The sequence below is a fragment of the Ranitomeya imitator genome, chromosome 2 (assembly GCF_032444005.1).
Source record: "Ranitomeya imitator isolate aRanImi1 chromosome 2, aRanImi1.pri, whole genome shotgun sequence".
NCBI classification, from domain to species: domain Eukaryota; kingdom Metazoa; phylum Chordata; class Amphibia; order Anura; family Dendrobatidae; genus Ranitomeya; species Ranitomeya imitator.
In genome coordinates, this window is record NC_091283.1 from 458,737,517 (window position 1) to 459,314,232 (window position 576,716).

Consider the following 576,716-nt stretch of genomic DNA (forward strand, 5'->3'; position numbering starts at 1 on the left):
ATAGTTAGGACCTTTGTGGTGATCAATTTTTGGAAAACTTTTAATATGTTGTTCCCCACATATAATAGTAATAAAAAAAACATAAAAAGCTTTCTTGGAATTTGTTCCGGGTCAAACCTTATTTTGACTGGACTATGACGTGCGCCCAAACAGTGGTTTATGACCACATATGAGGTATCTGTGTACTCAGGAGAAATTGCCCAACAAATTTTAAGATCCATTTTATCCTGTTGCCCATGGGAAAATGAAAAAAATTGAGGCTAAAAGACAATTTTTTTTTTTAATTTTTACGGATCAATTTGTGAAGCACCTGAGGGTTTAAAGTGCTTACAACGCATCTAGATAAATTTGTTGGGGAGTCCAGTTTCCAAAATGGGGTCACTTTTGAGGGAGCTCCAATGTTTATGCACACGGGGGCTCTCCAAACGCGACATGGTGTCTGCTAACGATTGGAGCTAATTTTTCTTTCAAAAAGTTAAATGGCGCTCCTTCCCTTCCGAGCCTTGCCGTGTGCACAAACAGTGGTTTACCCCCACATATGGGGTTTCAGCGTACTCCGCACAAATTGGACAACAACTTTTGAGGTCCACTTTCTCCTTTTACCCTTGGGAAAATAAAAAAATTGTTGCTAAAAGATCATTTTTGTGACTAAAAAGTTAAATGTTCAGTTTTTCCTTCCATATTGCTTCTGCTGCTGTGAAGCACCTGAAAGGTTAATAAACTTATTGAATATGGTTTTGTGCACCTTGACGGTTGCAGTTTTTAGAATGGTGTCACTTTTGGGTATTTTCTATCATATAGACCCCTCAAACTGACTTCAGATGTGAGGTGGTCCCTAAAAAAAATGGTTTTGTAAATTTTGTTGTAAAAATGAGAAATCGCTGGTCAAATTTTAACCCTTATAACTTCCTAACCAAAAAAAATGTTTTTTCCAAAATTGTGCTGATGTGAAGTAGACATGTGGGTAATGTTAATTAACTATTTTGTGTCACATAACTCTCTGGTTTAACAGAATAAAAATTCAACATTTAAAAATTGCGAAATTTTCGCCAAATTTCATTTTTTTTCACAAATTAACGCAAAAATTATCAACCTAAATTTACCACTAAAATGAAGCCCAATATGTCATGAAAAAACATTCTCAGAACCGCTAGGATCCATTGAAGCGTTCCTGAGTAATTACCTCATAAAGGGACACTGGTCAGAATTGCAAAAAAATAGCCAGGTCATTAAGGTCAAAATAGGCTGGGTCATGAAGGGGTTAAGCCATACCTCCCAACCGTCCCGGATCCAGCTGGACAGTCCCGATTTTGACAGTCAGCCCCGCGATCCTGGGCGGGACATTAGTTGTCCCGCAGTGGTTGGGAGGTGTGCTGCAATATCCGGGGGTCAGCCTGAGCACAGCACACCACATATTGGCTGCTCTGAGAAGGTCACAGGGGGGAGGAGTCAGGGGTCACATGATCGGGACCTCCGTGGATTGCCGGACTCGGCTGTGCTGGTTGCCAACTTGCCATGGTGCTGCTGGATGAGGTAAGTAAGCTGCCTCATGTGTGGAGTCAGGAAGTGTTTACAGTCTGGATGTAGCAGAGCCATGTGTGTACGAGGTGTATGGAGTGGAGCCGTGTGTGTACGAGGTGTATGGAGCGGAGCTGTGTCTGTACGAGGTGTATGGAGCAGAGCCGTGTGTGTATGAGGTGTATGGAGCGGAGCCGTGTATGTACGAGGTGTATGGAGCGGAGCCGAATGTGTACGAGGTGTATGGAGAGGAGCTGAATGTGTACGAGGTGTATGGAGCGGAGCGCCTGTGTACGGATCGGAGCCATGTGTGCAAAGTGTACGGAGCGCAGCCGCGTGTGTAGGAGTAGCTATGTGTGGCCATTATACGGTACGAAGTATCATGTGCGGTCATTATACAGTATGGAGCATCATGTGCGGTCATTATACAGTATGGAGCATCATGTGCGGTCAATATACAGTATGGAGCATCATGTGCAGTCATTATACAGTACTAGATGGTGGCCCGATTCTAACGCATCGGGTATTCTAGAATATGTATGTATATAACAGCCACATGGTATATAGCACAGGCCACGTAGTATATAGGAGCCATGTAGTATATAGCAGACAAATACTACGTGGCCTGTGCTATATACTAGGTGGCTGCTATATACCTACATATTGTAGAATACCCGATGCGTTCATACAGGCCACGCAATATATAACACAGCCACGTACTATATAACACAGCCCACGCAGTATATCGCAGCCACGCAGTATATAACACAGGCAACGTAGTATATAACACAGGCCACGCAGTATATAACACTGACCACGTAATATATAGCACAGCCCACGCAGTATATAGCAGCCACGTAGTATATAACACTGCCCACACAGTATATAGCAGCCACATAGTATATAACACTGCCCACGCAGTATTTAACAGTGGCCACGTAATATATAGCACAGCCCATGGAGTATATCACACAGCCCACATAGTATATAACACTGCCTATGTAGTATACAGCAGTGTGGGCACCATATCCCTGTTAAAAAAATAATTAAAATAAAAAATAGTTATACACTCACCCCCTGGGATCCACCGAAGCTCTGGCAATATGCACGCGGCTGCCGCCATCTTCCCTTCCCAGGATGCATTGCGAAATTACCCATATGACTTAGCGGTCTCGCGAGACTGCTAAGTCTTCTGGGTAATTTCGCAATGCATCGCCGGGAACGGAAGATGGCGGCAGTCGCGTGCGGCTCGGCGGACTACGGAGGGTGAGAATAGCAGGTTTTTTTTATTATTTTTAACATTACATTTTTTTTTACAATTGATGCCTTATAGGCAGCATCAATAGTAAAAAGTTGGGGACACACAGAGTTAATAGCAGCGGTTACGGAGTGCGTTACCCGCGGCATAACGCGGTCCGTTACCGCTGGCATTAACACTGTGTTAGCGGTGACCGGAGGGGAGTATGCGGGCACCGTGCGGGGAGTAAAGAGCGGCCATTTTCTTCCGGACTGTGCCCGTCGCTGATTGGTCGTGGCTGTTTTGCCGCGACCAATTAGCGACTTGGATTTCCATGACAGACAGAGGCCGCGACCAATGAATATCTGTGACAGACAGAAAGAAAGACAGACAGAAAGACAGACAGACGGAAGTGACCCTGAGACAATTATATAGTAGTTGGAGCATCATGTACAGTCATTATACAGTATGGAGCATCATGTGTGGCCATTATACAGTATGGAGCATCATGTGCAGTCATTATACAGTATGGAGCATCATGTGTGGCCATTATACAATATGGATCATCATGTGTGGCCAATATACAGTATGGAGCACTGTGCGGCCATTATACAGTATGGAGCACTGTGTGGTCACTATACAATATGGAGCATCATGTGTGGCCATTATACAGTATGGAGCATCATGTGTGGCCATTATACAGTATGGAGCATCATGTGTGGCCATTATACAGTATGGAGCATCATGTGTGGTCATTATACAGTATGGAGCATCATGTGTGGCCATTATACAGTATGGAGCATCATGTGCGGTCATTATACAGTATGGAACATCATGTGTGGCCATTATACAGTATGGAGCATCATGTGTGGCCATTATACAGTATGGAGCATCATGTGTGGCCAATATACAGTATGGAGCACTGTGTGGTCATTATACAGTATGGTAAAGTATATCGTGGCACAGCTGTGTCGGTGCTCAAGAGAGGTTTCCCACACCAGTAATCATATATTAAGTAAACAACTTGGCACTCAACTTGGTGGATAGTGATAATAAAGAAAACAATTTTATTGAGTAGCAGTCCAGCAAAATAAACGTTTCGGTCAAACATTCAGACCTTCTTCAGTAAAACCGACTGCTGGTGTGTAGGTGTCTATAAGGCACTGATATATGTGGAGAGGCTCCTATGACGAAATTTTTTAGGACCTCTAAGGTAAAGCCAATATCCGAACAGATGAGATAGAAGTATATATTCTCATCCACACTAGGTATGTAGAAGGACTAGCTATAATAGATGCCTAGAGAAAGGAACACTAGGATAAATCTGGTACATAAGATATTAGGAGGAAATCCAATAGATTAACTTGGAGTAAAGTGGTCTGGGCCACAGAGTGGCATCATGTGCGGCCATTATACAGTATGGAGCATCATGTGCGGCTATTATACAGTATGGAGCATCATGTGTGGCCATTATACAGTACGGAGCATCATGTGTGGCCATTATACAGTATGGAGCACTGTGTGGCCATATTTATTTTTGTTTATAATTATTGTATATGAAACAGTGTGATCAGCAGTGCTAAATGGGTGTGGTTGGGATGTGGATATGGGTGTGACTAGTTATGAATGGGTGTGGTCAGAGGCGTGGCCTAAAATTTGCCGCTAACTTTCCTCTCTTTCCCATCTTCAAAAGTTGGGAGGTATGGTTAAGCTGCAATGGAAGCCGAATGCAACTTATATGCATAGCTCCCAACCGTCCCTCATTGTGCGGGATTGTCCCGGTTTTCAGCCTTTGCCCCGCACTCCCGCACGGGACGCTCTGATCCCGCAGACAGCAGGACCGACACGCCCCTTTGTGTAGTTAAGCCATGCCCCAGGCCAAGTAACCCTTCCGTATGGCTGCCTCAGTCCTGCAATCCACGGAGGTCCCGATCTGCCGATCATGTGACCCCTGACTCCTCCCCTCCTGTGACCTCATCACAGGTCCTGTGCACACTCGCAGAAGGCAGGCTTGGCTGTGCTGGTTAGGGTTGCTGCCACCTTGCCACATGGTCCTGCAGGAGGTAATGTGCTGCCGATCAACACAATCACTTTATTATTGCTGAATAATCTAGAAAGCACTGTCCGTACACAGCAACAAATAGGTGAAGTTCAGAGACATTTTGCATTGCTGTAATTCCTATGTGCTGGTAACACAGAGCAGCAGAGAAGGTGGTGGATGGACGGACAGGCTGTGTGCCCTGAACTCTCAGGAATGGACAGAGAGACCGAAATCAATGGTGATATTCACAACTAGAGAGAAACAATCGCTGCGACATTACTGCAGCCAGTGACATGTGCAGGGTCCCTATAGGCAAAGGCAGAGGACAGGATGATGTTACCCCTCCTGTGCCAGGACCACCGACGAGTCTCACAGATACAGTGCTGTAGAGCTGACAAGGCGTGTAATGCCTTGTGTGGGGTCAGGAGGTGTTTACAGTGTGCATGTAGCAGAGCCATGTGTGTATGAGGTGTACGGAGCAGAGCCGTGTGTGTACGAGGTGTACGGAGCGGAGCCGTGTGTGTACTAGGTGTACGGAGCGGAGCCGTGTGTGTACGAGGTGTGCGGAGCGGAGCCGTGTGTGTACGAGGTGTACTGAGCGGAGCCGTGTGTGTGCGAGGTGTACGGAGCGGAGCCGTGTGTGTGCGAGGTGTACGGAGCGGAGCCGTGTGTGTACGAGGTGTGCGGAGCGGAGCCGTGTGTGTACGAGGTGTACGGAGCGGAGCCGTGTGTGTACGAGGTGTACGGAGCGGAGCCGTGTGTGTACGAGGTGTGCGGAGAGGAGCCGTGTGTGTACGAGGTGTGCGGAGCGGAGCCGTGTGTGTATAAGGTGTACGGAGCGGAGCCTTGTGTGTACGAAGTGTACGGAGCGGAGCCACGTGTGTGTGCGAGGTGTATGGAGCGGAGCCCTGAGTGTACGAAGTGTATGGAGCGGAGCCGTGTGTGTACGGAGCGGAGCCTGTGTGAACGAGGTGTACGGAGCAGAGCCGTGTGTGTACGAGGTGTACGGAGCAGAGCCGTGTGTGTGCGAGGTGTACGGAGCAGAGCCGTGTGTGTGCGAGGTGTACGGAGCAGAGCCGTGTGTGTACGAGGTGTACGGAGCAGAGCCGTGTGTGTACGAGGTGTACGGACAGGAGCCGTGTGTGTACGAGGTGTACGGACAGGAGCCGTGTGTGTACGAGGTGTGCGGAGCGGAGCCGTGTGTGTACGAGGTGTACGGAGCGGAGCCGTGTGTGTACGAGGTGTACGGAGAGGAGCCGTGTGTGTACGAGGTGTACGGAGCGGAGCCGTGTGTGTGCGAGGTGTACGGAGCGGAGCCGTGTGTGTGCGAGGTGTACGGAGAGGAGCCGTGTGTGTACGAGGTGTACGGAGCGGAGCCGTGTGTGTGCGAGGTGTACGGAGCGGAGCCGTGTGTGTACGAGGTGTACGGAGCGGAGCCGTGTGTGTACGAGGTGTACGGAGAGGAGCCGTGTGTGTACGAGGTGTACGGAGCGGAGCCGTGTGTGTGCGAGGTGTACGGAGCGGAGCCGTGTGTGTGCGAGGTGTACGGAGAGGAGCCGTGTGTGTGCGAGGTGTACTGAGCGGAGCCGTGTGTGTGCGAGGTGTACTGAGCGGAGCCGTGTGTGTGCGAGGTGTACTGAGCGGAGCCGTGTGTGTGCGAGGTGTACTGAGCGGAGCCGTGTGTGTGCGAGGTGTACTGAGCGGAGCCGTGTGTGTGCGAGGTGTACTGAGCGGAGCCGTGTGTGTGCGAGGTGTACGGAGCGGAGCCGTGTGTGTGCGAGGTGTACGGAGCGGAGCCGTGTGTGTGCGAGGTGTACGGAGCGGAGCCGTGTGTGTGCGAGGTGTACGGAGCGGAGCCGTGTGTGTGCGAGGTGTACGGAGCGGAGCCGTGTGTGTGCGAGGTGTACGGAGCGGAGCCGTGTGTGTGCGAGGTGTACGGAGCGGAGCCGTGTGTGTGCGAGGTGTACGGAGCGCAGCCGCGTGTGTAGGAGTAGCTATGTGTGGCCATTATATGGTACGAAGTATCGTGCGCGGTCATTATACAGTATGGAGCGTCATGTACGTTCATTATACAGTATGGAGCGTCATGTGCGTTCATTATACAGTATGGAGCATCATGTGCGTTCATTATACAGTATGGAGCATCATGTGCGGTCATTATACAGTATGGAGCATCATGTGCGTTCATTATACAGTATGGAGCATCATGTGCGGTCATTATACAGTATGGAGCATCATGTGTGGCCATTATACAGTATGGAGCATCATGTGCGGTCATTATACAGTATGCAGCATCATGTGTGGCCATATTTTTTTGTTTATAATTATTGTATATGAAACAGTGTGATCAGCAGTGCTAAATGGGTGTGGTTGGGACGTGGATATGGGTGTGACTAATTATGAATGGGTGTGGTCAGAGGCGTGGCCTAAAATTTGCCGCGCCGCTAATTTATCCCTCTTTCCTAACTTCAAAAGTTGGGAGGTATGCTTATATGTGACTTGTCTGACATTTGGCCATATTTAGAGCAAATCACAGCTCGAAAATAATCATGTGACATAAAGTCACACAGATTTTTTGGGGTGCACGACTCATCACCGTGTAACCTCATCCTTAAAGAGAATTTGGCGTCACTGCAATACCGCATATAGTCTGTAGTCAGCTGTGGCACTGTGTTTCACTGCTTTTCCTAATCTTTCAAGTCATTTTTAATTAAAATTACATTTCTACTCAGTCTTTAACTTTGCTTAATGTTTAAATTAATAGTTTATGGCAGCCTAGTTACAACAATCACAACTTTAGACATTGGTAATAATAACGTCTCTTTAGCACGGAACCATTTTGCTGTAGACCTCTATTGGCTCGTATGATTATTAGGCTTCGATAAAATGGCCGCCCTATAAGCCTTGTAGACATTCAGGGGGCGCTCTAATGGTTTAGAGTCCACTGTTGCCATGTAAGCGGCTATGACTTCCTGTCTCCGTGCTCTTCACCCGGAAGTGCTCCAGACTGTCGCTCTGACGTCTCTGCTTCCGGGGCGGTGTTTCCTCCTCTTTCGTGTCCGCCATTGCTGTGAGCAGGAGGTGAGCTTCGGCGCTGCGGGTGCAGGGGCTCCGGGACGGTCCTGGCTGCCTCTAGGCTGTCAGTATCGTGCTCCTGAGGTCGGGGTGACATCTTGTGCCAGGCGCGTGCCTGTAACATGCGTCTGGTTGTGTCCGTACAGCGGCGCCCACGTGTCTGCGGGTCCTGCACATCTCCGGCCGGTGTCCTGGGCCGCAGCTCCAGTGGGGGGGAATCCATAGTGCAGCTCCGTCTTTGTATCACGTGTCCGGGGGCAGAAAATATACAGCAATAATAGGAAACGGCAGCCTGTACCGGCTGTGCCCGTAATCCTACACATCACTGCCACATAAAGAAAAAATACTCCGCGGCACTCCCATCTCTGGGCAATGCTGGGACTATTAGTGCCACACTGCTAACTGAATGGCGCAGTACAGGATAATTAATGTAATGTATGTATACAGTGACTGCACCAGCAGAATAGTGAGTGCAGCTCTGGAGTATAATACAGGATGTAACTCAGGATCAGTAATGTAATGTATGTACACAGTGACTGCACCAGCAGAATAGTGAGTGCAGCTCTGGGGAATAATACAGGATGAAACTCAGGATCAGTACAGGATAAGTAATGTATGTACACAGTGACTCCACCAGCAGAATAGTGAGTGCTGCTCTGGAGTATAATACAGGATGAAACTCAGGATCAGTACAGTATAAGTAATGTATGTACACAGTGACTCCACCAGCAGAATAGTGAGTGCAGCTCTGGAGTATAATACAGGATGAAACTCAGGATCAGTACAGTATAAGTAATGTATGTACACAGTGACTCCACCAGCAGAATAGTGAGTGCAGCTCTGGAGTATAATACAGGATGTAAATCAGGATCAGTACAGGATAAGTAATGTAATGTATGTACACAGTGACTCCACCAGCAGAATAGTGAGTGCAGCTCTGGAGTATAATACAGGATGTAACTCAGGATCAGTACAGGATAAGTAATGTAATGTATGTACACAGTGACTGCACCAGCAGAATAGTGAGTGCAGCTCTGGAGTATAATACAGGATGTAACTCAGGATCAGTACAGTATAAGTAATGTAATGTATGTACACAGTGACTCCACCAGCAGAATAGTGAGTGCAGCTCTGGGGAATAATACAGGATGAAACTCAGGATCAGTACAGGATAAGTAATGTATGTACACAGTGACTCCACCAGCAGAATAGTGAGTGCTGCTCTGGAGTATAATACAGGATGAAACTCAGGATCAGTACAGTATAAGTAATGTATGTACACAGTGACTCCACCAGCAGAATAGTGAGTGCAGCTCTGGAGTATAATACAGGATGTAAATCAGGATCAGTACAGGATAAGTAATGTAATGTATGTACACAGTGACTCCACCAGCAGAATAGTGAGTGCAGCTCTGGAGTATAATACAGGATGTAACTCAGGATCAGTACAGTATAAGTAATGTAATGTATGTACACAGTGACTCCACCAGCAGAATAGTGAGTGCAGCTCTGGAGTATAATACAGGATGTAACTCAGGATCAGCACAGGATAAGTAATGTAATGTATGTATACAGTGACTCCACCAGCAGAATAGTGAGTGCAGCTCTGGGGTATAATACAGGATGTAACTCAGGATCAGTCCAGGATAAGTAATGTATGTACACAGTGACTCCACCAGCAGAATAGTGAGTGCAGCTCTGTAGTATAATACAGGATGTAAGTCAGGATCAGTACAGGATAAGTAATGTAATGTATGTACACAGTGACTCCACCAGCAGAATAGTGAGTGCAGCTCTGGAGTATAATACAGGATGTAAGTCAGGATCAGTACAGTATAAGTAATGTAATGTATGTACACAGTGACTCCACCAGCAGAATAGTGAGTGCAGCTCTAGGGTATAATACAGGATGTAACTCAGGATCAGCACAGGATAAGTAATGTAATGTATGTATACAGTGACTCCACCAGCAGAATAGTGAGTGCAGCTCTGGGGTATAATACAGGATGTAACTCAGGATCAGTCCAGGATAAGTAATGTATGTACACAGTGACTCCACCAGCAGAATAGTGAGTGCAGCTCTGTAGTATAATACAGGATGTAAGTCAGGATCAGTACAGGATAAGTAATGTAATGTATGTACACAGTGACTCCACCAGCAGAATAGTGAGTGCAGCTCTGGAGTATAATACAGGATGTAAGTCAGGATCAGTACAGTATAAGTAATGTAATGTATGTACACAGTGACTCCACCAGCAGAATAGTGAGTGCAGCTCTGGAGTATAATACAGGATGTCACTCAGGATCAGCACAGGATAAGTAATGTATGTACACAGTGACTCCACCAGCAGAATAGTGAGTGCAGCTCTGGAGTATAATACAGGATGTAACTCAGGATCAGTAATGTAATGTATGTACACAGTGACTGCACCAGCAGAATAGTGAGTGCAGCTCTGGGGAATAATACAGGATGAAACTCAGGATCAGTACAGTATAAGTAATGTATGTACACAGTGACTCCACCAGCAGAATAGTGAGTGCTGCTCTGGAGTATAATACAGGATGAAACTCAGGATCAGTACAGTATAAGTAATGTATGTACACAGTGACTCCACCAGCAGAATAGTGAGTGCAGCTCTGGAGTATAATACAGGATGTAAATCAGGATCAGTACAGGATAAGTAATGTAATGTATGTACACAGTGACTCCACCAGCAGAATAGTGAGTGCAGCTCTGGAGTATAATACAGGATGTAACTCAGGATCAGTACAGTATAAGTAATGTAATGTATGTACACAGTGACTCCACCAGCAGAATAGTGAGTGCAGCTCTGGAGTATAATACAGGATGTAACTCAGGATCAGCACAGGATAAGTAATGTAATGTATGTATACAGTGACTCCACCAGCAGAATAGTGAGTGCAGCTCTGGGGTATAATACAGGATGTAACTCAGGATCAGTCCAGGATAAGTAATGTATGTACACAGTGACTCCACCAGCAGAATAGTGAGTGCAGCTCTGTAGTATAATACAGGATGTAAGTCAGGATCAGTACAGGATAAGTAATGTAATGTATGTACACAGTGACTCCACCAGCAGAATAGTGAGTGCAGCTCTGGAGTATAATACAGGATGTAAGTCAGGATCAGTACAGTATAAGTAATGTAATGTATGTACACAGTGACTCCACCAGCAGAATAGTGGGTGCAGCTCTGGAGTATAATACAGGATGTAAGTCAGGATCAGTACAGTATAAGTAATGTATGTACACAGTGACTCCACCAGCAGAATAGTGAGTGCAGCTCTAGGGTATAATACAGGATGTAACTCAGGATCAGCACAGGATAAGTAATGTAATGTATGTATACAGTGACTCCACCAGCAGAATAGTGAGTGCAGCTCTGGGGTATAATACAGGATGTAACTCAGGATCAGTCCAGGATAAGTAATGTATGTACACAGTGACTCCACCAGCAGAATAGTGAGTGCAGCTCTGTAGTATAATACAGGATGTAAGTCAGGATCAGTACAGGATAAGTAATGTAATGTATGTACACAGTGACTCCACCAGCAGAATAGTGAGTGCAGCTCTGGAGTATAATACAGGATGTAAGTCAGGATCAGTACAGTATAAGTAATGTAATGTATGTACACAGTGACTCCACCAGCAGAATAGTGAGTGCAGCTCTGGAGTATAATACAGGATGTCACTCAGGATCAGCACAGGATAAGTAATGTATGTACACAGTGACTCCACCAGCAGAATAGTGAGTGCAGCTCTGGAGTATAATACAGGATGTAACTCAGGATCAGTACAGTATAAGTAATGTAATGTATGTACACAGTGACTCCACCAGCAGAATAGTGAGTGCAGCTCTGGGGTATAATACAGGATGTAACTCAGGATCAGCACAGGATAAGTAATGTAATGTATGTACACAGTGACTCCACCAGCAGAATAGTGAGTGCAGCTCTGGAGTATAATACAGGATGTAACTCAGGATCAGTACAGGATAAGTAATGTAATGTATGTATACAGTGACTCCACCAGCAGAATAGTGAGTGCAGCTCTGGGGTATAATACAGGATGTAACTCAGGATCAGTCCAGGATAAGTAATGTAATGTATGTACACAATGACTCCACCAGCAGAATAGTGAGTGCAGCTCTGTAGTATAATACAGGATGTAAGTCAGGATCAGTACAGGATAAGTAATGTAATGTATGTACACAGTGACTGCACCAGCAGAATAGTGAGTGCAGCTCTGGAGTATAATACAGGATGTAACTCAGGATCAGTACAGGATAAGTAATGTATGTACACAGTGACTCCACCAGCAGAATAGTGAGTGCAGCTCTGGAGTATAATACAGGATGTAACTCAGGATCAGTACAGGATATGTAATGTATGTACACAGTGACTCCACCAGCAGAATAGTGAGTGCAGCTCTGGGGTATAATACAGGATGTAACTCAGGATCAGCACAGGATAAGTAATGTAATGTATATACACAGTGACTCCACCAGCAGAATAGTGAGTGCAGCTCTGGAGTATAATACAGGATGTAACTCAGGATCAGTACAGGATAAGTAATGTATGTACACAGTGACTCCACCAGCAGAATAGTGAGTGCAGCTCTGGGGTATAATACAGGATGTAACTCAGGATCAGTACAGGATAAGTAATATAATGTATGTACACAGTGACTCCACCAGCAGAATAGTGAGTGCAGCTCTGGAGTATAATACAGGATGTAACTCAGGATCAGTACAGGATAAGTAATGTATGTACACAGCGACTCCACCAGCAGAATAGTGAGTGCAGCTCTGGGGTATAATACAGAATATAACTCAGGATCAGTACAGGATAAGTAATGTATGTACACAGTGACTGCACCAGCAGAATAGTGAGTGCAGCTCTGGAGTATAATACAGGATGTATCTCAGGATCAGTACAGGATAAGTAATGTATGTACACAGTGACTGCCCCAGCAGAATAGTGAGTGCAGCTCTGGGGTATTATACAGGATGTAACTCAGGATCAGTACAGGATAAGTAATGTAATGTATGTACACAGTGACTCCACCAGCAGAATAGTGAGTGCAGCTCTGGAGTATAATACAGGATGTAACTCAGGATCAGTACAGGATAAATAACGTAATGTATGTACACAGTGACTGCACCAGCAGAATAGTGAGTGCAGCTCTGGGGTATAATACAGGATGTAACTCAGGATCCGTACAGGATAAATAACGTAATGTATGTACACAGTGGTGACTGCACCTGCAGAATAGTGAGTGCAGCTCTGGAGTATAATACAGGATAAGTAATGTAATGTATGTACACAGTGGCTCCACCAGCAGAATAGTGAGTGCTGCTCTGGAGTATAATACAGGATGTAACTCAGGATCAGTACAGGATAAGTAATGTATGTACATAGTGACTCCACCAGCAGAATAGTGAGTGCAGCTCTTGAGTAGAAAACAGGATAAGTAATGTAATGTATGTATACTGTGACTCCACCAGCAGAATAGTGAGTGCAGCTCTGGAGTATAATACAGGATGTAACTCAGGATCAGTACAGGATAAGTAATGTATGTACATAGTGACTCCACCAGCAGAATAGTGAGTGCAGCTCTGGAGTAGAAAACCGGATATGTAATGTATGTATACAGTGACTCCACCAGCAGAATAGTGAGTGCAGCTCTGGGGTATAATACAGGATGTAACTCAGGATCAGTACAGGATAAGTAATGTAATGTATGTACACAGTGACTACACCAGCAGAATAGTGAGTGCAGCTCTGGGGTATAATACAGGATGTAACTCAGGATCAGTACAGGATAAGTAATGTAATGTATGTACACAGTGACTACACCAGCAGAATAGTGAGTGCAGCTCTGGAGTATAATACAGGATGTAACTCAGGATCAGTACAGGATAAGTAATGTAATGTATGTACACAGTGACTACACCAGCACAATAGTGAGTGCAGCTCTGGGGTATAATAATACAGGAAATGTAATCTATGTACGGTACATAGTTGCTCCACTCTTCTGTATGCTTATTTCTTTGCAGATGCTGGGTTATCAGTCTCTTGTCAGTACATGTTGCTACATCATGTGTTAGCCACCAATGATTGGCCGCTGTGATCACGTGACTGTGCTCGCTGGGGCATTATTGTACGGCAGTGACGAGTGGCACCATAGGTCGGGTCATTATTGACCTGCAGCTATTATAATAATTCAGCTCTTACCTAGAACGTTTTCTGAGAGGTTGAGAACCCCCTTAGCCACTGTATGGGGATCGATATGTATGAATTGTCATTTGATGTGTTCATTTCGGCAGGTCGCTTGACATCACCCAAACCTCAACATGCAGAACGACGCTTGTGAATTCGTGGACTTGTACGTCCCCCGCAAATGGTAGGAAGTGTGTAATTACTCTTCTGCACATTGATCATCCTGTGCAACTGACTGTGTGCTGTGGTGGTGTGCAAAGTGGGTGTAGTGAGTTCTACACCTGCCCTAAATAGGAGCTTCTATGGAATATCCCTACTAGTCCGGCAGAGTCGCACGTGAAGCCTTCTTGTTTAATATTAATTTTTCTTTGCAGCTCTGCTAGCAACAGGATCATTGGGGCCAAGGACCATGCCTCCATCCAAATTAATCTTGCTGAGGTGGGTGAACGTAAACTAGCCAGAAAACAATGAGATCTCAGAATACAAGCATGGTTCATGTATTCAGCTTGTGTTATTGTGTGGCATGCGTTGAAGGGTTTTTTTGACTACTCGAGCAACTCCTTTTCAATTGCCAAAAACAATCTAGGGCCATGTTCACACAATGCGTTTTTTACTGCGGAACCGCCGCGGGTCCGCAGCTGTTTTCCATGCAGGGTACAGTACAATGTACCCTATGGAAAACAGGAACCACTGTGCACATGATGCGGAAATTCACTAAAAAAGCCGCGCTGAATAGCTACGGTAAAAAAGAAGTACCATGTCACTTCTTTGTGCGGAACTGCAGCGGTTCTGCACCCATTGACCTCCATTGTGAGGGTCAAACCCGCAGAGGAAAAAAATATCTGCGGGTTTTCTGCGGTTTGTGGTGCAGAACCGCTGCAGCAGGAAGTGCGTGGGCGGAGTGTGGCTGCCCCCCCCCCCCCCCCCCCACCCCCCGTGCTCCGCTGCCACCCCCCGTGCACCCACAACCGGGCACAGCATTCATCTCTGATGTGACTTGAACACACGGAAGTCTATTTTTCCCATATGCCTCCTGAGGAACCACATCATGGGGGGGAAATGCGTAGAGGCGAAACCTGACCGCAGATAAGTGGATTAGGTTTTCTATTTCTAATTTTATTGATGTAAATGTCACCAATCTTAGACGCTTTATTGACATGTATTTAACATGAGTGCATTTTTGGGATACTAAGTTTTGGCTTCAACACCGAGGATAGTATATCTTGGTCTATCTGTATTTCCTCGGATGGTGGGGGTATTACGTTTATCAGTCACCCCGCTTGAAGCACTTTAGAAATACCCTGTGGTTATTTGGATATATTATTCTTTGCAACATCATTAGAATAAAAATATATCTACTCATGTACATATTGTCTTTTGCAACAAAATACTCAATATAGTGTTGCTTGTATCAGCCTGTGTGTGTTGTTGTGTGTATTTTGTATGGTCTGTCCGAAGCTAGAAGGGTTCAGAGTCACGGGTCACCGTTTTAGTCCCTCAGGCACCCCTCGTGTGTAGTATCCACCTACGTCTGTAGGGACACAGTGAGGGTCAGCAGGGTCAGCCGCCGAGGAGCGGGGGCGCCATTTGCGTTCAAGAGGGTGCCAACCTCCGCTGACAGGCAGGGTTTCTTGGTTAGGGATTCGCTAGGGCATACTAGCCATAGCTATTAGCGGAGTATTATAGAGTATAGGGCTCTGTACGGTCAGACCAGCCCGGCTGGGCTTTTACGTTGGTGATTTATTACTGGTATTTGGTGTGTGGGTTGTCGGTTTACCCTATTTAGACATCATCACATTAAGGGACTTGTAGGGTATTTAGGGCCAGCCGACGAGGAGCGGGGGCGCCATATTGCGTCCAAGAGGGTGCCAACCTCCGCAGATAGGCAGGGAGCAGATATTAGGGATATGTAGGATTTTTTGTCCATTTTTTTGCTCCCTGTACTTTTGCCCTTCTCCCACCAAAACCGGGCTTTTTATAGACCCACTCCTATCATCATAAGGAGTTGGGATGTCGTGCTTGTTTTAATCTAATGGTTTTGAAATAAAGATTATTGTTTAGGTTAGTTGTTTTTGGTTTTTTCATGTACATAAAGTGCAGCACAGATTCATCTCCACAGTACTGGTCACTACTGAGCATGTCTATAAAGTGCAGCACAGATTCATCTCCACAGCACTGGTCACTACTGAGCATGTGCATAAAGTGCAGCACAGATTCATCTCCACAGCACTGGTCACTACGGAGCATGTACATAAAGTGCAGCACAGATTCATCTCAACTAAAAGCCAAGATCCTTGGAACAGAACAGTCATTTCATAACTTTCCCAAATTATTATGGAGAAACAGCACATCCTGCTTTGTACTATTGAGCTCAATTTACTATATTTTCGGAGTTTGTCTATTTTATTCTGACTCCACCAAAATGGACGACTCCACAGCCCTGCTCATAGTGCCAGAAATCTCCAGGTTTGGAAGTATTTTCGTGCATTTTGAAAGTTATAGTAAAGAAGAGTTCCCTCCCCCAATCTCCTTTCATATATAACCTTTGTCATTTCCCATCACTGCGGTCACCCCTCCAGACAGTAGAGGAAAGGAATGAGAGGCATTCAGCCAGATGTGCAGTGCTTATCATGTCCTCCCTGTAACCCTTCACATCATCCTTTAGTGATGCATTTGCTATCAGTTTGGCTCCACCGTCAGTGATCACATAATCATTAGTCACCGTATGTGGATATAAAGGATGCATTTGCATGCAGTTGCGATCTGATGCCAGATATTCATCTCATTGTCTCTTCTTTTAGGTTGATAAGGTGACAGGCAGAGTTACCGGTCAGCACAAGACTTACGCCATCTGTGGCAGCATTCGTAGGATGGTAAGTTGCTTTCATCCCTTATGTGTCACCATGTTATGTAGAAGATATTTGGGATGATATTGCCTCAACAATAAATTTTAAGAATATTTTAAGAAGTCACTGACTCCTGTACATTTATCCCTTTCCAACATACCAGTATGTCCTCCATTGGATGCGGTGTTACGTAGTCTGCTTCATACAAGGAAGGTGCTGCCTCTCTTACAGCCAGAACCTGCCTGTAACAGCAGCAATTGGAGCCAGCATCGATCGCTGCTGTTTAAACAAAATGATTCAGTCTGACAGTGACATTAAGTGGATGCAGTGTCGGTGGGGCCTCTGTTGTGTCCTCACCACCCCCTGCCAAACACCACAAGATGTAATTGTGCTGATAGGTAACGATGGCAGCCTGGTCCCTACTGAAGCCCCCTGTTGTTTACATGTTTGTACTCCTACAAAGGCCTTCACAGGAGGTTTTTACTATGTTCTCATATAGATCAATCCGAGGCTCCAAAAATAATTTTGCCAAAATAATTTTATTAGACCAAACATACAGTAACCAACGTTTCGGCTATGATAAGCCTTTGTCAAGGTAAGGATCTAAATGTAATCAAAAAAATTACAATCAATATCTATATAAAACAACAAACATAAATCACTGTATGATTACACTGGTCAAAAGGAAAAGAGAAAACAAATCAGAAGTATGTACATAAAGGAGCACGTCAATACAAAGTATAACAGCCTATCTAGGATACATCAATATTGAAAATGAGATTGACCCTATGGCTATATACAGAAAATAACATTCAATCAATGACAAAGCGAAAAAAAATGCTATATGAAGCAGTAATTATGTACCCATTCATGATAAGCATCACCCTCCTACGGGTTATAAATCAAAAAAGGAGAAGGTGAGAAAAAGGGAAAGAAAGTGGGGGAGGGGAAGGGGGAAAAAAGACTATCAAGACTGTCCTAGGTGAAGGTAGATGAATATAGAGAGACCACTAAAGTCGCCATAATTACCTGGGGTGCACAATTTCCTTTCTGATGTTTGCGGGTGTTTATCTTTATTCCTACCACAATGGCTTCATGTGACACTTTAGCTTCATATGTATTTAATATGTTATACACATTGGGATGTTGGAGCACTTGCGCAGTAGTTTTGTCCTTCATCCGGTTCTTCTTTACCTCTCTTCCGTCGGCGCTCCTAGTTTGCGCACGCGCGGCTGGTAATATTTCAGCACTTGCGCAGTAGCCTTGCTTTGTCTTGCCCCTTCTTCCGGTTCTTCCGTCGGCGCTTCTTATTTGCGCATGCGCGGCTGATAACATTTTCACACGCACACTAAACTCCTCGGGATTGCGCTTTACTTCCGGTCCCGGCGTTCCTTCCGGTAGCGTTCGGCATGCTCTATATAAACCACACTACGGTGGTCACACATCACACCGTCTTCATACTGCGGCTGTATCCTGGGATCCCGCATACCCCACTTCTCTCAGGTATGGGTCACTTATATCTTTTGGTTCTTTTGGCCCTGCTTTTTGGGACACGCACACTTACAGACTTCTATTTTACACTCTCGTTGCAGCCCTCATTTCTTGTACCACATACAGGTAATTATGGTGACTTTAGTGGTCTCTCTATATTCATCTACCTTCACCTAGGACAGTCTTGATAGTCTTTCTTCCCCCCCTTTCTTTCCCTTTTTCTCACCTTCTCCTTTTTTGATTTATAACCCGTAGGAGGGTGATGCTTATCATGAATGGGTACATAATTACTGCTTCATATAGCATTTTTTTTCGCTTTGTCATTGATTGAATGTTATTTTCTGTATATAGCCATAGGGTCAATCTCATTTTCAATATTGATGTATCCTAGATAGGCTGTTATACTTTGTATTGACGTGCTCCTTTATGTACATACTTCTGATTTGTTTTCTCTTTTCCTTTTGACCAGTGTAATAATAATAATAATAATAATCTTTATTTTTATATAGCGCTAACATATTCCGCAGCGCTTTACAGTTTTGCACACATTATCATCACTGTCCCAATTGGGGCTCACAATCTAGAATCCCTATCAGTATGTCTTTTGGAGTGTGGGAGGAAACCGGAGTACCCGGAGGAAACCCACGCAAACACGGAGAGAACATACAAACTCTTTGCAGATGTTGTCCTGGGTGGGATTAGAACCCAGGACCCCAGCGCTGCAAGGCTGCTGTGCTAACCACTGCGCCACCGTGCTGCCCAGTGATTTATGTTTGTTGTTTTGTATACATATTGTAATTTTTTTGATTACATTTAGATCCTTACCTTGACAAAGGCTTATCATAGCCGAAAAGTTGGTTACTGTATGTTTGGTCTAATAAAATTATTTTGGCAAAATTATTTTTGGAGCCTCGGATTGATCTATATGATTATATATTTTTTCCGAGGACTGAACTATACTATTTAGCGGATTAGCTGAATTATAGACCCCCCTGATCTATTAATATTTTACTATGTTCTGCCATACTAAAGTATTGAAGTGCGGGTTCATTTCTCATAGGGTGACTAAAAAAAGTTAAAAAAAAATTATTGCTCCCTTTCTTCCAGTCCAAAATTAAAGAAGTAAAAACAAATTGGTATTCCCTCTTCTGTAAAAGTCTGATCTATGAAAATAGGAAATTAAATAACCCATATGCTAAATGCGTAAAAAATAATGTAAAATGTGCTTATTTTCAGGCACTTTCCTCCAAAAACACAATAAATAGGAAATATAATGTTATGTGGTGCCATGGAAAGCTACATTGCTAAGGTGTTAATACAGTGCCTGCTACTAGAGAGTGACTCCTAATATTTGTAATGTACTACTTCAGCTTCCACAGAACCTCTTTTTACATGATATAAGTACATATGTGAACTTGAAGCGTCTTTAGTTGCCCAATAATCTCCTTGTTCTGCTCACAGGGGGAAGCTGATGACTCCATTCTCAGGTTGGCGAAAACTGATGGTATTGTTTCAAAGTAAGTGCAGTGCTTCCAATATGAGTGACTTGTACGATGTGCCGGTATTTATCACGGTGGCTCAGTGGATAGCACAGCAGCCTTGCAGCGCTGGAGTCCTAGGTTCTAATCCCACCTTGGACAACATCTGCAAGGAGTTTGTATGTTCTCCATATGTTTGCGCGGGTTTCCGCCCACATTCCAAAGACATACTGATAGGGAATTTAGATTGTGAGCCCCATCGGGAACAGTGATGATAATGTGTGCAAAACTGTAAAGCGCTGCGGAATATGTTAGCGCTATATAAAAATAAAAGATTATTATTATTAAATAAGAGTTTCTTCCTGTGACAATGACACAAGTATTTATAATCTTGCATATCGTGTCGGTAACAGCTGAGCCTGCAAAGTTCAATGGGATTGGCCAAATGTAATTATAAGCCAGTCATTCTATAGGGGGATGTCTGCCAATGGAGGGGCAGCAGGGTTGGGATGTTTGACTTAAACACGCGCTCGGTGGATGAGTTGTTGCTCTAAGGTTTTTTTTTTTACATAGTTACCCTGTTAAAATAAACAGGCCTGCTCTGCATATCCTAGTGGGATGTTTATAAAGGGAGTCATGGATGGAAGGGCGCTCGCTGTCAACTTTGTGATGCTTAAAAATCATCTATGGTCTGTATGGTTTGAGGGTCTCCTTTTGTAAGTCAGGGTTTAGCTGCTGGAATAGTAATGTCAGGCTGGCAGGAGCCTTTCCCAGAAAATTCTGCTTTTCACTTCAATTGTCAGGCGCATCAGCGCCTATGGTAAAGTAGTTGCCTGTGATGTGACAACCCTTTAAGAGGAGGCACATTACATGCCAATGAAATGAATGGACACAACTGTTCACTTAAGACGTTGGTTTGTGATATATTTTGCCATTACTTTAGTTTCATAGTTGTTTACCTATACAGTCATAGGTGACATGTCCTCCAATGTACCACAGGTCATCCAATGTGCCACATGACCACCTGAAACAATTTCATTTTTTTTCTTAAAAAAAAAAAAAAAACACTCCTGACAAGTTCAATACTGATCGTGTGAATTTTATTTCTCTTAGGAACTTCTAAATGAAGAATTGCTGGATTTGGGAAACTTGTAAGAAAACAATAAAATATTAAAAAAAAGAGAACTTTTGAGTCTTTAATGGTGTTCTGTGTTCATCCAGTTTACTGAACATTTACTTTCTTTCTTACCAATGTGTTGTATTATTTGGGTGTCTGTTCCTGGTCCTCACTGTGCATTTGCCACTAGTACACAATAGCACAATGTAAGGCTATGTTCACACCTTGCGTCGGGTCCCTGCGGGTTCGATAAATCTGCAGGGCAAAACAACTGCGGTTCTCCCTGCAGATTTATCGCGGTTTGTTCCGCGTTTTCCGCTGCGGGTTTCCGCCTATACTATTGATGCTGCATATGCAGCAATATGCAGCATCAATAGTAATGTTAAAAATAATAAAAATTGGTTATACTCACCCTCTGATGTCCGGATCTCCTGGGCGCTGCACCCGGCGGTCCGGTTCCTAAGATGCTGTGGGAGAAGGACCCTTCGTGACGTCACGGTCATGTGACCGCGACGTCACCGCAGGTCCTGGTCGCACAGCAACTCTGACCGGACAGCCGCGTGCAGCGCCCAGGAGCTCCGGACATCAGAGGGTGAGTATAACCAGATTTTTTATTTTTTAACCCCAAATATGGTTCCCAGGGCCTGGAGGAGAGTCTCCTCTCCTCCACCCCGGGTACCACCCGCACATTATCCGCTTACTTCCCGCAACGTGGGCACAGCCCCATGCGGGAAGTAAGCGGTTCAATGTATTCCTATGGGTGCAGAATCGCAGCGATTCTGCACAAAGAAGTGACATGCTGCGGGTTGTAAACCGCTGCGTTTTTCCCGCAGCATGTGCACAGCGGTTTGCGGTTTCCATAGGGTTTACATGTTACTGTAAACGCTATGGAAACTGCTGCGGACCCGCAGCATCAAAATCGCAGCGGTTCCGCGGTAAAAACCGCTAAGTGTGAATATAGCCTAATTGGTTTGCGCAATGAGATGATTCTAATGATAAAAATTATCCAATTGGGTACATTCTGTAGTCGTAACAGGAGTATTTGTGGGTAAGCAGAAAGGATCATATCAAAAATGTCTGGGGATATGTGGGCTAAATGTAAACTTAAAAGTGTGGAAATATAGGGGAAAAAAGATTTGTTTATTTTTGTGTAGTAGTCATAGAATCGTTTTCTCAATGTTTTATCACATTGTATTTTACACATAGGAGAATTAAATATTTGACACTTAGAGCAACTTGTCAATTCCAGACATGTAAAAAGGATACAATTGATTCTTCCCATGTGGTAAATACACATTTAGGCATTAGTATGAATTCCCATGCTGCCGCATGGAACCCTGGTGAGTAGAGGTATTGGTATAGTTATTGGCACTAATCCACGTGAAGGAGCCTCGGCTCAGCCGCTGACACCATTTGAATGACTTTTTTTTACAGATATGGAAAATTTAGGGTAAAGAATAGTGATGAGCAAATATACTTGTTACTCGAGATTTCCCAAGCACGCTCGGGGGTCCTCTGAGTATTTTTTTAGTGCTTGGAAATTTACTGTATATACTCTAGTATAAGTCCAATACACAAAAAGAAGAAAGGAGAGCAGCACAGCCCAGCAGCGAGATAAAGTGTGGAGTCACTAGTGGAGCAGGGAGGTGCTCACGTCCGAAACAAAGCAGGCATATAGTAGCAAAAATAGAATAAGACGTGGCAACACTCACTGACCCTGTAGAGCAGACTATTCCTTTATTAAAGCAACTGTGAAACCATCTTCACGGCACGGGGGAGACGAAAGACAGAGAAGTGAGCGGGGAGAGGACAACAGCCGTTTCACGCCAACACCGGCGCTTCTACGGGTCCCGTAGACCCGATGGTTTCACAGTTGCTTTAATAAAGGAATAGTCTGCTCTACAGGGTCGGTGAGTGTTGCCACGTCTTTTTCTATTTTTGCTACTATACTCTAGTATAAGCTGACTCGAGTATAAGCCGACCCCCCCCTAATTTTGCAACAAAAAACTGGGAAAACTTAATGACTCGAGTATAAGCCTAGGGTGGAAAATGCAGCAGCTACCGGTAAATGTCAAAAGTAAAAATAGATACCACTAAAAGTAAAATTAATTGAGACATCAGTAGGTTGTGTTTTTGAATATCCATATTGAATCAGGAGCCCCATATAATGCTCCATACAGTTCATGATGGGCCCCATAAGATGCTCCATATTAAAATATGCCCCATATAATCCTGCATAAAGGTTAATAATGGCCCCATAAGATGCTCCATATACAAATATGTCCCATATAATTCTCCATGCAGTTCTTTATGGCCCCATAGATGTCCCATATAACATTGTGCCACATGTAATGCTGCTGCTGCACTAAAAAAAAAAAAAGACATACTCTCCTCTCGTCGCTGCTTCTTAGCGCCCTGTCTCTCCTCACTGACTGTCCGCGCCCTCTGACCTGAACAGTCAGGGCCGAGGACACGGAAGACGGAGCGTCGGTGGAACGAGGGAAGGTGAATATGAAATACTCACCTGCTCACGGCGCTCCTGACGCTGTCCCTGCATGTCCCACGGTCTCCGGGCGCGGCAGCTTCTTCCTCTGTTCAGTGGTCACTGCTACCGCTCATTACAGTAATGAATATGCGTCTCGACCCCTATGGGAGTGGAGTCCATATTCATTACTTTAATGAGCGGTACTAGTGACTGCTGAACGGGGAAGAAGCTGCCGTGCCCGGAGACCATGGGACATTCAGGGACCGCGTCAGGAGCGCTGGGATCAGGGGAGTATTTGACAGTCGTCGCTCCCCCTCACCCGCCGACTATGACTCGAGTATAAGCCAAGGGGGGCACTTTCAGCCCTTTTTTTTTGGGCTGAAAATCTCGGCTTATACTCAAGTATATACGGTAGTTTTAATTGCTGCAGCTGAATGATTTACATCTGTTAGCCAGCATAAGTTATTGTGGGTGTTGCCTGGTTGCTAGGGAATCCCCACATATACTTATGCTGGCTAACAGATATAAATCATTCAGCTGCGGCAATAAAAACTAAATTTCCGAGTACTAAAAAATACTCGGAGGACCCCCGAGCATGCTCGAGAAATTTCGAGTAACGAGTATATTCGCTCATCACTAGTAAAGAATATAAAAGTACTTGTGTTCAGGAAAATGTAAGTAAGAAAAAGCTAACAAACAATATGGAGGTCTCTTGCAAACTATTCACTTAAATGGGAGCACAGCTCTAGTACCTGGGTTAAAATAAATGTATGCAAATATGGTTTATTTATGGATGGGTTTTTTTCTGGAAGGAGTAGGGTTTTCATTTTGTTACTTGGCCCTCGTTTATATCTTGTTATAATAGGGATGAAGTTAAGGTGCCGGTATTCTAAAATCCTTACAATTAGGACCTCGTTGTGGTTACTTGAGGTACAGGTTGGGCCAATAGAAATGTCTCAAGCAGTAGCTTGATTTATAGATATACAAATGAGGCTGTAGATCTGAAGCCTCTCGTCACTCCAGCTCTATTCACCAACTAGTGCTGCCTCCTACTTGACTGATGGCTCCTTTGTCTGAACTCAAACAGTATACAGGCTGTCAGACAAACAGCATCAGGTGACGCTGGGTGGGGAATAGAGCTGGAGTGACAGATGCTTCAGATCTATAATGGCTCCTCAGCCTGATTTGTGTATCAATTCAAACACTGATTTCCCAGTAATGAAGGAATGGACTGGCCATGTAATGATATCACTGGACTTGCTTTTGAGACAGCTACATACACATATAAATAGTGTGGGGGTGAAATCCTGCTAACCGCTTCCTTTTAATAATCAAAATGTAAACCTTTTGGGTGTTTGGAACTTGCTTGATGAGCCCTCAGCGTCTGGCCATATTATATCACTGAGCTGCCTGCGTTAGACGTCACATTCAGTAGAGTCATGGCATCTAAGCAGTTTTAAAAAATTGCTTCTCAAAGACTTTAGAGAAATGGCTGCAACACTATAGTGCAATGACTGTTAGGCTACTTTCACACTTGCGTCGGTACGGATCTGTCGCTATGCGTCGTAACGACGCACGTTGTGAAGTTTGTGCACGGCGTGGGCAGCGGATGCAGTTTTTCGACGCATCCGCTGCCCATTCTGAAGTCTGGGGAGGAAGGGGCGGAGTTTCAGCCGCGCATGTGCGGTAAAAAAATGGCGAACGCGACTGACAAAACGTTACATTTAACTTTTTTTTTCTCACGACGGTCCGCCAAAACATGACTGATCCGTCGCACGACGGACGCGACGTATGGCCTTCCGTCACTAATACAAGTCTATGGACAAAAAACGCATCCTGCGAGCACATTTGCAGGATCCGTTTTTTGCCCAAAACGACGGATTGTGACTGATGTCAAATGACGCAAGTGTGAAAGAGGCCTTAGTGTACTTGGAATGAAAAAGAGAGGGGTCCGGCATTATGCCATCCCGTACTCCCAGGAGTAGGGCCAGTGTGATGTTCCCTCATGATGGCATGGTCATAGTGATGCCCATGTGGTCTTCGGACCAATTTACAATTCTTTGGTTGATGTTATAGTCAACTGCAAACGGCGACCATATTGGATCAGTAAGTTTAGATTTGCACGTAGGGACGATGGTATCACCGAAATCACCGACATGCTGTGTTAATGCAAATCTGTGTTTTTAAATTGATAATGACCTCATAGTTCTTCCAAGAAAAATTGCCGTACTGTGATTGCAACATTAAAACCAAGACTAAAACACATGGAAAAAAGTATATATGGCCCACACATGCATGCTCTATAATCAGTACCATGTACATGATATCCAGCACTGGCAACCAACATCGGGTATAGCTAACAATTCTTGGTGCGATATTTCCTCTAGCCATTAACCACATCACTTGAAAACTGTGACATTGGCCAATTTGATGTTGAACTCTCATTAAACCCTGCGAGGCTGGCCTGCAGCTGCAAATAAGCATTATAGTGCCCTCTAATCCCTGTAGACGGTGCTAGCCCATGGTTATCCTGGGCCTGATTAGGACTGATGTGAGCTTTGCTTCCTGTTACTGCTGTTATCTGGGATTTGACAGGCTGTTTATAACATGGTGGGGGTGCACACAAATCATGGAGGACGTAATGGCTGCAGCCTCAGATGTGTATTAGCCAGTTTTCTTTTTGCTCTGATCACTTAAGCCCCTGCATATCTTAATTTAGGGGATGCAGCCAAGAAAAGAAGCACACAGTGTACATGGTTATCTCCTAGTTTACAAGTGCTGATGCCACACGTTGGATCTTAAAGGGGTTTGTTTGTAAAAAAAAAAAAAAAAACTATAGGGTTGGGTAACCTTTGTTCTCCAAAGGGGTCAAGTCATAAATGTGAGGAAATGTTTTCATTGGGTTCAGGTTTTTTATATTTTCTATTTTATATGGGTCTACTAAGAGTTCTTTATTTACGATAAATAGTTAAAGGAAAGCTGTCGGCAAGTTTTTGCTATGTAATCTGAGAGCAGCATGATGTAGAGAATGAGATCCTGATTCCGGCAATGTGTCACTTAGTAGGCTAGGTTTTGCTATTTCAATAAAAAGTGTTTTATCAGTAAGAGATTATCACTAAAGGACTAGATGCCTCATGCCTTCTAATCATCATGTTTAGTGATGAGCGAATATACTCGTTGCTTGGGGTTTTCCGAGCACGTTCGGGTGGTCTCCTGAGTATTTATGACCGCTCGGAGATTTAGTTTTCCTTGCAGCAGCTGGATGATTTGCGGCTACTAGGCTGCTTGATTACATGTGGGGATTACCTAGCAACCAGGCAACCCCCACATGTACTCAGGCTGTCTAGCAGCCGAAAATCATCCAGCTGCGGCAAGGAAAACTAAATCTCCAAGCAGTCATAAATACACGGAGACCACCCGAGCAACGAGTATATTCCCTCATCACTAATCATGTTCTGTATAACCACACCCACACTACTGATTATCAGGTTTCTGCCTATGCACAGTGTACACAGGATGCTGCCAATCAGATATTGGTGGGGTTATACTGAGCACTGCTACATCTAGAGCAGCAAAAACTGATTTTATCAAAATGATAGCAATCTCTGCCTCTACATTATTCTGCTTGGAGGTTACATGACAAAAACCTGGTGACAGATTTTTTGTTTTTCAGTCCCCTTCTTCCCAGAGCCATAACTTTTTTTTATTTTTCAGTCAATATGCCTGTGTCGGGGCTTGTTTTTTACAGGACGAGTTGTACTTTTGAACGACACCATTGATTTTACCGTATAATGTACTGGAAAATGAGAAAAAAAAATTCCAAGTGCAGTGAAATTGACAAGTGCATGTTCATCAAATGCTAAAACTGACCTACCATTATGATTCTCCATGTCATTACAAGTTTGCAGATACCAAACATGCACCATTTTCCGAGACCCATAGCACCTTCATTTTTCAAGATCTGGGGCTGGGTGAGGGCTTATTTTTTATGTGCAGAACTGATGTTTTTATTGATGCCATTTTGGGGTAGATAAGATTGCCCGTTATTGCATTTTATTGAGATGTTGCAGCAACCACAAAAAAAAAAAACGTAATTCTGTTTTGATTTTTTTTCTTGTTACGCAGTTAACCGATCTGATTCTTTGTTTATTTTGATCGGGCCTTTCTGAATGCAACGAAACCAAATACCCATTGGCACCACTCTATAGTGACGGGAGCTGATGGGCGGAGCTAATGACTTCCAGCGAGATCATGTTAACAGCCGCAGGTGGATCATGATGCACCCACGGCTGTAATAGAAGCAGGAAAAACACATAAGACTCCAAATAATCAATGTGAATATCATAATTTAAAACTAATTATAGTCATGTATAATTATGTAGCGTTTATACTAGATTAGTGTGGGACACACTGTAAACTTGAACAAAGATAAAAAAAAACACGAAAAAAACAGAGTTTAGTAGTCCACAAATTAAACAAGTCATAAAAAGTTTATTGAATATGCAAATCATCTCAAACAAATAAGAGGGCTAAAATTGGCACTGAAACGCATATTAAAAGGCAAAAGAGATACAGTGAGCAGAATTGTCGCTCTATGTCAAACCCATAGTGGTGACTGTATCCACCCAGATAATCCATGTAAAACTCATCATTGTGGCGTCAAACAATATAAATATAGATGAATGAATCATAAAGAGTTCACATGACACTATGCTCAAAGAAGGTGCATACATAAGTCGCAAAGCGAGTAACATACCAGGTGGAAATACACAGGATGCCGCGCCGTCTCCCACCCACCCCAACGCGCGTTTCGGAGATTTCCTTAGGGGGCGTGCCATGATAACAATAAACTATAGCTGCCATACCTGAAAACCCAACCAATCACCCTCCACAAGCCAGACACATCGGCCGACGCTGATATACACAGGCGCATGTGACCACACGGCGGACAGAAGTGGAGGAGGAAAAGCTGAATAGCAGTTGGCGCATGCGCGGTAGTCTTCCAGCGGCCATATTGGTCCAGGGCAAAGTGCCAGTAGAAACTAAACTGCTGCATATAAATAATCACTGGATAAATCAAAGTGTCATGTGCATCGAGGCGCCCCAAAGATTATCAGGCATTATTAGCATACATCTAAAACGGGAGATTAGATCAGCACATATGCCAAACTACTACCCAGCCTATGTTAATTAAGGGCATAGCAACGCCAGATACATAGAAGATATAGCAGCGCCAAATATAGGGGCATAACCACACACGGAAGGCATAGCAGTTTCAAATATAGGGGCATAACCACAAACGGCATTGTACCCGTGCATGCAGATGAAATATGAAGCAATTTAAACAAAACTATATCATATATTATAAAAATATATATATGCTTATACTTTTCATCTCGAATTATATATACATTTATATTGTAGTTCATGTTATGAACCATGTTTGGTTCATTTGCCTTGTCTTCTATATAGCTATTTGTCCATACATTATGTATGACCACCAGTCTTGTCATGTATGTATTTATTGTTATAATATTTTGCACTTTAGGGGTTGTTGCAATTTTGTCTTTTGTATGATATATAGTTTTGTCACTTCAGTTCATTTTTTGTACCCAGATTTGATGGAATGTGCAAAACATAAGGTGGTTTATTGGTTCATGAAGTGCTGCCCGTACTTGATGGGTTATCTCTATATGTAAGGACTCTTTTTGTTTTGATCTAACATAGCAAGTGCCTGATTTATGCTGCCCATGGTTCAGGTATGTCCATGAAACTGATGACTGGTTCCCTTTCAAAAAGTGTTTCCTTTTAAAAAATCTTATACAACCCGAATTAAAAAAAAAAAGAAAAAAGTTGTGATGCCATGTAAAATGTAAAGAAAACAAGCAAGCAAATCATGCAATGGTTTGGAAATAAAGTGCAGCGCTGTCTAGCGGCAGAGGTAGTAGGTGCGTGTTCATACTCGCATGTAACAGGTCGTTTTAATATTGCAGCAGACTAACCATCAGGTTTCCACCCAATATTTCCACAGCTAGTATGGACTTGGCCAATGGACTTACTAGGATTTACTACACCTTATATTGGGCCCCTATAAGTCTGTTAGTGGTGAATTAAGGCAACCATATTATTTAATCCAATGTCAGTCTCTTCTTTTGTGTCATTTAATTGAATGTGATGCCACAAGTCCCACAGCCATCCACATATTAAAGAAAATGTGATTCACCACACTTGACCTTCCTCCATTGCTCTGTGGTCCAGTTCTGTTCCTTATATGTCCATTGTAGTCACTTTCGGCAGTAGACCGCAGTCGACATGATCACTCGAATCTGTCCGTCGTTATGTAGAACACACATCATAACCACTTGTGCTGTATGCATCTACCACTTTCATAGCCAGCAGCAGTTTGCTACTGTGGGCTTGGGACTGTAAGGGCGAGCCTTTATTACCCATATGCATCAATGGGTCTTGGTGGCAATAACTCTGGTTCTGTTGGTTGTCGTCTCTTGGACTACTTTTCGTAGGTGCTAACCACTGCATGCCAAGTATAGTACAAGACTTGCAGATGCTGTGACCCATCATAATCGCTCAGATAATTAAGCCTGCCTGCTTTAAGGGTATGGGCCCATGATATGGAGTTGCTGTGAATTTGACGTTACGTATATATGCAGCGTCAAACCTGCAGGGCCAGATGTTACACCATAGTGGATGGGACTTCTTGAAATCCCATGTCCACTATGCATCCACAGACTCCCGCGGATCACCCACGGACAGCAGCATGTTAACTTCTCGTCTCCGCAAGAGAAATTTTACCAATAGAATGTATCGGACGCTGCGAATCTGCACAGTTCAATGAGCACATGCGGGTTTCCTGCATTCCATAGACACAGCGAACATGCGCTGCGTCCAAAGCGCTGCCAGTTCCAGATCGTGGGCCCCCGCCCTTATTGTTTCCAATGTAGAAACTTCAAGAGCTGACTGCACTTGCTCCATAACATCAGAAATGCAAAAAGACTCAAAAAGACAAGGAAGACAACTAAAGAGGAAGATTACGAAAGTCTTTCCTTGATTTTTTTAAAAAGGGACACACTCGAGGTTGATCTGTTATTGTAAAAGTCTACAATCAGGAGACAACTCCATGGCTGTAAATACAGGGAGTTTATCTCAAGACGCAAACCACTGGTAACACTCCAAAATGTAAGTGCCTTGTTTTGGAACATGATTCTATGAACAGATGAAACCAAGATTAACTTGTACTTAATATATATGCACAATGTGTCAGCACGCTGCAACTAATGAATACATGAACTCCAATATTGCTGTAAATGTTAAAAACGTAAAGTATTCGTTTTTTGATGAAAGAGCACAAACGCTATCCAACAGCGTCAAGGTGTACCTAAATATGGATGGTCCGTATCACTAATGCTCATGTGCCAAAACAGCTTTGTCTGAATGGGGAAGTGAAAGAAAATAAGGCACATAGTTCACAATCAAAACCTTCTCTGGAAAGGATGTGAAAATAAGGTTGCTGAGCAATAGAAGGGGCCTCACTCCCCAATGTATAATGACCGGCTATACTCAAAGAAGTGGGTTCAAATTTATTTGCATGTCCCATTCCACGATTTTATTCTGTGTCCACTGCACTGGTGAAGAAGTACAGCCTCTTACCTGTCTGCATCCACAGCTCTTTTATATTAACCAGCCTTGCTTGACCTCGTCGTTATGGTGTGACGTATTTCTAATGTCACATCGAGGCAGCTAGATGCTGCTTCCATTGTGGCCAATGGAATGGGGCCTGTGAATTGATTTGCATCAACTTTACCCAGAACGATCTTTACTGATTGTTCTGTGCACATCGCAAGCATTTGCAACCTGTCAAAACAGGTTATTAAACGATTGTAAAATATGTAGCTGAACGGCGGTCATATAACGTGGCATATTGTGTATTGTAATTAATTCCTTAGATCAGGGAAGGTGCCCACAGAGTCCTTTTCTCTAATTTTTTTTATCAATCAGTGAAGAATTATGCCCTGATGCTGGAGAGAGCCAGCATTAGGATATATTTTGTGGGTGGAGTCAGCCTGCTCCAGTCCCGTTGATGAAGACAGCAGTCCTAGCATCTCCTATGTAATGTATATGTTTCAGCCCCAGTCTCTTATAGGATGTATATGATAAAGCACTAGCGTCTACTATGTGATGAATATGCTGTCTCCTATGTGATGGGTATGCTTCAGCCATAGTGTCTACTATGTAGTGTATATGCACCAGCCTCTGTGTATCCTTTGCAGGATCTTATATGTGATGTGTATACAGCAATCTGTGTTACCAATGTAATGTATATTTAGCACTCACAGTGTCTCCTATGTGATGTATATACCGCAGCCTCATTTTCTTATGTGATATATATATATACAGCAGTCTCAGTATATTCTATGTCATGTATACAGCAGTCTCTCTTATGTGATAAAGATTTATCAGTTGCAGTGTCTCCTATGTGATGTACAGTATATACAGCATCCTCATTGTCTCCTATGTGATGTATATACAGCAGCCTCAGTATCTCCTATGTGCTATATATACAACAGTCTATCATAAGTGATATATATATAGCAGTCCCGATGTCTCCTATGTGATGTATACTTCAGTCTCGGTGTCTCCTATGTGTTATTTGCTTCACTCCTCCCACTGCTTGAATTTCCCACTTTGGTGAGACCTGTAGTGTAATAAACATCTGTGTTTGAAACATCTTACTGCTGCAATTTCTTTAAAAAAAACTTATCGGAAAGTAGTCAACTGTGCTTCAGACAATCGCAAACCTGAAAAATCAGCTGCGCGTAGCAACATCATTATTAGCACCTAACATAAAAGAGGCACCAGCTATCACGTTAAGGGTGAGTTAAATGTTTTACCAAATATGGCAGGATAAATTTGAAGATGATATTATTGTATGGCCTGCAAGTGATATATATATTGAAATGGCCCTTGGCAGAAAAAAAGGTTCCTGCTCCTGTACAATTACTGTACATTTTAGTGGTTGTGTGCAAATTCATTATGCAGGTATCAAGAGAAGAAAGTTTGGAAATTATTTCACTGTCCAAATACTTTTGCACCTATCAGTATATACACTGCTCAAAAAAATTAAGGGAACACTTAACACAATGTAACTCTTCACACTTCTGTGAACTCAACCTGTCCAGTTATGAAGCAACACCGATTGTGAATCAATTTCTCCTGCTGTTGTGCAAATGTAACAGATAACAGGTAGAAATTATTGGCAATTAGCAAGACAACCCCTATAGAGGAGTGGTTCTGCAGGTTGTGACCACAGACCATTTTTCTGCTCTCGTCCTTTTTGGTTGTTTTGGTCACGTTTGCATCCCATTGTCATTGCTCTAGCCCCTAGAGGTACAGTAGCATGAGGCGGTGTCTAAAACCCACAAAAGTTGTTCAGGTAGTGCAGCTCATCCTGGATGGCACATCACTGAGCTGTGGCAAGAAGGCTAGCTTTGCCTGTCAGCACAGTGTCCAGAGAATGGAGCAGATGCCAGGAAATGAGGGGATCATAGGAGAGCAACAACCAAGCAGCAGGACCGGTACCTCCTCCTTTGTGCAAGAAGGAGCAGTGCCAGAGCCCTTCAAATTGACCTCCAGCAGGCCACTAACATTGATGTGTTTGCTCAAACTGTCAGAAACATACTCCATGAGGGCCCAACATCCATAAGTGGGTGTTGGACGATAGGCATTTGCCAAAAAAACACAAGGATTGGCAGATTCAACATTGGCGCCCTGTGCTCTTCATGGATGAGAGCAGGTTCACACTGAGCACATGTGACAGACTGGAGATGCTGTGGAAAATGTTCTGCTTCCTGCAACATCCTCCAGCATGACTGGATTGGCAGTGTGGATCACTAATGGTGTGGGGAGGCATTTCTTTGGAGGTCGCACAGCTCTCCATGTGCTAGCCAGATGTACCCTGAGTGCCATTAGGTAAGTGGATGAAATCCTCATACCCATTGTGAGACTATATGCAGGTGCAGTGGGCCCTGGATTCCTTCTGATGCATGACAGTACTAGGCCTCATGTGGGTGAAGTGTGTCAGCAGTTCCTGCATGATGAAGGCATTGATGCTCTGGACTGGCCGCCTGCCCGTCCCCTAGACCTGAATGCAATCGAGCGCATCTGGGACATCATGTCTCATTCCATCCACCAATGCCATGTTGCACCACAGACTGTCCAGGAGTTGACTGATGCTTCAATCCAGGTTTGGAAAGTGATCCCTCGGGAGAACATCCGCTGCCTCATCAGGAGCATGCCCATGCATTGTAGGGAGGTCATACAGGCACGTGGAGGCCAAACACACGTTGCTGAGCATCATTTCCTTGTCTTGAGGCATTTCCACTGAAGTTGGACCAGCCTGTAACTTGATTTTCCACTTTGATTTTGAGTATCATTCCAAATCCAGACCTCCATGGGATATTAATTTTGATTTACATTGATCATTTTTATGTTTTATTGTTCTCAACTCATTCCACTATGTAATGAATAAAGATTTGCAACTGGAATTTTTCACTCAGTAATATCTAGGGTGTGGTAGTTTAGTGTTCCCTTTATTTTTTTGAGCAGTGTACATATAATCTGCTATAGACGTTATGCGGTCACTCCTTGTCATCCAGGATTGTGTTATCTTGCTGGGACACCAGGTCACGTCCTTTTGCTCCTTGCACTTGAAGAATTTTCTTGCTTTTTGATAACTTTGAGTATTTGTGAGTTTGTTTTGGCGAGTGGTTGATCCATAGATATCTAGTGGAGGAAGCTGATCTGGATCTCGCAGACGTCAGGACGGTGAATGCGGAGGTGTTGGTGATGTCCTGTGTTAGAAGCCGTTGTGTCTCATTCCAGGATGACGTTGCTTTGATTATGTTCACAGCCTCTTGCTGTCCTTTAAATATTTACATGCCGCTCATGTCCTGGGTGCATTCCTCTACTCCTCTATGTCTGGCGCCTTATCTGTCCATATAAAATTATACAGCCTCTCCTTTCAGGGCCATGTTCAGGTCAGATTCCTGTGGACCCTGATGCATAAATAGAATGTTCTAATATGTCAGTAATATTTTTATATTAAAGGGCTTTCCAAAACTTTATTTTTGAAGATCCAACAGATGAGTGTTGTTCTGCCTACTGACACCCACAAGCAGCTAAATGGTATTACTCAATACATTATATAGTGTCCATGAATAGCACTGCAAGCATTCTCACTTGTATGAGAGTGACTGTACGGAACCACTCACCACCACTACAGAATGTACGGTCCATAGGCAGGACCGTGCTGTGGGCAATCCCCACTTACTCACTTCAGTACCCCATATAGACTAAAAGCAATTGTTACTCACCTCTGCAAAGAGTTTGTATGTTCTCTCCGTGTTTGCGTGGGTTTCCTCCGGGTTCACCGGTTTCCTCCCACATTCCAAAGACATACTGATAGGGAATCTAGATTGTGAGCCCCATCGGGGACAGCGATGATAATGTGTGCAAACTGTAAAGCGCTGCGGAATATGTTAGCGCTATATAAAAATAAAGATTATTATTATTATTATGGGGGCACCGAAGTGATTAGGCAGGGGTTGTCCAGTAGTGGACCATTAATTGGGAGTCACACACCCACGGATCTGATAATGATGGCCCATTCTAATTACAATTCATTTATGATTACAATCCTGGAAAACTCAAATAAAATCTATATAATAATAGATATCGTGGTTTGTCCTGATGGAGAAGTTGTAAAACTTTGAAATGCGTTGATGATTAAACCTTCTGTATACCAGCAAGTAATATATTAGGAGATATCTCATGGCAAAATAGTGAGCACGCTTGGCTCTTTCCACATAGAGCTTAACAGACATTGTCGTGATTCTACGATTTGGTCAAAGGAGATCCAGCTCTCCCTCAGTTTAGAGTATTGAGTGACCTTAATGACTTTTAACCCCTTCAATGCAAGTGACAAACAATACGCACCACTGCATTAAGTCCTAGCTGTCAGATGTACCCCTTCTAACTGTATGGTTGTACTTAGGTCCCTAAATCCACGTACACAGTGCACCTCTGTGACTTTTCTGCTTCATCCGCTCAGTTTACAGAAGATTCTTCCTGTGTTTACTGACCTGCCCCGAGTTATTCAGGTCCATTAAAGGGAATAGCATCTCGCTGTGTGTGTCATGCTGCCCTTACATGGCTCCATTACACCACGCTGCCAAATTCCTGTTCTCCTTAGAAGCCATTCTCACTTCCACCCCTTTACAGTGACCTAAAGTCATAATGCAGCATAAACATGACTATACCACAGCCTAAAATGCATTTTATTCATTAGGTGTGCTCGGTGTACTATTGTTTTAGTATAGTTACCGTAATCCAGTTTTGGAAAGTTGGATAATTACAGTTATATGAAGAAGTTTGGGCACCCCTATTAATTAGAACATTATTGTCAAGAATCTGCTGATACTGAGAGGAATCCATGCATCCCTCAACTTTAACAAGATTCCCGGTGCCGGCATTTACCACACGGCCCCAAAGCATAATGGAACCTCCACCAAATTTTACTGTGGGTAGAAAGTGTTTTTCATGAAATGCTGTGTTTTTTGGCCGCCATGCTTAACGCCTTTTTGTATGACCAAACAACTCAATCTTGGTTTCATCAGTCCACAGGACCTTCTTCCAAAAAGAAATTGGCTTCTCCAAATGTGCTTTTGCATACCTCAGCCGACTCTGTTTGTGGCGTGCTTGCAGAAACGGCTTCTTTCGCATCACTCTCCCATACAGCTTCTTCTTGTGCAAAGTGCGTTGTATAGTTGACCGATGCACAGTGACACCATCTGCAGCAAGTTGATGCTGCAGCTCTCTGGAGGTGGTCTGAGGATTGTCCTTGACTGATCTCACCATTCTTCTTCTCTGCCTTTCTGATGTTTTTCTTGGCCTGTCACTTCTGGCCTTAACAAGAACTGTACCTATGTTATACCATTTCCTTACTATGTTCCTCACAGTGGAAATTGACAGGTTAAATCTCTGAGACAGCTTTTTGTATCCTTCCCCTGAACAACTATGTTGAATAATCTTTGTTTTCAGATCATCAGACAGTTGTTTTGAGGAGCCCATGATGCCACTCTTCAGAGGAGATTCAAACAGGAGAACAACATGCAAGTGGCCACTTTAAGTAGCTTTTCTCATGATTGCATACACCTGGCTATGAAGTTCAAAGCTCAATGAGGTTAGAAAACCAAAAAAAGTGCTTTAGTAAGTCAGTAAAAAGTAGGTAGGAGTATTTAAAACAAGAAAATGATAAGGGTGCCCATACTTATGCACCTGTCAAATTTTGTTTGAATGCAGATTGCACATTTTCTGTTAGTACAATAAACCTCATTTCAAGGCAGAAACATTACTGTGTCCAACAGTTATTAGATATATGAAACTGAAATAGCTGTTGTAAAAAAAAACAATTTTTATAAAATATTAAGCTTAAGATTAATAGGGGTGCCCAAACTTTTTTATATAACTGTATACTGCAGGGGGGGTTGCTAGGGTATGGATGAAAGCCTACCGTACAGGAAGGAAAGAGCTGCAGCTGAGCCGGTATCTGTGCCCCCTGAGCGGTGTAGCGTCCAGAAGCAGAAGCATGCCACTGGGCACGCCGCACGTTACCTTGTTTGTGACACTGCACTGTCAGCAAGTGTCAGAGCAGGGATTGCGGGGAGAGTCGGCACCACGTGTTCTAACTTCTGACTGCCGCTCTGCCGCCCCGTCTTTAGGAATACTCTGCCGCTTGAGGCAAAGTATTCAACTCGCCTCATTATAGCAGTGTCAGTGGTCTGCATATGAGTTATTGGGTAATGCATTGTTAAAGATAACAGAAATGCATGAAAGGTTCGAAGCACTAGTTTCTGAAGCATCAGATGTGTGTAGTCGATGGGGAATAAAAAATGAATTTCACCAGAACAGAGTAAGGAAAGTGAAGAAACACTTTGATGAGTTGTGTGAAGACGAGAGATTAGCAGAACCAACAACTTGTTTCCGAGTTATTGTGTTCTATCCAACGGTAGACACACTTTGTACTCAACTTCATCGCCGCTTTGAAGGGATGAAAGCTGTTCTTGACTCTTATGAAGTAATACAACCTGATTTTTTTGGCCAGTGCATGTGAAAGAGATATTCACAAAAAAAGCTGTTGATTTTGTTAACAAGTTTGCAGATGATGTAACTCCAGCCTTTCCTTCACAGTTATGTTCAGTAAAAAATTTGTTTCAAAAGCAACTGGAAAAAATGAAAAGTGTTAAGGAATTTGCTGATTTCCTAATAGTCGAGCATTCTTCACTTTCATCAAGCTACCCAGACGTTTGCACAGCCTGCATCATGTATTTGACTGTTCCTGTGACTGTGTCTAGCTGAAGGATCCTTCTCTAAGCTTAAACTCATAAAAATCTACTTGAGAAGTACTATGGCTCAAGAAAGACTCAGCAGCTTAGCTTTACTTTCAATTGAGAATGATCAAGCTCAACAGATCAACTTTGACAAAGTAATTGATGAATACGCTCCTCTGAAAGTTAGGAAACAAATGTTTAAGTAGCTGTTTAAAACTGAACAAATTGGTAATGTTTAAGTAATGTTTAAGTGAACAAAGTTTAAATATATACTGTTTAAAGCTACTTAATATTTAATAAACATATACAGTTATTTGAAAATTGTGCAATATTTGGAATTATTCACCTTATTAATTTTACAAACATATTCACTGAATATTTAACTTTTAAAACTTGCATCATAAACAAAATCTACTAAAGGTCTTGCGGAATGTGGTGAAGCCTGTGTGTTGTATACAACAATGCGTAGCGGGCTTCACCACGTTCCGCACAACCTCTAGTGATTGAAATGTTGCGGGGCCCCACTATGAAGTTTTGCCCCAGGGCCCCGAAGTTTATAGTTACGGCACTGTTTAACCCCTTCACATCACAGCCCTTTTTCATTTTTGCGTTTCTGCTTTTCACTCCCCTTCTTCCCAGAGCCATAACTTTTTTGCTTTTCCGTCACTACGGTCATGTGAGGGCTTGTTTTTTGCGGGACGAGTTGTACTTTTGAACGGCACCATTGGTTTTACCATATTGTGTATCAAGAATTGAGAGAGAATTGTCATTAATATAACCATCTGAATTGTTTGCACTGTGAACCTGATGCCCAATCTGGCATATTTGTATCTACCCCTACCATTAGAAGAAATGGCATGCCGTTCCTATATCTGAATGTCCCCCCTAGATAAATACCTATAGGGCGTACTAGGGGCAGATGACGACCAGCGGGGGTGCCAATTGTGCAGGATTATAGGGTGCCAACCTCCGCAGGCAAGTAGGGCGCACCTAGGTACAGTGTAAAATTTTATGCCACAGTGTTTATTAGCACACCGGATTTTGGGAATAGGTGCAATAATAAGTGTGTGTTATAATCTAAGGGCTCCTTTTCACTTGCGAGAAATACGTACGTGTCTCGCATGTTAAAACCAAGCTCTGGCGCCTGCACTCCGGAGCGGAGCATGCGGCCGCATAGCATTACATGGAGCTGCACGCTCCGCTCTGGAGTGCCGGCGCCAGAGCTTGGTTTTAACATGTGAGACACGTACGTATTTCTCGGAGTGGAAAGGAGCACTAACACACAACATTGCACTGGGCAATGTGCAATACATTTGAGCACATGTTTTCAACTAATATTGATGACAGTTTTATGTACTTGTTTGTCTGAATTGTATGGTCTGCTGTTTGATTTGCTATCTTTTCCTACACGATAGGGCCCATTAGGGCGAATTAGGGAGAGCCTACTTTAAGCGGGGGCGCCACTGCGAAGGATTTAGGGTGCTATCCTCTGCGGCAAGGTAGGGTACAGATAGTTTGTTAATCAGGGATACTGTGCACCCTGCATCTTTCACCCAAACAGGCATCGTCAGAAGGTCGTATGTGTTATGTGGTTGTCATTTGAATTGATTATTATATTAAATGTTAAGTTTTACTGGGTATATTTAGTTAATTTTGTGTATATAGAGCTTTATGTCGGTGAAAAATTACCATATTGTGTACTCAAAAACGGAAAAAAAAAATCCAAGTGTGCTGAAATTGCAAAAAAAGTGCAATCCCACAACTGTTTTTTGGAATTTTTTTTTACTATGTTCACCTGCCATTATGATTCTACAGGTAATTATGAGTTGGTAGATGCCAAACATGTATAGATTGTTTTTTATTTAAATGGTGAAAAAAAAATCCAACATTTGATTAAAAAAATTGCATCATTTTCCAAAACCCATAGCGTCTCCATGTTTCATGATCTTGGGTTGGGTGAGGGCTTATTTTTTGCGTGCCGAGCCGACATTTTTAATGATACCATTTTGGTATAGATACAATCTTTTGATCGCCCGTTATTGCATTTTAATGCAATATTACAGAGACTAAAAAAAAACGTAATTCTGGCGTTTTGACTTTTTTCTCGCTTCGCGGTTTATCGATTGGATTAATTCTTTTTATAGCATGATATATCGGGCGATTCTGAATGCGTATGTGTATTTTTTTTATTATTGTTTTATTTTGAATGGGGGTGATTTGAACTTTCATATTTTTTGTTTTTAAAAACTTTTTTTTACTTTTCATTTGCTTCAATAGTCACCACGGGAGACTAGAAGCTGCAATAATCTGATCGCTTCTGCTACATACAGGTGATGATCAGATCGCCTGTGTGTAGCAGAAATGCTCACTTGCTATGAGCATCGACCACAGGGTGGCACTCATAGCAATCTGGCAATGACAACCACAGGGGTCTCCTGCAGACTCCAGGTTGTCATTTCAACCATCCGCGAACCGCGGTCATGTGACACGGGATTAGTTGCACGCTTCCGGCGCAATCACAATTGCCGCTGTCAGAGATTGACAGCACCATTTAACTGGTTAACAGCCATGGGTGGATCACGATTCCACCTGCAGATTCTACAGGCACATGTCAGCTGACGTGCCGGGAAAGATGTGGGCTCAGCACCAAAGCCCACATCAAAGGGAGGGACACGACATGCGCCGTGCATGTACGGAGCATGTTGTGAAGGGGTTAAAGACTCTGAACTGTGTAGGTTTCTATGGGGAGCCTAACAAAAAGCATATGAAAACGCAATTGTGGTTTTAACCCCTTTACCCCCTAGCCTGTTTTCACCTTCCTGACCAGGTTTAAATTTTACAATATTGATCAGTGTAAGTTTATTTGGTAATAACTGTGGAACGCTTTAATGAATCCCAGTGATTCTGGAAATTTTTTTTTTCGGGACATATTGTACTTCATGGTAGTGGTAAAATTTGTTCAATATGACTTGCATTTATTTGTTACAAAATTGGAAAGTTGGCAAAAATTTAGAAAATTTCATATTTGCAAACACATAGAACACTCCCAGGAAAATACTCAAGATGACTGACAGTCCATTGAGGAACAAGGTCAGGTGATCAGAAGGTCACCACCTGGCTTCTCCAAACATCCATGGAGCCAGGGGGCCGATGGGTCCCAATCCTGGCTAACCCAAATGCATCCATGGGACTTAGGTGATGAATGGGTCCAAATCCTGAATACGTCAAACATATTCATGTGTACAGTGATGGTCAAGGAAGCAGATCTGTATCTTTTCAGCCAGGCCGTTGTCTCCTAAGTTGGCATCCTGTAGAATGTCAAATCTGTGTCCCTTGGGATGGAGCCATGATGTTCTGGCAGCTATCTTTGAGAGTATTCCTGGCTGTGGTTTTGCAAAGAGTCTCTGGTTCTCTGCATCTCTAGGATGTCTTGTTAAGGAGGCAAACCCCTTTTTACAGTTCACAACTGTTGTCCTTCAAGCGATTATCCACAGGTCTAGGGGAAAAGGTCACAAAGTTAACCTGCATTGTTTGATTATTTATAGTTTATCCTTCAATCTTTGCAAGTCAACAAACTGCATGGCCTCGTATAATGTGTAATCAACATATCAGCAAGCATCATTGTTCAGTGATCCTGCATCCCTGCTTTGCAAACATAACAGTACAATAAAGTGTGGGAGCTGATATATAAGGTAAATAACAACCATTCATCAATTTACAAATATCAATTGAACCTACAAGAAGAGTCAACATTTCAAACTCTTGACCAACTGAAGAAATAAACACAAATTCAAAAGACACACTGAGAACACCAATACCCCATATGTGGGGGAAAACTACTGTTTATGAGCATGGCAGGGCTCAGAAGAAAAGGAGCACTGTTGGACTGTTTGAAAGCAAATTTGGCTTTAATCATTAGGGGATGCCATGTCATGTTTGGAGAGCCCCTGTTGTGCCTAAACAGTGAAACCCCTCCCACAAGTTACTCCCATTTTGGAAACTTGATCCATTAAGAAATGTATCTTGATGTGTGCTGAGCACATTGAATCCCCACGTGCTTCACAGAAGTTTGACATTGAGCTGTGAAAATAAAAAAAATAACATTTTTTCCACAAAAATGTAATTTTAGCCCAATTTTTTATTTTCATAAGGGTAAAAGGAGAAAATGAAACCCAAAATTTGTTGTGTAATTTCTCCTGAGTACACAGATACCCCATATGTGGGGGAAAACTACCATTTGGGTGCACAGCAGGGCTCGGAGTGATGAATTAGTATGCAGACTTTAATGCCATGGTCTGCGGGTGTCATGTCACGTTTGGAGAGCTCCTAATGTGAAAAGGAGCACCGTTTGACTGTTAGAAAGCAAAATTGGCTTTAATCATTAGTGGACACCATGTCATGTTTGAAGAGCCCCTGCCTAAACAGAGGAACCCCCCACAAGTGATCCCATTTTGGAAACTAAGCCTCCTCAAGGAATTTTTCTAGATGTTGGTGAGCACCTTGAACTCCCATTTTACAACATTGATCTGTGAAAGTGACAAAATATGTTTTTCCCACAAAAATGTTATTTTACACCCAATTTTTATTTCATTTTCACAAGAATAGCAGAAGAAAATGGACTCCAAAATATGTTGTGCAATTTCTCCTCAGTACACTGATACCCCATGTCAAAAACTACTTTTAAGGCACAGTGCAAAGCTCAGACGGGAAGATGCGACCATATTGAAGTTCAGATTTTGCTGGAATTGTTTGATGATGCCATGTCACATTGGCAGAGCCCCTGAGGTGCCAGAACAGCAGAAACCCCCCATGTGTGATCTCATTTTACAAATTACACCCCCCAATGAATTCATCTAGGTGTGCAGTGCTCACATTGACACCACATGTAGCTCACAGAATTTTATACCATTGGGCAATGAAGAAAAAATAATTACATTTTTACCACCAAAATTTTGTTTCAGCCCCAGATTTTACATTTTCACACTGGGAAGTGGGTAAAAAGGGCACCAAAACTTGTCCCACAACTTTTGCTGAACATGGAAATACCAAATATGTAGCAATACAGTACTGCTTAGCCATACAGCTAGACTTGGGAGAGACGGAGTGCGATTTGCTTCCTGGAGTGCAGATTTTCCTAGAATAGTTTGCATATACAGAGGTTGAAAGTGCTAGAAGTGCAGAATCCACTCTCAAGTGACCCCATTTAGGAAATTATACCCCTTTGGAAATTTACAGGTGTAGTGATGATTTTGACTCCATTGTTGTTTGCCAGAAACAAGCAGCAGTGGATATTGCGGAGTGAAAATTACAAAATGCCGCTCTAGTCCTCAGTACAGTTTAGTCTCCAGTACATTGTAGTTGCCAGTACATTGTAGTGACCAGCTCGTTGGATTTTGGAGTGCAGAATTTGCTGAATATCTTTTGAGGTGTGAGGAGCCATCTCGCTTTTCCAGAGCCTTTGTGCCACCTATATTTACATTGGCAGATGACGGATCTGTGTGGGGACTTGCTTTTTTTTTCTGAATTGAGTTGAAGGTTTTATTGGGATCGTTTTACATAACATTTGGGATCAGATTTATCCTGTGCTCAACGCTGAATATTTATATTGGAGTTTCTATCTAAATCTCTGAGTGACATGATTCAGATGAAATCCCTGAAGGATCTATTCACTAAAGTAATGTAGCAGAGTTACTCTGGTATCTGTCTGGCCTCTGTTCAATGGTGTCATTCTTTTCAGAAGTGCACAAAACTGTGGCCGACTGCACTTTTATACATGCCTAAAAAGATGGACACTGCCGGATCACAGGTCAAATGGCATCCACAGTGCCTTCATCTGCCTCATGATAGGTAATCTTCCACCGGGAGTTCTGTCTGAATCACATATTTCAGAGAATTTACACAGAAACCCTGGCAAGCTCTGTGCACACAGCGCAGGATAAATGTAAGCAGAGTCTTACTGATATCTTTGGGAGGCAGAATGAACAAATCAACAGCAGGTGAAAATTTGGTTTCATTTATGTTTTACACAATTCTTCATGCGGTAAAAGTGATTAGGCGACTCTATTCGTTGGGTCGTTGCAACTACAACGATACCAGATTTATATCGGGTTTTTATGTTTTGCTGCTGTCACACACTAAAAGACTTTTTTTGCAAAAACTAGTTTTTTCATCGCCATATTTGGATAGCTATAATTTTTTTATATTTCGTCCGAGAGTCATGTGAAGGCTTGTTTTTTTGCGGGAGGAGTTGTCGTTTTTATTGGTATCATTTACGGGCACATGACATTTTTTGATAACTTTCTGTTCCAATTTTTGTGAGGCAGAATGAACAAAAACCAGCAATTCAGGAATTATTTTTAGAGGGTTGTTTATGCTGCTCTGTGTGTGGTTAATATGATAAGGCAGCTTTATTCTTCAGGTCAGCACAATTGCAGCAATACCATATTTATATATGTTTTTATGTTTTGAAGCCTTTACACAATTTCATAGAAAAAAACTATATTTTTTGCATTGCTTTATTATCAGAGCTATAAAATTTATTTATGGGTACAAGAGCATTGCTGTGCTTTATAACTGTCAGTGCTGCACTGACACAAGTTAGATAAATCATGCACTGCGCATGATCTAAGTAACTTGTTAGAATCTGGTGACCCGGATATCATCATGACGACATCGAGTCACCATGGCAACTATCAAGCCTCTGCGATGACGTCATGGGGGCGCTGATCGTAGGGCAGAGGGGGCTGCCTCTCTTTGTCTGCCTTCTAAATGCTGCGATCGATATTGATAGCGGCATTTAGGGGTTTAATCTGCCAAGAGTGTTATGGGCACTGCTCCTGGCAGTGAGTGTCAGGTGTCAGCTGTGAAATCAGTTGACCTCCCATCGGCAATCGTGCATGCACAATTACTGTGCCCGAAAAAATCACCATGAAGTATCCATACATCCCGGGTCTGTGGGTTAATTGCAGAATCTCAGTTTCTGCACTAAAAGACACATAAAAAACACTAGTTCAAGAGCGAATAATAAAAAAATAAATAAAATTTAAGAAAAAAAAATCAAAAGGGAATAAAAAAGGGGGAAAATGCAGCAAAAAACCCACAGCAAAAATGCAATAAATAAAGCAGATTACTCTTGCCTATTTTCGTGCTGACACTCTCAGAAAAAAAAGCGCAGCAAAAAAAGTAGCACTTTTTCATGTCGAAGCAAGTTCTATCTGTACCACACTAATTCATTGAACTCTTTTGAATGAGCTGTTCTTTCACAAATGTTAGTGAAATTAGACTACATGGCTACAGGCCATTCTGAATCAATGGGACGGAGTAAAAAACTGAACTAAATTATTCAGACATGTGTTCCAATACTTGTAAGGGAAACTATCACCAGGTTTTCATATGTATATGAGATCAATATGATGTAGGGGTAGAAACCCTGATTCCAACAATGTATCACTTGCTGGGCTGCATGCTGTCATTTTCATACAATCACAGTTTTCTCTGTTGCAGTTCTTTCAATGCTGAGCTCTGTATAACTCGGCCCCATTGATTGGCAGCTTACTGTGTACACGGTGCATTGAAAGAAAGCTGCCAATCAGAGGTGGGGGCGTGGTTATATTAACCAGGAGGCTTCAGACACTTAGTCCTCTAGTAATAATCTCCTACTGATAAAACACTGATTTTATTGAAACAACAACACACACACAGGTCAGTAAGTGACACATCACTGGAATCAGGTTCTCTGCCCATATATCATGCTGCTCTCAGATAACAGGAAAAACCTGCTGACAAATTCCCTTTAACCCCTTCATGACCCAGCCTATTTTGACCTTAATGACCTGCCCGTTTTTTGCAATTCTGACCAGTGTCCCTTTATGAGGTAATAACTCAGGAACACTTCAATGGATCCTAGCAGTTCTGAGAATGTTTCTTCATGACATATTGGGCTTCATTTTAGTGGTAAATTTAGGTCAATAATTTTTGCGCTTATTTGTGAAAAAAATGGAAATTTGGCTAAAATTTTGAAAATTTTGCAATTTTCAAATTTAGAATTTTTATTCTGTTAAACCAGAGAGTTATGTGACACAAAATAGTTAATAAATAACATTTCCCACATGTCTACTTTACATCAGCACAATTTTGGAAACAACATTTTTTTTTGCTAGGAAGTTATAAGGGTTAAAAGTTGACCAGCGATTTCTCATTTTTACAATGAAGTTTTTTTAGGGACCACCTCACATTTTAAGTCAATTTGAGGGGTCTGTATGGCTGAAAATACCCAAAAGTGACACCAGTCTAAAAACTGTACCCCTCAAGGTACTCAAAACCACATACAATAAGTTTATTAACCCTTCAGGTACTTCACAGCAGCAGAAGCAACATGGAAGGAAAAAATGATCATTTAACTTTTTAGTCACAAAAATGATGTTTTAGCAACAATTTTTTTATTTTCCCAAGGGTAAAAAGAGAAACTGGACCCCAAACCTTATTGTACAATTTGTCCTGAGTACGCCGATGCCTCATCTGTGGGGGGGAACCACTGTTTGGGCGCACGACAGGGCTCTGAAGGGAAGGAGCGCCATTTGACTTTTTCAATGAAAAATTGGCTCCAATCTTTAGCGGACACCATGTCGCGTTTGGAGAGCCCCTGTGTGCCTAAACATTGGAGCTCCCCCACATGTGACCCCATTTTCGAAACTAGATCCCCAAGGGACTTATCTAGGTGCATAGTGAGCACTTTGAACCCCCAGGTGCTTCACAAATTGATCCGTAAAAATTAAAAAGTACTTTTTTTCACAAAAAAATTATTTTAGCCTCAATTTTTTCATTTTCACATGGGCAACAGGATAAAATGGATCCTAAAATGTGTTGGGCAATTTCTCCTGAGTACACCGATGCCTCATATGTGGTCACAAACCACTGTTTGTACACACGGCAAGGCTCGGAAGGGAAGGAGCGCCATTTGACTTTTGAATAAAAAATTAGCTCCAATCGTTAGCAGACACCATGTCGCGTTTGGAGAGCCCATGTGTGCGTAAACATTGGAGCTCCCCCACATGTGACCCCATTTTCGAAACTAGACCACCCCCCAAGGAACTTATCTAGATGCATAGTGAACACTTTGAACCGCCAGGTGCTTCACAAATTGATCCAAAAAAATGAAAAAGTACTTTTTTTTCACAAAAAAAATCATTTAGCCTCAATTTGTTCATTTCCACATGGGCAAAAGGATAAAATGGATCCTAAAATTTATTGGGCAATTTCTCCTGAGTACACTGATACCTCACATGTGGGGGTAAACCACTGTTTGGGCACGCGGCAGAGCTCGGAAGGGAAGGAGCGCCATTTGACTTTTTGAATGAAAAATTAGCTCCAATCGTTAGCGGACACCATGTCATGTTTGGAGAGCCCCTGTGTGCCTAAACATTGGAGCTCCCCCACATGTGACCCCATTTTGGAAACTAGACCTCCCATGGAACTAATCTAGATGTGCGGTGACCACTTTAAACCCCCAAGTGCTTCATAGAAGTTTATAACGCAGAGCCGTGAAAATAAAAAATAATTTTTCATTCCTCAAAACTTATTTTTTAGCCTGCAATTTTTTATTTTCACAAGAGTAACAGGAGAAATTCGACCCCAAAAGTTGTTGTCCAGTTTGTCCTGAGTACACTGATGCCCCATATGTGGGGGGGAACCACTCTTCGGGCACACATCGGGGCTCAGAAGGGAAGTAGTGACTTTTGAAATGTAGACTTTGATAGAATGGTCTGCGGGCGTCACGTTGCGTTTGCAGAGCCCCTGATGTGCCTAAACAGTAGAAACCCCCCACAAGTGACCCCATTTTGGAAACTAGACCCCCAAGTAAGTTATCTAGATATGTGGTGAGCACTTTGAACCCCTAAGTGCTTCACAGAAGTTTACAACGCAGAGCCGTGAAAATAACAAATCATTTTTCTTTCCTCAAAAATGATGTTTTAGCAAGCAATTTTTTATTTTCACAAGGGTAACAAAAGAAATTAGACCCCAATATTTGTTGCCCAGTTTGTCCTGAGTACAGTGATACCCCATATGTGGGGGTAAACCACTGTTTGGGCACACGTCAGGGCTCGGAAGGGAAGTAGTGACTTTTGAAATGCAGACTTTGATGGAATGGTCTGCGGGCATCATGTTGTGTTTGCAGAGCCCCTGATGTGCGTAAACAGTAGAAATCCCCCACAAGTGACCCCATTTTGGAAACTAGACCCCCCAAGGAACTTATCTAGATATGTTGTGAGCACTTTGAACCCCCAAGTGCTTCACAGAAGTTTATAACGCAGAGCCGTGAAAATAAAAAATAATTTTTCTTTCTTCAAAAATTGTTTTAGCAAGCAATTTTTTTTATTTTCGCAAAAGTAGCAGGAGAAAGTGGACCCCTATAGTTGTTGCCCAGTTTGTCCTGAGTACGCTGGTACCCCATATGTGGGGTAAACCACTGTTTGGGCGCACTTCGGGGCTCGGAAGGGAGGGAGCTCCATTTGACTTTTTGAATGCAAGATTGGTTGGAATCAATGGTGGTGCCATGTTGCGTTTGGAGACCCCTGATGTGCCTAAACAGTGGAAACCCCTCAATTCTAACTTCAACACTAACCCCAACACACCCCTAACCCTTATCCCAACTGTAGCCATAACCCTAATCACAACCCTAACCCCAACACGCCCCTAACCACAACCCTAACCCCAACACACCCGTAACCCTAATCCCAACCCTAATCCCAACCCTAACCGCAACTTTAACCCCAACACACCCCTAACCCTAATCATAACCCTAACCACAAGCCTAATCTTAACCCTATTTCCAACCCTAGCCCTAATTCCAACCCTAACTCTAATTCCAACCCTAACCCTAAGGCTATGTGCCCACGTTGCGGATTCGTGTGAGATTTTTCCGCACGATTTTTTAAAAATCTGCAGGTAAAAGGCACTGCGTTTTACCTGCTGATTTACCGTGGATATCCAGTGTTTTTTTTGTGCGGATTTCACCTGCGGATTCCTATTGAGGAACAGGTGTAAAACGCTGCGGAATCCACACAAAATTGACATGCTGCGGAAAATACAACGCAGCGTTTCCGCGCGGTATTTTCAGCACCATGGGCACAGCGGATTTGGTTTTCCATAGGTTTACATGGTACTGTAAACCTGATGGAAAACTGCTACGAATTCGCAGTAGCCAATCCGCTGCGGATCCGCAGCCAAATCCGAACCGTGTGCACATAGCCTAACCCTAGCCCTAGTTCTAACCCTAATCCTAGTGAGAAAAAAAAAATTCTTTATTTTACTATTGTCCCTACCTATGGGGGTGATAAAGGGGGGGGTCATTTACGATTTTTTTTATTTTGATCACTGTGATAGGTTATATCACAGTGATCAAAATATACCTGGAACGAATCTGCCGGCCGATTCGGCGGGCGCACTGCGCATGCTCTCGCCGTTTTGGAAGATAGTGGCGCCCATGGAGAAGACTGATGGACACCGGGAGCCTCGGTAAGTATGAGGGGGGGAGATCGGGGCATGGGGGTGGCATCAGAGGACGGGGTTGGCATCGGAGCACGGGGGGAGCGGGCAGGAGGACGGGGGATCAGACAGGACGATGGAGGGGAGCGGAGCACAGGACAGAGGACTGGCGAGGAGATCGGTGGCGGTGGGGGGTGCACACAGGGTTTCCAGCCATGGCCGATGATACAAATATCTCGCTGAGGATCTGTTTATACCAAGGAAGGTGATGGGCACAAGAGGGCATTCTTTGCGTCTGGAGGAGAGAAGGTTTTTCCACCAACATAGAAGAGGATTCTTTACTGTTAGGGCAGTGAGAATCTGGAATTGCTTGCCTGAGGAGGTGGTGATGGCGAACTCAGTCGAGGGGTTCAAGAGAGGCCTGGATGTCTTCCTGGAGCAGAACAATATTGTATCATACAATTATTAGGTTCTGTAGAAGGACGTAGATCTGGGGATTTATTATGATGGAATATAGGCTGAACTGGATGGACAAATGTCTTTTTTCGGCCTTACTAACTATGTTACTATGTTACTATTGCAGCATCGGCCATGGCTGGATTGGAATATTTCACCAGTTTTTATAAGTGAAATATTACAAATCGCTTTGATTGGCAGTCTCACTTTCAACAGCTAATCAGAGCGATCGTAGCCACAGGGGGGGGGGGGGGGGGGGGTGAAGTACCACTCCCCCTGTCCCTGCAGATCGGGTGAAATTGGAGTTAACCCTTTCACCCGATCTGCAGGGACGCGATCTTTCCATGACGCCACATAGGCGTCATGGGTCGGATTGGCACCGACTTTCATGACGCCTTTAACAAAGAGCCCATGGTTGTCCTAACATAAAATAAACAGACACCCACCTAATGGACTGCTGCACTATTCATGCTGCTGTTTACCACAGTTTCCTAACTTCTTCCAGAGAAGGAGGATTTCAGGTAACTTCTGCAATCAGCAGCCACAATTTAAACCAGAAACAGTTTCCAGCCATTGTTTATGTTCATTTTGTGTGTGGTTCTAACCATTTCTGTCCTATTCCTCGTATTCCTGATTTTTATTACACAGTATAAGGCTGTCTGCCGCTCTATATTTTATTCACCAGAGTGACCATCTGTCTATTTTCCTGCACAGGTGTGGACTTATAGTTTTGTGTTTTTATGTATGTTAGTATTGGATCTTAATTCATAAGAATTAATGCTCCATGAGGGTAATGTATTATGTGGGGAATTTTTTATTTCATTTTTACTGAAGGTAACATTTCTTTTATTTCTGACAAATTCATCAAAATCATCAAATAGGACCAGATATATTTACCCCATTGTTAAATATGTCTCGAGGTGTTTCTTTAGTTTGCATGACTTCACCTATTAAAGTCAGTTAAGGCGAATAAATTGCAACATTTAAAAAAAAAGAGTCACCTCCATAAATGTGGCTAAAGGCTGACCAATCAACAAACCCCCAACACTTTATAGTGCTACAAACCCACATCCATAATGCGTATAAGAATATACCTATTTTAATACTGCATCTGATGTACAGATATATAAATACTACAATACTGCTCCCTATGTACAAGAATATAACTACTATAATAATTCTCCTATATACAAGAATATAACTACTATAATACTGCCTCCTATGTACAAGAATATAACTACTGTAATACTGCCTTCTATGTACAAGACTATAACTACTATAATACTGTCCCTCTATGTACAAGAATATAACTACTAGAATACTGCCCCTATGTACAAGAATATAACAACTATAATACTGCCTCCTATGTACAAGAATATAACTACTAGAATACTGCCCCCTATATACAAGAATAATACTACTATAATACTGCCCACTATGTACAAGGATATAACTACTATAATACTGCCACTATGTACAAGAATATAACTACTATAATACTGCCCCTATGTACAAGAATATAACAACTATAATACTGCCTCCTATGTACAAGAATATAACTACTAGAATACTGCCCCTATGTACAAGAATATAACTACTATAATACTGCCCCTATGTACAAGAATATAACTACTATAATACTGCCCCTACGTACAAGAATATAACTACTATAATACTGCCTCCTATGTCCAGAATATAAATACTATAATACTGTCCCCATGTACAAGACTATAACTACTATAATACTGCCCCTATGTACAAGAATCTACTATAATACTGCCCCCTATGTACAAGAATATAACTACTATAATACTGCCTCCTATGTCAAGAATATAAATACTATAATACTGTCCCCCATGTACAAGAATATAAATAGGTACTATAATACTGTCCCCCATGTACAAGAATATAACTACTATAATACTGCCCTCTATGTACAAGAATATAACTACTATAATACTGCCTCCCCTATGTACAAGAATATAACTACTATAATACTGTCCTCTATGTACAAGAATATAACTACTATAATACTGCCCTCTATGTACAAGAATCTAACTACTATAATACTGCCCCCTATGTACAAGAATATAACTACTATAATACTGCCTCTATGTACAAGAATATAACTACTATAATACTGTAAAAAGACCGAAAAAAAGGGGTAACTCGGAACCCTAGAGAAAACAAAACACCTAAACAACAAGGATCCCTAAAAAATAACTTTTATTAATCAATAATTAAAAATCTCTAATCATGCCGCAAATAGTAATGATAAATTAAGTAAACAAAATTGTGTACCTATTTGATCCTAGGGCGTCTCTACACTGGAATCTGCCTGTCAGTGGAGGTTGGCACCCTAATTTTCTGCGGTAGGCGCCCCCACTCTGCGTCGACTCGACCCTCACAAATCCCTAGAATTCCCTAAATAAGGAACCCTAGAAAAAAACTGACAATATCCCTATGGGAAAGAGACCTGCCTAAAGTGGGGGTAGGCACCCTAATGTGAAACGGTAGGCGCCCCCACTCCACGTCGACTGACCCTAGAAACCCTACAAAATCCCTAAATCAGGATAGAAATAAAGAAGTGTACCAAAAATACTCCCAAACACCCAAAGAAAAAATCGAAAAAATACAAAAAACAAAATCTCAAAAAAATATTAAAAGCAAAAGAGATACGCCCATATAATCAAAATATAGGGCGTCCCTGTTGTGAAACATAAATATGTCTTCACTAAAAAAATATATATATACATGTGCAAATGCAGTAATCTTAGTATAAGTGAATGAGATAAAGTAGTATCATTAAATCTTGTCCATATCAAAAAAGTACAAAAACAGAGCGCTCCTGTAATATGATAACGCAGGTGCTCAGAGCATGTAGATCAAATGAAAAAACACGCTCCTCACTGCATCATGGTGTGCACTTGAGAAAAACCTCCACAGATGGCAAGCATAAATACATACTGCGTCATCTTAAATAGACTAATATGCAGAAGGCTGGAAAAAATGACATTTCAAAAGTCTGTCGTAGTTACCATATGTTATGCTTAGGCTGTTTAAAGTGCACAGTGCTATAACAGGTTATCTACAGTGCATGCAGCAGATAAATAACAGTGTAGACCCACGAGCCTGGGGCCCTCAGAGATGTAATATACTTTCTGTATGAAAGGACACAATCATCCTCATACCAAAGAGAGAGATATCAAAACATCAATACTCATCTGCAGGCTTGTGGGAACCTTTAGCACCGCTAGGACGCCAATCGCATCAAGCGCTAGATAGCCGTCTCCCCAAAACAATGCCCGACGCGTTTCTCCCCCATTCGTATACAGTGGGGGTTCCTCAGGGGTATGCAGTGAGGAGCGTGTTTTTTCATTTGATCTACATGCTCTGAGCACCTGCGTTATCATATTACAGGAGCGCTCTGTTTTTGTACTTTATTGATATGGACAAGATTTAATGATACTACTTTATCTCATTCACTCATACTGAGATTACTGCATTTGCACATGTATATATATATTTTTTTAGTGAAGACATTTATGTTTCACAACAGGGACGCCCTATATTTTGATTATATGGGCGTATCTCTTTTGCTTTTAATATTTTTTTGAGATTTTGTTTTTTGTATTTTTTCTATTTTTTCTTTGGGTGTTTGGGAGTATTTTTGGTACACTTCTTTATTTCTATCCTGATTTAGGGATTTTGTAGGGTTTCTAGGGTCAGTCGACGCGGAGTGGGGGCGCCTACCGTTTCACATTAGGGTGCCTACCCCCACTGTTAGGCAGGTCTCTTTCCCATAGGGATATTGTCATTTTTTTTCTAGGGTTCCTTATTTAGGGAATTCTAGGGATTTGTGAGGGTCGAGTCGACGCGGAGTGGGGGCGCCTACCGCAGAAAATTAGGGTGCCAACCTCCACTGACAGGCAGATTCCAGTGTAGAGACGCCCTAGGATCAAATAGGTACACAATTTTGTTTACTTAATTTATCATTACTATTTGCGGCATGATTAGAGATTTTTAATTATTGATTAATAAAAGTTATTTTTTAGGGATCCTTGTTGTTTAGGTGTTTTGTTACTATAATACTGTCCCCCATGTACAAGAATATAAATACTATAATACTGCCCTCTATGTATAAGAATATAATTACAACCCCAACTCCAAAAAAAGTTGGGATACTGTGAAAAATGTAAAGAAAACAATAGTCCAGTATTTACCATCAGCCTTGTCTTTAGTGTACATAGATTTCTCCAGAATCTCAATCTTTTGATGATATTATATACTGTAGATGGTGAAATATTTGAAGTCTTTGCAATTTTATGTTGAGGAACAGTTTCCTGAAATTGTTTCACAATTTTTAGAAGCAGTTGTTCATAGATCTGTGAACCTCCGACCATCTTTGCATTTGAGAGACTCTGCCTTTCTAACGTGCTCTTTTTGTCACACAGTCATGTGATTGAGTTGAAACGTTGACCTTCCAATTGTTTTTTTGTTAGTACGACTTTCTTTTCCATTCTTTTGTTACCCCTACACCAACTTTTTTGTGATGATCAACTTCTAAAAGTTATTTTTCTCAAATGAAAGGTAAAAACATTGAATATTCAGCTTCCGATCTGTGTCCTGTGTTCTTGATGATTTCTTTACATTTTGCATAACGTCCCAACTTTTTTTGGGAATTGGGGTTATACCGTCATACTGCCTTTTATGGACAAGAATACAACATAATACCGCCACTTAGATGTTAACATCTACTGTATAGCATGTCAACTTGATTTTTATCCATTTCAGTGTAACAAAAGTTGCAGGAAGCACATGTGGATTATCTGCAAATAAAAAAAAACTGTTGCGTGTGGATCTATTCTAGTGTTACCCTCTAAATTCATGCTCCAGCTATAGTAGTGACATAGAATCGCAAATTATTCTATCGCTATAAGGGTCGGGTCACACAGCAATTTCCTCCCCATCTGAGAAAAGCAATACGATTATTCTGATCAGACTGATTAGAATTAGATCAGCCTTTCTCCGACATGGAGAGAAAAATAGTTTCTCCACCTTCTCCATTCTGTCAGTCCTTGAAAATCGGGCCGCACTCAAATCCAACTTTTTTTCACCGGCCATAGATTTGCATTCCCAACTTTGATCTGACACTTAGATCAAAATCGGACATGTCTCCAATTTTTTCTGTGGACCGCTTGGAAAAAAAAATCAGACCTGTGCGTAACCACATGGACTATCACAGGTATGAGTGCTATCCGTGAAAACCGAGAAAACCAGTCGCGTGCACGAGCCCCCAACAGTCACTGGTGTTATTTTGATTACAATCTACTAGATGGCGCTAGAGAGCTTCCCAAAACCTTCTGGTTGACAGCTGGACCAGTAACAGTGCTGCTCCTGCCTCTTCCCCTCTGTGTTCTCATCTTCTAGGAAAATGATGTCTTCTAGATGAACTATTACATTTTTAACTATTGAAGAACTACAGATCCAAGCATAAGAGGCTTGTAGTCCTGCCTTACATTAGATGGTGATCCATTGATATATAAGCACGCCCCTCTTTGATTTTGTAAGTGTGTGAAATTCATGGGGTGGCAGGAAGCTGCAGGCACTTGCTAATTTTTGAAGGGCAAGTCATAGCTTGTAACAGGGCGCTGCGAAAAAATCAGTCTGGCTGCAGTCTGGGAACAAATATTTATTGTTACTGCTTGTGGCCGGAGGTTCGGATGACTAGTTGGCATTTGGGCACTTGATGTTCGGAGCAGATATCATTTTTGGAGTATTTCCCCTTCCCAGTCTAATGTCAGCAATCGTATAATAACTTGCTTGCGTTGCAATTCCCGAATATTGTTTAAGCACAGAAATCTTAAACATTGAATAATGAAACTTTTCTACAACTTTCTAACTAGCTTTGTGTTTCAGTGCCTTATTCTCTTTAAGATCCCTTCTTGCTCTCATTGAATGTGACTGTTTAAAGTTATAGCTATAAATTAGGCTAGGGTCACACCACAGTATTTTCTCTCATACGAGAGCATCGGACGAGTTATGCTAATCATATTCTGTGAAAATCGGACTGCACTCAGATGTCATCTGAGTGCAGTCTGATTTTTTTTCATGGATTCATTGACTCACATGGCTGAGAGCAATCCAAATTTTGGATGCTGTGGTTTTTTTACTGTCCAAGTAAAAAAAAATCAGACATAGAATAAAATTGTTCCAAGTGCGTTTTGTCGGATTGTGCTCGGTCTGAAAATACGGTCATCTGCACGAGCCCTAGTAGTGATGCTATTATCTCTCCCCTCTGCAATGATCTACCTACCACACTGGTAGTGCTCTCCTTGCTTTACAGGATATAATGATGGGGTCTGGAATCCTTCATATTCTTGCAGCCTCTGGGCGGAATTTAAGCCTCCAGATTTGTGAAGCCTCCTGTGACTTTTCACCTTTCCTTGTGACCCCGGCGCTGGAAGAGATAGATGACTTGGTCACTCAGTATTGGGTTGCCGCACTGGCTGTGAAGGTGTGCACGACTGGATTCCTCTCCAGGTATCAGAAACAAGAAGCGGCGTGTCTGGAGCTTACAGTCACTTCACGTCCCACCTGTAATTAAGCATCAGTCTGTCTGTTCTCACAGTCCCCCATCCCAGCACTGGGGACACCACACAGAGTAATCTATTAGAACCACCTCGCTTAACCCTTTCTAGTCTTAGCTTCTAGGTGATCAAATGTTGGGAGCTCGGCCAGGATCTAATGGTCTCATAAGACATAGATATGTCCATGAGACACCAATGGTGATATCCAGATAAAACCAAAAATATATGAGCACGTCCTCTATTAGAGAATTTTAACGGTGGCAAGTTATTGATTGCTGCTCTCATTCTGGAAGACCCAGCTAATATCATTATATGGATAGCTCATCGATTGGGTAATACTTCATTTCTCCTGTGCATGTGCCATAGGGAAATTGAGCATTTAAAGGGAATCTGTCAGCAGGTTTTTGCTATGTAATCTGAGGACAGCATGATGTAGGGGTTAAAACACTAAATGCAGCGATGTGTCACTTATTTGGCATACAATGAAGGTTTTATCACTAGGAGATTATCATTGCCCTGAACACAGTGCAAGCAAGCACTGGTCTGACCATGCCCCTGCCTCTGATAACTAGCTCACTGTCAATAGACAATGTACATACAGAACCTGATGTGGGCGGGGTTAGCTCTCTTAGCTCTGCTTCATCCATCATCTAAAAACTCTGATTCTGTCACAGCTGCTACACCCAATAAACTAAGTGGTACATCGCTGGAATCAGGGTCTCTTTTCCTACATTATGCTGCTCTCAGATGAGGCGGCAAAAACCTGCTGACAGATTCCCTTTAATTCTGGGTTCTTCATAGATTACAGCAATTTAATGGAGGTACAAGCTGCACTAAAATCAATGTACCAATAAAGGAGTTGTCCAAGATTTAAAAAACAAGGCTGCTTTCTTCCAAAAACAGCGCCACCCCTGCCCACAGGTTGTGGCTGGTGCTGCAGGTAAGCCCCTTTTCACTTCACTAAAGCTAAGCTGCTGTACCACACACAACCTGTGGTCAGATGTAATGCGGTTTTTGGTGGAAAAGTAGCCATATTTTTTTTAAATTCTGGGAAGACCTTTTTTTTTTAGCAAAAAGAGATTGTATAAGAGGAAGAATAAAATCCCTTGGGATCTAGAGGTCTTGGAGAACAGGCGTCTGTTACATGATTACTGGGGTGGCTTTAAAATGGGCATAGGCCAATTAGGAAGTACGGAGAAGATGTATCAGCTCATAACTAGGGAGTCAGGAAACGCTGGGTGGTAGCCCTTCTATGAACCATAATAGTGCCTAAAATAGGTGTCACCCAGCTTTCCCAGGAACATAAATAACATGGGACTGGGGCTGATTAATGGTGCAGGAAGGAAGTGGAGTGATATCTGTAACATCTTGTTGTGTCTCATGCTCCGAGAGAGTTTATATTAAGTGTGTCGCGCACTCGAGGTCACTGATGAGAGCGGGGCAGACATAACAGGGGACTTTGCGTAGATTCAGGCCCAGGAAGGAATGCAGGATTGTGCAGCGTCAGCTCCGGACTCCGCACAGTACATTGTCCCCCAGCTGATAAATGACAGCGGATGTTTCTGTTTGGGGGTTTTATAAATAGAAATGATTTCATTTCCCGGTTAATGGTACAATATATTAATAGGGCCTAATGTCAGATGAGCCAACGAAAGGCATCACTGCCCGCAGCGGTTCACCACGCTGACCTTTGTGTGAGGAGATCCTGGGACAATGGTTGTAGGAGAGAAGGTCCATGAGGACTAATGAAAAAAATGTGAAAATATTACTTTTACTGTGATATAAAAAAAATGGTGAGAAAAAACAAAGAGATAAAAAAGATTAAGAATCCATACGCTCACGCGTTTCGGGTTAGCAAATCATACTCATTGTCTCCTTCTCTACATTGGTTCTGGGCCTGACATATTGTGTTTGCCCAGGACTGAGGCATGGAGCGGTGAATCAATGTGGCCACTCATGGTTATTAGTATGCACTAGGAGGTGTAGGTTCCAAATCACTGGAAAGTCGTAGGTCGGAGACCTCAGTTTTGGCTCACGATAACAAATAAAAGTTGTCACCTGCTACTTGGTCCTGGGCCCCAGTGACAATAGATCAGAAGTCTACAGACTCGATAATTGTGAACGTTGTATCTTTCATCTTCACTTTTGCACTTTATTAAGGATAACCAAATATTTGCCCTCTCTGCTCCTTCCTCTCTTTCTTCTCTACTTTGATAGTGAGTGGAGCAGGTGAGAGCTCGAGATTAGATCTCCGGCCTTACAAAATGTCTCCATCATTGAAAAGACCACACCCGACGGTTCCTGCATTCCAACCCAGTGATATCAGGATTTGGAGAGGGCACTGGCTTACCTATACACCCTGCCTGAGGCTGGAGACTTCACATAACACCCAAGGGCAGAACATCTCACTACAGGTGGAGATGTGGAGCGCTCTTCTCAGGGCAGTCTATGTCCTTGTGTAGGGAGAATGGCGGTCAGCTGCTTGTAATGGGGTCATTGGGGGCTAAAAGTCATTGAATGGCCATAACAGAAGTGATAAAGAGCAGCTGTCTATAAGTATTGATAGCTAGAGCACATAGGAAGTATTATACCAGAGATGGAGTAAAGGACATATTGACATTGTCACATTTTAATATGAGAAATAGACAGAGTTTTTTTTATATAGATCACAGAGTATTGTTGCAAGAGAACTTGTATTCAGAAAATTCATATAGAAGACGAAAAGTGGTCATGTCCAGCTGACAAACCGTGGTCAGGGGTAACATGCAATTGGCTGTATACATGGTCAGTGGTACTGTGTAGCTGGTTATATACAATAGTCAGTGGTACTGTGTAGCTGGTGTATATAGTGGTCAGTGGTACTGTGTAGCTGGTTATATACAATAGTCAGTGGTACTGTGTAGCTGGTGTATATAGTGGTCAGTGGTACTGCGTAGCTGGTTATACTGTATATAGTGTGTATATAGTGGTCAGTGGTACTGTGTAGCTGGTTATATATAGTGGTCAGTGGTACTGTGTAGCTGGTTATATACAATAGTCAGTGGTACTGTGTAGCTGGTGTATATAGTGGTCAGTGGTACTGTGTAGCTGGTTATACTGTATATAGTGTGTATATAGTGGTCAGTGGTACTGTGTAGCTGGTTATATATAGTGGTCAGTGGTACTGTGTAGCTGGTTATATACAATAGTCAGTGGTACTGTGTAGCTGGTTATATATAGTGGTCAGTGGTACTGTGTAGCTGGTTATATACAATAGTCAGTGGTACTGTGTAGCTGGTGTATATAGTGGTCAGTGGTACTGTGTAGCTGGTTATATACAATAGTCAGTGGTACTGTGTAGCTGGTGTATATAGTGGTCAGTGGTACTGTGTAGCTGGTTATATATAGTGGTCAGTGGTACTGTGTAGCTGGTTATATACAATAGTCAGTGGTACTGTGTAGCTGGTTATATATAGTGGTCAGTGGTACTGTGTAGCTGGTTATATACAATAGTCAGTGGTACTGTGTAGCTGGTGTATATAGTGGTCAGTGGTACTGTGTAGCTGGTTATACTGTATATAGTGTGTATATAGTGGTCAGTGGTACTGTGTAGCTGGTTATATATAGTGGTCAGTGGTACTGTGTAGCTGGTTATATACAATAGTTAGTGGTACTGTGTAGCTGGTTATATATAGTGGTCAGTGGTACTGTGTAGCTGGTTATATACAATGGTCAGTGGTACTGTGTAGCTGGTTATATACAATGGTCAGTGGTACTGTGTAGCTGGTTATATACAATGGTCAGTGGTACTGTGTAGCTGGTTATATACAATGGTCAGTGGTACTGTGTAGCTGGTTATATATAATGCTCAGCAGGGTCAGACTGGGCTGTCTGGGGCCCACAAGGGAAATTGACCCTAGTGGTCCACCCTACAGCTATATGCAAGTATCTGTAAGCTGTTATCCCTGTTACAGTGACACATCAACTGTAAAACACAGGCAGTTTCTGCACAGCTACTGTGCGCCCCCGTAACTGGGATATACAATTATGGTAGTTTACATTAAAGGGGATCTTTGGTTAAAGCAACCATCCATGGGCTCTACAGGATAGGTGATCACTTAGGTCCCATCATTAGAAACTGCACCTATCGGAAGAATGGGGAAGTTTTATCCCTGACAGGACACTTATCCCCATTTTAAAATGGAGAGGCAGGTGGGATGTCTGACTGCAGCCTCATTCATTCTTTTTGGGGCTTCAAGAAAAGAAACAAGTGCAGCTGCGGCGCCCCCATGGGCTGTGGGGTCCTCGGAGCCGGGCCCCTTCAGTTCTCAGTGGGGATGTCACGGTGGCTGACCCGGTCCTTAGCCCTAGGGGAACGTCCATTTATAAATGAGGGAAAGGTCTTTAAGGGATAATGTTCGTGATGCCACCTGTGGTGTTCGGTCAAGGTGACCGACGCTGCTTAGGGGTCCGCTGGGGTGATGTTATGGCAGCTAGATGGTATATCTTTCCACAGGTGAAGTATGTCCCCAGGGCTTCCCAGAGTGTAGATGGTGGATGGTGGATGATGTAAGGCGCAGTGTATAACGAGGACACAAGGTTGCAGTCTCTTTACCTTTACTGAAGGCTTCAGCATCCACAGGGTAGGCAGAGTCCGGCCGGTCTGAAGGCAAATCCAGAGTCCCCTTATCCAGGTGGAATTCAATAGCCTTCCTCTAGCGCCTGGGCGTTGTAGTCCGGGCCGGCTCCAGGTTTTTGAGGGCCCCGGGCGAAAGAGTCTGTGGGCCCCCCTCTTTAACACATACCGTGATTTATGATGCACAGATACAACAGAGAAATATACCACAGCCAAGTAGCATATAACACAGCCCACGTAGCATATAACACAGCCCACGTAGCATATAACACAGCCCACGTAGCATATAGCACAGCCATGTAGCATATAACAAAGGCCACGTAGCATATAGCACAGGCCATGTAGCATATAGCACAGGCCACGTAGCATATAGCACAGGCTACGTAGTATATAGCACAGGCCACGTAGTATATAGCACAGGCCACGTAGTATATAGCACAGCCACGTAGTATATAGCACAGACACGTAGTATATAACACAGCCCACGTAGTATATACACAGCCCACGTAGTATATAGCACAGCCACCTAGTATATAGCACAGCCACGTAGTATATACATAGCCCACGTAGTATATAGCACATCCCACGTAGAATACAGCACAGCCCACGTAGTATATAGCACAGCCCATGCAGTATATAGCACAGCCCACGCAGTGTATGACACAGCCCACGTAGTATATAGCACAGCCACATAGTATATAACACAGCCCACGCAGTGTATAACAGCCCACGCAGTATATAGCACAGCCCATACAGTGTATAACAGCCCATGCAGTATATAGCACAGCCCACGCAGTATATAACACAGTCCACGCATTATATAACAGCCCACGCAGTATATAGCAGTCACGCAGTATATAGCACAGTCACGCAGTATATAGCACAGTCACGCATTATATAACACAGCCCACGCATTATACAACACAGCCCACGCAGTATATAGCACACCCATGCAGTATATAGAACACCCACGCAGTATATAGTACAGCCCACGCAGTATATAGCACAGCCACGTAGTATATAACACAGCCCATGGCCCCATACAGTATACAACACAACCCAGTAGTATATAACACAGCCCACGTAGTATACAGCACAGCGCACGTAGTATAGCACAGCCCCATGACGCAGTATATAACACAGCCAGCCATATATATACAGTAGTGAGTAGTCTATGACTATAACTACAAGTCCCACTCCCAGCATTGTTAACATACCAATACCATAGCAGGCTGCATCCCCCCTGCCCCTGCAATGTGTTGGGACCGAAGACTCACTCACTGACTCACTGCTTCACGCGGCGCTGCTGCTCCCGTTGTGGACACAGGGACAGGGTGCATGCACCGACCGTGCACCATCCTCACATGACTGCAGCTCGTCTTCTGCTTGGCACTGCCGCTGGACCTGTCCTGGACGGTGGATGTGGAATTCTTCTCTGGCCTCTTGCTTACCTCTTAGGATGACGAGCTCTAGACACTCTCACCGACCGGAAGTCACACAGGACAGATGACCGCTGGCCCGGAAGTGACTCTGGTATCCATGGTGACGGGAGAGGTGAGTATTGCAACTGCGCAGCGCCTGCGAAACCCTCAGAGAGCTCTCTGCCACCTGCTGCCGGGGCGCCGGCGAGGCGGGGATGTTGGATGTGCTCCGCCATGTAAGAGTCACACACAGCAGGGATGTATTCCGGCTGCGGGGCCCCCAGGAGCGCTGCGCATGTGTGTGTACAGACTCAGTACTTGTACTTTACTACCATAAATGGGCCCCCCGTCTAGCCAGGGCCCCGGCACTTGCCCGGGTGCGCCGGGTGCTGACGCCGGCCCTGGTTGTAGTCCCTCCCTGCTGAGCAACTCGGTAAGGTCCTCACAACTATTGTAGATGTTAAGTCTCTTTCTCTCTGTCCCCCTGGACGGATAGGACAAACCCATATGACTGGTGGACTGAGGCTTTTTATAGGGACCCTAGAGACGCCCTGGCCCCCACAAGTTGCCACCCTGCCTCCTGGGTATATGGTCGGGCAGCCAATGTGGAATCAACTGTCCTGCCAGTCTCTGAAGTAATGGCATAGAGATCCTTACTCCCTCGGTGTTCTGGCTACCGGTACTGCGCTTCAGAAGGAGGCAGCCTGCTTCTAGCTGGTCTCCCGCTGATGTTCCTCTCCTGTTGCTATGACTTAGTTTCTCACTCACTGCAACACAATTCCTTTCAATGTCTCTTTCTTGGGAAGCTGCCGCATGGGATGCTTCCGCAGGCCGCAGTCTGGAGCTGGCTGGAACCCACTCCAACCAGCCTCTGCCAAACTCGGTCGTGACTCACTATCTCCTACTCCCTCCAGTCAGCTTCTGCCTAACTTCCTAACCAAACCACCAGTTTTACCTAAGTGTGAGGAGTGCCCTAATAGATAGAAGCATGGCTCCCCCTGGCAGACTGGCGTGTGAAGTGTGTTTTGTGGTTGTGATACCTGGACAGAAGATCTCCTTCATTGCCCTCAGACATAACATCCCACCTTCTGGTGGAAGAATAATATTACTGCAACGACCAGGACTCTGGGGCGCTGCACAGCCACTGAAGGAATGAATGGATGAGTGGTCAACTCGGACATGCCACTCCAGTGTAATGGGGATTAAAGTTCCAAATTCTGCCAATTGAGTCCAAGCAGTCAGACCCCCATCAATCAATATGTTATCACTTATCCTGTGCCTGTGTAGAGGTGATTACTTTTTTCACAGGAAAACCCTTGTAAGTGCATCTCTGCCTGTGTTCCAAGTATCTAATCTCTAATGGAAATAAAAAATCTTTTCCCATTTAATATCAGAGAGAACAAATGACCGCCATACACAACACAATCCATGGAACCAAGACCAATACTACCACATACAGGGACAAATACCACCACACCATGAACAGACCACATAGTGACCGAATAACACGGCATATTACCAGCATATAGGGACCAAATAATACCACATACTAGGAGAAATACAGTACCCACTACACCATAACTAGACTACATATTCCACCACATAGTGACCGAATAATACCACATGCATGGGACAAACACCGCCACACCGTGACCAGACCACAAATTACCACCACATAGTGTCTGAATAATACCACATACAGGGGATAAAGACCGCCACACAGTGACCAGACCACAAATTACCACCAAATAGTGACCAAATACTACAATACTGATCATGAATATAAACCACAATACTAACAACACTATTATTACTACCAGTGACATTATACACAAGAGCTCTGTATATCGTGTCAGTGTACAGGTAATACAGGGATCACAAGTGACATTATACACATGAGCTCTGTATATAGTGTCAGTGTACAGGTAATACAGGGATCACAAGTGACATTATACACAGGAGCTCTGTATATAGTGTCAGTGTACAGGTAATACAGGCATCAGCAGTGACATTATACATTGGAGCTCTGTTTATAGTGTATAGTGTACAGCTAATACACTAATCACTAGTGACATTATACACAGGAGCTCTGTATATAGTGTCAGTGTACAGGTAATACAGTGATCACCAGTGACATTATACACAGGAGCTCTGTATATAGTGTCAGTGTACACGTAATGCAGGGATCACCAGAGACATTATACACAGGAGCTCTGTATATAGTGCCAGTGTACAGGCAATACAGTGATCACAGTGACATTATACACAGGAGCTCTGTATATAGTGTATACGGGGATCACCAGTGACATTATACACAGGAGCTCTGTATATAGTGTCAGTGTACAGGTAATACATGGATCACCATTGACATTATACACAGGAGCTCTGTATATAGTGTCAGTGTACAGGTAATACAGGCATCAGCAGTGACATTATACACAGGAGCTCTGTATATAGTGTCAGTGTACAGGCAATACAGTGATCACAGTGACATTATACACAGGTTATCTGTATATAGTGTACAGATAATACAGTAATCACCAGTGACATTATACACAGAAACTCTTTACACAGTATACAGTGTATAGTGTGCATGTACATGTAATGCACTAACCAGTGACGTCTGTAGTTGAAGTCCTTCATCTTTGCTTTTCTTCTTCATCCAGCACAGACCGCCATCACTTCTTCCAGCCAGGACTTGTCTCTGCAAAAAAAGAACACACAGTCATTAAGAACACTTTCCCCACTTTTTCCTGACTTATACATTATGTCAGATGATGGAAAAAAGTGATGTAGTTCCGCCCTGCACAGTAACAGGACTCCTTTTTAGGTCCCTCCATGGAAAACAGGTTCCTAAAAAGTAAATTATATTACAGTGGTAATAATGTCCCTAATTGGACCCTAAAGAAATTATGTTTCCCACTTGTCACCATAAACTAGTTATAGCATATTCCTCATTCTGGCCCCCAAACAGTAATTAAGTCCCTCATCCTGGCACCTTTTACTTAATAATCTCACCCAGCTTTGCCTCCTTTATTTTATATTATGCCCCAGCCTGGCCCCCTATGTACCTTGACCCCCAGATATCCATCCTCCACCCCCCAGCTATCCATACTGGCCTCCATTTGTCCAGTGTCCTGCCCTCCCCTATATATCTCCTGGACCCCATATATCCATCCTGGTCCCTTGTCCTAGCCCCCCTCCCCATATATCCATCCTGGCCCCCCATATATATGCATCCTGCCCTTCCATATACAGTGGGGCAAAAAAGTATTTAGTCAGTCAGCAATAGTGCAAGTTCCACCACTTAAAAAGATGAGAGGCGTCTGTAATTTACATCATAGGTAGACCTCAACTATGGGAGACAAACCGTGAAAAAAAAATCCAGAAAATCACATTGTCTGTTTTTTTAACAATTTATTTGCATATTATGGTGGAAAATAAGTATTTGGTCAGAAACAAAATTTCATCTCAATACTTTGTAATATATGCTTTGTTGGCAATGACAGAGGTCAAACGTTTTCTGTAAGTCTTCACAAGGTTGCCACACACTGTTGTTGGTATGTTGGCCCATTCCTCCATGCAGATCTCCTCTAGAGCAGTGATGTTTTTGACTTTTCGCTTGGCAACACGGACTTTCAACTCCCTCCAAAGGTTTTCTATAGGGTTGAGATCTGGAGACTGGCTAGGCCACTCCAGGACCTTGAAATGCTTCTTACGAAGCCACTCCTTCGTTGCCCTGGTGGTGTGCTTTGGATCATTGTCATGTTGAAAGACCCAGCCACGTTTCATCTTCAATGCCCTTGCTGATGGAAGGAGGTTTGCACTCAAAATCTCACGATACATGGCCCCATTCATTCTTTCATGTACCCGGATCAGTCGTCCTGGCCACTTTGCAGAGAAACAGCCCCAAAGCATGATGTTTCCACCACCATGCTTTACAGTAGGTATGGTGTTTGATGGATGCAACTCAGTATTCTTTTTCCTCCAAACACGACAAGTTGTTTTTCTACCAAACAGTTCCAGTTTGGTTTCATCAGACCATAGGACATTCTCCCAAAACTCCTCTGGATCATCCAAATGCTCTCTAGCAAACTTCAGACGGGCCCGGACATGTACTGGCTTAAGCAGTGGGACACGTCTGGCACTGCAGGATCTGAGTCCATGGTGGCGTAGTGTGTTACTTATGGTAGGCCTTGTTACATTGGTCCCAGCTCTCTGCAGTTCATTCACTAGGTCCCCTCGCGTGGTTCTGGGATTTTTGCTCACCGTTCTTGTGATCATTCTGACCCCACGGGGTGGGATTTTGCGTGGAGCCCCAGATCGAGGGAGATTATCAGTGGTCTTGTATGTCTTCCATTTTCTAATTATTGCTCCCACTGTTGATTTCTTCACTCCAAGCTGGTTGGCTATTGCAGATTCAGTCTTCCCAGCCTGGTGCAGGGCTACAATTTTGTTTCTGGTGTCCTTTGACAGCTCTTTGGTCTTCACCATAGTGGAGTTTGGAGTCAGACTGTTTGAGGGTGTGCACAGGTGTCTTTTTATACTGATAACAAGTTTAAACAGGTGCCATTACTACAGGTAATGAGTGGAGGAAAGAGGAGACTCTTAAAGAAGAAGTTACAGGTCTGTGAGAGACAGAAATCTTGATTGTTTGTTTCTGACCAAATACTTATTTTCCACCATAATATGCAAATAAATTGTTAAAAAAACAGACAATGTGATTTTCTGGATTTTTTTTTCTCAGTTTGTCTCCCATAGTTGAGGTCTACCTATGGTGTATGGTGTAAAAAAGTATTTAGTCAGTCAGCAATAGTGCAAGTTCCACCACTTAAAAAGATGAGAGGCGTCTGTAATTTACATCATAGGTAGACCTCAACTATGGGAGACAAACTGAGAAAAAAAATCCAGAAAATCACATTGTCTGTTTTTTTAACATTTTATTTGCATTTTATGGTGGAAAATAAGTATTTGGTCAGAAACAAACAAAGAAAATTTCAGGCTCTCACAGACCTGTAACTTCTTCTTTAAGAGTCTCCTCTTTCCTCCACTCATTACCTGTAGTAATGGCACCTGTTTAAACTTGTTATCAGTATAAAAAGACACCTGTGCACACCCTCAAACAGTCTGACTCCAAACTCCACTATGGTGAAGACCAAAGAGCTGTCAAAGGACACCAGAAACAAAATTGTAGCCCTGCACCAGGCTGGGAAGACTGAATCTGCAATAGCCAACCAACTTGGAGTGAAAAAATCAACAGTGGGAGCAATAATTAGAAAATGGAAGACATACAAGACCACTGATAATCTCCCTCGATCTGGGGCTCCACGCAAAATCCCACCCCGTGGGGTCAGAATGATCACAAGAACGGTGAGCAAAAATCCCAGAACCACGCGGGGGGACCTAGTGAATGAACTGCAGAGAGCTGGGACCAATGTAACAAGGCCTACCATAAGTAACACACTACGCCACCATGGACTCAGATCCTGCAGTGCCAGACGTGTCCCACTGCTTAAGCCAGTACATGTCCGGGCCCGTCTGAAGTTTGCTAGAGAGCATTTGGATGATCCAGAGGAGTTTTGGGAGAATGTCCTATGGTCTGATGAAACCAAACTGGAACTGTTTGGTAGAAACACAACTTGTCGTGTTTGGAGGAAAAAGAATACTGAGTTGCATCCATCAAACACCATACCTACTGTAAGGCATGGTGGTGGAAACATCATGCTTTGGGGCTGTTTCTCTGCAAAGGGGCCAGGACGACTGATCCGGGTACATGAAAGAATGAATGGGGCCATGTATCGTGAGATTTTGAGTGCAAACCTCCTTCCATCAGCAAGGGCATTGAAGATGAAACGTGGCTGGGTCTTTCAACATGGCAATGATCCAAAGCACACCGCCAGGGCAACGAAGGAGTGGCTTCGTAAGAAACATTTCAAGGTCCTGGAGTGGCCTAGCCAGTCTCCAGATCTCAACCCTATAGAAAACCTTTGGAGGGAGTTGAAAGTCCGTGTTGCCAAGCGAAAAGCCAAAAACATCACTGCTCAAGAGGAGATCTGCATGGAGGAATGGGCCAACATACCAACAACAGTGTGTGGCAACCTTGTGAAGACTTACAGAAAACGTTTGACCTCTGTCATTGCCAACAAAGGATATATTACAAAGTATTGAGATGAAATTTTGTTTCTGACCAAATACTTATTTTCCACCATAATATGCAAATACAATGTTAAAAAAAACAGACAATGTGATTTTCTGGATTTTTTTTTCTCAGTTTGTCTCCCATAGTTGAGGTCTACCTATGATGTAAATTACAGACGCCTCTCATCTTTTTAAGTGGTGGAACTTGCACTATTGCTGACTGACTAAATACTTTTTTGCCCCACTGTATATCCATCCTGGCTCTCCCATATATATCCATCCTGGCTCCCAATATACATCCTTCCTGGTCCCTTGTCCTAACCCCCATATATCCATCCTGGCCCCCCATATATATCTATCCTGGATACCCCCATATATATGCATCCTGGCCCCCAATATACAGTATATGCATCCTGGTCTCTTGTCCTGCCCCCCATAAATCCATCCTGGCCCCCCATATATATGCATCCTTGCTCTAGAATATATCCATCCTGCCCCCCCTCAATATACTGTATATGCATCCTGTCTCCCCTATATATTTGCATCCTTGGCCCTCATATATATGCATCCTGGTTCCACCATACAGTGGGCGCGGAAAGTATTCAGACCCCTTTAAATTTTTCACTCTTTATTTCTTTGTAGACATTTGGTAAATTCAAAAAAAGTTAATTTTTTCATATTAATGTACACTCTGCACCTCATCTTGGCTGAAAAAAATAGAAATGTAGAAATTTTTGCAAATTTAATAAAAAAGTAAAACCAAAATATCACATGGTCATAAGTATTCAGACTCTTTGCTCAGTATTGAGTAGAAGCCCCTTTTTGATCTAGTACAGCCATGAGTCTTCTTGGGAATGATGCCACAAGTTTTTCATGCCTGGATTTGGGGATCCTCTGCCATTCTTCCTTACAGATCCTCTCCAGTTCTGTCAGGTTGGATGGTGAACGTTGGTGGACAGCCTGCTGAGGTGCTCGTCTGCATTGTTGGGTCTGGTGTCTCATCTTCCTCTTGACAATACGCCATAGATTCTCTATGGGGTTAAGGTCAGGCGAGTTTGCTGGCCAATCAAGCACAGTGATACTGTTGTTTTTAAGCCAGGCATTGGTACTTTTGGCAGTGTGGACAGGTGCCAAGTGCTGCTGGAGAATGACATCTCCATCTCCAGAAAGTTTGTCAGCAGAGGGAAGCATGAAGTGCTCTAAAATTTCCTGGTAGATGGCTGCGTGACTTTGGCCTTGATAAAACACAGTGGACCTACACCAGCAGATGACATGGCTCCCCAAACCATCACTGATTGAGGAAACTTCACACTAGACCTCAAGCAGCTTGGATTATGTCTCTCCACTCTTCCTCCAGACTCTGGGACCTTGATTTCAAAATGAAATGCAAAATTTACTTTCACCTGAAAACAACACTTTGGACCCCTGAGCAACAGTCCAGTTCTTTCTCTCCTTGGCCAAGGTAAGATGCTTCTCGCATTGTCTATTGGTCATGAGTGGCTTGACACAAGGAATGCGACACTTGTAGCCCATGTCCTGGATACGTCTGTGTGTGGTGGCTCTTGAAGCAATGACTCCAGCAGCAGTCCACTCCTTGTGAATCTCCCCCAAATTTTTGAATGGCATTTTCTTAACAATCCTTTCAAGGCTACGGTTACCTCGATTGCTTGTGCACCTTTTTCTACCACACGTTTTGTTTCCATTCAACTTTCCATTAATATGCTTGGATATAGCACTCTGTGAACAGCCAGCTTCTTTAGCAATGACCTTCTGTGGCTTACCCTCCTTGTGGAGTGTGTCAATGACTGCCTTCTGGACATCTATCAAGTCAGTAGTCTTCCCCATGATTGTGGAGCCTAGAGAAACAGACTAAGGGACATTTTTAAACGCTTAGGAAGCCTTTGCAGGTGTTTTTTGTTAATTATTTTAATTTACTGAGATAATGACTTTTGGCTTTTCATTGGCTGTAAACCATAATCATCAATATTAACATAAATAAACACTTGAAATAGATCACTCTGTTTGTAATGACTCTATATAATATATGAGTTTCACTTTTTGTATTGAAGAACTGAAGTAAATTAACTTTTTGATGATATTCTAATTTAGTGAGAAGCACTTGTACATCCTTGCACTGTTAATTCCCAGATTAGCTGCTCATGACAGTGATGATTGTGAGCAGGGCTGCCACTAGAAATTTCGGGGCCCCATACTGGCAAAATTTTCGGGGCCCCCTTGAGACTCCGCCCAGGCTCCACCCCAGCCCCGCCTCCAGGCTCCACCCCTCGAACTGTCCACAGTCCCACCGCTCTCTCTTGGAAAATCTCTACTTCTCACCTATCACACATTAACAGTTCCCATCACCAGATCGCACATATAGCCGGCAGCTTTTGTTTTGGCCAAAAGATTTTTTAAGCCGCCACCAGAACACGGTTGACACTTTTGGCCGGGCCCTACTGTACTGTAACCTACTAAATATTTGTTAAAATATGCAATACAATTTAGGTATATTTTTATTTATTTTTCAATTTTTAAAATGACCTATAATACTACATACAAGGAACAAATACCACAGCACTATGACCAGATGACATATTACCACCACAGTGACCGAATAATATCAAACACAAGGAACAAATACCGCTACACCATGACCAGACCGCATATTACCACCAATGACTGAATACTACAATACTGATCAGTAATAAAAAAAAAACCACAATACTATCACCATCAGTGCCATTATACACAGGAGATCTGTAATTAGTAAGCAGTGTCTGTGTAGAGGTAATACAGTGATCACCGGTGACATTATACACAGGAGCTCTGTATATAGTATACAGTGTATAGTGTCAGTATATAGTTAACACTGACTCACCAGTGACGTCTCTAGGTGAAGTCCTTCATCTTTCATCCAGCACAGACCGCCATCATTTCTTCCAGCCAGGACTCGTCTCTGCAGGAAATAACACAGTTATCTCGAGTTCCACTTGCAGAATACATTACTTAATTTTCACAGCCTCTACATTACACCACATAAAGAAGGTGACATAGTATCACTCTGCACAGCAACAGGACCTCCCCCCATTTAAAACAGTATACTAAAAAAATTAAATACATCACTGCAATAATAATATCCCTTAATTAGCCCCTATGGTAATATTCGCCATCCTAGCCCCCGTGTGTCTCATTGCAGGCTCCAGCCATATGTTCTCCCATCCTGCCCTCATGAGTATCCATTCTGCCCCATATGATCTCCCCATCCTGCCCCATCTGTCTCCATCGTATCCATCCTGCCCCATCTGTCTCCAATCCTGCCCCATCTGTCTCCATTCTGCCCCATCTGTTTCCAATCCTGCCCCATCTGTGTCCAGCACTCTGCCCCATCTGTGTCCAATCCTGCCCCATCTGTGTCCAGCACTCTGCCCCATCTGTGTCCAATCCTGCCCCATGTGTGTCCAGCACTCTGCCCAATCTGTGTCCAATCCTGCCCCATCTGTGTCCAGCACTCTGCCCCATCTGTGTCCAGCACTCTGCCCCATCTGTGTCCAGCATATCTGCCCCATCTGTGTCCAGCACTCTGCCCCATCTGTGTCCAGCACTCTGCCCCATCTGTGTCCAGCACTCTGCCCCATCTGTGTCCAATCCTGCCCCATCTGTGTCCAGCACTCTGCCCCATCTGTGTCCAATCCTGCCCCATCTGTGTCCAGCACTCTGCCCCATCTGTGTCCAATCCTGCCCCATCTGTGTCCAGCACTCTGCCCCATCTGTGTCCAGCACTCTGCCCCATCTGTGTCCAGCACTCTGCCCCATCTGTGTCCAGCACTCTGCCCCATCTGTGTCCAGCACTGAGTCTGCCCCATCTGTTTCCAATCCTGCCCCATCTGTGTCCAGCACTCTGCCCCATCTGTGTCCAATCCTGCCCCATCTCTGTCCAGCACTCTGCCCCATCTCTGTCCAGCACTCTGCCCCATCTCTGTCCAGCACTCTGCCCCATCTCTGTCCAGCACTCTGCCCCATCTCTGTCCAGCACTCTGCCCCATCTCTGTCCAGCACTCTGCCCCATCTCTGTCCAGCACTCTGCCCCATCTCTGTCCAGCACTCTGCCCAGCACTCTGCCCCATCTCTTCCCAGCACTCTGCCCCATCTCTTCCCAGCACTCTGCCCCATCTCTGTCCAGCACTCTGCCCTATCTCTGTCCAGCACTCTGCCCCACCTCTGTCCAGCACTCTGCCCCATCTCTGTCCAGCACTCTGCCCCATCTCTGTCCAGCACTTTGCCCCATCTCTTCCCAGCACTCTGCCCCATCTCTGTCCAGCACTCTGCCCCATCTCTGTCCAGCACTCTGCCCCATCTCTGTCCAGCACTCTGCCCCATCTCTGTCCAGCACTCTGCCCCATCTCTGTCCAGCACTCTGCCCCATCTCTGTCCAGCACTCTGCCCAGCACTCTGCCCCATCTCTTCCCAGCACTCTGCCCCATCTCTTCCCAGCACTCTGCCCCATCTCTGTCCAGCACTCTGCCCCATCTCTGTCCAGCACTCTGCCCCATCTCTGTCCAGCACTCTGCCCCATCTCTGTCCAGCACTCTGCCCCATCTCTGTCCAGCACTCTGCCCAGCACTCTGCCCCATCTCTGTCCAGCACTCTGCCCCATCTCTGTCCAGCGCTCTGCCCCATCTCTGTCCAGCGCTCTGCCCCATCTCTGTCCAGCGCTCTGCCCCATCTCTGTCCAGCGCTCTGCCCCATCTCTGTCCAGCGCTCTGCCCCATCTCTGTCCAGCGCTCTGCCCCATCTCTGTCCAGCGCTCTGCCCCATCTCTGTCCAGCTCTCTGCCCCATCTCTGTCCAGCACTCTGCCCCATCTCTGTCCAGCACTCTGCCCAGCACTCTGCCCCATCTCTTCCCAGCACTCTGCCCCATCTCTGCCCCATCTCTGTCCAGCACTCTGCCCAGCACTCTGCCCCATCTCTTCCCAGCACTCTGCCCCATCTCTTTCCAGCGTTTTGCCCCTGTGTCCAGCGTTCTTCCCTGGGCCCCCGGATCGCCGCTCTCAAGAAAAAAAAAAAAAAAGAAGTTCTTCTTACCTGGCCGCGCTCCTGCGGCGGGCGAAGTCTCCACGCAGCTGCAGCGTGCATGCACTCGCCGGCGACTGACAATGATGTCAGACGCCGGCGACATGCCCGCACGCTGCGGCTGACATCAGCGCCTGCCAGCCTCAGATTGGCTGGCGGCGCCGCGGCTGTTAACTATTGACGTGCGGGCCCGCGCCCGCACGTCAATAGCTTTAAACAGCTGCAGCGTCGGCGCTAAGGGCCGGTTCAGCCTGCGGCTGCCGGTAGGGGCCCGGTGAGCAGATAAGGCGGGGCCCGATGCGGGCCCCCTCTGCTCACCGGGCCCAATACGCCAGTCACGGCCGTCATGCCCTGATGGCGGCCCTGATTGTGAGCCTGTTGAAAATCCTGAGAGGAAACAATGAGACAGTGGGACTGCATTTCTTACTATAAAATACGTCTCTGTATTAGGCTGCCGTCACACTATCAGTATTTGGTCAGTATTTTACCTCAGTATTTGTAAGCCAAAACCAGGAGTGGGTGATAAATACAGAAGTGGTGACGTGTTTCTATTATACTTTTCCTCTATTTGTTCCACTACTGGTTTTGGCTTACAAATACTGATGTAAAATACTGACCAAATACTGCTAGTGTGACGGCAGCCTTACTACGGACTGTTTCCTATTGTACAGGACCACCACTGTTTTTGCTGGTTTTATAATATTGACCACTGTAGGAACTACTTTACTTATCTAAACAATCAAAATCAATGACAAATGAGTGTTCAACCCCTTTATTATCCTTTTGTGATGTCAAGAAAATTTGTATGCTAATGCATCACTAAACCCTAGTCAAGTGTCAAGTCCATACAATCCCCAGTAAGCTAAATACATTAGTAGCAAAAATCTATTTCATAATCAGTGTCAAAGAGCACTCCAAACCCCCTGCATAGATGTAGAGTTAAATTCTAAAATATTTTCTGCCTGTAGCCACCACTAGAGAGAGCTGATGAGCTTACTGAATACTGGCTATACATCAAACTTAACAAAAACATTGTATTCTGTAAGCTCATGGGCTCCACCTAGTGGTGGCTGCTGGGCATTAATTTTTTTTTTTTAATTTAAAGAGGTTGTTCAGAGACTTCAATACCAAGGGGCCAATATATGGGATAGGCCATCAGATGAGTGGTGGTCCTACCCCAAACACCCCTAGTGATCAAATAAATGAAGAGACCATGGTGATCCAGCAACTGCTGTGTCCCCTTTTACCAGACACAGATCCATACTTTTAGCTGCTCCAAGTATTGCAACTCAGTCTTATTCACTTGTATCTTGTTATGATAGACATTACTGGGCTATCTGAAACAGATCAACTCATTTGACTCTTTTCAGTGTCCCCATTAAAGTCTGTGGAGAGGGCCACTCATTTCTGGAAACCGTAAAGATCCCAAAAGTCGATACCCATCTAAATTCAAAATAATTTTTAAAAAGGGCGTCTAGGACCTTTGATTGCTCCTCGCCCTCCATCCCCCACACATGGTAGATGCATGTGTTAACATTTGGATATTATCGGTGTAGGTGTCATGTGCACCCATATTACAAAACCCAGCATAGAGATCAGAAAGGAGCACATTACAGAGTGCAGGTACTTTCTGTGCCCTCAAACAAACATCACTCCTGCCGCTTGCTTTATCTAGGATCAAAGGTAAAAGTCCCTTATGTAGGGTGCATGGAGGGTCTGGTAGGCTTCCTGCATTGTGTCAGCCCGATTCATAGCTTTGTTATATGGGGTCACCTGGGTGAACTTCACTAAAGGTGACAATAAGCACACCTGCTCCATTCATTTGTTGTAGACTGTCATAAAGGGCAATGCAACACATCAATGGGATTAACACTGCAACATCGTCCCTTTAATAAATTCATACATAATAAGGAGATTTTATAAACTGGTCCGCCATTACATTAATGTCCACTTTGTGCGTCTAAAACAGCTCTGACTCTTGGAGATATAGAATCCACATGGGTGGAGAAGGTGTCCTGTGGGGTCTGGAATGAAGATGTTAGCAACAGATCCCGTAAATTATGAGATGCAGTCTCCAGGGACAAGACTTGTTTTTTCTGTACATCACACAAATGGTAGATCAGATTGAGATCTGGGGAATTTGGGGCCTTGAACTTTGTGTCATGTTCCTCAGAGCAGTCCTGAACAGTTTTTGCATTGTGGAGATGACACTCCCAATAGAGAGAACCGCTGCCATGAAGAGGGCACTTGGTCTACAAAATGTTCCCTCGATCCAGTGCCGTCTCCCTTGTGGTCTCTGCTAAGACCAAGTCATGACATTCAGTCCATTTAGTGAACTAACCACTGAGACCACTGATTGTCTGCAGTGTTAATTGACTGATCGACATAATGGCTTCACTTCTCAACCTGACAGAGACCAACAGGATAGCAGAGGAAAATTGGAGGGTAATAAAAATGTATTTCTTTATTTTATATCTAGATGGTGGCCCAATTCTAACGCATCGGGTATTCTACAATATGCATGTCCACGTAGTATATTGCACAGCCCACGTAGTATATTGCCCAGCCACGTAGAATATTGCCCAGCTACGTAGTATATTGGCCAACCACGTAGTATATTGCCCAGTCACGTAGTATATTGCCCAGCCACGTAGTGTATTGCCCAGCCATAGTATATTGCCCAGCCACGTAATATATTGCACAGCCCACGTAGTATATTGCCCAGTGACGTAGTATATTGTCCAGCCATAGTATATTGCCCAGCCACGTAGTATATTGCACAGCCCACGTAGTATATTGCCCAGCCACGTAGTATATTGCCCAGCCACGTAGTGTATTGCCCAGCCCACGTAGTATATTGCACAGCCCATGTAGTATATTGCACAGCCCACGTAGTATATTGCCCAGCCACGTAGTATATTGCACAGCCTACGTAGTATATTGCCCAGTCACATATTATAGTGCCCAGTCACGTAGTATATTGCCCAGCCACGTAGTATATTGCCCAGCCACGTAGTATATTGCACAGCCCATGTAGTATATTGCCCAGCCACGTAGTACTGTATATTGCCCAACCACGTAGCATATTGCCCAGTCACGTAGTATATTGCCCAGTCACATAGTATATTGCCCAGCCACATAGTATATTGCCCAGTGACGTAGTATATTGCCCAGGCACGCAGTATATTGCCCAGTTATGTAGTATATTGCCCAGTGACGTAGTATATTGCCCAGTCACGTAGTATATTGCTCATTCACGTAGTATATTGCCCAGTGACGTAGTATATTGCCCAGTGACATAGTATACAGCACAGAGCCACGTAGCATATTGCACAGCGACATAGTATACAGCACAGAGCCACGTAGTATATTGCCCAGCCACGTAGTATATTGCCCAGCCACGTAGAATATTGCCCAGCTACGTAGTATATTGGCCAGCCACGTAGTATATTGCCCAGTCACGTAGTATATTGCCCATCCATGTAGTGTATTGCCCAGCCATAGTATATTGCCCAGCCACGTAGCATATTGCACAGCCCACGTAGCATATTGCCCAGTGACGTAGTATATTGTCCAGCCACGTAGTATATTGCCCAGCCATAGTATATTACCCAGCCACGTAGTATATTGCACAGCCCACGTAGTATATTGCCCAGCCACGTAGTGTATTGCCCAGCCCACGTAGTATATTGCACAGCCCACGTAGTATATTGCCCAGCCACGTAGTACATTGCCCAGCCACGTAGTGTATTGCCCAGCCCACGTAGTATATTTCACAGCCCACGTAGTATATTGCACAGCCCACGTAGTATATTGCCCAGTCACGTAGTATATTGCCCAGCCACGTAGTATATTGCACAGCCCACGTAGTATATTGCCCAGCCACATAGTATATTGCCCAGTCACATATTATATTGCCCAGTCATGTAGTATATTGCCCAGCCACGTAGTATATTGCCCAGCCACGTAGTATATTGCACAGCCCATGTAGTATATTGCCCAGCCACGTAGTACTGTATATTGCCCAACCACGTAGTATATTGCCCAGTGACGTAGTATATTGCCCAGGCACGCAGTATATTGCCCAGTTATGTAGTATATTGCCCAGTGACGTAGTATATTGCCCAGTCACGTAGTATATTGCTCATTCACGTAGTATATTGCCCAGTGACGTAGTATATTGCCCAGTGACATAGTATACAGCACAGAGCCACGTAGCATATTGCACAGCGACATAGTATACAGCACAGAGCGACGTAGTATATTGCACAGCGACGTAGTATACAGCACAGAGCCACGTAGTATATTGCCCAGTGACGTAGTATATTGCCCAGTGACGTAGTATACAGCACAGAGCCATGTAGCATATTGCACAGCGACATAGTATACAGCACAGAGCCACGTACTATATTGCACAGCGACGTAGTATACAGCACAGAGCCACGTAGTATATTGCCCAGCCAAGTAGTATATTGGCCAGTCACGTAGTATATTGCCCAGCCACGTATGTCACAGGTTAAAAAATAAAAAATAAACATATACTCACCTTCCGAGGGCCCCTTGTAGTTCGGTCACATGACCGTGATGTCATGGCAGGACCTTCTCACGCAGGCGCGCAGGACCTGTCATGATGTCACAGTCACATGACCGTGACGTAATGGCAGGTCCTTCTCGCGCAGGCGCGCAGGGCCTGTGATGACGTCGTGGTCACATGACCATGACGTAATGGCAGGTCCTTCTCCCATACCATCCTTGGCACCGGAACCTGCCACTTGCATGGAGCGGTCACTGGAGCGTCGCGAAAGGTGAGTAATGATTTTTTATTTTTTTAAATTATTTTTAACATTAGATGTTTTTACTATTGACGCTGCATAGGCAGCATCAATAGTAAAAACTTGGTCACACAGGGTTAATAGCGGCGGTAACAGAGTGAGTTACCCGCGGCATAACGCGGTCCGTTACCGCTGGCATTAACCCTGTGTGAGCGGTGACTGCGGGGAGTATGGAGTGGGTGCTGGGCACTGACTGCAGGGGAGGGACTAATCGGACTGTGACCGTCGCTGATTGGACGCGGCAGCCATGACAGGCAGCTGGCGAGACCAATCAGCGACTTGGATTCCATGACAGACAGAAGCCGCTACCAATGAATGACAGAAAGAAGGACAGACAGACAGAAAGACGGGAGTGACCCTTAGACAATTATAAAGTAGACTAGATGGTGGCCCGATTCTAACGCATCGGGTATTCTAGAATATGCATGTCCATGCAGTATATTGCCCAGCCACGTAGTATATTACCCAGTCACGTAGTATATTGCCCATCGACGTAGTATATTGCCCAGCGACGTAGTATATTGCCCAGCCACATAGTATATTGCCCAGCCACATAGTATATTGCCCAGTTATGTAGCATATTGCCCATTTACGTAATACATATAGTATATTGCCCAGTCACGTAGTATACAGCACAGAGCCACGTAATATATTGCACAGCGACGTAGTATATTGTCCAGCCACGTAGTATATTGCCCAGTCACATAGTATACAGCACAGAGCCACGTAGTATATTGCACAGCGACGTAGTATATTGCACAGCGACGTAGTATACAGCACAGAGCCACGTAGTATATTGCACAGCGACGTAGTATATTGCCCAGCCACGTAGTATATTGCCCAGCTACATAGTATATTGCCCAGTCACGTAGTATATTGCCCAGTTACGTAGTATATTGCCCAGTGACGTAGTATATTGCCCAGCCTTGTAGTATACAGCACAGAGCCACGTAGTATATTGCACAGCGACGTAGTATACAGCACAGAGCCACGTAGTATATTGCCCAGTGACGTAGTATACAGCACTGAGCCACGTAGTATATTGGCCAGCGACGTAGTATATTGCCCAGTGACGTAGTATATTGCCCAGCCTTGTAGTATACAGCACAGAGCCACGTAGTATATTGGCCAGCGACGTAGTGTATTGCCCAGCCACGTATGTCAGAGGTTAAAAAATAAAAAATAAACATACTCACCTAACGATCCAAGGGCCCCTTGTAGTTTAACATACTCACCATTCTGGTCGCTGCTCCTCAGCGTCCCGTCTCTCGGCCTCCTGGGATCCAACGGCGCTGTGCAGATGGGCGCGCGGCTGCCGCCATCTTGCGTTCCCAGGATGCTTTGCCAAATTACCCATATGACTTAGCGGTCTCGCAAGACCGCTAGGTGTTCTGGGTAATTTCGCAAAGCATCGCTGGGAAAGGAAGATGGCGGCAGGCGCGAGCGCCTCAGTGAACAACGGAGGGTGAGTATAGCAGGTTTTTTTTTTACTATTTTTAACATTACTTTTTTTTACTATTGATGACGCATAGGCAGCATCAATAGTAAAAGGCTGGGGACACACAGGGTTAATAGCGGCGGTAACGGAATGCGTTACCCGTGGCATAACGCGGTCCATTACCGCCGGCATTAACCCTGTGTTAGCGGTGACCGGAGGGGAGTATGGAGCGGGTGCCGGGGACACTGAATGTGGGGAGTAAGCAGCGGAGAGCCGGGGACACTGACCGCGGGGAGCAGAGCGCCGGGGACACTGACTGCGGGGAGCGGGGAGTATGGAGCGGGCGCCGGCCACTGACTGCGGGTAATATGGAGCGGCCATTTTTTTCCGTACTGTGCCCGTCGCTGATTGATGAATGAATATCCGTGACAGACAGAAGGACAGACAGATGGAAGTACCCCTTAGACAATTATGTATATAGATGATTTCTTCTTTTCAGTAAGTTTTGAAAAAGTCACAGTAAATACCCTTTTAAAGGGAATTTGTCACCAGGTTGTTGTCCCCTAATCTGAGCTCAGTATAATGTATAGACAAATACCTTGATTCTAGTTATGTGTTACTTACTGGGCTGTTTGCTGTAGTTTTGATAAAATCCCTGTTTTATCAGCAGGAGATAATCACTACAGGATTAGTAAACCTGCTTCCAGGCAGTCTTCCTTATTTATGAGTTCTGTGTAACCCTACCCACATCTTAGATTGGCAGCAAATTTTTGCTATGTAATATGAGCACAGGAAGATGTAGGGGCAGAGGTGTATCTAGCGTTTCTGGCACCCGGGGCAAGAATTCATTTTGGCGCACCCCCCCCCCCACCCCCACACACACCATTCACTTCTCTACACATTCCCCTGCAGCGCGATACACACACACACACACACACACGCAATACTGAGACACACACTCACATACGCACACACTCACATACGCACACACTCACATACACACACACACACACACACACATACACATTCACATTCACATACATTCACACAGTCACACACATACACATTCACACACATACATTCACACACATACACACATTCACACACATACACACTCACATTCTCACACACACACACACACACACACACACTCACATACACACACACATACACACACACACATACACACACTCCTCTCACCTCTCCTCGCGCTCTGCGCAGCAGCTCCATTGCCTTCCTCTGACACAGCCAGCCGCTGAATGATGACGTCATCCAGCGGCGCGTCTGTGTGAGAGGAAGCAAGAAGAAGACAGATCGTGCGGCTGGGCAGTGGAGCTGCAGGGATTTCTCCCTGCCCGCTGCAGCCACTCTGCAGGGGCTCCCCTCCCCCTCTGCACACACTGGGAGCCGGCACTCTGCAGCTTCTCTGTGCCGGCTGTCAGCTTGACAGTTGGCACAGAGAACAGCTGACTCCCAGTGCGGGGGGGGTGGCAGAATGCAGCCGCCGGGGGAGACACTGCGGACCGCCGAATTAGGCGGCCCGACTGCGCCCCCCTGCCGGCTGCGCCCGGGGCAAATGCCCCGGCTGCCCCCCCCTAGATACGCCACTGTGTAGGGGCTAAGACACTGAATTCAGGTAAGTGTTACTTTTTTGGCTGTGGATAGTTGTTTAAATACAATTAATATTTATCAGCAGGAGATTCTCACTGCCTGGACTACAGGACACATGAGCACTGGTCCGACCACGCCATCTCCTCTGATAAGCAGTTTACGGTCAATAGACAATGTACATAGAAAGCTGTGATCTAGGCGGGGTTAGCTTTCTGAGCTCTGCTACATGCTACATCTAAAAGCCATGGGCGTGGAAAGGAGTGAATATTCTATTCTCTTTCATAGCGATCACAGTGTTATCCGCAGCAGCAAGCTTCTTGCAGCTGCCCGGCATTTGAGTGTGCCAGCTACTTAAGGCATGGAATACAATTAATATTTCTTCCTTTTAGTAGGGCACACGTGAAAGCCCGGCATCTGCAGGAACTCGGCGGCTGCGGCTGACACAGTGCTCACCAAAGAGCAATGAATACTCACTGCTTTCCTCGCACAGAGTCCCGGCGTGGAGAACAGTGAGTATTCAGACAGCTGTCCTCAGCGGCTTGTAAGCAGTGCATGACATCACTGCCAATAAGGCTGGGGCCATGCATACCAGGATGGGGATGGGGCATGGGGACAATCATACCAGGATAAGAATGGGGCCATGCATGCTAGGATGGGGATGAGGCAGGGGACAATCATACCAAAGGATGGGACCATGTATACCAGGAGAAGGATGGGGCCATGTATACCAGGATAGGGATTGGGGCCAATCATACCAGGACGGAGATGGAAGCCCTGCATACCAGGATAAGGATGGGGCCTTGTATACCAGGATGGAGACGGGGTCCCAGCATACCAGGATAGGGATTGGGGCCATGAATACCAGGACGGAGATGGGGTCCCTGCATACCAGGATAGGGATGGGTCCTTGTATACTAGGACAGAGACAGGGTCCCTGTGGAGCGCCCCCACATCAGGGCAGCGGAGTACTCGGATCCGGGCCCTTCTGTAGTCAATGAGGATGTCACGGTGGCTAGACCCGGTCTATGGCCCTTTGAGGGGCGTCCAATAAAAGGACAACAGTTTATAGGATAATGTTCGTGACGCCACCTGTGGTATTCGGTCAGGGTGACCGATGCTGCTTAGGGGTCCGCTGGGTTGATGTTATGGCAGCTAGATGGTATACCTTCCCACAGGTGAAGTGTGTCCCCAGGGCTTCCCAGGGTGATGATGGTGGATGATGTAAGGCACAGGGAATAACGAGGATACAAGGTTGCAGTCTCTTTACCTTTACTGAAGGCTTCAGCATCCACAGTCCAGGGTAGGGACCACAGGGTAGGCAGAGTGCGGCCGATCTGAAGGCAAATCCAGAGTGGAAATCAGTAGCCTTCCCCTAGCGCACAGTAATACAGTAGGTCCCTATGCAGTGCCCCAGAGACCTGGTCGTTGCAGTAACGTTGCTCTGCCACTAAGGGGATTGATGGTACGTCTGATGGCACTAAAGGAGTTCATCTGACCAGGTATCACCAGCACACATTACACTTCACACTCCGGCCACTAGGGGGAGCAAAAGGTTTTATTTATTAGGCCACTCCTCACACTGGTAAAACTAGGGGTTGGATAGGAAGTTAGTCAGAAGCTGACTGGGTTTTGTTCAGGCAACATCTCGTGGCAGGGGGTGTTGCAGGGAGAAGATTCAGGAGGGTCCCTGCCAGGCGTGGGAACCTGGCAGGTACCTAGCAACAAGAACAGAACGAAAGGAACCGCGCCTGCACTACCTTCCGGCGGTATCCTCAGAAAGGACACGAAATGAAGGATATTGTGGACAGTGAGAAACGAGATCAAGCACAAAGGAGAGCCAGTAGGAGTCGTGCCCGGAGAACGGCAACATCCTACTGAGGTGCGTAGCCGGTGCCCGGAACACAGAGGAAGTAACTGACTTTATGCCTTACTTCAAATACCGCAGGATAGTTAATTATAGGTTGGCTGTCTACCTTACATCACCTAAGCAGACATAGGGGGCAACGTGTGGAGAGGGGCGTCTCTAGGGTCCCGGAAGAGCTCCGAGCCTACCCATCAAGCGGGTGCGTCCTAGCCATAACATACCTGGGGGATGGAGAATAGAAAGAACTAGAAAGAACTGGAACGAACGAGAATAGAAGTTGTGAGGACTATCCCAAATGCTCAGCAGGGAAGCACTACGACACATAGGCGCTGGTGGTAGGCAACGATTTCCACCTTCAAAGGGAACTCTGGATATGCCTTCGGACTGGCCGGTCTCAGACAGCCCTGTTAACTGTGCTCTGGAATGAGGATCCTGAAGTCACCAGTAAAGAGGTAAAGAGACTGCAACCCTGAGTCCTCGTTATTGTCTGCACCTCACACTACCACCACCCACCTTACTGGGAAGCCCTGGGGACATACTTCACCTGTGGGAAGGTTTACCATCTAGCTGCCATCACATCACCCCAGTGGACACCAAGCAGCGTCGGTCACCCTGACCGAATACCACAGGTGGCGTCACAAAACCTTGACAGACTCGTATCATCTTTCATTGGACGCCCCTTAGCAGGGTCACGGACTGGGTCCAGCCACCGTGACATCCCCAGAACTGAGGCAGCAGAGGACCGGTACTGAGTAACCCGCGGCCCTGCGTCTGGGGTGCGCTCCACCTACTTGCATAAGCTCCAATAAGGTCCTCACTGTTGTTACTCCTCTCACTGTTCCCCGTGGTCGGATAGAACAAAACACGTATGACTGGTGGCCTGAGGCTTTTTATAGGGACCCCACAAGTTGCCACCGTGCCTCCTGTGTAAATGGTCGGGCAGCTAACATGGAATTAACTGTCCTGCCAGTCTTTGAAGTAACGGCATAGAGCTCTTTACTCCCTCGGTGTTCTGGCTACCGGTTCTGCGCTTTAGAAAGAGGCAGCCTGCTTCTAGCTGGTCTCCCTCTGATGTTTCACTCTTGTTGCTACGACTTAGTTGCTCACTCACTGCAACACACTTCCTTTCGTGTCCTTTCCTAGGATGCTGCCGCATGGGATGCAGGCACAGCTCCATGTACCCTCGTCCTCCTCAGACTGCAGTCTGGATCTGACTGGAGATCACTCCAGCCAGCTCAACCTGGAGACCTTTCCTCGTCGGTCCCCAGCCAGGAACTCTAACTTCCTCCCCAACCCACCAGTTTTACCCAAGTGTGAGGAGTGGCCTAGTAGATAGAACCTTTGCTCCCCCTGGTGGACTGGAGTGTGAAGTGTATGTAATGGTTGTGATACCTGGACAGAAGATCTCCTTCATTGCCTTCAGATGTAACATCACTCCCCCTGGTGGAAGAATAACATTACTGCAACGAACCAGGACTCTGGGGCGCTGCACCTGCATACCAGGATAGGGATTGGGGCCATGGATACCGGGACGGAGATGGGGTCCCTGCATACCAGGATAGGGATTGGGGCCATGAATACCAGGATGGGGATGGAGGCCCTGCATATGAGGATGGAGATGGGAGCCAATCATGCCAGGATGGGGATGAGGGGGCCACGCATACCAGGACAGAGTTGGGGACCTTGCATACCAGGATAGAGATAAGGGGCCATGTATACCTGGATGGGGGATATTAAGTATAGAAATGGCCACATTTTTGCTTCAATTTTTTTTTCTAATTTCCTCCTCTAAAACCTAGGTGCATCTTATAGTCCGAAAAATATGGTAACTTTGACATGGGTTAGTAGCCTGTGCAATGTTAGGTTATTTTAAAGGGAACCTGTCACCCCGTTTTTTCAAGAAGAGCTAAAAATAGCGTTAAATAGGGGCAGAGCTGGGCTTTACATTAGTGTATTTTGGAGCCTTTATTCCCCACCTATGCTGCCGAAATACCTTTGTAAAGTCGCCGTTTTGGGCTGTCACTCACACTGGTCAGGTCATATGGGCGTGGTGACAGCGCTGTTTCTCCACCAGATCTCCGTTGGAAAATAGTGCAATCTGCGCTATTCAGCCGTTTATCGGTGGGCGCGGCCATCTTTGTGAGGCCGCGCGTGCGCTGATGGTTCCTCTCGGCTTCCCGAGGCTTCAGGAAAATGGCCGCGGGATGCCGCGCGTGCGCAGATGGAGATCGCGGCGGCCATTTTCCTGCAGCCAAGATGCGAACTCGGCTTCAGGAAAATGGCCGTCGAGATCGCCATCTGCGCACGCACGGCATCCCGCGGCCATTTTCCTGAAGCCCCGGGAAGGCGAGAAGACCCATCTGCGCACGCGCGGCCTCACAAAGATGGCCGCACCGACCGATAAACGGCTGAATAGCGCAGATCACGCTATTTTCCTTGAAGCTGCGCAGTGGATTCGCCACTTGGACATGAGCACACCACTACGCCACCAACGGAGATCTGGGGGAGAAACAGCGCTGTCACCACGCCCATATGACCTGACCAGCATGAGTGACAGCCCAAAACGGCGACTTTACAAAGGTATTTCGGCAGCATAGGTGGGGAATAAAGGCTCCAAAATACACTAATGTAAAGCCCAGCTCTGCCCCTATTTAACGCTATTTTTAGCTCTTCTTGAAAAAACGGGGTGACAGGTTCCCTTTAAAATAACCTAACATTGCACAGGCTACTAACCCATGTCAAAGTTACCATATTTTTCGGACTATAAGGTGTACCTAGGTCTTCTGTGACAAGTTAACAATATGGTGAGTGGTGGATCATGATACCATTTGCTCTATCTGAAAGTGCTAGAAACCCCCTTTAACATTATGAGAATGGAATTTGGAGCTATATATCAGAAAAATTGCTGTCCAGTCACTATGAAGATATATTAAAGGGAACCTGTCACCCCGTTTTTTCAGTAGGAGATAAAAATACAGTTAAATAGGGCCTGAGCTGTGCTTTAAAATAGGGTATTTTTTGTCCCCTGATTCCCTACCTATGCTGCCGAAATACCTTACAAAAGTGTCCTTTTTTGCCTGTCAATCAGGCTGGTCAGGTCAGATGGGCGTGGTCACAGCTCTGTTTCTCCCCCACATCTTGCTTATGTTCCCGTTGGTGGCATAGTGCTTCTCGCATGCGCAAGTGCCGAATGCACTGCGCAGCTGTAGAAAAAGAGCGCGCTCGCCGCTATTCTGCGGTTTTTCGGTGGGCGCGGCCATCTTCTTGAGGCCGCGCGTGCGCAGATGGAGTGTACTGCTTCCCGGGGCTTCAGGAAAATGGCCGCGGGATGCCGCGCGTGCGCAGATGGACATCGCGGCGGCCATTTTCCTGAAGCCGAGATTCGAACTCGGCTTCAGGAAAATGGCCGCCGCGATGTCCATCTGCGCACGCGCGGCATCCCGCGGCCATTTTCCTGAAGCCCCGGGAAGCAGTACACTCCATCTGCGCACGCGCGGCCTCAAGAAGATGGCCGCGCCCACCGAAAAACCGCAGAATAGCGGCGAGCGCGCTCTTTTTCTACAGCTGCGCAGTGCATTCGGCACTTGCGCATGCGAGAAGCACTACGCCACCAACGGGAACATAAGCAAGATGTGGGGGAGAAACAGCGCTGTGACCACGCCCATCTGACCTGACCAGCCTGATTGACAGGCGAAAAAGGACACTTTTGTAAGGTATTTCGGCAGCATAGGTAGGGAATCGGGACAAAAAATACCCTATTGTAAAGCACAGCTCAGGCCCTATTTAATGGTATTTTTATCTCCTACTGAAAAAACGGGGTGACAGGTTCCCTTTAAAAAAGGAATTGGCAAAGAATTTTTTTAAAAATAAGAAAATGGCATTCCTGATTAGACCTTAATGTTATGGTAAATCTCCTGCAGAGAAAATGAGGAGTGTGTGGTTATTTTATAATGCATTTACAACCTTAAGCACATGCATAGTTTCAGATGGACATGTCCTCTATTAGGACAATGATGGTTATTAGCTTGATTATGGGGTGATTTGTAGGCTGCTCTACAGACTATGCTGTACATATAGGAGTGTGCGATTTGTGGGTTAGGGCACTACATGGTACTAGGAATTCCAGCTGTTCCATGTCGGCTGAAGGTAAATCCCCGCCTCTTCATATAGTGTGAGAACCCAGAGCAGTGGCGTCTATCAGTAAACCACCTGGTCCATGTATGCCCCCCACACCCATTCAGAATGTCAGGAATGTCTCCTCCCTCACTACTTTGCTGAACGTGGGATTTTCCTTATTCTCCCATCATTATAAAGGCAGTTCTGGCTGCTTGTGACTCCTGGTATCAGTTCTGACTGAACTGGCCAAAAAAGCCCAATTGCAAATTTCTCTTGAGCACCTGTACCAGAGCCTCCAAACTACCACATGTTGTGTCCTCCTTTTGGTTCCCCACCCATCCCCTTCCCAGACATCAGGGCACAAATGCAACTTCTGACTCTACCCCATCACCAATAATGAGGATGCTGCTCACTAGCCATCTATGGCCACCGTCCTCATTTTGGGCCATGTTATATTGGCAAAGCAATTAGTTCAAACATATCTGGGATTTACCTGATCAAAACCTCCATGGTCACAACGTATGGTACTGATGGAGCCATGTGAATTTTTGCTACCTTCTATTAGAGGAGTTATGTGGATTACAGACCCTATTTCAAACACCCTACTAGAGAGTCCAGAGTAAATAGAAGCGTGTTCCCCATCCAGGAGGATACGACATGTCGTGCATTATATAAACAGCCCATTTATTTCAGTGGGAATTAAGTAATGCTTTGTGTCTCCTATGGGGGCACTGCAGGATAATTGAACACTTGCTGCTGTCTCCATCTCTAAATGATAGCTGATCACTGGGAGCTCCAGTAGCAGGACACTGTGTGGTCACCTTATTTTAGGGGGACTTTCTAACAAAAAGTGACTATAAAAAGTAGACAACCTATATATATGACTGCATCCAACATGTCAAGAGGATAATATGGATGGAACAGTTACAATTAGTTCCACTGGAGGCTGTACACCTCACATCCTTCCAATCATGTAAATTGAAGCTGGTGGGCCCCAATGATAAGCCCTATCACAGGTCTTTAATAGTATTGGTCTTCTGATATGGGTCCCCTTAGGTTTAAGGGGCCCGATGTGACTGCAGCGCTTGTACCCACTATACTTATGCTTCTGTGTAATAATAGTGAGTGATATGCATTCATGGCCAGAAGTGTTGGCACTCATTAAATTCGTCCAGAAAATGAAGGACTATTGCAACTACACGTTTTCTTTTACACATGTTTATTTCCTTTACGTGTATTTGAAGAACACAAAAAGAAAAAGACAAATTGGACATAATTTCACACAAAACCCTAAAATGGGCCAGACAAACTTGTTGACACCTTTCCAAAATTGTGGGTAAACAACTTTGTTTCAAGCATGTGATGCTGTTTCAAACTCACCTGTGGTAAATACCATGTGTGGGCAATATGATAATCACACCTGAAACCAGATAAAAAGGGGAGAAGTTGACTCAATCTTTGCATTGTGTGTCTGCGTGTGTCACACCAAGCATGGAGAACAGAAAGAGGAGAAGAGAACTGTCTGAGGACTTGAGAACCCAAATTGTTCAAAAATATCAACAATTTCAAGGTTACAAGTCCATCTCCAGAGATCTGGATGTTCCTTTGCCCACAGTGGTGTGCAACATAATCAAGAATTTTACAAAACATGGCACTGTTGATAATCTCACTGGACGTGAACAGCAGAGAAAAATTGAAGAAAGGTTGCAACGCAGGCTAGTCCGGATGCTGGATAAGTAGCCCCAATCAAGTTTCAAATAAATTCAATACTGCAGTCTCAGTGCATCAGTGTCAGTGCGAACTATCAGTCGACATTTGAATGAAATTAAACACCATTGCAGGGGTCCCAGGAGGACCTCACTGTTGATACAGAGAAATAAAAAAGCTAGCTATACTTCAGTTTGACAAAATGTAAGTAAGTAAGCCAAAATCCTTCTGGGAAAGTATCTTGTGGGCAGATGAGACCAAGATAGAGCTTTTTGGTAAAGCACATCATTCTACTGTTTACTGAAAACAGAAGGAGGCCTACAAAGAAAAGAACACAGTACCTACAGTCAAATATGGTGGTGGTTCTAAGAAGTTTTGGGGTTATTTTGCTGCCTATGGCCTGGGTGCTTTGACTTTGTGCAAGCCATCATTGAATCTGAAGATTACCAGATTTTGAGGTGCAATGTAGTTCCAAGTGTCAGAAAGTTGGGTTTGCATCTTCGGTCATCAGGACAATGACCCCAAGCATACGTCAATAATCACCCAGAAATCTATGGAAACAAAGTACTGAAGAATTCTGAAGTGGCCAGCAATGGGTCTGCTGTTGGGAAAAGGCACCCTTCAAATATGAGAGACTTGGAGCAGTTTGCAAAATAAGTGGTGGTCCAAAATTCCTGTTGAGGGTTGTAAGAAGCTTGTTGATGTGATGGTAATAGGAAGTAATTGATTGCGGTTATTTTTTTTCCAAAGGGTGTGCAACCAAATATTACGTTGAGGGTGCCAAAAATTTTGTTGGTTTTGTGTGAAATGATGTCCAATTTGCCTTTTTCTCTCTCTAATTTTTTGTGTTTCAATACAGACAAAGGAAATAAACGTATATAACAAAACATGTGCAATTGCAATAATTTTTGAGGAGAAATACTTCATTATCTGAAACAATTTCAAGGGTGCCAACACTTTCAGCCATGTCTGTATGTGTAATATAGAATCACAGGGCTCTGCCTTTTCGCAAGATTAGCTAACAGAAGAGCAAAAAACATTCTGAGGGTGAGAACACCCTGCTGCCAAGCAGGGAGCCATTTTTAGGGATGGTAGCTGAGGTGGTGGCATTGACTTTCCTGAATTAAAGCCGGATACAGCACCTTTTTTACTTGTCATAGAGATGCAGGGGTCAGTACAGTTGCCTCTGGGCAGTGAAGTGTTAATGTTATGTCTCATACATTTCACTCAGAGGAAAAATGCTTGTACTGAACAAACAGTCATTGAAGAGCGAGCACTTTCCGGGATCCAGAGATTAAATATAAATCAGCTGCCAATGAATGAAGGTCAGCCTGCAGCCCCCAGCTCATACTCACAGGTGCCCCCTACCCGATGCACTACACTGCATGGCTTCAGGGGGACATCAGAGCAGAGTTCTGTGCGTATGTCCAAAATGTATCCTGTCACATTGACGCTTCTAAAAGTGAGTCCGACACCCCCAAAATGCATGTTAAATGGGCTATAGTGTCATAGGAGACTTATCCCCTGTACCAACCATTCTAGCACTGTACCTGGTACAGTTACTAAGAAAATAACTTTTCAGTCACATGCGGATGAGGGGTTTTCGATGCACCCTTGGTACGGCCAAGAAATTGGTGCACCATTATGCCTCCTCACTTGCAGTGTACCAGTAGCAGGTCCAGTGCTAGTATGGTTGTTATAGGATAGGGGCCAAGTCCTATGCAGTACTGTATAGCCCATTTAAAATGCATTTTGGGGGTGACTGGCTCCCTTTAAATGTGGACATTGATAGATACCCCAATATAGTTAGTGCAATAGTGAAATGAGAAAGATTTTGCAACTTTTTTTTTAGCATCACCACCTGAGCTGGAATGATTTCTGTTATCAGCAGCAACTAAAGATCTTGTGCATAATTGTATTTTGAAATGTAACAGAACCTATCATTACTAAGCTAAACTTTAAAAAAAAAAAAACAAGACTGTCCATTGAAGTCAAGGTGGTGAAAATGACATAAAGCGCAAGAGAATGTATGACACTGTCAAAAGCTGCAAACTATAAACATTAGATGGTTCTTAAAATCTATAGTTATGTAAATCCCTATAATGGCAGGATACAATTTCCCGCTTCCTAAGTTAAAAGAGAGAATGTGAAAAAAATAAAATGTGAAACTCTCATGGACTTTTATTGAATAGCGCCCCTAGTGGCCACATCATGTTGGAAGTGTTCGTTTTATAACTTCTAAATCCTACTGCCTCAGAACATCTTATTTCAGAATAACTATTATGTCAATGTAACGTCCTATTAAAGTGATGACCAGAAACCGCGCTGCCGCTCCAGCCCCGAGATTCCATGCTTTGCGGGGTGGGCGGCGTGATGTCCCGGAGGAGATCAGCAATCACATGGTGATGCTATGTGGGAATATAGATAGCCGCCATCTGTTACTGAACCTACACTTAATATCACTCCCTCTAGAACTACTTTGCAAATATCAGCATATTTCATATTTCAGTGCCCCCTTTTTCCTCTGAAGCCCCTGTGGACCCAGCTCCCCCGCCTCTCCGCTCTGGCTGCTGTAGGGGCTCGGTTCCCAGGCCGCATTCAGTTCACCTGTTTTATCAGTCAGATTAAACATTCTCCCTGGAATTTGGAAATGTGAAACGAAAGAGATTTATTCCGAGAGAAAGTGGATTTTGCATCATTGTCGTCTAAGGCTACTTTCACACTGGCGTTTTTTGCCAGACGTCGCAATGCGTCGTTTATGGCAAAAAACGCATCCTGCAAAGTTGTTTGCAGGATGCGTTTTTGCCCCATAGATTAACATTAGCGATGCATTGCGACGCTTTGCCACACGTCGCAACCGTCGTGCGACGGTTGCGCCGTGTTGTGGCGGACCGCCGGGAGCAAAAAACGTTAAATGTAACGTTTTTTGCTCCTGACGGACCGCTTTTTCCGACCGCGCATGCACGGCCGGAACTCCGCCCCCACCTCCCCGCACCTCACAATGGGGCAGCGGATGCGCCGGAGAAATGCATCCGCTGCACCCGTTGTGCAGTGCGTCAAACGCTAGCGTCGGAATCTCTGCCCGACGCATTGCGACGGGGAGATTCTGACGCTAGTGTGAAATTAGTCTTAGGCTGCCGTCACACTATCAGTATTTGGTCAGTATTTTACCTCAGTATTTGTAAGCCAAAACCAAGAGTGGAATAATCAGAGGAAAAGTATAACATAAACATATGCCCCACTTCTGCATTTATCACCCACTCCTGGTTTTGGCGTACAAATATTGATGTAAAATACTGACCAAATACTGCTAGTGTGATGGCAGCATTACAGTAATGCAGCGCTCGCCGACATTTGTGAAACTACAAGTCCCAGCATGACCCGACACTTTTCTTTAGCTCTTCGGTCATTGCCCATATCCTACAACGATTCTTCTGTAGCTAGCCAGCTGTAGAAGAACTACAAAACCCATCATGTCTTGTGGCTCTCTGACCATTGCATAACTACGACTCCCAGTATGTAACTAGAGTTTTTGCCAATGCAGCACTACATTTCCCAGCATGTCCTACCATTCTCAGGGGTCTCCAACCTTTGCAGAACTACAACTCTCAGCATGTCCTGACAACTTCAGATCACTTTTCTATGACTGCAAAACTACAAATTCTATTCATACTAGCCACACCCATAATTAAAGGAGGGGGGCTTTACTTTTATTGTTGGGGACCATCATTAGTTTAGACATTATCATTACTTTGTAAAGAAGATCCTTTAGTGCTTCATGGACATTTCTATAGCAGTGGGGAAACTAATGTAAGGGGGTAGATTTCGGACCACCTTAGGGCAGTCCCACACGTCCAGATAATTCTGGTACCGGATAAATCGGTACCGGAATTATCCGTGTCTGTGTGCCCGTGCGTTTCTGTGGCACACGTGCGGCACACGTGTGCCGCCCGTGTGCCGACTGGGTACCACACGCAAACGCTGCTGCAGAGAAGATATGAATCGCGGCTTCAGCACCATGTGGGGGGGACAGCACTTACTGTAGCGCTGTCTCCTGCACTGCACACAGACAACTTTAATGGGTCCGTGTAATCCGTGCGCTCCCACGAACACTGACATGTCTTCGTGTTTTGCACACGGACACACGGTCCGTGAAAACACGCTGACATGTGCAGAGACACATTGATTTTAATGTGTCTACGTGAATCAGTGTCTCCGGTACGTGAGGAAACTGTCACCTCACGTACCGGAGCCACTGACGTGTGAAATCGGCCTTAAGACTCCATTAGGCGCTTTAGGAACAAAGCTTAGAAAAAAAACATCTGCCATCTGTAGGCTTTTCTTTTTCACCAGCCTGACATCTATATAGGCCCCTTGTCTGTATATTTCATATACAGCTGCTCCTAGGATGGAGCCAGAGGCTCATAATCATCAGCTGTCATATGCTAAAGTGCAAAAACATTTGTCCACAGGGGGCGCTGTCTGTCACCTTTAAATTGCTGCAAATTGCATATTTACGACAAGTGGACGGTCCTCTCTAAAGGGATTGTATTCTAAACAACATTTGGTATCTATATACAGCATGGATTATTAATATACTAGGACCCCAAACAATTCTAAAAATTGGGAGCCAATGTTCCCTGTCTGATGATACTGAGCATATGCCACCATCACTCCCAAGGACAGTGAATGGAGCGATGGTCACACGTGCCCACTACTCCATTTACACTGGGGACTTTGGGACCCCTGTTCTCATGATTAGTGGAGGTCCAAGTGGACAGACCCAGTGGTGTAACGATTGTGGTAGTAGAGGGTGCAACTGCGCCCGGGCCCATGCGGGAGGGGGGCCCACCGATGCCATTCTTTTAACTGGATGTGCGTCCGAAAACGAACATTCATTTGAAATATATTGCAGCACAGAGATCCACCTGTTTTCGCAATATACATGCTGTCTAATCAGAGACCGGCATAGTCAGATGCTGGCCTCTGCGCATGCCATAGAGGAGGACGCTGCACATCATGGAAGCTGGGGAAGGTGAGAATAATGTTAGAGAACAGTGGCAGATCATGGAACATTATTAGAGGATGGACTGAGGAGGGGGGACATTATACCAAGCGGAGCCCAGGGACTGGAACGTTATTACTGGAAGAGGACAGGATGGGGACATTATACCAAGAAGGAGTCCAGGATGGGGCTATATATTAATGGAAGGGACTATGATGGGGACATTACACCTGGATGAGGGACATTATTACTGGCATTGGCCCAGGATGGGGGACATTATACCAGGAAGGGGAGCGGTGAAAGGTTGAGACTACAGCAGCACAACAGGGAAGATTATAACAGGATGGCACATATTATTACTGGAAGGGGCCCAAGATGTGGAACATTATTAACAAAAGGGGCCTCAGATGGAAGACATTGTACCAGGAAGAGGGCCAGGATGGGTGGCATTAGTACAGGATGGGTAGACATTACTAAGCTATGGAGGGACAACACTTATGTCTATATAGGATTTAGAACAGTACAAGGGCCCAAACATCTGACCAACATGTAGGTGGAGGCCCAGGTCCAAATTTTGCACTGAGGCCCTTGGGATTCTCTATGGGACAACCCTTTTTAGGGAGAATTCTGCATTTGGAATGGGGGATTGGAGCCTACAATAGGTCAGTCTATCCGAGGCTCCGAGTAGACCCTCCAGATTTGCTAACTTTCCAAGCAGATGTGGCTGGGTAATAAGATGAGATGGTGCACACATTGAGCTGCAGAGTCAGAAGGACACTTGAGCCTCATAGAGTTTTACAGATTTTGGCTTCTAGTCTCAGTTTACATTGTCAGGTTTGTTTTTCCAAATGTAACGGTTTACAGCTCTATAACCCGTGACCCCACCGGCCCATGTTGTTTCTGTTTGTGTGTTTACTGTGGGGGGTCCTCCATTGTGTTTATTTCTTCTCCTAAACAACATACAAATTATGAACACGCCAGAATGTGCTGCAAATAGTTTTTTTTCCATCCCTCAGATAGAACAGAAATCTTGGTGTTTTCCGCAGAATCCGTGACCTGGAGGCTTGTGACTGAGGTCTCAGATCTTCCTGTCACATCCCCGTATAAACAAGGGGATTAGAAGCTGCAAGCTGGAGGAAAACTTTCAGAAACCCGGGTCAGAGCAGCGGAGTGCGTACTGATACTTCATTTTACTATTACTGTACAGAAACAGCGCCACATACGTCGATAGGTTGTGTCTGATATTGCGCTGCCACTCCACGCACAACTCATGGTCAAAGATTCAGCTGTTTCTAAAAGAAAATAGCCACGTTTTTCTAATCCTCAACCAACACTTTAAGGGCATTTTCCCAAGCACAAAAATGTGCTATTGTCGCAGAAAAATACTCAATAGCAATCTACTTTGATTCTTGGGTTCTGATGCTTTTATGTTTTTTTTTTTTTTAATGCGTTTTTGGGTCAGATCGGAAGCAGCATTTTTTATTGCTTTGTTTTTAACTGCAAAATCCCAGCATTTCAGCAAAAAACTGTTGAATTTTTTACAAATGATTTTCAAGTTCTCCATTGAAGCCGATAGGGTAAAAAAGCAGCAGAAAAAAAATACTTTTACGTTGGCCTAAATATTCTAAAAAAAAAGAGCATAAATAAAAGTGATAAAATGTGACATGTAACATTAGAGATGACGCTGAAGATGTAGAAGAAAAAGGTGTAGTTATAGGGGGTGAAGAGGTTGCAGTCACTCCCGGCCCTGAGGTCTAACGGTAGGCAAAGGCCCATCTGCCACAGAAGCAGGCAGAAAATTATAAGTGGCAGAAGGTAAGAGGAGGCCCTGGTAAAGATTATGCGTTAGAGCTCAGAAGTTTCAAGTTACTTACATTCGGGTAGAAAGTTTAATCGTCTTTGATAATTGACCAGAGGGAATCAAAAGTCTAAAGCTCACAGTGGAGACTGCATATCTTTATTAAATACATCCCTTTGTTCTGATGAGGCAGGTGTACTTACTGTGAAAGTCCATGCCACAATGGCTGTATGAGGATGAGGACTCATAAAGGGTTCATTTTTATATTAGCCAGGGAAACGTTCACAAAACACCAAGCAAACCTACTTTCATGGATTTTCAAGGTGATGGCACCAAGCTCATCAGGACTAAGAGATTTATTTAATATACTATGGACTTTGGCCATGAGAAGAGCCAAATCCATGAGCAAATTAACGCGAAGAGATGGACAAGCAACCTAATGAATCAAGACAAACCCACCTAATGTGAAGATATTGTGGAAGAACCATGTCCATATGGTCACCAGAATTCATAATTACCAGAGCCCATGCTACTATTTTAATGAAGTCGCAATAAAGTATTTTTGCGTTTGTTTCATTTTGCTGTATTGAAAAACCTCTTTTCACAAGGATTCGTAATTACCAGTGTTGAAACAGAACTCCTTGGGCCCACCAATGGTAATGTTTATGGGAGCCCACCTTCTATCTACACAGAACTTCTGCAAGTCCACTGTTGTAAACTTTGTCATGGTTCACCCAGGACACCTCTTCTAAGTTCTAATAGGTTAATTGTTAATCACCCCATAAAAAATAAGCTAAAGTGGCAAGTAATGGAGAGTTAATAGGGTTTATGCCTGGAGGATCTTTGGGGTCTTATAGTGTCCAATCATGGTAACCACTTCTAACCAAGTCCAAGGAAGCAGTTAGGGGTGATCCATCCATCACATACCACTCCATGTGCTGACTGACTATGGGGCCAAAAGGATTGTAGATTGTGAGCCCTCGCGGGCAGGGTCCTCTCTCCTCCTGTACCAGTCGTGACTTGTATTGTTTAAGATTATTGTACCTGTTTTTTATTATGTATACCCCTCCTCACATATACAGCGCCATGGAATAAATGGCACTATAATAATAAATAATAATAAAAATAATCTATAGATATTAAAAGATATTTTATGTTTGGCCAATTACTTGCCATTGGTGAACAATGAACATCTTCTGATACATTCCTGACACATGGAGTCACCACCATAATGTTCTCCTTCCACCAGTTTATGGATGTGCCAACCACAAACTTACCCAAAACTCACAAATGTAATTGTTATCAGATTAATTGTAAAATAAAAATTAGTCATAAATTTGTACCTGATATTTGCAGATAGCTGGGAATAGCAATATGAGCAAATTTTCTGTGAAATGTAAAATGATAATTACATATTAAACTGCATACGTTCTGCATGCTTCCAAAAAGTCACAACCCATCAAACTGTTCTTATCAGACACTGGAAAATATTCCCCATTATTTTTATGGACTGTGCAGTGTGTAGTTTGGGGACAGTTGGCAACTCTGCCGAGATGATGCCAATCCTACCCGGTGACGGAGCACAGGCTCTGTCTTCTGTAGCAGCACATGAATTATGTCAGGGGTATAGCATGCTAGTAATAGTAGCGCCAACAGGACGGCTGTTCTCCAGCTGGTAGGGCCTATTCTGTAACCTGAGCTCCAGAGGGAGATTATTAACAACTGTAGAGAATCTGGCTCTGAGTACATTACACTGGTCATTTGTCCTCGTACAGTACAGCAGAAGTTATTATATTCCCTCATGTAGTAACTCACAAGTATACCAGCTATAACCAACCATGTGCCCACACAAGATCATTCATAGCCAGTCCTGGATCGTCGATTTCTATAAAATATTTTAGTATATTGAGGCAGTATTATAGCAGATTTATTCTTGTATACAGGGGGGCAGTATTATAGTAGTTATATTCTTGTATATAGGAGGCAGTATTGTAGTAGTTATATTCTTGTACATAGGAGCAGTATTATAGTAGTTATATTCTTGTATATAGGGGCAATATTATAGTAGTTATATTCTTGTACATAGGGGCAGTACTATAGCAGTTATATTCTTGTACATAGGGAGCAGTATTATAATAGTTATATTCTTGTACACGGGGCAGTATTATAGTAGTTATATTCTTGTACATAGGGAGCAGTATTATAATAGTTATATTCTTGTACACGGGGCAGTATTATAGTAATTATATTCTTGTACATAGGAGGCAGTATTATAGTAGTTATATTCTTGTACATAGGTGCAGTATTATGGTAGTGATATTCTTGTACATTGGAGCAGTATTATAGTAGTTATATTCTTGATATTTTTGTACATGGGGTAGTATTATAGTAATTATATTCTTGTACATAGGGGCAGTATTATAGTAGTTATATTCTTGTATATAGGGGCAGTACTATAGCAGTTATATTATTGTACATAGGGAGCAGTATTATAATAGTTATATTCTTGTACATGGGGCAGTATTATAGTAGTTATATTCTTATACATAGGGGCAGTGTTATAGTAATTATATTCTTGTACATAGGAGGCAGTATTATAGTAGTTATACCGTATTCTTGTACACAGGTGCAGTATTATGGTAGTGATATTCTTGTACATTGGAGCAGTATTACAGTAGTTATACTCTTGTATATTGGGGCAGTATTATAGTAGTTATATTCTTGCATTATCATAAATGTACCCTCTGCACTCCATCTTGACTGAAAAAAACCCAGAAATGTAGAAATTTGTGCAAATTTATTAAAAAAGAAAAACTGAAATATCACATGGTCATAAGTATTCAGACCCTTTGCTCAGTATTGAGTAGAAGCCCCTTTTGAGCTAGTACAGCCATGAGTGCTCTTTGGAATGATTCCACAAGTTTTTCACACCTGGATTTGGGGATCCTCGGCCATTCTTCCTTGCAAATCCTTTCTAGTTCCATCAGGTTGTATGGTGAACGTTGGTGAACAGCCATTTTCAGGTCTCTCCAGAGATGCTCAATTGGGTTTAGGTCAGGGCTCTGGCTGGGCCAGTCAAGAATGGTCACAGAGCTGTTCTGAAGCCACTACTTTGTTGTTTTAGCTGTGTGCTTAGGGTCATTGTCTTGTAGGAAGGTGAACTTTCGGCCAAATCTGAGGTTCAGAGCACCCTGGAAGAGGTTTTGATCCAGGATATCTCTGTACTTGGCCGCATTCATGTTTCCTTCAATGACAACCAGTCGTCCTGTCCCTGCAGCTGAAAAACACCCCCATAGCATGATGCTGTCACCACCATGTTTCACTGTTGGGATTGTATTGGGCAGGTGATGAGCAGTGCCTGGTTTTCTCCACACATACCACTTAGAATTATCACCAAAAAGGTGCATCTTCGTCACATCAGACCAGAGAATCTTATTTATCATAGTCTGGGAGTCCTTCATGTGTTTTTTAGCAAACTCTGTGCGGGCTTTCATATGTCTTGCACTGAGGAGAGGCCTCCGTTAGGCCACTCTACCAGACAGGCCCGACTGGTGGAGGGCTGCAGTGATAGTTGACTTTGTGGAACTTTCTCCCATCTCCCTACTGCATCTCTGGAGCTCAGCCACAGTGATCTAGGGGTTCTTCTTTACCTCTCTCACCAAGGGTCTTCTCCCACAATTGCTCAGCTTGGCTGGACGGCCAGGTCTAGGAAGACTTCTGGATTATGGAGGCCACTGTGCTTTTAGGAACCTTGAGTACTGCAGAAATTCTGTTGTAACCTTGTCCAGATCTGTGCCTTGCCACAATTCTGTCTCTGAGCTCCTTGGCCAGTTTATTTGACCTCATGATTCTCATCTGGTCTGACATGCACTGTGAGCTGTGAGGTCTTAGGGTATATTTCCACGTTCAGGAAACGCTGCGTGTTTGACGCTGCTTTGAGCCGCAGCGTCAAACATGCAGCGTCCAGATGTTACAGCATAGTGGAGGGGATTTCATGAAATCCCGTCTCCACTATGCATTAACCCTGCTGTTCTGTTGGTCAAAAATGACCGACTTTGAACTTCAATATTCTTTAAAATATTCAAGATGCGGCTCTGAAACCCGTGGCCGACCGACCCATCCTCATTTAAGTCAATCAACCACAAGTTTCAGAACCGCATCTTGAACACCCCAAAAAATACCAAAGTTCAAAATAGGTCTCCCCAGACCGAACAGAACAGCAGGGTTAAAAGACGCATGCGGCAGACCCGCGGAAACTGACATGCGGCGCGTGTTTTAAGAACGCAGCATGTCCTTACATTGCTGAAACAACGCAAGGTAAAATCCTTACCAAATCCTGATGCAATCCTGAACGTGGACACATACCCTTATATAGACCTTTCCAAATCAAGTCCTATCAGTTTAATTAAACACAGCTGGACTCCAATGAAGGAGTAGAAGCATCTCAAGGAGGATCACAAGGAAATGGACAGTATGTGACTGACATATGAGTGTCTGAGCAAAGGGTCTGAATACTTATGACCATGTGATATTTCAGTTTTTATTTTTTTAGTAAATTTGCAAAAATTACTACATTTCTGGGTTTTTTTCAGTCAAGATGGGGTGCAGAGTGTACAGAAAGTATTCAGACCTCTTTACATTTTTCACTCTTTGTTTCATTGCAACCATTTGGTAAATTCAAAAAAAGTTATTTTTTTCTCATTAAAGGGAACCTGTCACCCCGTTTTTTCAGATTGAGATATAAATACTGTTAAATAGGGCCTGCGCTGTGCGTTACTATAGTGTATGTAGTGTACCCTGATTCCCCACCTATGCTGAGAAATACATTACCAAAGTCGCCGTTTTCGCCTGTCAATCAGGCTGGTCAGGTCGGGTGGGTGTGGTAACATCGCTCTTTTCTTCCCCAGCTTTCCGTTGGTGGCGTAGTGGTGTGCGCATGTCCAAGTTCCGAATTCCCTGCGCGCACGTGAAGAAACAGCGCGCGATCTGCGCTGTTATCCCTTTCATCGGTGGGGGCGGCCATCTTCCTGGGGCCGCGCGTGCGCAGATGGAGTGCTCTGCTGCACGGGGCTTCAGGAAAATGGCCGCGGGATGCCGCGCGTGCGCAGAAGAGATCGCGGCGGCCATTTTCCCAAAGCCGAGATGCGCCATTGTCGAATTAAAAAGGTGCCAACCTCCGCTGCTGTCAGGCATACAGGACGGGGCACTATATAGGGATTGTCCAGGATTCTCTAGCTGTCTTATCGATATAGCAATTATTAAATGTGTGTCCTATATGTTATTAGTCTATTTCTTTAATAAAGACATATTGTTTATTAACCCCTTCGTGACATGCGCCGTACTAGTACTGCGCTGCCGACACTGCATTAGTGCCAGCAGCAGTACTAGTACGGCGCACCGATCACCGCGGTCTCGCGCTGAGCGCCGCGGTGATCGGGTGCGGGTGTCAGCTGTATATGACAGCTGACACCCCGCAGCAATGCCCACGATCGGCGCTATCGCCGATTGCGGGCATTTAACCCCTCTGATGCCGCTGTCAGTAGTGACAGCGGCATAGAGGGGGATTGCGCAGGGACGGGGGCTCCCTGCGCTCTTCCACCGGAGCAACGCAATGAGATCGCGTTGCTCCGGTGACCCGGAAGGAGTCCCCGGATCCAAGATGGCCGCCGGACTCCTTCCGGGTCATGAAGTAACCTGGCTAGCCGGCGCCTGCTGAGAGCAGGCGCCAGAAAGCCACCTAAACTGCCTGTCAGATCGTTGATCTGACAGTGTGCTATGCACAGTGTCAGATCAACTATCTGATCTAATACAGAGATGTCCCACCCTGGGACAATGTTAGAAAGTAAAAAAAAAAAAAAAATAGAATGTGTAAAAAAAAAAAAAAAAAAAAATCCCCAAATAAAAAAAAAAAAACATTTCCCAATAAATCCATTTATTTATGTAAAAAAAAAAAAAAACAACAAATGTACACATATTTGGTATCGCCGCGTCCGTAACGACCAGCTCTATAAAACTATCCCACTAGTTAACCCCTTTAGTGAACACCGCAAAAAAAAAAAAAAAAACAAGGCAAAAACAACGCTTTATTATCATACAGGCGAACAAAAAGTGGAATAACACGCGATCAAAACGACGGATATAAATAACCATGGTACCGCTGAAAACGTCATCTTATCCCGCAAAAAAAAAGCCACCATACAGCATCATCAGCAGAAAAATAAAAAAGTTATAGCTCTCAGAATAATGCGATGCAAAAACAATTATTTTTTTTATATAAAATAGTTTTTATTGGGTAAAAGCGCCAAAACATTAAAAAAATTACATAAATGAGGTATCGCTGTAATCGTACTGACCCGAAGAATAAAACTGCTTTATCCATTTTACCACACGTGGAACGGTATAAACGCCCCCCCTAAAAGAAATTCATGAATAGCTGGTTTTTGTTCATTCCGCCTCCCAAAAATCGGAATAAAAAGCGATCAAAAAATGTCATCTGCCCGAAAATGTTACCAATAAAAACGTCAACTCGTCCCGCAAAAAACAAGACCTCATATGACTCTGTGGGCCAAAATATGGATAAATTATAGCTCTCAAAATGTGGTGATGCAAAAACTATTTTTTGCAATAAAAAGCGTCTTTTAGTGTGTGACGGCTGCCAACCCTAAAAATCCGCTAAAAAACACGCTATAAAAGTAAATCAAACCCCCCTTCATCACCCCTTTAGTTAGGGAAAAATAATAAAATGTAAAAAAATGTATTTATTTCCATTTTCCCATTAGGGCTAGGGTTAGGGCTAGGGTTAGGGCTAGGGTTGGGGTTGGGGTTAGGGTTTCAGTTATAATTGGGGGTTTCCACTGTTTAGGCACATCAGGGGCTCTCCAAACGCGACATGGCGTCCGATCTCAATTCCAGCCAATTCTGCGTTGAAAAAGTAAAACAGTGCTCCTTCCCTTCCGAGCTCTCCCGTGTGCCCAAACAGGAGTTTACCCCAACATATGGGCGTACTCGGGACAAATTGGACAACAACTTTTGGGGTCCAATTTCTCCTGTTACCCTTGGGAAAATACAAACATAGGGGATAAAATATCATTTTCGTGGAAAAAAAAATATTTTTTATTTTCACGGCTCTTCGTTATAAACTGTAGTGAAACACTTGTTGGTTCAAAGCTCTCACAACACATCTAGATAAGTTCCTTGGGGGGTCTAGTTTCCAATATGGGGTCACTCGTGGGGGGTTTCTACTGTTTAGGTACATCAGGGGCTCTGCAAATGCAACATGACGCCTGCAGACCAATCCATCTAAGTCTGCATTTCAAATGGCGCTCCTTCCCTTCCGAGCTCTGCCGTGCACCCAAACAGTGGTTCCCCCCAACACATGGGGTATCAACGTTCTCAGGACAAGTTGGACAACAACTTTTGGGGTCCAATTTGTCCTGTTACCCTTGGGAAAATAAAAACATAGGGGATAAAATATCATTTTCGTGGAAAAAAAAATATTTTTTTATTTTCACGGCTCTGCGTTATAAACTGTAGTGAAACACTTGTTGGTTCAAAGCTCTCACAACACATCTAGATAAGTTCCTTGGGGGGTCTAGTTTCCAATATGGGGTCACTTGTGGTGGGTTTCTACTGTTTAGGTACATCAGGGGCTCTGCAAATGCAACATGACACCTGCAGTCCATTCCATCTAAGACTGCATTTCAAACGGTGCTCCTTCCCTTCCGAGCTCTGCCATGCACTCAAACGGTGGTTCCCCCCCACATGTGGGGTATCAGCGTACTCAGGACAAATTGGACAATAACATTTGTGGTCCAATTTCTCCTGTTACCCTTGGGAAAAAAAAAATTGCGGGCTAAAACATCATTTTGTGGAAAGAAAAAATGATTTTTTAATTTTCACAATGCTACATTCTAAACTTTAGTGAAACAATTGGGGGTTAAAAGTGCTCACCACACATCTAGATAAGTTCCTTAGGGGGTCTTCTTTCCAAAATGGGGTCACTTGTGGGGGGTTTCCACTGTTAAGGCACGTCAGGGGCTCTCCAAATGCGACATGGCGTCCGATCTCAATTCCAGCCAATTTTGCATTGAAAAGTCAAATGGCACTCGTCCTTTCCGAGCTCTGCCATGCGCTCAAACAGTGGTTTATCCCCATATATGAAGTATCGACGTACTCAGGACAAATTGCACAACAACTTTTGGGGTCCAATTTATCCTTTTACCCTTGGGAAAATAAAAAATTTGGGGCAAAAAGATCATTTTTTGTGAAAATTAATATAAATTTTTTTTTACGGCTCTACATTATAAACTTCTGTGAAGCACTTGGAGGTTCAAAGTGCTCACCACACATCTAGATTAGTTCCTTAGGGGGTCTACTTTCCAAAATGGTGTCACTTGTGGGGGTTTCCACTGTTTAGGCACATCAGGGGCTCTCCAATCGTGACATGGGCTCCGATCTCAATTCCAGCAAATCTTGCATTGAAAAGTCAAATGGCGCTCCTTCCCTTCCGAGCTCTGCCATGTGCCCAAACAGTGGTTTGCCCCCACATATGGGGTATCGGCGTACTCAGGACAAATTGTACAACGACTTTTGTGGTCCAATTTCTCCTGTTACCCTTGGTAAAATGAAACAAATAGGACCTGAAGTAAAAATTTTGTGAAAAAAAAGTTAAATGTTCAATTTTTTTAAACATTCAAAAAATTCCTGTGAAGCACCTGAAGGGTTAATAAACTTTTTGAATGTGGTTTTGAGTACCTTGAGGGGTGCAGTTTTTAGAATGGTGTCACTTTTGGGCATTTTCTGTCATATAGACCCCTCAAACTCACTTCAAGTGTGAGGTGGTCCGTAAAAAAATGGTTTTGCAAATTTTGTTGCAAAAATGAGAAATCGCTGGTCAACTTTTAACCCTTATAACGTCCTAACAAAAAAAAATTATGTTTCCAAAATTGTGCTGATGTAAAGCAGACATGTGGGAAATGTTGTTTATTAACTATATTATGTGATATAACTCTCTAATTTAAGGGCATATAAACTAAGAGTTTGAAAATTGCTAAATTTTCATAATTTCCGACAAATTTTTGTTTTTTTCACAAATAAATGCAAGTCATATCGAAGAAGTTTTACCACTATCATGAAGTACAATATGTCACGAGAAAACAATGTCAGAATCACCAGGATCCGTTGAAGCGTTTCAGAGTTATGACCTCATAAAGTGACAGTGGTCAGAATTGTAAAAATTGGCCCTGTCACTTAGGTGAATACAGGCTTTGGGGTGAAGGGGTTAAATATAGGGTTCTTCATGTTAGCTTCAGCATGGGATACCAAAAGGAAACGAAAATCGCAGCAGAAAAAAACACAATGAACCAAAATAACACAACTTCATTCATCTAATTGGTGCAGAAACGCTGCGGAAAATCTGCAACATCAAAATCTCACTAAATTCTCATCGTGGGAACTTAGCCTTAATCAGAAATGCTCTCAAGAGAACATTCTCCTCGGGGTAAGGAGAATATACAACCGCTACTCCATCCTGAGGCATACTGAAGGTTGAGGGATCAAAATTGAAACATTTATTAGCACTTTTTTCTACCTGTATCCAGTTGATTGAATTTTTTTCTTCTTTCATTATTATTTTCATAGAGTACAAAGTTTAGGTAGTGATATGGAGGATGAAAGTTCCAGTCTGGTGGTCAGTTTGTCTCTCGATGCTGCACTTACACTGACTATGTCCCATGTGGACATTTTGTTCTCCATTGTTAAAGCAGGAAAAGTAACTGTTAACTTTCTACTGCAAAAACTCCCTTCCTGTCCTCCACCCAATGTCTTCATCTTATTAACACGTCCACCGCCAGCTTACAGGTCCTCAGGACTGGTACAGGGGGCTAGTGAGTATGATATGATGCAGAACGTACTGCTGAGTATTAGGGTACGTGTCCACGTTCAGGATGGCAGGAGCGGCAAAATCGCTCCGCCCCCTTCTGGGGACGCGATGATGCCGGATGTGTTCATTGCACACATCCGGTATCATCGCACCCCACACATAGGGCCCTGTGTTATACCTTGGGGCAGCGCAGCGTCGCCGCAAGGTAAACGGACATGCTGCGATCTAAAAAGACGCGCCGCATGTCCGGAATCGCAGGGCCGCCGGATGCGTGTTACCACGCATAGTGGAGACGGGATTTCATGAAATCCCCTCCACTATGCTGTAAAATCTGGACGCTGTGTGTTTGACGCTGCGTCTCTATGCAGCGTCAAACACGCAGCGTTTCCTGAACGTGGAAACATAGGGTATGTTTCCACGTTCAGGAAATGCTGCATTTTTGACGCGTTGAGCCGCAGCGTCAAAAACGCAGCATCCAGATGTTACAGCATAGTGGAGAGGATTTCATGAAATCCTGTCTCCACTATGCAGTAAAAGACGCATGCGGCAGACCCGCGAAAACGGACATGCGGCGCGTCTTTTAAGAACACAGCATGTCCTTACATTGCAGAAAAAATTCAACGACAGCGCAGGTGACCTGCCAGTGGCCTCAGGTGCAGATTTAGTCAGGATTTTACCTGCATAAAATCCTGACCAAATCCTGAGCGTGGAAACATACCCTTAGGGTCTATCGGGCTAATTTGAATTACAAACACTAGAGGGCGCATTTGTCATTATCTCCATGGTGTAGATTTGATTTCGGGCAATTTCCACGCACAATGGAAAATTAAAATATCAGTGGCTTTCTAAAGCGGATTTTCCTTGATATCACCCCAGATGCACGAGTTATGAGTCTTACGTTCATCTTTTTGCCACTTGATACACTTATGAGGCTAGGTTCACATGTTGGACATTTGGTGCGGACCTTACATATCCATTTTCCACAGCTAATATCCACATCATTTTATAGTATTATCAGAATGGGAAGAAATCTGCACAAAAAAAGTGTAGGAAAACCCACATGTAGATTATGCTGCAAAAAAGTTACAGATGTGTAAAATTCTGCATAAAATCTGCAATACATGAACCCAGTGTATCTAAGATATGGGGAGCGGCAACCTCGATTTCGCTATTCTGTAGGACCTGGCGTTAGGGTCCCAGTATTATACCTCAAGTGCTGTACTTTATGCTGGTCCCAAAATTCCCTGGATTAGCACCCCCTTCTCTGCTGATTAGGAGACACATGTACCAATAGTGCAATCCAGAAGGGAGCACAGGCAGAAGAGGCCGCTGTGCAGGAGCAATATCTGGGCCCTGTGAAGTCCAATAGCTCATCATAATGCACAATTCTTCCTATTTTGGAGCTGACAGTGGACCCCCTAACTTCTGTGCCCCTGTGCAGACAGGCTGCACCAATGGTATGTCCCCACCCTGGTAGCAATAGAGTCCTATGCAGGGCCGGACTGGCCATTTGGCAATTCTGGCAAATGTCAGAAGGGCCTGTCTGGTCGTGGGCTGCCTTGTCTGCTACGTTGTTAACAGAATCCGTGTTCTCCAGACACCCATACTGTTAAGAGTTGTTCCGGAGCACAAAGTCGCTGACTCCGTCACTCACCCCAGCAGGCCACGGGTATCATTAGAAATATTGGTCTTGTAGTAAATCTTGCTTTCCTCAGTCCAGGGTAATATTAGTAATATGTCCCATCTGGTGCTTGGGGATAGTGACATTATGGGCCTGTGTGATTTCAAATGCCAGGATTGAATTTCAGTCCCAGTCCGTACCTGGTCCTATGTACAGTATTTCACACGTATGATCTGGGAAAGGCGTCACAAATTACTTTTTCCTGTGCATAAGACACAGATTTGGCTGTAACTCGGGTCGTGCGGCCATAAATTGCTGTATGTCGCTGCTACACCACGGCCTAGTGCCAGAGATGGCGAAAGTCAGTCATGAATTTGGCGCAAACATTGCAGCGTTATCAGTTACACAGCTTTGACGTCAGAGTAATATTGGCACAGGACTTTCCTAAATCTATGTATGTGCATCACTCCAGCTTTCCCATTCTCCTGAACGCCCCTGTGTGGTGTGCAGCCCCATAGCTGGGCAGGTCTAGGATATGTAACACCAGCCATAATGGATGATGCTCCTCTTGTCCCAGAGGGTTTTATTTTAGGGGAGGCGTTCTGCTATCTACAGCAAGGGTTAAATGATGCACCCTCTAACTACAACTCCCAGCATTCACTGATAACTTCTATAGTGGTAAAGTCCACGCTTTCCTCTATAGGGTGTCTGCCCCCCACTAGAGCAGGGTGTGTGCCCCCCCGTAGCCAGCCCCTCTCTCCCCAGGGCAGGTCTGAGTGCTGCCCCCGCCCCTGTGACAACCTCTAGCCCAGCATCATCATCATCATCATCACTTGTCTTAGTGTGGAGAGCGGGAGCTCACAGTCCCGGGAGATGGCAGTGCCCAGGAGTCACCCCTGCCACCCGCTGCCGCACCTACTGCTGCTGCTGGCCCGCTGCTTGGTCTGGAGGACGAGCTGTGCCCAGGAGCTGCCCACTAACGGAGTCAATGGCTACAGCCTGCACCCACCATACTTCAATCTGGCAGAGGGCACCAAGATTTCCGCCACTGCCACCTGCGGGGAGGGTGAGGGTGGCCGGGCGCTGGAGGATCTCTACTGCAAGCTGGTGGGAGGACCCGTGTCTGGGGATCCCAGCCAAACCATCCAGGTACTGGTCGCCTGCTGTCCGGCCCTTGTGGGGTTAATCCCCCTGTCTTTATTCTGCTACCTATTTGTTACTTTGTCTCAGTCACTTCCTCCACGGCCGCAGATAGATCTGATGCCCACGCAATGCGCCCCTTCCCCTTGGACACTTTCAATAGTTGGGGACATTTTTAACTCTTTGATCACTTGCTTAGCAACGGGGGCAAAACAATTCAGTAAGCTGCTTCTGGGGGTCGGGAATCCAGGGGAGAGCTGCACTTGTTACTGATGGCAGCTGGAAACTAAAGACTTCTGTCTGTGGGATCACTCTGACAGTGCAAGGAACAAAATATGATGGCACCACTATAGGATGTGACCTTAGAATGATAGCACCTTTACAGGATGCAAGCCTAAAATAACAGCACCTCTATAGGATGTCACCCTAAAATTATAGCATCTTTATGTGATCCTACCCTAAAATTATAGCACCTTTATAGGATGTGATCTTAGATGTCACACCTAAAATGATAACACCTTTATAGGATGCCCTCCTAAAATGATAACACCTTTATATCATCCTACCCAAAATGATAACACCTTTATAGGATGCCCTCCTAAAATGATAGCACCCTTATAGGATGCCCTCCTAAAATGATAGCACCCTTATAGGATGCCCTCCTAAAATGATAGCACCCTTATAGGATGCCCTCCTAAAATGATAGCACCCTTATAGGATGCCCTCCTAAAATGATAACACCTTTATATCATCCTACCCAAAATGATAACACCTTTATAGGATGCCCTCCTAAAATGATAGCACCCATATAGGATGCCCTCCTAAAATGATAACACCTTTATATCATCCTACCCAAAATGATAACACCTTTATAGGATGCCCTCCTAAAATGATAGCACCTTTATATGATCCTACCCAAAATGATAGCATTTTGATAGAATGTGATCTTAAAATGCTAGGACCTTTTATATGATGTCACCCTAAAATGATACCACCTTTATAGGATGAGATGTTAAACTGATAGCACCTTTAAAGGATGCCAGCTTAAAATGATAGCATATTTATATGATGCAAGCCTAAAATGATTTCACCTTCTTAGGATGCCACCTTAAAGTGATAGTACCTTTATATGATGCAAACCTGATATGATAGCACCTTTATAGGATGCCAGTTTAGATTGATGGTTCATTTGCATGATTCCATCTTAAAATGATGGTATGGCATCCTGAAATGATAGTTCTTTTATTCGGCCCCACGTTAAAATGATAGCACCTTTTCATGATGCCAACCTAAATTATAACCTCCTTTATATGACGTAAATTACAGTGCTTTTATAAGGTGCCAACTTATAATACTGTCACCTTTCTATACCACCTTACAGATGAGTTATTCATTTTAAAGTAACATAACCTTCAGATGTCTCCTTTAAAAAAATAAAATCCATTGGAACTTAAAGCTGATCTCATTTCTAGGTGTTGTGATTTTAAGGTGACCTCATGGTAGCTAATTAAAAGGTGAGATCATTTTTTAAAAGAAATGATCCAATGAGAATGATACGACCCTGCCTGTAAGGCACCCTGTCGGTATACTGCTAATTACATGGACTTCTATATTGCTACTTCATGTTGGGAATGTTTTTAAAGTTTGGTACTTGTTTTGTTTTAGCCTCAATTGGTTAATAAACCCCAACCATTTTCCCTTCCAAAAAACTGGTATATAGGCAGCAATTTCCCTGTAAATCTAATCCTGAATAATTATCAGCGTCTGTGAAAACTTTGGAAATACCCCAGATAAATCTATTGAGAGATTAGACAGATTTCCATTGGTTTAACATAATGGTTTTGTCCATTCATAATCTCTAAGTGATTGGGGAAAGTGTTTCCATGGCCGACTTGTCTCAGTGATTTACTTGCCCTTTAGCAATAGGAAAATAAGTAATAAGCCCCCTCCATCTCCTTCCACATGGATTGATCTTTTCAGCCTCCATTATTGGAATTCCAGCCCCTCTGTTTACAGGTGAGAATGTGGCCCATTATTAGTAGTGATGCCCCTCTGGCCCCTCTTCTGTCCTGGCCTGAGCTGTGTGTGTTACCATCCAACCCTCTCCCATGGTCGCCTTAGATCTTGCTAATTGCTTCATGGCCTCCTTATCTGAAAGCCTGGCGGCCTCTTTGAACTGTGAATTTACTGACCTTCCCCTCCTTGAGATGCCACCTAGTTATGTGACCCAGCAGGAGCCTCCACACCACAATGGGCCAGTCCGATCCTGCTGTGCGAGCCCTAACAAAGTCTGTAGACATAGCGCCTATTATTCCATTATGTAGAGTGGGCCCATATTTCTTAAATATTTAAAGAGTGTTTCCCTTTAAATACAGAAACACCAGTGAATATCAGTCTTTGTGACCTCCTCTATGGACCTGTCAATCAACAGGTGCTTGGTTGTGCTTGGTTGTATGAGTTTCTCGGAAAGCCATGTGCCAACTACTATAGCAATGGAGCCATTACTGCTGCCTTGGTGGCACTCACCCAGCTTTTCTCACAACTGAATGGTACATGGGGTTGGTCAAACAGCGATCCACCCCTGCCCCAAATGTCATTGTATAATTAGGCAGGCCAGATGGCTACTACAAGGATTTAGATAAGCCAACGGGGTGACTACCCAATGGCTGCCATATTGGTTGTCATTGTATAAACTCAATTCATTATCAAAATTGTGGAACTGGTATGGATCACAAAGTTCTTAGAAGGTGCTGCTGGATAAATGTGATGTATAAACTTCCTGTGGAAGTATTAATACTTGTTGTCTTCTAATTAGTGTTTTAATTGTGTTTCCAGGGACAATACTGTGACATCTGCTTAGGCAGCAGTGGAGACAAGTCTCACCCCATCACCAACGCCATTGATGGGACTGAACGATGGTGGCAGAGTCCTCCACTGTCCCGGGGAATGGACCACAATGAAGTCAACGTTACCTTGGATCTGGGTCAGGTCTGTATAGTGACATGTTATATCACCAAGTCCGGGTTCACACCAGCGTATTTCGCTGTCTGTATACAGACCGCAATGTCCAGTCCGGCTGGGGGTCTGACCCAAACGTATAGCCTCATATGTGTCTGTGAAGCTGTAAGTTCGGGTCAGGAGACCCTCCCGTCAGACCGGGCGTAACAGTCCATATGCAGACCATGAAATACACTGTTTGAGACTACAACTCCCAGCATGTTGTGTTAGTCTCGTTTTGTAACCTGTAGGTTTCCAGCCAGTCATACACATAGCTGGCTGTCTGCTGAACAATCACTCAGCTATCTCTGTTGATTCCTCCATATACAGGAATGCTCAGCTGAGTGTTCCGGTGTTCTCCTAAGGGTACAGTCACACAGTGCAATTTTGATCGCTACGACGGCACGATTCGTGACGTTCGAGCGATATAGTTACGAGATCGCAGTGTCTGACACGCTCCTGCGATCAGGGACCCCGCTGAGAATCGTACGTCGTAGCAGATCGTTTGAAACTTTCTTTCGTCGTCTAGTGTCCCGCTGTGGCGGCATGATTGCATGGTGTAACATATATCGTATACGATGTGCGCATAGTAACCAACGGCTTCTACATCGCACATACGTCATGAAATTATCGCTCCAGCGTCGTAGATTGCAAAGTGTGACAGCAGTCTACGACGCTGGAGCGATATTGTTACGACGCTGGAGCGTCACGGATCGTACCGTCGTAGCGATGAAAATTGCACTGTGTGACGGTACCCTAAGAGAGGAGCTGATAAAATCATCTATCAGTGGTTAAATACCCCCATGTACATTAGATAACATTAGATAAAATAGAATGCCACCTTAAAATGATAGCACCTTTATATCACGCATGACTAAAATGATAGCACCTTTATATCACGCAAGCCTGAAATTATAGCACCTTTATATCCCGCAAGCCTAAAATGATAGCACCTTTATATCCCGCAAGCCTAAAATGATAGCACCTTTATATCCCGCAAGCCTAAAATGATAGCACCTTTATATCCCGCAAGCCTAAAATGATAGCACCTTTATATCACGCAAGCCTAAAATTATAGCACCTTTATATCACACAAGCCTAAAATGATAGCACCTTTGTATCCCGCAAGCCTAAAATTATAGCACCTTTATATCCCGCAAGCCTAAAATGATAGCACCTTTATATCCCGCAAGCCTAAAATGATAGCACCTTTATATCCCGCAAGCCTAAAATGATAGCACCTTTATATCCCGCAAGCCTAAAATGATAGCACCTTTATATCCCGCAAGCCTAAAATGATAGCACCTTTATATCACGCAAGCCTAAAATTATAGCACCTTTATATCACGCAAGCCTAAAATTATAGCACCTTTATATCACACAAGCCTAAAATGATAGCACCTTTATATCCCGCAAGCCTAAAATGATAGCACCTTTATATCCCGCAAGCCTAATATGATAGCACCTTTATATCCCGCAAGCCTGAAATTATAGCACCTTTGTATCTCGCAAGCCTAAAATGATAGCACCTTTATATCACACAAGCCTAAAATGATAGCACCTTTATATCACGCAAGCCTAAAATGATAGCACCTTTATATCACGCAAGCCTAAAATGATAGCACCTTTGTATCCCGCAAGCCTAAAATTATAGCACCTTTATAGCCCGCAAGCCTAATATGATAGCACCTTTATATCCCGCAAGCCTGAAATTATAGCACCTTTGTATCCCGCAAGCCTAAAATGATAGCACCTTTATATCACACAAGCCTAAAATGATAGCACCTTTATATCACGCAAGCCTAAAATGATAGCACCTTTATATCACGCAAGCCTAAAATGATAGCACCTTTGTATCCCGCACGCCTAAAATTATAGCACCTTTATATCCCGCAAGCCTAAAATGATAGCACCTTTATTTCCCCATAGTTTGTAAGCTTGCGAGCAGGGCCCTCACTCCTCCTGGTATCTGTTTTGAACTGTATTTCTGTTATGCTGTAATGTCTATTGTCTGTACAAGTCCCCTCTATAATTTGTAAAGCGCTGCGGAATATGTTGGCGCTATATAAATAAAATTATTATTATTATTATTATTATCCCGCAAGCCTAAAATGATAGCACCTTTATATCCTGCAAGCCTAAAATGATAGCACCTTTATATCCCGCAAGTCTGAAATTATAGCACCTTTATATCACACAAGCCTAAAATGATAGCACCTTTATATCACACAAGCCTAAAATTATAGCACCTTTGTATCCCGCAAGCCTAAAATATAGCACCTTTATATCCCGCAAGCCTAAAATGATAGCACCTTTGTATCCCGCAAGCCTAAAATGATAGCACCTTTATATCCCGCAAGCCTAAAATGATAGCACCTTTATATCACGCAAGCCTAAAATGATGGTAGCAATTTGGCCAATTTTGTCGAAATAGGACGACCATGAAAGTATATGGGAGCCTCGGGGAACCTAAGGATCGAGCAGTTTGAATTTCATCTCCCGCACTTCTTGCTGGAAGTGAAATAAGCAGCTGCCCCTTCATACTGGTAGCATCTCTCTCATGGAAAATACAGGAATGCCTGGCCAGGCCCAGGGCTCCTGTGTATGAAGGATTCGGGAGAGATACTTGGGAGTTGTCAGATAAATATTTTTTTGGCCGACATCTACAGTAGTCAATGCCATTGGGTATGGCCAGCCTCAGCTGCTGAAATCATCTTTCAGAGGCTAATCTCCCAATCAAACAAAAGGATTGGGAATAATCAAGTCCTAACAACCCAATTCTTATAGCCACCAACATAATCCGTTAGGTGACATTCGGGAAACCCCTTATAAACATTAGATGGTCTGGCAATTGAGACAAAATCGGTAGGATCAGCCAATTTAATATCACTGAATGTATATGGGGACCTTAAAGGGGTTTTCCTGTTTTGGTAATCCCGTGTCGCCACCCTGAAGTGTGTTTAAAAGACAACCAGCTTCTAAACACATGTTGGGAGTTGTAGTCTTATAACTGCTGGAACACCAACAATTGTAAACTGCAGATTTTCTAAGCAAACATCAGATTGGTTGGCTAATGGCTTTTAAGTTTCTTGAACTGTGCACAGGACGAAGGGGGAGAAATTCCCTTGCTGGTGGTCTTGCTGGAATCTTTCCCCCCCCCCTCATCAATCCTGAGCTCACACTCCCATCTTGAAGGTGCCCCCAATGTAGATGGCTTCTCTTGTCTGCCTGTGCTGGGGAGGAGGGGATGGTACATTTAATTGTATTTTATTGTGTGTTCGGGTCCCATCCCCCATCACACATCTCAGGACAGTGTCATTGTGCAGATAGAGCAGACTGTGGTGTCTGGGGCCAGACATTCTTATAGATGTGCTGTTATAGGCTACAGATTTACTGCCCATTGAGGTGTAGGGTTGAATTGATTCCTCAGGGATGAGTCATTTTTGTCGAATTTATGAAAGTAATAAGTGAATTGATTATTACCGTAGTTGATTGTATCCTATGGACTAGCACAGTGATTTCTTATTCCCCCATGAGTCTTCATAATGGAAGTGCTGGATAGCTTCAGTATTTAGATCTGGTAGGCCACGTTCACACGTTCAGTATTCGGTCAGTATTTGGTACGTTTTTTACCTCAGTATTTGTAAGCCAAAACCAAGAGTGGGACAATCATAGGAAAAGTATAATAGAAACACGTCACCACTTCTGTATTTATCACCCACTGCTGGTTTTGGCTTACAGATACTGAGGTAAAAAATTTATCAAGTAGTCAAGGCATGCACATGGCCTTAAGATGTATGCATATGACGTCTTTAAGATTCCGGCAGACTTGCCGAGGTTTTCCTAGACGAAGCTGCTTCAGGAAAAAGCCTGACATTTCTTTTTCCTGAACAGCTTTGTTTGCGTTCTTTCTGTCGTTTGTGCAGTGCCGCAGGCGTCTTTTTTTTTTTTTAATTATTTAAACTATAATTAGCAAGCTGTTTCCGTTACCCAGTAAATGAAGGTGCTATTTCTTTTAACCCCTTCACAGTTTCTGAAACCTGAAATGGTTAAAAGAAGTAACAAAACAGGGAAGATGTGTACACATTGCAGTGCATTATGTTTACATTAACGTCATGATAATGCATGATGGCCAGGGGTGGATTAAGGGTAGCCTGGGCCCCGGGCTGTTCAGACAGTGTGGGCCCCCCGATCATGTGACGGGGTCATCATATACCTGAACCAGATTATTCCAGAAAAATAGTTGCTGTGTGAAACTATAACCTGTGAAACATCCATTGATCTAGTCAATTTACCCTTCAGTTAGGAAGAAAAAAAACCAAAACACAATACTATCACCATAAGTGCCAGTATTCACAGGAGATCTGTACTTAGAATGCAGTGTCTGTGTAGAGGTAATACAGTGATCACCGGTGACATTATACACAGGAGCTCTGTATATAGTATACAGTGTATAGTTTCAGTGTATAGGTAACATTGACTCACCAGTGACGTCTCTAGGTGAAGTCCTTCATCTTTCATCCAGCACAGACCGCCATCACTTCATCCAGCCGGGACTCGTCTCTGCAGGAAATAACACAGTTATCTCGAGCTCCGCTTGCAGAACACATTACTTAATTTTTCCCAACTTCTACATTACACCACATGGAGAAAAAGAGGCAACATAGTGTCACTCTACACAGTAACAGGACCGCCCCCCCCATTTAAAACAGTGTCCTCAAAAAATAAAATAAATACATCACTGCAGTAATAATATCCCTTAATTAGCCCCTATGGTAATAATAATATCCCCCATCCTGGCCCTTTGTATCTCATTCCTGGCTCAAGCCATATGTTCTCCCATCCTGCCCTCATGAGTATCCATTCAGCCCCATATGATCTCCTCATCCTTCCCCATCAGTCTCCATCGTATCCATCCTGCCCCATGATCCTGCACGATCTGCCTCCAATCCTGCCCCATGTCTTTCATTCTGCCCTATGTCTCCAATCATGCCCCGTATCTACATTCTGCCCATGTCTCCAATCCTGCCCCATCTGTCTCAAGTCCTGCCCCCAGTGTGTCCAGAATCTCTGCCCCCAGTGTGTCCAGCATCTCTGCCCCCAGTGTCTAGCATCCTGCCCCCAGTGTGTCCAGTAATCTGCACCCAGTGTGTCCAGCATTCTTCCCCCAGTGTGTCCAGCAATCTGCCCCAGTGTCTCCAGCATATTGCCCCCAGTGTGTCCAGCAATCTGCCCCAGTGTCTCCAGCATATTGCTCACCAGTGTGCCCAGCATATTGCCCCAAGTGTGTCCAGCATATTGCCCCGAATGTCAAGCATCTCTGCCCCAAATGTCCAGCATCTCTGCCCCCAATGTGTCCAGTATCCTGCCCCCAGTGTGTCCAGTAATCTGCCCCCTGTGTGTCCAGCATTCTTCCCCCAGTGTGTCCAGCAATCTGCCCCATTGTGTCCAGCATATTGCCCCCAGTTTGTCCAGCATTCTGCCCCAGTTTTTCCAGCATATTGCCCCCAGTGTGTCCAGCATATTGCCCCCAGTGTATCCAGCATATTGCCCTCAGTGTGTCCAGCATCCTGCCCCCAGTGTGTCCAGTATAGTGCCCCCAGTGTGTCCAGCATACTGCCCCAGCTTGTCCAGCATATTGCCCCCAGTGTGTCCAGCATATTGCCCCCAATGTCAAGCATCTCTGCCCCAAATGTCCAGCATCTCTGCCCCCAATGTGTCCAGTATCCTGCCCCCAGTGTGTCCAGTAATCTGCCCCCTGTGTGTCCAGCATTCTTCCCCCAGTGTGTCCAGCAATCTGCCCCATTGTGTCCAGCATATTGCCCCCAGTTTGTCCAGCATTCTGCCCCAGTTTTTCCAGCATATTGCCCCCAGTGTGTCCAGCATATTGCCCCCAGTGTGTCCAGCATATTGCCCCCAGTGTATCCAGCATATTGCCCTCAGTGTGTCCAGCATCCTGCCCCCAGTGTGTCCAGTATAGTGCCCCCAGTGTGTCCAGCATACTGCCCCAGCTTGTCCAGCATATTGCCCCCAGTGTGTCCAGCATATTGGCCCCAGTGTGTCCAGCATATTGCCCCCAGTGTGTCCAGCATATTGCCCCCAGTGTGTCCAGCATATTGCCCCCAGTGTGTCCAGCATATTGCCCCCAGTGTGTCCAACATATTGCCCCCAGTTTTGTCCAGCATTCTGCCCCAGTGTCTCCAGCAAATTGCCCCCAGTGTGTCCAGCAAATTGCCCCCAGTGTGTCCAGCATATTGCCCCCAGTGTTTCCAGCATATTGCCCCTAGTGTGTCCAGCAATCTGCCCCAGTGTCTCCAGCATATTGCCCCCAGTGTCTCCAGCAGATTGCCCCCAGTGTGTCCAGCATCTCTTCCCCCAGTGTCCAGCATACTGGCCTGGGCCACCCGGATTGCTGTTCGCAATAAAAAAAAAAAAAAGTTCTCCTCACCTGTCTGCGCTCCTTCGGCGAAGCTCTCTCTTCGCAGCTGAAGCGCGCATTCGCCGGCGACTGACAATGACATCAGACGCCGGCGACGTGCGTGCTGCGGCTCATGTCAGCTGCCAGCCTCCGATTGGCTGGCGGCTGTTAACTATTGACGTGCGGGCGTGCGCCGGCACATCAATAGTGTTTAACTGCCGCGGCGCCGGTAGGGGCCCGGTGAGCAGATGAGATGGGGCCCGATGCGGGCCCCCTCTGCCCACCGGGCCCATACGCCAGTCAGGGCAGTAATGCCCTGATGGCGGCAGGCAATCTGAGTGGTAGCCCAGGGCCCCCCACACCACTGGGCCCTAGGCTACCGGCCAGATTGACCCCATTATAATCCGCCCCTGATGATGGCTATACTGGTGCTGGGTTGTATGAGGCCTTCTGAGAAAAAAACAGGCCAGGTCACCCATGGCAATCAGTTAGAGCTCAGCTACACATCTGTTCTGGGCAAATATATTGTTTTGGGGTCCATATTGTATATCTCCTAACAGTCCCACTGCAAAATGAACATTAAAGGGGTTGTCCACTACTAGGACAAACCCTTCTTGATCAAAAGTTATGGCCCCGATAACATGAAGCATGGCATCCCACTATTCTTGAAGGTCGGCCCGATCATTAAGGTTCTGGGGTACAGAGTTATGAGCCTCTACACGGTGACTCAGCTGATCCCATAGGTTTTCTTTGGGAATCAGGTCTGGAGAAAGTGCAGGCCACTCCATTTTAAGTACCCCAGTCTCCAGCAGCCGCACCCTAATGACCTCAATGAGCTGAAGAATTGTTGTCCATGAAGATGAAATTAGGCCTGTGTTGTTCATGCAGAGGCACAATGACTGGATTAATAATGTTATTCACGTAGTAGGGGCTTGTCACAAAGTGTAGGGCAGTTCTGTATTGACTAGACACACCTGCCCACACTGTAACACCACCACCGAAGGCTCGTCTGGTGACAACAGTGGCTGATGCACAGCACTCTCCTTGATGTCACCAACATCGTTGGCGGCAAACATTACTGGTCAGTATGAATTGACTTTCATGAGGGAACAGCGCTGAGGTAAACTGGTCCCTCATCCAGCGTAGATGCTCCCTTGCTGGTGACACCTGATCCTGGTGGTATGGTCAGGTACCCTTGCAGGTTGTCTAGCACGCAGACCACGCTGATGTAAACAGTTTTACTTTCAATAGGTTTTATTGAGAAATAAGATATTGAAAGTATATAACAGTTTGGGTAGGTTCTCCCACACAGAGGAGGTGTAAATTTCAATAATAATGAACAAATACAATTTTTCACATAGGGGGAGACAAGAAAAAGGATAGGAGGGGGGAGTGGGGGACAGGTAATCCTCAATGTGTTTTACACCAGTTTACTATCAACTAATGCCCGCAATGCCATCAACATAAAATAGTCAGAATACAGATTCAGACTAGGCCATTCAAGGAGTGTTAACTTAAGGTAGAGAAAGAAAGAATATAATTTATGATAAGGTCTACTCAAGACATGTGATTAAACCCCTAATATTTTGTTTGGACATCTTCCTTAAGTCCTTCAGATCCTGCCTCATCAGGGTGACAGACGTAGGGCCTGATTTAGTTGTGAGTTCGGATCTAGATCTATCCACGGGTTCCATATCTTAAAGAAGGGGTCCCACATGTCAGCTCTGGTGGCTTCAATACGCTCATATAGCATGATAGCATTCATCCTCTCTCTTACCAGAGAGATAGAGAGTGAAGGGGACTTCCAGTTTGCCGCTATGTGGATTTTGGTAGCCATAAATAGAAAATTTACCAGTCTGTGTAAGTTATTAGTAAATCCCGGGTATTTTGCCCCCAGGAGAAAGATAGAGGGGTCTATTTGGACTGTCCCACCAAACATTTGTTCAATGAGAAGTTTCACTTCATGCCACAGGTCCACCAAATATGTTTCATCTCCTAATAAATTGCATCCCATGTAACCAGTTTTGAATGGTCTGACTTTTCAAGACTTTTTATCTTGGTTGCAACCTGCTGATGACTCTGTGACACTGTAAGCTCAGTGGTCCCTTCCATCTGGGAACATCCTGCTTGAAGTTTTGCAATGGCGAGGTACTGTTAATCAATTGTTAGGTATCAAAATATGAACGGTGTGATGTGGAGGACTGTTTAATACCAATTCTAACTGAATCACTAAATTTATTGGCCAATTCTTGGATCAAATGCCTGTTGCGAATTTTGCCATCAAGCTACTTGTTAGAGTACTAAAGTACTCAAACATTGAACAGTTGGATGTGTATGCATAAGTTTTGAGACGGTTACATTATGTCTACCTGAAAAGGTTAGAGTACATTTTAGGATTATCCTGAAATTTCACCACAAATATCCCAAATATATATCTACTATATACCGTAATTGTCTAAGGGTCACTTCCGTCTGTCCTTCTGTCTGTCACGGATATTCATTGGTCGCGGCCTCTGTCTGTCATGGAAATCCAAGTCGCTGATTGGTCGCGGCAAAACAGCCATGACCAATCAGCGACGGGCACAGTCCGACGGCAACATAGCCGCTCCTTCCTCCCCGCAGTCAGTGCCCACTCCATACTCCCCTCCAGTCAGCGCTCACACAGGGTTAATGGCAGCGTTAACCGACTGCGCTATGCCGCGGTGTAACGCACTCGGTTAGCGCTGTTATTAACCCTGTGTGACTAACGTTTTACTATTGATGCTGCCTATGTGGCATCAATAGTAAAAAGATCTAATGTTAAAAATAATGTAAAAAATAAAAAATCGTTATATACTCACCGTCCGTCGGCCCCTCGGATCCACAACAGGCCTTTCCCGCTCGCGATGCTCCGGTAACCGATCCATGCTGCGATCTCGCGAGATGATGACGTAGCGGTCTCGCGAGACCGCTACATCATCATCTCGCGAGACTTCAATGCACTCTTGAGACCGAAGCGCGGGAGGAGCGTTGGTAAACGCTTCCTGGATCCGGGGGCTCCGGAAGGTGAGTATATAACTATTTTTTATTTTAATTCTTTTTTTTAACAGGGATATGATACTCACATTGCTATATACTACGTGGGCTGGGCAATACACTACATGGGCTGTGCTATATACTACGTGGGCTGTGCAACGTGGCTGGGCAATATACTACGTGGGCTGTGCTATATACTACATGGGCTGTGCTGTATACTATGTGGGCTGTGCAATATACTACGTGACTGGGCAATATACTACGTGGCTGGGCAACGTGACTGGGCAATATACTATGTGGCTGGGCAATATACTACATACTACGTGGCTGGGCAATATACCACGTGACTGGGCAATATACTTCGTGACCGGGCAATATACTACGTGACTGGGTAATATACTACGTGACTGGGCAATATACTACGTGGCTGGGCAATATACTGCGTCACTAGGCAATATACTACGTAGCTGGGCAATATAAGTAGCTGGGCAATATACTACGTGACTGGGCAATATACTACGTGGCTGGGCAATATACTACGTAGCTGGGCAATATACTACGTGACTGAGCAATATACTACGTGGCTGGGCAATATACTACCTGGCTGGGCAATATACTACGTAGCTGGGCAATATACTACGTGGCTGGACAATATATTACGTGGCTGGCCAATATACTACGTGGGCTGTGCAATATACTATGTGGACATGCATATTCTAGAATACCCGATGCGTTAGAATCGGGCCACCATCTAGTATATATACTGTATATATATATGTGTATTTACATATGTCAGCCTTTTGTTGTTTTGAAAGAATGTCATTGACTGATATCAAGAAACTAAAGCACAAATGGACTGATATGTTGGCACAATTTGCGACTTTTGCCGTTTTCACATCAGCTTTTCCCAGCTCTGCCAAAATGAGCGGAGCTGGGGTTGGACGGGTCCGTGACAGGACGCCAAAAATCTCACACCAATCCCTGACAGGAGTAACATTTCATGCTCCTCTTCACGAATCGGGAGTGTCCAACATGCCCACTCTTCAAGACCTTTGTGAACAATGCTGGTCTTGATGAATTGGGCCCAATGTATTTTAGTATTTGCAGAACTCTTCATTAAAGTGTAATTTAGTTTTTTTTTTGTATTCAGCAACCTGAATTTCCTCGGCATTTCCTTGGTTTAGGCTAGGGTTACCATGTGAAGTTGGGATCTCAAAGTTGAATTGCGACATAGAATCTAATGATTTCCTATGGTGTCGCATTGCGACATGCCAAGACTGTGCGCAGAGTGGCAAATATTTCCAAATATGTTTGATTTTCTGTTGCTGACCATATGTTGCAAACACCTTACTTGCCAAGGACTTGCAAAAGAATTCTATACACGTCGCATTCGATTGCAACGTGAATGTGACTTGTCTGCAATTTGGCTATTTTTTTGCAGCAAAATCATAGCTCTAAAATAGTCTTATATCAGCACATCGCAGACAAGTTGCACAAATGTTTTTGATTGTGCAGCACATGTCGCTTTGGATCCCCAACCTTATATCTTACTCTCTGTGCTCCGTTGAATAACTTCTGATTTCTACTGGAAACAGCAAGTAATCTCTAACGCACTTGTAGAAGAATGCTGAAAAGACCCACATGATAAGCTGTTACATAATGCACAAATTCTGTCAAAGGGCAACAAACATACAGGTCCTTCTCAAAAAATTAGCATATAGTGTTAAATTTCATTATTTCCCATAATGTAATGATTACAATTAAACTTTCATATATTATAGATTCATTATCCACCAACTGAAATTTGTCAGGTCTTTTATTGTTTTAATACTGATGATTTTGGCATACAACTCCTGATAACCCAAAAAACCTGTCTCAATAAATTAGCATATCAAGAAAAGGTTCTCTAAACGACCTATTACCCTAATCTTCTGAATCAACTAATTAACTCTAAACACATGCAAAAGATACCTGAGGCTTTTATAAACTCCCTGCCTGGTTCATTACTCAAAACCCCCATCATGGGTAAGACTAGCGACCTGACAGATGTCAAGAAGGCCATCATTGACACCCTCAAGCAAGAGGGTAAGACCCAGAAAGAAATTTCTCAACAAATAGGCTGTTCCCAGAGTGCTGTATCAAGGCACCTCAATGGTAAGTCTGTTGGAAGGAAACAATGTGGCAGAAAACGCTGTACAACGAGAAGAGGAGACCGGACCCTGAGGAAGATTGTGGAGAAGGACCGATTCCAGACCTTGGGGAACCTCAGGAAGCAGTGGACTGAGTCTGGTGTGGAAACATCCAGAGCCACCGTGCACAGGCGTGTGCAGGAAATGGGCTACAGGTGCCGCATTCCCCAGGTAAAGCCACTTTTGAACCATAAACAGCGGCAGAGGCGCCTGACCTGGGCTACAGAGAAGCAGCACTGGACTGTTGCTAAGTGGTCCCAAGTACTTTTTCTGATGAAAGCAAATTTTGCATGTCATTCGGAAATCAAGGTGCCAGAGTCTGGAGGAAGACTGGGGAGAAGGAAATGCCAAAATGCCTGAAGTCCAGTGTCAAGTACCCACAGTCAGTGATGGTGTGGGGTGCTATGTCAGCTGCTGGTGTTGGTCCACTGTGTTTCATCAAGGGCAGGGTCAATGCAGCTAGCTATCAGGAGATTTTGGAGCACTTCATGCTTCCATCGGCTGAAATGCTTTATGGAGATGAAGATTTCATTTTTCAGCACGACCTGGCACCTGCTCACAGTGCCAAAACCACTGGTAAATGGTTTACTGACCATGGTATTACTGTGCTCAATTGGCCTGCCAACTCTCCTGACCTGAACCCCATAGAGAATCTGTGGGATATTGTGAAGAGAAAGTTGAGAGACGCAAGACCCAACACTCTGGATGAGCTTAAGGCCGCTATTGAAGCATCCTAGGCCTCCATAACATCTCAGCAGTGTCACAGGCTGATTGCCTCCATGCCACGCCGCATTGAAGCAGTCATTTCTGCCAAAGGATTCCCGACCAAGTATTGAGTGCATAACTGAACATTATTATTTGATGGTTTTTTTGTTTGTTATTAAAAAACACTTTTATTTGATTGGATGGGTGAAATATGCTAATTTATTGAGACAGGTTTTTTGGGTTATCAGGAGTTGTATGCCAAAATCATCAGTATTAAAACAATAAAAGACCTGACAAATTTCAGTTGGTGGATAATGAATCTATAATATATGAAAGTTTAATTGTAATCATTACATTATGGTAAATAATGAAATTTAACACTATATGCTAATTTTTTGAGAAGGACCTGTATATCCTTCAGCAGAACCTTCAGAAAGTGCAGCTATGTTTTCAGCGCTTCTAAAGGCCCCTTCACATTAAGCGACGCTGCAGCGATACCGACAACGATCCGGATCGCTGCAGCGTCGCTGTTTGGTTGCTGGAGAGCTGTCACACAGACCGCTCTCCAGCGACCAACGATGCCGGTAACCAGGGTAAACATCGGGTAACTAAGCGCAGGGCCGCGTTTAGTAACCCGATGTTTACCCTGGTTACCATCCTAAAAGTAAAAAAAAACAAACAGTACATACTTACCTTCAGCTGTCTGTCCTCCAGCGCTGTGCTTCTCTGCACTCCTCCTGTACTGTCTGTGTGAGCACAGCGGCCGGAAAGCAGAGCGGTGACGTCACCGCTCTGCTTTCCGGCTGACCGACGCTCACAGCCAGAGCAGGAGGAGTGCAGAGCACAGCGCCGGGGACAGACAGCGGTAGGTAAGTATGTACTGTTTGTTTTTTTTACTTTTAGGATGGTAACCAGGGTAAACATCAGGTTACTAAAGGTACCTTCACACATAACGATATTGTTAACGATATCGTTGCTTTTTGAGACGTAGCAACGATATCGTTAATGAAATCGTTATGTGTGACAGCGACCAACGATCAGGCCCCTGCTGGGAGATCGTTGGTCGCTGAATAAAGTCCAGAACTTTATTTCGTCGCTGGACTCCTCCTGACATCGCTGGATCGGCGTGTGTGACACCGATCCAGCGATGTCTTCACTGGTAACCAGGGTAAACATCGGGTAACTAAGCGCAGGGCCGCGCTTAGTAACCCGATGTTTATCCTGGTTACCATCCTAAAAGTAAAAAAAAACAAACACTACATACTTACCTACAGCCGTCTGTCCTCCAGCGCTGTGCTCTGCACTCCTCCTGCACTGGCTGTGAGCGTCGGTCAGCCGGAAAGCATAGCGGTGACGTCACCGCTCTGCTTTCCGGCCGCTGTGCTCACAGCCCGAGCAGGAGGAGAGCAGAGCACAGCGCTGGAGGACAGACGGCTGTAGGTAAGTATGTAGTGTTTTTTTTTTTTTACTTTTAGGATGGTAACCAGGGTAAACAACGGGTTACTAAGCGCGGCCCTGCGCTTAGTTACCCGATGTTTACCCTGGTTACCGGCATCGTTGGTCGATGGAGAGCGGTCTGTGTGACAGCTCTCCAGCGACCAAACAGCGACGCTGCAGCGATCCGGATCGTTGTCGGTATCGCTGCAGCGTCGCTTAATGTGAAGGGGCCTTAAGCGCGGCCCTGCGCTTAGTTACCCGATGTTTACCCTGGTTACCAGTGAAGACATCGCTGGATCGGTGTCACACACGCTGATCCAGCGATGTCAGCAGGGAGTCCAGCGACGAAATAAAGTTCTGGACTTTCTTCAGCGACCAACGATCTCCCAGCAGGGGCCTGATCGTTGGTCGCTGTCACACATAACGAATTTATTAACGATATCGATATCGATAAAAAATAATATAAGGCCAAAATAATAATAATTATAATGAAAATAATATAAGGCCAAATGAGGTGTCCTATGTTAAAAATTGTAATGGATCCATGAAAAATGCATGACATACAGTTGGTTACCTGCATATGATCCGGTTTTTGCCACTTTTGACCTACAATCGGCGTAGTGAATGCTCTAAATTTTTTACTCGCTGAAGGACCCATTATGAGCTCCTCTGAATGAACCCTAAGACTGATGCACACAGAATCTTATATACAGTCTTCTTCAGTTGGGATGATAAGGCTAGCAGTTATTTGGGAGTGTCCTGTGTCCTTCTGTCCCCCCTTGTCCTTTACACTGTCAGGTAGATGAGGATAAGGAATGTCTTTGTTTCCTGTCCTGCGGATATGTATGGAATTCCAGTTATCCCAGGATCAGTCTGTACCTGTGCAGTCTCCCGTACATCCGGAGAGCTTACTCCTTACAACAGGTTCTCTTGACATTTCTTGACTGTTCTTGGTTCCTTTCTTGGTTTAACTCTTCATCTGCTGATCTCCTGAACCTTAACCCCTCCCTTCTCCCTCAATCCTTCACAATGGCCGCCTGAGTTCAGGACTTGTAAAGCTCAATAATATTCTCTTGGCTTGTGCAGTATGGCAACCCCTGTTAATTGGAATGGTGAAGGAACTTTAGCTAATCACCCTTTTATGACACAGGGCTATGTTGGAGGGGCCTTGACAATGGTATTATTCAGGACTTCATCAGGTCATGATGTATAATGTGTTTCAGTAACTTTATCTACAGCAGTAAACCTGGGAATGATAATTCATGGATTTGGCTACTTGATTATCTGGGTGAAGTGGGCATTCTTGACATCTCGTCAAATTTCTACTACAAGGGGCCTTATTTAGCACTGAACAAAAAAAGGATTGACATCTCGTGGGCTGTCAAAAAACAGGATAGTCATGGAGGGAGATTACATTTTGACTATTGTAACCTTTCCCTGGTTCCTCTGTTTGGAGTAGCTACTAAGACCAAGGAAGGAGAAACAAAAATATAATTAGCGACCAGGAAGTTTGCGTTCCGTCATGTGAGTCTTTTGTACTCTTGTCTCTTTCTTCTTGCTTTGTTACAAAAACTCAGGATGTGTCTCGGTCATGAAGATGGCACCTTGCTGCCCACCATTCCTCTTCAATAGGATTTTCCAGCACAAGTCTCTGCTTGCCCCTCATCACTCAGACAGAAAAAGTCTGTAAAGAGGTTGTTATTTTGTGACATCTTCTTACCCCCAGGCCCTTCATCATTTGTATTAACACATTCTGTCTTTACAGTTGGGGCTAGCTTAGGTATGTGTGTGACTACAACTTAAATTACGGTACTAGTTTTAGGCTGTGTGCACATGGTCAGGATTTTTCGTGGTTTTTCGCTATAAAAACGCGGTAAAACCGCGAAAAAAGCATACATTAAGCATCCTATTACTAGAATGTAATCCGCAATTTTTGTGCACATGTTGCGTTTTTTTCCGCAGCGGAATCGCATTCCTTAAAAAACACAGCATGTTAATTCTTTGTGCGGAATCGCGGGGATTCCGCACACATAGGAATGCATTGATCTGCTTACTTTCCGCATGTGGCTATGCCTACCATGCGGGAAGTAAGCGGATCATGTGCGGTTGGTACCCAGGGTGGAGGAGAGAAGACTCTCCTCCAGGCCCTGGGAACCATATAATTGTTAAAAAAAAAAATGAATTATTGGGACCGGAGCATCGCGAGGAGCGGGAAGACTGCCGGGGACGCCGGAAGGTGAGAATATCACGATTTTTTATTTTTTTAAATATTTTTAACGTTATATCTTTTTACTATTGATGCTGCATAGGCAGCATCAATAGTAAAAAGTTGGTCACACTTGTCAAACACTATGTTTGACAAGTGTGACCGACCTGTCAATCAGTTTTCCAAGCGATGCTACAGATCGCTTGGAAAACACTAGCATTCTGCAAGCTAAAAACACTTGCAAAACGCTAGTGTTTAGCGGGAATACGCATGCCAATTGCGCATGCGAGATACCCGCAGCAGGAGTTGCGGAATTGCCGCGGAAATTTCCGCGGCAATTCTGCAACGTGTGCACTTAGCCTTACACAAACATTTTCAGAGCCATCTATTTATTACCCTGAAGGCCCATTTCCATCTACTGTCCTAAAGTCTCATTTAGTCCATTCGATCATACACTAGTTGACCTGTTAATATTGTACAAGTTACTGTCTTATTTATACAGGAAAGATATATATCTTGGTACCGTGTTAGCCAGTAGATAGAAAAATATTTAGAATTGAGAGTCCTCAGTGGTTGATACCTTTTAATGGCTAACTGATAGAAGTTTTCAGTTAGCCATTAAAAGGTATCAACCACTGAGGACTCTCAAGTCTAAATATTTTTCTGTCTTATTTATATGGACCAATGAACCCTTAGGGGAACAGAACAATCATTGATAAGATCATTCTGCTAACCAAACAATTTAAGAGCCTTCCCACTCTACTTTTAATAAAAAAAACCCATAATCCTTAAATATTGGTTAGAATCCACAAACCCCTCTTTCTCTGAATTGTTAGCTCTGTTAAAACATTTTATGGAGCTGGAAAAGGGGGATTCTGTAAGAGTCACAAGTAGGTAAATTTCTTTTGAAGTGGAAACAGTTTTTTATAACGTTTTACACTTTGGAGGAAAAAAGGAAAATTGCAGAACTCTGTATCGATAATTTTCTCACTAAAGAGAGTGGATTGTATTATTTAGCTGGGCAATCCCCCTTGCATCCTTTGTTATTATGGCTTTTATGTTGTTTTATTTACATTTTTTTGTCATTCAGTAGACATTTTATCAATATCTGTGATTATCTTTAGTAAATGATATACGTGCTACGATTAATTACTTTGCTTGCCAGTCTGCATACTGGATGTGATTTGTTTTAGTTTAACTTATTGATTGTGAAAAAAGAAAGTTGCTCTGTCCCATATATGGCATCATGTTTTTGTCAGCACATCTCTCTGTTTGTATGATAACAATGATTTTTACACTGGTATACAGTCAATGGACGAATGACCCATATTAACTCAGGATAATAGCCGGGCAAAAGAATTTCAATGAGCGCTCATTATCAACTAGTTTCAGAGTTTCTTCCAATATCCTTCCAATGTCTATGTTATTATCTTGGACAACTCCTTTAAGCATTGTACGCTTACATATTTGTACTATGTTGTGGTATTTATGGTGCATGAAATAGCAAATCTGCAATGGAACCACAAAATCTAGTTCATAACCCAAGTAAAATTTTAGTGCTTTATTTCTGGCCATGAAGACCAGACGTCATAGCAACTCCTTTGTGGGGTCTGTCTTACATCTCCAGGCTTTTACTAGTAAGTTATAGGATAAGTGTCAGTGCTGTCATATACTATATACAGGGAGCTTGATGGAGTAACAAAACAATGAACACAAAAGCTGATAACAAGACAAGGTCATTGGGTGTGTGTAGGAACACTCGGTTCATGGCAGGCCAGAAGGTGAGGACAAATGTAAGCAGGTGGAGGAGGCGGTGCAAATTTATGGGCTAGAACCCCCTGGATCAGTGTAATTGGTTGCTGTTTATTACATTTTTTTTTATCACGGCTCTCAACAAGCCAATTAACAAGTTCTACAGGCCACCCAGCTGGCCTTGTAATATGGTCATTGACTTTATTTTAAGGCTTCTTCCAGTGAAAGAGAGTGTAAAGAGTTAAATGGGTACTATTTTAATGGTCATTCCCTTAGCTGTCATTCCTCAGCTCCTTGCGGGGTAAGGGTCACTTAGAGAGGAATGACCCAAAGAGACGACTATGACTGAAGATAGAGAACTGGGCTCTATTTTTATTATTTTTGCTCATGTCATGAAGTTTCCAGATTTATCCCATCCCTTGGGAGCCACTGGAAAGTGGAGAGTCAACGTCAACACAGGAATCTTAACTTGCTCTTACAAACCTTGGAATAGTTTTGTATGAGCTGTTTAAAGTTGCAAAATCAGGGTCAAGGAAAGTTTCAATAAACTTGTCTGACCTGTTTCTTAGTGCCAAGTTTTATAAATGGGGCCCTTATTTGAGATAAGGAGGAAACATTCTCCACCAAGATAGGAGAGTTGAGCACCTTTCAAGTTCACCACTTCCCAAGTACTCTTTCAAAAACTCTTGTTTTCCAAGGTTGTAGTGGCTATGGTGAGATCGAGCTTTTGGTCAGTTTCATACCACTCACAGTGACAATATGAGCAGTTTGATGCAGAAGTAATCTAAGGACATGACATGTCCTAACAATTCCTTAATAATATGAACAAATCTTGAGGACGACCCTTTGAAGTGTCCCATGAAAAAAACCCCGTAGAATTGTTAGCTGGTTTACATTCCCAGCAAACTTATCAGCACCTAGATTATTCCTTTTGTTATTTACCAAAGTAAAACCAGAAATGTATCTTTGGATCACAAAGAAAAACCTGATAATACAAGACGGGGCCTCTTTGAATGGAGAAGGGCATTAAGAATAATCTTGGCTGTCTTCCAGAACCAGCAACTGTAAGAGAGCTGTCACACAGACAGCTCTCCAGCGACCAACGATCCCGAGGTCCCCGGTAACCAGGGTAAACATCGGGTAACTAAGCGCAGGGCCGCGCTTAGTAACCCGATGTTTACCCTGGTTACCATCGTTAAAGTAAAAAAAAGAACAAACGCTACATACTTACCTATCGTTCTGTCCTCGGTGCTCTGCTTCTCTGGTCTGGCTGTGAGCGGCAGGCAGCCGGAAAGCAGAGAGGTGACGTCACCGCTCTGCTTTCCGGCTGACCGGCGCTCACAGCCAGACCAGAGAAGCAGAGCGCCGAGGACAGACAGCGATAGGTAAGTATGTAGCGTTTGTTTTTTTACTTTTAGGATGGTAACCAGGGTAAACATCGGGTTACTAAGCGCGGCCCTGCGCTTAGTTACCCGATGTTTACCCTGGTTACCAGCGAAGACATCGCTGAATCGGCGTCACACACGCCGATTCAGCGATGTCAGCGGGACCTCAACGATCAAAAAATGGCCCAGGCCATTCCGACACGACCAGCGATCTCACAGCAGGGGCCTGATCGCTGGTACGTGTCACACATAGCGAGATCGCTACTGAGATCTCTGTTGCGTCACAAAACTTGTGAAAGATCTTTTAGTATAAATTTCCCTAAACCTGACATTTTTCATCCCTGATAGACCTCATGGATATCAAACATGGTTGATCTTCTCCTACCAAGATTGGATTTAGAATGAAACCCTGACCCATGCACATTGGATGATTAGTAAATTCATTTTGAAAAGGCAGAACTCCAGATGGGATTCTAATATGTTTCAAGACCAGGGGCTTGATTCATCACTTGTGTTTTTCCTTTTTTTTTCTTGGAGTATTCGTTGTTTTTATCGTTGTTTTTTGTGTTTGATTGCATCTTTCTGCAAATTCTTCAAAATATGGTGCATATGGTCCGTCCACGTTTTTCAAAAGGCAAACATGCTCTTTAATTTTGTTTAATTTTTTGGCACCTTTTTAAAGCCTCATTTTCAAAATCTTATGTTCAGCTAAAAGGTCACAAAAATTTCAGACGTACATAAAATCACTTTGGGGTGGGAACGTGTAGAGAACATTTCTGTAAAAATACATACAAATTAGACTTCAAAGAAGGCTTAAATAAAAAAAAAATGGTGCAAATCAAAAAAAGGCTAAACCCGCCAAAAACTAGACCAAAAAAGGGGCAAATGCAATAATGAATATGAATTTAAGACAATTTTTTATTATATAACCATTGCCCCTTTAATCAATTTGAGAGGGTCTCCATCTAGTCTTGTCTTGGGTCTATATCACAGAAGTTGAATGAGTTTCCCAAACATTAACAGGTCTAAAAAAGTGTTATAGGTTAGGGGATTGTATGTGTGTTGTCCAAGTATGGGAAGTAGCATCTCTCATTTTCCAAAATTTTTATGACAAAATCCTAACTGTCATGCCCAAAGTTGGTACACGTGTTTCATGGACCCAATGTGCCACAGAACTGGGCCAGCCTAGGAAGGGGCATAGTTAAGCGGCTGCCTGGTGCTCACTGGAGCTCCTGAAGGTAGGAGACAGGCTGGGCTGCAAGTAGCTGCCAGTGCCACTCTTAGGCAGTCACCGGTACTGCAGCTGTGGACCCAAGTGGTCAGGTTTGCTGACACGGACTTGGGTTGTGTTCAGACTGAGCTGTTTCGGAGACTGGTTTTAGCAGTCCGGATACTCGGAATATTCAGAGGCACATGTAAAGACACGAGTCTCGAATACTGGTAATGCCATCAGCCGCACACAAAGTTCAGACACTGGCCGCACTAGGACAGGACAGGTACTGTAGCACACAGACCAGTAGTAGGATACTGCTGAAGCGGCCACAGGAACATGTAGGATACAGATACCGCCAAAGCTGCCACAGGATCAGATACACACTAAACTACACTAAAGGAACGACACAGGAAAGGGATTAATTAAAACAGACTAAGAGTGGGGCATCTGGCAACATTCAGTTGCACCCACTAACAACACTAACACTAAATTATAGGGGTCGCTCAGGCACCTCCCGAGTGAGGAGGGTGCTCTTTATACAAGATGCCTCCCAGCTATAGGATGGGAACCATCTTGCAGGTCAACTCATTTACTAAATGCCTCACAGCTGTTGACTAGAGGCATTACACTATGCGGACGCTGGCCCTTTAAGAGCAGGGGAACGCACACCACCAGGAGACAGTGCAGACTCAGACCCAGAAACAGGAAAAAGGCAACGCGCCGGGGATAACGACGCAAGGCCGGGGCGTGGAGTATGCCGGCATCCCTGAATAGAGGGAGAGGGGAACCATGCAGGGGCACTGGTAATGGCGTTACCCTAACATTTTTACTTTCCCACCTCAGAGAGGTTACATGTTGATGAACTGATACTGTAGTCTCAGAATTATTCAACCATTCATGACAAATATCTTTAGTACTTTGTATTTTAATAGAGAACCTTTGGATGTTTGACCTGCTGCAAATGCAATGTATAGTCAGATACCAACTTCTGGCAGTGTTCATGAGGAATCTTAGCCCATTCCACATGGACATTGGCCTCCAGTTCACCAAAATTATTGGCTTTGTATGCTGCATTGGCCAAAACCGATTAAAAAGGGGTTCTAGTCATGTGACTGCCTCACAGCATCTTCTGGAACTTCTGAAAACAAACCTTTGTGGACTGAGGTATGGTTGGGATCATAGTCATTGTGAAAGGTCCAAATATATCCAAGCTTCAGCTTCCTCATAGAAGTCATGACGTTTCCCAAGATTTTCTGATAGTTGATTGAATTTTTCTTGCCCTCCAAGCTCGGCAGGTTTCCAGTGCCAGAGGAAGCAAAAAATCTGCAAGGTCTCACCAAGCCACCACCTTGCTTCATTGAAAGCATCACCTAGCCACCACCATGCTTCATATAGGCATCACCTAGCCACCGCCATGCTTCACAGTAGGAAGAGCATACTTTTCAGTGTAAGCTTCATTCTTCCTCGCCCAGATACAGCCCTGGCAAAAATTAAGAGACCACTGCAAAATTTTCATTTTGTCTGATTTTTCTCTTTATAGGTATATTTTTGAGTAAAATGCAAATTGTTCTTTTATTCTAGGAAAATATTTAGAATTGAGAATCCTCAGTGGTTGATACCTTTTAATGGCTAACTGAAAAGATGGTAAGAAATTGCAATCTTTCGAGACTACTCAGGTCCCTTCAGCCTGATGAAGGGACCTGAATAGTCTTGAAAGCTTGCAATTTTGTTTGAAAAGGAGAAATGATCAAAATGTAAAAAAAAAACAGTGCTTTCAGACCTCAAATAATGCAAAGAAACCAAGTTCATAATTATTTAGAAACAACAACAATACTAATGTTTTAACTCAGGAAGAGTTCATTAATCAATATTTTGTGGAATAACTGATTTTAGTCACAGCTTTCCTCCATCTTGGCATGCTTTCCAGCAGTCTTTCACACTGCTTCTGGCGAAAAAAAATTAAGCAGTTCTTCTTTGATGGCTTGTGACTATCCATCATCCTCTTGATTACATTCCAGAGGTTTTCAATGGGGTTCAGGTCTGGAGATTGGGCTGCCCATCACAGGGTTTTGATGTGGTGGTCTCTTAATTTTTGCCAGAGCTGTATATCACTGAACCATACGCCAAAGTAGTTTTGTTTTATTGATCAATATAACAGAATCCCCAAACTTATAAGGGATTATGTATATGGTTTTAAGACTATTGGAACCAACTTTTTATTTCTGCCTTTGGGTTAGTAGAGGTTACGTCTTGAAGTTCTTCAGCATTTGATATAAGCCTTACTTTACTCTGCAAACTGAAATTTCAGTGTTTGCTACTACTTGAGGGTTTTTGACCACCGGACTCCTCAGGAATATAGTGGCAGCTGGCGACAGATTTCTCTTTCACCACATCCAAGTAGTCAATGTTCTTTAACTTTGAACTTGCAAATTTTGCTACCAACTGTATCTGTAGGAACATTCAATGCCTTAACTCTCTTTTCTTTTCCTTTTTGTGTAAGGCAGTGAATAATCTCTGCTATTATCATTTTGTACAGCTCTCTCAACAACCCTAGAATATTATTGAACTAGAGGCCATTAGCCTTGAGAAATGGGCTAAGATTCCTCAGGAACGCTGCCAAAAGCTCGTGTCTGGCTATGCATTATGTCTACAGCGGGTCGTAACAGAAGAAGGGGTTCTACTAAGTACTAAAGATGCTTGTCATGAATGGGGATGAATAATTCTGAGACTTCAGTAGTCGTTAAAGGTGACATTTTATGATGAACTTTAGAAAGAAACCAGTTGTAATATTAGTTGTGTTGAGCTATTTAAAGAGAAATTCTGACTAAATTTTTATTTTGTAAACTGTCCTAATAATCTATATAATTATGTGCAAATGTATTAATATACTTTCTGGTAGCTGTATTCCCCTTTCCAGCATCGCTTCTGTTCTCTTCTTGCCCACATGACCTGAAAACACAGTAATAAGCTCACACAAGGTTTAAGTGTGAGCCGGAAGTCACTTTCCGAACCACAAAATGGTCACTGTGTGAGCCCGTGAAGGACAGGAGTGCCGTAGGTGATGCTAGAAACTGAGAATGATTGCGATCGGTAATAATAAATAATAATAATAATAATTTTATTTATATAGCGCCAACATATTCCGCAGCGCTTTACAAATTATAGAGGGGACTTGTACAGACAATAGACATTACAGCATAACAGAAATACAGTTCAAAACAGATACCAGGAGGAGTGAGGGCCCTGCTCGCAAGCTTACAAACTATGGGGAAAAGGGGAGACACGAGAGGTGGATGGTAACAATTGCTTTAGTTATTCGGACCAGCTATAGTGTAAGGCTCAGGTGTTCATGTAAAGCTGCATGAACCAGTTACCTGCCTAAGTATGTAGCAGTACAGACACAGAGGGCTAATACTGCATAAAGTGTATGAGAACATGATGTGAGGAACCTTTTTTTTTTTTATTATAAATAGGCCACACAGGGATCGTTAGGTTAATGCATTGAGGCGGTAGGCCAGTCTGAACAAATGAGTTTTTAGGGCACGCTTAAAACCGTGGGGATTGGGGATTAATCGTATTAACCTAGGTAGTGCATTCCAAAGAATCGGCGCAGCACGTGTAAAGTCTTGGAGACGGGAGTGGGAGGTTCTGATTATTGAGGATGCTAACCTGAGGTCATTAGCGGAGCGGAGGGCACGGGTAGGGTGGTAGACTGATACCAGGGAGGAGATGTAGGGTGGTGCTGAGCCATGGAGTGCTTTGTGGATGAGGGTAGTAGTTTTGTACTGGATTCTGGAGTGGATGGGTAGCCAGTGTAATGACTGGCACAAGGTAGAGGCATCGGTGTAACGGTTGGTGAGGAATATGATCCTGGCTGCAGCATTCAGGACAGATTGGAGCGGGGAGAGTTTTGCAAGAGGGAGACCGATTAGTAGAGAGTTACAATAGTCCAGACGAGAATGAATAAGTGAAACAGTGAGAGTTTTTGCAGAGTCGAAATTAAGAAAAGGGCGAATTCTAGAAATGTTTTTGAGATGCAGGTAAGAAGAGCGAGCCAGTGATCGGATGTAGGGGGTGAATGAAAGTATAGCAATACACTTACACACCATTACATAAGTAATTAGCACAGTTTATAAAATAAAAATTGTGTCTGGATTTCTTTTTCAATTGTTCTTGTTTTATTAGTTCATCGCAAACAGCAGACAGTTTATAAATTTTGCTAATAAACCTAATTTGCAATGTGGTGAGAATAATATTGACTGCAACTGTAAATTCTTGTTCTCCTCTCTAAGTTCTCCTATGCTTGATCATTCCATATGAGATAATTTTCATTTTAGTTTGGGTGGGAACACATTTCGCCCCATGAGGGATTTATAAGAATGAATCCAGTTGGGCAGGTAGCGATTGTCTAAAGCGGGATATTAATTATACACGCTACACTGGTCATCCATTACCCTCACATAATGGAAATCTGACTCCAAGGCGGTTAACACTTTCCGAGGTACAGATTCTTCTCAGCCACTTCAGATGACCTTGCAGTGGCCACAGAATAGGTTAATTTAAGGGGGGCCCTTGCAGTCAGTGATCTGTGAGCATATCCCCATTATGCTTGGAAGTGTGTAAGATTCCAGCATATTTTTTTAATGATGACTGTGAAGTTTCAGAGGATTATTCCACTGTGGTGTCCCATAGCAGTGAATAAGCAGGTTCACAGCAGGTGGATAGCACGGCGTTGCAGAGGCGGATGCGGATCCGGATAATTAAATTGCAGAGGCTATTGTTGAGGACTTGGCTGGAGTCTGCAGAGGGAATTTTCTTCTTGTGAATTCTTTCTGGAATGAGACCTTATAGGGTCTGTTTTTCCATCATGAGAAGGTCATGATGATCACTGTTTTCCAGCTGTGGTGGGACATATAGACCCCTATTCAACAAGTCTGGAGTTTTGTAAGCCAGTCTTGATGAACTGGATTAAAAGCTCCAAATTCAGTACGAGACATGCTCCTCTTAATGAATTTAGCACGTATTTTAGCTGAGGGGGCCACCGCAAAAAATGTACTCTAGCCAGGCACTGAAATAGACCTTATATCGTAATTTACCTTACTTTACGGCATCAATTTTAATTAATTTATCGGAAGCGCTCAGCCACACCTATGCTGACTTTCTCAAAATGTTGGGAGAGCAGGCTGGTACTGGTATTAAAAAAGTCAAAAATTGCAAGATTTGTAGTAGTCAGTAGACAGCAGTGGCTTTGGTGTAAAACCAGTATATACTTTCATGCTATTGTGGTAATTGAGGGCTAATGGCCGAGGATTGGTGCTTGCAACTTTTTGCAGTGTGTAGTTCTTCTTTTTTTTTTTTTTTTTGTTTTGTTTTATATTGACGGTATAATACCTGGTGTTCATAGAAAATAGATTAAAGAAGGAAAGCTACTGACAATTCCCCTGTTATATTAATGGCAACTCAGATAGACCTCGCCTGTAATCTTTGACTTTGCTGCTAAATGTTTGGCCAAGTAAAGAAGATCGACTTAGTCTGTCACAGCTGGACTTCCAACATGCAATGTGTGTCATGTAAACTGAAGGGGTCCCACTGCGAACTTGTTGCATGCGTACACCCCCCCATTCTCTGCTCTGATCTTCATAATGAACTTAGACATCTTCTCTTTCATTAAGGACTAGAACATACCTCTCAAAATTACAGACCCATGCATCGTTCCTCTCTAATTTGTTTTCTGTATTTTTTTAAGCAACGTCATTCATCTCATTTAAGAATCTCTTCATCTTGCATGACCTTTAATCAGCGCATATTTCCTAAACTGTATTGGCTCTCTTTAAATGTTGGCTACATGTTCACCATCACTGATATTTTGGGGGCCTTTGCTGCTAAAATAAGAAATCAAATGCTTGACTAGTGGTATGGCCACCATTTCAAACCTCACCCAGCTTTCCCAGTTGTCTGAATGGCAATTATCTTTGCTATGTAGAGAAGACAATGACCACCATGTTGGTTGTCAACCAAGTTTCCTATGAAAGACATAAGAATTTTTCATGGTATTGATCCATTATTCGAATGCTACTGTAAAATTCCTAAAATTCAGATCCCATTGCTACTTCAGCTTAGACCTCCACAGAACCCATCATACAGACACCATTACCATTTTTGGATGCCATTTCAAACCGGGCCACCAGAGTCCAATCTATTCCCTTCTCTGGAGATCACTGCCATATCAATTTACCAGTGCCACTTTAACATAGGCAAACCCGGTCTCCATGTTGCTGCTGCTCCCTTTCAAATTTGGACACTGGCATTGAGGCCATAGTGGGGGCTCTCTGTAACACACCAGGTCTTGGTTAGGAGAGCAGGAGAGGGAGGTGACTGGCCATTAGAGTCTGCCGTTGAACTTGGCCATGTGGAGCTGTAAGAGCATCTTTTGGCCTTTTAATGTAGGCCACCTCAAGTCTTTGTAGCCAAGCTTGCCTAGTGACCTTCTTCGTAAGGGAGATGTCACCATCAGTGGCTCTCCTGGTGTCTCGTATATCAAGAAAAATGTTTTTCTTTTTGAGGAAATGCTATGGGAATTTTCTATGGCTGTTATATCACACAACTGACAACAGGGTGGAGCTATACTGCTGACCATTACCGAAAACCTTCAGTAACATTTTGAAAGAAGCTTTGGATGTGAATGCAGAACATTATTTTTTTTTAGATTTTTATTTTTAAGATTTATCCTGTGTAATGTTCAGAAGGCAGACTTGTACTTTAAGGTTGAATTTCCCTTTCAGGTCCTCTACTTCTCTCTGTCTCTCACGCTGTCAGGTCCGCATATTCTGGCACCTTTGTGTAACCTGACAATGTTGTATTTTTCAGAAGCACCCTCCATGTAGTACTCACCCTCTTCCCGGTTATTTCCATCTCTTTGATGCCTATGTTTTGTCTCCCTCACTAACCCTGAGCCTGAAACTGTGAACTGATCACAGTGGTGGGGAGACGGGCCGAGGGTAATTGACTGAGAAATCCAGACCTATGGGAAAGAAGTTTTGGTTTAATTTTTTTCTTCTAGTTTTAAGTCATTGAAATGTCTTTGGGAGGGCCGTGTATGCATTGTCTTTCATCTTTCTCCTTCATTGTGAAGTCCTATTTGCACACTATCAGACCCTCTCATCTACTCATATAACACCCCGAGATTAGGATCTGCCTTTCTCCTGTGGTAAGCAAATATCTCACAAGGAGTGAGGAAGGGAATCATCAAGACACTTCACAGCTCAATCCTCATATAAACCTTCTTTGTTGGTTTACCTGTCTAAGAGACAGAGAAGTGCAAGGGCAGCCCTGGTCATGCACAGGTTAAAGGTTTCATTCCTCGCATAGGTGCTTGCGTCCTCCTCCATTTAGTACAAAGTGCATAACAGGTGATTGAGAAGGTCAGGGATCTTTAAAGAAAACCCTGAGATTGCCGCTCATTCAAAAACTGAAGAACTGCTGCCCAGCCCCCATAGTCCTAATGTGAAGTCATTCAGAGAACACAAAGAATCCTTCACAATTATACATTAACCTGAACATACGGACTGGAAGATGAAAGAATGAATGAGGAGGACCTCATCTCCCTTCTGTCAGGACCTCAGAGCAGGGCCGGCTCCAGGTTTTCATGGGCCCTGGGCGAAAGAGTCCCGATGGGCCACTTTAACACATACCACAATTCATAATGTACGGATACGGCAGAGAAATATAGGTGTAGTACAATGCCAAATATTTAACTTCTTACATTACATGAGTGATATCTATTGTGCATTCTACATTAGCTCAGAAACCGGACAGTATAGTCCTCTATTCAGAATAATGAGCCCCATATATTGCTCCAAACAGAATAATGAGCCCCATATATTGCCCCATACAGTATAATGGCCCCATATAGTGCTCCACACAGTATAATTGGCACCGCATAGTCCTCTATACAGAATAATGAGCCCCATATATTGCTCCAAACAGAATAATTAGCCCAATATTATGCTCCATACAGAATAATGAGCCTGATATAATGCTCCATACAGTATAATGGGAACCACAGAGTGCTCCATACAGAATGAGCCGCATATATTGCTCCATACGGAATTGACCCCATATAATGCTCCATACAGTATAGTGAGCCACATATAATTCTCCATACAGTATATGATGGGCCCCATCTATTGCTCTATATATAATGGGCCTCATATAATGCTCCATACAGTATATGATCGGCCCCATACAGAATGGGCCCCATATAATACTCCTTACAGAATGGGTCCCATATAATGCTTCAAAAATAATTGGCCCCATAAGATGCCCAATGTATAATGGGCCCCATATAATGTTCCATATATAATTGGCCATATAAAATGCTTCATACATAATTAGTCCTATAAGATGCTCCATATTAAATTGGCCCCATATAATGCTCCCTATAGAATTGGCTTCATAAGATGCTCCCTATATTATTGGCCCCATAAGATGCTCCATATAGAATTAGCCCCATATAATGCTCCATATATGGGCCCCTCTGATTGTCCCCATATATTGCTCCAAATATAAAAAAAAAAGGAAATACTCACCTCTCGTTGCTTGACGCAGCTCTGCTCTGGACTCCTCACCGTCGGCATCTTCCTGCTCTCTGTGCTGCGACTGCTCAGGCAGAGGGCGCGCACTGGTGACGTCATCGCGCCCTCTGACCTGAACGTCACAGTCTGAGGATGGAAGACGCTTCAGTGCTGGAACCGGGAGAGGTAAGTATCACAGGTGTCGGGGCCTGGAGCAGGCGGGGTCCACTGCCTTGCCCAGGTGCGCCTGGTGCTGACGCCGGCCCTGCCTCAGAGATCCAGAAAACTGCGATATGGGGTCCTGTTTGTGACAAATAAGGACAAAGCTGCTTTACATTGTGCGGACCCCACCAAACAGCTCCCATATCTCGTCATCCTCCCGCACCTCTGAGTGTCACTTGCGAATAACTGCAGAAACACCTAAATTTTAAGGTTTTGAAGTTGGACTTTACAATGCTTTTCTTTGTAGTAGTCAGATATTGGTTAACTAAGATATAGTTACTCACTTCCGAGCTCAGTCAGCTGCCATTTTTATACCAGTTCATCTAACGTAGTTCACTAAGGATTGTGAGTACAGGCAGGTAGAATACGTCTAATATACTCAATTGTGGGTTTCTTCTATCTTTTAAAACGGTTTCTTAGGTCGCTGGGGCCCATGCCTATCAGTAGTATATGGTCCCCCTAGTACGTGGGAGTGGCGATGTATCTTGGCAAAACTAGGCAGCTTTTTTATTCTCAGGTTTGGGAATGCATGTCTCCATGGTAACAGACTACAAACAAATCCTGTGTGTAGTCTGAACCTATTTGAGAAGGTGATGAAATGGCTTTCTGCCAGAAGTTATTCCTCCTGATATTTCCCCCATAGACATTCACAATTATGTTATTGATGACTTATTCCAAGGATAGGTCATCAATATCAGATTTGTGGGGGCCTGACACCCATCACCTCCATAGGTCATCAATATCAGATTTGTGGGGGCCTGACACCCATCACCTCCATAGGTCATCAATATCAGATTTGTGGGGGTCTGACACCCATCACCTCCATCAATTAAATCAGTCAGCAGCTGGGTATAATCAGTGTATGGGCGTAACACCTTCTCTACTCCATCACCCTGTTTAGTGACCGCTCCTGGGAATAAGAGCTGACGTTCAATACCTGGCAGTTTCAACTAAACAGCATGATGTTTTGTATGTTTTTTTTTCGCTCTGCAAACTATTTGCATGTATTGCCAGAGCTGGTAACAATGATCGGTGGGGTGCTGGGTATCAGGCTCCCATTGAACTGATATTAATGGTCTTTGTGATAGGTCATCAATATTATAGTAATGAAAAACCCTTTTAGGCTAAGTGCACATTTATGCAGCATTTGGTGCAGAAAGTTCTGTACCATTTCTGCATCTCTTGGTAGGAAAAATGCAGCATAAAATAGGTGTGTTTTTGCCACGTGTTTTGGTGTGTTTTTAGTTGTAGATTTTGCCCCACTTATTAGTATGGGTAAAATCTGCAGAAAAAAACACTGAATTGACATGTTGCAGATTTAAATCTGCACCAAATCTGCAAGAAAAAAATAAGAAACGTGTGCATGAGACTTTAGGATTTTCATTCATTTTGCTGGTACTAGGAAATCTCACAGATTTTGTGACAAATCTGCGCAGAAAGAAAGAGACAATAAAAGTGACAAATCTGCAAGGTGTACTCAGGCTCTTAAGAACAAAAGGATCAGCATATTCCTTCAAAATCTGCCATGAGGGAAGCGTAGGGACACCGCCATAAACATTAGACGATCCAGTTGAAATCTGTCCATTACTTCTTCCTAAAATACACTTATTATGGTAGCAAGAATGGGGTATGGTGACTACCTGCAGGATCAGACTACATATCGGTTGTTTGTGGTCTGTAACCATAGAAACACATCTGAGCTATATACCCAAAACGATAGTGGATTAGAAAATACACTGTGCAAAGCTGATTTAGTTTTCATTTTTTGACATTTTGGGAGGTTAACATAGTTTTTAGCTGCCAGAAGATTGCAATTAATAAAGTGTGTAGGCTGCCATTTGTGTTTTGTGGAGTGATTGGGATTGTGTTGTAAAGATCATTGATCTGTTATATGTTGTCAGTAAGGGCGGAAGGAGATACAAGAGCCATGTAATAATAACGCTGCACCTTTAAGCTATATGTTTACTGCTGCTGTGACCCCTCTGACATGTGAGATAAAGCACAGTGTAACTGAGAGTGGTATAAATCTGATAGTTTACAAGTAAGAAGCATAGCAGCAACATACCGGAATTCTGAAGAATCCAATAAAATGTTAGGAATTTACTGACACTGGTTTCTGTTGCATCCTGATGAAGGTTGTATTCACCAGACACTTTCCCCGGGGTTCCACAGACAGGACAACTTATATTATGTCATATCAAGTAGTAGGATATGGGTCTTCATTTCACCCACCACACGCCATAATAGAGCGGGTATATATGAGTCCTGGTCTCACCCACCTCACCTTATAATAGAGCGGGTATATATGAGTCCTGGTCTCAGCCACCTCATCCTATGATAGATCAGTTATACTGTATATGGGTCCTGGTCTCACCCACCTCACCTTATAATAGAGCGGGTATATATGAGTCCTGGTCTCAGCCACCAACCCCATTATAGAGCAGATATATATAGGTCCTGGTTTTACCCACCTCACACCATAATAGAACAGGTATACGTATATGACTCCTGCTCTCACCCACTTTACACCATAATAGAGCGGGTATATATGGGTCCTGGTCTCAGCCACCCCACCCTATTATAGAGCAGATATATAAGGGTCCTGGTTTCACCCACTCCACACCATAATAGAGCGGGTATATATGTGTCCTGATCTAACTCGCCTTATAGATCGGGTGTATATGGGTCCCTGTCTCATCCACCTCACCCTATTATAGAGTGGTTATATATGGGTCCTGGATTCACCCACCGCACCCCATAATAGACCAGGTATTTATGGGTCCTGATCTCGCCCACCTCACCCGATAACAGAGCGGTTATATATGGGTTCTGATTTTAGCCACCCCACCCCATTATAGAGCACGTATATATGAGTCCTGGTCTCACTCACCTCACCCCATTATAGAGCGGGTATATATGGGTCCCTGTCTCACCCACCTCACCCCATTATTGAGCGGTTATATATGAGTCTTGGTCTCACCCACCTCACCCCATAATAGAGCAGGTATATATGGGTCCTGATCTCACCCACCTCACCTGATAATAGAGCGGGTATATATGTGTGCTGATTAGTGTTGAGCGATACCTTCCGATATCGGAAAGTATCGGTATCGGTTTGGATCGGCCGATATTCAAAAAATATCGGATATCGCCGATACCCGATCCAAATGCAAGTCAATGGGACCAAAATATCGGAATTAAAATAAACCCTTTCTTTCCTTGTAGTTCATTCTACATGAAGGAAAACAACTAAGAATAATGTAGGATGTATTGGGGGAGGTGGCGGAGACATTAAAGGCAATGAGGATTAGCCCAATCAAATAGAATAGCATGATTTTTTTTTTTTTAAAGACGTTCGGATTGAAAAAGATATTGACTATGTAAATTTTTTTTTTATTTTGTCAGATATTGATGTTTCATTATTCCACGACCTTCCCCTTCTTTTTTTTCCTTTTCCCACACTTTCATCTTCATCATCATCAGCATCTTTGACATCAACTTCTTCACCTTATTCATCTTCTTCATCTTCTACCTATTTTTTTTTTTTTTATTACATTCTTCATATTCATTTTCTTCAACTATTATTATTCTTCCTATTCTACATATTCTTTTTATTCCACTGTTATTATTCTTCCTATTCTACTTCTTCATCATATTCTCATTTGTGACAGCCTCAGGCATTCCCGTAGTTGTTATCTATAAAAGTTGGAAGATTACACCTTCCGTTCTGCCAGTCACAAAAGTTACATTTGTCCGCGTTCAGTTTGGCCTGCAGCATCAGGCTTTATCCAGGGGCACCACGAGGAGGAACGGACTCACCCCCATACACTGCTTAGTCTTCTTCTGCATATAATTTAGATAATATCTTTTGCTCTGATATTAAGTCTTATGCTTAATGTTCTTCTGCTCTTTGTTCTGCAGCCTCTTGTTCTTCTGCTTCTCGGTCTTCCATGTCGTCGTCTCCAGGGTCGTCGTCTTCAGTGTCGTCATCTCCGCCGTCGTCGTCTCCGCCGTCGTCGTCGTCTCCGCCGTCGTCGTCTCCGCCGCCGTCGTCATCGGGGTGGTCTTCCGGGTCGTCGTCGTCGTCATCAGGGTGGTCTTCCGGGTCGTCGACTTTAGGGTCTTAAACTTGGAAATGTAGCAGAAGGTACAAGAAGGCTGAGAAAATGCCAAGAACCAGCTGATGGAACTGGAACTCGGATGGCTACCCGAAGGTTCAAGAGCCTATGGAACTACCGAGGACCAGCTGACGTTACTGGAACCCGGTTACTAAGCAGGAGGTACCCGTGCTAAAAAGCACTACCAAGGACCGCCTGACGTTGGCGGAACTCGGATACCCAGAAGGAGGCACCTAAGCCAAAGGCTCTGCCCGGAACCAGCTGACGTTACTGGAACCAGGATGGGGAGCAGAAGGTACAAGAGCAAAAGACACTGCCGAGAACCAGCTGACGGTACTGGAACCCGGATGGGTAGCCGAAGGTCCAAGAGCCAATGGAACTACCGAGGACCAGCTGACGTTACTGGAACCCGGTTACTAAGCAGGAGGTACCCGTGCCTGAAAGCACTACCAAGGACCACCTGACGTTGGTGGAACTTGGATACCCAGAAGGAGGCACCTAACCCAAAGGCTCTGCCCGGAACCAGCTGACGTTACTGGAACCAGGATGGGGAGCAGAAGGTACAAGAGCAAAAGACACTGCCTAGAACCAGCTGACGGTGCTGGAACCAGGTGGTGGACCCGAAGGCCCACAGGAGAGGAGAGAACAGCTAGGCCGCGAGGCAGCCGCAGTTACCGAACCCCAACAGTCCTACAGGGGGAGCTGGGCCTACTGGCACTACAGAACCAGCCTTGACTACCAGTTCACGCAGCCCACATAGGAAGCTCCTAAACTGGAGGCACCCTGGAGTTGGCTAACCCGACCGCACCACGACGGGGCAAGCATAGGCGTCTCAGTGAAGTTGACGCAACCCAGAAACAGCTGACGGTGCTGAAACCAGGCTTGGCACGAGGGAGTACCTGTGACAAGAACACTGCCGAGAACCAGCTGGCGGTGCTGGAACCCAGATGCGTTGCCCCAGTGTGCAAGAGCCAATGGCACGACCGAGGAGCAGCTGACGGTGCTGGAACCCGGTTACTAAGCTGTAGGTGCCCGCGCTTAAAAGCACTACCAAGGACTGCCTGGCGTTGGCGGAACTCGGATACCCAGGAGGAGGCACCTAAGCCAAAGGCTCGGCCCGGAACCAGCTGACGGTGCTGGAACCAGGTGGTGGACCCGAAGGCCCACTGGAGAGGAGAGAACAGCTAGGCCGCGAGGCAGCCGCAGTTACCGAACCCCAACAGTCCTACAGGGGGAGCTGGGCCTACTGGCACTACAGAACCAGCCTTGACTACCAGTTCACGCAGCCCACATAGGAAGCTCCTAAACTGGAGGCACCCTGGAGTTGGCTAACCCGACCGCACCACGACGGGGCAAGCATAGGCGTCTCAGTGAAGTTGACACAACCCAGAAACAGCTGACGGTGCTGAAACCAGGCTTGGCACGAGGGAGTACCTGTGACAAGAACACTGCCGAGAACCAGCTGGCGGTGCTGGAACCCAGATGCGTTGCCCCAGTGTGCAAGAGCCAATGGCACGACCGAGGAGCAGCTGACGGTGCTGGAACCCGGTTACTAAGCTGTAGGTGCCCGCGCTTAAAAGCACTACCAAGGACCGCCTGGCGTTGGTGGAACTCGGATACCCAGGAGGAGGCACCTAAGCCAAAGGCTCGGCCCGGAACCAGCTGACGGTGCTGGAACCAGGTGGTGGACCCGAAGGCCCACTGGAGAGGAGAGAACAGCTAGGCCGCGAGGCAGCCGCAGTTACCGAACCCCAACAGTCCTACAGGGGGAGCTGGGCCTACTGGCACTACAGAACCAGCCTTGACTACCAGTTCACGCAGCCCACATAGGAAGCTCCTAAACTGGAGGCACCCTGGAGTTGGCTAACCCGACCGCACCACGACGGGGCAAGCATAGGCGTCTCAGTGAAGTTGACACAACCCAGAAACAGCTGACGGTGCTGAAACCAGGCTTGGCACGAGGGAGTACCTGTGACAAGAACACTGCCGAGAACCAGCTGGCGGTGCTGGAACCCAGATGCGTTGCCCCAGTGTGCAAGAGCCAATGGCACGACCGAGGAGCAGCTGACGGTGCTAGAACCCGGTTACTAAGCTGTAGGTGCCCGCGCTTAAAAGCACTACCAAGGACCGCCTGGCGTTGGCGGAACTCGGATACCCAGGAGGAGGCACCTAAGCCAAAGGCTCGGCCCGGAACCAGCTGACGGTGCTGGAACCAGGTGGTGGACCCGAAGGCCCACAGGAGAGGAGAGAACAGCTAGGCCGCGAGGCAGCCGCAGTTACCGAACCCCAACAGTCCTACAGGGGGAGCTGGGCCTACTGGCACTACAGAACCAGCCTTGACTACCAGTTCACGCAGCCCACATAGGAAGCTCCTAAACTGGAGGCACCCTGGAGTTGGCTAACCCGACCGCACCACGACGGGGCAAGCATAGGCGTCTCAGTGAAGTTGACACAACCCAGAAACAGCTGACGGTGCTGAAACCAGGCTTGGCACGATGGAGTACCTGTGACAAGAACACTGCCGAGAACCAGCTGGCGGTGCTGGAACCCAGATGCGTTGCCCCAGTGTGCAAGAGCCAATGGCACGACCGAGGAGCAGCTGACGGTGCTGGAACCCGGTTACTAAGCTGTAGGTGCCCGCGCTTAAAAGCACTACCAAGGACCGCCTGGCGTTGGCGGAACTCGGATACCCAGGAGGAGGCACCTAAGCCAAAGGCTCGGCCCGGAACCAGCTGACGGTGCTGGAACCAGGTGGTGGACCCGAAGGCCCACAGGAGAGAACAGCTAGGCCGCGAGGCAGCCGCAGTTACCGAACCCCAACAGTCCTACAGGGGGAGCTGGGTCTACTGGCACTACAGAACCAGCCTTGACTACCAGTTCACGCAGCCCACATAGGAAGCTCCTAAACTGGAGGCACCCTGGAGTTGGCTAACCCGACCGCACCACGACGGGGCAAGCATAGGCGTCTCAGTGAAGTTGACACAACCCAGAAACAGCTGACGGTGCTGAAACCAGGCTTGGCACGAGGGAGTACCTGTGACAAGAACACTGCCGAGAACCAGCTGGCGGTGCTGGAACCCAGATGCGTTGCCCCAGTGTGCAAGAGCCAATGGCACGACCGAGGAGCAGCTGACGGTGCTGGAACCCGGTTACTAAGCTGTAGGTGCCCGCGCTTAAAAGCACTACCAAGGACCGCCTGGCGTTGGCGGAACTCGGATACCCAGGAGGAGGCACCTAAGCCAAAGGCTCGGCCCGGAACCAGCTGACGGTGCTGGAACCAGGTGGTGGACCCGAAGGCCCACAGGAGAGGAGAGAACAGCTAGGCCGCGAGGCAGCCGCAGTTACCGAACCCCAACAGTCCTACAGGGGGAGCTGGGCCTACTGGCACTACAGAACCAGCCTTGACTACCAGTTCACGCAGCCCACATAGGAAGCTCCTAAACTGGAGGCACCCTGGAGTTGGCTAACCCGACCGCACCACGATGGGGCAAGCATAGGCGTCTCAGTGAAGTTGACACAACCCAGAAACAGCTGACGGTGCTGAAACCAGGCTTGGCACGAGGGAGTACCTGTGACAAGAACACTGCCGAGAACCAGCTGGCGGTGCTGGAACCCAGATGCGTTGCCCCAGTGTGCAAGAGCCAATGGCACGACCGAGGAGCAGCTGACGGTGCTGGGACCCGGTTACTAAGCTGTAGGTGCCCGCGCTTAAAAGCACTACCAAGGACCGCCTGGCGTTGGCGGAACTCGGATACCCAGGAGGAGGCACCTAAGCCAAAGGCTCGGCCCGGAAACAGCTGACGGTGCTGGAACCAGGTGGTGGACCCGAAGGCCCACAGGAGAGGAGAGAACAGCTAGGCCGCGAGGCAGCCGCAGTTACCGAACCCCAACAGTCCTACAGGGGGAGCTGGGCCTACTGGCACTACAGAACCAGCCTTGACTACCAGTTCACGCAGCCCACATAGGAAGCTCCTAAACTGGAGGCACCCTGGAGTTGGCTAACCCGACCGCACCACGACGGGGCAAGCATAGGCGTCTCAGTGAAGTTGACACAACCCAGAAACAGCTGACGGTGCTGAAACCAGGCTTGGCACGAGGGAGTACCTGTGACAAGAACACTGCCGAGAACCAGCTGGCGGTGCTGGAACCCAGATGCGTTGCCCCAGTGTGCAAGAGCCAATGGCACGACCGAGGAGCAGCTGACGGTGCTGGAACCCGGTTACTAAGCTGTAGGTGCCCGCGCTTAAAAGCACTACCAAGGACCGCCTGGCGTTGGCGGAACTCGGATACCCAGGAGGAGGCACCTAAGCCAAAGGCTCGGCCCGGAACCAGCTGACGGTGCTGGAACCAGGTGGTGGACCCGAAGGCCCACTGGAGAGGAGAGAACAGCTAGGCCGCGAGGCAGCCGCAGTTACCGAACCCCAACAGTCCTACAGGGGGAGCTGGGCCTACTGGCACTACAGAACCAGCCTTGACTACCAGTTCACGCAGCCCACATAGGAAGCTCCTAAACTGGAGGCACCCTGGAGTTGGCTAACCCGACCGCACCACGACGGGGCAAGCATAGGCGTCTCAGTGAAGTTGACACAACCCAGAAACAGCTGACGGTGCTGAAACCAGGCTTGGCACGAGGGAGTACCTGTGACAAGAACACTGCCGAGAACCAGCTGGCGGTGCTGGAACCCAGATGCGTTGCCCCAGTGTGCAAGAGCCAATGGCACGACCGAGGAGCAGCTGACGGTGCTGGAACCCGGTTACTAAGCTGTAGGTGCCCGCGCTTAAAAGCACTACCAAGGACCGCCTGGCGTTGGCGGAACTCGGATACCCAGGAGGGGGCACCTAAGCCAAAGGCTCGGCCCGGAACCAGCTGACGGTGCTGGAACCAGGTGGTGGACCCGAAGGCCCACTGGAGAGGAGAGAACAGCTAGGCCGCGAGGCAGCCGCAGTTACCGAACCCCAACAGTCCTACAGGGGGAGCTGGGCCTACTGGCACTACAGAACCAGCCTTGACTACCAGTTCACGCAGCCCACATAGGAAGCTCCTAAACTGGAGGCACCCTGGAGTTGGCTAACCCGACCGCACCACGACGGGGCAAGCATAGGCGTCTCAGTGAAGTTGACACAACCCAGAAACAGCTGACGGTGCTGAAACCAGGCTTGGCACGAGGGAGTACCTGTGACAAGAACACTGCCGAGAACCAGCTGGCGGTGCTGGAACCCAGATGCGTTGCCCCAGTGTGCAAGAGCCAATGGCACGACCGAGGAGCAGCTGACGGTGCTGGAACCCGGTTACTAAGCTGTAGGTGCCCGCGCTTAAAAGCACTACCAAGGACCGCCTGGCGTTGGCGGAACTCGGATACCCAGGAGGAGGCACCTAAGCCAAAGGCTCGGCCCGGAACCAGCTGACGGTGCTGGAACCAGGTGGTGGACCCGAAGGTCCACTGGAGAGGAGAGAACAGCTAGGCCGCGAGGCAGCCGCAGTTACCGAACCCCAACAGTCCTACAGGGGGAGCTGGGCCTACTGGCACTACAGAACCAGCCTTGACTACCAGTTCACGCAGCCCACATAGGAAGCTCCTAAACTGGAGGCACCCTGGAGTTGGCTAACCCGACCGCACCACGACGGGGCAAGCATAGGCGTCTCAGTGAAGTTGACACAACCCAGAAACAGCTGACGGTGCTGAAACCAGGCTTGGCACGAGGGAGTACCTGTGACAAGAACACTGCCGAGAACCAGCTGGCGGTGCTGGAACCCAGATGCGTTGCCCCAGTGTGCAAGAGCCAATGGCATGACCGAGGAGCAGCTGACGGTGCTGGAACCCGGTTACTAAGCTGTAGGTGCCCGCGCTTAAAAGCACTACCAAGGACCGCCTGGCGTTGGCGGAACTCGGATACCCAGGAGGAGGCACCTAAGCCAAAGGCTCGGCCCGGAACCAGCTGACGGTGCTGGAACCAGGTGGTGGATCCGAAGGTCCACTGGAGAGGAGAGAACAGCTAGGCCGCGAGGCAGCCGCAGTTACCGAACCCCAACAGTCCTACAGGGGGAGCTGGGCCTACTGGCACTACAGAACCAGCCTTGACTACCAGTTCACGCAGCCCACATAGGAAGCTCATAAACTGGAGGCACCCTGGAGTTGGCTAACCCGACTGCAACACGACGGGGCAAACATAGGCGTCTCAGCGAGTTTGACACACCCCGGAAACAGCTGACGGTGCTGAAACCAGGTTTAGCACGAGAGAGTACCTGTGACAAAAACACTGCCGAGAACCAGCTGGCGGTGCTGGAACCCAGATGCGTTGCCTTGCCTATTAAAGATTGTCTTCCTAGAGCCCCAACTAGCGGTGTTGGAGCAAAGGGTAAGCAGGGGGAGATGAGTGTAGGCCGAAGCCTGCACTGGAGGCAGCTTTGTGTCTGCGTTGCGTTTGCAGGACACTTTGCCGGCTACACACTGGGGGAACAACTGGCGTTGCTGAACCCCACTAACACAATGGCGTGTGTTTTTCTCTGTGCAGCTAGCACTTGCGGGCAAAAAATAGCGATGTTAGAGCCCGTGTTGAAGCAGGAGGAGGAGGAGAGGAGCAGAGTGTAGGCTGAAGCCTAGTTGAACCAATTTCAAAGGAAACCTTTAACCCCCCCCTCAGGTGTTACAAAGTACAAGAGACACACCTTGTGCAGTATTAATGCTGCACAAGTGAAAGGTTGCTCTATTAATTTGTCTACTTGCACACGCTGAATGAAAGACGTACACAATTTACCCCATTCTACAGTCAAACTGTAGTGGATGCGTGACTTGGTTTTTTGATGAGACGCAGCACAGGTGTCCAAAATAACGCCTTGGTGCTTGGCGCAGCTTCCTGAGCGTTGTTATTTGCTGTACAGGAGTCTGCGCTCTTGTGTTATCCCTTGGCAATGCCCTGTTAGCGCTGCCCATCTTATTACATCATTTCATGTTGGCCGGTGCGGTTCACGATGGCCATAAATCCCAGACCCACAGTGTCTTTTCATAAAGCCACACTGCGGTGCTGGGATTCGTGGCCTTGAGCAGTAAATATTTTGGCCGCTCACACACGTCCTTACACCTGCTTCAGACTGGGCGGCCTCTGCTGATCCCTTCTCGCATGCCGCGGCCATGAGGCTGCACAGTCTGAAGAAGGCGGAAGGAGATGAGTTAAGACAGGCGAAGATATGCACTGCTCGTGCCCATCAATCACACCCTCGCAGTCAAAATAAGTAAGACAACGAGGAGCATTTTATTCAGGCAGGGCGGACGAACAGGCGCAACTAGCCAACCAATGATGTCAGAAGACGGGAAGCGCTACCAAGGGGGGTGCTGCGTATCATTAGAAAGGAAAGTCACACCTCAGGGACAGTGGAATGGTCTCAAAGAGACAAATTTTGTACGTGTTGAGTTCCACGTGGGCAAGGAGAAAACATCAGCCACCTTGTACAAATGCAGCAGTACTGCTGTACAAGGTGGCTGTTATACATAGAAACACCTGGGGGTGGGGACCAGGCTCCCTTCAATTTCAGCTCATGTGCCTGCGTGGCGTTTGCAGGTCACGTTGCAAGCTACACAGCAGGGGAACAGTTGGCGTTGCTGAACCCCACTGACACATTGACTGGTGTATTTCTCTGTGCAGATCGCATGTCCGGGCAAAAACTGGCGGTGTTAGAGCCCAGGGTCAGCAGGAGGAGGAGAGGAGCAAAGTGTAGGCCGAAGCCTGCACTGGTGGCAGCTTTTGGTCGGTTGTGCCAGCGTGGCTTGTGCTGGACACGATGCCGGCTACACAGCGGGGGAACAGCTGGCGGTGCTGAACCCCACTAACACATTGGCTGGTGTTTTTCTCTGTGCAGCTAGCATTTCCGGGCAAAAACTAGCGGTGTTAGAGCCCAGGGTCAGCAGGAGGAGGAGAGGAGCAAAGTGTAGGCCGAAGCCTGCACTGGTGGCAGCTTTTGGTTGGTTGTGCCAGCGTGGCTTGTGCTGGACACGATGCCGGCTACACAGCGGGGGAACAGCTGGCGGTGCTGAACCCCACTAACACATTGGCTGGTGTTTTTCTCTGTGCAGCTAGCATTTCCGGGCAAAAACTAGCGGTGTTAGAGCCCAGGGTCAGCAGGAGGAGGAGAGGAGCAGAGTGTAGGCCGAAGCCTAGTTGAACCAATTTCAAAGGTTACCTTTAACCCCCCCCTCAGGTGTTGCAAGGTACAAGAGCCACACCTTGTGCAGCATTAATGCTGCCCAAGTAAAAGGTTGCTCTATTTAATTTGCTCCTTGCACACGATGAATAAAACACGTACACTATTTAGCCCATTATACTGTCAAACAGTAGTGGAGGCGTGACTTTCCTTTTTACGGAGATGCAGCACAGGTGTCAAAATTAACACATAGCTGCTGTGCGCAGATTTCTGAGCGTTGTTATTTGCTGTACAGGAGTCTGCGCTATTGTGTGATCCCTTGGCCATGCGCTGTGAGCGCTTCCTGTCTTCTGACCTCATGTTATGTTGGCCGTTGCGGTTAGCGATGGACATGAATCCCAGACCCACATTGTGTTTTCAAAAAATCACAGTGCGTGGCTGGGATTCGTGGCCTTGTGCAGTAAATATGTTTGACGCTCACACATGTCCTTACACCTGCTTCAGACTGGGCGGCCTCATCTGATCCCTTATCGTCTGCCGCGGCCATGAGGACAGCCAGTCTGAAGAAGGCGGAAGGAGATGAGTGAACACAGGCAAACATATGCACTGCACATGCCCATCAATCACACCCTCGCTGTCCAAAAAAATAAGACACCGAGGGGCGTTGTTTCGAGCAGGGGAGATGCACAGGCGCAGCCAGCTAACCAATGATGTCAAAAGACGGGCAGCGCTAACAAGGGTGGTGCTGCGTGTCATTACAAAGGAAAGTCACACCTCAGGGACATTGTAATGGTCTCTAATGAGACACATTTTGTACGTGTTGAGTTCCACGTGGGCAAGGAGAAAAAGTCAGCCACCTTGTACAAATGCAGCAGTACTGCTGTACAAGGTGGCTGTTATACATAGAAACACCTGGGGGTGGGGGGCAGGCTCCCTTCAATTTCAGTTCATGTGCCTGCGTGGCGTTTGCAGGTCACGTTGCAAGCTACACAGCAGGGGAACAGCTGGCGTTGCTGAACCCCACTGACACATTGACTGGTGTTTTTCTCTGTGCAGATTGCATGTCCGGGCAAAAACTAGCGGTGTTAGAGCCCAGGGTCAGCAGGAGGAGGACAGGAGCAAAGTGTAGGCCGAAGCCTGCACTGGTGGCAGCTTTTGGTCGGTTGTGCCAGCGTGGCTTGTGCTGGACACGATGCCGGCTACACAGCAGGGAAACAGCTGGCGTTGCTGAACCCCACTAACACATTGGCTGGTGTTTTTCTCTGTGCAGCTAGCATTTCCGGGCAAAAACTAGCGGTGTTAGAGCCCAGGGTCAGCAGGAGGAGGAGAGGAGCAAAGTGTAGGCCGAAGCCTGCACTGGTGGCAGCTTTTGGTCGGTTGTGCCAGCGTGGCTTGTGCTGGACACGATGCAAGCTACACAGCAGGGAAACAGCTGGCGTTGCTGAACCCCACTAACACATTGGCTGGTGTTTTTCTCTGTGCAGCTAGCATTTCCGGGCAAAAACTAGCGTTGTTAGAGCCCAGGGTCGGCAGGAGGAGGAGAGGAGCAGAGTGTAGGCCGAAGCCTAGTTGAACCAATTTCAAAGGTTACCTTTAACCCCCCCTCAGGTGTTACAAAGTACAAGAGCCACTCCTTCTGCAGCATTAATGCTGCACAAGTAAAAGGTTGCTCTATTAATTTGTCTACTTGCACACGCTGAATGCAACACGTACACTATGTAGCCCATTATACTGTTAAACAGTAGTGGAGGCGTGACTTGTCTTTTTAAAGAAAAGCAGCACAGGTGTCGAAAACAACACCTTTTTGCATGGGCGCAGCTTCCTGAGCGTTGTTAGTTGCTGTACAGGAGTCTGCGCTATTGTGTGATCCCTTGGCCATGCGCTGTGAGCGCTTACTGTCTTCTGACCTCATGTTATGTTGGCCGTTGCGGTTAGCGATGGACATGAATCCCAGACCCACAGTGTTTTTTTTAAAAATCACACTGCGGTGCTAGGATTCTTGCCCTTGTGCACTAAATATGTTTGCCGCTCACACATGTCCTTACACCTGCTTCAGACTGGGCGGCCTCATCTGATCCCTTATCGCATGCCGCGGCCATGAGGACACCCAGTCTGAAGAAGGCGGAAGGAGGTGACTTAAAACAGGCGAACATATGCACTGCACATGCCCATCAATAACACCCTCGCATCCAAAATATGAGACAACGAGGGGCGTTGTGTCGGGCAGGGCGGACGCACAGGCACAGGCAGCCAACCAATGATGTCAGAAGACGGGCAGCGCTAACAATGGGGATGCTGCGTGTCATTACAAAGGAAAGTCACACCTCAGGGACATTGTAATGGTCTCTAATGAGACACATTTTGTACGTGTTGAGTTCCACGTGGGCAAGGAGAAAAAGTCAGCCACCTTGTACAAATGCAGCAGTACTGCTGTACAAGGTGGCTGTTATACATAGAAACACCTGGGGGTGGGGGCCAGGCTCCCTTCAATTTCAGCTCATGTGCCTGCGTGGCGTTTGCAGGTCACGTTGCAAGCTACACAGCAGGGGAACAGCTGGCGTTGCTGAACCCCACTGACACATTGACTGGTGTTTTTCTCTGTGCAGATCGCATGTCCGGGCAAAAACTGGCGGTGTTAGAGCCCAGGGTCAGCAGGAGGAGGAGAGGAGCAAAGTGTAGGCCGAAGCCTGCACTGGTGGCAGCTTTTGGTCGGTTGTGCCAGCGTGGCTTGTGCTGGACACGATGCCGGCTACACAGCGGGAGAACAGCTGGCGGTGCTGAACCCCACTAACACATTGGCTGGTGTTTTTCTCTGTGCAGCTAGCATTTCCGGGCAAAAACTAGCGGTGTTAGAGCCCAGGGTCAGCAGGAGGAGGAGAGGAGCAAAGTGTAGGCCGAAGCCTGCACTGGTGGCAGCTTTTGGTTGGTTGTGCCAGCGTGGCTTGTGCTGGACACGATGCCGGCTACACAGCGGGGGAACAGCTGGCGGTGCTGAACCCCACTAACACATTGGCTGGTGTTTTTCTCTGTGCAGCTAGCATTTCCGGGCAAAAACTAGCGGTGTTAGAGCCCAGGGTCAGCAGGAGGAGGAGAGGAGCAGAGTGTAGGCCGAAGCCTAGTTGAACCAATTTCAAAGGTTACCTTTAACCCCCCCCTCAGGTGTTGCAAGGTACAAGAGCCACACCTTGTGCAGCATTAATGCTGCCCAAGTAAAAGGTTGCTCTATTTAATTTGCTCCTTGCACACGATGAATAAAACACGTACACTATTTAGCCCATTATACTGTCAAACAGTAGTGGAGGCGTGACTTTCCTTTTTACGGAGATGCAGCACAGGTGTCAAAATTAACACATAGCTGCTGTGCGCAGATTTCTGAGCGTTGTTATTTGCTGTACAGGAGTCTGCGCTATTGTGTGATCCCTTGGCCATGCGCTGTGAGCGCTTCCTGTCTTCTGACCTCATGTTATGTTGGCCGTTGCGGTTAGCGATGGACATGAATCCCAGACCCACATTGTGTTTTCAAAAAATCACAGTGCGTGGCTGGGATTCGTGGCCTTGTGCAGTAAATATGTTTGACGCTCACACATGTCCTTACACCTGCTTCAGACTGGGCGGCCTCATCTGATCCCTTATCGTCTGCCGCGGCCATGAGGACAGCCAGTCTGAAGAAGGCGGAAGGAGATGAGTGAACACAGGCAAACATATGCACTGCACATGCCCATCAATCACACCCTCGCTGTCCAAAAAAATAAGACACCGAGGGGCGTTGTTTCGAGCAGGGGAGATGCACAGGCGCAGCCAGCTAACCAATGATGTCAAAAGACGGGCAGCGCTAACAAGGGTGGTGCTGCGTGTCATTACAAAGGAAAGTCACACCTCAGGGACATTGTAATGGTCTCTAATGAGACACATTTTGTACGTGTTGAGTTCCACGTGGGCAAGGAGAAAAAGTCAGCCACCTTGTACAAATGCAGCAGTACTGCTGTACAAGGTGGCTGTTATACATAGAAACACCTGGGGGTGGGGGGCAGGCTCCCTTCAATTTCAGTTCATGTGCCTGCGTGGCGTTTGCAGGTCACGTTGCAAGCTACACAGCAGGGGAACAGCTGGCGTTGCTGAACCCCACTGACACATTGACTGGTGTTTTTCTCTGTGCAGATTGCATGTCCGGGCAAAAACTAGCGGTGTTAGAGCCCAGGGTCAGCAGGAGGAGGACAGGAGCAAAGTGTAGGCCGAAGCCTGCACTGGTGGCAGCTTTTGGTCGGTTGTGCCAGCGTGGCTTGTGCTGGACACGATGCCGGCTACACAGCAGGGAAACAGCTGGCGTTGCTGAACCCCACTAACACATTGGCTGGTGTTTTTCTCTGTGCAGCTAGCATTTCCGGGCAAAAACTAGCGGTGTTAGAGCCCAGGGTCAGCAGGAGGAGGAGAGGAGCAAAGTGTAGGCCGAAGCCTGCACTGGTGGCAGCTTTTGGTCGGTTGTGCCAGCGTGGCTTGTGCTGGACACGATGCAAGCTACACAGCAGGGAAACAGCTGGTGTTGCTGAACCCCACTAACACATTGGCTGGTGTTTTTCTCTGTGCAGCTAGCATTTCCGGGCAAAAACTAGCGTTGTTAGAGCCCAGGGTCAGCAGGAGGAGGAGAGGAGCAGAGTGTAGGCCGAAGCCTAGTTGAACCAATTTCAAAGGTTACCTTTAACCCCCCCTCAGGTGTTACAAAGTACAAGAGCCACTCCTTCTGCAGCATTAATGCTGCACAAGTAAAAGGTTGCTCTATTAATTTGTCTACTTGCACACGCTGAATGCAACACGTACACTATGTAGCCCATTATACTGTTAAACAGTAGTGGAGGCGTGACTTGTCTTTTTAAAGAAAAGCAGCACAGGTGTCGAAAACAACACCTTTTTGCATGGGCGCAGCTTCCTGAGCGTTGTTAGTTGCTGTACAGGAGTCTGCGCTATTGTGTGATCCCTTGGCCATGCGCTGTGAGCGCTTACTGTCTTCTGACCTCATGTTATGTTGGCCGTTGCGGTTAGCGATGGACATGAATCCCAGACCCACAGTGTTTTTTTTAAAAATCACACTGCGGTGCTGGGATTCTTGCCCTTGTGCACTAAATATGTTTGCCGCTCACACATGTCCTTACACCTGCTTCAGACTGGGCGGCCTCATCTGATCCCTTATCGCATGCCGCGGCCATGAGGACACCCAGTCTGAAGAAGGCGGAAGGAGGTGACTTAAAACAGGCGAACATATGCACTGCACATGCCCATCAATAACACCCTCGCATCCAAAATATGAGACAACGAGGGGCGTTGTGTCGGGCAGGGCGGACGCACAGGCACAGGCAGCCAACCAATGATGTCAGAAGACGGGCAGCGCTAACAATGGGGGTGCTGCGTGTCATTACAAAGGAAAGTCACACCTCAGGGACATTGTAATGGTCTCTAATGAGACACATTTTGTACGTGTTGAGTTCCACGTGGGCAAGGAGAAAAAGTCAGCCACCTTGTACAAATGCAGCAGTACTGCTGTACAAGGTGGCTGTTATACATAGAAACACCTGGGGGTGGGGGCCAGGCTCCCTTCAATTTCAGCTCATGTGCCTGCGTGGCGTTTGCAGGTCACGTTGCAAGCTACACAGCAGGGGAACAGCTGGCGTTGCTGAACCCCACTGACACATTGACTGGTGTTTTTCTCTGTGCAGATCGCATGTCCGGGCAAAAACTGGCGGTGTTAGAGCCCAGGGTCAGCAGGAGGAGGAGAGGAGCAAAGTGTAGGCCGAAGCCTGCACTGGTGGCAGCTTTTGGTCGGTTGTGCCAGCGTGGCTTGTGCTGGACACGATGCCGGCTACACAGCGGGGGAACAGCTGGCGGTGCTGAACCCCACTAACACATTGGCTGGTGTTTTTCTCTGTGCAGCTAGCATTTCCGGGCAAAAACTAGCGGTGTTAGAGCCCAGGGTCAGCAGGAGGAGGAGAGGCGCAAAGTGTAGGCCGAAGCCTGCACTGGTGGCAGCTTTTGGTTGGTTGTGCCAGCGTGGCTTGTGCTGGACACGATGCCGGCTACACAGCGGGGGAACAGCTGGCGGTGCTGAACCCCACTAACACATTGGCTGGTGTTTTTCTCTGTGCAGCTAGCATTTCCGGGCAAAAACTAGCGGTGTTAGAGCCCAGGGTCAGCAGGAGGAGGAGAGGAGCAGAGTGTAGGCCGAAGCCTAGTTGAACCAATTTCAAAGGTTACCTTTAACCCCCCCCTCAGGTGTTGCAAGGTACAAGAACCACACCTTGTGCAGCATTAATGCTGCCCAAGTAAAAGGTTGCTCTATTTAATTTGCTCCTTGCACACGATGAATAAAACACGTACACTATTTAGCCCATTATACTGTCAAACAGTAGTGGAGGCGTGACTTTCCTTTTTACGGAGATGCAGCACAGGTGTCAAAATTAACACATAGCTGCTGTGCGCAGATTTCTGAGCGTTGTTATTTGCTGTACAGGAGTCTGCGCTATTGTGTGATCCCTTGGCCATGCGCTGTGAGCGCTTCCTGTCTTCTGACCTCATGTTATGTTGGCCGTTGCGGTTAGCGATGGACATGAATCCCAGACCCACATTGTGTTTTCAAAAAATCACAGTGCGTGGCTGGGATTCGTGGCCTTGTGCAGTAAATATGTTTGACGCTCACACATGTCCTTACACCTGCTTCAGACTGGGCGGCCTCATCTGATCCCTTATCGTCTGCCGCGGCCATGAGGACAGCCAGTCTGAAGAAGGCGGAAGGAGATGAGTGAACACAGGCAAACATATGCACTGCACATGCCCATCAATCACACCCTCGCTGTCCAAAAAAATAAGACACCGAGGGGCGTTGTTTCGAGCAGGGGAGATGCACAGGCGCAGCCAGCTAACCAATGATGTCAAAAGACGGGCAGCGCTAACAAGGGTGGTGCTGCGTGTCATTACAAAGGAAAGTCACACCTCAGGGACATTGTAATGGTCTCTAATGAGACACATTTTGTACGTGTTGAGTTCCACGTGGGCAAGGAGAAAAAGTCAGCCACCTTGTACAAATGCAGCAGTACTGCTGTACAAGGTGGCTGTTATACATAGAAACACCTGGGGGTGGGGGGCAGGCTCCCTTCAATTTCAGTTCATGTGCCTGCGTGGCGTTTGCAGGTCACGTTGCAAGCTACACAGCAGGGGAACAGCTGGCGTTGCTGAACCCCACTGACACATTGACTGGTGTTTTTCTCTGTGCAGATTGCATGTCCGGGCAAAAACTAGCGGTGTTAGAGCCCAGGGTCAGCAGGAGGAGGAGAGGAGCAAAGTGTAGGCCGAAGCCTGCACTGGTGGCAGCTTTTGGTCGGTTGTGCCAGCGTGGCTTTTGCTGGACACGATGCCGGCTACACAGCAGGGAAACAGCTGGCGTTGCTGAACCCCACTAACACATTGGCTGGTGTTTTTCTCTGTGCAGCTAGCATTTCCGGGCAAAAACTAGCGGTGTTAGAGCCCAGGGTCAGCAGGAGGAGGAGAGGAGCAAAGTGTAGGCCGAAGCCTGCACTGGTGGCAGCTTTTGGTCGGTTGTGCCAGCGTGGCTTGTGCTGGACACGATGCAAGCTACACAGCAGGGAAACAGCTGGCGTTGATGAACCCCACTAACACATTGGCTGGTGTTTTTCTCTGTGCAGCTAGCATTTCCGGGCAAAAACTAGCGGTGTTAGAGCCCAGGGTCAGCAGGAGGAGGAGAGGAGCAGAGTGTAGGCCGAAGCCTAGTTGAACCAATTTCAAAGGTTACCTTTAACCCCCCTCAGGTGTTACAAAGTACAAGAGCCACTCCTTCTGCAGCATTAATGCTGCACAAGTAAAAGGTTGCTCTATTAATTTGTCTACTTGCACACGCTGAATGCAACACGTACACTATGTAGCCCATTATACTGTTAAACAGTAGTGGAGGCGTGACTTGTCTTTTTAAAGAAAAGCAGCACAGGTGTCGAAAACAACACCTTTTTGCATGGGCGCAGCTTCCTGAGCGTTGTTAGTTGCTGTACAGGAGTCTGCGCTATTGTGTGATCCCTTGGCCATGCGCTGTGAGCGCTTACTGTCTTCTGACCTCATGTTATGTTGGCCGTTGCGGTTAGCGATGGACATGAATCCCAGACCCACAGTGTGTTTTCAAAAAATCACACTGCGGTGCTGGGATTCGTGGCCTTGAGCAGTAAATATTTTGGCCGCTCACACACGTCCTTACACCTGCTTCAGACTGGGCGGCCTCTGCTGATCCCTTCTCGCATGCCGCGGCCATGAGGCTGCACAGTCTGAAGAAGGCGGAAGGAGATGAGTTAAGACAGGCGAAGATATGCACTGCTCGTGCCCATCAATCACACCCTCGCAGTCAAAATAATTAAGACAACGATGAGCATTTTATTCAGGCAGGGCGGACGCACAGGCGCAACTAGCCAACCGATGATGTCAGAAGACGGGAAGCGCTACCAAGGGGGGTGCTGCTTATCATTAGAAAGGAAAGTCACACCTCAGGGACAGTGGAATGGTCTCAAAGAGACACATTTTGTACGTGTTGAGTTCCACGTGGGCAAGGATAAAAAGTCAGCCACCTTGTACAAATGCAGCAGTACTGCTGTACAAGGTGGCTGTTATACATAGAAACACCTGGGGGAGAGGGGGCCAGGCTCCCTTCAATTTCAGTTCATGTGCCTGCGTGGCGTTTGCAGGACACGTTGCCAGCTACACAGCAGGGGAACAGCTGGCGTTGCTGAACCCCACTAACACATTGGCTGGTGTTTTTCTCTGTGCAGCTAGCAGTTCCGGGCAAAAACTAGCGGTGTTTGAGCCCAGGGTCAGCAGGAGGAGGAGAGGACCAAAGTGTAGGCCGAAGCCTGCACTGGTGGCAGCTTTTGGTCGGTTGTGCCAGCGTGGCTTGTGCTGGACACGATGCCGACTACACAGCAGGGGAACAGCTGGCGGTGCTGAACCCCACTGACACATCACCTAGTGTTTTTTCTGTGTAGACAACACTTCCAGGTGTCAACTGACAGTGTTGAAACCCAGGGAATCAAAGAGGAGCAGAGTGTAGGCCGAAGCCTGCAGTGGAGCAAGTGTAAAGGGAACCTTTAACCCCCCCCCCCCCAGGCATTTGTTGCTGAAAGAGCCATCTTGTACAGCAGTAATACTGCACATGGAAAATGGTGGCTCCGAAAATAATGCTCCTTGCAAACGCTGAAGTACACACTCATATAATGTGTCCCCTCACACCGTCAAACCATCCCGGAAGTGGGACTTTCCTTTGTAATGTGACACAGCACAGCCGTCATTCCAACCCCCTTGGTGCCGTGCGCCACCTCCTCAACGTTGTTTGGTTCTGTCACGGAGCCCGCGCTGTAATGTTATCCCTTGGCCATGCACAGTTAGCGGTGCCCGTCTTCTGACATCATTTAGGTGTCAGGCTGGCAGTGCCTGTGCGTCAAAGCTGCCCGAGATCCAACCTTGCAGTGTCATCAAATGTAATCCCACTGCGGGCCAGGGATCCATGGGCATGCGCAGTGCATATCATCGCCTCTCACTAACCTCCTTCATGCTTCTTCAGACTGTGCGGCGTCACGGCCGTGGCATGCTATTAGGGATCAGCTGACGCTGCCTAGTCTGAAGAAGCATGAAGAAGGGGAATGAGAGGCTAGTATATGCACTGCGCATGGCCATGGATACCAGGCCCACTGTGGGATCACATTAGACGACACTGCGAGGTGGGATTTCGGGCAGCGTGGACGCACAGGCGCAGCCAGGACGACAACAAATGATGTCAGAGGACGGGCAGCGCAAACTGTGCATGGCCAAGGGATAACATAACAGTGCAGGGTCCATGACGGAATCAAACAACGCTAAGGAGGCAGCGCACGGTGCCAAGGGGGTAGCAATGACGGCTGTGCTGCGTCACATTACAAAGGAAAGTCCCACCTCTGGGACGGTTGGACGGTGTGAGGGGACACATTACATGAGTGTGTAGTTCAGCGTTTCCAAGGAGCATAATTTCAAGAGCGACCTTTCCCTTGTGCAGTATTAGTGCTGCACATGGTGGCTCTTTCAGTAACAAACGCCTGGGGGGGGGGGGGACAGGTCCCCTTACATTTTAGTTGTGCCAGCGTGGCGGTCGCATGACACGTTGCCGGATACACAGCTGGGGATCAGCTGACGTTACTGAACCCCAATAACAGAGGAGCGACTGTTGACTGTGCACACAGCACTTCCAGGCACCAACTGGCGGTGTTAGAGCCCAGGGACAGCAGGAGGAGCAGATTGGAGGTATTACCGCACACACAGCTGGGGATCAGCTGACGTTACTGAACCCCAATAACAGAGGAGCGACTGTTGACTGTGCACACAGCACTTCCAGGCACCAACTGGCGGTGTTAGAGCCCAGGGACAGCAGGAGGAGCAGATTGGAGGTATTACCGCACACACAGCTGGGGATCAGCTGACGTTACTGAACCCCAATAACAGAGGAGCGACTGTTGACTGTGCACACAGCACTTCCAGGCACCAACTGGCGGTGTTAGAGCCCAGGGACAGCAGGAGGAGCAGATTGGAGGTATTACCGCACACACAGCTGGGGATCAGCTGACGTTACTGAACCCCAATAACAGAGGAGCGACTGTTGACTGTGCACACAGCACTTCCAGGCACCAACTGGCGGTGTCAGAGCCCAGGGACAGCAGGAGGAGCAGATTGGAGGTATTACCGCACACACAGCTGGGGATCAGCTGACGTTACTGAACCCCAATAACAGAGGAGCGACTGTTGACTGTGCACACAGCACTTCCAGGCACCAACTGGCGGTGTTAGAGCCCAGGGACAGCAGGAGGAGCAGATTGGAGGTATTACCGCACACACAGCTGGGGATCAGCTGACGTTACTGAACCCCAATAACAGAGGAGCGACTGTTGACTGTGCACACAGCACTTCCAGGCACCAACTGGCGGTGTTAGAGCCCAGGGACAGCAGGAGGAGCAGAGGAACAGAGTGTAGGCCGAAGCCTGATTGGAGCAAGTTGAAAGGGAACCTTTAACCCCCCCCCCCCAAGACGTTTGTAGCTGAAAGAGCCATCTTGTGCAGCGCTAAGGATGCAAAAGGAAAAGGTTGCTCTTTTAATTATGCTCCTTGCAAACACAGAAGTAAACACTAAAAATGTGTCCCCTTATACCGTTAAACCGTCACGGAGGTGCGAATTTCCTTCGTAATGGGACACAGCACAGCTGTCATTCCTATCCCCTTGGTGCCGTGTGCTGCCTCCTCAGCGTTGTTTTAAGCTGTCACGGAGCCTGCGCTGTTCTGTTAGCCCTTGGCCATGCCCAATTAGCGCTGCCTGTCTTCTGACATAATTTGGTGTCAGGCTGTCAGTGCCTGTGCGTCCACGCTGCTCCAGATCCCACCTCGCAGTCTCGTCTAACGTAATCCCACTGCGGGCCTTGGATCCATGGGCATGCACAGTGCATATCCTCGACTCTCACTCCCCTCCTTCCCTCTTCTTCAGACTGTGCGTTGTCACGGCCGTGGCATGCTATTAGGGATCAGCTGACGGCGCACAGTCTAAAGAAGGCGGAGGGAAATGAGCGAGAGCCCGAGGGGAAGATATGCACTGCGCATGCCCATGGATCCCAGGCCCGCAGTGTGACTCAATCAGAAGACACTGCGAGGCGGGATCTATGGCAGCGCGGCCGCACAGGCGCAGCCAGCCTGACACCAAATTATGTCAGAAGACAGGCAGCGCAAATAGGGCATGGCCAAGGGATAACAGAACAGCGCAGGCTCCGTGACAGCTTAAAACAACGCTGAGGAGGCAGCGCATGGCACCAAGGGGGTAGGAATGACGGCTGTGCTGCGTCACATTACGAAGGAAAGTCCCAGCTCTGGGACGGTATAACGGTATCAGTGAACACATTTTATAAGTGTTAAGTTCTGCGTGTGCAAGGAGCCCAAAAAAAATAGCTACCTTTTCCTTGTGCAGCATTACTGCTGCACAAGATGGCTCTTTCAGTAACAAACGACGGGGGGGCGGGGGGGGTCAGGTTCCCTTACATTCAGGTTGTTGTGCCAGCGTAGCGGTCACAGGACACATTGCCGGCTACACAGCTGGGGATCAGCTGACGTTACTGAAACCCAATAACACTGGGTCGTATGTTTTGACTGTGCAGCCTGCACTTCTGAGCCGCAACTGGCGGTGTTGGAGCCCAGGAATAGCATTTCAGGTGGTAGAAAGATGAACACAGCAGAAGACCTGGATGGCACCCAATTAATTAATCAGGCAGAGGAGTGGCAAATTCCTGCGAGATCCAGGCCTGGTTCATTTTCAGGAAAGTAAGCCGGTCAACGTTATCGGAGGATAGTCGCATGCGACGATCTGTTAGTACACCACCTGCGGCACTAAAGACACGTTCCGATAAGACACTAGCCGCAGGGCAAGCCAGCACCTCCAATGCATACTGACTTAGCTCTGGCCATGTATCCAGCTTAGAGACCCAAAACTTGAACGGGGAAGAGCCGTCGGGGAGTACAGTAAGAGGGCAAGCCATGTAGTCTGTCACCATCTGACGGAACCGTTGCCTCCTGCTGACTGGAGCCGCCGGTGATGGTGTAGACATTTGGGGCGGGCACACAAAAGTGTGCCAGAGTTGTGCAATACTCGGCTTGCCTTGGGCAGAGGCACTGCTTCTGCTCCCTCTTTGGGCAGAGCCTCCCCCACTGTCTCGACGCACTGAGCTGCTTTGTAAAGCACTAGCAGCACTCCTCTCAGTTGGACAGGAGAAGATGATGGAATTCACCAGTGTGTCGTGGTACTCCCGCAATTTACGCTCCCGGGTCAACGCAGGGATGAGGTTTTGGACGTTGTCCCGGTAGCGAGGATCGAGGAGGGTGAACACCCAATAATCAGGCATGTTGAGAATGTGGTCGATGCGGCGGTCATTTCTCAGGCACTGCAGCATAAAATCCACCATGTGCTGCAGAGTGCCAACCGGCCCAGAAACGCTGTCCCCTGCTTGAGACATGATCTCTGCCCGCTCGTCATCACCCCACCCTCGCTGTACACACTGACCACTGGACAATTGTGTCGCTCCCTCCTCTGGACGGAGCTCTTCCTCGTCCATTGACTCCTCCTCATCCTCCTCACAAATTGGCCCCTGCGTACCCCTTTGTGAGGAACCACGTGGCGCTGACTCTCCAGAAGCTGATGGAAAAGGTGACTCCTCATCCTCCACCTCTTCCACCACATCATCCCTTAACCCTTGCAAAGTTTGCTGAAGCAGGCAGATAAGGGGGACAGTCATGCTGACTAGTGCATCATCTGCACTTGCCATCCGCGTGGAATAATCAAAAGGACGCAAAACCTGGCAGACGTCCTTCAGAGTGGCCCACTCTGTGGTTGTGAAGTCTGATCGGCGCTGACTGCGACTTCTTTGCGCCTGATGCAGCTGGTACTCCATAACTGCTTGCTGCTGCTCACACAACCGCTCCAACATATGTAACGTGGAATTCCACCGGGTAGGTAGGTCACATATGATGCGGTGTTCCGGAAGGCGGAATCTGCGCTGCAGAGCAGCAATGCGGGATCTGGCCAAGCTGGAACGCCGCAAGTGAGCACACTCTAGGCGGACCTTGTGCAGCAGGGCATCAAGATCCGGATAGTCCCTCAGAAAACTCTGCACAACCAAATTGAGCACATGTGCCAGACATGGGATGTGAGTGAGGTTGCCAAGGGCCAAAGCTGCCACCAGATTTCGGCCATTGTCACACACTACCATGCCTGGCTGGAGATTCGCTGGCAGTAACCACACATCGCTCTCCTGCTTGATGGCATTCCAGAGCTCCTGCGCTGTGTGGCTTCGATGCCCCAATGAAACTAGTTTCAAGACGGCCTGCTGACGTTTGGCCACGGCTGTGCTCATGTCGGTCATAGGTAAACGTTCACGGGTCCATGTGGGGGTGGACTGTGACGGATCCTGCAGAGAGGAATCAGAGGAACTGGTGTAAGAGGAGGAGTCGATGCGTACAGACTGGATTCCTGCAATCCTTGGAGTGGGCAGGACACGTCCTGCGCCACTCGCACGATCTGTACCTGGCTCAACAACATTAACCCAATGGGCAGTGAGGGAAACATATCGCCCCTGTCCATGCTGACTGGTCCACGCATCGGTGGTGAGGTGGACCTTGCTACTGACGGCGTTCAGTAGCGCATGTTTTATGTTTGCCTCAACATGCCTGTGCAGGGCAGGGACAGCCTGCCTGCTGAAGTAAAAGCGGCTGGGCACCTTGTACTGTGGGACTGCCAATGCCATCAAGTCACGGAAGCTGTCAGTCTCCACCAGCCTGAACGAGAGCATTTCCAGGGACAACAGTTTGGCAATGCCTGCATTCAGAGCCTGTGCTCGGGGGTGGTTTGCCGAGAATGCCCGCCTTTTCTCCCATGCCTGTACTACCGATGGCTGTAGACTAGGCTGGGAGTGTGAGGATGACTGGGAAGGTGGTGCTGTGGGTGGAATTACACAAGGTCTCTGGGAGGAAGCCAAACCAGCTGTGCGTGAGCTGGAGGAAGAGGCAACACGAGCTGAAGAGGTGGTAGCTGCCGCTGTTGGTTGGCCTACATCTTCAGTGTGTTTCTGTAACTCCACCGCGTGCCTGGTCCGCACATGTTTCCACATATTTGTGGTATTGAGGTTGCTGACATTTTTCCCTCTTTTTACTTTCTGATGACACAGCTTGCATTTGACAAAACAAATGTCATCTGCAACTGTGTCAAAAAAGGACCAGGCACTGCAAGTCTTGGGAGCGCCCTTTTTGGCTTTGGAAAGAGACAGGCTCCTAACGGGTGCCAAAGTGGAGGCTACAGGCTCCGCAGTCTTCCCCCTCCCTCTCCCTCTTTGGCCCGTAAGAGGAAGCTCTTCCTCTGAGCTGCTCCCACCACCTTCCTGTTCCTCACGCCACGATGGGTCAAGGACCTCATCATCTCCACTACCCTCTGCCACCAACTGCTCCTCCTGGGTAGTCTCAGCAGCACAGTACGCACGAGAAAGCGGCACCTGAGTTTCATCATCAGATGCGTACTGCGCTGTGGTCACCGGAGGCACTGGCCCACCTGCCTCTTCAGAGTCAGAGAGAAAAAGGTGTTGGGCATCACTGCACACTGCCTCTTCTTCCATTTCTCCAATGCTGCTTGGCTGGCCCCCTGTTTCCAAGCCAAGAGATTCAGAGAACAGAAGTAGAGACGGCTCCTGTCCTGGGCTCTCTGACTGCCTGGCCAATTTGGCAGGTGGTGAAGAGACAGATGGCTGCTCTCCAGTGCTCTGTGCCTGAGAGGATGTGGCACTAACTGAAGTCGATGCCGAGGCGTTAGCTGCCATCCACCCGACAACGGCTTCAATTTGGTCTTCACGCAGCAGCGGTGCACGGCGCTCTCCGACAAAGCTGCGCATGAAGGACTGTTCCCTGCTGAAACTGAGTGACGACGAGTCACCGGCGCCCGCAGCAGGCACAGAATCACCACGTCCTCTCCCTGCTCCTCTCCCTGCTCCGCGCCCACGCCCACGTGCCTTACTCCCTGCCCTCTTCATCTTGGTTGACAGATAAAGATAAGCAGAAAAGTACTAAGGCCTTAGTGTGCTTATTCCTGTAATGCTCCTCCTAACAGGTGTAAGAAACACTAATGTTGTAAATTGTGGACTAAACTTTATTATTTTTCAAATGTGGCCTACACAAGTGTTAAGTTGTGTTTGGTGAACTTAACTTTTTTTTTGGTGCAGATCGGGCTACAGAGCTAGTTTAAATCACACGGAGACCGTGCAGACAGCCGTAAACGGCGCTGCAAGGCCAAAAAACCCTCCTCTAGGTTATCCTATATAGTGTTTTTCCACTATTTAGCTGGATACAAGTGGAAAGACACTAATAGGAATTTTTTTTTTCAAATTTGAAACTGGCTGCACTATTTGAAAAAAAGGAAATTGTTTTTCAAGGTATGAGGCAGTAACGCACCCTGAGCTGAATCCAACCGGCTATGGCTGCACACAGACTACAGGGCGAGCTGCGCTCACACAGAGACCGTGCAGACAGCCGTAAACGGCGCTGCAAGGCCCAAAAAAACCCCTCTAGGTTATCCTATGTAGTGTTTTTCCACAATTGAGCTGGAGACTGGTGGAAAGACACTAATAGGAATTTTTTTTTTTTCAAATTTTAAACAGGCTGCACTATTTCAAAAAAAGGAAAATTTTTCTCAAGGTATGAGCCAGTAACGAACCCTGAGCTGAATCCAACCGGCTATGGCTGCACACAGACTACAGGGCGAGCTGGGCTCACACGGAGACCGTGCAGACAGCCGTAAACGGCGCTGCAAGGCCAAAAACCCCTCCTCTAGGTTATCCTATATAGTGTTTTTCCACTATTTAGCTGGATACGAGTGGAAAGACACTAATAGGAATTTTTTTTTCTTCAAATTTTAAACAGGCTGCACTATTTGAAAAAAAGGAAAATTTTTCTCAAGGTATGAGCCAGTAACGAACCCTGAGCTGAATCCAACCGGCTATGGCTGCACACAGACTACAGGGCGAGCTGGGCTCACACGGAGACCGTGCAGACAGCCGTAAACGGCGCTGCAAGGCCAAAAAACCCTCCTCTAGGTTATCCTATATAGTGTTTTTCCACTATTTAGCTGGATACGAGTGGAAAGACACTAATAGGAATTTTTTTTTTCAAATTTTAAACAAGCTGCACTATTTGAAAAAAAGGAAAATTTTTCTCAAGGTATGAGCCAGTAACGAACCCTGAGCTGAATCCAACCGGCTATGGCTGCACACAGACTACAGGGCGAGCTGGGCTCACACGGAGACCGTGCAGACAGCCGTAAACGGCGCTGCAAGGCCCCAAAACCCCCCTCTAGGTTATCCTATGTAGTATTTTTCCACAATAGAGCTGGAGACTGGTGGAAAAACACTAATAGGAAATTTGAGAAAAAATGTGCAGCAGGCTGCACTAAGAGCAAAAAAGAACAACTGTGTGAGGCAGTGTGAACCCCCCCTGAGCTGAATACAACCGGGTATATGGCTGCACACAGACTACAGAGTGAGCTGCACACACACACAGAGACCTTGCAGAACGCTGTTAAAACAGCGCTGCAAGGCAAGAGCAAGGTGAACAGTGAAGAACACACAGCGTTTTGCTAAATTAGCCTTTGGAAAGGAAAATAAAGCAATTAGCAAGCTCAACTGGCCCTCAGTTAGAACACAGCGTCCTGTCCCTAACTGAAATCACAGCAGAGTGAGCGCAAAATGGCGGCAGCGCTTTTTTTATAGTGCAGAGTGACATCATTTCAGCAGCCAATCCCAGCCTTGCCAGTACTTACATGCCCACCATGCTAAACAGGATGTGCCCACACTTTCATTCATTCCTCATTGGCTGCTGCGTTCAATTTTAATTCTGGGAACTTCCGATTCCGGTATCCGATACGCGGGAAGTATCGGAATTCGGTATCGGAATTCCGATACCGCAAATATCGGCCGATACCCGATACTTGCGGTATCGGAATGCTCAACACTAGTGCTGATCTAACACCTTACCCCATTATAGATCGGGTATATATGGGTCCCTGTCTCAGCCACCTCACTTCATTATAGAGTGGTTATGTATGCGTCCTGGTTTCACCCACCGCACCTCATAATAGAGCAGGTACAGTACAGACCAAAAGTTTGGACACATCTTCTCATGTAAAGATTTTTCTGTATTTTCATGACTATGAAAATTGTACATTCACACTGAAGGCATCAAAACTATGAATTCACACATGTGAAATTATATACTTAACAAAAAATGTGAAACAACTGAAAATATGTCTTATATTCTAGGTTCTTCAAAGTAGCCACCTTTTGCTTTGATGACTGCTTTGCACACTCCTTGCATTCTCTTGATGAGCTTCAAGAGGTAGTCACCGGGAATTGTCTTCCAACCAGGGTGGATAAAAATCAATGTTTTTTTAAAAAAAATCAAAAAAAATCGGATTTTTTTTATTTAAATCAGATTTTTTTCAATAAACTGCTTTTTGAGGAAAATATTTTACCATCCAAAGGTTCTTCCATCATGAGATAAAGCTGAGTTGTTTAACTCAGTAGAATAAAGGCTGTATATGTGTAACATTCACAATGCCATGCTCTTCCAGAGGTTTCTGTAGGATTAGTGGGCAGTTTCTCTCCTATATTATCACAGACGCTCGCTTTACTTACGCAGTTCTCAAAACTGAATTGGACTCCGCAGAGGTCCCAGCCTCTTCTTCACGGCAAAAATGTTACAACATGAACAGAGTTGAGAAAAAGACCTTAATCCTATTGTTCTACAAACCTATGAATACAGAATCAACCCCTTCAGTGCCAAGTCCAAGAAGTTAGACAATATGTTTCTGATTGTTTGGAGTGGAATAGATCTGCACAACACAAGAAGAATGTGAATCTAAGTGTGAGGAGGAGGAAGGGCAAGCAGACAAGAAAATGAAAGTGAAACTTTGAGCACAATACTGCAGCATAGCCACAGACAGACAAGTCTGGATCTGTTTGTGTGTACGATCCGAGGTTTATTACATTCTTTCCTTATAATGGCAGCAGGCCGTAAAAGAGACCCAGTTTGGGAATATTTTAATGAAGCTCCTTCGCCTATCGGTAAGGCAGGCATGCGTGCAAAATGCAAACGATGCAACAAAGAGATGCAAGGCCTGGTGGCGCGAATGAGGCAACATCATGAGAAGTGCGGTGATGAAGATGACCAAAGAAACACTTCTGAACAGGCAGGATCTTCAGGTTGGTAAACATTTTTATTGAATCCTATTTCTAAAGACTAAACTGTCATGTGTGAGAAAAATTATATTTCTTATTATTACTGCATGTTACTGTCATTTGGTAGAGTTATGAAGAAAAACAAATATTCCTTTTGGGGCAGGGGCAGTGATGTGTTGTGTACAATAAGCAGAAATTGTATAAACAATAAAATAACAGCATTGACTTTTTTTGTTTAGGGGAATTCATGGATTCTGGAAACTATCCACCTCCAAGATCACCATCATCCTGTTCTACAGTTTCAGAGTTATCCATCCAGGATAGTGCTTCATTAGCAGCAGCATCATCATCAGACACCCACAGCCACATATCACCATCACCCAAAAGGAAGAAAAAACCTTTACCTCCTGGAGCCACCATAGATAGGTTTGTGGTAAGAACTAGCAGATTAGAAAAAGAGTTGATTGATAAAAAAATTGCCCAGTTTATTTATGCAACGAACTCTTCTTTCTGTCTGACTGAGAACCCACATTTCATTAATATGGTTCAGTCACTGAGACCAGGATACAGTCCACCCAGCAGAGCTGATGTTGCAGGGAAACTGCTGGATCAAGTGTATGACAGAGAAATGGAGCAATGTGCAACAGCTCTGGAGGGTAAAATTGTTAACCTAAGTATTGATGGGTGGAGTAATGTCCACAATGATCCTATTGTATGTGCTTGTATAACAACAGAAGAAGGTAAAGTCTTCCTTGCACAAACAACTGATACGTCAGGAAATGCACACACAGCAGAATACTTACAAGAAGTGGCAGTAAAAGCTATAACGACATGTGAACAAAAATTCAAATGTCTAGTACGCAGTTTGGTCACTGACAATGCTGCAAACGTATCCAAGATGAGAAGAGATTTAGAAGAGCAGGGAGGGAATACAAAGCTGCTAATAACATATGGTTGCAGTGCTCATTTGCTGCACCTCTTAGCCAAAGACTTAAGCGTTCCAGAAATAAAGGCTAATGTTGTTGAAATTGCTAAATACTTCCGTAATAATCATTTTGCTGCAGCAGCTCTGAAAAGGATGGGTGGAACCAAGCTAACGCTCCCACAAGATGTTAGATGGAACTCTGTGGTGGACTGTTTTGAGCAGTATATCAAAAACTGGCCTATTCTGATGACACTTTGTGAAGAAAATCGAGATAAAATAGATGGCACTGTCACGGCCAAAATCCTCAACATTGGGCTTAAGAGAAATGTTGAACATATGCTGAGCTTCCTGAAACCCATCTCTCAAGCTTTAAACAAAATACAGAAAAATAGCTGTTTTATTGCGGATGCTGTTGAAATTTGGAAGGAACTGAGTGAACACTTAAAAACAGAACTACACATGGACAGAATTAAATTACAAGCAGTAAACAAACGAATGGGACAAGCACTGACTCCAGCTCATTTTTTGGCAAATATTGTCAATATCCAATATCAGGGTCAAAACCTAAGTGCTGAGGAAGAGGAGTTAGCTATGACATGGGTATCCAGCAATCATCCATCTTTAATGCCAACTATAATAAACTTCAGAGCTAAGGGTGAACCATTCAAGAAATATACGTTTGCTGAAGATATTTTAAGGAAGGTCACACCAGTAAACTGGTCGCTTGGATTTAGAGACTGTTCAAGTAATGATTTCACTTTTAACAGCAGTAGCTTCTTCTGCAGGCGTTGAAAGAATATTCTCTTCCTTTGGACTCATTCATTCTAAATTGAGAAATCGGTTGGGACCAAATAAAGCAGGAAAGCTTGTTTTTCTTTTCCAGATTATGAATAGGAACAAAGAAGAAGATGATGATGAAGATGACGACAAGTGAGCTACAGAGGACAGCAGGGACAGTAGTATTTAAGTTTTTCAAGTGTCGGCTGGGCTGACAGTCTAAGTTTCTTATAATATATATATATTTTGTTTAGCCAAATTAGTTAACAAGCATGAATGTTTGTTTAAGCAAATAACTTATGCTGTAATGTTGTTACTGTTTCAGTTAAATAAATCTATTTAAATTGTTATTAAGGTCAGGATTATTTTTCTCCTTCCTAAGTACAACAGAACAGTGGTGTCCAAATATGAATGATTAACCCATTAAACTGGGGAGAAAAAAGTAATATAAAAAGTGATTTTAAAAATCTTCATCTACTTGCATGTTAAAGTAGCAAGAACTAGTTTAGGTAGAAACTTTGATTTAAATCACTGATTTAAATCAAGCCTTACTGACTAGTGATTTAAATCAGTTAGATTTAAATCAAATCCACCCTGCTTCCAACAATCTTGAAGGAGTTCCCAGAGATGCTTAGCACTTGTTGGCTCTTTTGCCTTCACTCTGCGGTCCAGCTCACCCCAAACCTTCTTGATTGGGTTCAGGTCTGGTAACTGTGGAGGCCAGGTCATCTGGCGTAGCACCCCATCACTCTCCTTCTTTTTCAAATAGCCCTTACACAGCCTGGAGGTGTGTTTGGGGTCATTGTCCTGTTGAAAACTAAATGATGGTCCAACTAAACGCAAACCGGATGGAATAGCATGCCGCTGCAAGATGCTGTGGCAGCCATGCTAGTTCAGTATGCCTTCAATTTTGAATAAATCCCCAACAGTGTCACCAGCAAAGCACCTCCACACCATCACACCTCATCCTCCATGCTTCACGGTGGGAACCAGGCATGAAGAGTCCATCCGTTCACCTTTTCTGCATCGCACAAAGACACGGTGATTGAAACCAAAGATCTCAAATTTGGACTCATCAGACCAAAGCACAGATTTCCACTGGTCTAATGTCCATTCCTTGTGTTCTTTAGCCCAAACAAGTCTCTTCTGCTTGTTGCCTGTCTTTAGCAGTGGTTTCCTAGCAGCTTTTTTACCATGAAGGCCTGCTGCACAAAGTCTCCTCTTAATAGTTGTTGTAGAGAGGTGTCTGCTGCTAGAACTCTGTGTGGCATTGACCTGGTCTATAATATGAACTGCTGTTAACCTGCGATTTCTGAGGCTGGTGACTCGGATAAACTTATCCTCAGAAGCAGAGGTGACTCTTGGTCTTCCTATCCTGGGGCGGACCTCACTGGACCATTTTCTTTGTAGCGCTTGATGGTTTTTGCCACCGCACTTGGGGACACTTTCAAAGTTTTCCCAATTTTTCAGACTGACTGACCTTCATTTCTTAAAGTAATGATGGCCACTCGTTTTTCTTTACTGAGCTGCTTTTCTCTTGCCATAATACAAATTCTAACAGTCTATTCAGTAGGACTATCAGCTGTGTATCCATCAGACTTCTGCACAACACAACTGATGGTCCCAACCCTATTAGGCAAGAAATCCCACTTATTAAACCTGACAGGGCACACCTGTGAAGTGAAAAACATTCTCGGTGACTACCTCTTGAAGCTCATCAAGAGAATGCCAAGAGTGTGCAAAGCAGTCATCAAAGCAAAAAGTGGCTACTTTGAAGAACCTGGAATATAAGACATATTTTCAGTTGTTTCACACTTTTTTGTTAAGTATATAATTCCACGTGTGTTAATTCATAGTTTTGATTCCTTCAGTGTAAATGTACAATTTTCCTAGTCATGAAATTACAGAAAATTTTTTAAATGAGAAGGTGTGTCCAAACTTTTGGTCTGTACTGTATATATGGGTCCTGGTCTCACCCACCTCACCTTATTATAGAGCGGGTATATATGAGTCCTAGTCTCAGCCACCCACCCCATTATAGAGTAGATATATATGGGTCCTGGTTTCACCCACCTCACACCATAATAGAGGTGGTATAAATGAGTCCTGGTCTCACCCACCCCGCTCCATTATAAAGCGGGTATATATGAGTCCTGGTGTCAGCCACCTCACACCATAATAGAGAGGGTATATATGACTCCTAGTCTCACCCACTTTACACAATAATAGAGCGGGTATGTATGGGTCCTGGTCTTAGCCACCTCACCTCATTATTGAGTGGTTATATATGGGTCCTGGTCTCACCCACCTCACCCGATAATAGAGCAGGTATATATGGGTCCTGGTCTCAGCCACCTCACCCGATAATAGAGTAGGTATATATGAGTCCTGGTGTCAGCCACCCACCCCATTATAGAGCAGATATATATGGGTCCTGGTGTCACCCACCTCACACCATAATAAAGCGGGTACATATGACTCCTAGTCTCACCCACTTTACACAATAATAGAGCGGGTATATATGGGTCCTGGTCTTAGCCACCTCACCTCATTATTGAGTGGTTATATATGGGTCCTGGTCTCACCCACCTCACCCGATAATAGAGCAGGTATATATGGGTCCTGGTCTCAGCCACCTCACCCGATAATAGAGCAGGTATATATGGGTCCTGGTCTCACCCACCTCACCCGATAATAGAGCAGGTATATATGGGTCCTGGTCTCAGCCACCTCACCCGATAATAGAGTAGGTATATATAGGTCCTGGTCTTGCACACCTCAACCGATAATAGAGCCGGTATATATGGGTCCTGGTCTCACCCTCCTCACCGAGTGTATACTTACTTTATGCACATAGGATGTTCTTGGGCCAGTCCAAACTGAGCAGTATGATACCCACCACTTGGCTTCTTTATGGCTTTCAGGCTCTATAAATGGCCTGAATCAACCCACTTAAAGGGACCCATTCAATACTCTGACTCACTAGCAGAGTAACAAACCTATAAGTTTTGATACATCAGCACAACAGCTTAGATAACTGGCAGCGGTGGCTGCACTGCTCTCTTCACGTGTTGGGAATCCTCTATTTTATCCCCGTGGGACTGGATCAGCAAAAAGGAAATTTACGTTGCGGTTATAATAGATGTGAAAAATGTCAGTTATTTTGGACCTGTGGCAGCTTGTTCTTCAGGGAGATGATCAAACATCATTTATCCAATACAAAAACATTTTAAGGGTAACTCTGGATTTGAAGAATTGTTTAATTGTTTCACAGTTGAAGTGTACATAAAATGCTGACTGCATCAATGATCCTTTCCTATAGTGTTCTGATTTAATGTTATCTCAAGATTTCTTGATAATTAATTACGTAAGTGAAAGTTTATATCCAACTGGCTCCTTCTTTGACCTAGATATGGTCACATGACCCCAGGAGCGGACACAGACAGAAGGTGGCCTCTGCCCTTTACAGTCCACTAGCTCTTCATAATCACAATTCCGCCTGATTTAGAGGTCCCTTGTTTACGTGGCTGGGCAATATACTACGTGGCTGGGCAATATACTACGTGGCTGGGCAATATACTACGTGGGCTGTGCAATATACTACGTGGCTGGGCAATATACTACTTGGCTGGGCAATATACTACGTGGCTGGGCAATATACTACGTGGCTGGGCAATATACTACGTGGCTGGGCAATATACTACGTGGGCTGTGCAATATACTACGTGGCTGGGCAATATACTACATGGCTGGGCAATATACTACCTGGCTGGGCAATATACTACCTGGCTGGGCAATATACTACGTGGGCTGTGCAATATACTACGTGGCTGTGCAATATACTACGTGGCTGTGCAATATACTACGTGGCTGGGCAATATACTACGTGGCTTTGCAATATACCACGTGGCTGGGCAATATACTACGTGGCTGGGCAATATACTACGTGGGCTGTGCAATATACTACGTGGACATGCATATTCTAGAATACCCGATGCGTTAGAATCGGGCCACCATCTAGTTATATAATATTCTTCTTATTTCAGATTTAAGGTGTGCTGTTTGGAACCTTTTTTTTTTTTGCATATAGTTTCACAATGAGCCGTCCTTGACTAATGATCATGTGACACAATCGTATGTGTCAGGAGACCATGTTGCGTTGTCAGATCTTGTAATATCACCTTTTTTTCCACTTGGTCTTGTTTGTCGCCATATTCCGTCAACTACTGTAGATAGAGAATGTTGCAACATCTAGCCACTGCAGTAAATATGATGGCACCATGAATTCATAGGCACATAGTAACGTGCCTTTGAAGAGGCTGTCTAGGATAATAAAACATGGCGCCACCTCTGTCCATGGGTTATGTCTGGTACTGCATGCAGGTTAGGGCTGTGAAGCAATTTGAGACTCGTGCAGTGCTGTTTTTGGAACAAATCAGCCACATTCTTCAAATATTGAATAACACATAAGTTTAGCTATCTGCTACGCCTTTTAGTTGATCATATGAGTTTTTAAAAGCAATCTATCATATTGAAAATGGTATCTGATCTGCCGGCAGGATGTTATACAGGAGGAAGTAATCAGTTTGAGCTATATTTTTTGCAAGTTTCAGTAAAAGGCGAGAACACTGGAGAGATAATGCAGATCCCACCGCTGTCACCAGTTTGTCAGGGTACTCAACTCTGATGCCTCCAATTGTCAGGACAATTACACAGTTGTGTGCCGAGAGATAGACTAGGCCAGTTATTAGGGAACTCACAGTGAGCATATGCTATATACACCTCTGATTCCAACTCATGGAATATATATATACCCCGATGTGTTCACTCCTAGCTCCACAATAACAAAAGGAGTCACCAGCTGCAAACCACCAATCGTTTATACAATACGATTGGACCCCAGTTACTGATAGCGTATGGCTTCAGGGGTGCGGTTTACAGAGCAAGAGGAACGGAGCTATTCAATTTTATACATTTAATCCAGAAAAGTAGATAGTTTTTATAAAAAATATACAAAAAAGATTTTACAAAATGTGAGTAAAACAATACTGTATATGAAATCACATGAAATAAAAGGGATTACAAAAGAAGTACTAAACCTGTGTCACAGAAATGCCTCAGAGCTTGGCAGAGGGAGGTATTCCTTTTAGGAAATGGACAGAACCACAGCAAGCTGTACCTTCCAAGATTGACAAATGATTGAAATTCAAACTTGATTTTTATTAGATCATGGTTACGTCCACATACTTCCTTTGGTGAGTTCATATGGAGGGCCGGTCATGGGATGTGGGAGGTCTTTTAGAAGTTTGTGAGATCCCCAACTTTCAGGATATCGAAATTATGCAAACCCCAATATTCATCACCAAAGATTTTGAGATAATTCCTTTGAACAGAGTAAGCCCCTGAACTTCTCTTTCTCTGAGTATTCAAATTCTTGACTTGTTGGTTGGTTCTCGACGATCCTTTGTTGTAATTATTTGTTTATGGCAGGACGTCCTACATCAATGGAGGTTGAAGTGTCAGCTCTTTCTCACTTCCCCAGTTATAATTAATCCCATATGTTCAATGTGAGGGTCATATGTCCCCACTCCAGATATGTCTTTATGGATTTTACAATTTTTCACTTATATTCATTGAAATTCCTGGTGTTTATATACATGAGTCCGGTGGGCGGTGTTATTAGGGATTGACCATCTTCCTGTATGACTGTGCCTGCAGAGACAGCTGTCAATCACTAGTAGGACCGCCCACTGGACTCAAGAATATAAACATCAGGGATTTCAATGAATAAAATAAGTTATATTCAATCTTTTCCAACAAACCTCAATATCATTCTGCTCAGTTTCTTCTCTATACATTTAATAGATCGGACTGCATGTATAATGTGGAGAGTTCCCATCTATCAGATCCCCTAATGTTTTATTCATTAAATACTAGTTTTCTCCATAAAAATAAATTCTGGAGCATCTGTTCTTGGAACTTTAAGTTGTGCTGATCCTCAGTAATTATTCTAAGATTTCTTTTTGTAATAAATTGACAACTGGGTGTTACCAGTTGGGGGTGTTCCTGCATATTTTACTCTGACCAATAAATGCTCACAGTAAAAGACTATATGGGCACGATGTCAATTTACTCATAATAATGGAGGAATTACACAATGTAAGTTTCTAAGAAAATTTGCTTTAAAATTGTTATTTCACATTGAATAAGTACACAGATCTATCAGGAGAACTGTTAAGTCATATTTAAAGGGATTGCACAAGGTGAGAAAATAAAAAGAATCTACTTTTTGCCCTGAAGAGCGCCACACCTGTCCTTGGGCTGTGTATGGTACTGCACCCATAGGGAAATATAAAGGTTTTGCTACAGTCGAAGTATGTTATTCAACCCCAGGTCACCATGGAGCCATTTATATGGACTAAGATAAAATGGCTCTTAGCAGATGAATGCCAAAACCGTCTCTTATCTTGGGCACATGAGATGGAATTATACCTGGCAGCTGGTGAAAGGCGCCATTCTTCTCTCCCTGCTTGGCATTATTGTGGTAAGACAAGAGCGCTCCTCCTCCAGATTTGTCTAGACCTCTTCTAGCTCCGTCAGTGTGGGGGATGGGGCTGTTATTTTGTATGTATTTTTCCATGTTATTATCACCCTTCCATGTGTGTTTTACAGTTGACTAAGACTCCACAGCTGGATTGTGGCACCTCAGAGGTGCGTGTGATGTGGTGAGGACGCGGCGTCGCACTACCTGCCACAGCTTGCTGCATGGAGGTAGCCGAGCGATCCGGCCTAAAACTGTCTGATCCTGCTGAGAAATTCATAGCGGAGTGCTCCAAGGTGGTGTATCACACAACAGGCTTAGGTACACCAGCTCAGTGGACAGTATCACACATGAGAGGCTTAGCTGCACTGACTGAGTAGTCTGTATCACACATGATAGTAGTCAGTGTCGCCTACAATAGGCCTAGATATATGAGTTAGCAAAGAACAGTGTCACACAGGCTCAGTATCTAGCGAACGGTATCACACACATAATAACCTGGCAATATCATACATTATAGACTTAGATACATGGCTCAGGAAAGCATTGCGCATGACAGGCCTACACATGGCTCAGCAGTCAGAATCACACATGATAGCCTCAGACACTGTGCTTAGTGAACCCATTCACACATGATAGGCTTAGATACCTGGCTCAGTAGCACAATATCATACATTATAGACTTAGATACATGGCTCAGGAAAGCATTGCGCTTGACAGGCCTACACATGGCTCAGCAGTCAGAATCACACATGATAGCCTCAGACACTGTGCTTAGTGAACCCATTCACACATGATAGGCTTAGATACCTGGCTCAGTAGCACAATATCATACATTATAGACTTAGATACATGGCTCAGGAAAGCATTGCACATGACAGGCCTACACATGGCTCAGCAGTCAGTATCACACATGATAGGCTCAGACACTGTGCTTAGTGAACCCATTCACACATGATAGGCTTAGATACCTGGCTCAGTAGCACAATATCATACATTATAGACTTAGATACATGGCTCTGGAAAGCACTGCACATGACAGGCCTACACATGGCTCAGCAGTCAGTATCACACATGATATGCTCAGACACTGTGCTTAGTGAACCCATTCACACATGATAGGCTTAGATACCTGGCTCAGTAGCACAATATCATACATTATAGACTTAGATACATGGCTCTGGAAAGCACTGCACATGACAGGCCTACGCATGGCTCAGCAGTCAGTATCACACATGATAGTCTCACTCTGCTCAGTGAACCGATTCACAAATGATAGGCTTAGATACCTGGCTCAGTAGCACATTATCATACATCAGGCCTACATACATGGACCATCAGTCATCACACATGATAGTCATAGATACATTACTTAGTAGACAGTATCACACATGATAGACTTAGATATATGGTTTGGTAGCATAGTATGAGACATGAATGGTCTATCTACATGGCTCAATAGTCTCTCTATCACACAAAATATGTTTAGATACCTGGCTCTGCATCACAGTGTTGTATATGATAGAGTCAGATACATGACTTAGTGGACCTTATCACACATGACAGGCCTACGTATATGGTTCAGCAGTCAGTATCACACATAATCGGTTTAATAGGTACTGTTGGAGAAATAGCGCAAAATAGGGTCTTCTCCGGGATTCAGATGGTTAGACACAGTAGGATTGTACTCACCAGATGGAGCCAAATTATGCCTTATAACAGTATTCACTGCAGCAGAGCCACAGGTCCACTGATGACCAGCCGAAGGAAAAAAAATTATGGATTTACTCTGCGCTGCTGAATAAGTGACGGTCCGGACGTATATCATATAGAATGTGGCTTTATTCAACCCGTTTCAAAGTTCTCAGACTTCTTCATCAGGAAAATACCACAAAGCTTCATGATATACGTCCGGACCTTCACTTATTCAGCAGCGCAGAGTAAATCCACGTTTACCCGAATAATTTTTTTTTTACATAATAGGTTTAGATACTTGGCTCAGTGGCACAATGTCACACATGACAGGCTTGTATACCTGACTCAGTAGTCAGAATCACACATAGGCTGAGGTGAGAATTACATCTGTATTGGAAACTTTGTTGCCGACTTAGAAAGCCAGAAAAGTTTAGCACAGGCTTGAGCAGAGCTTTAGATACATGACTGAGCAGCCAGTATCACTAATGATACGCTTAGATACATGTCAGCAACTCTGTAGAACTAAAGGAAACAAGAATGCAATTATTTGGAAAGCTCTTATAGCCATATTTTATTCCCAACAGACCAGAGATCAGAAGCTGAATGTTATAATGCTGGAGTACAGTTGTACGATTATATTCTTCATTGACTTTGCATTAGAAGCACATAAGGCTTTTTGCATTACATCGTATGGAATGTTACGATCAAATGAACATTTATTTCGTCTCTCGTCTCTGCACCTCCCTCTGTGGTGATGTGTACCTGTTCACAGCCTCCTTGTGCTATAGGCAGCGAGGAAGAAGGGGTTAATGACGCTCCCCCTTTTGCAGCTTTGCAAACATTTTCCCTGAGCTTCTCCACTCAAGTTAAACAATTGGAAGGGGGAAGAGAAGAAAATTCCCTGATGTAAGGAATCCCTTTATATGGGCTCTGTTAGGTGTGCAGGGGGAAGAGAAGGGGCCGAGTATGCAAACTTTGAAGAAGGATTTCAAATTCCTCATACACTTACGGAACTCTTAATTAACCGAAGAAACTTTTTAATCCGCGACGCCCCTCCCTGTCCAGAACGTCCTTATTGGAGGTTATTCTACGAAGAAATCCTTAAAATAAGGAATGTTCCTGGGGTAATCATCCCATACCCGAAAATGAACATTAAAAGTGAAATGTCACTGCTTAAAGGGGAGGCAGTTGCCTAAATAACAATTCCTTACAATATTGTAGCATAGGAGGTGGTATCAGTCTGAGGAATTGTTCCTTCCGTGTCTCTCCCACCTCTCTGTTGACACCACTCTATTCATTTTGCAGCTTAGCTTGTGCCCAAACAGTCCCAATAAATCCCACCACCATTATCCAGACTACTATCTGCTGCCATCTTCTGATCTTCTCTTTAACCCCAGTGGATGCTGGAGTGACCTCACTTTTAGAACTGTGTCTTACAGTAAAACTCATACATTCATAAACTAATGTCTATGTTTTTAGTTTTGGAATCTAATGTGGAGGAGAAGTTAGCTACTTCCTTTTTCTCGAATCTCACTATTATACCGAACTTGCCGGCATTCCTTGTGTTTCCTTTTTTTAATTTATTTACAACTTTGTAAAGGTTCTGACCTTAGTCCTGAAAGCATTTGATCTTTGTATACATGTCTGGAGTCCGTATTCGTTTTTAGGGTTATATTTGTTTAGGGTCTGGTCTGGGGTCCATATTAGTTTAGGGTGCCATTATAGGTTGCCTTTTAAGGGGTCTGGCCCGGTGTCTATTCATTTAAGGGGTCTGGTCTGAGGTATGTATTAGTTTAGGGGTCTTGCTTTGGGTTTGTATTTATTTAGTGTGTCTGGTCTGCAGTCGGTTCTAGTTTAGGGTGTCTGTTTAGGGTCTATGTTAGATTAAGCCTGTGTGGATTATATTTTAAGGGGTCTGGTCTGGGGTCCACACTATATTAGCTTAGGGTGTCTGTTTAATGTTTATTTTAAGGGAACTGGTCTGGAGTTAATGTAAGAGGTCCTGCCTGGAGCTGTTTTAGAACCCCATTTCCAAAAAGTTAGAATGTTATGCAAAATGTAAAGAAAACAAGAATGCGCTGATTTGGAAATCAATATCGCCATATATTATTCAAAACAGAACATAGGACACAGATCAGGGGGTGAACGTTGGACAATTTTCCATTTCATTTACAAAAAAAATTAATTCCTTTAGAAATCGAAGGAAGAACACATCTCAAAAAACTTTGGACAGAGCCAGGTCTACCATTGTGTAGCATCTTCTATTCTTTTTAATACAGTCTGTAAACATCTGGAAAGTGAGGAGACCAATTGCTGGGATTTTGGGAGAGGAAAGTTGTCCCTTTCTTGGACAGAAAGTGATATGTCGAATTCTCGCTGTTTAACAGTCTGGGGTCTTTGCTGGATTTTTTTGTATCATAAGTTGATGCACCAAATGTTTTACTGTTGGTGAAAGGTCTGGACTGCAGGTGTGATGGATAACAAACTGTATATGGTTTATCATTGTCCTGCTGAAATATACAAGGTCTTCCCCCAAAAAAGATGTTGTCTGGATGGGAGCACTTCTTGTTCTAAAACCTCCATATAATGCTTAGCGCTAATTATGCCTTTCAAGATGTTTAATCTGCCCATTCCATAGGCACTAATGCATCCCCGTACCATCAGATGACTGTTGAACTGTGCACTGATAACAAGCTGGATGGTCCCTCTCATATCTTGAGTCCTGCGCAGGACACCGCGTGTGGTTTCCATTAAGAATTTCATATTTTGATTCCTTTGACCACAGAACAGTTTTCATTTTGTCTCCGTCCATTTTAAGTGAGCTTTGGCCCAGAGAAGACGGCAGTGTTTCTGGATTGTGTTGATGTATGTTTTTTTTGCCTGATAATTTGCCCGTGCAATCCACAAGTTCAAGTTAAAGCTCTGTGTTCACAAACAATACAATGATTTCTGGAAGTATTCCTGAGCCCATGCAGTAATCTGCAAGCCCAAATTATGCCTGTATTTTATGCAGTGCTGCGTGAGGACCCGTAGATTGTAAGCTTCCAATACTGACAGTCAGCCTTGTCCCTTTTGCACATGGATTTCTCCAGATTCTCTGATTCTTTTGATGTTGTTATGTACTTTACAGGGTAAGATATTCAAAGTCTTTTCAATTTTACGTTGAGTACCATTTTTTCTGAAATTGTTCCACAATTTTCAGTCGCAGTTATTCACAGATTGATGCACCTCCGACCATCTTTGCTTCTTAAGGTACCTTCACACTAAACGACGCTGCAGCGATCCAGACAATGATCCGGATCGCTGCAGCGTCGCTGTTTGGTCGCTGGAGAGCTGTCACACAGACAGCTCTCCAGCGACCAACGATGCCGGTAACCAGGGTAAACATCGGGTTACTAAGCGCAGGGCCGCGCTTAGTAACCCGATGTTTACCCTGGTTACCATCGTTAAAGTAAAAAAAACAACCACTACATACTTACCTTCCGCTGTCTGTCCCCGGCGCTGTGCTTCTCTGCTCTGACTGTGAGCGCCGGGCAGCCGGAAAGCAGAGCGGTGATGTCACCGCTCTGCTTTCCGGCCGCTGTGCTTACACAGGGCAGAGAAGCAGAGCGCCGAGGGACAGACAGCGGAAGGTAAGTATGTAGTGGTTGTTTTTTTTACTTTAACGATGGTAACCAGGGTAAACATCGGGTTACTAAGCGCGGCCCTGCGCTTAGTAACCCGATGTTTACCCTGGTTACCGGCATCGTTGGTCGCTGGAGAGCTGTCTGTGTGACAGCTCTCCAGCGACCAAACAGCGACGCTGCAGCGATCCGGATCGTTGTCGGTATCGCTGCAGCGTCGCTTAGTGTGACGGTACCTTTAATTGAAAATCGACACTCTATTTGGTTTTCATTGTTGCCACTTACTTTTCCAGCCTTTTTTTAATCCTGTCCCAACTGTTTTAGAATGTGTTGCTGCCATCGATTTCTAAATGAGTTTTTTTTTTTCAAATGGAAATGGAAAAGTGTTTAACTTTTACCTACTAATCTGTGATCTGTTGTGAATAAAAGGTGACAATAAGAGATTACATTTTACACAGGGTCCCCCTATTTGGAATTGCGGTTATGGTTTATGGCGTCTGTTTAGAAAATATTTTCATTTAAGGGTTTTGGTCTAGAGCTGCATCAGTTTAGGGTGTCTTTGTAGGGTCTATTTTAGTTTATGGGGTCTGTTTTGGAGTCTGTATAAGGTTAAGGGGTCTGATCTGGCATTTGTCTTAGTTTAGGGTGACTGTTTAGGTTCTAAATTTACGGGGTCTTGTTTGTGGTCTGGAATCTGTATAAGTTTAAGGAGCCTGGTCTGGGGTCCACCTAAGTTTAGGATGTTTGTTAGATTCTATTTTAGTTTAGGGTTAGGCAAATTGCTGTAGTCGCCTGAATATATTGTATGTTATATGTGGCCCATATGGTTTATAAAATCTGCACAAGGTTTTGCATTTTCTGTATGGGAATTTTTTGGCTGGTTGTTCAGCCGTGTATCTCGGCACAGTTTAGTGAACCGCGCCCTAGGTGATAAGTTGTGATCCCTGGACCAGACTGTGTATATGGGTAATTGAAAATCTGATTATACATAATTATACAATAGCCTGCAGCTCATTAGTCATTCGCTTCATCTGTTATGTCTCTCCTAGGTAAATTGTGATAATTGCCTAGCTTGGTACAAATATAAACATTATACATTATTTAAAGGGGCATTTTCAAGTTTGGAAGTTATCCCTTATCCTCCGGATAGAGAATAAATAATTTCTCGATCACTCAGGGTCCGACCCCCACCGATCAAGAGAACTGAGGTTTTGAAGAGCCCTGTGTGAATAAAGCAGTGGTTGACCACGATCGACCATCACTGCATTCACATGGCGCTCTTCAGACCGGTTCTTGGAAACGGTGGCAACACTCAGACCTCCAGTGATCGAAAACTTATCCCCTATCCTTGATCTGCCCTGCCTGCCACATCCACATGTATGGATATATCACTGCTTGGGCAGATGGGGGAGATGACACCGATCACACGCTGACACCCTGTTCTTACGATTTGATATCAATAAAAATTTCTTGAAGTTCCCCATAAAATTAAAATGTGATATCACATGTCTGACAGCGGCATAGAACTGTATTGTTGTCTGTTTCCAAGGGCAACCAGCAGAATTTTGAATTAAACTCTAAATATTAATGGGAAAATAGCCTGAAATGTTTGAAGGAGCCACAATACTGCTAGTGTCAACCACAGTACCCACTGGAAGAATGATAGCAGAAAATGTATTATAGTGCCCATATGGCACAGCCACAGAAGTGACGGGGTTAATGTGACAATAGACAGGCCTGTGTCTGGCGCTATCTGGATACCCTGTAATCTGGCAGGTTAAAAGCCTCTTACTGAGGATGCAGTGCCGAACCTTTCATGTTGTGTCCTTGGCGGAAATTAAGAAATAGAGAGATCCCTAAGCACTTGTGATTCCCAGAGACTTTGCTTCAAGCATTAGGACCCCAAATGAAGCTGGAACCCCTAACCCACCTCATAGACAAACCTACAAGCTTGCGCCTGTACTATCACCCATAGCGTCAATGTATCCCCTGACCCTCTGTAGGGTAAACTCCCAAACCATCGGAAGAGCAGACAAATCTTCCAGGCCTCATGTCTTCACCTCTGGTAACACGGTCCTCAGACAATGATGTCCTGTATTGGCATAGACGGTCTGATGTGCGGTCTGGTTAACTTTAGAGGGTCTGGCCTGGGGTGTAAATTACTGGGTAGAGCGTGGTCTTGGGTCTGTATGGTTTAAGCGGTCTTGTCAGGGGTCTGTATTTAATGTTGGGGTCTGCTGTAGTGTTTTTTTTGTTAAAGGGGTCAATATTAGAGTTTGATGAAGGGGGTCACATGCATTATTTAATATATTTAAAAGGGATTTCACAAAATTGCAAGGTATCACCCTTCTATAACTTGTTGATTGGGGGGGCAACTGCTGGGACCCTTGTGATCCTGAGAACAGTGGAGTCAATGGAGAGCTGGAAATAGCCGAGTGCTGTATTTTGGTTCTCTGATGCCTCCATGGTCAGTGAATGGAGAGAAAGTTGGACATGTGTACCTCCACACTATCAAAATGGGTCTCTACAGTGCCTTGTTCTTGTGGTTTCGGAGTACCTTTCTCAGAATTTATGGTGGTCCCAGAGGTCGGACCCCCTGCGACCAGCATTAATAGGGGACAACGTGCCATTTTGAAGAGATCCCCTTTAAATTTAGTAAGATAAGGGTGATTTCTATATAAATGGATGGGCCTATGAAAAATATTGCTCCGTTCTTTATACTTACCCAGAACTCTAGGGGGCATTCTCACATATTGTCTTACTTGTTTGTTGTAACCATACGAGTGTAGTGCTTTGGCTTTTTCAGCAGTTTCCTGATTCTTCTGTCGTCCCCCCTCCGTCCGTATGTACAAGAGCGGGGTCCTGAGAATACAGTTGGCCTCTGTATGGGACATGCAGATTAGGATATAAGATAATGAAATGGCGCGCAGCCCAGGCCTCATAGCAGTAACCTGGACCTTTAAGCAATTTACATTTCCCTCTAAAGTTGTGATAGAGGACTGGATCCTTGCCGAGTTGACTTTCATCATTACTACCCTCCCTTCCCACCATAGAACCAATAATGCTATAAATAGGCAGAGAGGTGACGACATTCAATATTGGTTTAATATATATGATTTCATAACACCATAGAATCTTTCTGATTGTTCCAAATTGTAAAAAAATGTAACTTTCTTTTAACAGCGCCACATCTGTCCACAGGTTGTGTGTAGTATTGCAGATCCATCCCATTCATTAGGGTTTCACTGGTAATGAGTACTTATAATGGGACATTTGGGGTCTCCTTTAGGGTCTCCACCAATTGTGCAGCCCCCGTCTGACACACAACAGGCACGCTTTTTTTCTCCAAGCTTTCCATAGCCGGAGCACGCCTGGAATAGGAATAATGTGGACATTTATCATTTACTGTATTAACACTTTCCATGTGATCCTGCCATCAGCATACGGGCGATCTGCAGGGTGTGTTGTCCGGCCCTGGGGAGCAGAACAGTGAGGCAGTGTCAGAGAAGAGAGGAGCAGCGGCAACAAGTGCACAACAGACTGGAGAAAGGGCACTTGGGGGGGAGGAGAAGAGAGGAGAGGTGGGGGGCTATGGGAACAAGTGAGAGACAAAGCCGAGCGAGGAGGGGGGTAGAGCGCTGGCACTGCTATCTGCATGAAGTGGGCACAGAGAGCGGGAGGGTAGAGCAGGGAGAGATTCAGACCTCAGTATAGAATTCATAATCCAACCCCATGGACATAACATTTATAGGATCAGCTGTGCAACAAAAAGGGAAAAGAAACAAAAAACGCACTCAAAGTCCGAATTTATCGTAAAACCATGTGCAAAATTTTATGGTGGAGGCCAAAAAAAAGAAGAGAAAAATGACAGTGACCCCATAGAAAAGTTTATTGTAAGTTTTGTAGCTTTTTTAATAAGCTTTAATTTCTTAATATATTTTTTATATTTTTAGATTTAGTAAATGGAAAAATTATTCATTATAAGCAAAACTCACAGACAAAAGGATAGGACAAGTCCGGGATCTGTATATTTTAGGCTATGTTCACATAGCATTTTAGTATACGTTCAATTGCTCTGTCAGGGCTTGTGTCCGAAGCCCCCACATAACAGGGGTATACACTGATGGGGCCATTGGTTATAATGATGCAGATGGCGTCATAGTGTGCTCTGTCGGACATTATTTTTGGCCGTACATGTCTATTAGACGGGCACCGTGACAACCCAACTGCCGTGGATTAATAGTATTGGACTTATCATATGGGTGAGAGGGATCTTTTAACCCCCCCTAAGCTCCAGTACCGAGGTCCTACTTGAACATCTGCACCCACTCTAGCTGCTCTCCTACATGTAGCGTACAGCATGCTTGCCGCCAAGTCCCAGAGGTGGTCAGAGTGTGGCAGGCAGATGGGCATCTGCTCCCTGCAGCCGGGCCACCCTCTGTGCCTGTGTTATTATGATGTCATGACGGCACAACGTTGTTGGCTGTGAGGTGCAGAGCATGCTCAGCTGTGGGTAGCTGATTAATCACTGCGCAGTGCCAGGACGCGGGCCAAGCGTCCACCGTTGGTGGGGAGGAGAACCTGGCATCCTGTGCGCAGGAACGCCTTAGTGAGAATACATGCCAACTTCTGAGAATGGAATTCAAGGAGATTTAGGAAGGTGGCCTGCACAGCTACAGGAATAATAGTGCCCTCCACACACACTGTAACGTCCCCCATTGGCGACCTCACAATAATGTGCCCCCACAAAGTAATGTGCCCCAGTAATAATTATAGTGCCTCCCACATAGTAATGTCTCCCATTTGTGCTGCCTCAATAAGTGTGCCCCACCGAATTATTCACTTATTTGTGCCCCCAAAATAACAATAGTACCCCACACAATAATGTCTCCCATCAGTACCCCCGTACATGTGTCATATTGGCAAGTGTCCAGAGTTGCGGAGCGGCGTTGGAAGAAAACACACTAGCAAGATGACTTCACTGCATTCAAACAGGCAACACTCGCTTTTAAATCTGCTCTCACCTCTGCTAAACAGGTCTACTTCACAACCCTCATATCTTCCCTATCCTACAACCCCAAACAGTTATTCAAAACCTTTAACTCCCTCCTCCGCCCGCCACTGCCCCCTCCAACCTCCCTCATGTCTGCTGAGGACTTTGCCACACACTTTAAAAATAAGATCGACCAGACAAGGCAAGCCTTCATTGTTCAACCACCACAACCCCTTTGTATACCAGACCAATGCCCAAACCCCATAACCTCCCTATCCAACATCACTGAAGGGGGGCTTAATTGTCTCCTCTCCAAATCTCACCTCACCACATGTGCATTCGACCCCATCCCCTCCCACCTCCTCCCCAACCTCAGCACCACACTTATCCCATCCCTAACCCACCTCTTCAACCTATCACTATCTTTTGGCACCTTCCCGTCTGCTTTCAAACATGCCACAATCACGCCTATCCTTAAAAAGCCAACCCTCGATCCAACTCCTATGTCCAGCTATCGCCCAACATCGCTGCTCCCATTCGCTTCCAAACTCCTGAAGAAGCACGTCCACGCTGAAATTTCCTCCCACCTCTCATCTAACTTGCTCTTTGACAATCTACAATCTGGTTTCCGCCCCCATCACTCAACTGAGACAGCCCTGACCAAAATTACTAACGACCTACTTAGGCTAGGTTCACATTGCGCTAGGTGAGTCCGTCTAACGGACACGTTTTAAGTACTGAAAATGCAATATAACGGACATACTAACGCGCCCATAGACTTGCATCATGCCAAAATTGGTATGCGTTTGTCACATAACGTTTTTTCTGACGGACCTTGGAACGCGGCTTGCAGCGTTTTCGGGTCCGGCCAAGCTAACGCAATACTAACGGAAGCGTTCATTCTGCCATAGAAGGCTATGGCAAACGCAGTCAGACGCAAATCATGAAAAATTTCCAAATAGAACCACACGTTTTAATAGCGTTTGAGGGTGGTCCATGTGGTCATGTGACAGGAAATGTGATTTCGGCCATTAAAGGAGGAATATCCCACCCACACATTTCTCCTGAGGCCTACTGCACGTGACAGAGTCTTGCAAGAGATCACAGGAAATGTAAGTACATTTCTATATATTATATATCTCTGTATACATCATGGGAGTCTGTATTGTCCGTCGGATGTGTGTGTACTAAAAATGTATTGCTTTGTTTGCTTTGCACCCACACCCGACGATGACAAAAGAAAAAAAAAAAAGAACAACTTTATTGACAATGACAAACGCAGACAAACGGATACTTCGGTAACAGACATCCAAATGAAAAAACGCGATCACATGCGTTAACGCAAGCGTTACCGTGACGACGATTTTACACAAATTTTGGCTCCTTTTCTGTACATGCGTTTAACGGATCCGTTTAACGCCATGTACTTGACGCAATGTGAACCTAGCCTTACAGCCAAAGCTAATGGACAATACTCTGTACTCCTCCTTCTACACCTGTCCCCTGCTTTCGACACAGTTGACCACTGCTTCCTACTACAGATCCTCTCCTCCTTTGGCATCAAAGACCTCGCCCTATCCTGGATCTCCTCGTACCTTTCCAACCGCGGGCATTCAGCGTCTCCCACTCTCCCACTCCCACACTACCTCCTCATCCCAGAGTGTCTATCAGCCATATCCTCCTTCTTCTCCTCTCGCTTCCTCAAACTCAATGTGGACAAATCTGAACTCATCATCTTTCCTCCATCCCATAGATCTTCCTTACCTGACCTATCTATCGCAATCAATGACATCATGCTTTCCCCTGTCCTGGAAGTCCACTGCCTCGGAGTAACCTTCGACTCTGCGCTGTCCTTCAAACCGCATATCCAAGCTCTGTCCACCTCCTGTCGCCTCCAGCTCAAAAATATGTCCAGAATCCGTCCTTTCCTCAACTTCAATCTACTAAATCATCATCATCTCCCACCTTGACTACTGCAACATCTTTTTCTGCGGCGTCACTGCTAACACCCTTGCACCTCTCCAGATCCTTAACTCTGCTACCCGACTAATTCATCTCTCTCCCCGCTACTCCTCCGCTTCCCCCCTCTGCAAATCTCTTCACTGGCTCCCATTCCCTCAGCGTATCCAGTTCAAATTTCTAATACTAACCTACAAAGCCATCCATAACCTGTCTCCTCCATATATCTCTGAACTAATCTCCCGATATCTTCCCTCACGTAATCTCCGGTCCTCCCAAGACCTCCTTCTCTCCTCCACACTTATTCGCTCCTCATCCAACCGCCTCCAAGACTTCTCCAGAATATCCCCCATCCTCTGGAATTCTCTGCCCCAACACCTCCGACTATCAACCACATTCGGATCCTTCAGACGGAACCTGAAAACCCACCTCTTCAGGAAAGCCTACAGCCTGCACTGACCCCGCTGCCTCCTCATCACTACCGAAGCTACCGCCTCGCCAAAACACCGGAGCTCCTGCAACCCTTAACCTACTGTCTCCTTCCCCATAATCCTGTAGAATGTAAGCCCGCAAGGGCAGGGTCCTCGCCCCTCTGTATCAGTCTGTAATTGTTAGTTTGTTTACTGTAAGTGATATCTGTAACTTGTATGTAACCCCTTCTCATGTAAATCACCATGGAATCAATGGTGCTATATAAATAAATACTAATAATAATAATAATAATAATAATATTGGGGTTTGTTTTTTAGATTTTTATCCACTTTTCTTGAAATTTGGGAGTGAAGTTTGGGAAACGATATGAGTTCAGTAGCCGTAATGAATGGGACAATATGTGATTGTGGCTAATGGGGGCAGGAAACGACCGCCTAAATTACTACTTATTCAAGGCCCAGTTCCCATATAGTTTGTAGTGTTGTTTTTTTTAACTACAGTATGGGCACAGATTGAGCAGAGTAAAAAGAGACTTGTTCCCCTTAGCAGCCAGTCAGCCATTTTCAAAACCCTGTTTTACTTCAATGCTGCGTTTTCTGTGATACAGTTTTCGGCCTCGAGGCTTGGATAGGGGAAGCACAATAAAACAGTAGAGGAGGTGTATCTAAGCTAAATGTATAGCTGTCCATGTCAACCAAGCTTTAATTTTCGTTGGAGTTTATTTAGAGGCAGCACGGTGGCTTGGTGGTTAGCTCTGGGGTCCTGGTTCAAACCCCACCAAGGACAACATCTGCTAGGAGTTTGTATGTTCTCCCCGTGTTTGTATGAGTTTCCTCCAGTATCTCTGGTTTCCTCCTACACTCCAAAGACATACTGATAGGGAATCTAGATTGTGAGCCCCGATGGGGACAGTAATGATGTCTGTAAAGTGCTGTGGAATTAATGGTGCTATATAAGTGAGTAAAATAAATAATAAATACCGGTAGTTATATAGGTTGAAAAAAAACCTACTGTAGGTCCATCAAATTCAACCTTTCTCCGCAAATCGTACTTTTTTCCCTAAATTAACTATAACTCACAATGTTATGTGTGTTGAGGAAATCGTCCAGCCCTTTTTTAAAAGCTTACAGTGTCTGCCATTACTACCTCCTGTGGTAGAGAATTCCACAATCTGACTGCTCTAACTGTAAAGAACCCTTTCCTATTTAACTGTTGGAATTGCCTTTCTTCCACTCGTAATTTGTGCCCCTTGGTCCTCAGTATGGTCTTTGGAAGGAATAAGTCATGTGCCGGTCCTTGTACTGGTCAGACATATATTTATACATGTAAATGAGATCCCCTCTGAGGCGCCTTTTTTCTAAGCTAAACAAGCCCAACTTTTTTAACCTCTCCACATATGAGAGGCCTTCCATCCCCTGTGATAATCTAGTTACCCGCCTTTGAACGGACTCTAACTTCTGAGTATCCTTTTTAAAATGTGAAGCCCAAAACTGGATCCCATACTCTAGATGTGGCCTCACAAGTTGTTTATAAAGGGGTAATAATACGTTGGGATCTCGGGATTTTCTCGCTTTTATAAATCCTAAAATCTTGCTTGCTTTTGCGGCTGCTTCCTGACATTGAGTACTGCTGCTCAGATACTTGTACCCAGAATACCCAAGTCCTTCTCCTGTTCTGTAGTCCCGATACTCCCATTTAAGGTATATGCAGCAATAGAATTACTCCGTCCAAGGTGCATTACTCTACATTTATCAACATTAAACCTCATTTGCCAAATGTTTGCCCATTCAGTCATCTTATCCAGATCGTTTTGGAATATTGCACTGTCAAGGTCAGATTTTAGTATCCTACATTCTTTGGTGTCATCAGCAAAGACTGACACTTTACTCTTAATCCCATCCACAAGGTCATTAAAGGGACACTGTCACCTGAATTTGGAGGGAACAATCTTCAGCCATGGAGGCGGAGTTTTGGGGTTTTTGATTCACCCTTTCCTTACCCACTGGCTGCATGCTGGCTGCAATATTGGATTGAAGTTCATTCTCTGTCCTCCGTAGTACATGCCTGTACAAGGAAATCTTGCCTTGCGCAGGCGTGTACTATGGAGTACAGAGAATGAACTTCAATCCAATATTGCAGCCAGCATGCAGCCAGCGGGTAAGGAAAGGGTGAATCAAAAACCCAAAAACCCCGCCTCCATGGCTGAAGATTGTTCCCTCCAAATCCAGGTGACAGTGTCCCTTTAATGAAGAGGTTAAAAAAATCGGTCCTAGCACAGATCACCTGTGCATGCCGAGTAAAACCATGGTGATTAGTGGTCATCCTGCACAGTAGCACAGTATTCGTTGGGTGCACCTGGTGGCTCATTATCCGTTCCCATCATTCCTTGCTTCTGGGGAGAGGGCCATTGCTAATGCAGAGCGCAGCAGTCAGGCTGAGTATGTAGTCACTTACTGCTGCGTTCTGCATAGGCTACGCAACTCGTTTGACCGAAGGGTTGATGTTTTGCAAAATCATAGACTTTGATGCACGGACAAATTACCCTTGTAAGCCCCCCATCACAGTCTGATCCGTGAAACTGGCCTAAAAAATCAGTAGTATTTATACCATATGATGGGGGCCACATTACAGCACTGGCTCAGCTGCTAGTATTGCACGTATCAGGCTTGGATACAAGGAACTGTTGCCAGTATCTCACACGATGCCTTTGGACACAACCTAATCTCTTCACCCCGGCACACAAAGCAGGACTGGCACAGGCGGAGCGATGTAGTGAGGTCATTGCGCTTCCTGACGTCTTGTAGGCCATAGACCTATGCAGCTTGCGGCCTATAGTACGTAAAGTAGCGGGGTCCATTCTCCTTGCAGGATCCCTCTGCTTTGGCGTCATGTTGACCATGATACAGTTCACAGTGATACTTGCCCGCAGATTTAGGGTATCTGCATTGCCCTGGAACTACGGCATAAGCATAAATTCCACTTTTTTTTTCTTTTGAAATTACTATTGGCAACTTTGCCTCCTTGTAGCACCCGTCATTATGTAATATGTAATGGACCATGGCTTCCATCAGACGCTTGTGGTCGAGGTGAGTCAGTCAGGTATGAAGATCTTTCTAGGAGGCGCTGGAGTCTGGTATCAGAGTTCACATTCCAGCCTGAAGATCAGTGCCAGAAATAAATTAATGATTAGCAAAAAGTGTCACTCTCCCAGCTGCGCTCCTTCCTGGCACCTTACCTTATAGGTTATATTGAAAGGTGAGCGATATCCAAACTGGTTGCAATCCAGCGCTGTCCCTAATCCTGGATGGCCCTTCTGGATGGCCCTTCACTCATCACTGTATAACTAGGCCATCTGAACTGGTGGTCATTTTCAATCTATCGTATGTCTTTTTTAAAGGGTCTGCCACCTGTGAACATCTTCTATGTCAAACCATTTGGCTCATTATTAGATCTATGGGTTCGTGCACATGACCGTATTTGCGGTCCGAGTGTGATCCAACAAAACATCGGATCGCACTCGCAACCATTGTTATTGTACGGGGCCGTGCACATGTCTGTTATTTTACTCAGATCAAGACGGTCTGATGACAAAAATTGCAGCATACTCGAGTTGGATCCGATCATTGTCAATGAGTCTGTGGAAAACATCGGCCTGCACTCAGATGACATCTGAGTGCAGTCTGATTTTCACAGACTACTGACAGAATAGAGAAGATGGAAAAAAAAAATTTCCCCCTCCAAAAAAATCAGATCACACTATAGTGTCAGTCTGATCAAACTTTGATTAGCATAATCGGCCTAATTTCCTCGGATGAGAGAAAATATGCTAGTGTGACCCTAGCCTAAGGCGGCCTCAATCTTCTTGCCTCCAAGATTTTAGGTGTTTGAAGTACTATTGATATTGACCTTTCACCTGGTCCAAAGTTTTATTTCTGCTGCTCACCTGAGAATTGTAATTTTTTTTTATAAATCCGACATACAGTTCTAGAGATATGGGTCTTTTTATTTAATGCTATTTTTTTCTTTACCAAACGGGTGTGGCTCACAGAATTGTGACATCTTGTATTTATTTACTGTACATATACTGTGTATTTTAGCTTTTCCTAAAAATGATGTGCCGGGATATTTCACCATGCCGGTAGTTTCCCCCCACTTTTGCTCAGCCTACGATTAGGGGGTCAGTGTTGTCATCTGATCTAATAATCCCAGGAGCAGATTTCCTCAGGACTCTCCTCGTTGGGACGATCTCTCCTTTTATGGCTTCTTAACATGGAGATATAACATGGTTATAGTGACAATCCAGAAATAGAGTGAGGTTATTTTCCAGACTCCGCCATTTTAACTCCCTTGTGCCCTGGCGAAGAATGCGTCCCGTCTCTGTGAGATTTTTTTTTATACATAGACCTGAGAGATTTTCAAATATTTATGTTTCTATGTCCAAAAATATCCAAATTATTACAGAAAATTCCCCTTCTGATTTCCTTGTGGTCAGTATTTGGGATTGAATGTTCTGGTCTTATTGGACGTGGTCAATGGTACCGTTTGTATTTAACTACAGTAACCAATCACATGTGAATATTTATTTCTGTCATCTTATAGGTTCCCTTAAATTGTGAGCCCACTAATCACCCACCCAAGCGACAAATATGGAAATACTGTCCTTTAAAATGGCCGTATATCCTATCCCCATTGTAAGTGCGGTCAGCCATATCGTAGGGCAGACTCACTACATACCCCCCCCCTTCAGACTCAAGTAAACAAAACTGTACAAAGTCGTGGTGATAACTCCTGAATTCTTTTCACCTCTTGCTTGGCATTTTGATGGGTAAGGAAGGGAGGGCCTAGGTGCATTTAGGTAGTGCCAGCACAACCACTAGTTCTTTTTCCAAACTGTGTACTCACTTATTGCACATACTGTTTAAATAGGACCTAACACTTGTCATCACTTTTTTATGGGTAGCGTAAATGCCACCTTTTACCTCGAATCTGGTGATGTTTTTCTTTTGTTCCTGCGCCTCTCCATTCCAGAGATATGGCCTTCTCTTCCCTGTATATAAATCTAGACTTGTTAGCCAAGGGGGCGTCATCTTCACCACACCCTTTACCACACCCACTTGTTGAACAAGAATAGATTTATATTGCTGAAAGAAAGGGCCATATCTCAGGAATGGAGAGGCGCAGAAACAAAAGAAAAATAACCCCAGATTCAACAGAACAGCGGCGTTTTCATACTTATGGTAAGTGACGGGTCCTATTTAAGGACAATGGAACATTTAAAAAATACTTAGTCACCCTCTGCTGTCCTGGGATGTTTGTCCTCTGCCAGGTCCCTCTACCTGTGCAGTGTGACCAGCGCCGTCCAATGTCAGATCACGGTGATATTTCCATGGGCTGCTTTGTCTTGGCAGGTTGATGGATGGGATAGTGGAAAGTTGGCTTATGTGTGTGTATGGGATAACTCCTCTGCTGTGAATGTATTTAATTACCAGGGTGATGAAGGAAGCACGGACCGTGCACTACAAGAGATTGAACATAAAACGGAGCTTATGTTAGGCAAAAATAAACCATACCACTCCCCGGGGGCACATTGTGTCCTAGGAGAGCTTAGTGTCTCCTTTATTGTTGTGGGGATCCCAAGTTTATTTTAATTAACCATTTAGGGGTGAGCAGATTTTGATTTGAGGACTGAGGCATAGTTGGAAGCTTCTTGGGCCCCAATGCAAAATCTGTGACAGCGCCCCCAGTCGTTGCCAAAGTAGAAGAGGGGGTCACCAGGACCAGAATACAACCGCTACCTCTGCACCCCTTATTGTTATCCACCATTGTGTCAATTGCACACTTGTAAAATGAACAGTTTTTGTTCAGAAGATCAAATCTCTCTAAGTAACAGAAGTCTGGATTGTTTTTTTTTCATTTTTAACAAAAAGTAATAGTGCAGATCCTTTGACCGATCCAATTCATTCCTATAGGATGCAAATTGGTTCTTAAATGTGTCTATTCAGCCAAGGAAAGCGTATTGAGGGTCTGATATTTTATGCTTCAGTTATCCGATCAGCTGGGAAAGGCCGATGAAAAGAAACGTGGGTAAATAGTAGTGTGAACCCGTGAGCCATAAGCTGCTCATAGGCACTCAACTAAAGCGAGCCCCCTCACCCATTAATTTGGCTTGGTTGAATGTGCATGTTATGTGAATGGCACCATGCGGAGACAAGTGGCCACCAGAAACCTCTGGGCTGCTTTTCTCTAAAGCTTAGCTGCAAAAAATGATTGGGCAGGAAAGAGACGCCATACTATTTTACATAGAGGTAACCCCTGAGGGGTCTACAAGGCCCAGTCGATGTTAAAGACCCTCAATAGCGGTTGGCAGAACTCTCACTTGGCCGTCATGCCCCCCATTGCTAAGTTGGCGGAGTGTGCAAGCATTTTGAATGAAAAGAGGAATAAGCTCCTGCAAGACACCACAAGGCGGCTTATCTCCCTTAAGACCTTAAAGGGAACTTGTCAACATCTGTTTTGGTAGTCAACAAGAGCTAGTGCAGGGTCTGGGTTAGTGCAACAATTGCCACTATACCGATTTAGTTATGCTTGTACCTCTTCACTTCTCCTTGTCTTCCCCTGATTGTTTGTCCATGTAGACTAGAGTCTCTACTGCACGATGTCACCTTGGCCTCCAGCCGAAATCCAACATATGGGGCTCATTTTGGTGATGACGTCACGTAGTACAAGACTAAGGATTTGGGCACCACCTTGTAGCGTATTGCACATGATCCAGACAAAATGCGAGTACCACGTGCTCAAGATTTTGGCAAGAGGCAAAGCTGACATCAAGCTGTAGAGAACACAGACTTCTATTATTTCCCCAGACAGTGGTTATATCCCATTGCCCATCAAGCAGCAGAAGACATCAAGAATGAAAGAGGAGCTATGGACTGCAAGTGCACGGATTCGCCCCCAGTGCACTTGAAGCCTAATTTGCATGTAGATAGAAAGATAAATTTAGCCACAAAGGATTGAAAAAACATACTGTAGGTATCCGGGTGGTATGCAGGAACATATTGCACCACCGCGTTACCTACAGAAAAAATGCTGTTGTTGTAAGAACAAAAGAGATTGGTGTTGGAATTTAGTAAGTCCTCATCGGTGGGTTTGGGCGGCTTTGCTTTAATGTGTTTGGACGCCTTCATATTGTGAGAATATCTATGTGATTTCTATAGACATCGCCCATAAACGCTCCAGACCTCCAATTCTTGGGGATTTCCATCAATAAACTTATATATATGAGATACAAATTTTGACTATTTTTCTCATATATTTGACATCATTTTACAAATCTGCTCATTATAAGGACCAGTATAAGATAGTTGTGGATTTCTACTTGGCATCGTAGCCATTATTGGGCCACTAGGACAGCAACGGTGGAACGATGCTCATATCGTCAATGCAGTCGATCTAACAGACTTGTGCTGCTTCCATCTTTTCCAGGTTTTTCATGTGGCTTATGTATGGATCAAGTTTGCAAACTCTCCCCGACCTGATCTATGGGTTCTGGAACGGTCTACAGATTTTGGTGCCACGTATCACCCCTGGCAGTATTTTGCATGTAAGTTTGATTCATATCTTATAGTGAATGTCTGTGCCATTTTTTAATCTAAATGATATACTGATTAATTTCCTTGCATGCATTTTTGTAAAAGACACCATTCTGGCTGCTGTCAGCCACCCCTAGAGGGAGCTAAGGAGCTTTCTGTATACTGTTAGTGCACTGAGCTCAATAATGTCTTGCACTCCCCCTTGTGGTGGTTGGAGTAAATCAGCTTGTTCTCAAGAAATAGAACAATGTCAAGATGCAAGGAGACTGATCACCGACAAATCTATAAATGTTAATTAAAAGTATATGGCCCCCCTGAGTGACCTGCGGAGTTCTTCATGTACTGTAGACCTCATCCCGTACAATCTGTATCTCTCTGTCTGTTTTCGGCCCCTACTCCCCGTTTATATTTAGCTATGAGAACGCAGTTCGGAGACCGCTAATTGGAATAAGATGAGGAGATCTTTACTGAGCATCATTTCTTGCCAGGAATTTTAACTTGCAAACACAAATCCCTCGGGTCCACGGGCCCATATCTCCTGACCTCCATCTCCCATCGTTGGATAATTTCATGTTTTACAGTTAACTTCATAAATTCTTCACTGAGAGGAACCCGCTTCCATTTTCCTTCATACTGTCCCTCACATCATTGACAGCCCCCCATTTTCATTTTTTTTTATCACTTGAGTGTACATCCCACACACTGTCAGCATATTCCCATGCTGAAATACTTTGTGCTGCTTGTCATCCGGCCCTTTTGACTAAGATACGCTCTGTTTATGCTCTGTTCACATCTCATTTTTTTATTCCAATGTCAGCCTTTGACTGCCATTGTAAAAAAAAGTATAGATTTACTGTGCCCCCCGTGCATAGGCCAGCACAGCATAGCGCAGCACTCTTTTACCATATGCTAGGTATACGGGGGGCTTTAGATATATTCTGCATCTGCTCCGATAGCTCTCCCAGTATGTAGAATATTTAGTAAAAAACTAGATGTGAACATTGAAACTCATCTCTGTCACGGTCTAAATAATGCCTTCCTGAAATACTTTGTGCTGCTGGTGATCTTGCTCCTTACAACTTTTCTTCATTCCTGTCCTCACATCATGGAACTGCCTTTTCTTATGCATCCATGCCCTCTCTAATATCAGTGGGCAGGTCAGTGCCCCCCACAAAATCATTGCCCTCCTCACCTATTGGTTTCGTCACTCTTATGATCCCCTCTATGATGTGTTTCTGTGTCCACTAATCTGAGGTACAGCTATGATTTTACATCTCCAGCTGTGGAGCCGTCCATTCACTGATATCCCTAACAGATGGTGGATGCAGTTCCTGCACTTGTTATGGGGTCTCAGGTGGCGGACCCTCTTCCTGGCCCCTCCTGTGTGATGTCCATTGAGAGCTGTTATGGTGCTGGTTTTAAGGAAAGCAATTACCCGTGTCCTTCCTGGTCATCAGTATCCATTCATGCAAATTTCCTTTTTTGCTATGACCGCCATATGTCTTGTACCTAGGATGGACATCATAGTACTGTGCAGTGGCGTAACTTGAAACTCATGGGCCCCGATGCGAAAGCTCCAACAGGGCCCCCAAATATTTTAGATCTTTAATAGCAATAGTCTTTTTCTATAGGCCAAAGGGACTTTTAGGGCCGCCTAGGCTCCAGGGCCAGGGTGCAATTTCAACCCCTGCACCTGTTGTAGTTACACCCCTGGTACTGTGTGTTCTCATGAGCCAGAATGGGTTCCCCCCTTGACACCAGTGGTCCAATAATAGATTTTGCCCCATGCAACATCTCCACAATTATATCTCCTAGCTTCCAAGAGAGACTGCATCGAGCGCTTTGGAGCCCAGACCCTACAACGGATCACGAAGGATGATGACGTCATATGTGCCACAGAGTATTCCCGCATCGTGCCATTGGAGAATGGAGAGGTTAGTGCCTTGCTGGCCCTATTTTCAGTCTTTGACCCTTAGGTTCACCATTCTTCTTACATCTGCTTTCCAATCTTGTGGTTTCAGATTGTGGTTCCCTTGGTCACCAAGCGTCCTGGAGCCTTTAATTTCTCATACTCCCCGCTACTCAGGAACTTCACCAAAGCAACCAACATTCGTTTAAGGTTCATGAGAACGAACACCCTGCTAGGGCACCTTATGGGCAAAGCACAGGGGGATCCCACTGTAACCAGAAGGGTGAGTAACACAAACTACCCATAAGGTCCCCCCATACATATTGGACTAAGGTCCGCCGAATCTGCCCATATTGACAGGTATGGCAGACACAATTATGAGTATGGAAATGCCGGACAATTCAATGGAGGAGATGTTGATGGGGCAGATCTTATTTCGGACTGACTATCGCACCGTCGGCAGTGGTGTTAGCCGGCAGCTTTCTTTATAGAGATGGGGAGACGGTGAAAATGGCTGCTGGCAAAATGATTGAAGCATCATTCATCTAATGTGTATGGCAAGAGAAACAGGCAATCAAACTACATTCATGGGAGGCAAACCGACCCTTTTTGGCCTGTGCGATATCATTGTAGTCAGCAGTTAACTGCATTCACCAGAACCTAGAGGTTTACGGCGGTCATCTACTACTTTAGATAATCCCTTCTTTTTAGATGGTTCCTTTGGCAATATGCTGATCATCATTTATCCTCCTTTTAGGATCTCACACGACCAGCTGTAATTAATAGGTAAACCTGGCAGTAAGTGTTCCAGGTTCCCTGCCTTGCTACCACAGGGAAAATTAAGTATTACATAGTGCCCCAAAAAATCAAAGGGTTATCTGTGTAATTCAGGACAGGACTTGTTCTCTAGTGAAAGAGGCACACTATGCCACCATTCTAGTACTACAAATTGATGAGGGTCCTAACCTGAGGACCCCTCTATTAACTCAGAATGGAGAGTATATAAGCAGCCATAGACATTTCCATAACTTGGGCAACTTTTCCAAGAGATTCTGTATGAATTTGCCACCTGGGGCAATGCAAAAAAATACAGTCCTAATGTGCATGCATGTAAAGATATTCTGTGTTTGTGGGACATGGGGCTGTAATGAGGCTAAACCTTATTAAATACATTATTTACTTTTTTATCAGTACTTTTACAGTATTAAAGACATCAGCATCGGGGGGCGCTGTGTCTGTAACGGGCATGCTGAAGTCTGCAATGCCAAGGACCCTACTAACCCATACAGGTAAGAAAATGAAACTACTGCAGAAAAATGGGGGCGCTGTTTGTACATCTATATGGGAGTTCAATTACTCCCCCAGATTCTCTATAAACATACTGTGAGGGACCTGTGACTCCAATGAGGAATATGGCTCAGGCTGAACCCCAGAACATACCATGAGTTTCTGGATCATTCTGGAGCTGTGACTATATTCATTTATGATGTGCACCTTGACAGCTGACAGGAGCCGAGATGATGGACTGGGGTTATCAGCGGATCTGCCCCTCTTGTCAGCTACATCTTCTTGCCTCCAGCTGCTTCATTGACATGATCCAACAATGTCAGCAGGCTTCTGATCAGAGGCGCCGTTCTACCTCCGAGGGTCACACATGATCCCATCAGTAATCTTCTATGATATTTATGACAGGTTCCTTTAAGAGGAGACTACAGTGGGGTTAAGTCAGTCTGTTATTTCTGCTGTGGGGGGATGTGGAGCTCCTGAGAGGTGCAAGGGACCATAACAGTAATTCATTGCATGGACAGATGTTACCTGAGCCCTGTATATGACTGACATGTCCTGTACTGAGGTGTCAGGCCTCTGTTTATATTGTGTGGTTATAAATATCACTTCTTGGGACTTCACTATATTTAAAAAAAATCTGTATGCCTAGACCTTTTATTTTACCTTCACACTGCCCAGTCTCTACCAGCAGTGCCCATATACTGTATATACAGTCATGGCCAAAAGTATTGACACCCCTGCAATTCTGTCAGATAATACTCAGTTTCTTCCTGAAAATGATTCCAAGCACAAATTCTTTGGTATTATTATCTTCATTTAATTTGTCTTAAATGAAAAAACACAAAAGAGAATGAAGCAAAAAGCAAAACATTGATCATTTCACACAAAACTCCAAAAATGGGCCAGACAAAAGTATTGGCACCCTCAGCCTAATACTTGGTTGCACAACCTTTAGCCAAAATAACTGCGACCAACCGCTTCCGGTAACCATCAATGAGTTTCTTACAATGCTCTGCTGGAATTTTAGACCATTCTTCTTTGGCAAACTGCTCCAGGTCCCTGATATTTGAAGGGTGCCTTCTCCAAACTGCCATTTTTAGATCTCTCCACAGGTGTTCTATGGGATTCAGGTCTTGACTCATTGCTGGCCACCTTAGAAGTCTCCAGTGCTTTCTCTCAAACCATTTTCTAGTGCTTTTTGAAGTGTGTTTTGGGTCATTGTCCTGCTGGAAGACCCATGACCTCTGAGGGAGACCCAGCTTTCTCACACTGGGCCCTACATTATGCTGCAAAATTTGTTGGTAGTCTTCAGACTTCATAATGCCATGCACACGGTCAAGTAGTCCAGTGCCAGAGGCAGCAAAGCAACCCCAAAACATCAGGGAACCTCCGCCATGTTTGACTGTAGGGACCGTGTTCTTTTCTTTGAATGCTTCTTTTTTTTCTCCTGTAAACTCTATGTTGATGCTTTTGTTTCATCTGACCAGAGAATATTCTTCCAAAACGTTTTAGGCTTTTTCAGGTAAGTTTTGGCAAACCCCAGCCTGGCTTTTTTATGTCTCGGAGTAAGAAGTGGGGTCTTCCTGGGTCTCCTACCATACAGTCCCTTTTCATTCAGATGCCGACAGATAGTACGGGTTGACACTGTTGTACCCTCAGACTGCAGGGCAGCTTGAACTTGTTTGGATGTTAGTCGAGGTTCTTTATCCAACATCCGCACAATCTTGCGTTGAAATCTCTTGTCAATTTTTATTTTCCATCCACATCTAGGGAGGTTAGCCACAGTGCCATGGGCTTTAAACTTCTTGATGACACTGCACATGGTAGACACAGGAACATTCAGGTCTTTGGAGATGGACTTGTAGCCTTGAGATTGCTCATGATTCCTCACAATTTGGTTTCTCAAGTTCTCAGACAGTTCTTTGATCTTCTTTCTTTTCTCCATGCTCAATGTGGTACACACAAGGACACAGGACAGAGGTTGAGTCAACTTTAATCCATGGCAACTGGCTGCAAGTGTGATTTAGTTATTGCCAACCCCTGTTAGGTGCCACAGGTAAGTTACAGGTGCTGTTAATTACACAAATTAGAGAAGCATCACATGATTTTTCAAACAGTGCCAACACTTTTGTCCACCCCCTTTTTATGTTTGGTGTGGAATTATATCCAATTTGGCTTTAGGATAATTCGTTTTGTGTTTTTTCATTTAAGACAAATTAAATGAAGATAATAATACCAAAGAATTTGTGATTGCAATCATTTTCAAGAAGAAACTGAGTATTATCTGACAGAATTGCAGGGGTGTTAATACTTTTGGCCATGACTGTACCTATCTGTGCTACATTAACTTCACTTTTTTGCCCTTTTCTAAACCAGTATGATGTTATCTACATGCACTGATGTTTGGACTCTTTGCTCCACAATTTCTTTGTGGTTTCTCTTTACCCCAGAAATTCCCTGCAATTCCTCCTTACCCAAAAATATGCATGTCTCTTCCCTTTGGAGAGGATTCTGGTTTCTCTGAATTCCTACTACTGTCTCAAAGCTTTTTTGTGGGTTGGAAATTGACTTAGAAGGTGGCACAAAAAAGTCAATTTTCTCCCTTCTGGATGAGAGCTGATTTGCATACCTGTTCCCATGAAGCATTGCCTGCCTATATTCTACCAGCTGGATCTCTTCAATGAGAATAACAAGCCTCCACCCTTCCCTCTTTACTTCCTTGCCCTTCTTCACCCTAAGCTTTTCTTGCCCACCCCCTGACCTTCATCTTACTTCTGATCCCTGCTCAGTGATCTTCACTTGATCTTCTTCCCCTTCAGTGACCTCGCCCTTGTGCCTTTGGGTTATCTTCTTTCTTCATCAATATTCTTGACTTTGTCCTACCTCTACCAATGACATTTGCTTTACTCTACCCTACATGTCGCCCATCTTCTCTTTACCCTTGGTATTCTTCCTCTGTTCTCCTCACATTGTCCTTTTTTTTAAGGTTAGATGCTTTTTGGTGGCTAATACTATATTAATCCAATCAACTTCCCTGAGCTTCTTTAAGACTTTTCTCCTTTTTCCTCCAAGGCTTCAGTGTGACTGTCAGCACAATACTTGTGGGCCATCGTGCGACAGCTGCTGTCCCGGCTACCACCAGCTACCGTGGAAACCGGCCACCATGGATAATCCCAATGAATGCGAACGTAAGTCCTGACCTCCCGGCTTCATTCCCTCAGTCTGACTCAGTATTTTCTCGAACATTTTCCAAGAATAATGCGAAGTCCTGGAGTTATGTGGGTAGCGCTGTCTCCTGGGGCAATGCTACGCGGTCACACACATTTTTTGTGTGGCTGGTTTTATGGTTTGGACAGCATCTGTTTCTAAACACTTTGAATGTGAAAATAACGGCAGCGCCATAGATGTGAGACTGCCGTACCGACCTGCTGAAAGTAGCATAGTTAGCCAAAGTTGGGCTAACGTCTCCATCTAATTCCGAGATCCTGACTTCAGAAACTGTCCATAAAAATGTGCAGCTAATTCAGCTCCACATCTCTGAGGTCTCATACACTGTGACAGGCCCTGTACCTGTGTGAGCAGCACGTGTTCAGGATAGGTTTACAGTCCATGAGTGCAAAAAAGAAAGTTTACAGTCACTGACAGCAATCAGATAATGACAACATGTAGGACAGATGAAAGTTGGCCATAAAATAAATTGCATTTTGATACGTTTTCCATCAGTTTTGTGACATCTTACTCCGAGTTACTTATCTTGCAGCGTGCAATTGTAATGGACATGCCTATGACTGCTACTACGACCCCGAGGTTGATAGAGTCAGAGCGAGCATGAATAGTCAGGGCCAGTACGAAGGCGGAGGAGTCTGCTTGGATTGTCAGGTAGGGCGGATGTGGGGTGTGATGTCCCATGTCTGTACATGGGGTCTCTGCTAATAATGACTATAATTATAGTGTATGCTTTCTCGATATTGAGTTAAACCATGTTATTGGGTTGTTTAGCACAATACCGACGGTGTCAATTGTGAGCGATGCCGCCCCGGATACTACAAATCTCCAGATCATCGCACCGACTCGCCGTACACTTGTCAACGTAAGTACTGCTACACTAGGTCTGTGTAATATATCCGTATAATCCAAAGGTGTGCCTTACAGACCGGCAACTGTGGACTTCAAAGCTTCTATACAAGTGCCAAAGAAGCTGGTTGACTATGGAGTCCCCAATTTCCAGTTTATATGGCACCCGAGTATGAGCTGTTATCCCTGCAGCGCTGTATAATGACCATTGAATCCAATGAGATATGATGGTTGCACACAGCCCTATGCTTTGCAGCAGGTTTCTACTCTGACCATTAAAGAGGGCCCCCATTGAGACCCTTCCGTATATGCCATCCCTAGTCAGTAATAGGGGTGTCATTATGAGACAATCTCTTTAATGTGGTTCAGCTGCTGCTCCATGTTGCGCTGGCACTTTACAGGATTATTGTATCCCAGTCCCAGTACGCTGTCTAATATAGGGTGCTGTCCTCTGGTCTCCATCTTCTGGACAGCCACATGCAGATCAGGGGACACTCAGTTTGTTTCAACAGTTTACTGGACAGTTCAAGTACATCAGATTGTAACATGCAGTATCGGGCACAGCACCCGCCGTTTCTTGTTTCAGTAATACAGTGCATTTCCCGCTTTACTTTCTGTTGTTCCTGAACTATCCCTACATCCACTGCTCCTGTCAGCCCCAGGGATTTCCTGTTCTGTCCCGCAGTGTATCCAAGATCCATTACCTTTCCCTCACACAGTTCTGCATCCTTCTTCCACTGTACGGAAGGGCTTAAGGTTCTTTCCATAACACCTGTATCGACCCATAGGCTCCGAACGTTACAGTAATGTCTGCTGGGAGTCTTGTAACACCTCATACCACCCAGAACACGTTCTACTCATTTCTTCTATCAACCCGCTGCACCTTGAACTTCACCTTGTCACTTAACAAACAAACTCTCCTCTAGAAACAGGGAGCAGTCTCCTTTTTTACTGGCCCTTGCCCCTCCCACCGTGGGCGAGTCCCAAACATTAACTATATCTGTCCCTGCAGCCTCTTGCTGGGCAGATCTAACCTTTCACCTTCATTCTAGCACACAGCTTGCATTACTTTCCTATTTTAACATTATACTAGCAATACTTACACTATACCTTAATTCATTTTCATCATCTAACTGCAGTTACCATCTTATGTCCTAAATCTTACTCTATGTTCTATCTACTTAATCTGCACTGTACATTACACACACTAGGCATTACCTTTACAGAACTTGTACATCAGCAGCATTGCCTGTGCATTATATGCAATCGTAACACTCTATATCACATAGTTACACCATGGATAAACCATTAACCGCAATACATAGCAAAAACTGCAGGTCATAATTCACACTACAAATAATGCGATTGGTGTCTTCAGGGGCAGGAACTCGATAATCTAGCCCGCACCCTTACAAATGTATGATCCATGCTATGGAGCTGTAAACCTCCCCATAGGTAGGTAGATAGATGGATAGATAGAGCGTGGTATCCCACCTGTTGTGTTTCCTTGCAGGATGTGCCTGTGACTCGGAGTTCATGAGTGGAAGTTGTGAGGACCTTACTGGAAGATGTTACTGTAAACCCAATTACACAGGCGAGGACTGCAGAGCCTGCGCAGAAGGATACACCGATTTTCCCCAGTGTTACCGTAAGTCTAGTTTCTAGGTTCAGTTCTTGTCACATTATGTGAACATGTTCTGCAGTATCTCCAGCACTTTTATTGAACTGCTCCTATTCCTCCACCTCTTTTACCCTCCATTGGGTCTCTTTGTGACTACAGACCTTTTTTCTGCACTTTTCTGTACTGTCTACTACGTCAAAAAATGTAAATTGTGGACAGCGGGCTGCATATGTCACTAGATGGCCAGACATCATAGTCTTTGCACTGAAGTTATCTGTCAGAGAATATATACATAGCCCTACGCTTTCCACCAATAATTGGTTGCTGCTCTGATCCATCAGGGGCTAGCAGTGTATTAGGATTTTTGACATTCATAATTGAAGTCTAAATACTGATATACCGTAATATATGACTTATTATTCACAATATTTCTATATACTGATTGACTACAAGATAGCAATAACAAGTGGTTATAGTTAAGGTATTGGGAGATAATTTAGTATTAGTGTTGTATAATATATATACAGTTATATGAAAAGGTTTGGGCACCCCTATTAATCTTAAGCTTAATGTTTTATAAAAATTGTTTTTTTTTGCAACAGCTATTTCAGTTCCATATATATAACAACTGTTGGACACAGTAATGTTTCTGCCTTGAAATGAGGTTTATTGTACTAACAGAAAATGTGCAATCTGCATTCAAACAAAATTTGACAGGTGCATAAGTATGGACACCCTTATCATTTTCTTGTTTTAAATACTCCTACCTACTTTTTACTGACTTACTAAAGCACTTTTTCTGTTTTCTAACCTCATTGAGCTTTGAACTTCATAGCCAGGTGTATGCAATCATGAGAAAAGCTACTTAAAGTGGCCACTTGCAAGTTGTTCTCCTGTTTGAATCTCCTCTGAAGAGTGGCATCATGGGCTCCTCAAAACAACTGTCTAATGATCTGAAAACAAAGATTATTCAACATAGTTGTTCAGGGGAAGGATACAAAAAGCTGTCTCAGAGATTTAACCTGTCAATTTCCACTGTGAGGAACATAGTAAGGAAATGGTATAACATAGGTACAGTTCTTGTTAAGGCCAGAAGTGGCAGGCCAAGAAAAACATCAGAAAGGCAGAGAAGAAGAATGGTGAGATCAGTCAAGGACAATCCTCAGACCACCTCCAGAGAGCTGCAGCATCAACTTGTTGCAGATGGTGTCACTGTGCATCGGTCAACTATACAACGCACTTTGCACAAGGAGAAGCTGTATAGGAGAGTGATGCGAAAGAAGCCGTTTCTGCAAGCACGCCACAAACAGAGTCGGCTGAGGTATACAAAAGCACATCTTGTGAAGCCAATTTCTTTTTGGAAGAAGGTCCTGTGGACTGATGAAACCAAGATTGAGTTGTTTGGTCATACAAAGAGGCGTTATGCATGGCGGCCAAAAAACACAGCATTCCAAGAAAAACACTTGCTACCCACAGTAAAATTTGGTGGAGGTTCCATCATGCTTTGGGGCTGTGTGGCCAATGCCGGCACCGGGAATCTTGTTAAAGTTGAGGGACGCATGGATTCCTCTCAGTATCAGCAGATTCTTGACAATAATGTTCATGAATCAGTGACAAAGTTGAAGTTACGCAGGGGATGGATCTTTCAGCAAGACAATGATCCAAAACACCGCTCCAAATCTACTCAGGCATTCATGCAGAGGAACAATTACACTGTTCTGGAATGGCCATCCCAGTCCCCAGACCTGAATATCATTGAACTTCTGTGGGATCATTTGAAGAGGGCTGTCCATGCTCGGCGACCATCAAACTTAACTGAACTGGAATTGTTTTGTAAAGAGAAATGGTCAAAAATACCTTCATCCAGGATCCAGGAGCTCATTAAGAGCTGCAGGAAGCGACTAGAGGCTGTTCTTTTTGCAAAAGGAGGATCTACTAAATATTAATGTCACTTTTCTGGTGGGGTGCCCATACTTATGCACCTGTCAAATTTTGTTTGAATGCAGATTGCACATTTTCTGTTAGTACAATAAACCTCATTTCAAGGCAGAAACATTACTGTGTCCAACAGTTATTAGATATATGAAACTGAAATAGCTGTTGCAAAAAAAAACAATTTTTATAAAATGTTAAGCTTAAGATTAATAGGGGTGCCCAAACTTTTTCATATAACTGTATATATATTCAATTTTAAAATTAAATATTAAAAGCCATCTTTTATTTTCCTATATTTTATTCCAACTGGATTAGACAGTGAACTATTAGTGATATTTCTGGACATATCAAATTTACAAGTAGTCAGTGAATTATTTTAGATCAAACCATATAATTTACTGACTTTTATAGTTTATAAAAAGCAGTACATTTATACTGCTCCGGTTATTCAGTCCTTGTACTGTGATAACAGCTCCTGCCAAAATAGTATGATGTCCCCACACATAGTATGATGGTCCACAGCTCCCCACACAGTATACTGAACCCCATGGCCCCTGTACACAGCATGGTGCCTCAACAGCCCACCACCACCGTATGATGACCTCCATAGCCCCCAAAATAGTTTGATTCCACACACATTATGACACCTATGCACTATGTAAGTCAGGATGGAAGTGGGGGGAGAGGCCGCGACATGCAGCCACGGGCCGCAGTGTACCCAGATCTGGTATAGACTATAATGCAGCAATATTTTTGCAGCTGATGAATTACACTAGACTCCAACATCCAACAGTAGAAATGTCGGCGCATCAGACCGTGGAAATGATGCAGATTGCAATACCGCACATATACCACCTGATGGTGCTGTGACTTCTGATAACCTCTCTCTCCTTATTCCAGCTGTTCCAGTTACCTCTGACGACACGGGGGCACAAAATCAGCCGGCGGGGGAGTTCATAAGTAAGAATAATACATTTTAATTCTAAATTAATTATCTGCAATAAGACAGATTGCTGTCACATAATTACAGAGAGTGCCTGCAGTATAACTTGCATTTCTCTTAGTAATATAAGATTTTTGTGAGATGCCTTGGCACTATCTCTGCTTGCTGTCCGTACAATATTTCCATTCAGAATCTGACCTGACCTAGCGCTGCTCACAGAGTAACTATGTCCGTATGACGGCTCTATACTAATCCGGGGGGCAAGGATATGCGTCCTGGTGGCTGTAGATGCTCAGTAGCTTATATAAGGGGTGACGGAGCAGTGCCGCCAGTGACGGACATGTATCTCTCTCCTCCAGCCTGTGATTGTAATGTAGCTGGAACAGAAGGAAACGCCTGTCGCCGAGACTCTTCTACTGGCACCTGCATCTGCAACTACAACTTCCAGGGAGAAGCCTGCGACACGTGTGCCCCTGGCTACCATGGTGCCAGCTGCCAAGGTGAGTGTGCCACTACGGTGCTGGCATAGCCTTATGAGGGACAACAGCGTCCCTCCATTGTGTGTATTAGAGGTACTGAATCACTGCCGTCTCCCCCACACTTCTCTTCCCCTCCTTATTTCCTGTGTCTCTTGCATTTCCATTAAAGTTTATATGTTTCTCCCCCCGGACTCTAACTATCCTCTGCCCCTGTGACCCGCAGCATGTCAGTGCTCCGGACCCGGCGTGTACGATGGAAGCTGTGATAAGGACAGCGGACAGTGTGCGTGCCGGGACGGCTTTGAGGGAACGTTCTGTGATAAATGTGCCCCACGCTATTTCAACTATCCTCTGTGCCAGTGTGAGTCCTCTGTTCTCAGCATTTTCTGTTGATTCTCAAGGGTTTTGGGGTCCGCTAATGTATTGCATACACTTCTGGGATGAATGGTCAGGACGCTATGCATTCCCTGCTCGATTGATTCATCACATAAGGGCGTACCCCATTTATTAGAGTGATCCTGACTTTTCGGGTTTTGGGGTGCAAGTAATAGATCCGAGTGCAGCAAATCCTAATTGTAGTTGAGCATTGTCGCCACCTAGTGGCCGAACAAGTCACTGCAATGCTAATGTTTTTTGGTACCTCTTGCCAGTATGTGGATGCAGCCCCGAAGGCACGTTACCTGAAGGCTGTGATGAGAGGGGGCTCTGCTACTGTAAGCCAGAATACGATGGTCCTAGATGTGAGCAGTGCTCTGTGGGATATCACTCCTACCCCTACTGCCGAGGTATGATAGATCGATCGCTCTTCAATTCCAAGTGACTTTTTACTTTTTTGACCAGTATACACTGTATTAATTGCTTTGGTATTCCATGTGTCACCCTGTGCCAATGGGACCTTATCGATTTATCAAATATTTTACATTATTAGAAAAGTGTATAACATATATTTATAGGGGCAAGGAGTGCCAGAAAGCTCAAATAATACTTGATGAACCCCCTGGGACTTAGAATGGGGTCTGTCAGGTTCCTTTGTGGTATTTGTCATTTTGATGGGAAAATAGAACTGCTTTTTGCCCTTGGAATATGACAGATTATGAATCAAGGCCATTAATCAATAAAACAAAAAATAATTAACAGAGATCAATTTCTAATTTTAATTATTTTTTTTCTTAGTTTGTTCATGTGATTATCGGGGGGCATTGGACAATAACTGCACCCCAACGGGACACTGCCAATGTCGCCCCAATTATGCAGGACCCACCTGCACTCAGTGTGCCCCTGGATTCTATGGCTTCCCCACCTGTACACGTGAGTATTCATTGCATGTTCCACTACTGGCCACTAGAGGGTGCACATGATCTTTCCATGTTTCTCCCATTCTATTAGACTGGATACAGAGCATGATGGGGGGGATAGTTCTGGGAATGCTGCAGGAAGTTTACCTTTCCACCTATTCTTTACGTAGCTTGCCATTGCTCCAGAGAGGGCTCCCTCCACAACATATGTGACTTCCAGAGTGGACAGTGCAGGTGCCGGCCTGGAGTCAACGGACAGAGATGTGACGCCTGTGCAAGTGGAACGTATGGATTTCCAAATTGTGAAGGTAATAAAGCAGGGGGACTTAGTTTGGAGTCACCCGATGCAGGGCCTGACAGGACGGCATGATACGACGACTCTCTCTTAGAGATACGTTTGCTGCAAATATTCAGTTTCAGATTTTATTGTTCTCCTTTCCTCTTTCAGTGGGACCCTGTGATCCAGCTGGATCCACCTCTGTTGGCATTGATCCTCCGGAGGTAACTTTTAAATGGGTTATAATCTGTGGACCATTTTGTCTTGTCAATAATAAATTAATCAGTACAGGAGCTCCACTGCAAGTGTTACATTTCCCTGCAGCACCCCCAGAGGAAAAATGAGGAATTACATATATTTAATTAAAATCAATGGTCGGTCTCATGTTAGGCACAAATGTGTCAGCTACTCCAGGATCATTATAGTCCAGCCTCCTGCTACATCCACAAAACTTCTCAATAATAACGCAGCATTTCCATAAACCATTGTAATTTTCAGAAACTTCACTGATTAGGACCCCTCAGTTTAAGTAGCTGCTGTCCGTCTAATAAGATAGTTCTCGCTGTCTTATAGACTGGAAACAATAATGGAATCGGGAAGCGGAAGTAAAGGGTTCATTAGTTGAACTGGCTGAGAACCTGAGCCCGTGCTGAGCTTGCATTAGTGAAGCAGTGACGTGTGGGTGAAAGCGCGAGGGGCAGAATGGAGCGGGGGTCCCACAGCAGGGTCACAGCTGTTTTCCTGGAGCAAGCATTTGGAATGCACTCAGCCTCTGGCATCGGATGACATGTGTCATTGAGCGGAGACGGAGCTCACATGGGCAGGGATGGTGATGATTTGAGCATTTCTGGCAGCCAAGGGGTTACCAGTAAGGCCTTTAAAGGTGCGGGGAGGGTAAAGTTTTGCCATGGGAGGAGTGAAGGGGGCTTGAGGGTTAGGTGGCCGTCTAAACTCTTCTAAGACTAGTATGCTCATTGCCCTATGGACTAGTATGTGGAGCCCCCTATGGATCTTTCATGGCCTCATCCTGTTCTCTCACATTCTTCAGGGCTCCTGCCAATGCAAAGAAAATGTGGAGGGCGCATCCTGCGACAAGTGTAAACCTTTATACTGGGACCTGTCGTCTGAACACCCCGAAGGCTGCAAACGTAAGGAGGCCGCCCCCACTGTTTTGCTATCCCCCCACTATTATATACCTCTAAGTACTCAGGCCTCCCCTCTTTGTGCCTCCTGCAGGATGTGACTGCGGCTCAGGGACGATAAATGGAGTTGGAGAGTGTCGACAGGTAGGAAGACAACTTACGTTATCTATAAATATCACATACAAGGGCATACATTACACACACTGAATGTGTTCTTACTGTTTTGCACTAATGCTTAGGGTTTTACTGGAATCAAATGCACAATAATGCCTACAGAGTGAAAGAACAATGCCACCTAGTGGTCAAAACATCCAGAAAAACTCTGTGGAACATTTTAAAATATGGTTTTCAGGTACAATTTCTCACATACGAGAGTGGAAACATTAAGCTGGGTCTTCACATGGTGTTTGTGGGGCTGTAGTGTGCATTGTGGCTTAGACCCGTGTGGCAAAACTGAATTCAATATGCTGTGGTTTCACAGAACAAAAAAATCTGTATTCCTGATGAACAGGGGAACCAATGTAATCAGTGTTTGAGGTACTTAATTAGCAGTGTAGAGGGGGATTGTCAGGGGGTGATGGACTATGTACCAGAGAGATGCAGAGGTTATCTGGGGTGATGGATAACGCGTGTGTAATTTCAGACAGATGTCACACGGTGAGCAGGAAGTTATCCTGCCCGATTTTCTCATATCGGTTACAGCGGTGGCTGTTGAGTGTGATTGATTGTGTCTGGCCTTCCTGTCGCCTCTGTTTTAAAGGGACAGTAAAAATAAAAATGTTACTTTACCCTATTAGGGCAAAATAATTGGTTGGGGACTAGAGATGAGCAAATTGATCTGGAGGAGGCTGTTCAAGTGGTCGGGTCTAGTGATGAGCGATTATGCTTATTACTTGAGTTTCTCAAATCACGGGTGATCTCCGAGTATTTCAGCGTGCTCGGAGATTTCGTTTATGCCGACGCAGCTGCATGATTTGTGGCTGCTAGACAGGCTGAATACATGTGAGGATTCCCTAACAAATACGCAACCCCCATATGTATTCAAGCTGCGTAGCAGCTGCGGCGACTCAAATGCAATCTCCGAGCACGCCAAAATACTCGGAGATCACCCGAGCATGCTCGGAGAAACTCGAGTAATGAGCACACTCGCTCATCACTAGTCGGGTCACTATTCCGTGGTCGCTGGATGGGAACATGGGGCATGTCTTCCTACTTCAAGGTAGCCGTGGATGCTGTCAAGTAGGAAGCGGTTCTCAGGGTCCCATCAAGCAACCATGGAATAATGACCATTGCCCTATCAATCTGTATTATGGACCCTTTTTTATAGCCGTTTATCCTCACTATTCAGCTTTACTAGCATGGTGCGCCTTCAGGAACGATGAGGGTAGCCATGACCTGTAATGGGAAGACCTTATTATTTGGTTGAACATGAGACACATCAAAAAAAGCGGTCTAGACCTGCCAATTTTTGTAGGAACGGATGACCAGCTTATGTGTACAGTGCCCTCAGGATTCTAGATGTTGTTGGTGGAAAGATGGATTGATATATTGAGTTTCAGCGTTGGGTCCATTTATTCTTAGGGGGGATAATCCATCACCATAAGCATATGGGCATGGACAGAGGTTTCTGGTAGCAACCTCCTTCCATATTCCAATTGAGAATACATGCGCTCTCGGGAACATCAGTTTCCATCTGTTTGGAGTTTTTGGAGCACATCAGCACACATCGAATATTCAGATCCTATGGCATTAACACTTCAATATCTTGGTTCCCTGTTTACTAGGTCACTGGTCAATGTTTCTGTAAACCTAACATCTGCAGTGGCTCATGCAGCAAGTGCAAGGATGGATTCTACAACCTGAAGCCGGACAGCTACTTTGGGTGCCAGGGTAGGCTCTTCTTCTAAAAAGAACCTGACCGCATCCTCCAAAATGATATCAGCACCATAGAAATCTTCATATTCCTATTCTTCCCACACTGGAAGGCGCTTGTCCTGTGCTCAGTGCCGCCCCCTGCTGCATAATGCAATGAGTTGGAGCGGGGGTAGGGTTGTGACAACTGCTCCGAGCACATTTCCGCCTCAGAAAACTAGTTGTCATATTACTCTATTGACTTTCTGAGTCTATGTTAGCCTCGTGTCCTCTGGATGAATTCCCCTCTAATTGGATATCTGGAAATTCCTCTTTAATTCCCTGTTAGGAGAGCGGATGCCTCCCCCGCATTCCAGAGCTAAGACCCCTATAAATATCCTCATGCTGCCTGCTTGGACCCAAGCTTGGCAGAATGAACTAACCAGGTGTTTACTCCCTGCAGGATGCCAGTGTGACATCGGAGGCTCTGTTGGGTTGGCATGCAACGCGAGGACTGGCGAATGCCAGTGCCGAGAAAATGTGCAAGGTCCCCAGTGTAACCAGTAAGTGTCTGCTGGAGGCAGGAAGCATCTGATCTATTGTATGAATGCATTTAATATGCCGTATTAATGGCTGTATGTGTAGGCTACGTCCCGTCACTCGCGCTGCCGCAGCTGCCACCTCTAATTAAATTACAGTGAAATCGACCTCTGTTTGTGCAGTAGGAAGTCAGCTGTAACCATGGCAGGTCATTACCGTGAGAAAACATGGGCCGAGGGTATAAAGCCTGGAGACTGGAAGTACCAGTAATGTGGTGATCATTTTTAAGAGCTCTGCTTGCTGTCGGGCATGGAAACTTTACAGATTACTGCCAGAGGCTGAAAAATGGCTTCATCCAAGTATGCAGGGCTATCAAGGAGAGATATTGGGCTTTAGCCCCTATATTTCCATTTACAGACAGGGAGAAGTTTGAACATAAAGTTTATTAGAAAGTTGACAGTATTTTACATATTCTGGAAGCCCCCATAATCAATTATGCCTTCAAGGTATGATTTAGGAGGGACCACCAATAACAGCCATGGAAAGGTGCCATGACTGTAAAGATATAGACATAGACGAGGTGGTCTTGTAGGTGAATAGTGTCTGCTGAAGGGGACTATGGGAATCAGGTGGTCCCGGAAGAGGGCACACAAGGAGTGACATAGAACTACAGGGGGCGCCACATGTGAGAACTACAAACTCCATTTAATTGAGTGTAATTGAAGTGATAATATTTTTCACGCCTTCTGCAATTCTATGCAAAAGCTTATCGGCAGGTGTTTAAAAAAATGCTTCAATGTAAGAAGAATGCTTTCAAAATTGTAAGTGTTAATAGTTTATTGTTATCAATTAACGACGTGCAAAGTGAAGGAGCAAAAGAGAAATCTAAATGACATCAATATTTGGGGTAGCCGTCCTTTTCCTTCATAAACAGCATCAATTCTTCTCAGTACAGCTTCTGAATCAACTTAGCAGGGAGGATGTTCCAAACATCTTTGAGAACTAACCCCAGATCTTCTGTGGGAACAGGCCTGTACACATCCTTCTGTCTCTTCATGTAATTCTACAGTAGATGATGTGAGATCAGGGCTCTGTGGGGCCGTATTATCCCTTCCAGGACTTGTTCTTCTTTACACTGAAGATAGTTCTTAATGACATTGGCTGTATGTTTGGGGTCGTTATCCTGTTGCAGAATACTTTTGGAGCCAATCAGACGACTCCCTAATGCTATTACATGATGGATAAGTATCTGCCTGTATTTCTCAACATTGAGGACAACATAATTCTGACCAAATCCTGAACTTCATTTGCTGAAAAGCAGTTTCGGTGAAAAAACTGCCTTCTGTTGCAGATAAATATTTCACAGTCCAAAGCATCTGCTGCCATTCTTCTGGTTACCGGTTCCCGTGTTTTCGTGTATAGTTGAGCCATTTGGCCTTGTTTTTATGTCAAATGTATAACTTTTGACCGCTATTCTTCCTTGAAGACCACATCTGGCCAGACTTCTCTGAACAGTAGGTAGGACCCTAGATCTAATATTTAACAAACCTACCTTTCCCGGTGTAAAAGTCTGCAAATTTAAAGCGCAGGTAGGATCCAGCACTAACCAAAAACTGTCTTGATGTATGATGAATATTTCACCTACTGCACCGAGTCTCCTCTTTGCTGACCAAACTTCTTAGAAAAAAAAAGCTTGACCAGCACATCTTGAAAACTTCAGTCTGCTTTGAAATCTTTGCCTGGGCATCCACAAAGCAGATGTGGTTTAATGTGGAGAAACGTAAAGTTATGCTTTTGGGCAGTAATAATATGTGGGCATCAGATGTTCAATGGGGAGTAAACTAGGAGAGTCACTTGTAAAGAAGGGCCTGAGTGCACTTCTAGATCACAGACTAAATAACAGCATGCAATGTCAATTTGGAGCTTCTAAGGTGGTCACAACAGGAGTCATTGATGATTTAAAAAAATACTTGGATACTTTTTAGAAGAAATTAGCATAAGTGATTAATGTATAAAGTTCTTTTCTGAATGTTTTGTCCAGTGGATCGACAATTGGAACCAGGGGATCAGTTCTTTTGGGGCACAATGGACCATGACTTGCTTGTGCATGTGACCTTTCCCTTGTCCTTTCCCATCCTTTGGTTACATTTGAAGGACCTTTTGTCTTTTTTTCCACCCATATTAAGGAAGACCTGTCACTTGCTACCAAATAAATGTAATTACCTTGAAAAAAATCGCTGAGCTGCCCTGATTCTGACGCTCTTTTACACTTTGCACTGCGTCATTCAGTCGTAGAGACATTAACTTTAACATTTGTTGCCTCTGTAGCGCAGTTTGTGAAATCTCTGCTTGCAATCCAGCTGGGTGTTCATTCAGAGTCTTCTCTAGGGGCGTGCGCTTTCACCCTTCCCTCTAAGAAGCCAATAAATCACAGCTGACAACCTGTGCAAGCAGAGATTTCTCATACTGCACTCCAAAAGCAACAAATGTGAATATCTCTGCAGTGGATTGATGCAGATCAAAATAGAAAAGAACGGCAGACTCAGGGGAGCTCAGGAATTTTTTTTCTACAAAGTATTTAACTGATTAATTTTGGAGAAAGTGACAAGTTTAACTATGTTGCTGTCTAACCTTGCTGATTCATTATAACTATTTTGTGTGTTGTTGCTGTGCTCAGTCTTGCCATGGTGCATGACCTGTGATACTTTTTATTTATTTTTCTCACTTATAAAGCGCCATTAGTTCCACAGCACTTTACAGTGATCATCATCACTGTCCTCAATGGGACTCACAAGCTAAATTACCTCCTTTTGGAGAGTGGGAGGAAACCTGAGAACCCAGATGAAACCCATACAATCTCCTTGCAAATGTTGTACTGGGTGGAATTTGAACCCAGGACCCCAGAGCTAACCACTGAGCCACTGTGAAACATATGAACTGTCTTTTGCAACCTCACCATCATAGCAGCGTTTGGCTGTTCCTCACCCAGTTTTAAGCCTCATACTCAATTACTGACTCTTTATCAATCTACATATGAAAATGATGACTATAATCCTACAAAATCCCTGACTATGTGTAAGTTTATCTAGAGGAATTGATGCGGTTTTGAAGGCAAAGGATGGTCACACCAAATATTGATTTGATTTAGATTTCCTTATTCACTTTTTTTTATCAATTAACAAAATGTAATCAATTAACATTTTTGAAAGCATTCTCACTCTGCAGCATTTTTTCCACACCTATGTAAAATTTTAGCACAGTATTGTATATTGGTATCCTTCTACCAGGAGCAATTAAATATTTTTTTCTTATGTTTTTTTTTACTTCTTTAGACCTGGCAGTGGCTATTACTTTCCAGACCTGCATCACCTGAGATTTGAAGTGGAGGATGGTCGCACAACGGATGGAAGACCAGTGCGCTTCGGGTACAACCCTCTGGAGTTTGAAAACTTCAGCTGGAGAGGATATGCTCAGATGTCTCCATACCAGGTATCTCGGCCTATACCATGATCCATACTGGAAATTCTATTAATATTTATTCACTATATTGCTGATTTTCATTGGAAACTGAGTTCTTGTAATACAGGAGCAGCAGTTCTTGTTATGTACATTAGATTACTGGAGTAATTACAATGCTTCAGATCACCAGACAAACTCTGCAGTCATCAAAAAGGGAGATTGCAGATAAGAGACCAGCAGATTGACTAGAGAGTGCAGCTCTGGAGTATAATACAAGATGTAACTCGGGATCAGTGCAGGATAAGTAATGTTATGTATGTACACAGTGACTCCACCAGCAGAATAGTGAGTGCAGCTCTGGAGTATAATACAAGATGTAACTCAGGATCAGTGCAGGATAAGTAATGTAATGTATGTACACAGTGACTCCACCAGAAGAATAGTGAGGGCAGCTCTGGAGTATAATACAAGATGTAAGTCAGGATCAGTGCAGGATAAGTAATGTAATGTATGCACACAGTGACTCCACCAGAAGAATAGTGAGGGCAGCTCTGGAGTATAATACAAGATGTAACTCAGGATCAGTGCAGGATAAGTAATGTAATGTATGTACACAGTGACTCCACCAGAAGAATAGTGAGGGCAGCTCTGGAGTATAATACAAGATGTAAGTCAGGATCAGTGCAGGATAAGTAATGTAATGTATGCACACAGTGACTCCACCAGAAGAATAGTGAGTGCAGCTCTGGAGTATAATACAGGATGTAACTCAGGATCAGTACAGGATAAGTAATGTAATGTATGTACACAGTGACTCCACCAGCAGAATAGTGAGTGCAGCTCTGGAGTATAATACAGGATGTAACTCAGGATCAGTACAGGATAAGTAATGTAATGTATGTACACAGTGACTCCACCAGCAGAATAGTGAGTGCAGCTCTGGAGTATAATACAGGATGTAACTCAGGATCAGTACAGGATAAGTAATGTATGTATGTACACAGTGACTCCACCAGCAGAACAGTGAGTGCAGCTCTGGTATATAATACAGGATGTAACTCAGGATCAGTACAGGATAAGTAATGTAATGTATGTACACAGTGACTGCACCAGCAGAATAGTGAGTGCAGCTCTGGAGTATAATACAGGATGTAACTCAGGATCACTACACGATAAGTAATGTAATGTATGTACACAGTGACTCCACCAGCAGAATAGTGAGTGCAGCTCTGGAGTATAATACAGGATGTAACTCAGGATCAGTACACGATAAGTAATGTTATGTATGTACACAGTGACTCCACCAGCAGAATAGTGAGTACAGCTCTGGAGTATAATACATGATGTAACTCAGGATCAGTACAGGATAAGTAATGTAATGTATGTATACAGTTACTCCACCAGCAGAATAGTGATTGCAGCTCTAGAGTATAATACAGGATATAACTCAGGATCAGTACAGGATAAGTAATGTAATGTATGTACACAGTGACTCCTCCAGCAGAATAGTGAGTGCAGCTCTGGAGTATAATACAGGATGTAACTCAGGATCAGTACAGGATAAGTAATGTAATGTGTTGTGAATTCTGTGGCCAGGCTCCCTCCTGTGGTCGAGAGTGGTACTTCGGCTGGTTCTGTCTATGAGCTTCCTTTGGTGGATGAGAGTGTTACTGCGGCTTCTGAGTTTCCTTCCTCAGGTGATGAGGTTAAGTTGTTAGGTGCTGCTCTATTTAACTCCACCTGGTGCTTTGATCCTGGCCTCCAGTCAATGTTCTAGTATTGGTCTTGCTTCCTCCTGGATCGTTCCTGTGGCCTGTCCATCCTGCATAAGCTAAGTTTTGCTTGTGTTATTTTGTTTGCTATTTTTTCTGTCCAGCTTGCTATATTGGTTTTTCTTGCTTGCTGGAAGCTCTGAGACGCAGAGGGAGCACCTCCGTACCGTTAGTCGGTGCGGAGGGTCTTTTTGCCCCTCTGCGTGGTTGTTTGTAGGTTTTTGTGTTGACCGCAAAGCTATCTTTCCTATCCTCGGTCTATTCAGTAAGTCGGGCCTCACTTTGCTAAATCTATTTCATCTCTGTGTTTGTATTTTCATCTTACTCACAGTCATTATATGTGGGGGGCTGCCTTTTCCTTTGGGGAATTTCTCTGAGGCAAGGTAGGCTTATTTTTCTATCTTCAGGGCTAGTTAGTTTCTCAGGCTGTGCCGAGTTGCATAGGGAGCGTTAGGCGCAATCCACGGCTACCTCTAATGTGGTGTGTTAGGATTAGGGATTGCGGTCAGCAGAGTTCCCACGTCTCAGAGCTCGTCCTTTGTTTTTGGTAATTGTCAGGTCACTTTGTGTGCTCTGAACTTCAATGTCCATTGTGGTTCTGAATTACCTGTTCATAACAGTAATGTATGTATACAGTGACTCCACCAGCAGAATAGTGAGTGCAGCTCTAGAGTATAATACAGGATGTAACTCAGGATCAGTTCAGTATAAGTAATGTATGTACACAGTGACTCCACCAGCAGAATAGTGAGTGCAGCTCTGGAGTATAATACAGGATGTAACTCAGGATCAGTACAGGATAAGTAATGTAATGTATGTACACAGTGACTCCACCAGCAGAATAGTGAGTGCAGCTCTAGAGTATAATACAGGATGTAACTCAGGATCAGTACAGGATCAGTAATGTAATATATGTGCGCAGTGACTGCACCAGCAGAATAGTGAGTGCAGCTCTGGAGTGTAATACAGGCTGTAATTCACAATCAGTTAGCTGTGTACATTACATGTTATTGATTATAATACATTCCCTATATTTGCAGCCAAAGGTCATATTAACCATCAATGTGACTTCCCCTGACCTCTTCCGAGTCGTGTTCAGATATGTGAATCGTGGAGTGGACAGCGTTTATGGAAAGGTGTCACTCATTGAAGAGAAGAAGTTCAATGCTTGTGCCAATTGTAAGTATCTCCCGGCCAGTGACAAGTGGTACATTCCTCAGAGCAGACAGACAGGCTCTGCTGACTTCAGAGTGTCTCATTAGGCAAGGCCAGGGGGTGGGAGCGAACACAAGATCGGCTGGTTGTTCTAGTCACAAATGTCATGGAAATGAAGCTGCTCTCATTTCCTACAGGATATATTTGTTCTGGAACGTAATTACAAGGCTCATCTATCTTGCTGCCTGTAAAGAGCTTTGCTGCGTGGGAAGCCAACATTTGGAGACTCCTATGGTCATAGGACAACTGTGAAAGCTCATTACTTGTGATAAACCGAAAACATTCAGCACACTAGCCTATAGGGCAATTGCATGAGTAGCAATTCCATAATATATGTCTAATGTTGACATCTATTCCTCTGCATGTAGTAGTGTTCTAATAATAGAGTGGGGAAGACTTTGGAGTTCCCTAAAGCTTTACTGTCAGCCGGTCCGTAGCCACGTGATGTTTTACGACTGTTTCCTCAACTATAGTTAGAATGGAGTCTGCCAAAATAGTCTACCTGTGCTCTATTGAAGATCAGACTGTATAGTTCGTCCGCTCTATTTTCACATCAGAATAATGGAGGTATAAGTGGAGGACCTGGCACGCTAGTACCGCCAGAGACACCTCATTGATTGCAGGGGAAACCGTGTAATGCTTCATTTCTCCTCCGGGGGTGCTGTAGTGAAATGTCATCTGTGCTGTTGGTTTCTTCCTAGAGTACAGCTGATTATTTGGGGTCCCACCAGCCCCCCTCCATCATGTTATTATCTGGTCATTAGGTGAAAATGGCGTACTGCATGCCCGCATGACGCCAGCCTTGCACCTTACATGGTGCCTAATTCATTAAGAGGCGCATACCACTTATTGAATTCATCGCATCTACTGTGGCGTGTGTCGAACCAGAAATGTTACTCAACACAAGATAAAAGGCCACACTTTTGATAAATTTGATAGGCAAACATGGCAGCTCCCCCATCCTGCCCCAGCACCTCTCATTTGAGGCTAATTAAAACTGACCGAAAGTTGCTAAACATTTGCACTTTTGAGATCATGAGTAAAGGTACCTTCACACTAAACAACGCTGCAGCGATCCAGACAACGATCCGGATCGCTGCAGCGTCGCTGTTTGGTCACTGGAGAGCTGTCACACAGACCGCTCTCCAGCGACCAACGATGCCGGTAACCAGGGTAAACATCGGGTTACTAAGCGCAGGGCCGCGCTTAGTAACCCGATGTTTACCCTGGTTACCATCCTAAAAGTAAAAAAAAACAAACGCTACATACTTACCTTCGGCTGTCTGTCCTCGGCGCTCTGCTTCTCTGTACTGGCTGTGAGCACAGCGGCCGGAAAGCAGAGCGTTGACGTCACTACTCTGCTTTCCGGCCGCTGTGCTCACAGTGAGTGCAGGAAAGCAGAGCGCCGGGGACAGACAGCGGAAGGTAAGTATGAAGCGTTTGTTTTTTTTACTTTTAGGATGGTAACCAGGGTAAACATCGGGTAACTAAGCGCTGCCCTGCGCTTAGTAACCCGATGTTTACCCTGGTTACCAGTGAAGACATCGCTGAATCGGTGTCACACACGCTGATTCAGCGATGTCAGCGGGAGATCCAGCGACGAAATAAAGTTCTGGCCTTCTAGCCCCGACCAACGACATCACAGCAGGATTCTGATCGCTGCTGCGTGTCAAACTGAACGATATCGCTAGCCAGGACGCTGCAACGTCACGGATCGCTAGCGATATCGTTTAGTGTGAAGGTACCTTAAGACTCCATAGTTGAAACGCATTGATCGTCCTCACTGGTGTTCCAGGTGTTTGCTATGCAGATTTTTTGAAGAACTTTATACTTTATTAGTTGTCCAATAAAGCTTTACAAAGTTTGAGCCGCCTCCGCCTTCAGCTGGATCATTTCTTCTCTTGTTTAAACTTTTGCAAAACTCCATGTTGTGCAAAAATTAGCGACTCTTCATAGCCATACCCCATTTTTCTGACATTAAAACTTTGATGAATTGGCCCTTATGTGTTTATTTTATCAGACTAGTTATATTGAATGCGGCAATAAAAAATATATATATTTTTTATACATTCTATTGTTTTAGCGGCCTATCGGCATCCTATGAGAATGCCACAAAACAGAATTGCCAGAAAAGATACCCCAGGATTGTTATTCCATGGGGAACACTCTAATTGACCAGAACAGTTACAGGACAGCCTCATTAAGCTTTATATTCATGGAAATTGAAAATCTCATTAATAATGAACCATATGTCAACGGGAACTAGCAGCCAGGACCCCTACATGGTTGTAAGATCTTGAGATTATTCTGACCCTTTTACCCTTGTAGGTTCTGAACAGATCAAGCAGATCGTGTTTCCTCCCAGCAAAGACCCAGCCTTTGTCACTGTACCGCATGGAAGTTTTGGAGAACCCTTTGTCCTAAATCCCAACACGTGGTCTGTAGTGATAGAAGTGGAGGACGTGCTCCTGGTGAGACTCCAGGTTCTTCATACGCAGCTGACTCCCTGGGTTGAGTCTCTGTTCCTCATAGAGTTTCTTCTTCCGTAGGATTACTTCGTCCTTCTTCCTAGTGCTTACTATGAGGCTCCGATCCTCCAGGTGAAAGTGTCCGAGGCCTGCACCTATTCACCTTCCCAGGAGAAGAGCAATCAAAAGTAAGAAAAACATGTAATTTATGATGTGCTCAATCAAGGTGCACCTGTCTGCCAAATGAGACCGGTTGGGTCACACAGGCAATCACCGTGTGACAGAAATGTGCTGTTTTTTTTCCAATGTTAAAGCCACATTAGCAAGTGACATTGCACTCTGATTTGTGGTGCAGCAATAGCTGGGGAGGCACTGCCAACCTATTATGTGTATGATGGCCATCATTCTATATAGGATCTGTGCAGGCTATATAGTTATGCTATATAGTTATCTGTGTAGGTTATATAGTTATGTGCATGCACGCCAAGACTACGTACACATTGATGTGCATGCAATTGTATTGTCTTTCAGTTGTCTGTTGTACAAATACCTTTCATTGGATGAATTTCCATCATCGGAAGGCATTGAAGGTGTCTGTCGTATGGATAACAGCCTTCCACGTCCATGTCAGACTGAGCAGATCACTCCCCGACATCCACCACTCATAGGATGCTATGGAAGTGATGTAAGTATGGTGCCAGCTCTTCTTGCTTGGTGGCCGACACTTGTAAACATTGACCTTTGACATTGTCTTTTAGATTGATGTCCTGTTCCACCTGCCAGTCCCCCACCCGGGTCGTTACGCCATTGTTGTTGAATATGCCAATGAGGAAGACCTTCAGACCACCAATGTGGCAGTGAACTCTCCCCAGATCACACCACAGCAGGGTACCTTCACATTCTACCCTTGCAAGTTCAGGTCAGTCAACATTCAGAGGCTTCCAGCTTCTTCTGGTAACCTGTTTATGATTTGACTTGGATCCAATGTGTGTTGCAGTTTTCTGTGCCGTGGGGTAGCTTTGGATGCCCAACAGAAGGTGGCCTTTTATGATCTCAATACCGAAGTCACCATTCGTTTCTCTGCAGACAAGACACAACTGTACTTGGTGAGTCTTGTTGAAGAGGCCACTGTCCTCAATTTATCCACAGTTTCCACTAAAGACTACACTGAACCCATGTTTTATGGTGCTTATTGGTCTGACTCTCTTTCAGGGTAAGATCTTCTTGATACCTGCTGATCAGTACGCCATGGAATATATAGAGCCCAGAGTTCATTGTATTGCTGTTCATGGGTCTTTCAACCCTAGCAGGTACCATTTGGTGGTCACATCTTGAGTGGCACATTCACTCATTTTCCCTGAGTGCTTTCTCACCTGATACCTTTGTCCACAGTGGTTCTTGCACCCCATCAAGATTCCATAAACCATCTCAATCTGTGGTGCTAACCGAGGGGAAGACAAGGACAGATGCCAACAATGGCCAGAAGGTGCCATCCCTCCCTGCACCATTGCCACCAACAGCTGTAGATGCTACTAAACTAATTCGGTTACAGTCTCCAGAAGTGAGTGATTAATGTAAATGAAATATCAATGGGTTAAATTTGGCTTTTCATAAAATTTGAGCCTTTCTCACTCATTTCATTGGTGGCACATAATGATCATGTGTAGTAGCTTTTTTGGAATATAAAGTAGCTTGAAATTCCTGGGTCTGAATTGTATCAAGGTCCCCTCCTGGCCCAGATCTAGAGGTTCATTGACCCTCAAAGAGCAACCTGTATAAAAAGTTTACCCTTATCATAGTGTACCCTCCTATTCCAAATAAGCCTATGTTTGCCTGGTGGTGATGCCAGCTCTGCTATTACTCTGAATAGTAATGCTGATGCTTTTTTATATCTTTACTATAACACACACTGTTCTTTTCATTTCTTCCTCTTTTCTCATCCAGACGGAAGTCACCTATAATGGCCATGTTCAGAACCCTGGACTTTATGCCTTCATTATCCACTACTATCAGCCTGCACAGCCCTCATTTACTGTTGAAGTTCAAGTCCATGGTGGACGTGTATGGCGGGGTGAGATCTTAAGATGTTTTGAGATAGCATATTGTCCATAAAAATCCAATAGTAGAATAATAGATGGTGCAAATTGATTTGCATAATTTGGTCCAGAAACCTCATCTGATATCTTTTGGCTCTGGTCTGGAGCCCTGTGAACCACCTCTTACCTGACGGTATCACCAGCTCCTCTTTGGTTAGCCGGCCTGGTGCAATGTTATCATTGCAGCGTTCTGAACATGTGACATCGTGACAAGCAAGCTAATCAAAAAAGGGCCATGGATGCTGGTAGGAGGTGCTTTGCAGGGCTACTATCTGACAGCCATAGATTACTGATGTGTCCTCTGGACCTAATCTTAAGAATTGATTCCCACCATCTCGAAATCCATTGTGTTATATCTGCCCTATTTCTTCTCCTAGGTTCAGCTAATGCCACATTCTGCCCCCATGGTTATGGCTGCCGGAGCTTGGTCCTGTCTGAGGATCAGGCCATACTAGATATTAGCGATAATGACCTGACAGTCACCGTCCAAGTCCCTGATGGCAAGATCATCTGGCTGGTAAGTGACTGTGAGTTTCTTGTGTGATCTGGTCAGTTGTCCAGACTCGCGCTCCGTCTGATCCAGGATCTCTTTTATTAGGAGTACGTCCTGGTCATTCCTGAGGACAGTTACAGCTCCAGTTACCTGGTGGAGGAGCCTCTGGACAAATCTTACAACTTCATCAGTCAGTGCGGAGCCAACAGTTTCCAGAGCAAGTAAGTCTCCTCCTCTGTCTCCCAGCATGTCCTGACTGACTGTTTCACAAGTTAAGCACCAGCTGGGGCATCACAGATTGGAGACCACAGATATTGTGTATGGCGGCCTTTTTCATAGCAACCCTCTCCTCTTAATAAATGGTTCTCCCTGCAAAGTGTTGTCCATCTTACCTCTTTAGTAAGAAGCTTGTAATATTCCTCTTTTCCCTTTTTCTTCTGTGTCTCTGTTTTGCTCCAGCCCAGCCACCTCTAAATTCTGCAGAGATGCTGCGATCTCTCTGTCCCTCTTTTACAACAACGGGGCCCAGTCCTGCAATTGTCATGAAGCTGGCTCTCTAAGTACGACATGTGAGCCATATGGAGGCCAGTGCTCCTGCAAGCCCAACGTGATCGGGCGAGATTGTGCCCGCTGCGCTACTGGATTCTGGGGATTTCCTGACTGCAGATGTAAGTCTCAGATTCCTCCAAGAATAATGATGAGCATAGCAACATAGTAGAGAACATGGACATAATGAACATTCATGATAAGGCCTCATTGGGTAACAAGTATTTGTTCTGTACATGTACCCATCCCAACCATATATAAAACATATTAGGAAGTTGCGAGCTTTTCTTTGCTCAGTGATTACGTTTTAATCGTGCCCCTTCTGGTCATTCCCTATGTTGCAGCGAGCAATGATATATCCATCTTCTTCATTTTTTCAGCCTGTGAGTGCGGATCTCGTCTCTGCGATGAAGTGACCGGACAGTGCATATGCCCTCCACGCACAGTGATCCCTGAGTGCACAGTGTGCCAGCCCCAAACATTTGGTTGTCACCCTCTGGTGGGCTGTGAGGAGTGTGACTGCTCCAAGACTGGGCTGCAGAACATAACCCAACCAGGATGTGATATTCAGACGGGACAGTGCACGTAAGTGACAGCACCACCATGCTGTGGAAAAATCCTGCATGGTTGGCTCTCTCTGCAGTAAACGCGTCATGTAACTTTGCAAATTCATTGTTTTACTTAATGCTTTTTTTTTGTTATTATACTCTAGCCACATCCATAGCAGCAAATACAATTCTCCTGAGTGTGTTTGCACTGTGTGATTTGTCTATTCTTCACTATTAGGCCGACGTCACACTAGAGAGTATGAGAGGCGCAAAAACTACGCATTGCACACTGACCAATGATTCTCTATGGGCCTGCTCCTATCTGCCATATATTTCTCGGCCGTATTTTACGGGCGTAAAAAATCGCAGCATGCTGCGTTTGTCAGCATATTGCGCAAAAAATCTGCCAATGAAATGGGCAAGAAAAATACGGATTACACACGGACCATCAGTGTGACTTGCGAGAAATACACAGCGGTTTTCTAGAGAAAAGCCGGCAATTCAGTGCGGTATACAGTAAAATCACACTGACAGGTTAGAATAGAATAGATCAAATAAATGTCTACACAGTATATATATATATATATATATATATATATATATATATATATATATATATATACTATCATTGAGACACGTATATATATATATATATATATATGTATTTATATTTCATACAAAGCTAGATAGCAGAAAAGCCGGTAATTCAATTGCCGGCTTTTGCTATCTCCTTCCCACACCCGACAGGATATGAGACATGGTTCACATGCAGTAAACCATTTCATATCCCTTATTTTTTTACATATTCCTCACTACTAATCTTAGAAGTGTATGTGTGCAAAATTTGTGGACTCTAGCTGTTAAAATAAAGGGTTAAATCACAAAAAACTGGCGTGGGCTCCTGTGCAATTTTCTCCTCCAGAATGGGAAAGCCGGTGACTGAGGGCAGATATTAATAGCCTAGAGATGGACCATGGTTATTGGCCCCTCCTGGCTAAAAACATCTGCCCCCAGCCACCCCAGAAAAGGCACATCTGTAAGATGCGCCTATGATAGCACTTGGCCTCACTCTTCCCACTCCCGAGTAGTGGTGGGATATGGGGTAATAAAGGGTTAATGTCACCTTGCTATTGTAAGGTGACATTAAGCCTGGTTAATAATGGAGAGGTGTCAATGAGACACCTATTCATTATTAATCCAATAATATTAAAGGGTTAATAATACACACACATTATTAATAAAGTATTTTATTTAAAAAAAAAAACACACATGGGGTTATAAAATCTTTATTATACACCTAATCCACCTGAAGACCCTCGTTCTGTAAAAGAAAAAAGCAACAATATCCCATACCTTTCCGGCGCTTAATCATGTCCCACGCTGTAAAAACATCAGAAGGGGTTAAATAATTTTACAACTAGGAGCCTGCTAATGCAGCTGGGCTCCTGACTGTCAAATCAGGGGAATGAATTGAAAGCAGGGGAACGTAGTATCGTAGATTTGCGGTGCTGCGCCCCCTTCTGGTATAAACTCATATGAACTCTAGCGTGAGAAAATAGAAAAATTCCCACGCTAGAGTTCATATGAGTTTATACCAGCAGGGGGCGCGGCACCGCAAGTCTGCGATGCTACGTTTCCCTGCTTTCAATTAATTCCCCAGTTTTTACAGTCAGGAGCACAGCTGCATTAGCAGGCTCCTGGCTGTAAAATTATTTAACCCCTTCAGATAGATTTAGAGCGTGGGATGTGACACAGCGCCGGAAAGGTATGGGATATTGTGGCTTTTTTATTTTTGTTCTATTACAGAACGAGGGTCTTCAGGTGGATTAAGTGTTTAATAAAGATTTTACAACCCCATGTGTGTTTTTTTTCAAATAAAATACTTTATTCTTAATGTGTGTGTGTATTATTAACCCTTTAATATTATTGGATTAATAATGGATAGGTGTCTTATTGACACCTCTCAATTATTAACCAGGCTTAATGTCACCTTACAACAGCAAGGTGACATTAACCCTTTATTACCCCATATCCCACCGCCACTCGGGAGTGGGAAGAGAGAGGCTATGTGCCAGAATAGGTGCATCTTGCAGATGTGCCTTTTCTGGGGTGGCTGGGGGCAGATGTTTTTAACCGGGGGGGGGGGGGGGGTAAGGGGGGCAATAACCATGGTCCCTCTCTAGGCTATTAATATCTGCCCTCAGTCACTGGCTTTCCCTCTCTGAAGGAGAAAATTGCGCGGCAGCCCACACCAGTTTCTTCCGTGATTTAACCCTTTATTTTAACAGCTAGCAGCTAGAGCCACCAAATTTTGCACACAGACTCTATTAACATTAGTAGTGAGGAATATGTAAAAAAAAAAAAAAAAAAGGGATATGAAATGGTTTACTGTATGTAAACCATGTCTCATATCCTGTCGGGTTTGATAAGGAGATAGCAAAAGTCGGCAATTGAATTACCGGCTTTTCTGCTATCTAGCGCTGTATGAAATATATATATGTCTCAATTTATTGAGATATATATATATATATATATATATATATATATATACTGTATATATGTTTTCACGAATATTTGAGCCCATGGATCCATTATATGTCCATTTTGCAAGGTTGCGAGAAAGAAGCGCAGTATGGATGCCATCTGGATTACATACGGAGGTTAACATGCGTAAAATACGCAGACACACCCTGCCTACGGGTGACATACGGAACAATGTTTTGGGATCATTTCTACGTATTATGCCTTTAAAATACGGACCGTTTTTCCCTACGCTGAGTGTGACGCCGGCCTTAGACACGTAGTGCTCTGCTCTATGGTTCTGGAAAAACATGAAAAATTTTACTTTGGTTGTGAATAGAGAAGAAATCACATTATAACTAAGCAGGGTTTAGGACTTATTTTGTTTATTTTTTCGTGCAGCAATTCCATCTGTTATCGACATTAATGCAAACCATTTGCTTTTTGTAGGTGTAAGCCAAACATAATGGGACGCCGATGTGAAAAATGCGCACCTGGTTTTTATGGATACCCCAACTGCAGACCCTGTGATTGCAACCGGGCAGGAACTGAGCAAAGTATATGTGATCCTGTTACAGGACAGTGTCTCTGCAAGGTACAGGAATTGTACTAGGACCATGATGCACGGCCTGACCGCCAGTCTCCTGACCCCAACTTGGCAGCCAGGGCCGGCGTCAGCACCCGGCACAGCGGGCAAATGCCGGGGCCCTGGGGAGAGAGGGGGGCCCACTCATGCTGTCATAGATACAGCTGGGAGAGCAGAGCAGAGCAGGAGAACATGCTCTCTCCACCTACAAAGTCACTGCTGGCTGCGTTCTCTTAACCCCTATGTGCCAGCTCTGACACAAGCATCTTATCACTCAGTGAGTGCAGCCAGGCAGGCACACATAGGGGTTAAGAGAAGGCAGCCAGTGTGACATTGTTTGTGGGTGGAGAGAGCACGTTCTCTGCTCTGATCTCCGCCCCTGGCTGGCTGCCGTGCTGCTGAAGTTATGAGGCAGATTCAGGAGGAGCTCCTAGTCCTACCAGTGCATGAGTGAGTGGCACTGCTATATACTATGTGGGCTGCTATATGCTACGTGGGCTGCTATATACTACATGGGCTGCTATATACTACGTGGGCAGTGTTATATACTACATGGCTGTGTTTATATGCGATCATGAATCGGGGTATGTGTTAAAGGGGGGGCCCACTGAGACTCTTTCGCCCAGGGCCCTCAAAAACCTGGAGCCGGCCCTGTTGGCAGCTTTATATATGCCTACAAGGAGGCTGTTGAATTCCGGTCAGAAGACCTGCTGCTGGTCTGTGAATCACAGTCCATGACATACAGATGTGTGAATGCAGCTTAACTGCAACTTTACTGTACTGTAAGATACATTCACCGTTGCCTGCTTTGGAAATCTTGACTTGTTAAAAGGGTCTGGCAATAATAAGCTAATTGCAATATTCCTACTGGGACCCCAAGGAATCGAGTGTGATTGGTGTGGTTACTAGGCAGTAAGTGTTTACTTTCCATGCAGCGCCACCACAGGAGAAGTAAGGCATAAGGCTATGTGCACACATTGCAGATTTGCCTCTGTAATTTTTTTTGCGGATTCTGCATCTCTTGGCAGAAAACGCAGGTGCGGATTTGATGCATTTTTTATGTGGATTTGCTGCGGATTTACAGTGGATTTCTTGCGTTTTTACTCCTGCGGATTTCCATAATGGAATGGGTACAAAAACGCTGCAGATCCGCACAAAAGAAGTGACATGCTACTTCTTGTAATCCGCAACGTTTCCACGCAGAATTTTCCACACCATTAGCACAGCATTTTTTTTTCATTGATTTACATTGTACTGTAAATCACTTGCGGATCTGAAGCGTTTCTGCATGGAAAAAAAGGTGCGGATCCGCAGGAAATCCGCAATGTGTGCACATAGCCTTACACAGTACCAATTCATATCAATGTATTTTTTAAATAAAGCAGGTCTAGCCATGTTCTACAGAGCAAGAGGTACTCCTTGTGATCCCCTCTGGGCAAGAAGTAAGGACCTTAAAAAGAGGAGCCCTGTATCTAGTGTGTGTATATATATATATATATATATATATATATACTGCTCAAAAAAATAAAGGGAACACTAAAATCCCACATCCTGGATATCACTGAATGAAATATTTCAGTTGCAAATCTTTATTCATTATATAGTGGAATGTGTTGAGAACAGTAAAACCTAAAAATGATCAATGTAAATCACAACTAAGGCTACGTTCACACTAGCGTTATGCTAGTTTGCGTCGGGTTTTCGTCGGGCGACGCAGCGGCGACGCATGCGTCATGCGCCCCTATATTTAACATGAGGGACGCATGCGTTTTTGTTTGTTGCATTGTGCGACGCATGCGTCTTTTTTGCCGCAAGCGTCGGACCAAGAAAACGCAACAAGTTGCATTTTTCTTGCGTCCAAATTTCGGCAAAAAACGACGCATGCGTCGCAAAACGCAGCATTTTTGCATGCGTTTTGGTGCATTTTTGCGGCGCACAACGCTAATGTGAACATAGCCTAATATCCCACGGAGGTCTGCTCAGTAGTGTGTGTTGCCTCCATATGCCTGTATGACCTCTCTACAACGCCTGGGCATGCTCCTGATGAGGCGGCAGATGGTCTCCTGAGGGATCTCTTCCCAGACCTGGACTAAAGCATCCACCAACTCCTGGACAGTCTGTGGTGCAATGTGACTTTGGTGGATGGTGCGAGACATGATGTCCCAGATGTGTTCAATCGGATTCAGGTCTGGGGAACGGGCAGGCCAGTCCATGGCTTCAATGCCTTCATCTTGCAGGAACTGCTGACACACTCCAGCCATATAAGGTCTGGCATTGTCCTGCATTAGGAGGAACCCAGGGCCAACCGCACCAGCATATGGTCTCACAAGGGGTTTGAGGATCTCATCTCGGTACCTAATGGCAGTCAGGCTACCTCTGGTGCCCCCTGACGAAGGTGTTCCGAAACGCGCGTTGGGGCGGGCGCCGGGACACCCACTGGCCAGCACTTGCTTGCAGTACACGGTGATGTATTTTGATTACCTGATTTTTTGGAACTTCCTCCTTTACTACTACTCCTCTGTATATGCAGTTCTATTGTGAGCAGGGTTTTGTATTAAGGTGATGCCTTTTTTCTCCCGTGTACTTTTGTATTTCGTATGCATACATATTTAGTAATAATCTGTCTTCAGATAATATATGCGGCCGATGTGGGTGCCTAGCGCCTGGTGTTTATTGTATTGGTGGCTTTTCCGTTGCTGCTACCACTTCTATGTCTTCCCTAATAAAGTATTTTCTGTATTTTCAAGACCTGAACTGTTGAGTGGAAGTTTTTCCTTCCCCCCCCCCCCCCCCTTTTGTATTAGTATATATCAACAGTTGGTCGACTATTAAATCCATGGCAGACTTGGTCCTATTCAGTTTGAATACATTTATATTTATTTATTTTTATATGTAGTGACCATGTATTGTTACTGTCAGCCGTCTGTCACCATTTCCCTTTTTTATTGTTCCCCCCTTTTTTTTACCTCTGGTGAGCACATGGAGGGCTGTGCGGCCCTCCAAAGAAATGCCACCCACACCATTACTGACCCACTGCCAAACCTGTCATGCTGAAGGATGTTGCAGGCAGCAGATCACTCTCCACGGCGTCTCCAGACTCTGTCACGTCTGTCACATGTGCTCAGAGTGAACTTGCTTTCATCTGCGAAAAGCACAGGGCAACAGTGGCGAATTTGCCAATCCTGGTATTCTGTGGCAAATGCCCAATCATCCTGCATGGTGTTGGCCTGTGAGCACAACCCCCATCTGTGGACGTTTCTAACCGTTTGTGCAGACACATGCACATTTATGGCCTGCTGGAGGTCATTTTGCAGGGCTCTGGCAGTGCTCCTCCTGTTCCTCCTTGCACAAAGGCTGAGGTAGCGGTCCTGCTGCTGGGTTGTTGCCCCCCTACGGCCCCTCCACGTCTCATGGTGTACTGGCCTGTCTCCTGGTAGGGCCTCCAGCCTCTGGACACTATGCTGACAGACACAGCAAACCTTCTTGCCACAGCTCGCATTGATGTGCCAACCTGGATGAGCTGCACTACGTGAGCCACTTGTGTGGGTTGTAGAGTCCATCTCATGCTACCACAAGTTTGAAAGCACAACCAACATTCAAAAGTGATCAAAACATCAGCCAGAAAGCATTGGCACTGAGATGTGGTCTGTGGCCCCCACCTGCAGAACCACTCCTTTATTGAGTGCGTCTTGATAATTGCCCATAATTTCCATCTGCTGTTTATTCCATTTACACAACAGCATGTGAAATTGATTGTCAAACAGTGTTGCTCCCTAAGTGGACAGTTTGATTTCACAGAAGTTTGATTTACTTGGAGTTATATTCTGTTGTCTAAGTGTACCCTTTATTTTTTTGAGCAGTGTGTGTATATATATATATATATATATATATATATATATATATATATATGTATATATATATATATATGTATATGCTGTTGATATGAAATTCTCATCGGATGTCGGTAGCAACCCATCCAATCCCCACATGCAAAGAAAACAAACCATAGATGTCCATGAATTAAGTTATGTAATAATGAGAACAGTATTGAACACATGAAAAAATGGAGGTGCAAAAAGCTATGGAATGTCATGACACTAGCTGAAATCTATCAGTAATTAGAAAAACAAACCTACCACTATGTGAAAAATAATATCAGCTAGTTCAATTAATGGCCTATAAAATGGTGTCTCATTACCAAGGTGCCACACAAGAAACATGATTGAAAAAAACAGTGACCTGTCTCAAGGCCGTCACAACCTTATTGCTGCAAAACACACTGATGGCAGCGGTTACAGAAGAATTTCTAATCTAATAAAGATTCTGGTGAGCACTGTTGGGGCCATAATCCAGATATGGAAATAGCATAATTTCCACCACGACCAGGTGCCCTTCACAAGATTTCAGACAGAGAAGTGAAAAGAATTTTCAGAAGAACTGTCCAAGAGCCAAGGACCACCTGTGTAGAGCTACCTACAGGTATGACCTGGAATGAGCAGGTGCATTTTATTCAAAGAAAACCATAAGTAATGCACTCAATCTTCTGGCCTGTATGCACGCTCACCACACAAGACTCTTTCGCTGAATAAATAGCATGTTCAAGCTCATTTAAACATCGCTCAACAATATTTAAACAATCCTGTGAAATACTGGGAGAGAACAGTCTGGTCAGATGAGACCAAAATTGAACTGTTTGGATGACTTAATACACATCTTGTTTGGAGGCCAATATATGCAACTAGTTTCTTCATTCAGGAGGCATCTTGAAGCCGTCATCACCAAACAAATGCTGTTATACGAAGTATTAAGGTAATTTCAGTAAGTGCGTTCCATACTTTTTCCCTGTATCATTTCTCATTATTACACATAACTTAATTTATGGACATCTGTCGGTTGAATTCTTTGCCTGAAATATATTTAATCCTAGCGGTGGGGAGCAAAGTCTATTTAGCATCCTTAAAGGTTCTGTATTGAAAGGGTTGGTGATGTGTATCAGGATTTGCTACCAGCACTTGGGTGACCCATCTAAATCTCACAATGTGATGGCTGCAGTGAAATTCCTTGAATATTTTTTTTTCTATTTCTAGGAAAATGTTGAAGGTCACAACTGTGAGCAGTGTCGCTTGGGCACTTTCTTCCTGGATTCTGACAATCCTAAGGGCTGCACCCGCTGCTTCTGTTTTGGAGCCACCGATCGCTGCCACACTGGGTCCAAGTACCGTACTCAGGTAAGCAACACCCTAAGCACTGATAAACCCCCTCCTCTACTGCTCCACACTTCTTGGACTCATTTTTTAACATCTTTCAGTTCAGTGACATGAGAGGATGGATTCTAGTTGGAGGAGATCGCCAGGAGGTGGAGATCACAGAACTTCTTGCAGAAGGTCTCATTGAGGCTGATCTGAGTGATGTTCCGGATGTCTACCAGGAGTTCTATTGGCATGCACCACGCAGCTACCTCGGGGATAGGGTGAGCTAAAATCTAGAGCCTAAAAAAAATTGTTATATTAGCTTTCACATATCAAGAGCAAAGCTCTGGGTGCAATATTTGGGGAGCAGCACTTGTATGAAGCCAGGGATCAGTAATAGCTTTATTTCCTGGTTCTGTGTCTGGATGGAGGAGATGGAGCTGTGAGAGCAGCACTGTACAGCCTCCTGTGAACCTAGGGAAGAATACAGGAACTTTTCATCTTGTTTTCACCCCTCTTACTAATTACAACCTGTTGTTGTTACCGCTCCTCTTTACAACACTCAGTGACCGGAGGGGAGGGATTCAGGAACTTTTCTTCATGTTATCACCCCTTCTTACTAATCACAGCTTGTTATTGTTATGTCTGAACAGCCCTCAGTGACTGCAAGGAAAGGATAAGTTGCATTTACACTGAAAGATTATTAAAAATGAACGTTCTTAAGAATACTTGTTTCACGATAATCTTTCAGTGTAAACAGGCTGCCGACCATCCGATGACTAAGCAAAACGGTCATTCTTTAGGTGAAATGATCTTTTGTGCAACCCAAAACTTCATTGTTCTCAGCAATTTTTCAGGGCTCGCACTGCCGAGCGCTCTGACTATATCACCCAGTGCACATAGTTTACTGAGGTCTGCCTATGTATACAAGCTATTAAATGACCAATGAAGGAAAGGTGGATCCCGCAATCGCACAAAATGGTAGGAAAAAAAAATGTGGATCTAAAACATCACATTTAGGGCTGACACTCATCTGCGTTTATAAAATTGGTCCGATGTTCCTGAAAAGTCAGACGAGTGTCATGTGAGTACAATGCGATTTTTCTCACCTAGCGTCCATCCATATGACATGCGTTTTTAACATCCACTTTTACATAAAGGAATTCTTTGTCATTTCAAGCTAGTTTACTAACTAAAAAACAATCTTAGATACAGATATAGATAACCAGCTGAGGGAAAGCGGAAAGCTAGGGGATGATGATCATAATCTGGGAAGGGGGTAATAAACAAAGAGCTTCCCAGGCTATTAATATCAGCTCACAGCTGTCCAGTTAGCCTTTACTGGTTATTAAAATGGGAGGCCCCCCAAAAAAATATGTGGGCCCCACTATAATTAATAACCAGCAAAGGCTAGGCATACAGCGGCAGGCTGATATTTACAAGCTAGGAAGGGGCCATGAATATTGGTCCCCTCCCAGACTAAGAAAATCAGCTCTCAGCCACCCCAGAAATGGCGCATCCATAAGATGCGCCAATTCTGGCGCTTCATCTCCGCTCTTCCCACTTGCCCTGGTTCGGTGGCAAGTAGGGTAATCGTATTGGGGTTGATGTCAGCTTTGTATTGTCAGCTGACATCAAGCTCAGGAGTTAGTAATGTAGAGGCTATATGACACGCCCATTACTAACTCCATAGTCATAAATGTAATAAAGACACACAGAGTAAAGTACTCTAATTGAAATAATTTCACAGATTCCTTTATTTCAAATAAACACTCTGCACCCTCTTTAACCCATTTGCTAATGTAAAATCAAAAGTAATAAACCACCATATTCCTCACCTGTGCAACACCAATCCCTTTGTCCCACAAAGAACTCCAACTCTGCTACATTTGGATGGTTTGTTGAGCGATGGCACGATACGAGTGCTCAGCAAGCTAGCTGGAACACACTGTCGCAGGTGCGTGAGAATGCTCCAGCGGTGTCTAGCCCTGACATGAGAAAGGTCACCGGAGTTCATAGTTCTAATGAACCCCGGTCACCTCACAGGTGTCACCACTCGCTCTTTGAGAACTTTCTCACAGCGAAAAGTGATGTCAATGAGGTGACTTGGGTTCATCAGCTATGAACTTCAGTGGCCTTTCTCACATCAGTATTACACACTGCAGGAGTGTAATCACGCTCCTGTCTCAGTGTGTTCTGGCTGGCTTGCTGAGTGGTCGCATTTTTCCATCGTTCAGCAAACCATACGGATGTAGCAGATCTGGAGTTCTTCATGGGACAGCATCACATAGGGATTCTCGGAGGACAGGCGAGGAATATGCTGGCTTATTATTTTTTAATTTACAGTAATAAATGGGGAAAAAGAGGGACATGGAGTACAGTATTTATTTAAAATAAAGGGGTTTATGTCTTTCAGTTAAAGGACTTTATTCTGGCTGTGTATTTTTTACAATATTACTATGGGGTTAGTAATGGGTGGTGTTTATAGATGCCTCTCCATTACTGACACCTGGGCTTGATGTCAGAGGCAATAAAACAGCTGACATCAACCCCAACCCTATTACCCCACTTGCCACCACACGCCATTTCTGAGGCGGCTGATGTTCTTAGTTTATGTGTGTACTATAGACATAGGTTGTAAGTTACATGTATGAAGTCTGCGCATTCTGAAATTTTATATTTACGCTGTTGGGTGACTCAATATTTGTGTAACTCAGACTTTTACTTGGTGAAAAATTTCATGGAGGCGTCCTAGTGATCTATGGCATTTCCATATTATGAAAGGTGTCTATTACACTTAATAACTTGATTCTTTGAGCGCAGGTTTCTTCTTATGGTGGGTTGCTGAGATACGAGCTAAATTCTGAAGCCATCAGAGGAGACCAGATCTACATTCCTGTGGAGCGGCGGCCAGATGTCATACTGAAGGTATAGGGCACAAAAGCACAACTTATTTTGGAGATTATTCTTTCAGTTTCATTGCAATGTACAATGAGGTCTTTTGTGTCATTTTCTATAGGGGAACCAGATGAGTATTGCCTACCTGGAGCAAAGATATCCTTTACCTGGAGACATACACAAAGGCAAGGTCCACCTTATAGAGGTAAAGCATGGTGACGTCAGTCTGATAGAGCAGAACACTAACCAACGAAACCTGCCCAAGCTGAAAGGAGGATCTGAATCCATAAATCTCCTATGTTCCTTTTGGTTTTCAGAGTAACTTCATTCACATCGGGACCAATAATCCTGTATCTCGTGAAGACATCATGATGGTTTTGGCAAATTTAGAGGCGTTGCACATTCGAGCTTTGAATTCCCAATCCTCTGCAATGGTGTCTCTGCGCCAGGTTGTTCTGGAGATTGGCCAGGGGACAGGTGTTGGAGTGAGGGCCAGCAATGTTGAGCTGTGTATGTGCCCTGCCAACTACCGGGGTGACTCCTGTCAGGTATCTAAACAGTTTCTCAATGTTGTCAAACACTCCACCCCACGACTACCATGCTGTTCCCAGAGTGATAGTTGGCTTCTCACTGCTAAACCACATCATTAGGAGACAAGGGTTCATGGAGTGTCCTGAGAACTTATCTCCAAGATGGAAAAATAGTCAGCCTTCTTTGGTCGTCAGTGACTAGTGCATCAGGCTCTGCCTTGTTTATCAGAGCCCATGAAATTCTCTGCTACTGTACCAGCCATCTGGAGTCATAACCAGTCAGACATCATGTATGTATAGTGGTCCCATTCTGCAAAAGTGTCTCCATGGTAGTGCCTCCGAACAATAGTTGATCTCTATGGGTACGTGCCAACAACCAGGAATTGGTGAGGTTTTCACACTGCATATTTCTGCAGTGTCAAAACTGCAGCGGCCAGATGTTACAGCATAGTGTATGGGATTTATAGAAATACCATGTCCGCTATGTGTGCATGTGCACCTGCGGATCACCCATGGAAACTGATATGTGGTGTGTCTTTCAGGACCGCAGCATGTCAATTTCTCTTCCGGAGACGCCAGTCTCCGCAACAGAAATTTAATCGATTAGAATGTATTGAATGCAGTAAATCCGCATCATTCAGTGAACACATGCGGTTTTACCTGCATTCAATAGAACGCAGCTTTTTGGATGTAGCGAAAATACGCTGCATCCAAAGCGCTGCTACGTCTGGATCGTGGGCACATAGCCTATAACAGCCATACTACAACAATGCAAAAAATATCCAACAACAGTACTGGTATTACAAAACCATCCTACAACAGTACCCCTATAGCAGAGCCATCTAACATACAGTGGAGAAAATAAGTATTTGATACACTGCTGATTTTGCAATTTTGGTTTTCTCACCTACAAATAATGGAGAGGGCTTTAAGTTTTATTGTAGTTACACTTCAACTGTGAGAGACAGAATCTAAAAATAAAAAAAATCCAGAAAATCAAATTGTATAATTTTTACATAATTAATTTGCATTTTATTGTATGAAATAAGTATTTGATGCAATAGAAAAACAGAACTGAATATTTGATACAGAAACCTTTGTTTGCAATCACAGTGGTTGGACGTTTCCTGTAGTTCTTCACCAAGTTTGCTCACACCGCAGTAGGGATTTTGACACTATCCTCCATATAGATATTCTCCCGATCTTTCAGGTTTCAGGGCTGATGCTGGGCAACATTGCGTTTCAGCTCCCTCCAAAGATTTTGTATTGAGTTAAGGTCCGGAGACTGGCTAGGCCACTACAGGACCCTGAAATGCTTCTTACGGAGCCTCTCCTTATTTGCCCTGGCTGTGAATTTCAAGTCATTGTCATGCTATAAAATCCAGCCACGAGGGAAGGAGGTTATTGGCTAACATCTTGCAATACATGACTCCATCTATCCTCCCTTCAATAAGGTGCGTTATCCTGTCCCCTTTGAAGAAAAGAGCCCTTAAGTATGATGATTCCCCCACTGTGCTTCATGGTTGGGACAGAGTTCTTGGGGTTGTACTCATCCTTCTTCTTCCTTCAAACACAGTGAATAGAATTGATACCAAAAGTTCTATTTTGGTCTCATGTGACCACATGACTTTCTCCCATGCCTCCTCTGGATCATCCAAATGGTCATTGGCGAACTTCAAATGGGCCTGGACATGTTCTGGTGTGAGCAGGCGGATATTGCGTGCCCTGCAGGATTTTAATCCAAGATGGCGTAGTGTTACTAACCGGAATGTTTGAGACTGTTGTCCCAGATTTCTTCAGGTCGTTGATCAGGTAGTTCTGGTCTGATTCCTGACTTTTCTCAGAATCATCATTACCAGATGATGAGAGATCTTGCATGGAGCTCCAGACCGAGAAAGATTGACAGTTATCTTGTGTTTCTTCCATCTATATATATATAATTGTCTAAGGGTTTTTCCGTCTGTCTGTCTTTCTGTCTGTCTGTCTGTCCTGGAAATCCCGCCACTCTGATTGGTCGAGACCGCCAGGCCTCGACCAATCAGCGACGGGCACGGCATCGACGTAGAAATCCCTCGTCTCTGATTGGTCGAGGCCACCAGGCCTCGACCAATCAGCGACGGGCACAGCGACGATGATGTCATAAAGGACGTAGACATCCCACGTCTCTGATTGGTCGAGGCCGCCAGGCCTCGACCAATCAGCAACGGGCACAGCGACGATGATGTCATAATGGTTGCCATGGCGACGATGATGTCATGAAGGTTGCCTCGACCAATCAGCGACGGGCACAGTCTGCCGCGAATTCTGGAATCATCATTGTCCATATACTACGGGGACATGCATATTCTAGAATACCTGATGCGTTAGAATCGGGCCACAATCTAGTTTTCTAATAATTGCGCCAACAGTTGTTGCCTTCTCACCAAGCTGCTTGCCTGTTGTCCTGTAGCCCTTCACAGCCTTGTGCAGGTCTACAATTTTGTCCCCTGTGTCCTTAGACAGCTCTTTGGTTTTGTCCATGGTGGAGAGATTGGAGTGTGATTGAATGTGCGGATAGCTGTCTTTTATACAGGTAACGAGTTCAAACAGGTACAACTAATACAGGTAATGAGTACAGAGTAGGAGGGCTTCTTAAAGACAAATTAGCAGGTCTGTGAGAGCCAGAATTCTTGCTGGTTGGTAGGTGATCAAACACTTAATTTAAGCAAAAAATTATTTAAAAATCATGCAATGTGATTTTTTTTTTAGATTCTGACTCTTACAGTAGAAGTGTATCTACAATAAAAAATTACAGACCTCCCCATTTCTTGTATGTGGTAAAACTTGCAAAATTAAATACTTATTTTCCCCACTGTAGAGCCCTTTAAGCATAAACATGCTCTACAGTCCCCTATTGCTGAGCTATTCTACAATAGTCCCTCATATAGCATGGCTTATATAACACCAGTGCTCCTTTGAGCAGCGCTATTAAACAACAGTGCCCCCTAAGAACCTTCCAACAACAACACCCCCATAACACAGTCATCTAACACTGCCCCTATATATGAGCCATCCATAAACATCACCCTTATAGCAGAGCCATCTAAAAATGTTGCCAGTATAGTAGGACATCTATCAAAATTGTCTATAGCAGACCCTTCCAACAACAGTGCCCCTACAGCAGAGCCTTCCAACAACAGTGTCCCTATAAACCTACAACGAATCCGTGGCCAAAACGGAAAAAAGCCCCCTAGTGGCTAATGCATATATACCGAAAAAGAGTTTGCTCAACAGGAGCAGCGCAATCTATAATCAGATAATCAATGGGCGACCACATAGGGGCCCACATAAATGATATCTCCTAAAACAGACTGCCTGAACAACACGGGGGTATATATCATAAACAATTTATTTTATTAGACATATATCATACAAAATAGGGACAAGGTGCAACAAGCAATTGTAAATGGATAGAGAGCAGCTAAAAAGACTCTGGCACTAAAAAAGATGACACAAGTTGGTGCCAGAAAAGAAAAAATATATACACACGTCTCAGAAACCCGGCCGCGCACATATATTAAGAGAGGTTGACCACTGATATTATGTCCGGTTAGTGGTAAATTTGATATGATAATAATAGAATATATAATTAAATGCTGATGAAGGTTTTGAAATATTCTAGTCTCCCACTAGTTCGCAGTCAGACCCAAATGGGCTGCAGGCTGCCAATTATACCACTATACAGCCGGACTCACCAATTGCTCCTATTGACAAGCATGGCTGTAAGGAAGTAAATAAGTCTGGATGGTTAACGGCAGTAAAACAGCTCAAATACTCAGTGTGAGATGAAGTAGTACAATTAGTCTAAGAGGTGAGCCATTACATCTGTCAGTGGTGCCAGAGCAGGTAGTGGTCATAGTCAAACAACAATGCGTTTACCTTGTGACATGATCCTCTCAGTGTGCAGCCACGTCTGTGAGACACGCTATGTCTCGACGCGCGTTTCACCGCCCACGGCTTCGTCAGGAGGCGTGGTTAAAAGGTAAGGGTCACGGTTATAAATGTTGGACGCTGGGGGCCAATCAGCGAATCGGCCCGCCGCACGACGCGTACAATGGGAAGGAGGACTTCCGTCATCACTTCCCATCACCACGGCAACGCGCTGGACTCCCCCAGGTGAAGGGCGGGTGCAGCGCGCGAGCAAAGCGCGTCTGCGCCTCAATGAATCCACAAAGTGTGGGCCGCAGCAATTGGAGATGGCGTGCTACTGCCCGCAATGCCCCGCCCCCAGAGGGGAGGCCCGCCGCGCGACGCGGACGACGGGAAGGAGGACATCCGTCAACACTTCCCATCACCATGGCAACGCGCCGGACTCCCCCAGGAGAAGGGCGGGTGCAGCGCGCGAGCAAAGCGCGTCTACGGTTTCTGAGACGTGTATATATATTTTTTCTTTTCTGGCACCAACTTGTGTCATCTTTTTTGGTGCCAGAGTCTTTTTAGCTGCTCTCTATCCATTTACAATTGCTTGTTGCACCTTGTCCCTATTTTGTATATGATATATGTCTAATAAAATAAATTGTTTATGATATATACCCCCGTGTTGTTCTGGCAGTCTGTTTTAGGAGATATCATTTATGTGGGCCCCTATGTGGTCGCCCATTGATTATCTGATTATAGATTGCGCTGCTCCTGTTGAGCAAGTGTCCCTATAGCAGAGCCTTCGAACAACAGTGTCCCTATAGCAGAGCCTTCGAACAACAGTGTCCCTATAGCAGAGCCTTCCAGCAACAGTGCCCCTATAGCAGAGCCTTCCAACAACAGTGCCCCTATAGCAGAGCCTTCCAGCAACAGTGCCCCTATAGCAGAGCCTTCCAGCAACAGTGCCCCTATAGCAGAGCCTTCCAGCAACAGTGCCCCTATAGCAGAGCCTTCCAGCAACAGTGCCCCTATAGCAGAGGCTTCCAACAGTGCCCCTTTAGCAGAGCCTTCAAACAACAGTGTCCCTATAGCAGAGCCTTCGAACAACAGTGTCCCTATAGCAGAGCCTTCCAACAACAGTGTCCCTATAGCAGAGCCTTCAAACAACAGTGTCCCTATAGCAGAGCCTTCGAACAACAGTGTCCCTATAGCAGAGCCTTCCAACAACAGTGTCCCTATAGCAGAGCCTTCGAATAACAGTGTCCCTATAGCAGAGCCTTCCAGCAACAGTGCCCCTATAGCAGAGCCTTCCAGCAACAGTGCCCCTATAGCAGAGCCTTCCAACAGTGCCCCTATCGCAGAGGCTTCCAACAGTGCCCCTATAGCAGAGCCTTCAAACAACAGTGTCCCTATAGCAGAGCCTTCGAACAACAGTGTCCCTATAGCAGAGCCTTCCAACAACAGTGTCCCTATAGCAGAGCCTTCGAACAACAGTGTCCCTATAGCAGAGCCTTCCAGCAACAGTGCCCCTATAGCAGAGCCTTCCAGCATCAGTGCCCCTATAGCAGAGCCTTCCAGCAACAGTGCCCCTATAGCAGAGGCTTCCAACAGTGCCCCTATAGCAGAACCTTCCAGCAACAGTACCCCTATAGCAGAGCCTTCGAACAAGTGTCCCTATAGCAGAGCCTTCGAACAACAGTGTCCCTATAGCAGAGCCTTCGAACAACAGTGCCCCTATAGCAGAGCCTTCGAACAACAGTGCCCCTATAGCAGAGCCTTCCAGCAACAGTCCCCCTATAGCAGAGCCTTCGAACAACAGTGTCCCTATAGCAGAGCCTTCAAACAACAGTGTCCCTATAGCAGAGCCTTCCAACAACAGTGCCCCTATAGCAGAGCCTTCCAGCAACAGTACCCCTATAGCAGAGCCTTCCAGCAACAGTACCCTTATAGCAGAGCCTTCCAACATTACCTCATATCAGTGCCCCCCTGTAGCAGTGGAAGAGGGCATAAGTCTGTGACAGAAGCATGCAGACGCTACATACCCCTTGCTATGGTGGGCACACTCTAGGATAGGCATATCACAAGTGGAGAACTCTGCATTAATGTGGGGATATAGGTATCTCTTTAAGACATACAATATTTGGACTAGCTGCTCACCCATCCATGAATATCTCCCTTCTCTTATGATAGGAATGTGCCCCTGGATTTTACCGTGACAAGGGTCTTTTCCTAGGCAAGTGTGTGCCCTGTAGCTGCGGCGGGCATTCTGACCAGTGCTTACCAGGGACAGGCACATGCGTGGTGAGTTTTATTGTTCTATGTTTCCCAATCAGAACAGCAGTGTTCCTCTCTACACCTTTAACACCTCAACTTCTTATATCCAGAAATGCCAACACAACACTGAGGGTGACCAGTGCCAGCGCTGCAAAGAAGGCTATGTGTCCAATGGCACCGTGGGTGGAGTGTTACATTGTGTCGCCTGTCCTTGCCCGCTGTCTGTGCCTTCTAACAAGTAAGTGCCATTTATTAGTGTTTTATGCTGTCAATTCAAGATGTCACATCATCTTACCCTGTGCTATTTTTTATGGTGACTGTAGTTTTGCTATTGGATGTGTGCAGAGGGGTCCATCTACTCAGTGTCTCTGCAAGCCGGGCTACGCTGGGGCCAAGTGTGAGCGGTAAGTGACAATGTCTCACCCATCTCAATGGTTTATCTGTTAGCCGCCATCTTGGCTACAACTCAGCTTTTCACTGTCTATAGATGATCTGAAGGGGCTTGTCTGGGCAATGTAAGTGAAGCTTATATATTGTAAAATGAAAAGTTTTTAAACTTTCAAATAGACTTTGTGACTTTCAACATCTCTGTTTGCTGTTAGATGGTGAAACGTTCTAAGGCCACGTTCCGTATTTGGTCAATATTTTAGCTCAGTATTTGTAAGTCAAAACCAGGAGTGGAACAATCAGAGGAAAAGTATAATAGAAACTTATGCCCCACTACTGTATTTATCACCCACTCCTGGTTTTGGCTTACAAATACTGAGGTAAAATACTGACCAAATACTGAACGTGTGAACGTGGCCTAACAGTATGTGGTCAAACAGCATGTCCTTATCTTGTGATCCTCACACAGCCGGTGGGTTCATTATAAGGCCCCCTTCCCACATCCATAAAACACGGGAACCGGAAAAAACAGTACCGGTGTCATCAGTGTTTTGGATCTGTGAGACATACACTGATACAGTGTAACAAGCCATCTGTGAAAGCAGCACGTTGACAGGTGAGATTTTCAGCCTCCGGATGGAAGCAAGAATGGTTCTATTCACTGACAGCAAGCAAAAATCCTGAAAGTCTTAACAAGATAAACATTAATAAAAGCAACATAAAATAAATGTCTTTATATATATTTTAATTTCCTGTCCCAGTGAAATAAACCTGCTCATTTTTATCCTCCATTGTTAGGTGCGCTCCGGGTTATTACGGGAATCCCATGGTCATCGGAAGCTCTTGTTTGCCCTGCAGTTGTAACGGGAACACAGACTCCAACATGCTGTTCAATGAGTGCGATCCTCTATTTGGGACATGTTCTGGCTGTATGCTCAACACCGCCGGGCCGCACTGCGAGGTGTGTGCCCCCGGCTTTTATGGGGACGCCATAGGCGCTAAAAACTGCACCCGTAAGTACTATACGATGACCGTCTTCTCCCATATCAGATAGTAACCCTCCTTATTACGTCCTCCGGGCACAAGTCACTGGAGTGATACTGTAACAAACCATCCTCCTGGGACAGCGGGCGCATCATTAGGAATGTGTTTATGTCCTATGAGTCTCAATATAAAATGTTTTGTTCTCTAGGTTGTAATTGTTCTCCTTGTGGAACGGACACATGTGACCCAAGACATGGTAGATGTTTGTGCAGATCTGGAGTGACAGGGCCAACCTGTAACCGCTGTGAGGTAATAAACCGGAGACAAGCCGCAGCCATCAGTGGCTGGTCACTATTAAGCACTATAACTTGCATTACCTGTCTTGTACGATCCCGAATCGCAGGAGCTGCATTCACAAGTCTGCTGTCAAGACGTTTGCCATCAGAAACAAGCCATTTCTGAGCCCTCTTTATTGCATTGTGACACGGGGGTATGGTTAACACTTTCCACAATGCAGATCATATACACAGTTTTTGAATAGGTGATGAACATCCAGGGAACACTAAGATTTCAGCTCTGAAGCCTGCAGGATTGTGAATGTGGATGTTGTAACCTTTTGTAGTCTTCTTTTTCTAGTCCCCCTAACTCTTGATTTATCTATTTTAGGAGGGCCATTATGGATTTGATGGATGCTCCGGATGTCAGAGATGTAGCTGTGGTGAAGGCTCAACCAGTTCTACATGCGACTCCCAAACTGGTCAATGTCACTGTCTCCCTGGCGTAACCGGTTCCCGTTGCCAGCAGTGTGCCCCCGGTTATTGGAGCTTTGGTCCTCGTGGTTGCACAAGTAAGTGACTTTCACAGATTATGTGTCTCCAGCTGATGCAAAACTACAACTCCCAGCTTTCCCTGACAGTGTGCATTTGACTGAGCATGCTGGGTGTTGTAGTTTTGCAGCTTTGGGGATATTTTGGATTTAGTATCTTGCCATTCATGACTCCATCTTGTTTGTCCTTCCTTAGAATGTGATTGTAAAGGGGGATCCTGTGATCCACGGACCGGAGAGTGTAAATGTAGTGACGGGCTGTCCGGGCGGCAATGTGACACCTGTAGCCGCCCGTATGAGGTACCTGTCAGCCATGGGCCCGAAGTGATGAAGTGCGAGCGTGAGTATTACCTGCTCTCTACACTTGAGAGCTTTGTGTACAGTGTTGGAAGCCCGGAGTGCTTGTCCTGGATTTGGGGACAATGTGATCGGATGATGCCTGTTTTAGGGTCTTTGCGCATCCACACTAAAGCCCCTCATACATTTTAACCTAATATCAACAGGTTTGGCCGGTGGTTTAATATGTTTGGGGGCGCCGACCAACTGATGGTAGGGGGACACGGGGATCTGTAAATATGTGTACTACCAATCAATTAGCAAAAAGAGGTCAACAAGGTAGAATGTGATATTAAAATATAACCTTTAATTAGATTAAGTAAAAACTCCTCAGGCTGAAAAAACACATGACACAAAGACACACACAACACAAATATACAAATGACAAACATCTTGGCTTATATTATAACCCTATTCTTATGACATGCCTAAACAAAATACAAGAATAAATAGGAATGATCTCACCGTATATTCAGGTGGTGTCCTGAATCCAATTTGGAATCCAAGGTCAGATCCCTTTAACAAAGGGATCAACTGTAGATCCTATTGGAGAAAAGGGGGAGGGGTGTCACTAAGAAACCACACATTACCCCACCAGAAAGACTCCCAAGGATCACATCAATAAATGTCCCGTGCTACTCGTGACGCGTTTCATCTCATGATACCTCAGGGGACACAAGGACCCAAAGGTATAATGTATCAGCCGTGACGGCTGAGAGATAAGAATCCCACATCCACCTGTGGGGAAGAGTTACCAGTTATAAGGTGGTATGTGGTCATCTGACATCGTCTTATTTCGGACTGACTATCGCTTTGTTATCCCTGAGATATGTCGCCGGAAGAGATATCTGTCTGCAGATTTCTTTTAGTGATCCCAGGAACGCTCAACCGAGCATTTTCTCCTATGTTTGGGAGAGTCAACTGAAATGGCTGTCAGATGAACGATCGGCCGAGGCATCATTCGGCCGACAGTCATCTAATGTGTAAAGCCGCCTCAACATGTCCATATAATATGTTATTGATCTTTATGCCTGATTCCAAGAGCTGACGATCTGGGACCAGCAGATCTGACTCTTAGGTAGTCATAGTCTCCATACAGTGTCAATTATTTCTCTATGTTCTACCATTCTTTTCTTGGATAAGGTTGTACCCACAACACAAAAGGCCCTTTTATGTGCATTAGATATGTAAAAACTGCTTTTTTTAATATCTTGCTCCTATCTAGAGATAACTTCAAGTTGCAGGCCCAAAGCCTGAGTCTGCACTACTGGAAAGTGCAATGTTTTCATGGAGAACTTCTATGGATCTAAATAACCAAGCACAACACTATCTGTGACCTTTCAGGTTTGGTCATTAATGTCTCAGGAGATTTGGAGCCTTACAAAATCTTCAAGGCAACACTGTGTTGGAGACAAACCAGAACAGAAAATGTCAGTCTCTCAGTGGTGCAGCCTCAGGGTTTGCGCTTTTAACTTTACTCAATCATATCTCAACCTAGAATTAAGATATCGGAAAACAGTTTTCACATTCTTAAGGTCCCTTTAGTTTGTGCTGAAGCTTTGGAATCTGTAAATGTCTCCTCCGGTGCTGAGTGGTTTTTTTGCCTCCTGCAGCCTGTGATAGCTGTGTGGTGACTCTGCTGGAGGACCTACAAAGTATGGCCGACTTTATTCCCAGCATCAGGGACCAACTCACCAACTTGAGTGTTAGTTCCATTGCCTGGACTCGTCTAAGTGGCCTCAATGTCTCCATTGCAAACTTGACGGTAATGCTGAAATATTTTCTACTTGAGCGATTAGTGTTTGGCTAGTCGAACACTTAATTTTTTTGACCTTCTTCTTTATAGGATCTGTGGCTCCAATATCAGAGCTCCATTAATGATATAAAGGATAAAGCGGACGATCTGGAAGATGATAGTTTTAGTCTTGCTCAAGACTTTGATGCTCTGCAGGAGAAGGTGGGTGTGTTAATTTCCACTTCTTGCCACAAGGGGGTGCTGCAACAATGTACAAACATGTGACAGTGGCCACTAGGTATTTACCGTACTGGCCGATTATGACCTATATGTTGCCTCATTGCTTTGTGCAGGTGAATGCAACCAACAGAACAGCAACAAATATACAGAAAACGACCAAGGACACCCGTCAGAAAGCAAAAGACCTCATGATCCAAGTGCAATCTCTATACAATGTTTCACTGGGTGAGATTTTATTTTATTCTGTGCCTTACAGCCATGGTTTCACCACATCATGTGCTGATTCCTATGATTGCTACCAGGACACTCCCATATATGGAGTACCGCCATACTTTGTACACATGGCCCCAAGAATGGTGCCCCAACAACTGGTCAATTAGTGGGATAAACTAATTAGTGACTATAGGTGTCCATACATGAAATCTCTACTGACACATGTATGCTCGGCTTAGACAAGTGTACGTATTTTCTTAATGACAATGATGGGACTACATCACTGCCAGACACCGGGTGGCGTCTTACCTGTCCTGAGAACAAAATGAGAAATCAATCTGTCTTATCCTTCAGATTCAGTAGACATTGATCCAATGTCCATGTTCAACTGAAGTGAATACCACCATACAGTGTTCCAACACCACCCTATAATGGCCAAATACCACCATATAGTGTTCCAGCACCACCCTATAATTGCCAAATACCACCATATAGTTTTCCAGCACCACCCCATAATGGCCAAATACCACCATATAGTGTTCCAACACCACCCTATAATGGCCAAATTCCACCATATAGTGTTGCAGCACCACCCTATAATGGCCAAATACCACCATATAGTGTTCCAGCACCACCCTATTATGGCCAAATACCACCATATAGTGTTCCAGCACCACCCTATAATGGCCAAATTCCACCATATAGTGTTGCAGCACCACCCTATAATGGCCAAATACCACCATATAGTGTTCCAGCACCACCCTATAATGGCCAAATACCACCATATAGTGTTCCAGCACCACCCTATAATGGCCAAATACCACCATATAGTGTTCCAGCACCATCCTATAATGGCCAAATACCACCATATAGTGTTCCAGCACCACCCCATAATGGCCAAATACCACCATATAGTGTTCCAACACCACCCCATAATGGCCAAATGTCACCACACAGTTATCAAATACCATTATACAGTGCTCAAATATCATGATACAGTGCTCAAATATCATCATACATTGCTCATATATCATCATACAGTGCTCAAATGACATCATATAGTGCACAAATACCACCATACAGTGCTCAAATACCAATTATAAAAAAATAATGTTAGTCACAGACCTTGGATACAAGACGTCCTCTTCTGATCTTCAGCCACGGCTCCGGCGCAGGCCTACTTTGCTCTGCCCTGTTGAGGGCAGACAAAGTACTGCAGTGCGCAGGTGCCGGGCCTCTGACCTTTCCTGCGCACTGCATTACTATCCTCTGCCCTCAAGAGGGCAGAGCAAAGTACGCCTGCGCCAGAGCCGTGGCTGAAGATCAGAAGAGGACGTCTTGTAATGAAGATGGGAGGCGCCGCAGCGGACCAGAGACGCCCATCCGACCGGACCAGCAGCGGGACCGCCCCTGGGTGAGTATAATATAACGTCTTTTTCTCCTTTTTCAGGTAACATCGGGGGCTTATCTACAGCATTACAGAATGCTGCAGATAAACCCCTGAATCCGGGGGGCTTACCTCACCCGCAATTTTCAGGGTGACAGGTTCCCTTTAAGAATTGCACAGTGCACATTCACATCGAAGTGTTGCCTGTGTGATGCCGGGCAAGACAGGTCCTTTGGAGTCTGAGCTGCTCTTTGTAACCTTTCTCCACTCTGGACAAGACATGAGAATTCTGGACAATAATGCGTACTGTATGAAAATGGCTTCACTAAACCCCTTTCAGATTATTGTATCCATTTTAGGACCATAATCTCTGTTTGTCTATTAGGACTTCTCAATCAGCTGAACAAGATTGCCACTTCTAACACCAGTAACGTCACATCCACTGAAGAGTTCAGACAAATCATGACTGAGGTGGAGAAAATGTTAAAAGAGATGCGGGACAAGGACTTCAGATATGCCAAAGACCTGGCAGAGAAGGAGCATAACGAAGGAAAAAAATGTAAGTAGATCATGTGCTGGAGCTAGTGCCCCACCGTGCTTCTTTTGGGTATGGGGAGGACTTGCTATTAGTACCATTTCCTCCAAGGACCATTGGCTGATGGTGATCGGTGCATATATTGACATGATGTTGATTCTTCTTAGTGCTGGATCGGATAAAAGCGGAGTTGTTCTCTAGTGTGAAGGCCAACCAGGATCTCCTGAATGAGATCAAGAAGAAACTGGAAATCTATAGTGCTGAGGTGATGGATTTACGGGATGCTATGAATGAGGCAGTGAACAAAATCATAGAGACCGAGGGTCTCAACAGCCTGAACTACAACAACCTGGAAGAGAACAAGGTAAAGACAAATTCCCCAATGATGGGTAGAAGTATACCTTGAGCTTGAGAGCTTTCATATGCTGACTTCTTTACTTTATTGTGACAGAATAAGGTCAACGACTTGAAGGCACAACACAAAGAGCTGGTGGGAGCCATCAAGATGGGTGAAGAAGCTTTAGCCCAGGTCTCAGATATCTGGCAAATGATAGATGACATGAAAGAGGTAAGATGGGACACCTAAACAATAACAGTGCATGGGCCCTGTAGATGACAGCACCTGGTCACGTGTCTCCCAGGATTATTCACATAATTGATTTATGATGCATTCAGGAATATGAGAAGTTGGCAGCTGGACTGGATGGAGCTAGGGGCCCAATTATGGACAAGGTGAAGAAGTTCTCACCAGCAAGCGGCAAGCTGTCCATTGTGGAGCAGGCCGAGGAACATGCAAAACTCCTCAGTCAAGTAGCAAAGAACTTGGCCAAGTGAGACTATCTTCTTTTAGACTGGCTAAGGATTATTATGAATTATGTGTGAAGCATTATTCACAATTTTACATTCTTCCTCAGTGCCATCGGAGACTCCAATCAAGACGAGTTCATCCAGAAAGCTATAAATGCCTCCAATGCTTACTCCAGCATCATTGAGGCCATAAAGCATTCTGATAAAGCTGCAAAGGATGCCCATCGGGTGGCAGGCGACACACATAAGGTGTGTTCTACAATTCTATAAATATTGAATAGCGCCCCCTCTGATATGGGGGGATTACACAACAAAGAAATGCTATCTGTGCTGACTGTCCAATGTCTCAACAGAACATCCTATCAGAGGAGCTGGGGAAGAAAGGTAAAGAGTTGAAGGACAACAGCTCCAAATTGGAGAACAGCGCCAAAACTGCCCAAAATGAACTGAATGACGGTGAGTTCAGAAAACTTTGAGTGTCTAAAATATAAACTGCTTTACTGCCTTATAGACTACTAGCTATTGAACCCGTTCTATGCCCGGGTGGTGAGCATTTATATTGGTATATGGTCTCCATCCTGGTATGTGTTGCTTCCATCCTGCGCCCTAATCTTGTCATGTGCTGCTACCATCTTGCTCCCCCATCCTGTCATTTGCTGCTCCCATCCTGTGCCCCATCCTGTCATTTGCTGCTCCCATCCTGCGCCCCCATCCTGTCATGTGCTGCTCCCATCCTGCACCCCCGTTCTGTCATGTGCTGCTCCCATCCTGCGCCACCGTTCTGTAATTTGCTGCTCCCATCCATATGCCCCATACGCTGCTCCATAAAGGTTGATGGCCCCCATAAGATGCTCCATAGTATATGCCTCATATGCTGCTCCATTATGGTTGATGGCCCCCATAAGATGCTCCATACTATATGCCTCATATGCTGCTGCATTATGGTTGATGGCCCCCATAAGATGCTCCATAGTATATGCCCCTTATGCTGCACCATTATGGGTGATGGCCCCCATAAGATACTCCATAGTATATGCCTCATACGCTGCACCATTATGGTTGATGGCCCCCATAAGATGCTCCATAGTATATGCCTCATATGCTGCTCCATTATGGTTGATGGCCCCCATAAGATGCTCCATACTATATGCCTCATATGCTGCTGCATTATGGTTGATGGCCCCCATAAGATGCTCCATAGTATATGCCCCTTATGCTGCACCATTATGGGTGATGGCCCCCATAAGATACTCCATAGTATATACCTCATACGCTGCACCATTATGGTTGATGGCCCCCATAAGATGCTCCATAGTATATGCCTCATATGCTGCTCCATTATGGTTGATGGCCCCCATAAGATGCTCCATAGTATATGCCCCATACGCTGCTCCATTATGGTTCATGGCCCCCATAACATGCTCCATAGTATATGCCCCGTATGCTGCTCCATTATGGTTGATGGCCCCCATAAGATACTCCATAGTATATGCCTCATATGCTGCTCCATTATGGTTGATGGCCCCCATAAGATGCTCCATAGTATATGCCCCGTATGCTGCTCCATTATGGTTCATGGCCCCCATAAGATGCTCCATAGTATATGCCCCGTATGCTGCTCTATTATGGTTCATGGCCCGATAAGATGCTCCATAGTATATGCCCTGTATGCTGCTCCATTATGGTTGATGGCCCCCATAAGATGCTCCATAGCATATGCCCCGTATGCTGCTCCATTAAGGTTGATGGCCCCCATAAGATGCTCCATAGTATTATATGCCCCGTATGCTGCTGCGATATATAAAAAAAAATAACATACTCACCTATCGTTGCTGGGCGCCGAGTGCTGGGGGGCCTGAGCAGGCGGGGCACCGGTGCGCTGTGGGGGTCAGGTGCCGGAGTCGCCGCTAGCTCAGGCCCCCGACACTTGCTATATTCACCTGTCCCGTTCCAGTGCTGCGCGCCGCTCCATCTTCCAGGTCCTCTGGCTTGCGGACTGCTGCTCCCGGAATCGGCGCCTGCGCAGTCCGCGCTTTCCGGCGCCATTTTCTTGAAGCGGACTGCGCAGGCGCCGATTCCGGGAGCAGGAGGACATTCATGGCCCGGAATCAGGGGGCCTAAGTAAGAAATAGCTGTGGCATGAAGTGCCACAGCGTCATGAGGGCGGGATCGTGTGCACACGCCCCCTGTTTCCGGCTCCTAAATACCCCCCTGCTCCCGGAATCAGCGCCTGCGCAGTCCGTGCTTTCCGGCGCCATTTTCTTGAAGACACACTGCAGTATCCAAGAAAATGGCGCTGGAAAGCGCGGACTACGCAGGCGCCGATTCCGGGAGCAGGAGGACCAAGAAAATGGCAGCGGAAAGCGCGGACTGCACAGGCGCCGATTCCGGGAGCAGGGGGACATTCATGGGCCGGAATCAGGTGGCGTAAGTAAGAAATTGCTGTGGCATGAACTGCCACAGCATCATCAGGGCGGGATCATATCCACCGTGTCCCCACGTCCGGGTTACGGTTCATAAATGTCCCCCTGCTCCCGGCAGTCAGCGCTTTCCGGCGCCATTTTTTATTCTGACACTGGCTATAATGTAACGCTAGGAACGTCGCGCCTGCGCAGTCTATAAAGGCTTCGGACAGAGTGACGCTCCCAGCGTTATATTATAGATACTTATAAAACAGAGGTACTTAGCGCACAAATTGGCCAATTCATCTGTGATCACCAGCCACAACAAGGCAACCTTACTTTTTTGTATCAGACAAAACTCTTCCTGGCCAAACCCTACAAAGACGATGCGAGGCCTAAGCTTATTATACTATGTCCATCGTACATGCATTATTACAGTTATCATGACGTGCCAGGCACTAAGAGGCTTCTGCATGCCTTCATATACCAGGGCCTGGGTATGATTGTAACCTTTCACCTCTGCTACATGCGGAACTCTGCTTTAGTGACATTCCTGTCATTTACATAAGCTGTTCATGTATAAGACACCAGAGCTTTAGTTCATTACCCCATTTTACCCCAGAACAGAAAGCTTAATTCAGCACCACTTGGAGGTTTTCTTTCAGCATTATTAGACCTGTAGGAGCCTTTCCTTTAGCGCTGCCTCAGACACCACGCTGTTATTTTACTCAGCGGCAGGATCCACGGGGTGACGTCTGTCGCTTTCAAAAGAAGTCATTTTTCCGCTGCTCGCAGAGCTGGTGATAATGGGTTTAAAGTCGGATCGGTGCCAATTTCACACATACTGGGCATTTTAAATGATTTGTTTTAGTGGATTGTGTCATTCAGAGTCTCGCTGACCTCCTCCTTCCACAGATGTCCTGAAGAAACTGCAGGAAGCGAAAAAGAAACTTCAGGGCAGCAAAACAAAAAAAGAAAAACTTGAATCCGAGCTGAGATCTGTCATGGACAAAATCAGCATGATCAGAGGTAAAAATCACTGAATCGTTTACATTGCAACCATATCCCTCTAGCCAAGAGTGACTGAACAGGGGAAGACCGCAGAATAAAGTTCGAATGCCACCTTCTGGGCGCCAACATGATCTTGTGTAGATTAAAGGGAACCTGTCACCTTGGAAAATGCTATTTACCTGCAGATTTGGGGTTATTCTGCAGGTAAATAGTGCTAGGCTGTGTACCCACTATGAGCTTTTGATGGTGCAGAATTTTGGCACCATTTCTTCCCCAATTTAGGTTACTTGCATTTTTCCGAAAATACGCAGCGTAAAAAAACTCATCAAAAGCTCATCGTGGGAATGTAACCTTACAGTGCTGCCTGGCCCTTACTGAAAGTGCGGCTACAGGGAGAAAAATAACTTATTTCATCCTGGGAGCTGCCGGCTTTCAGTTATAGGGTGTGCCTGGAGCCGTTATAGCCATTATTCACAGCACTGTTCACTGTACTGTGAGTGGCGGCTATAAGCACGCGCTGGCACTACGATTGACATCTCGCTCTGCACAGATGTGCTGCAGAGTTGGCTGTCAATCAAAGTTTCGGCCACACCCTATGACTGAATGCCGCAGCTCCCAGGATCAAATAAGTTAATTTTCTCCTGGTAGCTGCATTTTCAGTAAAGCGACCGGGCAGCATTGTAATGCTTAATACCTGGGGATAACCTATACCTGCAGGTAAATAACATTTTCGGTGATGCCAGGTACTATCCACATTTGCGCCAGGAGCCTCCGCCACAGGTTACATTACATTCATATGTTACTGCAGTAATGGAACTTGGCACCAGGGTCTGAAATATATATTGTGTCACCACCAGAATTAGTGGTGTACCTCGGGATGAAGGCCTTCATTGCATATTGACAGTTATTTTGTTAATGTCTTCCAGATAATGTTACTGATCACATAGCGAAAGCCAAAGCTAAAGCTGCAGAAGCCAATAACACGGCTACCAGGGTGCAAAGCACGCTGGCCGATATCAAGACGAACCTAGATGACTGGAAGGATAAATATGGAAACATGAAGAATGAAGACGTGAGCAAGGCAGTAGATGATGCCAAGACCACTGGTGAGTCCAACACTGCGGCACATGGGACATTATACAACAGATTATTTCATATCAAAGTTAGAAGGGTCTCTAATTTGCAAATTCCCATAAACTCCCCACTACCGTCAAACTTTAGGCCAGGTCCCATGTGGCCAGATGCCCTTATATCAGGTGGTCTTGATGGGCATGTGATGTAGTACAACCTGCAAATAATTGCCTGGAATTACTCTGTCTCTTTAAGTGTCCAACCTAGAGAACACCATTCCTCTGCTCCTGGACAAGCTGAATAAACTGGAAGACCAGCAGGGACAGAACAACAGCATCTCGGACAGCATCCAGCGTGTCCGACAACTGATCTCACAGGCCCGGGATGCCGCCAGCAAGGTGAGCAGAGTTGTCAAAACCCCTACCCTATCAGTAAATATGTGCGTAAAGAATCAATGACTACTCCACAATCCTTCGCTCTAAATTGTTCTACCCCACACAGTGCTTCTGTTATGTCATAGTGAAATATAAGGGCGGCGTTCTCCTTTATCTGGATACTGGACACTGATAACCTGGGGTATACATGGAACATTTCAGATGATCATTATTCTCATCTACTTTTTTCCTTACCAGGTCAGGGTCCCGGTGAAATTTAATGGCTTTTCTGGGGTACAACTACGTACTCCGAGTAATCTGCCTGATCTGGCAGCTCATACCTACCTCAAATTACACATCCAGAACCCCAATCCACAGAATAAGAAGAAGCGGCAAGCGGACTCTGACCCCACACGTTTCGTGATGTTCCTCGGACACAAGGATGTAAGGATGGGTCGATATAAATGACCGGCACTTTAACGTTAAATATGATAAGGGTGGAGACCCAGAATAGAGCAGGAGAGGTACAGATTTATCTAGAAGGTTCTTAAAGGGCTTGTCCATAAGGTAGTCACATAATCCTCATCCCATCACTGCACATATGTATCTGTTATCTGCCCTGCTGTGTGCAGCGTCCTAATGCTGGATCACAATCTGCTGGATGCTGCTCGCTTGGTTTCTTCCCCTTTTAATGAAGGTAACCACTTTGGGTTTGTTGCACAGGGTCAGGGTGACTACCTAGGATTGGTCTTGAGAGGCAACAGACTGCAGTGCATCTATCGTCTCGGGGAGCAGGAACCAACGTACCTGTCGGCCAATGAGGACATCAAGGAGCAATTTGTCACAGTCGTCATTGAGAGGTGAGCAGGACCTATAGGAGTTGTCCGGTGAAGATAACTAATCAGCTGGATAAGTGATCATTTATTGATCGTGGGGGCCGACCCTTTGGATCCACACTGGTAAAATGGAGCATTTTTATTCCGGTTAAAATGGAGCAGCATGGCCCGACTGCCACTAACTCCATTCTTTCTCTATGAGGTTGCCCCATAGGGAGTGGATGGAGCAGAGGTCAAGCCTGTGCACTGCTGCTCCATTATCACTGGGACCCTTTCAGCCGATCAGTGCCATTCCCAGCCCTCGGAACCCCACGATCAATAAGTCATCGACTATCTGGAGGATAGATGATAGCTTATCTTCAGTGGACAACCCTTTTAACTATTGATATACAATTATGTTACTCCTGCATTGGAGACTTTAATGTGATCTTTAGGCAATGCCAAGGAGCAGGGAAGCCCATCTTCATGACACCTATAGGTATGGGTGACTGATGGATAGCAGTATCTTACAGTTTAATCTAGGGAAAAAAAATTCTGAAAGATGTCTCTGGAATTTGGGATTTTCACCAACTGCTGAACTGGAAAATGGACGTTCTCTGTAATACTGAGAGAATACGTTCTCCACAGTGTTAGATAAGGTTTCTTGGAGGGAATGAGACTCCTCTGTGGCTCCTGGAGGATTCATGTCACACATTGCTATGGAGAACAGCTGATCTTCCATCTTCATCTTGCCTCCTTCTTCCCTGACAGGATCCTGCAGTATGCCCAGATGTCCATCTTTGTAACTAAGGATAGCTTGCATGAGATCAAAGGAGACAGTACAGCCAGTGGCGAGCAGGGTCTTCTCAACCTGGACCCCCGGAGAGTCGTGTTCTATGTAGGAGGGTATCCTTCAGAATTCAAGGTAAATCCGTCACATTATCACCACATGTACTGAAGGCCAGACAGCTGGACAGTAGACTAAGGGTACCGTCACACTATACGATTTACCTACGATCACGACCAGCGATATGACCTGGCCGTGATCGTAGGTAAATCGTAGTGTGGTCGCTGGGGAGCTGTCACACAGACCGCTCTCCAGCGACCAAGATGCCGAGGTCCCTGGGTAACCAGGGTAAACATCGGGTAACTAAGCGCAGGACCGCGCTTAGTTACCCGATGTTTACCCTGGTTACAAGCGTTAAACTAAAAAAAAAAAAACAGCACATACTTACATTCTGGTGTCCGTCAGGTCCCTTGCAGTCTCTGCTTCCCGTACTCACTGACTGCCGGCCCTAAAGTGAAAGTGAAAGCACAGCCGCTGTGCTCTGCTTTCACTTTACGGCCGGCAGTCACAGTGCGGGAAGCAGAGACTGCAAGGGACCTGACGGACACCAGAATGTAAGTATGTGCTGTTTGTTTTTTTTTAGTTTAACGCTTGTAACCAGGGTAAACATCGGGTAACTAAGCGCGGTCCTGCGCTTAGTTACCCGATGTTTACCCTGGTTACAAGCGAACGCATCGCTAGATCGCATCGCTAGATCGGTGTCACACACACCGATCTAGCGATGACAGCGGGAGATCCAGCGATGAAAGAAAGTTCTAAACGATCTGCTACGACGTACGATTCTCAGCAGGATCCCTGATCGCTGCTGCGTGTCAGACACAGCGATATTGTAACGATATCGCTGGAACGTCACGAATCGTACTGTCGTAGCGATCGAAATGTTATAGTGTGACGGTACCCTAAGAGAGTCTCAGACCTATCTATCTATCATCTATCTATCTATCTATCTATTATCTATCTCATATCTATCTTTGTTATCATTAATTAGATATTTCCTTTTCTATCTTTTGCCTCCAGCCACCTTCAGCACTGAACTATCCCAATTTCAAGGGTTGCATAGAGCTGGACACTCTGAACGAGAAGCCCATCAGCCTGTATGACTTTGAGAAAACCTTCCAACTGGACACAACGAGGGACAAGCCTTGTCCCAGGTACCAGTCACAACCACTATATCCTTGATCACATCTATGTCTCAGACTGCAGGAGTATCTGCCGTGTCATTTTTTGCTTAATCTAGCCTTCAAGGGTTTGTCCAGTCTAAATCAATAAGTCTGCAGTCACTCTGTGTGACTGCAGACTTATGAATCCCCCCATTACACGCACTGTACGCTGTGAGGATTCAGCAGCCTCACTACATACAAGTGTATGGCACCCACTAGTCGGGCTCTGACCAGGAGTATACATAATGTGTATATCACCGCTGTTCCCGACTCAGAAACCGGAGAATCCTCGCATTTTAGAAATGGAAAACCCTTTTAAAGAGTATCTCTCACGATTATAGGATCGTGTATATTTTAACAGTATTAAAGAAACTGGTGTAATATATATATATATATATATATATATATATATATATATGTATATATATATATATATATTTTTTTTTTCCTTAGACACTGAAGGTTGCCACTTATATTTGCTTCTGTGCAATTTGTCACAGGCATAGTACAGTAGGATCAGTTTCTGACCCTATCTCCTATGCTGTGTCTGCATTTGCTGTGCATTGTGCACACGCTCCCTGTACTGCACAAGTCACAGCTGTAGGTTGAGCCTTGCGCCATTTTTCTTGTAGCCCAGCACTGTGCACGGAGCTACAATCTCCTGCTGTCACTACTTAATGTTCAGCGCAGCAGTCACATTTTCCCCTGCAGCTGCGCTCCGCACACTTTAAATAGCATTGAGTGGTGACAGCAGGTCGGGCACCACGGCTGCAGCAGTTACTTCTTCCAAGTCTGGCAGCCTGGCATTAGTAGTACAATGCCTGACCCGTTTCCACCAATGAATGAAGTTGCCAACACAGCCCTGGTGTCCGACCTGTGCTCACCAATTAATGCTACATGCTGTCTGCAAAGTGACAGGTCGTCCTTATATTGAACTCTTAGAACTGATGAGACGGGAGCACTTACTTAGAAAATCCGTATCACAATGGTTATATAAATCTTTGTGAAAGCTTTCCTTCCTAATATTAAAATGAACATTTTATGAGTCTAGCATTAAAATGTTCATTTTAATTAGAGGATTTAACATCCATTGTGACATGGATTTTTAAAGAAAGTACACCTGTTTCATCAGGTTTAAGAGATCTTTAATATGGTATACAGTCTGGATAGTGAATTTGGTGACTTTAATTTGATAAAATTTAAGGGTGCAATATCCAGATCTTTCATGGATTATTTTCACCTTGAAAAGGACAATCAATGCAAAACTGATACTCCATGTTATGTATAGAGTATGTATGTATAGAGCATGACCTGAAATAGTGGAGGGTGACCCAGGGGATCAGAGACCCCTGCACTATGAGTAACACACTGTTTAAGGTTTGCAAAGAATCCCTGTAACATTTTATTCTTTGTGTTCTGCCCCTGGGTGATGCTCACTTACATGACATGTTTTATTTGTAGGTCGAAGTCTACAGGAGATCCTTGGCTCACTGATGGATCTTACTTTGATGGGTCAGGATATGCTGAGGTTAAGCTGGAGTCACTTCCTGGAGTCAAAAGGTTTGAGATGGATGTCCGCTTAGTATCTTACAATGGAATAATCTTCTACCTCGGAGGAGAGGTAAATATCTGGTCTGACAGACAGAGTCCTCAAGAACACAGTCCATCTGTGACTTTCTGAATTCATTGAATCCGGTCTTGAGTTTGAGACAATAAGGTCCCCCATACTCATTATATGGCTGTCGTCCATCAGCTCTTTCCCCTTAGTCCCCCATACATAGCAATGCTCAGCTGGGCTATGACAGAGCTGCTGCCAAACTCCTAAATACATCGGAAATACATCTGTTAATTCATGCACAAATACACATATCTTAGAGTATGAGCAAGGAACAATGGGGCTAACCCAAGTGGGGATCCATCAGCACAAGTGTCAGCCTCTCATTGTTGCTGAGGATTCTTAGAAAAATGCACATCGAACTTACCTTACGAAAAACCTGAACCTGTGAACTATTAAGGCAACCTCCAATGTAACCTCCTCCTCTTACAGGACCAGTTTGTGTGCCTGGCGGCCCAGGAAGGTCAGCTCGCCCTGTATTACAATATTGGAAGCGGAACCGAGAGAGCAAAGCCGATAGAGTCCTCCCCGCTGTTTGTCAGCACCTCCACCTCTAAAGCGGTAACAGCAAATTCTCCCCCCAGTGGTTTGTGCGGTGGTGGCTACTAAACTTTTTTGCTAATGCTTCTGTCTATGTTCTTCCTCAGATCCAGGTCATAGTCGCCGTGATCGGTGGGAAGAAAAGGATATTTGTGCGATTTGAAAGGTTGAATGTGTTTAGTGTGGAATATGATGGTGGTAGCCTGGAGTCGTCACGATTCTTCTATCTCGGGGGTCTTCCAACCGATAAACTTCCAGAGGGGTGAGTTCATCCTCTAGAACTTTTTTGCCTTCACAGTGCCTCCTAACAGTTGTCGCTGCACAGAATAGCAATCCGAAAATTCCTGAAAAATCTGGAGACTTTAGGGTCATCACTATTGTGCTTCCTCCAGATCCCCAAATACTGTAAGGTTTATTGTCTTCTCCATTGTTCCCAGTCTCAAGGAAACTTTCCCCAGTGGAGGTTCCATCAGAGGTTGTATGAAGGGGCTCAAGGCTTTAGGGAAATACGTGGACTTGAAGAGGATGAACACGACAGGAGTGAGCTACGGCTGCACCTCAGACCTCCTGGTGAGTCCCTTAGGACTTCATACGCTATGACAGACATGTCTGTAGTTCCTGATCTTCATGACTGCAGTTATTTCTTTCACCCCCACAGATAGCAAGGTCTGTTCAGTTCAATGGACATGGGTTTCTAAGCATGAACCTGAGGAATGTGCCTAACTTCCAAGACGACTTCTATGCGGGCTTTGGCTTCCAGACAATTCAGCATAATGGCCTGATGTACCATCATACTAATGATGTGAGGGGTCCTGCCATTTGTAATTAAATTTTTTGCGAATATCACGGTCACTTGGTTGCCATTGTATGAATACGAATGGTGCTCTGCTTTCTGCAGGAAGGACTATGCCAGGTGGAGGTCCAGGGTGGTTATTTGTCGGTGAAGCTTCTGGCCACTCGGCTAACCTCCAAAATGTCATATTCCGATGGATCCAGACATTACCTGTCCCTGTACAACGACAAGAATGGGTATGACTAAGCCTAGTACAGTATTACTGACCAAACTATAGTGAGACATTATGTGCATCCCATTAATATAAGGGGGCACAGAGTAATAGTAGTGGAATAATAGGTTGCAAGCTCTTCTGCCACCTGATATGGTTTTATCATAAATGGCAAGTATGAAACTCCCAGCCAATGAATTAGTCTCTGATACAGTTTTTTATGCTTAGGTTGCGGCTTTATGTGGATGATGAACTACAAGGGAGCGGGCGACTCTCTCAGGGTGGCCGAAGAAGACGACAGGATGCTCCCAGCAACAATATACTCCTTGGAGGGGCACCGGATAGCACCACACCAACCAACTTCACCGGCTGCATCAGCAATGTCTTTGTAAAAAGGTTAGATTTTTGACAAAGACAATGGTGTAACGGTGTAAACTCAGCAACACAGAGCATTTAAGGAGACACATACTGATTTTCTGGCAGGACTTGCTGAAGTTCCACAGGTTAATGTTTAATAACCTCTGCATCACTGTTACAGGATCACTGGACCTCAGATGGTCCTGGACCTGCAGCAGAATCTTCGTAGTGTAAATGTCACCATGAAATGTGATGACATCCCCGAGGAACGACCCCAAGAGATCAGAGCGTTGGTGCGGAAGGATAAACTCAAAATGAAGGTAAAGTGTCTCAAGGGTCAGCTCTTCACCTTTATCTCATCGGCCCCTTTCTCCATAGTCTACAAATGTTACCACTTTTGCAGGCGCGGCAAAGGAAGTTGGCTCTTCTGGGTCACCGACAATCACAAAACTCATCCTGTTATGTTCCAAAACCTTTGAAAGGGGCATTAAGATTTGGGGGCTCTTCATCCAGCCATCTGGAATTTACAAATGTCACTGGTTCCTTCCAAGACAGGTATGTGCTGTTGGGGCGATAGGAGGGGATGCCGGACCAGTGGCTTGTGCAAGTTTGGTGAAAATAGTTCAGCATTTTAGTACCATTTGCAGACACAATGGGGCCTGGTCAGGCACTAGGGTCTACACCCCTGGTTGTACAAGGCATCTCTCTCTGTTTTAGATGCAGCCACATTCATCTTCTGTTTCCCTTCCATAATAGGTTCCACTTCTCCATGGAGGTTCGTCTGAACTCTTCCAATGGTCTCCTCTTCTTTGTGGCAGATGAGCCAGGAGCCTCCTCGTTGTCTCTTTATGTCTCCAATGCCCGATTCGTCCTAATGATAAATGTTCGTGGGAAAACACACCGATTGAGAAGTAAAGAAAAATACACAGATGGGCAGTGGCACACGGTAAGAGGGTGATTGGTACATGGTAGTAGTCACCAAGCAGTTGTGTAATCACTACAGCCAGTATGCCAATGTCTTTGGGTATGTAGAGTGCCAGCCATATTGTATGTTCAGATATATTGTCTTTCTTTTTAAAGCAGCCCAAACTTACAATTTTACTATACATGTGGCCCAAAGTGGAGGAACAGATGGTCACTGGGTATAGTGGCTAGATATGTCCCATAGACTGAAGGACCACTCTGATGACATCATAGCGCTGTTATGCTCTCCATTGTACTGTTGACTAGTGACATCATGAGATGATGTCCTCATGTAAACTGCCCGTGCTGGGCGGCACGGTGGCGCAGTGGTTAGCACAGCAGCCTTGCAGCGCTGGGGTCCTGGGTTCTAATCCCACCCAGGACAACATCTGCAAAGAGTTTGTATGTTCTCTCCGTGTTTGCGTGGGTTTCCTCCGGGCACTCCGGTTTCCTCCCACATTCCAAAGACATACTGATAGGGATTCTAGATTGTGAGCCCCATTGGGGGACAGTGATGATAATGTGTGAAAAACTGTAAAGCGCTGCGGAATATGTTAGCGCTATATAAAAATAAAGATTATTATTATATTATTATTCAATGTCACAGATTCCCAACCTTAACTATGAAATATTCTGCATTTTAGATTTTCTTTGGGAAGGAGAAGCACAAAATCCGTCTGGTTATAGATGGCCTCAAGGCTCAAAGTGGGATGCTACCACCAGGGTCCGTCCTATCATTAGCAAGCCCAGTTTTCATCGGTGGGGCCCCTGCATTGAGGAAACGTCCAGACAACCTGGTGAGCAGGTGGAGCAAAATCATTTTACATGAAGCATCCGCTCTTGGTTACTACATACCAAGTCCCCAAATTCATGATGGAAATATACACTCCCTGACAGAAGTTATGTCGCTTATCCATGTTATATAAATAAAAGCTTATCACCTGAGGTTAAATTCATCCATTGGTTGTATAAATTCTTTTGAAAGCCGAAAACCTCCGAAATGTGGTTTAGGTTAAGAAAATAAATTGGCATCAATGCAGAAATATTGATCAGTTAATGGACACAGAATGGTCAGATTTTGGCAAGGCAAAAGTTTTGTCGCCTGGTCATATAATGCACCCAATCCTAGTTTACATCCTCACCTGTGCTCAGTAAATGATCGGTTAATTAGTGTGTGTGTATAAAAAGAAACCCAGCACCCCAGACCTTCACTTGAACTGCAACTTGAGCTCTGACAACATGCCAAAAATCCACCCTGCGACCAAAGCCTGGATTATCAAGAGGCTGAAGACCAGGTGCACTGCAGAGGTTAGGGTTGAGCGACCTTGACTTTTTTAGGGTCGAGCCGGGTTTCGCGAAACCCGACTATCTCAAAAGTCGAGTCGAGTGAAATCGGCCGATTATGGCGAAAAGTCGAGGATCGACCGAAACACGAAACCCAATGCAAAGCCAATGGGATATTATTATTATTATTTTTTTTTTTTTCTTCTCTCTCTCTCTCCCCTCCGTCCGTCCCTGAACTGAAAAGCTGGTGTTACACAGTGCAAATCGCTACAGCGCACAAGCGACAACATGGCGATAGGCGTCCACGCCCCTAAGACCTATGTCATCACTCTGCCCACGCCCCTTCATTGGCTGAAAAAAATGGCGCCAAGCGCGTCATAGGAAACGCGACTTTGGCGCGAAAGTCGCGTACCGCATGGCCGACCCCACACAGGGATCGGGTCGGGTTTCATGAAACCCGACTTTGCCAAAAGTCGGCGACTTTTGAAAATGAACGATCCGTTTCGCTCAACCCTAGCAGAGGTGGCTGGCACCTTTAATGTGTCTCAGCGTCAAGTACAAAGAATTAAAAAAAAATTGGAGACTGGAGATGTGTTTGACAAGACCAGGTCCGGCAGACCTCGCAAGACAACTGCTCAGGAGGAACGTTTGTTGGTTAGAAAATCCAAAGCAAGGCCCTCTTCCACTGCAGCAGAGCTCCAACAGGCCTGGTCACCTCAAGTCCCTGTGTCAACTAGAACAGTTTGTAGGATTCTGTCTTGAAATGGCCTCCATGGTCGAATCAGTGCCCAGAAGCCAGCACTAAGCAAAAGGCAAATAAAAAAAACGTGTGGCATTTGCAAAGTCCCTCAGCCTGCTAAACAAATGGACGCTGGAAAAGTGGCAGAAGGTGGAGTTCTCTGATGAAACTTCGGTAGAATTACACCACAGCCGCCGCAAATAGTGCAGGAGACCTACTGGAGCCCCTATGGATCCAAAATGCACCCAGAAAACAGTTACATTTGTTGGTGGAAAGATCATGGTCTGCGGTTACATTCAGTATGGGGGTGTGCGAAACATTTTCAAGGTGGAAGGCAATATCAATAGCCTAAAATATCAAGAAGTATTAGCTATCTCTTATATGCCAAATCAGAAAAGGGGTCAAATTCTGCAGCAGGATGGTGCCCCATCTCATACATCCATTTCTACAACAAAGTTCCTCCAGGCAAAAAAGATCAAGGTGCTCAAAGACTGGCCAGCCCAGTCACAAGACATGAACATCATTGAGCCCGTTTGGGGTAGGATGAAAGAGGAAGCTTGGAAGACAAAACCAAAGAATCTAGATGAACTCTGGGAGGCATGTAAGACTGCATTCTTCGCTATTCCTGATGCCTTCATTAATAAATTGTATGAATCACTGTTGAACCGCATGGATGCAGTCCTTCAAGCTCATGGAAGTCACACAAAATATTAAATATGAATAATAACACCAAAACTTCATTCACCAATGTTATGCAACATATTTTTGTATTTTAAGTTAACTATTTGTTTGAATATCACATTACTTTCTGTGGGCGACAAAACTTTTGTCTTGCCAAAATCTGACCATTCTGTGTCCATTAACTGATCAATATTTCTGCATTGATCCCAATTTATTTTCTTTACCTAAACCACATTTCGGAGGGTTTCAGCTTTAAAAAGAATAATTTATACAACCAATGGATGAATTTAACATCAGGTTATAAGCTTTTATTTACGTAACATGGATAAACGACATAACTTCTGTCAGGGAGTGTAGAAGACTGATTGGTTTTTACACTTTTCAGGATGTCACTGGTTTCCATGGATGTCTGAGGAACCTGAGGATGGATGGGAAATCCTTGGACAACACAGAAAAATCTACAGGGGTCACGCCATGTTTTGAGGGGCTCACAGAGCCTGGATTGTTTTTCTCAGATGGGGGATTCCTGACATTTAGTACGTAAAAATCACTTGTCCTAAATGTTTTAAAATACCCATTCAATTGAGCCGAGCTGCATTAGCAGGCCCAACCATTTCTGGGCCCTGTTTTTATAACAGATCTTCTCTCTCCTGCTTCTTTTAGGGAATTTGATTGATGTGGGACAGGATCTAGAGTTGAAATTAGAGGTGCGGCCGATGCAGCCGTCTGGACTTATATTCCATGTGGTCACTGAAGAGGGATACGCAATCACCCTGTCCTTGGCTGATAGAAAGGTGCTGACTATATAGTCTCTTCCTACTGCTGTTCTCCTATTGGGATTTCCCATCTCATTCTTTCTCGCTTTCCTCAGGTGTCTGTAGCTCTGACGGACACACAGGGTAAACACTCCACAACGGTCCATCTGCAGCAGCCTCTATGTGACGGACAGTGGCACACCATTGCCGGTCAGTGTGGTGACATGCTCAACACACCTTCATATTGTCATGGACGACTCCTTATTACTTCTCTTTTTCTCCATCACAGTCACTAAAGGGAGTAATGTGGTCCAACTGGACGTGGACACTGAAGGAAACCATTTAGTGGGGATCAGTCCTTCCTCTCACATCAAGTCTTGGGGAACCCTCTATATGGGAGGAGTGCCGGGTGAGTATTTGGAATATGTGTTTTGTGCATGTTGTGTGTCTGTATCGATACACTGCTAGTAGCAGGGAGCGCCTCTACGTTGGATATATCAGTAAAGAACCAAGATCATATTGAGACCTGTAATAATCCCTGGATAAAACATGAGTGGTCCCCACTAGTGATGAGCGAACGTGCTCGGATAAGGCGTTATCTAAACATGCTTGGGTGCCAACAAGAGTATTTGCGGTGTGCTCGAATACTATGTTTGCGTCTCCGTGGCTGCATGTCTCACAGCTGTTTGACAGCTGCAACACATGCAGGGATTACCTGTATATTAGGCTATCCCTATATATGTCGTGACTGACGAACAGCTGCGGAGACTCGAATATGGTATTCGTGCACACCAAAGACACTTGGTTAGCACCAGAGCATGCTCAGATAACACTTTATCCCAGCACGTTCGCTCATCTCTAGTCCACACCTCATAGAAAAGCATACAGGCTAGTCGCTATAGTCACACTGCTTATAAAACTGCTGATTTTGCACGGATTTCCACATATTAAACTGGATGAACTTACAAGTTTGTAAATTTATATACCCAACCCACGTCCCCCCAGAATTGATATCAAGTGTGTTAATTTTTGCACAGATTTTCACTAAATTTGATGAATGTTTCTGATTTTTAAATCATCGGGCAAATTTATCAGTCCTGATTTGATTTCTCCTTTTCATCACCGATTTATAATTAAGTGATTAAGTTTTTACTAAATTCAATTCACGTGCATTTATTTGTGCATGTTAAGTCACATTTTTGGATGTTTCTCACTTGCAAAGTTTTAAGTCATGTGCATTGATTTTCGCTGAATGCAATTACCATTACCATGCATGGATTCAGAATCGCTGTGTGAATTTGTCAATCTGGACTTTTGCTTCCCTCGTTGATTAAAATCAAATATAATTTTGCATCAGCTTTCACCATTCTGAGCAGATTGTTCAGGTTTGTGAAATCAGAAATCTGTTTGGTTTTTTTAGCCCCTATGTGCCGATATTACAGATTTTCACCATTATACACAGATTTCATTTTTTCCCCACTGAACATCCACATGGAAAACATCCAGACCCCCAACGTTCCCATACCCTTACATGCACTGCCTTAGCATACCTTGAATAGCAGGTTTATTCAGCTCCAGTGTGACCAGTTCTTGTCGTTATCTTCCATAACATTCATTTTTCTGCATCTTTATTACTAAATGTGTTCTCATTGTTTTAGCAAACACTCCTGTCGCAGAGCACCCACATTCGCCTTATCAAGGGTGCATGAGGAACCTCACCATCAACAGGAAGATCATAGATGTCTACAAATCTGGAATCTTCACGGGATCCGCCGGGAGAAACATCTGTCCAGCCCTTTAATTGGAAAGCAAGTGGCGGATGAACACGGACATGGGACTGCTGTTATTTAAGGGCAGAGACCACTAAACTGTGCCATTACTGGGGAGGCATTAGGTCATGTTACAAGGTGACCCTGACAACTAACCCAGAAACATGGGTGCTTCTTACTCGGTTACTTTACCGAACCATTGTACTTCTGCAGACTGTTCCCAGCCCCTCACACGCTCCACCTAATATAATGGAAAGATGTGGGATTGCTTACAATGTAGTAACCCTTTCTTTGACAAGTGCTATAGCAGTATATTAAATATTAGCATTGTAAGCCTTGGTATAATCCAACGACTTAGCTGGGACTTGTAGCAACAAAAGGGACAGCACTCCTCATTCCTGCCATTAATATGCTAAGAGACAAACACTGGAACACTGTACCCGCAGTTGGCACAAGTCGGCAATGTACAGGTGGTTTAATCAGGGTTTTTCAGAAGAAGTTTGTGCTAGGCTGATATTAATCTGCCTCCACTTCGCTTCAATTACATACTCGCCACGGCTCAGAACCTGATTTCATGCACGGTCTGAACCCATAATACGCCCCGCTCATTTGATTTTGACTTCAAGTGGTAAAATGCGTCGGCTTCTGCCACTTAACGGCTTCTTAATTTCACAGTTCTTTCACTGGGGAGCTGTTACTGCATAAAAAGACGGCAATGCGAGAATGCAAGTTGCTATGTAATTAATGTAAAAACAGCCAGCTTTATGTAAAAATTTGGAAATAATGGGTGCAGAACCAGCGCTCGCATGAAGATAACCAGATGCCTGCTAAAAGGGGGTCACAGATTTCTCATCTAGTTTAGCATGGCGATTTTATTGACTTGTGTTCACCATTCCAGACCATGGAAAAGGGGGCGTTATGTGTATTCATTTACATGTTAGATGTAACCCGTCTTATCATAAAAACATGTATACTTACTAAGTAGCAGCGGCAGAGAACTGGACATTAGGAAGAGCTGGGGGTCTGATACGTAAACGCCCTAAGCCGAGAAAATGTTAAGAATAAAATAACCACTGGGTAGAAACAGTCCTACAGATATTTATTACATTGTCCTGTCCTGTGGTAGAACAGCGTGAATTTTTTTTTGTTAAAGAAAAATATAAATATATATTTAAGTCTATTTCACTGATTTCACCTCTGCACTTACACATTAAACGTCTGTATATATATGCATGTGTGTATCTATTTAATACACAACACTCGGGCATTCGTGTTAGGCCTCATTCAGCTCCCATCACAGTCTGTCGATTTATGAGAATGCAGGATCCTGCATTTTCTCATAGACTTGTATTAGCGACGGATTGTGGCGGATGGCCATCCATTTCATCCGTCATGCACTGGATCCTGCGTAAAAAAAACAAAACGGTCCGTCGGGCAGAGAAAACATTCAGAGGAACGTTTTTTTACTGCACGTCGGAAAAATCGCTCAGCGATGCATCCTGCGCTGCCCGTCACTGAAAAGCAGGAATCCAGCGACGGGTCGCGTCTTTTCAAACTGAGCATGCGTGGAAGAATTTCCAGTCAGGAAAATTCTCTCACTTGCGCTCTCTCTCTTTTTACTATTGATGCTGCCTTTGCAGCATCAATAGTAACAAGATATCATGTTAAAAATAATAAAAAAAAATAAAAAAAAGTAAAAAAAAAAAACAAAACGCAATATTCTCCCCTACAAGCGTTCCAGCACAGCATCGCTGATGCTCTCAGCAGCTAGCATTACTTCCTAGTAATACATCGCGAGAGATCGCGACTTCTCGTGAGATTTCACAATGTATTACTAGGAACGCTGGCTGCCGGGAGCATTACTGCGCGGGCACGCCGGTAGGTGAGAATACTGCGATTTTTTATTTTTTTTTAACCTGGTTTGGGTTGTGTATGCATTTTCGCAGCAGAAAACCGCTGCGAAGACGCATACACAACAGGTGCACATAGCCGTCGGGTCCGTCAGAAAAACGGGCCCAGTGCACACGTTTTCCACAATCTGCACAGGATCAGTCATTTCAACGTCTTGTCGGATCCTGTGCAGATTTGGAAGACGGAAGTGTGAAAGAAGCCTTAGAGTCATGAAGTCCCACGAGAGGCAGCCATTACTCCACTGACCAATTGGTGCGATTCACCTCCAACAATGGCTGCATCGGCTGGGCGTAGATGTGGGGGTGCCCTTTACCTGTACAAGTAACATTAGGATTTTAGTGGCTACAGGAAACTAAACCCCAAAATCTGCCTGTATTCATTGTAGCTTCCTACTGGAGATATGGAAACTCATGGTGCAAAATCAGGTTCTCTAAAATAAAGTCACTTTTTCTTTTTCCTCTCCACCTCGCAGTAATTCTTCATTTGGGCAATCAAAGGGTTAGCCATATTTGATTGGGGGAGGGGGGAATACTCACTGTAATGAGCACAAGTACCATTGTTGGTCTGAGAACAAACTGTAAGGCGTTTAATATAGTATAATTTTCCCAGGAAGGGTAAAGCGGAATAGCGCCCCCTGTGTTTCCCACCCACAGAAGAGCAAAGAAACAAAAGTGGTCAGCAAAAATCTGTAGCTGAGGAAGGTTTATTAAACACAAATGACATACATGTGGGGGTATAAAGCCAGCCGAAGCACTCAAGACCGATCTGCAGCAGAAAAAAATAGCAGGAATTAATCTAAGCTCATGTCTTCCTCCTCCTCCTTCTTCTCCTTGGACTCTCTCTCTTTCTGAGAAGATGTGTTCTGCATCGCCTTGGCAAATGCTTCAATGTCTGATAGGGTGGAGAAAACAACAAAAATGTCATTAAAATACAAAACACAAGATCAAAAATAGGAGAGCGTAAAGCAAAGTTTTTCCACATGCGGCTCAAAGGACATGAGAAGGAAAGGAATCGCCATGGGTAAGGCATCAGAATGCAGCTCCTACCTCCTTTGTTGGCTGCGTCCACCGCCTCTGCTGGCAACCCAAACTGACTCATCAGCGGCCCCAGCTGGCAGGAGGCCAGGGCGGCACTGAACATACTTAGGGCCTAGGAAAAAAGAAAGTATATGTAGCTAAAGGACATTTTTTATTTATTCTTTACTTAAAATGCCTGTATTTTGGGGACAAAAAAAATACATTTTTGCTATTGGGTTTAATTAAAAAATTTGCACCGTTTGGGTTTTACTGCTTCATTGTTCACTGAACATTGCTGGCTACAAAGCATCCTTAAGGTACCGTCACACTCAGCAACTTTGCAACGAGAACGACAACAATCCGTGACGTTGCAGCGTCCTGGATAGCGATCTCGTTGTGTTTGACACGCAGCAGCGATCTGGATCCTGCTGTGCCATCGCTGGTCGGAGCTAGAAGGCCAGAACTTTATTTCGTCGGCATGTATCGTCACGTTTTACATCAAAAGCAACGACGCCAGCAACGAGCATAGGGCCCCTAGATGTGTGTCGGATCGGTACACTCCGGCTGTTTGACATGGAGCTAACAACCAGCGAAAACGAGAAGGGAGTCGCCGTTACGTCACTGGATCGCTCCTGCATCGTTCTGGAGTTGCTGTGTTTGACGTCTCTACAGCGACCTAAACAGCGACGCTCCAGTGATCTAGTTTAGGTCGGCTCGTTGTCTATATCGCTGCAGCGTCGCTGAGTGCGACGGTACCTTTAGCTAAGAATCTGTCAGCGAGCTCTCTCGACATTTTTCAGAGCTTCTCTATGCAGATGTGCTCAGAAAAAGACAGATAAACTATTAACCCTCCTAGTAATTAGTGATGAGCGAGCGTGCTCAGATAAGGGGTTATCGGAGCACCCTCATGTGCTAATAAGAGTATCTTCTGTGAGCTAGAATACAAAAACAAATGGCTGCCCCTTTAACTACCCTCCCCCTCAGCTTCACATTGGAGTTGGTCCATTATATTAATTATAGTTTATAGCCTATCATTAGCTCTACTGAGGCCGATAGAAGCCAAGGTAAGGCAAAAGCAAAAATGCAGTCCCTCCATTCTAGTAATTGGTGGCAGATTTGGCCCCCGCTGAGGTGAACAGGACGCAGAGACAAGTTGATGGGTTTTTTGGGGTTTTTTGGGTTAGTGCTGTCTACAAATTTCCCAATTCTAGGCCTGACTAAGGAAAATGCTGCAAACTGATGGCTGGGGTTCAGGGATATTTTATCACCCATGTTACAACCAGAAGACCCCCACGCAGCCATAATGAGGACACCAGTGTATCCTGAACTTGTATTTACCGTGCACATACCTGCTGAAACTGAGGAGACGTGAGCGTGTTCTGGATCTCCTCTGCTGTCTGTGGCAAGGACTCTCCAGATGGCAGGTAGGGCAATAAGCGCTCCTGAACGTCAGCATTTGCCAGAATAGGAGCCATGATCTCAGGTGTGAGGACACTGGCCAGATCCACTGCTGATAGACAAGAAACATGGTGCTCATCCAGACGTTATCCAGCACGTGGCTATAATACCCATGCACATTAGGAGCAGCTGGAGAACGGCATTCGCTCTGCTTCGACATACAAAGGCTACGTTCACATTGGCGTTGTTGGGCGCAGCATCACCGACGCATGCGTCATGCGCCCCTATCTTTAACATGGGGGGCACATGGACATGTGCCGGTATGCGTTGCATTGCGTTTTACGATGCATGCGTCAATTTGACGCACCAGACAGGACGCGGATGACGCTACTTGTAGCGTTTTCCCTGCGCCAAAATTCATGAACATTACTAGTTTATGTCAACACATGTGTCAAAAAACGCAGCGTTGTGTATATGTGTTGTTGGTTGCGTCGACGACGCTGTGCCGCCCAACAACGCAAATGTGAACGTAGCCTAATAATTACCTAGCACGCCCGCCTCGCAAGTAATGGCTCGCCAGCCTACAGGACACTTGGCAAAATCAAAGCTGCCATTTCAGAGTGAAACAGTGAATGAACTAGGTGGCAAACAATGGCTGCCAGTCTCTATAGCCACTGTCATGCCACGGCCACCTGTACTATTGTTGAGGAGTTGGAGCCTAAACTTACTTGTCAAACTAGGCAGCAAAATAAAGAATTGATTCGTCTGGCACAGAGGTTAGGCTAACAATCAGAATAATAAAATATAACTGAGACCATCATTCCTCCACCTAAGAAAGCATTTTTTTCCCCTTGCAGAATTGCCCAATTACCTTGTCCACCTTCCGCATTGGCAGGCACATTCATAGTCGCCAGAATGTTCTGCAGGTCACTTAGCTGTATGGGTTGTGTGGGGCTGGTGGCAGCGCTGGCACCATTGCTGGAGCTCACCGCAGGGCTGGGGGTTGCAGCAGGCACTGACACTGGAGCTGCTGGGGTGGTGGTGGTGGTTCGTGTGGAAGACGAGGTGGAGGATGGGGTAACAGCTGCTGATTGGCTGCGGGAACTAGAAACAGCACATAGAAAGCAGACATTACTGCAATGAACAGCCGCTTTGTCCATACTTATGTTCTCTACAGACTAGTCCTCACAGGAGAAATGGGCACTTTAAAGTTACCTGGATGACGAGCTGCTTGTTGTGGGTCCTCCACTACCTAATAAACTGGCCAGTCCGGGTCCTGTCAGAGCACCAAGGCCACCTGCAAGATATTACTTATCAATTCATAGGTTTACATAGCGAACATGCATAAAGGAGCTGTCCCAGCTGGGGAGACATTAATGGCGTATCGTAAGGTTATGCCATTAACGTCTGGACGATGTAGGCCCCATCTGGTCAGGAGTGGAGAAATGGCAGTGCATAGTCAGCCCTTTTCACTTGTATATTACCTCCTAAGATGCCCCTAACGAGCACATTAAAGAGGTAAAAACAAGTTATTAGCTATCAACAGAACAGGTGATAACTAGCTCAATGCATGTCTGACCACTGGTGCCATCTCCGATCATCCAAACATGGCAATCTTATCCCCATTAGAATTGAGTAGCAGTGCGTATGCTAGATCGTGGCTCCATTCATCATCTAACGGGCAGCCGAGCACTGCACTAAGCTTTTTCCAGTAGTCCCATAGACAATGAATGCAGGGAAATTGTGCATCCAACCAGTTGCCCCATTTTGCAAAAAGAATAAAAGTGATGCTCTGGGGAATGAAATTTCCAAATTCTGCCGATCAGTGCAGGTCCCAGCGTCAGACCCTCACCAATCAGTAAGTGATCATCCATCTCGTAGATAGGTTAATAGCTTGTCTTCACTGGACAACCCTTTTAATTAGCAGCCATTTAAAACATTAACAAGTCAACATGGCAGACTATGATGGAGAATATACGGCATCACCAGGTTGTGGAATGTCATTTGCAGGAAACTTACCAAGTCCTCCCAGCCCAGTGGGTCCAATAAGCTGCATGAGTTGGTTGTGGCTCATGTTGCCCAGCAGGCTCTGCAGGCCTCCTTCTCCTAAACAAAGTAAAAACACAAGGATGTGGTGACAGCTGACCTCTCCGCCTCTATGAAAACCTAATTGGAGATTTCTCTAGAAGGTTCTCCTATCTGTGCTGCACGCTTATGGCAAGTCATCATACCAGCGGCAATCAAGTGGGTATGCTGCCTGCAGGTCGTGGTCTGAACATGGCTTTTATCACCTGTTAAATAACCCCTTCCTAACCGAACGACTTTCAGCTTTTGCGTTTCATTTGTTTCGGCTCCTTTTTAAGAGAGCCATAACATTTTTTTTTTTTAACTCTTCTGAGGACATAGCTGTAAGAGGGCTTGTTTTTTTGCACAACCAGTTATAGTTTTAATTTATAACATTCATTTTTCCATACAATGTTCAGAAAAATGGATAAAAATTTAAAAAAAAAAAAAAAATTCCTGAGTAAACTAAAAAAAAAAAAAAAAAAAAGTTACTACACCATCGCAGTTTTTATCTGGCTCTAGTTTTAGAGCGCTAGTTGTGTGGCACCCTGCAAATCATATTCCGCACTGTCAGAGACTAAGAGTGGGATTTAAGAGGGTTAAACACAGGCGATCATACTTCACATGACAGGAAGAGGATGACGATGTCTTGGTTGTTTTCCTATCTTATGAGTACCCAATACTTTATGGTGACTACAAGTCATCAGTCCCCTTAGCAGACCTCTGCCTTGGGTTATCTAAGCCTCTGATTTCTCCAGTGTAGCACAATGCCACTGCTCACACCATATAGGCCATGGCCACACAAGTGTAGGACATAAGCTACAAACTGGGCTACATGTCATTGTCAAGGGTGGTATATACTATGCCACCCATGTGCATGCACTTACTACAGACCACCTAGGCTTAAAGGTACAAGAGCAGATGCATTCACCTCCCAGTGCCGACAGCTCGTGGCCACCACTGCCGCTGCCCCCTAATGCTCCCGGCATGGGTGGGTTGTTGAGATACTCGTTGACCTTGCGGCAATATTCTTCATCCTTGTCAGTCTTGGGCTCCTGTCAATAAACATATATACATTATGGTCACTCAGTATCCTGGGAGATTGGGACATCACAATGTTGTAGGCAGATATTGGGCGCTTATGTGACACAAAGAGGGGCGAGCTGCAGGACGAACGTCTCCCTAGTCTATGACATAAGCGGACTCGTTTATTTGCTCAGATGCTGCGCAGTGAAATGCTCCATGATCACATGCATGTTATTCCATCTAGAAAATACATTTGCTAAGTACGGTCTTACATCAGGATTTTCTGGACTATAAAACACACTTTTTAAAAAAGAAAACTGAAGTTGGGGGTTAGATGACAAAAAATCCCCAGTAATTCTAACATTTTGTTTCTCTCTTTATTGTGGGCATAAATTATGTAAAATCTTATTATTTCGGATTGTTATTATCTATGTGACAATAGCAAACATGTTTATTATTTGTTTAGTAGATTCCTTGGGTGATTTGAACCAATCCATACATGTGATCAAATAATTATATTTGGAATGTACTGTCATATTAGCATAATCTCATATTAAAGAGTTGCTCCCAAAAAATAACTTATCCCCTTTGTAGACAGAATTGATAACCTGTTGATCCCTGAGAGTTCAGCCACTAGGACAAGGGCTGTGGAGTCTGAGTCTGTATAAAATGGACTGACTCCAAACTCCTAAAATATATAATAAATTGGGTACAGTAGTATCATGCAGGATGTGCTGTTTCTCCATAAGAATTTGGGAAAATGATGAAATGTCCTATAAATGTCTGTTCTGTTCTTGATCCAAGGGTCTGGGCTTTTAGTGGAGATGAATCTGTGCTGCACTTTATGTCCATGCTCTGTAGTGACCAGTGCTGTGGAGTCGGAGTTGGGGAAATTGAAGAGTCAGTCGGAGGTTTGGCATACCGACTCCACAGCCCTGACTAGGACACCCTGGCTAATCTGAAAATGCAAACTATGCACATTCCACCTCCGCTCCAATCACTGTCTAGAGGACTGACAGGAATGAGTACGGCGCTCAGCTACTTCTGGCAGTCCCAGAGACAATGAATGGAGCAAATGTCCATACAGAATGCAGAACTCTGCCTCATCTAAGATGGGTTTGCAGAGCACCTATTTCATAGATGGGGGGGGTTATGTGGGGAGAGAACTTATTATGGGAAAACCCCTTTAGGTCCTATCAGCACATTTGCACATTGATAAAAGGATTCCTCCCCCCCCCCCCCCACAGTCACTAATGATAGCAGTTTCTTGGCTAAACGTCACAGATCAGAGTTATATCATATCGCAGAAGATGGAGGCAGCTGTCATGTGCAGTGAAAGATCTGGGCACCGATGGAGCCTGCATCAAAGGGGGAGATGATAGGGGACAGACAACCTTGAATGTACAAGTACTTCTCGCTAAATTAGAATATCATCAAAAAGTTAATTTCAGTTCTTCAATACAAAGAGTGAATCTCATATTATATAGTCATTATATACAGAGTGATCTATTTCAAGTGTTTATTTATGTTAATGTTGATGATTATGGCTTACAGCCAACGAAAACCCAAAAGTCATTATCTCAGTAAATTAAAATAATTATCAAAAAAAAAAAACCTGCAAAGGCTTCCTAAGCTTTTAAATAGGTCCCTTAATCTGTTTCAGTAGGCTCCACAATCATGGGGAAGACTGCTGACTTGACAGATGTCCAGAAGGCAACCATTGACACACTCCACAAGGAGGGTAAGCCACAAAGGTCATTGCTAAAGAAGCTGGCTGTTCACAGAGTGCTGTATCCAAGCATATTAATGGAAAGTTGAGTGGAAGGAAAAAGTGTGACAGAAAAAGGTGCACAAGCAACCAGGATAACCACAGCCTTGAAAGGATTGTTAAGAAAAGGCCATTCAGAAATGTGGGGGAGATTCACAAGGAGTGGACTGCTGCTGGAGTCATTGCTTCAAGAGCCACCACACACAGACGTATCCAGGACATGGGCTACAAGTGTCACATTCCTTGTATCAAGCCACTCATGACCAATAGACCTCGCCGGAAGCGTCTTACCTGGGCCAATGAGAAAAAGAACTGGGCTGTTGCTCAGTGGACCAAAGTGTTGTTTTCAGATGAAAGTACGGTAAATTTAGCATTTCACTTGGAAATCAAGGTCCCAGAGTCTGGAGGAAGAGTGGAGAGGCCACAATCCAAGCTGCTTGAGGTCTAATGTGAAGTTTCCACAATCAGTGATGGTTTGGGGAGCCATTACACCTGCTGGTGTAGGTCCACAGTGTTTTATCAAGGCCAAAGTCAGAGCAGCCGTCTACCAGGAAATTTAAGAGAACTTCATGCTTCCCTATGCTTTTTGGAGATAGAAATGTCATTCTCCAGCAGCACTTGTCCACACTGCCAAAAGTACCAATACCTGGTTTAATAACAACAGTGTCACTGTGCTTGATTGGCCAGCAAACTCGCCTGACCTTAACCCCATAGAGAATCTATGGGGTATTGTTAAGAGGAAGATGGGAGACACCAGACCCAACAATGCAGACGAGCTGAAGGCTGCTATCATAGTAACCTGGGCTTCCATAATACCTCAGCAGTGCCACAGGATGATCGCCTCCATGCCACGCCACATTGATGCAGTAATTGATGCAAAAGGAGCCCCGGCCAAGTATAGAGTGCATTTAATGTACGTACATTTCAGATTTTGAAATAATTTTTCAAGCTCGTGTTAAAGTATACTAATTTACTGAGATAACGACTTTTTGGTTTTCATAACAGTACACCGATGTCGGACTCCCTCCCTTTTCTGTTTTGAACAGCTGAGATCAGCCTCTAACAGCTACGAGTGGAATCGCAATCCACTCGCGGCTGTCAACTAGTTAAATGCCGCTGTCAAACTCTGTGACAGCGGCATTTAACACAGGTTTCTGGCAAGCACACCGGAAATCTCACCTATCGGTGCCCGTATCACATAACCGCGGGTCGCCGATGGGTTGGCATGACAACTAGTGATGAGCGAGTGTACTCCTTGCTCAGGTTTTTTCCGAGCACGCTAGGGTGCTCTCGGAGTATTTGTGACTGCTCGGAGGTTTAGTTTTTGTTGACACAGCTGCATGATTTACAGCTACTAGCCAGGCTGAGTGCATGTGGGGGTTGCCTGGTTGCTAGATAATCCCCACATGTAATCAAGCTGTCTAGTAGCTGCAAATCAACCAGCTGCGGCAAGGAAAATTAAATCTCCGAGCAGTCACAAATACTCAGAGACCACCCAAGCATGCTCGGGAAAACCCAAGCAAGGATTATACTCGCTCATAACTAATGACAACCAGACGTCTCCAGCAGACCTCTATGGTGGTCGGCGCTCATGGCAAGTGAACAATTCTGCTACATAGATCATTGCCTGTATCTAGCAGAGCCGGCCGGGTTATGGCAGCTTCTTGTCTATGTTTAAAAAAAAAAAAAAAATTTATATATATATATATATATATATATATATATATATATATATATATATATATATATATATGTATGTATGTATGTATGTATGTATGTATGTATGTATGTATGTATGTATGTATGTATGTATGTATGTATGTATGTATATATATATATATATATATATAACCCGTGAAAGCGCATGGTATTAGCGCAAAACAATCGTCGTCGTCTTGCCTGTCGCACTCCTACTTTCACTCCCTCCCTTGAACCGTGAATATGATTTGCTGCAAGTTCTAATAAAGGACGTTTGAATATATACACATACATACATACATATATATATATATACATACACACATATATACATATACACACATATATATAAATCTCTATCATTATATGGTAAAACCAATGGTGTTGTTTTAAAGTACAACTCGTCCCACAGCAAACAAGCCCCAACACGACCATATTGACAGAAAAATTTAAAAAAAGTTACGAGTTTGAGAAGTATGGGGGCAAAAAATGAAAATGCAAAACCAAAAATACCTCTGGTCGTTAAGGGGTTAACAGAAATAAACACTTGAAATAGATCACTCTGTTTGTAATGACTCTAAATAATATAAGAGTTTCACTTTTTGTATTGAAGAACTGAAACTTTATGAGGATATTCTAGTTTAGTGAGAAGCACTTGTACCTACACGTCGAAGGACATAAAGGGGTTAAAGTAAAAACGATGGCAACACACTCAAAAATAACCCCACATTCAGTCGTCTTCTGTACGTACTTTCGGCTTTCTTATTTATTTGTAAAGCACAGAACGTCTTCCGAGCAGAAAACGACAGAAGAATGGATCGGTCGCTTCTTTTAACCGTTTGGTGTTTTTAGAGACTTGAAGCGTCTAAAAAGGACATTTAGAAGTCTGAACATACGGACAGCAAGTGATATTTGCACTTAAATGCTTATTTCTCAGACACTTAGTGGATGCATTAAACCAAAAGGGATTTTACAGCGAGTACCAAAAAGCCTCATTCAGTGCTTGGAGCCAATTCGGTTTCCATCTGAAATAAAGATGTCGTGTGCACATATTCTAACACATTGTGGCAAGCGGTCAGGACAGGGGAGATTGTGTATGCTGGATATAATTGGAGCAAACCCTCAGCTGTGACAACCATTTCAGAAGATTTGGAAGACGATTTACAGCAGACCTGCATCCAGAAGAACAGCCTCTTGGAGCCAGCCTTGAACTTCAGCACATAGACGCGGCCGGTGGTGCACTGTGCCACCCTCTTAAATTCGCAGTCATCTGGGAAAATAATCAAATCCTAAAAAGAAACAAGAATGGCGGAGTGAGCCGAGCACAGAGTCAATATCACAGCTTTTTAAGAGAAGCAGAAGGGAGATATCAGCCAGAGAAACACAATGCAGCCTGGCTAAATGGGCACCAGCTGGGCACAGCATGACAGCGCCTAATAAGCTGTCCTCTCTGGTTACAGTCTGCCACCCGCCTGCTGCAGGATGACGGCTCCTTCACCTTTAACAATAATAATAAAGTCTATATAAGGGGAAGATGGCACCTTCATGCCCACTGCCCAGACTTACATCCTCCACATTTCCCGAGGTCCTGTCCTTCCAGCAGAAGTGGATCAAGGAGTCGTCAGTTTGCTGGATGTAAACGAGTCCTTTCCGTTTATCTGGAGTCACGGTGCTCCCCTTCAAGGTCATCTTACCAGCTCTAAACTCCACCAAATATTTGCTGGACGAGCCCCGGGACCCGGGCACCAGACTGGGAAACAAAGCTCCTGAAGACATCCTGAAAGGAAGAAAAGTGACAAACATCAGGTGGAAGCAGAGAGCAACAAACCGAGCAACTGGCAGGGAGCTTGTGGGACAGTGAGGTAGGGAGGACAGGATACGAAATATATCTTGTGCAAGCAAGAACGTCATTTCTCTTAACGCTGGGACATTTTGGGGAGTATGTTTTGCCTCTCCTTCGCCCAACAGCCACAGCTTTTTTTTTCCCTTCTCCCCTCCCTTTCAGAAGTCCCATGTCAGCACATGACTGCATCGTGTAGGCGCTGATGGGATCCAATGTGACAACTGCCATAACACATCACACCAGCATCCAAAGGGTTATATTGATTCAATGGAGCTAACTGATTGCCGCAGTAACTCTTGGGTACCAGCAAACAGGGCATGGAGAGGGCAAGGCTCCACGCAGTGATGGCTCACTCCCACTGTATGTGTACGGCACTAGCCGACATCAGATGTAAACAAGCCCCCCAATTACATAACCAAGTTTTGCAGCTTTGTAATATACGTTGTGGCACGACCTCTGCTTGCTGGGACTGAATGGGAACATTACTATGAACACCAATCCCTCTTCTGTGCAGCCTGGTGCATAAAGCCGTCTACTCATGGGACATTGAGGTTTTATTCTCTTGTAACAAGTTGTGTCAATCAAACCAAATGAGAACAGCAGTGTTTCCGTACACTGACAGCAAGCAGGAATCTCACTAACAGAAGAGCTTTCAACTACAGCATGTTAGGACTTTATGTTACATTGAACAGGCTTTATTTACGAGGTTCTAGATCGCAAGGGATGAGAAACAGGCTGCATTTTACTCAAGAGCTGCACTAACAGTTATGTTCGTTCGTTTCAACAGACAGCAGGGTTATTCCTAAAAGATTAACATAGCTCCATTAATAGGACAAAATTAGACCCTACATCATATTATTGTACAGTGCTTAGTATAAGCCAGACAGCAGCACGAATGGAAATCCCCAGGTAAATAAAAGCCACAGGAAACTCTAATCGATCAGTCCTGAAGAATGTGTGATAGTGAGTGCAGCTCTGGAGTATAATACAGGATGTAACTCAGGATCAGTACAGTCATGGCCAAAAGTTTTGAGAATGAGACAAATATTAATTTTTCCAAAGTCTACTGCTTCATTTTTTCTAATGGCAATTTGCATATACTCCTGAATGTCAGAGTGATCAGCTTAACAGCAATTACTGTACTTGCAAAGTCAATATTTGCCCAGAAAATGAACTTTAACCCCCAAAACACATTTCAACATCATTGCAGTCCTGCCTTAAAGGAGCAGCTAACATGGTTTTAGTGATTGATCCATTAACACAGGTGTGGGTGTTGATGAGGACAGGGCTGGCGATCAATCAGTCATGATTAAGTAAGAATGACATCACTGGACACTTTAAAAGGAGGCTGGTGCTTGGTATCATTGTTTCTCTTCAGTTAACCCCTTCATGACCCAGCCTATTTTGACCTTAATGACCTGGCCGTTTTTTGCAATTCTGACCAGTGTCCCTTTATGAGGTAATAACTCAGGAACGCTTCAACGGATCCTAGCGGTTCTGAGATTGTTTTTTCGTGACATATTGGGCTTCATGTTAGTGGTAAATTTAGGTCAATAAATTCTGCGTTTATTTGTGATAAAAACGGAAATTTGGCGAAAATTTTGAAAATTTCGCAATTTTCACATTTTGAATTTTTATTCTGTTAAACCAGAGAGTTATGTGACACAAAATAGTTAATAAATAACATTTCCCACATGTCTACTTTACACCAGCACAATTTTGGAAACAAAATTTTTTTTTGCTAGGAAGTTATAAGAGTTAAAATTTGACCAGCGATTTCTCATTTTTACAACGAAATTTACAAAACCATTTTTTTTAGGGACCACCTCACATTTGAAGTCAGTTTGAGGGGTCTATATGGCTGAAAATACCCAAAAGTGACACCATTCTAAAAAAATGCACCCCTCAAGGTGCTCAAAACCACATTCAAGAAGTTTTTTAACCCTTCAGGTGCTTCACAGCAGCAGAAGCAACATGGAAGGAAAAAATGAACATTTAACTTTTTAGTCACAAAAATTATCTTTTAGCAACATTTTTTTTATTTTCCCAATGGTACAAGGAGAAACTGAACCACGAAAGTTGTTGTCCAATTTGTCCTGAGTACGCTGATACCTCATATGTGGGGGTAAACCACTGTTTGGGCGCACGGCAGGGCTTGGAAGGGAAGGAGCGCCATTTGACTTTTTGAATGAAAAATTGGCTCCACTCTTTAGCGGACACCATGTCACGTTTGGAGAGCCCCCGTGTGCCTAAAAATTGGAGCTCCCCCACACGTGACCCCATTTTGGAAACTAGACGCCCCAAGGAACTTATCTAGATGCATAGTGAGAACTTTGAACCCCCGGGGGCTTCACAAATTGATCCGTAAAAATGAAAAAGTACTTTTTTTTCACAAAAAAATTCATTTAGCCTCAATTTTTTTCATTTTCACATGGGCAACAGGATAAAATGGATCCTAAAATTTGTTGGGCAATTTCTCATGAGTACACCGATACCTCACATGTGGGGGTAAACCACTGTTTGGGCACATGGTAAGGTTCGGAAGGGAAGGAGCGCCATTTGACTTTTTGAATGAAAAATTATCTCCATCGTTAGCGGACACCATGTCGTGTTTGGAGAGCCCCCGTGTGCCTAAACATTGGAGCTCCCCCACAAATGACCCCATTTTGGAAACTAGACCCCCCAAGGAACTTATCTAGATGCATATTGAGCACTTTAAACCCTCAGGTGCTTCACAAATTGATCTGTAAAAATGAAAAAGTACTTTTTTTTTCACAAAAAAATTATTTTCGCCTCAGTTTTTCATTTTCACATGGGCAATAGGATAAAATGAATCCTAAAATTTGTTGGGCAATTTCTCCCGAGTACGCCGATACCTCATATGTGGGGGTAAACCACTGTTTGGGCACACGGCAGGGCTCGGAAGGGAAGGCGCGCCATTTGACTTTTTGAATGGAAAATTAGCTCCAATTGTTAGCGGACACCATGTCGCGTTTGGAGAGCCCCTGTGTGCCTATGCATTGGAGCTCCCCCACAAGTGACCCCATTTTGGAAACTAGACCCCCCAAGGAACTTATCTAGATGCATATTGAGCACTTTAAACCCCCAGGTGCTTCACAGAAGTTTATAATGCAGAGCCATGAAAATAAAAAATAATTTTTCTTTCCTCAAAAATGATTTTTAGCCTGGAATTTCCTATTTTGCCAAGGGTAATAGGAGAAATTGGACCGCAAATGTTGTTGTCCAGTTTGTCCTGAGTACGCTGATACCCCATATGTGGGGGTAAACCACTGTTTGGGCGCACGGCAGGGCTCGGAAGGGAAGGCACGCCAATTGGCTTTTTAAATGGAAAATTAGCTCCAATCATTAGCGGACACCATGTCACGTTTGGAGAGCCCCTGTGTGCCTAAACATTGGAGATCCCCCACATATGACCCCATTTTGGAAACTAGACCCCCAAAGGAACTAATCTAGATGTGTGGTGAGGACTTTGAACTTCCAAGTGCTTCACAGAAGTTTATAACGCAGAGCCATGAAAATAAAATAAAAATTTTATTTTCTCTAAAATGATTTTTTAGCCTGCAATTTATTATTTTCCCAAGGGTAACAGGAGAAATTTGACCCCAAAAGTTGTTGTACAGTTTCTCCTGAGTACGCTGATACCCCATATGTGGGGGTAAACCACAGTTTGGGCACATGTCGGGGCTCAGAAGGGAAGTAGTGACTTTTGAAATGCAGACTTTGATGGAATGGTCTGCGGGCGTCACGTTGCGTTTGCAGAGCCCCTGGTGTGCCTAAACAGTAGAAACCCCCCACAAGTGACCCCATTTTGGAAACTAGACCCCGAAAGGAACTTATCTAGATGTGAGGTGAGCACTTTGAACCCCCAAGTGCTTCACAGAAGTTTATAACACAGAGCAGTGAAAATAATAAATACGTTTTCTTTCCTCAAAAATAATTTTTTAGCCCAGAATTTTTTATTTTCCCAAGGGTTACAGGAGAAATTGGACCCCAAAAGTTGTTGTCCAGTTTCTCCTGAGTACGCTGATACCCCATATGTGGGGGTAAACCACTGTTTGGGCACACGTCGGGGCTCAGAAGGGAAGTAGTGACTTTTGAAATGCAGACTTTGATGGAATGGTCTGCGGGCGTCACGTTGCGTTTGCAGAGCCCCTGGTAAGCCTAAACAGTAGAAACCCCCCACAAGTGACCCCATTTTGGAAACTAGACCCCCCAAGGAACTTATCTAGATATGTGGTGAGCACTTTGAACCCCCAAGTGCTTCACAGACGTTTACAACGCAGAGCCGTGAAAATAAAAAATCATTTTTCTTTCCTCAAAAATGATGTTTTAGCAAGCAATTTTTTATTTTCTCAAGGGTAACAGGAGAAATTGGACCCCAGTAATTGTTGCCCAGTTTGTCCTGAGTACACTGATACCCCATATGTGGGGGTAAACCACTGTTTGGGCACACGTCGGGGCTCGGAAGGGAAGGAGCACCATTTGACTTTTTGAATAAAAGATTGGCTGGAATCAATGGTGGCGCCATGTTGCGTTTGGAGACCCCCTGATGTGCCTAAACAGTGGAAACCCCTCAATTCTAACGCCAACACACCCCTAACCCTTATCCCAACTGTAGCCGTAACCCTAACCACAACCCTAACCCCAACACACCCCTAACCCTAACCACAACCCTAATTCCAACCCAACCCTAACCCTAAGGCTATGTACCCACGTTGCGGATTCGTGTGAGATTTTTCCGCACCATTTTTGAAAAATCCGCGGGTAAAAGGCACTGCGTTTTACCTGCGGATTTACTGCGGATTTCACCTGCGGATTCCTATTGAGGAATAGGTGTAAAACGCTGCGGAATCCGCACAAAGAATTGACATGCTGCGGAAAATACAACGCAGCGTTTTCGTGCGGTATTTTCCGCACCATGGGCACAGCGGATTTGGTTTTCCATAGGTTTACATGGTACTGTAAACCTGATGGAACACTGCTGCGGATCCGCAGCGGCCAATCCGCTGCGGATCCGCAGCCAAATCCGCACCGTGTGCACATTGCCTAATTCTAAAGGTATGTGCACACGCTGCGGAAAACGCTGCGGATCCGCAGCAGTTTCCCATGAGTTTACATTTCAATGTAAACCTATGGGAAACAAAAATCGCTGTACACATGCTGCGGAAAAACTGCACGGAAACGCAGCGGTTTACATTCCGCAGCATGTCACTTCTTTCTGCGGATTCCACAGCGGTTTTACAACTGCTCCAATAGAAAATCGCAGTTGTAAAACCGCAGTGAAATGCGCAGAAAAACCGCGGTAAATCTGCCATAAATCCGCAGCGGTTTAGCACTGCGGATTTATCAAATCCGCTGCGGAAAAATCCGCAGAGGACCAGAATACGTGTGCACATACCGAAACCCTAACCCTACCCCTACCCCTAACCCTACCCCTAACCCTAACCCTAACCCTACCCCTAACCCTAGTTCTAACTCCAACCTTAGTGGAAAAAAAAAAAAATTCTTTATTTTATTATTGTCCCTATCTATGGGGGACAAATGGGGGGGGTCATTTACTGTTTTTTTATTTTGACCACTGTGATAGATTATATCACAGTGATCAAAATTCACATTGGAACGAATCTGCCGGCCGGCAGATTCGGCGGGCGCACTGCGCATGCGCCCGCCATTTTGGAACATTGCGGCGCTCGGGGAAGAAGACGGACGGACCCCGCCAGGATCGGTAAGTATAAGGGGGGGAGATCAGGGCACAGGGGGGGGAGATCAGGGCACGGGGGGGCGTCGGAGCACGGGGGGGGAGGGATCGGAGCATGGGGGAGAGTGATCGGTGTGCGGGCGGGTGGATCGGTGTGCAGGGGGGGTGGATCGGTGTGCAGGGGGGGTGGATCGGAGCACGGGGGGGGATCGGAGTGCGGGGGGGTTTGATTGGAGCACGGGGGGTGTGATTGGAGCACGGGGGGAGCGGACAGGAGGACGGGGGAGCGGAGCACAGGACGGAGGGGAGCGGGCCACAGATCGGGGGGCTGGGGGGGCGATCGGAGGGGTGGGGTGGGGGCACATTAGTATTTCCAGCCATGGCCGATGACATTGCAGCATCGGCCATGGCTGGATTGTAATATTTCACCATTTTTTTAGGTGAAATATTACAAATCGCTCTGATTGGCAGTTTCACTTTCAACAGCCAATCAGAGCGATCGTAGCCACGAGGGGGTGAAGCCACCCCCCCTGGGCTAAACTACCACTCCCCCTGTCCCTGCAGATCGGGTGAAATGGGAGTTAACCCTTTCACCCGATCTGCAGGGACGCGATCTTTCTGTGACACAGCATATGCGTCACAGGTCGGATTGGCACCGACTTTCATGACGCATACGCTGTGTCACAGGTCGGGAAGGGGTTAACCATGGTTATCTCTAAAGAAACACGTGCAGCCATCATTGCACTGCACAAAAATGGCCTAACAGGGACGAGTATCGCAGCTACAAAGATTGCACCTCAAACAACAATCTATCGCACCATCAAGAACTTCAAGGAGAGAGCTTCCATTGTTGTCAAAAAGGCTCCAGGGCGCCCAAGAAAGACCAGCAAGCGCCAGGACCATATCTTAAAACTGTTTCAGCTGCGGGATCAGACTACCAGCAGTGCCGAGCTTACTCAGGAATGGCAGCAGGCTGGTGTGAGTGCTTCTGCACGCACTGTGAGGTGGAGACTCTTTGAGCAAGGCCTGGTTTCAAGGAGGGCAGCAAAGAAGCCACTTCTCTCCAGAAAAAACATCAGGGACCAACTGATATTCTGCAAAAGGTACAGGGAGTGGACTGCTGAGGACTGGGGCAAAGTCATTTTCTCTGATGAATCCCCTTTTCGATTGTTTGGGACATCTGGAAAACAGCTTATTCTGAGAAGAAGAGGTGAGCGCTACCACCAGTCTTGTCTCATGCCAACTGTAAAGCATCCTGAAACCATTCATGTGTGGGGTTGCTTCTCAGCCAAGGGAATCGGCTCACTCACAGTCTTGCCTAAAAACATAGCCATGAATAAAGAATGGTACCAGAATGTCCTCCAAGAGCAACTTCTCCCAACCGTCCAAGAGCAGTTTGGCGCCCAACAATGCCTTTTCCAGCATGATGGAGCACCTTGCCATAAAGCAAAGGTGATAACTAAATGGCTCATGGAACAAAACATAGAGACTGTGGGTCCATGGCCTGGAAACTCCCCAGATCTTAATCCCATTGAGAACTTGTGGTCAATCATCAAGAGACGGGTGGACAAACAAAAACCAACAAATTCTGGCAAAATGCAAGCATTGATTATGCAAGAATGGACTGCTATCAGTCAGGATTTGGTCCAGAAGTTGATTGAGAGCATGCCAGGGAGAATTGCAGAGGTCTTGAAGAAGAAGGGTCAGAAGAAGGGTCAACACTGCAAATATTGACTTGCTGCATTAACTCATTCTAACTGTCAATATAACCTATTGGTACTCATAATATGATTGCAATTATATTTCTGTATGTGATATAAACATCAGACAAACACTAATAAAAACCAGAGGGCAGCAGATCATGTGGAAATATAATTTTGATGCCATTCTCAAAACTTCTGGCCATGACTGTACAGTATAAGTAATGTAATGTATGTACACAGTGACTGCACCAGCAGAATAGTGAGTGCAGCTCTGGAGTACAATACAGGATGTAACTCAGGATCAGTACAGGATAAGTGATGTAATGTTTGTACACAGTGACTGCACCAGCAGAATAGTGAGTGCAGCTCTGGAGTATAATACAGGATGTAACTCAGGATCAGTACAGGATAAGTAATGTAATGTATGTGCACAGTGACTGCACCAGCAGAATAGTGAGTGCAGCTCTGGAGTATAATACAGGATGTAACTCAGGATCAGTACAGGATAAGTAATGTAATGTATGTACACAGTGACTCCACCAGCAGAATAGTGAGTGCAGCTCTGGAGTATAAGGCTAGGTTCAGATTGCGTTAATGGGACCGCGCTAACAAACAGCGTTGCACGGCGAAATTAACGCCGTGCAACGCGTCCGTTAGCGCGCCCATTGGCAGCAATGGGAACGCACATCGCTAGCGCCTGCCATTTTTGGCACGCGCTAGTGATATGCCGGTGTTTTGTGACGCGCCTCGGACGCTGCTTGCGCTAAACGGATTGCCCTAACGCAATCTGAACCTAGCCTAATACAGGATGTAACTCAGGATCAATACAGGATAAGTAATGGTATCAAAATTTCCAGATTCATTTTTGTGACTGCTATCAGTCACAGAACAATAACATATACCGTATATACTCGAGTATAAGCCGAGATTTTCAGCCCATTCTTTGGGGCTGAAAGTCCCTCTCTCGGCTTATACTCGAGTCATACCCGGGGGTCGGCAGGGGAGGGTGGGCGGGGGCTGTCTAGTTATACTTACCTACTCCCGGCGCGGTCCCTGCAGTCATAGTACATAGTTATTAAGGTTGAAGGAAGACTTTAAGTTCATCTTGTTCAACCCATAGCCTAACCCAACGTGCCCTAACCTGCTGAACCAGAGGAAGGCAAAAAAAAAAAAAACAACATGTGGCAAAGAGTAAGCTCCACCTTGGGGAAAAAAATTCCTTCCCGACTCCACATACGGCAATCAGACTAGTTCCCTGGATCAACGCCCTATCAAGGAATCTAGTATATATACCCTGTAACATTATACTTTTCCAGAAAGGTATCCAGTCTCCTCTTAAATTTAAGTAATGAATCACTCATTACAACATCATACGGCAGAGAGTTCCATAGTCTCACTGCTCTTACAGTAAAGAATCCGCATCTGTTATTATGATTAAACCTTTATTCCTCCAAACGCAGAGGATGCCCCCTTGTCCCTGTTTCAGGTCTATGATTAAAAAGATCATCAGAAAGGTCTTTGTACTGTGCCCTCATATATTTATACATTAAAATAAGATCACCCCATAGTCTTAGTTTTTCCAAACTAAATAGCCCCAAGTGTAATAACCTATTTCCAAACTAAATAGCCCCAAGTGTAATAACCTATCTTGGTATTGAAGACCCCCCCAGTCCTCTAATAACCTTGGTCGCTCTTCTCTGCACCCGCTCTAGTTCAGCTATGTCTTTCTTACACACCGGAGACCAGAACTGTGCACAGTATTCTAAGTGTGGTCGAACTAGTGACTTGTATAGAGGTAAAATTATGTTCTCCTCATGAGCATCTATGCCTCTTTTAATGCATCCCATTATTTTATTTGCCTTTGTAGCAGCTGCCTGACACTGGCCCCTGAATATGAGTTTGTCATCCACCCATAGGTGGACCCAGGTCTTTTTCATTGATGGTTTTGCCCAGAGTTTTAGAATTAAGCACATAGTTATACATCTTATTACTTCTACCCAAGTGCATGACCTTACATTTATCCCCATTAAAGCTCATTTGCCATTTATCAGCCCAAGCTTCTAGTTTACATAAATCATCCTGTAATATAAAATTGTCCTCCTCTGTATTGATTACCCTGCAGAGTTTAGGGTCATCTGCAAATATTGAAATTCTACTCTGAATGCCCCCTACAAGGTCATTAATAAATATGTTAAAAAGAAGAGGGCCCAATACTGACCCCTGTGGTACCCCACTGCTAACCGCTACCCAGACCGAGTGTGTTCCATTAATAACCACCCTTTGTTTCCTATGCCTGAACCAGCTCTCAACCCACTTACACATATTTTCCCCTATCCCCATTATTCTCATTTTATGTATCAACCTTTTGTGTGGCACCGTATCAAAAGCTTTTGAAAAGTCCATATACACTACATTCACTGGGTTCTCTTGGTCCAGTCCGGAACTTACCTCTTCATAGAAACTGATCAAATTAGTCTGACATGAACGGTCCCTAGTAAACCCGTGCTGATACTGGGTCATGAGGTTATTCCTCTTCAGATACTCCAGTATAGCATCCCTTAGAATGCCCTCCAGGATTTTACCCACAGTAGAGGTTAAGCTTGCTGGCCTATAATTTCCGAGTTCAGTCTTTGTTCCCTTTTTGAATATTGGCCCCACATTTACTATACGCCAGTCCTGTGGTACAAACCCTGTTATTATGGAGTCTTTAAAGATTAAAAATAATGGTCTATCAATGACTGTACTTAATTCCTGCAGTACTCGGGGGTGTATCCCATCCAGGCCCAGAGAATTGTCAATTTTAGTCCCTGCTTCTCCCGGCGCTGCAGATTCTTCCTGTACTGAGTGGTCACATGGTACCGCTCATTACAGCAATGAATATGCGGCTCCACCTCCCATAGGGGTGGAGCCGCATATTCATTGCTGTAAATGAGCGGTAACTGTGACCGCTCAATACAGGAAGAAGATGCAGCGCCGGGAGAAGCAGGGACTGCGCCGGGAGCAGGTAAGTATACGGGGAGGGGAGCGCTGCGCGATATTTACCTGCTCCTCGCTCCGGTGCGGCTCCGTCTGCAGCGTCCTCTGGCAGTGACGCTCAGGTTAGAGGGCGCTGTGACTTAGTCAGTGCGCGCACTCTGCTGAGCGTCAGTGCTGGAGACGAAGCCGCACAAGGAGCAGGTAAATATTGCCAGTGCCGGGGTCCTGAGCGAAGAGGTATGTGATTTTTTTTTTTTATTGCAGCAGCAGCATTATATATGGAGCATCTATGGGGCCATAATCAACGGTGCAGAGGATGCTATATGGCACAGATTTCTATGGAGCATCTATGGGGCCATAATGAACGGTGCAGAGCATTCTATATGGCACATCTTTATGTGGAGCATCTATGGGGCCATAATGAACGGTGTAGAGCATTATATATGGCATAGCTTTCTAAGGAGCCATAATGAACGGTGCAGAGCATTATATATGGCACAGCTTTCTATGGAGCATCTATGGGGCCATAATGCACGGTGCAGAGCATTATATATGGCACAGCTTTCTATGGAGCATCTATGGGGCAATAATGAACGGTATGGAGCACCTATTTTTATTTTTGAAATTCACCAGTAGCTGCTGCATTTCCCACCCTAGGCTTATACTCGAGTCAATAAGTTTTCCCTGTTTTTTGTGGCAAAATTAGGGGGGTCGGCTTATACTCGAGTATATACGGTACTTCCATATATTAACCACATACAAATAAGAGAACCAATGGAAGTTTTATAAGAAAATTGTAAACAAACTTTATTAACAATATACATAGTTAAAACACAGGCACATGTCAACTACTGACAGTGCAAATAAACTGCAAATACCAAAAGACAACAGACATGTAAGGTCTACAGCACAGTAAATAGTATATGCTTACAGTTACATTGTACCTAGAAATGCAGACACAAATATCCCAACAAAATACCCAGAAGGTAATGGTCCTGTTAGAGATGAACCGTGGTCTTTACCAGAAACCCTAACTGACACCCATCTGGGAAATTCCTATCATCCAGTACACCAAAAAAAGTATAAGGCTGCACCCATAACACATGTTCCGTATCGTGTCCGTGATGATGGAAATATTAGGAGAGCATGTCTCACCTCGTGCAGGTAGACCTCTGCATGCACCCCGACGCGCGTTTCGCCACTGTCAGCCTCGCTTTCTCAAGGGGAAGTGTGGTTTCAACTGCCTATAGGACCTTTAACCCCTTCATGACCCAGCCTATTTTGACCTTAAAGACCTTGCCGTTTTTTGCAATTCTGACCAGTGTCCCTTTATGAGGTAATAACTCAGGAACGCTTCAACGGATCCTAGCGGTTCTGAGACTGTTTTTTCGTGACATATTGGGCTTCATGTTAGTGGTAAATTTAGGTCAATAAATTATGCGTTTATTTGTGATAAAAACGGAAATTTGGCGAAAATTTCGCAATTTTCACATTTTGAATTTTTATTCTGTTAAACCAGAGAGATATGTGACACAAAATAGTTAATAAATAACATTTCCCACATGTTTACTTTACATCAGCACAATTTTGGAAACAAAATTTTTTTTGTTAGGAAGTTATAAGGGTTAAAATTTGACCAGCGATTTCTCATTTTTACAACGAAATTTACAAAACCATTTTTTTTAGGGACCACCTCACATTTGAAGTCAGTTTGAGGGGTCTATATGGCTGAAAATACCCAAAAGTGACACCATTCTAAAAACTGCACCCCTCAAGGTACTCAAAACCACATTCAAGAAGTTTATTAACCCTTCAGGTGCTTCACAGCAGCAGAAGCAACATGGAAAGAAAAAAATGAACATTTAACTTTTTAGTCACAAAAATTATCTTTTAGCAACAATTTTTTTATTTTCCCAATGGTAAAAGGAGAAACTGAACCACGAAAGTTGTTGTCCAATTTGTCCTGAGTACGCCGATACCTCATATGTGGGGGTAAACCACTGTTTGGGCACACGGCAGGGCTTGGAAGGGAAGGAGCGCCATTTGACTTTTTGAATCAAAAATTGGCTCCACTCTTTAGCGGACACCATGTCACGTTTGGAGAGCCCCCGTGTGCCTAAAAATTGGAGCTCCCCCACAAGTGACCCCATTTTGGAAACAAGACGCCCCAAGGAACTTATCTAGATGCATAGTGAGCACTTTGAACCCCCAGGTGCTTCACAAATTGATCCGTAAAAATGAAAAAGTACTTTTTTTTTCACAAAAAAATTCTTTTAGCCTCAATTTTTTCATTTTCACATGGGCAACAGGATAAAATGGATCCTAAAATGTGTTGGGCAATTTCTCCTGAGTACACCAATACCTCATATGTGGGGGTAAACCACTGTTTGGGCACTCGGCAGGGCTCGGAAGGGAAGGCGCGCCATTTGACTTTTTGAATGGAAAATTAGGTCCAATTGTTAGCGGACACCATGTCGCGTTTGGAGAGCCCCTGTGTGCCTAAACATTGGAGCTCCCCCACAAGTGACCCCATTTTGGAAACTAGACCCCCCAAGGAACTTATCTAAATGCATATTGAGCACTTTAAACCCCCAGGTGCTTCACAGAAGTTTATAATGCAGAGCCATGAAAATAAAAAATAATTTTTCTTTCCTCAAAAATGATTTTTTAGCCTGGAATTTCCTATTTTGCCAAGGATAATAGGAGAAATTGGACCCCAAATATTGTTGTCCAGTTTGTCCTGAGTACGCTGATACCCCATATGTGGGGGTAAACCACTGTTTGGGCGCACGGCAGGGCTCGGAAGGGATGGCACGCCATTTGGCTTTTTAAATGGAAAATTAGCTCCAATCATTAGCGGACACCATGTCACGTTTGGAGAGCCCCTGTGTGCCTAAACATTGGAGATCCCCCAGAAATGACCCCATTTTGGAAACTAGACCCCCAAAGGAACTAATCTAGATGTGTGGTGAGGACTTTGAACCCCCAAGTGCTTCACAGAAGTTTATAACGCAGAGCCATGAAAAAAAAAAAAAAAAAAAATTATTTTCTCAAAAATGATCTTTTAGCCTGCAATTTTTTATTTTCCCAAGGGTAACAGGAGAAATTTGACCCCAAAAGTTGTTGTCCAGTTTCTCCTGAGTACGCTGATACCCCATGTGTGGGGGTAAACCACTGTTTGGGCACACATCGGGGCTCAGAAGGGAAGTAGTGACTTTAGAAATGCAGACTTTGATGGAATGGTCTGCGGGCGTCACATTGCGTTTGCAGAGCCCCTGGTGTGCCTAAACAGTAGAAACCCCCCACAAGTGACCCCACTTTAGAAACTAGACCCCCCAAGGAACTTATCTAGATATGTGGTGAGCACTTTGAACCCCCAAGTGCTTCACAGACGTTTACAACGCAGAGCCGTGAAAATAAAAAATCATTTTTCTTTCCTCAAAAATTTTGTTTTAGCAAGCATTTTTTTAGATTCACAAGGGTAACAGGAGAAATTGGACCCCAGTAATTGTTGCGCAGTTTATCCTGAGTATGCTGGTACCCCATATGTGGGGGTAAACCACTGTTTGGGTACACGTCAGGGCTCGGAAGTGAGGGAGCACCATTTGACTTTTTGAATACGAGATTGGCTGGAATCAATGGTGGCGCCATGTTGCGTTTGGAGACCCCTGATGTGCCTAAACAGTGGTAACCCCTCAATTCTACCTCCAACACTAACCCCCCACACCCCTAACCCTAATCCCAACTGTAGCCATAACCCTAATCACAACCCTAATTCCAACCCTAACCCTAAGGCTATGTGCCCACGTTGCGGATTCGTGTGAGATATTTCCGCACCATTTTTGAAAAATCCGCGGGTAAAAGGCACTGCGTTTTACCTGCGGATTTTCCGTGGATTTCCAGTGTTTTTTGTGCAGATTTCACCTGCGGATTCCTATTGAGGAACAGGTGTAAAACGCCGCGGAATCCGCACAAAGAATTGACATGCTGCGGAAAATACAACGCAGCGTTTCCGCGCGGTATTTTCCGCACCATGGGCACAGCGGATTTGGTTTTTCATATGTTTACATGGTACTGTACACCTGATGGAACACTGCTGCGAATCCGCAGCGGCCAATCCGCAGCCAAATCCGCACCGTGTGCACATGGCCTAATTCTAAAGGTATGTGCACATGCTGCGGAAAAGCAGCAGTTTCCCATGAGCTTACAGTTCAATGTAAACCTACGGCAAACAAAAATCGCTGCACACATGCTGCGGAAATACTGCACGGAAACGCAGCGGTTTACATTCCGCAGCATGTCACTTCTTTGTGCGGATTCCGCAGCGGTTTTACAACTGCTCCAATAGAAAATCGCAGTTGTAAAACCGCAGTGAAATGTGCAGAAAAAACGCAGTAAATCCGCCATAAATCCGCAGCGGTTTAGCACTGCGGATTTATCAAATCCACAGCGGAAAAATCCGCAGAGGACCAGAATACGTGTGCACATACCGAAACCCTAACCCTAGCCCTAGCCCTAACCCTATTCTAACATTAGTGGAAAAAAAAAATTTCTTTATTTTTTTATTGTCCCTACCTATAGGGGTGACAAAGGGGGGGGGGGGGGGGTCATTTATTATTTTTTTTATTTTGATCACTGAGACATAATCTATCTCAGTGATCAAAATGCACTTTGGAACGAATCTGCCTGCCGGCAGATTCGGCGGGCGTACTGCGTATGCGCCCGCCATTTTGGAAGATGGCGGCGCCCAAGGAGAAGACGGACGGGACCCCGGCAGGATCGGTAAGTATGATGGGGTGGGGGGGGACCACGGGGGGGGGGGGGGGGGAACGGAGCACGGGGGGGGGGGGGAATCGGAGCGCGGCAGGCGTGGAACGGAGCACGGGGGTCATGGAACGGAGCACGGGGGGGGCTGGAACGGAGCACGGGGGGGTGGAACGGAGCACGGGGGGGGGGTGGATCGGAGTGCAGGGGGGGTGATTGGAGCACGGGGGGGTGATTGGAGCACGGGGGGAGCGGACAAGAGCATGGGGGGGGAGCGGAGCACTGGATGGAGGGGAGCCGGAGCAGTGTACCGGCCAGATCGGGGGGCTGGGGGGGGCGATCGGTGGGGTGAGGTGGGGGCACACTAGTATTTCCAGCCATGGCCGATGATATTGCAGCATCGGCCATGGCTGGATTGTAATATTTCACCCGTTATAATGGGTGAAATATTACAAATCGCTGATTGGCAGTTTCACTTTCAACAGCCAATCAGAGCGATCGTAGCCACGAGGGGGTGAAGCCACCCCCCCTGGGCTAAACTACCACTCCCCCTGTCCCTGCAGATCGGGTGAAATGGGAGTTAACCCTTTCACCCGATCTGCAGGGACGCGATCTTTCCATGACGCCACATAGGCGTCATGGGTCGGATTGGCACCGACTTTCATGACGCCTACGTGGCGTCATGGGTCGGGAACGGGTTAAGTAGCCATAGTGACAAGACACATGACCTTCACATGATATCGCTGGATACAAAGCTGTGCGCACGTCTTCTTTTCGGCTCCACCCCCTTCATCCGGCAACGTTCTGCGGTGGGCGTAATTAGGACCAGCTGGTGCCCGCTTGTCCTCACGGCTGGATATGTCCGGGTGGGGGTGGGTGGACCCGGACAGCGGCGCGCGCATGCGCCGGATTTGCACAGCTTAGTATCCAGCGATATCATGTGACGGTCACGTGTCTCGTCACTATGGATACTTAAAGGTCCTATAGGCAGTTGAAACCACACTTCCCCTTGAGAAAGCGAGGCTGACAGTGGCGAAACGCGTGTCGGGGTGCGTGCAGAGGGCTACCTGCACGAGGTGAGACATGTTCTCCTAATATTTCCATCATCACGGACACGATACGGGACATGTGTTATGGGTGCAGCTTTATACTTTTTTGGTGTACTGGATGATAGGAATTTCCCAGATGGGTATCAGTTAGGGTTTCTGGTAAAGACCACGGTTCATCTCTAACAGGACCATTACCTTCTGGGTATTTTGTTGGGATATTTGTGTCTGCATTTCTAGGTACAATGTATTTGTAAGCATATACTATTTACTGTGCGGTAGACCTTACATGTCTGGTGTCTTTTGGTATTTGCACTTTGTTGTTATTTGCACTGTCAGTAGTTGACATGTGCCTGTGTTTTAACTATATATATTGCTATTAATAAAGTTTGTTTACAATTTTCTTATAAGGCCATGTTCACACAGTGCGTTTTTTACTGCGGAACCGCAGCGGTATTGCCGCTGCGGTTCCGCAGCAGTTTTCCATGCAGGGTACATAACAATGTAACCCTATGGCAAACAGTCACTGCTGTGCACATGGTCCGTAATTTCGTTTAAAAAGCCGCGCAGAATAGCTGCGGCAAAAAAGAAGGAGCATGTCACTTCTTTTTCCTGAACCGCAGCGGTTCTGCACCCATAGACCTCCATTGTGAGGTCAAAATCGCAGTAAAACCCGCAGATCAAAAATATATCTGCGGGTTTTACTGCGATTTGATGTGCAGAACCGCTGCAGCAGGAAGTGCGGGGGAGCGGGCGGAAGTGCGTGGGCGGAGTGTGGCTGCCCCCCCGTGCTCCGATCCCGCCCCCCGTGCTCCGATGCCCCCCCCCCCCGTGCTCCGATGCCCCCCCCCCCCAGTGCTCCGATGCCCCTCCCCCCCAGTGCTCCGATGCCCCCCCCCCCCAGTGCCCTAATCTCCCCCCCTTATACTTACCCGGCGTCCCGGTGTCCGTCCGGCCGTCTTCTCCCTGGACGCCGCCATCTTGCAAAATGGCGGGCGCACGCGCAGTGCGCCCGCCGAATCTGCCGGCCGGCAGATTCGCTCCAAAGTGCATTTTGATCACTGAGATATAACCTATCTCAGTGATCAAAATAAAAAAATAGTAAATGACACCCCCCCCCCACTTTGTCACCCCCATTGGTAGGGACAATAAAAAAATTAAGAATTTTTTTTTTTTTTTCACTAAGGTTAGAATAGGGGTAGGGGTAGGGTTAGGGGTAGGGTTAGGGGTAGGGTTAGGGGTAGGGTTAGGGTATTTTCAGCCATTTTAGCCCTAAAAAGCTTCCTAGGAAACACACAGTCTCTGCATAGAAAACTGCATAAAAAAAGGATCAAAAAACGCATCAAAAAAACGCATCAAAAAAGGACAAAAAAAAGGACCAAAAAAAGGACCTGCGTTTTCTGCCAAGAGCTGCAGTTTTTTAAAAAAACTGTCCTGAAAAAAAAAGGATGGAAATCCTGAACGTGTGAACATACCCTAAAACGGCCATTGGTTCTCTTGATTTGTATGAGGATCAGTTATGTAATGTATGTACACAGTGACTCCACCAGCAGAATAATGAGTGCAGTGCTGGAGTATAATACAGGATGTAACTCAGGATCAGTACAGGATAAGTAATGTAATGTATGTACACAGTGACTGCACCAGCAGAATAGTGAGTGCAGCTCTGGGGTATAATACAGGATGTAACTCAGGATCAGTACAGGATAAGTAATGTAATGTATGTACACAGTGACAGGACCAGCAGAATAGTGAGTGCAGCTCTGGAGTATAATACAGGATGTAACTCAGGATCAGTACAGGATAAGTAATGTAATGTATGTACACAGTGACTCCACCAGCAGAATAGTGAGTGCAGTGCTGGAGTATAATACAGGATGTAACTCAGGATCAGTACAGGATAAGTAATGTATGTACACAGTGACTGCACCAGCAGAATAGTGAGTGCAGCTCTGGGGTATAATACAGGATGTAACTCAGGATCAGTACAGGATAAGTAATGTAATGTATGTACACAGTGACTGCACCAGCAGAATAGTGAGTGCAGCTCTGGGGTATAATACAGGATGTAACTCAGGATCAGTACAGGATAAGTAATGTAATGTATGTACACAGTGACAGGACCAGCAGAATAGTGAGTGCAGCTCTGGGGTATAATACAGGATGTAACTCAGGATCAGTACAGGATAAGTAATGTAATGTATGTACACAGTGACTCCACCAGCAGAATAGAGAGTGCAGCTCTGGAGTATAATACAGGATGTAACTCAGGATCAGTACAGGATAAGTAATATAATGTATGTACACAGTGACTCCACCAGCAGAATAGTGAGTGCAGCTCTGGGGTATAATACAGGATGTAACCCTTGTGGTGGCCCAGGCGGGCACATGACGGGTGTGAGCCCAGTTTGGGTGATATTCTCACCAGATACACGACACGTACACACATGTTAACTAATAACCACACACAGGTCAGAACATACAGGAAAACCGACCCGGGAGGGCACAGTAGACCCCGGCTCCAGCTCCCATTACCTGACTCTCCGTAAAGCATTCACCACAGACTCCGCTTCAGGCCTCTCTGGCTGCCAGGCCTCTGACGTCACTCACAGACCCTCCTCCAGCGCTCCCATTGGTTTGGTCTCGTCTCGTCGACCGCGAGATGTACATTCCGTCTTCCTATTGGTGCGCTCCGATGCCAGTCAGCGGCCGCCATCTTAGTGTAGGGCGAGTCTGCGCTGTGTGATGATTGCTGTGTCACTGAGCGCAAGACGGACAGAGCCGGTGCTGGACAGAGCGATGGACAGAAGGCTACACGGGGGATATAGGCACCCAGCGGGGTTTGGCCTAAACGAACGGCTGTAGCACCGGCAGAGCCAGCAGGGTCATAAAATGCTTGTAATCCGGCTATAGAGTCACTTATCTGGGGGAACTGCGCCTTGTCATGTTAGTGGTCAGAATAGGGGGGCCAGACACGGCCTCACTGTGAGGGCACCCCACCAGCGTAAGGTCTCCAGGGAGACAGTAGTGACTGTGTTGGCAGGCGACATCCCATAATAATGTCACTGACTGGAGCATAACATCCCATAATAACATATCCGGACCGCAACATCCCATAATAACGTAACTAACTGGATCGCAACATCCCATAATAACATAGGCAAACGGACCACAATATGCCATAATAATCTAACAGGACAGTAACATCCCATAATAGTGTCATCAACCGAAGCGCAACATCCCATAATGACATAACTAACCAGACTGTAACATCCCATAATAGTGTCACTGGCCGGACCGCAACATCCCTTAATAACATAGGTAAACGGACTATAACGTTCCATAATTAACAGGACGGTAACATCCTATAATAGTATCATCAACCTGACCGCAACATCCCATAATAACATAACTATCCAGACCATAACATCCCATAATAACATAGGTAAACGGACCATAATATTCCATAATAATCTAACGGGACGGTAACATCCCATAATAGTGTCATCAACTGAAACGCAACATCCCATAATGTCATAACTAACCAGACTGTAACATCCCATCATAGTGTCACTGGCCGGACCGCAACATCCCATAATAACATAGGTAAACGGACTATAACATTCCATAAATAACAGAATGATAACATCCTATAATAGTGTCATCAACAGAACCGCGACATCCCATAATTTCATAACCAGACCATAACATCCAATAATAGTGTTACTGACTGGACCGCAACATCCCATAATAACGTAACTATCTAGACCATAACATCCCATAATAACATAGGTAAACGGACTGTAACTTCCCATAATAGTGTCATCAATCGGACCGCAACATCCCATAATAACGTAACTATCTAGGCCATAACATAGGTAAACGAACGATAACATCCCATAATAGTGTCATCAAAAGGACTGCGACATCCCATAATTTCATAACCAGACCGTAACATCCAATAATAGTGTTACCAACTGGACCGCAGCATCCCATAATAACGTAACTAACCGGACCCTAACATCCCATAATAAGAAAACCGATCGTACCACAAGGTAACATAATACCACTGGTAACATCCCATGATAACATAACATCCCATAATAGCAGCACTGAGCAGGCAGTAATATATATAGTGACTAACCAGTGTGCAGCATCCCTTCCCCCCAACAACCAGACAGTAACATCCCATTATAGCGTCACCAATCAGATTGTAACATCCAATAATCACATCACCAATCGGAACGCTACATCCCATCAAAGTTTTTACCTTCCACAGCACAACATCCCATAATACCGTGACCGACCTTTCCACAACACTAGATAATAGCATCAGTGGCAAGTCACAATATCCCATCATAATACTTCCAACCAAATCGCAACATTCCGCAATGTAATCGACAGGATGGAGACATCCCATAATAGCCCCTTCCCTCCGCAGGCGTCTGCGGCCCGGGGTCTGGCTGAGATGAAGTCGTCCCGGCTGATCGTGGACACGGACCTGCTGATCTGCGAGGTGAAGAAGCGCCCGGCCGTGTACGACCAGCAGGAGGACAACTACAGCGACCGCACCAAGAAGCAGCGGTGCTGGGACGAAATCTGCACCGTCCTAGTGCCGGGATGGGAGGAGAGCAGCCAGCTGGAGAGGAACTGCAAGGGTAACAGTGCCGAGCATCCTTACTGCTCTATAGTCTTCAGTAGAGAAGGAAAATGAGGTGGTGGGAAGATGCACTAACTGTCCGTGCAGCCATGCCAGGGGTGCGCCGAGCGCCTGTGCTGCCATGCCAGGGGTGCGCCGAGTGCCTGTGCTTGATTTTGTGCTGATAGAGTCCTTTTAATTAGTTGAAGCTGCTGATCTTTTCACTTTAAGTAATATTTTATTACAACAGCTAAGGAAATCCAAACTCGATGGAGGTCCTTAAAGGACTGTTTCCGACGAGAGCTTCATCTGCAGAAGAAGGAATCGAGAAGTGGATTGTCACCTTCGAAACGGAAGCGGTACATGTTCTACGACCAGCTGACCTTCCTGGAGCCCACTTTAATGCGTCGATCGTGAGTTACATCCATCACTTCCTTAAATCTCACTTTCCAAAACTCCAGAAATTAAATTATTTCTCTATATTTTCAGAAGTTCCGGAAAAGCTTCAGACACACAGGAAAGTCCTAAATCTGAGGGCAGCGACTCCGAACCCCCACAGAGCCCATTACCAGAACGGGTGGCACAGATCCCTGACCCCCCACGTATCAAGAGGAATAAGTCAGGGGGAAGTGGCTTAAGCGACTTTGAAAGTCAAATTATTTCAATGGTTGACTGTCTAAAGAAGAAGAAGGACAACGAGAAGGACGAAGATTACTTGTTTGTCCAGTCTCTGCTGCCCTACTTGAAGAAAGTTCCTGAGGAGAAGAAGATTGACTTACAAATAAACATTTTGCAGCTTGTGAAAACATACATGCAGCCCACGGGATCACAGCCTCTGCTGGAGTAGATTGTGTCCTCACCACGGCTATAAAGAGCAAGGTTCAAACGATGGGTGCCTCAAACCTCTACAGATCGAAGATGTGGTCTTGGCTCCATCTACTGCGGGGATGTCAGGCCGCCATTGTATGAGTGGACTACATACCGATATAGGACACAAAGATTATCTTCAGATCTGACTGGAAGTGACCAGTCCTGAACGATCCCTTTATGAGGACACAATCCAATGACAGTCATGCATGGCTTCCTGGTGGATCACTTACCTAACAGTCCACTCTTCAACGCTGCTGCTGTCTTCCTTTTCTTGGCAGTCAGCACCAGAATCACTACTCACACTTAGGCTAGTTTCACATGTCCGACATTGTATGAGTACAGACCGGAACCTGAACACAACTGCCTCTTATACAGTGGGGCAAAAAAGTATTTAGTCAGTCAGCAATAGTGCAAGTTCCACCACTTAAAAAGATGAGAGGCGTCTGTAATTTACATCATAGGTAGACCTCAACTATGGGAGACAAACTGAGGGAAAAAAAACAGAAAATCACATTGTTTTTTTTAACATTTTATTTGCATATTATGGTGGAAAATAAGTATTTGGTAAGAAACAAACAATCAAGATTTCAGGCTCTCACAGACCTGTAACTTCTTCTTTAAGAGTCTCCTCTTTCCTCCACTCATTACCTGTAGTAATGGCACCTGTTTAAACTTGTTATCAGTATAAAAAGACACCTGTGCACACCCTCAAACAGTCTGACTCCAAACTCCACTATGGTGAAGACCAAAGAGCTGTCAAAGGACACCAGAAACAAAATTGTAGCCCTGCACCAGGCTGGGAAGACTGAATCTGCAATAGCCAACCAGCTTGGAGTGAAAAAATCAACAGTGGGAGCAATAATTAGAAAATGGAAGACATACAAGACCACTGATAATCTCCCTCGATCTGGGGCTCCACGCAAAATCCCACCCCGTGGGGTCAGAATGATCACAAGAACGGTGAGCAAAAATCCCAGAACCACGCGGGGGGACCTAGTGAATGAACTGCAGAGAGCTGGGACCAATGTAACAAGGCCTACCATAAGTAACACACTACGCCACCATGGACTCAGATCCTGCAGTGCCAGACGTGTCCCACTGCTTAAAGGGACACTGTCACCTGGATTTGGAGGGAACAATCTTCAGCCATGGAGGCGGGGTTTTGGGGTTTTTGATTCACCCTTTCCTTACCCGCTGGCTGCATGCTGGCTGCAATATTGGATTGAAGTTCATTCTCTGTCCTCCATAGTACACACCTGCGCAAGGCAAGATTGCACCTTGTGCAGGCATGTACTACGGAGGACAGAGAATGAACTTCAATCCAATATTGCAGCCAGCATGCAGCCAGCGGGTAAGGAAAGGGTGAATCAAAAACCCCAAAACCCCGCCTCCATGGCTGAAGATTGTTCCCTCCAAATTCAGGTGACAGTGTCCCTTTAAGCCAGTACATGTCCGGGCCCGTCTGAAGTTTGCTAGAGAGCATTTGGATGATCCAGAGGAGTTTTGGGAGAATGTCCTATGGTCTGATGAAACCAAACTGGAACTGTTTGGTAGAAACACAACTTGTCGTGTTTGGAGGAAAAAGAATACTGAGTTGCATCCATCAAACACCATACCTACTGTAAAGCATGGTGGTGGAAACATCATGCTTTGGGGCTGTTTCTCTGCAAAGGGGCCAGGACGACTGATCCGGGTACATGAAAGAATGAATGGGGCCATGTATTTTGAGTGCAAACCTCCTTCCATCAGCAAGGGCATTGAAGATGAAACGTGGCTGGGTCTTTCAACATGACAATGATCCAAAGCACACCGCAAGGGCAACGAAGGAGTGGCTTCGTAAGAAGCATTTCAAGGTCCTGGAGTGGCCTAGCCAGTCTCCAGATCTCAACCCTATAGAAAACCTTTGGAGGGAGTTGAAAGTCTGTGTTGCCAAGCGAAAAGCCAAAAACATCACTGCTCTAGAGGAGATCTGCATGGAGGAATGGGCCAACATGCCAACAACAGTGTGTGGCAACCTTGTGAAGACTTACAGAAAACGTTTGACCTCTGTCATTGCCAACAAAGGATATATTACAAAGTATTGAGATGAAATTTTGTTTCTGACCAAATACTTATTTTCCACCATAATATGCAAATAAAATGTTAAAAAAAACAGACAATGTGATTTTCTGGATTTTTTTTTCTCAGTTTGTCTACCATAGTTAAAGGGAACCTGTCACCCAGTTTTTTGAGATTGAGCTATAAATACTGTTAAATAGGGCCTGCGCTGTGTGTTCCTATAGTGTATGTAGTGTACCCCGATTCCCCATGTATGCTGAGAAATAACTTACCAAAGTCGCCGTTTTCGCCTGTCAATCAGGCTGGTCAGGTCGGGAGGGCGTGGTGACATCGCTGGTTCTTCCTCAGCTTTACGTTGGTGGCGTAGTGGTGAACAAGCAGCGCGCGATCTGCGCTGTCATCCCTTTCGTCGGTGGGGGCGGCCATCTTCCTGGGGCCGCGCGTGCGCAGATCGAGTGCTCTGCTGCACGGGGCTTCAGGAAAATGGCTGCGGGATGCCGCGCGTGCGCATTAGAGATCGCGGCGGCCATTTTCCCAAAGCCGAGTTTGCATCTCGGCTTTGGGAAAATGGCCGCCGCGATCTCTAATGCGCACGCGCGGCATCCCGCGGCCATTTTCCTGAAGCCCCGTGCAGCAGAGCACTCGATCTGCGCACGCGCGGCCCCAGGAAGATGGCCGCCCCCACCGACGAAAGGGATGACAGCGCAGATCGCGCGCTGCTTGTTCACCACTACGCCACCAACGTAAAGCTGAGGAAGAACCAGCGATGTCACCACGCCCTCCCGACCTGACCAGCCTGATTGACAGGCGAAAACGGCGACTTTGGTAAGTTATTTCTCAGCATACATGGGGAATCGGGGTACACTACATACACTATAGGAACACACAGCGCAGGCCCTATTTAACAGTATTTATAGCTCAATCTCAAAAAACGGGGTGACAGGTTCCCTTTAAGGTCTACCTATGATGTAAATTACAGACGCCTCTCATCTTTTTAAGTGGTGGAACTTGCACTATTGCTGACTGACTAAATACTTTTTTGCCCCACTGTATATCAGACTGTTCGGGTTAGGAGACTCACGGCCTGTCCCCACACCGACCTCAGGCTGTGAGATCAACCTGAGAGTTACAAGTCTATACCTGGACAAGATGGCAAAAATCCAGAGTTGCGTCTCGCAGATCACATAATCTCAAGCTGAAGTTTTCACATAAAACTGTTGTGGATTATTAATTACAGAGAAAGCAGTTTTTTTTCTGTTTAGTTGCAGCCAGGTCAAAGGTGGCAACTAGATTACGACATGGGATGGAAAGTCTTATGATGAGAGTTTGTAAAAGCCGGGCTTGTTTAACCTCAGGGGACATCGCATTTATGTGTATAAATACATGTGTGGTCAATAGATAGCACGGGCACATCACTTATTCCTTCCAAGCAGCTTACACAGGAGCAGAGGACATTCATTATAGGTGAGGAAAGGCGATTCTGGCAGGTACGTAGGAAACGGTTCTTTACAGTTCGAGCAGTCACACTGGAATTTCCAATGACAAGTGGTAGTAATGGCAGATACTATATCAGTATTTAAATAAAGGTTGGATGCGTTTCTTACAACAATTGGCATTGTGGCTTATAATAATCTAGCGATAGAGAATGTAGAAACGTTGGACCATTTTCATTTTGTTCAACTTTTTGTTTTTTTGCAAAGGCAATGAGCTCATCTACTGCTATATTCATGGACAGTACAAACTGAGAGGGTGGCAGTCTTCTCAACTGTCACTGCCAAAGAGACAATTTATTGACACATACAGTTGTCAGTTTTGGAGAAAAAAAATCTTATCACCGCTAGTGTCGTCATCTTTGTAAGACCACGTTCACACATTCAGTATTTGGTCAGTATTTTACCTCCGTATTTATAAGCCAAAACCAAGAGTGGAACAATCAGATGAAAAGTATAATAGAAACACGTCACCACTTCTGGATTTATCACCCACTCCTGGTTTTGGCTTACAAATACTAATGTAAAATACTGACCGAATACTGAGCGTGTGAACATGGCCTTTAGTGATAGGACTGCTGTGTAGTGTCCGATCTGCTCACTTGTCATCTGACTGAGAAGTACCGTTTTTCTACATTGAAACTTCCATTGAGGTTGAGGAGGATGAGTACATTACAGGCTATAGATAAACAAGCCAGCTCTGATTCCTTTCTGAAACTGCCCCCCCTTCACACACAGGCCAGAGTCGGTTATCGTAGAGAAAATTTAAAAATCCATAAGGACATCTCAGGCGATGGGATATATCACCCTCACATTGAACATATGGGATTACTTATAACTGGGGAAGTGAGAGAGAGCTGACACTATAACTTCCACTGAAATAGGAACCCCCTGCAGTGACCAGGTAATTACAACAGGAGATCTGCTCTGAGAACCAGACACGGATTCATTTACTGATAGGCAGATAAGTACACTTCCAAGGCAAGAACCTCCTCTGTTCCAAGCACTGATCACAGACTTTTTGGAACCAGTGGTTAGTGATGAATATTGGGGTTTGCATTGATCTGATATACAGTATTATTTTTAGATATATTTTTGACATCGTGGTGAAGGGACAGACAATGCATTCACTCACATCACTGTAAGGCCAGTCTAACGCCTCTAACTTAATATCAATCCAATAGATGATGCTATCCAATTGATGTGTCATTGCTATAGTAAAGTAAAATCCCAGAAGGAAACATGACGACAATATCTATCACCTAGGACCTCCAGTGGTGAGGATATCCTTAAAGTTTGGGTTCTCATACCTAGCACATCCCACAACCAGCCCCCACATGAGCTCACCAAGGGGAGGTATGGGGGCATAACCTTGATCTAACAGCAGAGTTTGGGTTTTAGTGATTTGTCAGTCCTGTAAGGTACAGCTTGCTGTGGTTCTGTTATCCGAAGGGGTCCTTCCCTCTGCTAAGCTCAGCCATTTCTGTGACAGGTTTAGAAATGTTATTTTGTTATCCTTTTTATTTAATTGCATGTACAGTATTGTTTTGTTCTCATTTTGTATAATCTTTATCCATTTTTTATAAACACTGCCTACTTTTTCAGATTAAATATATAAAATTTAATAGCGTTGTTCCTCTTTCTCTGTAAACCGCACCCCTGAAACCATACGCTACCAGTGTCCAATAAGCCTCTATAAACAATATATAGTCCATGCTTTGGAATCAGAGGTGTATGCACCATATGCTCACTGTGAGTTCCCCAATAACCGGCCTGGTAGTGGAAGCAGCAGCAGCCTCGTAGGTCAATGATGTAATTGTCCTAATGATTGGAGGATGCGAAGTTGTGTTCCCCTGAGAACCTGGTGGCAGCGGTGGGATTTCCGTGATCTCTCCGGTGTTATCCATGATGTTGGTATTGCAAATCAGTCTCAATTATGTGAATAGCTTCTCTACTAGGCAAAAATAACACTGTTTATTTACACAATGGGATAGGAGCAGATCTTTTCTTTCTTAGATTCTAAAAAAAATTCTTTTAGGAGAAGGTTAGAAAGGAAGTGAAGTTAAGAAACTCATCAGCTATTACATCTACAAATATATACATTTATTGCAGAAGTATACGAAAACACCTAAAATATTCCCAGGGTGAGATACAAGCAGAAAATCAAATTGTGAATCTGACTGAGGGCAGGGACTGAAGTATTCGATAACTGTCCATATATTGATTTTCCTGAGATTATTCTTACAGGATAGATCCATCTATAGGTACCGTATATACTCGAGTATAAGCTGAGATTTTCAGCCCACTTTTTGGGGCTGAAAGTAACCCTCTCGGCTTATACTCGAGTCATACCCAGGGGTCGGCAGGGGAGGGGGAGCGGAGCTGTGTATTAATACCTGCTCCTAGCGCGGTCCCTGTTTCCCCGGCACCTTCTTCCTTTAGTGAGCGGTCACATGGTACCGCTCATTACAGTAATGAATATGGACCCGACTCCACTCCCATAGGGGTGGAGCCGCATATTCATTACTGTAATGAGCGGTACCATGTGACCGCTCACTATAGGAAGAAGCTGCCGGGGAAAAGACGTGCAGGGACCGCGCCAAGAGCAGGCGAGTATAACGCAGTGCGCAATATTCACCTGCTCCCCGTTCCACCATCGGCGCCACTGCGTCTTCCGCAGTGATGCACAAGTCAGAGGACACGATAAGTGCGCACCGCCCTCTGCCTGAACGTCAGTGCAGAGGACGGGGAAGACGCAGCGGCGGTCGAACGGGGAGCAGGTGAATATAGCAAGTGCCGGGGCCTGAGTGGTGAGTATGTGATTTTTTTATTTTTTTAATCGCAGCAACAGCATATGGGGCAAATGTCTATATGGAGCATCTTATGGGGCCATGTGTTGTGAATTCTGTGGCAGAGTTCACTCCTGTGGTCACAAGTGGTACTTCGGCTGATTCTCTCTGGGATCTTCCGTTTGTGGAGGAAAGTGGTACTGCAGCTTCTGAGTTTCCTACCTCAGGTGATCTGGTGAGCTCGTTAGCTTTTTCTCTACTTAACTCCACCTGATGCTTTGATCTATGCTTCCTGTCAATGTTTCAGTGTGGGACTTGTTTTTTCCCTGGATCATTCCTGTGGCCTGCTGCTCTGCAAAGCTAAGTTTTGCTTATGTTATTTTGTTGCTATTTTTCTGTCCAGCTTGCTTAATTGGTTTTTCTCGCCTGCTGGAAGCTCTGAGACGCAGAGGGACCACCTCCGTACCGTTAGTCGGTGCGGAGGGTCTTTTTGTCCCCTCTGCGTGGTTTTTTATAGGTTTTTGTGCTGACCGCAAAGTTATCTTCCCTATCCTCGTTCTGTTCAGCTAGTCGGGCCTCACTTTGCTAAATCTGTTTCATCTCTATGTTTGTGTTTTCATCTTACTCACAGTCATTATATGTGGGGGGCTGCCTTTTCCTTTGGGGAATTTCTCTGAGGCAAGGTAGGCTTATTTTTCTATCTTCAGGATTAGCTAGTTTCTCAGGCTGTGACGAGGCGCCTAGGTTCTGGTCAGGAGCGCTCCACGGCTACCTTTAGTGTGGTTTGATAGGCTTAGGGATTGCGGTCTGCAGAGTTCCCACGTCTCAGAGCTCGTTCTATTATTTTGGGTTATTGTCAGTTCACTGTATGTGCTCTGACCTCCATGTCCATTGTGATTCTGAATTGCCTTTCATAACAGTACAGGAAGCCAAAATTGCTAATGATTCTCAATAGAGGGAAAAAAGAAGTTCTGAGACCATTTTTTTTTTCTTTGCACTGTGTTTTGTCTTTTTTTTCCCCTAGACATTTGGGTGGTTCAGGACACAGGTGTAGCAATGGACATTAAAGGTCTGTCTTCATGTGTGGATCAGCTCACGGCAAGAGTTCAAAATATTCAAGATTTTGTGGTCCAGAATTCTTTGCTTGAACCGAGAATTCCTATTCCACATTTGTTTTTTGGAGATAGAACTAAATTTCTGAGTTTCAAAAATAGTTGTAAACTGTTTCTGGCTTTGAAACCTCGCTCTTCTGGTGACCCAATTCAACAGGTTAGGATCGTCATTTCTTTTTTGCGCGGCGACCCTCAGGACTGGGCGTTTTCTCTTGCGTCAGGAGATCCTGCATTGAGTAATATCGATGCGTTTTTCCTGGCGCTTGGGTTGCTGTACGATGAGCCTAATTCAGTGGATCAGGCAGAAAAAAATTTGCTGGCTCTTTGTCAGGCTCAGGATGAGATAGAGGTATATTGTCAGAAATTTAGAAAGTGGTCAGTGCTCACTCAATGGAATGAATCTGCGCTGGCAGCAATATTGAGAAAGGGTCTCCCTGAAGCCCTTAAGGATGTCATGGTGGGATTTCCTATGCCTGCTGGTTTGAATGAGTCTATGTCTTTGGCCATTCAGATCGGTCGACGCTTGCGTGAGCGTAAACCTGTGCACCATTTGGCGGTATTACCTGAGCTTAAACCTGAGCCTATGCAGTGTGATAGGACCTTGACCAGAGTTGAACGGCAAGAACATAGACGTCTGAATGGTCTGTGTTTCTACTGTGGTGATTCCACTCATGCTATCTCTGATTGTCCTAAGCGCACTAAGCGGTTCGCTAGGTCTGCCACCATTGGTACGGTACAGTCACAATTTCTTCTGTCCGTTACCTTGATCTGCTCTTTGTCATCATATTCTGTCATGGCATTTGTGGATTCAGGCGCTGCCCTGAATTTGATGGACTTCGAATATGCTAAGCGTTGTGGGTTTTTCTTGGAGCCCTTGCGGTGTCCTATTCCATTGAGAGGAATTGATGCTACGCCTTTGGCCAAGAATAAGCCTCAATACTGGACCCAGCTGACCATGTGCATGGCTCCTGCACATCAGGAGGTTATTCGCTTTCTGGTGTTGCATAATCTGCATGATGTGGTCGTGTTGGGGTTGCCATGGCTACAAGCCCATAATCCAGTATTAGATTGGAAATCCATGTCGGTGTCCAGCTGGGGTTGTCAGGGGGTACATGGTGATGTTCCATTTCTGTCAATTTCGTCATCCACTCCTTCTGAGGTCCCAGAGTTCTTGTCTGATTACCGGGATGTATTTGATGAGCCCAGGTCCAATACCCTACCTCCGCATAGGGATTGTGATTGTGCTATCAATTTGATTCCTGGTAGTAAATTCCCAAAAGGTCGATTGTTTAATTTGTCCGTGCCTGAGCACACCGCTATGCGCAGTTACGTGAAGGAATCCCTGGAGAAGGGGCATATTCGCCCGTCATCGTCGCCATTAGGAGCAGGGTTCTTTTTTGTAGCCAAGAAGGATGGTTCGCTGAGACCTTGTATAGATTACCGCCTTCTTAATAAGATCACGGTTAAATTTCAGTACCCCTTGCCATTGTTATCTGATCTGTTTGCTCGGATTAAGGGGGCTAGTTGGTTCACAAAGATAGATCTTCGTGGTGCGTATAATCTGGTGCGAATTAAGCAAGGTGATGAATGGAAAACTGCATTTAATACGCCCGAGGGTCATTTTGAGTATCTCGTGATGCCGTTCGGACTTGCCAATGCTCCATCAGTGTTTCAGTCCTTTATGCATGACATCTTCCGAGAGTACCTGGATAAATTCCTGATTGTGTACTTGGATGACATTTTGATCTTCTCGGATGATTGGGAGTCTCATGTGAAGCAGGTCAGAACGGTTTTTCAGGTCCTGCGTGCTAATTCTTTGTTTGTGAAGGGATCAAAGTGTCTCTTTGGTGTGCAGAAGGTTTCATTTTTGGGGTTCATCTTTTCCCCTTCTACTATCGAGATGGATCCTGTTAAGGTCCAAGCCATCCATGATTGGACTCAGCCGACATCTCTGAAAAGTCTGCAAAAGTTCCTGGGCTTTGCTAATTTTTATCGTCGCTTCATCTGCAATTTTTCTAGTATTGCTAAACCATTGACCGATTTGACCAAGAAGGGTGCTGATGTGGTCAATTGGTCTTCTGCTGCTGTGGAAGCTTTTCAAGAGTTGAAGCGTCGTTTTTCTTCTGCCCCTGTGTTGTGTCAACCAGATGTTTCTCTTCCGTTCCAGGTCGAGGTTGATGCTTCTGAGATTGGAGCAGGGGCTGTTTTGTCGCAGAGAGGTTCTGGTTGCTCAGTGATGAAACCATGCGCTTTCTTTTCCAGGAAGTTTTCGCCTGCTGAGCGTAATTATGATGTGGGCAACCGAGAGTTGCTGGCCATGAAGTTGGCATTCGAGGAGTGGCGTCATTGGCTTGAAGGAGCTAAGCATCGCGTGGTGGTATTGACTGATCATAAGAACTTGACTTATCTCGAGTCTGCCAAGCGCTTGAATCCTAGACAAGCTCGTTGGTCGTTGTTTTTTGCCCGTTTTGACTTTGTGATTTCGTACCTTCCGGGCTCTAAAAATGTGAAGGCGGATGCTCTGTCTAGGAGTTTTGTACCCGACTCTCCGGGTTTATCTGAGCCGGCGGGTATCCTCAAGGAAGGAGTAATTGTGTCTGCCATCTCCCCTGATTTGCGGCGGGTGCTGCAAAAATTTCAGGCTAATAAACCTGATCGTTGCCCAGCGGAGAAACTGTTTGTCCGTGATAGGTGGACAAATAGAGTTATCTCTGAACTTCATTGTTCGGTGTTGGCTGGTCATCCTGGAATCTTTGGTACCAGAGAGTTAGTGGCTAGATCCTTTTGGTGGCCCTCTCTGTCGCGGGATGTGCGTGCTTTTGTGCTGTCCTGTGGGATTTGTGCTCGGGCTAAGCCCTGCTGTTCTCGTGCCAGTGGGTTGCTTTTGCCCTTGCCGGTCCCGAAGAGGCCTTGGACACATATCTCTATGGATTTTATTTCTGACCTTCCCGTTTCTCAAAAGATGTCAGTCATTTGGGTGGTCTGTGATCGCTTTTCTAAGATGGTCCATCTGGTACCCTTGTCTAAATTGCCTTCCTCCTCTGATTTGGTGCCTTTGTTCTTCCAGCATGTGGTTCGTTTGCATGGCATTCCAGAGAATATTGTTTCTGACAGAGGTTCCCAGTTTGTTTCGAGGTTTTGGCGAGCCTTTTGTGGTAGGATGGGCATTGACTTGTCTTTTTCCTCGGCTTTCCATCCTCAGACTAATGGCCAGACCGAGCGAACCAATCAGACCTTGGAAACATATCTGAGGTGCTTTGTTTCTGCTGATCAGGATGACTGGGTGTCCTTTTTGCCTTTGGCTGAGTTCGCCCTTAATAATCGGGCCAGCTCGGCTACCTTGGTTTCACCGTTTTTCTGCAATTCTGGGTTCCATCCTCGTTTTTCTTCTGGACAGGTTGAGTCTTCGGACTGTCTTGGTGTGGATACTGTGGTGGACAGGTTGCAGCAGATTTGGACTCAGGTAGTGGACAATTTGACCTTGTCCCAGGAGAAGGCTCAACTTTTCGCTAATCGCAGACGCCGTGTGGGTCCCCGACTTCGTGTTGGGGATCTGGTTTGGTTATCTTCTCGTCATATTCCTATGAAGGTTTCCTCTCCTAAGTTTAAACCTCGTTTTATTGGTCCGTATAGGATTTCTGAGGTTCTTAATCCTGTGTCTTTTCGTCTGACCCTTCCAGATTCTTTTTCCATACATAACGTATTCCATAGGTCATTGTTGCGGAGATACGTGGCACCTATGGTTCCATCTGTTGAGCCTCCTGCCCCGGTTTTGGTGGAGGGGGAATTGGAGTATATTGTGGAGAAGATTTTGGATTCTCGTGTTTCAAGACGGAAACTCCAGTATCTGGTTAAATGGAAGGGTTATGCTCAGGAGGATAATTCCTGGGTTTTTGCCTCTGATGTCCATGCTCCCGATCTTGTTCGTGCCTTTCATGTGGCTCATCCTGGTCGGCCTGGGGGCTCTGGTGAGGGTTCGGTGACCCCTCCTCAAGGGGGGGGTACTGTTGTGAATTCTGTGGCAGAGTTCACTCCTGTGGTCATAAGTGGTACTTCGGCTGATTCTCTCTGGGATCTTCCGTTTGTGGAGGAAAGTGGTACTGCAGCTTCTGAGTTTCCTCCCTCAGGTGATCTGGTGAGCTTGTTAGCTTCTTTTCTACTTAACTCCACCTGATGCTTTAATCTATGCTTCCTGTCAATGTTTCAGTGTGGGACTTGTTTTTTCCCTGGATCATTCCTGTGGCCTGCTGCTCTGCAAAACTAAGTTTTGCTTATGTTATTTTGTTGCTATTTTTCTGTCCAGCTTGCTTAATTGGTTTTTCTCGCCTGCTGGAAGCTCTGAGACGCAGAGGGACCACCTCTGTACCGTTAGTCGGTGCGGAGGGTCTTTTTGTCCCCTCTGCGTGGTTTTTTATAGGTTTTTGTGCTGACCGCAAAGTTATCTTCCCTATCCTCGTTCTGTTCAGCTAGTCGGGCCTCACTTTGCTAAATCTGTTTCATCTCTATGTTTGTGTTTTCATCTTACTCACAGTCATTATATGTGGGGGGCTGCCTTTTCCTTTGGGGAATTTCTCTGAGGCAAGGTAGGCTTATTTTTCTATCTTCAGGATTAGCTAGTTTCTCAGGCTGTGACGAGGCGCCTAGGTTCTGGTCAGGAGCGCTCCACGGCTACCTTTAGTGTGGTTTGATAGGCTTAGGGATTGCGGTCTGCAGAGTTCCCACGTCTCAGAGCTCGTTCTATTATTTTGGGTTATTGTCAGTTCACTGTATGTGCTCTGACCTCCATGTCCATTGTGATTCTGAATTGCCTTTCATAACAGCCATGTGCAGCATTATATGGGGCAATTATCTGTATGGAGCATCTTATGGGGCCATGTGCAGCATTATATGGGGCAAATATCTGTATGGAGCATCTTATGGGGCCATAATCCACATTTGTGCAGCATTATATGGGGCATATTTTTAATATGGAGCATCTTATGGAGCCCATCATGAACTGTATGGAGCATTATATAGGGCTCCTGATTCAATATGGATATTCAAAAACAACCTACTGATGTCTCAATTAATTTTACTTTTATTGGTATCTATTTTTATTTTTGAAATGTACCGGTAGCTGCTGCATTTTCCACCCTAGGCTTATACTCGAGTCATTACGTTTTCCCAGTTTTTTGTGGCAAAATTAGGGGTCTCGGCTTATACTACTCGGGTCGGCTTATACTCGAGTATATACAGTATTATGGCATATCACAGCGTAAAGCTATGTTCACATGCAGCGTTTTTTCTGCAAATTCTGCAAATTAAAAGCTGCTTTTTACAGTACCACAGCAAAAGCTATGAGAGATTACAGAAATCTCATGCACAATTTTTTTTTCAGAGTTTTTGGATCAAAATTATATTAAACCTACTGTAGAAAAAGCACACATGTAATCCGCATCCATAAAACCGGGCAATTTAAATGCAGCGTTTTTACTTTCTAGAGAGCAGGTTTTAGCAGTGTGAACATCACCTAAACGTCTGGAAGTAATGGCTCAGCAGTTCACTGGTGGCCACGTGAAGGTTTTGTGATGGGACAGTGCTGTATATATGTTACATGTCTGCACCCTTCCCAAAGATAACCCAAGTAAACTCAAAATTCTGTTATTAAATGATTATTATTTTTTTTTTAAAGCACCGTTAATTCCAGGGTGCTGTACATGTGAACACAAAATGCTGTTCAGCCCTATGTGAAAAAAAAATTGTTCTCTTAGCTAGCATAAAAACATGTAGGACTTATAAGTCTCCTCACTCTGACATGCCAGGCTTGGCTTGTCACTCTCCACGAGAAAAATCGTTACCCCGTAGGCCGCTCTCTTAGGTACTAAATGAACCAGATAACCAAATTCAATTGACAATAGTGTTCACTTTCAATAGTCACATCCAGCCATGATTACTGCAAGACCTGCCGCATCTAAACGTCACTTGCACAGAAGCTGTGAAGCTTCATAAGAAAACCCAACTCCATTAATGGCCAAAGCTTTTTAAAGGGACTCTGTCACCTGAATTTGGAGGGAACAATCTTCAGCCATGGAGGCGGGGTTTTCGGGTGTTTGATCCACCCTTTCCTTACCCGCTGGCTGCATGCTGGCTGCAATATTGGATTGAAGTTCATTCTCTGTCCTCCATAGTAGACGCCTGCGCAAGGCAAGATTACCTTGTGCAGACATGTACTACGGAGGACAGAGAATGAACTTCAATATTGCAGCCAGCGGGTAAGGAAAGGGTGAATCAAACACCCGAAAACCCCGCCCCTATAGCTGAAGATTGTTCCCTCCAAATTCAGGTGTCATAGTCCCTTTAACCCCTTCCTGACCCATGACGCCACGTAGGCGTCATGAAAGTCGGTGCCAATCCGACCCATGACGCCTATGTGGCGTCATGGAAAGATCGCGTCCCTGCAGATCGGGTGAAAGGGTTAACTCCCATTTCACCCGATCTGCAGGGACAGGGGGAGTGGTAGTTTAGCCCAGGGGGGGTGGCTTCACCCCCTCGTGGCTACGATCGCTCTGATTGGCTGTTGAAAGTGAAACTGCCAATCAGAGCGATTTGTAATATTTCACCTATTATAACGGGTGAAATATTACAATCCAGCCATGGCCGATGCTGAAATATCATCGGCCATGGCTGGAAATACTAATGTGCCCCCACCCCACCGATCGCCCCCCCAGCCCCCCGATCTGGCCGGTACATTGCTCCGGCTCCCCTCCATCCAGTGCTCCGCTCCCCCCGTGCTCCAATCACCCCCCCGTGCTCCAATCACCCCCCCTGCACTCCGATCCACCCCCCCCGTGCTCCGTTCCACCCCCCCGTGCTCCATTCCAGCCCCCCCGTGCTCCGTTCCACGCCCCCCGTGCTCCGTTCCACGCCTGCCGCGCTCCGATTCCTCCCCCATGCTCCGATCCCCCCCCCGTGCTCCGATCCCCCTCCCCCCGTGCTCCCCCCCACCCCATCATACTTACCGATCCTGCGGGGCTCCGTCCGTCTTCTCCCTGGGCGCCGCCATCTTCCAAAATGGTGGGCGCATGCGCAGTGCGCCCGCCGAATCTGCCGGCCGGCAGATTCGTTCCAAAGTACATTTTGATCACTGAGATATAATCTATCTCAGTGATCAAAATAAAAAAAAATAATAAATGACCCTCCCCCTTTGTCACCCCCATAGGTTCGGGACAATAAAAAAATAAAGAAATATTTTTTTTCCACTAATGTTAGAATAGGGTTAGGGTTAGGGGTAGGGTTAGGGGTAGGGTTAGGGGTGGGGGTAGGGTTAGGGGTAGGGTTAGGGTTAGGGCTAGGGTTAGGGTTTCGGTATGTGCACACGTATTCTGGTCCTCTGCGGATTTTTCCGCTGCGGATTTGATAAATCCGCAGTGCTAAACCGCTGCGGATTTATGGCGGATTTACCGCGGTTTTTTCTGCGCATTTCACTGCGGTTTTACAATTGCGATTTTCTATTGGAGCAGTTGTAAAACCGCTGCGGAATCCGCACAAAGAAGTGACATGCTGCAGAATGTAAACCGCTGCGTTTCCGTGCAGTTTTTCCGCAGCATGTGTACAGCGATTTTTGTTTCCCGTAGGTTTACATTGAACTGTAAACTCATGGGAAACTGCTGCGGATCCGCAGCGTTTTCCGCACCGTGTGCACATAGCCTAATTCTAAAGGTATGTGCACACGGTGCGGATTGGCCGCTGCGGATTCGCAGCAGTGTTCCATCAGGTTTACAGTACCATGTAAACATATGAAAAACCAAATCCGCTGTGCCCATGGTGCGGAAAATACCGCGCGGAAACGCTGCGTTGTATTTTCCGCAGCATGTCAATTCTTTGTGCGGATTCCGCAGCGTTTTACACCTGTTCCTCAATAGGAATCCGCAGGTGAAATCCGCACAAAAAACACTGGAAATCCGCGGAAAATCCGCAGGTAAAACGCAGTGCCTTTTACCCGCGGATTTTTCAAAAATGATGCTGAAAAATCTCACACGAATCCGCAACGTGGGCACATGGCCTTAGGGTTAGGGTTGGAATTAGGGTTATGGCTACAGTTGGGATTAGAGTTGGGGGTGTGTTGGGGTTAGGGTTGTGATTAGGGTTATGGCTACAGTTGGGATTAGGGTTAGGGGTGTGGGGGGGTTAGTGTTGGAGTTAGAATTGAGGGGTTTCCACTGTTTAGGCACATCAGGGGGTCTCCAAACGCAACATGGCGCCACCATTGATTCCAGCCAATCTCGTATTCAAAAAGTCAAATGGTGCTCCCTCAATTCCGAGCCCCGACGTGTGCCCAAACAGTGGTTTACCCCCACATATGGGGTACCAGCATACTCAGGATAAACTGCGCAACAATTACTGGGGTCCAGTTTCTCCTGTTACCCTTGTGAAAATAAAGAAATGCTTGCTAAAACATCATTTTTGAGGAAAGAAAAATGATTTTTTATTTTCACGGCTCTGCGTTGTAAACGTCTGTGAAGCACTTGGGGGTTCAAAGTGCTCACCACATATCTAGATAAGTTCCTTGGGGGGTCTAGTTTCTAAAATGGGGTCACTTGTGGGGAGTTTCTACTGTTTAGGCACACCAGGGGCTCTGCAAACGCAATGTGACGCCCGCAGACCATTCCATCAAAGTCTGCATTTCAAAAGTCACTACTTCCCTTCTGAGCCCCGACGTGTGCCCAAACAGTGGTTTACCCCCACACATGGGGTATCAGCGTACTCAGGAGAAACTGGACAACAACTTTTGGGGTCCAATTTCTCCTGTAACCCTTGGGAAAATAAAAAATTCTGGGCTAAATAATTATTTTTGAGGAAAGAAAACGTATTTATTATTTTCACGGCTCTGCATTATAAACTTCTATGAAGCACTTGGGGGTTCAAAGTGCTCACCACACATCTAGATAAGTTCCTTTCGGGGTCTAGTTTCCAAAATGGGGTCACTTGTGAGGGGTTTCTACTGTTTAGGCACATCAGGGGCTCTGCAAACGCAACGTGACGCCCGCAGAGCATTCCATCAAAGTCTGCATTTCAAAACGTCACTACTTCAATTCCGAGCCTCGGCATGTGCCCAAACAGTGGTTTACCCCCACATATGGGGTATCAGCGTACTCAGGAGAAACTGGACAACAACTTTTGGGGTCCAATTTCTCCTGTAACCCTTGGGAAAATAAAAAATTCTGGGCTAAATAATTATTTTTGAGGAAAGAAAACGTATTTATTATTTTCACGGCTCTGCATTATAAACTTCTATGAAGCACTTGGGGGTTCAAAGTGCTCACCACACATCTAGATAAGTTCCTTTCGGGGTCTAGTTTCCAAAATGGGGTCACTTGTGAGGGGTTTCTACTGTTTAGGCACATCAGGGGCTCTGCAAACGCAACGTGACGCCCGCAGAGCATTCCATCAAAGTCTGCATTTCAAAACGTCACTACTTCAATTCCGAGCCCCGGCATGTGCCCAAACAGTAGTTTACCCCCACATATGGGGTATCACCGTACTCAGGAGAAACTGGACAACAAATATTGGGGTCAAATTTCTCCTGTTACCCTTGGGAAAATTAAAAAATTCTGGCTAAATAATTATTTTTGAGGAAAGAAAACGTATTTATTATTTTCACGGCTCTGCATTATAAACTTCTGTGAAGCACTTGGGGGTTCAAAGTGCTCACCACACATCTAGATAAGTTCCTTTCGGGGTCTAGTTTCCAAAATGGGGTCACTTGTGGGGGGTTTCTACTGTTAAGCCACATCAGGGGCTCTACAAACGCAACGTGACGCCCACAGAGCATTCCATCAAAGTCTGCATTTCAAAACGTCACTACTTCACTTCCGAGCCTCGGCATGTGCCCAAACAGTGGTTTACCCCCACATATGGGGTATCAGCGTACTCAGGAGAAACTGGACAACAACTTTTGGGATCCAATTTCTCCTGTAACCCTTGGGAAAATAAAAAATTCTGGGCTAAATAATTATTTTTGAGGAAAGAAAACGTATTTATTATTTTCACGGCTCTGCGTTATAAACTTCTGTGAAGCACTTGGGGGTTCAAAGTCCTCACCACACATCTAGATTAGTTCCTTTGGGGGTCTAGTTTCCAAAATGGGGTCATTTCTGGGGGATCTCCAATGTTTAGGCACACAGGGGCTCTCCAAACGTGACATGGTGTCCGCTAATGATTGGAGCTAATTTTCCATTTAAAAAGCCAAATGGCGTGCCATCCCTTCCGAGCCCTGCCGTGCGCCCAAACAGTGGTTTACCCCCACATATGGGGTATCAGCGTACTCAGGACAAACTGGACAACAATATTTGGGGTCCAATTTCTCCTATTATCCTTGGCAAAATAGGAAATTCCAGGCGAAAAAATCATTTTTGAGGAAAGAAAAATTATTTTTTATTTTCATGGCTCTGCATTATAAACTTCTGTGAAGCACCTGGGGGTTTAAAGTGCTCAATATGCATCTAGATAAGTTCCTTGGGGGGTCTAGTTTCCAAAATGGGGTCACTTGTGGGGGAGCTCCAATGCATAGGCACACAGGGGCTCTCCAAACGCGACATGGTGTCCGCTAACAATTGGAGCTAATTTTCCATTCAAAAAGTCAAATGGCGCTCCTTCCCTTCCGAGCCTTACCATGTGCCCAAACAGTGGTTTACCCCCACATATGAGGTACCGGCGTACTCAGGAGAAATTGCCCAACACATTTTAGGATCCATTTTATCCTGTTGCCCATGTGAAAATTAAAAAATTGAGGCTAAAAGAATTTTTTTGTGAAAAAAAAGTAATTTTTCATTTTTACGGATCAATTTGTGAAGCACCTGGGGGTTCAAAGTGCTCACTATGCATCTAGATAAGTTCCTTGGGGCGTCTAGTTTCCAAAATGGGGTCACTTGTGGGGGAGCTCCAATTTTTAGGCACACGGGGGCTCTCCAAACGTGACATGGTGTCCGCTAAAGAGTGGAGCCAATTTTTGATTCAAAAAGTCAAATGGCGCTCCTTCCCTTCCAAGCCCTGCCGTGCGCCCAAACAGTGGTTTACCCCCACATATGAGGTATCAGCGTACTCAGGACAAATTGGACAACAACTTTCGTGGTTCAGTTTCTCCTTTTACCATTGGGAAAATAAAAAAATTGTTGCTAAAAGATAATTTTTGTGACTAAAAAGTTAAATGTTCATTTTTTCCTTCCATGTTGCTTCTGCTGCTGTGAAGCACCTGAAGGGTTAATAAACTTCTTGAATGTGGTTTTGAGTACCTTGAGGGGTGCAGTTTTTAGAATGGTGTCACTTTTGGGTATTTTCAACCATATAGACCCCTCAAACTGACTTCAAATGTGAGGTGGTCCCTAAAAAAAATGGTTTTGTAAATTTCGTTGTAAAAATGACAAATCGCTGGTCAAATTTTAACCCTTATAACTTCATAACAAAAAAAAAATTTGTTTCCAAAATTGTGCTGATGTAAAGTAAACATGTGGGAAATGTTATTTATTAACTATTTTGTGTCACATATCTCTCTGGTTTAACAGAATAAAAATTCAAAATGTGAAAATTGCGAAATTTTCAAAATTTTCGCCAAATTTCCGTTTTTATCACAAATAAACGCAGAATTTATTGACCTAAATTTACCACTAACATGAAGCCCAATATGTCACGAAAAAACAATCTCAGAACCGCTAGGATCCGTTGAAGCGTTCCTGAGTTATTACCTCATAAAGGGACACTGGTCAGAATTGCAAAAAACGGCAAGGTCTTTAAGGTCAAAATAGGCTGGGTCATGAAGGGGTTAAAGGAATCTATCACCAGGGTTTAGCTACCATCCCCCAGCAAGATGTGCAGAAACCATGATTCCAGTGATGTGTCACTTACAGGGCTGCTTGCTACAGTTGATAAAACCTCTGTTATCTGCTGCAGATCCATCAGTCCTCTGAATGCTGAGCTCTGCATAACCCCACCCACACCGCTGATTGGCAGCTTTCTGTGTACACTGTGCATAGGCAGAAAGCTGCCAATCAGTGGTGAGGCTGGGGTTATATAGAGCCGGAGGACTACATGGCAGCAGGTTTACTAGTCATCTAGGCGGCCTGTGAGCAAGGTCTTTCCTTGGTTACTCTGGCTTAGAGCAGGATAAGACTCTGCCTACAGGCCCGCCCCGGAGCATGGGCACATCATTAACTGAAAACTTCTAACACTGATTACACAAGAACCACAAGACGGATTTATTCACCCCAGGTATCATTTTGATCAGTATAACAGTGCCAACCTGACAGTGTCTGTAGTTTATTTAGCAAAATCTTGCTGACAGGTTCACTTTAATTACTGTACTGTGTGCCATTTCTAACTACGCTCCCGCTTTTCCATCTCCGCTGCATCAGTGCTATTTTGCATTCGATCAGTGAATATTTCCTCGGAATCTCAACCTGCCGTGATGTCCGTACCTGCTTACACGGGTTGTGGGTGAAAACTAGAGGATTTTTTCAATTCCACACCAGTCTAGATGGCGTAAATTGGATTGTGGCTTAAAGGATTACATTTCCGTACCAGACCTTAAAATATTATTGATTTTGATGTACAATCATGTAGAAAGCTCCTTTCAGACGAGGGTCCAACTGTTGGGACCCCACCAATTACAAAGGCAGGTGTCTACTCTGTATGAATGGAGCGGTAGTGCACATGAGGGACTGTGGTAGTTTACGGCTCTGCTTCATCAAAGCTTTTACACAAGAAAATGGGCAAGAAAAAGCTTTGAAAAATCGCCAAATTATTGCGGAAATATTTTGCAACTTTGGGCGTTTGCACGCTATTTTCGCCCCGTTCTCGACAAAGTGGGCGGAGCTGGGATGGGGCGCTTTCTATGGAAGCAGAGATCACACAGTGCCATTCTCAAAGATATGAATGGAGCATTTCCATATAGAAGTAGGACCCCCAGTCTTGTGATTGATAGTGGTCCCAGCGGTCAGATCCTTACCGGTCATAGCCATAGATAGGGGATAAATATTTTTGGTGGCATAACCTGTTTTACGCACCAGCAGAGCGCTGTTCACTACAGTGACATTACACAGAGTTGAATATAATTGTTCTAGCTGCATTCGCTTCAGAGCTGCAATCTCCCAGCATTTCCTGCTTCCTCAGTGCTATCAGAGCATTTTCCCTGGCGATTTTCCTGTGTGTACTGTGACTGCGCCTGGCAAATGCTCCACAATGCCTTTGTGTAAGGTAATCGGGCACAATACGGGCAACGACTGGACACAGCTGTTACTGCGAGCCACAATAAATGAGATGCAAATGCCCATCGTCCCACAAAGCTCCGTTCATTGTGATCGGCGTTGTGTACAGGAGCAGGTAGAGCGGCGCCCAGAGAGGGAACGTCACTCCAGGGATGAGATGGTACAATCAACACGGACAGAACAGCTACAGCTTTATTTTATCTCTGGGCCAAAAGACAAATAGAATAAAAGCTACAAGAAAACAAACCTACAGACCTGGTTGGGCCACTGAGACTTCATTTGTGTGTTTCTCTAACATCCATAAGCATGGCCAGTGCTGCTGACCCGACAAGAAATATTAAAGGGGTTATTCTCTACTAGGACAATCCCTTCTTAAACCAAACTTTCAGTCGCAATAAAATAAAGCCTAGTAGTGGACAACCCCTTTAATGAATAGATCCTACAGGTACACGCAGAGTGATAATCCAAAATATACTTCATTTTTAAAAAAATCTAGAATTTTTATGAAAAATACACAAATCACACATTAAAAACAGCGTATCAATACAGGGAGTAATAGGAGCATCCATGTAAAGGACATAACCCTTCAAATACTAGCAATCACAGACTGGGCATGCAGACAGTAAAGTGCCAAGTGCATATATCGTGCATACAGCGTGTAGAGTGTCCCCAGGGAAAAGGGGGCTTAGTACAGTAGAGCAAAAAAAAAAAAATCACTCAGTAAATCCCTTTACCCACAACAGTACTCTAGGACCTCACAACTACGCTATACCAAGTGCTGCTTACCCATGTTGTCCATTGGTATACATCCTGGAGCAGCCCCGACGCGCGTTTCCTTATGGATTTTTTTAAATGAAGTATATTTTGGATTATCACTCCGCGTGTATCTGTAGGATCTATCTATTTGAGGAGTGTTCCTTAATTTATATAAATTGAGTCCCTTTAAGAGATACTATACCCAAAACACAATAGTGATATGTATTCGTGGTATCTGTTCACAACCCTTTCAATGAAGTAGTGGGGAAAAGTAAGAGTGTGCAGCAGTAGTAATCTTACTAAGGCCTGGGGGATACTACCAGTATTCTAAGATAGATAGGGGTCTTATTACAGAAAGCTATGCCCCTTTATACAGTATATATCACTGTGTAATGTAGGGGGGTATTTCCAGGTAACGGATGCCTCAGAGGTACAATGGTGACACGCTAAGACATGTGAGTCTTTCCACAACAGCCATCAACTCTGAAATAACAGCCCTGCAGCTGTTAGAAAATGAGTGCTCAGCTGTCTGAGCATGATGAGAGTTGTAGTATTGTACAACCACCACAAGCTAACGATCATATTCAAAGTTTCTGTTTTTGAGACTTTTGCATTTGTGAACAACAAAGTGTCACCATTTTGCCCTAAGAGCATCTGATCCCCCGGACTCATCCCCTGGAGTAAGCAACAGAAGACAGAATTTTGTCAAAATATCCGGCAGCATCTCGCTCCATCGTGATGTAAAGCACCTGATGCCACCCGCTGAGGGATGTGTGTCTAGTGCTTCTAGCCAACGTCGCTGCAGCTGAAGTCCCTGACAATGGCGCCATTTCTTGGCAGTGGGTTATACAGCAGCATGTCCAGCAGTATCTCAGCCCCACTCCGAGAGCAGACATATTTCTCCTGTTTGTGCGTTAGGAAGCTGACACAATGCATCTCCCCATTAATTATACATCATAAATATCATAGAGCTGACAACTTGATAAAGAACCTTATTTATAAACAAGTCTTTTTCTTCATTTTTGGGAACGTTGGGTAGTACTCAACATGGCTACCATTAAAATATCCCACTAGGAGATTAACCTGGCTTGTTAGGCACATAAGCTTGTATACCCAAAATGGGAATATCACCTCTCAGGCAGCAGGAGCGGAGCACGGATGTTTCCGTAGCTCTTATAAAAAATAATCATTTCTGTAGCCTCAATCCTCCTGTGACGGCACAGTCAGACAACCACATTACTTGTATAAGGATCGTGTCGCAATCCTCGGACTGGCCCTCGGCTCTCCTGACCTGATCATGACAGCTGCATTGAAATACAGGAATGGAATAGCTGAATTTCATCCAGAAAATGCTGGACACTTGTCACACTTATCATCCATGTACAACAGGGCTGTGGAGTCGGAGTCGTGGAGTCGGAGTTAGTTTTGGTCGTAGTCGGTAGAAATGTACCGACTTCAGCTTTAAAAAAATGTATTAATATTTCATAATTGAACTTTCATATGAATTTTATAAATGTTACTCAAATATATATGTTCTATCAAACTATGAACAACAGTGATAAGCAGTTCTGCTGGAGATAGAGACATTTCTTACTTGGTGTGTGTCACTGTTCTCCACTGCCCTTATCTTCTAATCTTATACTTGTTTAACCTCATGCTGCCCCAACCCCCCTACTTACAATGTATGAAACTGAAAGTGAAAATGTGTTGCAAATTCTTAGTAGTAAAGCTCCTCCTCTAGACTAGATGTTTGGTGTGCGTCTTCCAAGCATCTCACAGCTGCTTCTCAGAAGAGGAAGACTGTATTGAAAGTATTATCCTTTCAACAAACTTTGCATCAGTTAACTGTGAGTACATGAGGAATAACAGTATTACTGACCACTATATCAGTTGAATGGCCTGGCAATAATTTTGTACAATTGTTTTTAGGAAAAACAATTGTCATTTGGATTGTGAATGCAGAATTAAAAACCTGAGAATGTCAAAGAAGCGTCACATTAAATCAGCTGTATTTGAACATTTCACCATCACTCAAGATAGAAAACATTATGTCTGTCAGTGCATGACAAATGATCCAGATGAAAACAAATGCTGTGAAGCAAAGATCAGTGAGTATTCAGGCAAAGATAAAAATGCTCCTACCACAGCTTCTAATCTAAAGAGACATTTACGGCACTTTCATCCAGAAGTACTGAAAGCAGTGGATGAGAAAGACTGCATCCAAACCAATGAACCAGTGCCCAGCTCTTCCAGCCAAACAAAGGAGCAGAGAACTTTGCAGCCATCAGTTGCAAGATATTTTGTCAGTGACAAAGTTACTGTGAGAATGACAGTAGATACATTTAAAAACAGATCATAGAGCTTGTTGTAAAGGATAGTGTGCCTATTTCATTATTTTCACGACCAGCTTTTATGTGTCTGAATGGGGAAATGACCCGCAAGCTTGGTGTTTCTCTGGAGAGAGAGAGTATTAGAAAATTAGTAATCGAAGAAGCTTTTAAACAAAAGGAAGAACTTTAAAAAACTCTCAAGGGACGCTTTCTGTTTCTTAAAATGGATGCCTGCACACGTCACAGAGTGAACTATTTTGCCATCAATGTCCGATTTGTTTGTGACAAAAATGAAATAGTTACCAAGACATTGGCAGTAAAAGACACCAAAGCTCATCACACCAATGAGTTTCTCCAGGTCTTGGTGGAAAAGGTTCTGCAAGACTATGAACTTAAAAAATAGCAAGTTCTTTCTGTCGTAACTGACAATGCTTCAAATATGATAAGTTCTATTAAGCTAATGAATGAGAGTAATGATGGTGACCAGCAGCTAGAAGAACATTCTGGGTCCACAGACACAGAAATGTTTGAAATAGAGGAACACAGTATTGTAACTGAGGAGCAAACTGAAGTTGCTTCAGATGAACAGCAACATGATAGTTTAGATGATCTTGTTGAAACTGTCAATACGTTCTTTCATTCATCACATGCGCTGTGTTGTGCATACGCTACAGCTGGCTATAAGAGACAGTCTGCAAAGAAGGACATGCTGCTGCACTGATTGGCATGGTGAGAAAATTGGCTACTGTTGCCAGAACCCCTAAAGTTGACTCAATTTTGAAGAGATGTGCTGGAAAAGTGGCAATTATTGATCAAGCCACACGATGGGGAAGTACTTACTTAAAGAAGTTGTCCACTACTATAAAGTTTTTCTTTTTTTTCATAAATCTTGCTATTACGAGTGTGCCACTGAAAACATCTACTGTGTTTATTTCAGCAATATTACCTGTTATCATGCTGTAGCAGCACATCTTTAGTGCTGGATCCAGCTCTCATGGGTTAATCGACAACTTCCTTTCTCCTGAGTTATTGTGGTCTAATACTACAAGTTCCATGATGCATTGCACTTGCCTGTAACGGTACCGTCACATTAAGCGACGCTGCAGCGATATAGACAACGATGTCGATCGCTGCAGCGTCGCTGTTTAGTCGTTGTGTGGTCGCTGGAGAGCTGTCACACAGACAGCTCTCCAGCGACCAACGATGCCGAAGTCCCCGGGTAACCAGGGTAAACATCGGGTTACTAAGCGCAGGGCCGCGCTTAGTAACCCGATGTTTACCCTGGTTACCATTGTAAATGTAAAAAAAAAAAAAACACTACATACTTACATTCCGGTGTCTGTCGCGTCCCCCGGCGTCAGCTTCCCTGCACTGTTTAAGCGCCGGCCGTAAAGCAGAGCAGTGACATCACTGCTGTGCTCTGCTTTACGGCCGGCCGGCGCTGACACAGTGCAGGGAAGCTGACGCCGGGGGACGCGACAGACACCGGAATGTAAGTATGTAGTGTTTTTTTTTTTTTTACATTTACAATGGTAACCAGGGTAAATATCGGGTTACTAAGCGCGGCCCTGCACTTAGTAACCCGTTGTTTACCCTGGTTACAAGTGAACACATCGCTGGATCGGCGTCACACACACCGATTCAGCGATGTCAGCGGGTGATCCAGCGACGAAATAAAGTTCTGGCCTTCTAGCTCCGACCAGCGATGTCACAGAAGGATCCTGATAGCTGCTGCGTGTCAAACACAACGATATCGCTATCCAGGACGCTGCAACGTCACGGATCGCTATCGTTCTAAAGTTGCTCAGTGTGAAAATACCTTAACTCTGCACCTGGCACACCCACTCCAAAACACACCCAAACTCCTCCCTCCTCTATGTTCAGGTTGATGAGGAGAGGTCACATCTTGGTCACAAGCTGTAAAGCAGCACCAAGAACTGCACAACCATGGTGATCAAGCTTTGAGCTTTTTTTTTTCTTTCTCATCTATTTCATAGTATAGTTTAGTATACATATATGATATACTGTAAAGAGATCTCACTGCGTATATGTCTTAGATATGTAAATTACACAGTACATGTGTGGGTATATATGTCCATCTACATACACTTGTGTGCATGTATATATTATGTGTGTTCTTATCTTACACTATTTGTGCTCATATACAGGCACAGTCCGGCCGCAAATTGGCCCCCCACTACTTCCGTCCAGTCAGTGCCCCCTCCATACTCCCCTCCAGGGCCGCCATCAGGGCATTACAGCCGTGACTGGCGTATGGGGCCCGGTGAGCAGAGGGGGCCCGCATCGGGCCCCGTCTCATCTGCTCACCGGGCTCCCCCTGCAGGCGCTGCGGCACACTATTGACGTGCGGGCCCGCGCCCGCACGTCAATAGTTAACAGGCGCCAGCCAGTCTGAGGCTGGCGGCTGAATAGGGCCGCAGTGCGCACTCGCCGGCGTCGCCGGCGTCTGACGTCATTGTCAGCTGCCGGGCCCGGCGAGTGCGTCTGTGTGGAGCCTGGAGGGAGCTTCACCCGGCACAGGAGCATGGCCAGGTAAGAAGTCTTGTTTTTTTTTTTCTTTGCGAGCTGCGATCCAGGAAGCCCCCGGTGGGGGGGGGGGGGGGTTGGAATCAGAAATGCTGGACAGTGGACACAGTGGGGCAGAAATGCTGGACACAGTGGGGCAGAAATGCTGGACACAGTGGGGCAGAAATGGTGGACACAGTGGGGCAGAAATGGTGGACACAGTGGGGCAGAAATGGTGGACACAGTGGGGCAGAAATGGTGGACACAGTGGGGCAGAAATGGTGGACACAGTGGGGCAGAAATGGTGGACACAGTGGGGCAGAAATGCTGGACACAGTGGGGCAGAAATGCTGGACACAGTGGGGCAGAAATGCTGGACACAGTGGGGCAGAAATGCTGGACACAGTGGGGCAGAAATGCTGGACACAGTGGGGCAGAAATGCTGGACACAGTGGGGCAGAAATGCTGGACACAGTGGGGCAGAAATGCTGGACACAGTGGGGCAGAAATGCTGGACACAGTGGGGCAGAAATGCTGGACACACTGGGGCAGAAATGCTGGACACACTGGGGGCAGAATGCTGGACACAGTGGGGCAGAATGCTATAGACACTGGGGCTGAATGCTATAGACACTGGGGCAGAATGCTGGACACAGTGGGGCAGAATGCTGGACACAGTGACAGGGGCAGTATGCTGGACACAGGGGCAGACTGTGAGACCCGGGGGCAGAATGCTGGAAACACTGGGGCAGAATGCTGGACACAGTGACAGGGGCAGAATGCTGGACACAGTGACAGGGGCAGAATGCTGGACACAGTGACAGGGGCAGAATGCTGGACACAGGGGCAGACTGTGAGACCCGGGGGCAGAATGCTGGACACAGTGACAGGGGCAGAATGCTGGACACAGTGACAGGGGCAGAATGCTGGACACAGTGACAGGGGCAGAATGCTGGACACAGTGACAGGGGCAGAATGCTGGACACAGTGACAGGGGCAGAATGCTGGACACAGGGGCAGACTGTGAGACCCGGGGCAGAAATGCTGGACACAGTGGGGCAGAATGCTATGGACACAGTGGGGCAGAATGCTATGGACACAGTGGGGCAGAATGCTATAGACACTGGGGCAGAATGCTATAGACACTGGGGCAGAAATGCTGGGACACAGTGGGGCAGAAATGCTGGACACAGTGGGGCAGAAATGCTGGACACAGTGGGGCAGAAATGCTGGACACAGTGGGGCAGAAATGCTATGGACACAGTGGAGCAGAATGCTGGACACACTGGGGCAGAATGCTGGACACAGTGACAGGGGCAGAATGCTGGACACAGTGACAGGGGCAGAATGCTGGACACAGTGACAGGGGCAGAATGCTGGACACAGTGACAGGGGCAGAATGCTGGACACAGGGGCAGACTGTGAGACCCGGGGGCAGAATGCTGGACATTGGGGCAGAATGCTGGAAATTGGGGCAGAATGCGAGACACGGGGCAGAATGGAGATACAGGGCATGATTGGAGACACGGGGCAGGATGAAAGACATGGGGGCATGACTGGAGACAGATGGGGGAGGATTGGAGACAGATGGGGCAGAATGGAGACACAGGGGGCATGATTGGAGACAAGTGGCTGGATTTCAGACATGGGGGCATGGTTGGAGACATAGGGGGCAGAATGGAGACATGGGGCATGATTGGAGACAGATCGTGCAGGATCATGGGGCAGGATGGATATGATGGAGAAAGATTTGGCAGGATGGAGAGATCACATGGGGCGATCATATGGGGCAGGATGGGGAGATCATATGGGGCAGAATGGATACTCATGAGGGCAGGATGGGAGAACATGTGGCTGACGCCAGGAATGAGACACACGGTGGCCAGGATGGGGAATATTATTACCATAGGTGCTAATTTAGGGATATTATTACTGCAGTGATGTATTTATTTTATTTTTTGAGGACACGGTTTTAAATGGGGGGGCGGTCCTGTTACTGTGTAGAGTGACACTATGTCACCTGTTTTTCTTCATGTGGTGTAATGTAGAAGGTGGGAAAAATTAAGTAATGTATTCTACAAGCGGAGCTCGAGATAACTGTGTTATTTCCTGCAGAGAGAAGTCCTGGCTGGAAGAAATGATGGCGGTCTGTGCTGGATGAAAGATGAAGGACTTCACCTAGAGACGTCACTGGCGAGACAGTGTGTTACCTATACACTGACACTATACACTGTATACTGTATACAGAGCTCCTGTCTATAATTTCACCAGTGATCACTGTATTATCTGTACACAGACACTGCATACTAAGTACAGATCTCCTGTGTAAAATGGCACTTATGGTGATAGTATGGTGCTTTTTTTTAATTACTGATCAGAATTGTAGTATTCAGTCACTATGTGGTGGTAATATGTGGTCTGGACATGGTGTTGCGGTATTTGTTCCTTGTATGTGATATTATTCGATCACTGTGGTGGTAATATGCGGTCTGGTCATGGTGTTGCGGTATTTGTTCCTTGTATGTGATATTATTCGATCACTGTGGTGGTAATATGTCATCTGGTCATGGTGTAGCGGTATTTGTTCCTTGTATGTGATATTAGTCATTTTAAAAATTGAAAAATAAATAAAAATATACCTAAATTGTATTGCATATTTTAACAAATATTTAATAGGTTACAGTAGAGTAGGGCCCGGCCAAAAGTGTCTACCGTGTTATGGTGGCGGCTTAAAAAAATCTTTTGGCCAAAACAAAAGCTGCCGGCTATATGTGTGATCTGGTGATGGGAACTGTTAATGTGTGATAGGTGAGAAGTGGAGTTTTTCCCAGAGAGAGCGGTGGGACTGTGGACAGTTCGAGGGGTGGAGCCTGGGCGGAGTCTCAAGGGGGCCCCGAATATTTTGCCAGTATGGGGCCCCGAAATTTCTAGTGGCAGCCCTGCTCCCCTCCAGTCAGCGCCCACATAGCGTTTTAGGACTGCGTTTCTCCGTGGCATAACGTGGTGTAACGCAGTCAAAACATATGATGTTAAAAGTAATACAAAAAAAATTTATATTATATTCTCACCTTCCGCACCAGCCTTTCACACTACTCGCGATCCGGTCCAAATAATGCATTGCGGCAATGCCCGAACATGACATAGCGTTCTCGCGAGACCGCTACATCATCATGTGTTATGGCCGCAAACCAATACGCAAAGAGAAAAGAATACGCTGAAAGGGAGATCACCAAACAATTACAAAATATGGCTTTTATTAGAAAAGTGCACACAGAAAAACAGTACAATAAAACCACTTAAAAAACACATACATGAAAACAATGCCCTGTAGATAGTAAGAACTCCCCCTCCTCCCCCCATCCAAACTGAACACTCCCGCTGATCTGGCAAAAGTTACAACCCAGGAAGGTATACATGCAGGTGCTGAGTGCATAAACACTAAACTAAAGCTCCTATCCCCAATATGCAGTAATCTAACATGAAGCGGTCAAACACATACCACCTGAGAGTCCGACGGACTAGTGAAATGTAAATAACCCTATCTAACACTGATAGTGTAATGTCTGCTACCTGCACACATAAATAATGAACAGTGAGCACGACCAATGTCTAAATCAGAGCAAGTGGGAGACAAAATAAGAGATACAGAGGGTATATACGTTACACAGGTGCTGCAGAGCCGCAGGCAGCCAGGAGGTGTGACGGAGCTGAAGCCAGGGTGTCAGTCAGGAGAGAGGAGGGGGGCCGAAGCCCAACGCGTATCGCTACACACAGGTAGCTTCGTCAGGGGCAGAAAGAGTATACCTGAGGCACAATTCAAAGATCTATATATAGCCCCAATTACATACCGGAGTGAAGGGATTCAGAACAGCTGTGAGCAGCGTCGGACTGGAGTAGTGTGGGCCCACCAGAGAAAATCATTCTAAGGGCCCACCATGCTTAAGGGGTACTAGCTGCAGAGTCATCCCTTTTTCACTGGATCCTGCATCAAAAAAACGGTCCGTCGGGCAGAGAAAACGTTCAGAGGAACGTTTTTTGCTAGCTACAAAGAGCATCGCTGCGTGGGAACGCCGGTAGGTGAGAATACTGCGATTTTTTTTTTACCTGGTTTGTGTTGTGTATGCGTTTTCGCAGCGGAAAACCGCTGCGAAGACGCATACACAACAGGTGCACACAGCTTTGACGGGTCCGTCAGAAAGACGGGCCCAGTGCACACGTTTTCCACAATCTGCACAGGATCCGTCATTTCAACGTCTTGATGGATCCTGTGCAGATTTTGAAGATGGAAGTGTGAAAGTAGCCTTAGTTTCCATCTAGTTAAGCACCCTTACCGGCAGCAGATAATTTTATGTAAAACCTAGAACAATGATATTCTATAAGCACAGAAAGATTTTATTATTTAGACATGTGCCACATACACACAATAGACACGACACATACACACCAGTCACACGCTAGACACAGGATACATACATGTGACACACACACCAGTCATACGCTAGCCACATGACACACTCACGCACCATACATACACCAGTCACACACTAGACACAGGATTAGAGATGAGCGGACCCCTAGATGTTCGGGTCCGGCCGAACAGTTAAAAATGAGTCCAGGTTCGGGTACCAGAACAGTACCTGGACCCTATTCATTTGAATGGGGGGCCAATACATCCAGTGTTTACCATTCTGTCAGATGCAAGACAGAGCAGCAAACACTGCTTCTGATCCGCCAGTCAGACAGCTGATGTTCACACGCTGTCAAATGATGTGAGCCCACAGCTGTGATCGGAGGTATAAAGTTTACCTCCGTCACTGGCGTCGGCTAACCTCATCGAGGTTACGGCAAGTCACTGAGGCTATGTTCTCAGCCAGGCCCCTGAACTGCGGTGACCTTGGTGAGATCCCCACTAGCACAGTGAGAAAGTCCCACAGTGCAGAGGCGGTGAACTCACCAATGGGCTTTTTCTCACTCCCCCCCTCTTCTCCACACAGCCCTGGATCACCTCTTTTTCCACAAAGCTCATCATCCCCCCTTTTCCACACAGCCTCCTCATCATCCCCCCTTCTCCACACAGCCCCCTCATCACCCCCCCCCTTTTCCACAAAGCTCATCATCCCTCCTTTTCCACACAGCCCCTCATCATCCCTCCTTCTCCACACAGCCCCCTCATCATCCCTCCTTCTCCACACAGCCCCCTCATCATCCCTCCTTTTCCACACAGCCCCTCATCATCCCTTCTTCTCCACACAGCCCCCTCATCATCCCTCCTTCTCCACACAGCCCCCTCATCATCCCTCCTTCTCCACACAGCCCCCTCATCATCCCTTCTTCTCCACACAGCCCCCTCATCATCCCTCCTTCTCCACACAGCCCCCTCATCATCCCTCCTTTTCCACACAGCCCCTCATCATCTTTCCTTCTCCACACAGCCTCCTCATCTCTCCTTCTCCACACAGCCCCCTCATCTCTCCTCCACACAGCCTCCTCATCATCTCTTCTCCACACAGCCTCCTCATCATCCCTCCTCCACACAGCCCCCTCATCATCTCTCCTTCTCCACACAGCCCCCTCATCTCTCCTCCACACAGCCCCCTCATCATCTCTCCTTCTCCACACAGCCTCATCCTCCCCCCTTCTCCACACAGCCCCCTCATCATCTCTTCTTCTCCACACAGCCCCCTCATCATCTCTTCTCCACACAGCCCCCTCATCCCTCCTCCACACAGCCCCCTCATCATCTCTCCTTCTCCACACAGCCCCCTCATCATCTCTCCTTCTCCACACAGCCCCCTCATCATCTCTCCTCCACACAGCCCCCTCATCATCTCTCCTTCTCCACACAGCCTCATCCTCCCCCCTTCTCCACACAGCCCCCTCATCATCTCTTCTTCTCCACACAGCCCCCTCATCATCTCTTCTCCACACAGCCCCCTCATCCCTCCTCCACACAGCCCCCTCATCATCTCTCCTTCTCCACACAGCCTCCTCATCATCCCTCCTCCACACAGCCCCCTCATCCCTCCTCCACACAGCCCCCTCATCCTCCCCCCTTCTCCACACAGCCCCTTTCAAGTTACATCAAATAAATTCATCCTCTGACCACTCACACTGAGTCCTGGGTCTTCATTCCTGTCTGTGCAAGGATCCATTGTGCAGACCCTCATTCCTCTCCTCCCACAGTTCCATAGTGCAGCCCCCTCGGTCCTCTACTTACAGGGCTCCAGCAGCCTCAGTCGGCACAGCTCTGCTTCCTGCTATCAGGTCACTGGTCTGATGGAGGCCCCGCCCCTTCCAGTGACATCATGCCCTCAAAAAATCAACTCCGTTCTAGACGCTGTGTGCAGTGTCTCACAGCCTGTGGCTCTGTGCTGTGTGGTGGCGCTGTGCGGATTATTCTATACCCGGTGCTTGCCGCCTGCACTGCTCCTCAGTAACATATGATGTGAGGTGAGAGCTTTCTATCACCTGCGGCTGTCGCTTCTATTGATCTCATGAGCACTGCGCAGCTGAGAGAGCGGCACCAAGACATCAATAGAAGCCGCAGCAGGTGAAGAGAAAGCTCTCACCTCACATCACATGTTACTGAGCGGTGCAGGCGGCCGGCACCACATTATGGAATAACACTCACTGCTGGGTGCATGCAATCATAATACAGGACAGAGCAGGAGTCTGGTGAGGGGGAGGGCCCACCGGAGGATTCTCCGATCTCCCGGTGGGCCAGTCCGACACTGGCTGTGAGAGCTCCAGAGTTCCCCGAGGTCCAAATGCTAGGAGTATGTGCGCGCACCTTAATGCGCAGGTGCCAACCAGTGATGCCGATGGCTCAGGTGCGCCCTCCTTAATGAGAGAGCCAGAGAACAACGATGCTGAAGTTGGTTTCTTATTCGTTCAGTTTCTTATTCGGGCTGAAGTTGGTTTCTTATTCAGCAGTTTCTTATTCGGCTATTTTTTATTTTCTGTTTTTTTCAGGTTTTGGTATAAAAATAAACCATTCTGAGTATATAATAATATGCGGTCATGTGTCCTTTTGTGAATACACTTAAAAACAGATACAAAATTTAGAAGGCTGGCACAAAAATGGGCATCAAAGTGGGCACTGAGGTATGGTATTGAAGGGGTTAAATGCCTTTGTGCCACTGATTTAACACCTAATTTACATATTTACTGATGCCCCACATGAAATTCATGTCACTCCAGCCTGGCACAAATGGGTTCTGGGCATCAAAACTGGCATCAAAGAGGGCAGAGAACCAATTTTCACACATGCGAATAAGTAACAGCTATTTTTAAGGGGTTAAATGCCTTTGTGCCACTGATATAACACCTGATTTACATACCTACTGATGCCCCACATGAAATCCATGTCACTGCAGCCTGGCACAAATGGGTTCTGGGCATCAGAACTGGCATCAAAGTGGGCAAATTGCATATTTTCACAGATTTGAATAAGTAACAGCTATTTTTAAGGGGTTAAATGCCTTTGTGCCACTGATCTAACACCTGATTTACATACCTACTGATGCCCCACATGAAATCCATGTCACTCCAGCCTGGCACAAATGGGTTCTGGGCATCAGAACTGTCATCAAAGTGGGCAAATCGCCCATTTTCACAGATTTGAATAAGTAACAGCTATTTTTAAGGGGTTAAATGCCTTTGTGCCACTAATCTAACACCTGATTAACATACCTAATGATGCCCTACATGAAATGCATGTCAATACAGCCTGGCACAAATGGGTTCTGGGCATCAAAACTGGCATCAAAGTACTCAAATCACCCATTTTCACAGATTTGAAAAAGTAACAGCTATTTTTAAGGGGTTAAATAGCTTTGTGCCACTAATCTAACACCTGATTTACATACCTACTGATGCCGCACATGAAATCCATGTCACTCCAGCCTGGCACAAATGGGTTCTGGGCATCTAAACTGGCATCAAAGCGGACAAATCGTACATTTTCACAGATTTGAATAAGTAACAGCAACTTTTAAGGGGTTAAATGCCTTTGTGCCACTGATCTAACACCTGATTTACATACCTACTGATGCCCCACATGAAATCCATGTCACTCCAGCCTGGCACAAATGGGTTCTGGGCATCAGAACTGGCATCAAAATGGTCAAATCGCCCATTTTCACAGATTTGAATAAGTAACAGCAACTTTTAAGGGGTTAAATGCCTTTGTGCCACTGATCTAACACCTGATTTACATACCTACTGATGCCCCACATGAAATCCATGTCACTCCAGCCTGGCACAAATGGGTTCTGGGCATCAGAACTGGCATCAAAATGGTCAAATCGCCCATTTTCACAGATTTGAATAAGTAACAGCTATTTTTAAGGGGTTAAATAGCTTTGTGCCACTGATCTAACACCTGATTTACATACCTACTGATGCCCCACATGAAATCCATGTCACTGCAGCCTGGCACAAATGGGTTCTGGGCATCAAAACTGGCATCAAAGAGGGCAAATCGCCCATTTTCACAGATTTGAATAAGTAACAGCTATTTTTAAGGGGTTAAATAGCTTTGTGCCACTGATCTAACACCTGATTTACATACCTACTGATGCCCCACATGAAATCCATGTCACTCCAGCCTGGCACAAATGGATTCTGGGCATCAGAACTGGCATCAAAGTGGGCAAATCACCCATTTTCACAGATTTGAATAAGTAACAGCTATTTTTAAGGGGTTAAATAGCTTTGTGCCACTGATCTAACACCTGATTTACATACCTACTGATGCCCCACATGAAATCCATGTCACTCCAGCCTGGCACAAATGAGTTCTGGGCATCAGAACTGGCATCAAAATGGTCAAATCGCCCATTTTCACAGATTTGAATAAGTAACAGCTATTTTTGAGGGGTTAAATGCCTTTGTGCCACTGATCTAACACCTGATTTACATACCTACTGATGCCCCACATGAAATCCTTGTCACTCCAGCCTGGCACAAATGGGTTCTGGGCATCAGAACTGGCATCAAAATGGTCAAATCGCCCATTTTCACAGATTTGAATAAGTAACAGCTATTTTTGAGGGGTTAAATGCCTTTGTGCCACTGATCTAACACCTGATTTACATACCTACTGATGCCCCACATGAAATCCATGTCACTGCAGCCTGGCACAAATGGGTTCTGGGCATCAGAACTGGCATCAAAGTGGGCAAATCGTACAATTTCACAGATTTGAATAAGTAACAGCTATTTTTAAGGGGTTAAATGCCTTTGTGCCACTGATCTAACACCTGATTTACATACCTACTGATGCCCCACATGAAATCCATGTCACTGCAGCCTGGCACAAATGGGTTCTGGGCATCAGAACTGGCATCAAAGTGGGCAAATCGTACATTTTCACAGATTTGAATAAGTAACAGCAATTTTTAAGGGGTTAAATGCCTTAGTGCCACTAATCTAACACCTGATTTACATACCTAGTGATGCCCCACATCAAAGTCAAATCACTTCAGCCTGGCACAAATGGGTTCTGGGCATCAAAGCTGGCATCAAAGTACTCAAATCACCAATTTTCATAGATTTGAATAAGTAACAGCTATTTTTGAGGGGTTAAATGCCTTTGTGCCACTGATCTAACACCTGATTTACATACCTACTGATGCCCCACATGAAATCCATGTCACTCCAGCCTGGCACAAATGGGTTCTGGGCATCAGAACTGGCATCAAATTGGGCAAATCACCCATTTTCACAGATTTGAATAAGTAACAGCTATTTTTAAGGGGTTAAATAGCTTTGTGCCACTGATCTAACACCTGATTTACATACCTACTGATGCCCCACATGAAATCCATATCACTCCAGCCTGGCACAAATGGGTTCTGGGCATCAGAACTGGCATCAAAATGGTCAAATCGCCCATTTTCACAGATTTGAATAAGTAACAGCTATTTTTAAGGGGTTAAATAGCTTTGTGCCACTGATCTAACACCTGATTTACATACCTACTGATGCCCCACATGAAATCCATGTCACTCCAGCCTGGCACAAATGGATTCTGGGCATCAGAACTGGCATCAAAGTGGGCAAATCACCCATTTTCACAGATTTGAATAAGTAACAGCTATTTTTAAGGGGTTAAATAGCTTTGTGCCACTGATCTAACACCTGATTTACATACCTACTGATGCCCCACATGAAATCCATGTCACTCCAGCCTGGCACAAATGAGTTCTGGGCATCAGAACTGGCATCAAAATGGTCAAATCGCCCATTTTCACAGATTTGAATAAGTAACAGCTATTTTTGAGGGGTTAAATGCCTTTGTGCCACTGATCTAACACCTGATTTACATACCTACTGATGCCCCACATGAAATCCATGTCACTCCAGCCTGGCACAAATGGGTTCTGGGCATCAGAACTGGCATCAAAATGGTCAAATCGCCCATTTTCACAGATTTGAATAAGTAACAGCTATTTTTGAGGGGTTAAATGCCTTTGTGCCACTGATCTAACACCTGATTTACATACCTACTGATGCCCCACATGAAATCCATGTCACTGCAGCCTGGCACAAATGGGTTCTGGGCATCAGAACTGGCATCAAAGTGGGCAAATCGTACAATTTCACAGATTTGAATAAGTAACAGCTATTTTTAAGGGGTTAAATGCCTTTGTGCCACTGATCTAACACCTGATTTACATACCTACTGATGCCCCACATGAAATCCATGTCACTGCAGCCTGGCACAAATGGGTTCTGGGCATCAGAACTGGCATCAAAGTGGGCAAATCGTACATTTTCACAGATTTGAATAAGTAACAGCAATTTTTAAGGGGTTAAATGCCTTAGTGCCACTAATCTAACACCTGATTTACATACCTAGTGATGCCCCACATCAAAGTCAAATCACTTCAGCCTGGCACAAATGGGTTCTGGGCATCAAAGCTGGCATCAAATTACTCAAATCACCAATTTTCATAGATTTGAATAAGTAACAGCTATTTTTGAGGGGTTAAATGCCTTTGTGCCACTGATCTAACACCTGATTTACATACCTACTGATGCCCCACATGAAATCCATGTCACTCCAGCCTGGCACAAATGGGTTCTGGGCATCAGAACTGGCATCAAATTGGGCAAATCACCCATTTTCACAGATTTGAATAAGTAACAGCTATTTTTAAGGGGTTAAATAGCTTGGTGCCACTGATCTAACATCTGATTTACATACCTACTGATGCCCCACATGAAATCCATATCACTCCAGCCTGGCACAAATGGGTTCTGGGCATCAGAACTGGCATCAAAATGGTCAAATCGCCCATTTTCACAGATTTGAATAAGTAACAGCTATTTTTGAGGGGTTAAATGCCTTTGTGCCACTAATCTAACACCTGATTTACATACCTAGTGATGCCCCACATCAAAGTCAAATCACTTCAGCCTGGCACAAATGGGTTCTGGGCATCAAAACTGGCATCAAAGTACTCAAATCACCAATTTTCATAGATTTGAATAAGTAACAGCTATTTTTGAGGGGTTAAATGCCTTTGTGCCACTGATATAACACCTGATTTACATACCTACTGATGCCCCACATGAAATCCATGTCACTGCAGCCTGGCACAAATGGGTTCTGGGCATCAAAACTGGCATCAAAGGGGGCAAATCGCCCATTTTCACAGATTTGAATAAGTAACAGCTATTTTTAAGAGGTTAAATAGCTTTGTGCCACTGATCTAACACCTGATTTGCATACCTACTGATGCCCCACATGAAATCCATGTCACTCCAGCCTGGCACAAATGGGTTCTGGGCATCAGAACTGGCATCAAAGTGGGCAAATCACCCATTTTCACAGATTTGAATAAGTAACAGCTATTTTTAAGGGGTTAAATAGCTTTGTGCCACTGATCTAACACCTGATTTACATACCTACTGATGCCCCACATGAAATCCATGTCACTGCAGCCTGGCACAAATGGGTTCTGGGCATCAAAACTGGCATCAAAGGGGGCAAATCGCCCATTTTCACAGATTTGAATAAGTAACAGCTATTTTTAAGAGGTTAAATAGCTTTGTGCCACTGATATAACACCTGATTTACATACCTACTGATGCCCCACATGAAATCCATGTCACTGCAGCCTGGCACAAATGGGTTCTGGGCATCAAAACTGGCATCAAAGGGGGCAAATCGCCCATTTTCACAGATTTGAATAAGTAACAGCTATTTTTAAGGGGTTAAATAGCTTTGTGCCACTGATCTAACACCTGATTTACATACCTACTGATGCCCCACATGAAATCCATGTCACTCCAGCCTGGCACAAATGGGTTCTGGGCATCAGAACTGGCATCAAAGTGGGCAAATCGCCCATTTTCACAGATTTGAATAAGTAACAGCTATTTTTAAGGGGTTAAATGCCTTTGTGCCACTGATATAACACCTGATTTACATACCTACTGATGCCCCTCATTAAATGCATGTCAATCCAGCCTGGCACAAATGGGGTTTGGGCATGAAAACTGGCATCAAAGTACTCAAATCACCCATTTTCATAGATTTGAATAAGTAACAGCTATTTTTAAGGGGTTAAATGCCTTTGTGCCACTGATATAACACCTGATTTACATACCTATTGATGCCCCACATGAAATCCATGTCACTCGAGCCTGGCACAAATGGGTTCTGGGCATCAGAACTGGCATCAAAGTGGGCAAATCGCACATTTTCACAGATTTGAATAAGTAACTGATGTTTTTAAGGGGTTAAATGCTTTTGGGCCACTGATAAGACACATAAAATACACAGATATTGATGTCCTGCATCAAACCCAGGTCCTTTCAGCCTGGCAGAAATGGGTTCTGGGCACCAGAACTGGCATCAAAGTGGGCAAACAGCCCATTTTCACAGATTTGAATAAGTAACTGATATTTTTAAGGGGGTTAAATGCCTTTGAGCCACTGATACCACAGTGCATATGTCAGGAAACAGGAAGAAGTCCTGATTACTTCAATTACACATACAGCGCTCTGAGCTGCAATTTCCTCTGCCTGCCCACACAAGGCTGGAATTCTAAGCCACTCTTTCTCCCTCCCCCCGCTATACAGCCGTAATGTACGACGAGCCTGCCAGCGTCATTGAAGAATTTATATGGCCCTGTGCTGCTGTCACGATGATGCCAAAAAATGTCTTATTGTGAGTGTAGTTTCAGAAGGACATGGCTAACTACACACACACACTCACAATGCAGCTGCGACCCCTTTCTCTTCCCCCCACCCCTCAGCTTCACTCCTACCCGAAACAAAGCCTATGATAGAGACTGGGCAACCTGATACTAATGGTGGGCAGGGTGTGGCTTTAAACTGCAGGTGACCAATCCGGCAAAGCCACCCGTTGTCCCTCCCCTCTCACTCAGGAATGCCTTTGTCTGAGACCTTGGAATAAGGTAAAGAACTGTCCGATCAGTGCATATCATTAACCAGCCCTTTAGTGATGTCACAAGCTCAGAAGTATAAGTCACTATACTCTTAGACCAGCCATCAGTCTTGGTCGGGAAGCGATCTACCACAGCTTGGCAAAGCTGTTCCATGCATCTGGATGTATTTATCCTCCTAAGGCTCCTTTCACACTAGCGTCGTTTTGGAGAAAAAACGCATTCTGCAAAGTTGTCTGCAGGATGCGTTTTTTCCCCATAAACTAACATTACCGACGTATTGCCACACGTCGCAACCGTCGTGCGACGGTTGTGCCGTGTTGTGGCGGATCGCCGGCACAAAAAAACGTTCAAAGTAACTTTTTTTGTGCGTTGTGTCCGCCATTTTCGGCCGCACATTCGTGGCCGAAGCCACGCCCCTCCTCGCCGCAACTCACAATGGGGCAGCGGATGCGTGGAAAAAATGCATCCGCTGCCCCCGTTGTGCGGCGCTTCCACAGCATGCGTCGGTACCTGGGCCCGACGCTCTGCGACGGGCCGAGCCCGACGCTAATCTGAAAGTAGCCTAAGCCACAGGCCAGCCAAGATGATACCATGACATAACCTGTAAGTTCTCTTTTCAACGTTAATCCTTTTTTATTTTGTAATCTGTAATGTACCGTATTTTCCGGCATATAAGACGACTTTTTAACCCCTGCAAAGCATCTCAAAAGTCGGGGGTCGTCTTCTATGCCGGGTCCGGCATGTGCAGGGATAGGTCCTGTATGGTTCCCAGGATCTAAAGGAGAGTAGACTCTCCTTCAGGCCCTGGGATCCATATTCATGTTAAAAAAAAAGAATAACAATAAAAAATATGGGATACACTTACCCATCGACGGCCCGCGGCTCTCATCGGTGCAAGGGCCGGCCTCCAATCCTAAGGATGCATTGATCGAAGGACCTTCGGTGACGTCACGGTCACCCGACCGGTCACGCGACCGCGACGTCATCAAAGGTCCTTCGTTCAATGCATCCTTAGGAACGGAGGCAGCCTCTTGCGCCGCTGAGAGCCGCAGGCCGTCAGAGGGTAAGTATATCCCATATTTTTTATTTTTATTCTTTTTTTTTTACATGAATATGGATCCCAGGGCCTGAAGGAGAGTCTACTCTCCTTTAGATCCTGGGAACCATACAGGACCGCTCCCTGCACATGCCGTACCCGGCATATAAGACGACCCCCGACTTTTGAGATGCTTTGCAGGGGTTAAAAATTCGTCTTATACACCGGAAAATACGGTACATTACAGATTACAAAATAAAAAAGGATTAACGTTGAAAAGAGAACTTACAGGTTATGTCATGGTATCATCTTGGCAGGCCTGTGGCTTAGGCTACTTTCACATTAGCGTCGGGCTCGGCCTGTCGCAGAGCATCGGGCCCAGGTACCGACGCATGCTGTGGAAGCGCCGCACAACGGGGGCAGCGGATGCATTTTTTCCACGCATCCGCTGCCCCATTGTGAGTTGCGGCGAGGAGGGGCGTGGCTTCGGCCACGAATGCGCGGCCGAAAATGGCGGACACAACGCACAAAAAAAGTTACTTTGAACGTTTTTTTGTGCCGGCGATCCGCCACAACACGGCACAACCGTCGCACGACGGTTGCGACGTGTGGCAATACGTCGGTAATGTTAGTTTATGGGGAAAAAACGCATCCTGCAGACAACTTTGCAGAATGCGTTTTTTCTCCAAAACGACGCTAGTGTGAAAGGAGCCTTAGGAGGATAAATACATCCAGATGCATGGAACAGCTTTGCCAAGCTGTGGTAGATCGCTTCCCGACCAAGACTGATGGCTGGTCTAAGAGTATAGTGACTTATACTTCTGAGCTTGTGACATCACTAAAGGGCTGGTTAATGATATGCACTGATCGGACAGTTCTTTACCTTATTCCAAGGTCTCAGACAAAGGCATTCCTGAGTGAGAGGGGAGGGACAACGGGTGGCTTTGCCGGATTGGTCACCTGCAGTTTAAAGCCACACCCTGCCCACCATTAGTATCAGGTTGCCCAGTCTCTATCATAGGCTTTGTTTCGGGTAGGAGTGAAGCTGAGGGGTGGGGGAAAGAGAAAGGGGTCGCAGCTGCATTGTGAGTGTGTGTGTGTAGTTAGCCATGTCCTTCTGAAACTACACTCACAATAAGACATTTTTTGGCATCATCGTGACAGCAGCACAGGGCCATATAAATTCTTCAATGACGCTGGCAGGCTCGTCGTACATTACGGCTGTATAGCGGGGGGAGGGAGAAAGAGTGGCTTAGAATTCCAGCCTTGTGTGGGCAGGCAGAGGAAATTGCAGCTCAGAGCGCTGTATGTGTAATTGAAGTAATCAGGACTTCTTCCTGTTTCCTGACATATGCACTGTGGTATCAGTGGCTCAAAGGCATTTAACCCCCTTAAAAATATCAGTTACTTATTCAAATCTGTGAAAATGGGCTGTTTGCCCACTTTGATGACAGTTCTGGTGCCCAGAACTCATTTGGGCCAGGCTGAAAGGACCTGGGTTTGATGCAGGGCATCACTATCTGTGTATTTTAAGTGTCGTATCAGTGGCCCAAAGGCATTTAACCCCTTAAAAACATCAGTTACTTATTCAAATCTGTGAAAATTGGCTGTTTGCCCACTTTGATGCCAGTTATGGTGCCCAGAACCCATTTGGGCCAGGCTAAAGGGATCTGGGTTTGATGCAGGGCATCACTTTCTGTGTATTGTAAGTGTCATATCAGTGGCCCAAAGGCATTTAACCCCATAAAAACATCAGTTACTTATTCAAATCTGTGACAATGGGCTGTTTGCCCACTTTGATGCCAGTTCTGGTGCCCAGAACCCATTTGGGCCAGGCTGAAGGGACCTGGGTTTGATGCAGGGTATCACTGTCTGTGAATTTTACGTGTTGTATCAGTGGCCCAAAGGCATTTAACCCCTTAAAAACATCAGTTACTTATTCAAATCTGTGGAAATGGGCTGTTTGCCCACTTTGATGCCAGTTCTGGTGCCCAGAACCCATTTGGGCCAGGCTGAAGGGACCTGAGTTTGATGCAGGGCATCACTGTCTATGTATTTTAAGTGTCGTATCAGTGGCCCAAAGGCATTTAACCCCTTAAAAACATCAGTTACTTATTCAAATCTGTGAAAATGGGCTGTTTGCCCACTTTGATGCCAGGTCTGGTGCCCAGAACCCATTTGGGCCAGGCTGATTGGACCTGGGTTTGATGCAGGGCATCACTTTATGTGTATTGTAAGTGTCATATCAGTGGCCCAAAGGCATTTAACCCCTTAAAAACATCAGTTACTTATTCAAATCTGTGAAAATGGGCTGTTTGCCCACTTTGATGCCAGTTCTGGTGCCCAGAACCCATTTCTGCCAGGCTGAAAGGACCTGGGTTTGATGCAGGACATCAATATCTGTGTATTTTATGTGTCTTATCAGTGGCCCAAAAGCATTTAACCCCTTAAAAACATCAGTTACTTATTCAAATCTGTGAAAATGTGCGATTTGCCCACTTTGATGCCAGTTCTGATGCCCAGAACCCATTTGTGCCAGGCTCGAGTGACATGGATTTCATGTGGGGCATCAATAGGTATGTAAATCAGGTGTTATATCAGTGGCACAAAGGCATTTAACCATTCAAAAATAGCTGTTACTTATTCAAATCTATGAAAATGGGTGATTTGAGTACTTTGATGCCAGTTTTCATGCCCAAACCCCATTTGTGCCAGGCTGGATTGACATGCATTTAATGAGGGGCATCAGTAGGTATGTAAATCAGGTGTTATATCAGTGGCACAAAGGCATTTAACCCCTTAAAAATAGCTGTTACTTATTCAAATCTGTGAAAATGGGCGATTTGCCCCCTTTGATGCCAGTTTTGATGCCCAGAACCCATTTGTGCCAGGCTGGAGTGACATGGATTTCATGTGGGGCATCAGTAGGTATGTAAATCAGGTGTTATATCAGTGGCACAAAGCTATTTAACCCCTTAAAAATAGCTGTTACTTATTCAAATCTGTGAAAATGGGTGATTTGCCCCCTTTGATGCCAGTTCTGATGCCCAGAACCTATTTGTGCCAGGCTGGAGTGACATGGATTTCATGTGGGGCATCAGTAGGTATGTAAATCAGGTGTTATATCAGTGGCAAAAAGGCATCTAACCCCCTCAAAATAGCTGTTACTTATTCAAATCTGTGAAAATGGGTGATTTGTCCGCTTTGATGCCAGTTTAGATGCCCAGAACCCATTTGTGCCAGGCTGGAGTGACATGGATTTCATGTGCGGCATCAGTAGGTATGTAAATCAGGTGTTAGATTAGTGGCACAAAGCTATTTAACCCCTTAAAAATAGCTGTTACTTTTTCAAATCTGTGAAAATGGGTGATTTGAGTACTTTGATGCCAGTTTTGATGCCCAGAACCCATTTGTGCCAGGCTGAAGTGATTTGACTTTGATGTGGGGCATCACTAGGTATGTAAATCAGGTGTTAGATTAGTGGCACAAAGGCATTTAACCCCTTAAAAATTGCTGTTACTTATTCAAATCTGTGAAAATGTACGATTTGCCCACTTTGATGCCAGTTCTGATGCCCAGAACCAATTTGTGCCATTCTGGAGTGACATGGATTTCATGTGGGGCATCAATAGGTATGTAAATCAGGTGTTATATCAGTGGCACAAAGGCATTTAACCCCTTAAAAATAGCTGTTACTTATTCAAATTTGTGAAAATGGGTGATTTGTCCGCTTTGATGCCAGTTTAGATGCCCAGAACCCATTTGTGCCAGGCTGGAGTGACATGGATTTCATGTGCGGCATCAGTAGGTATGTAAATCAGGTGTTATATCAGTGGCACAAAGGCATTTAACCCCTTAAAAATAGCTGTTACTTATTCAAATCTGTGAAAATGGGTGATTTGTCCGCTTTGATGCCAGTTTAGATGCCCAGAACCCATTTGTGCCAGGCTGCAGTGACATGGATTTCATGTGAGGCATCAGTAGGTATGTAAGTCAGGTGTTATATCAGTGGCACAAAGGCATTTAACCCCTTAAAAATAGCTGTTACTTATTCAAATCTGTGAAAATGGGTGATTTGCCCACTTTGATGCCAGTTCTGATGCCCAGAACCCATTTGTGCCAGGCTGGTGTGACATGGATTTCATGTGGGGCATCAGTAGGTATGTAAATCAGGTGTTATATCAGTGGCACAAAGGCATTTAACCCCTTAAAAATAGCTGTTACTTATTCGCATGTGTGAAAATTGGTTCTCTGCCCACTTTGATGCCAGTTTTGATGCCCAGAACCCATTTGTGCCAGGCTGGAGTGACATGGATTTCATGTGGGGCATCAGTAGGTATGTAAATCAGGTGTTATATCAGTGGCACAAAGGCATTTAACCCCTTAAAAATAGCTGTTACTTATTCAAATCTGTGAAAATGGGTGATTTGCCCACTTTGATGCCAGTTCTGATGCCCAGAACCCATTTGTGCCAGGCTGGAGTGACATGGATTTCATGTGGGGCATCAGTAGGTATGTAAGTCAGGTGTTATATCAGTGGCACAAAAGCATTTAACCCCTTAAAAATAGCTGTTACTTATTCGCATGTGTGAAAATTGGTTCTCTGCCCACTTTGATGCCAGTTCTGATGCCCAGAACCCATTTGTGCCAGGCTGGAGTGACATGGATTTCATGTGGGGCATCAGTAGGTATGTAAGTCAGGTGTTATATCAGTGGCACAAAAGCATTTAACCCCTTAAAAATAGCTGTTACTTATTCGCATGTGTGAAAATTGGTTCTCTGCCCACTTTGATGCCAGTTTTGATGCCCAGAACCCATTTGTGCCAGGCTGGAGTGACATGGATTTCATGTGGGGCATCAGTAGGTATGTAAATCAGGTGTTAGATCAGTGGCACAAAGGCATTTAACCCCTTAAAAATAGCTGTTACTTATTCAAATCTGTGAAAATGTACGATTTGCCCACTTTGATGCCAGTTCTGATGCCCAGAACCCATTTGTGCCAGGCTGGAGTGACATGGATTTCATGTGGGGCATCAGTAGGTATGTAAATCAGGTGTTATATCAGTGGCACAAATGCATTTAACCCCTTAAAAATAGCTGTTACTTATTCAAATCTGTGAAAATGGGTGATTTGCCCACTTTGATGCCAGTTCTGATGCCCAGAAGCCATTTGTGCCAGGCTGGAGTGACATGGATTTCATGTGGGGCATCAGTAGGTATGTAAATCAGGTGTTAGATCAGTGGCACAAAGGCATTTAACCCCTTAAAAATAGCTGTTACTTATTCGCATGTGTGAAAATTGGTTCTCTGCCCTCTTTGATGCCAGTTTTGATGCCCAGAACCCATTTGTGTCAGGCTGGAGTGACATGGATTTCATGTGGGGCATCAGTAAATATGTAAATCAGGTGTTAAATCAGTGGCACAAAGGCATTTAACCCCTTCAATACCATACCTCAGTGCCCACTTTGATGCCCATTTTTGTGCCAGCCTTCTAAATTTTGTATCTGTTTTTAAGTGTATTCACAAAAGGACACATGACCGCATATTATTATATACTCAGAATGGTTTATTTTTATACCAAAACCTGAAAAAAACAGAAAATAAAAAATAGCCGAATAAGAAACTGCTGAATAAGAAACCAACTTCAGCCCGAATAAGAAACTGAACGAATAAGAAACCAACTTCAGCATCGTCAGAGAACAAATGCGCATACTTCCGATATAAACATGTTGCTATGGCCACCAGAAAAAGCCGGCCGGCCAAAGTAACATAGAGATGCGCATGCGCCTGTAGAGCGCCCAGTCGCAGGATGGAAATATAAATATAAACAATGATAATATTGCCCGAGACGCCAGTACATCGGCGCCAAGAGGCAAGACTGAACGTTCAGTTGCACACATATAAGCCAAGCATATTCTGCGAATAAAGGCAAATAACCCTGGCCTTAGAGCTGAGCCGGCAAAAAAAAAAAAATATATAGATTGCAGGTATAGACAGCAGTGCAAGCGCTAACACGCAGTAAAACTAAGATGTACGCGCCACATAGTGCGCGGGCGCTAATTAGCCATGCCGCCGGCTATTGACGCATATATATTAACAGAATGTACATTCATGCAGCTATACCCATTATCGGCGTACACGAATTGCCATAACACCCACAGTGGGCCAGCAAAACAAGATGTGACACCGAAACCACCCCATGCGTAAAAAACATTTTCCAAGCCACCAATCCTACGATATTAACCTGAACGATGAAAATAGTAGCCAAGGAACGCGCAGGCGTCAACGTTGAAATTCATTAATGTGAAAATGCAGGCGCAAACGCACAGTATACAGAATACAAAAAAAAAAAAATTGAAGTTTAAAGCTGAAGACTACGGTGTTCATTTTAGGACATGGTCACAAATCAAAGTCAAACATCAGAAATAACATCAGAAATGCTCTGTCTGATACCTCATTCTGATACTTGATTCTGATACCTGACTTTCACATATCAAAGTCACAAATCAAAGTCAAACATCAGAAATACTCTGTCTGATACCTCATTCTGATACTTGAGTCTGATACCTGAGTCTGATACCTGAGTCTGATACCTGAGTCTGATACCTGAGTCTGATACCTGAGTCTGATACCTGAGTCTGATACCTGACTCTGATACCTGACTCTGATACCTGACTCTGATACCTGACTCTGATACCTGACTCTGATACCTGACTCTGATACCTGACTGATACCTGACTCTGATACTTGACTCTGATACCTGACTCTGATACTTGAGTCTGATACATGAAATTAGTAAAATTAGTAAAATTAGCTAAAATTAGTACCTGGGATCACTTGAGCTTGTGGTGCAATGGTAAGGCCAACGGCTGTAGTGTCTAGACGCAGGATCCGTTTTTTTTCCGCCGGATCGGTTTTATTTTTCTGCCGGCTCCGTTTTTTTACGCCGGATCCGATTTTTTTTACGTTGGATCTGTTTTTTTTACGCCGGATCCAGGTGTTTTTACGCCGGATCCATTTTTTTTTCGCCGGATCCGTTTATTTTACGCCGGATCCGTTTTTTTTTTTTGCCTGATCCGTTTTTTTTTCCGCCAGATCCTTTTTTCTTCCGTCGGATCTGTTTTCTTCGCCGGATCCGTTTTTTTACGCCGAATCCGTTTTTTTTCGCCGGATCGTTTTTTTTTCGCCTGATCCATGTTTTTTACGCCGAATCCGTTTTTTTTCGCCGGATCGGTTTTTTTTCGCCTGATCCATGTTTTTTACGCCGAATCCGTTTTTTTTTCGCCGGATCCGTTTTTTTCTGTCGGATCTGTTTTTTTACGCCATTTCCATTTTTTATGCCGGATCCGTTTTTTTTTTACGCCGGATCCGTTTTTTTTTTTTTTACACCAGATTTTTTTTTTTTTTGCCGGATCCGTTTTTTTTCACCTGATCCATTTTTTTTTACGCCGAATCCGTTTTTTTCGCCTGATCCATTTTTTCTTCCAGATCCGTTTTTTTTTACGCCTGATCAGTTTATTTTTGCGTTGTATCCGTTTTTTTACGCCGGATCCATTTTTCTTCTGCCGGCGTAAAAAAAACGGATCCGGCGTAAAAAACGTTTTTTTTACGCCGGATCCGTTTTTTCCGGCGGCAGAAAAAAAAACGGATCCGGCGTAAAAAAACGGATTCGGTGTAAAAATAAATGGATCAGGCGTAAAAAAAACCGGATCCGGAAGAAAAAAATGAATCCGGTGAAAAAAACGGATTCGGCGTAAAAAAACGGATCCGGCGAACAAAAACGGATTTGGCGTAAAAAACGGATCCGGCGAAAAAAAACGGAGCCGGAAAAAAAAACGGATCCGGTGTAAAAAAAACGGATCCGGCGTAAAAAATGGATATGGCGTTAAAAAAAAACAGATCCGGCGTAAAAAAAATGGATCCTGCGTAAAAATAAACGGATCAGGCGTAAAAAAAAAACGGATCCGGAAGAAAAAATGAATCCGGCGGAAAAAACGGATTCGGCGTAAAAAAACGGATCCGGCAAAAAAAAAAAACGGATTTGGCGTAAAAAAAACGCATCCAGCAGAAAAAAAATGGATCCGGTGAAAAAAAAACGGATTTGGCGTAAAAAAACGGATCCGGCGGAAGAAAAACCGATCCGGCGTAAAAAAACGGATTCGGCAAAAAAAAACGGATCCAGCGAAAAAAAAACGGATACGGCAGAAAAAAAAGGATCTGGCGTAAAAAAAAAAGGATCCGGCAAAAAAAAAAAAAACAGATCTGGCAGAAAAAAAAGGATCTGGCGAAAAAAAACGGATCGGTGTAAAAAAAACGGATCCGGTGTAAAAAAAACGGATCCGGTGTAAAAAAAACGGATCTGGCGTAAAAAAAGGATCAGGCAGAAAGAAAACGGAGCCGGCAGACAAAAACGGATCCGGAAAAAAAAACGGATCCTGAGGAAAAAAAACGGATCCTGCAGAAAAAAACGGATCTGGCGGAAAAAAAACGGATCCGGCCGACAAAAACGGATCCGGCAGAAAAATAAAACCGATCCGGCGGGAAAAAAAGGATCGGCGGAAAAAAAACGGATCCTGCGTCTAGAGGCTACAGCCGTCGGCATTACCATTGCACCACAAGCTCAAGTGATCCCAGGTACTAATTTTAGCTAAGTATCAGAGTCAAGTATCAGAGTCAAGTATCAGAGTCAAGTATCAGAGTCAAGTATCAGAGTCAAGTATCAGAGTCAAGTATCAGAGTCAGGTATCAGAGTCAGGTATCAGAGTCAGGTATCAAAGTCAAGTATCAGAGTCAGGTATCAGAGTCAAGTATCAAAGTCAAGTATCAGAGTCAGGTATCAGAGTCAGGTATCAAAGTCAAGTATCAGAGTCAGGTATCAGAGTCAAGTATCAGAATCAGGTATCAAAGTCAAGTATCAGAGTCAAGTATCAGAGTCAGGTATCAAAGTCAAGTATCAGAGTCAAGTATCAGAGTCAAGTATTAGAATGAGGTATCAGACAGAGTATTTCTGATGTTTGACTTTGATTTGTGACTTTGATATGTGAAAGTCAGGTATCAGAATCAAGTATCAGAATGAGGTATCAGACAGAGCATTTCTGATGTTATTTCTGATGTTTGACTTTGATTTGTGACCATGTGTGAAAGTCAGGTATAAGAGTCAAGTATCAGAATGAGGTATCAGACAGAGTATTTCTGATGTTTGACTTTGATTTGTGACCATGTCCTAAAATGAACACCGTAGGTAGGTAGATGCGAGTCCAAGTGGATTTTCGAACTTCAAAGCCAATCCCCCTGTGGGCTCAACGAGGACTTATTATTTACAGGCTTTTACAAACAGCTTTAAACTTAAATATTTTTTTTTTTTTTGTATTCTGTATATTGTGCGTTTGCGCCTGCATTTATCTGTAATATGCCTTCTGTGTCCGGTGTAATTTTGTGGACATGACAACTAATTTCCTTTTGGAACATGTGCGGTTTGTGCCTGGTTTTTCACATTAATGAATTTCAACGTTGACGCCTGCGCGTTCCTTGGCTACTATTTTCATCGTTCAGGTTAATATCGTAGGATTGGTGGCTTGGAAAATGTTTTTTACGCATGGGGTGGTTTCGGTGTCACATCTTGTTTTGCTGGCCCACTGTGGGTGTTATGGCGATTCGTGTACGCCGATAATGGGTATAGCTGCATGAATGTACATTCTGTTAATATATATGCGTCTATAGCCGGCGGCATGGCTAATTAGCGCCCGCGCACTATGTGGCGCGTACATCTTAGTTTTACTGCGTGTTAGCGCTTGCACTGCTGTCTATACCTGCAATCTATATTTTTTTTTGCCGGCTCAGCTCTAAGGCCAGGGTTATTTGCCTTTATTCGCAGAATATGCTTGGCTTATATGTGTGCAACTGAACGTTCAGTCTTGCCTCTTGGCGCCGATGTACTGGCGTCTCGGGCAATATTATCATTGTTTATATTTATATTTCCATCCTGCGACTGGGCGCTCTACAGGCGCATGCGCATCTCTATGTTACTTTGGCCGGCCGGCTTTTTCTGGTGGCCATAGCAACATGTTTATATCGGGAGTATGCGCATTTGTTCTCTGGCTCTCTCATTAAGGAGGGCGCACCTGAGCCATCGGCATCACTGGTTGGCACCTGCGCATTAAGGTGCGCGCACATACTCCTAGCATTTGGACCTCGGGGAACTCTGGAGCTCTCACAGCTGTTCTGAATCCCTTCACTCCGGTATGTAATTGGGGCTATATATAGATCTTTGAATTGTGCCTCAGGTATACTCTTTCTGCCCCTGACGAAGCTACCTGTGTGTAGCGATACGCGTTGGGATTCGCCCCCCTCCTCTCTCCTGACTGACACCCTGGCTTCAGCTCCGTCACACCTCCTGGCTGCCTGCGGCTCTGCAGCACCTGTGTAACGTATATACCCTCTGTATCTCTTATTTTGTCTCCCACTTGCTCTGATTTAGACATTGGTCGTGCTCACTGGTCATTATTTGTGTGCAGGTAGCAGACATTACACTATCAGTGTTAAATAGGGTTATTTACATTTCACTAGTCCGTCGGACTCTCAGGTGGTATGTGTTTGACCGCTTCATGTTAGATTACTGCATATTGGGGATAGGAGCTTTTGTTTAGTGTTTATGCACTCAGCACCTGCATGTATACCTTCCTGGGTTGTAACTTTTGCCAGATCAGCGGGAGTGTTCAGTTTGGATGGGGGGAGGAGGGGGAGTTCTTACTATCAAAAGGGCATTGTTTTCATGTATGTGTTTTTTAAGTGGTTTTATTGTACTGTTTTTCTGTGTGCACTTTTCTAATAAAAGCCATATTTTGTAATTGTTTGGTGATCTCCCTATCAGCGTATTCTTTTCTCTTTGCGTATTGGTTTACTGTTTTTGTGCGCTGTGGGATCGATCCCATTGTCTATATTTTTATATTTCTATGGTGCCCTCCATACTATTCATATATATGTGTTATGGCCGCAAAGCATTACTGGCAACGGAACGTCATGACATGGCCTGGATGCGGGGGACGCCGGAAGGCGAGTGTATATAACTATTTTTTATTTTGTTTGTTTCTTTCTTTTTTCTTTTTCTTTTTTAACAGGGATATGGTGCCCACATTGCAATATACTACGTGGGCTGTGTTATATACTACGTGGGCTGTATTATATACTACATACATATTCTAGAGTACTCTATGCGTTACAATCTGGCCAACATCTAGTAAATCTTATTCACGCAGCGTTTCCCAGTTGAAAACAAAATGGCAAAATACTAGGCAGAAACATGTGTTAGCGCTGTGATAAAGTGCATGGTGCTAATAAGGTGATACATTTAGTGCTTACTCATGTGGGTATGGTGCTCGCTGAGTACGTAGCTCCAACGCACGTTTTGCAATACTTGCTTCTTCGGGAGGCTTGTGTACTGCTGCTTCAGATTGTTGTGTCATCACTTGTGTTGAGCATTCCGATACTGCAATTATCGGGTATCGGCCGATATTCGTATATATATTTTTGCGATATCAGAAATCGGAATCGGAAGTTCCTATAGTGCAATTTTGCAGTATAAAGAAGTGTGGGCGGAGACTGGGTGTGTGTGCGCGCGGGCAGTGTCTGTGCTTGACCGTGGGGCTCTCTGCGTGTGTGCTGGGGCTCTATGCGGCGTGTGGGGTGTCTCTGCGGCGGGCGGGGTCTCTGCGGGGCGTGTCTGCGGCGTGCCTCTGTGCGGGGTGTCTCAGTGCGGGCATCGTCCGATGGGACTTGTAGTAGTCCCATCATCCGGCTAATGTGTTGAATGAAAAAAAAATAAATACTCCATACAGTATATACATGACATACAGTACATTAAACATAGAGTTCATACTCACCATTACTTGTCATTTTAATCCCCGAAGCCAGTGTCATCTGTAAAAAAAGGTGAAAAAAACAAACAACCAATATACTCCCTGTCCGCATAAATCCACGAGTGTCCCACGACGATCTCCCGTGGAGAACAGCAGCAACAGCTGTTGCAACCGCTCTCCAGGGGCCCCAGAAACACAATGACGGGAGGAAGGGATTCCTCCGCCGCTGTAAAAAAAATAGTCCCTAGCCTCACTTATGGCATTGCTGTGTGAGAAATTTTCCCACGCAGCAATTGCCATAAAGTAAGACTTTGAACTTTAGTAACCTCAGTGATGCACTGCAGGAGCCATTGTCTCCTGTCAGTGTGTCACTGAGGGTCCTATAGAGCAGTGACATAACCCGATGTCACTCTTCTATAGGGGAGATCGTCGTGGGACACTCGTTATTAATTGGACTACGGCGGACAGGTAGTATACGGTTTATTATTTTACGGTTTTTTTGCAGGCGCTGAAGTATGGTTAAATGAAGAATATTAAAATACTTTTTTCCGAATGTGTGTTTTATTAACCCTTTCTTACTATTGGATTAATAATGTATAGGTGTCTTATTGACGCCTCTCCGTTATTAACCCGGCTTAATGTCACCTTACAATAGCAAGGTGACATTAACCCCTCATTACCCCATATCCCACCGCTACACGGGAGTGGGAAGAGAGGGGCTAAGTGCCGGAATTGGCGCATCTTACAGATGCACCATTTCTGGGGCGGCTGCGGACTGGTATTTGTAGCCGGGGGGCCAATATCCATGGACCCTCTCTAGGCTATGAATATCAGCCCGCAGCTGTCTGCGTAGCCTTTCTGGCTATAAAATATAGGGGGTCCCCACGTCATTTTTTGGGGGGGGTCCCCCTATTTTAATAGCCAGTAAAGGCTACACAGACAGCTGCGGGCTGATATTCATAGCAGGCTACAAACATTGGCCCCCGGCCGACGGCTTTCCCCCTCTGGCGCAGAAAATTGCGCAGGAGCCCACGCCGTTTTTTTCCGCTTTTTATTTTTTTAATTCAACGCTCATTAAGGCCTCTTTCACTCTTGCGTCGGTACAGGTCCGTCGCTATGCGGAAAAAAAAAAATCCGGCGGAAAAAACAGATCCTGCAAATGTGCTCGCAGGATGCGTTTTGTACTCAGACTTGTATTCGTGACGGATCGCAATGGATGGCCACACGCGTCCGTCGTGCAACGGATCTGTCGTGTTTTGGCGGACTGTCGGCACGAAAAAACGTTCAAGTGCAAAAACTCCGCCCCCTCCTCCTCGGACGTCAGAATGGGCAGCGGATGCGTTGAAAAACTGCATCCGCTGCCCACGTCGTGCACAAATTTCACAACGTACGTCGGCCCGACGCATAGTGACGTGGTAGTCACTTTCTGCACCGGAGGGGGAAAGCCGACGGCCGGGGGCCAATATTTGTAGTCTTATTTTATAACCAGAAAGGCTACGCAGACAGCTGCGGGCTGATATTCATAGCCTAGAGAGGGGCCATGGATATTGCCCGACGCCCCCCTTCCCCGGCTACAAATACCAGTCCACAGCCGCCCCAGAAATGGTGCATCTGTAAGATGTGCCAATTCCGGCACTTAGCCCCTCTCTTCCCACTCCCGTGTAGCGGTGGGGTATGGGGTAATGAGGAGTTAATGTCACCTTGCTATTGTAAGGTGATATTAAGCTGGGTTAATAACGGAGAGGCGTCAATAAGACGCCTATTCATTATTAATCCAATAGTAAGAAAGGGTTAATAAAACACGCACACATTCGGAAAAAAGTATTTTAATATTCTTCATTTAACCATACTTGCCATACTTCAGCGCCTGCAAAAAAGATAAAATCATATACCGTATACTATCAGTCCGCCGTAGTCCAATTAATAACGAGTGTCCCACGACGATCTCCCCTATAGAACAGTGACATCGGGTGATGTCACTGCTTATAGGACCCTCAGTGACACACTGACAGGAGACAATGGCTCCTGCAGTGCATCACTGAGCTTACTCTAGTTCACTGGTCTCACTTTATGGCAATTGCTGCGTGGGAAAATTTCTCACACAGCAATGGCATAAAGTGAGACTAGGGACTATTTTCTCACAGGGGCTTAGGAATACATTGTGAGGCATACATTGTGGAAGAATACCTTCCATCATTGTATTCCTGGAGCCCCGGGAGAGCAGTCACATCAGCTGATGCTCCTGCTCTCCACAGGAGATCGTCGTGGGACACTCGTTTTAATTGGATTTCTGCGGATCAGGGAGTATAGTGTTTGTTTTATTATTTAATATTTTTTACAGGTGACAATGGCTTCGGGGGAACAAAGTGACAAGTGATGGTGAGTATTAACTCTGTTATATGTACTGTATGTTGTATGTACTGTATGTCGCACGCCCCATGTTGTCACATGTCATCGCATGTTGCATGCTGCATGTCATCGCATGTTGCATGTCATCGCATGTTGCATGCTGCATGTCATCGCATGTTGCATGCTGCATGTCATCGCATGTTGCATGCTGCATGTCATCACATGTTGCATGTCATGTTGCATGTCGTCGCATGGTGCATGTCGTCGCATGGTGCATGTCGTCGCATGGTGCATGGTGCATGGTGCATGTCGGTGCATGTCGCATGTCGCATGTCGCCGCATGGTGCATGTCGCCGCATGGTGCATGTCGCATGTCGTCGCATGGTGCATGTCGTCGCATGGTGCATGTCGTCGCATGTCGTCGCATGTCGTCGCATGTCACATGTCGTCGCATGTTACATGGTGTGTGTATGTATTGTGTATGTTTTTTTTTTATTTTACATTCAACACATTAGCCGGATGATGGGACTACTACTGTCCCATCATTGGCTGTGTCACTCACTGTCACTGTAGTAGGCAGAGCCCGATGAGACTTGTAGTCCCATCGGACGATGCCTGCGCACACACACACACCAATGACCACCCCCCGCAGCAGACCCCAGCGCCAGCACGCACATGCCCGGCGCCGGCCGGCCCACAGACCCCGGCGCCGGCCCACACATGCCGGCACCAGGGCCGCCATCAGGGCATGACAGCCATGACTGGCGTATGGGGCCCGGTGGGCAGAGGGGGCCCGCATCGGGCCCCGTCTCATCTGCTCACCGGGCCCCCCTGCAGGCGCTGCGGCACACTATTGACGTGCGGGCCCGTACGTCAATAGTTAACAGCCGCCACCAGCCAGTCGGAGGCTGGCAGCTGACTTGAGCGGCCGCAGTGCGCAGTCGCACTTCGCCGGCGTCTGACGTCATTGTCAGCCGCCGGCGAGTGCGTCCTTCACCTGCTTCACTGCGTGGAGGAAGTGAGCTTCGCCCACTGCAAGAGCATGGCAAGGTAAGGACACCTCTTTTTTTTTTTTGAGAGCGGCGATTGGGGAGGGGGGAGGGGGCCCGGGGCATTATGCTGGACACGCTGGGGCAGAGATGCTGGACACAGGGGCATTATGCTGGACACGCTGGGGCAGAGATGCTGGACAAAGGGGCAGAAAGCTGGACACAGGGGGATTATGCTGGACACAGGGGCATTATGCTGGACAAAGGGGCAGTATTCTGGACACAGGGGCAGAATGCTACACGGGCAGAATGCTGGACACGCTGGGGCAGAAAGCTGGACACAGGGGCATTATGATGTACAGGGGCAGAATGCTGGACACGCTGGGCAGAGATGCTGGACAAAGGGGCAGAAAGCTGGATACAGGCATTATGCTGGACAAAGGGGTATTATGCTGGACAAAGGGGCAGTATTCTGGACACGGGCAGAAGGCTACACGGGCAGAATGTTGGACACGCTGGGGCAGAGATGCTGGACAAAGGGGCATTATGCTGGACACGGGCATTATGCTGGACACGGGCATTATGCTGGACAAAGGGGCAGTATGCTGTACAGGGGCAGAATGCTGGACACGCTGGGGCAGAGATGCTGGACAAAGAGGCAGATAGCTGGACACAGGGGCATTATGCTGGACACAGGGGCAGAATGCTACACAGGGGCAGAATGCTGGACAAAGGGGCATTCTGCTGGACACGGGCATTATGCTGGACACAGGGGCATTATGCTGGACACGGGCAGTATTCTGGACAAAGGGGCAGAATGCTACACTGGGGCAGAATGCTGGACACGCTGGGGCAGAGATGCTGGACACACTGGGGCAGAATGCTGGACACGGGGGCATTATGCTGGACACGGGGGCAGCATGCTGGACACGGGGGCAGCATGCTGGACAAAGGGGCAGCATGCTGGACACACTGGGGCAGCATGCTGGACACACTGGGGCAGAGATGCTGGACACACTGGGGCAGAGATGCTGGACACACTGGGGCAGAGATGCTGGACACGGGGGCAGAATGCTGGACACGGGGGCAGAATGCTGGACACGGGGGCAGAATGGAGATACGGGGTATGATGAAAGACATGGGGGCATGACTGGAGACAGATGGGGAAGGATTGGAGACAGATGGAGCAGAATGGAGACACAGGAGGCATGATTGGAGACAAGTGGCAGGTTTGCAGACATGGGGGCATGATTGGAGATACTGGGGGCAGAATTGGAGACAGATCGTGCAGGATCATGGGGCAGGATGGATATGATGGAGACAAATGGGTCAGGATGGAGAGATCATATGGGGCAGAATATGGGGCAAAAAAAAATAGTGAGGAAAGAATGGTTGTATGTGACAAGGAAAAAGCTAACATATTAAACATCTTCTTCTCCACGGTATTCACGGTGGAAAATGAAATGCTAGGGGAAATCCCAAGAAACAATGAAAACCCTATATTAAGGGTTACCAATCTAACCCAAGAAGAGGTGCAAAACCTGCTAAATAAGATTAAAATAGACAAATCTCCGGGTCCGGATGGCATACACCCACAAGTACTAAGAGAACTAAGTAATGTAATAGATAAACCATTATTTCTTATTTTTAGGGACTCTATAGCGACGGGGTCTGTTCCGCAGGACTGGCGCATAGCAAATGTGGTGCCAATATTCAAAAAGGGCTCTAAAAGTGAACCTGGAAATTATAGGCCAGTAAGTCTAACCTCTATTGTTGGTAAAATATTTGAAGGGTTTCTGAGGGATGTTATTCTGGATTATCTCAATGAGAATAACTGTTTAACTCCATATCAGCATGGGTTTATGAGAAATCGCTCCTGTCAAACCAATCTAATCAGTTTTTATGAAGAGGTAAGCTATAGGCTGGAACACGGTGAGTCATTGGACGTGGTATATCTCGATTTTTCCAAAGCGTTTGATACCGTGCCGCACAAGAGGTTGGTACACAAAATGAGAATGCTTGGTCTGGGGGAAAATGTGTGTAAATGGGTTAGTAACTGGCTTAGTGATAGAAAGCAGAGGGTGGTTATAAATGGTATAGTCTCTAACTGGGTCGCTGTGACCAGTGGGGTACCGCAGGGGTCGGTATTGGGACCTGTTCTCTTCAACATATTCATTAATGATCTGGTAGAAGGTTTACACAGTAAAATATCGATATTTGCTGATGATACAAAACTATGTAAAGAAGTTAATACAAGAGAAGATAGTATTCTGCTACAGATGGATCTGGATAAGTTGGAAACTTGGGCTGAAACGTGGCAGATGAGGTTTAACAATGATAAATGTAAGGTTATACACATGGGAAGAAGGAATCAATATCACCATTACACACTGAACGGGAAACCACAGGGAGAAGGACTTGGGGATCCTAGTTAATGATAAACTTACCTGGAGCAGCCAGTGCCAGGCAGCAGCTGCCAAGGCAAACAGGATCATGGAGTGCATTACAAGAGGTCTGGATACACATGATGAGAGCATTATACTGCCTCTGTACAAATCCCTAGTTAGACCGCATATGGAGTACTGTGTCCAGTTTTGGGCACCGGTGCTCAGGAAGGATATAATGGAACTAGGGAGAGTACAAAGGAGGGCAACAAAATTAATAAAGGGGATGGGAGAACTACAATACCCAGATAGATTAGCGAAATTAGGATTAGTCTAGAAAAAAGACGACTGAGGGGCGATGTAATAACCATGTATAAGTATATAAGGGGACAATACAAATATCTCGCTGAGGATGTTTATACCAAGGAAGGTGACGGGCACAAGGGGGCATTCTTTGCGTCTCGAGGAGAAGGTTTTTCCACCAACATAGAAGAGGATTCTTTACTGTTAGGGCAGTGAGAATCTGGAATTGCTTGCCTGAGGAGGTGGTGATGGCGAACTCAGTCGAGGGGTTCAAGAGAGGCCTGGATGTCTTCCTGGAGCAGAACAATATTGTATCATACAATTATTAGGTTCTGTAGAAGGACGTAGATCTGGGGATTTATTATGATGGAATATAGGCTGAACTGGATGGACAAATGTCTTTTTTCAGCCTTACTATGTTACTATGAATGGATACTCATGAGGGCAGGATGGGAGAACATATGGCTGACGTCAGGAATGAGACACACGTTGGCCAGGATGGGGAATATTATTACCATAGGGACTAATTTAGGGATATTATTACTGCAGTGATGTAGTTATTTTATTTTTTGAGGATACTGTTTTAAATGAGGGGGCGGTCCTGTTACTGTGTAGAGTGATACTATGTCGCCTCTTTTTCTTCATGTGGTGTAATGTAAAAGTTGGGAAAATTAAGTAATGTATTCTACAAGCAGAGCTCGAGATAACTTATTTCCTGCAGAAACGAGTTCTGGCTGGAAGAAATGATGGCGGTCTGTGCTGGATGAAAGATGAATGACTTCACCTAGAGACGTCACTGGTGAGTCAGTGTGTTACCAATACACTGACACTATACACTGTATACAGAGCTCCTGTGTATAATTTCACTAGTGATCACTGTATTATCTGTACACAGACACTGCATACTAAGTACAGATCTCCTGTGTATAATGGCACTTATGGTGATAGTATGGTGCTTTTTTTTTATTACTGATCAGAATTGTAGTATTCAGTCACTATATGGTGGTAATATGCGGTCTGGTCATGGTGTAGTGGTATTTGTTCTTTGTATGTGATATTCGATCACTGGGGTGGTAATATGTCATCTGGTCATGGTGTAGCGGTATTTGTTCTTTGTATGTGATATTCGATCACTGTGGTGGTAATATGTCATCTGGTCATAGTGCTGTGGTATTTGTTCTTTGTATGTGATATTAATGGTCATTTAAAAAATTGAAAAATAAATTAAAATATACCTAAATTGTATTGCATATTTTAACAAATATTTAATAGGTTACAGTAGAGTAGGGCCCGGCCAAAAGTGTCTACCGTGTTATGGTGGCGGCTTAAAAAAATCTTTTGGCCAAAACAAAAGCTGCTGGCTGTGTGTGTGATCTGGTGATGGGAACGGTTAATGTGTGATAGGTGAGAAGTGGAGTTTTTCCAAGAGAGAGAGGTGGAACTGTGGACAGTTCAAGGGGTGGAGCGTGGAGGCGGGGCTGGGGTGGAGACTGGGCGGAGTCTCAAGGGGGCCCCGAAAATTTTGCCAGTATGGGGCCCCGAAATTTCTAGTGGCAGCCCTGGCCGGCACACACATACCAGCGCCAGCACGCAGACCCCCGGCGTCCGCACAATCATCCCTGCCTAGCCCCGCCGCCCCCAGCACAGCCCCGCAGGCAGCCCCCAGCACAGCCCAGTCACTCTTGATGAGTGACTGCTGACTGTGAGGCTGGGTCACGCCTGCTGCTGATGTCACGTCAATTTCCAGAGTCTGGAAATTGATGTGACGTCGGCGGAAATAAGCGGCGGCTGCAGCCTGGGGGTCACGTGCCGCCGGAATAGCGCCGCTCACAGGCAAAAACGGCTACGGAAGGTATTTGCACAATTCATTAGGGGCCCTGGGGGGATACATTGGGGGGTTAATTGAAAGTAGTGGACAACCCCTTTAATGATTCAGCGCTTGAACTGAAAATCTTTCTTGTAGACATGGCTAACCCTCAACTGACGCTAAATGAAAGTCAGTGGAATCAGGTGACTGAGCTGGAAAAATTGCTAGAGCACCCATTTACAGTGACTAAAAAATTACAAGCAGAGGACTTAACTCCAGGTATTTTCTTAAAGGAGTGGAAGAACCTGATGTTTCGCCTGTCCCAAAGAGGAGGGTTAATTGCAAGTGGCATTGCTACATCAATGAAACGGAGAGAGGAGCTACTATTACAAAATAACATTCTTTTGGCAGCTGTTTATGTAGACCCAATGCATCGGATTCTTCTAGGTGATCAACAGCTAACTAAAGGAAAAGAAGCTCTGTTTGAAATAGCAGTAAGGATGAAAGGGTTGCAGACTAGTCAGGAGGAACAAGAAGAATTTGGTCCTCCTGCCACATCTTCACCCTCATCAACTGATGAAGAATTTAATTTCGAAAAATATTTGGATCACAAGGACCATGCAAAGCGTTCCCGCATAGAAGAGTCATCCCCATCAAAGAACACAGCCAGTACATTTCAGCAGAATGTTTCATGAGCACTAAAAGAAATTGAGAAATTTGACCGTTCATCAAAAATAACAGTGCAACAAGCGATTCCTCTGTATCCTGATATTGTCAGAGATGTTACATAGTTATTAAGGTTGAAGGAAGACTATAAGTCCATCTAGTTCAACCCATAGCCTAACCTAACATGCCCTAACATGTTGATCCAGAGGAAGGCAAAAAAAACCCATGTGGCAAGTAGTAAGCTCCACCTTGGGGAAAGAAATTCCTTCCCGACTCCACATACGGCAATCAGACTAGTTCCCTGGATCAACGCCCTATCAAGGAATCTAGTGTATATACCCTGTAACATTATGCTTTTCCAGAAATGTGTCCAGTCCCCTTAAATTTAAGTAATGAATCACTCACAACTTACAACATCATACGGCAGAGTTCCATAGTCTCTCTGCTCTTACAGTAAAGAATCGGCGTCTGTTATTATGCTTAAACCTTTTTTCCTCCAAACGTAGAGGATGCCCCCTTGTCCCTGTTTCAGGTCTATGATCAAAAAGATCATCAGAAAGGTCTTTGTACTGTGCCCTCATATATTTATACATTAATATAAGATCACCCCTTAGTCTTCGTTTTTGCAAACTAAATAGCCCCAAGTGTAATAACCTGTCTTGGTATTGCAGACCCCCCAGTCCTCTAATAACCTTGGTCGCTCTTCTCTGCACCCGCTCCAGTTCAGCCATGTCTTTCTTATACACCGGAGACCAGAACTGTGCACAGTATTCTAAGTGTGGTCGAACTAGTGACTTGTATAGAGGTAAAATTATGTTCTCATCATGAGCATCTATGCCTCTTTTAATGCATCCCATTATTTTATTTGCCTTTGTAGCAGCTGCCTGACACTGGCCACTGAATATGAGTTTGTCATCCACCCATAAACCCAGGTCTTTTTCATTGACAGTTTTGCCCAGTTTTAGAATTAAGCACATTATTATACATCTTATTACTTCTACCCAAGTGCATGACCTTACATTTATCCCCATTAAAGCTCATTTGCCATTTATCAGCCCAAGCTTATAGTTTACATAAATCATCCTGTAATATAAAATTGTCCTCCTCTGTATTGATTACCCCGCAGAGTTTAGTGTCAAATGCAAATATTGAAATTCTACTCTGAATGCCCCCTACAAGGTCATTAATAAATGTTAAAAAGAAGAGGTCCCAATACTGACCCCTGTGGTACCCCACTGCTAACCGCTACCCAGTCCGAGTGTACTCCATTAATAATCACCCTTTGTTTCCTATCCCTGAGCCAGCTCTCAACCCACTTACACATATTTTTCCCCTATCCCCATTATTCTCATTTTATGTATCAACCTTTTGTGTGACACCGTATCAAAAGCTTTTGAAAAGTCCATATACACTACATCCACTGGGTTCCCTTGGTCCAATCCGGAACTTACCTCTTCATAGAAACTGATCAAATTAGTCTGACATGAAAGGTCCCTAGCAGTTGCCCGAGTGGTTACTGCTTTGCCACCAACCCAAGTTAGTGTAGAGAGGTCGTTCTCTGCTCTCAAAATAATTAGATCAGATTTGAGGGCATCCATGAAGGAGGATCTGACAGAGTCAATACTTTTTCTGAGGACAAATTTATTGATTTCTTCTTATTAACTGCATAACAGTGTTTATTGCATATTTACTTACAAGAGTTTAGAAAAGTTATTTGCTATATTCTAATTGTATTCTAATAAATATAGTTTTTGCTCTAACTGGTCTGATTACTTATGATGGTGAGAAACTGAATAAGCACAATGTTAATATTTGACAACAGTAAATTTATTGTTATGAATTGGCCATTTATGTCGGAGTCGGAACCTGATAAAATCCAGGAGTCGGAGTCGCAACTGTGGCTTACCGACTCCACAGCCCTGATTGTACAATCCGTTTTTTTTTTTGCTTGTTTTTTTACAGTAGCAGCTGCATTGGCATGTAGAAGTTTGGGCACCACTGGTCAAAATTACTGTTATTGTGAACAGTTAGGCAAGTTGAAGATGAGATGATCTCTAAAAGGCCTAAAGTTGAAGATGACACATTCCCTTTGTATTTTACGGGGGGAAAAATTGTCTTTTTTACATTATAAAAATGGCGGATGCAAAAGTTTGGGCAGTCTTGGAAATTTGTGCTGTTAATTAGCCTGGATTGTTCACGATCATCATTAGGAAAGGCCAGGTGATGAAAATGTCCCAGCTTTATAAAAACCCAGCCTCCTCTAACCTTGTGCCAAAAACCAGCAGCCATGGGTTCTTCTAAGCAGCTGCCTAGCACTCGGAAAATGAAAATGGTGGAGGTCTACAAAGCCGGAGAAGGCTATAAGAAGATAGCAAAGCGTTTTCAAGTTGCCCTTTCCTCAGTTCAAAATGTAATTAAAAAAATGGCAGTTAACAGGAACAGAGGAGGTCAAGATAAGGGAAGAATGTATTAAATGAAATTTCAACAAATTCTTGAGGCAAACATAACACCATCTGTAAAAAAGCTGAAATTCAAAAGAGGCTGGCTTCTACAAAAGGTTAATGGTCCTAAACACACATCAAAATCCACAACATAGACAAGCTCAAAAGGCACAAGCTGAAGGTTTTACAATGGCCCTCACAGTCCCCTGATCTGAACATCATTGACAATCTGTGGCTAGACCTCAAATAGCAATGCATGCAAGACGACCCAGGAATCTCACAGAACTAGAAGAACTTCCAAAGGAAGAATGGATGAAAATCCATCAAACAAGAATTGAAAGTCTTGTCTGGCTACAAAAAATGTTTACAAACTGTGATAATTTTAAAAGGGGGCGCTCCTAGGTACTAACCAAGCAGGGTGCCCAAACTTTTGCATTGGACCATTTTTCTTTTTGTAGTTTTTAAAATGTAAAAGATGAAAATATATATTTATTTTTGCTTAAAATACAAGGGAAATGTGTTCTCTTTAACCTTAGCCCTTTTAGAGATCATTTCATCTTCAACTTGCCTAACTGTTCACAATAACAGTAATATTGACCAGGGGTGCGCAAACTTTTACAAGCCACTGTATTAACCATTTACAGACTTCAATGGGCGAGTCATTCTTTTTTTTACGGAAGAAACTAGTGCATGCTGCAATTGTTTCTCACAAACAGATTTGGACAGGGCAAAAAAAAATAAATCACTCATCTGCACTGACCCATTAAATAACATTGATCTCAGTGCTGACATTTTTTTCCATGGACAGCACTCAGACAAAAAAAAAAGTCATGTGAATGAGCCCTTAGGTTACGTTCCCACCCCTTTAAAATGAAAAAAAAAAAAAAAAACGGAATTTCAACAGTGCCGACCTACTGTACGGTTTTTCAAGAAATGTGAAATATATTAATAGCGAAAATTGACAAGAAGTGCAGGTGTGAGATCGGCAACATGTCAGTTTAGGCCAGATTCATACACCGGGGTCTCCTGACTCAGAGGCTGTGAAGTTCGGGTCAGGAGACTTATGGCTAGCCTGTACATCTGGCCACAGAACCCCGATGTGCCCATGTAGCCTTATGCTTTAGAGTCTTGTGAACTTTACCCTATACTAGACTCCCCTGCACCTTCTCCTTATTCTCCATGATATCTACAGCATTAACTATCGCTGTGGGACCACTGCAGAAAACACGTTCCTTCAGAAAAGTGAAGGCGAGAAGCTTTCTCTGTCATTTAAAAGGGAATCTGCCACCAGCTTTTTGCTACCTCATCTAAGAGCAGCATAAAGTAGGGAAAGAGACCCTGATTCCAGTGATGTATCCCTTCGTTTACTTAGTGCAGCAGTTGTGATAGAGTTTTCTCTGCTGTAGATTTAGCAGAGATCACAGAAAGCTAACTCTGTCCACACCACAGCTTTCTATTAATATTGTATAATTACATTGTTAATTAATATTTATGGAAGGTTGGACCAGGAAGCATGAGAGGAGCTAGTCCGGCAGTGATAAAAACACCTATTGAATTGTAACTACAGCATACAGCCTAATAAGTGACACATGACTGAAATCCGTGTCTCAGCCCCTACGTCAAACAGATTCCCTTTAAAAGGGGTTGTTCATTTTGGACATTCCTTTTAATAAAAAGGATCATCTTTAGAGGGACTGCGTTGTTAAAAATGTAGTAATTAAAGGGGTACACCGCTCTGCTTAAATTGCAATGCGCGAACACCACTATCTACTTGTAACAATTCTGCATTGTACTCGAGCTCAGGTTGCATAGAAATTACTTCACTGCATATGATGGTCAGCCAGACAAGAAGTTAAGTGGCGACAGGAAAATTCAGTCTGCAGTACAGTAGACTGCCTCACTGCCTCGCTGTGCCGCACAGACTTATTTCTCCTACTTCAGTTGTGGATATCTTAAGCATGATAAAAATAAGAAATAAATCAAGCTTCAGGATATACATCTTAATTCCGGCATAGGTTCTTATACAATTTAATATACAAATCACAGCCACAAAACAAGTTACACGGTCATTAAATGAGGCTTGGACAAAGATAAGATGGCGGTACATCATAGTCACAATGATTTTTTTTTATTTTAATAAACCCATTTTAGACACAATATTATTCTCCCCATCCCTTTCTTTTTTACTATAAACCCCCCTTCCCCCCACTGTAATTAAATCCATTGGCTTTACATTAAATATTGCTTTGTGATATATCTGTACTCTATGTATAAATATATACGCATATAGGTATGTATGTATAGTTGCATACATACAAGTGTATACCTTTATGCACAATTTTCTCTCTTAAATATATATATATATATACTTATCACACACGCGCACGGACACCGGTGCTAACATAGTGGTTGTGATGTACATTGAACATTGCTGGCTGCACGGCCTATGTACATATGTGAATGCAATCCTCTTGTCAAGCTGGTACCTCTGGGGGCACATATACCAGGCACCATCCATATCTGGCATTGCTGCCCTATTTAGTGTCACGTCACACAGTCAAACCCAAACACAACAACAAAAAAATAATATAATTTAATAATCTAATATGGCTGTTCTGGAGAAAAAGCTTTCCTAGAGTCCTTGACCTGCAGTGATAGAGAGCAGGAGAAGGCCGCCTGCAGAACTACGCAGAATTACCATGCAGGAGTTTCGGAAAGTCAGGTGCCAAACGTTGGCCCAGAAATGGCTGGATAGTAAACCTGTCACATGACACATAGACAATTGTAGATAATTGCTCTTTAAGTCATGAGTTAATAAAACTTCATTATTAGTCACAGTTTTGGAAGATTCCCCGGACCCGTCTGGGAATTTGCCATTAAGAAAATGGCCAAAAAAAAGAGGCTGTGCTGCGTGCACACTGTAAGCGTTCAGTACTGGGTACAGTATTGGTTCTTGCCTCTGCTCACCTGAATTAAAGGGAATCTGTAATCAGACCTCATCTGAGAGCAGCATAATATCAGGGCAGAGACCACAGATTCTAATGATGTGTCACTTATTTTAGTGGGTGCAGCAGGTGTGATAAAATCTCTAATTTCTCTGCTGCAGATGTAGCAGAGCCCTTTAGGACCCCATCCACATTGGCAGCTTTCTGTGTACACTGTGCATAGGCATAAAGCTGCTAATCAGCGGTGTGGGCTGGGCTATACAGAGCAGGAGGACTAGGAGGTACGAGACACGTAGTCCTGAAGTGCTGATAAAACTCTGATGTTATTAAAACTACAACACCCAGCCCAGTAAGGCTATGTGCAAATGTTGCGGATTTTGCTGCGGATCTGCAGCTGTTTTCCCTGAGTTTACAGTACCATGTAAACCTATGGAAAACAAAATCCGCAGTGCACATGCTGCAGAAACAAACGTGCGGAAACGCAGCGGTTTACACCTCAATAGGAATCTGCAGATGTAAAACCGCAGGTGGAATCCACACAAAAACCGAGGTAAATTCGCGGCAAATCCGCAGTGCGGTTTACCTGCGGATTTTGCAAAAACAGTGCGGAAAAATCCGCACACCAACCCGCAACGTGTGCACATACCCTAAGCGATACATCACTGGAATCAGGGTCTCATCCCCTACATCATGTTGCTCTCAGTTTACCAAAAATCTGCTGTTAGATTCCCTTTAAAACAGGGTTAATCTGCAGCATTAGACCATTGCTTTTATTTCCTATTTTATGTTCTGGGTGGCATGGATATGGGCCTCATAAGCAATGGCACTTCTCTGGGCATGACCAGCATAAGCATTGCTTGGTGTTTTGAACACAGGTTGCTTTCTGCCTGAGCCCTAAGGGCATACACAGTTTCCTGTTCCCTGGCTGTTTTATGTGCCTGGGTTCCATGGACATAGATTTCTTATGAATGGACATGAAGGGTGGCGTTTTTTGTCTGCATTGGTAACACAGGTATGGGTTATGCGTCCTATATAAGAGTTATGGGGTCCCTATGAGTTGTGATTATTTATATTTTCATACAGCAGATGCATGGCCATGAAGCTCCACTATATTGGCCATCAGCAGCATATTAATGGGAAAAACTACAGCTAATAACCCAATGTATGTCTCCAGTTGTCGTTGGACATTATGAAGTTCAATGATGAATAGTACACGGAACAGAATGGAGCAGAGCCGTCCCAAACCATCAATATTAGGGCAGAGACAGACTGCCGTATTTCTCCTGCCAGAATCCCATCGCAAACATTGTACTGGCTGTCGGCTCTCCTGACCTGAGCCTGACCGCTGCACAGTAATCCATCATGCTGTCTTGTTCAGGTCAGGAGAGGTGCCGGCCAGTCCATGCAGTGCGATTATCCCACCAGCAGTGTGTCTCTGCCCGTAAAGTAATTTCAGCCACACTGTGAATTAGCAATGACCACGAAATCTCACAAATAGTGATGAGCGAGTATGCCCGTTACTCAGGTTTCTCTGAGCATGCTCGGGTGTTCTCTGAGTATTTCGGCATGCTTGGAGATATAGTTCATGTCAAAGCAGCTGCATGATTTGCGGCTGCTAGACAGCTTCAATACATGTGGGAATTGCCTGTTTGTTAAGCAACCCCCACATGTATTCAAGCTGTCTAGCAGCCGCAAATCATGCAGCTGCTTCGACATGAACTATATCTCCAAGCATGCCAAAATACTCAGAGAACACCCGAGCATGCTCAGAGAAACCTGAGTAACGAGCACACTCACTCATCACTACTGACAATACTAATCTTTGCCAAGATGACTGTATGTTAATGCATAGAATCTTCCATATTTCCATGTCCAGTGAAAGAAAGACTTAAAATATGTCCACCACAGTTTTCATGTAACATTCATCTACATAAAAAGTCATTGTGTACCTACATTATTTATCCTATACAGATCCTGAGTTACATCCTGTATTATACCCCAGAGCTGTACTCACTATTCTGCTGGTGCAGTCACTGTGTACATACATTACATTACTGATCCTGAGTTACATCCTGTATTCTAATCCAGAGATGCACTCACTATTCTGCTGGTGCAGTCACTGTGTACATATACGTTACATTACTTATCCTGTACAGATCCTGAATTACATTCTGTATTATACTCCAGAGCTGCACTCACTATTCTGCTGGTGGAGTCACTGTGTACATACATTACATTACTTATCCTGTACTGATCCTGAGTTACATCCTGTATTATCCTCCAGAGCTGCACTCACTATTCTGCTGGTGGAGTCACTGTGTACATATACGTTACATTACTTATCCTGTACAGATCCTGAATTACATTCTGTATTATACTCCAGAGCTGCACTCACTATTCTGCTGGTGGAGTCACTGTGTACATACATTACATTACTTATCCTGTACTGATCCTGAGTTACATCCTGTATTATCCTCCAGAGCTGCACTCGCTATTCTGCTGGTGGAGTCACTGTGTACATACATTACTTATCCTGTACTGATCCTGAATCACACCCTGTATTATACCCCAGAGCTGCACTTACTATTCTGCCAATGAAGTAACTGCATACCGGATCAGTATGAGTAAAGATTAAGTAAAGTAATGGACGTAGTGACTCCCCCTGTAAAATAGAGAGTTCAGCTTTTGAGTATTCACCAGCAGAACAGTGAGTGCAGCTCTGCAGTATAATACAAGCTGTATACTCAAGATCAGTACAGGATAAGTAATGTAATGTGTGTACATAGTGACTTCACCAGCAGAATAGTGAGTGCAGCTCTGGAGTGTAATACCGGATGTAGCTCAGGATCCGTACAGGATAAGTAATGTATGTACACAGTGACTGCACCAGCAGAATAGTGAGTGCAGCTCTGGAGTGTAATACAGGATGTAACTCAGGATCAGTACAGGATAAGTAATGTAATGTATGTACACAGTGACTCCACCAGCAGAATAGTGAGTGCAGCTCTGGAGTATAATACAGGATGTAACTCAGGATCAGTACATGATAAGTAATGTAATGTATGTACACAGTGACTCCACCAGCAGAATAGTGAGCGCAGTTCTGGGGTATAATACAGGATAAAATTCAGGATCAGAATTGGGTTTGTAATGCATGTAAATAAAAACTCCACCTGCAGAATAGTGAGTGCTGCTTTGTAATATAATACAGGATAGGAATAAGGCAAGTATAATGTCTGTACATAGAAACTCTCTCAGAATAGTGAATGCTGCTCTGGATATAACTGAGGATCATTGCAGGATAAATAATCTATGTGCATAGTGACTTTGGAATCAAAAATGGAGTGCAGCTCTGGGTTATAATGTAGATTACTTTTACATACAATTAGTATGAAGCGCAAAAGGTGGACATTTAAATGTGGATACTTTAAAAACAATTTTACATTAAACAGGTCCATTAAGTACTGGCATCCATAAAAAGTGAGAGTGCATGCTTATGCCAATACAGGCGGTATGGGTGTGGGGTACAGAGATTAGGTGTCGGCAAGAGCTGACACAAGGCGAGTAATATTGACTGGTATACCCAGAATGGCGGAGTGACTGTGCAATGTTATGTCAATGCAGGTGGGAATTGAAAATGCCAGAGGCCTCGCACCCAGAAATAAGAGATCATTGTGGTCTGAAATTGTATAAATGAGGAGAGAGATCCTATAATTAAAATAAACATTTCAAGCAGCTTCACTCCATGCAAGTCATAGTGCCAAACCAAACCTTCAGATGTTCTGTTTGTGATGGGAACTAAGTAGGACAAGTTTTCCAAAAATTATGCCTGCCATCAGGAGGGTGCTACAAAATTCTAAAGAATCCCCCCCTCCAAAAAAAAAAAAAAAAAAAAAATGTGTACACTTTGAAGCAGTGCCCTTGCACAACCCATAGGTGGTGCTGAGATATTCAAGTAAATTACAGTCCAAGCCTTTTATATTGATACCTGGAATAGCGCAGCTTGCAGGTTGTGGGAGGGTACTGCACTATATTGTCCTAAAATCATTAATTCCCAGAAAGGTCGTGGGTGTGAAAGCTTTCTTCAGTGCTTGGGGATCCACAACAGAACAGTCATTGTGGTAATACAGAGGCATTACCTACTACCGGCCAGTGTTGCGGTCACTGGCACATGCTCACTAGTGACTAGTCATTTTAAGATTTTGGAAGCAAACGATCCACTGCGATGTCCGATACAAGCGTAACTTCTGTGTGTCTGTATACGCCTATGTAACTCGCATATCCAAACTAACACAAAATCAGCTTTTATTTTTGGCAACCAAAGTCGATAAATAATTAATTCCCTGATTGCTGAACAATATAGTTTCCTAAAAAGAAAGAAGAAGAAAAAAAAAAAGGAAAAAAAAAAAGGTGCTTATATATAAATATATATACACCCAGCTCCGCAGAGACACAGTTAGCGAGCCTCGGCTCCGGTGCAAAAGTTGATATGATGCCTAGATCTGATGTAAAACAATAAGTCCAGGGAGAGGGAGATCAATAAATGTCTGGGCAGTCCGTAAAGCTTCTATCAAAATATCCGCCAGTATAGAGCCAGTCAGAAGTCTTAGTGTGCGGGTTAGTCCCTTGTGTAAACCACCTAGAAGACAAAAGACAGAGGTGAAACCTTCAGCTGCAGGGAACATGGCAGTGATCATTACGGTGGCAGAAAACATGACGGTAATGGCCCCCGGTACACATTACAGCAGCACACTGGGAGACCATCATGTATGTACGGGGGGCTTTCCACTGTACCCCACCAATTATGTTGGGGGAGAGAAGAATTGGGCACATTGAATGTCAAAGTCTGATTCCTTTCTTCACAAGGGAGACAAGTCACCACCAGAGATGTCTGGCAGCGGCTGACTCCCTTCTCCCCACTGTAAACATATGTACGCTCGGCTGATCGAAGCGTGCACGTGCAAAGGGCATCAGGAGAAATAGCTGTGGGCTGGAAAATTATTTGGTAGACAGCCATTCCTCTTAAACATACACACACACAGACAATTAAAGCTCTGACAAAAATTAAGAGACCACCGCAACATTTTCAGTTTGTCTGATTTTTCTCATTGTACGTATAATTTGGAGTAAAATGTAAATTCTTCTTTTATTCTATTAACTACTGACACCATGTCTCCGAATTTCCAAGCAATACATTTTGTACTTTTTTTCTGAAAAGGAGAAATGGTCAAAATTTAAAAAAAAAAAACAAATAAAAAAAACAACCCAGTGCTTTCGGACCTCAATTAATGCAAAGAAAACAAGTTCATAATCATTTAGAAACCACAATACTAATATTTTAACTCGGGAAGCATTTACCTGGGGTGGTGGCATATTCAGTGTACTTATACCATTCCCTTCCTTATAACCCTTCTTAGTGCGGTGAGCATATCATTTTTGATAATTTGTACGCCATTCAGACCGGATTAGACAAAGAGCCTGTCTATCACCAGCAGCTTCATCTCCTTCTGACACCTGTGAGCGCCAGTGTGCTTTCCCCCTTTTTCCCACACATTATATATTATATACATATACACACACGCTACTGAAGCTATTAAAGGTTTATGAGCACCTTAACGATTGTCAAGATACGGAGATGACTTCAATTATGTTAATATGCAGAAGAAAAGAAATGCAAAGAATGAGACTAGCGAAAAGAGAATTACAGGAGCATTTGATCATGACAGGAGGTTAAGAAAGAATAAGATCGAGACAGGGAAGAAAGTCAGATAGGAGCAGAAAAGAAAATTAATGATGGCAGAGTTACATGAAGGACTGAGATAAAAAGAGAAAAATACATGAGTATTGGTGAGAAAGGGCTGAAATTGGGGCTAAGAGAGAAAGGAGTTACATAGATGGAATGAAGAATAAGAATGGTAATCAATGAAAGAGGGAAAGAGACAGGAAAACAAAGGAAAGAATGGTGGGAGGGGAATACTGAGAAGTAAAAGAAAAAAGGAAGAGAAAGAAAGGAATGCAGGGAAGAGAAGAAAGGAAAGAGAATGGGTGAGACAGACAAAGCAAAGTAGCCAGAAGAGCAGGAGACAGAGAAAGCAAATAAATGGGGGGTGGGAGAAACAAAACAGGGAAGTTGAGAAAGAGACAAAGCAAAGAAGTCAGGAGAATAAGGTGGAGAAAAAAAGGGAGAAAGGGGAGAAGTTAGCAATACAAACAGGAAAGAAAGGGAAAAAAGCAAAGGGAAAGAAAGAGCAAATGAAGGCAAGGCAGGACAGAAGAGGGGTTGGAAGCCAGTGGAATGGGGTAAGAGGAGAAACAAACAATGGAAAGCAGGGGAGAGAAAGTGGAAGACAAGAAGTACACAAAGCAAGAATAGGACAAAGGAAAAAGAAGTGAAAAGTTAAAGTAGTAATGAGGAAGAACAAAGGAGAATAGAGAAACAGAGGTAGAGGAAAGCAAGAAATGAGGCACAATGACGTGTGAATAAGAAAATGAAGACAACAAGATGGTCATAGAGATGAAAGCACATGAGGGAGTAGAGAATAATATTCATTAGGTGGGACAATGACATGACCTGAAAAGACAAGGAAATGAATGAGATGAGGTCAAATAACATGGAGGACAATATGACTCAGACAGCAGAAAGGAATGAGATTGTAGACCAATAATGGAGTCAGGATGTAGGGGAGGATATTACGTGCAGAAGGAGATATGTACAGGACGTTGGGATCACCAGGGGGAAGATTACAGGGTAATAGCATTAACCAAAGAAGAAACAATATGGCGACAGAGGGGGAAGAGGTTCTATTAATGTATACTTAGCTTTTTTATTTGAGAAACTAGAGAGTGCGATGTGAAAAGGAGAGCAAAAGAAACATGATAAGACTAGATAATGAGGTGGCAGAGAAGAAATCACTAAGAATACATCCAAATTCCTCAGCATTTCCAAGTTCCAACATGAAGTGAATTACAAGGTGTCTGCTGAGACGTGAGCGTCCTATAACACCTTTTCTTTCTTCCCCCTGCAAATAACCCAGCACCGCCTTTCATGATACACTACCTTGTCCTCCACTCCTCGCTGGTCTTCGCTCGCTCCCTCCGGGACGCCCTCTGCTTCTCTTCTAATCTTTCCTTTTCATTGCTGGCCACATCTGAAATAGAAGCAGCAATTGTAAGACGCTCCCCAATGGTGACGAACAAGAAGGCAGCAGGGATTGGACGTGACATGGAATGATGGTGGAATGCAGCTTTTACCTAGATCTCCATTCTCCATGGACCTGATGTCGGGTCTTAAACGACAGTCAGTAGGGGCCAATATGGACGCCATGTCTTTGTCTAGCTCATTGAGGGCCACGGCAAAATTGGTGAAGTTGTACATCTTGGGAGATGAAAATCCAAAAATTAGAATACCAGAGCAATAGAGTAGTCAGACCAATATAAGACCACATGATATGCATGTACAAAAATCAAGGACCATGATACTCTGCAGTCAGGAGAGGCCTTCAAGCTCCTTGTTGCTGGGGTTTCAAGGTTATATTGAGAAAATAAACTACATTGTTCCAAAGTTACAGCTTTTATAACTGCAGCTGTATCGAGAGCCTTCAGAGCTAAAATCTCCAAGCATTCCCTGCTGATTCATGGACCGAAACATGTGTAAAAGCTTTGCATCCAAGCAAGTGTCATCTTCTGTAGGAAGAATCAACTACAATGTATGAGATATCTAAGCTATAAGAATTGTGTTTGAAATGATTGACTTTCCAGTAATAACCAGCAGAATAGTGAGTGCAGCTCTGGAGTATAACACAGGATAATAATAATAATTTTGATTTATATAGCGCCAACATATTCCGCAGCACTTTACATTATAGAGGGGACTTATACAGACAATAGACATTACAGCATAACAGAAATCACAGTTCAAAATAGATACCAAGAGGAATGAGGGCCCTGCTCGCAAGCTTACAAACTATGAGGAAAAGGGGAGACACGAGAGGTGGATGGTAACAATTGCTTTCGTTGTTCGGACCAGCCATAGTGTAAGGCTCGGGTGTTCATGTAAAGCTACATGAACCAGTTAACTGCCTAAATATGTAACAGTACAGACACAGAGGGCTAATAAATGCCTAAAGCGTGTGAGAACATGATACGAGGAACCTGATTATGGTTTAAGTTTTTTGAATGGGCCACACAGGGATAGTTAGGTTAATGCGTTGAGGCGGTAAGCCAGTCTTAACAAAATGCGTTTTTAGGGCACGCTTACAATTGTGTGGATTGGGTATTAACCTTGGTAGTGCATTCCAAAGAATCGGCGCATTATTGATGATGCTAACCTCAGGTCCAGGTCATTAGCAGAACGGAGAGCACGGGTAGGGTGGTAGGTTGAGACCAGGGAGGAGACATAGGGTGGTGCTGAGCCATGGAGCGCTTTGTGGGTGAGAGTAATAATTTTGTACTGGATTCTTGAGTGGATGGGTAACCACTGTAATGACTGGCACAAGGTAGAGGCATCGGTGTAACGATTGGTGAGGAATATGATCCTGGGTGCAGCATTGAGGACAGATTGGAGAGGGGAGAGTTTGGTAAGAGGGAGACTGATTAGTAGAGAGTTTCAGTAGTCCAGACGAGAATGAATGAGTGAAACAGTAAGAGTTTTTGCAGAGTCGAAAGTAAGAAAAGGTCGAATTCTAGAAATGTTTTTCAGGTGCAGATAACAAAAGTGAGCCAGTGATCGAATGTGGGGGGTGAATGAAAGCTCGGAATCAAGTATGACCCCAAGACAGCAGGCATGTTGCTTGGGAGTAATGGTGGAACCACACACGGAGATGGCATTGTCAGGCAAAGGAAGGTTTTGTAGAGGGAGCGAACACGAGTTCAGTTTTTGTAAGGCAAGATAATTCTTTGTATGTACACAGTGACTCCACCAGCAGAATAGTGAGTGCATCTCTGGAGTAAAATACAGGAAATAACATCCCATCTTTCAAATGACTCAGGATTTATGATACAGGAAAGATATATATCTTGGTACCGTGTTAGCCAGTGCATAGAAAAACATTTAGAATTGAGAGTCCTCAGTGGTTGATACCTTTTAATGTCTAACTGAAAAGATGGTAACAAATTGCAAGCTTTCAAGACTACTCCGGTCTCTTCTATGCCTGATGAAGAGACCTGTGTAGTCTCGAAAGCTTGCAATTTGTTACCATCTTTTCAGTTAGCCATTAAAAGGTATCAACCACTGAGGACTCTCAATTCTAAATATTTTTCAGGATTTATGAACATTGTGCTCACCTGGGAAGAGTTTGAGGGGCGACTGCTGATCCTCCAGAGAAGTTTACTGCCAGCTATGACCTGCACAGTCTCCTGGACATCTGGCATATCATCCGCTTCATCAGTTTCGGGGGTCACCGATTCCTCATTCTGGAGAAACGAGAGACATGTAACAAGGTTATGAATGTGAACGACTGCATTTGAGGTAATAAGTCTTGATGTCAGTAGAGCTCCAACTATTTTCCCCCTGGATCAAAATTATCAAACATCAGCCTTGTACTCTTTGGCTTAACCACTCCCCCAAAAAGGAGGCCAGATAATGGAGGCCTTATAATAATAATAATAATAATAATTTTTATTTATATAGCGCCAACATATTCCGCAGCGCTTTACAAATTATAGAGGGGACTTGTACATACAATAGACATTACAGCATAACAGAAATACAGTTCAAAACAGATACCAAGAGGAGTGAGGGCCCTGCTCGTAAGCTTACAAACTATGAGGAAAAGGGGAGACACGAGAGGTGGATGGTAACAATTGCTATAGTTATTCGGACCAGCCATAGTGTAAGGCTTGGGTGTTCATGTAAAGCTGCATGAACCAGTTAATTTTTTTTTTTTTTTTTAATATAGGCCACACAGGGATCGTTAGGTTAATGCATTGAGGCGGTAGGCCAGTCTGAACAAATGAGTTTTTAGGGCACGCTTAAAACTGTGGGGATTGGGGATTAATCGTATTATCCTAGGTAGTGCATTCCAAAGAATCGGCGCAGCACGTGTAAAGTCTTGGAGACGGGAGTGGGAGGTTCTGATTATTGAGGATGCTAACCTGAGGTCATCAGCGGAGCGGAGGGCACGGGTAGGGTGGTAGACTGAGACCAGAGAGGAGATGTAGGGTGGTGCTGAGCCATGGAGTGCTTTGTGGATGAGGGTAGTAGTTTTGTACTGGATTCTTGAGTGGATGGGTAACCAGTGTAATGACTGGCACAAGGTAGAGGCATCGGTGTAACGGTTGGTGAGGAATATGATCCTGGCAGCAGCATTCAGGACAGATTGGAGCGGGGAGAGTTTGGTAAGAGGGAGGCCGATTAGTAGAGAGTTACAATAGTCCAGACGAGAATGAATAAGTGAAACAGTAAGAGTTTTTGCAGAGTCGAAAGTAAGAAAAGGGCGAATTCTAGAAATGTTTTTGAGATGCAGGTAAGAAGAGCGAGCCAGTGATCGGATGTGGGGGGTGAATGAAAGGTCAGAATCAAGGATGACCCCAAGGCAGCGGGCATGTTGCTTTGGAGTAATGGTGGAACCGCAAACGGAGATGGCAATGTCAGGCAAAGGTAGGTTAGTAGAGGGAGAGAACACGAGGAGTTCAGTTTTTGACAGGTTTAGTTTCAGATAGAGGGAGGACATGATGCTAGAGACAGCGGTAAGACAATCACTGGTGTTTTCTAATAAGGCAGGCGTGAGATCAGGAGAAGAAGTGTATAGTTGGGTGTCGTCAGCATAGAGATGGTACTGGAAGCCAAATCTACTGATTGTTTGTCCAATAGGGGTAGTATACAAAGAGAAGAGGAGGGGGCCTAGGACTGATCCTTGAGGAACCCCAACAGTAAGGGGAAGGTGAGAGGAGGAGGAACCAGCGAAACATACAGTGAAGGATCGGTCAGAGAGATAGGAGGAGAACCAGGAGAGAACGGTGTCCTTGAGGCCGATGGAGCGGAGCATAGTGAGGAGGAGCTGATGATCCACAGTATCAAATGCTGCAGAGAGATCCAAGAGAATTAGCATGGAGTAGTGACCATTAGATTTAGCTGTTAGTAGGTCATTAGAGACTTTAGTGAGGGCAGTTTCAGTAGAGTGTAAAGAGCGGAAACCAGATTGAAGAGGGTCGAGAAGAGAGTTATCTGAGAGATAGCGGGTAAGACGGGAGTGGACCAGGCGTTCGAGGAGTTTAGAGATGAAGGGAAGATTAGAGACAGGTCTATAATTAGCGGCACAGTTTTGGTCGAGGGATGGTTTTTTAAGTAATGGATGTATGATGGCATGCTTAAATGAGGAGGGAAAAATACCGGAAGTGAGGGAAAGGTTGAATATTTTAGTTAGGTGAGAGGTGACAGCTGGGGAAAGGGACTGGAGGAAATGTGACGGAATGGGGTCACTGGTGCAAGTGGTCGGGCGAGAAGATGCAAGGAGCCTGCTTACTTCTTCTTCTGTAACTGGTTCAAAGTCAGAGAGTGAACTAGATGCAGTGGGGGAGGGAGGACAGTGCATGGTATGAAGAGATTGGGAGATGATTTCCTGTCGAATATGGTCAATTTTTTCTTTGAAGTAATTGGCCAGATTGTCAGCACGGAGATCCGTGGTTGGGGCCTGCGCTCTTGGGTTGAGTAGGGACTGGAACGTGTCAAAGAGACGTTTAGGGTTATTGGACAGGGAGGTGATGAGGGTGTTGAAGTAGGTTTGTTTGGAGAGGTGAAGGGCAGAATTGTATGTCTTTAGCATGAACTTATAATGGATGAAATCTTCGGGTAGATTAGATTTTCTCCACAGACGTTCTGCGCACCTGGAGCACCGCTGCAGGAAACGTGTTTGCAGCGTGTGCCACGGTTGTTGCCGTCTGTGCCGAGTTGTTTTATGTATAGGAGGAGCAGCTTCATCCAGGGCACTTTGCAGGGTTTCATTGTAATGCTTCAGAGCAGAATCAGGACATGAGATGGAGGAGATTGGGGCCAATGAGGACTGCAAGTTCTTCATAAGTTCCTGGGTGTTAATGGCCTGTATGTTTCTATAAGTGTGGAAAGTGGGGGTGACCTGAGCGGGATGGCAGTTCTTGATAGAGAATGAAAGAAGGTGGTGGTCAGAGAGTGGGAGAGGGGAGTTTGTGAAATCATCCACTGAGCAAAGCCGGGAGAAGACCAAGTCAAGGGAGTTTCCTTAAGGTACCGTCACACTTAGCGACGCTGCAGCGATACCGACAACGATCCGGATCGCTGCAGCGTCGCTGTTTGGTCGCTGGAGAGCTGTCACACAGACCGCCCTCCAGCGACCAACGATGCCGGTAACCAGGGTAAACATCGGGTAACTAAGCGCAGGGCCGCACTTAGTAACCCGATGTTTACCCTGGTTACCATCCTAAAAGTAAAAAAAAACAAACACTACATACTTACCTACAGCCGTCTGTCCTCCAGCGCTGTGCTCTGCTCTCCTCCTGTACTGTCTGTGTGAACACAGCGGCCGGAAAGCAGAGCGGTGACGTCACCGCTCTGCTTTCCGGCTGACCGACGCTCACAGACAGTACAGGAGGAGAGCAGAGCACAGCGCTGGAGGACAGACGGCTGTAGGTAAGTATGTACTGTTTGTTTTTTTTACTTTTAGGATGGTAACCAGGGTAAACATCGGGTTACTAAGCGCGGCCCTGCGCTTAGTTACCCGATGTTTACCCTGGTTACCAGTGAAGACATCGCTGAATCAGTGTCACAAACGCCGATTCAGCGATGTCTGCGGGGAGTCCAGCGATGGAATAAAGTTCTGGACTTTCTTCCCCGACCAGCGACAGCACAGCAGGGGCCTGATCGCTGCTGCCTGTCACACTGGACGATATCGCTAGCGAGGACGCTGCAACGTCACGGATTGCTAGCGATATCGTCTAGTGTGACGGTACCTTTAGATCATCAGAATAGGTAATTAGGTGCTTAAACCACTCGCCTGTTTATTTTTCTTCTGTTCGCCTCCTTTCTTCTCTGACTTTTTATATGCTTCGTATGTAGCGGGATCTACACTCCACAAACACTCAGTCCATTTTCCATAGATCATACAAAGCTTCTTTTTGCTACAAGGAAAAGAATTGAAAGAAAACCAATCACAATTCACAAAAAAAAAAGATTAAAAATATCAGGTTTGATTGTGGCAAGCTTGTACACTAAACACAGTAACCAATATATGCAGCAACAGTGTAAAGCATGGAGGAGGAAAATAATTACAGCCAAGTTCTCCAGTGTCCTCTCACATTCCAAAGACATACTGGTAGAAAATGTAGCTCCAATGAGGATGGTGATGATGATGTCTGGCCTTTACCTGCTGGCATCAACCGATCTTCTTTTCATGTTCTTTTGATTAATGTCACATATGCATTACTACGCAGCAATGATGATGTCAGGATGGCTGATGAATTGAGGAGCCGAGGAGGCAGCCAGGTAAGAGGCAGCTCTCAGGGTTCCCCCTGATGGCCACAGGATTAGGTCCTGTGAACCGAACTGCACCATGTGTACCAAACGTGCTGTGAAATACTAGTCAGTTTCTGGTATGACAGCCCTTGTTATCTGTGCAGCGCTCCGAATCTGCTACAGCTTCAGTCTCCTAAGGGTCCATTTCGGCTCTTGGACAGACTGAAGAGATGACTCTCGAGAGGAAAAGTCCATACTGCAGCAATTAATTCAGTTATGGCTGCAATATACTGGGGGTGTCTGGAGAGCGTTGTATCTACACTGGCATAAATCAACATTGGCGATAAAGAGTATCTGTGCCGGGAAATCTGCGTCTCATCCAGCCAGGAGCAGATGCATGGACAGCACGGGATGGTCACATGAAAGAAAAGACATTTTTTTTCTGGGCAGTGCGATTGTACAGCCTGTGATGGCACAGTACATGGTATATGGCCTAGGGACAGCAGATGGCACGTGCCATTGGGATTCTAGGGGTAATATGTAGTATGTGTGTTGATTTCCTCCAGTTTCAGCCCAGATACTCAACGTTTTATTAATTTCCAATGCAATCTGCCTTATTGTATGGCCGAGCACCAATGTGGGCTATACCTGCTATCTATCCTCTCCAGTATGGAACACTACCTAGTTCTGCACCCATTAGATCACAGAGAAGTGAAGGCTCCAGCTGTTGTTTAGCCACCACCCCCATTCTTTAAACTGCATCTTCGCTTTAGGTTCAACCTCAGCAAGAAGATGGCGCATAGTGAAATAGAGGGAAAGTAAGATCAACAGGTATATCCTGCACATATTAGTCTAGGGAGAACCTGTATGGATGCAAGGCCGTGCCTGGATTGTAGGAGCTGACATGCCCTGGGGCTTTCCACCCACTTTCTCTGGCTGTTTCATCATTCTATCTAACCAAACAAAAATTCCCTTATCCCCATTGACTTCAATCGAGAGGGTGGCATACATAGACCACCTCTCCTTTATGTGGCTACTTTAAAGAGCCAGCTGGGCTATTGGCAGGTTGTCTCCACCAATCTTAATTCACAGAAAATAAAGACTTGGCACTTACTTCTTATCCTGAATATAACCTTCTACTCTGTGCAGTTCCTTCCCAAATAGGCCACAGGGCTTGAAGTTCAGGACGCACTTCTCACCAGTGCTGGAAAGACAAAAACATTAATTATTAGCCACAGAGACATAATATTACATTTTTATTTTTACCAAAAAATAGCACCACCCTTTGTCTATGGGTTGTGTCTGGTATTGCAGCTCAGTTGCAATTAATTCAATAACTGTTGGTAAAAGGCGCATAGAATATATGCATGGCTTTCAGGTCCACAGCCCCTATGATTTACTGTCTGCAGGCATACGGTGTGTTACCTGTGGTTTATGATCTCCACCGTGCCATACTGCTCTATCCACAGCTTCCCGATGATGACGTTGTGTACACAGCAGGTGGGATTCGTCCATGTATAGACATCTTTGTGCCTGGAGGTAACAAACATCCATCAGAAGTCAAGACTTTTCACTAGGCCAGAATGTTTGGTGCTTTAATAAGGTCTCAGATACAGAGTTGCCACTAAGGTGATCTTTTCACATGATTACTAGCAAACTAATGTGCCATTTGGCAGCCAATGTCAGTGCCCACATATCCTATACCTGTATCTTAACTGCCATAACCATGGACAGATCATTAAAGGGGTATTCCCATCTTCAAGATCCTTTCCCAATATGTAGTAAGTGTAGTGATATTATTAGCAAATACCTCCAATTAGAAATGTCGTATAGTTCTCCTGTTGACCTATGTTGTTTACCCCATGTGCAAGGCATTGCAGTAGCTCAGGTATTCATGGTTATGGAGACCAGCAACTAGCTGTCACTATATGAGTGGTGGTAAGCATGGGTACCTAAGCTACTGCATCCATGGATACCTAAGCTACTGCAATGCCCTGCACACGGGGTAAGTGTCACAGTGAATCAGAAGAACTATACTATATTTCCAATTGGAGGCAGTTGCTATTATTATTATACCTACTACAGATTGGGATAGGATCTTGATTACAAGGGGTCCAACTTCTGAAACCCCATTGATCCTTAAAATGAAGGGGCCGTAATGCTCCGCTTGGCTATCTTAAGCACCCATACACATTAGACTAATGTCAACTGAATGTGCTGATAACGTTATGTAGGTCCTGGAAGATTGATTGCAAGGGAAGATAAGGATCTGGCATCATCAATTTCGTTCTGCTGATCCTTTTCTTCTTCTTGACATAAGCTTCTGTTGGACATGACTGGCAGTGGTCCTCTCACGGTGAACACAGGAGCGTCCCTGTGTATGGGACAGATGACCAAAATAGCTGTCAGAGGAACAAACTGCCATCTAACGTGTATGTATTGCAATGGGTTCTGAAACGAGTGGCAGGGTGTATGCCCAACCAGAGCGCCATTCAACTCCTAGCCATGGTCTTGAATTAGAGGTGAGGGAAGGACGGGGCCTTCTGATTCTGGCGATCAGCGGACAGACCCACCACAATCTAAAAGTTATACCAATCCAGTGAACAGGAGATCATTTGTTTAAACAGGAATATCCCTTTAAGATATATTTCAAATGGTAAATAAAGTGTTAAAGAAACCTGGAATTGGTGTATAAAAAAAAGGTAAATAACAGAAAATAAAAATAAAAGCTCACAATAAGGCAATAAGGCCACCATATTGATTTAGCAAATCATCGTGAGCGGATATAGTAAAAGCTGTAGGCTTGTAAGAGAACGCAGCACCTGCTGTGAATAATACTGCGGATTTACAATCTATTTAAGGAAATGTGATTGATCTGATAGGAAGATGTTCATATACAGATTAGAAAAAGAAAAACTACACTCCTGGGGGCCGGATCCACCTATGTGCAGATGAAGTTAGGAATAAAAAGAATGTGTAAAAACGGCATAAACAATAAATGTAATAGAACAATACGAAAAGATGTAGTGGTTCGGAGAAGTCAGGACGACAGACAATATGGTTGTCATGCTTTTTTGCCTAGAATCTCCACATAATCGGGAGTGGTTTGATTGGAGGTTCTCACACTGCAGAGATTATGAAGTTGTCTCTGTGTTGCCAAACACCACTCAAAAGACCCTCTCCTAAAACTCACTTGAGTAGCTCTAAGGTGATCGTCCCTCGGGGTTCGGCTTCTACACTCTTCCCCCAGAACTTCAACTTGGGATAGATGGAGCCCTGGAAGATGAAGTCTTTGTTCAGTCCCTCGGCGTGAAAGGCACTAATGGGTGGGTGGTGGCTGACTTGTTCGGAGATGAATCGGAACCCCAAGTCTTCCCTAGAAGAGATGAAGAAGTGGTCAGATGGGGTCGTGGTCTTCTACTGAGGTTCCGTAATCCCTCACACTCACCTTATTAATTCATATGTTTCTCCAAGAAGAGGGTTGAATGGTTTCCCTGTCCTCTCCCACTGAGATGCCACAGCGGAGACTGCAAAAGCGGCCACTGTCTGTACAGGGAAGAAACGAGAATTGAAGGGGAACTCCACCAAGTGTCAATATATGGCATATGTTATCCACAGATTACCAACATTAGGGGGTCATGGAGATCAGTACAGGAGATCACCCCTTTGGTGATCGGTGGGGTTACCGGTCACACCAGTGTTGTTTTCTGACTTTTCTATGTGCTGCACGATAATGCAATTCCTTTAAAAGTGGATAAAGGCATTTCCCTGGGGGGAGGGGATCTTCATTATATTCACTTTAATTATTCTATCTTTAATTATGTTACAAATGACTTGTATATGAATCTCTGAATAGTACAGCGCTGCGGAATATGTTGGCACTAAATAAATAAAAGATTATTATTCTTCCTATTTGGATTCATATAGAGAGGGTTTGCTTTTATAAGACAACCCCTTTAATTGCAGCTCTGCACATGTAAAGCTGGTAAAGACTTCACAAGATGGTGGTGCTAGGTGGTAACCCCCTCCAACTTATGGAGTCGAGAACCCCAGTCCCGCATTTTCCCAAAATATAAACCCAGGGCTGAAAATCTCAGATTTATCACATTTCACAGCTGGGGGTTTGCTACATGTGTGTCCAGCCTCCCCTTCCAGACTGGTACATTTCACCTGCACTGACACATTGTAGCAAACAGGGGAATGATTTGTGCCATTGATGCACTTGGCTCACAGCACATTACCTGGATTGGATACAATTGTAACAAAGTAACGAAACAGTAACAAAGTGAGAAGTAGGTTCTATTCTTACTATACTGTCTATGCCATAAAACTGAATTAGATAATTTTATGCCCTGAGCCACCAGTTCTCGTGCTGAATACCCACCCCAGGATGGCAAGATTTGTGCCCTCATTATATGCCCCGGTCATCAGTGTTTAGTGCAGTGAGAAGACGAGCAGAGGAATATTTCTCAGCTTTATGTCATTGTTGTGACACTTCTCTTTTCTGCAGGACGTCTTGCATCGCTTTTTACTATCTGCCATAAAAGTTGCTTCGCTCCGCAGCGTCCGGTGACCTTCCCAAGAACTGATCTGCACTGCACTGCTATTAATAAGCTATGCTGATATAAGTAATAGGCAGACATATATTCTATATTCTGTATTTCGTACTTCACTCACTTTTATTGTTCCATTTGTAACTAGATTGTAAAAGTAAAAAAAAAAAAATTTGTTTAATATAATGAACCTGAATAAAAAAAAAAGACACAAGTGTAACAAATCCACAGCTGTGAGTAGTTTTAGGTCTGTTTAACCAACCGCAAGCAGAGGTGTGGAATATAGTCAGGAATTTACCGTACATGCAAAGTATATTTCAAAGTTGTAAAACTTTCCAAGAAAAATTATTGAAGATTTATGCCGATAAAAGCCCTGGATTTGGGCCAGTGTATTCTTTTGTGCAGGTGATAGTTAGCCTGCAATCGCCTGGAATGGGGGATCTCAGATTTGGCAAGTAAAGACCACCCCGGTGCGGTTTCCCCACATTCCAGTATAACGTCCCAGGCACAGGGCCAATGGACGTGTTAGAAATGGTTCATTCCAGAGCGGCTTCCTGTGTTGTGACAGCTGGACGTGCCTAGGTGTGTTCATTTACACAGCGCTGGGATCCCAATGGTGCCGTTATTACAGATTATGAGGACTACGTACAGATCGGCCATATGACCCGTACCGGATATTAGTCTACAGGTGCTTGCTGTGCCGCGGCTCCATTACCCCTCCTCACAACACAACAAAAACCTAACTATGTGGAAAGAACCTATAGCAAGCCTGTGCAGCACAGAGAGGCAGCCCTCTGTATAGCAAACAGAACTTGCTGTGCACATCAAGACATGTATTCAAATGCACTCCCCCAGCAAGGAAGTCAAATGTACACGGCAACCTGGTGGACAACTGAGCCGAAAGGGCGCATGCAGCTTGGTGCCAAAATATTTCTTTCCAAGGATGCCCCTTTTTTGTAGGCCAAGCCCCTTCATGGCCCCTCTGTACTCTACCTCCCAAATGTGTATTTGGATGCAGTGCTACAATCTGATGGCAACAAATCCCAGGGTTTCACAGTAAGACTTCAATTGGGATTAGGGAACATTTATGTGAACTTTCTGTGTCGGAAAATGACCTACTGTTTAAATCAGATTTTTATGTTATATTTAAAAAATGTGATTTTTTTTTTTCCATATCATGATGTGTATTTATATATATATATATATATATATATATATATATATATATATATATATATATATATATATACACATATACATACAGTGGGGCAAAAAAGTATTTAGTCAGTCAGCAATAGTGCAAGTTCCACCACTTAAAAAGATGAGAGGCGTCTGTAATTTACATCATAGGTAGACCTCAACTATGGGAGACAAACTGAGAAAAAAAAATCCAGAAAATCACATTGTCTGTTTTTTTAACAATTTATTTGCATATTATGGTGGAAAATAAGTATTTGGTCAGAAACAAACAATCAAGATTTCTGGCTCTCACAGACCTGTAACTTCTTCTTTAAGAGTCTCCTCTTTTCTCCACTCATTACCTGTAGTAATGGCACCTGTTTAAACTTGTTATCAGTATAAAAAGACACCTGTGCACACCCTCAAACAGTCTGACTCCAAACTCCACTATGGTGAAGACCAAAGAGCTGTCAAAGGACACCAGAAACAAAATTGTAGCCCTGCACCAGGCTGGGAAGACTGAATCTGCAATAGCCAACCAGCTTGGAGTGAAGAAATCAACAGTGGGAGCAATAATTAGAAAATGGAAGACATACAAGACCACTGATAATCTCCCTCGATCCGGGGCTCCACGCAAAATCCCACCCCGTGGGGTCAGAATGATAACAAGAACGGTGAGCAAAAATCCCAGAACCACGCGGGGGGACCTAGTGAATGAACTGTAGAGAGCTGGGACCAATGTAACAAGGCCTACCATAAGTAGCACACTATGCCACCATGGACTCAGATCCTGCAGTGCCAGACGTGTCCCACTGCTTAAGCCAGTACATGTCCGGGCCCGTCTGAAGTTTGCTAGAGAGCATTTGGATGATCCAGAGGAGTTTTGGGAGAATGTCCTATGGTCTGATGAAACCAAACTGGAACTGTTTGGTAGAAACACAACTTGTCGTGTTTGGAGGAAAAAGAATACTGAGTTGCATCCATCAAACCCCCTACCTACTGTAAAGCATGGTGGTGGAAACATCATGCTTTGGGGCTGTTTCTCTGCAAAGGGGCCAGGACGACTGATCCGGGTACATGAAAGAATGAATGGGGCCATGTATCGTGAGATTTTGAGTGCAAACCTCCTTCCATCAGCAAGGGCATTGAAGATGAAACGTGGCTGGGTCTTTCAACATGACAATGATCCAAAGCACACCGCCAGGGCAACGAAGGAGTGGCTTCGTAAGAAGCATTTCAAGGTCCTGGAGTGGCCTAGCCAGTCTCCAGATCTCAACCCTATAGAAAACCTTTGGAGGGAGTTGAAAGTCCGTGTTGCCAAGCGAAAAGCCAAAAATATCACTGCTCTAGAGGAGATCTGCATGGAGGAATGGGCCAACATACCAACAACAGTGTGTGGCAACCTTGTGAAGACTTACAGAAAACGTTTGACCTCTGTCATTGCCAACAAAGGATATATTACAAAGTATTGAGATTAAATTTTGTTTCTGACCAAATACTTATTTTCCACCATAATATGCAAATAAATTGTTAAAAAAAACAGACAATGTGATTTTCTGGATTTTTTTTTTCTCAGTTTGTCTCCCATAGTTGAGGTCTACCTATGATGTAAATTACAGACGCCTCTCATCTTTTTAAGTGGTGGAACTTGCACTATTGCTGACTGACTAAATACTTTTTTGCCCCACTGTATATATACATACATATATATATACATATATATATACATATATATTTTTTGAGATTGGGAGTTTCATACTTGCTGTTTCCTATCTTATGTAGGTGTCTAATGAGCGAAAAGGGGGGAGCGTGTCCCCAGCTGTGACACCAGCTATTGTGATTGGTGGATCCTGTGTTAGCAGTAGTAGAGGTGTCACCTGTCATTGTATTCCTGCTTGTAACGATAACGAGACTGCTGAAACGTCTACTGCAAGCAGGAGTCTGAAGCGGCCAGTGTGAAAATTGTAAGATTTAAACGCAAAAAAATAAAAATACAGATTGTGACGCAATATGAAAAAAAAAATTACAAAAGTTTTTTGCAAAAACACATTTCATATAACAGCCGGATTTAAACAGTAATCCGCAACATTTCTTTACAAAAAAGGGATAACAGGAAGAGCAAATATAGAAAAATAAAAAGTTATCAATGAGACAAGCACTTTAGCAGTACAGACCGGATTATTTAATACGATCTACTATCAAATCAGCCAGCGGGGAGGAGAAAAGGAAATAAAATGTCTCAGAAATACATTAGGAAGAGGAAAGGCTTCTTCTGGGAGTAACCTCCAGAACATGCGACTCGGGTTTGTAATTGAAGAAACAGGTTTGTAACTCGTCAGAAAGCTGGTGGCCCCCTGCACAGGGGATGACCCACCCTTTGAGGAAGCGACAGCGAAACGTGCGTCGGGTGCATAGGTGGGGGAGTAAAATCCATCTGCCGCTCAGGTTTTTTGTGCCTGGTTCTGATGTCGAACATGATCCATATGTAGTAATTTATTACTAAGCTACTATTGTGAAACATGTCTCCTTGGAACTTTTGTATGGGGCTATAGTTATTCCAGCACTTAGCACCTACATTTCTCTGTGTTTCCTCGTGGATACGCATCTATTCTATAGTTACACAACTTACGTGGCATCAAGGTAGCTTTTAACTATATCAATATCCTTAGTATAGATATCACCTATGGAAGACCCGACACATGAACTTTATCCACACGGAAATTAGCCTATCAGTGCATCGGGGTGTGTCGTACCTAGACACGCCCCCAATGCACTTCCAAGCTAATTTGCATATGGCTTCAAATCTTGATTTCTCAGCGCAAGATATGTATCATTTGTGCTCTTGTACTAGGACCCGTACCACTAGAAAATGGTCTTAACAGAAACCCATTTAAGTCTTGGAGACCCCGGTAGTAAACCGCAAATCAGATCTGAAGTTTTCGTTCCCTTTTTTGGAATTGTACCCCTTTGCTGGGTGTTCTCCATACATGACTGCTTTTGTTTTAGTGCATTTATTTGGTGTCGTGCTTAGAGCTGTTGCTTTGTAACAATGGAGTTCTTGAAGTGACGCCAAGTAAGGCTACTTTCACACTAGCGTTAACTGTAATCCGCCGCAATGCGTCGTTTTGCAGAAAAAACGCATCCTGCAAAAGTGCTTGCAGGATGCGTTTTTTCCCCATAGACTTGTATTGACGACACATTGCGACGGATTGCTTCTGCGGACCATCGGGAGCAAAAAACGCTACATGTAACGTTTTTTGCTCCTGACGGACCGCATTTTCCGAACACGCATGCGCGGCCGGAACTCCGCCCCCACCTCCCCGCACCTTACAATGGGGCAGCGGATGCGCCGGAGAAATGCATCCACTGCCTCCATTGTGCAATGCGTTAAACGCTAGCGTCGGAATCTATCCCGATGCATTGCGACGGGGAGATTCCGACGCTAGTGTGAAAGTAGCCTAATATAACATCTTATACCTCCTGTCATTAGACAGCGGTGAAAATCTGCTACAATAAACCGCTGATGACCACAATGCTGCTGTACGGACGTAATGTCTTGCGTACATGCAGGAAGACTTACGCACGAAAAATCCCAACTGTACCAGTCGCCCCCCGCCACCCTCGTTAAACCAGCTTTTGTAGATAGGAGCACACATGCATCTCTGCTCTCTTACTATGGCTTCCAGGTCTGCGAGCGACAGATCGATTCCTGTTGTTTGCAGATTACGTCTGACAGCAAAGTTTGTAAAGATCGGCGCTGGCTGTTATGCCTGCAACCCTGCGGTGAGACTGAAATGTCTGCACGCAGCCCGAGCGCCCAACCTTCCCCAGCTTGCTTATGGCAGACGCTCGATTTATGCAGAACGCGTTGCGTGTCGGATACTGACCTGCATTCTGAGCAGCGGATCGGTGTAGGAGCAGGCTTTGTTCAGCAGGTATGTGTGCTCCATGTATTCTGTGATTCTCTGCAGGAAGCTCAGGGGCTCGTTAAAGACGATTGGCATGGTGATTTTCGAGAGCTCCTGGAGGCAGAGAGAGAAAGATAAGAAAAGACGTCTGGGAAGAGCAGCTCCTGGGATATTAAAATCTTTATCTGCCATAAGGAGGAAAATAATATCATTTATGGAAAAAAAAATCTGCAATTACTGCAGGTCAAACCTGTTGGTATAATGACAGGTGCCATGAGACCATAGAACAGCATAGCACCGAAAAGAAAAAAAAAAAGAAGAGAAAAATCTGTAGATCTATATCATCTCCTGTCAAATTCTCAGGCTTTTATATAAAACTAGAACTTTTTAAAAAGTTAGGCAATGCCCGGGTGTTACAGTTCAGACATATCCACAGGCACGCCGCTTGATTTAGCAAATACATGGAATATCCATCGGATGAGCCAGGACACTAGTGGACCCCAAAAAATCCAGCAACCAGTCACTTGTGTGTGTGGCCATGGATTTTGAGAACCATCGGGTCTCATCCCAACCACGTGCTCAGGGAGGCGGCAGCGCTCTGTCAGGTACATTACACTCATTTCCACATTGCTTTCTTCTGCAGGGGATTACAGAATCCAGCACCTGTAGCATAAGTGGATTATTGCAACCCATCATATCATCTCTTAGTGGCTCAGTTGCGCCCCCTATACCACCAAATGCATTGATCACGTAACTGCAACATGGCTACACTGAAGCCCCTTCATTCTGGGAGTCAGTGGGGGAAGTTCAGGCAGTTGCGACCTCACCAATTAGTAGGCAGTTGCATGTCAACATTTGCGGTCATGGGAGAACCCCTTTAAATCCTCATATAACACTAAGGCTACTAGTCCATGCAGTCACATGCTGGGTTCATGTGATCATAATGCATGTCAGCAATATGGAGGTCTATGATGGTGATGTGTACGTTAACTAAATTCCTTACAGGTGTCCCTCCACATTGCAGCCCCCAGGACAGGGATATTCTGCAGACTTACCAGTCCTATGCACTTCTTCAATATGCTCCACACGCTGAAATTATTTCTAGAGAACATAGGCGCAGGCAGTGTGGTCCTGAGAAAGATAAAGAAGGAGAACATCAGACACAGGTGCCATGTATGCAATGCTCCGGCTGTGCCTCCTGCTACATCAACAGCATTATTGATAGGATATTCCAGAACAGTCTGAACGATGGGGGTAGTAGTGTCCTTCTGAGCCTATATAAGATCCCACTGGCCATGTATGGACCATTATACTCAATGGCAGCCAAAAGAGGCTCGGGATCTGACCACTGACAGGAAGTCCTAAGGGGCCGACATCACATGACATTTTACCCAATTACCACTAGATGGATTAACTGATGTTAGTGGATTAATGTTACATAGGACCGACATGTCCAGGACTAGTTGGAAAAACAAACAAAACCATGAGTAGATGTTATCATTCAGCAGATCACCTAATGAATAGAGACATCCCAGTGCCAGGCAGGTGATGGAAAGGCAGTGGTTAAATGTCATCAATGAGTCGGGGGAGAGATCTGATGTACCGGGTTCAGAACTGTAAATCCTGCCAAGTCTGGACACGCGGGATGACTAGATTACAGATTTAATAGGGGAGCAAAGTCTTCTAAGAACTTCACCAAGCATCACCAGCGAGCACAGATTAAAAGCTTTGTGTGTGAGACAGCGAGAGCCGGGGATTCACAATTGCTGGTCCTGTGCTGCGGAGTACATCACTCCCGTCAAAAAAAATAAAACTCCGGGGTCATCCTCTTCTGTCAGGCCCTTACAAATTCTCATCGCATTTTATTTTATCACACGCTTTATTTTGAGGAGGGAAAGTTTCAACTAATTTTTAATATTAAGATCTTTGCTTGCGGTCAGTGTCTTTATCTCTCTCGGACAAACTTATGCAGGCCTAATACTTCTCACTTGGTGAATCGGAAGCGAAACGCGCGTTGGGGTGGTGGCTGTGGCTTCTCTCGTCAGTATCATGTCTTCAGCCCTTTTAGGCTAGGGGGTTTACAAACGCTTCAGCTCCCCATAATGGGACTCTGATACTTTTTGGTACTGTGGAATATTCATGCAATATTAAATCATCTTCTTTGTAAATATTTGACATTTGTTACTATATTCTGTACTTATGAATGTTCATGTACACTTTATATATCTGTACTGATTACATATTATTCCCTCCCCTTCATCAAGGAACATCCTTCACCCTCTTATTAAACCCTATTTAACTGGTCTTTTGTATTCTATACGTTTTTTCATTTTTTTTTTTTAAATTAATGAATAAAGTGATTTATTTGATATATTGCCTGATTTAGTACATCTTGTTTACCAATGCTTCTCACAGCTGTGGATTTGGTACAATGGACAATCATAGCTCAGCTAGCTCGCTACAATGTATCAGCGCAGGGGAAAATCGGAAGAGTATGGAGTCCATATGGTTTGGCTTCTACAGAAATGCAACTGTAACAAATCCTCAGCGGTGAAACCACGTATTGATCTAACACTTCTCAGACTCAGATATGTTTAAAATCATTGACAGCAAGCAAATCAGTCTAGGCATGGGAATGCAAGGAATATTGTAAAATTGCAGAACTTCTTACACAATGTCACAAATGGCAAATCGGGCCAATTATACAGGAATCACACGTCCCGATGCCACATTTTCCATCAGGACTCTGGAAATGCTGGGTAAAACCGCTGGGAAGATGCCCTCTTCAATCTGGTTTCCACTCTTTACACTCTACTGAAACTGCCCTCACTAAAGTCTCTAATGACCTACTAACAGATAAATCTTATGGTCACTACTCCATGCTAATTCTCTTGGATCTCTCAGCAGCATTCGACACTGTGGATCATCAGCTCCTCCTCACTATGCTCCGCTCCATCGGCCTCAAGGACACCGTTCTCTCCTGGTTCTCTTCCTATCTCTCTGACTGCTCCTTCACTGTATGTTTTGCTGGTTCCTCCTCCTCTCACCTTCCCCTTACTGTTGGGGTTCCTCAAGGATCAGTCCTAGGCCCCCTCCTCTTCTCGTTGTATACTGCCCCTATTGGACAAACAATCAGTAGATTTGGTTTCCAGTACCATCTCTATGCTGACGACACCCAATTATACACCTCTTCTCCTGTTATCACGCCGACCTTTTTAGAAAACACCAGTGATAGTCTTACCGCTGTCTCTAACATGTCCTCCCTCTATCTGAAACTGAACCTGTCAAAAACTGAACTCCTCATGCTTTCTCCCTCTACTAACCTACCTTTGCCTGACATTGCCATCTCCGTGTGCGGTTCCACCATTACTCCAAAGCAACATGCCCGCTGCCTTGGGGTCATCCTTGATACTGACCTTTCATTCACCCCCCACATCCGATCACTGGCTCGCTCTTCTTATTTGCACCTCAGAAACATTTCTAGAATTCGCCCTTTTCTTACTTTTGACTGTGCAAAAACTCTTACGGTTTCACTTATTCATTCTCGTCTGGACTATTGTAACTCTCTACTAATCGGCCTCCCTCTTACCAAACTCTCCCCACTCCAATCTGTGCTAAATGCTGCAGCCTGGATCATATTCCTCACCAACCGTTACACCGATGCCTCTACCTTGTGCCAGTCATTACACTGGTTAACCATCCACTCCAGAATCCAGTACAAAACTACTACCCTCATCCACAAAGCACTCCATGGCTCAGCACCACCCTACATCTCCTCTCTGGTCTCAGTCTACCACCCTACCCGTGCCCTCCGCTCCGCTAATGACCTCAGGTTAGCATCCTCAATAATCAGAACATCCCACTCCTGTCTCCAAGACTTTACACGTGCTGCGCCGATTCTTTGGAATGCACTACCTAAGTACTACCTAATACGCACTACCTAATACGATTAATCCCCAATCCCCACAGTTTTAAGCGTGCCCTAAAAACTCATTTGTTCAGATTGGCCTACCGCCTCAACACATTAACCTAACGATCCCTGTGTGGCCTATCATAAAAAACAAAAAAAAAAACAATCAGGTTCCTCATATCATGTTCTCATACACTTTATGCAGTTAATAGCCCTCTGTGTCTATACTGTTACATACTTAGGCAGTTAACTGGTTCATGCAGCTTTACATGAACACCCGAGCCTTACACTATGGTTGGTCCGAATAACTAAAGCAATTGTTACCATCCACCTCTCGTGTCTCCCCTTTTCCTCATAGTTTGTAAGCTTGCGAGCAGGGCCCTCACTCCTCTTGGTATCTATTTTGAACTGTGATTTCTGTTATGCTGTAATGTCTATTGTCTGTACAAGTCCCCTCTATAATTTGTAAAGCGCTGCGGAATATGTTGGCGCTATATAAATAAAATTATTATTATTATTAAGATGGAAATATCGGCCATATTGACGGTCACCTCCAGGACCTCTAATCATGCAGCTTCTGTAGTATGGTGGGCCATCATTCTTATCGGACACGCATTAGCCAGCGTCCGATCAGCCAGTGTTTACTACTGAGGTTTATTGGGCAAATGGCGGAGACTGGAACATTAATGCATTTTCCTGCAATTACCCGACACTACTAAATAGGTTTATACAAAGCCTTCACCCCGTGCTGCCTGGCACCATTTATTTAAGCACGATGCCCCCTGTGCTCTTATTAAAAAGGCAATAAATAGCTGCTGTTATATGTAAGTATTAAAAGTAAGTGCCCCCTTATAATAACGTCTGGGCATTAAGCATTAGCACAGCAGCCATCATTTCCACTTCTTTATTCTATTTAATTATTCTGCATTACTAACACAGTGCCAACACATGAAGCAGTAGGAGGAGGCTTCTCCATCAGAATCCACATACGTTATGTAAGGTATATACTGACCTAAACTGCTGAGCCCCCCTAAAGCCCATGCCCAACATTGTACATCCCCTTACATGTCATTTACACCTGAAAAATACATGTTTATTGATCATGGTGCACTAATCCAGAGTTACATCCTGTATTATATACTCCAGAGCACCACTCACTATTCTGCGGCTTCCCACTGGAAGAAGTCCCTTGCAAAATGCACCAAAAAAAAATATTTGTGGTGTTCCTCTGATGGGATTCCACACATACATTGTATCCTTCTAGATCTGCAAATCCCACTGTATGGAGAAAATGGAATAGCAAGAAATGCAGCAAAGTAGAGTAGTCATTGAATAATAGTGAGTACAGCTCTGGAGTATAATTTAGAATAATTCATGTTTATACACAATTCTCCACTTGCAGATTATTAGTGAGTGCAGCTCTGGGGTATAATACAGGATGTAACTCAGGATCAGTACAGGATAAGTAATGTAATGTATGTACACAGTGACTCCACCAGCAGAATAGTGAGTGCAGCTCTGGAGTATAATACAGGATGTAACTCAGGATCAGTACAGGATAAGTAATGTAATGTATGTACACAGTGACTCCACCAGCAGAATAGTGAGTGCAGCTCTGGAGTATAATACAGGATGTAACTCAGGATCAGTACAGGATAAGTAATGTAATGTATGTACACAGTGACTCCACCAGCAGAATAGTGAGTGCAGCTCTGGAGTATAATACAGGATGTAACTCAGGATCAGTGCAGGATAAGTAATGGAATGTATGTACACAGTGACTCCACCAGCAGAATAGTGAGTGCAGCTCTGGGGTATAATACAGGATGTAACTCAGGATCAGTACAGGATCAGTAATGTAATGTATGTACACAGTGACTCCACCAGCAGAATAGTGAGTGCAGCTCTGGAGTATAATACAGGATGTAACTCAGGATCAGTACAGGATAAGAAATGGAATGTATGTACACAGTGACTCCACCAGCAGAATAGTGAGTGCAGCTCTGGAGTATAATACAGGATGTAACTCAGGATCAGTACAGGACAAGTAATGGAATGTATGTACACAGTGACTCCACCAGCAGAATAGTGAGTGCAGCTCTGGAGTATAATACAGGATGTAACTCAGGATCAGTACAGGATAAGTAATGTAATGTATGTACACAGTGACTCCACCAGCAGAATAGTGAGTGCAGCTCTGGAGTATAATACAGGATGTAACTCAGGATCAGTACAGGATAAGTAATGTAATGTATGTACACAGTGACTCCACCAGCAGAATAGTGAGTGCAGCTCTGGAGTATAATACAGGATGTAACTCAGGATCAGTGCAGGATAAGTAATGGAATGTATGTACACAGTGACTCCACCAGCAGAATAGTGAGTGCAGCTCTGGGGTATAATACAGGATGTAACTCAGGATCAGTACAGGATCAGTAATGTAATGTATGTACACAGTGACTCCACCAGCAGAATAGTGAGTGCAGCTCTGGAGTATAATACAGGATGTAACTCAGGATCAGTACAGGATAAGAAATGGAATGTATGTACACAGTGACTCCACCAGCAGAATAGTGAGTGCAGCTCTGGAGTATAATACAGGATGTAACTCAGGATCAGTACAGGACAAGTAATGGAATGTATGTACACAGTGACTCCACCAGCAGAATAGTGAGTGCAGCTCTGGAGTATAATACAGGATGTAACTCCGGATCAGTACAGGGTAAGTAATGTAATGTATGTACACAGTGACTCCACCAGCAGAATAGTGAGTGCAGCTCTTGGGTATAATACAGGATGTAACTCAGGATCAGTACAGGGTAAGTAATGTAATGTATGTACACAGTGACTGCACCAGCAGAATAGTGAGTGCAGCTCTGGAGTATAATACAGGATGTAACTCAGGATCAGTACAGGGTAAGTAATGTAATGTATGTACACAGTGACTGCACCAGCAGAATACTGAGTGCAGCTGTGGAGTATAATACAGGATATAACTGAGGATCAGTACAGGATAAGTAATGTACTGTATGTACACAGTGACTCCACCAGCAGAATAGTGAGTGCAGCTGTGGAGTATAATACAGGATGTAACTGAGGATCAGTACAGGATAAGTAATGTACTGTATGTACACAGTGACTCTACCAGCAGAATACTGAGAGTATAATACAAGATCAGTCCAGAATAAGTAATGTATGTGTACAGTGAGTCCACCAGCAGAATAATGTCCTATGTATGTTGCAGCGACACCACACTCCACATGAGAACAGCTGAACATGTCATGAGATATGTCATAAGACACAGTGATATCAGCAGGAGAGGTCAGGAGATAAGATGTTCTTCTATCAGGTACTGTAGTAGGAAATTAGGTGACAATAATTGCCATCTCAGCAGATAATCTTGATATTTCCCCCTTAAATTTTCCAGAACTACATTGGTCGAGGCTGGTGAGCGAGTTTATGTTATAATCATCTGAACTTGCGCAATATTTCTTATCCAATTAAAATGGAAAAAAAAAAACAGGAAAGGACGATGGTGACAAGATGTCTGTTACTGAAATGGGTTAGTATTACACAATATGGGGTTACTAAGTGGCAGCTGTGCAGATAGTACTTTTTGATTGATATATTTTAGGTTAAAAAAAGAAAGGAAAAAAGTCGAAGAGACAAGGGATGGCATATCACTGGGGTGTATCATCGCTTAATGATCACTGTTGGCCCATTCATTTTCAGAGCTAAGGAGGGTCCCAGAGGTCCTAGACATACAGTGGGGCAAAAAAGTATTTAGTCAGTCAGCAATAGTGCAAGTTCCACCACTTAAAAAGATGAGAGGCGTCTGTAATTTACATCATAGGTAGACCTCAACTATGGGAGACAAACTGAGAAAAAAAAATCCAGAAAATCACATTGTCTGTTTTTTTAACATTTTATTTGCATATTATGGTGGAAAATAAGTATTTGGTTAGAAACAAAATTTCATCTCAATACTTTGTAATATATCCTTTGTTCGCAATGACAGAGGTCAAACGTTTTCTGTAAGTCTTCACAAGGTTGCCACACACTGTTGTTGGTATGTTGGCCCATTCCTCCATGCAGATCTCCTCTAGAGCAGTGATGTTTTTGGCTTTTCAGTTGGCAACACGGACTTTCAACTCCCTCCAAAGGTTTTCTATAGGGTTGAGATCTGGAGACTGGCTAGGCCACTCCAGGACCTTGAAATGCTTCTTACGAAGCCACTCCTTCGTTGCCCTGGCGGTGTGCTTTGGATCATTGTCATGTTGAAAGACCCAGCCACGTTTCATCTTCAATGCCCTTGCTGATGGAAGGAGGTTTGCACTCAAAATCTCACGATACATAGCCCCATTCATTCTTTCATGTACCCGGATCAGTCGTCCTGGCCCCTTTGCAGAGAAACAACCCCAAAGCATGATGTTTCCACCACCATGCTTTACAGTAGGTATGGTGTTTGATGGATGCAACTCAGTATTCTTTTTCCTCCAAACACGACAAGTTGTGTTTCTACCAAACAGTTCCAGTTTGGTTTCATCAGACCATAGGACATTCTCCCAAAACTCCTCTGGATCATCCAAATGCTCTCTAGCAAACTTCAGATGGGCCCGGACATGTACTGGCTTAAGCAGTGGGATACGTCTGGCACTGCAGGATCTGAATCCATGGTGGCGTAGTGTGTTACTTATGGTAGGCCTTGTTACATTGGTCCCAGCTCTCTGCAGTTCATTCACTAGGTCCCCCCGCGTGGTTCTGGGATTTTTGCTCACCGTTCTTGTGATCATTCTGACCCCACGGGGTGGGATTTTGCGTGGAGCCCCAGATCGAGGGAGATTATCAGTGGTCTTGTATGTCTTCCATTTTCTAATTATTGCTCCCACTGTTGATTTCTTCACTCCAAGCTGGTTGGCTATTGCAGATTCAGTCTTCCCAGCCTGGTGCAGCGCTACAATTTTGTTTCTGGTGTCCTTTGACAGCTCTTTGGTCTTCACCATAGTGGAGTTTGGAGTCAGACTGTTTGAGGGTGTGCACAGGTGTCTTTTTATACTGATAACAAGTTTAAACAGGTGCCATTACTACAGGTAATAAGTGGAGGAAAGAGGAGACTCTTAAAGAAGAAGTTACAGGTCTGTGAGAGCCAGAAATCTTGATTGTTTGTTTCTGACCAAATACTTATTTTCCACCATAATATGCAAATAAAATGTTAAAAAAACAGACAATGTGATTTTCTGGATTTTTTTTTCTCAGTTTGTCTCCCATAGTTGAGGTCTACCTATGATGTAAATTACAGACGCCTCTCATCTTTTTAAGTGGTGGAACTTGCACTATTGCTGACTGACTAAATACTTTTTTGCCCCACTGTACGTTATACGAGATGGGACCACCACTTCAAAATTGACATAAAACATTGAGCAACTTGATAAATCCTCGTCACTCACAGATCCTGGGTCTCATGATGCTCTCTGCTACCAGACTGCAGTGCATTTTGGGACCCCAGAGAAAAGTGATACAGTCAGCGCTCAGCTGTTAGGTCACATGTCTGACAGCAGGAGGCGCTGAACTGCTGTTTCTTTCTGAGGGCAACTACTGTAGCAGAATTCTGAGTACAGCACTGGATGCAAATGTAATAACTGAATTGGTGCAAAAGGCAAAGTATTCAGGTGTTTCTGTAGAAAGGAGGAGACGCACTTTACATCCAATGACAAGTAAGATTTCCAAATGACCATACCCGTGTCACTTTAGACTATAAGCTCTTATGACAAGATTCTCTACCATCAGTGTTATTGTCTGACCAATTCCATTATTGTTTTTGTGTACTGATTTTCTTGATATTATAAATGGGTTATCCCACCACTAACATTTAGGTGAACAATGTATTATCAGTGGAGGTCAGACTGATGGATCCTCCGCCAATCACAACAGCGGGGGTCCCATGTTCCTCAAGTTACTGGAAAGGGACCGACTCCTTCTCCATACATTGTCTATGGTGAATACAAAGGAGTTAATAAAGAGGGGATTGTGCATGTGAACTATGATTCTAGACACGAGAGAGACATTGGACCCCTGTTCTCGTGGTCGCACCTCCAATTATACATTTAGCACTTTTTCTGTAGTTCTTTTAATTGAAAATCCACTTGTCTATAAACCAAACGTGGCAGTCCTTCACAACGACCCCTCGTCTATATGTCCCAATTACCAGACAGCAGTATGTGAAAGAATAGCAAATGTATTTTTCTGAAATGGCTGATAGCAGAAAGCAGTTGACTGCATGATAAAGTGTGGTTTTAGAGTGAGTGTACCTATATTTAAAAAAAAAAAAAAAAAATAAGAATTTTTTAAAAATAAATACAGGCTTACCGATGCTTCTTGACTCCATTCTCCTGCGGACCCCTCTCGACCTCGGCCGCCCTGTTCTGGTCGGGGAGCGTCATCTCTGCGAACTCTCCAGAGGAATTGTCAGAGTCCGTGCCTGTCAGCGAGAGAAGGGTGACTGTTACGTAAAGCTGACACTGAACCCTGCTCTGAGAAAAAAGCTGAAGGTCGGCCCAGTTTTTGTGTACTTTACATCACTGGATATTGCACAATAGCAACATGTACTCCAATATGACAGGTCACGGCCAAAGTCCAGACATAAACTTTCTCCTTCACAAACTGCGGCTTCAGCTCTTACATCATCTACTAAAAGTCAGCCAGAGCCTCCTTATTCATGAAGAGAATTCCACACCTACAGTAAAGACTGACACACAGGGGGACAAGCTATGCAAACGCAGTAATGACGAATATTCGTGGTTGTGCCCGGCTGCCCGCTTGGCACATTACACATGGTAACCTCTGTAATTGCATAGATTGATCTTTCACTGCATTTTTGGATTTCTCTAACTGTCCAGAAATATCTGAGTAATGTGGATTAGACACACCGATGTAGCAGAGCTGAAACAGTGAAAGGATTCACTTGTGTACCAGGAAAATGTACAAAGGCAAGGTAATGCCATAGCTGCAGTCCTATGTAAATGTACAGGCTGTGCCAAGTGACTAAGGCTCTGTTCACATACAGACTTTTTTTAAGCAAATTAAAACGGCTTTTTACCGTACTGGAAAAAGCTATGAGATTTCAGAAATCTCATCCACAAGCTTGATATTTTTTTTTTCTTGACTGATTGGCAGCATGTCACTTCTTTCAGCCTTTTTGCAGCATTTTTTCACCATAGAAAGAAATGAGCAAGTGCAAAACAATTCATCAAAAAAGCAACATACGTTTTTGCAGCGTTTTTGGTGAATAATGCTAACCTTAGGAAGCATGGACTGTCGAGAACAACACACATGCAATCAGCACCCATAAAAACAAGTAAACGCTGCAAAACGTGAGGTTTTTTTATGCTTTGTCTTTACTGATAAACAGGTTTTGGCTAAATAAAAACAAAAAAAATGCAGCAAAAAACACTAAGTGTGAACATAGCCTAACTCAGTAGTGCTACTTTGGTAAAAAGGCGCCCAGGAACTCTTTTTCTCCGGCGGTACACATTCCGAGATATCTTTTTTATCCTCTAACAAACAAAAAGCGAAGAGAAAATATTACCATAAATTAACCCCGGACAGACATAGCACCAGGGTGGCACAATATCCATCAAGAGCCCACCACATGCAGCAGAGTCCACCTTGTTAGATGCAGCAGGACCACAGTGTATGCTACTTGTACAGAGGACAGGTTTCCATTTGGCACAGTCATGATAATAAGAGTGATCACCTGTCGTTTTGCATAGGACTGCAGATAAGCCTATGGGTTAACTCAAGCAGGGAGATTTACATGAATCACAGCGTTAAATGACAATCTCTGCCCTGCTACATCTACAATAAAATATCTATTATCCTAAACAGATAATACTACCTAATATATGCCAAATCAAGATTACCCTATGGTGACAAGAGGTGCCCATTTATCAAGCACTGTACCGTACCAACTAAGCTCTGTGGGCATCTTGCATTGGCTCAGTTCTGACGAATACTCAAGACCTCACACAACCCAAGTTCTGGGGAAGCATCCATTTTGCTCCGGTAGTGCCGATGCATATCTTGGCGTGGGCACTGCCCTACAGGTCTATGTGTGATATTACCCAATGTTTTGTTTTTTTACATAGAAAAGTAAACCTAAAATATGGGGGCACAGACTGACGCTGGCAGAACCTTCAGCGGATGCAAAATAGCTCATTTATCTATTCATTTATTATCTATTTTGCATTTGCTGACAAGACCTGAAAGGGCAGTCCCTTCCGCTGAATACATGTACATGATAATGTGTTGGGAATAATTCCACCAACGCCGCATTGTACGCCTGTCTGCCAGTGGATAAATATCTATAAACACTTAGAAACTATGGGGGAGGAGAAGGCGGGCACAGGGGGCAGAGCAGGGCAAGTAGAAAGGATCGAGAAATGAACATTCACAGGAAATGGAAAAACTGAAGAGGAAAACAAATTATCTACGAATGGGAGAAATGAAGGAGTCATGGGAACAAAGGAGAGAACAGTGATCCAGAGGTGGATACAGGTGTGGAAAAAATGCTGCAAAGATTGATATAAAAAACAAGAGTGATAATTTATAGAGAAATCTAAAATCACATCAATATTTGGTGTGACTGTCCTGTGTCTTCAAAACCACATCAATTCTTCTCGGTACACTTGTACTTGATCATAGCTTTTGAAGGAGCTCAGCAGGGAAGTTATTCCAAACATCTTGGGGAACTAGCCGCAGATCTTCTGTGGATTTCAATTGTGTAAATCCTTCTGTCTTCTCATGTAATCCCAGACAGATTCAAGGATGTGGAAAACAGGGCTGTATGATCACTTCCGGAACTACTTGTTGTTTATAACACTGAAGATCATTCTCAATGAAATTGGCTGTATGTTTGGGGTCGTTATCCGACTGTAGAATAAATTTGACTCCCTGATGGTTTTGGATGATGGACAAGTATCTGCCTGTATTTCTCAGTATTGAGTACACCACTAATTCAGACCTAATCCCCAAGTCCATTTGCTGAAATTCAGCCCCAACATTGCAAGGAGCCTCCACCGTGCTTCAAAGCTCCAGCAGACTCATTATTGTATTGTTCTCCAGCTCTTCTGCGAACAAACTGAATTCTGTTACATCCAAATATTTCACACTTTGACTCTTCAGTCCAAACACCTGCTGCCATTCCGCCATTGCCACTTCCTATGTTTCTAGGCATAGTTGAGTCTCTTGCCTTTGTTTCCATGAAGAACACAAGACTTTTCAGCTGCAATTCTTCTCCATGAAGAACACTTCTGGCCAGACTTATCCAAACAGTAGACGGATGTAGCTGGGTCCCACTGGTTGATGTTAGGTCTAAGTTGATGGAACTGATGGATATCGAAGTGAAGTAAGCGTGATGTGTCTCATCTGTTGTAGACCACTGCGTCTATAGTTCTCTGCTTTGAAATCCTTGCCTGGAAGAGACCCTGCTGATGCAGTATAACTACCTTGTGTCTTGTGGTTTTGCTGAATCTTGCCATGGTGTATGACCTGTAACATTAAACGGTCTCACCTCACCTTTGTAGCAGAGTACGGGTGCAGTTTTAAATCTCCTACACATCCGTTTCTGTATCAGATAATGATTGTGCTTCAACCTACACGTATGTTTGGTATAATTGGTTACTCCAACACCTGACTATAATATTACAACAACTCTGACTGTGTACAAGTGTACCTAGAAGAATTGATGTGGTTTTGAAGGTAAAGGACGGTCACCAAATATTGGTTTGATTTAGATTTCTATTTTGCTCATTTAAAAAAAAAAAAGACTATTATCACTTCAATTTTGGAAATCATTCATTCTTTGTAGAATTCTTTTTACACACCGGTCTAAAAAAAACAACTTGTGCTCAAAACTGTAAATGGTGCAAAGTGTCAATTTTACTACATGCGTTACTTAACACTTGAATTGTTTCAGGAAAAAAAAAAGTTCCTTGATTACTCCTCTTGGAAACTTATGGATAAATTGACCACTTTTCTCTTTTTGCCAGTGGGTAAAGTCCCAACTTACAACCGGCGCCAAAAAGTTTGACAATGTGGAGAGACAACTTATTGTTACATTGAATTGTGAAGAGCTGTTTCGCCATTACTCCTCCTGGAAATCATTCAAGTGAGGATATTTTAAAGGAAATTTGCATTAGCAATGCTGCTACGTATGCTGGCTATTTACGATGTTCTAAAATTCTGTCAACTAAATGAAAACAAAAGTAGAAAGACGGGGTGTACTCACTTAATGTGGAACCCGAGCGGCTTGGAATAGGCAGGTGACAGCGTATAACATTTAGTAACCTGTTAACATGTGCAACACTCGGGACGGCTCATCCCGTGCTCGGAGACACTTCCCCCCTCACCGCCACGCAACTGGGTTATTAGCCAAGATCTGCAGAAATTAATTAACCCTTCTTCTGCTGAAGGTGAATGGATTCAGAAATTTGTCTGTATAGAAAACACATAACTGCACAGTTGAGTCACTCAGTGTCTATGGAAAGCAGCGAGTCAACCCTTAAACAATGGGGCAAAGCTATGAGTGCAGAGGTGGTGGAAGTACAGCCCCAATGGGACCAAAGACCCCTCTAACACATACTGGTCACGCTGGAGCAAAAAATAGATTAAAACCAGCAGAAAACGCTTTTCCAATAGACAGATGTTCAAACAGACATGTAGCTTCACCTTCACTTGCAAAGCAAATAACGCATTTTGCGATGTTACAGTTGCCGAAAGTCAGCCCCTTGCTATGGCCAATTGTGAGTGGGCATTGCGTCACCCACTACAAGGGGCTTCATCAGCCTCTGGACCGGTGGAAATAAACGACCAACATGGCTGCTGGACCAAAGTGCTTTAATCTTTTTGCTCAACTCTACATGCTAGAAATATGGCCACGTCAAGAGAGTAGTGTAAAAAGCTAAGCAAAGATATCACTGTCTTGAAGACAAAAAAAAAAAGAAGAATACAGAAATATTCAAAGCCATTGAGTGTTCCTAGAGTTACAGATGGAAGCAGAGTTCCTAAGTTCCAGGTCATAGGAACTCTGGCTACAATACCTGGACGTGGCAGAAAGATGAAGCTGCCCATAGGTTCCTTAAGAAGCAAGTGGTCAAAAACCCTTGAGAGACTGCAAAAAACCTGAAGTGAGATTTGGTGGCAGCAGACATTGAGGTTTCAGTTTGCTCAGCAGGGTGCATACTAAACACTGATGGTCTCCAGGCCTGATCAACAAAACATACAGATCTACTGACCCAAAAGCAAGAAAATGTATTCAGAACCATAAAAATAACCCACAAACATTTTTGGGATTCTGCTCTACTGAGCAGTGAAACAAAACTGGTACTTTCGAGCTTCTGGATCAGTGGTATGTCTGCAGTAGGAAGAATGAAACATACATTGAAAAGAACACCTATACTGAATCATGGTGGGGGCTCAGTGATGCCTACAGCGAAGCATGGCGGGAGCTCGGAGACACTCTGGATGGCTAGACTTCATCTGGTACTCAAAATCTTTAGTGTATGGAGGACAAGATGGATTTAATCATGCATCAGGAATCTTAAGAGAAAACATCATGCCTTTTGTGAGGGAGCTGATGTTTGAGTGTCATTGGACCTTCCAACAGGACAATGATCCCAAGCATACCTCAAAGTCCAAAAAGGCTTATTTTTAGAGGAAGCCCAGGAAGACTCTTGAGTGGCAGTCATAGTCACGTGACATAAACCATATATATAATTTTTGGTGGAATTTGAAGAAAGCAGGTACAGCAGCAAACATAAGATTATTATTTAACTGGATGCCACTGCCAATGAGGAGTGGGCTAACATTTCTCAGGAACGCTTCCAAAAGATGGTGTCTCGCCATGCTTCACAGTCAAGGGGTTCTCTACCATGTACAAAGGATGATTGTCATGCAAAGGGTAAGTAATTCTGAGACTGGAGAATTCGGTGGACTTTTGTGTTTAATTTGGAGAAACCACTCGTTCTATTAGTTTTTAGATATTTAAATTGTTCTCATTGACTTGCAATAAACGAACAGCACAAAGCCTACAAATGATGATAAACTGAATTTATATTGTGGGGTGAATACATTTTTTAACTGTATTAGAATAATGAAAAGATATTCTGTCAGTTCGTCCCCCCCTAAACTGTTTATATGTGCATGTTCTGTATGACTTTTTCCAAAGACAAGTCCGCACACACTGTTAGGTAGCCAAGCCGTTTTTCAGATACTGAGAAATCGTCAGACACGGAAGCACTCTTGATGGCACTAAAACATTTCCCAAAAGCCCATCTCTCCAGCTCTATTCCTTGCCCAGTGCCGCCTTCTCCGGCTTTACAGACAGCTCACTGACTGTGTGACATTTTGGAGGATAAAATCCTGCTGACAGATTCCCTTTAATCTAAGTAAAAATGCCTGGCCTGCTTTGGTTCTTCACTTGCATTATTTCTGTTGTTGTGTAGAGAAAACCTCCCGACAGGCTCATATTGCACCATAGAATATTTCTTAACTCCATAAGATAAACTACATCACATGTTCACATCCACAAGGGACAAAACATTCAGTGTATCCGAGATGCCCGGGCGCATGGGCATTTGTGGTGAACTCTGTGCATGACTATGTAGTACTGTGCCCCCTATATAAAGCTAATATGGAGCCAAGGGCGGTACTGACGCTGAATACAGAAGCCTGCCAATGGTGTAAGGTTCCACCTACCGCTAACCAAGGCGGCACTGGCCAATTCTGAAAAGCCTGGTAGTGATGCCGATGATAGTATCCGGTCGTTTGTGAGGTTTTCTCTACACAACATAAGGAATACTGCAAACAAAGCACCAATGGGGATCAGACATTTTTAATATTGTGCTGATATTGTTTGTAAGTCTGCGCATCACCTTTTGGCCTTTTTTGAGCCTTAAAAGTTGGGCATAAATAGTTGGTCATACATGATCTAAAGAAGAGGTACAAACACAACGCGTTATTTGTTAAGCAAATATAGGACTGAAGCAATGTATCGGATTAGACATTTGTGTATTGGAAAAGTGCAACATCCTGGGAGTTTTCTGGTGGGTTTTACCCACATTTCTCGTTCCAACAAGGTTCCAGATGATCAATATTGCAATCGTCAATGGTTGATGCAGTCAAAGGATCTCTTCCAAGAAAAACACGTAGGTTGTTGTGCCTCCACAGAAGTAGACACGGTGAGCACCATTCTTTGGGAGGGGCACTTATTATCCCAAACAATACTACACAAGAAGTGCCCTGTCAAGGACTGCCAGCTATGAACAGTGACCCCAAGACTATAACTCAATATTTTAGGACATGCCGAGTGTCATTCTCAAATGGAAGCCATTACTGTACCACAGTGGATCACACATGATGTAGCTTTCCATAGACACTGAAAGGAAAATCTGCCCCCCCTTGTTTCAGGTGGCTCTACCTGTCTAAATGTCTCTGTAAATTTGGAATAGTACTCATAAACCAGGAGGCTTAAGATTAGAGATGAGTAAATTTGCTCGGGTTCCCTCTTATTCGGCAAGCTATAGCGCTTGCAGAATAAGCTGCAGCGGAAACACTGCTTCCTAGATCGCGCCGGCCGATCAGCGCCAGGGCTGCATGTGTCGCAGCTATGTCACAGTCATGACACATGCATGGAGAGCCTGTTAGAAGCGCCTTTTCTGGGCAACAGCGGGCTACTATTTTTAGGCTGGGGGGGGGGGGTGGGTCAATATCCATGGCCCCTTTCCAGCCTAAGAATACCAGTCCCCAGCTGTGAGCTTTAGAAAGGCTGGTTGTCAAAAATGGGCAGTGACCCCACGCCGGTTTTTAAATTATTTATTTAACTAATTTAAAAAAAAAAAACAGTATGGGGACCCCTCTATTCTTGATAACCAATTTTGCTGAAGCTGACAGCTGAGGGTTTCAGCCCCCAACTGTCAGTTTTGCCTGGCTGGTTGTAGAAGATACATAGGAACCCATGCCGTTTTTTTCATTCATTTATTGCGCAGGCTGATGAATACTCCCATCAGCCGCTCCTGCTGTCACTGTTATTATCAGCAGCAGGGGTAGGCTGGTGTGAGCAATAGTCCCATCAGCCGCCACCTGCTGTCTCTTTTATCACTTAAATATAACTCTCATCATTCTACCCTGTTCACGCCATTTGCCGGCAGCAGGGGAGAATGATGAGAGCTGTATTCAGCTCCCAGGAACAGCACTTACTGTAACGCTTCTTCCCTGGGGCCCGTTCTTGTGGTACTGATGTGGCACACGGTTGCCACACGTATTACAAACACGGACACTGACATCTCCTATACCAGAAATATCAGAATGTGTGAAAGAGGTGTTACATTAGGTTTTTATGTTTGGCTGCTGTCACACACTAAGGCTATGTGCACACGTTCATGATTTCTTGCAGAAAATTCCTGAGAAAAACCTGAAATTTTCTGCAAGAAATCTGCATGCGTTTTTTGCGCGTTTTTGATGCAGTTTTTTCCGGACATTATCCAATGCATTTTATAGTGGGAAATCCGCAAAAAAAACGCAAAATTAATGAACATGCTGCGTTTTTTACTGCGATGCGGTTTTTTTCGCAGAAAAAAACGCATCATGTGCACAAAACATGTGGAATTCATTCTAAATGATGGGATGCTTTTGTATGCTTTTTTTTGCTGTTTTATAGCGTTTTTATCGCAAAAAAAAACGCGAAAAATCAGCAACGTGTGCACACAGCCTAAAAGACGGCTTTTATTGCAAAAAACAGTTTTTGCATCACCATATTTTGAGAGCTATAATTTTTCCATATTTTAGCCCACAGAGTTATGTGAAGTCTCGCTTTTTGCAGGACGAGTTGACTTTTTTTTCGGTAAAATTTTCAGGCACATGACATTTTTTGATCGCTTTTTATTCCACTTTTTAGGAGGCAGAATGAATAAAAACCAGCAATTCATGAATTTCTTTTTTTTTGTGTGTGGGGGTGAGGGTTATGCCATTCCACATGTATTAAAATTGATAAGACAGTTTTATTCTTCGGGTCAGTACTATTACAGGGATACCTCATTTATATCTTTTTTTATGTTTTGGAGCTTTTATACAATAAAAACTATTTTATAGAAAAAATCATTGTTGCATCACTTTATTCTGAGGGCTAGAATTTTATTTTTCCGCTCATGAAGCTGTATGGGGGCTTGTTTTTTGAGGGACAAGATGACGTTTTCAGCGGTACCATCTTTATGTATATCTGTCTTTTTGATCGCATATTATTCCACTTTTTGTTCGCCGGTATGATGATAAAGCATTGTTTTCTGCCTTGTTGTTTCTTTTTTTATGGTGTTCACTAAAGGGCATAACTAGTGGGACAGTTTTATAGGTCGGGTCGTTGTGGATGTGGCGATACCAAATATTTTTTATATTTTTTTCATTCAAATATTTATTTAGTGATAGAATACATATTTGATTGTTTTATTAGCTTATATTTAAAAAAATATTTTTAAAGTAATTAAATTTTTTTTTTTACTTTTTTCTAACTTTTACTTTGTCCCACTATGGGACAATAATTTTTTGCAGGCTGATCACTTCTGTAGCATGCAGATGAATCAGTATCTGCATGCTATAGAAACTTTCAGTGCTGCACTGACAAGAGAGACTTGCTGATCATGCACTGCACATGACCAACAAGTTTCCTTGCCCTGGTGACCCGGATGTCATCATGACGACATTGGGTCAACCATGGTAACGATCGGGACCCCACGTCACGCCGCGGTGTCTCCGATCCAAAGGCAGAGGAGCTGTCAGCCCTCTGTTGGCTTCCGGAATGCTGTGATCTTGTTCGATAGCAATATTTCGGGGGGTTAAAGTGCCGGGAGCGGTCGCACCTAGTGTCAGCTGTCAGAATCATCTGACACCTGGCGGCAATTGCCCGCACACCCCCCGTGAGCGTGGGCGATCGCGATGACGTAATGATATGTCCATGGTCAAATTGGCCCAGCTCACATGGACGGATCATTATGTCTCTAAGGGGTTAAAGCAGAAAACAGTTTTATAAATCTGGGCAAACACAAAAAGTAACCAATCACAGAGCAGCTTTCATTTGTCAAGAGCAGGATACAAAATGAGACCTGTCGCATGATTGGTTGCTATGGAAAGCAAGTCTTTCTATTAAGTTCCATAGCTCTTCAACTATCTATTTAGCTGCTGGAGAAACCTACAGAGGAATAGGGAGGGTATGGGAGCTTGGTGAAGAGGAGTCAGAGCTGCCATAAGGGATTTGATAGATGATGTCATCCGATTGATCACAGGAAGTCACAGACTGACTTCCTGTACACACATTAGTCAATGTACTGGACTGGTTGTCAGACTGGAGATTATTTGACCCAACTTCCTATAATAAGAGGAGGAAATGTATAGATGGAACTGAGGTGGGATTAAATAAACGGTGAGAACATATGTGGCAAATAACATTATCTTTGTAAGTTTCCGATGGCCAAGGCTTGAACACTGGCTCTTTATGCCTGGCACTGCAATCGTCCTCTGAAGCTCCACCAGAAGGAGCCGCTGTAAAAACACCATACCACAATCAATTATGGGTTAGGTAAGAGCAAAAAGTAAACAAGTGTACAGTCATCTGCGTCTCTCCTCTGCACCATCGTGCCTGTTACTTCAGTGATCAGGGCATAAGTGGCGTTCCGGTGTGTTGCCACTTACATTGGGCACAAATAAGTAACCTTCAGCCCTGCCCAATCGAAGGCCTAGCCCCAGTAACCAGACTGAAGATGCGTCCTGATATATTCAACGGGATCGGCCATCAGAAATCGCTACGTTTAAGTACCTGTAAGACAGTCCCTGGGACACGTCTTATTAGCCCAAAATCAAACTGCACCATGTCCCAGGAGGAATTCTACGCTAGTTTCCAGTAAATCCTCTGCATCGTGATGTGCGGGTCAATGCCGCTCAGCTTCTTCACCTCTCACACCAATTTGTGATCTCAGACGTGCCCTCTATTTACCTGTGACAGCATCGAAAAACTCCTCCTCGCTGTTCATGCTTCTCTGCTGCGGTACAAGCTATCCAGACGGTTACTGCATCTTCTTCCTGGCTCAATCCTCCTGTAGGGGGCGACGTCTGGGAGAACTCCCACCTCACACCCACTGCAACTGGAAAAGAAAGAGGATGAGGTGTACCCGAAGTTCATAACAAAGTGCTACGTCAGATATAGACAGCTCAAACGGCGGCAATGGGAACCTGGAGAGACATGGCCTCATCAGTCTGTCCCATCCTCTATTAAAGCATGGATGTTTCTGCCAAAATCAGCGCCATACCTGTCAGGCAGTTGCGTTTTCCAGCAAGACTCCATTGAAGTGAATGGAGGTGGGCTGCAATACTGTACACAGCCTGTGGACAAAGGTGTGGCACTGTTTAGGGGAGAAAACAGTCCTTTTTGTGGTAATCCTGTACAACCCCTTTAAGGCATATAGTCAAACATTCCTGGATTCAATGGCACTGTGCAGCAAACCGGACCACAAAAACATGACGTTTATTCACATTTGAATAAAAGTGGCATTTCTGGTCAATTTTAGGGGAGTCCTTGGAGGGAGCTTAAAGGGTTTATCCTCTTTCACCAAGCCTTTTCCCCATAAAAACAAAAAAAAACTGAGATTTTGTTACCCTTTGCAGGTCATGTGCTGCGTCACTGCCGCGGTCTGGTTCTCTATAGATTGGCTGCAGTGGTAACATGTTAAGGGCTGCAACAAATCACCGATATTGACAGCACGAGATTCGCCCATCTCCATGATTGACTGCAGCGCCAAAACTACAGACACCAGGGCAATGCCGGAGACACGGTGCTAGACACAAGGTGGGTCAGTAAAGCTCAGATGTTGGTTTTACACCTAATTAATGACCCAATAATTCCTGGCTCCAAATAGGAACACATTAGACAATAGCAAAAAATACAGAATTCCTTTAAATATTTAAGCATGTCCCTTTAAGAGAGTTCTGTCCTCTCAGTCATTGCTAATCTGGAACCTTTATCTAGAACAAAGTGTTGAACGCTGGACTGGCCGCCCGGTGCGATATGTCAACCAGCGAGCGCTATGTAAAAAATCCCCTGAAGGCAATTGCATTAAGATTCATCTTCTTCACCATCTTTCGTTTTTTTTTAACATAAAATGTTACTTTATTTTTGTAAAAGTTTATATCTCACTGCAGTTTGCGAGCAATGGTATCCATGACAACCTGTGCCATTATAATGGGGCAGCCATTTTAATTTCCCCAGGGAGGAGATGGTGGGGGGAGGGGGCAAGTGACAACTCCAAAATACATCTTAACCAAAACAGAAAAATAGAAGCAGATTTCCCCCGGGCCGAGATGTACAAAGAATAGAGATCTTTGTGGCTGGCAAGAGTAGATGTAGCAGACGTGATCCGGTTGGCGGTTATGTCACGCGCCTCGGCGGCTGTTTACACAAACGCTGCCCGAGGAGTTTTCCAGCAGACAAGCGAGGTAAATCACCGCACAGAAACCTTCGGCTCGTCCTTTTCTATAAAGTTAGTTGAAAAAAAGAATGAATTTCCATGTGACCCTGGGCAGGCTGGGTGACTACCAAAATTATACCTTCCACAGTAGGTTGTCAGCCTTTTAAGCCATAAGTCGTCTCAGAAGATGGCCTGTCACTAAGATACTTCACCACTGTATGATCCCCGGGCGGTCCGACCTTTGGGACGTGAGCGTGTGAAGTGGACACAGGCCTGACAGGTTTACCTCAGCGGGTGGCACAGGAGCATCATTGTGGTGGGAAAAATTGGAGTGAACGCAATACTGAGGCCTCGTCAGTCTCCGGACCACTGGGGCCACAAAGTAGTGATGGTAAAAGGCTACAAATCTCATATTACCCAAATAGAAACATGTGCAGACAGCCCCTTTAAGAACATTCAAGGCAGTCTGTCACCCCCAAAACCTCAATCTCCTAGTGCAGTCATATTGGGGACTTAGCTTCTACAGAAACATGGCATGTACTGTGGATTTTACTGCTTTTGCAATCAAGAAAAATAAAAGTATTTAATACACTGTGTGCAGAATTATTAGGCAAGTTGTAATTTGGAGGATTATTTTTATTATTGATCAGCAACTATGTTCTCAATCAACCCAAAAGACTCATAAATATCAAAGCTTAATATTTTTGGAAGTTGGAGTGTTTTTTTTTTAGATTTGGCTATCTTAGGAGGATATCTGTTTGAGCAGGTACTATTACTGTGCAGAATATTGGGCAACTTAATATTCACCAGGTAAACCAATAAAACTGCACAAAATTTAGAAGTAAACATTTGACATGCAAAAACAAAACCCCCAAAAATTAGTGACCAATATAGCCACCTTTCTTTATGATGACACTCAACAGCCTTCCATCCATAGATTCTGTCAGTTGCTTGATCTGTTTACGATCAACATTGCGTGCAGCAGCCACCACAGCCTCCAGACACTGTTCCGAGAGGTGTACTGTTTTCCCTCCCTGTAGACCTCACATTTTATGCGGGACCACAGGTTCTCTATGGGGTTCAGATCAGGTGAACAACGGGGTCATGTCATTAATTTTTCTTCTTTGAGACCTTTACTGGCCAGCCACGCTGTGGAGTAGTTGGAGGCATGTGATGGAGCATTGTCCTGCATGAAAATCATGTTTTTCTTGAACGATACCGACTTCTTCCTGTACCACTGCTTGAAGAAGTTGTCTTCCAGAAACTGGCAGTAGGTCTGGGAGTTGAGCTTCACTCCATCCTCAACCCGAAAAGGTCCCACAAGTTCATCTTTGATGATACCAGCCCATACCAATACCCCACCTCCACCTTGCTGGCGTCTGAGTCGGAGTGGAGCTCTCTCTGCCCTTTACTGATCTAGTCTCTGGCCCATCAAGAGTCACTCATTTCATCAGTCCATAAAACCTTTGAAAAGTCAGTCTTAAGATATTTCTTGGCCCAGTCTTGACTTTTATTTTATGTTTCTTGTTGTTCAAAGGTAGTCGTTTTTCAGCCTTCCTTACCTTGGCCATGTCCCTGAGTATCGCACACCTTGTGCTTTTTGTTACTCCAGTAACGTTGCAGCTCTGAAATATGGCAAAACTGGTGGCAAATGGCATCTTGGCAGCTTCACGCCTGATTTTCCTCAATTCATGGGCAGTTATTTTGAGCCTTTTTTTGGCCATTTGCCATGAAATGCTTGATTGTTCAATGATCACGCTTCAAACGTTTGGCAATTTCAAGACTGCTGCATCCCTCTGCAAGACATCTCACAATTTTGGACTTTTCAGAGCCCGTCAAATCTCTTCTGACCCATTTTGCCAAAGGAGAGGAAGTTGCCTAATAATTAAGCACACCTTATATAGTGTTTTTGATGTTATTAGGCTTGTTTCACACTAGCGTTTTGAGGAGCAGCGGAGGGCTGCGGATTTCCTCCGTGAAGCCCCGCCCTCGGCCGCACTTTTTCGTTTTGACAATGCGGCGACCAGCGTAGAACGCAACTTGTAGTAATTTTTTTTCTCCGCATCGTCAAAACGACGCATGCGGAAGCATCCGCATACAGCTGCACGACCTGCGTACCTAATGTTAAAGATAGGTATGTAGGCCGCATGCAGAAGCAGGCGAAGCTAGCGGCGGAGGTACGGCCGAGGCCGGGGCTTCACGGAGGAAGTTCGCAGCCCTCCGCAGCTCCTCAAAACACTAGTGTGAAACTAGCCTTAGACAACACCCCTCCTCATTACAGAGATGCACATCACCTGATTTACTTATTTGGTAGTTGAACAGCTTGGAGCAGGACAACAGGTATAAAAAGTATAATCTGATCAAAATACAACTTGCCTAATAATTCTGCACACAGAGTATGTAAATTGGGGATCCTCAGTGCTCCCTTAGCAAACCCAATGGCCCTGTTCACCATTAGCATGAGGCGCACTGCCCCTATTCTTGATAGTGCTTGCTTGTAGCGGGCACTCCTGGAGCCCGGCGTGTGTCAGTGCGAGTGCACAACCCTTCATCGCTCCTGACTGTAGGGGCCACTCGCTTCAGTTAGGTCAGGAGTGAGGGAGAAGAACGCATGCGCACTGACACTGTGCGCCGCTGAGCTCCAGTAGTGCCAGGGTGCAAGCAAGCACCATCAATCAAGCTAATAGTGCACAGGGCCCTTGGGCGCGCCATGGGTAGCCATGAGCAGCCCCGATTTACAAATTAAATAAAACTTTTATGCACAGGTTTGGTAATTATTATTATTATTAATATTTATTTATATAGCACCATTGATTCCTGACCAACTCTCTTTAATGGTATCCATATTGATTGACAACCACATTTACAGGAAAACCGAATTTAAAAATCGGCTTCACTAGGCGGAAAAGCTATTGGTAAGTCAAGGAAAGCTGAATGACTATCAACATGCCGACCATCAGAACGGTCACCCAGCTTTCCCTGACTGACAAATGCAGTGAGACAGGATCTTATCCATGGAGATCCCCTGTGTAAGATGAAGATCCCTTTTATAAAGAATGACTCATTTTACATATTAAATGCTGAGCCTCCCCCCCCCCCCGTGTATTTGTGGGCCTAAGCCAGTGCTCTTGCTACAAGCGTCCATGACATTGAGGCAATTCTACAACGTCACTGGCATTCATGGCAAACCCTTCACCCCGACCCCATTCATCTGATGTGAAGATTACACAAGATGCAGATCAGAGGCGGCCACACACAACACAAAGTGGGCTTATCCAGCGGCCACGATTCAGCACTCCTGTAGGACGTAACTTATGGTCCAATGTGAACAGTTGCGCATGGAGATAATGAGTCTTCTTACAGAGTGTATATCTGGTCCTGGGAAAGCTGGGTGACAACTACCATACCGCAATTAGAGCTCCTACTGAGGTTGTTACTCAGTAAACCCGCCGCAGGGAAGCTGTACCGGTCTTCCCCCTCCCGCATGGGGGTCAGCCACATAACTCAGCAATAACTAGCACTAACGAGACTCGCATGTATAGTAGGTCCCGGTGGGGCAGGACTAGGCAGGGTAAGGTTTCCATTTATAGATGGGACATGTGGGAGCCTTGTGCACCGTCGGGGTAAACATGACAGTCTCTGCCAAGTAAGACACTATGGAGGGAAGTAAACAGCAGCATAGTCACTGCATCCAAGCAGAAAGTGCATACAAGAAATCATATATACCAAGCCCGACAGTGACCCTGAAAGCAGAAACTGCTGACAACGTTATGTCTGCCCACTGTTACAGCCATCTAGGTTTATATGTAACTTTGTCTATTCGGAGCTGAGGGTTTTCTACAATGTTATCCAGTATGCTGAGTTAAAGGGTTATTGCCATCTTCATAAATATTGTGAAATAGCTCTTGTAAATACAAACAACTACGCAATTTATTGTTAATTAAAATATGCACCCATGCTTTAGATATTAAAGGGAATGTCCAGTCCAAACCAATAAGTCTGCAGTTACTCTGAGTTATACATACCCCCGGCCAGTGGGCGCGACCTCGCTCTCCATACACTTGTATGCAGCGTAGCCACGCTCACTATCGTCCGCGTCACTGGCTGGCAGTATGTATACCGGTCCCAGGTCTGAATCAGGCGGATTCCCGTAGTGCACAGTGCGTGCTCTTGGGGGATTCATAAGTTTGCAGTCACACAGAGTGACTGCAGACTTATCGGTTTTGCCTGGACAGCCCCTTTAATACTCTCCCTCCGTTTTGTTTACAGCTTGTTACCCTGGAGACCGACCACTACAGCTAGAGCAGTACAAGCACTTTTCTACAGAGCTTGTAAGCACGGTTTTGAAATTGGGCAAAGTAGCTGGAGCGCACCATTACCTCCTAATGCCGTCCAGCTTCAGCGCAGTGCTTGTAAGCTAGATCGCAGTGGTGGTCGGTCTCCTAAGCAACCAGCTGTAAACAAACAAAAATTAAATTAATATATCAACAGTAGCTGCAAATTTTAATAATTGTCAAACTGTAAAAGTACTATCAGACATTAGCAAACTATGAAAATGGGAATATACCTTTTGGCATTGACTTCAGCAGCAAATGCACAAAAAGCTCTGCACATTGCTTTGCAGCAATGTTTCAGGCTGTGCGGTCACAGAGCATTGTCTACACTGGATACAACTGTATCTACTGACTACAAGACTATCTGCGTACAGGTGTAAGGCCACTGACCACACACAAAATTCTTTCAATTTACTAAGAAAAGAGATCTTGAAAAAAATCATGTAAGACTGTAAGCCATTTAAGTAATAATTAGGTTTTATTAACATGAAAACAAAAAAGAAGTTTCAATCCTACATTTTTACAACCTGCAGTCACCACTAGAGGAAGCACACTGATCTCAATAATGACACTGTATACTGTAAGCTCCCTCTAGTGGTGGCTGCAGGCAGAGAGAATTTTGTCAATTAAACAGCAGGAGTTATGGAGCTCTGTTTCAGGAACCTTATTTTTCCAAGAAAGATTATTTTATATATGCACAGAATGCTGGCCCTGAAACAAGGTGGTGGCCATTCACTTAGGTTTTTTTGGGAGGGGGTACGAAAAATTTACTGAAACAACAAAGGAGTGTACACTACTACTGGAGCTACCGCCTCACCAACACCGGAGCTCCTGCAACCCCCCAACCTACTGTCTCCTTCCCCATAATCCTGTAGAATGTAAGCCCGCAAGGGCAGGATCCTCGCCTCTCTGTATCAGTCTGTCATTGTTAGTTTGCTTACAGTAAGTGATATCTGTTACTTGTATATAACCCTTTCTCATGTACAGCACCATGGAATTAATGGTGCTATAGAAATAAATAATAAATAGGTTTGAGGTAAGAGTCTGGGAAATATGGTGAGCCCTCTGGCCATAACGTTCTCACCTAGCTTTCCTGGGTACAAAAGTAAAAAAGTTAAACAAAAGTTTTCATAGCTTGGCAGACAGGGATGACTACAGGACTTGTATTGGATAAGGGGCACAACTTTATTCTACGGCTCTAATGAGCAACCATGCTAGACTTCAGCACATTGTGTTACTGATGAATAACAGGAGCCGGCCAGCTACTGAATCTAATGAAGTATCAAGATCGATACCCGAGGCCATAATGTACAGAAAGTTCTTGTAGGAAAAGGGTGGATGGTATTGCAAGTAAATATCTAACACCTGTTGGCTGTACTATTGGAGCATAGAATAACTGCAAAACCAAGACTACTCAGTCTGAAAGTGTTACTTCAGTCCTCATAAAGCAGTCAGTTACAATGTATCAGTGATTGGCAAAAGTTGTCAAGAACGAAAGGAAACAATGGAAGAGAATGATCTGCATTGTATAAACCTGTAACAGTGTGATCACTCTCGTTTCTATTTACTGACAGCAAGTAAAGATCTTGAAAACTGTATTGAAGTGTTTTGGAAAAAGTTAACACACACAAAAGGAGCCTCTCAAAGATAGAATATCAAAAATTTTATTTATTTCAGTTCTTCAATACAAAGAGTGAATCTCATATTATATAGAGCCATTACAGAGTGATCTATTTCAATTGTTAAGCCACAAAAGGTCATTGCTAAAGAAGCAGGCTGTTCACAGAATGCTGTATCCAAGCATACTAATGGAAAGTTGAGTGGAAGGAAAAAGTGTGACAGAAAAAGGTGCACAAGCAACCGGGATAACCACAGCCTTGAAAGAATTGATAAGAAAAGGCCATTCAAAAATGTGGGGGAGATTCACAAGGAGTGGACTGCTGCTGGAGTCATTGCTTCACTCCACAAGGAGGGTAAGCCACAACAGGTCATTGCTAAAGAAGCTGGCTGTTCACAGAGTGCTGTATCCAAGCATATTAATGGAAAGTTGAGTGGAGGGAAAAAGTTTGGTAGATAAAAGGTGCACAAGCAACTGGGATAACCACAGCCTTGAAAGGATTGTTAAGAAAAGGCCATTCAAAAATGTGAGGAGATTCACAAGGAGTGGACTGCTGCTGGAGTCATTGCTTCAAGAGCCACCACACACCGATGTATCCAGGGCATGGGCTACAAGTGTCGCATTCCTTGTGTCAAGCCACTCATGACCAATAGATCTCGCAGGAAGCGTCTTACCTGGGCCAAGGAGAAAAAGAACTGGTCTGTTGTCAGTGGTCCAAAGTGTTGTTTTCAGATGAAAGTAAATTTTGCATTTCATTTGGAAATTAAGGTCCCAGAGTCTGGAGGAAGAGTGGAGAGACATAATCCAAGCTGCTTGAGGTGTAGTGTGAAGTTTCCACAATCAGTGATGGTTTTGGGTGCCATATCATCAGCTGGTGTAGGTCCACTGTGTTTTATCAAGACCAAAGTCAGCACAGCCGTCTACCAGGAAATTTTAGAGCACTTCATGCTTCCTTCTGGCGACAAGCTTTTTGGATAGAAATTTCATTCTCCAGCAGGACTTGGCACCTGTCTACACTGCCATATGCACCAATACCTGGTTTAATAACAGTGTCACTGTGCTTGATTGACCAGCAAACTCGCCTGACCTTAACCCTAAAGAGAATCTATGGGGTATTGTCAAGAGGAAGATGAGACACCAGACCCAACAATGCAGACGAGCTGAAGGCTGCTATTAAAGCAACCTGGGCTTCCATAACACCTCAGCAGTGCCACAGGCTGATCGCCTCCATGCCACATCGCACTGATGCAGTAATTGATGCAAAAGGAGCCCCGACCAAGTATTGAGCGCATTTACTGAACATACATTTCAGATTTTAAAATAATTTTTCAAGCTGGTGTTATAAAGTATTCCATTTTACTGAGATAATGACTTTTGGGTTTTCATTGGCTGTAAGCCATAACACTTGAAATAAATCACTCTGCTTCAAATGATTCTATATAATATACGAGTTTCACTTTTTGTATTGAATAACTGAAATAAATGAACTTTTTGATATTCTAATTTTGTGAGAAGCACCTGTACATATACACATTATATATAGGTGTGTGTGTGTGTGTGTGTGTGTGTGTGTGTGTGTGTGTGTGTGTATATATATATATATATATATATATATATATATATATATATAGTGTGTTAATTCATAGTTTTGATGCCTTCAGTGTGAATGTACAATTTTCATAGTCATGAAAATACAGAAAAATCTTTAAATGAGGTGTGTCCAAACTTTTGGTCTGTACTGTATATCTGCCTTGCCTAATTATACAGAAATGTATATATTATATACGGTATAGTTATATTCCACATACACATATTGTACAAACAAAAACATGGCAAAGCCACTCTTGTCCAAAGGCCTTGTCTGGCACAGTAGCAATCAAGAAAGCTGCAATACCAGATACAACCTGTGGACAGGTGTGGCAGGTTTCTTTATTTTTAGGAACTAACCATGATATCCAAATTTTGCACACTCCCTTTAGCCCCATTTCACCTCTCCCTTCTAACCACCCTAGGATTGTTTGGCACTGCTGATAACTGCGAGGGTGGGCTATCAGAAGTCCGCCTCGGTCAGGTTTGGAGGTTACTGACAGGATGCAGCATGGCCAGTCATTCGCTGCGCAGATTATGGCTTAGCCATATTGATATTCCCCGTTCAGCCTCACTTTCTGAAGCACTGGGGATTACATACAGTGCTTGTAGCATTTCTGCTCTAATTAGTCATTAAATCTACATTTCCATAGTCAAGTAATTGCCACCAGAGGGTATTTCAATATGTTTTCTGCTCGGCATTGCTGTGGTCATACATCAGACAGATGCCAGGCTCACCCTCCTAGTCACCACACTTGTAAAATACATCATTTAGTTAAAAACCTCAGCAAATTGCTTTTTAAAACAAAAACTAGACATTAAAGTCACTGAACCCCTAGTTGTCTTCTAATATATTGGCGGATGCTGGAATGATCCACTTTACCTTATTCACATCCTGGGAACCGGCCCACACCTTTGCCCGTGCACCGCACCCAACATGATGCTATTTTTACCGTGAAGTAGTCAGCTGATACATTTTCTTTTTTTTATATCTTTCTAATAATATTCAGCCATGTGTCCATTTTAGCTAGAAGCACGTGGCAGTATTACAGCTTTACGTAATCAGGAGTAGTAATACAGCACACGTTTGACTGCACAGTCAGCATTCCATGCTGTGCATACTTACGCCTAAAGTGTCAAACCACTGCCAGGATAATATAGTGTAGATATGGTCTCAGCCTAATATCGTGGCACTGTATGGCGGCACAGAGTACAGCGTAGCTACAGAAACTTCACAGGCTTCTCTACTGGCTCCCCTCACACTGCTCTGTGTGCATTATGACATGGGTAAGGATCAGGTGACAACTACAAACTGCAGCCAAAACGGTGTCTTTAAAAGTTGTCATGCAAGGTTCCACCAACCCTGAATGGAAAATACACTCTTTAACATTGAAATCATAACAAGAAGAAGTCAAAGTTGTGGAGTTATGGAAACCATAGGATGGATAGACATTTTACTGATATGCAAGTGATGAAATAATGGAAATAAAATGTTCATAACATTTCAATGATTGAAGAATTCTCTGCTACACCGAATGCACTTGGGCAAATCATCAAGATCTGCTGCTGGCAGCTCCCTTTGCAATTGCCACTTAATGACGTCACAGATGTGCGCATTCGGAGACAAGTCCGGAGACGCTGCAGGCCTTTGTAGTATGTTTAGGCCATGTAGGCTGCTCACAGAAGTACAAGGAAAATGCAGTGTGGTGCTGTCATGTTGAAAACCAGCTCCTGAGACACATTTACGAAATGGTCGAACCACTATTTTCCCCATTTCAATGTAACATTGAGCTGCTAGTATACCTTGAATGAAGACTAGAGAGGTCCAGCTATCACATTTTATGTCACCGTGCACCATAATCCTGGGAGTAGAACAGATGTGATGTCCCCTCAAAAGCCTCTTCATGGCATTGTCCACATGATCTCCAGAAGGCGACTGGAAGCTTGAATGGAGGGCTATCCATTTCAGCGATAAGTCTTGCATTTTTTCTTGGATGTAATGATTTTCGGAGATTGGTCTGGAGAGTCCATGTCGGCAACCCCATGAAGAGGCCTTCACACAGGAACATCAGATGGGTCCTACTCCCAGTATTATGGTGTAGGTACACCTAAAATATTATATTGATTTGGTTGTGGAACCAGTGGTACAGCCATATCTCCAAAGTGTCCCAAGGTCTGTACTACTGTGATCGGTCTGCGTGGTCGAAAACGTGCAACCATGGCCTGCAGAGTCTCCGGACTTATCTCCCATCGAGTACATGTGGGATGTCATTGGTAGGCCTTTTCTGAAGCGCTGGGAAAATCAAATATGAAATAGTTTCTTTTACTGACATCCTTTCCTGGCAAAGACAGTCGAAGCGTGTCAGCTCCTGTATTACAATCTTGAATAGCAATTGTGTATAACACTGCACAAACATGGGAAACGACGACTTATAAGTGTTTACAGGGGCCTGGAAAAGCTGGGCCATTAACCCTTAGAAGATCTCGTCTCACATGTGTTGCCTGTGACCTAGAACGAGCTCCAGGAGGATAAAGATAATTCTGTGAAAGGCAGAAGCGAATGTCCTGTAACGTTAGAGGCAGATTATGCGTTACATGCAGCTGCAGATCTCAGTATAATGCGCTCGCTATGGCCCTGAAGTATTGAGCAATAAGGACCCGGCCATCACATCCCCACCTCCCTGGATACATTTCAATTTAACCATTTTAATCCCCGGCACCCAGAGTTCCTACCATCAAAATATTGTAATTATCCCTTTTTTTGCCTGTCGAATCCATTGTTACCGTGAATAGGCAGTGCCAGATTTGTTTGGCAGCTGCTTATCTTCTTGTAAAATCAACATCAACGTTTGGCTGCTTAAGTTTTACAAGAATGAAAAAAATTAAATCGCTGCTTTGGGCCAAAACAGATCCACTCTTGTGTAATGGATGTGATGGATATTATAGCTGTTCATGACACAGATGAGAGTCATCGCTGAACTAAACTGTCAATGGCCCTTCAGTTATTAGGCAGCAGGGAGGGTGAGGGGCTCTACACTTGGATTAGGGTACAATAACGTTGACCGTAGAGAATTATCAGAAAAATATTCACAGTCGGCTAATGCTAGTAGGGGAGGAAGCTATACAGCTATAAACTAACCCTGGCACCACTTATGCCGGGGCTGAATAGGGGCATTACATTGCTGGTGGGCATGTTCCATGGGTGCTGGCCATCATCAATGATAAGGGAAGCTTTGCAGATGTGCATTGGTCAGAATGGAGCCACTGCCCCAGGTGACAGCAATCCTAGTTACACCTCAGAGATACCCATTACAGTCAGTCAGTCATATCAGTCAGACCTGATATTGTGTGATCCCCTCCAAAAACAAAACAAAAATGCTATAGGCCAAAGGAGAAAGAGAGGAGTTTTAGATTTAGTTTTGGTTTCCCTCCCTGCACTGATTGAGAGACTGGAAGATTTCGCATACAACGGAGAACATCCTAAATCCTCACCTCTAATGATGGGGCTGAACGCGCCTCTGTTGTCAATTTAGGAAAAAAACATCTCAAAAGAAATTGGATGAGATAAGGACCCGGCAGGCCGGTATCACAGTATATAAGGTCCGATAACATCAGGAATGCAGCTCACAAAAGGCCAGGGATGGCTGGTATGAATACAGAAGAGCGGAGAGTATTGTAAGGAGGTCACAATATATACAGAGCCAAGGCTTCATACTCAAGGTAAATGTGGACACTCTGTGCTAAGTGCAGAGGAGACAAGACATGATTCATTAAGTAGAGGAGTCATACCTACATCTAGAACAGGAAAATCCAATCACAGCGCTGCAGAAGAAAAGCTGAAATCTCTCTGCAACCGCTGCTTGTTCAGTGTCTGCACTGTTCACAATGATGAACTGTATTCTGAGAAGTGTCACCAGACACTATAAACTTATCCGATGTAGGAAACCATGCCACTGTTACCCAGGTATCATGAGGACTCAGGGATATAAAGCTTGCTGACAGTTTCCAATATCAAAGAGAATGGTGAGGTAAAATACAGGAGGTAACTCCAGTACAGGATAAGTGATGTATGTATGCACACAGTGACTGCACCAGCAGAATAGTGAGTGCAGCTCTGGAGAATAATACAGGATGTAACTCAGGATCAGTACAGGATAAGTAATGTAATGTATGTACACTGTGACTGCACCAGCAGAATAGTGAGTGCAGCTCTGGAGTATAATACAGGATGTAACTCAGGATCAGTACAGGATCAGTAATGTAATGTATGTACACTGTGACTGCACCAGCAGAATAGTGAGTGCAGCTCCTGGGGTATAATACAGGATGTAACTCAGAATCAGAACAGGATAAGTAATGTAATGTATGTACACAGTGACTCCACCAGCAGAATAGTGAGTGCAGCTCTGGAGTATAATACAGGATGCAACTCAGGATCAGTACATGATAAGTAATGTAATGTATGTACACAGTGACTCCACCAGCAGAATAGTGAGTGCAGCTCTGGAGTATAATACAGGATGTAACTCAGGATCAGTACAGGATAAGTAATGTAATGTATGTACACAGTGACTCCACCAGCAGAATAGTGAGTGCAGCTCTGGAGTATAATACAGGATGTAACTCAGGATCAGTACAGGATAAGTAATGTAATGTATGTACACAGTGACTCCACCAGCAGAATAGTGAGTGCAGCTCTGGAGTATAATACAGGATGTAACTCAGGATCAGTACAGGATCAGTAATGTAATGTATGTACACTGTGACTGCACCAGCAGAATAGTGAGTGCAGCTCTGGAGTATAATACAGGATGTAACTCAGGATCAGTACAGGATAAGTAATGTAATGAATGTACACTGTGACTGCACCAGCAGAATAGTGAGTGCAGCTCCTGGGGTATAATACAGGATGTAACTCAGAATCAGAACAGGATAAGTAATGTAATGTATGTACACAGTGACTCCACCAGCAGAATAGTGAGTGCAGCTCTGGAGTATAATACAGGATGCAACTCAGGATCAGTACATGATAAGTAATGTAATGTATGTACACAGTGACTCCACCAGCAGAATAGTGAGTGCAGCTCTGGAGTATAATACAGGATGTAACTCAGGATCAGTACAGGATAAGTAATGTAATGTATGTACACAGTGACTCCACCAGCAGAATAGTGAGTGCAGCTCTGGAGTATAATACAGGATGTAACTCAGGATCAGTACAGGATAAGTAATGTAATGTATGTACACAGTGACTCCACCAGCAGAATAGTGAGTGCAGCTCTGGAGTATAATACAGGATGTAACTCAGGATCAGTACAGGATCAGTAATGTAATGTATGTACACTGTGACTGCACCAGCAGAATAGTGAGTGCAGCTCTGGAGTATAATACAGGATGTAACTCAGGATCAGTACAGGATCAGTAATGTAATGTATGTACACTGTGACTGCACCAGCAGAATAGTGAGTGCAGCTCCTGGGGTATAATACAGGATGCAACTCAGAATCAGAACAGGATAAGTAATGTAATGTATGTACACAGTGACTCCACCAGCAGAATAGTGAGTGCAGCTCTGGAGTATAATACAGGATGTAACTCAGGATCAGTACAGGATAAGTAATGTAATGTATGTACACTGTGACTGCACCAGCAGAATAGTGAGTGCAGCTCTGGAGTATAATACAGGATGTAACTCAGGATCAGTACAGGATCAGTAATGTAATGTATGTACACTGTGACTGCACCAGCAGAATAGTGAGTGCAGCTCCTGGGGTATAATACAGGATGTAACTCAGAATCAGAACAGGATAAGTAATGTAATGTATGTACACAGTGACTCCACCAGCAGAATAGTGAGTGCAGCTCAGGAGTATAATACAGGATGTAACTCAGGATCAGTACAGGATAAGTAATGTAATGTATGTACACAGTGACTCCACCAGCAGAATAGTGAGTGCAGCTCTGGAGTATAATACAGGATGCAACTCAGGATCAGTACATGATAAGTAATGTAATGTATGTACACAGTGACTCCACCAGCAGAATAGTGAGTGCAGCTCTGGAGTATAATACAGGATGTAACTCAGGATCAGTACAGGATAAGTAATGTAATGTATGTACACAGTGACACCACCAGCAGAATAGTGAGTGCAGCTCTGGAGTATAATACAGGATGTAACTCAGGATCAGTACAGGATAAGTAATGTAATGTATGTACACAGTGACTCCACCAGCAGAATAGTGAGTGCAGCTCTGGAGTATAATACAGGATGTAACTCAGGATCAGTACAGGATCAGTAATGTAATGTATGTACACTGTGACTGCACCAGCAGAATAGTGAGTGCAGCTCTGGAGTATAATACAGGATGTAACTCAGGATCAGTACAGGATCAGTAATGTAATGTATGTACACTGTGACTGCACCAGCAGAATAGTGAGTGCAGCTCCTGGGGTATAATACAGGATGCAACTCAGAATCAGAACAGGATAAGTAATGTAATGTATGTACACAGTGACTCCACCAGCAGAATAGTGAGTGCAGCTCTGGAGTATAATACAGGATGTAACTCAGGATCAGTACAGGATAAGTAATGTAATGTATGTACACAGTGACTCCACCAGCAGAATAGTGAGTGCAGCTCTGGAGTATAATACAGGATGTAACTCAGGATCAGTACAGGATAAGTAATGTAATGTATGTACACAGTGACTCCACCAGCAGAATAGTGAGCGCAGCTCTGGAGTATAATACAGGATGTAACTCAGGATCAGTACAGGATAAGTAATGTAATGTATGTACACAGTGACTCCACCAGCAGAATAGTGAGTGCAGCTCTGGAGTATAATACAGGATGTAACTCAGGATCAGTACAGGATAAGTAATGTAATGTATGTACACAGTGACTCCACCAGCAGACTAGTGAGCGCAGCTCTGGAGTATAATACAGGATGTAACTCAGGATCAGTACAGGATAAGTAGCGTAATGTATGTACACAGTGACTCCACCTGCAGAATAGTGAGTGCAGCTCTGGAGTATAATACAGGATGTAACTCAGGATCAGTACAGGATCAGTAATGTAATGTATGTACACTGTGACTGCACCAGCAGAATAGTGAGTGCAGCTCTGGAGTATAATACAGGATGTAACTCAGGATCAGTACAGGATCAGTAATGTAATGTATGTACACTGTGACTGCACCAGCAGAATAGTGAGTGCAGCTCCTGGGGTATAATACAGGATGCAACTCAGAATCAGAACAGGATAAGTAATGTAATGTATGTACACAGTGACTCCACCAGCAGAATAGTGAGTGCAGCTCTGGAGTATAATACAGGATGTAACTCAGGATCAGTACAGGATAAGTAATGTAATGTATGTACACAGTGACTCCACCAGCAGAATAGTGAGTGCAGCTCTGGAGTATAATACAGGATGTAACTCAGGATCAGTACAGGATAAGTAATGTAATGTATGTACACAGTGACTCCACCAGCAGACTAGTGAGCGCAGCTCTGGAGTATAATACAGGATGTAACTCAGGATCAGTACAGGATAAGTAATGTAATGTATGTACACAGTGACTCCACCAGCAGAATAGTGAGTGCAGCTCTGGAGTATAATACAGGATGCAACTCAGGATCAGTACATGATAAGTAATGTAATGTATGTACACAGTGACTCCACCAGCAGAATAGTGAGTGCAGCTCTGGAGTATAATACAGGATGTAACTCAGGATCAGTACAGGATAAGTAATGTAATGTATGTACACAGTGACTCCACCAGCAGAATAGTGAGTGCAGCTCTGGAGTATAATACAGGATGTAACTCAGGATCAGTACAGGATAAGTAATGTAATGTTTGTACACAGTGACTCCACCAGCAGAATAGTGAGTGCAGCTCTGGAGTATAATACAGGATGTAACTCAGGATCAGTACAGGATCAGTAATGTAATGTATGTACACTGTGACTGCACCAGCAGAATAGTGAGTGCAGCTCTGGAGTATAATACAGGATGTAACTCAGGATCAGTACAGGATCAGTAATGTAATGTATGTACACTGTGACTGCACCAGCAGAATAGTGAGTGCAGCTCCTGGGGTATAATACAGGATGCAACTCAGAATCAGAACAGGATAAGTAATGTAATGTATGTACACAGTGACTCCACCAGCAGAATAGTGAGTGCAGCTCTGGAGTATAATACAGGATGTAACTCAGGATCAGTACAGGATAAGTAATGTAATGTATGTACACAGTGACTCCACCAGCAGAATAGTGAGTGCAGCTCTGGAGTATAATACAGGATGTAACTCAGGATCAGTACAGGATAAGTAATGTAATGTATGTACACAGTGACTCCACCAGCAGACTAGTGAGCGCAGCTCTGGAGTATAATACAGGATGTAACTCAGGATCAGTACAGGATAAGTAGCGTAATGTATGTACACAGTGACTCCACCTGCAGAATAGTGAGTGCAGCTCTGGAGTATAATACAGGATGTAACTCAGGATCAGTACAGGATCAGTAATGTAATGTATGTACACTGTGACTGCACCAGCAGAATAGTGAGTGCAGCTCTGGAGTATAATACAGGATGTAACTCAGGATCAGTACAGGATCAGTAATGTAATGTATGTACACTGTGACTGCACCAGCAGAATAGTGAGTGCAGCTCCTGGGGTATAATACAGGATGCAACTCAGAATCAGAACAGGATAAGTAATGTAATGTATGTACACAGTGACTCCACCAGCAGAATAGTGAGTGCAGCTCTGGAGTATAATACAGGATGTAACTCAGGATCAGTACAGGATAAGTAATGTAATGTATGTACACAGTGACTCCACCAGCAGAATAGTGAGTGCAGCTCTGGAGTATAATACAGGATGTAACTCAGGATCAGTACAGGATAAGTAATGTAATGTATGTACACAGTGACTCCACCAGCAGACTAGTGAGCGCAGCTCTGGAGTATAATACAGGATGTAACTCAGGATCAGTACAGGATAAGTAGCGTAATGTATGTACACAGTGACTCCACCTGCAGAATAGTGAGTGCAGCTCTGGAGTATAATACAGGATGTAACTCAGGATCAGTACAGGATAAGTAATGTAATGTATGTACACAGTGACTGCACAAGCAGGACAGCAAGTGCAGCTCTGGGGTATAATACAGGATTTAACTGAGGATCAGTAAATGATAAGTAATGTCATGTACAGTTGTGCTCAAAAGTATACATACCCCGGCAGAATTTTTGCTTTCTTGGCCTTTGTTCAGAGAATATGAATAATAACACCAAAACTTTTTCTCCACTCATGGATAGTGGTTGGGTGAAGCCATTTATTGTCAAACTGCTGTGTTTTCTCTACCATCAATGACAGCTTGAAGTCTTTTGTGGTAGTTGTGGATGAGTGTCTTTATTTTCTCAGATTGTAAAGCCTCCAGTTCCTGTAAATTCCTGGACTGTCTAGCATGAACTGTGCGCTTGAGATCTCCCCAGAGTGGCTCAATGATATTGAGGTCAGGAGACTGAGATTGCCACTCCAGAACCTTCACTTTGTTGTGCTGTAGCCAATGACGGGTCGACTTGGCCTTGTGTTTTGGATTGTTGTCATGTTGGAACGTCCAAGTACATCCCATGTGCAGCTTCTGGGCTGATTATTGCAAATTTGCCTCCAGTATTTGCTGATAACGTGCTGCCTTCATCTTTCCTCAACTTTGACCAAGTTTCCTGTGCCTTTGTAGCTCACACTTCCCCAACACATCAGCGATCCACTTCCGTGCTTTACAGTAGGAATGGTGTTCCTTTCATCGTAGGCCTTGTTGACCTCTCTCCAAATGTAATGTTTATGGTTGTGGCCAAAAAGTTCAATTTTGGTCTCATCACTCCAAATTACCTTGTTCCAGAAGTTTTGAGGCTTGTCTCTGAGCTATTTTGCGTATTGTAGGTGAGATACTTTGTGGCATTTGCGCAGTAATGGCTTTCTTCTGGCAACTCGACCATGCAGCCAATTTTTCTTTGAGTGCCTCCTTATTGTGCATCTTGAGAGAGCCACACTGCTAGTTTTCAGAAAGTCCAGTATTTCAGCTGATGTTATTTGTGGGTTTTCCTTTGCATCCCGAACAATTTTCCTGGCAGTTGTGGACGACATTTTTGTTGGTCTACCTGACCGTGGTTTTGTTTTTACAGAGCCCCTGATTTTCCATTTGTTAATCACAGTATAAACACTGCTGACTGGCATTAGCAATTCCTTGGATATCTTTTTGTATCCCTTTCCTGTTCAACTACCTTTTCCCATAGATCCGTTGACAATTCTTTTGCTTTCCCCATGACTCACAATCCAGAAACGTCAGTGGCTGGATGAAAGATGCAAGAGTCTGTCTGGATTCCAGAAACTCACTCACCTTTTATGCACACACACTGATTACAAGCAAACAGGACACAGGTGAGGATGTTACCTTTAGTAGCCATTCAAAGCCATTTGTGTCAGCTTCTGTGCATGTTATGAGGCCAATGTTTCCAGGGTATGTGAACTTTTGATCAGGGTCATTTGGATGTTTTGGGTTGTCATTATGATTTAAAAAGAGAAAATACAGTAGTTTGACAATAAATGGCTTCACCCAACCACTAACCATGAGTGGAGAAAAAGTTTTGGTGTTATTCATATTCTCTGACAAAAGGCCAAGAAAGCAAAAATTCTGCCAGGGTATGTAAACTTTTCTGCACAACTGTATGTACACAGTGACTGCACCAGCAGAACACTGAGTGCAGTAATCAGGATTAGTAATGTGCCTTATAAGTTAGGGTACCGTCTCACAGTGGCACTTTGGTCGCTAAGACAACACGATCCGTGACGCTCCAGCGTCGCTCTATTATCGATCCAGCGTCGTAGACTGCGGTCACACTTCGTAATGCACGGCGCGGGAGCGATAATTTCATGACGTATTTGCGATGTTGAAGTCGTATGGTGCTACCAGCATAAATGGGGCAGTCCAGGGAATTTAGTTCTGGTTCAAGCACGAGAGAGAAAAGAATACAGCGCTCGAGAGCCACGGTTTTATCAGCCGGGAACAATAGTACCACGTCTGTCGAATGAGCGCACAGTATTGTACCATCCAATCAGCACACAGGAGGTGGAGAATTTGGCGCTCCTACGTATCAAGCTCCTCCACCCATTACATCGTATACAATATCGTGCACACCTTTGTTACACGATGTGATCATGCCGCCACAGCGGGACACTTGATAAGGAAAGAAAGTTTCAAACGATCTGCTACGACGTACGATTCTCAGCGGGGTCCCTGATCGCAGTAGCGTGTCAGACACAGCGAGATCGTAAGTATATCGCTGGAACGTCACGGATCGTGCCGTCGTAGCGACCAAAGTGCCACTGTGAGACGGTACCCTTACAAGCTCCATACCTGGTGAAATCACTGGCAATGGGATCTCACTGATTAAAAGCGGAGCCATACCTCATAGCACAATGATTATTTTTATATACGTCATGTCTATTTTTGCATTTTTGTCTATACACTAGGCATTTTCAAGGTGGAGTGTGTTCGGGGTTTAGACCAGTCTGTCTGGCACTCTCTTTTGAGTTCTAGTTATTGTTGTCAGGTAGCAAGGCACAGAATACAACAGTCAGCAATTTGCTGCGGACCTCCGGCGGTGGAAGTCCTACAGTGGTATGTACTGCAACAGATATCATTGCAAAAAAGGTGGGGGGCATTCATAGCTACATTCACAGATTAAAATGACATATTGCAAGTGTCAATCCTGCACTTTATGCTACAGATACAGTTAGGTCCATATGTATTTGGACATAGACAACATTTTTCTAATTTTGGTTATAGACATTACCACAATGAATTTTAAACAAAACAATTCAGATGCAATTGAAGTTCAGACTTTCAGCTTTCATTTGAGGGTATCCACATTAAAACTGGACGAAGGGTTTGGGAGTTTCAGCTCCTTAACATGTGCCACCCTGTTTTTAAAGGGACCAAAAGTAATTGGACAATTGACTCCAAGGCTATTTCATGGACAGGTGTGTGCAATCCCTTTGTTATGTCATTCTCAATTAAGCAGATAAAAGGCCTGGAGTTGATTTCAGGAGTGGTGCTTGCATTTGGAAGGTTTTGCTGTGAAGTAAACATGCGGTCAAAGGAGCTCTCCATGCAGGTGAAACAAGCTATCCTTAACCCCTTCATGACCCAGCCTATTTTGACCTTAAAGACCTTGCCGTTTTTTGCAATTCTGACCAGTGTCCCTTCATGAGGTAATAACTCAGGAACGCTTCAATGGATCCTAGCGGTTCTGAGATTGTTTTTTCGTGACATATTGGGCTTCATGTTAGTGGTAAATTTAGGTCAATAAATTCTGTGTTTATTTGTGATAAAAACGGAAATTTGGCGAAAATTTTGAAAATTTCGCAATTTTCACATTTTGAATTTTTATTCTGTTAAACCAGAGAGTTATGTGACACAAAATAGTTAATAAATAACATTTCCCACACGTCTACTTTACATCAGCACAATTTTGGAAACAAAATTTTTTTTTGCTAGGAAGTTATAAGGGTTAAAATTTGACCAGCGATTTCTCATTTTTACAACGAAATTTACAAAACCATTTTTTTTAGGGACCACCTCACATTTGAAGTCAGTTTGAGGGGTCTATATGGCTGAAAATACCCAAAAGTGACACCATTCTAAAAACTGCACCCCTCAAGGTGCACAAAACCACATTCAAGAAGTTTATTAACCCTTCAGGTGCTTCACAGCAGCAGAAGCAACATGGAAGGAAAAAATGAACATTTAACTTTTTAGTCACAAAAATGATTTTTCAGCAACAATTTTTTTATTTTCCCAATGGTAAAAGGAGAAACTGAACCACGTACGTTGTTGTCCAATTTGTCCTGAGTACGCTGATACCTCATATGTGGGGGTAAACCACTGTTTGGGCGCACGGCAGGGCTTGGAAGGGAAGGAGCGCCATTTGACTTTTTGAATGAAAAATTGGCTGCACTCTTTAGCGGACACCATGTCACATTTGGAGAGCCCCCGTGTGCCTAAAAATTGGAGCTCCCCCACAAGTGACCCCATTTTGGAAACTAGACGCCCCAAGGAACTTATCTAGATGCATAGTGAGCCCTTTAAACCCCCAGGTGCTTCACAAATTGATCCGTAAAAATGAAAAAGTACTTTTTTTTCACAAAAAAATTCTTTTAGCCTCAATTTTTTCATTTTCACATGGACAACAGGATAAAATGGATCCTAAAATTTGTTTGGCAATTTCTCCTGAGTACACCGATACTTCACATGTGGGGGTAAACCACTGTTTGGGCACATGGTAAGGCTCGGAAGGGAAGGAGCGCCATTTGACTTTTTGAATGAAAAATTATCTCCATCGATAGCGGACACCATGTCGCGTTTGGAGAGACCCTGTGTGCTTAAACATTGGAGCTCCCCCACAAGTGACCCCATTTTGGAAACTGGACCCCCCAAGGAACTTATCTAGATGCCTAGTGAGCACTTTAAACCCTCAGGTGCTTCACAAATTGATCCGTAAAAATGAAAAAGTACTTTTTTTTCACAAAAAATTTATTTTCGCCTCAATTTTTTCATTTTCACATGGGCAATAGGATAAAATGGATCCTAAAATTTGTTGAGCAATTTCTCCCGAGTACGCCGATACCTCATATGTGGGGGTAAACCACTGTTTGGGCACACGGCAGGGCTCGGAAGGGAAGGCGCGCCTTTTAACTTTTTGAATGGAAAATTAGCTCCAATTGTTAGCGGACACCATGTCGCATTTGGAGAGCCCCTGTGTGCCTATGCAATGGAGCTCCCCCACAAGTGACCCCATTTTGGAAACTAGACCCCCCAAGGAACTTATCTAGATGCATACTGAGCACTTTAAACCCCCAGGTGCTTCACAGAAGTTTATAATGCAGAGCCATGAAAATAAAAAATAATTTTTCTTTTCTCAAAAATGATTTTTTAGCCTGGAATTTCCTATTTTGCCAATGGTAATAGGAGAAATTGGACCACAAATGTTGTTGTCCAGTTTGTCCTGAGTATGCAGATACCCCATATGTGGGGGTAAACCACTGTTTGGGCGCACGGCAGGGCTCAGAAGGGAAGGCACGCCATTTGGCTTTTTAAATGGAAAATTATCTCCAATCATTAGCGGACACCATGTCGCGTTTGGAGAGCCCCTGTGTGCCTAAACATTGGAGATCCCCCACAAATTACCCCATTTTGGAAACTAGACCCCCAAAGGAACTAATCTAGATGTGTAGTGAGCACTTTGAACCCTCAAGTGCTTCACAGAAGTTTATAACGCAGAGCCATGAAAATAAAAAAAAAAAATTATTTTCTCAAAAATGAATTTTAGCCCGCAATTTTTTATTTTCCCAAGGGTAACAGGAGAAATTTGACCCCAAAAGTTGTTGTCCAGTTTCTCCTGAGTACGCTGATACCCCATATGTGGGGGTAAACCACTGTTTAGGCACATGCTGGGGCTCGGAAGTGAAGTAGTGACGTTTTGAAATGCAGACTTTGATGGAATGCTCTGCGGGCGTCACGTTGCGTTTGCAGAGCCCCTGATGTGGCTAAACAGTAGAAACCCCCCACAAGTGACCCCATTTTGGAAACTAGACCCCGAAAGGAACTTATCTAGATGTGAGGTGAGCACTTTGAACCCCCAAGTGCTTCACAGAAGTTCATAACACAGAGCAGTGAAAATAATAAATACGTTTTCTTTCCTCAAAAATAATTTTTTAGCCCAGAATTTTTTATTTTCCCAAGGGTTACAGGAGAAATTGGACCACAAAAGTTGTTGTCCAGTTTCTCCTGAGTACGCTGATACCCCATGTGTGGGGGTAAACCACTGTTTGGGCACACGTGGGGGCTCAGAAGGGAAGTAGTGACTTTTGAAATGCAGACTTTGATGGAATGGTCTGCGGGCGTCACATTGCGTTTGCAGAGCCCCTGGTGTGCCTAAACAGTAGAAACCCCCCACAAGTGACCCCATTTTGGAAACTAGACCCCCAAAGGAACTTATCTAGATGTGTGGTGAGCACTTTCAACCCCCAAGTGCTTTACAGAAGTTTATAACGCAGAGCCGTGAAAATAATAAATACGTTTTCTTTCCTCAAAAATAATTTTTTAGCCCACAATTTTTTATTTTCCCAAGGGTTACAGGAGAAATTGGACCACAAAAGTTGTTGTCCAGTTTCTCCTGAGTACGCTGATGCCCCATGTGTGGGGGTAAACCACTGTTTGGGCACACGTGGGGGCTCAGAAGGGAAGTAGTGACTTTTGAAATGCAGACTTTGATGGAATGGTCTGCGGGCGTCACGTTGCGTTTGCAGAGCCCCTGGTGTGCCTAAACAGTAGAAACCCCCCACAAGTGACCCCATTTTGGAAACTAGACCCCCCAAGGAACTTATCTAGATATGTGGTGAGCACTTTGAACCCCCAAGTGCTTCACAGACGTTTACAACGCAGAGCCGTGAAAATAAAAAATCATTTTTCTTTCCTCAAAAATGATGTTTTAGCAAGCAATTTTTTATTTTCTCAAGGGTAACAGAAGAAATTGGACCCCAGTAATTGTTGCGCAGTTTGTCCTGAGTATGCTGGTACCCCATATGTGGGGGTAAACCACTGTTTGGGCACACGTCGGGGTTCGGAAGTGAGGGAGCACCATTTGAATTTTTGAATACAAGATTGGCTGGAATCAATGGTGGCGCCATGTTGCGTTTGGAGACCCCCTGAAGTGCCTAAACAGTGGAAACCCCTCAATTCTACCTCCAACACACCCCTAACCCTTATCCCAACTGTAGCCGTAACCCTAATCACAACCCTAACCCCAACACACCCCTAACCACAACCCTAACCCCAACACACCCCTAACCCTAACCACAACCCTAATTCCAACCCAACTCTAAGGCTATGTGCCAACGTTGCGGATTCGTATGAGATTTTTCAGCATCATTTTTGAAAAATCCGCGGGTAAAAGGCACTGCGTTTTACCTGTGGATTTACCGTGGATTTCCAGTGTTTTTTGTGCGGATTTCACCTGTGGATTCCTATTGAGGAACAGGTGTAAAACGCTGCGGAATCCGCACAAAGAATTGGCATGCTGCGGAAAATACAACGCAGCGTTCCCGCGCGGTATTTTCTGCACCATGGGCACAGCGGATTTGGTTTTCCATATGTTTACATGGTACTGTAAACCCGATGGAACACTGCTGCGGATCCGCAGCGGCCAATCCGCACCGTGTGCACATAGCCTAATTCTAAAGGTATGTGCACACGCTGCGGAAAACGCTGCGGATCCGCAGCAGTTTCCCATGAGTGTACAGTTCAATGTGAACCTATGGGAACCAAAAATCGCTGTACACATGCTGCGGAAAAACTGCACGGAAACGCAGCGGTTTACATTCCGCAGCATGTCACTTCTTTCTGCGGATTCCGCAGCGGTTTTAGAACTGCTCCAATAGAAAATCGCAGTTGTAAAACCGCAGTGAAATGCGCAGAAAAACCGCGGTAAATCCACGATAAATCGGCAGCGGTTTAGCACTGTGGATTTTTCAAATCCGCTGCGGAAAAATCCGCATAGGACCAGAATACGTGTGCACATACCGAAACCCTAACCCTAGCCCTAACCCTACCCCTAACCCTAGCCCTAACCCTACCCCTACCCCTAGCCCTACCCCTAACCCTACCCCTAACCCTAACCCTACCCCTAACCCTAACCCTAGTTCTTACCCCAACCTTAGTGAAAAAAAAAAAATTCTTTATTTTTTTTATTGTCCCTATCTATGGGGGTGACAAAGGGGGGGGGTCATTTACTATTTTTTTTATTTTGATCACTGAGATAGGATATATCTCAGTGATCAAAATTCACTCTGGAACGAATCTGCCGGCCGGCAGATTCGGCGGGCGCACTGCACATGCGCCCGCCATTTTGGAAGATGGCGGCGCCCAGGAAAGAAGACGGACGGACCTCGGGCGGCCAGGTAAGTATAAGGGGGGGGAGATCGGAGCACGGGGGGGTGGATCGGATCATGGGGGGGGGTGGATCGGAACACGGGAGGGAGGATTGGAGCACGGGGAAGGATTGGAGCACGGGGAAGGATTGGAGCACGGGGTGAGGGATCGCTGTGCGGGGGGGGTGGATCGGAGCACGGGGGGGTCGCTGTGTGCGGGGGGGGGATCGGAGTGCGGGGGGGTTTGATTGCAGCACAGGGGGTGTGATTGGTGCACGGGGAAGCGGACAGGAGGACGGGGGAGCGGAGCACAGGACGGAGGGGAGCGGACCACAGATCGGGGGGCTGGGGGGGCGATCGGAGGAGTGGGGTGGGTGCACATAAGTGTTTCCAGCCATGGCCGATGATATTGCAGCATCGGCCATGGCTGGATTGTAATATTTCACCAGTTTTTTAGGTGAAATATTACAAATCGCTCTGATTGGCAGTTTCACTTTCAACAGCCAATCAGAGCGATCGTAGCCACGAGGGGGTGAAGCCACCCCCCCTGGGCTAAACTACCACTCCCCCTGTCCCTGCAGATCGGGTGAAATGGGAGTTAACCCTTTCACCCGGCCTGCAGGGACGCGATCTTTCCATGACGCATATGCTGCGTCATGGGTCGGAATGGCACCGACTTTCATGACGCAGCGTATGCGTCAAAGGTCGGGAAGGGGTTAAGCTGCGAAAACAGAAAAAACCCATCCGAGAATCTGCTACAATATTAGGAGTGGCAAAATCTACAGTTTGGTACATCCTGAGAAGGAAAGAAAGCACTGGTGAACTCATCAATGTAAAAAGACCTAGGCACCCACGGAAGACCACAGTGGTGGATGATCACAGAATAATCTCCATGGTGAAGAGAAACCCCTTCACAACAGCCAACCAAGTGAACAACACTCTCCAGGAGGTCGGCGTATCAATATCCAAATCTACCATAAAGAGAAGACTGCATGAAAGTAAATACAGAGGGTTCACTGCACGGTGCAAGCCACTCATAAGCATCAAGAATAAAAAGGCTAGACTGAACTTTGCTAAAAAACATCTAAAAAAGCCAGCACAGTTCTGGAAGAACATTCTTTGGACAGATGAAACCAAGATCAACCTCTACCAGAATGATGGAAAGAGAAAAGTATGGCGATGGCGTGGTACAGCTCATGATCCAAAGCATACCACATCATCTGTAAAACACGGCGCAGGCAGTGTGATGGCTTGGGCATGCATGGCTGCTAGTGGCACTGGGTCACTAGTGTTTATTGATGATGTGACGCAGGACAAAAGCAGCCAAATTAATTCTGAGGTATTCAGAGCCATACTGTGTGCTCAGATCCAGCCAAATGCAGCCAAACTGATTGTCCATCTGTAGTATGAAACGACGACCAATGACCCAAAACATAAAGCCAAAACAACCCAGGAGTTTATTAAAGCAAAGAAGTGGAATCTTCTTGAATGGCCAAGTCAGTCACCTGATCTCAACCCAACTGAGCATGCATTTCACTTGTCCATTTCACTTGTTAAAGACTAATCTTCAGACAGAAAGGCCCAAAAACAAACAGCAACTGAAAACCACCGCAGTGAAGGCCTGGCAGAGCATCAAAAAGGAGGAAACACAGCTTCTGGTGATGTCCATGAGTTCAAGACTTCAGGCAGTCATTGCCAACAAAGGATATTTCAACCAAGTACTAGAAATGAACATTTTATTTAAAATTATTGAATCTGTCCAATTACTTTTGGTCCCTTTAAAAACAGGGTGGCACATGTTAAGGAGCTGAAACTCCTAAACCCTTCATCCATTTTTAATGTGGATACCCTCAAATAAAAGCTGACAGTCTGAACTTTAACTGCATCTGAAATGTTTTGTTTAAAATTCATTGTGGTAATGTCTATAACCAAAATTAGAAAAATGTTGTCTCTGTCCAAATATATATGGACCTAACTGTATATTTTGCAGCATGTGCATGATATTTCTTAAAAACTCATGTACTGTGCTGGCACTTTAAAATGCAGCGGATTGGTAGCAAGAAAAAAGGCAGCGGAAATTCTGCTCTGCTTTCTCACTGTGGGAACTGATCTCTAATGTTATATATAAGGTGCAGATCTGCTGGGAATACTACGCAGAAGAGAGAAGAGAGTCCACAGGCAATCTGCAAGCGGTAAGATATGTGCAAACGCTAAATATATGGATTAGTTTCTATACCTTGTAAGGATCTAAGCGCACAGCACAAAGGGTCACATGTCACTTTCGTGAGAAGTCACAATTTGTCCTTAAGGCTTCTGCTTCGAAGGATTAGGAAGGTTGTGGACCCACTTTGTGGGCAGGGCTTACAATAAACCACCTCCTTATGTACTTTTTTTTTAATCTTTGTTGACCTTTCATGTTTTTTTTAGATGGATTCTGACACTTTCACCTAGAAGTCCTAAGCAATTACATAAAAGAACGTACAAATATGACAAAAATGTTTATCCTGGCTTTTATACCACAAGGGTGCGGCAGCTATAGTACATGGATGTGTCAAAAATGGAGGCAAGGGATCTGGGCCTGTGGTCTGTCTGTTTTTTTTTTTCTTTTGCAGATTTGCTAATCTATTCCACCGAAAAATATATTTTTTTGGTGAAATATAAAGGCAAACAATCTGCTGCTCGGTTATCACAGCCATTGGAGGCATGCAAACTCATATAGAGGGAGTAAGCCCAAAACGAGTGTCCACTGCAGCTGAATGAGGTATTATAAGATGGTCATTGTTAGCCCCTGTCCGCTAACTAAGAGGGGGGTACAGAGGGTGTCTCTAACAGGGTCGTCAAAATGAGCCATTTTGGCCCATTTGACAGAATGTTCTGTGAGGGTCCAATAACCCAGATCTCTGTTAATAGTTCACAGGAATGCTAAACTAATGTCACTTTACACTGACGATTGCTTGTCCTTGGGACCTGTGAGAAAGACAAAAATCCCTTTGAGGGATTGCTCTCTAAATGCAAGCCATCACCTAGCACCAACATAGGTAATAGGATGCTGTTCACTGCGGGACCCCCTCCGATCCAGAGAGCAAGGCTCTGACGTGCAGGGGAGCTGTAACATGGCGACCTTCAGAGAATGAATGGTGGTGTTCACGGGAGCATCGCTTCATTCGTGGAACACTCCAGATCCAAGTTCTTGGAATCAGTGGGACCCTAAGCAATGATCCTGTTGATAGGCGTTAAATTACATTTATGCTAGAACCCCTTTAACATCAGCCCTCATCAATGTGGCCGGCTTTGTACTGCGGCTTTGTTATCAGTCAAGAATCACTTTCAGGAAAGAACACAGATAACAGCCTGTATCCCATGGTGTAGAGCAGACGTCTGGTAAGGCCGGCAGGTCTCACACGCGGAGTGACTGGTGACACCAGGGACGGGACGGTATTATATGTTATCACTCAAACAGGTTTCCCCAGATTACAGTTACTGAGTGACTCATTATAGATTGTGAGCGACTAGTCATCCTGTAATAAAGACAATAAATGTACCGCAGTCATATCAGAACACGTATGCGCTGGATGAGGTCTTTAAGAGACCACCTTGAACTAGACATCAATGGAAATCTGTGGAGCTCTGCCCCCTGGGCACCTAACAGTCATCAGAACGAATGGGCAACAGTGACTACTGAAACCCCCCTTGGCCCCCTTAGTCCTTCTTCCAAAATTAGCAAATGCATTGACAGATTTTAATATTGAGCTAGAGAAGAAAGTAGAAGAGATTCACAACTCACAAATATCAATCTTCACCTTTTAACACCATGTTTTTAGATGTGTTCAGATTTGTTGCCTACTATGTCTGTATAGTAGTCAGAACTTCATTTTTGTGTTAGGCTATGGGCACACGTCCTGAATTGCTGTGGAAATTCCGCAACTCCTTGCATGCGTTGAATTGGCATGCGTTTTCCCACTAAACACTAGCGTTTTGCAAGCGTAATTAGCTTGCAGAATGCTAGCGTTTTCCAAGCGATCTGTAGCATCGCTTGGAAAACTGATTGACAGGTTGGTCACACTTGTCAAACATAGTGACCAACTTTTTACTATTGATGCTGCCTATGCATCAATAGCAAAAGATCGAATATTAAAAATAATAAAAAATAAATAAAAAATCGTGATATTCTCACCTTCCGGCGGCCCCTGCAGCCTTCCCGCTCCTCGCGATGCTCCCGTTCCCAGTGATGCCTTGCGGCAATGACCCTAGATGACGTAGCATCACGTGAGACCGCTACGTCATCACAGGTTATTGCCGCAAGGCATTATTGGGAACGGGAGCATCGCGAGGAGCAGGAAGGTGAGAATATCACGATGTGTTACTTTAATTCTTGGGGTTTTTTTTTTTTTTTTTTACAGGTATATGGTTCCCAGGGCCTGGAGGAGAGTCTCCTCTCCTCCACCTTGGGTACCAACCGCACGCACATGATCCGCTTACTTCCCGCATGGTGGGCATAGCCCCATGTGGAAAGTAAGTGGATCAATGCATTCCTATGTGTGCGGCATCCCCGCGATTCCATACAAAGAATGAACATGCTGCGTTTTTTTCCGGAATGTGATTCCGCTGCGGAAAAAAATGCAGCATGTGCACAAAAAGTGCGGAATGCATTAAAAATGATGAGATGCATATGTAAACGGACGAAAAACGCTAAAAAAAAGCTAAAAATCCTGAACGTGTGCACATAGCCTTACAGGTCTTTAATTCACAATAAAAATAAAATTCTAGTTGCTTGAAGTGACCACTAGAGCAGTGTTCCCCAACTCCAGTCCTCAAGAGCCACCAACAGGTCATGTTTTCAGGATTTCCTTAGTATTGCCCAAGTGATAACTCCATCACCTGGACAGGCAATCATTCCATCACCTGTGCAATACTAAAGAAATCCTGAAAACATGACCTGTTGGTGGCTCTTGGGGACCAGAGTTGGGGAACACTGCACTAGAGGGAGCCAAGTTAATCATTGCATTCGGTTTTCCTAAATTAACATAAGCTCCCCCTAGTGGTGGGTAGATGCTGCTGGAATTTTATAACATAGCTAAGCAGAGGATTTGGAGTTTTGCATTAAATACCCAGTTCCAATTTTCGACCTAAAAGCTATATGTTAGAAGCGGAACTTTCAGTAGAAATTTCAGAGGTGATGCATTGACTTCAGAAGAATGGATAAAAAGTTGGATAATACATTTATGGCAAAGTCTATCAATATGCTAATAATATTTATACAGAGAGCCATTGAAAGGGTTTGTATGAAGTATGGAAGTTAGAACATATCCAAGGCATGCGCACCGCCGCTCAATTCATCCTCCTAACACTGACAGTAAAGTGGTGAGAAGCGATCGGGAAGTTATCCTCTATGCTAAGGGCAGTATATTCCAGTATATACCATCACAATAGGGCCGCCACTGAGAAATACCTCCATTTGTCCTCATCATTCCAGGATTGTGCAGATGCCCCCTGTCCTCATGTGATTAAGGTCACAGAAGTAATACCGGGTCGCTCCTACACCCCATCACCAATCGCCCACTCTGGCTCTGCATGGCCCATCGCACTTCAGGACACTTTCCAGTGAAGCCAGTGAAATATATGACAGATAACCGAGAACAATAGATTGAAATGAACCTCATGATTACAGAAAATCGACTCGTCTCATGTATTTTACTTATTAACATCCACACACATTCTTCATTCGGTCAAGAGTCAAAACTTAACACAAACTCATATGTGGAGAAAAAACAGCAGAATCTCAGAATAAAGTACGGAGCAAATGGAACATTAAAAAAAAGTACCGTACCTGCAAAGTCCGAGGAGGAAAGGCTGCGGAGCAGGACGTGGCCGAGCCTGCGTCTGTGCTGTACACTGTCTTCAGGTGATCTGCATAGAATGTGGAGGATCAGGAGCGGTCGGACAGGTGGAGCAGGTATCTGCTGCGTGGAAGGAAAGCAACTGCCAGGCAACTCGGCATTGTAGCCCTATAGCAACTGGCAATAGGAAAGTCAGCTTGCCCCTTGTCAAATAGCCTTTGCAAAACAAGGACATTCCAAGGAATTAGGATGCTGTCCCTTTAAAACTCCCCACTCACTCTCTATTGATTCCAATTAAAACGCAAGCCTATGCGTCTCTTTGTTTGTGTTCCCTATTCTGACTCGTCGATTGGATCACCCGCTATCTCCACACTACCAACAACTCAAGATTTGCAAGACCTCCATTCTAGTGGAGAAGACATACTGCCAGGAGCAATCATGGAAATCAAGAGATGCCCCTTCCTTTGCAATCTCAGCTAATCAAGGTGCCCCCCTTGTAATCATCTGATCAAGCCTGCTAATTAATGGCCTTTACAGTGACTCAATTCCGATATCCTCTGCAAACACCAGATGTAAATAACATGTGTAATAATTAACCACGCGGAGGAGGCACCGCACAGTTAGACTTTGTCACGGTGCACAGTTTGGCGCCAGGGATACGCAGCGGCCTGTGTGGTTATTGTTGGATGAGCGGCATAAATACTGAAGCCACTACTAGCGGTAGTATAAATATTAAGTCTTCTGCAACTCGGTGCCATTCTCTCTAACTTGTGTCCAACACCTGAAAGGCTCACACAGGATTTCACCCACAGTGTGCCAGGCTATGAATGCGTAGTGAGAACAAGACACCATGGATGGGAATAGATCGCAACGCCATTTCCCAAGGTTGTATGTAGAGGCCACATGTTTGCCATGAAGGGATGTCACCTGGCTTCTTAAAGGCTAATTACAGAGATTGTTGTACAGAAGCAGATAAAGTTGGGTGACTACCTGTGGCGCTGTGACGGCAGGTGCCTTTCCAGTCTGCTGTTCGTCAGACATTGAAGCTAATTACTGATAAAAGCAGGATAAGTTGTACCATTAGGAAAACTCATTTCCACGTCATCTACAGAATATGGACATAATGGAGTTTGGGAAGTAGTCTGGCAAAATTGGCAGAATTACTATATGGTGGCATACAGGTATTACAGCACACACTTGTTTTAAAAGAATACATTTTATTTGACAATATAAAGGGGATGTTCAAGTATCTAAAAAGTTATTTGGATCTTTTGGCTGCAGATAGAAATTAGGTCAACTTGCTCATCTACTTTAACCCTGCTGTTCTGTTGGTCAAAAATGACCGACTTTGAACTTCAATATTCTTTAAAATATTCAAGATGCGGCTCTGAAACCCGTGGCCGACCGACCCATCCTCATTTAAGTCAATCAACCACAAGTTTCAGAACCGCATCTTGAACACCCCAAAAAATACCAAAGTTCAAAATAGGTCTCCCCAGACCGAACAGAACAGCAGGGTTAAATTTGAAAACTGAACCAATATCCCGATTTTAGACCCCTTTAAAGCACCCCTTCTTGTGATGGTCCCAACGCCATCAGGAAGTAACAACCCCCTTTGCCTTAGTGTTTGGCATGTGATGGAAGGGGGCTGGTTGCCAGGCTCAGTCCATTGCCTTCTCCATTATGATGAAAAAACAGAAGGGGGCTGGGCTAAGTTAATAACCTGAACCCCCTTTACCACATACCAAAACACAGGGTGTGTTAAAAGAAGAGTGGAAGTAGAACGAGAGCCTACAGGAGAGGTCTAAAGTCAATTTCACAATTTAAAGTATATTTAATTTTTATTTGTAAAAGATACAAATAACTATAAAATATCAGTTAATGTATTGAAGGGCTTTCCCAAGACTGCATTTGGGTCCTGCAGCTCAGTTCCTATTGAAATGAACGTGATTAGAACTGCAGCACAGTTACCGCACAGTGTAAGGAGCGGAGCTGTCCCGCACACTGTGTATATGCAGCCGCGGGGGGGTTACAGCTGACCGGTGGAGGTGCCAAGTGTCAGACCCCAACTAATTGTGGAGTTATCCTTGGACCACAAGGAGTGAGAGCTGCTGGCAGTGAGGAGCCAGCCTCCTCCTTTGGGTATTTGCTGAGACGTTGCATTGGCGGACTCCTGTGAGTGGCAGCCGTGCAAGCGTCCATACTTGGAGACTCATTCTCTATGGATTTTCAACCTTTGCGCTAAACTGGATAGAAAATCGGCTCCGCTGATCATTTTATGCAGCAAATTTTGTTTGCAGAGAGTCTGTGACACTGGGTTAAATATCTTGGCAACTAATGTAATAGGCTGTGAGTTTTCCATCCATAAAATGGCAGCTTATTCACTACATGAGAACATATCCAAATGCAATAATTCCCCAGCAGTGCCACTGCTGACAAAGATAAAATGATGCGCTAAATCCATCAGTCATGGCATTATGATGCGCTAAAACTGCATACCCAATGTGCGACAGAAAGACACAGCCAGCGGGTCTTGTCAGATTCACTTATTTCTGCTCTCATCCACTAGACAGGACAGAACAAATCAAATGAGGCATACTTGCATAATTTGAGTCAGACAATGTTTTACCAGCCAGGCGTCTAAACAAAGGTAAAAAAAAAATATTTATTTCAAAACCAGTGCCACATCTGTCCACAGACTGCTTGTGGTACTACAACTAAGCAACATTCGCTCCACTGCTGCAATATCACACACAACCTATAGATAAGGGGGGCGCTATTTCTAAAAGTAAACAACCATGTTCTATTAGTCCTGTGCAATCACCTTAAGTGGAAAGGTTTAGCCAGGTGGCCTTAGTAGCCATTGACTCTCAAGGGCTGTGTGTGACAAGTCATGGCAAGGGTCCCAGCTAATATAGTGATAGTCGTAAGTCAGAGACCAGCAGACATGTAAAAGTATGGTGGACATCTGCCGCAAACTCCCCACCCCAGCAGCTGAGACTGGAGACTATGCCTTTCTGTATGCCCCATTAATGGTAACTCTGCATGACCACCGGTAAGCTGATGTAGCTTTATGGGGGGCTGTTCACTAATGAATGACCCCTGAGTAATCACTTTAGGTATCCTCATTAAAAAAACGTTACAACGATGTTGGCGCTCCTGTCCCAGCTGGTCATGTAGGATTATAGTGCTACATGACTGCTGCAGCCAATCAGAATTCTGATCTGACGCAATAGCGATTGCCAATGATTGGCTGCAGCGGTCACGTGGCAATATAATTGGCATAGCTGTGATTACATCATTGGAAGTGCGGCACTGTGAGACGGCGACTATCAATTGTGTTTATTTTCGATGGGACCCTGAAAGGATTATGCAAAGATTGTTTTTGGTGGAAAAACCCTTAAAAGCTTTTTGCAACAAATATTTCCTGGAAGTTGGGGGCACAGAGCTGGGGGTCTCCCATTCTGGCACTCATTAGGTGTTCTGGCACATAGTGTCTTCCCTGAGATGCACAGTCATAAAGCCAGAGGCTCGCTGTAAATAGAAGCAGTCCTGCTGCATTGAAAAGCAATAATCGCCTTGGAATTTTTGCAATCTGAACTGCTCGATGTACAAATGTCAATTATATATGAATCACTGCTCTTCCGGCCTTGTAAAACAGGCTGCGCAACTGCCACTGGCCCCCCAGGGCAAACATTTACAGCTAATACATGTGCACAGTATAACAAGGCACCATGTGATTAAAATAAGCAGCTACAAGTGGCACACACGGCAATGACAGCAGAATGGCTGGCCCAATGCTAGCGAACAGGACACAAAAATCTGCCCCGGCATTAGTCATCAACAGAGGCTACAACTGGCAGAGATCAGGAGCAAAAATGTGGCTGAGTCATCCAAGTTTGAAGGGTTAAAGCAAAATAACAGCTGTGTTGGCAAAACAAGTAGTACAGCCACCATGTGACCTCCTTATCCAGTGCAGCACTAAGTGCTTAGTCAATGTGATCATGTGGCGACCTCATGTGACCAACACATCCAACATGGAGTACATCAGATGATTTATCCTGACCTAGAGTTACCTCCTGGGTTATACTCCAGAGCTGCACTCACTATTCTGCTGGTAGAGTCACTGTGTGCATACATTACATTACTTATCCTGCACTGATCCTGAGTTACATCCTGTATTATACTCCAGAGCTGCACTCACTATTCTGCTGAAGGTGTCACTATGTACATACATTACATTACTTATCCTGTACTTATCCTGAGTTACAACCTGTATTATACTCCAGAGCTGCACTCACTATTCTGCTGGTGGAGTCACTGTGTACATACATTGCATTACTTATCCTGTACTGATCCCGAGTTACATCCTGTGTTATACCCCAGAGCTGCACTCACTATTCTGCTGGTGCAGTCACTGTGTACATACATTACATTACCTATCCTGTACTGATCCCGAGTTACATCCTGTATTATACTCCAGAGCTGCACTCACTATTCTGCTGGTGGAGTCACTGTGTACATACATTACTTATCCTGTACTGATCCTGAGTTACATCCTGTATTATACTCCACAGCTGCACTCACTATTCTGCTGGTAGAGTCACTGTGTGCATACATTACATTACTTATCCTGTACTGATCCTGGGTTACATTCTGTATTATACCCCAGAGCTGCACTCACTATTCTGTTGGTGCAGTCACTGTGTACATACATTACATTACTTATCCTGTACTGATCCTGAGTTACATCCTGTATTATACTCCACAGCTGCACTCACTATTCTGCTGGAAGAGTCACTGTGTACATACATTACATTACTTATCCTGTACTGATCCTGGGTTACATTCTGTATTATACCCCAGAGCTGCACTCACTATTCTGCTGGTGCAGTCACTGTGTACATACATTACTTATCCTCTACTGATCCTGAGTTACATCCTGTATTATACCCCAGAGCTGCACTCACTTTTCTGCTGGTGCAGTCACAGTGTATATACATTACTGATCCTGTACTGATCCTGAGTTCCCATCTGTGCTATAATCCAGAGCTGCACTCACTATTCTGCTGGTGGAGTCACTGTGTACATACATTACTTATCCTGTACTGATCATGAGTTACATCCTGTATTATACCCCGGAGCTGCACTCACTATTCTGCTGGTGCAGTCACAGTGTATATACATTACTGATCCTGTACTGACCCTGAGTTACCATCTGTGTTATAATCCAGAGCTGCACTCACTATTCTGCTGGTGGAGTCACTGTGTACATACATTACTTATCCTGTAGTGATCCTGAATTACACCCTGTATTATACTCCAGAGCTGCACCCACTATTCTGCTGGTGGAGTCACTGTGTACATACATTACATTACTTATCCTGTACTGATCCTGAGTTACACCCTGTATTATACTCCAGAGCTGCACTCACTATTCTGCTGGTGGAGTCACTGTGTACATACATTACTTATCCTGTAGTGATCCTGAGTTACCTCCTGTGTTATACTCCAGAGCTGCACTCACTATTCTGCTGGTGGAGTCACTGTGTACATACATTACATTACTTATCTTGTACTGATCCGGAGTTACATCCTGTATTATACTCCAGAGCTGCACTCACTATTCTGTTGGTGCAGTCACTGTGTACATACATTACATTACTGATCCTGCACTGATCATGAGTTACATCCTGTATTATACCCCAGCGCTGCACTCACTATTCTGCTGGTGCAGTCACTGTGTACATACATTACTGATCCTGAGTTACCATCTGTGTTATAATCCAGAGCTGCACTCACTATTCTGCTGGTGCAGTCACTGTGTACATACATTACTTATCCTCTACTGATCCTGAGTTACATCCTGTATTATACCCCAGAGCTGCACTCACTATTCTGCTGGTGCAGTCACAGTGTATATACATTACATTACTGATCCTGTACTGATCCTGAGTTACCATCTGTGTTATAATCCAGAGCTGCACTCACTATTCTGCTGGTGGAGTCACTGTGTACATACATTATATTACTTATTGTGTACTGATTCTGGGTTACATTTTGTATTATACCCCAGAGCTGCACTCACTATTCTGCTGGTGGAGTCACTGTGTACATACATTACATTACTTATCCTGTACTGATTCTGAGTAACATCCTGTATTATACTCCAGAGCTGCACTCACTATTCTGCTGGTGCAGTCACTGTGTACATACATTACTTATCCTGTACTGATCTTGAGTTACATCCTGTATTATACCCCAGAGCTGCACTCACTGTTCTGCTGGTACAGTCACTGTGTACATACATTACATATCCTGTACTGATCCTGAGTTACATCCTGTATTATACTCCAGAGCTGCACTCACTGTTCTGCTGGTGCAGTCACTGTGCACATACATTACATAACTTATCCTGTACTGATCCTGAGTTACATCCTGTATTATACTCCAGAGCTGCACTCACTATTCTGCTGGTTGAGTCTCTCATAGCTAGTGATGAGCCAATATACTCATAACTCGAGATTTCCCAAGGACGCTCGGGTGTCCTCCGAGTAATTTTTAGGGCTCTGAGATTTAGTTTTCAGCGCCGCAGCTGAATGATTTACATCTGTTAGCAAGCATTAGTACATGTGGGGGTTGCCTGGTTGCTAGGGAACCCCACATGTAATCAAGCTGGCTATGAGATGTAACTCATTCAGTTGTTGTGATGAAAACAATCTCAGCACTAAAAAAAAAAAAAAAATCGGAGGACACCAGAGTGTGCTCGGTGAAATCTTGAATAACGAGTATATTCGCTCATCACTACTCATAGTCCTACACCCGTTACCCGGCTGTGAGTATCCCGGCCACAGGTCCGCCCTATCCACTGAGCGCCCCTTAACCAGCTGTGAATATCCCTGACACAGCTCTGCCTTGCATACTGAGCGCCCCTTACCCAGCTGTGAATATCGCGGTCACAGGTCTGCCCTGCACACTGAGCGCCTCTTACCCAGCTGTGAATATCGCGGTCACAGGTCTGCCCTGCACACTGAGCGTCCCTTACCCAGCTGTGAATATCCCGGTCACAGGACTGCCCTGCACACTGAGGGCCCCTTATCCAGCTGTGAATATCCCGATCACAGGTCTGCCCTGCACACTGAGCGCCCCTTACTCAGCTGTGAATATCCCGGTCACAGGTCTGCCCTGCACACTAACCGCCTCTTACCCAGCTGTGAATATCCCAGTCACAGGTCTGCCCTGCACACTGAACGCCCCTTACTCAGTTGTGAATATCCTGGTCACAGAACTGCCCTGCACACTGAGCGCCCCTTACCCAGCTGTGAATATCCCAGTCACAGGTCTGCCCTGCACACTGAGCGCCTCTTACCCAGCTGTGAATATCCCGGTCACAGGTCTGCCCAGCACACTGAGCGTCCCTTACCCAGCTGTGAATATCCCGGTCACAGGTCTGCCCTGCACACTGAGCTCCCCTTACCCAGTTGTGAATATCCAGATCAGAAGTCTGCCTTGCACACTGAGCGCCCCTTACCCAGCTGTGAATATCCCGGTCACAGGTCTGCCCTGCACACTGAGCACCCCTTACCCAGCTGTGAATATCCCAGTCACAGGTCTGCCCTGCACACTGAGCGTCCCTTACCCAGCTGTGAATATCCCGGTCACAGGCCTGCCCTGCAAACTGAGGGCCCCTTACCCCGCTGTGAATATCCCGGTCACAGAACTGCCCTGCACACTGAGCGCCCCTTACGCAGCGCCCCTTACCCAGCTGTGAATATCCCGGTCACATGACTGCCCTGTACACTGACCTCCCCTAACCCAGCTGTGAATATCCCGGGTACAGGACTGCTCTGCACACTGAGGGCCCCTTACCCAGCTGTGAATATCCTGGTCAGAGGTCTGCCCTACACACTGAGCGCCCCTTACCCAGCTGTGAATATACCGGTCACAGGTCTGCCCTGCACACTGAGCGTCCCTTACCCAGCTGTGAATATCCCGGTCACAGGTCTGCCCTACACACTGAGCGTCCTTACCCAGCTGTCAATATCCCGGTCACAGGTCTTCCCTGCACACTGACCTCCCCTTACCTTACTGTGAATATCCCGGTCACAGTTCTGCCCTGCACACTGAGCGTCCCTTATCCAGCTGTGAATATCCCGGTCACAGGTCTGCCCTACACACTGAGCGCCCCTTACCCAGCTGTGAATATCCCGGTCACAGGTCTGCCCTACACACTGAGCGCCCCTTACCCAGCTGTGAATATACCGGTCACAGTTCTGCCCTGCACACTGAGCGCCCCTTACCCAGCTGTGAATATCCCGGTCACATGACTGCCCTGCACACTGAGCGTCCCTTATCCAGCTGTGAATATCCCGGTCACAGGTCTGCCCTGCACACTGAGCGCCCCTTACCCAGCTGTGAATATCCCGGTCACAGGTCTGCCCTGCACACTGAGCGCCCCTTACCCAGCTGTGAATATCCCGGTCACATGACTGCCCTACACACTGAGGGCCCCTTACCCAGCTGTGAATATCCCGGTCACAGAATTGCCCTGCACACTGAGCGTCCCTTACCCAGCTGTGAATATCCCGGTCACAGGTCTGCCCTGCACACTGAGGGCCCCTTACCCAGCTGTGAATATCCCGGTCACAGAATTGCCCTGCACACTGAGCGTCCCTTACCCAGCTGTGAATATCCCGGTCACAGGTCTGCCCTGCACACTGAGCGCCCCTTACCCAGCTGTGAATATCCCGGTCACATGACTGCCCTACACACTGAGCGCCCCTTACCCAGCTGTGAATATCCCGGTCACAGGTCTGCCCTGCACACTGAGGGCCCCTTACCCAGCTGTGAATATCCCGATCACAGGTCTGCCCTGCACACTGAGCGCCCCTTACCCAGCTGTGAATATCCCGGTCACAGGTCTGCCCTGCACACTAACCGCCTCTTACCCAGCTGTGAATATCCCGGTCACAGGTCTGCCCTGCACACTGAACGCCCCTTACTCAGTTGTGAATATCCTGGTCACAGAACTGCCCTGCACACTGAACGCCCCTTACCCAGCTGTGAATATCCCGGTCACAGAATTGCCCTGCACACTGAGCGCCCCTTAGGCAGCGCCCCTTACCCAGCTGTGAATATCCCAGTCACAGGACTGCTCTGCACACTGAGGGCCCCTTACTCAGCTGTGAATATCCCGGTCAGGGGTCTGCCCTGCACTCTGAGCGCCCCTTACTAAACTAAAATTGTATTCAGTAGTGATTGTCTCGCATAGAGCAGCTTCACTTTGACAGTCTGGTTCAGATGACTCCATAGTGACCAGATCCTTTTGTTCCGAGCACAATCATTGTGGTGTACACTGGTAACGTGGTTACAGCTGTATAAAAACTTCTATGGCCGTAACCATGTACAGCACTATAAGAAAACATGTGTACACAGCCCCTGCCATGGTCCACAAGGAATTCAGCTGTGTGTGGAGGGAACAGCTCCCCTTACTGAACAGAGATGCACTGCCAGGGCCAAGGGGTTACCATGAGTCAGTGACATCTTCCTTGTACTTCTCTCTAAGTATTGGCTCTGAGGACAGTACAACTTGCCAAAAATCTGTCTCCACCCACTGAAGGCAGCAAACTGCATCAGCTGGGTAAGGGGTGCTCAATGAGCAGGACAGACCTGTGACCGGAATATTCACATCTGGGTAAGGGGTGCTCAGTGTGCAGGGCAGACCTGTGATCGGGATATTCACATCTGGGTAAGGGGTGCTCAGTGTGCAGGGCAGACCTGTGATCGGGATATTCACAGCTGGGTAAGGGGCGCTCAGTGTGCAGGGCAGGCCTGTGACCGGAATATTCACATCTGGGTAAGGGGTGCTCAGTGTGCAGGGCAGACCTGTGATCGGGATATTCACAGCTGGGTAAGGGGCGCTCAGTGTGCAGGGCAGGCCTGTGACCGGAATATTCACATCTGGGTAAGGGGCGCTCAGTGTGCAGGGCAGACCTGTGACCGGGATATTCACAGCTGGGTAAGGGGCGCTCAGTGTGCAGGGCAGACCTGTGACCGGAATATTCACAGCTGGGTAAGGGGCGCTCAGTGTGCAGGGCAGACCTGTGACCGGGATATTCACAGCTGGGTAAGGGGCGCTCAGTGTGCAGGGCAGACCTGTGACCGGGATATTCACAGCTGGGTAAGGGGCGCTCAGTGTGCAGGGCAGACCTGTGACCGGGATATTCACAGCTGGGTAAGGGGCGCTCAGTGTGCAGGGCAGACCTGTGACCGGGATATTCACAGCTGGGTAAGGGGCGCTCAGTGTGCAGGGCAGACCTGTGACCGGGATATTCACAGCTGGGTAAGGGGCGCTCAGTGTGCAGGGCAGACCTGTGACCGGGATACTCACAGCTGGGTAAGGGGCGCTCAGTGTGCAGGGCAGACCTGTGACCGGGATATTCACAGCTGGGTAAGGGACGCTCAGTGTGCAGGGCAGACCTGTGACCGGAATATTCACAGCTGGGTAAGGGGCGCTCAGTGTGCAGGGCAGACCTGTGACCGGGATATTCACAGCTGGGTAAGGGGCGCTCAGTGTGCAGGGCAGACCTGTGACCGGGATATTCACAGCTGGGTAAGGGGCGCTCAGTGTGCAGGGCAGACCTGTGACCGGGATACTCACAGCTGGGTAAGGGGCGCTCAGTGTGCAGGGCAGACCTGTGACCGGGATACTCACAGCTGGGTAAGGGGCGCTCAGTGTGCAGGGCAGACCTGTGACCGGGATACTCACAGCTGGGTAAGGGGCGCTCAGTGTGCAGGGCAGTCATGTGACCGAGATATTCACAGCTGGGTAAGGGACGCTCAGTGTGCAGGGCAGACCTGTGACCGGGATACTCACAGCTGGGTAAGGGGCGCTCAGTGTGCAGGGCAGACCTGTGACCGGGATACTCACAGCTGGGTAAGGGGCGCTCAGTGTGCAGGGCAGTCATGTGACCGGGATATTCACAGCTGGGTAAGGGACGCTCAGTGTGCAGGGCAGTCATGTGACCGGGATATTCACAGCTGGGTAAGGGACGCTCAGTGTGCAGGGCAGTCATGTGACCGGGATATTCACAGCTGGGTAAGGGACGCTCAGTGTGCAGGGCAGTCATGTGACCGGGATATTCACAGCTGGGTAAGGGGCGCTCAGTGTGCAGGGCAGACCTGTGACCGGGATTTCACAGCTGGGTAAGGGGCGCTCAGTGTGCAGGGCAGACCTGTGACCGGGATATTCACAGCTGGGTAAGGGACGCTCAGTGTGCAGGGCAGTCATGTGACCGGGATATTCACAGCTGGGTAAGGGACGCTCAGTGTGCAGGGCAGTCATGTGACCGGGATATTCACAGCTGGGTAAGGGGCGCTCAGTGTGCAGGGCAGACCTGTGACCGGGATATTCACAGCTGGGTAAGGGGCGCTCAGTGTGCAGGGCAGACCTGTGACCGGGATATTCACAGCTGGGTAAGGGACGCTCAGTGTGCAGGGCAGTCATGTGACCGGGATATTCACAGCTGGGTAAGGGACGCTCAGTGTGCAGGGCAGTCATGTGACCGGGATATTCACAGCTGGGTAAGGGGCGCTCAGTGTGCAGGGCAGACCTGTGACCGGGATATTCACAGCTGGGTAAGAGGCGCTCAGTGTGCAGGGCAGACCTGTGACCGGGATATTCACAGCTGGGTAAGAGGCGCTCAGTGTGCAGGGCAGACCTGTGACCGGAATATTCACAGCTGGGTAAGGGGTGCTCAGTGTGCAGGGCAGACCTGTGACCGGGATATTCACAGCTGGGTAAGGGGCGCTCAGTGTGCAGGGAAGACCTGTGATCGGGATATTCACAGCTGGGTAAGGGGCGCTCAGTGTGCAGGGAAGACCTGTGACCGGGATATTCACAGCTGGGTAAGAGGCGCTCAGTGTGCAGGGCAGACCTGTGACCGGGATATTCACAGGTGGGTAAGGGGCGCTCAGTGTGCAGGGCAGACCTGTGACCGGGATATTCACAGCTGGGTAAGAGGCGCTCAGTGTGCAGGGCAGACCTGTGACCGGGATATTCACAGCTGGGTAAGGGGCCCTCAGTGTGCAGGGCAGACCTGTGATCGGGATATTCACAGCTGGGTAAGGGGTGCTCAGTGTGCAGGGAAGACCTGTGACCGGGATATTCACTTTTCAAATATACTCACTCACTTTCCTAAGTACCTGAATGCTAAATACAGTGCCTTGCGAATGTATTCGGCTCCCTGGAACTTTTCAACCTTTTCCCACATATCATGCTTCAAACATAAAGATACCAAATGAAAATTTTTGGTGAAGAATCAACAAGTGGAACACAATTGTTTAGTTGAACAAAATGTATTGGTTATTTTAAATTTTTGAGGAAATAAAAAAACTGAAAGGTGGGGCGTGCAATATAATTCGGCCCCTTTAACGTAATACTTTGCTGCGCCACCTTTTGCTGTGATTACAGCTGCAAGTCGCTTGGGGTATGTCTCCATCAGTTTTGTACATCGAGAGACTGAAATTCTTGCCCATTGTTCCTTGACAAAAAGCTCGAGCTCAGTGAGGTTTGATGGAGATCATTTGTTAACAACAATTTTCAGCTCTTTCTACAGATTCTCGATTGGATTGAGGTCTGGACTTTGACTTGGCCATTCTAACACCTGGATACGTTTATTTGTGAACCATTCCATTGTAGATTTTGCTTTATGTTTGGGATCATTGTCATGTTGGAAGACAAAACTCCGTCCCAGTCTCAGGTCTTTTGCAGACTCCAACAGGTTTTCTTCAAGAATGGTCCTGTATTTGGCTCCATCCATCTTCCCATCAATTTTAACCACCTTCCCTGTCCCTGCTGAAGAAAAGCAGGCCCAAACCATGATGCTGCCACCACCATGTTTGACAGTGGGGATGGTGTGTTCAGGGTGATGAGTTGTGTTGCCTTTACACCAAACATATCGTTTGGCATTGTTGCCAAAAAGTTCGATTTTGGTTTCATCTGTCCAGTGCACCTTCTTCCACATGTTTGGTGTGTCTCCCAGGTGGCTTGTTGCAAACTTTAAATGACACTTTTTATGGATATCTTTTAGAAATGGCTTTCTTCTTGCCACTCTTCCATAAAGGAAAGCAAGGAATACAAAACAGGCAAAATAACTGTAACCATATAATCATGATAACTAAAACAAAATTATCAAAATGCAGTTAACAAAAACCTGTTAATTTAGATGATGCGAAAAACACCCATGCTAGATAAGCAAAAAAACACTAAAAAATGGTGCACAAAATCCAAATAATGAAAAACGTAAATTTTATTAAGTATAGAACATAAATGACAAGGAAAATGGACAATGGTGGGTAAAACAACCTACAACTTACATGGAGCACATGGAGATTTAACAAAACTCCTCATGCATGTCGTCATTAACCCCTTTCTGACCTCGGACGGGATAGTACGTCCGAGGTCAGAAGCCCCGCTTTGATGCGGGCTCCGGCGGTGAGCCCGCATCAAAGCCGGGACATGTCAGCTGTTTTGTACAGCTGACATGTGCCCGTAATAGGCACGGGCAGAATCGCGATCTGCCCGCTCCTATTAACCAGTTAAATGCCGCTGTCAAACGCAGACAGCGGCATTTAACTACCGCTTCCGGCCGGGCAGCCGGAAATGATCGCATCACCGTCACATGATCGGAGGTCGGCAATGCTTCTGAATAGTAACCATAGAGGTCATTGAGACCTCTATGGTTACTGATCGCCGGTAGCTGTGAGCGCCACCCTGTGGACGGTGCTCACAGCACACCTGCATTTCTGATACATAGCAGCGAACATCAGATCGCTGCTATGTAGCAGAGGCGATCGTGTTGTGCCTGCTTCTAGCCTCCCATGGAGGCTATTGAAGCATAGCAAAAGTAAAAAAAAGTGAAAAAAATAAAAAATATATAAAAGTTTAAATCACCCCCCTTTCGCCCCATTCAAAATAAATCAATAAAAAAAAAAAAAAAAAAAAAAAAAAAAAATCAAACCTACACATTTGGTATCGCCGCGTTCAGAATCGCCCCATCTATCAATAAAAAAAAAAAGCATTAACCTGATTGCTAAACGGCGTAGCGAGAAAAAAATTCGAAACGCCAGAATTACGTTTTTTTTTGTCGCCACGACATTGAATTAAAATGCAATAACAGGCGATCAAAAGAATGTATCTGCACCAAAATGCCATCATTAAAAACGCCAGCTTGGCACGCAAAAAATAAGCCCTCACCCGACCCGAGTATCGGAAAATTGCGCAATTTTTTTTTTTTTTTTACCAAAGTTTGGAATTTTTTTTTTACCACTTAGATAAAAAATAACCTAGTCATGTTAGGTGTCTATGAACTCGTAATGACCTGGAGAATCATAATCGCAGGTCAGTTTTAGCATTTAGTGAACCTAGCAAAAAAGTCAAGTAAAAAACAAGTGTGGGATTGCACTTTTTTTGCAATTTCACCGCACTTGGAATTTTTTTCCTGTTTTCTAGTACACGACATGGTAAAACCAATGATGTCGTTCAAAAGTACAACTCGTCCCGCAAAAATAAGCCCTCACATGGCCAAATTGACAGAAAAATAAAAAAGTTATGGCTCTGGGAAGGAGGGGAGCGAAAAACGAACACAGAAAAATGGAAAATCCCAAGGTCATGAAGGGGTTAATTATGGAGTGTAAACCAACGGTATTAATCTTCAGGATTGGAATGGCACTCGGACCAGCTACTCAGCAGCACGAAAACTTGCAATCCTGCGATCACATTTCTCCTTCACGTGCCAACATTAGTGTGCAATCGGTTTTTGGTGCTCAGCTGTGTGCGAGTAATGCAATACAAAATCCCATCAAAAGAATAAGAAAACAGCGGCACTCATCAATTTGCTGATGCGCAGTATTTAATCCATGGACAGATTAATACAGTCTCTTGCTAAGAAGTTACAGGGGTGCGGGGAGTGCAGGGGACGCCCCCTGAAGAAGGATACTCCGAAACACACGTCGGGGTGGGCTGGAGCCGACATTCTTCCTCTGCTATATCGCCGGTATGTTCCCTATATTGGTGGTGTTTTTCACACTTAGTGCATGTATATTTATGGAAGCACTGTTGTACCTGCATGTCTTAGTAGATACTGACATATATATATATATATATATATATATATATATATATATATATATACTTAGCATGCAGGGTAAATATACCGTTGGTTTACACTCCATAATTAATGACGACATGCATGAGGAGGTTTGTTAGGTCTCCATGTGCTCCATGTAAGTTGCAGGTTATTTTACCCACCATTGTCCATTTTCCTTGTCATTTATGTTCTATACTTCATAAAATTTACGTTTTTCATTATTTGGATTTTGTGCACCATTTTTTAGTGGTTTTTCACTCTTCCATAAAGGCCAGATTTGTGCAGTGTACGACTGATTGTTGTCCTATGGACAGACTGTCCCACCTCAGCTGTAGATCTCTGCAGTCCATCCAGAGTGATCATGGGCCTCTTGGCTGCATCTCTAATCAGTCTTCTTGTTTGAGATGAAAGTTTAGAGGGACGGCCGGGTCTTGGTAGATCTGCAGTGGTATGATACTCCTTCCATTTCAATATGATCGCGTGCACAGTGGTGCTTGGGATGTTTAAAGTTTTGGAAATCATTTTGTATCCAAAACCAGCTTTAAACTTCTCCACAACAGTATCACGGACCTGCCTGTTGTGTCCCTTGGTCTTCATGATGCTCTCTGTGCTTCAACAGAACCCTGAGACTATCACAGAGCAGGTGCATTTATACGGAGACTTGATTACACAGGTGGATTATATTTATCATCATTAGGCATTTAGGACAACATTGGATCATTCAGAGATCCACAATGAACTTCTGGAGTGAGTTTTCTACACTGAAAGTAAAGTGGCCCAATAATATTGCACGCCCCACTTTTCAGCTTTTGAATTTCCACAAAAATTTTAAATAAGCAATAAATTTCATTCAACTTCACAATTGTGTTCCACTTCTTGTTGATTATTCACCAAAAATTTACATTTGGTATCTTTATGTTTGAAGCATGATATGTGGGAAAAGGTTGAAAATTTCCAGGGGGCCGAATACTTTTGCAAGGCACTGTATGTCTGGACATACAATGACGTGAAAGAAAAGGATGCATGGTTATATGATCAGACAGAAATGCAATGCAGGAGCCGAAGAAAGCTGGGTGATAACCACTTTGGGGTAGTAATGGCAACCTTACTGATTGTCACACTTCTTCCTAGATGTCTGTCTACACAGTAGAAAGGTTTAACAATATCAGAGCAAGGGATATGTTATAGGATGAGCAGGATGTGACAACCACTGTAGGGGAAATAATAGCAACCATATTGTTGGCCACTGAACTATTCGAGAAACCTGATCAGTAAGCACTGGCTAATGATACCGGAGCAAGGGATGTTACACTGGTGCCTAGGAAAGCTGGGTAACAAATAGTGTAGGTGCAATAGTTAAAGAGACCACACTGATTGTCATCCAGCTTCCCAGAATGGTGAATCAGGTTTTGTGACGTGTTTTATCATTAGACAGATATTCTGTGCTGGAATCTTGGAAAGCTGGGCGATAACTACTGTAGGTACAATTATAATTATTGTGACCATTTGATTATTCTCAGATTTTGAGAATATTTTGTGACATAACATAAGGGGATCTGTGGTTACATGGATATTCAGAAGTCTGGGAAATTTTTCCCACTATATCTGCAGTAATGGCAATTCTCACCCAACATTTCCAAAAATGAAGCAGAAAGAAAATAAATTAACATATTATAGGATATAGCAGCCCAAGGAGTTATACCAACTGGAGGTATATATTATATACATAACCCATGTATACTACACTAATGAAAAACCACAGTTCCTGGCTGTGTGTATAGCCAAGTTGGACAAGGCAGTGCGCAACTAAGCAATTTCTTTTCAGAAATCCAGAAAAGATGGGTGATCCCCTATGTAAGCTGTAACAAAAGCAATATAAGTGGTCACCCAGCTTTCCTGGGTACACATTTACCTAAATAGCAATTGTATGCCCAAATGTGATTCAAGTCATTGATATTTAATTGTAAGGAATAGCGTAAAAACTATTTAAATGAGCAAGTTATCACCTTTTTTTGCTTTAATTTGGAGATGGGGGAATAAGACGCTAGTCAGATTGCGGGAACATTCCCACTGATTGACTTGTGTTATATTCCATATTAATATTTATGGTTCCTCGCAGCTGGTATGACAGGTCAGGTGGTTTGAGCAGAGCGCAGCCTGCAAGTAAGCGGGAGCAGAGGACCATTGTCACCTCATGGCGTCCTATAGAATAATCTAACCTTTATTGGATTGCAGCAGTATATGGATTTGGTTCAGGTTTTATTTCCCCAAGCGCCATTCCGCCCCCCGCAATAATCCTTACTGTAAATGTGACATTAAATATAAAACAGAAGAATAACTTCAAGAGGAGCGGTAAGAGTGCCACAGCAGGAGAGATCAAACATAAGAATCAGGAGAAAAAATATACAGGATTACACAGTCTTATCAGCTATTTCTTAGTATTACCGTATCTGGGAAAGCTGGGTGACAATCAGTATGGCCTCAGCTACAGTTCTCACAGTGGTTGTCACCTAGTTGGACTGCTACCGAAGGGGCTTCACCGGCTTCATTATCACAAAAAATACAACAGATTTGCCCTTCAGGATCCTTGGAAAGTTGATAAAACAATCCATGAAAACTGTAACTGCATCCATAATGTGTGTCGCCAAGCTTTTCTCGACTACACTGATCCTCTACAGGGGCTGTCACCCAGCTATTCTACACTGCTCTGCTCCCACCAGTGTTGTCACCCGGGTCTGCTAGGCCACACTGTTTCCACAAGGGCTGTCACGCTCCGCTCATAGACAACAATGCTCCCATAAGGGATGTCACCTGGGTCTTCGAGACAACACTGCTCCCACAAGGGATGTCACCTGGGTCTCCTAGACCACACTGCTCCCACAAGGGATGTCACCTGGGTCTCCTAGACCACACTGCTACCACAAGGGATGTCACCTGGGTCTCCTAGGCCACACTGTTTCCACAAGGGCTGTCACGCTCCTCTCCTAGACCACACTGCTCCCACAAGGGATGTCACCTGGGTCTCCTAGACCACACTGCTACAAGGGATGTCACCTGGGTCTCCTAGGCCACACTGTTTCCACAAGGGCTGTCACGCTCCTCTCCTAGACCACACTGCTCCCACAAGGGATGTCACCTGGGTCTCCTAGACCACACTGCTACCACAAGGGATGTCACCTGGGTCTCCTAGGCCACACTGTTTCCACAAGGGCTGTCACGCTCCTCTCCTAGACCACACTGCTCCCACAAGGGATGTCACCTGGGTCTCCTAGGCCACACTGCTTCCACAAGGGCTGTCACGCTCCTCTCCTAGACCACACTGCTCCCACAAGGGATGTCACCTGGGTCTCCTAGACCACACTGCTCCCACAAGGGATGCCACCTGGGTCTCCTAGGCCACACTGCTCCCACAAGGGATGCTACCTGGGTCTCCTAGGCCACACTACTTCCACAAGGGCTGTCACGCTCCTCTCCTACACCACACTGCTCCCACAAGGGATGTCACCTGGGTCTCCTAGGCCACACTGCTTCCACAAGGGCTGTCACGCTCCTCTCCTAGACCACACTGCTCCCACAAGGGATGTCACCTGGGTCTCCTAGGCCACACTGCTTCCACAAGGGCTGTCACGCTCCTCTCCTAGACCACACTGCTCCCACAAGGGATGTCACCTGGGTCTCCTAGACCACACTGCTACCACAAGGGATGTCACCTGGGTCTCCTAGGCCACACTGTTTCCACAAGGGCTGTCACGCTCCTCTCCTAGACCACACTGCTCCCACAAGGGATGTCACCTGGGTCTCCTAGACCACACTGCTCCCACAAGGGATGTCACCTGGGTCTCCTAGACCACACTGCTCCCACAAGGGATGTCACCTGGGTCTCCTAGGCCACACTGCTTCCACAAGGGCTGTCACGCTCCTCTCCTAGACCACACTGCTCCCACAAGGGATGTCACCTGGGTCTCCTAGACCACACTGCTACAAGGGATGTCACCTGGGTCTCCTAGGCCACACTGTTTCCACAAGGGATGTCACGCTCCTCTCCTAGACCACACTGCTCCCACAAGGGATGTCACCTGGGTCTCCTAGACCACACTGCTACCACAAGGGATGTCACCTGGGTCTCCTAGGCCACACTGTTTCCACAAGGGCTGTCACGCTCCTCTCCTAGACCACACTGCTCCCACAAGGGATGTCACCTGGGTCTCCTAGGCCACACTGCTTCCACAAGGGCTGTCACGCTCCTCTCCTAGACCACACTGCTCCCACAAGGGATGTCACCTGGGTCTCCTAGACCACACTGCTCCCACAAGGGATGCCACCTGGGTCTCCTAGGCCACACTGCTCCCACAAGGGATGCTACCTGGGTCTCCTAGGCCACACTACTTCCACAAGGGCTGTCACGCTCCTCTCCTACACCACACTGCTCCCACAAGGGATGTCACCTGGGTCTCCTAGGCCACACTGCTTCCACAAGGGCTGTCACGCTCCTCTCCTAGACCACACTGCTCCCACAAGGGATGTCACCTGGGTCTCCTAGGCCACACTGCTTCCACAAGGGCTGTCACGCTCCTCTCCTAGACCACACTGCTCCCACAAGGGATGTCACCTGGGTCTCCTAGACCACACTGCTACCACAAGGGATGTCACCTGGGTCTCCTAGGCCACACTGTTTCCACAAGGGCTGTCACGCTCCTCTCCTAGACCACACTGCTCCCACAAGGGATGTCACCTGGGTCTCCTAGACCACACTGCTCCCACAAGGGATGCCACCTGGGTCTCCTAGACCACACTGCTCCCACAAGGGATGTCACCTGGGTCTCCTAGGCCACACTGCTTCCACAAGGGCTGTCACGCTCCTCTCCTAGACCACACTGCTCCCACAAGGGATGTCACCTGGGTCTCCTACACCACACTGCTACCGCAAGGGATGTCACCTGCCTCTCCTAGACCACACTGCTCCCACAAGGGCAGCCACCTAGCTCTCCTAGCCTACACTTCTCCAACAAGGGTTGACACCCATCTATTCTAGACCACACTGCTCCCACAGGGGCAGTCACCTGGCTCTCCTAGCCTACACTGCTTCCATGAAGGCTATCACTGGATCTCCTAGCATACACTTCTCCCAGGAGGGTTGTCACCTGGCTATTCTAGACATCACTGCTCTCACAAGAGTTGTCACCCAGTTATCCTAGACTACACTGCAACCACAGGAGTTGCTTCCACTGTGTTATCAACTGTTTAAACTAATTTGTATCTACTTTAGAGGACAGAGAAACAATCTGACTCCATTAATCTAGAAAGCTGGTAGCTGCTGGCACTCAATCATTCACTAGCAGTTTGTCGGTCCGATTAGACATTTTGACAAGAAGAACGTGCCACTTCCTAATAACACCTCCTGGCAGCTCTTCCACTTACAACACAGAGAACATAATGATTTGCGGGTCACATAAACCCTGTTGACTGGAGATTACATCTAATACATTCCAGGAGTGTTCAAAACTTTTCCAGGCTTCTGAATGGCAGTGAAAACCAAGCAATCCCACAAGTGCCATTCAGAAGCCTAAGAAAGGCAAGTGGCAACCGCCCCCGTATAAGTCTTAAAGGTACACTTACTGGTGCTACCTGCAGAGCATGTTGGTTGCCACCATTCTTTCGAAGACTCTTGCCTGGCTCCACAATGAGATAAGAGCTAGGGATACAGCATTGTTGATTTGTCATTCTGGCATTTGGCAAAGCTGGGAAGAAATGGCGGTCGTACTGCCACCCAGCTTTCACACATGAAACTAATAAGCAGCTAAATAGATTAAATAAAGCGTCAATCATCTGCGACTTGGCCGCTGGCGAGCGCAGGATAAAGCCCTCCATTCAATACGCCTCTTTACTTAACGCGGTGTAATAGTACAGACGAAGGTGGAAATTAAATCAGTGGTTGTGAAGCCTCCAACTCAAGGACAAGACGAAGCTCAAGACATCGTCCAGCCTGCGAGGACTAATGATGTACGGTTAAGGCTACTTTCACACTTCCGTTTTCTGGGGTCCGTCGTGGTGCAGCAAAATGACGTATAGACGGACGTCATGAAAATAGGGAAAAACGTGTGCGACGGATCCAGTGTAATGACAGATCCGTCGTAGAGAAATTCCGAGAGAGAGAGAGAGAAAAATCGTTCCGGGCATGCTCAGAAGGGAAAAACTGAATCCGTCGCTGGATTCCTGCGTGTGACGGTCAGTGACGGATCCTGCGTCCATAGGCATCCATTGGAGCAGACGGCAGGCAGCGCAGGATACGTTGCTGACCGATTTTCCGACGTGCACAACAAACGTTACAATGAACGTTTTTCTCTGCACGACGGACCGCTATTTTGCGATGGATCCAGTGCACAACAGATGAAACAGATGGCCATCCGTCACAATCCGTCGCTAATACAAGTCTATGGGAAAATGCAGTTCTAAGTAGCTACTATCAGACTTCCGTCTTTTCAAAATTTGCAGGATCCTGCATCTTCCCATAAACTTGTATTAGCGACGGATTAGGCTACTTTCACACTAGCGTTTTCTGCAATCCGTCACAATGCGTCGTTTTGCAGAAAAAATGCATCCTGCAAAAGTGCTTGCAGGATGCGTTTTTTCCCCATAGACTTGTATTGACGACGCATTGCGACGGATTGCCACACGTCGCATCCGTCGTGCGACGGATGCGTCGTGCTTCTGCGGACCGCCGGGAGCAAAAAACGCTACATGTAACTTTTTTTTGCTCCTGACGGACCGCTTTTTCCGACCGCGCATGCGCGGCCGGAACTCCGCCCCCACCTCCCCGCACCTCACAATGGGGCAGCGGATGCGCCGGAGAAATGCATCCGCTGCCTCCGTTGTGCAATGCGCTAAACGCTAGCGTCGGAATCTCTCCCCGACGCATTGCGACGGGGAGATTCCGCCGCTAGTGTGAAAGTAGCCTTAGCGGAGCGATTTTCATATCTCTATATCTCTACCCCCGCGGACATTTAGTTCCCGGAATTTCTCTACGACGGATCCGTCATTACACTGGATCCGTCGCACCCGTTTTTCCCTATTTTCATGACGTCCGTCTATACGTCATTTTGCTGCACCACGGCGGACCCCAGAAAACGGAAGTGTGAAAGTAGCCTTATAGAGCAGACACCGCACACCGGAGGCAAAATACAAGCATGAAAATCATTAGAATCCTTCTCTTTACATGTAAGGGGACAAACACAATAATGTAATTCCAGCGTCCTGGTGGGTAGGGTATTAAAGGGGCACTGCACTATAAATGCATCTGATCTCTTTCAAATTGTGTCTGAGCTACTCTAAGGCTATGTGCACACGTTGCTGTTGCGGATTTTGATGTGGGTCCACAGCGTTTTTGGACGAGCGGAATTGCATCAAATCCGCAGTGTAGTGCACAAGCAATGTTAGTCAATGGGAAATTGAGATTTTTTTATGCACATGCTGGGGGGAAAAAAAGCACGGATTTGCAGCATTTTAATTTCCACAGTATGTCAATTCTTTTTGCAGATCTGCAGCGTTTCCCCACCCATTGACTTCCATTGTGTCAGGCCAATCCACAGCAAAACCGCAGGTTTAAAAAAGATCTGCGGTTTTGCTGCAGATGTGCCTGTGAGAAACGCTGCAGATCAGGAGGGGGAAGAGTGTGTGGGCAGAGACTATGTGTGTGGGCGGAGACTGTGGGCGGAGAAGATGTGTGTCTGCGGGGCTATGTGTGTGCGGGGCTGTGTGTCTGTGTGTGTGCGGTCCGATGGGACTACTAGTGCCATGCCTGCTACAGTGACAGCTAGCCGGATGATGGCACAGTAGTAGTCCCATCATCCGGCTACTGCGTTCAAGGTTAAAAAAAATCAAAAAAACGTAAACACACATATACACATGCAGTACATACAACATACAGTATATACTCACCATAAAAAATAACAAATCAACAGTATAATCCCTGATCCGATGTAATCCATTTAATAACGAGTGTCCCACGGCGATCTTCCATGGAGAGCTGTCACATTGGCAGATGCAACCGCTCTCCAGGGGCTCTGGGTGATACAATGACGGAAGGTATCCTGCCGCACTGTATCACTCCACCACTGTGAGTGCAGAGTTCATACTGTCACTTGCAGCACCGCTGCGTGGGAAAATTCTCACGCAGCAGTGCCGTAAAGTGAGAGGCCTAATAGAGCTGTCACATCTCCTGATGTGACAGCTCTATAGGGGAGATCCTCATGGGACACTCATTATTAAATGAGTGCGTTGGACAAGGGAATATTGTCCGGTAAGTGCCAGAATTGGCGCATCTTACAAACGCCATTTCTGGGGCGGCTGTGTACTGGTGTTTGTAGCCGAGGTTTTGGGGGGGGGGCAATATCCATGGTGCCGCTCATTACAGTAATGAATATGGACCCCACTCCACTCCCATAGGGGTGGAGCCGCATATTCATTACTGTAATGAGCGGTACCGGTGACCGCTCAATACAGGAAGCTGTCGGCACCAGGGAAGCAGGGACCGCGCCAAGAGCAGGTGAGCATAACGCAGTGCGCGATATTCACCTGCTCCCCGGCCGCCGGGTTGCTGCTGCGTCTTCCCCGTCCTCTACACTGCCGCTCAGGTCAGAGGGCGCAATGAAGCGATTAGTGTGCCCGCCACCCTCTGCCTGAATAGTCAATGCAGAGGAAGCAGAAGACGCAGCGGCGTCCAGTTGTGCAGTGTGTTTTACCTGCGGATTTTTCAAAAACGTGTGCACATTGCCTAAGGCTACTTTCACACTTCCGTTTTTTTGAATCCGTCACAATGTGTTGGCGCGACGTATCGATGGATGCGTCAAAAATAGTGAAAAACGGATGCAACACATCAAATATTGATGGATCCGCTACACGGTTCCGTTGAAAAACTGGATCCGTTGCATCAGTTTTGTCCGTTTTTACCATCCATTTTTTTGACGGATCCGTTTTCCATGCCTAAAAATGGGAGTCTTCCAAATGTGATTGGCTACTGGAAAATAGGGAAACCAATATATTCACTGGCTGGCTGTCTTCAGGCTGGCAGGAGTGTTGCTGGCACATTTGGGGGTGAAGCCCCAGGCCAAGTTTATATAGATTTGGGGCCTGTCTGGCCAATTGGCTACAAATTCCTGATTCTGAGCATGCTCAGTGTAAAAACAGATTCCAGCGCTGGATTCCGTCATACGACGTGTCACGACGGATCCTGCGTCCATAGGCTTCCATTCTAGTCAACGACGTATGCCGCAGGATCCGCTGCGACACGTTCTCCCGACGCAGACAAAAAACGTTACATTGAACGTTTTTTCCAGAAGACGGTTCGCCAAAACACGATGGATCCGTCGCACGACGGATGCGACGTATGGCCATCCGTCACGAATACAAGTCTATGGGGAAAAAACGGATCCTGCGGGCACATTTGCAGGATCCGTTTTTTTCCCAAAACGACGCATTGCAATGGATCTGAAAAGATGGAAGTGCGAAAGTAGCCTGAGATAGCAGAACAAGGCGGTGACTATCGTATGTTACTGTTATGACAAAGGTGAAATAGCAGGCAGTCGTCACCTTCTACGAATGACCAATATGTTCAGCGAGTGCTTTGCAGGTGGTAAGTTAGCAGATGACACATACAAAATATGCCCTACTTGTTGTTAGAAATATTATTTTAGCCTGAGATATTTAATCTATAAGAACAGTGAGTGCAGCTCTGGAGTATAATACAGGATGTAAGTCAGGATCAGTTCAAGATAAGTAATGTAATGTATGTACACAGTGACTGCACCAGCAGAATAATGAGTGCAACTCTGGAGTATAATACAGGATGTAACTCAGGATCAGTTCAGGATAAGTAATGTAATGTATGTACACATTGACTGCACCAGCAGAATAGTGAGTGCAGCTCTGGGGTATAACACAGGATGTAACTTAGGATCAGTACAGGATAAGTAATGTACTGTACGGTATGTACACAGTGACTGCACCAGCAGAATAGTGAGTGCAGCTCTGGGGTATAATACAGGATGTAACTCAGGATCAGTAATGTATGTACACAGTGACTGCACCAGCAGAATAGTTAGTGCAGCTCTGGAGTATAATACAGGATGTAATTCAGGATCAGTACAGGATAAGTAATGTAATGTACACTACCGTTCAAAAGTTTAGGGTCATTTAGAAATGTCCTTATTTTTTTAAAAGAAAAGCACAGTTTTTTCCAATGAAGCGAACATTAAATGATTCAGGAATACACTCTATACATTGTTTATGTGGTAAATGACTATTCTAGCTACAAACACCTGGTTTGTAATGCAACATGTTCATAGGTGTATAGAGGCCATTTCCAACAACCATCACTCCAGTGTTCTTATGGTACTTTGTGTTTGCTAACTGTGTAAGAAGGCTAATGGATGGTTATCATAACCTTGAAAACCCTTGTGCAAGTAAGTCAGCACAGCTGAAAACAGTTTGGCTGATTAGAGAACCTATAAACCTGACCTTCCTTTGATCTAGTTGAGAATCTGAAGCATTACATTTGTTGGTTTCGTTAAACTCTCAAAATGACCAGAAAAAAAACTTTCATGTGAAACTCGACAGTCTATTCTTGTTCTTAGAAATGAAGGCTATTTCATGCGTGAAATTGTAAAGAAACTGAAGATTTCCTACAACGGTGTGTACTACTCCCTTCAGAGGAAAGCACAAACAGGCTCTAACCAGAGTAGAAAAAGAAGTGGGAGGCCCCGCTGCTCAACTGAGCAACAAGACAAGTACATTAGAGTCTGTAGTTTGAGAAATCGACGCCTCTCAGATCCTCAACTGGCAGCTTCATTAAATAGTACATGCAAAACGCCAGTGTCAACATCTACAGTGAAGAGGCGACTCCAGGATGCTGGCCTTCAGGAGTGACAAAGAAAAAGCCATATCTGAGACTGGCTAATAAAAGGAAAAGATTAATATGGGCAAAAAAACACAGACATTGGACAGCGGAAGATTGGAAAAAAGTGTATCCAAGTTTGAGGTGTTTGGATCACACAGAAGAACATTTGTGAGACACAGAACAACTGAAAAGATGCTGGAAGAGTGCCTGACATCATCTGTCAAGCATGGTGGAGGTAATATGATGGGCTGGGGTTGCTTTGCTGCTGGTAAAGTGCGATATTTGTACAAGGTAAAAGGGATATTGAATAAGGAAGGCTATCACTCCCTTTTGCAATGCCATACCCTGTGGACAGCGCGTAATTGGAGCCAATTTCATCCTACAACAGGACAATGACCCAAAGCACACCTCCAAATTATGCAAGAACTATTTAGGGAAGAAGCAGGCAGCTGGTATTCTATCTGTAATGGAGTGGCCAGCGAAGTCACTAGATCTCAACCCCATTGAGATGTTATGGGAGCAGCTTGACCATATGGTATGCAAAAAGTGCCCATCAAGCCAAACCAACTTGTGGTAGGGGCTTCTGGAAGCATGGGGTGAAATATCTCCAGATTACCTCAGCAAATTAACTGCTAGAATGCCAAAAGTCTGCAATGCTGTAATTGCTGCAAAGGGTGCATTCTTTGACGAAAGCAAAATTTGAAGGAGAAAATTATTATTTCAAATAAAAATCTTTTTTTCGAACCTTGTCAATGTCTGGACTAGATTTTCAATTCATTTGGCAACTCATTTGATTAATAAAAGTATGAGTTTCCATGGAAAACACTAAATTGTCTGAGTGACCCTAAACTTTGGAACCGTAATGTATGTACACAGTGACTGCATCAGCAGAATAGTGAGTGAAATTTTCTGCAAGAAGGACTTTTTTTTTTCTATTGAACACCAAACAGAACCTAGATGGACCCCTCTGCCCAAAAAAAGTATTGGATCCCTTTTGCGTATGAACTCAAACGGACATGTTAACAGCCCCATACCATATGGAGATTGCAAGTGTTTACTAACACAGACATGTCAGGAAAGCCAATGGATTTTTTCAGCCCCTTCGAATACAACTTACACCTGGGAGTAGAAGATCTATTGCCGCCGTCTTTTCATATGCTCATAAAAATTCAGCTCGTCAGTTCTGTAGGAATCAATGCCGTCACTGGGCACAATGCCAGCCATGTACAAGCCTTGATATGCAGTATTCATATGGTGGTAAATAAGAGGGCCAAAGTCAAAGCAGCAACATACATTAATCCTCATCATTAGTATTGTCAGGTAGAGCGGTAACAAAACTACAACTCTCATTGGGCAGCGAAAGGGAACATACATAATTTAATTGTAAATGTCAGGGCAACAGCTCTTACCTACACTGATACATCAGAAAAAATACCACGAGTTGTTAGGTCCCTATGATTCTCGTGGGTTCTTCACTATGCTCTATCTGTGCCATAGGTTTATGTAACAGATTCTGCCTATCCTCATTAATTGCAAACTGATATGCCATGTCAATGACGTGGCCTGGGTAGCCCTTTTCCCTAAATCTATTCTGCATGTCTACCGCTTGACCATGAAAGGTTCTATTGTCTGAGCAATTCCTTCGGAGCCTCAAGAACTGGCCTTTGGGAATCCCTCTTTTAAGAGGGATTGGGTGATGACTATGCCAGCTCAAGAGGCTGTTAGTGCTCGTTGGTGGAAACCAAAAGGGCTACCCAGGCCACGTCATTGACATGGCATATCAGTTTGCAATTAATGAGGATAGGCAGAATCTGTTACATAAACCTACGGCACAGATAGAGCATAGTGAAGAACCCACGAGAATCATAGGGACCTATGATAACCAGCACCGGAAGGTCAGGGAAGTAATTAACAGACATTGGGACATCCTCAAAATGGATCCTGATTTGAGAGACATGATAGGGGAAGGTCCAGACATCACATACAGAAAGGGAAAGTCATTTAAGTATCTGTTAGTACATAGTCACTACACCAGACCGACAGGAGAAGGGACATGGCTGGATAGAAAATCCTGTGGGTTTTTCAAATGTGGTAATTGCCAGATGTGCAAATGGATGAAACGAAACAAATCTTTTGTGAGCTCCTCGACAGGTAAACTGTTTTACCAGGGAGATTTCTCCAACTGTAAGACAGCGGGGGTAGTTTATATGGCCACATGCGCCTGCCCCATGGACTACATAGGTAAGACGAAAAGAGAGTTACGTAGAAGGGTTGGAGAACACATGGGGGACATAAGAAATAACAGAGACACCCCCCTGGCCAAGCACATGAGGCTGAAACACCAGGATGACATAAATAGTGTAAAGTTCACGGTCGTAGAAGTGGTCAAACAAAGCCCTAGAGGGGGAAATATAGACAAGTTAATACTACAAAGAGAGTGTGAATGGACCTTTCGAATGGATGCAATAACCCCGAAAGGTCTAAACGAACAGCTATCATTTGCATGTTTCCTGTAATTCACAGAGGAGGTACTTGTGGCCTCTGTCTAAATAAAGGATTGATTGAATCAAGACAAATGGAGAACCTAGACATGTGGTATTCCAGTAGATCCCCGTTAAAAGGGATATGCAGATTTTTGTAAATATATTTATTAATTATACAAGAACAATCCTTGAGTTTATTGACCCGGCGCATATTGATAGGATTTAGTCTACACATATGGATTCCATGTATGGGTATAATGCACCTATGGTGATTCTGGGGCTGAATACAGTCAGCCACAAAGGTGTAGAACATTAAAGGGAACCTGTCACCCCGTTTTTTGAGATTGAGCTATAAATACTGTTAAATAGGGCCTGCGCTGTGTGTTACTATAGTGTATGTAGTGTACCCCGATTCCCCATGTATGCTGAGAAATACATTACCAAAGTCGCCGTTTTCGCCTGTCAATCAGGCTGGTCTGGTCTGGTCAGGTGGGCGTGTTCACAGCGCTCTTTTCTTCCCCAGCTTTCCGTTGGTGGCGTAGTGGTGTGCGCATGTCCAGAGTTCCGACTTCCCTGCGCCCACGTGAAGACACAGCGCGCGATCTGCGCTGTAATCCCTTGCATCGGTGGGGGCAGCCATCTTCCTGTGGCCGCGCGTGCGCAGATGGAGTACTCTGCTGCACGGGGCTTCAGGAAAATGGCCGCGGGCAGCCGCGCGTGCGCATTAGAGATCGCGGCGGCCATTTTCCCAAAGCCGAGTTTGCATCTCGGCTTTGGGAAAATGGCCGCCGCGATCTCTAATGCGCACGCGCGGCTGCCCGCGGCCATTTTCCTGAAGCCCCGTGCAGCAGAGCACTCCATCTGCGCACGCGCGGCCCCAGGAAGATGGCCGCCCCCACCGATGCAAGGGATTACAGCGCAGATCGCGCGCTGTGTCTTCACGTGGGCGCAGGGAAGTCGGAACTCTGGACATGCGCACACCACTACGCCACCAACGGAAAGCTGGGGAAGAAAAGAGCGCTGTGAACACGCCCACCTGACCAGACCAGCCTGATTGACAGGCGAAAACGGCGACTTTGGTAATGTATTTCTCAGCATACATGGGGAATCGGGGTACACTACATACACTATAGTAACGCACAGCGCAGGCCCTATTTAACAGTATTTATAGCTCAATCTCAAAAAACGGGGTGACCGGTTCCCTTTAATGAATATGGATGTAGGATCACATTGGGCTGTATAGGCGCGTTCAGCTGCATATGGATATGTGTAATAGTAACTTTACAGATGGTACCGCTGTAAAGCAGCGCTCCACCTGGTATCTGAATATGAGCGCAGATACAGTATCCTGCTAGATGGCAGCGCTTTGAAGCAGCGCTTTATCTAGCACCCGAGGATAAGTGCAGACAGAGTGCGCACAATAGGTGAGCAGGGTAGCGCAGGCGCTCAATGAACAGATCCAGTCTGGAACGCAGTCAAGGGAGCTGCGTTCCACTGAGAGCAGGCGCAGCTCAGGCCATGTTAAGGGTGAGCAGAGCAGCGCAGGCGCACAAAGGCTAACCGGGTTGGAACGCAGTGCGCTCCATACAGAGCAGGCGCAGATTGGACTGGAAACCCAGAATGCATCGGAAAGGGTTTCCTTCCTGCTAAACGAACCGGAAGTAAAGTAGCGGCGTGCGCACGGAAGCGGGTCTTTTTAAACCAAGGTCAGTGAATAGGTTGGTAATGCATCACTCTATATCGAGACACATGATTGAGGATCGGGCCTCCTGATGAGCCAGAGGGGCGAAACGCATTGAGGCGAGAGAAGGCGGGCGGCACGGCATACAGCGCTATGATAAGTATCACTGATAATGTATAGTCGCACATGACAAGCTGTGACACCCTGCACCACAAGAAATCAATGTGGGAAAATCCCTGTAATATCAATAAGGGATTGAGGTGCTGGGGTTTATCAGGTGATCAGATGGCTCAGAGACATTCATACTGAAGAAGTGAAAATCAAAGAGTATGCATGATTTATATATAGTGCCGACCAGAGCCGAAACACATGTTCTCTATTGTTTTTAAACAGGTTTGGGCGATAAGGTTTTCCTTAGTAGTAGGATCGATCTTTGTATAGACGTGAGGGGACCCTTTAGAACCGTATTCTGGGTAGAAGGGCGACTATCCACTGCAGGGTGTATCTAGGGATCCTAGGGTAAGCCATCGTTGAGCGGGGGCGCCACAACGCTCCCCCTAGGGTGCCAACCCCCGCAGGTAGGCAGGTATCAGCATAGAGAAATTAATAGGATCCAGTAAAATCATCCCCCAACCTAAGGATTCTTTTCACCGGATAGTTTTTCACTTTTGTTTGCACGTTCTGTTGTGTTCACGGTGATTCAGAGTGTCAGTAGCCACAGGTTGGTGGCATTTTAAGAGTCATATAATAAAAATTGAGTTTTATGGGGAATGCTTTAAAAAAATCATCAAACAGCCCTCGGATGCCATATCTGTACTGTCTGCTTTTCACAGACTGATAAGAGAAGCTGGAGAAAGCTCTATAAGGTTATTTTCTTCGTCATCTGGGAAAAAGTGATGAAACTCCGACCAAACACTGGTGAAACTCAGGGGATTTATCTTGTAATAAATAAAAAAAAAAACACAGTCTGAGAATGCCATAATGGCCCTTTACTTTGTAAGATAAGCAATGACATTGAATGAACTGCAATGAGCAGAGAGATGTCAAAATAATCAGCAGTGTGCAAAGCCAGGGATGAACCTGACCTCACGTCTCCTGGGAAAAGTCCGAAGCAAGCAAAAGCACTCGTCAACATAACGCTGGTACTTCCAGGCTGCTCTCCTTGGCCGCCATAAGGAGGGGTGCAAAGAAGGGCACAGAATAAGGGTAAGCTCACACAGGGCATTTCTGCTGCATCTAAACCTGATCTTCTTGACACGAAAGAAGCTGCGGCAAAAAAGCAGGTTTAAGTGCGTTTTTTGGTGCGGATTTGTTGCGTTTTTTTGGGTAAAAAAAAACAAACAAACACATATATACATACAGTACATACATATACATACAGTACATACAACATACAGCAGGGGTGTCAAACTGCATTCCTCGAGGGCCGCAAACCGTGCATGTCTTCAAGATTTCCTTAGCATTGCACAAGGTGCTCGAATCATTCTCTGTGCAGGTGATTAAATTATCACCTGTGCAATACAAGGAAATCCGGAAAACATGACCCGTTTGCGGCCCTTGGGGAATGCAGTTTGACACCCCAGACATACAGTACATACTCACCATACAGCTAATCCCCGAAGGCCTTGATCACCTGTAAGAAAATAAATAAATAGTAAACCAACAGTATACTCCCTGATCCGATGTAATCCATTTAATAACTAGTGTCCCATAACGATCTCCCATGAAGAGCTGTCACATCTTGTGACCGCTCTCCAAGGGCTCCAGTGATACAATGACGGAAGGTATCCTTCCACACTGCATCACTCTGCCATCAGAGGCAGCTGTCACTGGCAACGATCGTGGGAAAATTCTCACACAGTGTTGCTGTCAAGTGAGAGCCTTGAACTCTCAGTGATAACACTGCAGAAGCCATTGTCTCCTGTCAGTGTGTCACTGGAGTCCCTATAGAGTTGTCACATCTCCTGATGTGGCAGCTCTATAAGAGAGATCTTCGTGGGACAGTCATTATATGGACTGCGTCAGACCAGAGAGTATTTGTATTGGCTTATTTTTTTTTATTTTTTTGCAGGAGATCGAGGGCATCGCTGGAATGAGCCTAACAAACAGATGGCAAAACTGTGCTGTGTTTTATTTCATTATTGACACCTCACCATTACTAAGCTGGCTTGATGTCATCTTACAATACAAAGGTCAGAGAAAAGAGGGAGACACAAAAGCGCAAATAGGGTCTTATCAAACGTTACACAAAGTTGCCTACCAAGAGAACTACTCACCTGGTGGGATTGAAGGAAGGACATATATTAATGGTGGCTGCTGCAGATCCACAGGTCAGTGCAAGACCTGATTGAAACTTAGACTTAGGTAGGAAAAAAGGATCATCCCCACGCTGCCGCAAGAAGAATTCCAAAAATTGTAGAGGTTTTGTACAGCTGACATGTGCCCGCAATAGCGGCAGGTGGAATCGTGATCCACCCGCCACTATTATCTAGTTAAATGCCGCTGTCAAACGCTGACAGCGGGCATTTAACAATGCACACACCGGAGTCCTCCGTCACATGATCGGGGGTCATCGGTGCGTTGGCATAACAACCAGAGGTCTCCTGAAGACCTCTATGGTTGTTGATGCCAGATTGCTGTGAGCGCCACCCTGTGGTCGGCGCTCTTAGCAATGCTGTAATTCTACTACACAGGAGTGATCTGAACATAGCTCCTATGTAGCAGAGCCGATCAAGCTATGCCAGCTTCTAGCCTCCCATGCATTTGCCCCATTCAAAATAAAATAAGAAAAAAAATCGAACATTCACATATTTGGTATTGCCACAATCAGAATCGCCCGATCTATCAATAAAAAAACAAGGATTAACCTGATCGCTAAACGGCGTAGCGAGAAAAAAATTCAAAACGCCAGAAATACTTTTTTTGGTCGCCGTGACATTGCATTAAAATGCAATAATGGGCGATCAAAAGAATGTATCTGCACCAAAATGATATCATTAAAAACATCAGCTCGGCGCTCAAAAAATAAGAGATCCCAAAAAAAATGGAGACGCTACGGGTCTCGGAAAATTGTGCATTTTTTTTTTTTAGCAAAGTTTGGAATTTTTTTTCACGACTTAAAAAAAAAAAACCTAGACAAGTTTGGTGTTTATGAATTCGTAATGACCTGTAGAATCATAATGGCAGGTCAATTTTTGCATTTAGTGAACCTAGTAAAAAAAAGCCAAACAAAAAACAAGTGTGGGATTGCACTTTTTTTGCAATTTCACAGCACTTGGATTTTTTTCCCCCTTTTCTAGTACACGACATGGTAAAACCAATGATGTTGGTCAAAAGTACAACTCGTCCTCCAAAAAAATAAGCTCTTGCATGGCCATATTGACGGAAAAATGAAAAAGTTATGGCTCTGGGAAGGAGGGGAGTAAAAACGAAAATACAAAAAAACGAAAAAAGCTCCGGGGGTTAAGACTGGGGTCACACTTGCAAGAAACTCAAACGAGTCTTGCACCTCAATACCCGACACTGCCGCCTGTACTCGGGACCGGAGTGTGCGGCTGCATGTATTTCTATTTAGGTGAATGCTCCGGTCCTGTGTATTGAGGTGCAAGACTCGTGCGAGTTTCTTGCAAGTGTGACCCCGGCCTAAGGCAGATTTTGTGTGTGTGTGTCTTTATTTAACTCTCTATGTACCATTTTATTATATATTACTAAACATCGGGCTTATTATTATCTATCTATAGATCTATATATCGATCTATCATCTATTATCTATCTATAGATCTACCTATTATCTATCATCTAGCTATAGCTCTATCATCTATTGATTATCTAGCTATCTGTGTGTGTGTAAACATTCTTCAGTGGAGTATGGAAATGAAGAAGTTGGACAAGAAATGACATCACGTTTTTTTTGTTTTTTTTTAAATAATAGATCTTTATTTAGCCTACAAAAACACATACAAACTGCATGAAAATCCGCACCAAAACGCGTTAAATCCGCACGGATTTTTACCTGCGTTTTCTGCCAAGAGATGCAGAATCTGCACAGAAAATTCCACAGACAAATCTGTAACCTGCGCACATACCCTTACAGTAAGGAGACCCAGGTACAGACCGCTAATAGCCGACACACAGAAGTCAACGGCACACAAAACTACACATGTGAAGGTCTGCATCTTTCTAATACACTCTGTATTGACCTTCCTCATAATTCTCAAGATCTCTGCTTGCAGTCAACGAATATAATCAATTTAAACACCCAAAGACCTGTCTTGTTTATTTCCAAATTACATAGGTATATTACATGAAAAAGCTGTCCTATGCGCCAGGGGGAAAAAATTATCACATGTGCCCTTAGGTTACAATAATTAACCGCAAATAGAAATCTTCAAGATGAGGGATTGAAACAAAGGATATTAATAAGTTTAAGTGGTAAAAAGTGACAATAAACAGTGCATCCATTTTTTCCTGTAGGAAACATTGAGGTTGCATCATAGTTCTGGTAATTTTGCAGTTTCACTTGAAACTGTTAGAGCCTCGGACATAGCTGTGAACGCTTACTGTAACAGAGTGGTTATACAGAGGCATGAGGGACCAAAACAAGAAGAGGTTATAGTTTGATGACAATTAAAACAGCAAATAAGGGTTATAATAACAAATCCATACACAGAAGTGTCAATGGGAAAACAAAATCCAATTATCAGCTATAAGAGCTGCACTCACTATTCTGCTGCTGGTGTCTATACTTATGGATCCAAAGTTACAGCATGCTGTATAATAATAAAGAGCTGCACTCATTCTGCTGGTGGAGTCACTATGTACATACATTACTTATCCTGTACTGATCCGGAGTTACATCCTGTATTATACTCCAGAGCTGCACTCACTATTCTGCTGGTGGAGTCACTGTGTACATACATTACATTACTTATCCTGTACTGATCCGGAGTTACATCCTGTATTATACTCCAGAGCTGCACTCACTATTCTGCTGGTGGAGTCACTGTGTACATACATTACATTACTTATCCTGTACTGATCCGGAGTTACATCCTGTATTATACTCCAGAGCTGCACTCACTATTCTGCTGGTGCAGTCACTGTGTACATACATTACATTACTTATCCTGTACTGATCCGGAGTTACATCCTGTATTATACTCCAGAGCTGCACTCACTATTCTGCTGGTGGAGTCACTGTGTACATACATTACATTACTTATCCTGTACTGATCCGGAGTTACATCCTGTATTATACTCCAGAGCTGCACTCACTATTCTGCTGGTGCAGTCACTGTGTACATACATTACATTACTTATCCTGTACTGATCCAGAGTTACATCCTGTATTATACTCCAGAGCTGCACTCACTATTCTGCTGGTGCAGTCACTGTATACATACATTACTTTTCCTGTACTGATCCTGAGTTATATCCTGTATTATACTCCAGAGCTTCACTCACTATTCTGCTGGTGGAGTCACTGTGTACATAGATTACATTACTTATCCTGTACTGATCCTGAGTTACATCCTGTATTATACCCCAGAGCTGCACTCACTATTCTGCTGAAGGTGTCACTATGTACATACATTACATTACTCATCCTGTACTGATCCTGAGTTACATCCTGTATTATACTCCAGAGCTGCACTCACTATTCTGCTGGTGGAGTCACTGTGTACATACATTACATTACTTATCCTGCACTGATCCTGAGTTACATCCTGTATTATACTCCAGAGCTGCACTCACTATTCTGCTGGTGGAGTCACTGTGTACATACATTACATTACTTATTCTGTACTGATCAGGAGTTACATCCTGTATTATACTCCAGAGCTGCACTCACTATTCTGCTGGTGGAGTCACTGTGTACATACATCACTTATCCTGTACTGATCCTGAGTTGCAGGTGAGTATATCGGGGAGGGGGAGCATTGCGCGATAGTCACCTTCCACGTCACCTTCCACGTTCCATCGCTGTGCGCTGCTCTGTCTTCCGTCCTCTGGCTGTGACTGTTCAGGTCAGAGGGCGCGATGACGCTATTAGTGTGCGCGCCGCCCTCTGCCTGAACAGTCAGTGCCGAGGATGGAAGACAGAGCAGCACACAGCGATGGAACGTGGAAGGTGACTATCGCAAGTGCCGGGGGCCTGAGCGAAGAGAGGAGAGTATGTGATTTTTTTTATTTTAATCGCAGCAACAGCAAATGGGGCAAATGTCTGGAGCATCTTATGGGGCATATATGAGGAGCATCTTATGGGGCATATATGAGGAGCATCTTGTGGGGCATATATGAGGAGCATCTTGTGGGGCATATATGAGGAGCATCTTGTGGGGCATTCATGAGGAGCATCTTGTGGGGCATAATGTGTGGAGCATCTCATGGGGCCCCTAATATGTGGAGCATCTCATGGGGCCCCTAATAGGTGGAGCATCTTTTGGGGCCACAATGTATGTGGCCATAATGTGTGGAGCATCTCATGGGGCCATAATGTATGGAGCATCTCGTGGGGCCATAATGTATGGAGCATCTCGTGGGGCCATAATGTATGGAGCATCTCGTGGGGCCATAATGTGTGGAGCATCTCATGGGGCCATAATGTGTGGAGCATCTCATGGGGCCATAATGTGTGGAGCATCTCATGGGGCCATAATGTATGGAGCATCTCATGGGGCCATAATGTATGGAGCATCTCATGGGGGCATAATGTATGGAGCATCTCATGGGGCCCCAAATGTGTGGAGCATCTTATGGGGCCATAATGTGTGAAGCATCTTATGGGGCCATCAACCTTTATGCAGCATTGTATGGGGCAAATGTCTGTATGGAGCATCTTATGGGGCCATTATTAACCTTTGTGCAGCATAATATGGGGTATATTTTAATATGGAGCATCTTATGGGGCCCATCATGAACTGTATGGAGCATTATATGTGGCTCCTGATTCAATATGGATATTCAAAAACACTTAACCTACTGATGTCTCAATTAATTTTACTTTTATTGGTATCTATTTTTATTTTTGACATTAACCGGTAGCTGCTGCATTTCCCACCCTCGGCTTATACTCGAGTCAATAAGTTTTCCCAGTTTTTTGTGGCAAAATTAGGGGGGTTGGCTTATACTCGAGTATATTCGGTATCCTGTACTGATCCGGAGTTACATCCTGTATTATACCCCAGAGCTGCACTCACTATTCTGCTGGTGGAGTCACTGTGTACATACATTACATTACTTACCCTGTACTGATCCTGTGTTACATCCTGTATTATACTCCAGAGCTGCACTCACTATTCTGCTGGTGATGTCAACTCCTGCCACTTATCAAATCATTTTACACCAGATTTCTGTCATAAATACTTTGATGGATGGAGCAGAGTCTTTTTGTAGTTTTTGGAGTAGAAACGGATTAGAGACATCAAGTTTTTGAGGACTATTTAGAGTTTCTGCTCCAAAAACTTCTCAAAAAAACAGTGTGCACATTCCATAAAAACCACTTGCTGTCCATATTCTCAGTCTTTCCAACATTTTGTAACGGCTTGACATTTCTGAAGACGGCAAGCAGTTAAATGAAGTGATCTGACCGTTGTTCTGGTGTCTTCTTCTCTGAAGACATTCTGTACTTTATAAAAGAGAAGTCAATTGGAAGGCTTAAAAGATGCCCAGAGAACACTCGGCATCTGTTGGAGCACTTTGCCAGCATTTTGCTTGAAAAGTTGCTAGCGGTTACTGAATTGTTTAATGAAGTTAAAAAAATAAAATAAATATTACCGGAGAACACCAGTAAGAAAGGCGTCCCAAAAATGCTGGATATATGCTTATGGGTCATTCCGTTGTAGCTTACGTTACAACACAATATAGTAACTTACGTTGCAATAAGTTTAGTCCAATAGATGGTAACATATTGTAATGTAAGTTACCATCAGCTTAGTAACGAAAGTTACTATACTGTGCGGTAACGTAAGTTATCTATATTTCGTGTAATAACTGTTGCTTTTAACTTGAGAGGTTAAAATAAATTTGTTAAAGTTGCTGGGACTATGGTGTTTTAATACAATAAAAATAGCGCTTCGCCCCTGTTTACCAGAAAAGAAAATCTGGCAGACTCATGAAGGACAATGGCCTTTCCCTTTCGTGTAACGTACATTACCAAGTAATAATACTGTATTTTGTATTTAATTTTATTGTTGAAAAATCAAACTGTGTTGAAATCTAATTGAGAATAGTTTAATGTACAATATACATTCACTCCTTTTTGTGCCTGCCTTGAAAGAACAGTGTGAATGTAACGTAAGTTACCATGGAATGACACATACGGTATATATATTAAAAATAAATAAATAAGTGGGTGGCCAAAAACTGGGAAAACACTCAGGAGGCCACCCCAAAAAAAAAACAACATTAAAGATGATTCATCAGGAAAAAAAAAAAAAAGAATAAATTGCTGGCGTTAATTGAAGAATCACCCTTTTGAAAAACTCAGTGAGCTTGCGTGCCTGAAAAAAAAGACATTGTGTGCACATACCCTTTGGCTTGCTTTTTTTGCCTGACGTTTCCAGAAGAAGTTTTGGAAGGTTTTTTTTTTTCCTCCTGAAGCCTTTGGCTTGACAACACCTAGTTACATTCCTTTTTTTACCCAGCGCTATATAAATGGAGTGATGAATGGTAGATGCAATATATGTAACATTCACAGGGCACAACAATCAGATCCTATAATTCTCCAAATATCACTTTACAGGATGTATAAGCATGGGCATCCCTGCCCCAGTGCCGGATCCCCTCCACTACAGCAGTATGTGGCGTGTTACTGGGCAGCTCTGCGATCCTTCCAATACTGACCTGTAAACTTCTCCAGAACGTCAGAAGACGATCAAATGACAGCGTTATGACTGGCTAGAAACCAGGACAACATGCCCAGATGTTAGATCCCTGCACTGTACAGACGGCGCAGAGCAGCTCAGCCTGGGGAACCTACAAAGACATAGCAGGGATCTGCTCAGCAAGTAATTACTTATGATAATCATATTACACGACACGGGCAGAATATTGACGGAAAAAAAAAGGTTCTGTAAGTTTCTATTATATTTTGTTTTCAAGATTTGTGCATTCATAGTTCCCTTGTTGTGATCCCACACAGGATGGAAACTTTTGATCTCAGGCTTCTTTCACACTTCCGTTTATTACAATCAGTCACAATCCATCAAAATGTTGAAAAGACAGATCCTGTGCAGATTGTAAAAAACGGGTGCACTGGGTCCTGTTTTTTGACGGACCCGTCGAAGCTATATGCACACGTTGTGTATGCTTCTTCGCCGCATTTTTCAGCTGCGAAAACGCATACACAACACAACCCATGTTAAAAATAATTAAAAAATAAAAAATTGTGATATTCTTACCTTCCGGCGTCCCTTGCAGCCTTCCCGATAGCTCCTGTTCCCAGTGATGCCTTGCGAGACAATGACCTGGGATGACGTAGCGGTCTCGCAAGACCGCTATGTCATCAGGTCAAGCGCAGGTATCAGGTTTTGCTGCATTTTTTTGAGCCAAAACATTACGAAGTACAATATGATTTTTTTTGTCACCAACCTTTATCAGCATGAACAAGAGAAATGTAGACTGGCAAAAAACGCAACACAAACTAACCAAAACCTGATTTTTTTCTGCAGCTTCTTTATTACCAAGAGAGCAGGTTTTGCTGCGCACAGAAAAGCAGCAAAAATGCCGCTTGTGAACATAGACTAGTACATCAAACAGCTGAGGGTTTGCTATAATTACATCCAGTCTATATAATCCTTTTAGCCATGTACATCAGCAGGAAAAAAACTCTGAAAGATCTTCCAGCAATGTATTGGCGGCAAGTAAACAGTATGAACATGTATGTATACAGTATATATATATAGAACGTAGCCCCAACACATTGTATCTATACATTTAACTCCCTTATATAGCACCATTAATTCCGCAGCACCTATGGGGCTCACAATCTACATTCCCTATCAGTATGTCTTTGAAATGTGGGAGGAAACCGGAGAACCCGGAGGAAACCCACACAAACACGGGAGAACATACAGACTCCTTGCAGATGTTGTCCTGGGTGGGGTTTGAACAAGGACCCCAGTGATGTGAAGCAACAGTGCTAACCCCAGATCTAGGCACTGTGCAGAGTTGAGGGGTCATCATTTCCTCCCCCCTCCGTCATTCTTAAGATTTTGGGGTCTCTGCTGTCAATTGATGATCAGTGATCGACGCCGTCCCTAGTCATGTTGTGGGGAAACCTCAGCAAGCAGAGTTCTTGAAAATGACAAGAAATTAAACCACAAAGTATATTAGAGAGCGGCAGAACTTTTCTTTTTGCACTGATTGAGCACCATTAAATCTGATCACTGCGGCCACACAAGGGCCGCCCTGAGGCGAGAGCAGCGAATGCTCAGCACAAATGACAGACATGTGCGTGTCACAATCAGTGGCCATCAGCGACTACACCTTCTCCAGATCCTGTCATGTTATCTCTGCCACGCTCACATGAGGAAAACAAGCACAGGTCACGTGGCCACTATAGCCAGCGACAGATCTGCTGTAAGAGCTCAGAGAGGCGATGACTGAGAGCCTCATTACACACTAGTCACTGTCGGAGGCTGAGCAATATGACTGGGTGTCTGAAAGTCCGATTAGCTCCACTGTCTCTGGAGTCTGACATCCACCATCTAATAACCGCAATCATCCCTCCATAATGGAATGGTTCTCTCCTATGCTTTACACTGCAGCTCTTCCTGTACAGACTTCCACCACAAGCTCAGCAGGGCGTCCGTTCACATAACGGAAAACAAGTTGCCCGTGACACAGATACAGAGTAGACTATACATACACAGCGCCACCCGGTGTAAGCACAGAGCGCGCTACTGGGAACGCTATCTATTACACCATATGTAAAATGTGCAGCCACTGAAAGTGTTAAAACAATACATCATGACATTAGAAAACATGGCTGCTTTCTTGCTAAAACAGCGCCATCTGTGTCCATGGCTGTGCCCGGTATTGCAACTCACACACACTCACGAATATGAAAATACCAGTCACATTCATTGGATCAGAGCAGTCATGTGATTCCAGTCCTGAACAACCTAGAACTTTCCTGATCAACTACAACTCTCATCACAGAATGACTGTTGTAACCCGTGGGCCTCCAACTCAGCATCCCATCAGCTGCCTCCTGTGTCAGCAAGGAGTAGTAGTGTCAGAGCCGCAGGCTGGCAGTCACTGATCTACAATACCCACAAGTACATACACACAGCCGCTACACGCCCACACGCGCATACGCTACACACCCACATGTACCTACGCACAGCCGCTACACGCCCACATGTACATACGCAGAGACGCTACACGCCCACATGTACATACGCACAGCCGCTACACGCCCACATGTACATACGCACAGCCGCTACACGCCCACATGTACATACGCACAGCCGCTACACGCCCACATGTACATACGCACAGCCGCTACACGCCCACATGTACATACGCACAGCCGCTACACGCCCACACGTACATACGCACAGCCGCTACACGCCCACACGTACATACGCACAGCCGCTACACGCCCACACGTACATACGCAGAGACTCTACACGCCCACATGTACATACGCACAGCCGCTAAACGCCCACATGTACATACGCACAGCCGCTAAATGCCCACATGTACATACGCACAGCCGCTAAACGCCCACATGTACATACGCACAGCCGCTAAACGCCCACATGTACATACGCACAGCCGCTACACGCCCACATGTACATACGCAGAGACGCTACACGCCCACATGTACATACGCAGAGACGCTACACGCCCACAAGTACATACGCATAGACGCTATATACCCACATGAATAAGTACAGACGCTATATACCCACATGAATAAGTACAGACGCTATATACCCACGCGCATACGTAGACGCTATATACCCACGTGCACACGCACAGACGCTAAACGCCCACATGTACATACGCACAGCCGCTAAACGCCCACATGTACATACGCACAGCCGCTACACGCCCACAAGTACATACGCAGAGACGCTACACGCCCACATGTACATACGCAGAGACGCTACACGCCCACATGTACATACGCAGAGACGCTACACGCCCACAAGTACATACGCATAGACGCTATATACCCACATGAATAAGTACAGACGCTATATACCCACGCGCATACGTAGACGCTATATACCCACGTGCACACGCACAGACGCTACTTAAGCGCATACGTACAGACGCTATATACCCACGCGTATACACGCAAACACTATATACCCATGCACAGACGCTATATACACACGTGCATACACACAGACGCTACATAACCACGCGTGTACACGCAGACACTATATACCCATGTACATACGCACAGCCGCTACACGCCCACACGTACATACGCACAGCCGCTACACGCCCACATGTACATACGCACAGCCGCTAAACGCCCACATGTACATACGCACAGCCGCTACACGCCCACATGTACATACGCACAGCCGCTACACGCCCACATGTACATACGCAGACGCTACACGCCCACAAGTACATACGCATAGACGCTATATACCCACATGAATAAGTACAGACGCTATATACCCACGCGCATACGTAGACGCTATATACCCACGTGCACACGCACAGACGCTAAACGCCCACATGTACATACGCACAGCCGCTAAACGCCCACATGTACATACGCACAGCCGCTACACGCCCACAAGTACATACGCAGAGACGCTACACGCCCACATGTACATACACAGAGACGCTACACGCCCACATGTACATACGCAGAGACGCTACACGCCCACAAGTACATACGCATAGACGCTATATACCCACATGAATAAGTACAGACGCTATATACCCACGTGCACACGCACAGACGCTACTTAAGCGCATACGTACAGACGCTATATACCCACGCGTATACACGCAAACACTATATACCCATGCAGACGCTATATACACACGTGCATACACACAGACGCTACATTACCACGCGTGTACACGCAGACACTATATACCCATGTACATACGCACAGACGCTATATATCCACGCGCGTACGTACAGACGCTATATACCCACAGACACTGCTTAACCACGCGTGTTCGTACAGACGCTATATACCCATGCACAGACGCTACATACCCACTTACGCACAGACGTTATATACTCACGCGTATATGCAGACCCTATATAGCCAAGTAATGCAGACGTATACATCCGCGCATATACGTACAGACGCTATATAGCCAAGCGTGTACGCAGATGCTATATACCCACGCGCATACGTTGACGCTATATACCCACGCGCATATGTACAGACGCTATATACCCACGCGCATATGTACAGACGCTATATACCCACGCGCATACGTACAGACGCAATATACTCACGCGCATACGTACAGACGCTATATACCCACGCGCATATGTAGACGCTATATACCCACGCGCATACGTACAGACGCTATATACCCACGCGCATACGTACAGACGCTATATACCCACGCGCATACGTACAGACGCTATATACCCACGCGCATACGTACAGACGCTATATACCCACGCGCATACGTACAGACGCTATATACCCACGCGCATACGTACAGACGCAATATACCCACGCGCATACGTACAGACGCTATATACCCACGCGCATACGTACAGACGCTATATACCCACGCGCATACGTACAGACGCTATATACCCACGCGCATACGTACAGACGCTATATACCCACGCGCATACGTACAGACGCTATATACCCACGCGCATACGTACAGACGCTATATACCCACGCGCATACGTACAGACGCTATATACCCACGCGCATACGTACAGACGCTATATACCCACGCGCATACGTACAGACGCTATATACCCACGCGCATACGTACAGACGCTATATACCCACGCGCATACGTACAGACGCTATATACCCACGCGCATACGTACAGACGCTATATACCCACGCGCATACGTACAGACGCTATATACCCACGCGCATACGTACAGACGCTATATACCCACGCGCATACGTACAGACGCTATATACCCACGCGCATACGTACAGACGCTATATACCCACGCGCATACGTACAGACGCTATATACCCACGCGCATACGTACAGACGCTATATACCCACGCCTATATGTATAGCCCGGTATTTCATACACGTAGATGGGAAAAAATGCCCCCGTTTATCATTAGAGGCAACTCTGCCTGAGCTTTTACATAGGACTAAAAGAAAACTAGGATTACAGCAGAATTAGGCCTGTAAAGGTTTCTATTCACTGACAGAAAGCAGGAATGATGAGAAAACGTGAGAAAGTGACAGAACTCCAGGGATGGGACGAGGACTCACAGACCCAGGACAGAGCTGCCCCTTAATGGGAAATGTAAGAGCAGTCCTTGAAAACGAGCAGTTCAGCTCCGCTACGTGAGGGTGAGCAATGCCATAGACGACCTATGTGACAGACACAGGTCTGGCTGACATGCTGCACATAGCATGTGACTACGGCCACCACACAGGTCAGTGCAGGGGTCGCAGCCTCCCCGGTAGACCACCCCCACCCCTCAGTGATTTCCCGGCATGCCCCACTGAGGCTCCTCTCCCTCAGGCCTCTGTTATTTACCTGCTGCTGCTGCTCAGGACTCAGCTTCTCTCCACTGACACCCAGGCGGAAGTGCCAAGCAGGCCGAGCAGCCCGCCACCCACCAATCACCGCCCAGCTTTGGAAGACAGGCAGCTGCGGCGTCCAATAGTGACGCTGCCTGGAGGCCGGAGGGGCGGGACATGCTGGCGGAGGCTGGGGAGCATGTGAGCTGATGTCAGGGACTCAGGGCTGGAGCCTGCGCGCAGAGGCAGTACATGAATTATTACAGAGAGGGTCATAGTTATGTAACCAGTGGGGAGCAGCAGTGCTTTCTTATACACTGACTAGAACATATTCCGTGCAGGATCCTGGAAAAGCTGGGTGGAAACCAATATGGCCGTCACTGCAGGGATTATTCATTTCCAGCACAGTTTGCATGCAGCATTTTGTCGCAGAGTTTCACTCCACTTTTGCGCTGCAAAACGCAAAATCCATAATGAATCTGAGGACAAATTTTCATCAATATCTGCTGATCTTGTATTACACGGCGGATTTTCTGCGCCAAATCTACATGGAAAATCCTATAGAAGTGAATAGGAGCAGAGCTGCAGTACCCAGAGTGACCACTGTGGGGTCCAACGCAGTGTACGTACAGCCGTCACCTATGGGTCCTGCAGATGGAATGGGGTACCCGGTGTCGGACCCCCACTGAAGGATAGCATACTGGACCACAGCACTGTATTCATGGCTAAGCACCACTATGGTAGCCAGAGACCACAGGCCTGGCACCTCAGGGGGAAACGACCAAGTTATAGGGGCCCCGACAGATGGTCTAAAGCAGGGGTGGCCCCAGGGCCACATTGTTACATCCCTTCTCCATAAAATACTATGACTATAGCAGCAATCATGTACCATTCTTCACCTCATCTACTGCTCTAGGAGTCAGGACTCGCCCATTGTGCCAAAATATGGCCGGCCCAGAAATGCCCACACTGCACCCATTCATAATAACCCATCACTACGGCGCTACAGAGCGCTGGTCGTCTCCATGACACGGGAACTACATGTGATCAGACACTATGCATATGATTGAGGGCCGCACAGAAGGGTATGGCGGGCTGCGTGTGGCCCCCGAGCTGAAGGTTGTGCACCAATGGCCTAAAGTCTCCCATACACATTAGATTGAAGCGTTGGGAGTGGGGTCCTCCCGACAGATGTGGATGAGGAGCTACTTACTCACTATTAATATTACTATCACTATTCAGAACACATGAACTCTTCCCCGAGCAGAACGTGAACGCGGGAGTCTGAAGAGCTCGCTATCTAAGGCATATCCAGAACATAAAGGGTTATTCCTAAAAAAAAGACTGATCCCGGGACCGCCATTGATTCTGAGAACGGGACTTTTGAACCCTGAGTATGGTGCTCTGCAGCCCTGAATATTGCAGAGGTGCACATGCATTGGTTCTGCTCCATTCATTGTCTATGGGACTGACGGAAATAGCCTACTGATATATTCGGTAGTTCCATGGACAGTGAATGGCATGTAGGCTGAGCATGTGCATCTCTGCTCCATTCAGAGCTGTCGGGCACCATACTCGGGTCTCTAAAGCTCCGTCCTCAGAATGATTGGAGGTCCCAATGGGTCACGCATTCAAGGAATAGGGAATAACTTGAGGTTTTTTTTTTCAGAATAATGCTTCAATACTTATTAGTTATATTCACATGTGTTTTTGCTGCATATCTTACTGCTTACAAATACTGAGTTAACATCCTGACCAAATACTTGACATGTGAACGTGGCCTAGACCGACGTCCTGTGTTGCTCTGTAGTTACACCTTGTACTCTTATATCTCCGATCCGCTCTCTTTACCCGAGATAGGACACATTTTATGATGACAGTAGCCATGTCCGATGATTACAGCAGCCGTCTGTAGATACATGCTGCTCACACTCTATGCTAGAAATCAACTGCAATTAACAAAATGACTGATCATGGCTCTCTCCATTGTATAATGAAAAGGTGTGACTTGCTTTCTCGTTTACTACCTTTATAGCTTTCTGATCTTTGCTTGCTGTCTGTGATTCAGAACATTCTTGTTTAAAGTGAACTTTTCAGTAACTTTACTCCTTCAGAAGCAAATGTAATGTCCTATAGGGGAGTGTAAAACATTACCATCGATCCCCATTACGGCACCATCCGCTGTGATGAAATTTGGCTTTTATTGGTATGCAAGGCCACGCAAGTACCCTGGTCGACATCCAGTAGGTTGTAGACTATGTGCACACGCTGCGGAAAGGTCTGCAGATTTTTCCACACTGATTTGGGTAAATCCGCAGGTAAACCGCACTGTGGATTTACCGCGGTTTTTTTTGCGGATTCCACCTGCGGTTTTACACCTGTGGATTCCTATTGAGCAGCAGGTGTAAACTGCTGCGGAATCCGCACAAAGAATTGACATGCTGCAGAATATAAACCACTGCGTTTCCGCGCTGTATTTTCCGCAGCATGTGCACCGCGGATTTTGTTTTCCATAGGTTTACATGGTACTGTACAATGCATGGAAAACTGCTGCGAATCCGCAGAGTTAAATCCACTGTGGATCCGCAGCAAAATCCGCAGCGTGTGCACATACCCTAAGGATATGTGTCCACCTTCAGGATGTCCGGCGGTTTAGTTGGAGCAGCAAACCCGCTCTGCGCTAAGCTCAGTCCCCTTCTGGGACGCGATGATGCCGGATGTGTTCATAGCACACATCCGGGATCATCGCACCGCACACATAGGGCCCTGTGTTATACCTTGTGGCGACGCAGCGTGGCCGCAAGGTATACGGACATGCTGCGAACTTAAAAGACGTGCTGCATGTCCGGAGTCGCAGGGCCGCCGCGTGCGTGTTACCACACATAGTGGAGACGGGATTTCATGAAATCCCCTCCGCTATGCTGTAACATCTGGACGCTGCGTGTTAGACGCTGCGTCTCTATGCAGCGTCAAACATGCAGCGTTTACTGCACGTGGAAACATACCCTTAAGCTCCTGAGGGCAGGGTCCTCTCACTTCTACACCAATCTGTCACTGTTCATTGTAATTGATATATGGATTTACTATGTAAAAAAAAATGTCTCCATCTTCTCCATTCAGTCAGCCCCTGGTCAAAGCTGCGACGAAACGCGCATTGGGCACAGCGGTGAGAGCGGGTAAACGGTCGGGTAAGGCCGGCGTCACACACAGCGTATAAAAATACGGTCCGTATATTACGGCCGTAATACGCTGAAAAGTCCCGAAAATAGTGGTCCATAGCTCCTCCGTAGGCAGGGTGTGTCAGCGTTTTTTGCGCATGGCATCCTCCGTATGTAATCCGTATGGCATCCGTAATGCGTGTTTTTATCGCAGGCTTGCAAAACCGACATACGGCTATACAAGGGATCCATGTGTAAAAAAAAAAAAAAAAACATATATACTGTCTATATATATATATATATGTATATATATATATATGTCAGTAGACACATATATGTATATATATTAATATTTCATCCAGCGCGATATAGCAGAAAGCCGGTAATTCAATTACCGGCTTTTGCTTTCTCCTTCCTAAAACCCGACATGATATGAGACCTGGTTTACATACAGTAAACCATCTCATATCACCATTTTTTTTGCATATTCCACACTACTAATGTTAGTAGTGTGTATATGCAAAATTTGGCCGTTCTAGCTAGTAAATTAAGGGGTTAAATGGCGGAAAAAATTGGCGTGGGCTCCCGCACAATTTTCTCCGCCAGAGTGGTAAAGCCAGTGACTGAGGGCAGATATTAATAGCCTGGACAGGGTCCATGGTTATTGGCCCCCCCCTGGCTAAAAATATCTGCCCCCAGCCACCCCAGAAAAGGCACATCTGGAAGATGCGCCTATTCTGGCACTTGGCCACTCTCTTCCCATTCCCGTGTAGCGGTGGGATATGGGGTAATGAAAGGTTAATGCCACCTTGCTATTGTAAGGTGACATTAAGCCAAATTAATAATGGAGAGGCGTCAATTATGACACCTATCCATTATTAATCCAATACTAGTAAAGGGTTAAAAAAAAACACACACATTATTAGAAATTAATTTAATGAAAAAAACACAAAGGTTGTTGTATTAATTTATTCTACTCTCAATCAACTAACTGAAGACCCTCGATCTGTAAATAAAAAAATAAAAATAAACCAAGAATATACATACCTTCCGAGGATCTGTAAGGTCCAACGATGTAAATCCATCTGAAGAGGTTAAAATATTTTGCAGGCAGGAGTTCTGTTAATGCAGCGCTACTCCTGCCTGCAAAACCCCAGCGAATGAAGGTAAAGTAGGTCAATGACCTATATTTAGCTTCATTTGCGGTGAGGCGCCCTCTGCTGGCTGTTCCTAGATCGTGGGAACTTTCCTAGAAAGCTCCCTGGCTCGAGTTCATATGAGGACAACCAGCAGAGGGCGCCCTCTTATGATCTCGAGCCAGGGAGCTTTCTAGGAAAGTTCCCACGATCTAGGAACAGCCAGCAGAGGGCGCCTCACCGCAAATGAAGCTAAATATAGGTCATTGACCTACTTTACCTTCATTCGCTAGGGTTTTGCAGGCAGGAGTAGCGCTGCATTAACAGAACTCCTGCCTGCAAAATATTTTAACCCCTTCAGATGGATTTACATCGTTGGACCTTACAGATCCTCGGAAGGTAAGGATATTCTTGGTTTATTATTTTTTTTTTATTTACAGATCGAGGGTCTTCAGTGAGTGGATTGAGAGTAGAATAAATTAATACAACAACCTTTGTGTTTTTTTCATTAAATTAATTTTTAATAATGTGTGTTTTTTTTTTAACCCTTTACTAGTATTGGATTAATAATGGATAGGTGTCATAATTGACGCCTCTCCATTATTAATTTGGCTTAATGTCACCTTACAATAGCAAGGTGACATTAACCCTTCATTACCCCATATCCCACCGCTACACGGGAATGGGAAGAGAGTGGCCAAGTGCCAGAATAGGCGCATCTTCCAGATGTGCCTTTTCTGGGGTGGCTGGGGGAAGATGTCTTTAGCCAGGGGGCCAATAACCGTGGACCCTCTCCAGGCTATTAATATCTGCCTTCAGTCACTGGCTTTACCACTCTGGCGGAGAAAATTGTGCGGGAGCCCACACCAATTTTTTCCGCCATTTAACCCCTTAATTTACTAGCTAGAACAGCAAAATTTTGCATATACACACTACTAACATTAGTAGTGTGGAATATGCAAAAAAAAATGGGGATATGAGATGGTTTACTGTATGTAAACCAGGTCTCATATCATGTCGGGTTTAGGAAGGAGAAAGAAAAAGCCGGTAATTGAATTACCGGCTTTCTGCTATATCGCGCTGGATGAAATATTAATATATATACATATATGTGTCTCAATGACATATATATATATATATACAGTTAGGGCCAGAAATATTTGGACAGTGACACAAGTTTTCTTATTTTAGCTGTTTACAAAAACATGTTCAGAAATAAAATTATATATGTAATATGGGCTGAAAGTGCACACTCCCAGCTGCAATATGATAGTTTCCACATCCAAATCGGAGAAAGGGTTTAGGAATCATAGCTCTGTAATGCATAGCGTCCTCTTTTTCAAGGGACCAAAAGTAATTGGACAATGGACTCTAAGGGCTGCAATTAACTCTGAAGGCGTCTCCCTCGTTAACCTGTAATCAATTAAGTAGTTAAAAGGTCAGGGGTGGATTCCTGGTGTGTGGTTTTGCATTTGGAAGCTGTTGCTGTGAGCAGACAACATGCAGTCAAAGGAACTCTCAATTGAGGTGAAGCAGAACATCCTGAGGCTGAAAAAAAAGAAAATATCCATCAGAGAGATAGCAGACATGCTTGGAGTAGCAAAATCAACAGTTGGGTACATTCTGAGAAAAAAGGAATTGACTGGTGAGCTTGGGAACTCAAAAAGGCCTGGGCGTCCACGAATGACAACAGTGGTGGATGATCGCCGCATACTTAATTTGGTGAAGAAGAACCCGTTCACAACATCAACTGAAGTCCAGAACACTCTCAGTGAAGTAGGTGTATCTGTCTCTAAGTCAACAGTAAAGAGAAGACTCCATGACAGTAAATACAAAGGGTTCACATCTAGATGCAAACCATTCATCAATACCAAAAATAGACAGGCCAGAGTTAAATTTGCAGAAAAACACCTCAAGAAGCCAGCTCAGTTCTGGAAAAGTATTCTATGGACAGATGAGACAAAGATCAACCTGTACCAGAATGATGGGAAGAAAAAAGTTTGGAGAAGAAAGGGAACGGCACATGATCCAAGGCACACCACATCCTCTGTAAAACATGGTGGAGGCAACGTGATGGCATGGGCATGCATGGCTTTCAATGGCACTGGGTCACTTGTGTTTATTGATGACATAAGAGCAGACAAGAGTAGCCGGATGAATTCTGAAGTGTACCGGGATATACTTTCAGCCCAGATTCAGCCAAATGCTGCAAAGTTGATTGGACGGCGCTTCATAGTACAGATGGACAATGACCCCAAGCATACAGCCAAAGCTACCCAGGAGTTCATGAGTGCCAAAAAGTGGAACATTCTGCAATGGCCAAGTCAATCTCCAGATCTAAACCCAATTGAGCATGCATTTCACTTGCTCAAAGCCAGACTTAAGACGGAAAGACCCACAAACAAGCAAGACCTGAAGGCTGCGGCTGTAAAGGCCTGGCAAAGCATTAAGAAGGAGGAAACCCAGCGTTTGGTGATGTCCATGGGTTCCAGACTTAAGGCAGTGATTGCCTCCAAAGGATTTGCAACAAAATATTGAAAATAAAAATATTTTGTTTGGGTTATGTTTATTTGTCCAATTACTTTTGACCTCCTAAAATGTGGAGTGTTTGTAAAGAAATGTGTACAATTCCTACATTTTCTATCAGATATTTTTGTTCAACCCTTCAAATTAAACGTTACAATCTGCACTTGAATTCTGTTGTAGAGGTTTCATTTCAAATCCAATGTGGTGGCATGCAGAGCCCAACTCGCGAAAATTGTGTCACTGTCCAAATATTTCTGGCCCTAACTGTATATACCTATTCTATGTGTACACATTTATTCTACCTATTCTACTGTAAGCTGTCAGTGTGATTTTACTGTACACCGCACTGAATTACCGACTTTTCTCTGTAACAGCGCTGCGTATTCCTCGCAAGTCACACTGCTGGTCCGTGTGTAATCCGTTTTTTGGGGCTTCCATAGACTTTCATTGACGTTTCATTTGCGCAATACGGTGACAAACGCAGCATGCTGCAATTTTCTACGGCCGTAGAAAGCCGTATAATACTGATCAGTTTAATACGGCAGATAGGAGCAGGGGCATAGAGAATAATTGTGCCGTATTTTTTGCGAGTTTTACGGACGTAGTTTCTGCGCTCTTACGTCCGTAAAACTCGCAAGTGTGACGCCGGCCTAAGAAGTCTTTTGCACTAAATGGCACTTTCCATATTCCACTTTTCAATGATGTCATCATGTTTTCGCCTTCACCAGTACGTCACAAAAATGATGGAGGGAGCTCTCCTGAAGCTGCGCTGCCATTTCTGTTTTGACGGCCATGGAGATCCAGGAAAGCTGCCTTCACCGAGATGTGCACCGCACCCCACCCCTGCCCCTGTGGCCCGATGAGCAGAAGCGAAAGACTGAGACCGGCTCCCCCATCTTTGCTTCTGCTCACTGGGCCCCATAGACCAGTAAGGGTAGTAATGCCATGATGGTGTCCCTGCATTCAAGTTTCATCATCGGGATCTGTGAGTGAAGCAGCCCTGGAGCTCTGTGCCAGAGAAGTAGAGCACCAAGCTGTATAAAAATGCAGAATATTATAGACAAGTAATCAGCACAAAATCTCCCCTATTTATATAAGGAAATGTGATTTTTCTGCAGACACTTATTTTAGTCTGATGTTTTACTGCCTTGAATATCACTGCTCCACATACTACTCATCACTCACATGACATCACTGATGACATCAGTAGGCCCGCCCCCAGACAATACAGTTCTGATGCTTTGTGACATCACAATGCTGGGTCCAGAACTTCTTGCCTCCTGACCTGTGCCTTTTGTGTCTGCTGCTGTACGTCACCATGGCCGCCTTAGAATATCTCTCTCCGTGCCATCTTCATGCAAGTCCTACTGCCATCATGTCGCGGCTCCGGGTCTTTGACTTCACCAGTCCTGGGCTGGCACCTGATATGACTCCAGCCTGAAGATCTTCTACCCTGAGAGCGGCCGGTGCTTAGTGTCCATCTGGTGAGTTCAGGAACAATAGTCTAATATGGGCCATTATCCCTGAACTCAGCACAGGCCGGGTAAGTCCTGCACCCATCACATCCACACTACGTAAGTGTAGGCACCCACACTATATAAGTATAGGCACCCATACTACATAAGTATAGGCACCCACACATAGACACACAGCACATAGATGGAGATATCGGCTTTTGATCCTGGGATTTAATCTGATCGCCATATTTGGGGTCAGGAAGGAATTTTTCCCCCTTATATGAGGACAATTGGCCCTCATAGGGGTTTTCGCCTTCCTCTGGATCTACACAGCCTTAAATAGGGTTAGTATAATAAATTAATAGTTAGATTCACACATAAGTAGTGCAACAAAAAGATTTAAAAATAAAAACAATGTATTTTATATAAACAAAAATATTTTTAGTCTAAATATTAAACAATGAAATACAATAATTAAAAAAAAATAAATCACATCTACACTACACACGAGTTAGTAGTGAGCCTTTCATCCCGGGATTTATCCCGATCGCCATATTTGTGCCCAGGAAGGAATTTTTCACCTTCTTGTGGATCAACACAGCTGTAAATAGGATTAAACCGATAGTTGTAAAAGTAGCTCCCATCAGTGGCGTCATATAAATATATATATAAAAAAGTTAAAAATATGTTTTTAGATCATTTGTAGTTGACAAACACGTATACATAAATTATGCAGTAGCTCAGGACAAAACGTAAAAAGATAGTTTATAAATGATATCTTTAAATGTCATTACATTACACAGGTTCGGTATTTATTGCGACCGCCATGCTTTATTTGGGGTCAGGAAGGAATTTTCCCCACCCTGAGAATTGGCCTATTTCTCACAGGGGGTTTCGCCTTCCTCTGGATCAACACGGCCTATAAATAGGATTATTCTGATAGATGAATCATTTACACATATACATAATAGTAATATATAATAATCGAAATCTATAAATAAAATCTCTCTTTTACCCCCTACATCTTTGTTTTTGTCTTTATTTCATTGGACGTCCATGTAGTTTATGTGGGTTTAGCCCCTGAGTCTTATTCTCCAGCACTATAGACCTTGATGGGGTCTTCCAGTCTCATGTATAGTTTCCCCCATATAAAACATCGGTCAGAGGTAAAGCCCCAATGCGCTGTGGATAAAGCCCATATCCCCTCTTGTTACACGAGCCCCAGGTGATGATTGAATTGATCTCTTCCGCACAAACTTCCTGCACTATGCAAGTACCCGGGAGCAAGTGCTGAATTTCTCTACAGCGCCCTCAAAGAAAGAATGAATTATTACACATTGTCCTCTGTAATCACTGGGCTGTCCATAGATATCATGGAAGTGTTGGGTCCTCCAGAGCAGGAGAGGCTGTTTTTGGTCCTCTCCATTCTGACATATAGATGAGAATACATAATGGGGTCTCCTAGGGACAAAATTGTAGACCTGCATAAGGCTGGGATCAGCTACAGGACAATAAGAAAGCATATTGGTGAGAAGACAACAACTGTTGGCACAATAATTAGAAAATGGAAAAAAAACACAAGATGACTTTCAATCTTCCCCAATCTGGCGCTCCATTTAAGGTCTCACCTCATTGGGGAAGGATGATTCTGAGAAAGGTCAGACTTCTGCTCAGATCAACACAGGAGAACCTGGTCACTGAAAAGAGCTGGGACCCCAGTCTCAAACATTACCGTTAGTAACACACTACGCCATCATGGATTACAATCCTGCATGGTTCCCCTGCTCACACCAGCACCTGTCTAGGCCCATTTGAAGTTCACCAATGTCCATCTGGATGATCCAGAGGAGGCATGGGAGAAAGTCATGTGGTCAGATAAAACCAAAATAGTACGTTTTGGTATCAACTCCGCTCGCTGTGTTTGGAGGAAGGAGAGGCATAAGTACAACCCCACGAATACTGTCCCAACCGTGAAGCATGGTGGAGGAAACATCATACTTTGGAGGCGCTTATCTGCAATGGGGACAGGACGACTTCACCATATTGAAGGGAGGATGGGTCGGGTCATGTATCTCGAGATTTTGGCCAACAACCTCCTTCCCTCAGTAAATGTGAATGATGGGTTAAAGCGACACGTTTCAATCTGGAACAGATCAGCTTTGATAAAGATCTGTTCCAGATCAAAACACGTAGCTTTAACCCCTGAGGTTCACATTTATCTAAAGATATTTTACCACTGCATCACGTTTTATGTTGGATCAATTTTTAAGGAGCTGGAATATTATTACATTTTCTTTAATTGACAATACGTCCCATCAAGACGAAGTTGTGTGCGCCTGCGGTTTGGTTGGTGAGATGGCTGTGGTTTCTTACCATGTTGTTTTCTCTTATTTGAACACAGTAATCACCAGTGACATTATACTGTACATAGGAGCTCTGTATATAGTGTCAGTGTACAGGTAATACAGTGATCACCAGTGACATTATACACAGGAGTTCTGTATATAGTGTCCGTGTACAGGTAATACAGTGATCACTAGTGACGTCTCTAGCTGAAGTCCTTCAATGTGGCTTTTCTTTTTCATGCAGCGCAGACCGACATCAATTCTTCTAGCCAGGACTTGTCTCTGCATAAAATAACACACAATTATCTAGAGTCCCACTTCTAGACTACATTTTTTTACACTACACAGCTAAATACAGATATTCACCCACCATTAATATATAATTAGCTACAAGAGGGGATATGGGCTTTATCCACAGCGCATTGGGGCTTTACCTCTGACAGATATGTTTTATATGGGGGAAACTATACATGAGACTGGAAGACCCATCAATGTCCATAGCACTGGAGAATAAGACTCAGGGGCTAAACCCACATAAACTACATGGACGTCTGATAAAATACAAAAAAAATTTAGGGGGTAAAAGAGAGATTTTATTTATAGATTTCAATTATTATATATTACTATCATGTAAATGATTCATCTATCAGAATAATCCTATTTATACGCCGTGTTGATCCAGAGGAAGGCGAAACCCCCTGTGAGAAATAGCCCAATTCTCAGCGGGGAAAATTCCTTCCTGACCCGAAATAAAGCATGGCGGTCGCAATAAATACCGAACCTGTGTAATGTAATGACATTTAAAGATATCATTTATAAACTATCTTTTTACGTTTTGGCCTGAGCTACTGCATAATTTATGTATACGTGATTGTCAACTACAAATGATCTAAAAACATATTTTTTACTTTTTTTATATATATATTTATATGACGCCACTGATGGGAGCTACTTTTACAACTATCGGTTTAATCCTATTTACAGCCGTGTTGATCCACAAGAAGGTGGAAAATTCCTTCCTGGGCACAAATATGGCGATCGGGATAAATCCCGGGATGAAAAGCTCACTACTAACTCGTGTGTAGTGTAGATGCGATTTATTTTTTTTTAATTATTGTATTTCATTGTTTAATATTTAGACTGAAAATATTTTTGTTTCTATAAAATACATTTTTTTTAATTTTTAAATCTTTTTATTGAACTACTTATGTGTGAATCTACCTATTAATTTATTATACTAACCCCATTTAAGGCTGTGTAGATCCAGAGGAAGGTGAAAACCCCTATGAGGGCCAATTGTCCTCATATAAGGGGGAAAAATTCCTTCCTGACCCCAAATATGGCGATCAGATTAAATCCCAGGATCAAAAGCCAATATCTCCATCTACGTGCTGTGTGTCTATGTGTGGGTGCCTATACTTATGTAGTGTGGGTGCCTATACTTATGTAGTGTGGGTGCCTATACTTATGTAGTGTGGGTGCCTATACTTATGTAGTGTGGGTGCCTATACTTATGTAGTGTGGGTGCCTATACTTATGTAGTGTGGGGGCCAATACTTATGTAGTGTGGGTGCCTATACTTATATAGTGTGGGTGCCTATACTTATGTAGTGTGGGGGTCTATACTTATGTAGTGTGGGGGCCTACACTTACGTAGAGTGGATGTGATGGGTGCAGGACTTACCCGGCCTGTGCTGAGTTCAGGGATAATGGCCCATGTTAGACTATTGTTCCTGAACTCACCAGATGGACACTAAGCTCTCAGGGTAGAAGATCTTCAGGCTGGAGTCATATCAGGTGCCAGCCTAGGACTGGAGAAGTCAAAGACCCGGAGCCGCGACATGATGGCAGTAGGACTTGCATGAAGATGGCACTGAGAGAGATATTCTAAGGCGGCCATGGTGACGTACAGCAGCAGACACATGAAACACCGGTCAGGAGGCAAGAAGTTCTGGACCCAGCATTGTGATGTCACAAAGCATCAGAACTGTATTATCTGGGGGCGGGGCTGCTGATGTCATCAGTGATGTCATGTGAGTGATGAGTAGTATGTGGAGCAGTGATATTCAAGGCAATAAAACATCAGACTAAAATAAGTGTCTGCAGAAAAATCACATTTCCTTATATAAATAGGGGAGATTTTGTGCCGATTACTTGTCTATAATATTCTGCATTTTTATACAGCTTGGTGCTCTACTTCTCTGGCACAGAGCTCCAGGGCTGCTTCACTCACAGATCCCGATGATGAAACTTGAATGCAGGGACACCATCATGGCATTACTACCCTTACTGGTCTATGGGGCCCAGTGAGCAGAAGCAAAGATGGGGGAAGACCGTCTCAGTCTTTCGCTTCTGCTCATCGGGCCACAGGGGCAGGGGTGGGGTGCGGCGCACATCTCGGTGAAGGGAGCTTTCCTGGATCTCCATGGCCGTCAAAACAGAAATGGCAGCGCAGCTTCAGGAGAGCTCCTTCCATCATTTTTGTGACGTACTGGTTAAGGCGAAACCATGATGACATTATTGGAAAGTGGAATATGGAAAGTGCCATTTAGTGCAAAAGACTTCTTACCCGACCGTTTACCCGCTCTCACCGCCGTGCCCAACACGCGTTTCCTCGCAGCTTTGACCAGGGGCTGACTGAATGGAGAAGATGGAGACATTTTTTCCCCATCTTACAAAGTAAATCCATATATATAAATCTACTAGCTGAAGAGCCCGGCGTTGCCTGGGCATAGTAAATATCTGTGGTTAGTTATAGCACGTCACTTCTCTTATTTTCCCACCACGCCTCTCATTTTCCCAATCACATCTTTAATTTTCCCCCTCACATCTCTCATTTTCTCCCTCACACCTCTCATTTTCTCCCTCACTCCTCATTCCCGCCTAACACTTGTCATTTCGACCTCACATCAGTCATTTTCCGATCACTACACTATTTTCCCTCACTCCTCATTTTGCACTCACACCTTTTCATTTTCACCTCACACCTCTCATTTTCACCTCAGTATATACATGTTTGTCATCTCCCTTATATATAGTATACACCTGTATGTCATCTCCTGTATATAGTATATACCTGTATGTCATCTCCCCTGTATATAGTATATACCTGCTGTGTGTCATCTCCCCTGTATATAGTATATACTTGTATGTCATCTCCTCCTATATATAGTAAATACCTGTATGTCATCTCCTCCTATATATAGTATATACCTGTATGTCATCTCCTTCTATATTAGTATATACCTGTATGTCATCTCCTCCTGTATATAGTATATACCTGTGTGTCATCTCCCCTGTATATAGTATATATCTGTGTGTCATCTCCTCCTGTATATAGTATATACCTGTATGTCATCTTCTATATATATCATATACCTGTATGTCATCTCCTCCTGTATATAGTATATACCTGTAGGTAATCTGCTCCTGTATATAGTATATACCTGTGTGTCATCTCCTCCTGTATATAGTATATACCTGTATGTCATCTCCTCCTGTATATAGTATGTACCTGTATGTCATCTCCTCCTCTATGTAGTATATACCTGTGTGTCATCTCTCCTGTATATAGTATATATCTGTGTGTCATCTCCCCTGTATATAGTATATACCTGTGTGATCTCCTGTATTAGACCTCGTTAACACGTTATTTGCTCAGTATTTTTACCTCAGTATTTGTAAGATAAATTGGCAGCCTGATAAATCCCCAGCCAACAGGAAGCCCTCCCCCTGGCAGTATATATTAGCTCACACATACACATAATAGACAGGTCATGTGACTGACAGCTGCTGTATTTCCTATATGGTACATTTGTTGCTCTTGTAGTTTGTCTGCTTATTAATCAGATTTTTATTTTTGAAGGCTAATACCAGACTTGTGTGTGTTTTAGGGCGAGTTTCGTCTGTCAAGTTGTGTGTGTTGAGTTGTGTGTGGCGACATGCATGTAGCGACTTTTGTGAGATGAGTTTTGTGTGGCAACATGCGTGTAGCAACTTTTTGTGTGTCGAGTTGCATGTGACAGGTTAGTGTAGCAAGTTGTGTGCAGCAAGTTTTGCGCATGGCGAGTTTTGCACGTGGTGAGTTTTATGTCTGGTGCCTTTTGAGTATGTGCAAGTTTTGTGTGAGGCAACTTTTGCATGTGTTGCAAATTTTGTGCATGTGGCAATTTTTCCGCGTGTGCAAGTTTTGCGTGTGGCGAGTTTTCCATGAGGTGAGTTTTGCACTTGTGGCGAGTTTTGCGTGAGCCTAGTTTTTGCATGTGGCGAGTTTTGCACGTGGTGTGTTTTGAGCGGCGACTTTTGTGTTTCGACTTTTATGTGGCGAGGTTGGTGTATGTGTGGTGAAATGTGTGCTGAGGGTGGTATATGTGTTCAAGCACGTGGTAGTGTGTGGCGCATTTTGTGTGTGTGTTCATATCCCCATGTGTGGTGAGTATCCCATGTCGGGGCCCCACCTTAGCAACTGTACGGTATATACTCTTTGGTGCCATCGCTCTCATTCTTTAAGTGCCCCTTGTTCACATCTGGCAGCTGTCAATTTGCCTCCAACACTTTTCCTTTCACTTTTCCCCATTATGTAGATAGGGGAAAAATAGTTTGGTGAATTGGAAAGTGCGGGGTTAAAATTTCACCTCACAACGTAGCCTATGACCCTCTCAGGGTCCAGACGTGTGACTGTGCAAAATTTTGTTGCTGTAGCTGCGACGCTTCCAACACTTTTCCTTTCACTTTTTCCCCATTATGTAGATAGGGGCAAAATTGTTTGGTGAATTGGAACGCGCGGGGTTAAAATTTCACCTCACAACGTAGCCTATGACGCTCTCAGGGTCCAGACGTGTGACTGTGCAAAATTTTGTGGCTGTAGCTTCGACGCCTCCAACACTTTTCCTTTCACCTTTTTCCCCATTATGTAGATAGGGGCAAAATTGTTTGGTGAATTGGAAAGCGCGGGGTTAAAATTTCACCTCACAACATAGCCTATGACGCTCTCAGGGTCCAGACGTGTGACTGTGCAAAATTTTGTGGCTGTAGCTGCGACTCCTCCAACACTTTTCATTTCACTTTTTCCCCATTATGTAGATAGGGGCAAAATTGTTTGGTGAATTGGAAAGCGCGGGGTTAAAATTTCACCTCACAACGTAGCTTATGACGCTCTCAGGGTCCAGACGTGTGACTGTGCAAAATTTTGTTTCTGTAGCTGCGACGCCTCCAACACTTTTCCTTTCACTTTTCCCCATTATGTAGATAGGGGAAAAATAGTTTGGTGAATTGGAAAGTGCGGGGTTAAAATTTCACCTCACAACGTAGCCTATGACCCTCTCAGGGTCCAGACGTGTGACTGTGCAAAATTTTGTTGCTGTAGCTGCGACGCTTCCAACACTTTTCCTTTCACTTTTTTCCCCATTATGTAGATAGGGGCAAAATTGTTTGGTGAATTGGAACGCGCGGGGTTAAAATTTCACCTCACAACGTAGCCTATGACGCTCTCAGGGTCCAGACGTGTGACTGTGCAAAATTTTGTGGCTGTAGCTTCGACGCCTCCAACACTTTTCCTTTCACCTTTTTCCCCATTATGTAGATAGGGGCAAAATTGTTTGGTGAATTGGAAAGCGCGGGGTTAAAATTTCACCTCACAACATAGCCTATGACGCTCTCAGGGTCCAGACGTGTGACTGTGCAAAATTTTGTGGCTGTAGCTGCGACTCCTCCAACACTTTTCATTTCACTTTTTCCCCATTATGTAGATAGGGGAAAAATTGTTTGGTGAATTGGAAAGCGCGGGGTTAAAATTTCACCTCACAACGTAGCTTATGACGCTCTCAGGGTCCAGACGTGTGACTGTGCAAAATTTTGTTTCTGTAGCTGCGACGCCTCCAACACTTTTCCTTTCACTTTTTTCCCCATTATGTAGATAGGGGCAAAATTGTTTGGTGAATTGGAACGCGCGGGGTTAAAATTTCGCCTCACAACGTAGCCTATGACGCTCTCGGGGTCCAGACGTGTGACTGTTCAAAATTTTGTGGCTGTAGCTGCGACGGTGCAGATGCCAATCCCGGACATACACACACACACACATACACACACACATACACACATTCAGCTTTATATAGTAGACTAGCTGAAGAGCCCGGCGTTGCCTGGGCATAGTAAATATCTGTGGCTAGTTATAGCACCTCACTTCTCTTATTTTCCCATCACGCCTCTCATTTTCCCAATCACATCTTTCATTTTCCCCCTCACATCTCTCATTTTCTCCCTCACATCTCTCATTTTCTCCCTCACTCCTCTCATTCCCCCCTAACACTTGTCATTTCAACCTCACATCTGTCATTTTCTGATCACTCCACTATTTTTCCTCACTCCTCTCATTTTGCACTCACACCTTTTCATTTTCACCTCAGACCTCTCATTTTCACCTCATCACCTCAGTATATACATGTTTGTCATCTCCCTTATATATAGTATACATCTGTATGTCATCTCCTGTATATAGTATATACCTGTATGTCATCTCCCCTGTATATAGTATATACCTGCTGTGTGTCATCTCCCCTATATATAGTATATACCTGAATGTCATCTCCTTCTATATATAGTATATACCTGTATGTCATCTCCTCCTGTATATAGTACATACCTGCGTGTCATCTCCCCTGTATATAGTATATATCTGAGTGTCATCTCCTCCTGCATATAGTATATACCTGCATGTCATCTTCTATATATAGCATATACCTGTATGTCATCTCCTCCTGTATGTAGTATATACCTGTGTGTCATCTCCCCTGTATATAGTATATATCTGAGTGTCATCTCCTCCTGCATATAGTATATACCTGCATGTCATCTCCTCCTGTATATAGTATATACCTGTATGTCATCTCCTCCTGTATATATATGTACCTATATGTCATCTCCTCCTCTATATAGTATTTACCTGTGTGTCATCTCACCTGTATATAGTATATACCTGTGTGTCATCTCCTCCTGTATTAGACCTCGTTCGCACGTTATTTGCTCAGTATTTTTACCTCAGTATTTGTAAGCTAAATTGGCAGCCTGATAAATCCCCAGCCAACAGGAAGCCCTCCCCCTGGCAGTATATATTAGCTCACACATACACATATTAGACAGGTCATGTGACTGACAGCTGCCGTATTTCCTATATGGTGCAATTGTTGTAGTTTGTCTGCTTATTAATCAGATTTTTATTTTTGAAGGATAATACCAGACTTGTGTGTGTTTTAGGGCGAGTTTCGTTTGTCAAGTTGTGTGTGTTGAGTTGCGTGTGGCGACATGCATGTAGCGACTTTTGTGAGATGAGTTTTGTGTAGCAACATGCGTGTAGCAACTTTTTGTGTGTCGAGTTGCATGTGACAGGTTAGTGTAGCAAGTTGTAGATAGGGGCAAAATTGTTTGGTGAATTGGAAAGCGCGGGGTTAAAATTTCACCTCACAACATAGCCTATGACGCTCTCAGGGTCCAGACGTGTGACTGTGCAAAATTTTGTTTCTGTAGCTGCGACGCCTCCAACACTTTTCCTTTCACTTTTTTCCCCATTATGTAGATAGGGGCAAAATTGTTTGGTGAATTGGAACGCGCGGGGTTAAAATTTCGCCTCACAACGTAGCCTATGACGCTCTCGGGGTCCAGACGTGTGACTGTTCAAAATTTTGTGGCTGTAGCTGCGACGGTGCAGATGCCAATCCCGGACATACACACACACACACATACACACACACATACACACATTCAGCTTTATATAGTAGACTAGCTGAAGAGCCCGGCGTTGCCTGGGCATAGTAAATATCTGTGGCTAGTTATAGCACCTCACTTCTCTTATTTTCCCATCACGCCTCTCATTTTCCCAATCACATCTTTCATTTTCCCCCTCACATCTCTCATTTTCTCCCTCACATCTCTCATTTTCTCCCTCACTCCTCTCATTCCCCCCTAACACTTGTCATTTCAACCTCACATCTGTCATTTTCTGATCACTCCACTATTTTTCCTCACTCCTCTCATTTTGCACTCACACCTTTTCATTTTCACCTCAGACCTCTCATTTTCACCTCATCACCTCAGTATATACATGTTTGTCATCTCCCTTATATATAGTATACATCTGTATGTCATCTCCTGTATATAGTATATACCTGTATGTCATCTCCCCTGTATATAGTATATACCTGCTGTGTGTCATCTCCCCTATATATAGTATATACCTGAATGTCATCTCCTTCTATATATAGTATATACCTGTATGTCATCTCCTCCTGTATATAGTACATACCTGCGTGTCATCTCCCCTGTATATAGTATATATCTGAGTGTCATCTCCTCCTGCATATAGTATATACCTGCATGTCATCTTCTATATATAGCATATACCTGTATGTCATCTCCTCCTGTATGTAGTATATACCTGTGTGTCATCTCCCCTGTATATAGTATATATCTGAGTGTCATCTCCTCCTGCATATAGTATATACCTGCATGTCATCTCCTCCTGTATATAGTATATACCTGTATGTCATCTCCTCCTGTATATATATGTACCTATATGTCATCTCCTCCTCTATATAGTATTTACCTGTGTGTCATCTCACCTGTATATAGTATATACCTGTGTGTCATCTCCTCCTGTATTAGACCTCGTTCGCACGTTATTTGCTCAGTATTTTTACCTCAGTATTTGTAAGCTAAATTGGCAGCCTGATAAATCCCCAGCCAACAGGAAGCCCTCCCCCTGGCAGTATATATTAGCTCACACATACACATATTAGACAGGTCATGTGACTGACAGCTGCCGTATTTCCTATATGGTGCAATTGTTGTAGTTTGTCTGCTTATTAATCAGATTTTTATTTTTGAAGGATAATACCAGACTTGTGTGTGTTTTAGGGCGAGTTTCGTTTGTCAAGTTGTGTGTGTTGAGTTGCGTGTGGCGACATGCATGTAGCGACTTTTGTGAGATGAGTTTTGTGTAGCAACATGCGTGTAGCAACTTTTTGTGTGTCGAGTTGCATGTGACAGGTTAGTGTAGCAAGTTGTAGATAGGGGCAAAATTGTTTGGTGAATTGGAAAGCGCGGGGTTAAAATTTCACCTCACAACATAGCCTATGACGCTCTCGGGGTCCAGACATGTGACTGTGCAAAATTTTGTTGCTGTAGCTGCGACGCTTCCAACACTTTTCACTTTTTCCCCATTATGTAGATAGGGGCAAAATTGTTTGGTGAATTGGAACGCGCGGGGTTAAAATTTCACCTCACAACGAAGCCTATGACGCTCTCAGGGTCCAGACATGTGACTGTGCAAAATTTTGTTTCTGTAGCTGCGACGCCTCCAACACTTTTCCTTTCACTTTTTTCCCCATTATGTAGATAGGGGCAAAATTGTTTGGTGAATTGGAAAGCGCGGGGTTAATATTTCACCTCACAACATAGCCTATGACGCTCTCGGGGTCCAGACATGTGACTGTGCAAAATTTTGTTGCTGTAGCTGCGACGCTTCCAACACTTTTCCTTTCACTTTTTTCCCCATTATGTAGATAGGGGCAAAATTGTTTGGTGAATTGGAACGCGCGGGGTTAAAATTTCACCTCACAACGAAGCCTATGACGCTCTCAGGGTCCAGACGTGTGACTGTGCAAAATTTTGTTTCTGTAGCTGCGACGCCTCCAACACTTTTCCTTTCACTTTTTTCCCCATTATGTAGATCGGGGCAAAATTGTTTTGTGAATTGGAAAGCGTGGGGTTAAAATTTCACCTCACAACATAGCCTATGACGCTCTCAGGGTCCAGACGTGTGACTGTGCAAAATTTTGTTGCTGTAGCTGCGACGCCTCCAACACTTTTCCTTTCACTTTTTTCCCCATTATGTAGATAGGGGCAAAATTGTTTGGTGAATTGGAACGCGCGGGGTTAAAATTTCGCCTCACAATATAGCCTATGACGCTCTCGGGGTCCAGACGTGTGACTGTGCAAAATTTTGTGGCTGTAGCTGCGACGGTGCAGATGCCAATCCTGGACATACACACACACATACACACACACACACATTCAGCTTTATATAGTAGATTATGCAACCCAATTCAAATATAAATTATAATCCACTACTATGCCCCCACTAACTATAAATAGCCACTTTCCCCACCTAATAAATATATAAATTATTTAGCACCTGTACTCTTTTCCCCAATTCATTATCAGTCACTGCATCCTCAACGCCCCCACCAAGTACCTCCTGCTCCCCTGAATCATTATATTTACATGCCCCTCCCTCCCCAATTCATTGTCATGACTTCTCTTTCTCCCACCCTCTATTCATTATCAACTGCTCTTCCCCACATTCAATACACCATTTACTCCCCCACCCTCAAAATTCATCATTATTTGCTCTCACCCTAGGTCATCATTTGCTCTAACCACCCCCATCTTCAATTAACCATTTGCTCCCCCCACCCCCACCTTCAAAACAATTGTTGTCCTCTGTCCATCATCCTCAATTCTTTATAGATTATAAGCTTGCGAGCAGGGAGCTCACCCCTAATGTCACTGTTTAAATTGTCTTAACTTGTACTGAATTTATTGTCTGTACATGTCCCCGCTTAATTGTAAAGTGCTGCAGAATATGTTGCCACTATATAAATAAAAATTATTATTATTATTATCATTTGCAGTCCCCTGTTCTCCAGTTGGAGTGCCCCCAGACGCAGGGCCGCAGGTTACACGGTACCGGTCCTCTCTGTCTCAGTTCTAGGGTTGTCACAGTGGCTGGACCCGGTCCGTGACCCTGCTAAGGGGCGTCCAATAAAAGGGATGATGAAAGTCGGCTAGGGTTTCGTGACGCCACCTGTTGTGTTCGGTCAGGGTGACCGACGCTGCTTGGGGTCCACTGGGGTGGTGTTATGGCAGCTAGATGGTATACTTTCCCACAGGTGAAGTATGTCCCCAGGGCTTCCCAGTAGTGTAGGTGGTGATGCTGTGAGGCGCAGTCAATAACGAGGACACAGGGTTGCAGTCTCTTTACCTTTTACTGAAGACTTCGGGATCCTCAATCCAGAGCACTGTCAACAGGGCTGTCTGAGACCGGCCGGTCCAAAGGCACATCCAGAGTTCCCTTTGCAGGTGGAAATCAGTGCCTACCAACTAGCGCCTGTGTGTTGTAGTTCTTCCCTGCTGAGCATTCGGGATAGTCCTCACAACTTCTGTTCTCATTCTTTCTAGTTCTTTCTCTCTCCGTCCCCCAGGTTTGTTATGGCTAGGACGCACCCGTTTGACGGGAAGGCTCGGAGCTATTCTGTGACCCTAGAGACGCCCCTCTCCACGCTTGCCCCCTATGTCTGCGTAGGTGATGTATGGTAGACAGCCAACCTATAATTAACTGTCCTGCGGTATTTGAAGTAAGGCATAGAGTCAGTTACTTCCTCGGTGTTCCGGTCACCGGCTACGCGCCTCAGTAGGATGTTGCCGTTCTCGGGCCACGACTCCTACTGGCTCTCCTTTGTGCTTGATCTCGTTTCTCACTGTCCACAATATCCTTCGCTTCGTGTCCTTTCTTTAGATGCCACCGCAAGGTAGTGCAGGCGCAGCTCTGTAACGATCTGTCCTTGTCGCTAGGTACCTGCCAGGTACCCACGCCTGACAGGGACCCCCCTGAATCTTCCCCGCAACACCCCCTGCCACGGGATGTTGCCTGGACAAAACCCAGTCAGCTTCTCACTAACTTCCCATCCAACCCCTAGTTTTACCAAAGTGTGAGGAGTGGCCTAATAAATAGAACCTTTTGCTCCCCCTAGTGGCCGGAGTGTGAAGTGTAATGTGTGCTGGTGATACCTGGTCAGGTGAACTCCTTTAGTGCCATCAGACGTACCATCACTCCCCTTGGTGGCAGAGCGACATTTCTGCAACGACCAGGTCTCTGGGGCACTGCACTCTCACTTCATCATTTGCAGTCTCCCTCCCCCTCACTTCATCATTTGCAGTCCCCCATCCCCCTCACTTCATCATTTGCTATCCACTTCCCCCTCACTTTATCATTTGCAGTCACCACCCCCCACTTCATCATTTGCAGTCCCCATCCTCCCTCACTTCATTATTTCCAGTCCCCCTCAACCCCCCACTTCATCATTTGCATTCCCCTACCCCTCACTTTATCATTTGCAGTCCCCCTTAGTTCATCATCTGCGATCCCCCATCCCCCTCACTTCATCATTTGCAGTCCCCCCTCAGACACTTCATCTTGTGCAGTCTCCCTTACCCCCACTTCATCATTTGCAGTCCCCCATCCCCCTTACTTCATTATTTCCAGTCCCTCTCAACCCCCATTTATCATTTCCAGTCCCCCTCACTCACTTGACCATGTGCAGTTCCCCTCCCCCACTTCATCATGTGCAGTCCCCTCCCTAACCATTCATAACTTACAGTCCCTCCCCTCAGACACACTTCATCATGTGCAGTCCCTCCCTTCAGACATACTCCATCATGGGCAGTCCCCCTCTCACACTTCATCATTTGCAGTCTCCCTCCCCAATTTCATCATTTGCAGTCCCCCATCCCATCACGTCATCATTTGCAGTCCCCCCTCAGATACACTTCATCATGTGCAGTCCCTCCCACTTCATCATGTGCAGTTACCCTCCCCCCTTACCCCTTCATCATGTGCAGTCCCCCTCCCTAACACTTCATCATGTTCAGTCCCTCCCCTCAGACACACTTCATCATGTGCAGTCCCTCCTCTCAAACACACTTCATCATGTGCAGTTCCCCTCCCCCACTTCATCATTTTCAGTTCCCCTCACCCTCACTTCATCATTTGCAGTCCCCCTCACCCCCACTTCATTTGCAGTACTCTTTACTTCATCATTTGCAGTCCCCCATTCCCCCATCACCTCATCATTTGCTGTTCCCCTTCCCCCACCCCCTCATCATTTGCAGTCCTCCTCTTCCCCATTTCATTATTTGCTGTCACCCTTACTTCATAATTTGCAGTCCCCCATCAGACACACTTCATCATGTGGAGTCCTTCCCCCCATTTCATCATGTGCAGTTGCTGTCCCCCTTCATCATGTACAGTCGCCCTCCTCCCACTTTATTATGTGCAGTCCTCCCCCACTTCATTATTTGCAGTCCCCCTGAGACATGCTTCATTTGCAGTGCCCTCTCAGACACTTCATCATGTGCAGTCCCCCCACTTCATCATGTGCAGTCGCCCTCCTCCCACTTCATTATGTGCAGTCCTCCCCCCACTTCATTATTATTATTAATTTGCAGTGCCCTCTCAGACACTTCATCATGTGCAGTCCCCCCACTTCATCATGTGCAGTCTCCCTCCCACCCACGTCATCATGTGCAGTCCCCCCTCAGACACACTTCATCATGTGCAGTTGCTTTCCCCACCACTTCATCATGTGCAGTCCCCCTCCCTAAAACTTCATTATTTGCAGTCCCTCCTTTCAGACACACTTCATCATGTGCAGTGCCCTCCCCCCACTTGATCGTTTTCAGTCCCTTCAACCCCCCACTTCATCATTTGCTGTCCCCGTCCCTTTTCCCCCCACTTCCCCACTTTATCATTTGCAGTCCCCTCTCCCCACTTCATAATTTGCAGTCCCCATCCCCCATCACTTAATCATTTGCAGTCCCCCTCAGACACACTTCATCATGTGCAGTACACCCCACTTCATCATTTGCAGTCCCCCTCCACCACTTCATCATATGCAGTCCCCCTCCCTCCACTTCATTTGCAGTCTCCCCTCAGACATACTTTATCTTGTGTAGTCCCCCTCCCCCAATTCATCATGTGCAGTCCACCCACTTCATCATGTGCAGTCTCCAACACACTTCATCATGTTCAGTCACCCTCCCACACTCCATCATTTCTAGTCCCCCTCAGCCCCACTTCATCATTTGCAGTCCCCCTTTCCCCTCCCCCACTTCATCATTTGCAGTCCCCCTCCACCCACTTCATCATGTGTAATCCCCCTCCCACCCACTTCATCATTTGCAGTCCCCCTCCCTCTTCATGTGCAGTCCCCCTCCCCCACTTCATCATTTTCAGTCCCCCAGACACACTTCATTATGTGCAGTCCCCTCCACTTCATTTGCAGTCCCCCCTCCCCCCTTCATGTGCAGTACCCCAGACACACTTCATAATTTTCAGACCCCTCCATACACACTTCAAAATGTGCAGTACCCCTCACTTCATCAATTGCAGCCCCCTCCTCCTCACTTCATCACTAGTTTTTATTATGTAAAAGCACCAAAACATAAAAAATATAAATGTGGTATCACTATAATTGTACTGACCAGAAGAATAAAGCTGCATTATCAGTTTTATCATACAATTTTACTATACTTTTTCTGTCACCAGAGAACAAAAAAGATCCTTTTTCCCTTCAATCCCTATACATATTTAACCCCTTAACAACCATTTTCGTTTTTTGCTCCTCTTCATCCCAGAGCCATAACTTTTTTATTTTTTGGTCAAAATGGCAATGTGAGGGCTTGTTTTTTGCGGGACGAGTTGCAGTTTTGAACTACTTCATTGTCTTGAACATATCATGTACTGGAAAACGTGAAAAAAAAATCCAAGGTGGAATTGCAAAAAAAGTGCAATCTCACAGTTGTTTTTCGGGTTTATTTTTGACCATGTTCACTAAATGCTAAAACTGACCAGCCGTTATGATTCTCCAGGTCATTACTAGTTCATAGACATCAAACATGCATAGGTTCTCTTTTATATAAGTGGTGAAATAAATGCCAATGTTTGTTAAAATAAAAAAAATTGCGCCATTTTCCAAGACTTGTAGTGTCTCCATTTTTTGTGATCTGAGATCTAGGGCTGAGTGAGGGCTTATTTTTTGTGAGCCAAGCTGATGTTTTTAATGATACCATTTTGACTTTTTTTCTCATTACGCCGTTTAATGATCTGGTTAATTATTTTTTTACATTGATAGATCTGGCGATACTGAATGTGGTAATACCAACTATGTATATATTTGATGTTTTTGTTATTTTTTTTAATGGGGCGAAATGGGATGATTTGAACTTTTATATTTTTCTTATTTTTATAATAGTTTTCAAAACATTTTTGTTTTACTTTTTGCATGCTTCAATAGTCTCCATAGAAGACTAGAAGTTGCAGTTGTCTGATCGTCTCTTCTACAGACAGGCAATGATCAGGTCTTCTGTATGTAGCAGAAATTCTCACTTGCTATGAGCACTGACTACCAGGCTGCAATCGTGGCAATCTGGCTATGACAACCATAAAGGTTTGCTGGAGACCTCTTGTTGTCATGCCGACCCATCGGTGACCTGCGATCATGTGACAGGGTCACCAATGGGCGGGATTAGTGACACTCTTGCGGTAAGCGCAAGTTAAATGCCGCTGTCAGAGAGTGACAGCGGCATTTAACTAGTTAACAGTCGCGGGTGGATCGTGATTCCTCCCGCTGCTGTTGCGGATACATGTCAGCTGTATATATCAGCTGTCATGTGCCCGAAAGGTTCGGGCTGAGCGCTGGAGCCCACACCAAACAGGGGAAGTCCGACATTAGCGAACTGTTACGCCCAATGTCAGAAATGGGTTAAAGGGAATCTGTCAGTAGGATCAACACTCCTAAGCCATCTATATGGGCACATAGGTCATAGGTAGCGGAATAATATGGTACTTTGATATCTGTGATTCAATTTTCTTATACCAGAGAAATTTAAAATTTTTCTCAATATGTAAATGAGCTGTTAAGATCTATGGGTCGGACACTGATCTCCCTGAAAATTTGCCTCCAGAGCTTATTTTAAATGAAGGGAGGTGCTATCAGTGTGAGACATATAAGGGCTGACAGTCTACTCTCCTGATCTAGAGGTTAAAGTGTAAAGGAAAGGGCAACCCCTGGGATCTGAGTGACTTGCGCTAAGTCCGTGGAAGTTCTATTATCAGAAGAAATAAACTCAAAACACACTGGCGCTCCTAAAGGCTGGAAGAACTTGTTACTGCAGGTGAAATGGAAGGCTCTGTTCAGGTCCTCTCAGGTAAAGTACAAGTAGTAGAAAATACATAGGAAATAACCGCGCTACAATGGACAAGGATACTTGATGGTATGTTCCTGTGTGGGATTATGTGTGGCTGCGATATGACAAAAAAAGGGGTTAAAACAGGCAGACAATAGCAACCGCTGATGGAACTTACTTTAGTTGTACAGATATATGGCACTGGTTAAATTGCTGGATTGATGGGCGTACAGAGAGGCCGGGGTGTAGGGAGTGTCCTCTCGTGATGGCGACTCGCACAGGTGCACGAAAACTAGGAGGTGAGCGTGAACCAGGGTAAAAGCTAGCGACAGGATCCGGCCGGAAGCACCGCCAAAGCAGGGACAAGGTTGCCGGAGGAGCGTGACGTCACGTAACTCAAACGACGGGTATGTGGAGGGGACAAAAACAACCAACGTGTTTCGAAGGACGTGGTCCTTCTTCATCAGGGTTACGGTTGCTGTCCCTAAATACCCACAGTAACCCCATACATCTGCCTGCTAGCAATATGATAGTGCGTCAAATTAAAATTGTGTGAACCATCCTACATAAGAAAAACCAGCACATGACATACTAAAATGGGACAGTATAACCCGAGATGAAATATATAAAGGCAAATGGGGGAAAGAATTAAAATAAACATACCATTTGCACCCATAAATCAAACCTGAAAATTGTGTTGTGTGTTGCCTGGTCAATTGAGACACTAAGAATAAATTCCTAACACCTCCTACTATGTGAAGATAATTACGGTAGTACTAATTTGATGAGACAGTAGGGGAAGAAATTAAATGAATGAAAAATGAGAATAGGCAGGATGCGAAGAACAAACTATACTTATGTAATGCTTGCGCCCAGATTGGATGGCGCAAGCAAGGAATTTGAACCCACTGTGCCACAAACCAGACTACCCTGGATGGGCGTGACTAAGCAGCTACCTTGGTATTCACTGGAGCCTCTAGTGGTGAGGTCAGGCTTGTGCGGCAGGAAGCTACCAGGTACCACTCCAGGGTGGTGTCTGGCTGCAGCAGCTGACCCCATGGGGGAATGAAACACTAATGACAGGATCGGGCAAGTACAGATGGGCATGACTGGTACTCTGGCGGGCACGGCTGGTACTCTGGAAGGCAGGCGGGCACAGTTGGTACTTTTGGCAGGTAGGTGGGTATGGCTGGCACTCTGGCAAGCAAGCTCAGACTGGAGGAACCAGACCCGTTTTGGATGAGACTGAAACACTGGCAGGTACGAGTGTGATATGGGAACAGGTAGGAACCAGTTCAGACTAGTTGGAAAGGAACAGGTAGGCACCAGTTCAGACTAGAAGGATAAAGGAACATGAAGGAAACAGTTCAGACTGAAGGGATCAGGAACAGGTAGGAACCAGTTCGGACTAGAGGGACAAAGACTAGCAGAGTGCGGAACAGAAGCGAAGCCACAGAGTGCGGAATGGGAGCAGAGCAGATCCAGAGTGCAGAATGGGAGCAGAACAGAGCCGCAGGGTGCGAAACAGGAGCAGAGCAGAGCCGCAGGGTGCGGAACAGGAGCAGAGCCACAGGGTGTGGAACAGGAGCAGAGTAGAGCTGCAGGGTGCATAACAGGAGCATAGCTGCAGGGTGCAGAACAGGAGCAGAGCCTCAGGGTGCGGGACGAGAGCAGAGCCGCAGGATGCCGGACGGGAGCAGAGCAGAAGGAGTGGACACAAGGATACACACAGCTGAGTAGGGAAGGCAACAGACAAGGGATGCAAAACAGGTTCAGGCAAGGACAGACATGAGAACAAGTTCAGGACAAAGGATTCAGGCCTGGGTATACAGCCCCCTGTGTGGCGGAAGCAAGGCACATAGAAAACAGTTACGGGTCTGGGTATACAGCCCCCAGGAAGGCAGAAACGAGACACAGGGAATACAGATACGGACCTGGGTATACAGCCCCCATGGTGACAGAAATAAGACAGGACAGGACCTGGCAGCCCAGTAGCAGAAAGCAGAGAGAGGGTTTGTTGCTCAGGCCCCTCCCTATGGGTGGAGATGCCTTAAAGGAAACCTGTCACCCCGTTTTTTCAATATGAGATAAAAATACAGTTAAATAGGGCCTGAACTGTGCTTTACAATAGTGTACTTTTTGTCCCCTGATTCCCCACCTATGCTGCCGAAATACCTTACTAAAGTTGCCGTTTTTGCCTGTCAATCACGCTGGTCAAATGGGCATGGTTAAATCCCTGTTTCTCCCCCCGCTCCTCGGCGTGTGTGACGTAAATTCGATCTGTGAATCGCACAGATCGCGCTCTTTTTTGGCAGTTGCGCAGTGCATTCTGCTCTTGCGCATTATGCTTTGCCCAACTGTGGGTATAGCATACAGCACATCACCGCGCATGCGGTACATACGCAGTGATGTGCTGTATGCTATGCCCACAGTTGGGCAAAGCATAAGGCGCAGGCGCAAGAGCAGAATGCACTGCGCAACTGCCAAAAAAGAGCGCGATCTGTGCGATTCACAGATCGAATTTATGTCAGACACGCCGAGGAGCGGGGGGAGAGAAACAGGGATTTAACCATGCCCATTTGACCAGCGTGATTGACAGGCGAAAACGGCAACTTTAGTAAGGTATTTCGGCAGCGTAGGTGGGGAATCAGGGGACAAAAAATACACTATTGTAAAGCACAGCTCAGGCATTTTTATCTCATATTGAAAAAACGGGGTGACAGGTTCCCTTTAAGCACTTGATACCTCTTGGCAACAGGCTGGGGACAAATTAGGAGTGTACACACTGTCTCTATAAGACTCAGGAAGTGCCGGGGCTGCTGCCCTAAGCATACCCCCTGGAAGTATGCAGCAAGCAAGGACATGAGGTTCAGAGCATGGAGCAGGCAGAGGACAAAACTCACAGCATGGCCTGGAGTGGTGAGTAAAATGGGAGATGGGAAGCCATGCAGTGATGCGAGCAGGGATGTTACAACTTAAAGGATAAAGAAAAAACTGTATAAAAACACTTTTATTTAATATCATTAAAAATAAAAACCCATAAGAGTATGGTGATAAAAGTATGAGGATAAAATTAGGAATATGGGGAGAAAAGTATGAGGATAAAATGAGGGTATAAACACGTATTTGTCACTAATAATACATTATAAAAATGTATATTGCAAAATGTATATTATAAACCAATAATTTATTACAAGAATATTAATATGTGAAGAATAATAAGAATAATCAAATGGTAAAAACTATAAAGTGAAGAATAAGGTGATATAATAATAAAAAAGGGGAACCTTAAGTAGATAGATTAAAAGGCATATAATTCAATTTCATGATTCAAGCCTTTAGGGACTAAGCTGTCCAATAAGGCTGGTTTCAATCCTGCGTACGGGAGTGCTGCGGATGGCAGCAAAATTCCTCCCTTCTTCCTCCCTGAAACTACACCTGCGCTCTGCCTACGCCTCCTTGCGTCCTGCGTTGCCCTGCGTACCTATCTTTAACATTGGGAAACCAGGGATGTATGCTGTATGCGGATGCCTCCGCATGCGCCGTTTTTGTGCTGCGCCGAACGCAACATAAAATTTTGACGGACAAGTTGAGTGCCGCAAAAAGTAATCCCCTGACAGGAGGACGTCCAAGAAGTGGCGTGAAAGGGGATGATCCTTAAAGCCCTTATGTATATTGTCCAAATACTCTTTCACTCTATCTGTTAATCGGCTCTTTGTTCTGCCTATGTAAATTTTATTGCAGGGGCATTTCGGCATATAGATACCTCCTGTGGATTGGCAAGTAATGGCAGATTTAATATTATAAGTGCTTTTTGGAGTGCTTTGTTGATAGATGTACGTGTGCAGCAAGAACATTTGCCACACGGTCTAAAACCTTTTTTAGTTGATAAACAATGATTGGTGATATGCCCTTTTATTGGTTTTATGGATTTAGTTGTCGGGGCTAGAAGGTGGGCCAAAGTTTGGGCTCTTAGGGTATGTTTCAACTGGGCGTATTACATCAGGATTTGCTGCGGATTGGACGCTGCGTACAGCCGCAGCGTCCAATCCGCAGCGTCCTGATGTTACAGTATAGCATAGTGGAGGGGATTTTATGAAATCCCGTCTCCACTATGTGCGCAGGGGCATGAGGTTCAAATAACATATGCTCCACCATGCACAATAGGTGTTGTCACAGCTGCCACCGATCTCCCCCTTTACAATGACCTTTGCACATGTCCATTAGATGCTTCAAGTCTGGCATTGTGTTTAATGTACATGTGAATTTCCTGAAACAGCAGGAAATTAGAGGCCAAATAAGCCCCAGTTTCATATCTGAAAATAGCAATATTTTTAATATACAGTATATTTAATAGAGATTGTGATATGGAATTTTTTTATTTTTGATAAATGTAACACAAAAAACATATTTAAACAATAGGCCATTTTCTGATGACACATTCCCTTTAACTGCTTAATCCCATATGACGTACTATCCCGTCAAGATGCCCTGGGACTTAATTCCCAGTGACGGGATAGTACGTCATATGCGATCGGCCACGCTCACGGGGGGAGCGTGGCCGATCGCGGCCGGGTGTCAGCTGACTATCGCAGCTGACATCCGGCACTATATGCCAGGAGCGATCACGGACTGCTCCCGGCCCATTAACCCCCGGCACACTGCGATCAAACATGATCGCAGTGTTCTGGCGGTACAGGGAAGCATCGCGCAGGGAGGGGGTTCCCTGCGGGCTTCCCTGAGATGATCGGTACAAGGCGATCTGCTCACCTTGTACCGAGCATCTCCTCCCTGCAGGCCCCGGATCCAAAATGGCCGCGGGGCTACTTCCGGGTCCTGCAGGGAGGTGCCTTACCAAGTGCCTGCTCAGAGCAAGCGCTGGTAAGCCAGGAGCAGTGCACGTCAGATCGCTGATCTGACACAGTGCTCTGCAAAGTGTCAGATCAGCGATCTGTCACTATACAGTGATGTCCCCCCTGGGACAAAGTAAAAAAAAAAAAAAAAAAAACAATTCCTAAATAAAGAGAGAAAAATTTTGTTCCCATAAATACATTTCTTTATCTAAATAAAAAAACAATAAAAGTACACATATTTAGTATCGCCGCGTCCGTAACGACCCGACCTATAAAACTGGCCCACTAGTTAATCCCTTCCGAGAACACCGTAAAAATAAAAAAAAACTGAGGCAAAAAACAACGCTTTATTATCATACCCCCGAACAAAAAGTGGAATAACACACGATCAAAAAGACGGATATAAATAAGTTATACTCCTCAGAATAAAGCGATGCAAAAATTATTATTTTTTCTATAAAAGTTTTTATCATATAAAAGCGCCAAAACATAAAAAAAATAATCTAAATGAGGTATCACTGTAATCGTACTGACCCGAAAACTGCTTTATCCATTTTACCAAACGTGGGACGGTATAAACGCCCCCCCCCCCAAAAAAAAAAAATAAATTCATGAATAGCTGGTTTTTGGTCATTCTGCTTCACAAAAATCGGAATAAAAAGTGATCAAAAAATGTCACATTCCCAAAAATGGTACCAATAAAAATGTAAACTCGTCCCGCAAAAAAACAAGACATCACATGACTATGTGGACCAAAATATGGAAAATTTATAGGTCTCAAATTGTGGTAACGCAAAAAATATTTTTTGCAATAAAAAGCGTCTTTTAGTGTGTAACGGCTGCCAATCATAAAAATCCGCTAGAAAACCCGCTAGAAAAGTAAATCAACCCCCCCTTCATCACTCCCTTAGTTAGGGAAACATAAAAAAACTAAAAAAAAGTATTTATTTCCATTTTCCCATTAGGGCAAAGGTTAGGGCAAGGGTTAAGGCTAGGGTTAGGGATAGGGTTGTGTTATGAATAGGTAATTCAGAACCACAATGGACCTTGAAGTTCAGAGCACACAAGTGACCTGACAAAACCCACAAAACATAGGACGAGCTCTGATACGTGGAAACTCTGCTGACCGCAATCCCTAAACCTATCAAACCACACTAGAGGTAGCCGTGGATTGCGCCTAACGCTCCCTATGCAACTCGGCACGGCCTGAGAAACTAGCTAGTGCTGAAGATAGAAAAATAAGCCTACCTTGCCTCAGAGAAATTCCCCAAAGGAAAAGGCAGCCCCCCACATATAATGACTGTGAGTTAAGATGAAAATACAAACACAGAGATGAAATAGATTTAGCAAAGTGAGGCCCGACTTACTGAATAGACCGAGGATAGGAAAGATAGCTTTGCGGTCAACACAAAAACCTACAAACAACCACGCAGAGGGGCAAAAAGACCCTCCGCACCGACTAACGGTACGGAGGTGCTCCCTCTGCGTCTCAGAGCTTCCAGCAAGCAAGCAAAACCAAAAAAGCAAGCTGGACAGAAAATATAGCAACAAAAGTAACACAAGCAGAACTTAGCTTATGCTGAGCAGACAGGCCACAGGAACGATCCAGGAGGAAGCAAGACCAATACTAGAACATTGACTGGAGGCCAGGATCAAAGCACTAGGTGGAGTTAAATAGAGCAACACCTAACGACTTAACCTCATCACCTGAGGAAGGAAACTCAGAAGCCGCAGTACCACTCGTGACCACAGGAGGGAGCTTGATCACAGAATTCACAACAGTACCCCCCCTTTGAGGAGGGGTCACCGAACCCTCACCAGAGCCCCCAGGCCGACCAGGATGAGCCATATGAAAGGCACGAACAAGATCGGCAGCATGGACAAAAGAGGCAAAAACCCAGGAATTATCTTCCTGACCATAACCCTTCCACTTAACCAGATACTGGAGTTTCCGTCTCGAAACACGAGAATCCAAAATCTTCTCCACTATATACTCCAACTCCCCCTCCACCAAAACCGGTGCAGGAGGATCAACAGATGGAACCACAGGCGCCACGTATCTCCGCAATAATGACCTATGGAATACGTTATGGATGGAAAAAGAATCTGGAAGGGTCAAACGAAAAGACACAGGATTAAGAACCTCAGAAATCCTATACGGACCAATGAAACGAGGCTTAAACTTAGGAGAGGAAACCTTCATAGGAATATAACGAGATGACAACCAAACCAAATCCCCAACACGAAGTCGGGGACCCACACAGCGTCTGCGATTAGCGAAACGTTGAGCCTTCTCCTGGGACAAGGTCAAATTGTCCACTACATGAGTCCAAATCCGCTGCAACCTGTCCACCATAGTATCCACACCAGGACAGTCCGAAGACTCAACCTGCCCTGAAGAGAAACGAGGATGGAACCCAGAATTGCAGAAAAACGGTGAAACCAAGGTAGCCGAGCTGGCCCGATTATTAAGAGCGAACTCAGCCAACGGCAAAAAGGACACCCAATCATCCTGATCAGCAGAAACAAAACATCTCAGATATGTTTCCAAGGTCTGATTGGTTCGTACAGTCTGGCCATTTGTCTGAGGATGGAAAGCCGAGGAAAAAGACAAATCAATGCCCATCCTAGCACAAAAGGCTCGCCAAAACCTCGAAACAAACTGGGAACCTCTGTCAGAAACGATGTTCTCTGGAATGCCATGTAAACGAACCACATGCTGGAAGAACAATGGCACCAAATCAGAGGAGGAAGGTAATTTAGACAAGGGTACCAAATGGATCATCTTAGAGAAGCGATCACAAACTACGCAAATGACCGACATTTTTTGAGAGACGGGGAGATCCGAAATAAAATCCATAGAGATATGTGTCCAAGGCCTCTTCGGGATCGGCAAGAGCAAAAGCAACCCACTGGCACGAGAACAGCAGGGCTTAGCCCGAGCACAAATCCCACAGGACTGCAAAAAAGAACGCACCTCCCGCGACAGAGACGGCCACCAAAAGGATCTAGCCACCAAATCTCTGGTACCAAAGATTCCAGGATGACCAGCCAACACCGAACAATGAACCTCAGAGATAACTTTATTCGTCCACCTATCAGGGACAAACAGTTTCTCTGCTGGGCAACGATCAGGTTTATTAGCCTGAAATTTTTGCAGCACCTGCCGCAAATCAGGGGAGATGGCAGACACAATTACTCCCTCTTTGAGACTCAACCATTTGGCAGACTCGAGATAAGTCAAGTTCTTGTGATCAGTCAAGACCACCACGCGATGCTTAGCTCCTTCAAGCCAATGACGCCACTCCTCGAATGCCCACTTCATGGCCAGCAACTCTCGATTGCCAACATCATAATTTCGCTCAGCAGGCGAAAACTTCCTGAAAAAGAAGGCGCATGGCTTCATCACCGAGCAATCAGCACCTCTTTGCGACAAAACAGCCCCCGCTCCAATTTCAGAAGCATCAACCTCAACCTGGAACGGAAGCGAAACATCTGGTTGACACAACACAGGGGCAGAAGAAAAACGACGCTTTAACTCTTGAAAAGCTTCCACAGCAGCAGAAGACCAATTGACCACATCAGCACCCTTCTTGGTCAAATCGGTCAATGGTTTAGCAATACTAGAAATATTACAGATGAAGCGACGATAAAAATTAGCAAAGCCAAGGAACTTTTGCAGACTCTTCAGAGATGTCGGCTGAGTCCAATCATAAATGGCCTGGACCTTAACAGGGTCCATCTCGATGGTAGAAGGGGAAAAAATGAACCCCACCTGCACATCAGGAGGATATTCGCTTTCTGGTGTTGCATAATCTGCATGATGTGTTCGTGTTGGGGTTGCCATGGCTACAAGCCCATAATCCAGTATTGGATTGGAAATCCATGTCGGTGTCCAGCTGGGGTTGTCAGGGGGTACATGGTGATGTTCCATTTCTGTCAATTTCGTCATCCACCCCTTCTGAGGTTCCAGAGTTCTTGTCTGATTACCGGGATGTATTTGATGAGCCCAAGTCCGATGCCCTACCTCCGCATAGGGATTGTGATTGTGCTATCAATTTGATTCCTGGTGGTAAATTCCCAAAAAGGATGGTTCGCTGAGACCTTGTATAGATTATCGCCTTCTTAATAAGATCACTGTTAAATTTCAGTACCCCTTGCCTTTGTTATCTGATTTGTTTGCTCGGATTAAGGGGGCTAGTTGGTTCACCAAGATTGATCTTCGTGGTGCGTATAATCTGGTGCGAATCAGGCGAGGCGATGAATGGAAAACTGCATTTAATACGCCCGAGGGTCATTTTGAGTATCTAGTGATGCCATTCGGACTTGCCAATGCTCCATCAGTGTTTCAGTCCTTTATGCATGACATCTTCCGAGAGTACCTGGATAAATTCCTGATTGTGTACTTGGATGACATTTTGATCTTCTCGGATGATTGGGAGTCTCACGTGAAACAGGTCAGAACGGTTTTTCAGGTCCTGCGTGCTAACTCTTTGTTTGTGAAGGGATCAAAGTGTCTCTTTGGTGTGCAGAAGGTTTCATTTTTGGGGTTCATCTTTTCCCCTTCTACTATCGAGATGGATCTTGTTAAGGTCCAAGCCATCCATGATTGGACTCAGCCGACATCTCTGAAAAGTCTGCAAAAGTTCCTGGGCTTTGCTAATTTTTATCGTCGCTTCATCTGCAATTTTTCTAGTATTGCCAAACCATTGACCGATTTGACCAAGAAGGGTGCTGATTTGGTCAATTGGTCTTCTGCTGCTGTGGAAGCTTTTCAAGAGTTGAAGCGTCGTTTTTCTTCTGCCCCTGTGTTGTGTCAACCTGATGTTTCTCTTCCGTTCCAGGTCGAGGTTGATGCTTCTGAGATTGGAGCAGGGGCTGTTTTGTCGCAGAGAGGTTCTGATTGTTCAGTGATGAAACCATGCGCTTTTTTTTCCAGGAAGTTTTCGCCTGCTGAGCGGAATTATGATGTGGGCAACCGAGAGTTGCTGGCCATGAAGTGGGCATTCGAGGAGTGGCGTCATTGGCTTGAAGGAGCTAAGCATCGCGTGGTGGTATTGACTGATCATAAGAACCTGACTTATCTCGAGTCTGCTAAGCGTTTGAATCCTAGACAGGCTCGTTGGTCGCTGTTTTTCGCCCGTTTTGACTTTGTGATTTCGTACCTTCCGGGCTCTAAAAATGTGAAGGCGGATGCTCTGTCTAAGAATTTTGTGCCCGACTCTCCGGGTTTATCTGAGCCGGCGGGTATCCTCAAGGAAGGAGTAATTGTGTCTGCCATCTCCCCTGATTTGCGGCGGGTGCTGCAAAAATTTCAGGCTAATAAACCTGATCGTTGTCCAGCGGAGAAACTGTTTGTCCCGGATAGGTGGACAAATAAAGTGATCTCTGAGGTTCATTGTTCGGTGTTGGCTGGTCATCCTGGAATCTTTGGTACCAGAGAGTTAGTGGCTAGATCCTTTTGGTGGCCGTCTCTGTCGCGGGATGTGCGTTCTTTTGTGCAGTCCTGTGGGATTTGTGCTCGGGCTAAGCCCTGCTGTTCTCGAGCCAGTGGGTTGCTTTTGCCCTTGCCGGTCCCGAAGAGACCTTGGACACATATCTCTATGGATTTTATTTCAGATCTTCCCGTCTCTCAAGAGATGTCAGTCATTTGGGTGGTCTGTGATCGCTTTTCTAAGATGGTCCATCTGGTACCCTTGTCCAAGTTGCCTTCCTCCTCTGATTTGGTGCCATTGTTCTTCCAGCATGTGGTTCGTTTGCATGGCATTCCAGAGAATATCGTTTCTGACAGAGGTTCCCAGTTTGTTTCGAGGTTTTGGCGAGCCTTTTGTGGTAGGATGGGCATTGACTTGTCTTTTTCCTCGGCTTTTCATCCTCAGACTAATGGCCAGACCGAACGAACCAATCAGACCTTGGAAACCTATCTGAGATGCTTTGTTTCTGCCGATCAGGATGACTGGGTGTCCTTTTTGCCTTTGGCTGAGTTCGCCCTTAATAATCGGGCCAGCTCGGCTACCTTGGTTTCGCCATTTTTCTGCAATTCTGGGTTCCATCCTCGTTTCTCTTCAGGACAGGTTGAATCTTCGGACTGTCCTGGTGTGGATACTGTGGTGGACAGGTTGCAGGAGATTTGGACTCATGTAGTGGACAATTTGACCTTGTCCCAGGAGAAGGCTCAACGTTTCGCTAATCGCAGACGCTGTGTGGGTCCCCGACTTCGTGTTGGGGATCTGGTTTGGTTATCTTCTCGTCATATTCCTATGAAGGTTTCCTCTCCGAAGTTTAAACCTCGTTTCATTGGTCCTTATAGGATTTCTGAGGTTATTAATCCTGTGTCTTTTCGTCTGACCCTCCCAGGTTCTTTTTTCATACATAACATCTTCCATAGGTCATTGTTGCGGAGATACGTGGCACCTATGGTTCCATCTGTTGACCCTCCTGCCCCGGTTTTGGTGGAGGGGGAATTGGAGTATATTGTGGAGAAGATTTTGGATTCTCGTGTTTCAAGACGGAAACTCCAGTATCTGGTTAAATGGAAGGGTTATGCTCAGGAGGATAATTCCTGGGTTTTTGCCTCTGATGTCCATGCTCCCGATCTTGTTCATGCCTTTCATGTGGCTCATCCTGGTCGGCCTGGGGGGCTCTGGTGAGGGTTCGGTGACCCCTCCTCAAGGGGGGGGGGGGTACTATTGTGAATTCTGTGGCAGAGCTCCCTCCTGTGGTCACAAGTGGTACTTCGGCTGATTCTCTCTGGGAGCTTCCGTTTGTGGAGGAAACTGGTACTGCTGCTTCTGAGTTTCCTCCCTCAGGTGATCTGGTGAGGTCGTTAGGTGCTTCTCTACTTAACCCCACCTAATGCTTTGAGTCATGCTTCCTGTCAATGTTCCAGTGTTGGACTTGTGTTTCTCTGGATCATTCCTGTGGCCTGCTGCTCTGCATAGCTAAGTGCTTCTTTGCTATTTGTTGCTATTTTTTCTGTCCAGCTTGTCTATTTGTTTTGCTGGAAGCTCTGGGACACAAAGGGTGTACCTCCGTGCCGTTAGTTCGGTACGGAGGGTCTTTTTGCCCCTTTGCGTGGTTTTCTTTAGGGTTTTGTGTAGACCGCAAAGTTATCTTTCCTATCCTCGTTCTGTCTAGAATATCGGGCCTCACTTTGCTGAATCTATTTCATCCCTACGTTTGTCTTTTCATCTTACTCACAGTCATTATATGTGGGGGGCTGCCTTTTCCTTTGGGGTATTTCTCTGAGGCAAGGTAGGCTTATTTTTTCTATCTTCAGGCTAGTTAGTTTCTCAGGCTGTGCCGAGTTGCATAGGTAGCGTTAGGCGCAATCCACAGCTGCCTCTAGTTGTGTTTGGAGAGGATCAGGGATTGCGGTCTGCAGAGTTCCCACGTCTCAGAGCTCGTTCTATTATTTTGGGTTATTGTCAGATCACTGTATGTGCTCTGACCTCCATGTCCATTGTGATACTGAATTGCCTTTCAGAACAGCCGTGGATTGCGCCTAACGCTCCCTATGCAACTCGGCACAGCCTGAGAAACTAGCTAGTGCTGAAGATAGAAAAATAAGCCTACCTTGCCTCAGAGAAATTCCCGAAAGGAAAAGGCAGCCCCCCACATATAATGACTGTGAGTTAAGATGAAAATACAAACACAGAGATGAAATAGATTTAGCAAAGTGAGGCCCGACTTACTGAATAGACCGAGGATAGGAAAGATAGCTTTGCGGTCAACACAAAAACCTACAAACAACCACGCAGAGGGACAAAAAGACCCTCCACACCGACTAACGGTACGGAGGTGCTCCCTCTGCGTCTCAGAGCTTCCAGCAAGCAAGCAAAACCAAAAAAGCAAGCTGGACAGAAAATATAGCAACAAAAGTAACACAAGCAGAACTTAGCTTATGCTGAGCAGACAGGCCACAGGAACGATCCAGGAGGAAGCAAGACCAATACTAGAACATTGACTGGAGGCCAGGATCAAAGCAGTAGGTGGAGTTAAATAGAGCAACACCTAACGACTTAACCTCATCACCTGAGGAAGGAAACTCAGAAGCCGCAGTACCACTCGTGACCACAGGAGGGAGCTTGATCACAGAATTCACAACAGGGTTGGGGCTAGGGTTGGGGCTAGGATTGGGGTTAGGGGTGGGGCTAGGGTTAGGGTTGGGGCTAGGATCAGGGCTACAGTTAGGGTTAGGGCTACTTTTAGGGTTGGGGCTAAAGTTAGGGTTAAGGTTGGGGCTAAAGTTAGGGTTATGGTTTGGATTACATTTATGGTTGGGATTACGGTTAGGGGTGTGTCAGGGTACAGGGTGTGGTTAGGGTTATGGTTGGGATTAGGGTTAGGGGTGTGTTTGGGATAGGGTTTCAGTTAGAATTGGGGGTTTCCACTGTTTAGGCACATCAGGGCTCTCCAAACGCGACATGGCGTCCAATCTCAATTCCAGCCAATTCTGCGTTGAAAAAGTAAAACAGTGGTCCTTCCCTTCCGAGCTCTCCCGTGCGCCAATACAGGGGTTTACCCCAACATTTGGGGTATCAGCATACTCAGGACAAATTGGACAACAACTATTGGGGTCCAATTTCTCTTGTTACCCTTTGAAAAATAAAAATTTGGGGGACTAAAAAAACATTTTTGTGGGAAAAAAATTAATTTTTATTTTCACGACTTTGCGTTATATACTGTAGTGAAACACTTGGGGGTTCAAAGTTCTCACAACACATGTTCCTTGGGGGGTCTAGTTTCCAAAATGGTGTCACTTGTGGGGGGTTTCTACTGTTTAAGTGCATCAGGGGCTCTGCAAATGCAACGTGACGCCTGCAGACCAATCCATCTAAGTCTGCATTACACATGGCGCTCCTTCCCTTCCGAGCTCTGCCATGCACCCAAACGGTGGTTCCCATCCACATATGGGGTATCAGCGTACTCAGGACAAATTGGACAACAACTTTTGTGGTCCAATCTCTCCTGTTACCCTTGGGAAAATACAAAATTGGGGGCTAAAAAATTATTTTTGTGGAAAAAAAAGAATTTTTATTTTCACGGCTCTGCATTATAAACTGTAGTGAAACACTTGGGGGTTCAAAGTTCTCACAACACATCTAGATAAGTTCCTTGGGGGGTCTAGTTTCCAAAATGGTGTCACTTGTGTGGGGTTTCTACTGTTTAGGTGCATCAGGGGCTCTGCAAATGCAACGTGACGCCTGCAGACCATTCCATCTAAGTCTGCATTCCAAATGGCGCTCCTTCCCCTCCGAGCTCCGCCATGCACCCAAATGATGGTTCCCTTCCACATATGGGGGGAAAAAAAAGAATTTTTATTTTTACGGCGCTGCGTTATAAACTGTAGTGAAACACTTGGGGGTTCAAAGCTGTCAAAACACATCTAGATAAGTTACTTAGGTGGTCTACTTTCCAAACTGGTGTCACTTGTGGGGGGTTTCAATGTTTAGGCACATAAGGGGCTCTCCAAACGCAACATGGCGTCCCATCTCAATTCCAGTCAATTTTGCATTGAAAAGTCAAACGGCACTCCTTCCCTTCCGAGCTCTGCCATGCACCCAAACAGTGGTTTACCCCAACATATGGGGTATCAGCGTGCTCAGAACAAATTGTACAACGACTTTTGGGGTCCATTTTCTCCTGTTACCCTTGGTAAAATAAAACAAATTGGAGCTGAAGTAATTTTTTTGTGAAAAAAAGTTAAATGTTCATTTTTTTTTAAACATTCCAAAAATTCCTGTAAAACACCTGAAGGGTTAATAAACTTCTTGAAAGTGGTTTTGAGCACCTTGAAGGGTGCAGATTTTAGAATGGTGTCACACTTGGTTATTTTCTATCATATAGACCCCTCAAAATTACTTCAAATGTGATGTGGTCCCTAAAAAATATTGGTGTTGTAAAAATGATAAATTGCTGGTCAACTTTTAACCCTTATAACTCCCTAACAAAAAAAAAAAATCTTGGTTCCAAAATTGTGCTGATGTAAAGTAGACATGTGGGAAATGTTACTTATTAATTATTTTGTGTGACATATCTCTGTGATTTAAGGGCATAAAAATTCAAAGTTGGAAAATTGCAAAATTTTCAAAATTTTCGCCAAATTTCCGTTTTTTTTTTCACAAATAAACGCATGTTATATCTAAGAAATGTTACCACTATCATGAAGTGCAATATGTCACGAGAAAACATTGTCAGAAATGCCGAGATCCGTTGAAGCGTTCCAGAGTTATAACCTCATAAAGGGACAGTGGTCAGAATTGTAAAAATTGGCCCAGTCACTAACGTGCAAACCACCCTTGGGGCTTAAGGGGTTAATATACAATTATATTTTACAAGCACATATGTGTTCACCCTATTCCAGTCTTCGCAGACACCTGGTAGGAAAATATCCCACCTTATGAAAGATTATTAGCTAGGACTTCATTGCATGTATTGTTTGCAAATTCTCATACGGTTTTTGAATCAGCTAATCACTCCGGCAAACTCATCAGAAGTAAATATGATGAAGGAGGCCATTCACTGGTTTTCTTTTCTTTTTGTGACTTAATTCCCTCATTATTATTATTAATGACAAATAATTAGCGAGAGGCGACAGGAGACAGAAAGCACATGGAGCGTTTCTCTCCAAATTCAAAGCTAATTAATCTCCTTTTCCTTGCATTAAATATACAAAGAGAAATTAATTTGCTGTTCTCATAAATAACCCAAATTGCAAATCACTCGACTGTCTGAGCCATCTCGTATGGAGGGCTAGGATGTAAAACAGGCCCACGGGGGAGAGGTGGCTCTACAAATCAAAAAGAGATATGAAAAAAAGTTGAATTACTGTGAACTAAGCCTCTTATTACTGGTTCCAAAGCTGAAGCCGAAAAATGGATAATATTTATTGAGGTCTACATTAAATCAATTAGATTCATCTGTAGAAATAACGTTTTTGAACTAATTAATATTTTATAGCCCATACAGTAGGCCAGCATATACTGTTTTTATGCAACTCAATTATCAGCTTTACTGTGTAGACTGGGATTTATACAGCAGAGTAATCACATTGTGAATATAGGGAAAATTCAGCAGAATGATATCATTGAAATTATGACATTGTGTTTGTTAACTCATTATCATTAGAGGATGGGATCAGAATAGTCATCTCGTTATAAGTAAAGGGCAGAATCACTTGAATCGATTCATTTTTTTGGGGGGGCATGGTTAGCAGTTATTTCATTAGCATTATTAGATTTCATGTCAGTTCTTTTATACTGCTGAAGACTTAGATAAGGCAGGGTATTAAAAGTATACATACTGAAAAGACTCTGTAATTAGCCCCTGTAATTAGCCCCTCCTGGAAGGGGCTTTATTCCATCTAATCCTAGAGATTACTTTTCTGCCCATTGACATCTATTTATTTAATTATTTCAGCTGGCAAAAAACATGCACCAACCTGTACTATCTATGCTGTAGACAGATGTGTGTCTGCAATAATTATTTTACATGCTTATTTATCACCATCATATTCTGCAGCGATTCATCATCACCACTGTCCCCATTGGGGCTCACAATCTAAATTCCCTATCACTATATATTTGGAATGTGGGAGGAAACAGGAGCCCCGGAGGAAACCCGCGCAAACACTGGGAGAACATACAGACTCCTTGTAGACCTTGTCCTTGGTGGGATATGACCATGGTATTAAGATGCACCGTGTGTAAAGCTTTACTGCCATGATTACACGCAGTGACAGTTCACTTTCACCACGCCACCTTGTTACTAATCCTTGTGTGGCTCTCATTTAGCGATTTTGACCATAATGGCATTATTTATTAATTAGCCACAAGGTGTAATTATCTGTGGTGGTGTGGACTACACTTTCTTGATATAACTTTCCTCCGGTCGGTGGTGCCTTTTTTCATTTGGTACTGTTCACCATTCTTTGATATTGTTTATTATTTTAGTTGTTACTACTAATAAAATTATACCTTTTACGGATTTAGTTCTACTGTGCAAAGTTTTTCTATAGGGTAACATTTTCCTTGCATGAGACTATCTTTATATTATTTCCTTATGGGCACAGGGGTTTGGGGTAACTAACCCTGTGTATTGTTTAATTGGTGACTGTGCCTCAAAAGTAGTTTTCAATCACATATGGGAACTCGGAATAAATTGCACAACAAATTTTGACATCCATTTTCTCCTGTTACCCTTGTGAAAATGCTAAATTTTGGGCTAAAAGGACATTTGTGTGGGAAAAAATTAGATTTTTAATTTTTTTGGCTCTACGTTATAAACTTCTGTGAAGCACCTAGGGGTTCAAGGGGATCACCATACATATAGGTACATTCCTTGAGGGGTCTAGTTTCCAAAATGGGGTCAGTTGTGGGGGGTTTCCACTCTTTAGGCGCATCAGGGGCTCTACAAACATGACATGGCGCCCGCTAATGATTCCATCCAATTTTGCGTTCAAAAAGTCAAACGGTGCTCCTTCCATTACAAGTCCTGCCGTGCGCCCAATCAGTGGTTTTCATCCACATATTATCGGTGTGCTCATGAGAAATTGCATAACTGATTTTACTTTGCATTTTCTCCTGTTACCCCTGTAAAATTTAAAAGTTTAGGGCTAAAGTTAAATTTTGTGAAAAAAAGAGTTATATGTTAATTTTTTTCCTTCCACATTCCATTTTTTTCCCTGTGAAGCACCTGAAAGTTTAATAAACTTCTTGAATGTGGTTTTGAGACGTTTGAGGGGTGCAGTTTTTAGAATGGTGTCCCTTTTGGGTATTTTCTGTCATAATTGTCACGTGCCAAATAGACGGGCTCAGCCTTGCTCAATGCAAGTGTATTGAGTGAGGCAATCGCATATGATCACATGACCGCCAACTCATGGGGCCCACCCTGGAGACTCCTCACAGCACACAGTGCATGTGATGTGAGGGTCCACAAGTCTGCAGAGTGACTGTAAACTTATAACTTAAGAGTGGACAACCCCTTTAAGGTTTCTCAGGTAGTTTTACGAGCGCAATCAGCCAAAAAAAGAAGTTGTGTGCGCATACCCTAAAGGGATTTTCAGGATCAAAAAAACATATATCCACTTTCTTCCAAAAACAGTGTCACACCTGTCTACAGGTCACATGTGGTATTACGCTTGAGCCCCATTCTCTACGTGTAATTCCAAACTCAGCCCAAAGACACGTGTCTAGAAGATACAGCCATGTTTTTCTAGTCCTAGAAAACACTTTTTCTCTCTAAATAGTTTTATTTCCCATTCCGAGCCTGAACGAAACGTCTTGCTCCGTCCTGTGCTATTCTTAACCTTAAGCCATTGAACAATCGCATTGTAGTAATTCTCCAGGCCCATTTGTAAAAATAACGGGGCTCGCAATTAGTATAATTCCCATCCTGCCTCGGTGTGAAGGCAGCAATGTGTCTTTGCTGAGGCAACGTGGGTGTCACGAAAAACTGAAAAATAAAAGTAGAACCTCCGAGGAGATGATTGGCAGCGCTGCCATTCACGGAGTAGAATGGATTCTATTTATATGGTGGGAGGAGAGGAAAGCGTAAGTCACCCAGGACCCCGGCAATGAGGATTTTTTTTTAAGCCTTTCTGCTCGTTCGATAATACTAAATGCTACTTTTTCTCCTTTGGCATCCATTGCCTCATCACTTTCTAACTTGTATTAAAGTCTTGCTTCATGTAAGAATGCCGTAAGCTGAATGGACCAAAATGGTCACTGTTTCGGCTTGTGAGGTTGTCACCAGAAAAGCAGATCTGTCTACATATACAGTGGTGTGTGGCATGGGACATAGGATTAAATTGCGAGGCCCATTTTCCATTCATGTTTCTGACAACTCAAAGGGTATGTTCACCCTGCATCTTTTTCTGGCAGTCATAAAAGTACATTTTTGAAGCGTCTGACAATTCCCCTATTGTTCCTATTCTCTGGCTTTTTTTGATCCTGAAGCATCTTTTTTTGTGTTTTTTTTTTTAGTTAAAAGCAACGTATTCATATATTCAGGCTTTGGAGCGACTAAGACTTTTAAGAACGCCTTATTCGAGAAAAGAAAAATGCGTGTCCCTTATTTGAAGCGGCTCCTGATGGAAAATGCATCAAAGTAGGCATTGTCCAATCAAAAGGCTGCAAAAAATGCATTCAGGGAAAAAAAACTTTTTCAAAACGTCTAGAAATGCTTCAGGCAAAGAAAAACGCCCAATAAACAAATGAGATGGATTCCTGAACAAGTTTCTGCTTGAAAAATAGATGGCCAAAGACCAGAATGGAAAAAAGCCTCCTAATTCTACAGCTTGTTCCAATGTATTACTAGTCTGAGCAGTCATTCAGGTTTATAGAAAAGCTCTGTGACGACCAGCATCACCACAAATGCAATTCACCTTAGGCTAGGTTCACACTGAGGTCTTTGCGAACAATCCAAAATCCTCCTCCAAAACTGCTTCAAACAACTTTGAATGTCTTTCCTCTTTCAAGGAAATCTGCCAGAAGTCGTAAAGCAAGTTGTGTGGCTGCAATGGCGCACACAATGGGGAGACAATGGAAATCAACCAACACTTTATTTAATTAACACAGAAAGAAAATCTCTGTATAAGTATAAAAGAAAAAAGATCAAGAACAGCACCAGCAATGTGGGTGCAAAGCCTCCCAGGCACCTACCAGTCCTTTAAATATCAAAAAAAGGGATGGAAGCAGCACTCTTTGTTGGGTAGAAAAACATGCAATTTAACAGTCCATGAGACGACCGAGGGCAGAGACAGACTGCCGTATTTCTCGTTCGAGAATCTCATCGCACTGCATGGACTGGCCAGCACCTCTCCTGACCTGAGCAAGACAGCGTGATGGATTACTGTGCAGCGGTCAGGCTTAGGCAGGAGGGCCGACAGCCAGCACGAGGTTTACGATGGGATTCTGGCAGGAGAAATACGGCAGTCTGTCTCTGCCCTAAGTGTGAGATCAAGGCAAGTGATATATTTAGAGAATGCGGGGCTGAAGAATCTATGTCAAAATTTCTGAAACCGATGGTCAAAAACTGCATGCAGCTCCTCCTGCTAATCACATTAGTTTTTATGGGTTACTGGCAATTGTGGCATGTTATTAAACGAGCGGTAGAGTGTATAATTGTACCACGGGTAAATGGGGCATTCCTACATAGGAACTATATGCCACATTACAATGTGAGTCTGATTCATCGCTGTGTCACAGTTTTTGGAACGTGTTGATGGAAATCTGGCATGCAACGGGTGCTGTTGTGAATTCTGTTATCGAACTCCCTCCTGTGGTCATGAATGGTACTTCGGCGAGTTCTGTCCATGGACTCCCTCTGGTGGCTGTGAGTGGAGCTGCTGCTTCTGAGGTTCCTTCCACAGGTGACGTAGGTTATTCTTTGGCTGGCTGCTCTATTTAACTCCACTCAGATCGTTACTCCATGCCAGCTGTCAATGTTCTTGTTCGCTCTTGGATCTTTCTGGTGACCTGTCTACTCCAGCAGAAGCTAAGTCCCTGCTAGTTAATTATTTGTTCATTGTTTCCTTGTCCAGCTGGCTATCATGATTTTTCCTTGCTAGCTGGAAGCTCTGGGATGCAGAGTGGCACCTCCGCACCGTGAGTCGGTGCCGAGGTCTTTTTGCACACTCTGTGTGGTCTTTTTGTAGTTTTTTGTGCTGACCGCAAAGATACCTTTCCTATCCTCAGTCTGTTTAGTAAGTCTGGCCTCCCTTTGCTGAAACCTGTTTCATTTCTGTGTTTGTGACTTTCATCTTTACTCACAGTCAATATATGTGGGGGGCTGCCTTTTCCTTTGGGGAATTTTTCTGAGGCAAGGTAGGCTTTATTTTCTATCTTTAGGGCTTGTTAGCTCTTAGGCTGCGAAGAGGCGTCTAGGTCGTGTTAGGTACGCTCCACGGCTATTTCTAGTTGTGTGATAGGATTAGGGGTTGCGGTCAGCAGAGCTCCCACTTCCCAGAGCTTGTCCTGTGTGAGTTTAACCATCAGGTCGTTCCGGGTGCTCCTAACCACCAGGTCCATAACAGTACAGCTGGCCCAAAGTATTAATGCATCTCAATAGAGGGATAAGAGAAGTTATGAGACCATTTTTTTTTCTCTGCAGTGTTTTTTGTCTTTCTTTTCCCCTTAACCTCTGGGTGGTTCAGGACACAGGTGTAGATATGGACATACAAGGTCTGTCCTCTTGTGTGGATCATCTCACTGCAAGGGTACAAAACATTCAAGATTTTGTGGTTCAGAATCCGATGTTAGAGCCTAGAATTCCAATTCCTGGTTTGTTTTCTGGAGATAGATCTAAGTTCCTGAATTTCAAAAATAATTGTAAACTGTTTCTAGCTTTGAAACCCCGCTCCTCTGGTGACCCCGTTCAACAAGTAAAAATCATTATTTCTTTGTTGCGTGGTGACCCTCAAGACTGGGCATTTTCCCTTGCGCCAGGAGATCCTGCATTGCGTGATGTTGATGCGTTTTTTCTGGCGCTTGGATTGCTTTATGATGAACCAAATTCAGTGGATCAGGCAGAGAAAATCTTGCTGGCTTTGTGTCAGGGTCAGGATAAAGCGGAGTTGTACTGTCAGAAGTTTAGAAAGTGGTCTGTGCTTACTCAGTGGAATGAGTGTGCCCTGGCGGCAATTTTCAGAAAGGGTCTTTCTGAAGCCCTTAAGGATGTCATTGTGGGATTTCCCACGCCTGCTGGTCTGAATGAGTCTATGTCCTTGGCCATTCAGATCGATCGACGCTTGCGTGAGCGCAAAGCTGTGCACCATTTGGCGGTATTCTCTGAGCATAGGCCTGAGCCTATGCAATGTGATACGACTTTGACCAGAGCTGAACGGCAAGAACACAGACGTCGGAATGGGCTGTGTTTTTACTGTGGTGAATCCACTTATGCTATCTCCGATTGTCCTAAGCGCACTAAGCGGTTCGCTAGGTCTGCCACCATTGGTACGGTACAGTCTAAATTTCTTTTGTCCGTTACTCTGATTTGCTCTTTGTTGTCCTATTCTGTTATGGCATTTGTGGATTCAGGCGCTGCCCTGAATTTGATGGACTTGGAGTTTGCCAGGCGCTGTGGTTTTTTCTTGGAGCCCTTGCAGTATCCTATTCCATTGAGAGGAATTGATGCTACGCCTTTGGCCAAGAATAAGCCTCAGTACTGGACTCAATTGACCATGTGCATGGCTCCTGCACATCAGGAGGATATTCGCTTTTTGGTGTTGCATAATCTGCATGATGTGGTCGTTTTGGTCGTTTTGGGGTTGCCATGGCTACAGGTCCATAATCCAGTATTGGATTGGAAATCTATGTCTGTGTCTGGCTGGGGTTGTCAGGGGGTACATGGTGATGTTCCATTGCTGTCAATTTCCCCTTCCACTCCTTCTGAAGTCCCTGAGTTTTTGTCAGATTACCGGGATGTATTTGAAGAGCCCAAATCCGGTGCCTTACCTCCTCATAGGGATTGCGATTGTGCTATTGATTTGATTCCTGGTAGTAAGTTTCCTAAGGGCCGACTGTTTAATTTATCTGTGCCAGAGCACGCCGCTATGCGGAGTTATATAAAGGAATCCTTGGAGAAAGGTCATATTCGCCCGTCGTCATCACCGTTGGGAGCAGGGTTCTTTTTTGTGGCCAAGAAGGATGGCTCTTTGAGACCTTGTATTGATTACCGCCTTCTTAATAAGATCACAGTCAAATTTCAGTACCCTTTGCCGCTGCTGTCTGATTTGTTTGCTCGGATTAAGGGGGCTAGTTGGTTCACCAAGATAGATCTTCGTGGGGCATATAATCTTGTGCGAATTAAACAGGGCGATGAATGGAAAACAGCATTTAATACGCCCGAGGGCCATTTTGAGTACCTGGTTATGCCATTCGGGCTTTCTAATGCTCCATCTGTGTTTCAGTCCTTTATGCATGACATTTTCCGAGAGTACCTGGATGGATTCATGATTGTATATTTGGATGATATTTTGGTCTTTTCGGATGATTGGGAGTCTCATGTGAAGTAGGTCAGAATGGTGTTCCAGGTCCTTCGTGCTAATTCCTTGTTTGTGAAGGGGTCGAAATGTCTCTTTGGGGTTCAGAAGGTTTCATTTTTGGGTTTCATTTTTTCCCCTTCTACTATCGAGATGGACCCTGTTAAAGTTCAGGCCATTTATGATTGGACTCAGCCGACATCTGTGAAGAGCCTGCAGAAGTTCCTGGGCTTTGCTAATTTTTACCGTCGATTCATCGCTAATTTTTCTAGTGTTGCTAAACCGTTGACTGATTTGACCAAGAAAGGTGCTGATGTGGTCAATTGGTCCTCTGCGGCTGTAGAGGCGTTTCAGGAGTTGAAGCGTCGTTTTTCTTCTGCCCCTGTGTTGTGCCAGCCAGATGTTTCGCTCCCGTTTCAGGTCGAGGTTGATGCTTCTGAGATTGGAGCAGGGGCGGTATTGTCGCAAAGAAGTTCTGAAGGCTCGGTGATGAAACCATGTGCCTTCTTTTCTAGAAAATTCTCGCCTGCTAAGCGCAATTATGATGTTGGCAATCGAGAGTTGTTGGCCATGAAGTGGGCATTCGAGGAGTGGCGACATTGGCTTGAAGGAGCCAAGCATCACGTGGTGGTCTTGACGGATCACAAGAATTTGACTTATCTCGAGTCTGCCAAACGGTTGAATCCTAGACAGGCTCGATGGTCGCTGTTTTTCTCCCGTTTTGATTTTGTGGTTTCGTACCTTCCGGGCTCTAAGAATGTGAAGGCTGATGCCCTGTCAAGGAGTTTTGTGCCTGACTCTCCGGGTGTTCCTGAGCCGGCGGGTATTCTCAAAGAGGGGGTAATTTTGTCTGCCATCTCCCCTGATTTGCGGCGCGTGCTGCAGAAGTTTCAAGCTGATAGACCTGACCGTTGTCCAGCGGAGAAACTGTTTGTCCCTGATAGATGGACTAGTAGAGTTATCTCTGAGGTTCATTGTTCGGTGTTGGCGGGTCATCCTGGAATCTTTGGTACCAGAGATTTGGTTGCTAGATCCTTTTGGTGGCCTTCTTTGTCACGGGATGTGTATTCTTTTGTGCAGTCCTGTGGGACTTGTGCTCGGGCTAAGACCTGCTGTTCTCGTGCCAGTGGGTTGCTTTTGCCTTTGCCGGTCCCGAAGAGGCCCTGGACGCATATTTCCATGGATTTTATTTCAGATCTCCCTGTCTCTCAAAGGATGTCGGTCATTTAGGTGGTTTGTGATCGCTTCTCTAAGATGGTCCATTTGGTACCCTTGTCTAAATTGTCTTCCTCCTCTGATTTGGTGCCATTGTTTTTCCAGCATGTGTTCGTTTGCATGGCATTCCAGAGAACATCGTCTTTGACAGAGGTTCCCAGTATGTTTCGAGGTTTTGGCGGTCCTTTTGTGCTAAGATGGGCATTGATTTGTCTTTTTCTTCGGCTTTTCATCCTCAGACAAATGGCCAAACCGAACGAACTAATCAGATTTTGGAAACATATCTGAGATGCTTTGTTTCTGCTGATCAGGATGATTGGGTGTCCTTCTTGCCTTTGGCTGAGTTCGCCCTTAATAATCGGGCCAGCTCGGCTACTTTGGTTTCGCCTTTTTTTCTGTAATTCTGGTTTCCATCCTCGCTTCTCTTCAAGGCAGGTTGAGCCTTCAGACTGTCCTGGTGTGGATACGGTGGTGGACAGGTTGCAGCAGATTTGGACTCATGTGGTGGACAATTTGACATTGTCCCAGGAGAGGACTCAACGTTCCGCTAACCGCCGGCGCTGTGTTGGTCCCCGACTTCGTGTTGGGGATTTGGTTTGGTTGTCATCTCGTCATGTTCCTATGAAGGTTTCCTCTCCTAAGTTTAAGCCTCGTTTCATTGGTCCGTATAAGATTTCTGAAGTTCTCAATCCTGTGTCATTTCGTTTGGCCCTTCCAGCTTCTTTTGCCATCCATAATGTGTTCCATAGGTCGTTATTGCGGAGATACGTGGCGCCTATGGTTCCCTCCGTTGATCCTCCTGCCCCGGTGTTGGTCGAGGGGGAGTTGGAGTATGTGGTGGAGAAGATTTTGGATTCTCATATTTCGAGACGGAAACTCCAGTACCTGGTCAAGTGGAAGGGTTATGGTCAGGAAGATAATTTCTGGGTTTTTGCCTCTGATGTTCATGCTGCCGATCTAGTTCGTGCCTTTCATTTGGCTCGTCCTGATCGGCCTGGGGGCTCTGGTGAGGGTTCGGTGACCCCTCCTCAAGGGGGGGGTACTGTTGTGAATTCTGTTGTCAAGCTCCCTCCTGTGGTCGTGAATGGTACTTCGGCTGGTTCTGTCCATGGGCTTCCTCTGGTGGTTGTGAGTGGGGCTGCGGCTTCTGAGTTTCCTTCCACAGGTGACGAGGTTAATTCGTTAGCTGGCTGCTCTATTTAACTCCACTTAGATCATTGCTCCATGCCACCTGTCATTGTTCCAGTATTGGTCTTGTTCCTCCTGGATCGTTCTTGTGACCTGTCTTCCTAGCAGAAGCTAAGTTCCTGCTTGTTTTTCTCTGTTTGCTGTTTTTCTGTCCAGCTTGCTATTTTGATTTTTTTCTTGCTTGCTGGAAGCTCTGGGACGCAGAGGGAGCGCCTCCGCACCGTGAGTCGGTGCGGAGGGTCTTTTTGCGCCCTCTGCGTGGTCTTTTTGTAGTTTTTTGTGCTGACCGCAAAGTTGCCTTTCCTATCCTCAGTCTGTTCAGTAAGTCGGGCCTCACTTTGCTAAATCTATTTCATCTCTGTGTTTGTAATTTTCATCTTTACTCACAGTCATTATATGTGGGGGGCTGCCTTTTCCTTTGGGCAATTTCTCTGAGGCAAGGTAGGCTTTATTTTTCTATCTTCAGGGCTAGCTAGTTTCTTAGGCTGTGACGAGTTGCATAGGGAGCGTTGGGAGCAATCCACGGCTATTTCTAGTGTGTGTGATAGGATTAGGGATTGCGGTCAGCAGAGTTCCCATGTCTCAGAGCTCGTCCTATAATATTAGTAACTATCAGGTCATTCCGTGTGCTCTTAACCACCAGGTCCATTATTGTCCTAACCACCAGGTCATAACACCGGCCCCCACAAGTTGCCACACTGCCTCCTAGGTATATGGATGGGCAGTCAACGTGGAATCAACTGTCCTGCCAGTCTCTGAAGTAAAGCATAGAGATCCTTACATGGAAAGAAGAAATACAAGCCAGCTCACCCCTGATGCATAAACCAAACTTCAGGAGCACGGACCCGCTGTGTCCAGGCGTATAAAGTCCCAAACAAGAAGAGAATGTCCATGTCATGATTAAGGGAGCTTAGTCTCCAGAAACGCGTTGAGATTCTTACCCATATGGTTCATGCTAAAGTCTGTATCTGCAGCGCCCCAGAGATCTGGTCTGTTATGATAAGGTAATTCAGTACCACAATGGACATAGAGGTCAGAGCACATACAGTGACCTGACAATAACCCAAAAACATAGAACGAGCTCTGAGACGTGGGAACTCTGCTGACCGCAATCCCTAATCTTCTCCAACCACACTAGAGGCAGCCGTGGATTGCACCTAACGCTCCCTATGCAACTCGGCACAGCCTGAGAAACTAGCTAGCCTGGAGATAGAAAATAAGCCTACCTTGCCTCAGAGAAATACCCCAAAGGAAAAGGCAGCCCCCACATATAATGACTGTGAGTTAAGATGAAAAGACAAACGTAGAGATGAAATAGATTTAGCAAAGTGAGGCCCGACTTTCTGAACAGAGCGAGGATAGGAAAGGTAACTTTGCGGTCAACACAAAACCCTACAAAAACCACGCAAGGGGGGCAAAAAGACCCTCCGTACCGAACTAACGGCACGGAGGTACACCCTCTGCGTCCCAGAGCTTCCAGCAAGCAGGAAAAAACAAATAGACAAGCTGGACAGAAAAAAACAACAAACAAAATAGCAAAGCGGAACTTAGCTATGCAGAGCAGCAGGCCACAGGAACGATCCAGGAGGAAACAGGTCCAATACTAGAACATTGACTGGAGGCCAGGATCAAAGCACTAGGTGGAGTTAAATAGAGCAGCACCTAACGACTTCACCACATCACCTGAGGAAGGAAACTCAGAAGCCGCAGTACCACTTTCCTCCACCAACGGAAGCTCACAGAGAGAATCAGCCGAAGTACCACTTGTGACCACAGGAGGGAGCTCTGCCACAGAATTCACAACAGTACCCCCCCCTTGAGGAGGGGTCACCGAACCCTCACCAGAGCCCCCAGGACGACCAGGATGAGCCATATGAAAGGCACGAACAAGATCGGGAGCATGGACATCAGAGGCAAAGACCAAGGAATTATCTTCCTGAGCATAACCCTTCCACTTAACCAGATACTGGAGTTTCCGTCTCGAAACACGAGAATCCAAAATCTTCTCCACAATATACTCCAACTCCCCCTCCACCAAAACCGGGGCAGGAGGATCAACAGATGGAACCATAGGTGCCACGTATCTCCGCAACAATGACCTATGGAATACGTTATGTATGGAAAAAGAATCTGGAAGGGTCAGATGAAAAGACACAGGATTAAGAACCTCAGAAATCCTATACGGACCAATGAAACGAGGTTTAAACTTAGGAGAGGAAACCTTCATAGGAATATGACGAGAAGATAACCAAACCAAATCCCCAACACGAAGTCGGGGACCCACACAGCGTCTGCGATTAGCGAAACGTTGAGCCTTCTCCTGGGACAAGGTCAAATTGTCCACTACATGAGTCCAAATCTGCTGCAACCTGTCCACCACAGTATCCACACCAGGACAGTCCGAAGACTCAACCTGCCCTGAAGAGAAACGAGGATGGAACCCAGAGTTGCAGAAAAACGGCGAAACCAAGGTAGCCGAGCTGGCCCAATTATTAAGGGCGAACTCAGCCAAAGGCAAAAAGGACACCCAGTCATCCTGATCAGCAGAAACAAAGCATCTCAGATATGTTTCCAAGGTCTGATTGGTTCGTTCGGTCTGGCCATTAGTCTGAGGATGGAAAGCCGAGGAAAAAGACAAGTCAATGCCCATCCTACCACAAAAGGCTCGCCAAAACCTCGAAACAAACTGGGAACCTCTGTCAGAAACGATATTCTCTGGAATGCCATGTAAACGAACCACATGCTGGAAGAACAATGGCACCAAATCAGAGGAGGAAGGTAATTTAGACAAGGGTACCAAATGGACCATCTTAGAGAAGCGATCACAGACCACCCAAATGACTGACATCTTTTGAGAGACGGGAAGATCTTAAATAAAATCCATGGAGATATGTGTCCAAGGCCTCTTCGGGACCGGCAAGGGCAAAAGCAACCCACTGGCACGAGAACAGCAGGGCTTAGCCCGAGCACAAATCCCACAGGACTGCACAAAAGTACGCACATCCCGCGACAGAGATGGCCACCAAAAGGATCTAGCCACTAACGCTCTGGTACCAAAGATTCCAGGATGACCAGCCAACACCGAACAATGAACCTCAGAGATAACTTTATTCGTCCACCTATCAGGGACAAACAGTTTCTCCGCTGGGCAACGATCAGGTTTATTAGCCTGAAATTTTTGCAGCACCCGCCGCAAATCAGGGGAGATGGCAGACACAATTACTCCCTCTTTGAGGATACCCGCCGGCTCAGATAAACCCGGAGAGTCGGGCACAAAACTCCTAGACAGAGCATCCGCCTTCACATTTTTAGAGCCCGGAAGGTACGAAATCACAAAGTCAAAACGGGCAAAAAACAGCGACCAACGAGCCTGTCTAGGATTCAGCCGCTTGGCAGACTCGAGATAAGTCAAGTTCTTATGATCAGTCAAGACCACCACGCGATGCTTAGCTCCTTCAAGCCAATGACGCCACTCCTCGAATGCCCACTTCATGGCCAGCAACTCTCGATTGCCCACATCATAATTTCGCTCAGCAGGCGAAAACTTCCTGGAAAAGAAGGCGCATGGTTTCATCACCGAGCAATCAGAACTTCTCTGCGACAAAACAGCCCCTGCTCCAATCTCAGAAGCATCAACCTCGACCTGGAACGGAAGCGAAACATCTGATTGACACAACACAGGGGCAGAAGAAAAACGACGCTTCAACTCTTGAAAAGCTTCCACAGCAGCAGAAGACCAATTGACCACATCAGCACCCTTCTTGGTCAAATCGGTCAATGGTTTAGCAATACTAGAAAAATTGCAGATGAAGCGAAGATAAAAATTAGCAAAGCCCAGGAACTTTTGCAGACTTTTCAGAGATGTGGGCTGAGTCCAATCATGGATGGCTTGGACCTTAACAGGGTCCATCTCGATAGTAGAAGGGGAAAAGATGAACCCCAAAAATGAAACCTTCTGAACACCAAAGAGACACTTTGATCCCTTCACAAACAAAGAATTAGCACGCAGGACCTGAAACACCGTTCTGACCTGCTTCACATGAGACTCCCAATCATCCGAGAAGATCAAAATGTCATCCAAGTACACAATCAGGAATTTATCCAGGTACTCTCGGAAGATGTCATGCATAAAGGACTGAAACACGGATGGAGCATTGGCAAGTCCGAATGGCATTACTAGATACTCAAAATGGCCCTCGGGCGTATTAAATGCAGTTTTCCGTTCATCGCCTCGCTTAATACGCACAAGATTATACGCACCACGAAGATCTATCTTGGTGAACCAACTAGCCCCCTTAATCCGAGCAAACAAATCAGATAACAACGGCAAGGGGTACTGAAATTTAACCGTGATCTTATTTAGAAGGCGGTAATCTATACAAGGTCTCAGTGAACCATCCTTCTTGGCTACAAAAAAGAACCCTGCTCCTAATGGCGACGATGACGGGCGAATATGCCCCTTCTCCAAGGACTCCTTCACATAACTCCGCATAGCGGCGTGCTCAGGCACAGATAAATTAAACAATCGACCTTTTGGGAATTTACTACCAGGAATCAAATCGATAGCACAATCACAATCCCTATGCGGAGGTAGGGTATCGGACTTGGGCTCATCAAATACATCCCGGTAATCAGACAAGAACTCTGGAACCTCAGAAGGGGTGGATGACGAAATAGTCAGAAATGGGACATCACCATGTACCCCCTGACAACCCCAGCTGGACACAGACATGGATTTCCAATCTAATACTGGATTATGGACTTGTAGCCATGGCAACCCCAACACGACCACATCATGCAGATTATGCAACACCAGAAAGCAAATAACTTCCTGATGTGCAGGAGCCATGCACATGGTCATCTGGGTCCAGTACTGAGGCTTATTCTTGGCCAAAGGCGTAGCATCAATTCCTCTCAATGGAATAGGACACTGCAAGGGCTCCAAGAAAAACCCACAACGCCTAGCATACTCCAAGTCCATCAAATTCAGGGCAGCGCCTGAATCCACAAATGCCATGACAGAATACGATGACAAAGAGCAGATCAAGGTAACGGACAGAAGAAATTTTGACTGTACCGTACCAATGGTGGCAGACCTAGCGAACCGCTTAGTGCACTTAGGACAATCAGAGATAGCATGAGTGGAATCACCACAGTAGAAACACAGCCCATTCAGACGTCTGTGTTCTTGCCGTTCAACTCTGGTCAAAGTCCTATCGCACTGCATAGGCTCAGGTTTAAGCTCAGGTAATACCGCCAAATGGTGCACAGATTTACGCTCACGCAAGCGTCGACCGATCTGAATGGCCAAAGACATAGACTCATTCAGACCAGCAGGCATAGGAAATCCCACCATGACATCCTTAAGGGCTTCAGAGAGACCTTTTCTGAAAATAGCTGCGAGCGCACCTTCATTCCATTGAGTGAGTACGGACCACTTTCTAAATTTCTGACAATATACCTCTATCTCATCCTGACCCTGACACAGAGCCAGCAAATTTTTCTCTGCCTGATCCACTGAATTAGGTTCATCGTACAGCAATCCGAGCGCCAGGAAAAACGCATCGATATTACTTAATGCAGGATCTCCTGACGCAAGAGAAAATGCCCAGTCCTGAGGGACGCCACGTAAAAAAGAAATAATGATCCTAACTTGTTGAACTGGGTCACCAGAGGAGCGAGGTTTCAAAGCCAGAAATAGTTTACAATTATTTTTGAAACTCAGAAATTTAGTTCTATCTCCAAAAAACAAATCAGGAATAGGAATTCTCGGTTCTAACATAGAATTCTGAACCACAAAGTCTTGAATAGTTTGTACTCTTGCCGTGAGCTGATCCTCACATGAAGACAGACCTTTAATGTCCATCGCTACACCTGTGTCCTGAACCACCCAAATGTCTAGGGGAAAAAAAAGGCAAAACACAGTGCAGAGAAAAAAAAATGGTCTCAGAACTTCTTTTTTCCCACTATTGAGAATCATTAGTACTTTCGGCCTCCAGTACTGTTATGATAAGGTAATTCAGTACCACAATGGACATAGAGGTCAGAGCACATACAGTGACCTGACAATAACCCCAAAACATAGAACGAGCTCTGAGACGTGGGAACTCTGCTGACCGCAATACCTAATCCTCTCCAACCACACTAGAGGCAGCCGTGGATTGCGCCTAACGCTCCCTATGCAACTCGGCACAGCCTGAGAAACTAGCTAGCCTGAAGATAGAAAATAAGCCTACCTTGCCTCAGAGAAATACCCCAAAGGAAAAGGCAGCCCCCACATATAATGACTGTGAGTTAAGATGAAAAGACAAACGTAGAGATGAAATAGATTTAGCAAAGTGAGGCCCGACTTTCTGAACAGAGCGAGGATAGGAAAGGTAACTTTGCGGTCAACACAAAACCCTACAAAAACCACGCAAAGGGGGCAAAAAGACCCTCCGTACCGAACTAACGGCACGGAGGTACACCCTCTGCGTCCCAGAGCTTCCAGCAAGCAGGAAAAAACAAATAGACAAGCTGGACAGAAAAAAACAACAAACAAAATAGCAAAGCGGAACTTAGCTATGCAGAGCAGCAGGCCACAGGAACGATCCAGGAGGAAACAGGTCCAATACTAGAACATTGACTGGAGGCCAGGATCAAAGCACTAGGTGGAGTTAAATAGAGCAGCACCTAACGACTTCACCACATCACCTGAGGAAGGAAACTCAGAAGCCGCAGTACCACTTTCCTCCACCAACGGAAGCTCACAGAGAGAATCAGCCGAAGTACCACTTGTGACCACAGGAGGGAGCTCTGCCACAGAATTCACAACACTGGTCGTTGCAGTATGACACTCTGCCACTAAGGGGAGTGATGGTACGTCTGATGGCACTGAAGGAATTCTCCTGACCAGGTATCACCAGAACACGTTACACTTCACACTCTGGCCACTAGGGGGAGAAAAAGGCTTTATTTATTGGGCCACTCCTCACACTGGTAAAACTAGGGGCTGGGGAGGAAGTTAGTCAGAAGCTGACTGGGTTGGATTCAGACAACATCCCGTGGCAGGGGGTGTTGCGGAGAGAAGACACAGGGGGGTCCCTGTCAGGCGTGGGAACCTGGCAGGTGCCTAGCGAACAGAACAGAACGTTACGGAACCGCACCTGCACTACCTTGCGGCGGTATCCCAAGAAAGAGATAAAGGAAAGATATAGTGGAACAGTGTAAACGAGATCAAGCAAAAAGGAGTACCAGTAGGAGTCGTGCCGTGAGACCGAGGCAACATCTTACTGAGGCGTGTAGCCGGTGGCCGGAACACCGCGGGAGTAACTTACTTTAGGCCTTACTTCAAACTCCGCAGGACAGTTAATTATAGGTTGGCTGTCTACCTTAAATTTCCTAAGAAGACATAGGGGGCAAGATTGGGAGAGGGGCGTCTCTAGGGTCCCGGAAGACCTCCAAGCCTTCCCGTCATACGGGTGCGTCCTAGCCAAAACATACCTGGGGGACGAGAAACTAGTAACATCTGGAACAAAAGAGAGAGAGCTGTAGAGAACGAATGAACGAGAACAGCAGTTGTGAGGACTATTCCGAATGCTCAGCAGGGTAGGACTACAACACAGGCGCTAGTGGTGGGCAACGATTTCCATCTGCGAGGGAGACTCTGGAAGTGCCCATCAGACCGGCCGGTCTCTGATAGCCCTGTTAAACGTGCTCTGGATTGAAGATCCTGAAGTCTTCAGTAAAGAGGTAAAGAGACTGCAACCTTGTGTCCTCGTTATTGCCTGCACCCTACACCATTACCATCCACCTTACTGGGAAGCCCTGGGGACACACTTCACCTGTGGGAAGATATACCATCTAGCTGCCGTTCCATCACCCCAGTGGACCCCATAGCAGCGTCGGTCACCCTGACCGAACACCACAGGTGGCGTCACGAACTCCTGACAGACTGTACCACCTTTATTGGACGCCCCTTAGCAGGGTTGCGGACCGGGTCTAGCCACCATGACAGCCTCAGAACCGAACCAGAGAGGCCCGGTACCGAAACGCGTGGCCCTGTGTCTGGGGGCGATCCATATCCTCTATGCTTAAAGTTTGTGAATAAAGAAAACTCTTTTTTACGGATTCAGTGAAGCTGGACATTCTCTTCTTGTTATAGAGATCCTTACTCCCTCAATGTTCTGGCTACCGGTAGTGCCCTTCAGAAGGAGGCAGCCTGCTTCTAGCTGGTCTCCCACTAATGGTCCTCTCCTGTTGCTATGACTTTGTTGCTCACTCACTGCAACACAATTCCTTTCAAAGTCTCTTTCTTGGGATGCTGCCGCATGGGATGCAGGCACAGCTCCATATACCCTCGTCTTCCACAGGCCGCAGTCTGGAGCTGGCTGGAACCCACTCCAACCAGCCTCTGCCAAACTCGGTCGGTACTCACTGACTCTCTCCTACTCCCTCCAGTCAGCTTCTGTCCAACTTCCTAACCAACCCACCAGTTTTACCCAAGTGTGAGGAGTGCCCTAGTAGATAGAAGCATGGCTCCCCCTGGCGGACTGGAGTGTGAAGTGTGTTTTGTGGTTGTGATACCTGGACAGAAGATTTCCTTCATTGCCTTCAGACGTAACATCACTCCCCCTGGTGGAAGAATAACATTACTGCAACGACCAGGAGTCTGGGGCGCTGCACTTACGTTACGTTAGTTGCATCAAAGGGAAACTTCTGTGCTTCTCCATTTTGCAGATGTTGTGTCCAATTCAGCTTGTTCCTAAGGACGGACTCCAAAGTCACGTTCCCAGAATGCAGATATATCATGCAACCCATTGCATTTCTATACATCAGAGATGCACAACCTCCAGTCGGAAACTACTTGAGACTCACAATGCCGTCTCTGACCCTGAAACATAGGGAGAAGAGGAGTGGTGTATAGAGCAAGAACAGGGGCAGGCAAGTATGAAAGGTGTTCCAGGATTATTTTTTTTTTACTATAGGCCAAAAAACTAACAGAGAGCTATCTGCTAACTGCCTGTTCTGCATCACCGACCTCTGTTAGCTCAGAGAGCTGCCAGCGATTCCACGGCTTACACTGACATCATGTTGACAGAGCAGCGGCTTCTTTTCCACTGTGCTCTGTTGATGGGGCGTGACTGCTGATGTCATGCTGATTGACAGCCAGCTCCCCACTACCTAATTGCGGTGAGCCCCCTATCAGTCACACCTTATTCAGAGACTGCATTGAGCTGGAGCCGGGTAGAACTGGCAGGTAGTTAGCAACTACCTGCCTGTTAATTTTTAGACTCATAGTAAAAGTGATATAGTTCTGGATAAAGCCTTTAAGTACAAAATGTCTGTTTAATCAAAGCCCAGGCACTGGTTGCACCCTTGGTGTGGCCAAACAGTTCACTGCACGTTTCCACCTACTTGTTTTCCTTCTATCTCTGCCCTCCGCTTTCTTGATTGACAGTTTTTACTTTACTGGAATCAAAGGAGGGGGAAAAAGATGTAAAACAAGTAGGCAAGAGTCAGAAGGTGCACTGATCCATTTGGCCAGGGGGGAAAACGATTGCCTGTGCTTGCTTTGGCGAGTCATTTTATGCTGACAAACCTCCTCTAATGATAACCTGCATTGCCATCTCTGGACCCCACACATAGTTGCTCAATAGGGGGATCCATGATCCTGGTATTGCACTCCAGAGACAATGTGTGCATGTTGATATTTTCATTTTAGTCTTTCAGAGGAGTGAAATACTTGGCTATGTGTCATGCTTCTGGATCCAAACCCTTGATTCTGTGTTCTGTGTTCGGCGTCTCTTTTCGCTGAGCCACAACACATGCACCTTATCTTTGAGTGTTTTAGTTCTGTTATCTTTGTTTCTGTCAGTTTTTAGTAGCAGGTTTTTCATTACCTCTGTTTGTCTGTCCTATCGCCTTTCGGGTACAGCCTTGAATATCTTCCCATACTGGTGTTTCCTGCTGGGTATAGACTTTGTTGGATTAATTCACTTGGCTGCAGTTTGTGTTGGTTACATTTGTTTTGTGTATGATTTCTTTATTTCTTTGGGAACTGCTACTCTAGTGAAACCAGGAGCTGGTAAGGACATTCAGGGTAAGTTGCTGTCGAGAGGAGAAGCCAATGCGTTATCTTAGGGTGTCTACATCTTTGGTCAGACAGGGACAGACTAGGGTCAGAGAAGGGCTTTACCTTCAGGTTCAGATATTTGTCTCCCTGGTTAGTATGTTACCTTTGTGAATGTGGAGCGCCCCCAAGGGCCGTGGGGTACTCGGATCCGGGCCCTTCTGTTCTCAGTGGGATGTCACGGTGGCTGACCCGGTCCGTGGCCCTCGGGAGGTCAGTTGAAAATATGGGGGATAGGTCTTTAAAGGGATAATGTTCGTGACGCCACCTGTGGTATTTGGTTAGGGTGACCGACGCTGCTGAGGGGTCCGCTGGGGTGATGTTATGGCAGCTAGATGGTATACCTTCCCACAGGTGAAGTATGTCCCCAGGGCTTCCCAGAGTGTGGATGGTGGATGGTGTAAGGCGCAGTGAATAACGAGGACACAAGGTTGCAGTCTCTTTACCTTTACTGAAGGCTTCAGCATCCACAGTCCAGGGTAGGGACCACAGGGTAGGCAGAGTCCGGCTGGTCTGAAGGCAAATCCAAAGTCCCCTTATCCACGTGGAATTCAATAGCCTTCCTATGCGCACAGTAACACAGTGGGTCCCTACTTGCATAAGCTCCAATAAGGTCCTCACTGTTGTTACTCCTCTCACTGTTCCCCGTGGTCGGATAGAACAAAACACGTATGACTGGTGACTTGAGACTTTGGTTAGGGACTGTAGCACGCCCCCAGCCTCTTTAAGGTTGCCACCTTGCCTCCTGTGTATAAAGGGTGGACAGGCAACTTGGAATCACCTGCCCTGCTGGTCTCTGAAGCAAGGCGAAGAGCACTTACTCCCTCGGTATTCCGGCTACCGGATCGCGCACCAGAAGGATGCAGCTTCTCTCGGCCACTCTCCTCTCTGGTATCCACTTGTTGCTATACCTTCGTTTCTCACTCACTGCAATACACTTCTCTTCTATATCTCTTTCTTAGGATGCTGCCGCACGTGGGGCAGGCGCAGCTCCGTGGACCCTCGTCCTCCTCAGACCGCAGTCTGGATCTGACTGGAGATCGCTCCAGCCAGCTCGACCTGGAGACCTTTCCGTGTCGGTCACCAGCCAGGAACCCTCTAACTTTCCCTCCAACTACCAGTCTTACCTAACTGTGAGGAGTGGCCTAGTAAATAGACCCTTTGCTTCCCCTGGTGGCTGGAGTGTGAAGTGTGTTGTGTGGTTTGTGATACCTGGACAGAAGATCTCCTTCATTGCCTTCAGACGTAACATCACTCCCCCTGGTGGAAGAATAACATTACTGCAATGAACCAGGACTCTGCGGCGCTGCACATGCGCTTTGGCAGTCATAACATTATGTCAGCAATTCACATAAACTGCAAATTTAAGGGCCACATGCACTTGTTTCTGGAGAGAGAACAGAGAAGAAGGTGACCTCCTAATAGATAGGAGTAAGAGTGGAATCAGTACCTTTCAGACTTTTCTTGAGAATCTCCAGTGCATGCTGGGATACTCAAATGGACGTCATCAGGGGGCTAGGGCTGTGGTCACTGCCACAGCTGCTGCCCCCACCCAGAAATGAAACATCATCAGTAACATCCATTTCTGAGGATGAGCTAGTCCCTGCTCTACTAAGCATGCACCAGTTGTCAATTCCAACGTATGTTCAAGTATGCTGTTTCTGCTCACAGTGCTATATTCCTTTGAATGTGCAGTGACAGTGCACTTCCTCACCAAGTCTAAAGAGAATTGACGAGTTGTTAAGAGAGTGCACTGTCAGTGCACACCGAAAAGGAAAGAAAGTGGCCAGCAAATGAAACAGAGATCAGTCTAGCCCCTGCCATCAACACCCTGAAAAAAAATCAGACAAGAGGTCAAAGAGGTAACAGTAGGCAATTTTTAATTGAAGTATATTAGAAAAATGATTAGATTATTAAAGTCAATATATTGACATTTAGTATGAAAGTCACCTTTGGTTTCGGACCATCCCTTTAATAGTTATTCAGTGTGCATAACCTCCTTTATCTTGTTTCCAGTGAATTCCAGGATCACAAAGCTTTTCCGATCTGCAGTCGGGGGCACATACAAACAGCAGATACATCCAATTTGTCATCTCTGACTGCAGTTCCCCTTTCATATTCATATCAGCTCCCCTATGAGCGACGTCACTGGTTGTGTAATCGCCCAGCATGCCCATCGGATTCCTTGTCATATGTTCAGAACTCATTTCGGGCTCTTCCTCGGTGAGGTGTAAATCTGTATCCGGCACCCCCCTCCAAGTGCAGCCAACAAACAGCAGTCACCGCGCCACTTGATGACTGTGACTTTCTCATTCATCTCCCGTCAGAGCTTCTCCTGACCGGCGGCAAGCCCAGGGCTGATTGAGTCTGTTACATGTGTTTGGAGTGAAAATTGGATGATGCTGTGGGCAGAGGGTGCCATGGAATTCACATTAATAAAGCAGAATTAAATTCTCGGTGATGGATCAGGGGTAATCCAAGAGCTGACATAGAGAGGCTTCTCCATGGGGTCAATCAATCCGCAGCCCTGCGTTCTGCTTCTCTGCTAATTACATCAATTGGCAAAAGTTGTGGAACATAGATCCAGGTAAAGAAGAGGCGGCGTCCGTCAGGGAGTAATCCATACACCCAGAGTGCTTCATCTTCAGCCGCTAATAACATGACTTCAGGAAGAGATGATGAGATCATGTACATGTAGGAACATTAGAACAAATGGATAAAGGTGCATAATGCTGCTCTATTATGCTCTATTATGGAGAGAGCACTACAAGTCCCAACATGACATGACCACTGGACATGACCATGATACTGCAGCGCCCCAGAGTCCTGGTCATTGCAGTAATGTTATTCTTCCACCAGGGGGAGTGATGTTACATCTGATGGCACTAAAGGAGTTCACCTTGCCAGGTATCACAAACCATACACTACACTTCACCCTCCAGTCCACCAGGGGGAGTCTTGCTCCTATCTACTAGGGCAGGGGTCCCCAACTCCAGTCCTCAAGGCCCACCAACATGTCATGTTTTCAGGATTTCCTTAGTCTTGCCCAGGTAATAATTGCATCACCTGTGCAATGCAAAGGAAATCCTGAAAACATGACCTGTTGGTGGGCCTTGAGGACTGGAGTTGGGGACCCCTGTACTAGGGCACTCCTCACATAGGGTAAAACTGGTGGGTTGGATAGAGAGTTAGACAGAAGCTGACTGGGCTCGGCCCAGACAAGACCTGTCAGGCAGACAGGAAAAGGAGGAACATCTGAGCTGCAGACAGAGGGCCCTTGTCAGGGGTGGGATCTTGACAGGGGCCTAGCAATAGACAGAAAGACACGGAGCTGCGCCTGCCCCATGTGCGGCAGCATCCTAAGAAAGGAATTGTAATGTAGAGAGTGAGAAACGAAGTCACAGCACAAGGAGACAAAACCAGAAGGAGTTCTGCCCTGAGAGAGGCTGCCTCCTTCTGAGGCGCGTAGCCGGTGGCCGGATCACCGAGGGAGTAATAGACTCTACGCTTTACTTCAGAGACCAGCAGGACAGTCAATTCCAAGTTGATTGCCCGACCTTAATACCTAAGAAGACACGGTGGCAAATTGTGGGGGTCGGGGCGTCTCAAGGGTCCCCTTAAACAAGCCTCAGGCCATCAGTCATACGGGTTGTCCTATCCACACCATCTGGGGGATAGAGAGGAAGAAATAATATCTAGAACATCTACAAAGGTTGTGAGGACTATCCCGAGTTGCTCAGCAGGGAGGTACTACAACACCCAGGCGCTAGTAGGAAGGCTACTGATTTCCACCTGGATCAGGGAACTCTGGATTTGCCTTCAGATCGGCCGGACTCTGCCTGCCCTGTGGTCCCTACCCTGGACTGTGGACACTGAAGACTTCAGTAAAGGTAAATGAGACTGCAACCTTGTGTCCTCGTTATTCACTGCGCCTTACATCAGCCACCATCCACCATCTACACTCTGGGAAGCCCTGGGGACATACTTCACCTGTGGGAAGGTATACCATCTGGCTGCCATAACATCACCCCAGCGGACCCCTAAGCAGCGTCGGTCACCCTGACCGAATACCACAGGTGGCGTCACGAACATTATCTTATAAACTTTCGTCCTTTTATTAGACGCCCCTCAAAGGGCCACGGACCGGGTCAGCCACTGTGACCTCCCTACTGAGAGCAGAAGGGCCCGGTACCGAGTACCCCATTGCCCTACACGTGGGGGCGTTCCAATACGGTTCTAGGGGGCGCTCCAATACGGTTCTATAATACTCTGTATATGGAACACTACAACCCCCGACACGACCGAACCAGTAAATGTACTATACCGCATTTCTAATATACCCTAAGGACTCGATTCTGCAATACGTCTATGTCAGAAAACTGGCATAAAACACTTTGAAAAGTTGCAAAATTTATGCGCTATGCAACATTTTCATACCAATGTTGGGAAGAGGTATGACTACGCTTGCCCGACAAATTCTTTAAAAGTGGTGGTGTTTCTTACTCCAGAAGTGTTACTCCAGTCCCAGACACAAATTCAGCCAGGTTTCTGGAGCATGCATTTAGAACTAGGGATGAGCAGATCCACGGAAGTTCGGATTCATCTGGTTCGACTGAAATGTAGTCCAACGTTCGGCTCAGGTACCAGAACTGTACTCGAACTTCAACCTGAACTTGAACCTCATAGAAATCAACGGTGACGCAAACTTTAGGGCTGAAAAAAATCTTTCTTTCTCTCCTTTTCCAGGAGAAGGTCCGCAACGAACTTCGCTCATCTCTACTTAGAACTGCAATTGTGGAACTACAACTCCCAGCATGAATGCAACCTTTAGGGTATACTGGGAGTAGTAGTCTCGGATCAGGTAGACTGTAAGCCCGCAAGGGCAGGGTCCTCGCCCCTCTGTATCAGTCTGTCATTGTTAGTTTGTTTACTGTATGTGATATCTGTAACTTGTATGTAACCCCTTCTCATGTACAGCACCATGGAATCAATGGTGCTATATAAATAAATAATAATAATAATAATCAGGTGTTTCAGGGGTCTGGTATAGACCATTCCATGCCTAGTAAATACTCCGATACTTGACAGATTTGGTCCTGACCCCCCTTTGACATCGACTGCGCTAATTATTCCAATTAGCAATGCAGCATTAATATTTCGTGGACTGACCCTCGATCTCTGCTTCATTAGGACATGATAGAAGCTAATACAAAGGTGAGAATGAATAATTGATTGATGAGCCTCTGCCACTCAGGATTCCTGACAGTCTTGCAAAAAAGAAATGAACACATCTGGTTGTACTGGTTGTACTGGTCTATACAGATGACCCCAGTAATGGCTTCTGCTCTGGTTTCTCCTAGCGTGCATCCTCCACTGACATCAATATAAACACTGACAGGATGACTTTGTATCACTGGCAGTAAATGTGCTGTGTCATGAGGGTGTAGACACCTCCAAAGTAGAACCGGCGTCTTTTTCTATACTAAAAAATACTAAATAATAATAAAAGTGATGACTTTACACAATTGCATATCTTCATCTATAATAGGAAGCGCTGCTCTTGGGGTCAAACAGCTGCTCTTCTAATAAAGTGCGCAGCATGGTGGGGGGGCCCAAATATGTAATATTATATGATAGAATAAACATATCATGATATGGTCACACCAATAACCAGAATGCAGAGTATAAAATACTCTGTGCTGCTGGGATTCTTCCTACCGTGATACTTGCAGATCTGGCGACTGTGCCATATAGCAGGGTGACAGTCATTGTGCCATTTTCTCATACAGAATGGAAGAATTGCCACATTGCTGTATTGCCTGTGCCCCCATTGCCCAGGAATTAGAGGTAACATCTCACCTAGAGTGACCTCGCACTTGTCTTTAGTCCCCTACATACATACAGTCCCTCTAAGGCCGGCATCACACTGGCGAGTTTTACGGATGTATGAGCGCAGAAAATACATCCGTAAAATACGCATAACACACGGCCCAATGATTCTCTATGGCCCAGCTCCTATCAGCCGTATTTAACGGATCCGTATTATACGGTCTTCTACGGCCGTAGAAAATCGCAGCATGCTGCGTTTGTCACCGTATTGCGCAAAAAAATCGCCAAAGAAAGTCTATGGGGGCAAGAAAAATACGGATTACACACTGACCAGCAGTGTGACTTGCGAGAAATACACAGCGGTGTTAGAGAGAAAAGCCGGCAATTCAGTGCGGTTTACAGTAAGATCACACTGACAGCTTACAATAGAATAGGTAGAATAAATGTGTACACATAGAATAGGTGTATATATATATATATATATATATATATATATGTATGTCATTGAGACAAATATATGTATATATATTAATATTTCATACAGCGCTAGATAGCTTTAAAGCCGGTAATTCAATAGCCGGCTTTTGCTATCTCCTTCCTAAACCCGACATGATATGAGACATGGTTTACATACAGTAAACCATCTCATATCCCCATTTTTTTTTGCATATTCCACACTACTAATGTTAGTAGTGTGTATGTGCAAAATTTGGGCGCTCTAGCTATTAAATTAAAGGGTTAAATAGCGGAAAAAATTGGCGTGGGCTCCCGCGCAATTTTCTCCGCCAGAGTAGTAAAGCCAGTGACTGAGAGCAGATATTAATAGCCTGGAGAGTGTCCACGGTTATTGGCCCCCCCCGGCTAAAAACATCTGCCCCCAGCCACCCCAGAAAAGGCACATCTGGAAGATGCGCCTATTCTGGCACTTGGCCACTCTCTTCCCATTCCCGTGTAGCAGTGGGATATGGGGTAATGAAGGGTTAATGTCACCTTGCTATTGTAAGGTGACATTAAGCCAGATTAATAATGGAGAGGCGTCAATTATGACACCTATCCATTATTAATTCAATTGTATGAAATGGTTAAAAAACACACACACACATTATTACAAAGTCTTTTAATGAAATAAAAACACAGATTGTTGGAATATTTTATTATCCTGGTAATCCACCTGAAGACCCTCGCTCTGTAACAAAGGAAAAATAAAAAAACAACAATATCTCATACCTTCCGATGATCTGTCACGTCCCACGATGTAAATCCATCTGAAGGGGTTAAATTATTTTTCAGGCAGCTCTGCTATAATGCAGCTGTGCTCCTGCCTGTAAAACCCCAGCGAATGAATGGAAAGTAGGTCAATGACCTGTAGTTACTTTCATTCGCGGTGATGCGCCCTCTGCTGGTTGTCCTCATATGAACTCGAGGCTGGGAAAATATTCTGAAAAGTTCCCACGCTCAAGGTCATATGAGGACATCCAGCAGAGGGCGCATCACCGCGAATGAAGGTAACTACAGGTCATTGACCAACATTCCATTCATTCCCCGGGGTTTTACAGGCAGGAGCACAGCTGCATTATAGCAGAGCTCCTGCCTGTAAAATAATTTAACCCCTTCAGATGGATTTACATCGTGGGACGTGACAGATCATCGGAAGGTATGAGATATTGTTGTTTTTTTATTTTTCCTTTGTTACAGAGCGAAGGTCTTCAGGTGGATTACCAGGATAATAAAATATTCCAACAACCTGTGTTTTATTTCATTAAAAGATTTTGTAATAATGTGTGTGTGTGTGTGTGTGTGTTTTTTAACAATTTCATGCAATTGGATTAATAATGGATAGGTGTCATAATTGACGCCTCTCCATTATTAATCTGGCTTAATGTCACCTTACAATAGCAAGGTGACATTAACCCTTCATTACCCCATATCCCACTGCTACATGGGAATGGGAAGAGAGTGGCCAAGTGCCAGAATAGGCGCATTTTCCAGATGTGCCTTTTCTGGGGTGGCTGGGGGCAGATGTTTTTAGCCAGGGGGGGGGGGGCAATAACCATGGACCCTCTCCAGGCTATTAATATCTGCTCTCAGTCACTGGCTTTACTACTCTGGTGGAGAAAATTGCGCGGGAGCCCATGACAATTTTTTTCCGCCATTTAACCCTTTAATAGCTAGAGCGCCCAAATTTTGCACATACACACTACTAACATTAGTAGTGTGGAATATGCAAAAAAAATGGGGATATGAGACTGTTTATTGTATGTAAACCATGTCTCATATCATGTCGGGTTTAGGAAGGAGATAGCAAAAGCCGGCAATTGAATTACCGGCTTTAAAGCTATCTCGCGCTGGATGAAATATTAATATACAGTGGGGCAAAAAAGTATTTAGTCAGTCAGCAATAGTGCAAGTTCCACCACTTAAAAAGATGAGAGGCGTCTGTAATTTACATTATAGGTAGACCTCAACTATGGGAGACAAACTGAGAAAAAAAAATCCAGAAAATCACATTGTCTGTTTTTTTAACAATTTATTTGCATATTATGGTGGAAAATAAGTATTTGGTCAGAAACAAACAATCAAGATTTCTGGCTCTCACAGACCTGTAACTTCTTCTTTAAGAGTCTCCTCTTTCCTCCACTCATTACCTGTAGTAATGGCACCTGTTTAAACTTGTTATCAGTATAAAAAGACACCTGTGCACACCCTCAAACAGTCTGACTCCAAACTCCACTATGGTGAAGACCAAAGAGCTGTCAAAGGACACCAGAAACAAAATTGTAGCCCTGCACCAGGCTGGGAAGACTGAATCTGCAATAGCCAACCAGCTTGGAGTGAAGAAATCAACAGTGGGAGCAATAATTAGAAAATGGAAGACATACAAGACTACTGATAATCTCCCTCGATCTGGGGCTCCTACCCCGTGAGGTCAGAATGATCACAAGAACGGTGAGCAAAAATCCCAGAACCACGCGGGGGGACCTAGTGAATGAACTGCAGAGAGCTGGGACCAATGTAACAAGGCCTACCATAAGTAACACACTATGCCACCATGGACTCAGATCCTGCAGTGCCAGACGTGTCCCACTGCTTAAGCCAGTACATGTCCGGGCCCGTCTGAAGTTTGCTAGAGAGCATTTGGATGATCCAGAGGAGTTTTGGGAGAATGTCCTATGGTCTGATGAAACCAAACTGGAACTGTTTGGTAGAAACACAACTTGTCGTGTTTGGAGGAAAAAGAATACTGAGTTGCATCCATCAAACACCATACCTACTGTAAAGCATGGTGGTGGAAACATCATGCTTTGGGGCTGTTTCTCTGCAAAGGGGCCAGGACGACTGATCCGGGTACATGAAAGAATGAATGGGGCCATGTATCGTGAGATTTTGAGTGCAAACCTCCTTCCATCAGCAAGGGCATTGAAGATGAAACGTGGCTGGGTCTTTCAACATGACAATGATCCAAAGCACACCGCCAGGGCAATGAAGGAGTGGTTTCGTAAGAAGCATTTCAAGGTCCTGGAGTGGCCTAGCCAGTCTCCAGATCTCAACCCTATAGAAAACCTTTGGAGGGAGTTGAAAGTCCGTGTTGCCAAGCGAAAAGCCAAAAACATCACTGCTCTAGAGGAGATCTGCATGGAGGAATGGGCCAACATACCAACAACAGTGTGTGGCAACCTTGTGAAGACTTACAGAAAACGTTTGACCTCTGTCATTGCCAACAAAGGATATATTACAAAGTATTGAGATTAAATTTTGTTTCTGACCAAATACTTATTTTCCACCATAATATGCAAATAAATTGTTAAAAAAACAGACAATGTGATTTTCTGGATTTTTTTTTCTCAGTTTGTCTCCCATAGTTGAGGTCTACCTATGATGTAAATTACAGACGCCTCTCATCTTTTTAAGTGGTGGAACTTGCACTATTGCTGACTGACTAAATACTTTTTTGCCCCACTGTATATACATATATGTGTCTACTGACATATATCTAATATATAAAGCTGAATGTGTGTGTGTGTGTGTATGCATGTATGTATGTCCGGGATTGGCATCTGCACCGTCGCAGCTACAGCCACAAAATTTTGCACAGTCACACGTCTGGACCCCGAGAGCGTCATAGGCTATGTTGTGAGGTGAAATTTTAACCCTGCGTTTTCCAATTCACCAAACAATTTTGCCCCTATCTACATAATGGGGAAAAGTGAAAGGAAAAGTGTTGGAGGCAAATTGACAGCTGCCAGATGTGAACAAGGGGGACTTAAAGAATGAGAGCGATGGCGCCAAAGAGTATATACCGTACAGTTGCTAAGGTGGGGCCCCGACATGGGATACTCACCACACACGGGGATATGAACACACACCCAAAATGCGCCACAAAATACCACGTGCTTGAACACATATATCACCCTCAGCACACATTTCACCACACATACACCAACCTCGCCACATAAAAGTCGAAACACAAAAGTCGCCGCTCAAAACTCGCCATGCGCAAAACTCGCCACATGCAAAAACTAGGCTCACGCAAAACTCGCCACAAGTGCAAAACTCACCTCATGGAAAACTCGCCACACGCAAAACTTGCACACGTGGAAAAATTGCCATATGCACAAAAGTTGCAACACATGCAAAAGTTGCCTCACACAAAACTTGCACATACTCAAAAGGCACCACACATAAAACTCGCCACGCGCAAAACTTGCTGCACACAACTTGCCACACTAACCTGTCACATGCAACTCGACACACAAAAAGTTGCTACACGCATGTTGCCACACAACTCATCTCACAAAAGTCGCTACATGCGTGTCGCCACACGCAACTCAACACACACAACTTGACAAACGAAACTCGCCCTAAAACACACACAAGTCTGGTATTATCCTTCAAAAATAAAAATCTGATTAATAAGCAGACAAACTACAAGAATAACAAATGTACCATATAGGAAATACGGCAGCTGTCAGTCACATGACCTGTCTATTATGTGTATGTGTGAGCTAATATATACTGCCAGGCTGCCAATTTAGCTTACAAATACTGGGGTAAAAATACTGAGCAAATAACATGTGAACGAGGTCTAATACAGGAGGAGATGACACACAAGTATATACTATATACAGGGGAGATGACACACAGATATATACTATATACAGGAGAGATGACACACAGATATATACTATATAGAGGAGGAGATGACATACAGGTACATACTATATACAGGAGGAGATTACATACAGGTATATACTATATACAGGAGGAGATGACACAGGTATATACTATATACAGGAGCAGATGACCTACAGGTATATACTATATACAGGAGGAGATGACATACAGGTATATGCTATATATAGAAGATGACATACAGGTATATACTATATACAGGAGAAGATGACACACAGATATATACTATATACAGGGGAGATGACACACAGGTATATACTATATACAGGAGGAGATGACATAAAGGTACAGTTAGGGCCAGAAATATTTGGACAGTGACACAATTTTCGCGAGTTGGGCTCTGCATGCCACCACATTGGATTTGAAATGAAACCTCTACAACAGAATTCAAGTGCAGATTGTAACGTTTAATTTGAAGGGTTGAACAAAAATATCTGATAGAAAATTAATTTATCTGATATCTGATATCTGATAGAGAATTAAATTTCACCTGTCAGAAGTGTAGACTAGTGGCCCTTTTAGAAGAAAAGGTGCGGGGTCTGGAAGAAAGAATAGCAACTTTGAAACTCATCAAAGAGAATGAAGACTTTCTAGACAGAACAGAAGCATCTCTACTGGTCACAGAAGGTGAAAAAAGTGTCAGAGAACCTCCAAAAGCAGATGAGTGGAAGCATGTGACCAAAAGAAGCAAGAAGACCATGGAGAAATCACCAACCACACAACTGAAGAACCGATATCAAATCTTTGTAGAGGATGAAGATGGCACACCTAAGGATGAAGCAATACCAGCAAGCAAAAAAAAAAAGGGCACACAGCAACAAGTGACAGCAAAAAGTACAGCCAAGAAGCAACGAAGAGTTGTGGTGGTGGGAGACTCACTACTGAGAGGCACAGAAGCAGCCATCTGCAGACCGGACATAACTGCAAGAGAAGTATGCTGCCTTCCAGGTGCGATGATCAAGGATGTGACTGATAGGATACCAAAGCTCTTCAACTCCAAGGACTTCCACCCATTTCTTCTGATACATGTTGGCACCAATGACACGGCAAGGAAGGACCTACCGACAATCTGCAAAGACTTTGAAGAGTTGGGGAAGAAAGTAAAGGAACTGGATGCACAGGTAGTTTTTTCTTCTATCCTTCCAGTAGACGGGCATGGCACCAGGAGATGGAACAGGATCCTTGATGCAAACAACTGGCTAAGACGATGGTGCAGACAACAAGGATTCGGATTTCTGGACCACGGTGTGAATTACTTGTACGATGGACTCCTCGCCAGAGACGGACTACACCTCAACAAACCTGGGAAACACACATTCGCCAGAAGACTCGCTACACTCATCAGGAGGGCATTAAACTAGAAGAAGAGGGGACGGGAAGAAAAACATTAGACTTGAACAAAGAAGATCCAGGAAAACATACTCAGAAGGGAGGTAAGAACATTTCTAAAACAATCCACAGCGAGGAGATTGGAACAAAACAAAATCCTCTAAACTGCATGCTCGCAAACGCCAGAAGCCTGACAAACAAGATGGAAGAACTAGAAGCAGAAATATCTACAGGTAACTTTGACATAGTGGGAATAACCGAGACATGGTTAGATGAAAGCTATGACTGGGCAGTTAACTTACAGGGTTACAGTCTGTTTAGAAAGGATCGTAAAAATCGGAGAGGAGGAGGGGTTTGTCTCTATGTAAAGTCTTGTCTAAAGTCCACTTTAAGGGAGGATATTAGCGAAGGAAATGAGGATGTCGAGTCCATATGGGTCGAAATTCATGGAGGGAAAAATGGTAACAAAATTCTCATTGGGGTCTGTTACAAACCCCCAAATATAACAGAAACCATGGAAAGTCTACTTCTAAAGCAGATAGATGAAGCTGCAACCCATAATGAGGTCCTGGTTATGGGGGGCTTTAACTACCCGGATATTAACTGGGAAACAGAAACCTGTGAAACCCATAAAGGCAACAGGTTTCTGCTAATAACCAAGAAAAATTATCTTTCACAATTGGTGCAGAATCCAACCAGAGGAGCAGCACTTTTAGACCTAATACTATCTAATAGACCTAACAGAATAACAATTCTGCAGGTGGTCGGGCATCTAGGAAATAGCGACCACAATATTGTACAGTTTCACCTGTCTTTCACTAGGGGGACTTGTCAGGGAGTCACAAAAACACTGAACTTTAGGAAGGCAAAGTTTGACCAGCTTAGAGATGCCCTTAATCTGGTAGACTGGGACAATATCCTCAGAAATAAGAATACAGATAATAAATGGGAAATGTTTAAGAACATCCTAAATAGGCAGTGTAAGCGGTTTATACCTTGTGGGAATAAAAGGACTAGAAATAGGAAAAACCCAATGTGGCTAAACAAAGAAGTAAGACAGGCAATTAACAGTAAAAAGAAAGCATTTGCACTACTAAAGCAGGATGGCACCATTGAAGCTCTCAAAAACTATAGGGAGAAAAATACTTTATCTAAAAAACTAATTAAAGCTGCCAAAAAGGAAACAGAGAAGCACATTGCTAAGGAGAGTAAAACTAATCCCAAACTGTTCTTCAACTATATCAATAGTAAAAGAATAAAAACTGAAAATGTAGGCCCCTTAAAAAATAGTGAGGAAAGAATGGTTGTAGATGACGAGGAAAAAGCTAACATATTAAACACCTTCTTCTCCACGGTATTCACGGTGGAAAATGAAATGCTAGGTGAAATCCCAAGAAACAATGAAAACCCTATATTAAGGGTCACCAATCTAACCCAAGAAGAGGTGCGTAACCGGCTAAATAAGATTAAAATAGATAAATCTCCGGGTCCGGATGGCATACACCCACGAGTACTAAGAGAACTAAGTAATGTAATAGATAAACCATTATTTCTTATTTTTAGGGACTCTATAGCGACGGGGTCTGTTCCGCAGGATTGGCGCATAGCAAATGTGGTGCCAATATTCAAAAAGGGCTCTAAAAGTGAACCTGGAAATTATAGGCCAGTAAGTCTAACCTCTATTGTTGGTAAAATATTTGAAGGGTTTCTGAGGGATGTTATTCTGGATTATCTCAATGAGAATAACTGTTTAACTCCATATCAGCATGGGTTTATGAGAAATCGCTCCTGTCAAACCAATCTAATCAGTTTTTATGAAGAGGTAAGCTATAGGCTGGACCACGGTGAGTCATTGGACGTGGTATATCTCGATTTTTCCAAAGCGTTTGATACCGTGCCGCACAAGAGGTTGGTACACAAAATGAGAATGCTTGGTCTGGGGGAAATTGTGTGTAAATGGGTTAGTAACTGGCTTAGTGATAGAAAGCAGAGGGTGGTTATAAATGGTATAGTCTCTAACTGGGTCGCTGTGACCAGTGGGGTACCGCAGGGGTCAGTATTGGGATCTGTTCTCTTCAACATATTCATTAATGATCTGGTAGAAGGTTTACACAGTAAAATATCGATATTTGCAGATGATACAAAACTATGTAAAGCAGTTAATACAAGAGAAGATAGTATTCTGCTACAGATGGATCTGGATAAGTTGGAAACTTGGGCTGAAAGGTGGCAGATGAGGTTTAACAATGATAAATGTAAGGTTATACACATGGGAAGAAGGAATCAATGTCACCATTACACACTGAATGGGAAACCACTGGGTAAATCTGACAGGGAGAAGGACTTGGGGATCCTAGTTAATGATAAACTTACCTGGAGCAGCCAGTGCCAGGCAGCAGCTGCCAAGGCAAACAGGATCATGGGGTGCATTAAAAGAGGTCTGGATACACATGATGAGAGCATTATACTGCCTCTGTACAAATCCCTAGTTAGACCGCACATGGAGTACTGTGTCCAGTTTTGGGCACCGGTGCTCAGGAAGGATATAATGGAACTAGAGAGAGTACAAAGGAGGGCAACAAAATTAATAAAGGGGATGGGAGAACTACAATACCCAGATAGATTAGCGAAATTAGGATTATTTAGTCTAGAAAAAAGACGACTGAGGGGCGATCTAATAACCATGTATAAGTATATAAGGAAACAATACAAATATCTCGCTGAGGATCTGTTTATACCAAGGAAGGTGACGGGCACAAGGGGGCATTCTTTGCGTCTGGAGGAGAGAAGGTTTTTCCACCAACATAGAAGAGGATTCTTTACTGTTAGGGCAGTGAGAATCTGGAATTGCTTGCCTGAGGAGGTGGTGATGGCGAACTCAGTCGAGGGGTTCAAGAGAGGCCTGGATGTCTTCCTGGAGCAGAACAATATTGTATCATACAATTAGGTTCTGTAGAAGGACGTAGATCTGGGGATTTATTATGATGGAATATAGGCTGAACTGCATGGACAAATGTCTTTTTTCGGCCTTACTAACTATGTTACTATGTTACTATGTTACTATGTATGTAATGTAGGAATTTTACACATTTCTTTACAAACACTCCACATTTTAGGAGGTCAAAAGTAATTGGACAAATAAACATAACCCAAACAAACTATTTTTATTTTAAATATTTTGTTGCAAATCCTTTGGAGGCAATCACTGCCTTAAGTCTGGAACCCATGGACATCACCAAACGCTGGGTTTCCTCCTTCTTAATGCTTTGCCAGGCCTTTACAGCCGCAGCCTTCAGGTCTTGCTTGTTTGTGGGTCTTTCCGTCTTAAGTCTGGATTTGAGCAAGTGAAATGCATGCTCAATTGGGTTTAGATCTGGAGATTGACTTGGCCATTGCAGAATGTTCCACTTTTTGGCACTCATGAACTCCTGGGTAGCTTTGGCTGTATGCTTGGGGTCATTGTCCATCTGTACTATGAAGCGCCGTCCAATCAACTTTGCAGCATTTGGCTGAATCTGGGCTGAAAGTATATCCCGGTACACTTCAGAATTCATCCGGCTACTCTTGTCTGCTCTTATGTCATCAATAAACACAAGTGACCCAGTGCCATTGAAAGCCATGCATGCCCATGCCATCACGTTGCCTCCACCATGTTTTACAGAGGATGTGGTGTGCCTTGGATCATGTGCCGTTCCCTTTCTTCTCCAAACTTTTTTCTTCCCATCATTCTGGTACAGGTTGATCTTTGTCTCATCTGTCCATAGAATACTTTTCCAGAACTGAGCTGGCTTCTTGAGGTGTTTTTCTGCAAATTTAACTCTGGCCTGTCTATTTTTGGTATTGATGAATGGTTTGCATCTAGATGTGAACCCTTTGTATTTACTGTCATGGAGTCTTCTCTTTACTGTTGACTTAGAGACAGATACACCTACTTCACTGAGAGTGTTCTGGACTTCAGTTGATGTTGTGAACGGGTTCTTCTTCACCAAATTAAGTATGCGGCGATCATCCACCACTGTTGTCATCCGTGGACGCCCAGGCCTTTTTGAGTTCCCAAGCTCACCAGTCAATTCCTTTTTTCTCAGAATGTACCCAACTGTTGATTTTGCTACTCCAAGCATGTCTGCTATCTCTCTGATGGATTTTTTATTTTTTTTCAGCCTCAGGATGTTCTGCTTCACCTCAATTGAGAGTTCCTTTGACCGCATGTTGTCTGCTCACAGCAACAGCTTCCAAATGCAAAACCACACACCTGGAATCCACCCCTGACCTTTTAACTACTTCATTGATTACAGGTTAACGAGGGAGACGCCTTCAGAGTTAATTGCAGCCCTTAGAGTCCATTGTCCAATTACTTTTGGTCCCTTGAAAAAGAGGACGCTATGCATTACAGAGCTATGATTCCTAAACCCTTTCTCCGATTTGGATGTGGAAACTATCATATTGCAGCTGGGAGTGTGCACTTTCAGCCCATATTATATATATAATTGTATTTCTGAACATGTTTTTGTAAACAGCTAAAATAACAAAACTTGTGTCACTGTCCAAATATTTCTGGCCCTAACTGTATATACTATATATAGAAGGATAATGACATACAGGTATATAATATATACAGGGGAGATGACATACAGGTATATACTATATACAGGAGATGACATACAGGTGTATACTATATATAAGGGAGATGACAAACATGTATATACTGAGGTGAAAATGAGAGGTGTGAGGTGAAAATGAAAAGGTGTGAGTGCAAAATGAGAGGAGTGAGGGAAAATAGTGGAGTGATAGGAAAATGACAGAGGTGAGGTCGAAATGACAAGTGTTAGGGGGAGAATGAGAGGAGTGAGGGAGAAAATGAGAGGTGTGAGGGAGAAAATGAGAGATGTGATTGGGAAAATGAGAGGCGTGATGGGAAAATAAGAGAAGTGAGGTGCTATAACTAACCACAGATATTTACTATGCCCAGGCAACGCCGGGCTCTTCAGCTAGTATATATATATATATAGACAGTATATATGTTGTTACGATTTTTTGAGCACATGGATCCATTGTATGTCCATATGTCGGTTTTGCAAGCCTGCGAGAAAATCTCACAGTACGGATGCCATACGGATTACATGCGGAGGATGCCATGCGCAAAATACGCTGACACACCCCGCTTACGGAGGAGATACGCACCACTATTTTGGGGACTTTTCTGCGTATTACGGCCTTAAATTGCAGACCGTATTGTGTTACGCCGAGTGTGACGCCGGCCTAACAAAATAGATAATATCATCAAATGAGTAGATGAGACACTTCCAAAAGAGCAGCACATACCTCTGCTCAAATACTCTGTGCTGCTGGATAACCGACTTCACCCCTGTTCTGACAGGACGCATCTGCTACTGTCACATGTGGTGGTATTCTCACTAACGTCTTCAGATAAGTAAAGTGTTTTTGTCCAAGATCAGCACTCTCCTCTTCTGAAATACTCTGTGCTGCTCGGAATCAAGATCATTCCACTAAGTTACTCCAAGTTTGAAGTTTGTGAACTTCTATGTATTATCATTTTCCCCATTCACACATTTGGTTTGTGATTTCAGTTTCTGAAACCTACAGTATACATTTTTTTGGGGAGTAACCATATGAGGACTGAACTGTATTTCTTACAGGGAATCTGGCATCAGGTTTTGCTATTAAATCAGGGAGCAGCATAATGAAGGGGCAGAGAATCTGATTCCAGTGATGTGTCACTTACTCAGTAGCTTGCTGTAGTTTGAACACAATCAGTGTTTTATCAGCAGGAGGTTATCAGGACTAGGTATTGTGGGCCAGCCAGTCCAGCTAATCTGTAACCCCACCCACAACACTGATTGGCAGCTTTCAGAAAGCTGCCAATCAGTGGTGTGGGCATGGTTATATAGAGCTCAGCATTTGTAGCACTGTTACATCTACTACAAAGAAAGCAGTCCTTCGCGGCGCGCAATGCATCCCTGGGAACGGAAGCTGCTGCATGCACCGCTGAGAACCGGGAGAACTCCGGGAGCCGTCGGAAGGTAAGTATATCCATATTTTTTATTCTTTTTTTTACACAAATATGGATCCCAGGGCCTGAAGGAGAGTCTTCTCTCCTGCAGACCCTGGGAACCATCCGGGACCACTCCCTGCACACGCTGTATAAGACGACATCCGGTGTATAAGATGACCGCCGAAAAGTGGGGGGTCGTCTTATACGCCCAGTCGTCTTATACGCCGAAAAAAAACGGTATTTTTAGTTTTTCTTGCCCAGATGTAGTGTCAAGGTAAAAATATACGTTTTTATACCCTTTTGTACTTTTATATATTCTTATGCTGTGAAACAATAAGTTTTTCCCCTTTGCTTGCTAAATGCAAATTTAACTGTATTTAAGATGGCTGCCAGTGTTCACTTTTGCCTTAGTTTTTGTACTTGCCAAGAATCTACTTTCGTTTCTGAAGCTAAAGTATCGTTTCTGGAGAAATGGAAACTTAACAAGATGTGGACAAAGGAAGATTCAACAGATGATGTCATAGCCAATCAGAGGGACTGAATACTAGATACATTGCTTAAACCCCGCCTAACCCCGCCCTCTGCACACCTTCCCCCAATGGACTATATAATGTTATGTATATGAAATAAACAGTTCAGTTGCTGTGACGTTACACACGAGCGTGCAATGAGTTTGAACCAGCATTGTGTCTGACTCATTCTTCACTTCGGTACCACTGCTTTAAATCTGATTTGGAATGACTGGTGGATGAAGGGTATTGTCGTGACGACCCCGACAATTTGGCGCAACCAACGTGGGGCGTGGCCCGCGATCCGAGACCCCCTGGACCCATGCCTGGACGTCCGTGGACGACACCCGTAGTGGCTGACCTCGAGGACTGATCACCCTCCAAACACGGTAAGTGGAGATCGCATACTATGTATGTGTCACACTTGCTAGTGTTTCAGCCATTATTGGTTAGTCTGTGGTCTCCTTGGGTCTGGGGAGTGACTGGTCGAGTGGTGAGACCGAGCGCGATCCCGTGCCACGCTTCGAACCAGCAACTGAGAGACGTCGCACTCTGCGCGTCCTCGTGTACACCACACCTCCTCCACCGGTCATTGTACTCCATTCAACCACCCTACCCGTGACTGTTGCCTAGTAGTGATAGAGTGAAAGATTGAGAAGTTTGTGGATTGGGATAGGAGACGTAGCCTCTGTGATATTGCACGCACATACATCGGTAATTAAGACGTCCCAAGAGGGGGACCACCAGAAACACTTGCACACACTTGCACATATCGGTAATTAAGACGTCCCAAGAGGGGGACCACCAGAAACACTTGCACACACTTGCACATATCGGTAATTAAGACGTCCCAAGAGGGGGACCACCAGAAACACAGTGGAGGGGTCTCACTAGGAGACAGCCTCCCAACGTTTAGAATATCGTGACAGGACAGACTGTAATCACTGGTGTTCAGGTTAGGGAAAAATATTGAGCGCGAGGCTCTTTATTCATAACACGTGGAGCGCGAGGCTCCGTGTTAGGACACACGTGTTGCTGTCGCTGTCAGCGGCCTACTGCAGAAGGGCG

General features: G+C 44.9%; 5 protein-coding genes and 1 long non-coding RNA gene across 16 annotated transcripts; 3 read left to right on the forward strand and 3 right to left on the reverse strand.

The window, feature by feature from the left end:
• Positions 1-7,787: 7,787 nt before the first annotated feature.
• On the forward strand, positions 7,788-21,113 carry RPS21 (ribosomal protein S21). Its single transcript, XM_069751174.1, has 6 exons — positions 7,788-7,877; positions 14,221-14,297; positions 14,488-14,551; positions 16,915-16,986; positions 19,912-19,967; positions 21,042-21,113. The coding sequence occupies exons 2-6, from the start codon at positions 14,248-14,250 to the stop codon at positions 21,049-21,051; spliced, it is 252 nt and encodes an 83-aa protein (XP_069607275.1). The 5' UTR covers positions 7,788-7,877; positions 14,221-14,247; the 3' UTR covers positions 21,052-21,113.
• Positions 21,114-39,282: 18,169 nt separating this feature from the next.
• On the reverse strand, positions 39,283-105,801 carry LOC138667489 (uncharacterized). The gene is made up of 3 exons (XR_011318786.1): positions 105,668-105,801; positions 65,113-65,202; positions 39,283-41,428 (listed from the first exon to the last, which is right to left on the reverse strand). It is a non-coding gene; the product is annotated as an uncharacterized lncRNA (long non-coding RNA).
• A 2,629-nt stretch (positions 105,802-108,430) lies between these two features.
• On the forward strand, positions 108,431-274,342 carry LAMA5 (laminin subunit alpha 5). The gene is made up of 80 exons (XM_069751180.1): positions 108,431-108,728; positions 111,555-111,707; positions 200,326-200,443; positions 202,248-202,366; positions 202,454-202,624; positions 203,533-203,630; positions 206,701-206,816; positions 207,389-207,507; positions 207,628-207,718; positions 209,216-209,350; positions 212,159-212,218; positions 212,561-212,701; positions 212,904-213,041; positions 213,331-213,465; positions 213,854-213,988; positions 214,146-214,283; positions 214,424-214,476; positions 215,301-215,400; positions 215,489-215,538; positions 217,179-217,284; positions 217,709-217,808; positions 221,118-221,274; positions 224,057-224,195; positions 226,560-226,702; positions 226,781-226,887; positions 227,231-227,384; positions 227,458-227,618; positions 227,697-227,805; positions 227,912-228,009; positions 228,092-228,260; positions 228,644-228,770; positions 229,173-229,312; positions 229,394-229,509; positions 229,748-229,956; positions 230,215-230,419; positions 233,353-233,497; positions 238,576-238,716; positions 238,797-238,958; positions 241,501-241,605; positions 241,697-241,780; positions 241,893-242,123; positions 248,193-248,303; positions 248,387-248,514; positions 248,600-248,680; positions 249,462-249,676; positions 249,856-249,956; positions 250,314-250,494; positions 250,670-250,813; positions 252,423-252,574; positions 252,656-252,766; positions 252,898-253,009; positions 254,770-254,943; positions 255,087-255,283; positions 255,371-255,487; positions 255,595-255,749; positions 255,834-255,975; positions 256,080-256,182; positions 259,044-259,157; positions 260,066-260,245; positions 260,466-260,608; positions 260,843-261,028; positions 261,308-261,444; positions 262,171-262,324; positions 263,264-263,397; positions 264,868-265,027; positions 265,454-265,582; positions 265,669-265,823; positions 265,999-266,131; positions 266,220-266,363; positions 266,460-266,590; positions 266,794-266,961; positions 267,104-267,242; positions 267,326-267,477; positions 267,679-267,868; positions 268,530-268,682; positions 270,975-271,125; positions 271,253-271,383; positions 271,461-271,554; positions 271,634-271,753; positions 273,003-274,342. Exons 1-80 carry the CDS (start codon positions 108,453-108,455, stop codon positions 273,143-273,145), a joined length of 11,019 nt encoding a protein of 3,672 aa, XP_069607281.1. The 5' UTR covers positions 108,431-108,452; the 3' UTR covers positions 273,146-274,342.
• Positions 274,343-275,711: 1,369 nt separating this feature from the next.
• On the reverse strand, positions 275,712-340,226 carry ADRM1 (ADRM1 26S proteasome ubiquitin receptor). 4 transcript variants are annotated; one of them, XM_069751183.1, is made up of 10 exons: positions 339,964-340,226; positions 285,561-285,771; positions 285,167-285,283; positions 280,434-280,557; positions 279,458-279,544; positions 278,654-278,735; positions 278,310-278,542; positions 277,390-277,550; positions 276,071-276,173; positions 275,712-275,915 (listed from the first exon to the last, which is right to left on the reverse strand). In XM_069751183.1, the coding sequence occupies exons 1-10, from the start codon at positions 339,981-339,983 to the stop codon at positions 275,815-275,817; spliced, it is 1,239 nt and encodes a 412-aa protein (XP_069607284.1). In that variant the 5' UTR covers positions 339,984-340,226; the 3' UTR covers positions 275,712-275,814. The 4 variants fall into 4 exon arrangements, with proteins under 4 accessions (XP_069607284.1, XP_069607285.1, XP_069607282.1 ...); XM_069751184.1 differs by lacking the exon at positions 339,964-340,226 and adding an exon at positions 304,581-304,661; XM_069751181.1 differs by lacking the exon at positions 339,964-340,226 and having other exon boundaries at positions 285,561-285,961.
• On the forward strand, positions 304,787-307,972 carry LOC138664462 (uncharacterized). Of its 4 annotated transcripts, none has more exons than XM_069751178.1 (4): positions 304,787-304,943; positions 306,487-306,703; positions 306,935-307,097; positions 307,174-307,972. In XM_069751178.1, the coding sequence occupies exons 1-4, from the start codon at positions 304,938-304,940 to the stop codon at positions 307,529-307,531; spliced, it is 744 nt and encodes a 247-aa protein (XP_069607279.1). In that variant the 5' UTR covers positions 304,787-304,937; the 3' UTR covers positions 307,532-307,972. The 4 variants fall into 4 exon arrangements, with proteins under 4 accessions (XP_069607279.1, XP_069607280.1, XP_069607276.1 ...); XM_069751179.1 differs by having other exon boundaries at positions 304,787-304,929; XM_069751175.1 differs by having other exon boundaries at positions 304,787-306,703.
• A 38,107-nt stretch (positions 340,227-378,333) lies between the features above and the next one.
• Positions 378,334-494,861, reverse strand: OSBPL2 (oxysterol binding protein like 2). 5 transcript variants are annotated; one of them, XM_069751188.1, is made up of 16 exons: positions 494,806-494,861; positions 488,955-489,086; positions 449,897-449,976; positions 418,061-418,208; positions 407,392-407,503; positions 398,171-398,246; positions 397,095-397,229; positions 390,924-391,021; positions 390,669-390,851; positions 388,901-389,008; positions 388,590-388,679; positions 387,018-387,141; positions 383,335-383,463; positions 381,304-381,427; positions 381,110-381,200; positions 378,334-378,691 (listed from the first exon to the last, which is right to left on the reverse strand). In XM_069751188.1, exons 4-16 carry the CDS (start codon positions 418,095-418,097, stop codon positions 378,589-378,591), a joined length of 1,410 nt encoding a protein of 469 aa, XP_069607289.1. In that variant the 5' UTR covers positions 418,098-418,208; positions 449,897-449,976; positions 488,955-489,086; positions 494,806-494,861; the 3' UTR covers positions 378,334-378,588. The 5 variants fall into 5 exon arrangements, with proteins under 5 accessions (XP_069607289.1, XP_069607288.1, XP_069607290.1 ...); XM_069751187.1 differs by lacking the exon at positions 449,897-449,976; XM_069751189.1 differs by lacking the exons at positions 449,897-449,976; positions 488,955-489,086.
• Between the last annotated feature and the right edge of the window lie 81,855 nt (positions 494,862-576,716).

Excerpts from the sequence above, each read along its gene's own strand:
- RPS21 (XM_069751174.1), top strand. The coding sequence starts at position 14,248 with ATGCAGAACGACGCTTGTGAATTCGTGGACTTGTACGTCCCCCGCAAA. Across the intron at positions 14,298-14,487 it reads TTGTACGTCCCCCGCAAATG|CTCTGCTAGCAACAGGATCA; the intron begins GTAGGAAGTGTG and ends TTTTCTTTGCAG. Across the intron at positions 16,987-19,911 it reads GTGGCAGCATTCGTAGGATG|GGGGAAGCTGATGACTCCAT; the intron begins GTAAGTTGCTTT and ends TTCTGCTCACAG.
- LAMA5 (XM_069751180.1), top strand. The coding sequence starts at position 108,453 with ATGGCAGTGCCCAGGAGTCACCCCTGCCACCCGCTGCCGCACCTACTG. Across the intron at positions 233,498-238,575 it reads CAGGACAGTGTCTCTGCAAG|GAAAATGTTGAAGGTCACAA; the intron begins GTACAGGAATTG and ends TTCTATTTCTAG. Across the intron at positions 259,158-260,065 it reads CAAAATCAGCATGATCAGAG|ATAATGTTACTGATCACATA; the intron begins GTAAAAATCACT and ends AATGTCTTCCAG.
- ADRM1 (XM_069751181.1), bottom strand. The coding sequence starts at position 285,905 with ATGACGTTCTTGCTTGCACAAGATATATTTCGTATCCTGTCCTCCCTA. Across the intron at positions 280,558-285,166 it reads GGCTGTTCTTCTGGATGCAG|GAGCCCAAGACTGACAAGGA; the intron begins GTCTGCTGTAAA and ends GTTTATTGACAG. Across the intron at positions 279,545-280,433 it reads CGAGCTGTCGGCACTGGGAG|GAGAAGGAGGCCTGCAGAGC; the intron begins GTGAATGCATCT and ends TACTTTGTTTAG.
- LOC138664462 (XM_069751175.1), top strand. The coding sequence starts at position 306,451 with ATGGAGACATCCCATAATAGCCCCTTCCCTCCGCAGGCGTCTGCGGCC. Across the intron at positions 306,704-306,934 it reads GCTGGAGAGGAACTGCAAGG|CTAAGGAAATCCAAACTCGA; the intron begins GTAACAGTGCCG and ends TTATTACAACAG. Across the intron at positions 307,098-307,173 it reads CCCACTTTAATGCGTCGATC|AAGTTCCGGAAAAGCTTCAG; the intron begins GTGAGTTACATC and ends CTATATTTTCAG.
- OSBPL2 (XM_069751185.1), bottom strand. The coding sequence starts at position 408,659 with ATGGATATTGTGCCACCCTGGTGCTATGTCTGTCCGGGGTTAATTTAT. Across the intron at positions 398,247-407,391 it reads AATGGAGTCAAGAAGCATCG|GACCACACTGCCTGCGCCTA; the intron begins GTAAGCCTGTAT and ends TATCTTTCTCAG. Across the intron at positions 390,852-390,923 it reads GAAACATATGAATTAATAAG|GGAAGACTTGGGGTTCCGAT; the intron begins GTGAGTGTGAGG and ends CATCTCTTCTAG.